General features: G+C 39.4%; 7 protein-coding genes across 16 annotated transcripts; 4 read left to right on the top strand and 3 right to left on the bottom strand.

The window, feature by feature from the left end:
* Nucleotides 1-110,846: 110,846 nt before the first annotated feature.
* Nucleotides 110,847-393,956, top strand: KCNQ5 (potassium voltage-gated channel subfamily Q member 5). 4 transcript variants are annotated; one of them, XM_059468559.1, is made up of 15 exons: nucleotides 110,850-111,205; nucleotides 306,773-306,863; nucleotides 323,399-323,525; nucleotides 343,644-343,819; nucleotides 344,244-344,369; nucleotides 351,214-351,324; nucleotides 353,195-353,290; nucleotides 356,528-356,622; nucleotides 358,155-358,181; nucleotides 361,147-361,203; nucleotides 366,665-366,885; nucleotides 379,074-379,182; nucleotides 387,083-387,214; nucleotides 388,021-388,147; nucleotides 388,495-393,956. In XM_059468559.1, exons 1-15 carry the CDS (start codon nucleotides 110,850-110,852, stop codon nucleotides 389,431-389,433), a joined length of 2,790 nt encoding a protein of 929 aa, XP_059324542.1. In that variant the 3' UTR covers nucleotides 389,434-393,956. The 4 variants fall into 4 exon arrangements, with proteins under 4 accessions (XP_059324546.1, XP_059324542.1, XP_059324544.1 ...); XM_059468563.1 differs by lacking the exon at nucleotides 361,147-361,203 and having other exon boundaries at nucleotides 110,847-111,205; XM_059468561.1 differs by lacking the exon at nucleotides 358,155-358,181.
* A 2,281-nt stretch (nucleotides 393,957-396,237) lies between these two features.
* On the top strand, nucleotides 396,238-417,683 carry DDX43 (DEAD-box helicase 43). Its single transcript, XM_059469592.1, has 16 exons — nucleotides 396,238-396,559; nucleotides 397,124-397,179; nucleotides 397,557-397,689; nucleotides 399,006-399,113; nucleotides 399,656-399,737; nucleotides 401,939-402,095; nucleotides 402,181-402,299; nucleotides 402,599-402,709; nucleotides 405,288-405,429; nucleotides 408,899-408,999; nucleotides 409,740-409,827; nucleotides 411,341-411,468; nucleotides 412,071-412,180; nucleotides 412,907-413,045; nucleotides 413,780-413,867; nucleotides 417,564-417,683. Exons 1-16 carry the CDS (start codon nucleotides 396,238-396,240, stop codon nucleotides 417,669-417,671), a joined length of 1,992 nt encoding a protein of 663 aa, XP_059325575.1. The 3' UTR covers nucleotides 417,672-417,683.
* A 1,621-nt stretch (nucleotides 417,684-419,304) lies between these two features.
* Nucleotides 419,305-424,918, bottom strand: CGAS (cyclic GMP-AMP synthase). Its single transcript, XM_059469593.1, has 5 exons — nucleotides 424,367-424,918; nucleotides 423,170-423,413; nucleotides 422,054-422,320; nucleotides 420,740-420,842; nucleotides 419,305-420,084 (listed from the first exon to the last, which is right to left on the bottom strand). Exons 1-5 carry the CDS (start codon nucleotides 424,916-424,918, stop codon nucleotides 419,742-419,744), a joined length of 1,509 nt encoding a protein of 502 aa, XP_059325576.1. The 3' UTR covers nucleotides 419,305-419,741.
* A 416-nt stretch (nucleotides 424,919-425,334) lies between these two features.
* On the top strand, nucleotides 425,335-432,978 carry MTO1 (mitochondrial tRNA translation optimization 1). Its single transcript, XM_059469245.1, has 12 exons — nucleotides 425,335-425,562; nucleotides 425,703-425,902; nucleotides 426,306-426,423; nucleotides 427,115-427,404; nucleotides 429,322-429,434; nucleotides 429,574-429,764; nucleotides 429,998-430,128; nucleotides 430,596-430,800; nucleotides 430,881-431,052; nucleotides 431,265-431,383; nucleotides 431,858-432,015; nucleotides 432,189-432,978. Exons 1-12 carry the CDS (start codon nucleotides 425,352-425,354, stop codon nucleotides 432,354-432,356), a joined length of 2,076 nt encoding a protein of 691 aa, XP_059325228.1. The 5' UTR covers nucleotides 425,335-425,351; the 3' UTR covers nucleotides 432,357-432,978.
* Nucleotides 432,979-441,753: 8,775 nt separating this feature from the next.
* EEF1A1 (eukaryotic translation elongation factor 1 alpha 1) lies at nucleotides 441,754-446,268 on the bottom strand. 2 transcript variants are annotated; one of them, XM_059468583.1, is made up of 8 exons: nucleotides 446,052-446,268; nucleotides 445,135-445,322; nucleotides 444,156-444,335; nucleotides 443,734-444,030; nucleotides 443,330-443,480; nucleotides 442,889-443,145; nucleotides 442,449-442,683; nucleotides 441,754-442,157 (listed from the first exon to the last, which is right to left on the bottom strand). In XM_059468583.1, the coding sequence occupies exons 2-8, from the start codon at nucleotides 445,276-445,278 to the stop codon at nucleotides 442,033-442,035; spliced, it is 1,389 nt and encodes a 462-aa protein (XP_059324566.1). In that variant the 5' UTR covers nucleotides 445,279-445,322; nucleotides 446,052-446,268; the 3' UTR covers nucleotides 441,754-442,032. The 2 variants fall into 2 exon arrangements, with proteins under 2 accessions (XP_059324566.1, XP_059324567.1); XM_059468584.1 differs by having other exon boundaries at nucleotides 445,135-445,298; nucleotides 446,052-446,086.
* A 19,523-nt stretch (nucleotides 446,269-465,791) lies between these two features.
* SLC17A5 (solute carrier family 17 member 5) lies at nucleotides 465,792-489,061 on the bottom strand. Of its 4 annotated transcripts, none has more exons than XM_059469140.1 (11): nucleotides 488,806-489,061; nucleotides 485,233-485,429; nucleotides 483,591-483,824; nucleotides 483,022-483,109; nucleotides 480,294-480,380; nucleotides 478,908-479,026; nucleotides 477,832-477,990; nucleotides 475,467-475,599; nucleotides 473,668-473,815; nucleotides 469,035-469,125; nucleotides 465,792-467,480 (listed from the first exon to the last, which is right to left on the bottom strand). In XM_059469140.1, exons 1-11 carry the CDS (start codon nucleotides 488,864-488,866, stop codon nucleotides 467,343-467,345), a joined length of 1,455 nt encoding a protein of 484 aa, XP_059325123.1. In that variant the 5' UTR covers nucleotides 488,867-489,061; the 3' UTR covers nucleotides 465,792-467,342. The 4 variants fall into 4 exon arrangements, with proteins under 4 accessions (XP_059325123.1, XP_059325125.1, XP_059325124.1 ...); XM_059469142.1 differs by lacking the exon at nucleotides 488,806-489,061 and adding an exon at nucleotides 488,614-488,652; XM_059469141.1 differs by lacking the exon at nucleotides 488,806-489,061 and adding an exon at nucleotides 488,156-488,299.
* A 16,130-nt stretch (nucleotides 489,062-505,191) lies between these two features.
* CD109 (CD109 molecule) lies at nucleotides 505,192-576,203 on the top strand. Of its 3 annotated transcripts, none has more exons than XR_009418048.1 (34): nucleotides 505,192-505,330; nucleotides 505,600-505,760; nucleotides 519,932-519,960; nucleotides 523,546-523,776; nucleotides 523,920-524,045; nucleotides 530,457-530,496; nucleotides 530,973-531,057; nucleotides 533,389-533,485; nucleotides 534,509-534,644; nucleotides 535,504-535,613; nucleotides 537,366-537,605; nucleotides 537,935-538,036; nucleotides 538,127-538,189; nucleotides 539,581-539,757; nucleotides 540,638-540,790; nucleotides 541,521-541,595; nucleotides 542,058-542,118; nucleotides 542,621-542,756; nucleotides 543,524-543,641; nucleotides 546,413-546,526; nucleotides 546,733-546,951; nucleotides 547,646-547,790; nucleotides 548,467-548,643; nucleotides 552,661-552,742; nucleotides 554,031-554,259; nucleotides 554,765-554,930; nucleotides 556,014-556,204; nucleotides 558,576-558,731; nucleotides 558,817-558,882; nucleotides 563,145-563,281; nucleotides 567,337-567,493; nucleotides 567,911-568,013; nucleotides 570,323-571,938; nucleotides 574,701-576,203. XR_009418048.1 is itself a non-coding variant. In XM_059468057.1 (34 exons), the coding sequence occupies exons 1-34, from the start codon at nucleotides 505,257-505,259 to the stop codon at nucleotides 571,901-571,903; spliced, it is 4,326 nt and encodes a 1,441-aa protein (XP_059324040.1). In that variant the 5' UTR covers nucleotides 505,192-505,256; the 3' UTR covers nucleotides 571,904-576,203. The 3 variants fall into 3 exon arrangements, 2 of the variants coding, with proteins under 2 accessions (XP_059324040.1, XP_059324039.1); XM_059468057.1 differs by having other exon boundaries at nucleotides 570,323-570,465; nucleotides 571,877-576,203; XM_059468056.1 differs by having other exon boundaries at nucleotides 570,323-576,203.
* Nucleotides 576,204-576,716: the final 513 nt, after the last annotated feature.

Below are 576,716 nucleotides of genomic sequence, written 5' to 3'. Positions count from 1 at the left end.
GGTTTTTCACTAAGTCTGAAATCATTCATTTCATTCATATCAGTGAGATATACTGTGTGCCTTTAACAACCTAGTTATGGGTTTCTGAACTCATTTTATGATGAATTAAATAGGCGTAGGTGAAATTCCCCATTTCAAAGATATTGCATAAATACAGACAGAGCAGAATATAAATATTCAAAAAGCATTTGTGAGGCCCTTGGGGATATAAATGACATAAGAAGATTTCCTCTTCTCCTGGCTCCCAAAACATTTTTACACTGACAAGTATCAGGAAGAAATATCTTTTGTATTGAATCTTGTCGCCCTATTTCAGCTACAGACAAATAAAAGTTCCTGAGCCAAAGCAAAATGCTGATTTTTTTTTTTTTTTAGTTTGTGCCAACACCTATACAAAGAATTTCTAATAGAGAAGATGTCTCATGTTCCAGACTCTTCAGGAAATACAGCATCACTATCACCTCTGCATTTCCAGCACCTTGCCATCGTCTGGTCTGATTGGCCTAGGCTGCTTCATTGCAGCAGGTCTCCACAGAACCAAGGTGCCCACGTCCATGGTAGACCAGTGATTATAGAAGGCAGAATAAAAATTCCATTTAGAACAAGCTCATACAGAGGGCAGTAAGACAATCCTAGATATTTTAACAACTCTTGTCATGCAATTTAAACCAAAACTAAGATTTTCAAATTCAGCAAATATTGTAAAATAGCAATTCAATTAAATGTTACAGTATATACCAAAAAGATTTCTTTTAAAGTCTTTTAAAGATTTTAAAAATCTTTTAAAACTGTATTTGCATATTGCAGAAAGAGTGTCCACACAGAGGGGAAAAATGTAACAATATTACACTAACATGTAAGAATAAAAAAGATCTAATGCTATCTAATTCAGAGAGTGAGAGATAGCTTAGAGGGAAATGTTTTCTAAACATTAGTTACTGAGCAAAGTTAGAAGCCAAAGCCAGCAGCCGCATTACACTTGGGCTACTGTCTCTTAAAGTGGCTGCAAAAGAGAGAGCCCACAAACAGCATCCTCCAGTTTTAGAAACGGGTGCCTTTCTTCCAAAGTGACAGACAGGGTCTGAGATCATGTTAGCAACACTTCAACCCTTGAGTGCATAGGAATGGAAAAGCAACAACAACAAAAAACAAACAAACCAACAAAAATTTCAATAAAAAATAAAGGTTTAAAAAACATGCAGAATACTTTCTTAGGATTTTGAAGGCATGAGAATGGAGCCCTGAACCAGATAGAGAACATCTGGATTTGGAATGAGTCCCCAGGTATCCCTCATAGTACAGGTCAGCAGGACTGGATGTCTGTTAGCAGTCAGTGCTACAGAGGCAGCTTTTCCTAACGGAGCAGTTTTCATGTACAGCCTGCCCATGCTTTTTTCTTTGTAGATGGTCTGACACATGCAAAAAAAAGAGTTTTTTGCATCAGCTCTGATAAAGCTTCGTGTATGATGTTAAAGAAAGTCAGGTGATGGGTGAACCAGTAAGTCAGAAACAGCAGAGCAGAAGCCTGGGAAGCATAGGGGGGGAGGAAGGAAGGAACAGAAATGGTGCTTCTGTTCACCTGGGAGGACCAAAAAGGGAGACCCAGGGAAAAACTTATGGCATAATTGCTTGGTCCCTGTCTTTTTGATTGAAAGTCTCAAAAAGAAGTGGCTACTCTTTGAAGCCTTATAGATGCAGTGCACATCTTCCTGAAGGGTCAAGGGATTTGACCCAACTTCATTGCATTGGTATTGGAAACAGCAGGGCTTGTAAAAGTGATATCATACACGGTTAGTTGACAAGGTAGTGTAGGGTCATAGGTTGGACTTGATGATCTCAAAGGCCTTTTCCAACCTAGTTGATTCTGTGATTCTGTTTTACTTTCTAACAGGTGACTCTCTAGGAGTTAACCAGGATAGGAGAAGTAAGTTAATGGCACAAATCTTTTTAGTCTCAAAAGGCACATAAAGTCTGTAATTGCTGGGAATAGGAAGCACCAACAAGCTTCTCACAGGCACCTTGGGACTGGCTTCTTGACCTCTTTTGCTTCTTTTTATCTGGTAGGAAAAAGGCTCTGAGATTTGTGAGACAGCTGAAGTACAGTATCTGCTCTTCTAAAAAAATGTAAGAAATTTTCTCATTCCCTCCTCTTGCCCTTTTTCTGATCATTGCTCTTGCAAAACTGTGAGGCAAAATTTAGTGGAGTTTGGTGCCTGGACTCAGCTTTCAGGTGTTCTGCTCCAGTGCTGCCAGCAGCTCACTTGATCCCCAAGCCTATTGGTGGAACAGACCAGCAATCCTAAACTATTCATATTAAAACAAATAATGCAACCCTCAGGCCTTTTTTATTCATGATGTGCATGAAAAGACAGAGGGAAGAAACACAGCAAATTTTTTTTTAATTTCTAATTAAATTCCAGCTGCACCAGACGTCACTGCTGTGCTACCTGTATAAAGCTTCAGCTCCACTATACATGCGGGCTTCTTTGTTAGGTGTCTGTTATGCCATTCTTAAAACATGCTTCCATAAAAACAAACTCCAAAATGTAAAAGGGGAGAGGGAGATGTCACCATGGCAGGGCTTAGACTTCCTCTTTGTTCTTTACATGGGTATCTCCCCCCCAACCTCCCAACACCAGCACTCATCTTAGTCTTGTTCTCTCACAATTTTTTTGTGTGATACCAGCTCAGAGCTGAATCTTGTTAACTCCAAAGAATACGTGTTGGATTCGTCAACATTTACATTTCTTCAGAGAGTGAAAATGAATGAAGTCAGAGGAGGACTGTTGAATACCTCACCTCTCTGGGGCTGCTCTTCAGTTTGTACATGGCTGTTCTCGTGGCTGGTTTAATTCCACTATTTCCCCCCCTCACGTATCTCATGCAAACTGTGCATTTTTATGGACTCTCTATTTGCTTTGTCTGCACTGTAGAACATGGAACTTGGCCACTGATTTCAATGAGGCTGAACCCAAAGCGCTTTTGTGACAAAGGTGGCTGACACAGACAGTGCACACAGTGTGGCAAGGCTCTTCAGGTGACAACACCCAAAGCAGGAGGCCAGCCAGCCATGCCAGCCATGCAAAGCATAGGGCTTCATCTGCCTTTCAAGGAGGCAACGATCAGTATGGCAGCGGCAGAGGTGGCAGCCTCTGTCTGTGACAGCAGGACATCGCCTGGCTGGCGGATGAGCCCCTTCATTTCTTATTTTCATCATGCCAACGCCCTGGCAAGTAAGAGCAAAAGCTGACATGTTCTGGAAATCCGCGGCTTCAGAAGCGTCGCCGCAGAGCAGGGCTCTGGGCTGTACCAGCCCAGGTGGCCCTGAGGCGGCTGAGGGGCAGCGGGATGGAAAACCCGCCGGCACGGGCTGCCCAGCCCAGGCCTTGCAAGTACTGTTAGCAACACAGAGATGCAAATCTGCTTGGCGAAACGCACTCGGGGGGCAGCGCTTGGCTGCGAGCAGCGGAAAAGGCCAAAGAGCGGTCAAAGCCGTACGCGGGTGGGCGGCAGCCCGGTGCCCCGCGGCCGGCAGCCCGGTGCCCCGCGGCCGGCAGCCCGGTGCCCCGCGGCCGGCAGCCCGGTGCCCCGCGGCCGGCAGCCCGGTGCCCCGCGGCCGGCAGCCCGGGGCCCCGCGGCCGGCAGCCCGGGGCCCCGCGGCCGGCAGCCCGGGGCCCCGCGGCCGGCAGCCCGGGGCCCCGCGGCCGGCAGCCCGGGGCCCCGCGGCCGGCAGCCCGGGGCCCCGCGGCCGGCAGCCCGGTGCCTCACGGCCGGCGCGGCCCCGCCCGCCGTTCCCCCCGCCCGCCGTTCCCCCCGCGGCCGCCGGGGGGCGCCGCAGCACCGCGGGCAGCGCCGCGCCGGGCCGGGCCCGGGCCGCCCCTCGCCCCTGCGCGGGCCCCGGCGGGAATGCGGGGAACGGGCGTGAGCCGTCGTCAGGCGCTCTTTATGGGAGAGAAAAAGAAGAAAAGCAGCGGTATGTTTTTTTCCCAAGTGTCGGATGTTCTCTGGGTGTGCAGTGAAACCGGGTGTGTGATCACTGGCTATGCCTGTCTGCTGGTTACGCGTAAGAGCTCTCAAAACAGTCGAAAGTTCTGCAGGAGGTATCATAAAGCATACAAAGAAATAATGGTTATATTTAACAGTCCGCCCTGTTCTCTGATTCAGTAGTGATTATGAACTCACTTAAATCAATGTAGTTCCTCTAAGGAGTGTTTAAAAAACACATTTTTCCCCATTCCTGCATTATTAGCAGTGGCTGCTCTGACAGATTAATGTCAGGCTACCGTGTCGTTCGGTGACAAGGCTCATTTTGCTTTCCAAGTGCTGCTTTTATTGTTAGACTGTGCTGTACCCTCACTACACCTTTGTAAGTTTCCGATTAAGCTGCAAGTCAGATACATCAGGAGAATTTCTTGTGACCAGTGAAACCTTGTGCTGGAGTATTATTAAACTTCAATGATAACCTCCTTAAGGAGAAGAAAGAAGATATTACTCCTGACAACAAAAATGGTTTGAAAAGTTAGGTACTGCTTATCTAGCTGCTATCTAAGAAAGCTAAGTCAACAAGAGCATAAAATAAAAGATTTTGCTCAGTCAGAGGGGATAAAAAAGGAGGCTGGATTTGGGGAAGCAAGGTCTAGTTTGACCTGAGCTGTAAAAAAGCACACAGCACCATGAAAGACCTAAAGCAGGGAACTGCACAGCACTGTTTTGCATAGCACCATGTAGCTTAGCATGCTCTTTAAGTTGTCAAATGAATGGATTAAAGTCTACATGCCTTCAGCTCACCAACATCCTCAAACAGTAAAAACTAAATTCTTCTGGGATTTGGGCTCAGGCTGACCTGGCAAGGAGAACCTTACAGTTTAGCTGAAGGCCATCAGACAGTGCAACAGTGAAGGGGCCAAGCCTTAAGGCCAGTGCTAGAGCTTCTCTACACAAATCTCAGTGGGCAACAACACAGCACCCTGGCTTAGGACTCTAATGCAGCTGTTGGGAATATAAAAAGGGAGCACAACTAAAAGAATGATGCTCAACTTGTTATAACACTGAGAGTGAAAAAGGAACAGCGTACTTTGCTACCCCTCTGCTTGTTTAGCTTCAGCAACAGTGTTAGATGGCAATGACAGAAGTGCTTACTTTTTATAAGTCCTTAATTTTTATGCTTTGGAAGATTCCAAGCATAAAAGTCTGCGATTGTAAAACCTATTTCTCAAATTAGCTGGTGTGACAGGGTAGCTGCACTCGGTGTCAGTGTCACACTAGGTCGCAGGTCAAAACTTCATACACTTACCCTACATTTCCATCTTCTTGGAGCTCCCCTCTCCTGTGTAAGATGAAGGAGGTCAACAGAAAGTGTCCTTGGAATTTTTCCCCCAAGCTCCAGGAAAAGAGGCCATGCCAGGAGACATGTCCAATGAATGTATCCTTATGTCCTGGCAATGTTTGGTTGCTAGAAAAGCTTCTCTAGTTAGCAACTGGCAGAGCTTACAGCAGCCTTCAACCTGCTATAACATGCTCTCAAGTGAGGACTGCTGCAGGCAACACTTACTTCTTTTGAACTATGCTCCAGTCTGATGTGCACATGTTGCCCTTCAGCAAGCTATCACAATTGCAGGCAGAGAAGGGAGGGCCATGCCTGCAAGCTACAGCCTCCAGTTGTGAAGCTCTCTTACTTCCTTGTGAATGGGGCTGGTGAAAGCCTGCCGAGTTGGCTTCACCCGGGTATGCGAGCAAGATTCAGCAGGACTTGTTCACAAAAGTTGACACCAGAGCAAGCCCTTCAGATGCACATTCCTAAGCCCACTCCTCCTCCTTAGGGTATTTTATGGGAGCCACTCCCAGGTTTCCCCCTCACCTTAATTACCTTTTTGTAGGATCAGCTCTGTGTGTGTGTGCATGCTAATGCTAGGAAGGGCTGTCAGTGTAGCTTTGCAGCCCAATCTCTTCTATGATCCTGTGGCTTCAGGCTGCAGCTTTTTTTTCCCAGTGCTTAAATGCAACACGTGGATATTAGGCAAGGGCAAGAATTTGCTTTCTCTTGCACACAAAACAAGGAAATGTATTCTGCCTCACCACAGCTGCCACAACCACAGCTGCACTGCCGAAGCAGATGCACTTGCTGGCCTCTGCCCTTCCCTTATTGCTGTTCCTCCTCTAGAGTGTCTAGACACCGGTCCCAGAGTGGGGACTGCAGAATGTCTCTTGAGGTGGACAGAGGAACCCTTGGTAAGTGAGCTGCAGCCACGTGCAGAGCACTAGAGATGAGAGCTGGCATGATCCCAGGCGAGTATTGAACCGAAGGATGTACAGGGCAATCTGAGGAAACGCCTCCTTGGAAGTTCACTTAATAGGCTGGAGTTAATGGTCCTTGCCTTGCAGCCCTTGTACAGTCCCACTGGAAACTGACTGTGGTGAGAGGGGCTAGGAGAGCAGAGACACAAATTGTTAGCTCCCAGCATGATTCAGAAGTATCTGTCCACATTACTGGTGTGAGTCAGAGCTTAGAAAGATCTTTGTGATCTGTGAAGATAACTCAAAGAATCCCAACCCTTGAGAAATAATTTCAGACATTAAATTGGTCTTGTCTCCAGATCTGAGTTAATTTTTGGTGGATGCAGAAGTCCCTGGATGAAAGTTAAACAGAGTGGCTGAACTTACCTTGTCATTGGCTTTCTTGTTGTTGGTTGGTTTGGTTTAGTTTTGGGGTTGGGCTTTTTAAATGCTTTTGTGGTGGGTTTTTTGTATCTTTTTGTGTTTCAAAAGGATTGAAAAGAAGTGGAAACGCTAACGGGTATTTTGGCTTGTTCTGCTGTGTAGAGGGTTTCTGTGCCAGTTACCTAGGAAACTGCTGTAGGATTGAATTTGGATGGATGTGTTGTCAACTGCAAGTGAGTACAGTGGCTTTTCAAGAGATGGGGAAAAGTGTAAAATGCAGAGAAAATATAAATCCCTGTAATGTGATTCCTGGGTAAGATGGTGGTCCTGTCTTTTTGACTGGCATTTTGTAGGCACCCTGACAGCCATACAAAGGGATTACAGATGGAGTGCATGGCCATGCCTTGGCACCTGAGCTTGAATGCCCTCATGTTTGTAAGCTGGGTTAGCATTCATCTAAATGTCAAATCACGACTGCAAAAAATCGTACTAAGGTTGTTATTAAGCGATTTGCCCATTTTATTACAACAGAGTTATGATGATCCAAATAAATTTTACAGCCATTCTAGAAATTTGGACTGCAGCACTGCAAAACCATTTGTAAAAAAAAAAAATAGAAATAAAAAGTACAATAAAAGACATTTAATGATTGATATACTTCTAAAGGCTTATGCAATGAACAAAAATGTGACTGCAGAGCTTTTCCTGGAAATCATCGATAATTGGCCTTTTTTAATACAGCAGCAAAACTATGGAAAAGCAAAGAAGTGCTTCAGTCTGGGGCAATTCTACTGATGTCTGTCATCTCTGCCATGATGGCTAAATCTGCAAGTGGTTACTTATCTCACAGGATCCACAACTTAGAATGGTCCATGGCTGAAAAAAAATTAGCAAAACAGTGGGGATTACTTAGAATAGAACTCCCACAATTTCTCCTATTCCGCCCCCCATTCCAAAACACTCACAGGATTAACATTTGGGCTTATACTGAACACCAATTTCCTTGTATTTCTCCTACAAAGTGCACTTCAAATGGCAAATGCAAACCCGTAGTAGTTTATTCATGTTATGACAGGTGTCATTAGTTGGCAGAGCTACATGTAATCTTCAATGGTTTGGTTTCTTCCCCCGCCCCCAAGCAGGTGAGCAAGTTTCCAGCCTGGAAAAGACAGGTTGTGCTGCTTGTTTTGGGTCAGGCAAGTGCACCGGGTAAGAAGAAGCATTGCCCTTGCTCTTCTAGCTAAAGCTCTGAGGCAGAGCCTGCTTCAGAGCCACTTTCTAAGGCCAGCTTGTCCCTATTCCCCACAGCTGTGCACCCACCAGTGTGTTACATCCCCTGCATTTCTCTCTGCAGATGCTTCTCTCCTCCCAGGGGTCTAAAATGATTATGAACTTACCAGTTCTAACTTCTGGTCTGACTCAGGTTGGAAGTGAGTGCTGCCCAGGCTGTACCTTCAGGGCAGGATCGGTCCCTTGGAGCTGAAGGTCAGATGATGGTCCCACCAGACATCTGGTCAGCTTCTATTGCAGTGTCACATGTACATGACTGAGCCAGAGCACCTTGTGGGCATACCTGGACCCTGCCCCTGCCTGCATTGCTTTCCAGTAGGCCAGGCCGTGCGGGCCCAGCTGTTGCTGTTGCTGTCAAAAAGAAGATGTGGTATTTCCCATGTCTTATCAGCTGCTTATAAGAATATAGACACCCCTGATCACTATTTCTTCAACAACATCTTTAACAATATTTACATTGGAAATTACTCAAAACCTATAAAACTGCATGCTGATGGGCCTGGAGGTGGCTCCAGTTCACTCTGTTGCATCCAAGCTTTCCCTCTGGCCTCTGTCTTTGAAGATGGGCTGAAGTGATATCCAGAACTGGACTCCCTTCCTCCCTGCTCAAACAGATGTGCACACAAACCTAAGCAGACTCCTCTATTTCAGGCCCATCTGTAACCTGTGTAATGAATAATGTACAATGAATTTGTGGTCTACATGTTTATTAAGTGACTCAGTATTTCCAGTGGAGATTTTGTGCTCATGTTTTACTCGCATCTCAAAACCCACTCTTTTATTATCCCCAACAGCGGTAGGTGATAATAAATTATACAACTGCTGATGATGGTAACTATATCAACAAACAAATTGTATCAATTTTCAGTGTGAGTTTAAAGCTTCGTTTACTGGTTGTGCAAACTCTGAAAAAGGAATTTGGGAACACTGCTGCTGCTATTAAATGTTCTAACCGGGCTGTAATCCAAACCTTCCATAAGGCGTCTCTAAAGAAGATTTTTGCCTACTGTGTACCACTGCTTTTACATACGAGATTAGGGATTTATGTACGTAAGGGCAGAGAGAGAAATGTAGCTAACAGAACAGTGACAGCTCTGTGGAATGGCTGAAAGACAAAAGGCAACAGTGGTGGATTTCAGAGCTAATCCCCCTCCACTGCATTTGTAGAAACACATTTGTTCTTTCCAAAAAACAAAGGCTTGTAGAAAAGCGTCAATCAATCAACAGTGCAGCTACATTCTGTGTTTTAAAGCAAGTTCACATGCTCTCTAAATTACCCTGGATCCTATTTTAAGCTTAATAAGCTACTCAGTAATTTGTATGGATGTGGAAAGATGTGAGCTTATGCCACAACAGCCGTTTCGAAACAGCCAAAAACTTGTGGCGAGGGATTGAAAAGAACTACTTTTTGGGAAAGTAGTTGTAGCTGTATTTGGAAAGTTACAGTACCCATTCCAAAAGGAACAGAGACTGTTGAGAAACCTGTATCTATGTGATAATGGTACACTTCAATCACAGCAAAGAATTCTTGGTCAAATGTAAGAGCGGCTCACCATGGCACATGGTGTATTCTTGTTTCAATTGAAAACTTTCAATTTTCAGCTTTTTATACTTGTAGGCTATGTAGGAAAATAGGCCTGGATCTCTGTCACTTGCCCAAGTGATGCTTACCACCTAGGTGCTGGATGGGCATACAGGTGAGACAATAAATATGACTGAGACTTTCAGTGAGAGGAGACCATCCTGCAGGCTCTGAATTTCTCCACATAATGATCCTGATCCCTCTGGGTCTGGGACAGGCTGAAGCAATTCAGAGCTGACTAAGCTGCCGTGTGACTAAGCCTCCTGGACCTCACCAAACTCAATAACTAATACTTTTAACTGAGCTGCTGATCACCGTCCTGACATGCCAGCTGGGTTTTGCATGTTTCCTTGCCCATAAATATGGTTAGGGTTGTCATGAACCTCTTCTGTCTGGTCCTTTTGCAGTTGTTCCCAGGGGTTGAGAAGAAGCCCTCTCACAGTGGAGCTGAGGAGGTTTCAGCTCAGAAAACTCTTGGAAAAGGGCCCTCAGAGAGACTAAACTTCATCCCCTCCCTTTAATTTCTATTGAGACCTGGTGAAAGTGCATATTTGCAATTAAGGTTGGCTGTTAAAGTCTTCTTGGAGCTTGGCACAATTAACTTTGACACTGAGAACTTGAGGCCAGACCTTAAAGCATTTCCTCCTACAACATGATCAGTGTTTGCATGAATAAAACCAATCACAGATATAAGTCAGTTCTTGTTAATCTGATGATTCTCATCCATGTCCTATACATTACTCTCCATGTTTTTAAAACAGCTGTCACTGCCCACTGCACTGGCAGGGTCCAGTAATTGCTCCTCCAGCCAGCCCTCCTTCCTTAGATGACTTCTGTGTTCCCCTTGCTTTCCAATGTCTTCCAGCTGAGGAACAGGGCTCTGGTTACTGCCTGTCCCCCTCTCCAGCAAGAACAGTCTCAGAGGAGATTGCTTTGGTATTAATTTATATGTCCTTGAATTGGGGGAGGGGTGTTGGGGTACTTACAGCCAAGGCTGGACTAATTTACTTTTTTTCTTTATATCTGATTCTCTTATGGTATGAAACTTCACAAGTTCACATTTAAGTGAACTACCCTACATGTAAGTAAATTACCTTACATTATATTACAAAACATAAAGATGTTTGTTTGGAACAGTTAACCTTAATTTCATAACAATATCTCGTCTAGGAGCCAAATACACAAACAAGGGGACCTGTTACAATGATGGATGTAATTCTAAATAAGCTTTTTTTTGCCACCTCTGGGTTTTTGGTCATATCTTGCCCTCAGTTTATATGTATGTCCTTTATATCAGACCTTTTTTTTTTCCTGACAGACTCCTCATTTGATCTGTCTCTCTAGATTTTGGATGCGAGAGAAGTGCTCAGAGGTATGGAAAGTTACTCTTCCCTATTACAATAATGATTTGTAAATATATGTAACATCCTCAGCCCCCTCTGTAAGTAGAGCTGGGCATGTTGCCCTTACCTTCCAAGGCTGCTGTAACTAAAACATCTCACACAAATGTACACTCAGTTTGAACAGAAATGGCCTTCCTCATTTGCTATTGGGCAGACTGGTGTTATGTACATAAAACCTGGTGAGACCACGCCACCAAAACAAGCTGACAAAACAATTGAGAGAGCATCTTTGGAAGTATGCCTTTACTAGTACAGGAAAAAGGGTATATTTTTAATCTAGGTTCACTAAGCTATTTTCAAAGAGTTGTGAATAGCAGGTTGTTTAGTTTAAACTTGGGTCAGCAGCTCTAGTTCAAAAGTTGTGTACCTGATACTTTAATCTGGGCGAGAATGTTCAGTGCTCTGAGGAAGGAGGGGAGGTTCTGCAGGAGGAAATTGTGGTGATAGGCTGCAGTATGCTCCCATGGGGTCCCAGGGAAGCAAAGCACAGCAAATTCTTCCAGCTGGATCTGTGGCCATGTTGCTCTACCCTCCTGGGGCAGGCTGGGAGCAGAGATCAAGCGTCCCTTGGACAGGTAACAGGCAGAGTGGCTGGCTCTGCAAGCCACGCTCCTGTCCTGAGGTCAGCTAGCAAAGAGCTGATGTGTTACACCCACAGCCAGGCTAGGTGGCTTAGCCACTACAGCCTTGCTTTACTACAACAGTGAAGGCAGCAAGCTTTGACATATCCATCCCTGTGGTGGCTACTGCTGTGAAACCACACAGGGCACAGCCCACCTGAGGTGAGGACAATCTCTGAGGGTTCAGAAATACTCAATGTCACTCTTCCTAGAGAAGTGGTAACACCCCCATTAGGTAATGGGGAAGTGCTTTTGGGAACTTCACCCTAAACTCTCTTGGAGTCCAGTTTTTATTGGAACAGTATTTCCCTCTTGCTTCTTTGTCAACTTTAAACTGCAAATATGGAATTTTAAGTGATTCGGATATGGAGCTGAGAAAATAATCTTTCTTTGGAATAAAATTTAGGGTATTCATTTAACTGCATTTATTTAAATAACAGTTGATTTTTAGTCAACTGATTCTATATATCAACCTCCATCTGAATTATTAAGAAATTAGAGATAAAATAACTTATGAATTAATTCTTACTTAATCCCTGTCTGATTGGTCAAGCTCTGAGCAGGCAGGTTGGTAAAATCTCTGGCAAGCTGGCCTGTGATAAATTCACCCCTGTCTGCTCTACAACAAAAGCACTCAGATCCCTCTTAAAATTAAAGGGGTTAAAAAGATAATAGACTTCAAAATCAAGAGAGTGAAGATGTACTGTCCTGCCGGCAAAGACTGAATGATGGCCATGCCACAGCAAAATGCTTTAATCTTAACATACAAGGTCAAAATCAGAACATTAGCCCTACCACTGTACATCTTTTACTAGGAAAGTTTCCATTTCCTTCTTGACAAGTACAAATGTCTGTAACTGGCACTGTGAGTATGTGCCTTTTTTCAAGCCTACACTGTTTGTAAAATTTCTTTAAAAAAACTAAACCAGGAGTTAACCCCTTATTAACTTGAATTGGTGGAATCTTGATTCAAATAACTTCTTTATCACATTGCTTTCCCCAAGTGATTTTTCTTTTCAGCAACTTACATTTAAGTGACATGTTTTCTGACCCATGTGGCATATTTTGCATATAGTTTTGCCTAATTGGTAGTTCAGTCTGTAAGCAAATAATATTTCTTTTCTTCCACATTTGTCTTCAGGAAAATCTGATTTTACAGCCAAGGTTTTTCAGACTTAAGTACTCTATTTCACTGTAATACGGTCACGTTAGTGCCAAGATGTGTCAATTGCCTGAAAATATTGTTGTCTAAAGGGTTTGATTTTCTTTCTTTCCTATAATAAAATACTGTGCAAATGGAGTTAAGGATTTATTTAGAATAACTGTTTTTTTCCCTTCATCTTTCTCACTGTTGTTTTTCCCCATTGTGAAGTTTTGTGCCTATTTTGCTTTGCTGTTTTTGTTAAACCTGAGGGCCACAGAAACATTATTCAGTTGTGGATCATCCACTCAGGTATGTTAGATAAAAATTTCTGTGGATACCACTATAAAGCTGATACTCATTTAAAATATTTTTTGAAGTATGTGGTAACAGATTTCAAATTAGTCTGGAATGAAGATAAAATAAATAAAAGTATTTTTGTGGATTTTCTTTTTATTAGGTTAACTTCTAAGAGGATAATTTCATCAAGTGTTTTGATGAAATAGTTCTTGTTTTCTGAGTAGCAGGACTATATACATCCCAGGATGTGCTAAGAGATGGACTGTCCTAGGAATGGGGCATGCTGGGTTTTTTGCTGCAAGGCCCAGTACCTTTGGTAATAGATGACAGTAATCTCAGGAAACTACCAAGGCAAAAGACTTATGGCTCTGACGTTGCCACTGAATGGAAGGCAATTGTTTAATTTCCAAACTGGCTTATCCTCAAATTTGCCATTTTGTCTTCATAAATTTTGGGAAGAATATGGAGAGCGTTTCCAGAGCAACCACTACATCCTGAGGAATTGGAAACAAAATACAAGAAGAAAGTAGAACAAATATTCCTTAAAGGAAATTACTGTGCTGCATTCAGTGCCTTGTTAATAAGCACATTACAACTACCCTGGTTATCCCTCAGCAGGTAAATGCCCTGGAGCATTAAATGTCAGCTACAGTTAAACCACATACTCAATGTCCCCTCCAACATCAGTCTCTGCTAACGCTCTTTGGGGGCAGGCAGTGTCAACAGAGCACTGCCCACTTTGCTCCTTCTCCTGTACTCCATCAGACAGTGGAGGGAATTTCCTGACATCTGCAAAGGATTCTTCTCTTCCCAAAGTGATAATATATTTCCTTTTGATCTCCTTCCCTCTGGGGCCATACAGCTGGCATTGGGTAGAGATGGGTGAGCGGGGAGGCTCCTGTAATCATGGCTCACTAACATATTCTACAGATGTCATGGTTTGGGTCAAATGTAGCCAGGAGTACCTGACACAAAAGGTGGGGATCTGTGATTTAATCTCCAGTCCTATGTAACTGGTGTAAATTTCACTAAGGACCTGAAAGAGTCATCAAACATGAAGGAAAACTCACGCACACTTTGACCTGGGACAGAAGAATGAACAGTCATCCAGAAAATAATTCAAAAATTCAAACTGCTGCTGTTCTCTGTCCCATCAGCTGACCCCTGTAGCTTTCTGAGTCAGTAACAGCAATGCAAAAGAGAGGCAAGTAGTACAGTGCTGTCAAGCATTTTAATGAATGGCCTTATTGGGGATGAAGGACTAAAAGATGGCTCCAACCCAGTATTATGACTGGACCCTCCTGATTGTCCTTCCAAATGACAAATTACTGTTTCTCTATTGAGAAATCAATTTATAACTCACTTTCAAACTCTGCTACATTTGGGATTATTTGGGTCTATGTTTTGCTCTTCAGGCTCATGCCTATTGAAAAAAAAAAATCCAGAATTATTTTCCCATACTTGGACAGCTATATGGGCTGATGCTTCCAGACTCTCTCCCCAGAGCAAGTTCTCTGAATTCTTACAGCTCAAGTGACCTTTCCAGTTCACAGAAGTGACTAAGATTCCCAGCAGTAGTGCAAGCTTTGCAATTGGAAGATTCATCTGTACATGAATACATATTTATATACAGATCTGTACATATACTATACACCCTCACATACACAGAATATGTATATGTGTATGTATAAAAATACTGCTTGGAATTTTAGCACTCATGTTCTTAAGCTCTATGTCTATATAAGTTATGGAAATTCTGGCAAAACTCAGAAAGTGACAAGCATATTTTACATTCACACAGCTCATCTGTTGAAGCATGATTTTAAGAGGCCCTAGCTATTTAAACACTTACTGTAAAATGAACGAGTAAATGGGTTTCTGGATTAGGATTTTATTCAGGTTGTAAATTTTTCGAGACTGGGACTGTTTGCCTGATTTTGTACACAGGCAATAGATTTTGGTCCCCTAGGAGGTGTCTCTGATGGAATAATTATAACCATTCCAAGAACTGAGAAAATGTACTGAAAATTACTATACTATTTATTTTCCAGTTTAATTTGCTGAAATTTTCCAGACAGCTCTGCAAATAATAAAGCAATAGCAAATACCTTTTAAAAAATAGTAATTCTCCTTTGATAGCCTTCTTTGACAAATTCTTGAAATAAACCCTCCAGTGTCTCAGGGCAGAGAAAACTATAGGTTCTGTTATCAGATTCAAGTTTTACTGCTTTTAATAGGCTAAGTGGCAAGAAATATTTCAATACAAAGCCCCATCCAATCTAGCCAACACAATCTTCCTCAAATTTTTGATAACATTTAATAAAACTCTTGTTTTCTTTTGGGTGAGTGAGTAGCTCTAAGGGATCTTTCAGCGTTTGCCTCTGGTTGAACACTTTGGGACACTGTTCAGTTCAAAATGGCAAACCTGAAGCTGAATGTCTTTATAGATCTTGAAACTCTGAGCATAACAGAGAAGGCAGGCCAATGTAGTTAGTGGAGCCTAAAGCTCACCAGCCATGGGAGATGAAATCCAGATGTCTCGGGAGTTGGAGTCACTAGAGGTACCACAGACACCCAGCAACTTCATAAGGCTGGCAGATCTGATGTGGGATGCATGAGAGACCACATGGCATATCCCATTGTGCTTAAATCAACATAACTGAAGCCTAGCTGTATGCCATGAAACCAAGACATGCTCCATTGCTCTGCTGGTAAAGAGCTTTATTCTGTTGCCTGTACCTGTCATTTCAAAGCATTTGAAGAGCCTTAGGGTAGCCCAGATGTTGGTAAGACGCTGGCAGATGTGATCCTTGCCTTTCTGGAAGAGCATCTGGAACGGGCAGCTCATATTAGGAGGGCATTTCAGTTTCTCATCAATGACTGTTGAACTGCTCCCTTGATCTCATGGCAGTAGAGGGAGTTGAGACTCCAGTACATCTACAGAAGCCTTCAATTATCCAAGTGGCCTCACAGCCCTTTCTGTACCAGTCTGAAGTTTTCCAGTAATGTTTATGCAGCTACTTCATTCTTCCACTATTTATCCACCCGCTGCCCTGCATTCTCTCTCCTGTGTATATGTACTTTGGCTTGCATATTTTGCCTGGACATTTTTAGACTTACCCAGCATCTTCTCTGCTGGCTCACACACTCAGTCCATAAACTTTCCTTGCTGTGAACCAGCTTCCCATCAGAAACTTTCCACATGGCTCCCAGGCAAGGCATGAGGAGCATTATTCCTCCCATTCCACTTCTCATCCTTGGGGGAGACCAGAAGCTGGAAAGCAGCAGGGGCAGGAGCGGGAGATACCACCACATTCCCAGCCATTCTTTGCTGGGCAAAGGACATCAGAACAACTTCAGCTGTCTTTCTGGCAATAATCTCAATGTATATAACGCAACAGGTTTGGGTGTGTTTCTGGGAAAACCATAGATACAGTTTCTTGTAAAATATAAGATATATATTGTACTTAAAGAGATCATTAAATAATTCTTGGCCTTTCTTTCTCAGGGAATTAAAAAATGATTAAGTTGGTATTACTGGCCAGGTCAAGCTGGGCTAAAAATTATTTAAGGGACTAAAATATACTTACAAAATTCTGTCACTTCATATCTACATATCTGTATATTTATTCAAATGTCTGTCACATTGCCATTGAGGCAGCAGTCAATAAGTTTGAGCTCTGCAGTTGAATTTTGAGCTCTGCAGTTGAATTCCCTGGAGAGATTAATTCTAGCAATAACCCAAAGAGGAAATAGAGACAGCAGTTAACTGTGGAAAGAAAAGGAAGGAAAGGAAAGGAAAGGAAAGGAAAGGAAAGGAAAAGGAAAGGAAAGGAAAGGAAAGGAAAGGAAAGGAAAGGAAAGGAAAGGAAAGGAAAGGAAAGGAAAGGAAAGGAAAGGAAAGGAAAGGAAAGGAAAGGAAAGGAAAGGAAGGAAAGGAAAGGAAAGGAAAGGAAAGGAAAGGAAAGGAAAGGAAAGGAAAGGAAAGGAAAGGAAAGGAAAGGAAAGGAAAGGAAAGGAAAGGAAAGGAAAGGAAAGGAAAAGGAAAGGAAAGGAAAGGAAAGGAAAGGAAAGGAAAGGAAAGGAAAGGAAAGGAAAGGAAAGGAAAGGAAGAAGAAAGGAAGGAAAGAAAAGAAAGGAAGGAAAGGAGGGAGGGGAGGGAGGGAGAGAGAGAGAGAGAGAGAGAGAAAGAAAAGAAAGAAAAAAAGAGAAAGAAGAAAGAAAGAAAGAAAGAAAGAAAGAAAGAAAGAAAGAAAGAAAGAAAGAAAGAAAGAAAGAAAGAAAGAAAGAAAGAAAGAAAGAAAGAAGAAAGAAAGAAAGAAAGAAAGAAAGAAAGAAAGAAAGAAAGAAAGAAAGAAAGAAAGAAAGAAAGAAAGAAAGAAAGAAAGAAAGAAAGAAAGAAAGAAAAAGAAAGAAAGAAAAGAAAGAAAGAAAATAGAAGCAGAGTACTGTTTATAGAGTTTCAGTGTCCTCTGTGCTTTCAGACTGAGATGAACACGTCACAGTGTTATAAACTTGCCTGTAGGCTAAACAGCACCTTCCAAGCAGCACAGCTAAAGAAGGATGGTACAGCTGAGAAGGACCCCAGCTCCCGCACAGCCTTCCCAGAGCACCCTGCCAAGCTCTCCTCCAGAATATTCACCTCTCATGAGAACAAAAACATTTTTAATGTTTCATCTGTCTCAGTTTGCTTTTTCATGAATGCCCAGCTGATTTCTTCACCCGTCCAGACCAACAAATCCAGATTCTGTCCTGTATGTTTTATTAGATTTCTGCTGCATATATGTTAATGAGCCCTGAATGTTATATTGTGTTTTCTTTTTCCAGAAATAATGTGGTATTGGTTCTACCCTGTTTGACTGTCAGCCAGGCCATAGTCTTCTCAGATTCCAATTTAAAATTATCATTCTGGTGTTAAAGGTTTCCCAGGGACTTGTCAGCTCCACAGCAGGTTCCAAACAATGGTATCTTTTCTATTTATTCTTACCAAGTGTGCAGATATCAGTATTGAAAAAAAAAATTAAAAAATACGATGAGAACAAACACGTTGGCCCAAGGAATGACATTTACAGCAATCATGATGAATTCACTAGGCTCATTGCATTAATTACCATATGAGACATCTTATTTCTTTTGATTGTCACAGTGCTGTGGCAACCTCTGAGCAGGAAATAAAACCAAGATTTTTTTTTTAAATGAGAGCCTAATGCATTCAACACAATTAAAGGTACTTAAGAAAAGGAGCATATGTCACCCTAAGTTTCTGAACTTGGGGTGTTTTTGCATAATAGCTGCTTCAGATTTTGGACAGGTAAATAAAGTCACATTTATTTTCTTGTTGCTGTGAAAGATTTATTGCTGGTCTCCATCTCAGCTCATGTGAAGGCACCTCATGTTAGAATAAATCAAAGACACACCTGCAGCAGCATGGAGATGTGCCCTTCCAGACAAACACAGAATCCAAGAGGTTCATGCTCTTCATATCAGAATTTTTATTCTACAGCTGCTTTGTAAGATGGTTAAAGCTTTGGCTAGGGAAAGTTTCCATTTGCAGTATTCTGGCCCTACAATTTCAGTGATTTTTCTTTTCCTGTTTGTTTTACTGAAGTATTCCTATTATCTGTTTTGTTTGTGACCCTCCATTTCATTGTGGCTGCTGCATGCAGATTGGTGACACAGGACCACAATACAGCTCACAAGTCAGGCCCAGATTAGCAGCAATCTGCAGTCAGACTTCAATTAGCTGGAAGGATGATGTTTCTTGACCGTCTGGTGTTTAAATGAACTGAAAATCAAAAGCCTGTTTTTCTTGGTTCTCTTCCAAATTGCACACTACAGTTTGCCTCATTAAAGATTAAAACAGATGTCAGTAAAAGGAGATAAATCTGAATCAAATTTGAAATCCAAATGGTCCTGAACTCATCATTTGGGCTTTTCCAAAACATAGGAGGAAGCACTGAACAACTCACATCCATGGGATGAGAGTAAGAGGGGATGTAGGGGCTTAGGGAGACCCTTCTTTTGCTTGAGTAGCTCTGTAAACTCTGTCTGTGGGTGGCGAGTTGCAGCTGAGGTGCCCACTGTAAATCGGCAAAGATGCCCCACAAGGTGTGGGTAGTGTGGGTAGATATGGTCCTGCAGAAATACCTTTCTCCCTTTGCCTTTGAAGAGCTGACACAGAGCCACCTGGATCTCGGGGCTCAGGTGGTTTTCTCTCCATGCAGTAGACTGTAAAACCAACAGAATACTGCAGCTGTCTTTGGCAGTTTAGTGTCTGAATTGAAAAGAAGAGAGAGAAAAGGCCAGGCAGAACACAGAGTTTCAATGAAATCATTGTAACTAATCTAATATATAGTTGTAACAACATCTAGGTGCCTACTTACTGTGTGGAATATAGATATAATAATGAGGAAAACTGTTGGGGTTTTGTTTCTTGGGAACATCATTCTGCTTCGCAGTGACCTTCTCAGGTAACTTAATAAGCCAAGTATCTTTATATGAAAACAGCTCCTTAGTTTCCACACTAGAGAATACACAGCCTTATCACTTACTATAATTTTGATTATGAAACAATTGTTTTCATAAGTCTCAGTTTTCTGTTGCTTGCAGCTATGAGTAATCTTTTTTTTTCAGGCTACCACTTCCTCATGCTTTCCAGTTCCTCAGTAATAATAGGTGAGCGTTATATTTAAAAGAAGATCTCTTTGATCATGTTCCAGTGAAAGTTTTTCAATTTTTTTCATTTATGTATACGCTGTTAATTGCAGAGGTTGGACATGTAGCTTGTAAATTCACAGGTCAATGCAGATGCCTTGTTTGACCTAACATTTCTTTTCCAGTGTAGCCTTTTCTTCTGGTCACACAGTCTTCTGGTACTGCTTCAAGGGAGCCAGATGCCTTGGGCATAATGGCTGCTGGTGAAGTCCAGAGATCCTGCAGGTTTGTGCCCCTTGATGGCTTTCCTTAGGGTGGAAAGGAATACCTTTGGCCATGGGGAGTAAACCTTCTTAAAAATAGTCTTGTACATTATCTCTGTGAGTATTTATTTCACTTGTATTCTCCAGCTCTCATTTTTCTTCCAAAGTTGCGGATCCAAAAGGTGCATTTCCCCTCAGGTCCCTCCAAATCTTGGTCTCCTGCCTCCCTACTGTGCCTACTCTCTGCAGGGGCTGACTGTTCCCACTACGGCACTGTAACTCCCCAGTGGCACCAGCACCCTTTGGAAAAGCCACCAAGATTGTAGGCCTGATTTCACTCTGGAGCTTAGCAGGTGATGCTAAGCTTGTGGGAGAGTAGGAGGCACATCAAGCTGAGAATGCAGCTGACCAGAAAATGTTTGACATTTTGTTTGAGTACAAATGTTCTCTTACTAAGAGCATGCTTTGACTAGTAGTTGAGATTTCTCCTCCTTAATTTTAATCACAAGGCAAAGAGTTTGCACAGTTCATTTTCTTAACCAAGTTTTTAAAAATGCAGTTAGAGCCATCTATGCTTTTATCCTGTACCACAGAGGGCTGTGAGGAAGAAATTTCAGGTGTTACTTAGAGGTGTGTGCTGCTGAGTGCTTTCATACAGTACTTAAAAAGGAGGTGTTTATGAAGTCCCAGCAAAAGACTGAATGTCCTTCCTTCAGATTCTGTGAAAAGATAATTAGATAATATTGGAGATCTCAGGCTATAGCCACCACTGTCTGCGCTACCTCCAGGCCATCTAACACGGCAATTTCCTCTGACAGTAGCTGATATATCTGATAAATCTGGGGTACATTGCCTTTCTGTGGGTGCTGTCACCCTCACCCCACACCAGCCAATGTCTGCACAGGGATGAAATGGGTTTTCCAGCCCCACGAATAAAGGTTGTGTAGTTGTCTTTTTCTCAAAAATCCAATTTGAACAATCCTAAATTCTCTCATTGTCTACACTGATGCCCACCCCATCCTGAACATTCAGGCCCTCTGAGAGAGGAGGACAAGAAATTTCATTTCTGAATCATACAATTTTGTTAAAATACATTAACATTAAAAGTTGCTATTCTCACATTTGTATTAAAATGCTATATAGTACTTGATCTCTCTATATATTTGGCTTTTGTTTCAATGCACAAACCATCCTTTCCCAAAGAATCAGAGGCAAACTTGAGGTGAGAGGAAGGTAAGGAAGGTAGGTGCAGTACTTTTGCAAACCGGCGAGCCACTTGAAGGAGCTTATTGGTTCTCTGATTAAAAGGACACAGTGCTTGTTCACAGTTAGAAAGTTAAACATAAGTTTAAAAAATAATTAAGGGGACTTTGCATAACAGCAAAGTTCATTGGGGCTCATGGATTTATGGATGTCAAGTGTTCTCTAACCCAATCCTCCTCAATGAAGGGAAGTCTTCCTTCCAACACTCCTTTACTCTGGTCTCCTGGGTCAGATATTCCCAAGGGCTGATCTTGTCAGTGCAGACCAGTGTAAAGAGGGCATTTAATAACTCTGCCTGTCTGCATCCTCTGTTGCCAGGGCACCCCCTCCACAAAGTAACAGGCCCAGTTTATTCTTAGTTTTCCTTTTGGTTTTGATGTATTCGAAAAAGCTCTTCTTGTTGTCCTTGACATCTTTGACCAGTTTTAATTCCAGATGGGCCTTGGCCTTCCTTGCCTCATTTCTCCTTACTCTGACAACCTCTCTCTATTCATTGCAAATGGCCTGACCCTGCTTCCATCTCCTGTGTATTTCCTGCTTACACTTCAGTAATGACAGGAGATCTTTGTTCATCCTTGCAGGTCTCTTGCTCCCTTTGCTCAATTACTTGCTTATCTGGATGCATCTTTCTTGAGTCTGGAGGAAGTGATGTGTGAATATCAACCATCTCTCTTGGACCACTCTTTCCTGCATGGGATTCTTCCAAGGAGATCCCTGAAGAGGCTGAAGTGATCTCTCTGAAGTCCATGGTTGTCATCTTGTTGCTTCTCCCTCCTGGCCTGATACTGAGCTCCACAATCTCACTGCCACTGCAGCCAAGGCTGTGCTTGACGTTCACATCTCCAACGGGGCCTTCCCTGTTAGTGCAGTAACAGCGCACAATTCCTTGGAGTATCCTACACTACCCGTGCAGGACATTGTCACCAATGCTTTCCAGAAACCTCCTGGGCTGTTTGTACTTCACTCAGGACTGGTTGCAGCTGGATGGATTGACAAGCTATGCTATTAAAACAAGTAATTGAAATTAATTTTGAGGGGAATATTTAATAGTCTGTAAGACTTTTGAAACTCTCTACTGCTTGTGAAAGACCCTACATTTCCCTTTTCTGTATGCTTGGGTTGCACTTGTCCAGATTCTCCAATGTGAATCTGCCTCATGGCTCTGGACTGTAGCACCCAGAAAAACAACAACAGAGGCCTCAAATTCTCTTGTGAGGAAAAACTCCATCTGTTACCAGATCTGAAAATCTTAAGCATTTTCAAAATCATGAGTATTAAAACATGTGTAAGTAATCACCTTGGAACACAGATGGTATTTCCCTTTTTTAATTCAGCTATCATTTTCCTCAGCAAAATGAATTTAATTTTAACTCACACTATTTTATTTAATTTTAAGATTACAACATCCATTAGAAAGCACATTATAAAGGATGTTTTGCCAGAAACATCTCCAATATTACAGCAAATAATCCTGTTACTTTCTTCTATGATTTTTAGTGCCTTTCCCCCTCTTGTATTTAACTAACTTTAAACATTTTCCAGTAAAAGAAGATGAAGTAAGAAGCTCCACAAAATATGTGCAGCTGGATAAAGAAGACCCCTTTCATATTTTGTGGTTTGATTTTTTTATCTTTTTTTCTGAAATTGTTTTCAATTTGGCTCAAGTTCCTTGAAGAGCATGAAAGTATTACTGAAGAAGAAAAAGTATTCTGAATAGAAAATTCGAGAATGAAAAGATCCCCTTAACTGAGAGGGAAGAAAAACTGTAAGAACAGTGGATAATAGGTGTCAGTTCTGTGATCTTTTTTCTAATTCTAGTTTGTCTCACTGAATGGTTTTAATCAAGTTAAATAATCCTCTTTCATTCCATGATTCAGGATCTGTGAAGACACTACTCTTTTCCTGCTCTGCAGGGCTTTTGAAAGAGACATCTGAACAGACTGTCACAGGAGTACAAGGCCACATTAGTAAAAGTATAATAGGAGGCAGCCAGTGTTTTACTCTTAGGGAAAACACTGTTGCATATCATTTGAACTGGGACTGCATTGTGGGCATTTTCATTTTTACATCTGTCCCTGGAAACTGTAGAGGACAGCATATCATCATAGTATTAAAAATGTGATGGAGATCTTACCTCTTCATTCATTTTGAAGAAAGATGAAATAGCAGAAACAACAGTGAAGTTTTCTAATTAAAATATTTCATGTATTCAGCATTTCTTGTTGTAAATACATAAGGACAGAGATTTATTAAGTAAAAATTCATTGCAACTGTATGAATTTAGCATTCTCTGCTTTAGGACCAGAACTGTAAAGGAGGATACAAGCTGCAACTCTGACAATTAATTTTAATTCTTTATCTTTGCCAAACACAATCTTTAAATCACTGGTAGTCTAAAAAATATGTACTTTAATAATATAAGTCAGCTAAAAGCCTTTATTGGGTTTAAGTTAGAGTTCACCCACTTTCTCACTGAGATGCAGCTTAATAAAAATCAGTCTGGGACATAGCTCCTTGGCTTTGCAGCCACGTACACAGACTGCTTCTCCCAGTCCCCAGCACAGGCCTCCCACTCGCTGGTCAAGCAAATAGAGAAATAATGGTATTCTATTTTTAGCTTCCTTTAATGAGATTTATTGGATAGACAGAAGTTCAAAATCCCACAGCACTGAAGCTGCAGCTCTGCTGGTGCTGTGCTGGGCCCCCTCAAGGCCTATAGATGTCACATTGGAAGCTGCTGAATTGCCCCAGGCAGGAGCTGGTTGGTGTCAGAGTGGTAGCTCCAGCGAGATACTCAAATATTTCTATGACAGATCTGCATTTAGGTGACAGCTAAAAGACTTAGTGAGCTCCTGTATTTTGTTAAGTTCACCACTTGCAGCTGTCTCCTGTACTCAAAAGCTTGTTCCACACCTCCCTTGGTGCTGAGGTTTTGTCATTATATAGTGCTAAATGCAATGAGTCTCTGGAAAAATCTGTGTTAAGGGTCCTGCAGAGCCTGCTGGCTTTTGCCAGCTGAGAGCTCTCAGCTGGGGAGTGACCACATACTCCCCAGGAGAGCTGGAGGCCTGGGGTGGCAGTGCCAGCAGCAAGCTCTCCTAATTAATTGTAGCTATACTGCAATCTGTTAAGGAGCTGTGTGATGGCAACTGAACAATGATAACTGGCGCTTGCTGATGCCAGATCAGAAAAAGCTAAATTACATGTTTGGTCGATCTAGTATTGGGGGAAGAAAGGAAAAATACCATATGTTGTTTTTAATCTTTTTAGAGTTGTTTCATGTTCCTCTTAGGAGTACTTTCTTTTGCAGAATTCCTTTGTAATAAATTATTTCCCTTTCATCCTGAATGAACACTATGCAGTACCATATTAGATACTGTTTTCTTTTTTGAAATATTGTTATTTAGCAAGTTTCAGAATTCATAGAAAAAGAAAAGTCAAGGAAATTACATAGTACATGATACCTAGGAGATTTACAGAAGGAACTCAGTCTTTCTTAAAAAAAAAGTTGAAGAAAGAGAGCTGAACTAAAGCCTTGAGAAGAGGTATTCTAAATCTGCCTGGGAAAGGACCATGAAGAAAAGTGTTTGCCTGACAAAAATTTCCTCCAGAAGAGATTCATAGCGGAGATTTTGAAGTGTAGGTGCACAAGAGGAACTGGAATAATTACATAGGCAAAGATGCAGATATTGGGGTTCGTTGTGAGTTACCTCTAGATACTATTAAAAGGAAAAATGGCCATTGTGAGCAAATATGGTGGTGAGCGGATAACAATATTTTTATTTTTATTATATTAGGGGAGCATGGTGGGGATATCACCCCAGGAAGCTGCACAGATGGTAATTATTATGTATCCTTTTTATCTGGATTTAAGAAACAGCCCCTGCTTATTTCTCAAATTAATGCACATGAAAGAGAAAAGACAAGACCAAAAGCTTGCAGATATTAAAGTGGAAAAAAAATTGCTGAGCAGCCACCTTTTTTGCAAATAGTGCTCTCTATAAAAGCAATGAAACAAACAATGTGGGCATACATCACTGCTGTAGAGGTTTCATTCTTAGCAAGGGAAAGTTTATCCATAAATTTTAGTGAGAAGAATATTGCTGCTTAATCAGAACCACAAAAAGAAAGAAAACACATAAGAAAGAAGATGATAAGTGGTTTGAATATCAATATTTGATTGTTCAGGAAGAAACTCCTGACATGCAGGGCCCCCCTTATTTCCCCAGATTTCAGGCACAAGAGGGATCCTTTAGTTTCTTTGCTGAGGTTCTTTGGTGAGCAGGGCACTGAGAGTGCTGCATGGCCTCCAGAGCAAAAGGGCTCAGGCCCTCCTGAGTGATGCTGTGGAGTTGTGGAGATTTCCAGCAACCTCCACTGCACCCTCTCATTTAGCTGCCAGGGCAAGAGGGGACACTGCCTGTGCAACCATCACCTCTGCACCCTCCGTTCTACCAGACCCCCGGTTGGAAAATCTATGTCAAAACTCTCTTGAAGATCTATTTAGAGTTTTCACAAGACAACACTCGCTTTGGATGGAAAATTTGTGTTTTTTTCTCTTCCCTGTAAAGACTAAATGGCAAAACATATTGGCCAGATGTGTGGAAAAAATTCATTTGGCACTGTTGCCAATGGTTTGTGGGAGTCAGTCCTTGGCTGCCTCTTGCCTCTGCTGTCCTCACCAAGCTGCCGATGACGGTGTCTCCTGAAATGCACCGAGGCAACGGGGCTGCTTTGGCATCTCTGCAAAGAGGAGAGAGAGCATGAGGGAAGAACCTGGCTCCAGGAGCAGGCACTGGAGAGCTCCTCTGCAGCAACATGTTTGGGCCATATGAGCAAATGTCAAAGTTTCAAGTCTCCAGATTTTATTTAAAAAGATAAAAACAGTACTTAGGAGGAAAAAAAAAATCCACCTTTCCCAGCAGGTGTGGTTAAACTGGTTTTTTTACCTTTTTTGGGAGAAGGACAGTGAAAGAATCATCTCCATCAGCTCATAGCAATGCTCTTGCTCAGGTGTGCTAAAACTCTTTCTCTCCTATCTCCTATGTTTGTCTTTGCTATAGACTTCCAAATGCAGCAGCAAGGTAGCAGATTTGATTTTTCACATGCTGAGATGAAGACTATTCATTTCCTATTCCCTAGCAACTGCCTATATAAACAACTACCAGGTGAGCACTAAAACTGGGCTTGAGAACTAAAAGCAAATTGACATTGTAAATAAATAGGTTTTGGACCTGAAGTGGTTTAAGAGAAGCAAGAGTTAAATCCAAATGGAAATAATTGGCTTTTTCTTTCATGAAATGCACATAGGTAGCAGAGGAAAGCACTAAGTCCAGCCATCATTTCCCAGAAGCATTCAATAATTTTCACAATTTTATCTGCAAAATTAATCAAGTTTAGTTATTTCACCAATACAAAAATACTACATATTTTAACTCATATAATTTTGCTTATAGTTTTTCCATATGTGTTTGTGCTCTCAGTTTCCACATTTGCTTCCCAGCTCACCCATCTTGGCCGTGGTGCTGCCGCATCACCCATGCCAACCTCTCAAGCACATCCATACATCTGGCTCTGAGCTCTTTGAGGAAATTGACTTTTCTCCTCCTCATGTCATGCCTGAAAGCCTTTTCTGCCTGCTGATGTGTGGAGATCACAACCATGGGTTTTTAAGATTCTGTAGTACATAAAGACACATGGAAAATTTATCCTCTAAATTTCCCTGCTTCATTACAGATCATAAAATCACAGAATAATTAAGGCTGGAAAAAACATCCAAGATCATGAAGTCCAACCTTTAACCAAATACCACAGTGTCAACTAAACTATATCTCAAAGTACCATGTCTACTTGTTTTTTTGAATACTTTTGAGTACTTCCAGGGACAGTGATTTCACCATTTCCCTGGGCAGCCTGTTCCAAATTTACCACTTATTATCACAAAATCAGCATTAGCAAATAGGCCTATGCTTAATAAAGTGAATATGTATCTCCCAAGTTTTAAAATTTCTTTCAGCAATTACTAGTATGTCAGTAATCAATAAGATCAGCAATCAATAGTATAGCATCTATCAATAGTGTAGCAGCAATCAGCTAGAGTAACCATCAGTATTTTAGCAGTAGCCAAATAGGTTACTAAAAATTCTTCATTAGTAAAGCAACTTATCAATATAATAGCAGATATACTTATTGTAGATTACTTATATGAACATATAATGTCAGTATTAAGCAAATTAGAAGGGGGAAAAAGTAATCAAAAATGAGAGGGAAAATCATATGAACCCCAGAAGGGGGCCCAAACAGAACCAACAATGTAAAAGAGATGGAAGTCTTACTTCAGAAATGGGAATTTGGGTCAGTGAGACACCCCAATGACAGTCCAAGATTTCATAGGAAGTTCATGTGGAGAATTCAGCCTGTCTAGGGAATGAAAAGTATGTGCAGGAAAAGAAGATGTCAGAGAAAAAACAGCTCAATTTTTGATAAAAAATACAAGTAATTTTTGTATCACAGAGACATGAGTACTTAGGGCACCACCACTCTGAGCAGCCAATAGATGTTAGCTGGTGGTTTTCATCTGGGGCAGATGATAGATGATAATGTTGTCCGTTCTTTTAGACAATTTTGTTTTTTCAAACTGTTATCATCTTCTTACTGATAAAATAGCCAATGGGACATATTAATTCATACCTTCTCAGGAGGTCTTACCATTTTTCCAGATTATTTTTCACCTTTTCAGATAACAAATTACTGTTACAGTTCCTTTTTTTTGCAGTTATTGATGGTATCTCTGGAGATTTCCAGTTTCTAGGTACTCAGGTGTACTTCAAAGATGCAAAATGAGCACTTCTTGATGATGCTTCTGGTTCACAGGTTCAAAGCTAGCAGGCATTTCCTCTGAGACTGTTTTTCCAGTAGATATTTTCTTCTGTTAAGTAATTTTCCCCTTTAAGCAGGTGGCCTTTATTGCTGTTCCCATCACCTCACCAGCCTGTGTCATTGTTTGGTGACCACCATGTTAAGGCTGCAAGTTGCTAGGCTTGATTATGAAAGGAAAAATGATTATTCTGGATATTGGCTTGTCTACAAGTGTGAATGGATGTTATTTCAATTTTGGTTTGATGTAAGCAAAAAAAATTAAGTAGGAGCTAGCTTGGAGTAGAGAAAAATGCTGTGAAGATTTCTGAGAAGGTCTAAATGCTGAATGCTGTGTCTGCACAAGTACAAAAACAGGTGAGCTGAGATTTTTTCTTTGGTTGGGGCTTTTTCCTCCATCAGAATATAAGCTGTGACTTCTTTTGCTTTATATTCTAGCCAAAGAACTGTATAGGAAGAATATTACAGAAAATGTTTCTTGCCTACATTTTCCCATAATCCCTTCTCAAAAAGAAGCTGTTGTTTTTTTCTTTAATCTTTTTTTTTCCTTTAATCTGAATTTTTGTGGGTAAAAAAAAAGAACATAAAAGTAGAAGCCCCAGGCTAAGCTCTTTTACATGCTATGAAAAGTAAGGTTCCCAGCTCAGACCTGTTTCAGTTCTCCAAAGGGAAGGAGCTGTATTGCTCTTCATTTTCCTATTGCAGATCTAGGCACAAGCAGATATGGTGCAAATTTTGGAGGTGTATTGATCTCATTTCTACCCAAAAGTGACCAAAAGCTGGGATCTGGAAAGTTAATTTTAAAATAAGTAATTGTCTTTAAAAGTGCCACATTTCATTTTCACTAACCAGATTGTTAGATGAAAAATGAGCAACCTTTGATGATAAAACAATGTGAAGGTAGGAAGACCAAGGCTGTGCAATGGTCTGCTGAATCTCTCTCATGCTGGTGAAACATCTGAGAAAAAATACTGCAGCATAAAAAATACTAAATCTACTTCTGTTTCTCATTCAAAAATATTCACAGTGCATCAGTCCTGATGGTTGTCAGCTGGATGATGCTGCTGAATAATTGAATTTACAAATTTTGGAAAAAAACAAATTTATTTAGTAGTATTCCTTTTCAGAAAGCAAACAAACCAACACTTATAAGAAGCAGCAGGATGTGATACCAGTCAGGGTCATGGTGACTTGCATCAGACTGTTATTAAAAACATGCAGGTAGCATGCAGGCAGCTTACCTTCCTGCAGTTCCATCAGCACAGGAGAGGTTTACTCCTTGTTCATGTTTGAACTATTCAATAATTATCTTAAATGTGAATTAGAGAATTGGGTTATTCTCTTTTTTGCTGTGACTGGGACTCAAATCAAGGGTTCCCTGAATAAATTCCTCCATACCTTTAGGGGTAGGTGTTTCAGATCTTGATTTGGACTGCTAAAGCTTGCTGATTTGCACTAAGGGTCCAACAGTGTCTTTAGGAAGGTATCTATGTAAATAATGCCAGTATGATGGATATTAAATAATAGGAACAGCATCTGAGTTTTAGACAAAGGATAGGCAGTGATTGAAAGCAGAGTCCAGCCTGACTCTCTGAAGCAATTGGCTAAGTATACCAAATGTCATATTTCTCTTATGCATCAAGCATTGTACCCCTTTGGAGGTACAGAAATGTCAACTTCCAATCTGTAAAAATATAAGGTGCATGAGCCACATCCCATTTCAGTGTTAAAATCATACTAATGAAAGTGTATCTGATTTGCAGGCATGTGAGGTTCAGAAACAATTTCATGAAATAGGTCTGTCAAAGTACCTATGGCATAAAGAACCAGATTAGGAAACAGGTTATATAAACCATCAAAATTTTATCAGAGCATTTGCCTTTTTCTGTGATGATATATCAAGCTGGGAACATGGGCCACCAAGGAAATAAAATTCTAAATATATTTACAGAGTGATGATGATGAAAAAGACAGTGCTGTGCTGATAAAATCTCAGAGGTAAGCAGGAAAAGATGCTTTCTGGTCACACTGTAGAGGAATTCACACAACTGAGACCCAAGACAAGCTTAAATGAAATATTTATCGCAGCACATAGATAAGTTTTAAAGTGCATTGTGTACAAAGCATTTATGTACAAAGCATTTCCGAAAAGTCAAGGATGAGTACAAAGCAATTGAACTGAGCATGAATCTCTAAGCAATGCTGGCATTAGTAAGATCCTTCTGTAGCTCTGAAATACAGACTTATATAGGGAAATGAGTTTTGAAATAGCTCCATTATTTTCTGTTTCATTTAATATTGTGTATTTTTCATTAAGTGAATGTGAAGCATGAGGGGCAGAAGCCAATGGCCAGGTTAGCTGTAGAAGGGAGAACCCTGGGACCTTCTGTCCCTCTGATTGCCACCATCCCATTTGGTGCCTGACAGGTCCTGTGGTGGTGGCTGAAGGGCTGCTACAGCCTAGAGCACTCCTGAGACAGAGCTCAGCCAGTGTAGCCTCCCCTTGGGGGCTACATGGCCGTGTCTGCTGGCTCCACACCAGGCAGAATGCCAGAAGGCGTACAGAGGTGGCTTGGCTCTCCTCAGGAACATGCAGGCAAGGGGACTGTCCTCTTTTCCATGCCTGCATTCAGTGTCACCGTGAGTCCACACTGCCACATCAGTAAGTCTAACAGGCTGGGTCTCTACAGCATCCCCACTACCTTTGCACTTGATGCCAGTGGGCAAAAGGACTGCCAGAGGAAGAATAAATATTTAGGATCCATAGATGCTCCATAGGGAACAGATATAGGGTGCAGTAGGACAGAGAATGAAGCAGAATGTGAAAAAAATTGGGGAAAGTTACAGTTTATTTTTGATTTATACTTTGTCAGTGAAGCTACTTTGAGGGTTATGCTGTGCATACCCTTAAAAAACCATACAGAATATAGCAGTCTTTCTGGACAGTAGCTTGCTCTTTTTCATAGAAAGTAGAGTGGCAGATAAGACAAAAAAAAAAGTGAGATTTTTTTCCCCAAGGTTGTTCTGCCCAGAAGATAAAAGCTGTGGATTCTAAGGAGGGAGAAAAAACACTGAAAAAAGAAGTCAGCATTAACCCAAAACCTGAAAGCTGTACTTTCACATTGTACTACAGCAGATGGTTTCTAATCATCAGAGAAACAGTATATATGAGCCCCCAGGCAGCAAAATCAGCTTGTGAGGCTGCTGCTTTCTAAGACAGAAGATTTGGAAAAAAAACCCAAAAAAAAAAAAAAAAACCAGCAAAAACAAACAAACAAAACCTCACAAAAATAAAACCAAACAAACAAAGAAAAACCAACTAACAAAAAACCAAACATATTCCACCCCAAAACCTGAAGCAACTGACAATTTGGGAAGAACAGAAATTTAGCAAGTAGTCTTAAAGGATCTTCAGAAGGTGCTGTCATGGGTGATATGCATCAGGCCAGAGATATGCTAATAACATTTGATATAAGTTCACCCTTATTCTTCCTGATGAGGGACAGAAATCGAAAGTGGATCTTTGTTATCCCAGTAGCTGCTGTGCTGTGGAGCCTTTCTTCTGCCAAAAAGTCCCATTTTACACAAAATGGAAACATTCGTACCTCTGGCTGGCCAGGGAGCAAGCAGCAAGTCATGACCTGGGGATGCCCAGACATCAGTCCCTGCTCTGGTCAGCAGTAAATTTTTTAACAAATTGGAAGCAGGTTGACCTGTTGATACTGAAATGAACTTCCTTTAGATTATTCTACATGCACTCTATTCCAGAGAAGGCAATAAGAGGGATTTGAGATGTGCTTCTAAAGTCCAAACAGAAGTCTTAAGAGATGGTAAGAGTATTTTTTTTTCTATTCTTTGCACAACCTCAATCATTTTGACCAAACACACGCAACTCAGATTTGGAAATTGGACTAATTCTAATTAACATAAATTTTCATTGAACAAGGTATTTAATAAATATTATGAAGAGATTACATGTAAAGAGGAGAGAATGCTTGATAAAATCATTAAAAGCAGACCTGAAATCCAGAGTATTTGAGTTGTATCTTCATCCAGGTTTGTTCTCTCGCCTTCTTGCAGCAGATCCTTCTTTCTGTGGTTCACAGAAGAATGACCAGCTACCTGAACTACATCTGGGGTTCAGATAATCCACTCAGGGTCTCCACAGGCTGTTGGACACTGTACACCAGAATTGTGCTGCTCTGCTCCATTTCTAGGTCTCTGCCTGCCTTGGAAGTCAGGATTTCCCAGCTGAGGTCATTTGATTGCACTCCCATGAGCATTGTTTTCTGAATCTGAAGGAAATAATGGTAAATCCTTGTACAATTGCTGCAGAATTAAAATGTTTTATTTTGAGACAGGTATCACCTCTACTGTGTTGCTCCTCTAACAAGCCTACAGAGAAGCACTCAATACTGACATTTTCTCTTCTTTACTAAATTTCTCCTGTATTTCCTATATCCAAGAACTAATAAAAGGACATACAGAAATGTCTAATAAAGTACTAATAAATTAGTTTTTTCTGGTATTTTTAAGGTCTTGTGTGGTAAACATGAACCACAGCTCTCACTTGAGTAATTTACCAGATATTGGGTACAACAAGAATTCCCAGAACACTGGAATTGGACTGCCCACCATGAGAGTCCACTGAGAAGCACAGCATGGTCCCCCTAAACCACCATGGTCATTGCACAATACATTGTGTTTTCCATATGTCCCTGAGAAAGGAGAGTGGGATGAAAACCTTTGCACTGTAATATTCATTGGATTTTGGTGGTTCATGTAAAGAAAAATAAGATTCTGTGCTATGCTGACCCTTTTGGCAAAACAACACATGACCTGGTTATCTTTTCCAGCTGGCAGCTCAAGGTCTGACTGTAGTGGGGAGAAATGGTGATCTGCAATGGAACTGGACATTTAGGGTCTGGGGTAGCACTGTGGCTGTTTCTGCCTGAATTTTGTTTCAGTTTTGCAGGTGTAGGAGAACCAGTGCCTATACTGGTCCTTGCAGAGGACCATTCAGGGTTGCATGGCAAGGCTGAAATGTACCTTTCATCCCTCTGTAAGTGTAATCTAGTGACAGAAGCCACATTCCATCTCCAGCTCCTGGTGTACCCCAAACAAGGTTGAAATTATGTTGGGGAGCTTGGATACAATGATTTTTATTAAAGTACCTGCAATATAAGGAACTTCCACAACTGTTTTAAGAATTCTGAAAGTTTTTTTGTAAAACTGCAGGGTCACATAAAACTTCAGAAGGGAAATGCACCTGTTCTCCTGCTGCCATAGCCCTGTGGCTGTGGATCTGTTCTGGACCCCGAGCTGTTTCAGCTGATGGTGGCCATGGGCTCATGAGCCAGTAGCAGCCCTGCTGCTGTCATCTGTCCTCCATTTTACCACTTGATTGCAACTTAAAACAATGCCTTAGAATTACCATAAAAATAAACCTTAAAATATTCTTACAGAAAACCCTTAAAATTACAACCTTTAAATAATAACACTAAAATGCATTTTACCCTTAAAATATGCCTTCCTTTTTATCATACATTTATTTTACAACATTTTTAAAGAAATTATGATGCTTTTCCTTTTGCCATTAGGGAAACCTGAAGTTTTTCTTCCTTTCCATAACTAAAATTGTTTTGAAACCTCTCTCACTCTTCTTCCAACTTTCTCTTACTGTTAACACAATGTATGTCTTTCCATCTTCACTGCCATTTCAGTCTGAAAAGTTACTGGGAAATTGCTTTTATCTGTAATGTGCTTCCTGTAAGAGTTGAGTTGAACTTAATTTTAGTGACAAAAACAAGCTCCTCCTGCTAGAGCTGCCAAGTTAACATGGCTAAGGAAAAAAAAGTAGTCTATTTCTTCATTGGTATTTTGAAAAAAAAACCTATTGTATGTAAATTCTTTCCATTTTGTTCAGACTTATGCAATTACAGAGCCTATTCATGTAAATAAGAAACAACACAGGTCTGGGTTTTCAGTTCTCTACTGGTCTGAATGGTAAAAATTTTGTCATCTTGGTGCTTATGGGCTTACAGAAGAGAATATTTTTCAGATCACAGGTTGAATCTGGAATCAATTTAATGAAAGGAGGAAAGAAAGAGCAAGCTGCTTATAGATAAGAAGCTGGGCAGGTTCAGTTCCAAATATTGAAATTTCCAGTGTCATTTTTATAATACTTTTCCATTAAGATGCCAACATTTTTTAAATCTTGGAAGTTAAATTCCATAGTTTTACATTAACTTAGGTCAGGCCTTCACTTTTCCAATAGGATGCAGGAAAAGAGCCCTGAAGCCTCCTGTGACATTACTGAAGGCAGGTGTGCTGCAGTGCAGCGTGGTGGAGTCATGGAGCTCCTGTGTGCACCAGGTGTCTCCCCTGCTGCCTTGTCAGGTAATGACAAACCTCATTGAAATGAAGGTGCAAAGGGATGGAAGTGAGCATTGTCTTCCTCTTATACAAATGGCTCTCTAAGTGGTTTTTACAAGTTTTCCTTGTATTGTTATCTTGACCTTTTTTGGCTTTTTTTTAATGTAAGGTACATGTCACATTATCATGCAGTGAATACCATAAACTATTCCATTTAAATTTGCTAAATATAATGTAAAATGTGTTTTTATGTTTTAGTTTTGAAATCCTTTTAACAACTAATAGAAAATATTTTTAGTATTTAATTAATTAATATAATGTTTTCATTTCATAGAGCCGTTCACTCCCTATTCAAGTCATTAAGACATGGTTGATGTGTCTGTTGATGCTACTATTTTCTTGCTTTCATGTCTCTTTGTAGCAAGGGTCCAGTTTTTACACTAAATTTCCCTTCTCAGTTTTTGTCACAAAGAATGATGTTCCACATTGTATTTTAAGTGATGTGATGAAGAATGAATCACAGGAAAAGGCACTCAGAAAGACCTCAGAAGATCACTCACCCCTACTCTGAGGAAGGATCAGGTGCATTTCTGACATGATTCACAGATATTTGCCAAAATATCTGTTTTCAAAGTGTCTAGTAGTGGAGCTCCCAGGGCTCGTCTGGTAATGAAACCAGTGCTTCACTATATTTCAGAGTTTCTTATTGGAGTTTTATTCTTATATCCAGTATGAATTCCCTTTCTACAATCAAGCCCACTTATTCTTGCCTTGTCTGCTCTATTGCACAGAGAAAATTGTTCTTCCTCTTTCTGTGAAACATCTTTTTTTCAACATGCTTTTATAGCATCTTGTTCCTTCAGACTCTTTCACTGAGCATTTTAAGACTTTCTCAGAAATCACATTTTCTTGTTTTCTGATCATTCTTACCACTTTCCTCTGTAGTCTCTGTCCTTGCTTACTGGCTTTCCTGAAGTGGAGTGCTCTGAGCTATATTTGTAACAGAGCTGAGCTAGCATGGTATAGTTTTACATTGTTTTAGAGAGACAGCAACACAAGAAAGAAACCTAGTTATATATTCTCAAAAAAAAAAAAGGAGTAAGAGAATATATTTGTGGTACAAGCCAAGCTAACAAGGAACGAAACAAATGGTTATGTTTTCCAGTTAATTCAGTATTTAGTGACCCACCCCCCAAAAAAATCCCATCTACAATGCAAATGCAGCAAATAAAATATAAATAATATTTCTAGATTATGAGACAAGTAATATAAATTTGGCTGGAAAAAAAATCTGCACTAAGTAGTTTTAATGATATGAGGGAAATGAAGTAAGCAATTTCAGAAAAAAATAAATCCTCTAAGAGGTGAATGAAGCCTGTGCTGCCTTGGAGGGGCAGGAGGCTCTTCTTCAGTGAGAGAGAGAAATTGCATTTCTGTTGTTAAGTATTAATGAAACTGAACTATTTATGGCAAGAGAATTGCCAAAACAGTTAAGCTGCCAAAATGGCAAAAATTTTCAAGAAAGACCTAGATCATTCCAAGTGGCAACACAATTAGCAGGGGGAAAGTTCAAAGAATGTACTAATTCATAGGCACAAATATATATTTACACACATATGCCTACTTACATACATACATATACAGCCATGAAGATAAACAGGGGGCTAGAGCACCTCTCCTATGAAGACAGGCTGAGAGAATTGGTGTTTAGAATGGAGAAGAGAAGGCTCTGGGGAGACCTTATAGCAGCCCTTCAGTTCCTGGAGGGGGCACACAAGAGAGCTGGAGAGGGGCTTTTACAAGGGCATTTATTGATAGGATAAGGAGAAATGGCTTCAAACTTAAAAAGGGTAGGTGTGGATTAGAAATTAGGAGGAGATTCTTTGCTGTGGGGGTGGTGAGGTACTGGCACAGTTTGTATGGAGATGTGGTGGGTGCTCCATCCCTGGGGGTGTTCAGGGCTGAGCTATAAAGAATTTTGGGCAACCTGATCTAGTGGGAGGTGCCCCTGCCCATGGCAGGGAGGTTGGTATTTCATGATCTTTAAGGACACTTCCAAACCAAAGCATTCAATGACTCCTTGATTCCATGTCATGCCAACTGTCATTTGTACAGAAGGAAAACAGGAATATATTTACATAGGTGAGGATTTTTTTAGATACATTTAGATTAAAAGTGCTTGATTTCATCAAGATGAAATGTGTATCATCAGGGCAAGGGTGGCTCATTTAGCCTGGACAGCACAGGAAATTGCCACTGCTGGGATTTCTTAGTGAGAATTTGTGTGCCAGAAGTCAGTGGGAAGCCAGATTGGGATGCCAGACTTCTTGCTGCTCTTCTTCGCTCCACCCTGGAGACCCTCATGAAATATGTCTTGCCTGTTTTTTCTTATATAAAATAAGAATGTACTTTGAGTCTGTGTTATGCCTTGGATTGTGTGGATTTCTCCATTAGGGTATTTCTTGTTCTAAAATGATTTCTTAGAGGAGCTACCAGGCACACCATTGGGGTTTTATGCTCTTCCAACATGAAGATTACATATTCTTTTGCTCTGAAGCTACAGTAAAATTGTACCTTAAGTAATTCATCCCACACCCTGCCCCCCAAACACTAAAATGTCCTATGGAGGGACAGTAAAGCCCTCAAAAGTTGCAGTTCAATCTGTGGCTCTGAAGGGATTCGTCTCTTTCCTCACCATTCAGGTTGCTGAGGCTCAGGAGGGTGGCTTGTATTTGTTCCCTGTCCTCATTGACTTACCCTTCCCTTTGAATTATCCTACTGGACTCCTAAAAGCCTCCTTTGGCCTTTGGTATCTCAGGAGAAATTTAGGCAATTAGCTGCTGTCTCACTATGCTAAGTGCTGATGTAAACCAGGTGTCATCCATGAAGAAAGCAAAAGCAGTGCTAAAAAGAAAAATGCTGAAGCCTGAAACTGATATAAAATGAATGAGAAAAGGCAGGACTGGACAAGGCTGTCCTTACTACCCCATTTGTGTTTTACTCCTCCACACGTTGCTTATGCAACATCTGACATTCCTTGCTGCCAGCAACCAACTAACCCGTCATGCATAACTCACTGTCCAGCATCACATCTGTAACTTGTGCCACATGACATTATGGAAAAATGAGGTGAAGCAGAAGGGAGTGTTACTGCAGCCTCATATCAAAACAATGTATCTTTGGAATCCAGTGCAGCAGAGTAGATGTGTTTCAAAAAGCCACAAAAGATAAGGGAAATTGGTTTTAGGTGTTAATCAAATACATGAAACTCTGACTTTGCCATTCTGAATCTCAGGGTAAAATAGAGTCAGATTTGAATATTTCCTTCAAAAATCTGTTGCCAGGAAAATGGGATCAAATTCAGTCCAGGACTTTGCTGAGGATGTGGATGCCAGAATTTCTGCTGGCTTAGATAGTTCTAGGGTCTGGCTTCTGGTTAGGATGCAGTAAGGGGAGCTGGTTTGAAGCCCTGGGAAATATAGTTGCCTTCTTTTGTCCCACTCTGTCATGGTTTGACCCGGAAACAGAATTTCTGGGATGCTGTAGATAGGGCCAATGAGTGCTCAGATTTGAATATTGCCATCTGGCCCAACCACTGGGCATCGGATCCACCTCTGAGAACACAGGGTAGAAGCAGGGCTCTCCCCCTGGCAGTTTCTCTTTGGGTTTCCGGCGGGAAGGAGTTGGGTCTCTCCCCCGGCCCAGTTGCTGGCTGGGCGGGGGGAGGGGAAAAGCCATGCGGCCCGGCCCGGGAGAGGTAGGCCTGGCCCCCCCAAGGGTGGAAGGAAGAAGTAAAGAAATGCCGGGAAACAATGGGCAGCCTGTTCCCCCCCTTGGAGACAGACAGAGAGAGAGAGTGCAGCCTGTGTTTGTGTGCCATTACCTTGAGATGGCAGTAAACGTGCTGGCAGCAGGCAGCCCGGCTGAGGAGATGGGGGGGGGGGGGGTGCAGCCAGGAGTCCAGCCGCCTGGAGGAGTTTTTAACCCTTCTGGGACAATGAAAACTTCACAGAACATTAACCCTTCCTAGACGAGTGATGAAGGTCTGGACCAGAGAGAGAGAGAGTGAGAGATGTTGGAAGAATGGAGAAGATGGAGTGGCATTTTATGCTGGACTCTTTCGTGTAGCCATGGACAGAGCCATGTTTCCGTGTGATACAGAGACTGAGTCCAGGGGGAGAAATGTCCCAGAGCCAAAGAAGATTCAGTGTGGGTACCCCTCAGCCCCAGGGGGTATATAAAATATGGGGGGGCGGGGACAGATGTTCCAAAGGTGAGATACTGTGCTTTTCTGGAACTGGACAAAGCATCCTTAAAAAGACAACCCTGGAAGCAGCCCTGATCCCTGTTGGGTGGTGAGAGCACCGGAACAAGGACGGAAAAGGCCACCACGACACACGGAAGGACTCCCTCTCCTCTTGAGGAACTGAAAGTTTGAGCATTCTAAAGGGTGGTGCTGGACCCAGAATTGGTGATTTTGGAAGACGTATTGTATTGGGAATTTAGGGGGGAGGAGGAGGAGAGTGTTTTTGTGAGGTTTTCATTTTCCTTGTGTTTTCTTTTCTTATGTGTGTAGTTTAGTAATTGTTTTTGTAGTTTAGTTAATAAATTTTTCTTTTTTTCAAGTGGGAGCCTGCTTTGTTTATTCCTGGTCAAAATTTCACAGCAGACACCAGAGAAAGTGTATTTTCATGGGGGCATTTGGCCTTGTGCCAGTGTCAAAACTTTGACACACTCAGAAGTACATTGAATCTTATATGGGGTGAAGAAATACTTCTTAGTTATTTTGAAGACATTTGGGCTGCATTTGTTCATGCTTCATTGGGCAGCTAGATTAGTTTTGGGGTTTTGCCTGTGATAGCTGGTCTTTCACCATTAGTGTTTCAGACCAATATATTGGATTTTCATCATTCTGGCCCTCAGCCCTTTATGTGTAAAATGAGTTTTCAGATAATGTGTCTCCTCACGTAAATCTGCAAGATACAATGAATGAAGATAGAGGAAAAGGCAAGCTGGAGCAGGGGACAGGCTGTGAGAGGTTAGTGACACAGGGATCCTTGGAGAGAAAGAAGATAACAAAGAGGAGGGAAAGTGTGGGGCTCGCTGGCTGCAGGATGCTTGAAGTAAGTTTCTTGAGACTCAGTTTCCTGCAAATCTCAGGTTCTGATTTTTTTTATTTAGGCATAACCTCTGAAGAAGTGTTATTTTCAGATAGCAAAATTCAGTCCACTTTGAAGACTAGGCACACTGCTGTGATAATGCAAGAGTTAATCAACAGTTGCATAAATCCTCAGCAACTGAAAGGAACAAACAGTCCAATAAATAGGAACTCTCTGTCTCTGCTGAGTCCTGAAATCATTATTTTGGCATAAAAAATGAGAGGGGACAGAAAATTGAATTGCCCATTTTCCAGGGTAAAATCATGCAAATCCTCACACATTACTTCATACAAAAATCTCTCTGATTAAATTCTTTGGCTTGTTCCAAGTGCTGTTCATTCAGATAAAAGATGCTCTTCTAAATTTCATGTCTTTCACATGGACCAGAAATGCCATTGGTACAATCAACATGATTTAACAGCCCTTATGGGCAGTATTGTGATTTTACCTTCTTCTTTTAGTGAAGATGGAGAATAATCACAAAATACTGGTCCATTTATATTTTCTAGGTCACACTGGAGGAGCCCAGTGGAGACCAATGCAAGTTCTGTCTCTCATGGTAACTTTCTTTTTTTTCTTTTTTTTTTTTAAGAGGCTAGATGAGCATTTCTCCTCTTTTCTACTGTGAGAGAAAGGGTTTCTGCTTTTTCCAGAAAGGTCTCATGCAGATAAGGTACTCTGAAAAGATGCTCTTCATTAAGCAGGTAGCATTCTGTAATACCCCACATCTCAAACCTAAGCAAATTCAGAGGATTTTGTTTATTGACACGGTGTTGGCAGATTATGGGTGGAGGTAGGAAGTAACTTCTCCAGGGGCTGAAAGTTTTCCTTCAGAGGGAGCAGCACAGCCAGGCCTTTGGAAAGCCTTCAGCTCACACCCTACTTTTGTTGACTCCTGTATATGGGAAATTCTGACTTTAACGATGAGCAGAGTGTTGTCTGAAACATGACAAAAGTTCATGACTGTAGCAGAGAAGACAAATTGCTTTGAAAATGTGGGTCAATCAATGCATGGCAGAGTTTTCCTTTGTGGTATTCTGAGCTGTGGGGCAGGCAGTCCTTCTGTCTCTGTTTTCATAACAATGAGCACATTGCCCTCACTCAGTCACTCAACTAGAGAGGAAAAGTTTTTGAAGAGTGCCCCTCTACTCTCTGCAGGAAAGCTGGGGTGTGCCTCTGTCAGTTCAGTCCCAGAGCCAGCCTTTGGGATTAGGCTATTCTCTCTTTAAAAAGGTGTATACCCCAATTCCCTCACAACTAAAGTTCCCTGATTAAAAAAAATTAAATTATAAATTTCATACTGCAGTTGTTCTATGTGGATAAATTGAACTCTTTTTTGCTCATAGATTCTCAAAGTATTCCTAATTCATAAGGCAAAGATTCAGTGGTATTTCTTAGGGGGGCTATGCCTGTATTGCATTGCTATTTCAGGTGTGCTGGCATGATGTACTCAAATTTCTCTTATCCTCTTATGACTAATCTATGATGAAGACACTGTTGTATTTGCAAGGAGAGAAGCAGCTCCATAGTGAAGAAAGCCTTGCCAAGTGAGGCAGGAGGGAAAACAATACCTCAACACTTCTTGTCTGTCATTCACCTGCCCTCCCACAATGCAAGCAATTCAATGAATTTGTATCATTCCTGTTAAAACTTTCCATCTTGAAGAGCTAAGTTCTTTCCCCTACTGAGATTTCTGTTTTATGGAAAGTTTGATGTCAAGGTCTAATTCTGTTTCTGCGTCAGGCTCAATCTTGTATCAAAAGCCACTTAAAGCTGCCAGATAACTTCAGATTCAACCACTGAAGATCTCCCTTGGACTCTAATGATGTTTTTCCCCAAAGAATACCTCTATCAGCTCTAAAAATTTTGCTGAACAAATAGAGAAATAAAAAATACATCAATAAAAGATACATAAAGTCTAGGCTCTATAATGAAGGACATAATAAAAGTCAAGCTAAGAGGTGAGAAAAACAGATGGTTAAAAGCAAGGAAGCAGTGGATCTTCGACTCAGAAGCTAAGCTGATGTGGAAATATAAGCAGGATTAGCATTAGGCTTAATCATTATTAATGCAATACTTAGTCTTCATTTTCCATCACTGTCCGGACTTGTATTTAGTTAAATACTCTTGAGTAATAAAGTAACTCTTGAGTGCTGTTATCCTTGCTTTGTAGGGAGATTAAGCTTTTAAGCCTTTTTGTATAAAAGCTGCTGCAATGGCTGAGGTTGGAAACCTTCAGCTGACACATCAACTTCTTCACCATGGAATTATTCCCATTTTGCAGACATTCTTGGATATCTGCAATCCTTCCTATCAGCAGCTTCTTTCATAGCAGGTGGACAGCTGTTGAGGTAGGTGAAGACACCAGAATGGTAACACAGACTTGAGCATGTACTTTGAGCCTGTGAAAGCCTTGTCCTCTGCTCTCCAGCTGATCGCCAGCCTTGCTTGCAGAGCCCAGCTCCATCTGCCAGCCAGCCTTGCCTCGCTCCACCTCGTGCATCACAAGGGGACTGAGTCAAACAGGTAAGGAATACAGGCATTGCTTACAGCAACAAGGAATACAGGCATTGCTTACAGCAATGAGATGAGCTGAGCACTACTCTATATGTCATCCACAAGTGGCACACTGTGAAAGAGTCACTATCAAGGCCTCAAAATATATATCCCTTGGCAGTTCTCCTCGACCAGACAGGGCTGCTTAATGGCTTCTCTCAGTGCTTACACTAACACTTTTGGGTGGCAGGAGCAATGTGCCAGCTCAGCAGCTCCTTCTGGTCCCAATTTTTAGGACACCTCTAACCATTATGGAGATGTAGCTGGATATCCCAAACCTATCTTATATTTCTATTTTCGCAGCCCACAGCCAAGCAACATTAAAAACCCTTCACCTTCTAATAGGGCATGAAAATACAAAGTGGGATCCTCCTTATATATATATGTATATAGTGGTTCTTTTGAATACTGCTTGGCAGTCAGAAATGAAATTACTACCTTAGCTTCCACATCAAGGCCGTAGTTCTTCTCTCACAGTCAGATGCTTGTGTAGCAGCAGTTACTGACCATGCTGCACATTGCGTGTTCCCCTGGGCTACCTAAGTATATTTTGTGGCCTTGAAACACATTTTATGTCATTTTAGTGCTGCATATGAATGTCAGTCCTTGAATTTGAAGTAGGACATTCAAAGTTGGATTTTAAAGGGAATCGGGTTTTCTTTTGGCACCTGGAAACTATTTTGGGAAAATAATTATTGCCACTCCAAAAGGACTCTGAAGTTTTCCAGACTGGAAGCAGGGTAGTGGTGGAACCTTGGGCTATGTGTTGCTATGGGAATTGCTACTGATTTGATGAATTTTCCTTACATAGAAATATTCATATTAGAAAAATCATAAAAGGAGTTTTTATATACATACAATAAGGACATTTATGTTATGCTTTACCATCTTGGGTTTTAAAAATGTTATTTTAGATTAAATTATTTCACCTTTCCTACTATCTAGTTCTTTTATCAACATCTTTACTCTTGCACCCCACAATCTCTCTTTCTGCTGCATCTGATCTTTTGGACTTGCCCTCAGATTCATATGCATCTTATCCTATCATCTGTGTCTTCCCTGTCTTTTAAAATTGAAAGTCAGTAGCAGCTAATTGGTTTGTTCAAGTACTCCCTGCTAAAATTTTCAAATACCAGCTTGTATGACCTTCTACCTCTTGGTCCTCATATTCAGAGGAGCTCTCTCGTGCACTGAAGCAATGATGAGTCAGGCTCCTGAGGCAACCCATCTTTATAGGAGGGACTACAAAACCTCTGTGAACTCTAAATCATGATCATGGCTCCTCTGCCAGGAGTATTTACTCATAAAGTGCTGGTTTTCCCTGTATCTGGCTGCTTTCCATCTCTTTCACTTCCAACTATATGTAGAGTCCTTAACACAGTGGGATTTTAGTTCATGGCTAGAGGACATATGTGTCTGTGTGCTGCACTGCTATGAGCAGCAAATGACACTTGTTATCCAGACATCTTGTCAAGCAAACTGAAAATTTCTTAGGCTAAGGTCTGTCTTCTGTGCAGCACTTAAAAGTTCTATCACTTGCTTTCGAAAGATGATCAGAAACCTCAGATAATTTGTCTTTCAGTAATATCGATGCAGTAGTTTAAATCATCAATATGTCTATTAATTTACTTGAAAAAGTCAGGTTTCTGCTCTGATTACTTTTTTCCTTCACTTTTGGGTCTTTTCTTTCTGCCTCCTGCATCCCATTCGTGCTTTCTGGGCACCTCCTCTGTAATGTTACAGTGGGAGGGAGAGCCCAGAATAGCAGTTACTTGGTTTCCCAGTGTTCCTGCAGTTGTCATTCTGCATTAGAACTTTACTTTGATGAATGCACTGGCTTTTTTTTCTTTGTGGGGGGATGTTTTTGTGGTTTTTTTAAATCCAAACTGAAGTTATCTGTTGTGTGTATGGGACAGTGTGTATTGGACAGGAACAAAACAGGTAGGAAACAAGGGATGTACATCTGGTTCTTTGCTTCTGACCTCAAGAGGAGTGGGGAAGCTGTACTGGGGTGTCTCTCCTTCCTAAATGCCCACTAGCCCTCAGCAACCTCACAGTTCAGCAGTGATAATTCATTCTGGCAGCTTCTCTCACTGGCAGACGCAGATCACTGCTCTTGAGGTGGCTGCCAACATCTGCAGCTGCCAATGGCAGTGGTTCCACAGGCAGCTTGTTAGATTTGGCACACACCTGCAGCATCAACAAAATCACAATTGGTCCCATTGCATTCTCATAGGTATCCTGAACTCAGATTTCTGTTTTTCTTCTGGGATGTGGCAAGCTTTTCTACTTCAAGCACGGTGTTTCTATCATTGTACCTAATTTTTCTTTATATAACATCACATCCAAAGATCAGCCCAGTCCTTCAAGGTGCTGGTAAGCACACCCAACACTGCTATGTACACTCTCTGAGGAAGTGCAAAAGTTCAATTGTTTCCTGAGCAGGGCTCAAGCTCAACACTGGCTGATGTACCAGACTCTCAAAGTCTGTGGTGCTAAGACTTGAAGCGCATAAGGCCTATTTTTGTCTTTGTCTTGCAAATTTGTTCAAGAGCAATGATTTGTGGCAGGTCAGCTGGAATGTGAACCCAATTGGCAGTGAAATTGAGGTACAGGTAGCTTTATTGAAGAAAATCAGTTTGCCTTCCTGTCAGTATAGCTAGATTGGCTTAGGTTGTGGGCAATAGCCCTAGGTGTTTTTGGCCCAGGAAATGGCTTTGTTTTGGCATTTGCTTCTGAGCTTTCTGTTGGAACAATAAAAAATGGGCTCCTAAGCATTGGGATGATGACACAATTTTTGAGCAAGGGAGGTTGAAAAAGATTTTATAAATAATCAGACTTACTTTCTCTCTTCCCCTGCTGTCACAATTCCTGATCAGCTTTGGCTGGGTGGTAGCAGACCAGCCAGAGGTGAAACAGGGTCACTTTGAGGTTCAGCTTCTCATGGCAGGATGCCACATTTCACATGCTTGGAATTCACTGCGTGGAGGGAAGTCCACACCTTTTTCGGGACATTTGGAGCACAGGGCCATTGCTATGCTAATTTAGACAAGAAATTTTGCTGCAGCAAAGAGGGTTTTCAGCACTCGGTCCTAGAACAGGCACACGTTCTGTTCCCAGACTGTTGGATGGTGTCTGTACCTGTGCAGTGTTACCAACGTGCTTGGCATCCTTCAATATGGACACAGTGTTGAAGAGAATGGTACTTTCTGGGTTTTGCGCTTCCTAGGTTGAAAAAAGTGTGAGCTCCTCTCCATGGCTGGGAAAGACCCATGCAGCCAGTCCACCTGGAGTTTGTGTTTGGAGAGTTTTGGAGTGTGCTTTATTCATTTTTGCGTAAATGGCAGAATGCCTGTGTTCCACTGAAAAGCTTTGGAAATCACTTATAGTGTGGTCCCTCCAGACACCGGTCAAGGTAGATCCAGTTCAGGGAAATATTGCGTCAACTTCCCATAGCAGATAAGAAACTGCTTTCTGTTATTTGCTTTCTTCAGACATTAAGTTCCCAAGGCAATCTGGGTGAGGAGAGCTTGGTCCTGGTTAGCTCTCCTGGAGCTGCTAAAGCTCCTCTGTGTGTGGCAGTGCAGCAGTGTGCGTGTGGGAGGAATGAGAACAGGGGATAGCAGATCAAGCCTTCTGTCCTTGCTTTGATTCAAAGTTAGGAGCTACTTCCCCAAACTAATAATGCAAAGCCACCACACAGCACAGATCTCACAGTCCAGACATTTCTCACAGCATTTCCACTGCAGTTTAAGGTGTGCAGGTCAGGGAGGCCTGCAGCATTTGCACAGTCTACTCCTCCAGCACCAAGTGTGTCTTTCTCTGTGAGCTGGACCTTCCCATCTCTACATCAGGACAATGCTCTAAGGGGCTGTGGCCATGCTACAGCACGGGACCTGTGGGCTGCACCTTTCCTTTATTCCTCTGAGGAAGAATTCTGCCTTTCCCAGAGCTCTTTCCTGGCTGTCCAAACACAGAACAGGTAGGATGTCCATTGCCTCACAAAGGGCAACTGAGCCCTGCACACACACCTTCTTTTCATGGCTGTTACTGTTGTTATTTTATCCTGTGTTTGTTGATTCCATCCAGATTCATCTTGTTCCTGACACAAAAATGGCTCTGTGGGAAAAAAAAAGGTAAGGACATAACTAGCAAGACTTAACATCAGGTTTTTAGAGGCAGTTTTGGACTAAAGTTGCAAATAAGATAATTGTAGAATGTAATTTCTATTTGCATTTAATGATTTTTCTTTTTTTCTGTTTTCTATACCTGCCACCTGTATTCTTTTGACATGTCCTAGCTGCAAAACTGGGGCTCCAGATATTTCCTAGGGCTTCCAGATGGCTCCCTAAGTTTTATATGACTCTACCTACCCCCTTCTGACATTTCTTTCTTGTTAAAAATTGAGTACAAATGGAAATATTCCAGATGGCTTTAGCTGAAGCCAAGTGCCTTCAGTACTTCAGAGCTCCATAGACAGCCCATTAACTAATTGTCCCTTCTCAGTCTGCTCATGTTAAATTCCTTGGATTTCTTTTAGGGCTACAAAAACATTCTTCTGTGATACACAATATGAGTAAGTTATACTTTGTTCAGTGACACCCATATCTCCAGTTTCTTTTAAAAACTACATATAGCACATTTAATAATAGCATGGATAGCAGACCCAGCAAGACATCTGCTTTGCACAAACATGCCCGGCACTTTCTTCCTCTTTGCCTCTGAAATATCATGGTTCTTGTGTAGCATAGTATACCTGTGCTTTTGTAAGAATTTTAGATAATGCTCATGTAAACCAAGGTATATTTCCAAGATTTCCATTCTGGCTCGTCATAATGGTTAATGATGAGAAAAACAAATATGGAGATTTGAATTTAGAATTATTTACATTGAGGACTGCTTAAGATTTTTAGAGCTTAATTATCTTTACTTCTGCTATTAGTTGTAGTAATGTTTCCTGTCTCTTTTCATGTGCTTTTCCATAGAATTCTTAAGTATGAACATAAGGGAATGTCACTCAACAGTCTTCAAAAGTCTAAAATTAACATCTTCCTAGCAAAAAAGAAGCTAATTCCTAACTAAGGGAAGCACCTGAATGCTTCACAAATCCTTTTTTCCAGACTGCTACCTAAGGAGTGCAAGTGGCTTGGCTCATTAGACTTCAAAGCATGACACAGGATATAGGAGATAAAAACATCAGCAAGACAAGTTTTTCTAATGGCATGTTTTTCGTGTTTAAAAAGTTACTTTCTACTCTACAGAAGATTTAATCAGGAGAAAGTACCAAGGTTCATGCAATAGAAAATAGCATTCAACTTGTTTGTTATAGGAATAATACCTCTTTCTAATCTGTTCTGGGCTATCCAACAAAACAACACAGAATGAAGAGCAAACTCTTATAGTTTTAGACCTGAAAGGGCAGCAATCATGGCTGAAATGTCAGAGAAGAGAGAAATCAAAATCTCCTATCATATTTCAGGTGAAGTTGACATGCGACTTGTTTAGCCTACACAGAAAGAAAACTGCTTTGCATTATTTGAATGCATGCTATTAGGGGTAAAACATTCACCAGCTGCTTTGTTTAAAGATGCTATTAGCATTTTGATAATTAGATGTATTATTCCACAAACCTGATCATGCCACTTTACATTCCTAGAGAAAAATACTGGGATGGATGTGAAAAGTTATACACTGGCTGGCAAAAGAGAATCAGCATGGGATGAAGCCAAAGGTGAGAAAAAAATGAAGCTGATGAAAGAGTCTGGAAAATCATGTCCACTACTTCATGCTGACTTCCAGATTACTCTAATCTGTGATTCCTGAGTCTTCCTATCCCCAGTGAACAGATTTCTATATCAGTGTACCCCCATCCTTACTAGAACTAGTTTTGTAAGTAAGAAGTTAATGCTGCTGGCTGTTACTTTGTTCCCTCTCTGTGAATCTCAAGTGGCAGATCACTGTGTGGTGGGTTTCCAGTCCAGGTGGTGACCTTCCTCAGCATCTATACAATTTCACTTGGAAGAGTTTCTGTTTTGAATTTGCTGTTTCATGTCATTATACTGATACAGTAATATACAACAACTACCAAAAACCAGTGTTAAAAATTGTATTAAGCTGGCAAAGTACACTACTTAAGGGTTAAGAAATGTTAAGAAATTTGGAAGCACAGTTAAGCTGTGTTACAAGCTTGCACCACATTACAAACATATGGCAGTAGTGCAACTTCACTAGTGAGTTCCAATATAAGATCTAATTTGCCCAAAAGAATTTTGGTAAAGGCTTGCAAAGCTGTCAGGCACCCAAATTCTCCGACTGACCTCTGGTTTTGGACTGGTAAACCTTTCCTCAAACTTGTTGCCACAGCACCTTTTATACCAGGACTTCTAAATAAAAGTGGGAGAAAGTTTGTTTAATGAATAAAGGGAATCTACAGTATTAATAAAGTGAGAGCATCTACCAGCACAACTCTGTAAAGCTCTGTGTAAAAGCCTTGCAAGTGAGCTAGAAGTCAGACTGAACTGTGCCTCTGGTAATGGGAGCAGAGAGAAAAACAACTCTTGACCTGGTTTTCTCTCCCTCTTGAGTTACCTTAGAGCTGTGCAGCAGCCAGGTAGACTGTGAATGTCTGCAGACCAGATGGGAAAGGAGTACCTATTTTGAACCAAATGTTCTCAAAGCTTGACAACACTCTTTGCCAGAAATTTTGCTTTTCTTATACAGGAACCAGGTGTGGCTTATGATACAGTGATAAAATCTTTGATTAGACAAAATGTGACGAAAGTTCTGCACATGCTAGAATAGAGCTAAATATCTCTGCCTGTGACACAGCCTAGTTTGCTGCCTAGGAGATAGGGAAAAGAGGAAAGACTGTTACAGAAGGCAACAGATGTTTTTCTTATCTATAAATCCTTTAGATGGCCTCATTACAGTAGTGTCTTAGTATATTGTTCTTCTTCCTGAGGACTCTCAGGATGTAAGGAAGTGATATTTTACCCATTTTTAAGGAAAATTTAGGTGCAGGGTATAAACAACATCTGTGGCATTGTAGAGGGCTGACCCCAGCTGCTCAGTTTCTGTTAATCTAGCTATGGACCTTTCCTCAGTTCTGTTTTTGCTTCTTGCATTTGCAGCTCCATGCATAATTTTAAGCATCTACAGGGAAGTTGTCTTCTTTCATATGTGCAACTGAATGTGCCTAAAATACAAGATTCTTCTGTAAAAACAATCAAAGAGCAAAAAATAGAAGAATCAAGTATATTTCTCTGTTCCCATTGAGGAAATCTAGTTACGTAAATGCAAAGTCTTTTTCTCCAGACCTAGTATTATTCAAGCAACAATGATAGATTGTGATTGCTGAACTGAAATGCGCTGTGTTTCTATTCACACCTAACCAAATTTTATAACTCATCTTCCAATTTCTCCACTAAGCACAAACTATTAAATTCTTTGTGGACTTTTCTGTGCTTTCATTGCTACAGTGCTCCACCATCAATTAAGAAGATCAATCGAAATTCCCAGGTTTGAGAGCCTGATCATGAGTAACCTGTGGTTGATATAGGCTTCAACTCCTTCCTCCTACTTCCATGTGATACTTTTGTGGTCTGAAGCCAGCAAGCAAGCAGTATATGAGGAATATGATCCCTGATTGTGAGTGAAATTTTTAGTCTACCTTGTATAGAGGACATTTGACTTACTCAGAAAGATGCAGTCTTGGAACAAGGAATTTAGGAAGAGTGTTGTTGTTTGAATTCCATAATACAACTCTGAAACCTCTTGGGTTGGTTTCCCTCCAACTTTTCAGTGCCCAAATGTCTTAGGGAGGTTATAACACTAGAGGATGAGGGTCGCTGAGGGTTTTACTCCTGTACATGCCTCAGCTATGATGAAGAGCAGATTGTTACCTGGCTTATTCCTGAGCTGGCTTTGAACTGAGAAATCAGTTTGTGGCAGTTTACTAAATTCTCTCAGTAATTTTTAATTGGTAGACTCTTCTTGTCAACAGCATGTGTGAGGTGTTACCTCAAAGCCATGTACCTGTCTGGAAAATTGAAGCCCGGAATTCCTTGTCAGTCCAAGTGGTAAGAACCTAAATGTTACCATTTTTCAGATCTATTGTATACAGAACAGTGGACTTGGTGTCCCTGGGACACTGGATGTGTTAGGAATGTCTCTGAGGTTACGGATTACCTTTAACCATTTCCAAACTCTTGTCATCGGTCACCTCCACTGTGAGCTGCTGTGTCTTGCTCCCTTGAGCGTATCAGCAAATAAGGTCAGATGACAGCAGGTCTCCAAATACTTATGTATTCCCCCACTCCCAAAAAACTGTGGGCATGCAACTGACAAAAAGCAGAAGCAGAAAGATAATCAGCCTGAAACCCTGACTGTGTTTTGAGAAAAATGTTTGGGTTCTGTCTTGGCCAGCTCTCATTTAATTAGAGGGAGGATGCTGCTCCTGTTGTCTTTGGATGCCTTTTATAGCTAAGGTTGGGGTGAAGGAAGGTTAAAGCTGCTGTAGTGTAAATAATGTAACAGGATTTCATCTTGACTTGGAATCTTAAAAAAAATATTATTAAATGACCATCCTTATATGATAAGAATCTGTTCAAACAGCACTATTTGTTGAAACAATTTTTGTCTATTTTTCACTGGGTGTGCTTTATGAAGTTAAAATTTCAGAAATTTTTAATATGAAACACATAAACAGCAAGGGATTGAGCTATTGTCTCTGGTATAGTCCCAGATTTTATTTGTTTATACATTATCATTAGAAAGAATGCAAAAGCAAGTTCCATCCTTAGGAAAACATCCAATTATAATTCTAGCCATAAATATTCAAAATATCACTTTATATTAAATATTTAAAGTGTCTGCAGTGTAGCCACTGGAAGGGTTTCAATACAGTTTTTATAAGTCTCACTTCATGATAAGTTTAAGTATGTAACTGGTGGTAACTTGGACTGAGACCAAGCTACAACACCCAGAGACACTGAATTTCACATCTAGTACTTTTGGGGCTGGCCATGAGATGCTCCAGTGCACAACCTTCCTCAACAGGATCAAAGACAGGGCAGCAAATCCTGGATTTCCTCGTTCTGGTCCAATTCTGGTTTTGTCATTTAACTACAAGTCAAAGTTAAGAGAGAGAGTGTGTGTCAAGATGGCAAATGCTTGATGGCATGTTTCTCTCTTAGCTAAATTAATATTGAACAGCATAAAACTCATTGAATGAGTCAGCCAATGAGTCAGCAGATCAGTTAGTAGTGAAAGTGGAAGCCTACAACTGATGAACATAATTTGAAATTGAAATTCCACAATCTGTTTTCCTTATGAAACTTCAGAGATCTCAGGAAAACAACTTCACATGATTGCCCATGCTAGAAAGAAACCTTCTCTTTTATCACATAAATGCTTGTCTTAGTGAACTGAACAAGGAAATTATATCCACAGAGAGCTCATCTACTACTAGTTTACACATTCTTCATTTCATTGTTTTGTTTTGGGGTTTTTTTATGGGATGAAAATATCTATGACTGAATGAAATGATTACACTGACACCAGCTAACACAATTCATAATGCTTGGCTTCTATTCAATATGAAATCCCAGTAGGAACAGAGAAGAACTATCACCATTTGTCTTTAAAATTTGCCATTAGCAATGTTCAGTTAAGTAGTGTCAAATGCATAGTATAATTTTATACATTGACAAAACCAGGGTGGAGCTGCTAAATATTGAAAACAATAACAATTTAAGATCAGCATTTTAGAAGCTATTTTTAAACAGGGGAGCTCCTGTTCTAGGCTGTGTCTTATGCTGTTTGGACTTCTGCAGTTTAAAACTGCAGCATAACACACAATGAAAATTTTTTCAGGGAAAAACAGAGTTCAGAAGTCCTTGCCTATGTTAGGACAAAATATTCCATAATTAATCATTGTCTAAATTAAAAACCTCATAAATAAAAATAGTTTAGCTAGGGAATGTATCTTTTCAGGTGAGTATCAAGTAGAGAAAATATCTCTCTTTCTGTTTTTCTTGTCATGAGAAAAGATCTTTTTTTTTAACCAAAATTTTTACAAGTGTTTTGTGGTATTTTTCAAAGAAATATACTTCTAAATGAGGATAAATATCACCAGAGACTTAAAGAAAACCAACTCTCTTGAATATCCAGGGAAGCTTGCATTACTGTCCAGCTCTTTTATGAAGAGATTTTCTTGGATTGTGAGTGTTTTGATTCTTTTGCTGGAGCCTCAGGTGTGTGGCATCAGCAATGCCCTGCTTTGTCATCTGTGGTGAGGCTCTCTTTCAGATTCTTCATAAGCAGCAGATTCTCCCACACATCACTGGTGCAGCTGGAGCTTTCGAGGGGGGAATTGATGCACATATGGGACTGTTGGAGAAGTTGTACTGGACCAGTTGAATAGCATTGAAAAAGTTTTAAGTTTCACCCTCTTTAAAGAAAGTGGGAGAAGTCTTCCCAGTAGAACTGGTTATGAGATAAAAATGCATCTGGGTTCAGGAGCTGAGTGGTACATTTGCCTAGATCTCTATGACAACTAATTTGGGAGCTGTTCTTATGGTGAGGGTGACTGAACACTGGAGCAGATTGCACAGGGCAGTTGCAGATTCTTCATTCTTGGAAATAACTCAAAAACTGACTGGACAAGACCCTGAGCAGCTTGCTGTAGCTGACCCTGCTCTGACCATGGTGGGTAGCCTGGACACTCCAAAGAGGTCCTGACCAGTCTCAGCTGCTCTGTGTTCCTGAGCAGTACTAACAGCCCTGGGGAGCAGCTGTTCCTGCACTAGCTCCAAGAACATCCAGTGCTTCCTCCACTCAGCAGGACAGTAGTCTCATCTAAGACCTTGCTGTCCTCTATGCACTGTATAAAAAAGAATGTCCCAAGAGACATATTGAAATTAAATAGCAGGCTTCAATCCCTGCTAAAGTTTCATGATTGAAATTTTAAAAGAAATGTAATTCACAGGGTTTTTTTTGTGGTGTTCTCAGGGTACCATTGTCAGGACCTAGTCATGACAGGCAGTGTTCAAACACAAAACCAAAAGGACTGTGTGTCCCTCAAAAAATGCTTCTCAGGCATAAAACAGAGAAATGAAGGCAAAATAACACAAGTAGATATAGTTAGCAGCATTAGGAATATAACCATTATCAAATTTTTGTAGGCATTATGGAAATTTGGAGAACGTTTCCCGAGCATGTGGGAAAGAGAACAATGTGAAGACAGCACAGTAGTTCCTGGTTGATAATGTAAAAAATGAGTGTTAGTGGCCAGGAGATAATCCAGTAATTTAATTTCACAGAAGTGAATAATTGGACGAATATGAGAAGAAGGTCAGTGCAAGAATAAGGCAAATACCAAGGCAATGAAGCAAACAATGTTGGATATTAATAGAAAATTAATATGAAATATAGGTTCATGTCAAAGGAAGGAAATCCATAATTGTAGAGGGAAATGGCTGAGAAGGCGTGACAATGTCCAGAAGTGAGAGATTGAGACAGCTGTGAAAAGAAAGAGAGAAGAGATGCAGAAAATAATTTTCTTTCTAAGTTTAAAAACTGATGTGATAGTCATACTTCCATGAGTATCCTTGCAGCATCTGGAGATCACTGTCCCAGATGGCAGATCTGAGGGCAGAGTCACATCTCTGTGATCCTTGCAGAGCTCCTGTGTCAGGAAACGAAGAGATGGCTGAGTCAGGAGCTGGTCCCTGCAGGCCTGTGTCATCTGGCTTTGGATATTTGTCTTTTCAGGCCAAAATAAAGCAAAAAAATTTACTAGCTAAGTGCCATAGACTTAACTTATGTCCTCATTCATATTGCTAAACATTGGCTACAAAATATACCACACCCATGCCACTCAGCCAGTAGATGGACAAGATATCATGCATGTAGGAAGGATACTTGAGATTAATTTTCTTTAAGAAAAACACTAGTTTATTCATTTTTAATAGGTGGGCTATTAGGAAAGTACCAAGGAAGTAAACTATACATGTATGTAAAATATGTTCCATGACAAAGGTCATTGTTGGCTACATTTGTATTAATATTATGTATTAATACTGTGGTGCTACCTAAAATAAAAGAGCTCCTGAGATATTAATGCTGATGGTAGGATAAATAAGGTCACTGCCTGAGCTAAACTGTTTGGCTGCCCTTTCCTGTACTTATCACAGAATTTGCTGCCTGTGTCATGCTCCCATTGTACAGCTGAACTCTCTGCATTTGCCTGAGGGCACACAAGGAATGGGGCAACTGGGAGAGGCACGACTCCTCTCTGCTTCCCTCATCCAGAGCTTTGATGCAGACTCCATACATTGCTTCAGTCACAACAGTGGGTCCCAGAATCCAGCTTTAGAGGCATCTAAAATGCTATCCCATTAATCACAGACCCATCTCCTCACTGTATTGATTTTTTCCAGTAAGAGATGTGGTACTTGCTGGCTCCTTCACAGGGTGAGCTTTATTCAGTTTTGTAGCAATTAGATCTCAGCACAGTCCTTGTTTTGCAGGACATTGTGTCATCCAGTGCTCCCCAGGCAGCACGTGTGGTGGCAATGCTGCATCTGTGATGAATTTCCATAAAAGTGTGGACATTGAGTGAAGCTGTTTTGGTCACTTTTGGGGGCTGAGGGTCAGCACAGGCACTGGGGACTGCCTGCAGAAGTCTCTGGTCACTGTGGCAACATGAAGTCCCCCACCTCAGGAGAGCTAGTTTATGGTGTCCTTACTCGTCCAGCTCCAAGCAGTGGAAGGGGCAGAGGTGTGCCTCAGGTGTGCGAGGTGCCTGTCCTGACACCCATGTGCAGGTGCTCACTGCCCGGGGACCTGGCATGTGGCACCCTGTCCCCAAGGGCCCTTCCTGAGGAGCCCTGGTGCAGGGGTGTCAGGGCCACAGTGCCACTTCAGTGTCCTGGGTGGGCACATGGGGACACCTCCACTGCCCTCCTCTACAAGGGCACCTGATTGCAGCCCCAGTTTTGGTGGGCAGGGCTGCATGGAGCCATGGTTTCCACCCACCCTTGGGCTGCAGAGCCCAGGCTTAGCAGAGCCTGCAGCACTGCCCCTTTGCACCCTGGAAACATCACTGCTCTGTTCTTCTGCTGGAGTGTTAGCCATTGGTCTCTAGAGGAAACTCACTGCTTTGATTAAAAAAGGAAAAAAAAAAAAAAAGCGTTTAAGACTTTTCTATGCAACTTTATAAAAATTCCCCAAAACTAAACAAAAGCAAAACTAGCAAGAACTAATTAAAATTGTTGGAAATTGCTAGCCCGAGAATAACCCTGGGGAAGATGGATAGGTTTACTGAAACCAGAGTCAGCACCATGCTCTCCAGGCCTGTGAAATCTAATGAGACTTTTCTTTCATCTCTAACACTTAGAGATAAAGATGAACAAACAGTGGAATATGCAGACTTCTCTTCATTTAAGCTTAATTAGAACATCTCCCATTCTTGTTTTTATCTGTTTCCTGCTTTGTTATGTTTTCAAGGTCCTCCAAGAATACCTTCATCTCTGTGCAGGCATTAGTGTTCTTTTATGAACAGTCCTGCACATCTTTATAAAATCCTTTAAAGATGTCAATTTAAGAACTCTTTATCTTAAATGACTAAGGTGTTGTAACTGACAAAGTCTTAGTGGGGCAATGAGAACTGAATATTTTAGATTCTTACTAGGGTCTGGAATGCAATAGATTTCTACTCAACACCATTAATTCTCCATGATAATGCTTTTGATTTTTCTAACAACCTATATGCTAGTAAACTCATGCCCATGCTTTTACAAAGAGGTACTTGCACAGAAATTAGTTTGAAATTCCAGATAATTTTCTATGGTGTCCTTTGCCTTATCAGTTATGAAACACTTTAAGGGCCATGTCAAGAATGACATCTGAAATCAACTGTAGACTACTTCAGGTGCTAGATTCCTATCTCCACACTCACTTTTACTCCCACTGCCCCTCATCCAATTAATTCAATATTTTTAGTTGCATGTGGTTTATACTCCTTTGCCTTTACTACATCCCATTTTCTCTTATGGCACAGGGAAAAGAAAAGAGAGAGGTAGGATTTATGAGTTAACCCACAAAGTGAACTCAGAAACAATCCCATCACTGCTCAAGAGTACAGCAGAGAAGAGTACAGAGCAGGACAGCAAAGCAGAGAAGCAAAGAATGGAACAGAATAACAAACCTCAGGAGACCCAGAAGGATGTTTTCTCTCCAGTATATGGTGAACTGCATCCCACAGTGAGGAGAAATTTATGCCAGAGGATTAGAGATGACCAGCTTAATTCAGTCTCCAGTAAACTCTCATAGAAAGCTAGGTGTCCAGAAGATATTAAACTCCTGCAGTTTTTATAGAAACCTGATCAGTGGATTGTGAAGAATGGTCCCCATTGTTGTCTGATTTAAGGTAAGGCTGCTGAGTGAGCTCAATACTCACCCTCCGCCTTTGCCCTCCTGGCTGGCAGTCAAGGCATGTACTTTCAAGCCAGTCCCTTTTCATTCTGCCCCTTGCCCCTTTAGAAATTATGTGACTTGCAAAGAAAACAGAAAATGCACTAGGGGATATGAGAATAAATATAAGAAGGTAGCATATGGGGGAGAAACTGGAGGTAAAAGGGGATGTAGGTGGGATAAAGGACAGAAACCAGGACAGAGACTAAGAGTTCAATGGGGTTCTACAGAGAAACCAGAACTCTGAGTCAGCTTCTAAACTTCTGCTAATTATTTGTTGAGTATGTTTTTCCAAGTATTTAAAATCAAGGTTCTTTTGTTGGTTGGTTTTGTACAGCTCTGTTCAACAAAATTTATCTTACCCTTTTTGATACCCCAGTCAGGTCTGGAAGAACTGTATAACAGTAACAGGATGGCACAAAAAGTAGCCATGTACTGCCAAGATGGAAATTTCAAAAGAAAATAATGCCTGTACTGAATTCTGCTCTCTTACAGTTATTTTCTTGTATTTAGTTACTTATGGCAAAAAATAAACTGCAATTTTATGGGATCTGTGAATTTGGTTGCTGAGCATATCTGAAAGTCCGAGCATATATTTACTACTTTTAGATATTTAAAAGTATTCAGCCCAAGGACTCCATGTTTAAAAATATTGGCCAATATACATATCATCACATAGGGAGGGAAAGAATGTTTTCTATCAAATCTTTAATCTGTGAAAAAAAACCCAATAATGCCAAAAAAGATTTCTATATAATCCAAATTCAGTTTGTTCTTGAATAGCTGTCTTGAAGGAGAGGAGGAGACACGGTTCACACTCATAACTCAGGCTTAAATAACCACTCTGACTGAAAGGTCTTATGTTAATGTACTTACAAAGTCTTTCACTTATAGTACTTTTCAGCTGATGATGTGCTTATAACAAAGCAAACAGGTAAAGAGCATGGATAAGTTGGTTTGGGGGAGTTTGAAGTGTACATTTCCCATGGGTGTCTGTCTGTGACAAAGGCAATGAACCACATTTACAGCTCTCAAACTAACTCATTCTGTGAGGAGAAAAAGCAGGCAAATGAGAGCTCTATTAATTGGTGCTGACAGCAGCAAAAGTTTTGATGGTTTGCCCACTGCCAGAGGAATGGCCTAAACATTTTCTTCTAGAGTTTGGTGATAGAAAGCTTGCTGCTACAGTCAGCCCCCATCAGTAAGATATTTTTGGTTGCATGCATCTCTTTCAGGTTTTCTCTATGCATCAGAAAAGTAGTCAGAGAGAACAAATTCATTCAAGAGTAAATACAATAAAGAATTTATACTCCTCTTTCCCTCTCTCCATGGTAAATGGCCTTTATGACCTTATGTTTCAGACCATTAACATTGAAAGATTTTAAACAGTGTAATCACCCAGAAGGTTAACTAAGTCAGCTTCATCCTATGCTTTCTCTAGTCATAATGTTAATTTGTGGGGTTTTTCTTTCTTTCAGGCTTTAGCATGAGTAAGCTGAAATAATCAGATAAAGTTCAGATTTTCCATACCTTCCAATTTGTTTTAAGGAATTGATTTCCTTAATTGCAGTTATTAGTTTTTCTGCCAGATGCTGTGGCAAATCCGAATATGCAAAAAAATGACAGTGTAATAGATGTGAAGACCTGCAAGATAATTGTGTCATTGGTGCTGTGAGATGCTCTCTCCCTTTCCCTCTCAAAGGTGTTCAGCAAACCTTTTCCAATCAGTGTCTCAGCCCTCACAACAAAACTATTATTCTGGTACCTAGGCACAAGTTAAAGGGCTCAACTTTCTTTTTCTCTTTTTTATATTATGTGTTTCACTGATATTAGTTAAATACCTGTCCGTCTTGGAGTGACTCTTTGAAATACCCAGGCTGTGGTTGACAGGAAGGAGCAAACAGAACAAAGCCATACCATGTAGTCCCAAGGAGAGAAACCTGTTCTTTACTCATAAAATAAAGGTACAGAAAGGAAACCTCTAAGCCAATTCTACATAACTGAATGTATGAAGAAAATAAGAAGACAAGTAGTGCAGAGAAAGGGACACAGCTAACCAGTTCACACCAATTGTCCTTCCTTGGAGGTGTGAACTTGGAGAGAAAAAGTAGATCACTGTTGCAAAAATCTCTTTTGAACTATTGAATACAAATTACAGTAAAATAGTCATTGAAATATTTACAAATGACAGCTTGGAAGTTAGATTTAAGACCTCAAAAATATTAGTCCAAACAAGATATTTGTGGTTCATTGTCAGGTAATTTTGCCAGTGGGAATGGAAAAAATTTTATTTTTAAAAATGATGACTTAAAAATTCTGCAGCTACAAAACACTCACCTTAATGAATATTATAGACCCTTCTTGAAAGACAAATATTTTATTTCTACTTAACAAAAAAACAAAATTGGACTTACTCCTGCTTAAAATCACAATTTAACTTGTATTCTAATTGATGCCTACAGTTAAATCAGAATATGTCCATTCTGTAGCATCTTTATTTCTAAGGGAAAAGATACTTTATTAGTATTAGGCATTCAAATTAACAATTAAATTTATTTAGCAGTGTCCCTGGTTACTGTGTACTGTCTGCTAAAAAACCTAGGTAATAAGATCAGCAGAATTTGATAAAGTACTGGTTATTAAAGAAGCAATGACAAAATATAAGCCCAAGTGTGACAATATTTGAAAAATCCAGGGCAAAAGGATTTATGTGAGCAGTTTAATATAAATGTAACCTCAAGATAAATACTAAATGAAATGCACAGATCAAATTTCCTAGGCAGAAAATGTTTTCTTTCATTTTGAAATACCAGGATTCAGTGTAAAGCACCTCTACCTTCCCTTCCAACTAATCTATGGCTCTCATCTCATTGTTTGGTGAGATAAATAAGCACATGCTCTTTTTCAAACAGTTGAGCAGTTTCTGTTTCAGAGGGACTATTCTCCCAAGAGGGTTCAGCACAAACTGAGTTTCGTACTGATCCAGTTCTTCCGGGCTTGCTGCCTTGCCCATTGGAGTCACTGGAGATCTAAGCCTATGTCTTTTTTTTTTTCCCCTAAGAACTTATAAAAATATTTAGGTAGCCTTTTGGCCTACAGATTCAAACTCATAGTGTAATAAATGCAAGTGCAACAGCAGTTCCTTCTGGGGACTAGCTCATCTCCATGATTTTTCCCATTCCTGCCCTGAGATTTTCAGGTGTGGGTGGTTCCCACACAAAAACTAGCTGAGTGCAAAACCAGGCTAGTAGAAGTCTGTAACCAAGAGGATCTGGTGCTGAAGCAGTGCTCACAACCCCTGGAAAAAAGACAAAAAATATTCTTTTATTTTTCTAGTGTGGAAGTAGTAATCTCCTTTTATCTGCAAGCGTACAACAGAGAAAGAGTAGATTTCCTAGCAACCAGAGAGCAAACAAATCCACACGCATTGCCCTGACAGGAAGCTCAGTCTCTGGGCTCCACCAGAAGATGTATGTAGCTGCTGTGTACAAGAGGAGCAGGTTATGTTGAAGAATACTTCTAATCTGAATTTTTTATTGAATTTTGCTCAGCTGTTTTGTTAGAGACCCACCCACAGTGCCTGTGTTACCCCTGCAGATGGGCAGGAGCTCCTGCTTCCCACAGGGTCTTGCGGGGGTCTCACAGAGCTGTGCTCTCAAGCACTGGATTTCACACCCAGCTGCCAAGATCCTGGAAGTGCAAAGCAAAAAATGAAAACACAACCAGGCTTTCTATTCACAGGATATTTGTTTATTTAGCTAGTTTGTTATTCCTACAATTATCTGGAATAATTGAGGTGGGGTTTTCTTTGGAGAGGGTATGACAGAGGTATGCTTTATAGTAATAAATCCTTATAGCCAAAACTAACGCCTTCAAGGAAAGGATTATTTCTTCTTTCAAGCACTGCTCCTCCACCTTCCACACCTCTGCCAAAAATAATTTTGGAAGCAGTATCCTAAATGACCATACATGCAGTACAAGCAATTTCAGATCTCAGCTGGCATCAGACCAGAAGGCTGGGAGATGTACAAAGTAGATTTGTAGTCTTGGTGCTTTGTATAGGTTAATGCCTTCATGTGGGTTCTGGTGACACTTTGGGTTCGTTTTCTCTCCATCTGGCTGATGCAGAGGAGTGGGTGAAGGCTGCTGGTACCAGCAAGGGGAGCAGGGCCAGTTCCTGCCCACTGCCCCATGAGGAGCCAGCAGAGGAGCTGCAGAAGCACCACATTGAGCAGGACATCCTCTGCTCTGGGGCTGCTCAAAGGGCAGGCAGCAGGCACACAGCCAGCATCCATGGAGGTGAGAGGGAAGTCCTCCTGGAAAGCCAAAAGGAACAGGCACAGTATGATTCCAAGAAGAAAGCTTTAGAGTTGGATGAAAGCACTCCAGAAAATGATAGTACAATGAGTGCAAGAGAGTTTTGTTTATAAACCCTTTTACTTTGGTTCTATATTGCCCAGTCACTTCAAGTTCTTCTCTATTTATTAATTTAGTGATGGACGTGGCAGCATTACTTGAGTTTGATGGTCTTAAATGAGTTTTCCAACTTAAATGATTCCACGATTCTGATTATTTATATACTAATGAGACCCACCTTATTTAGTTTAGAAGCCTTTTGATCTTTCTGGGAAATTACTACTGGGAAAAGTAAATCCATTTGAAAATGTTGATTAGTTCCCATCACATCCCATTATTCCAAAGTTTTAAATAGTTTATCTGCATGTTAACATTAAAACTTTGGATTTTGAACACATTTCTATAAGAAATATTTCTATTCCATTGGTTATGGTTTTGATGTTTCTTTCTATAGGATTCAGAAAGCAAATTTATTCTGATTTATTCTTATTTATTTTTAAGAGACTGAAAATTCTATACAGGCTTGATTTGCCCTAGATTTCTGTTGTCTTTATTAATTTGAAAAGCTAAAATGTCTTAGGACTACAGAAGAGAAAAGATATTGAAGGTGGAAGGTGAAGATACTGAAGGGGGTTAGCTTGCAAATGGCAGATATCAATCAGGACATCCCAGTGATAGTGACTGAAACCAATTCTAGGGAGAGAAAGAAATGTTCCTGCTATGTCTTTCAGGTACAGGTAACTTTGTGCAACTAAGAAACCTGAAAGTTATGCCTGACTGTTAATTTAAGAAAGATTGACGTATTTCCTAATATTTCTTTCTAGGCAACTTGCTTTCTTGACAGTTTCCAAGAGAGAAATTAAACAACATCTCTGTGCACACAGTTACAGCAAATCCAGAGACTTGGTGGTATTCAATCTTAACTGCTGTTGTTGCTGCTACAACATCACTATAAAACTTGTAAGAGCTGGCCCTGGATGGGGGGCCCCTCAGCCAGATGCTGTACAGAAGGAGAAAAAAGAGATGGTCCCTGAGACCAAGCACATCAACACCTAGAGAAAACACTGTAAAGCTTTGAAAGATCTGGAGTGAATAGTTTGTGGCAGAGAGCATCATGCTCTGCCTGTAGCTAACACAGCTGCTGCTGTTTTGTTACTCAGCTGTGGGAGAGAGCATAGAAGGATGAGGATGCCATTTTCTGTATTCTGGGACTGAAAAAAGACCAGTGCTGATCAGTCACTGAGCATCAAACCAAGGTCAGTGTGTAATGAGAAACATAATACAGACCCTGAAATGAGTGTGTTATTCACTTACCATAAACAGAACAAGAAGCTATCAAAGATAAGGAAATAATTAATTATTTTAGGCTGAATAAATCTCTCTGCTTCAGCAGCAGCATTTCAGTTTTAAAACTCAGCAGTTAAGAGCGGAGAGAAACACCTTTGCTGGGACCAGCTTTTTGAAGTAATACCCAGCTGGATACTAGAGACTTCCCAAGGAGAGGCAGCCTGGTGGTGACTTTTTTTAATCTCTGTTTCCTACCACTGTCATATTATATTTCTAAATTGGTTTAGTGTTTCCTGTCCTACATTGGAAATCTTGGGAGAGGCTACTGCAGTTAATGAACCTGTCTCTAAATTAGCAGGCTCTTGCAATCCGTTGTTAGAAGCTGAAGCACATCAAGTCCTATCATCTCGAAGAACTGGGACTGCGAAAAGCTTGATTCTTTCTCCTAAGTTTCCACAGTAGAACATTTTTCCCAGCAAGATAAAGCAATATTTTCTCAGATCCTTTAATATTGATTCCTTTATGAACATAATAAGCATTTTTTTAAGATATGGGTAAAAGGCTCTGTTGACTCTGGAGAAACAAAACATGTGTTCTGCCAGAATTACCAAAAACCAAATTTTAAAATCTATTTAGCTGTTTAAGTGTAGTTATGATTCTTAGGTGGGATCTGCTTTTTCTGGTAAAAAGTCATCTCTTCCAAACTCCTAATCCTCTTCTTACATTTCTGCATTGCTTTTTACACAGCCAAGTACAATAACCTAATGAATTCCACAGAATTCTTTCTCATCCTAGCAGGAACACAATAAAAATATTTGCAGAGAAGAGGTCAAATACAGTGATGAGGATTATCCCAAGCAGATATGGCCAAACTTGCTTCTGGTTTCTGGACAATCAAACATAAAATTATAACAGGATAATTCAGGTGCACAGTTCTGCCAAGAATTTCCTTTAATGGAATGTTACTTAAGAAAAGCAAATTTAAACAGATGCCAGTTAGAGCTAAAGAGAAGGAGATTATGTAGTGAAGAAACCTTAAGCACATAAGTTGGTACCACATAACAACAGCATATTAAAACATTTTTTCAATTTTATTGTATTAAAGCCATCTGTAATCACAACAATTTGCTGCCCAGGGGACTTGTGATAAGATTCTGTCAGAGCTGCTGAGAAGTGTGAGAAGCCCAAAGCATTTTGACCCAGGGCCTGAAACAGTTCTTGGGCACCCCCTTCTCTTTAACTTTTATTTGCAGCGGCAGGCAATGTATTGACAAAAGTCCCAATTGTTCCACCAAGCATGGTTTTTGAACCTCAAAACCAAAACAAAGCCAGTACTGGCCTCATGCCCAGAGCACCGATACAAGGTACAAGAGAGGAACAGGTTTAGAAATCAGGATGCAGAGGCCTGCTGAAATAACCCAGCAGTTATGAAGAGTGAGGATCAGTGCAAAACTTTTGAATAAAATAGTACTATATCCTGGAGTAGAGGTTCAAACTGGCAGATCCAGCAGGATTTTTGTGATCCCTAGCCCTCATCTCAGTATTTGCATCCTCTTAGCAGAGCTAGGTTCATGCATGTACTGGTCCCAGTTCTTCTCACCTCTTTGTGCTGGGAACGAATGCAGGAGCTCTGGGTGGTGCCAAGCCCCTGTCCTTGCTGAGGACAGACCCACTGTGCAATGCAACAGGAATTTGCCACTCAGCTCACCAAAATTATCTCTAAACCCCTGGCCAAGGTATCTAGGTGATTTAATCCTTGATATAAGCACTCTGCAGATCCAAGTGTACACCACTGTGTGGTGATGGTTCTTGAGACTGGTGAGACTCAGCTTTATTGGGCAATAGGGGTGTAAAAACCCTGGTATCAGCACCCAGTGACTGCAACAAATGGGGCCAGACATTTACCTGAAGTTCCTTTGGGTTTTCATTGTCTGTCACCTGTTGTGACTCATTCTGTCACTGTGCTCTGTTGAGCTGCTCTATAATTCCATATATATGTGAAATCAGTTCTTACTAGAAATATGCTCTGACAGTTCTAGTAATAGATCTGCTACTGGCTATAGTATCTTAGTTTGTCATGTGGTCTTCTTTTGCTTACTAGCTTCCTTTTGCCAAGTATATTAAAACATGCTTAAGAGTGCATCACATTAGATTGTCATTGCAAATACCTTCTGTAATCATCTCATAATCACAAACTGAGAACATGAAGTAGTCCAGCCAGATTTTAGAGTCTCCTTCCTTGAAGATATTCAAAAGCCATCGGGACATTGTCCTGGGAAACCAGGTATTGGTGGCCCTGCTTGAGGAAGGGATTGGACCAGATGATATCCAAGGGTCTCTTCCAGCCTTGACCAATTTTGATTCTATCCGAAAATTTAGTTTTCATTCAGGCTTTAAAAATATACATGAAATAAAATATTAAATGAAATACACACACTCTCTCACACACACAGGTTATAGCAACAGTGATACAGAAAATTATTGATTTTCAGTATGGAGAGTGAGTTGCACTCTACAGCCACATTAATTTCAATTTTTTGTGTCTAGTTCTTGTTTTAGCTCATGAATAATAAAATGTTTTCAGCATGAATTTCAGTAAAGAACTGAATAAATTTATTTTAAAAAATCTTTTCCAATGCATTTATTTACATAAGGATCTATTATAGTCTATTACATTATATATAATATATCAGGCTCCTTTTTCTTTTTACCTAATGACCATTCTGAAGCATTCCATAGCATTTCTCAATAGACTTAAATGTGCCAGTCCTGCCTAGACATTGTACATCAGATATTTTTTCTGGTTTTGTTGTTTATGGTTGTTCTAGTTTTAAAATGTAAGTTACTGTTTTTGTCAATCTGTTCTTCCAGCGCTAGACATGGAATTTTAGAAGAATAATGTAAACTGGCATAAACTTTTCTTGTTCTAAATACTACCTCCAAACAGAAAGAGAAATGGCACATGTCCTTTTTTAACCACAGCTTACAATTTTTTAATGGTTTCATTTTCATACTTGTGTATGTACAAATATTGTGTTGTGTGTGTATCATATTGATTTATATCAATATGTGTATATATGATGTTTCTAGGTGCATATATGATATAATACAATCATCTGTCAAGAATTTAGAATTAATTTCACTGTGTGTACTAGGAAAGCTGATAATGGATAAGGTGAAAGTCTGTGAAATCTAGTGTATGTAGTTTTGTGTTAATAGCATGTATTTATTTTGATATCTTGTTCCTAAATAGACGGATATGGACTTAGGACACATCTTTGATTCTCTTCTTCTTCTCAATCTGCAATTTTCCGTGCAAATCTAAACAGCAAATGGGATGATATAAGGACATTTAAGGGTTTCAACAGAGAATAAAAAGCAGACTTTGGCCTCTTCAGAGATCTGCTTGAAAGACTCCTATGAGATGAAGAGGAAAAAGAAGTTTAAGAAAGCTGGTTGATATTCCAGGATCACCACCTCCAAGCTTGAGGGCAGTCTATACCAAAGCAGAAAGGCAAATGTGAGGAGACCTTCATGGACAAACAAGAACTTTCTGGCAAAGCTCAAACACAAAGGGAAGCCTACAGAAGTGGAAGCATGGAGAAGTAGCCCAGAAGGAATATAGAAACACTGTCTGAAGGTGCAGGGATAGGGGTTAAGAGTGCCAAAGCCCAACTGGAGTGAAATCTGGTTTGGGATATCCAAAGGCAAAAGAAGGGCTTCTCATAAGTACACAGGTGATGAAAGGAAGAGTAGGGAAAATGAATGGGAAATCTATTGAAAGGGGCAATTGTCCTGATGACACAGGACATGGAAAAGAGTAAGATATTGAAAACCTTCTTTGCTTTAGTCTTTCCTAGCAGGTCCAGCCTTCAGAAATGCCAGGCTCTGAAAGCCAGGATGAGAAGCTGGGACTCACAACAATGAAGGGTTGGCTCACAAGATCACAGAATCACAAAATGTTTTTTTCTTTAGTTGTGCAAGTAATTTTCCAGATTTCTCAGCCATGCCTGTAACTATCTACTACTGTACTGTCAAAGACATACATTTAAATCTGATAATTGTCATGTTGAAATCATATAAAAAAAGATCAGTTCTGCCAGTTCATTTAATTATTCTTCTCTGTGTGTTCTTTGTATTTTATTTTAAGCAGATACTTTGTTTGTGCTTTTTGGGTTTTGGGGTTTTTTTGTCTTGCACTGGTTTAGTTGTGCTTGTGGAAAGCTTTTATTTGGCCTCTCCTCACTTTATATTCATTATTCTAAACTTAGGTGTGCAGAAAACACCACAGGTTTTTGTGTTTGAGTAAATCTCTAAGACACTTGCAGTGGAAGTATACATCATCCTTTATCTTAAATATGAAAAAATAATTGGTTTTATACAAATGATAGAAGGTGGTGATATTTTGTATTACTGGAATGGTATTTTTCAGTAGTGCCTGTCATGTGCCTGCAATAATTTAGATCAAAGCCTTGAGGCTTTAAGTTTCACCTGTACTTTCAGTCTTAATTTATATTTTAGTTTTGGATTTGGGTCTGTACAGAGAGCAAATGTCTGCCTGGGCATGGAAACCGAGGCACAGGCTGCTGTAGGGGAACCAGCCCACACTCAGTGTCAGCCTTGAAGTAGAGAAGGGCTATCCCTCCTTCAGTCCACTTAGCCTTGAGCTGGAGTCCATAATCCAATGTAGATATTTTAAAAGGACAGTATGCATCCTGGTACTCATATATCCCCCCCTTTTAGTAAATAATTTTCTTTTTGCAATCCAGAAAATATGCCATTTATTCTTCCTTCTCTTTTGCTGTGTGCTTAATATTGAGACTTGGCTAAGGATAGTTCTCTTAATATAATGAGTATTTTTGTTTGTTTGCAGGCTGTTTTCCCCATTCCCTGCACACATTCTGCTGTCAAACAGGCAAACATCAATACTGTGTTTTGGTGTCTGAAGTGCAAGATCAGTAGGAGAACAGTATGAGACTTTCCTTTGTTGAATGCAGGCTAGGGAAAGGAGCTGTCTTCAGGCAGCCAACTGAATGTAAATTGAACAAGTGAGATTTTTTTAGAAAGAATCATTTATTAACTGGCCAGAGGGTGTCTCTGAAAAGGAGAAGTTTACTATTGTTTTCCTACTTTACTGATATTACTGAAAAGAACAAAATGAAAAGAAACTGTCTAGCATCTTGGAATTTTCAGAATCTGAGTTGCAGCATTTGGTGTCTTTCTGCAGTGCCTGCTCAGGGCACTAGGAATGACCAGGATCCATTTCTGCACTTGTTCCTCCAGACTTAATCCTACAACCAGTGAAGAGGAGAGCATATAAAAATCACATATCCATCCCTACTTTTTTTGAGAGAATGACAGACATTTAATAGGTACTTCCTGCACTGTGTTTATTACTTGGTTTGGGCTTCTGATGAAGAAGTGGTAAAAAATTAGGCAGTGATTTAATTTGGTGTCTCAAGTGCTGAATCCAGCCAGAACAAGTGTTCCTGAATGGCAGCTAGACAAGGACTTGCATATCATTACTACAAAGCCCAGTGGAAGGAAAATAACATCTTAGGTGAACATAGGAAATTCTTTTAACTGGGGAGATCAAAAGAGCTTAATCCTTTAAACAGCAAAATGTCAAGAAATGTTCTTCAGAAGTCTGGTTTACTCTCTCCTTCCTGCAAATGTAGCTTGTGTCCACAGATACCTCTATTTTGATTTTTTTTCTCAAAGAATTATGGAGGAAAGCTCAGAAAAAGGCGTCTACATCCCCCTGATCCAGAGGAACTACAAGCATAATTAATAGTGTCTAACTGATCATAGCCTTTAAAAAGAGGAAGAGTAGTGCTTCCTGTCTATGGTGTTGGAGTGTAAGTGTACATCATCGAAAACATAGAAATGTTAGTAGTAGGTGGCCTGAGTTCTAGATCTTGCTTAGCCTTTGTGGAGTCAAATCCATCCTTACCACCTTTCAAAATTCAAAGGCTGATTTTTGGATGCAACACTTCATCAGCAGCTTAGGCAAAAATAAGTCTATGTGAATCATACCCAAAAAGTCAAAAGTTTCTTTAGAAGATGGGATTTTTGATTTTAAGACATTTAGAAACTCCACAAAAGTTTATACCAAGCCTAGTGGCTTACAACTTTAATGTCACTGAGCTCTGTGTCAGAAATACTTTTGACCTCTCAGTTTTGTAACAAGAAATCTGCAGTCTTGCTGCTGAAAATGTTCTCTCATGTATGGTGAAATCAGTCAAAATGGATATGTCTTCCATGTCTTCTTACTATCTGAATTTTTGTTAGTATGTATTTTGATATTATTATGATTTCCACAGGGGAAATCATGGTAATTGTCAGCCTTGAATATTTTCGAATGAGACTAACAGCTTTTGAAGCATTTAACAAACAGTGGGCTTGTAGGATAGAAGTTCTTGATCATAAAAGTGATTATGTCCAGCAATTTAACTATAAAGATGAAAATATCTTGGACCCTTTAACTGACAAATAGTCTCAGTGCTAATACTGAAATCTTAAGATTTCTTTGAGGCTTCCTGCTTTGCCCCGGTCACTTGTGTTTCATTCATAATAAACATTTTCATTTTGGACACCTTTTCTGCCAGAGCCTAAATCTGCAAGTGAGAATAGTTTTGCTTTTTACAGGGTACTGTGTTTTAGTGGGGTTGTCTTGGCAGGCAGACTGGAAGGGAAGGCTGCAGGAACTGTGAGTTCTGGCTGTGCTCTAGACCCCAACTGACACTGAAGTCCTTACCAGAGCATGCAGTTTTTGCAGCAGGAATGTGGGGGACAGAAGTATCCAGTTCCTTGTTTCTTTAGAGCTGTGCTCCCAGACTGACAGGTGCAATTGGTGTAGGAATGGCCTAGAAACTTTCTTTGTTATTTTAAATTCAGAAGTCTTTGTGCAGAGGAATGTTAACCTCAGACTGAAGAAGATTGCATCACAAGGATGAGATCTCTGTGATTCTTAGAAAGCACAGATTACAACAGAGGAAGAAAATATCTGCCAAGGCTAATAGAACAAGGAAAGAATATACTTATATTTTTCATATCTATATATATATAAAATATACTGATCCTATTATGATTTATCACTTAAAAATACTAGTAGCAAAAATGCTAAAAAAGGTGTACTGAAACATGTCATTAGGGTCTTCTATCCTATGAATGCCCTCTCTAATGATGGTCTTAGTATCCTCAGAGCTAGGAGAGTGCAGAATACCTTCCTTTCTTCCCTCAAATCTATGCAATTGCTATTCTAGTTAGTGAGTATCTGGAAAAGGAGATAGGAAATTCTATGGAAGAAGGAAAATACACAGACACACTCTTTTGTCTTTCCTCCATCTTTTCATTCTTTGCTCCTTTACTTCTGTCCTTTCTTTAGAGACAAAGGAACAAAATCACTCAGTTGTAAATATACATGATTGGGGAATATTTCAATTTCTTTGGCATACAAGATGTGCAGATAAAGAAAACCCATGTTCAGGGTGCACTGAAGACACCATACAGTGACTATGAGACAGGGGCTACAGGGGCAGTCCCTTGGCCTCTGTCAGCTCCAGGGTCCCTGAAGCAAGAGAGGAGGGCCAGCAGCTCATGGCCAAGGTAAGAGGCTAATTCAGTTTCCACTGCAGAAGTAAGAAGTTAGAAGGATCCATTCCACTAACCTGCCAAAGAGGTAGGATTCTTATGGGCAGTAAAGCATAGAAAAGCAGAGGCAGGAAACCCACCAAAGAAACACTGTGGCTGCCTGTTCACGAGTGAAAATCCTGAGCAAGCAAAGCATTGTAAGTAAAGCAGAAGGTGTCTAGTTACAAGAATAGTTGGGAGACAGACAAATAACAGGATATGGCTGGCAGAATAAATAGATGAGGAGTCCACAGACATTTCCATGAGTCACCACTGGACCGCACAGGGTAACCAAAATGGCACAGAGAAATGATTCAAGGGGTTGCAAGGGAAGTGAATGCAGAAGAAATAAAAAAGAGGATGAAAGCATTGCAAGGCTGAGGAGACAGGGAAATTGATGAGATGGAATGATGTCATGGAGAGATACCTTTCTTGGCCAGACATGTGGAAAATTGAGGTACATAGATCGTAGTTCTGTTTATGATCGGCTGCCAGCAAATACTTGTTTACAGCACTGAGGTTTAATATGACAGCTGTACCTTAATTTGACAGGAAACTTTATTTCACAGTAAGTCTGATTGGTCTGGCAAGAGATCATGTCTGGTAGCTATGGAGGTCTGAAGAGACTTTTTAAATCTAGTACAAATTTGAAAACAACTGAAGTGGAAAAAGGATAATATATCTTTCTTTTTTAAATTTATGGTACTGAAAAAGAAAGATAATTTTTTCTGAGAATCATTGTTAGAAGCTGGTGGAAGCAAACAAAATCAAATGCTCAACTTGGAAATCAAAGTGTATTTTAAAATGAAGGATTTGTTTTATCCTTAAGAGGAGTAAAAAACTAGAATGAACCTGAGTCTACTGTTACCATGTAAGTGCCTGAAATGAAATAAACAGTTTTCTGACTTAATGGCTATGCCCATGGCAATAACAGAGGGTCTTGCACATTAAAGACTGAAAGGAATGAATAGATCAGAAAGAAGCACAGTAGATCCTTTCACAGCCTAAGGTACAGCATGTACCATCTCTGAACTGAGATGTGAAAGATACATGCAGAAGGAAAATTCCTTTTATTTCCAGGGTTTATCAGTAATATGAGATAGAAATACATTGGAAGTCAGACAAGGGCAAAAAGAACCCTTGATACCTCTAGAAACACTGGTTTTATTATGTCTGGATCATTAAAGGTGCATTATTTAATAGTTGTCTAAAACTTTTGTTAGCTCCTCTTTAGTCAGATTTATGATTTTATTATTCTGTGGTTTTTTATTCCATGGCCTCAATGCAGTCCTGGATAGTTACCAGGATAAACTTTAAAACCAACAGGAGCTGTGTCTGTTTATTACAGGATTGAAAAGCACTCTGTAGCTCTGACTCTAAGCTGAATAACTCTCGCAAACTTGCAACAGAGCTCTACATGAATTACTGTTTGGGGTTTTGTTTGTTTGTTTGTGTTTGTTTCTGTTGTGAAGTAAAACAAGGAGTGAGAAACAAAAATATAATTGAAACCAGCCAGGTTCTAAGTTCTTTGGCAAGTACAAAAATCTGATGTTCTGACACAGAATGTTCCAATTTGGCACAAACAAAAACCATTAAGGTATTTGAAAGAAAAGCCAAAGAAATAAAGCATTAACTTAATAAAATATGTAGTAAATTCATGCTTTAGCTCCATAGGTTCAGGGATCAGATTTCTCACCCACATTAGGGCTGGCTGAATTCTTTCCTCTCCTCCATGCTCAATATCCTTCTAGAGCACCCCAATCTCCAGCCTAGGAGGACAGTTCTAGTTTGAGCTTTCTCTCTAATCCCTGTTGATATTCTTCATTCCATTAGAAATAAAGATAATGTATATTCCTTATATCAGAGTGTGAATGAGGGCAAATTGTTTGGTTACTTTACACCAAGAAAATAAGAGAGCAGGTTTCAGTTCCCTCAGGCAGAAAAATGGAATTTAATTTACCAGTATCCTGAGTATTCCTGAAAAGTCCTGACAAGCTTTGAACCCTTCTGTGACTGGCAAACATTATTAAAACCTTTCAATACAACTGTACTTAATTTGTTATTTAAATTTAGGCAGATTGAAATCCTAGTTTCACCAATTAATATTCACCAGAAAAAATAAATCTACCCAGCAAGTGTTGAGAGGGAATAAATTCTACCCAGATGACCTTTAATAATCTCTCCAAGTTCAATTTCAATGGGAACACTCTGGTCTTGATATCTCCTTCATCTCCAAAGTCTCTTTCACTATAAAAATAGGAAAGGGGAGATGATGGTTTTCCTCTTCCCTAAGAAAAGTATCCTCTGGAGTTATTTATTTTTACTGATCCTTTTAGCCTTTTCACTGTAAGTGAAGCTAGAGAGTGCTACCTTGCCATGGGGCTGAGGGGAGGGTTGTGATATCACGTTTTAAGATCACTGGACTATCCTAGATCTATAAAGCTTTATGAAACAAAATGCTGAAGCTGTAATTGACCCAGTCCTAATTTCCTCCACAGTTAGCACAGTTTGTTGCACATTCAAATTTAGAGGCAGAGACTGCAAAGAAAGTAATCCATTTTGATAGTGCTATATGACATCTTTGAAAACTTCAGTGGAAAGGGCCATTCCCCAGCAATCCACAGTGGCAGGGATCACTATGAATATTTATTTTATATTGCCAGGCAGGATCTGCAAAGAGCACTTAGAAATCAGAGTGGTCAATTTCTTTCAGATGGCCTTTGGTGGGTGAAGATTTTTCACTGAAATAAGTTTAAGTAGAGGAGGAATCACAGCTAGCTACCTTTGCAATCCTCCTGTGCATAAAGGATAATAAGTTTACAAAGTCAAGCAGTCTAATGGAAGAAAAAATCAAGTTCACAGAGTTAGAGGATAATCCAGGTGGGAAGAAACTCTAGGAGATTGCTAATCCTACCTCTTTGAACCTCTTGTTCAAAGCAGGGTCAGCTAGGAGGTCACACCTGGTTGATCATGATTTTATCCAGTTAGGTCCTGAAAATGTGCAGTCCCCCAGAAATCTGCTCCATTGATGGGCCATTCACATATTGTTAAAGTTTCTATTTCCATGCTTTGAGGGTTCTATTTCCTGTTGCAATTGAGGTTCATTCTCAGCCTGCCTGTCTCTCTCTTCTTGATGACCTTGTCATAGGTTATAGAAGGCTGTTTGTAGGATCCTCTTAATATTTTTCTTATTTAACTTTAGGAAGCTTAATTAAAGTTTCCTTCTCAACTTTATTTTAGTTTCCTCTTGTATGTGCATATGGCATATGCTATCACAGAGTGTCTAATTACCCAAACAAATGCCTTCTTCAACAAATCAGTTCTTTCTTAGGATTTCATTCTCATTTACTCAAAAGGATGGATGGCATCTTACTTAAAGGGTAGGAACTTATTAAATTTTTATCCTGGGTTGTTCAGCATGGACCCTTATTCTTTGTTTACAGCATACTCTTAAAATTAGCCTCCTAAGAAGGTTTTTCTCATTATCATTAATTCTATGTAAGATTTGTGCAAGAATTGGAATTTGCATTACACAAAATTACATAGAGTAGTCCTGTATTTTTAATTTCTGATTAGGAAAACAAACAAACAAAAAATGTTTCTGCAAAATATTTTCAGATTACAAATTGACCCATTTACATGGAACAGCTCAAACTGAACACAGCTATACTACTTAGATTACGTGATTTGTTTTCATTTCATAACTTCAGATACCAAGTGGGCTGGAAGTTTATTATGCTTAGTTTATAAGTAGGAAATTGAAGGACAGAATAAAAAAAATTAGGACAACTGTGTATTTTGTATTTATACACTTAGACAACTAAGAACGTTGTTAAACAGAGAGTCCTAGGCCTTTGTGCTCTTCTGAATAAAGAGGTGAACATTTGTGAACCTTAAGGTGACTTAGGTCTCCTTATGGAGACTAGTGATACTGTAGAAAGGGTCTTGAGTTCTCTCTTTTAATCTTTGAGGATTTTCACAGCATCTTGACTTAATTACATTTCCAGCTGTTTTGGAGAACAGAGTGCAGCTCATACATCTGCTGGGAAGGAGAGCTGCCAAAAGTTGACACTCTGCTTACAAGTCCAGAACAAAACTAAAAATAAGTGATGGTTTGCTGATTTGATTAGTCTGCTCCCAGACAACACACAGGAGAACACACAGAGGGGGCCAGTATCTCTGCTCAGAACAGAGATCTGTACCCTCTGCAGTGGTGGGGACAAGTGGCAGGGCATGGACCACAGATCCCCAGGAAATGCATCCCTGACACATCAGATTTGGCTTTTAAGGGTGAATGTAATCCTGGGGGCTGCAGAGTCACCAGGGGCCTCTCACCAAGGGCTCAGTTTAGATATGCTCCTTGCTGGCAGCACGTGGGTGCTGTGAAGATGTTCAAAACCCAACTGAACACAATCCCAGGCAATGGGCTGCAGCTGACACTGCTGCAAACAGAATAGATGATCTCCAGAGGTGCCATCCAGCCTCAAATGGTCAGTGATTCTGGGATTTTGTGACTTTAATCTCTAAATTTGACATTTCAATAAACTGTCTACAGACAACAAAATGAGTGGTGCTTGATTTCACTACAGCTTTTTCCTTCTGTCCCCCTTTTAAAATATGCTCAGAAATACCTTATTTGTGGTCTTTAGACTCTTCATGGGCTTTTGGGGGGCTTCTCCGTATATTCTGAAGCATAGATCCTGAACACTACCATTACTGAGGACCTCTGTGGAGTTATGCTCAGGCTAAAGTAAGGTGTCTACACAGTCCATAGTCCCATCTATGTTCTCAGTAACAGATGGTGGAAAAAGGGAATCATAAGGTCTTGCTACCCTTGAGGCACCTTTGCTGCATCGGCTTCCTGCCATGTGGCAGCTGTCAGTGTTTTTGCCTGAGTTTTTAAGGGTCTTAATGGTCATTTTACCCATACACTTTTCAGTCACTTTGAACCAACTTACCTTTCTGGGTTCCATAACATCCTGTAGCAATCATTCCACAGCACGTTTTTGACTGCATGCATTTGCTTTAAAGTTGCTGCTTAAGTTCATTTATTTATTCCTGTGTTGTGGCTAGTGAATAATCACTCCCTTTTCATGTCCTCCATGATGCTTATGATTTCATGCACCTTTAAAATATTCACCTAAGGAGTCTCTCTTCTGTGCTAAAGCATGCTAATCTATATTCTTATAAAGCAGCTGTTTCATACTCCTATTCATCTTTGCCATCTCCTACTGTTTATTGTATTAGATATATCCATGGGCTGGGAAACAGGACTGTGTGTGATGCTTAAGATATGGACAGGCAGTAGCATAGCATGTTTTATCTTTTTTTAAAATTATTTTTCCTCTTCTAATAATGTGTAATGTTTCATCTACTGAGCAGACATCCTCCTGGAAAAATTAACGTTTCTTCCATGATCCATTTCCTGAGATGCAAGAACTGATCTAGGTAGAGCTTTTTAGTAGATAGTATCTAATTGGAGTTGTTTTTCTCAATGCTTTTACATTCATCTACATTAAAATTTATCTGCAATTTTCAATTTTGCTAGATCTGCAGCTTTCCCACCTGCAGCAATACCTCATTTTTCTAAGGCAGTGCTTCATCAACTCTTTCTGACTTTGCTGTGCTTGGGTTCTGCTACCTCATCATGATGTAACTGTGGCCTGCCTGCAGCTGCCTTCTTCAGAGTAAACACCATGCCTTTGGTGTTAAATTAAAATGCTTCATCTGTGTCTTTGTCTTATATACCTATCCTGAGTAACCATCTCATCGAAATTTTCGTCACTAACTTATTCCAACTACTTAAGCTAGAGGCAATTTGAGTGAGTTACTTATATTTTAAAAGTCAAATTTCACTGCAAACTCATGTCTATTGAAAAGCATGCTAGAGTCAGACCATGAATAATATATTCCACAAAAATAGACATATATGATCATCTGTTCAGGCATGGTTACTGTCTAGTATTGTAGTCTCAGAGAAGGCAGAATGACTACAAAAAAATGTTTGTCATAAACAATTATATTTACCTGTACCTCCTTAATGGCTATGTATTCTTCTATTGTAAGCACTGGGTCTTTCAGACACCTTCCTATATATGCATTCTTTGTAGTTTTTGTAAGTCAAATAGCCTTAATGAAAGCAACTGTTCTTTTTAGATCAACAATAAAGTTTTGTCCCACTCTCAGGTTTTTTATTCCGTAAATCATCCTTATACCCGTCCTTTGAAACATTTCTTTTTTCTATAATAGCTTGGCATTCATTATCTTGGTGCTTTCAAATAAAATCTCAACAGTACTGAAAGCCTTGCCTTACAATAAGGTCTGGGAATACACTGTTCTGATTCTCCAGGACTATTTTTTGTAGGATCTTGTTCCTAACAATTGTGCCAGGAATAATAGTCCTCATTTTCACCTGAAAGCAGACCACATTTTTAATCAGATTCACAGGACATAACATACCTCTTGACACAGCTTCAGTGCACTGTCAAAATGCTCTGAGTGTGTCTGCAACCGCTAATTCTTTCCCCACTTGGCATTCAATTTGCAAATCATACATTTGTAGCTGAAAAAAAACAAGCTCTATCCTTAGCTGCAGTAGAATGGTTTGCCAGGCCCCTTTTGGCACTGTCAACATGTGGTTTATGGTCAGTGTCAGCTAATGGTGGCCTCCCATAAATAAAAACATGAAACGTTTTTCACTCATGGACTGAGACCATAGCCACTTTCTTTATTTTCATTTATTGGAAGCTTGGTTTCACTTCGTTCCTATGATGATTATTCTATTGGGGTTTTTAAGTTTTAACCACACCATTGTGCAATGCTTTCCTTAGAGCCACCAGTGAATAAACTTGTTTTGCATTTATCATCATAGCAACTCAGGACTGAAATCTCATCAACCCTTTTAATATCTTCTTTTTTTTAAGGGCCAGAATGAGTGTTTTGTCTCTATCAAGATACCAATCTACTACAGCCTGGTTCACTAAGCACATTAAAAAGAAAACTTTTATTTACTATTTCTTTAAATATTCCTCTTGTTTCTGGATAAGAGGGTTTAAGTGTAAATATATAGCATCTTGGAGTTGATGCCTAATGAAGAGTCCTTTTTCTGCACTGAATTGCACCTGCCTGGAGGGGTTTTGATTCTTCTTTTTGCTGCATCGTTCTGAATCAAAGAGCCTACTTCCCTATCCTCTTGCCTCAGACTTAAGAAGTTTTGTGAGATTGTGGGGATTTTTCAAGTGGAGTACATAGAAGATAGATGTGTGTCGCAGACATTTCCTCACAGAAATCCTTTCTTTCGGATTTCTGTGTCTTCTGGAGGCCAGAGGCCTCGGAAGACAAGGTAAACAATTATTATCAGCTGCTGTGGAATGTAATGGGACGCACCTTGATTGGCTCATTTTCTTTGTTTATAATTAAGGGCCAATCACAAAGTGTAAGCCAGGGACTCAGTCCTTGAACACAGCTTTGTTATAGATTTCTTTCTATCGATTCTTAGCCTAGCCTAGCTGCTCTGCAAACCTCTCTCTATATTCTATTAGTATAGTAATAATGTATTATATATAATATCTTAATAAATAAGCCTTCTGATTCAAGAAACAAGATTCACCGTCTCTCTCTCACCAGCTGCGACCCACACAGGCACAGTAATAGATGTGAACCTCCTTCTCCTTTGAACAGAATCTTGGAACGTGTTTGACAAAGGAGGTTTCCTTGCCATCTCCAGTGAAGGCATCTGTTGGATGAAACCAAGGGGTTTGGCCGATTTCTCATGTGGCCTTTATTATTAAATGAACATGTTTTCTATACTCTGTAAACTGGAGTGTATACACATCACACTATAAGGAAACTGGGAAGAGATAATGAAAAGATATTTCTATCATAATCTTCCTTTTGCTTTTTCCCACACACAGGTATACAAAGTTGACACCACAGGAGCAAATAAAAAATCTGCTGCAAAGACATGGTAAAGTGAGCAGGAGAGTAGCCCATGGCAAGAGGAGATGGACAGCAAAGCCAAAAAGCCAAAAGCTGGCTGGTGAGTGAGCTCAGCAGGAAGTAGAATGGGCCATTCCTGGGCAAGGGCAGTGATGCCTCAAGGCACGTGGGGGACACTGACACAGAGCTCTCTGATGCTAACCTGAATATAAACCCTGAATTATGGCTCTCTGTTTTCTCCTGCCCATAAGGTTGTTGCTGGGTTTTTTCCTGAGAGCATATGTTAGCTTTTGGCACCACCTTGGCTTCTGCTCCTCTGCCTATATTAAAAATGCTGTGTCCCATTAGCTCTCAGGCTTACTGTCCATTTGTCATCACTGCCCTATGAAGATTTTTTGAGCTATCAGTATGGTGATGTTTGCTGTTCCTCCTCTGTGTCCAAGGTTTTGTATCTTCTTTTCCATATGCTTAACATTGGAAGTGCTGTTTGGCACAGAATACACAGCTTTTTGTGTTATTTCCTTGTGGAATTTAATTTTTAGCTCTTGTATACTTTTCTATCCCAGCTCACTTTCATGTATCTTGCTGGGCTTGTGTATCCTAAAGAATGTCATTCTGGTCAGGTAGGCTCCTTTCCTTGTAGAAATCTAATGGCTTTGTTCAGAGGTTAATTTTGGGACCTCCACAAGAGTCCTGAGATATTCTTTCTTTCATGTAAATTCATAATTTATTATGTGGTTTTGTTAGTGCCATATATCTTCCAAGCTGCAACCTTCAGCTGTCACCCTTTGTTCAACTATTTTTACTTCTTTTTACTTCTTAGTGTGTTGAAACCTGTTTCTGAGAAGTTTCATCATCATATGCAGATAAAGACAAGAAATGGCAGAGGAAAATGTCAAAGTGAAATTATGCAAAATCAATAGATACACTGTTGTTTCTAAAACACATATGAAATGAACATGCTACTACACTGCACTGACTGTACATAATTTTAGCTTTCCTGAATTTTTTCAATTACTATTGCTCAGACTTTCCTAAAAATACCACTTTCAGAAATTCGAAATATGACTAATATCAGCCTTCAGACTCTGACATCTATGAAGAAACATGTCTAAAAAAAGGGCTGATTTTTAGTAGAAATTGTTTTAGTCTATGAGCTGTTTAAGCATTGACTGGAACCTGCTGTATCTTTTTACTGTCCCTTAAAATTATATTTCAATAAACTTCTTTGTCTAGGACTGCAAGATGGAAGGAAAATTAAATTTTGATCTACTAAGTGATGCTCAAAGAATATGTTTCCTGTGTGAGAACATGAAAAGAAAATATTTGTTGCCTGCTTTCTCCTCCAACACAGACCTAAATGACCCACTCTCCCACCTTAGAATCTTAGCAGAGAATATGAATCAGTTTCTACTTCTGAAGGGCAGTCATGTATTTTCCATCACTCAGCACCACAATTTGCCTCTTCATAAAGCTATGCATGCTGACTTGAAATATGGAATTACAGAACATTTGGGTTAGAAGGAACCTTTAAAGGTTATCTAGTCCGACATCCCCTGCCATGGGCAGGGTCACCTTTCAATATATCAGGCTGATCAAGACCACATCCAGTGTGACCTTGAGAATGTCCAATGATCATAGAATCAAAGAATGGCTTGGGTTGGAATGGGACTTTTAAGATCATCTAGTCCCTTCCAAGGACCTTCCACTAGACCAAGATGCTCAGAAACCCATCCAGCCTGGCCTTGAGCACCTCCAGGGGTGAGGCATCCACAACTACAAAGTGTGGGCAACATATTCCAGTGCCTCAACACTCTCACAGTAAAAAACTTCTTCCTAATATCTTAATTTAAACCTACTCTCTTGCAATTTGAACTTATTCTCCCTTGTCCTGTCACTAAATGCTCTTGTAAATAATCTTGCCCCATCTTTCTTGTAGGTTCCCTCCAGGTACTGGAAGGAAATGATGGGGCATTCAAAGCTTCTTTGGGCAAGCTGTATGTTTCCATTCTTGCCCTAAAGACATTAATATTTAATTTTTATTGGTGCTTTTCCTTGACCTCAGTAAAGCAACTCTCCTTATTCAGGCTGGGAGCTTTTCTTCAGAGGAGCACTGACATGTCAGTCAGTTCTCCACCCACAAGGATCACTTCCATACAGCAAGACCACTTCCATACAGCAGACCTGCCCTGGGATCAAAACCCTCCTCTGGCCTTTGCAGAAAAACAGGCATGGAACAACACCAGGTGCAGAAGGTACTCTAACTCTCCACAGCACCTATTAGTAGAGAAAAACCTTCCTACCCTGAGTTTGACCACTAAGTAAGAACTTTGCAACCTGACACCCTTTGCCACTGGGAATTTCATGTTCTGCAAACACCCTCACAGCTTCCTTGGGAGTGATGTTCAGCAATTGCAGCACACTCCAAGGTCTCCCAGGCTGGAGCACTCCCTGGCACGTGCGGGTCTGGGGCTGTCACTGCCCAGTGGGGCTGCACTGCAGGTAATGCCAGCTGGGAGCTCTGAGCTCAGATGGCTCCCAGATACCATGTCCTACACACTGGTGTGGCTGCCTGCACTTGGTTTTCTCTGTTAGATAGTGTTTGACTTTTTTCTGCATTTCTCCCTTGGAAATTAACTCTTTCCATTTCATAGATCAGCCAGTCTTCTAAGCCACAGGTACAGAATCAGTGGCTGATAGTGAGCTGCCATGGCCTCCTCTCAATGTGTTATTGTTTGAACATCTGCCTGTTTAAAAAACCCCTGCTTGCTCTAATTGCAACTTTGGGCAGCATCTTGGCACAGTGCACTCTTGAGGTTTGATTGACTATTTTGTCTATTTTTGTCTTCTGTAGAATGATTTTGCTCCTTTCTAAGGAGCATGGCATGGTCTTTGGAAACATCTCAAATCCCTGCCACACAAATTAATGCTAAGACCAGAGGGTGAGACATTCTCCCCTTCCAAAATTTCTGAGTGCTCTTTTTGGTTGGATAAGCTCAAGCTCCTCGTATGCAGTGGAGCGGAGCCAACTGACACCAGTTGTGAATCTGGCACTTTGCATTTAGACAAAAATACTGTTTCATGCAGAATCTATTTTTTAGGTCTAAGAAAAAAGTCCTGGAACTGCAATCACAAAGGGATTTTGCAAATGAGTCTATAATTTAGAGCCTCAAAATCAGTGTTCTAAACTTTATCCTGGATTAGATATGGCATGTTTCTGGAAGCACTCTGACCCAATGTGCTGAACAGTTGATGCTGTCTTCTTAAACCCTCCCCACTAGACCTCTGCATGGGGCACACTAGGGCTGGGCAAGCCTACCTGAGCAATACTTCACCCATTTTGCTTCCCAAAATATGTATTAAGATAGCAGATGCAGACACCTTAGTTGTCATCTTCCTCACTTGTTCAGCGCTTCTGTGATTACCCCTGGTATTGGACATGTGTGAGAGAAATATGACTTTCACCTGAGACCATCACGCTCAACTGCACAGGGCAGGGTGGAAATATTTATATTTCCTATGGGTCTTGTTCCACTTACCTGGAAGAACTCAATTCTCAGCAATGCAGAGAAATAAAGAGGATGAAATTCTTGTCGCTGGTGAATCAGAGTATCCCAACAGATAAGGGGATACAAGGATGCCAAGTGTATTGAATTTTAAATATAAAATAAAATCACAGTAATATTTAGGCTCTCCCTCAGGTAGATAAGCATATTGATCACTAGCCTGTAAAATACTTATTGGATTCAGGCAAAAGTATGTATTCTCTCTTAGCAACCATAAAAGGTCTTTCATTTTTTAAAATTTAATTTCTGTTTATTTTATTTTATTTTGTTTTATTTTATTTTATTTATATTTTTGCCATTACTGGAGTTGTATACATTGATGAAGAATAATCTCAAATGATGGGGAGCTAGAAACTACCTATAACATGATTTTAAAGCAGTGAGATATCTTGCATGAATCTATATTTCAAAACAATGTTTGACATGTATAATTTTCAGTTGGGTAGCTCACCAAGAATTCTTTTCCCCAGAATTCAAATTAATTTTTCTTTGTTTCACTGAAAATATTCTGCATTCCCCAAGAATAGAAAGCTACTCTAACTATAAAGCCTTAAAGTTGCAGCTTTTTCTTTTCTGTCACTTCTAGCAGTAAGAGACTCTTATTTATGACTTTAATATAAATTTCTTCCCTAGAGTATTTGTCATTGAGGCCTTGTCAAAATTCTTGGTTTAAGTAATAAAATTTCTTTATTCCCAAAGTCATTATTCTCTATCAGAATTTTGTCTATTTTCACCCTTAAAAATGAAACTTGAGGTTTTCCTGATACTGTGTTGATTTTCTTCATCTTTAGAATTCTTTTCAGTGACCGTGATCCTACTTGGATTTTATGTATGTGCTTTATTTTGAACTTAGGATGAACCCAAAGAGACTCCAGTTTCTCTGAGAAACTGGTGGGATGGACAAGAAAGGATTTGTACCCCTTTTCATTGCTGAAAGTTTGAACTGGAGACAGAGAATGATACCTGAGTACAAGCTGCTAATTCAATTTGAGAGAGCAGATGGCTCAGATGACTCAAATGTCCTAGGGCATTTAAACTCTATGGCCCTTGCAATGACACTAAATGTTTATGTTCAGGTAACTGATTCCCACCTCAAGAAGGTGGGTTTAAGACACCTGAAGTAAGGTAGCTAAACATGGGTGTTTATGTGTGAGCTAGGTGCCAAGCTTACCTTATAGCCAGCAGGGCTCCATTCTAACTGGTGAGCCACACTACCTGAGTCTGCATGTCACTCAATGTTTATTTTTAATTTTCATAAAGAATATGTAATTGTTGTGGTTTGACCCTGGCCAGACACCAGACACTCACAAAAGCTGCTCGCTGACTCTTCTCTGCCACAGCTGGGCCAAGAAGAGAAAAAAAAATCAACAATGGTTCATGCGTAGAGATAAGGACTGGGAGAAAACACTTCAAGGGCAAAAGAGGCTCAGCTTAAAGGTACAAAGTGAATTTATTGCTAACAGAATCAGAGGACAATAATGAGAAGTAAAGTGAGCCCTTAAAACACCTTTTATTTCCCCAACCCCCTTCCTCCTTCCCACTGAGAGCGCAGGGGGACAGAGCATGGGTGTTTGGTCAGTTCATCACTGAAATTTTCTTCTGCTGCTCTGGGAGAGCAGTCCTTCCCCTGTGAGGCCGTGGTGTCTCTCCCATGAGAGGCAGTTCTCAGTGAACTCCTCCAGTGTGGGTCCAACCTCACGAGCAGCAGCCAGACCTCACCTGCTGTAAAAGTGAGTCCCTCCCATGGGCACACAGTCCTCCCAAACCTGCTGTGACCTGGGTCTCTCTTCCACAGGGTGCAGTCCTCCAAGGACAGGCTGCTCCAGCCTGGAACAAGGGCCCTCTCCCTCCACTGGGTCTGCCACTGGATCAGAGCCTCCTCCAGGCCTCCACCCGCTCCGGCATGGGCACCTTCCCTGTGGGCTGCAGGTGGGTCTCTGCATCCCCCATGGATCCCCACCGGCTGCAGGGGCACAGCTGCCTCAGCAAGGTCTCACCATGGCCTGCAGAGGAACCTTGGCTCTGGAGCCTGGAGCACCTCCTGCCCCTCCTTCTGCACTGACCTGGGTGTTGCCATGTTGTTTGCCTCACATGTTCTCACCTCCTCCTCTTCTCTGACTAGAAAAAAACTATGTGTACCCACTTTGTTTTGATTTTCTTCTTTAAAATGTTGTCACAGAGGCATTGCCAACCTCTCTAATTGGCCCAGCTTCCATCAGCAGCATGTCCATCTCCTGCCGGACATGTTGGAAGCTTCTAGCAGCTTCTCACAGCTTCTCTGTGGCTCCCCCGCTACCAAAAACCAGGCTGTGCATAACCAACACAGCAATTCACTTTGTATGTCACACTGGGGTCAGAAGAAATCACTCCTCAGCCAGACCTGTGCCAAAGACAGTGCACAATTGTCCTCTTTTCAAACAAAGTGGATTTTCATGTGCATTTATTTGTTGAGAGTCAGGTGGACTGTAGAATTAGCCAGAGCCGTACAAAAGCCTTGCACCAAGAGCCCACCATGCAAGGTCCCATAGCAGAGTCCCACTTGCAGACTCCATGTCCTTCTTGGTCCTGGCTGTCATGAGTTCCCACACTTCTCCTCAGCTCAGCAGCAGCACTGTCTCTGGAAAGCAGAGCTGGAGGTGCACTGGCACTTCAGGAAGGAAGAGGTCTGGCCACATGGCAGTGGAATGCCTGGGTGGCAATGCCTCACTGCCACATGTGCTGAGCGGAGCGTGGCAGTGCCCTTGGCCCCATTACAGGGTCCACACAGCACTGCTGAGAGCTGAGGGCAGGGCATGCACCAGACACAGGAAGTGGAAATGTTGGGGGGCAGGCACAGACTCACCACAAGCATGTTTTGCTCTTCAGGATACTAGGGATACCCAGCTAGGCCTGCCAAGATTTGTATGCTAACAGATCCAAACTCAACAATTATGAAAATTCAAATATCTCTTTTCACTGAAACTTGAATTTTGGCACAATTTGAAAAACTGATCGAGATGGGAGAGGATTGTATCTGGACATTTTCATTTTGCAGTCTATCTTGAAATGGGGAACAGTTAGGGTCAGAACTGTGTTAACTACTTGGAGCCTGTAAAATATATCCACATCTTAGGTGTTGTAAGCCAATGCCATATCTGACTAGATAGATATCAGATATGTGTTTTAAAGCTATAATTATTACTAAGATGCTGAAGATAATGTCCCAACAACCAACTTTTATTCCCAAAGAACTAACCGATTTATTTTTCCATCAGGAATGCTTTAGGAAAAGTGAACAGACTATATAATTTTTAACAGCTTAATTTTTCTCCCAGGGTAATGTTGAAAACCACTTTTAAACATCACTATCAATATGCAGTACATTACTGGGATGTCAACTTTGAATAATATCTTCCCATTGCTACTTTTGTAGCAATGGGAAGATATTATTCACTAAACATTTATGCAGCAGAACTAATTCTGAAAAGCATTTTTCCTGTGTTTTCTGCATTGTGGACTTTTTCTCTGGAAAGGTGTAAATGGTCTCCTAACATTGAATCACAGCTAACAAAATTACTTATAAGGAATTGGGCTAGGATGACTTTTTTCCTTAATGCACCAAGAGTGTGACTTACTTCATGGAGAGAAAGGGAAGGAGTTGTAGGAAAGGCGTTTCTTCACAACATGGCTAAGGTGAGAACTGCTGGTGCCTAGCACACAGATGTACATGGGCTGAACAGCAGAAACTACTGGCCTTGACAGAGCTGAAGCCTCTTCCCTGTGCCTGCCCATCACGTCTGGCAATCACCATTCACTGCTACCCCTGCAAATGGTGTTGAAGAACTCAGGAGATTCTGACAGTACAACTTTAAGCACAAAGACAATGACTTATCTTGCATCATTCCCAAAGATCACATTGATATGTGACTCTGTCGGAACCTTTATTGGATTTTTTTCTGTCAGATGGTAGTATTCAAAAGTAGATGAAAGAAGGACAGGATGATGTGGATTTGAAGAGCAAGGCAGGAGAAAGGAGAGTTACTGTCAAAGATGAAAGAGAAATATTAAAATTCTGTTGAAAAACATCTAAAGTAAGTTCCCTCCCAAATTTATAAGGAAAAAAAAGACTGGTATTAAACTCTTGTTTTAATAAGTAGTTTGGATGGCCCACTCTTACTTGTGGGACAAATCAAGTTCATAAGTTACTGATATTTGGGGATGGTTGAAATTCCTTTGTGCTGTGAGGCCAGATTAATGTCAGCTCATGTCTGTATTCTTATCGTAGGTACCAAATTGTCTTTCAGAGTAATTTTCGGAGTTACTGAAAACAGTGTATCTATATACAGGTATCTGTACACCAGTATCTGTATATGGGTATGAGGAGAAATAGCAAACCTCAATTATAAATAGCATTTATGATTATTTGTTGTACTTGATGATCTGGGTGCAATACAAGTATTATGTGTTTAGTAACAACCCAACACTTAGCTCCTAAAGAGGTTTCAGAAATAATCCTGTTCTTCATCTCAAGAGGGATGATTGCCTACTTCAGGTTTCTGTAGTGGCAGCAAAACTTTCAAACATAGATTTCTGTTTCTAAATGTCAGGGTGAAATGGTCAGACAAGTTCATCTGCAATTTCACTCTGTGAAAAGACCTATAGTATCACCTAGGTCAGGAAAAACACTCTAAATTTAATACATTAGTCCGCCACAGTCCTGGGAAAAGAAATGCACATCAGCTTCTACCAATTCAATCTGTGGAGAGCTTCTTAGGGGAAAACATGCAAGCAATTGTGGCAGCACAGCTTTAGATACCTGTTTTAACCAACAGCAGAATATTTTGGTGAAAACACTTAAATACACTTTGAAGACTGTGATCTCATCCTCATGACTTCTAAGAGAACTGTCATAACAATTTTTTTAACAGCACTTTTTTTATATTTTAAAAGGCCTCAACCTCTCTTCTTTGAGTTACACTCAATTAATTTTCACTCAAAAATTATTAAAAATACTTAAGTCTTCTTAATTTAGCTATCACTCTGAAGTCTGATAACCACATCAAACACAGAAGAAACATCTGACACCCTTACAGAAAATTAGTAGAGGCTGTATAGTAATAATATCCAGAAGACACTTTAAAGACTCCCAAACAAATTTCCTTAGGTAAATCTTTTTCCTTCAGAACAGATATTGCAGGGTTATTTTGAAACCACTTGGATGATGTTATTTCTTTCAATAGACAAGCTATAAAGACATATTTTGTATAAGCAAAAACATAAGAAATTCTCAGCATTAAGTTATTTCTAAATGCCTTGAAGGTGCAGTGGTGAAAGAAAAGGAAAATAAAGCTAAGAAGGGAAAAAAGTCATCTATATCATGCTGTACCCAGTAAATATTGCAAGGTTAGATTCCTCCATCTACTGTAGTCATCTTGCTACAGACCTCTGTGCGTTGTGGATCCTGCAATGTTTCCCACTTCTGCTGATGCAGGCACCTTTTGGGTAGCTGACATGTTTGCTGCCATGGGAGCTGGAGGGCAACTCTTGCAAACACTGGCTCTGATTCCTTTGCAGATGGAACACATCCCCCTCAAAAAATATATTAATCTAACCCTTATTGTAATTTCCTATTTTAAGTAAAATTTTAGTTCTTCTCATGCCTTGAGAGGCTGACCTGGAACAGGGACTAGACAGAGCTAAGAGAAGAAAGTAGATATTTTCTGAAAGGCCTTAAAAGGATAAACCTTGTGCAGCACAAGAGCCTGGCCAGGGCCACACCCAAAATTGACCTAAAACGGTCACAAAATGGATGACCAGTCACAAGGTTTCACACTTTTATAAGTCTGGGTCCATTTGCATATTGGGGTTAATTGTCCAGTTACAGCTTCAGGTTGTGAAGTCCCATCCTTCATGTTTTCTCTCTTCATTCTGCTGTTGTTTATGCTTTTTGGGCCTGAAGCTTGTAACGGTTCTCCTTGGTCTCAAGCTGGAAAAGGATTGTTTTGACTACCTACTCTGTGAAGAGAGCTTACTAACACTCAATATGAAGTTCAGAGCTACATACCTAGGCAGCACAGAATCTAAAAAATATGGAAGCTAAAACTTAAGGCATCAGTCCTCATCAGAAGCCACAGAATATGATTGAAGTAATCATAAACTTCAAATATTTTAGCATGAAATATATTCTTATATCTTAGGACCAGAACATTGTACTCTTTTGCCGCTCTGGATAAAATCTCACCTCTGGAAACAGATTGCTGTTTTGCTGTTCAGTTCAAAAGGAAGAAGAGTTCCTATACTGAGCACTTCTTTGTTCTAAAAGTATTGAAATAGTCCATGAAGTAAAGGGCTTAATCATCATTAACAAAGACAACCTCAGTCTTCAGCCATTAATAACTGAAGCTATACCTTCGTGATATAAAAAATGAAAATTGTTCTTGCACATATAAGCTCTAACAAATAGATGTTCAAAATCTAGAAGAAAGAGTAAAATGCATTGAGTGATCAAACAGACTGACATTGGAGTATCCATTAAAATGAAGGGTTTAAATAAAAATTGCAGATTGGAACAATGCATCTCAGATTCTTTCTTGGTCAAAAAGGGAAATACAAATCGAGTACACCATTTTTTTTCATAAGAAATGAAAATACAAGAGTCCTGTCCCTGCAGCAAGGGCAGGACAATGTCTGAGACAGTCACACAGGCTCTGGTAGAAGATACACACAGCTGGGGGGTGGCTTATCAATAGAAAAGAAATGAATTAATGAGTTGACTGGGAATGTGAGGATATGAGAGTGTTCTCTTCTGCTTGTTTTTCCAGTTGGAAGTTTCTGCATCCTGATTTGGAGCCCGCCTGGCATCTGGAACCAATTCAGGAGAAGATGAAAAGCTTAGAGGAAAACCTTGCTGCTATTTCTGGAGAAGGCAGTGCCTTTGTCTGCTACCAGTTCACTGGCTTGATGTCCACAGGGGCTGTCTGCGGCCCTCAGTACCTGTTCTAAACAAAAGGTTTGCTATGCAGAATAGGGAGCAAAAGGAATTGGAAAAACAAACCCAGAAATACGGTGTGTTGAAGACCCTGTGCTTTAAGTAAGCAATTCAAAATCCAAATTAAACTCCCCCAAGGAAGAAAACTCACAATTTGCAGTTTTATTCACTGTCATGAGGTTCCTCTGGTAGTCCCTCAAAGCCACCTGCCATAGAACAGGGATGGGGGTCCATTCCCTTGGCATGTGGGTTTTTCAGGGTCTGACATTTGATTATAGTGTCCATTCTTTATAAATAAAAAGTTTGTACATATTTTTAACAAGAAAGCTAATGCGTGTGTGAATGTGTTATGCATATAATAATGTGTACGTACACTAAATTATAATATCTAATGTATGTTTTGCAAATTTATCTTTTTATATATATGAGATGTGAAAAGCCTTGCATAATTCTAAACCAACCTTTGAATCATTGCTGTTTATTGTTCAATGATTTAAGAAGTTGAGTGATACATCACAAACTGGCATTTTTCTTTTATTTTCATGTTGCCTTTTGTAGATAGATGCTATCCCCAGGCAAGGCACCTGTTAGATGCCACTGTTATCAGTGGGGTGGCTTATTCCCTAGAGTTCACAGGGACAGACATCAAACTTCTAAGCAGAAGTTGCAGAGGAGTAGGCTTCCCAAGCTCATTACTTCATGGAGGCCCCAGAACATCTGCAGGGTGATGGCAGGTCATGCACAGGCAGGCACATTCTGCCTCTGATGCTCCTCACCCCTTATCCATTTGCACCTCTTCATTAAATCATTGCCATTCTCAGCATAAAGACCTGGGAGACGCAGGGTGCTTCACAGCACCCCCCTGACAGCATCAATTCCAGAAAGAGCGGGAACAGTCCATGTAGACAGAGGAATTCAGGCAACTTGGTTCTCAGAGATATTTCACTGAGGTCTGATTGAGGATGTGCTGCTAATAAATTACCTCTCTGGCAATCTTTATCTCTAGTGCTGGTTTGCAGCACACTGGCAGCAGCCAAAGGACACCATTCCCAGCTGGAGATGACAGAGATGCTCTCTCAGATGACACAACACCTTTTCCCCTTCTCTCTTTCCTTCTGCAGAAAGGGAAAACCCAGCTGTCAGCTTCAGCTTGTGATACAAAGCCAGGTCCCAAGCCAGGTCCTCCCCCACCTCCAGCATGATGTGGCTGGCAGTCAGGATCTCAGTGAATGAGTCCTCACCACTGCATTTCCCTGCCCCAATCAAAGCAGGGAGTATATCCATGTGTTCTGCCACTCCTGGGTCACCAAGCTCCTCAGAAATGAGATGCCCTCTTCCGAAATATGGAAATAGGAGAAAATGAGAAGAAGGGAGAAGAATTGAGGAGGAGGAGGAGGAGGATGGGCTTCTGTAAATGCTGTCCTTTCTTCTGGGTTTGAAAATAAGTGGTGTCTACAGTTTCCACAAAGTCAGAAGTGGGAGCTCTGCCCACGGCCTCCCATCCTTTGTGGATGGCAGCAGTGCTTTTCTGATGGAGGGTGGAAGGGCTGGTCACCAGCAAGTCACTTGGTCTGTTTGCAGAAAGACATGGATAATATTTAGGAAGTAGAAGGGGCATCACAGTTAATAAACACTTTTTTTCACTATTATTCAAATATTTTCAAAGTTTATTAGTTGTTAAGTGCAAAAAAGCTGAGAACTGATACCAGATTTGACATCAGCAGGGATTTGGATGGAAATTACTGACAGAAAGTTACACTGCTTTTTAAGATAAATTCAGTGCCAGACACAAGAAAGATTACCACCATTGCTGCAGAAAAGAAAGATCAATGAAGTATGAAAAAATACTGTAAATTAACATTTCTGTGCAGGAAGATTAACTGGGAAGCCTAAGAAACAAATTACTGTTTCCTTCATTTTAACTTGCTATTCAATATCTTGTATTTTCATGCAGAGAAATTAGATATAGGTTTCTTTGTATTTAAGCCTAACTTGGAGATGATCTCAGAACATTTTTAAGGGAGTGTTCTTCTATTTGTAAATGAGTCTTATTTGGATATTACACCTATGTGGCAGTGAACGACATTTTTTATTCAATAGTCATGAAAGATCATTTGTGATGTAGAAGAAATTATGCTGATATTTCTTCTATGCCCGTTAGTACTTATTAAAACCCCACTGGAACTGGTAAAAAAAAGTTTAAATGTCTTTCTGCTTTTTATTAACCTTTCAATAGATTAGTATATTTTCCTCACAAGTATTTTGTTCAGTGTAGAACCTCTTTTTCATTTGTTTATCTCTATAGGATAAACTAGGGTTCAATGTGAAGAACATTTTTACTGTGTGGAGAAATTACATTAATATGATATTAATATCTGTCTGTCCTTATAAACTATAGTTTCTAGAATTTGAATGTGGAGAGCTGGTGTATTTTATCATTTTGTTTTTCATTGAAAGAAACTTAATATATGTAAAAATGGATGCATAATAAGACTAATCATTAAGATATGTTTTGATGCAATGAAAACTCCCTAATTACGGTATCCTAATCTGCTGTTTACACATTATACTTCTGTAAGTTACATCAGTGAGGTGTCATATATTCAAGGTGTTTCATGGCATGGAAAAACAGACTTATTTTTCAGTTCTTTACTTTCACAATAAGCAAGTTTTCCAGAACTGGGCAAGTGGGTCCAATGATCTTCATATCCTTTATATCTCTAAATCAAATTTGCAAATTGGGTATGATAACAGGGCTAAAAAGATAAAGAAGGTTACATACTTAATAGAGTATCACAGCACATTTGCCAATTAGTTGTCTTTTTAATTCTCTGTATAAGGAGGTGGCTATTGCCAGAGACTTGTTCTTCTCTAACTAGAATCCAGTGTTCATGAAGCATAATTACCTGCTAGAGCAATTGCATTGATATCCTTCATTTAGTAAAATCCCTGCTCTTCAAATATGCAGGCAACTGTCATCAAATTCTGTGGAATAAGCTACACATGCTGCTATAAAAAATGCAAAATTCCAGTAAAACCAACTAAAAATTTAAAAAAGCACAGTGAAGTATCTAATCTCAGCAGCAGAAGAAAATTTTCCTTATTAAAAATGCTTCTTTCAAAATTCAAATATTTGTTTGCTATTTGCCAGAGCGGAAGAGTGTCACAAAAAATTATCTTTTGTATGTGGGAAATCAGTGACTGATGAATAACATAAATGACTGTTCAAGAAATAAATTCTGAAGTAGATGCCATTATAGACTCTCTGCCAGTTAACTGAGTGCTGCTGTATACTGTAATTACCTAAGAGTTTCATTTTTTAATTTTATTTTAACAAAAACATACCCTTCTATTCTGATTACAGTTGATAATCAAACCACTAGCAGAACATGTTTTTATTAAAATAGTCCAGTTCTCTTCAAGTGTTTTGTGAAGTCTTGTCTTTTTTACTCATATTTCATTTATGTGAGGAAAAAAATAGGTTGGAAGACTCTGGCAATGTCAGAATACTCATTTTTCTATGGCAATGGCTTTTTACTTTGGTTTTTGTGTTTCATATGGATATATGTGAGATATGTGAAAAATCTAAATTGGAAAGAATTGATCCATCTGAAACAATGTATTTTTCTTTTTGCTGAACACATTAATATTCACGTTTTCCAGAACAGAGATCAAAATGTGCCTAGAAAATTCTGCAGTTTAGAAAGATTTTCATTCTCCTTATAGTTCTAGCTTTGCCTTAAGTTATGGAGCAGATATGTAACCAGAGTTACAGATGAAATGGCCTCTAATAACTCTGTGATGTCTACCCGGGAAATGTGAACGGACACAAAAGCTTTAAGACAAGCAGCTTTTGAGTGTCAGCTTGAAATTCAGACATTTCTCTCTGGTGGCTCCATTTAGCAATTCTTGAAGAGTAGAACTAAAACAAAAGAACTGCACATTGTCTGAGTATTTTCTTCAGATAACCCTTGTCCACCCTGCCAAAGAGATGGAGATGCTCTTCTGGAGAAAATTAACCCTTAGAACCCTGAGAAAAGTTCTTGCTTTTACCTTTTAAAATTTCCTGCAAACCACGCAGTGGTCATTGGCTTGCACAAAATGAGTCTTAGCTGTCTCTGTGTGGCTGCCCATGGTTCTCTCCCAAGTTACCCTGGCATCAGCAGAGGAAAGGCAGCAGAAATAGATGAAATTTGAGGATGTTATTCTAAAAATGGAGGCAGAATAAACAAAGATCTTGGGCTTTGGGAAGGAGAGATTATGTTTTTCAGAGGTGGCACAGTGGATTTGTCAGGGACCAGACTTCCCAAAGAGATCCAGATGCCCTGACCCCTTGGCCACAGTAATAATAGGTTATGGTCCAGACTGTCACCAAGTCCGATCTTGTTTTTCAGTTGGCTTCAACTGATTGCATGCACCTAGTACTTCCTAGAAAAGGTCTGATGCCAGCCAGAAGGAAGGAAGATGAAAAGCTTCCTACTCAATTGCTGGCATGGCTTGCTACCTTGCCTCTCCTGTATGACAGCAATAAAACAGAGTTGATGGCAGAGCAGCTGTAAGCACAGTTTGAAGTTTGTTACCATCATGATTGCTACAGTTGAGAAGTTCACTTGATGTCTTCATCCTAAGCCTTATCAGGGATGCCTCTGTGGAAGCACTTCTGTCAGCAGAGGTCAACACAGACCATGGCCAGCAATACGACACAAAGAGGGTATCAATGTTCTGCTTGATGTTGCGGTTTCACCCTCCTAGACCTACATCTACTGCCAGCAATGGGTAGTCTTGTGTGCAACATTAACAATGAGAAGCAAACTTGCACATTCTCCAGCTGTTAAAACACTGACAGCCCATGGTGTCCCTCTTGCTGTGGCAGCTGTTCCCATTCCCTGAGCATTGGCCAGGGGAGGGGATGACATGCCCAGGCAGGATAACTGGCAGGGCTTCTGGAAGTAACAGATGACAGACAATGCTACCGGTAGGACATTTCTTACGGGAAAGGGAGTGGCTCAGGCAACTCTACATGCCCAAATGAAGCTCCTGATCAGAAAAAATGGAAGTTGCCAATGTGCTGAGCACGTCAGAAGCTACTGCAGGGTTTACAAAAGCAAACTGTGGCTGTGAAAACCTCTGTGCCCTTCTGTCTTCAGAGATTAATCAGATACACAGGACTTGTTGAAAATCTGTAAGAACTGGGAGGTGGGACAAATCAGGGGTTGTACTGTGTTAGTTTATGTCCCCAGAATAGGAGATCCTCAGGTTGAGTATCAGCCTGCCAGTAGGAAAACTAAAATGATTTAAAATATATTATATAAAGCCAATTATATAAAAAATTGAGATAATCTCTATGTTTTTTATTAGTTTCTGCTTCTTTTAAAGTACATGGCAAATTTATTTCCCTTTTCTATTTTACCCAATAAACTAGCTAAATAAACAAAGTTTTGACAGTATTTATATATACTAGTACATGCACATAAGCTCTTTTACCAATAATTTCAGCAACATCTATACAAAATTAAAAAAAAACCCCTACATAGTAAGTGAAATGCCTACCTTTTTCATTGTGTTTTTTTAGGTATGTTTGGCTTTTGGTGGGGAGGTTGTTAGGTTGGTTTGGGTTTTTTAAAATTTTTAATGGTGGAAATAAATTCTACTTTAAAAGAAGTTTGCAGTACTGTAGTGAAAACTATCAGGAGAGCCCATTAGAAACTTGTACAAAACTGGCTGTTTATAGCTGTCCTGCTATATTATAATAATAGCACTCAGGCATTGGAAAGATTTCTCACATGCTGTAACTGTAGTTGTGTAGTTGAATTCTGATACTTGGTAGTTTGACACCCAGTCCTTACTGGAGCAAATGTGGGGAGAGGCTACAAACTATGCCTATATACAACTCATTCCATGTCGATTTTTAATACTGTGCAGTTCTACCAGAGAAATACAAACAAACTACAGTACAGGCAATTACACAGACCACACTTAGAAGCAGATCTCCAGGGAGGAAAAGATGGACCCCTCCAATGGATTGGCAGGTCTGCACTCAGAAAACTCTAAATTCACCTGTCTCTCATAAATGTAACTACAGATTTAATAAAGAATACCAGGACACTGGAAAAATAAACATAGAAAAGAGATATTTTAAGGCATAGGCACTATATGCTTTATGTTAAACTATCCATACTGTGTGGTTTGTGGTTTGGAACAAAAGCAATTGCTCAGTAATTTCTCCACAACACTAATAATAATAGCCTTGTATGCCAGTAACCTGCCAATGAACTATGGCCCAAAACAAGTCCTCAGGTCCATATTCCCAGCTGGTAAAATGGTCAGAAGTGCTGCACACACAATATTTTCTACTGACAAGCTGAAAGTTAATATTCCCTTGTTGTTCCCAGGAAAAGATACTTAATATATAACTTGAAGTGGCCAAAGCAGAAGGAAGTGTTTGAGCATCTGTGGCACAGTAAACTAAGAGGGCCAGCTGACCAAAACCCATGAGCCTGGCACTGGGCCAGAGGCACAATCTACTGCATCTCTTGATAGTCCCTCAGAAATGTACTTGGGGATTCTGTCCTACCACCCCAAACAGCGCATCTGGCAAATCCCCGTGCCTCTTACAGCCCAAGCCAGGCAGCTTAAGCCATTGTGCCATGTGAGTGATAAGAAAAGGGAAAAAGAGTAAAGTGGTAGAAGAACCTTGGTTTGTTCAAATATCAACAAGGTGCTTGGAATCTTTCAGATATTATATTGAACTAGTCAATAAGTCAAACTCAAGGCTGGTTTTTGTTGAGGTTTTTTTTTTTTAAGTGGTGCTCAACAGGTACATAATTAAAAATTTTAAGGCATTTTATAATTATCTGCAGGGTGACTGAGTCAGATTTTGATTGGTTGTGTTTAATAACAGATGTTTGTTAGTACTGTAGAGCAATACACCAACATAATACAAAATGTTCTGCTAGAAATGCATATTTGTTATAAGAACATTTAATTGATTTACCTTGTGGTAATAATTTTTTTTACACTCAGTCACATATTAAAATAGATGTATTTCACACAATGACAAATATAAAAAACATCTCACTAACTAACAGCCTCTCGTGTCAGAATTATCCTGGCTGTGAGAACAGTCCTCTCCATCTGTGGTAGATCACTGAAGAGAGAAGCAAACTGTTGTTTCTGAATAGAGAGGAAGAGTATATATGTGCAATCATATGCTGTTAAATCACCTCAAGGATGATAGCAGCAAACTGCTAAAAATTGATGGGGATCTCATTTAACATCATCTTAAACAACAAATTGTTACTCCAGTTTTACAGTTGGGAAAATGAGGGATATAGACCTGCTATGTAATTTCTCCACATCTGCTCAGGGAGGCTGCTGGCAGTGCTGATAAGAAAACACTGAGCTCCTAGCAAACTAATGGATTGTTTTCCTCCTGTCCTTCATGCACAAGGCATCCAAGAAAAATCATCAGCAGTTAAATCAGAAAACAAGAAATCTTAAAAAAAAACCCAAAAAAACAAAAGAAAACAAAAATCTTAATTTTGATGCTTTCTCATAAGATCTCACCTTTTTCTAAACCCTCAATTAATTCTCACTCTTAACTCATTCCATACAAGTACTTTAAAGTTGAGACCCTAACACAATTCTGGCCAAGATCTGAGTTTCTTTTAGGTCCTGTTCCCCACCAGCTTAGAAAAGGGGAGGTGGGCATTTTTGGGTTCTCTCCTGCAAGGCACTACATTGCCTGCAAAACTTCCAACTGAGCAATTAACTAGTATACTTAAAATGCAGAAATAAAGAAAAAAAAAAAAAGCTGAAATAAAAAATCTCCAATACTCTACTCCTCAGCATGCTGAATTGCTAGCTCAGACAAATGCTCTTCTGATAAAAAAAATACAGAAAGCTCACAGCTCCTTTAGAAAAATTATTTAATATTAACATTAACTTTTCCCTTGTTTATTTTTTAAACCCTCCATCCTAAATTGTCCTTAAAATCCTGCAGAGAAAGTTTTCCTTCAGGCAAATCCCTCTAGTGATCCTGCCACAAATCTGATATCATAGAAAAATGCTTAAGTCAAGCCCCATTCTGCTTGCCTCTAAGAGGGAACAATATGTCTGAAGCTAGTATCAAATCTCAACTTTACTCAGACAAAGCTGTCTGGAACAAAGTGGACAGAAATGTGCTAAATGGCAGCATGGCAAATGTTGAACCCCTCTGGTAACACACCTGCTGGAGATGAGAGAACGTGGTGGGATGCTCATAGCTCCTTTCCAGATATCTCGTGTGGGTACCTCTGCATTTCTGTCTCCTTGGAAAGAGTTTGTGCCCTCTGAATAACTGAGCAAAGTTAGGGGTAAGAAAAGTAGGGTTTGGGGCTTCTTTTCTGCAGAAAAGAAGGACAATTTAGGGATCAATAAATGCTCTATTAATATTCTATTTAATAGAAATTCTCTATTAAAATTAGAAACAAAACAAAACAACCCCTGACAATTGCTATTCAATACCATTATCCCACTTGTAAATAGAGTCATAGAACTTTTCAGAATTTAAATCACAAATAAAACAAATTTACAGGTGTAGTAGTGCAGTAGACTACAACTTGTAGCAATCACAGGAGTGATATGGGAATACTTATGTATTAAAAAAATAGATTTGTTATTAAGCATTTTGTCAGAGCTTCGTGACAAGACCCTGAAATAATCACATTAGGAACCACAAAACCCATGATCCTTAGGGAGACAAAGTCTTCTAGACCTTCTCTATTTTTTTAAATATTATTCCCAAAGCAGAAGCAGATTCTGATGATTGGAGGAAGTAATATAGGTACCCACAGTTAGACAGACAATTGAAATACAAAATCTTGGAGGAATGTATTTCATATGTGCTAGTGGGAAACGTTTGTAGGGTAAGGCTGCATTTAAAGCAACAATAAATACAAATGCTTAGTCTTCCTTGTATTATTCTGGCAGAAGGAGTGCATGCAAATATTAAATTCATAATTTAGGTTTGTTTACCTGCAGTTTCATGATTTTCAAGAAATCTTTAAGCTGCAGACTTCATTTTAAGTAATTGCAAACATCTGATCTAGTGCAATGGTTTGACAGCTGGAAAGTGTAACACAGAAAATGTGTGGGAATTTGCATTTCCACAGCCTAACACCAGTCAGACTTCTGCTGCTCTGCTGCCTTTGTACCAGCCTCTTTCATCAGATCATGCATTTTAATGAAAAAGCATTGCAGTAATCAGTTTGAGAAGACTTAAAACCAGGGATAGAACCTGACCTTAAAAAATGCAAAAACCTGGAAATATTCTCCAGTGGGAAGCAATTAGAATACACAAAAGTTGGGTGTTACTGAATGCTGCAGGAGGCAAACACAGCAGTGCAGCCATGGAAACCATCAGCAGGTCCTCTCTGGTGGAATGCACAGAACCTCGGAGGGATCCACACAACTCCCAAAACTGCGCCTCCCTCCTTCCTCTGCTTCCTGCTTACTTCCTCCTCTGCCTTGAAGTGAATCATCATCAGTGAACAGGTGAAGAGGAACTGCCAATCAATATGCCTCTGTGGATTCCAGAGATAGGCTCCTGAAGTGCTTGTCAATAAAGAAAATTTGTTCTTTCCCCCATAAAATATGTATGATTTCTCAGTTACCTGAGGCCCCAAATCACAATACTACCATTTTTTTTAAAAGATGAGGTCCCACGTGAAATAATTTACCAGCCAGCAGATGAGTGCCCAAAAATGCCACAGTTTTCAGAAGAGGATACACAGCCTCTGAAAAGAAGCAGAAATCATATGCAAATGAGCTAAATAGACAAAAATAGGCATTTTCATAATTAATTTTCATAATTCATAAACAGGTTCTAGCAAATAAATATAACCTACAAAAATCAACACTCCATTACTCTTGCCTCATTCTTTCTTAACTAGAGAACCATTTGTGTTATAAAAACCCCTAAAAGAACAAAAAATAATGAGTGGTATTCATTACTGATGTCATTCCACTCAATCTAGCACAGACACAGAATCTGGATAAGCATCTCAACTACCCTTGTTTAGATGAGTACTACTTAAATAAAGTTCATTCAGCAATTGCTCCTGCAAACCCTAATCCTTTTAATAGGCAGTCATTAGTGGTAGTTAAAAAAAAAAAAAAAAAAAAAAAAAAAGGAAAGAGGAAAAAAGAAAAAGGAAAAAACAAAAAAAGAAAAAGGCAAGGAAAGGCAAGGAAAAAGGTGAGGCAAGGCAAAGAAGACAAGGCAAGGAAAAAAGGAAATAAAAGAGGTTAAACTTAAGACTACTTTAAAACACATAAGATACCATATAAAATGGTATTGCAGAACCATTTGAAATATGTCAAAAAGAAATAGAAAAAACCCCACAGACAGCTTTCATTGTGCTTTTATAAACTCAACACATTCATATGATTAATATTTTGGAACTTTAAATAAGGAAGGAACTCCCTGTCTGAAATGTAATTGAATGTAATTGTTTCAGCATACTTTTACATGGACACTTCTTTACATTCCTCTCCCTTCAGGTAGTAGCTAAAGACTAGCAATGTTGGTGAATCATTGTGTAAGCAGCCACAGAAGTGTTTAACCATAGCAGCATTAAATTCATGTTGACCAAATTTAACAAAAACCCCTGCCTTTCCAATGATGTTTTTACCATCATTTACACATAAATCCAGTTACAGACATAATGATGAAAGGACCGAATGGAGAGGGAGCCATACTTTTGATTTGTTTTGTGGGAGTTTTGGAGTTTTTCGTGGTAAGTTATTTTGTGGGGGGTTGGGTTCTTTTAGTGTGGGTTGGGTTGGGTTTGTTTGTTTTTTGTTTTTTTGTTTTTTTTTTTTTTTGTTTTTTTTTTTTTTTTTGTTTTTTTTTCTGATTGCATCAATTTTTCTTTGAAATTCCTTTGAGGAATTACTTCACAGGTATTGCGATGCCCAGGCTGCCTGCGGGGCTGAGCGGGGAGCAGGACGGACGTGCCCCGCTCTCCGCCCGGCGGCCGCTCCGCGCACCCGCGGCAGCCGCTCCGCGCAGCCCCGCGGGCGGGAGCGAGGGGTCCGCGCAGCCCGCCCGCCGCGGGACGCCACTGCCACCTGCTGAGGGCACCGAGACACTGACGGGCCCGGCCCCCGGCAGCCCCCCGGGGCCCCGAGGCCGCCCTCGGAACAGAGTCCGACGGATCGGGGCACCACCGGGGCCGGGCGGTGCCGAGGATGCTGAGGATGCTGAGGATGCTGAGGATGCGGAGGATGCGGAGGATGCGGAGGATGCGGAGGATGCTTTTGACTCCGCACTCGGTTACAAGTGTTCACCCAGCAGCGCTAAAGACGGTGTCAAATACAGATAGATTTAGGGCCACTGGTTTTCTTTCCTTTCCCTCCCCACAGCTTCTCAGTTTACCAGCTCCAGCTTTCTAAAGCAGAAGGTTGGGATGTCTTAAGTGAAATTAAAGGTTTAGCGGTTTCTCCATGGTTATGGGGCATCTCCGCAATGTGTGTTTTACTGTAATATTTTTGCCTTTTAAAAAGCACATTGTTTGCTTTCAAAGATGCACTTTAGGAAGAGAATGTGATGCTTCAGTGGGCAGCAAATAATTATGCAAGAGAAGGTAAGGTTACACAGTGGAAATTATTACTACTAACTAATGTGGTGCATGAACCCAAAAGCTTCTCAACCAAAAGCAATGGGCAAAAAATATTGTCACATACCATATTAATGGAAGAAAACCTGTTTGTTTTGTAACAGGGAATAAGATCCTAATCAAGATTACTTGGGGTCTAAAGCAACACTGGTCTTCCAAAATTGTCCTCAGTGTTGCAAATGCTCCCCTCTTTTGAAAATAAAGTTGGTAATATCTTGTCAGTTGAGCAGAAATAAGCAATAAAATGTTTATTACTTTCCGAAGCTCATTTGTTTCAGCAGGAAACTGCCTCCACTGTTACGCTACTCAAGTGTACAGATTCACTCTGGAAATGGAGAGGTATCCTTATCTGTATGGATTTAAATATGGAAAGAGACAGTGAATGGAAAGAACAACTTCAATAAGATATTTTAGGTTACAACTGAATCGTGTGTTTATGGCCCCAGACAGTGTGCTCTGCAAAATGTTCCAAAACACTCATCTCTAAGCTTTCAGCTATTTCTCCATTCTGCTCCAAATGCTCTGTGAAACATTTTAAAGAAGAACAAGGAAAAAAAAAGAAAACAAGGTTTTCTATCAGCATCTTACATAAGGAAGATAGAATAATCACGATAACCCTTTATGACCGAGTTATAAAGACAGCTTGTTGGTTTTACTTACCACCCATGTTTATCACTTAGGCCATCGTTTCTTTCTGAAATATATAAGAGTTTTGCTTCCAGTACATGATCTTTACACTATAAAAGCAATTTTAGAACCATAGTTTTATAGTGAACCTTTTAGAAGATAATGGTTTAAATTTCTAGTTTCCCTCTTTGTGGCAGTGATAGGATAGCTGTTTCTATAAACCAATCTAGATAATATGTCATATCTCTCTTCAGCAGCTACTGCACACACGATATAGGAAACTCTCCTGCTACTGGTTACTCATTAAAGTTAAGTGGTAGGGATCCACATGACAAGGTTAAGTTTCAACACTTTAAACCCTGCTGAAAGTTGCTAATAATAATGTTTAATTTTCATTCCAAGCATTTATGGTATCATCAACTTGAACTGGTAGTTTTCTTCTTCTCATTAGTTGGAACCAATGAACCTCCCTGCAGAATAAAAATCTTCAGGCAGAATAACAAAATAGAGGCAGGATTTGACCCCTATTTAAATTAAACAACATAAATGGGTTTAATGGGAATGTCCTATTAACCAGAGGTAAAGTTTGATCAGGATTTTCAAAAAGGGCTAGAGATTTCAACACCCTAGCAGGGAAATGTTAATAAAAACATGATATTCAAATTGGTAGCACTCAACGCTTTCTTTAAATGGTCCACTATATAGGGCAATTAAAATAACTATTCCCTTATAAAAAAAATAAAATTAAATGCTTCCTTTTTATTTATAATAAAGTGGATAATAAGGTTTCAAATAAATCATCACCCACAATATCTTGATAGTGAAAAGTCATGCTGCAAAAATTTCAGCCAAGTTCAAACCATCTCACAAGGAAAAGAAGGAGATGAGAAAAGGAATGATGTTTGCTATGGCAGGGAGGGCTGGAGAAAGGAATGGGAAGTCAATGGGCTGCAGGGAGCTGGGACCCAGGGTAGAGACAGGGCAGGCACCTGGTCTTGTGCTGTTCTTCAGGGTTGTGCTCACATGGGACTGTGCCATGATGCCTCTCCCTGCTCATTCTCCTGTCATTCTCTCTGCTCCTCTCTCCTTTTTAGCGAGGCAATTGGAGGAGCTGTTACATGGAAGGCAGATACCACTGCTATCCTTTCAACCCTCTGCCCCCTGCACGTCAGGTTTGTGATTTTGCAGCAGGGGCAGGGTATCAGCAGTGATAGATGCTTACGTGTCCTTAGAGTATTGACCAGGTCAAACTTATCAATGGGTTTTTATTTCACAGGGTAGGTCATAAAGTATTCATTGCCCAAGGTCATCTAGACTCATGGAATATTTTAGATTGGAAAGAACTTCTAGAGGTCATCTACTTCAACCTGCCCAACACAAGTTTATGTCAGGTTCCTTGAGGCCTGCTAAGCTTTGAAAAACTCCAAGGACAGAGATTTCACAACATATATGGGCATCTGTGCCAGTGTCTGATCACCCTTATGGTAAAATATTTGGGTTTTTCCTTGTACCTATATTTGTACATCTTGCTTTTCATGCAAATACTTGCCTAGTAAGTCTGGTCTATAGCATTTAATCATCCTCTCCCAGCCCTACAAGGATATTAAAACCCACTTTTGGCTCCTATGTTTCCTTGCAGACAATGATATATGTGGATACATAAAACAAGATAGCTTTAGATATATCACAACTTTAATTTTGTTCCACTTTGAAGTGAAATAATTACTTCCAACCTTTCTCTAGTGATAATGTTAGATCATCCCTTTGAGCATTGTGGGGAAAAACCCTGTTCTGAACTATCATCTCATTCCCCATGTTTATGATTCCTGCTTATCTGTTGTAAATTCTCTCACTGTTGTTCCTGTCTTATAGCCTCACTAGATCACCTAGATTCCTCTTAACATTTCCTTTCTTGTTTTTCACCTTTCTCCTGATTAAGATTTCTGAAGTGCATGCTTGAGGATTCGATTTAAGAAGTGCTGAACCATGCCTGTAGAAGCAAAAGAAGGTATTCTTTTCTGAAGTGCTATGGTTCCAACAGCTCCAACTGAGTGTCTTTACTCATCCATCAGGAGCTCTTGAGGGCCCTATCAACCTTAGACACTCTTGACTCCATCTCTTTTTGGTTTGCCTCATGACAGGAATGAATGTCAGTGAATTCAACAGGAACACAGTGGTAGAAAGGAGGAGTCCCACACATACTGTTCCTACTGAAGGTTCCCAACCTGTCCTCTGATACACTGATGGAAGCACACACTGCCAGAGTTCTCATCCATTGCTGCTTTCTGTGGAGCCTCTAGCTTATGAGTAAGTTCTTGTTATGTCACCTGAGTGACTCAGAGGTATCTTATTCAAATTCTTTGAGGATCATAGGTGCTGTCAAATTATTTGAACCAGCACATCAAAAAGGCCAAATATCTTTACAATTTTATGAAAAGGGGAGTGAATTTTTTTTCTATTTCAAAATGCACCTTCAGAATATATTAGGTTAGTGATTAAATGTCATTTAGAAAGAATGTTACTTCAGTTACAATGAATGAGTCCTACAATTATGCTACAAACAAAACTTCAGATGCAAGAGCATTTGTATGCAAACCAAAAAATTATGATCTTTAGACAATATAAAATCCCTCTTAAAACTTAAGAAAGACTTTAGATGACAGTAGACTCTGTGCCTTAGCCCCTAAAAAGTCCTATTTCAAGAGCAGAAACCAGACTCCTTTGATAGGACTAGGCCATCTCAATAATACATGAAGTGTATCAGCATCTTCACAGGAGGGTCAGAGAAGCCAGGGCACCAAACACAGAACCTTTTAAACTCTCCAGAAGCACACAGCATCTCCTCTTGTGTCCCATACATGAAATTAGTTATGCTGCCAACCTGTCCCAGTGGTCAGAGCACTCCCTCCAGCCTCAGCATGGCTCTGCTGCCCAGGAGCAGCACCTGGAGATGTTCAGAAGTTCTCAAGTATATGAACTCTTAGGCAAGAGCACCTGAAGCAGTTGGCTCTCTCCATGCTACTCTGCACAGGTTTTTATTAAAATTATTTGGACCATGGAGAGTAAAGGTGACCACATCTCCACTATCTACTAGCGAGTATATAGAAACAAACAACATAAATGCCAATTAGATTCCAGTTGAATCCAGTGAAGACTGAGGTGCTCCTCTATATTTTCAGAAGAGATAAAAATAAGGTGATTCAAAAATATTAATGTCCAAAAATTTCAATGCTTCAAAGATTAGGCCACAGTTGGATAGGAATTTTCATAATCAGAGCTGCCATAGCGCAATTGAAAGAGATGTGCAGAGATGGAGAGAGAGGAGATATCACTACAGACCATCCAAAGGTCACTGTAGTTTAAAGGAAAAGCTCATAATGAGATACACCTCATATATTTTGATATTTTATCTGACACCAGCTTTTTTCAGGTACGTCTCTGGATGCCTAAGATGAGATATCACTGTTTTTTAAGGGAATTTTGCTAACTCTAGGGATCAAATGAAGCTTTCACAAAATATTTTCTCCATACCAAAATAAACCAGAAATAAGTCCAAACAACAAGATCTTTACTTTCCTGCACTAGAAATCTGGAAAAAAAATCCTCCTGATGAATTTCTCAGTATCTGTATTCTGACCTTGCAGGATTTTTTCAAGCCTGCTGTGGGTTGTTATCATGCCTGCTGGAAGGAACTGCTGACATGCAAGCTTACCAAATTATACTCTTCTGCTTGAAAACAAGCAATTTTGAAGACAATATCCCAAGGATCTATTTTCATATGTAGGAACTGTGTTAGGCTATAAAATCTGCAATAAACATTGACATTTTTGATTGGCATGTTTTGTTCAGAACTTCTAGGTACTTCAGGAAGTATTATTTTGAAAATCCATGTATTCCGAGAAAACAAACCATTCTATCTGGAAAAAAAAAAAAACCATTCATATTCTATTCTGTTGGTATTATATTCCCAGTCTGGGAATGTAAACTGTTCTGCAGTTCTCAGTATACACTCTGGTTTTGTCACCAGTCTGCTTGTTTGGGAGTCCAGAGAGCTGCATCACAGAGGGGGGAGGGAGGGAGGAAGGAAGGCAGGAAGGAAGGAAGGAAGGCAGGAAGGAAGGAAGGAAGGAAGGAAGGAAGGAAGGAAGGAAGGAAGGAAGGAAGGAAGGAAGGAAGGAAGGAAGGAAGGAAGGAAGGAAGGAAGGAAGGAAGGAAGGAAGGAAGGAAGGAAGGAAGGAAGGAAGGAAGGAAGGAAGGAAGGAAGGAAGGAAGGAAGGAAGGAAGGAAGGAAGGAAGGAAGGAAGGAAGTGTCGGAAGGAAGTGTCGGAAGGAAGGAAGGAAGGAAGGAAGGAAGGAAGGAAGGAAGGAAGGAAGGAAGGAAGGAAGGAAGGAAGGAAGGAAGGAAGGAAGGAAGGAAGGAAGGAAGGAAGGAAGGAAGGAAGGAAGGAAGGAAGGAAGGAAGGAAGGAAGGAAGGAAGGAAGGAAGGAAGGAAGGAAGGAAGGAAGGAAGGAAGGAAGGAAGGAAGGAAGGAAGGAAGGAAGGAAGGAAGGAAGGAAGGAAGGAAGTGTCGGAAGGAAGGAAGGAAGGAAGGAAGGAAGGAAGGAAGGAAGGAAGGAAGGAAGGAAGGAAGGAAGGAAGGAAGGAAGGAAGGAAGGAAGGAAGGAAGGAAGGAAGGAAGGAAGGAAGGAAGGAAGGAAGGAAGGAAGGAAGGAAGGAAGGAAGGAAGGAAGGAAGGAAGGAAGGAAGGAAGGAAGGAAGGAAGGAAGGAAGGAAGGAAGGAAGGAAGGAAGGAAGGAAGGAAGGAAGGAAGGAAGGAAGGAAGGAAGGAAGGAAGGAAGGAAGGAAGGAAGGAAGGAAGGAAGGAAGGAAGGACCACAAAATAGTAAACAAACAAACCATCAAAAAACCCCAGAAGGCAAAAGAGGAAATAAAGTAGATGAACAGTAGAGCTATTTAGGAGAGCAGGTCTTGGGGTCAGATAATGACTTTACAGGGATGTATGCCTTACTAATGGAGAGTAAAGTTTAGCTATTTATTTAAGTAGGAATCAATTGAATAAATTAATTCCCTTATCAGGGATTAATATCTGATGAGTAACAGGAAATACTAGAAGTCAGGGAGCAAAATGAACATTTTTCCAGACAGGCTAGTCAGCACAGAAGTAAGGCCCAGAATTTCTGCCATTGATCAAGACCAGGGGAGGAGAGGAGGCCAAATTGTTCCTCTAGCTGGGAAGGAGCAATGAGCAGAAGAAAGGTCCATTACTAGCAGTTTGGGAACTCGGCTTGGTTTTTATAGGTGCAGTTACCAGGCAGAAGTGTTTCTAGCATACTGCAGGCATGGGTACTGTGAGTGAGCCACCCATGTCTTGTCTTCTGATTAATTTAGCCTGTGCTGGTAGTAACACAGAGAGGGACTGCTTGGAATGAAAGTCTGGTCACAGGACAGGTCTTAGTGGAGGCAGGTCTTCCTCAAAGTTAGCACCTCATAGCAGTTTAACATGAAAATCAACACATAAATGAGACACAAAACTAAATTTCTTTTGAAGGTACTCCCTTGAGTTCAGAGTTAAGGACCTCATGAAGAAGGGAAAGCTGAGAAAGCAAGCAAGCAAGCCATCCTTTCTGCAAGTTCAGTGTATGAATGCCTCATGCTATTGACAGTCTTGCTTCCTTAATTTATGTGAAAAAGCTTGCAGGAGAATATCCCAACATCTTGGAATATTAGTGCAATGTATTCCAACACTTCTAATATTAATATCAGAGCCCCGCTACAGCTGCAGGCATGTTCCATGTGCTGAATGGACAGCATAAAATGTGCATCCTAACATGCTGTTCACCTCATCTGACATTTTGCTCATGGTTTATTATTCAATAGTAATACTTGATTTGGGTTTTCCTGGAGGTGCATACCATGTATTATAGGCTACACAACAAACAGGTCAACATAATAAATGAATTATTCCTAACACCTATGTACTTTGAAAACTTATTCCTGACTCTTGTAGGCTTGTCACCAAGAATAGCTATGAGTATCCCCTCCTCCATACAATTAGGCAAAAAGCTAAAAATCTTACAAAGAGGTGCAAAACTAGAGCATACATGATACCTTGCACTATTATATAACGTGAAAAAGGTTATTAACAAGGAACTCAAATGAACTCAAAACATGATACCACAGTAAACCGACCTTTGCAAGGTGTTGCTACCGAGGCCCCCAGCTTGCACTCTGGCTGCTTTTCAGCTTCAAGCAGCCACAGTGTGGACGTGATTTCTACTGTTCCCTCTTTTGCTGCTTTTGAGCATCTCACACTGCTTCGTAAATTTATGTTAACAATCCCTCTCTCTGTGAAAAAATTGCTACCACCCCTTGTGACAGATATGTAATTCAGGCACAAAGACAGAGAGATTCTTCAAATCCATATAAATATTAAAAGCTGCATCTAGGTGCTCAGCTGGTTTTCATCAGCTTGGAAAGCATCTGTAGTTGAGGCAACTACACACTCAGGTGCTTTGGATTTGATGTGGATAGGCTACAGATCCTATCTGTCCTGGCAACATGGAGCAAAGCAGTGAACTGAACTCTGGTCAGTGTCCTCCAATATGGCTGGTCTTCCTTTCCCTCTTTGTTTTTCCCTGGAACAAAGTTCTTCTTCTATAAGTATCTACCCTGTGTCATAATTAAACCAAGTGTATTTCAGTATTCCTGCTACCTATTTGCAAACTTAGTCATTGTGAAGGCTTGCTTAAAATTCTAGTGTAGATGGCCCCAAAACTGCCCTAGTAGATGTCTTAGAAAAGAAGTGTACGTGCTCCAGCAAAAAAAAAAAAAAATAATATAAATAAGGGAATAAGACACTGCCACTGCTGTTTAAATTGCTTCCTCTCTTTAATTAAAATAAAACCAGAAACACTGATATAAGACAATACATCAAAAGTTATTCACTGGAAAGAAAACCCCGAAAATACCAAACATATGTGACATTTCGTTCCTGATCAAAAATGATTATATGTATCAGCTGATCCTTCCAAAAGTCGGGATATGTAACATTTGATGTACACATTTGGAAAATGCAATGCAATCTTGAAACCTGTATTTTAAAATCCAGAATAATATGCTGTTGATATTTGCCATAAAGCTCAGTAATAATGACTCTAAAGCTGCACTTTAGCATGCCATTTTCCTCGTCCCTCTGCAGGTGTGACATACTGTACCTGCAGCCTTGAGAAGCCAAGATTCCTTGGGATGTTCTTGCCTTGGAGATTTCGTCAAGTAGATCCTCTTACTGACATCTGAACCCAGGATGACCTTGGACCATGCGGACATGCTAGAATTTCACACGACTCATCTCTGTAGGTATTATATAGTCTGAAGCCAAAATATCAGGGGAATTTGTTGTCCTATAAATACAGACCTGTATTTTGCAATAAATACTTAGATGAGGACTAGCTTTGTTACATAGCACAGCCCCTGTGCCTGCCAGAGGGCTGGCAGCTGCCTGGTCTCCATATTCAACCAGCAGATGATGCCCTGGTTATCTGACGTAGGGATTAGATTAATTACCATAAATGTCTTCTCATAATACATACTTTTAAAAGGATTTATTTAATAACAGATGGGAAAACACACTTGTTCCCACACTGTAAAAAATAAAATAATTCATCAATAAGTGTATTACTTTTGTTAGCTTCTAGTTCTTCTGGAATCTATGGCTACATTTCAATACTGGCTCAAGTTATGCTCACAGACTGTTTTCCTTATGATTATTTAAATTAATTGATGATTTTAAGCACCACTAGAGGGCACAGAATTATAACAATATTTCTTAATGGATCACAAAAAGTACATCAGGAACTGGAGTTCAGTGATGTTCAGTTTATTGGCCTAATCATCAGTTCAAAGCCTCATTCCTATCAACAGTGATGCACGTGTGCTGCTGTGAGCTGTGCCATTGCCCACACCAGCAATTGAACAAAGCTCAAGGGTTAGTGCCCCTGGCACAGAGGCCTGGCGCAGTGGGTTGGAATGACTATGTGCTCTCACTTGAAGTTTGGCTTTCCAGAATTTCAGTATCAGCTCTCAAATCAAAGTGACTAAGGCCACTAGAGTTTAAATCTAAGCGTGATTCTGGAGGAGTGGCTGATGGTAAAGGCATGCTGTACATCTTCAGCTGTAAATGAGTACATAGGGATGAGAAAAAAGAAGAGTATAAACACTTGCGTATATCAAACCAGGGAAATGCAAACAAGTAGTAAATGAAGGATTAACTAACACAATTTACAATTCAAAGAAAGAAGAGTAGATATGTGCCACTGGAAAGCTTAAATATTAATGAGATTTCTGTGGATAGTTGTATCAACTATTTAACATCTGTTTTGACATGTGTGCTGTTTCTGCCATCCCTTATCACGAGTCTGAGTGGCCACTGTGGTTCACATGTTAAAAAGTTCCTGTCTGAACTGGCCTGCAGTGGAGGAGAAAATGTAGGGAAGACAGGAGGAAGTTTAAACTCATCATTCAAAGACATCTGATTGAATGGCATTGCACACACTGTAGCAACGATGTGATGTGTCCATGTTGCATTAGTAGGGGCACAAGTTAATATTCACTGCCAGAATGTGAAATGAGTCTTACAGTTTCTTCTTTTCTGAGAGTTGAAGACCATGCGTTAATCAAAGCTCGAGAGCCTGGTCTCTAACTAGCCAGCACAAAGGAAAAAAACCCCGAAAATTAATTTCTGAGTGTTTCTATTGAATTTCGCTTAATATTAGCATACACCTTACTGTTTTTCATTAACACTTCAGGAATTAGCGTCGCATTTTCACATCGTGGCGCTCAGGCTGCAAAACCAGTGACATGCAGCCTCATGAAGTGGGTGCCGAAGTGCCGGGGGGCGGCTCGTCCTGTACCCGGGGCAGCGCGGGGCTCCCAGGCATCGCCGGGGCACGGCGGGCGCTGCCGAGCTGCGGCCCCAGGGGCGGCACGGGCGGCGACTGCCCGCAGCAGGCGGCCGCGGGGTGCGGGGGGAGTGCAGGGGATGGCCGGGGGTCGCCCGCCGAGCACGGGCGATAACCCACGGGAAAAGCGGGCGCGGTGCGGCGGCCGGGCGGGCAGCGCGGTGCGGCCGCGCCTGCGGGTGCCGGGGTGGGTGGTGTTTTTTTCCGCAAGCTCACCTTGATGCGGCGGGGCGTAAAAGGGCCGCGGTCGGCAGGGGGAGCATCGCTGTCTCGGCGCAGCGCGGGCACCGAGCGGCGGCACCGCTGCGCTCCGGCCGCATCGCGCCGGGGCCGGAGCTGACGGGGGCCGTGAGGGAGCCCGCGGGAAGGGCAGGCCCGCCGCTGCCCCAGGGATCGGCTGTCTCGCCGCCGCACGAGGCCGGGACACGGCGGAAGCGCCGGAGCGGCGTGCCGGGCCGCGCCGCCCCCTCGGGGGGACACTCGGCGGCTCGTCTGCGCTGCCCCGCCCGGGCCGGCCGTGCTCCCTGCCCGCAGAGGGGTCCCGCCGCCGGCCGATCCTCCCCCGCGCCGCCGCCGGGACTTACGGCACTTTCGTGACTTTCTCGGACTTACATGGACATTTCCCGGGAGCGCGCGTAGAACGCGGGCGCCGCGTCCCGCCAGCCGCTCTCCGTCCGCCTCACCGCGGGCACCGCCGCTGCCGCTGCCGCTCGCGCCCCGGGACGCGAAGGCTCCGGGCGGCGCGGCCCCCGCCTGCCCCCACCGGCCCGCCCGCCTCGCCGACTTTCTCCGCCGCTCGGAGCGAGAGCAACAGCTTGCCCGGCCCGGCCGAGCCGAACGACGCGGGAGGCAGCGAGGGAGCGGGCGGCGGCGGGCACCGCCGAGCCGCGGCCTCTCCGCCGGAGCCGCGAGGAGCTGCCCTCCCTCCCTCCTCCCCGTCCCGGGCCGCGGAGCCACGCCGGGCGGCGCTGCGGGGACCGGCGGCGGGGCTCCGCCGCCCGGGAGGAGAGCGCGCCCGGGGGGGCGCCCGCTCCCTCGCCGGGGCCCCCGCGAAGCTGCCGCAGGCCGGCCCGCCGCGCCGGGCGCCCAAAGTGGCCCGCGCCCCCGCGCCCCGCGGGCGCCGCCCGGAGACCCTCGGCCCCCGCTGCCTCTTGCGGGCTGCTGCCGCGGGGTGCCTGGCCGCCGCCGCCCGCGCCCTGCTCCGCCGCGGCCCCGGCGCCCGCTCCGGCGCCCGGGGTGATGCCATGCCCCGCAACCACGGCGGCGGGGAGGAGGGCGGCTCCGCGGGGCTCTGGGTGAAGAGCGGCGCGGCAGCTGGCATGAAGGATGTGGAGTCGGGCCGGGGCAGGGCGCTGACGAGCTCAGCGGCCCGCGGCGACGGCCTGCTGCTCCTGGGCACCGGCGGCGCGGCCGCCCCCGCCGGGCTGCGGGAGGGCCGCCGCGGGAAGCACGGCGCCCGCATGAGCCTGCTGGGGAAGCCGCTGTCGTACAGCAGCGGACCGAGCTGCCGCAGGAACGCCAAGTACCGCCGCCTGCAGAACTACCTGTACAACGTGCTGGAGCGGCCCCGCGGATGGGCCTTCGTCTACCACGCCTTCGTGTGAGTACCGACCCGCTCCCCTCTCCTCCCGTCCCGTCGCGTCCTGTCCTGTCCCGAGCCCTCCCGTTCGTCCCACGGTCTGCCTCCCACACCTGTCCTGAGCAGCGCCCCGCCGCACGGCGCGGCTGGTACCTCCACCCCTGCCCCTCGGTCCCCGGGCATCACTCCTGCCGGGACACGGGGAGTACGAGTACCCCACGAGTCGCGCCGAAAGTGCCCGGGAGGAGTCACCGGAGGCGCGGGAGCCGCTGCCACCTGCGGCGCGGCTCTCCGCGGGCGGCGGGAAATCCCGCGCAGCCCTGGGTGGGAGGTGATGGGGGGAAAGCTCGGTTCAGCCGGCAGAGAACCGGCGGGGAGCACGGCAGGGAGCACGGCAGGGAGCACATGCTCGCTGGTCTCCCGGGCGCCCGAGGCAGCCGGTGTGCGCGGGGGGAGACTGCACGGCGCTCCCGCTGATGCCGCACGCCGGCCTCGAGATTAGACGGAGCGAGGGATGCCGGCGGCTGCCGGGTGCTCCCCGGGGACAGTGGGCACGCCAGCGGTACCCGCGGCGCCTGTCCTGCCGAGCGGACACCGAGCGCTGCGCGGTTTGAAAAGTTACCGCGGCGGAGCCGCAGCGCTCGGTTCTGCCTCCGGAGTGTTCTCCGGGCGCCCCTGGTCCCCGCCTCGCAGGGAGTGCGGCTGACGGCGCCTTCCCACGCGGGGGCTCGCCGCGGGATGCTGCGCCTCAGGTGCGGCCACCTGCCGCTGGCAGCGTGCGGCGAGCGGCGCCGGTGCCTGCGGCTGCTGAGCTTTGGTCTCAGCAAGTGACGGTTCCTGCCGCACTCATCCTGAAAAAGCCCGCGACGGAAATCTGTGTTCCGTCCCATCGCTCAGCGGAGAGCGGTGCTGTCACCGCGCTGCGAAACTTGTGCTGCTTTAACTTCAAGAGGCTTGCCCTGGACACCTGTGCGAGGGGACCCGTGGCTGTCGCTGCTTGCTTGCAGTGTCCTTGGGGTCAGCCGTGCTCCTCAGTTCATTAGCAATCCTCTGGTTTTATGGGTTTTGGTAGTATTCGGGGGAAAGGCCCTACTCAAAATCCTTTTTGATGGCTGCGCAAAACAAGCGGCAAAGTCTGTCAAGGAGTTGTAACAGTGGATCATATTTATGGGTGAAAACGTGACCAATTACAGAGGAAGGAAGTTAAGCATTTCTGTATTGGGGATATAATACAATTTATTGTTATGTTTGACTATAGGAAATACATCATAAACGAATCAGAATATTTAACTGATAAGCTGTAAGTAACTGTAACTGTAACTGTATTTCAGGATAGTCACGGAAATCAAGCTAGCGGCTGCAGCATCTTGGCTAAAAAAAGCAACTGTTCCCTAAAAGCTGTTTGAAAGCATAAATAGTGCTCCTCTCCCAGCAGTAGGGGAACCCTCAAATCTTACTTTAATAGCAGCTGTTGTAAGTAAAATGTGCCAAAAACATGGCAGTCTGATTAATAAGATAATTTGTGGAAAGATTCATTTAGTAGATGACAATTACTATAGACAGCAAGTAGTAGAAATGTGCTCAATGTCATATATTATTCAGTAAAAGGATTTTTGTCCACTTAAAAGATCTTCCCATTATTTCTGTTTTACTCTGAAAATCAACTCTTACACCCAAAATGTTCTTCTTGGAGGGCATTTATTTGGTACATTTTGCTGTCTGGGTCCTTACAGGTGTTTTTCTGTGGCCTAGATGGATGTAAATTAGTATTGCAACAACCACCAAAATATGTACTAGGAATCATTTTATGTCAGTGCCTGAAGTTGCCAGCCAAAATATGCAAATGATAGTTTTGGACCTTTTTGTTTGAGTTCGTCATAGAAATATTTAAAACCAGAAAAGTTCGAGTTAGAAATACAGCTGAGAAGTTTAAACCTTTAAAAAAAAATTAAAAAAAAAAAAAGGTGGTAAATTTCCAACCGGAGTGTAGTCATGACACAGCAGCGCTGTAAACAAGGAAGATTGCCAGCTGCGTTTAGATAATTGCCTGCATAGAAAGAGTGCCAGTTTTAATTTTTAATTGCAAATGGCAATTTTGGCAAATGTAATGCCAGCATTACATCTTTTATCTGAACAGATCTGTGTGAAAGATCTTGAAACATTACTGTAGTATAAGACACCTAGTAATATTATTACCTTAAAGTATCTGTCACTGATACAGTGTTTAAGGTGCGTTTGAAGTTCCATTGGATTTCAGTTTGACAGCCATCCTTATTGCCAGTGATGCCACAGTCTACAAATTATTTTAATGTGTTTGTATAATTCTGATTTAATCACAGTCAGATAATAGGATAATATTTATGGTGTTTCCAGGCTCATTTTTTCCCAGCCACTTGATCGAATATAGTTGCATCTTGGAAAACAGATTTTTTTACAGAATTAAAAACCAAACCAAAACAAAAAAGCCACAGCTATTTGAAAAAAGCAGTCTTGAGACGAGTAGCTTAGGGTTGCAAAGACATTACAAAGTACATGGAGGAGATGTCTGTTTCTACCAGTGCTAAGCTATTCTTGACTGCAGTGCAGCCCATTATAGCTCTGTACTATTTCTGTTACAGGAATGGGCTATCTGGGGTGAGACCTTTTCAGTAGATCACTGGTCTCCTGAAACCTCAATCTGATATGCAGGTTGAAGTCATGCAAGGGTGGTTACAGAGTTTTGGTTCTAAAGACTTGGATCTAGCAGTTTAGATTTGCGTGTTTATTTTTTAAATAAGAATTGAAGATTTGTTACAAATAAGAAATCATTCATGCAGTGGTATTGATGATATTTTAATGTATCACTCCCATAGGGGAAAACACTTCAGAGCTGAGAACTATGCCCAGTTAGCTCTTTTTTTTGTTCTTGCCCTTTCAAATAAGATAAAAATAGGCCAGCCACCTAAGGAATGAGTGTTGTGACCTACATTCAGAAGTCAATTGGTTAGTTTATTTGTAAATACAAACCTGCCAGATTCTAAAAAAGACAGCTATTTTGCAAACTTCTGCAGCCAGGGGAAGAAGTTACTCTCGAGCAAAGGCCTTTGATTTCAGTAAAGTTGTGCTGGAGAGCAGAGCCATAAATTATATGTTTCTTGAATCCTTTTTTGTGCGCCTCAGTAGTTCTTTACATTGAAACGCCTATTAAAATTTAAGATCTTTCCTGCAAGTTTTTGAAAACCTTCATTTGAGATACTGCTTTATGCCACACCACATCACCTACACATGGAGCCATGTGCATATTTAACACGTGTGCTTACATTAAAAGGCTGTGACTTTTCAAAAGCATTGTCTTGGAGTGTCACAGCATTTCTTTCTGTTATTGCTGTTGCACTTTATTATGGCTTGTTTGGTGTCATAAAAATGTGCAGCCATTGCCTTAGAATGATCAAAGGGGAATTCCAGATTTGTTGCAAATTTCACTCTGGATTTCATCTTCAGTTATCATAAGGGCTTTGTATTATTTTTGTTCTTAATTGACGTTCTGAAAATGAGATGGCATGAGATGTTCAGAAACAAAATACTGCTCTTTGATACTGTTTATACTGGTAGGATATAATTAGTTGCATAAGTTTCCTAATTTAACATGTTGGATTTATTTCAGGAATAATAAAGTTTCTGTTTCTTACTGACTTCTTTGTAATGTATTCCATGCAGAAGTCTTTGACGTTTGTTGTGGGGATGTCCTTCGCTTTCCAAAGCTACCAACTTTTGCTCTGGAAGCTTCTGAATTCCAAATCACACATCTGGATGTGTGCACAAGGGTGGGAACACGTTGCATGGCCTGTATTGATAGGTTTTCATGGACATCCCCCACTGGCCACTGCAGAAGAAAAGATGCAGCATGAGCTGAATTGCAAGAGCCTGTACAGTATTATTCTTGTCTTTTGTGTTATTGATGGAAAAATGACTGAAAAATTATTTATGAAAAAAATGTAATGATGCCATCAAAGATTTAACTAGCTATTTTAGCCTTCCAGATCTGCTGGAAAGGATATAGCTCAGTAATGATCAGGAATGGCTGTTGACCAGCAGGTCTTTGCATGTGAGCTAGCAGAGCTGCATCACACTGTGCCCTTGGTATAATAATGGACGCTCCTTATTCTGATTAGAAAACCAGTCATGTGCAACACCCAAAGGACTTGCTTGTTCTCATGCTATTGAAAGTAGGAGAAATTATTTTATCTCTTTCTTTTTTCCATCTTCTGGCAGCTAATGAACTAATTCCCGGTGCTTTATGGGTAACTGTACAGCTTTCATCTTTTCAGGCACCATTTCAGAGTCAGGATCTGTTGCTGTTAGGGCAACAATGTATTTCTATATGTTTGTTAAAACAAATAAAAACATGATATTTACAATTAACAAACAACAGCATTGACAACATAAATATGTAGCAAATCAAGTCTTATTGAGTACTGAGGAGATGCAAATTTAAAATTCTTTAACTGTAGCACACAAACCTTAGTAGCACTTTCTTTCAGGTACAGTGAATTAAAGTGGATATTTAAATGCCCTTCAGCAGTGATTTGCTGCATTTGAAGCAGTCTGTGATTCTATACATGTGCATATTTCTCATTGTTTTGAAGGAACCTTAGGAAGTTACCCAGTCCAGCTGGGAGATACACTCTTCCCAGTCGTGTGAGGTGGCTTTGTCTGGACAGGCCCTAAATTTCCCTGGTTGAAAATCCCACCACCTTGCTGAATAACCTGCAGGTCTGCAACCTGCCTGTTGAAAAAAGAGGGGGTTTGACATGGGGAGGGAAGAATGGAAGAGCTACCCTGAACCTCCCAAGTGGCAATTTATGGTCATTGTCCCTTTATATATGTTCTGTCACTGCTGAGAAGATTTTGGCTTCTTTATCATTTTGATTTACCTTCAAGTAGATGTAGGCTGCTACAGGGTCACCTGTTAGATCACCCTTCTGTCAGACCAAACATGCTCAGCTCCATCAACTGCTCCAAGACAAAAGCTCAAGGCTCCTGAGTATCATGGTTGCTCTCCAGCATCTCCTCTGTCTTCTTCACATCCCTGTTCAGCTGGGATCACTGACTGCCCTAGTGTGCAAGATCATGCTGAGTAGAGAAGAAAACTTTTTCAGTCTGCCAGTCCCAGTGGCAGACTGTGTAGTTGCTTGCTGCTTGCCTTATATCTGACAAAATCATGCTGTTGCCTTGCTCAACCTCCTGTGTCCACAGAAATGCCCTTTTTGCTGGGCCTGCCCCCCGAACAGTGGGTTCCCAGCCTGAATGGATACATGGGATTGTTCTGCACCAGGTGCAGATGTCTGCTTTTCCCTTAGCTGTGCTCAGAGATGTTTATGGTCGCATCCGGTATTTTCTTGTTCTGTCGCAGTCGTTGTGTACTGGCCAGAGCAGTGGAGATGGCACAGTCTTTAAAAACTTTGCCCTCTTTGTCCTTTTCTTTGTGATTAGTAGAGAAGACTGAATGTTCAGCCATGCTTCATTCCTCCTCTTTCCTGGTGCTGTTTATGGACAGCAGACCTCTCCTGGAACCCTGTCATGGGCACTAAATAACATCTAGCTTCTATTTTTTGCTTGTTTTTTTTTTTTTGTTGGTTTGTTGTTTGGTTTTTTGTTGTTGTTCTTTTTTGGGGGGGAGTGAGTTGTTTATTTTTGTTGTGGTGGTGGTGTTTTTTGTTGATGTTGTTTTGTTGTTGTTGTTGTTGGAGAGTTATTTTCCACCTCAGGATTTTCAGTAGATAAGTATCAGGAATGTTTATGCTACCTTAGTAAAATCACGTTTATTTTTTGAGGATTGATCTACTAAATTTTCTCATTTGTACTAGCTTTACTTTCTGACTCAAGAATGGTTATCCAAGGGAAGCGCCTAATTTTCTATAAAAATCAAAATAGATCCACAGCTTTCCACAAAGAAGACTGCAAAAGGCTTGCTTTGAGAAAAAGTCACCAAGAACTGGATGAGGGAAAGTTCATGCACGTGGACTTTCTTCTATTTGTCATAAGGTTTATTTCTTAAATAAGATTAGGAATTGTGTTTCGGAATGTGGATAGTAGGTTTGTATTGGAGTTTCAAATTAATCTACAACCTTTGCAAGCAGAATCTTCCTCCTCTTAAAGCAAGATATGAGTTAAGAGGTTTTTTAATAATTATCTTTTTGCTGTATTTTTTTCTCACATCACAAAACCCATGCAATGAGCATTAAATGTTGGGATGAGACTCCTATCTCAGATCTATTTTTCTTGGTGTGCCAGTCTTTGGAGAGGCATTTCTTGTCATTTTTATTGAGTGTCTTGTAGGATGTGGGGACTCTTGGGTAACTTTCCATGGTCTCATGTGATGAAAGAACCTGCCCAAAATTACAGATTTATTCTAAGGGATGGTATATGAATTTCTAGTATGGCATTAAATATGTGTTCTCAAAGGAGAAGTGGTTTTAGTGAATTAAAGGAAGAATTTATAAAGATTTTAATTACCTGTGAGAAAGTATTTATGTGACAGATTTTCAAAGTAGGCCCTGAAGAGTATCTTAATGATCTAGACACCTTTCTTCACTGGGCACTTTTTAAAGTTTCTCTGTTGTTCAACTTTTCCAAACTTATTCAAAAATAGGTCATGATATCTATTCAGACTTGATCTCTTTGCATGCTCCAAGTTTGACTATATTTTTAATAGCTATTCACCCTGTTTTACTGTTGATTGTAACTTAATTAAGTTTCCTGAATTAGATGAAAGTACAATTGAACTAATATTTCACAAAAATTTCAAATAATTGTAGCATCAAATGGAATACCAATGATTATTCAATTAATAATAGTGATTTCCCTATTCATGAGAATAAGCATAATTAACATATTTAAGAAAGCTCATAAAAATGCAGTTAAATTTTTCATAATTGTTTCAATGGAAAGGAAAAGCACGTGGTTTGTTACTTTATTAATCTTCTTTTTATGGAGACAATCTATAGAAGGAAAACCTTTTATTCCTAGACAATGTAAACTGCTGACAGTGCAAATAAATCTCACTATAGTAAGGTAATTATTTCTTACTAATTCAAAGGTAAAACTTAGTTGCCAAGTGTTTAGCATTCTTATACGGCTCATATTTTCATCAATATAAATGATGAATATTAATGAAATTTGCAACTGATTTTAACTGAAGCAAAATAGAGTCTTCTGCTCTCAGGTAGAAAAGATGGAGGAGAAAGCATGAATAATACTATCTATCAAAATATCTTTAACATGTATACATAGTAGACATAATTTACTATGTTGTTCCTACTGAGGCAGATGTTTTTATTTCACAGTAAATGTTGTTTTTTCTCATTAACATTAGCACCCATACCATTTCTCAACCATTAACACCATACAGCATGCATTCTTGGTTTTTAAGGTAATGCTGGTGCATTTAGACTCATTTGTAAACATGTGTTATATAAAATATACTGAGTTTGGGGGAACTTGCATTTCTTTTTTCTCCTTGTTTTCTCTGCAAGATTTTTTATTTCTTTTTGTAAATTGGTTTTACAGATTTCCTGTAAGAGAGCAGATGTAGATTACCCAAGAGATTGCCACCACAGGTCAGTTAAGGTAGAAAATTCTTGAATTGTTCAGTTTATCAATTGCAAAATAGTTTTAAGGAGTTGCCCTTTCATGTGCAAAATCCCCCTTCCCTTTAAAGATATTAATTAAAAGTTCAAAGGCTGTCTTATAGGTCAGCTGCACCTAATCAAGAAATATTTTCAATTTTCTGTTGAGCTTTAGATTTATCTTGTGATAGCTATCTGAGTTGCCGTGTAATTGCGTTACAGGAAGCTCAGCAAAACGTTCATCATTTGGGGCACTGAAGTGTAGTCTCAGACAGTGTCTTCTGCTTGAAAGACTCTGTGATTATTTCTTAATATGTATAGTCTGGTCCAGTGATGCAGAGGTGGACACAGTCCTCCAGCCAGGCATATCTGAAATTTTCTGTTTGGACTTCATCCAAGAAAATCTTTAAACATAAATGTGTGTGTTTTCCTTAACAGAGATGGACATAAATATGTCTCTAAGCATTTTCTTGAAGAGTGAATAGTTTTCAAAAGCATGAAGTACCTGCAGCTTCCTTTCATTATTCTATTGTGCATTCAATGGGTAATTCACTTTTTTCTCCCCACTTGTACAGAATGAAGTTTAACAAATGAATCATGCTCTTAAACTGATTAGAAATAATGAAGAAAGGAAGTTCAGTACCTGCCCACGACTTGATTTAAGCAATATATTCCTGTTTGTCTTGGCTTCTTTCTTGCTTTGAGACTCCATAGTTTGACCAAGCAAACATATTAATGCCTTTTGAGATTTCTGTAGAGTTTTAATTCTTTTATTGCAGTCACACCTGATACCATATGGAAGGAACTTTCTGCTGCCAGGAGTCAAATATGATCAAACCAAGAGAATAACTTTATGCTTTGAGAAAAAAAAAATGCTACTGAACACATTCAGATACTTCCTATTTTACTCGTGTCATAGATTAGAACACTTGCACACACTCTTGAGATCATTCAGTCAGAAACAGCATCTAACTTCTCCTAGGGCATTGAATTTAATTGCTTTATGTGGCCTAAGCTCATCCATAACCATGGTATCTAGAAGTAAACGCACAAATCTTTCCCTTTGAGCCTCTTCTGACAGGAGTGCACTTAAAAGTTACTGCTGGGCCTTTCTGAATATGGGTGAGAGTCCTGACCTACTTGAGAGTACCTTTTGTGGGAAAATTAAGATGAAATAGTGCTTTGGTTGCATTTCTATAGGTGGTGTAGATGGAAGGCCACTGATCCTTGACAATGAGTTTGAAAATGTAGGCCACTCTCTCTGTGAGAAAAGTCTCTGTAAGTGCATGTTTTTAACAGTGAAACTGCCCTGTCACAGGAGAGATGACAGGTGATGGCTCAGTTGAAGCTGGCTTGATGAGGCTGGTGTGAGAGCCACACTACTGCCAGGCTGGTAAGCAGGTGATGTCCTCTTCCCATCAGCTAGCCCAGCACTGGAGAAAATGAAATTTCCATGTTTCCAGAAAAATCACACAGTGAATTCATCAGCTTGAAAAACTCTTTAACATCCAAGAAAGTTAAGCTGACTGAAGCCAGAAGTATCTGAATTCATTAGGAGGAAAGAAGTCTCTTTTTCTGTTTGCATCTCTCTGCAGTTGATATCTATCTGTAAAGTCAGGTTGATTTGCATGTACCAGAAGAATCATTGCCACAGGAAGGAGCACAGTCTTGCTCTTTGCAGCTCTGTGCAGAAGGATCTGTGTAGACGGCAGGAAATGTAAACCCGTGTGTGAACAAGCTATGTGCAGGTATCTGTGCAACAGGGAGGGAAGAAGGAAGAGCCTATGCTGGCAGTGGGAGGGTTTTTCTTAGACCTGTCCTTTTGAATGTAGTTCTGAGAATTTAGAAGCATCAAATCACAGAATCATTCAGGTTGGGAAAGGTCTTTGAGATGATGGAGTCCAACCATGAATCTAACACTGCTAAATCCACCACTAAACCACATCTCTGAGTTCCCTATCTACCCCAGGTCTTTTAAATGCCTCTAGGGATGGGAAGTGAATAAACTTCCCTGAGCAGCCTGTTCCAATGCTTGACAATCCTTTCTGTGAAGAAACTTTTCCTAACATCCAATCTAAACCTCCCCTGGCACATCTTGAGGCCACTTCCTCTTGCCCTTTTGCTTGTTACTTGAAGAAGAAACCAACCCTCACCTCACTTCAATGGCCTTTCTTGTGCCTTGGGCCACACTTACTACAAATGTTAATATAACGTTTCTTCTTCAGGGAGGCTCCACTACACTTCAGGTGCAGCTATGGCTAGTTACAATAAGTGTGCATGCCCTCAAGTGACTTATTCAGCTTCTAGATGATGAATCTGTGCATGTTTCTCTCTTTGATATGTCCCAACCACATCTGCAGACCAAAGATGAAGCAGAATTCAGAATAAAAGACAAACAGCTTTGCTAATGTCTGGGGGCGTTGTAAATTTTTATATAATACAATTTGCTCAAGCAGATGTATTTCTTTCCCCTTAAACTTGGAAAATAGAGATTTCATTTAATGGTTGGAGATACAGTCTGAAAGGGAATTATCCTTCCTGAAAGGTCACACTGACTGCTGACTAAACTTGTGATTTGTCTTTGCAAATAATTTGTTTGCTGGGTGGGGTGTTGGAGTTGAGAGGTTATTGTTGGCTACGATGAGACAGATGATGGTCCTGAATTACAAATACTCTTGGAAGGAATTTTGACTTTCATCCTGAAAATTCTTGTAGATATACGTTTTAGTGGTGTTATTAATAGATTTAGGTATTTACTAGAGTAATTACTAGAAACCATCAAACTGAACAGTGATAAATGCTCTATCTTTCCTTCATTAATGATGGCAGAAAGTCATCTGAATTACAGAGATTTTATAAAGCTTCTTTAGTTTTACTTGAGAAATTCTTCCTTGGAGAGAGGTAGGACTAATCTGAAATCTTCAATGCTCCCATGTTATATGGGGGCACTCTGCATGAGAATTTGCTCTTTGGAGTTATTACACGGGGAGAGTTATGGTGAGAGCATTTGTGGCACTGCAGAGGCAGAAGAAGTTATCTTTCTGTGTGGGAGCACAATCATTGAGGCAAGGGAGAATTCATGAAGGTCTACTTGACTGTAACCCTACTTGGTTGATACTATGTATTACTTTCAGGTTAGAAATGTGCTTGTCTTCTATTAATAATATGTTTTTAATATTTCTCCCCCTCCCCTTTTACCTGTTTTTTGTAGAGAGAAAGCTGAAGCAATAGTATGAGTCAATTTACTGGATTTATATGTAAATAAAACATGGTATTGACCTACATTTTTCTTCCATCGAGGTCTTGACCCTGTATGCAGATCTGAGGAAATATCACAACATGAAAGTTTTGTTCACTACCTGATTGTGTTCCTGATTGCTTTTCCTTTGGTAAATATTCATGTAAATCTTGCTGAAGCTGAGCCTCCGCTGGTTTATTCCCGTTTGGGTCCACTCTTTGCTGGAGCTGAGGTCACTTTTTAGCTGCTCTTACAGGTCATTCCATGGGAAGGGCTGCAGCTGGACAGCAAGATGCAGTCCAGTGTCTGACCTCCAGCATGGCTACATCTACATTTGGAGAAAAACCTGGGAGATGCATCTGAAATACCTCTGGAATTCAGAAACTCGGTGAGAAATGCAGTCCTCAGGGACTTATTCTGCAGAAAGGGATTCAGTCAGTCTTACTCTTGTCCAGGGAATTTTTCCTTGAAACCATAACTGAGTTAATAATACATGTGAAATATAAAAGACATCTAAAAGTATATTAATATTAGATTAAATGTTTTTATTGCTGATGTTCATGAATGGGAAAGCTGGAGCTGAAGTAACTGTCTCAAACTGAACACAATACCATGCCAGTAAGTTTCAGCAGGAAAGTATTTACTTGGAAAAATCCTTTGTATGATTTTGCTCTCCAGGATTTTTCATATATCCATATTTGTAAATTATCTCACCACAGTGAAAGGTCATAGCATTTTCGTTTTTGCTTGCCTTTATAAAAAACATTAGGAGTTAAATAGTATAGTGGATAGTGACTGAAAACTCAGATATGTTAAGATAAAACAGTGACATTTCAGATATGAAATTTTATCTCTACCTGGAAGATAAAATTTACTAGCAGAGCACTCATCAATATAAGAAATATGATTTTACAAATTTTGATTGTGTTTTTCAAGCTTATTAATTCATGACAAAATTGTATTCTTCTCTATAAAGTAAGACTTAAATGAAAATGATCCTGGCTGAAAGTATGAACAGTTGTAAAGATCTGGAAACAATTGCAGACTGATCAAGAGATCTGAAGTGTATTTTGGTTTTGGAAATGGGATCAGTAATGAGAGAGGCCCATTCATCTCCCAGTCTATATTTAGCATCCTGCAGTGCACCAGTGACTGCCTTCATCCCAGTGCAGCGTGTATCACAGTCATGGCTTCTGACCCCACAGGCTATCTGCTGTAGGCAGTATTTTGAGAAGGCTCAGTGGTAAAGTTCTGTCTTTTGGCCTTGTCTTTAAACGTGAGGCATACTGTAATGGATATGTGACCTTGGCAGGTTGTGCTGTTCCAAGTATGGATCTGTGGATTAATTTCCAGCTGAGGGCTGCCTTCCCTACCTCTAGAGGGTGTGCAGGTGGTGGCAACAAATCACTACACATACAGTTCATACTGTTTTCTGGCAGGAGAATAGAATTGCTGCCTTGCAGTCTAGCCCTGGGAATTGCTGGTTAGATGTTCCAAAAAACAATTAGCACGTTAATTTGATTAAAAACAGTATTTAATGAAGAACAATGGAAAATTGTTAGGACACCTTGTGAAAATGATGGCACATAAGAGGTACAGTTCTGGAGAATGTCATTAACTGATCTGCAAATTTTTTTCATGTAACAAATGGAGAATGTACAAGTTCATTATTAAATAATCCGAGCATTTAAATAATCCCGCATTTACCTAAATCACTGCAGACAACAGTTGTCACTGTCTTTTATGCAGGATGATAACCCAGTCATCATTGTTGAGATGGACCTTTATAATTCCTAACATGATCTCTGTTGAACTAATATCTCAGAGGTATGACCTGTCTGTCACCACAGCTCAAATTGTTAAAACTCTTAATATTTCAGTTCTTCACTTCTTCTGTCTGGACTCAGCAGTGTGCTCTGTGTGCTCATCCCTGTGGCTGTACAACCCTTGCTCCTCAGCAGCTCCTCTTACTGCTCCCTCCTTGCCTGAGGAGAAAGTTACTTCTCTTCACTTTCAATAGCTGTAAAAAGTATCTGGCTAGTAAATTTCTAAATATACATTTATAAGTGAATGACAAAACCAGAAATTCAGCTCTGCATGTTTCATTGAGTGGAAGGAAACAACAAATGGAACTGTTCCTTTTTGCTGGGTCTGACACCCTCAGCAGCATGTGATACAGTGCGTTTCATGTGCCAATAAACTACTTGACAGTAGACTAGCATGAGTGCACTTCTGACTTACTGCAACTAAGCCCAACCTCAGTAAAACTGTAACTAAGTCTATGATGTGTTATTTTCCCTTCACTTTCTGAAAGTGACACTTATTTTGGCAGATGCTGAACTGCTGCATGAGCTAGGAATTTAATTGTTTAACAATTTTATGAAGATTAATTATCACATGGTTGATGAGAGTCTCATTCCTGTATTATTTGTCTTTGTCTGAAGGTACTGAGTTAGAGAAATGGATGACTGGTGGAAGAACAAGCAGAATGACAGCACAGCTTCTCAGCATGTAGCAGGGAAACTAGGATGCAGATGAATTAATAGTGCTAAAGATACACCTAGCTTTACACTTCTCTGTGAGGCTGGGAGCTAAAACAACTGCCAGATTAAGTTGCTGGTAGAGACCAGTAAGAATATGGGGAAAACAGTCAATGAGATAATATGGAAGAACATATTGAAATTAGTCTTGTGGCTTCTTTGAAACAAGTTGCTGTCAAAATCCTAAGGCTTGACTATCTTTGAGAAAGGTACACATGAACTGGAGTAGTTTGTTCATTTTCTGGTTTGTTTTTAGGAAGCTGCTTCTCCCAAAACACACTTCTACATCTGTATACTTTTGCAGTCTCTAGTGTGGAATGAGGATGAACTTAATGCTCTTGAGATAGTTTAATTAATTTCAAGTGATCATACTGCTGTGATATTATAACTGTGTCTTCTGGGACATTCTACCAAACCTCTAAAGCTGTGTATAAATTATGTGCAAATTCTTCAAAAACAGGAGTGAAAAAGAGTATTTTTGCTCATGACCTTGGATGAAACAGCAATCCAGATCTTTGCAATTAAGTGTCTTAAATAGTTTTTCTCTCTTACAAACTACCCTCTGGATGACACATATTTAAAATGGACATATATATGTCAAGGCAGGTAGGTGTCTAGATAGGTTGAGTCCTCTGGGCTTGCTGTTTCAGTTCTGCATTGAATCATTCAATACATGTTTATTAAAACAAACCTTGGTCATCCCCAAAGACATAGCAAGTAAGACTGCCAGCTCTTGTATCCTGAGGGGAAAAAAGAAAACTGAAATCATAAAAAAACCCCAAAAAAAACCTAACAAAACCCAGTGGATTTTTTTTCTTTTTCATATGGAGAGTCATATCAAGCTTTTGAGTCAGAAGTGTTTCTAAATTCTTTTTCCAATGGAGAGGTGGAAAAAAATAGTATTTTTTTTTTTTTTTGAGTATATAGGTGTTTTCTAATATACTACTCAAAATTAAGACATAAGACTTCAATTTGAGTGGCTGTTTAGCTACTCTGCCAGTCAATTTTTTTTCTTCTTTGCTTGTGCCCAGTTGATTTCCTAAGGGACTAATGATCTTTTCTTACCTCTATGCTCTCTGATTAACTCAGGTTGTCCCTCAGAGGACGAAGGAACTGGAACCTAAAGCCTTACTACTGGTCACATTTGTAACAGGACCCAGTGGATGTTGCTGAGGGTGAAAAGAGCACAGCTTTTAGCACCATGGTTTATTTCCTTTGAAATTTCAGCACCATCCTGGCACTTACCTCACACTCTTTTGGCTTTGAGAAAACTCTCTGATGCATTCAAGCATGTAGTTATTTATAAATATATATGTGTATATATAAAAGCGCTGACGTAGAGTGCTGTCTGCATTAATGAAAGCAGAGAGCATGATTTATATTTTGTTGAGTCAAACTCCTCTAGTACTTTTGGATAAAGAAGACTTTAGCAGGTACAAACGGCAGGCCAAATCCTAAAGCTGTTTACTAGCCGTTAATTCCAGGCTCAATCCAGAAGCTCTTACTCAAGCAAAATGCCTGTAAAGTAATAGGATGCTTTATCTTCTTATTCTTGAATTTTGTAAGAGTGCTGTGTAATTTTTTTTTAAATTGTGCAGGTTTCTATCAACCCGATGCCATCTCGTTTTGTGCAGCCTCAGGAGTGACTGCTTGTGCAGTGGTGTATTGCATGGTAAATCACTGCAGCTGCAGTGTATCACAGTATGCTGCAGACAGTGTTTTTACATTTTTACTTTAATCATTTGCAATGAGTAACAGAGACAGTAAGTGGCAAAATACTTTGTTTTGAAAAGTGAAAGCAGTATTGAAATACTGCTGCAAAAGTACCCATAGAGTTTGGGAAATGGTATGGTACAAAATAACCTATTTTGTTGCATACAGTTTTATTCATTCTAAAAATGATTGTGCTTTTGCAGGCATGGAGATCTGGATGTCTTTCTAATGTAAAATGAATAGGAAATACTTCAGTTGTTCTAATAGCTCTTAAATGTATTTTAGTTTGATAGCTGATTGTATATTATGTTTGCAGCCTTTGTGCAAAGCAGTGTTTAATAGCAGAGTTTGCTCCATAATGAACATAGATGAAGGCTGTTCTTTATAGTATCAATCTAAAAACCCACGTGTATTACTATAATGCTGTTGACGTTAAGTTATCCTGTTGCTTGGAATTTATTGCCACATAGCTTGGCACATAGCTGTCAACTACGAGAACTCCTTGCAACTCCAACCTAAGACTTATCACTTTCCATTTAGAAAATGACCTTACAAGTTAGTCAAATGACTGGACTGCTATGGAACAGCAGCTGTTGGTGGAAAGTTCTCAAAATTGGCATGGATCACTTACTGGTCTGTCCTTTAATTGCTGATATCGTTGCCTGTGAATTCAGTGGTTATCAATGACTGTAATTGCTTTACAGTTCTCAGACAATTCTCTAATGGTTAGCATTGAGTTTTAGCTTTTAAATTGAAAATATCTGAGGATTAATCCATTTGTTTGTTTTGTGCATTTTCAAGCAACTTTGTGTAAATTGCTAATTATAAATAACACCCTTGAGGCATGAAAATAAATACTGTAACATTCTCACAATGAAATATATTTTCTTTTGAAATCTCTGGGACCATATTTGGTCCAGTTGATTTACATAACTTGCTTGCATAGTATTGTGAAAGAGTAAAATGAAACAGCTCAGCTGCACCTGCTGTCTTTGAGATGTTTCTGAGTGCAGTCCCAGACAAGCACGGAGTTTTTGTGGTCATTTCTTTGGCCCATTGCCCACCTGCCCTGGACCACTGCAAAATGCAGTGCCTGATCTCATAATTTTACTGTAAGGTTAAATGACAAATTCTCAGCATGATCTGCTACTTGAGTCTGGTTTTATACCAGTTCTGTATTTCTCATTAAAGAAATTAAATCTGTCTGGAAGATTGTCTACAAAGAGCTATGATCATCAAATAGAAAACCCTTGCATTCATAAAGGTTTAAAAAAGTAATTAAAGGTATCACTGCTTTAGAGCACTTACCCTCATTTGATGTTTAGTGCTGTTCTGTAATATTCAGTGTGGAGTAGTTGGTCGTGTGACTCAAGTTGTGTAAAGTCACAGCTGTGAAGAGACTCTCAGCAGTATAAATATACTTTGAACCTGTTTCCTGTTGTGGAGTTCTTCCTTGCAGTGTGGTGTATGCTAATATGTTACAACTTGCAACTTGCAGTGTTTTATTGCTTAATTTAAGCATAGTTTGCATTTCTTATGGTTTGATTGGTTGGCAAGGCATGCAGAAATTCTGAGTCAGATGCACCTATTTCTGGATGCCCAATGTAATTAGGTGCAGCCCTGAAGCAACATGTTTTGTGCAACTTTCCAGGCACACAAAATGCAGAAATACAAGGGAGGGTTTAAAAATTGTTTGGAAAAAAAATTAATGCCATTTAACTTTGAATTATGATTGTATTTGCTCTGATGAGCTTCATAATTATAAAATTCTGCTGGTTTTTTTTTTCTTCCTCTTTTCTTTTTGAATTTTTTTATAGTAATTATGACTTTGATACATATGAAATATGCCAGATGGACATTCCTGGAAATGTCAGTGTCCTGTATAGCCTTGGAGCATTTATGTAGAACCAGCATGGTCATTAAATTCCACAAATTTCTGTTTTCTGTAACCTTGTCCTGGGACGTTGCTGTTGAAAGTGAGTTTTGTTTCTGTAGTTAATGTAGTCTGGTTTGCATGACCAGCTTGCTAAAAATTGTGTTAATTACTGGTACTGCAGTTGGGTGCACAGTGCTGATTGAAAACAGGACTGAAACCAGCAGCTTCTACCAGGCATTATTCACTGCTGCTAATTTTTGGCTCCTAAAGTTGGGTTTGAATTTGTCACTAGGAGAGGAAAGCGGTTTGACTGTTATTGTCTTACTAAAACAGAAAAGTATCCAGAAAAGGTTTCTGTACTTTTGAAGACGAAGGTTCTATTGAATAAATAATTTTGAACTGGATCAAATTAAGTGATTAATTGCTTGTGTGTAAATAACAGAGTAAAATCCATAGGGGTGGTAATTTAGGGAGAAATTAATTGCCACAGTGTATAGTATTGGTTTCTTTGAAATACAAGAAATCTGTCAATTCCCAGAGCACAAAATCACATTCATCCATTTTTTGACAATATTGCCTCCTAAGTGGAGGGCGTAGAATTTAAAGATCTAAGGGAAAAAAATCTATTTATTATGCACTTTTAAAAAGAAACCCAGAATCTAATTTTCCTCTTCTTTAGATTTGTTTTTTGAGGTCTTCCCCAGTTATATTGGCTTTGCTTGAGAGGTGATGTCCCACATCAGCTACCCTTGGCTGAGTGCAGGCATGGTTTTTTCTGGGTGGTGCCAGCAAATATCTGTCAAGGTGTGGCTGTGTGAAACAGGCAGTCGAGTCTGTACTGATGTCAATGCTAAGTTTGGGTCACTGTGTTTCACAGTTGCAGTTAGTTAGGCCTTTTTCCTGTTGCTCATCTTAATTTATTTATTTTTTTTTAATACGGGATCTTTTGAGTCTTGTTTGTTTCCCCTACTAAAAATCTTTTGCATGTGATTTCTTTTTTCTGTAAAAACTTAACCTTAAAATTAAAAAGACTCCATTTAATATATGCATATTACAAAATCGTGTTAAGTACTTGACTAGATGATTCACTTTATTTTGTTTAAAATACATTTTATAATCTAATTAGGTAGATAGTAAGAGTAAATGCATTCCCTAAAATTCAGGAAAATAACATAGACAACATCTTAAGTTTCTAATAGAAAAAAAAAAGAAGTGACATTAGAGACTCAGAGAGTAGAAAAATAAAGCCAAAACTGAAATTTGTGGAAATTGCTTGGGCATTTTTTTATTTATTTTTAAAAATTCAGGAGCTAATTTTTATAAAAATAGCATTGTAAAATCCCTGCATTCTAGTTTTGAAAGCTAACATTGATGTGAATGAACATTTATCCCTTGCTCTGTGGCTTTCAAAACTTTAATATTTCTCCCATGCTTTAAGTTTTCCCTACCTTTCTGTGACGTTTTCCTTTTGACCCAGCAGCCATAGACTGTTTAGGTGCACCAGCTAAATGTGAGCATGTTTAGCTGTTATTTCATGTGTATGCTGGATTATTCCTCATGCTGAATGCATACAGAAGCACCATCAAGTGACTGAGTTCCAAGAAATTGCAGACCCACCTTTAGGTGGACTCTTCTGTACATAAGCATTTGTGTATATGTGTATAAACAGGTTGTTAATATAGCAGCTCCTGATCTTGAGGTGAAATAATGTGGCTTTCCTGTTTCCACATCACTGAGGTCTATCTTGCACTAGAATTGACTGGCTGCATCTATCCTGTCTTGTACTTGGCATCTTGTACTCTTCTGGGCAACATTGATAGTCCTTACACATATTCCTTGGGGGCTTTGTCCAAACTATCCAAAAGAATGAGAAAACTGTGTTGCAGCCCATCAGCATGGTGTTTTTTATAGCACTAAACTTAAACCACATGTTTAACCTACTGTTAAGTATCACTTGAACCAGTTCTGTGGCCACTTCATCCATCTGGTGTCCTTTCTCCAAAAAATTAGGGGTTGTGGGAGCAAACCATTCCTGAAGACAAAGAGCAAACCAGAGCTGGAGGCTTGAGCAGCTGAAGTGTCCAGGAGTGTGGTGCCCAAGACCTCTCCCTGGCCACCTGGCAGTGTAGGCATACCCAAAACCCCACACACCATGGTGTAGAAAGGGTGATTGGCAGTCAGAGCTGGCAGAGAACATTCTTCGTCTTGTGAAAATGTGAGATTTAAAAAATTCCATCCCAAATTGCAGCAAAGACTTGGTGTTCCCTCTTTTCTAAATCAAATGTAAAAATATCTCTTAGATAAATGCTGAGCTTCAGTTTAGCCCCAACATTTTTTTTTTTTTTTAGTATACTGAGTTTAACTTCATTAAGAAGATTTTCTCACCTGAAATCAAAGGCTTTTCAGACTTCTCAATATTCCTGTGAAGCATAAATAAAATCAATCATTTCCTTTGATGAAAGTTTAGGTACTTGTGAATTGGTATGCTTTTTCAGGAGAAATATTTGCTAAAAATTCCCAAGCAGCCATTCTCTCTCTTCCACTCTCCCCCTTTTCTCTGCAGATGACCAAAATGTGGAAAAGAGGTGATTTGCTAGAGATTTCTTGTTGCATTTTTCATGAGGAATTCACAGAGGGGAGGCTGATACTCTTGAGAGGAGCTTCTTGCCTCTGCTTGGTGCTCTAAGCAGCACAATTCAGTATTACAAGTACACAGTAGATGTGCAAAGGAAGCTGAAGGGTGGAGAGACAGCATGTAAGTACTGGTTAAAAGTATTAGAAGCTGTTAATAGAGTTTGGCAAGCTGACCTCCAGTTTTAACTTTTAACCACTCACTTCTACCCCTCCAGAAAAGACAAATCTTTGCAAAATTTTGTGATTTTCTGGGCTGGCTTCTGAAACTTGGTGAGCAAGGGTGCTCTGTCTTAAACCGCTGAAGTTGTATGAAATTGTAAATATGTTTTTCACCCTCTTTTACTCAGACTCTGTGTCTTTGATAACACTTTCAGTTTGAATTTTGGTGTTTTCCAGGGCTTCTGCTGTAAGGGAGCTGAGGACCGTGCAGCAGTGCCCCGTTGCAGAGCTAATAACCACAGCCTGCTGGCTGCAGCAGTAGCTGGGCTTGCACAGCACACACACTGAAGAGATTCACTTCAGCCTTTGCAGCTGTAGAGGGCCCAGGTCTTATCCCTCAGGTCTGCAGACATGGCTCTGAGCTGGGGAATGGTTAATACCTGAAAACCTTTAATGAACCAGCTGCAGTGTCATTCTTTTAGCTGTTCCAGGCTTCTCCTTTTGCCCCACTAGAGATGCAGGCGCTTCAGAAGAATCCAACTTAAAGGAGATGCTTGTCCTTCAGAATGGGACAGCAGAGATAGAATCCATAGGTAGAATGCCCTTATAGAATCACAGCACCCTAGAATAGTTTGGATTGAAGGGGCCTTAAAGATCATTTAGTCCAATGCCCCTGCAATGAGCAGGGACATCTGCACGTAGATCAGGTTGCTCAGAGAAGCTGGCCTTGAATGTGTCCAGTGATGGGACATGTACCACCTCTTTCTGCAAACCTTATATTTTTTGCTTCCTTTTACCTCAAGTCTTGTATATATAAGTAATATTTTGAAGTGTATTTTATGACCCAAATAAAAGAAAGTTTTTAAAAAAGATTAAACAAATTAAAGAAAGGTGAGTCCCTTCATGTGTATTTCTTCATCTTTACTTATGATTTTTCTACCTTGATATGGTTTTTTTAAGACCTATAAGCAAAGTGAGCAGTTCAAGTATCAAGTGCAGCATTTGCGGACTTTATATGAATGTACAAAATGTTTAGACTGATAAATAATGTGTGTAATAGTGTTAATAGTTAACTTTTGTGTTTGGTAGTAAGATGTAATGTTTTAACCTTTTTCTTTATCTGTTCCTGAAATATTTTTAGATAAAGAAACCCTGTTATTATTATGCTACTAATCAGAGGATAATTCAAAGCAAAGTTTCTGCAAGTTCAAAATATTCTTCAGGTTGTTTAACATTTCACAACTCCTGTTTGAGAGAATGCAAGTGAAGCAAGCCAGTAACTGCAGACCAGTTGATGTTACACACTGGTGTTTCTTTTAAATTTGGCTTGAGGCATAGAATAACAGCTTGAGAAGCTAGTACAACAACCACTAGCTTTTATGATTTATTTAAAGTAGTCACAGTTTTAAGCATGAAGGAGCTTGTTAAAGCTATGCTCTTGATATTAAAAAAATATTCATAGTAAAAAATATGCCCTTAAATGTGATGATGTTTTCCTGTCTGGTGCTGCTTCAAGGACTGAGGATTTCTTAGATCAGGAAAATAATCTAAAAAACTGTAGCATTTTTTTAATGTTATGCTATGAAATACCAACCAAGTGCCATTCAGCATTGAGTTCTGGGAAAATAGTGTGTTTGGCTGTTTCTGTTTTTCCTAACCTTACTGGTCTCAGTTAATAGCTGTTTCTAGAGGGAAACCACGAGGAAGTGCAACAGGAGCCTGTTGATCATCCTGCAGTTCTAGTTGCAAGGAACACAGATGGGTGATGACTCTGTATCACTTTGTTTCACACCCCTGCTCACCAGTCCCTCCTGCTGTCTGTCTCCTCAGGTCCCTGTGCTTTCAGTTGGTATTTGCCATTTCTATTTCCTCAGTGGACCTCTGTGGAGGCAAGCTGAAGTGAAGCTCACTAAGCAAAAACATCCATGAATTTGGTAGCTGGAACCTTGGACATTCTACCACGTTCCCATGGACTTCTTCAAAATTACATCATTTAGAAAAGATTCTGCACTAACTATTTCTCTTAATTAAATTAAGAATTGAAAAATATATGGATTTTTTTAAATTTCTGTGGGAATTTTTATGTCTACTCCAGGTCTTGAATATCTTGTAGTTTAAATAATCATCTAAATGTTTTGTTTGAAATAAAAATATGCAGCATGCTGGAAACAATTGACCCAGACCATTTCCATAGTTTCTATGTTTGGTCTGTGAGGAGTGTTTGCTGTGGAGTTGCTGGGATCTCCTTGATAACCTACTACCGAAAATTTTGGAGTAAGAAAAATACAGATAACTCATACCCTGCAATATGACTCTTCCTTTTTTCCTCCTGGAACTTCATGATGATCCAAATTCTCTACATATGTTGAGGAATTGAGGAACAATGGCAGTGAACAGCTCAGGGATCACATTTTTTAAAGACGAGGTTAGTAGCTAGTCCTAGATATCAGCATTTATTGTTCTGGGCTTGCCTGTGGACTGCCCGGGTTAATTCATGTAACAATCAAAGCACAAATACTGTATTGAACTTCTGTGGAATAGACTTGTAAAGGCCAGTGAAGTTCCTGAAAGTGCCAGGCAAATGCAGACCATTTTGCAAGCCCTCTTGCTGAGCTTGGCTGGACATAGGTGTGGTGGGAAACCTGCTCTTTGGCAAACAGATATTTCTGCTGTGACCTCTATGTCAAGTGAAAAGGAGTTTTTTGCCTCATTTCTGCAAAGGTATTTGGCAGCCATAACTTTACTTCATGTTTATTGACCGATTCCAAGACAATATATCATGCTCTTTTCTCCAAGTCTGATTCTTGGTCAGTTAAAGTTGGCAGTTGAAAAATGGAAAAGATGCTGGATGAGTGGAGAATTGCAGAACCACAGATTATGCTGAGGTGGAAGGGACCCCAAGGATCATCAAAGTCAAATTCCTGGCCCTGTACAGGACACCTTCAAGAGTCACACCCTGTGCCTTAGAGCACTGTCCAAATGCTTCTGGAACTGTCAGGCTGGTGCTGTGGTCACTTCCCTGGGGAGCCTGTTCCAGTGCCCAAACACCCTCTGGATGAAGAAACTTTTCCTGATATCCAGCCTAAACCTTCCCTGACACAGCTTCAGGCCATTCCCTTGGGTCCTGTCACTGTCACACAGAGCAGAGATCAGTGCCTGCCCTTTCTTGTCCCCTCCCAAGGAAGCTGTCACTGCAGTGAGGTCTCCCCTCAGTCTCCTCCAGGCTGAACAGACCCAGTGCCCTCAGCTGCTCCTCACACAGCTTCCCCTCAGTGTGATTTTAATGAACAGGTAGCCCCTTAAGCAGCAAAATTAATAGAACATGGCATTATGTTTGTTTTCTGTTTTGGTGCTTTAAGATGATCAGAGCTCTGTGATGCTTTTTCTTCTGCTGTGGTATCATAATGCAGGTTCCTCTTCCATGGATTTCTGATGCACAGCAGGAGCTGTGTCGCATGTGGCGCCTTTCTTTGGCACAAAATTTGCACGTAATTTCTTTCCTCTGCCAGATCATTTATTTTCATTAAATATGTAAGAAGGCAAAATTTTTAGTCAATTCTCCTCTCAAGTCAGTACAGAATCAGCTACTGAGCTGAAAAGCCAAATTGCTTTGGAAAGAACCTGGAGTAGATGAGTGGGCACACAAACCACCTGGCTGCAGAAGTGTTGTTTCCAGAAGAATCTGACTCCATTCTGACTGATATCTCATCTGTTACTTGAAGAGGACTAAACTAACCATATTCCCAGAACAAACAGTGTCAGTTTGAGAATATATGATGTGATTTTTTTAAAATACACTAAGGGTTGATCGAGGGATAAGTGATTTCAATGAATGGCAGTAGTAACACGGATTTTCTTGTGCCATAAACATGCACTGTGCTCCTCCAAAAGAGGAGTCCTCAAAAGTTAACCTAAACAAAATGCATATCATAACATGGGAAAGTTGGTCTAACACTTAGGTTTCACCCAGTCTTTCAGCCATGAACAAGAATAGCATTTCCTTCGAATGAGAGTTCTCCCAGGAATGTGAGTATTTAGTACCCCCACACCTGTTATTTAATCCTTAGGGACTAAAAAGATGATTATATTAAGATCAAAATGAGAACCTCTTTCTTTTGCTAGCCCAGAGAGATGTTGATGTTAAGCAATTATAGTGCTTTCTAAGCAGTAGAACTTTGGAACTGTTATCTAAGGAAAGCTCTAAATGTGCTGTGTGGCCACTGGGCTGCAAGGGCTGAACAAGCAGAGAGGGGCTGCCAGGGAAGCAGAGTGCAGGACACCACCTGGGTAAGGCCAGGTGTATGGGGTGGGTGCAGGAGCCGTACAGGAAAGGAGCTTTGCACCTTGGGAAGCATCCAGAAATGTCCTAACTCCTTAGGGAGCTGATGCAACCATGCTCTGGGAAGTATATTAAATTAGACTTAAAAAATACTTGAGGCTGTGTGGAAAAAACCCTCACTAAATATATTCACTGTTTTATGTAATATAAGAATACTTGCAGGTTTTTCTTTTCTGCACATTTGTCTTTCCAGCAAAAGACAAAGTATCTTATTTTATTGTCTTGAAAAATTAGGCTTTTTTAGTCTTAGAGATTTTCTCTTGGATAACTGTTCTGTAGAAAACAGTTTAGTTGGTAGTGTTTGAACTCTGCTAAATAAATTTGTTTTGGTAGTAAATTATCTCAGCTTCAAAATGAAACACTAGCATTTTTTATGTCAAGTGTTTTAGGGTAACTTTGCTATCTGCACTACACAGGAAAGTCAATATACTGCTTCAGGAGAATAACATATCTTCAGGAGAATCATATCTCTCAGTAAAATTTTCTTCAGGGCTGTACATGTTAATTAATACAGTCTCATCAGAATGTTGGATGCAAGGAAAAATCACATATTGGTCACAAAAGAGGCTCCAGCCAAAGTGATTTTGTTTATAATTTTGCAGCTTTCACGAGAATGATGATTTTAAAGTCTCTTTATCTTTTACTGCTGATTTGTAGGTAACTACAGATAACTGAGAAACACTTTTCTCTACCAAATTTAGCTCCAGTAGATTTAAAACTAAATCTTTGTTAACTAATGAGAGCTTTACAGAAATACATATAAAAATAATGGATGGCATTAAAATTAATGGTGTGAAACAAGAGACACGCGTCAGTAACCCAGAGTGACCAAATGCCTCAGAAACAACATTCACAAGGTGAGGTTCACAGACTAGTTGATTAGCAGGAATGGACAGATTGAATGTATCTGAACACAAACGTTATATGTATAAATTAATCCTATTCTAAACTTGGGAAGTAATTTAAATGCAAGACTTGGTTGGCATAATTAATTTACCTGAAATTCAAAAAGCAGCAAGGGTTTTGCTGCATTCCACCCTGTGCCTTTGATGGCCATTACATCTACAGGTGTGAATGCTGGAAATTGGTGACTGAGTAAGGCACTTTCAGGTTCTTTGTTTGAATGTCACCAATGGCTAAAGTTTATTTGTGTCAAATGAATTAGATACTGATTCTGGGTGTGTATCCATCCCAAAAAACCACCCAAAACACCAAGATGAACATTTAGTTTGTCACTATTTGGCAGGATGGCTAAAGGTTCTAGGCAGATATGTTAAAAAATAAGTTATATGAAAGCTGAAATGCCCTTTTTTTTTCCAAGAAAAGGTCACTGAAAGGCTTGGATGGAAAATAGACTCTTGGAAAGAGGATGCTTGAACTGGTTTTGGTTGTTTTTTGTGTTTGGGGTTTTTTTTCCCCTGCTAAAGAAGGAGCATAATTGCATGTCTAAAATAAAGAAGAAAAACAACCAACCAAGAACAAATGCCTAGAATTCCTTTTTATTCTGCATATTCTTGTCAATTTCATAATGGAATATTGTCATTTTAAACAAGCTAGTTGATAGCATTTTAAATATAGTAAAGAAAATCAATTGACAGAGCATCCAATTTTAATCAAATTTTTTCTCTTAGATACTGATGGTCTTTGAAGGACAAGAACAGTTTCTGAAAGACTTAAGTAACTGCTGTATCTTTTATAAGAAGTAAATGTGCAAGAAGTTAAAGCCTGTATCCCTTTTAGGTTTCTAAGATTTGTAGAGTTGTAAACATTCTAGCAAAATTTCAGATGCCAACAGAATTCTATTAAAAATATTATTATAAAGTTCTTTATAAAAACTTTTTTCCTATTTATGTTTTTATTGGCTCTCTGTAGGATATGGGTTCATAACCCAGTCATAATCAGTTCCACTCTGAAATTAGAAATGGGAATGAAGCCACTTTTCCACAAGTTAGAGAGCAAGAGCTGTTTTGGTGCCAGCAAAAACGCAAGTAATAATTATTCTTCCTAAAGATATGAAGTACAAGAGGCAAAATATAAAAATGGTTATCTGGATGAAATTTGAGAAGTCATTAAAAGGTATATTGTGAATGAATGAAGCTAATTTCCATCTACATCTGTAAAGTAAAAAAACCTTGGAATTTTGCTGATTTGCTTTATAGTATTTTAAATCCTGGAAACATATGCCAATATAATTTATATTGCAGTTAATAATTTATGTGCTTCTATCTCTAGAAATTTTCAGGGTTTGTTTGTTTTTCATTATGTGGACTTCTAAAAGCAATTTAAGATGAAAACAAATATGAAGAATTGTGGAGCAACTGTCAGTTATTTCTTAGAATTCATGGGAATTTTTTTTCCTCCTGGAATAAAAAAATGAGATTGAAGGAAGCTGGAAAACCAGACAGAGATGAGAATTTGGCTGTCCTAACATGCCAAAATGGGATCTTATGGCTAATTTTGTTAGAATAAGTTTTATTTGTAAGTTCAGTTTCCCTGTCAAGGCAATGTGGACAGAAATGGTCCAGTCTGGTTGTGTTGTAGTGAGGGAAGTGGTGACAAATTTGAAACAAGGTATTCTATTTTAACTGCAATGTGTGCTGACAGTGAGAGGCAGGAGGGTAAGGAGTGTATGAATGTCTGTGCATTGCTGAGGCAGGCTGGGTGCCAGACCTTTCTTGTAGGTTTTGTGTTGGGTGAACGTGTCTCACCAACATGCAGATTACTGAGGAAGGGATTTGGTGGCTTTCTCTGTTCCCTTGGAACCGCTGTAGCAGTAAGACACCTTTGAAGTAATCAAGGGCCAAAGATGTTTGTTACCATAAAAGATGTGAGAAGTCATTCCCATTTGTCTACAGCTCAGGTTCATGGGTGTCTCAACAAGGTAGAGTGCTGAGGGACCTGAACCCAAGTTCTAGTGTGAGGACCAAAAATGAACTTCCTCAAGGTGAAACTCTTTCAATTATTACTCATTTGTAGAAGGATAATTGGTGTGGAACATTGGAGGAGTGATGTCCAGATTTTAATCTACAAGAATAAAATTTCATAGATGAAGACATTTGCCATCAAGCATCTCAAGCTAAATCAGTCGTTAGGACTGTGTATATTTGAATTCAATTTTTAACTGAATTCTGTATGCTGAAGTATTTGCAATCCTTATCTGAAAAGTGTATACCAGAACCAGAACCCCTGTTTAGATAATCTAGTTTATTACATGTTCATCATGGGGATTATGGGGATTTTTATTTTAAAATTGTAAATAGAAGAAAATGGACAGACTGTTGCATAGTGCTTGGGCATAAATTATGTATCTTTAGGGCATGGGTCTCAGATGCAAAAAGATCCACTCAAAAAAATCCAGATAGTAATTTATTTATATATATATATGTATATATCAACAAAATGTAATGTTAGGCAATGTTAGAGAAAAAATTATGCTTTCTGACTTGGTGTATTTTGCAATATTCAAGGTATGCTCATGTTGACTATATGACAGACTTTCAGTTTTATTTTTCTTAGCTATTCTGTTCCTTTGGCAAACTTGATCAAAGAATTTATTTCAGAATAATCAGCAGAACCCCAGGAGTTGAGGGGGGACTGTGAGTCTCTATTTGGTAATGGCTAAGCTGTTCAAAGGTTTGAACTGACACTGCAGAATTGGCTCAAAGCTCCAAGCATGCCTAATATGGAAAAGCAGTAAGGTAAAGAAGGTCAGTTTATTTAAAAACATGATGTTTGTTCCAATTACAGCAGTTGAAAATCAAGTATAAGAACAGTGGATATCTGAGAGAGCAGATGTGTACTGGCTTCAAAAAAATCTGTGAATTGACAGCTAGCAAATAGCTGTGCTGAGGCAGAGTGTTGTGTGGTGTGCATTGGCTTGGTTTTATTTCACTGCTTTGTCAACAGGAAGTCCTGATCTGTGCTGGCTGGTGCAGCACAGTGCACCTCACCTTTCTTGCTAGCTGATGGCATCTCTTCCTGCCACTTCTCTTAATTGGCTGCTTTTCCTGAAGAGACTAAAGTCAATTCACCTCCATAACATTTCAGACATTTTTTAGCATGGTCTACAATTTTTCATAATGTAAATCTTTATATTTTCTAAGCATGTTTTTGCTTTTGAAGCATATGGTTTAAGTCCTGTACCAAACCCACTGTAGCACTTTCATGTCCAGAAAGTACCATGTTGAATTTTAAGTTATTTCAACAGGGAACACAATGACTATATCCATTTTTTTCAACACTTATTTCCAACCTTATTTTTTTAATACTCAACACATTTTTTCTGTAGGCAATCATATCTCAATCCCTTCACTTCTCCCCCAGTTACTGCTGTTTCTGCCTCGCTGTTTTGGTTTTTTTTCATTCTTACATGGACAACCAAGGACATCTCTTTCTCCTCCTAATGACTGTCATTCTTTTCTATCTGCCCTATTTGCAGGGTACCTTAGCATCAGGAAGCAGTGCTTGGGTTTTTTGCATGCCATTTAATGCCATCTATGGCAGTGATGCTGACTTTTATAAGCTTTACATAGCTTATGATATGAGAAGATACCTGCTGTATGGCTTTTATGGGTATCAGTTGAATCCCAGACATCTGCTGGAGGAATATCTAAATACTACAGAAAAGATTGGAGGTGGTCATTTGACATAGGTAGACATGGAGGTAGTTATCCTCGCTTCAGAGAACTCCACACAAATACCATCATTTTGATGGCTGACAGCAAGTGTTTCCTTCATGCACCATGAAAGAGCTCTTGCTAAAGAAAAGCTGATTTGAGCCCCAGTCTGAGGTCTGGATCAGATGATCTTCATTGCACAAAGTGGGCTTCGAGCCTTGCATTAAAAGGGTATCTACTATGAGGTGCAATAGGATTTACAGTCCCTTCATGCTCCTTGGAGAGACTGCAGCGTAACTCCTGCCTTGATGATGAGCAGACAAAGTGTGCAGAATGCATTGCTGGAGAACGGCGTAAAGGTCAGGCAAACTGCGCCTGTGCGTCGCCAAGAAAACAAGGGACGGTTACTGTCAAAGGCTGTGCTGGCTGATTGTCCCCCCTCAGCTCCTTTGCTGTGTGTTGGGTGAGCCCTCTCTGCAGCTCCTGTAGCGCAGTGGTGTTTATCAACAACTGGAAGCAGTGATTGTTGATGTAAGTTGGATGTTAGTGGAACTGTGAGTGCGTCTGCCTGTCCTGTATCTCTGGAAGCACATTTGTTCAGCAGTGGTGAGCTCTGTCTCAAAAAATAAAACAAGAGCTTTGAAGTATCTCCTGCTAATTTGTTTAGTATCTGCTAAATTTCAGCTTGATACTGTATTCTGAGCCATAGAATGGCACAGATTGGCAATGGATTTAAAAACAGACTTTCTTGTGTTTTGTGTTCCTTTGATATTATTGAAACAATTACTTTTCAATATAAGAAAGCCGTAATTGATTAAATATGACATGCTAAAGTGTTGCAAAATATTTGGAGCCACAGGTGTCATCCAGGCAGAGAGTAGTCACTGGCCACGCTGTCCCAGCTGTGCCAGGTATGCCTGTCCTAAGCTTCATCTTCCTGCTCCTTGAAACTCTTACCTGTAGCCTTTGGTCTTGCATGGCCCACTCGTTATCCCTTGTCAGCAAGTTGTCAAGGTGACACCCAGTGGTTGGCTTTCAACTCCAGTTTAGTTCTCCTCTCTCAGACAAGGTATTTATTCCCCTTTTGTCCTAGCAGATCCCACCACACAAATCTCACCAGGAAAAAAGGAGTCAAGGCTGTGCTAAATAAAACCAGAAATTTCCAGTATTTGCATTGTAGTTAGGAGTGGCATCCAGCAAATTGACGTGTTTGCATCACCTATGTTAGATTCGAGTCATTGGCTTTCACCTTTTGGAAAAACATGTAGTTCCATACAAAGGCTGTACATAATAAAAGTATAAAAATGACAGACACACATTTCATGTTCTGGAAAGAAATAGCAAGGCTGAAGTATATAAATCTTCATCACATCATTTGCCCCATGCCAAAAGAGTTTCTGTACCTATAGATAATCTTCAAAATGTTGTCGGGATGAGTGATAGATGAATATTTGAAGTTTGTGTTGCTGTGTGAAGTTTTCCTTCTTCATTGTTAGTTACTTTTTAACATGTTTGTTGTTAATTTTAAAAATGAGGTGTTCAGCATAATCACTTTGTTTTTTCTTTTCTTTCCCCTTGGATGATTGGAGCTGTACCATTAAATTGTATACTTCTGTACCTTAACAAGCCATGTTGGAAAGATTTTTCCATTGAAGACTGAGCCAAGAGTCGTATCATGACAAGTTGTATCATAACAATGTGTGAGGGGTACAGAAATACCATTGCTGTCTGATAATTAGGAGTTTTAAACACCAGTATGTTACGGTTTTGAGTATGGATGAAGCTAGACATTTTCAAATTGAGAAGTTGGATACCTTACTAAGAGCTGTAGAGGTGATCTCTGCTCAAAAGCTGCATATACTTGGCAGAACTAATAAAATGAAAGGACTATTACCTACATGTTGTGGAGATAAGCTTTAAGTAACTGTAGCATGTCTCTGTATTCTGCTCCATCAATTTACCTTGCTGCTTAGAGGGGGTGGTTTCCTGTCTGGTATGTTGTACAGCATGGAAACAAAACTGGGATAAATCTCTCATCTAGGAATCCAGACAGTCTAATTTTCTTTTGTTTCTCATGTTTATGTCATCACTTAAGTCTTACTCTGTGTTTGTGGGTGGGGTGTGCAGGCACATGCGTCAGCTGCCCTTTCTGTGTTTTTGTGGTGGATTTGGAGCATTTGTCATAGTGCAGCCTTTGTGAAGGCTTTCTTTAATTGTATCTAAACCCACACAAAAGTGTTTGCTCTGGTTTACAAGCTATGATTTAGGAAATATTAACTCCTTTTAAATGGTGAGATCTTTTGAAAGGTTAGGAAAAAGAGGAAAGGATGTAAAGTCCTAGTTCATATTACCAGCTTGCCATGCTGAAGGAGTCCTCTTACGAGACTGGAGACTGGATGAGAAGAGAAACTAGAATGAATTCTCACCACAGATGGTCATAGAAGTATTCTAGTTTAGCAGAAAACTTCAGAATTTGAAGGAAAAATTCTGAAGAACATAAATGTCTCTGAACTTACAGAAATATACCAAAAAATTTTGCATGCTAAAGCAAATTTTAATTGAGGTTTCTTCTGTGTTTTGTGCAAGATTCATTTGTTAAGCTAATAGACTATGTTTTATCTAAAAAAATAGATTTTTAAATAGCATTTACACCTCTGTTATAGTTCTGATTCTCCTATGCTTTACCTTATATTTCTGCTAAAACAAAGTGTACAGTGACTTTTTTCCTGAAAAAGAAGGTATTTCATGTTATGAAATCTGAGAACATTTGATTAGTAAAATATTTTACAGCTTCTAAATGAGCAATGAAATATGACATTTGCAACTGTGCAAATAATATGTAGTGGATAATGTTTTACAAGATCTGTCTTGCAATTCCTCTAAACAGAATTTTCTTGTTTTGTGTCTGCTTGCTGACTTACGTCAAGTTTGGTTGAAACAGTCTTATAGACAGATCTCTTCTTTCTGACCAGGGGGATTTCATAGTCCATGTGATGTGTAGATACGCATTTTTGCATTGCTTGAATGCACTCTGAACACTGTGGCAGCCTCAGAATAGATGTGAATTTCCCCTGTAAGCAGCAGCCCCTGAGTCACCACAGCAGTAATTCAGTCTTGGTGTCGATAGCAAGCTCTCCCCTCAACTTCAGTAAGACATGAACTTGCAGTTCCTGTCCCAAGTACCAAGGGTGCTAGGTCCATCCTGTGGCCATTGGCTCCCTCTCTCCTCCCTTGCAGCTTCCAGTGCCATATTCCCTCTCCTGTGGTTAAACCCCTTTCTTGCTCCTGTGTCCAGTGGTCCCCGCTTTCACCTGGTGAGCCTGGGGATCTCGCCAAACTCACTGTTCTTCATGGGCACCCACAGGAGAGCTCCTGAAACAACTGAGGAAATGGCTGAAGTGTGTATTTGGGTTCTTTTGGTCTTTTGGGGAAGTCGTTCTTCTGCACTTGTTTTATGTACATTGATTTAGGACCTAATGAAACTCTGCATTCCTTTACTGCTCTTTTCTCTTTTTGTTCTTTAAAAGTAAACCAGAACTAAGTGCTGAGAAATGTAAGTTCTCAGTTAGCTCTACAGCTGCAGAGTCAGCACCACCTTTGTTTGCAAGGTAGTAAAGTAAAACTTCCAAGGGCTGCAGAAACAGGACTCACAGCAGGTTCACTGTACTAAATGCCCCTAAATGACAGACCCCGAGGGGTAGGTAGCCTGAAAATACGTAGAGACCTCTGGCACTTCGAGGGCGACATTTCAAAAAGAGAAAGAAATTAAAACATGACAAGGAGATGTGGCACTTTTCTTGCATTTTCATTTGGGATTGATGAGTTGAAGTCAGCACCTTACTGCCTGCAACTTGGAGAGTGATTTAACCACCTGTATTCTCATGTTTTAATTGATTGCATCTGCAGCGTGGGAGAACCAGTGAGAATTCAGGATGTTTTTAAATATTTTTATTTGCAAAGCAAATGTTGGGCATCATGTGGAGAAGGTTTTAGTTCAGTATGAATCCACACCTGGTTCCAAAAATTGCTCTTAATACTAATAACAGGCACTGAAATGCTATTTAAAGTATGGTGTAATTAGGAGAGTTGGAATATGTTTGATGATGTAGGAAAAAAAGCATGAATGAAGCTTCATGCTAAGTTGTTTCAGTTTAGTAAATGAGCTACTTCATGGTTTTTTCATTGTGCTTTCACCTGTATTAAATATGTCCTTAGAAAAGACTTTTTAATGTTAATGACTCACACCTTGTCGTTCCCAGTTCAAAATACAAGATTTTTTAAATTAGAGGAAAGTGTGAGAGTAAGGATGCCTCTGTGAGCAGACTCAACAGGACTGAGCTTTAATCATTTGGAGTCTGTAGCTTTGAGTTTTTCAGCTTACTCAAGTTTGCTTGAAGAACTGTGTTTTCTTTGTCTTTGTTTTCTTTATAGATAAATATATTTACTTTGCTTCAAATTTCTAAGACTTTATGGGAATTATTTTTAGGAAGAAGATTAATAATTGATAATTCAGTAAACAGTCTGGAGTAGTATAAGTAGTATAAGTGTAGTTATATTGAAAATGAAATAAATGCTATAGCTAAAGGAAGCATAAATCTTTGATATGCTCTCAGAGAACATCTACAACTGGAATACCACTTGGGAAACTGTGCTGAGAGCTGGGTAATGAAGCTTTGGAAGAGCGGATTGAAAGCTTGGGCTTTCTGTGTGGTGAACGGTGAAAACTTGGGCTAAGCTTAGTGGGCTGAGATTTTTATTTTTTGGAGGGAAATGCTTCTCATAAATATGATACGGCAAACCTACGAGAAAAATGCTCATATTATATTTTATGCACTTTCCTTTAGAGTCGTTTATTTTCATTCTCTCATTTTAGAAAAGATATTTTAGTAGGGGGAGACAAGTTTTTTCAGAACTGGAGATGCCTGTGAATTGTGATAATGTGTGAACAGTCCTGAGCATTTCACTGTTTCTATACTCAGAAATGATGAACAATGTGTGTTGTTTTACATATGGCTTGGTTATAAGACAACATAAACTTAAGGACAGTGAATGTTCTTTCTCTTTTCTAGTTATAGCTTGAGCCACTGCCATTCCCTGATCTCAGATTTGCCTGATGTTCCTCATCCATGTCTCAATAATGAGTTTTCAGTCATATTTTTTAGTTGCAGGCCATACTGGCTGAGATTTTTTTTTTAGCTATGTGTTTCCTTTCACCTGAATTATTTAGAAAAACATAACTTAAAACATTCTGTCATACTTAGAGAAAAACAACCAACCAAACAAAAAAAATGAAAGAGGAAACACAGATGATTTTGTTTACATTTAGCTACCAGAAATAAGTAAGGAACTGGGAAAGAAACTGTCAAGAGTTGCTTTAGACCAGAGGTTTGCAGTTATAGATGGGTCTGGCCTTTGGGAAGGGATCCAAAAATGGGCAAGCAAGGTGTCTCTTCCCTCACCCCTTCTGTGAAGATCGTCCTGCCTTCCCATAGCCTAGAGCTCCTACACACGTTGCCTTTAGGTGTTTGCTTCTCAGCAAGGACATAGCTGGGAGATGTTCACACCTGGAGTTCCCCCTCTACAATTAATTACTAATGATAATTTTATTTTGGTCCATCATGTGATAACCAGTGAAAAAGGAATCTGTGACCTGACCACAGATCTTCATGTCTGAGTATGGTAAAGGGGATGCCAATGACATTAGCACATGTCTGCTTTGGCTCGGTTTCTTAATTAATTAACAGTGCAGTGATGTTACGAGGTTGGCTTGATTTCTTTCCCTTTCCCTTCCATGCACTTCCTGTGCCATGACAGCTTTTTCCTTCACGTTTCTTAGGCTGATATGTTGCATTTCCTTCAGATCTCAAGTCTGCATCAGGGTCCAGGCTGATTTATTTAACTGGATTCTGAGTCCTTGCCTTTCCTCCCCCGGGCATGTGTGACGCATGATACTGTTCCTCTAGAAACCAATTAACAAAATAAATTCAATAACTGAGTGACTTAAATAATTTAAAAACAATGAGCATACATTGTGCCTACGTAGTCCCCACCTAAATTAGACTGTGCCCTCATTAAGATAAAGTTGCTTTGTTCTTCATTTACAGGAATTAGACTGAGTAAGGGTTTTCCCCCCTAGCAAAAGCTGGATGCTCCCAGGGCTCATGGCTGTTTCTGTCCAGTCTGACTGACCCTGCTTCAGCTGATTGACTTCTGATTGCCACCATGGCAGGGCAGTGGCAATCAGAAGCAAGCAGAAGGCTGCTTCTGGCCTGACATGACTTGACCAGAGGCTAAGAATTAAACATTTCAGTGCTGGCAGAAGGGGCCTTGCTGCCTTTTTTTGCTGGGAGAGGGAGCTGTGTTTCTGTGGGGAAATATGGGTTCGGTGACCGATCCAGAGGAAGGTGTCTGCACGTGCTAAAGAGAATCCACTAGTTCATGTCATGAAAGCTTATGGAGTTCTGGCCAAGGCACACGTTAAGTTTTATTACTAATACTATTGCATTTTACCTAAGGTGATTCTCTGCTTGATTACAGCAGGTATGAGGAAAGCCATTTGCTTCTGGACAAGGGAACGCAGATTTTGTCCCTGCAATCTTGCTTGCTTGCATGCATAAATTAAACATAGGTATGGGGAATTGCTTTTGTCCTCATCCTTACCTTGCTGAGAGAGCAGGAAGCCTGCTTATTTGCTTTAATATGTCCCTGCTTTTATCCTTTCCCTCATTTTGCCATTTATCCTGCCAAGACTGCAGAGTTGGGAGCAATTTGGTCACTGCAACTGTGTTTGCAGCATATCAGGTAGTTAATGGATAATAATTAATTTGAATTACCTCCTTTCCATCTATCTGCTGACTTGAATCTCGTTTTCCCTTACCTTTTACCTCAGTCCTTCTGTCTGTTTTCTCTTTTTCCTTCCTTTGATCTTCAGAAGGGTACTTTCTAAATGCACATTTAAACAGACCTGTTGTGCATCTATGAGTGAACTTGAACATTGTCAAGAGAAAGCAGCTGGGTTGAACTGGTACCCAGAGATACGCTCAGGGAGCTTTCCTCCTCCAAAGGCACCAGGTAAGGTTTCTCTCAGTTGTTCCTGCTGCTCCCACAGAAACATAACTCCTGTATAACAGGTGGTAACATCATTGCCTACCTTTCTGGCTAGTTTTATACAAGAATAGTTCCCTAAAACATTCAATTCCCTATGAAGACATGCACTCCATGAGTTTTAATCCTGCCATTTAAATGAAGATCCTGTGTTAAAATTAGCCAAGAACATGTTGAGCAAAGCCACCCAAAGCAATGCAATGCTTGAAGTCAGCTCACATTTTCAGTAGCATACTTGAACTGCCAGAGCATTAGCATGCTTGTAAAATTTGAGGTTAACTGTGTTTGAAAAAATTTGTATTGCTTTGCATCAGTTGCTGAGCTGGAGTACACAAACATTATTTTAAATAAACAGTTTGCCCGCTGCTGAGAATTTTATGAAAATCTTTTACCAACTCCTGTGTTTACACATGTAAATTCTAGTTCTTTCACAAGCACACATGAAATATGACCTGGGCATTCCATCCTTCGTTGCAGATCTTCAAACTCTTAAATATGTTTGTAGCGTAGACGTTTCCAGAAACAAAACATCTTTTTAAAACAATACAAATCAAGATTTCAGTGTGAAATATTGCTGTTTCTCAGTTTTTACCACCAAAGTGCATAGTCTAAAAATAAAATTGCTGGCAAGTGTTAACTGCAATAGTGTGAGGAAATGTCTCCAGAATAAATAAACAAACCAGCCTTTAGCTAAAGCATTGGAGTAAAATGAACATATAATTCATCTGTGAAGCCACATATTTGGAAGGTGGTATGCTATGGCTGGTTTGTGCAATTTATCAAGACAAAACACTTCGCTGTATCTTGCTTGGAATTGCTCTGGAAACCCTTATGATACCACATTTTCCACTGTGCAGAGGCCATTAAAACTAAATTACTTGGAAAAACAGTAGCCACTAAATTATGGATGTATTGGAACCTAAGCATCCAGTAGGAAAGAATTTTAACTTTGTAAACAAATGAATAATTTTTAAAACAAAAATGAAAATTACCTGTAAGATACTTTCTATACTAGGATGTCTCAGAGTAACCATGACAACAGCCTGGGCTTGAAGTTTATTTGCTGTATCTCAGCAAGCACATTTTTTTCTTAACTGAAAAAAGAGGCATCAGGGTCTACTGCACAAGAACTAGGAAAAATAGCTATGCACTTGTAAACTTACGAGTGAGAATGGAGATATGTCACTCTAGGTATATTCCTATGGTTAAGAAACAAATTTTGAGTATTTTATCTTTCCCCATCAGTGTCAGATCTGCTTCTTACTCATGGTGCTTTTTCCCACTGACAAAATAAAAAATGTGTGTCTTCCTGATCACATTAGATGGTATATTAGATTTTTTTAGAACTGGGATTTTTTTCCACTCCTGAAGTATTTTGACCAACAAATTAGATCTAAACTACATATGTAAAAAGGTTGGTGTTTAAGAAAAAAAATATTTTGTTTATAATTGCAAGGAGAAATTTGAAATCAAAACAAAAACAACTGTCTTCTCTATGACAAATGCATATATTTTGCTGCAAATATCTGAATTTTAAAAATAAATTTTGTATAAAAGTAAACATAGGTATATCACCTGTACTAGTGAAAGTAATCTACCTGTAAGGAGAAATATTGTTCTTTTTCCTCATAACAAAGTAACAAAACAGCAACAGCAAAAGTGTATGTTGACCCACTGGCCATCTGGCTTACACAAGCCAGTGTTGGGACATGTATTGAACTAAAAGGTGATTTGGTGGCCTGAAAGGACCAAATGAAATGAGCTGGTTTCTCAACCTGTTGAGATGCAAGGCAAGACCTGCAGCAGACTTAATGTGTTTTTTGTGTGGCAGTATAGGGCGATAAAGCATAAGAACCAGTAAATTCAGTCCCATAAAACAATTGTTTTGTGGCCCTACAGCATGAGAAGCCTTTTGCCATTTTGGCATACTCTGCGTAATAAATCTTCCACTCTGCTTGGCAAATTATCAAAAACAATGTCCTGCAAGTTGAGAAATTCACCAGATTATTCCTTCACCATGATGTGAAGTTTTTCCATTACTAATGAATTAAGTATTAAAATCAAAACAACTCTGAGTTCACTGTCCAATCTGGAGTACACATTTCTCTGCAAGCAAGCAGCAAGAATAGTTTTTTTTTTCTTTTTTCTTCCTCTCTTCCCCCTCCTTTGGATAAAGGAGGGGGGGGAAAAAGCCCCACACAATGGCTAGTGCAGTAATAAAGGCTGTTTCTGATATCAGGCTTTATTATTGATTGTGATAAAGACTTTATTATGATAATCTTTTATTTTAAGGACCTGGTACCACATAGACATAGAAAAATTCTAGTTAGAGGACATGCTCTGGCTACATACAACATAGTCACATACCAAAAGTAATGAGTTTTATACCTCTAACTTAATCTTTCAATTTTGGCTTTTCAAAGCAGTATCTCTGCTTAGATGGGTATAACTGTAGATTTTTTCCTGTATTTTCAGCAAGAACCTTGTTTTTAAAGATTATAAACCTTGTATATAAAGATTGTAATTATCACTGGTTAAATGTTGATTTTTATTTTATTTTTTTTTTAATTCTCTGAAGTAACCATTTGGATTTATTAGTTGGCTTTTACATTTTTTTCAGGTTTTACCTATAACATTGCCCTTGTGTATGTATATATAATAAACACACTGTCTGTGATGCTTCCAAAAGTTCAAAGTTTAGTAAGTCTTTTTTGGGCTCCCTAACCAGAGGAAATTATATATATATATATAAATATTGGCTTGTAATGACTATTCTTGGTAATTTTTAGTCATGTAGTGTGGTTAACTTTAGATTCAGAAAGTTATAAGGAGAAGTGGTTGTGTCTTTGCTTAGTCACACTTCTACTCTTTTATTTTCCTTGAGTGGACTTCAAGCTGCAAATTTACAAAGCATTTTGAGGGAGGATCTCAATCTGTTCTGTGTACCTTAACATTTCATAGATGTGATTATGTTTCATGGCAACTGTCATGTCCTTTTTCTCAAGGAGATCTGTTGATGTGTTTATCAGTAATTTTTTAAGCATTTTGTGGAATATGCAGCCACTCCAGATGATTTTTAGTAGGGACTTGTGTGATAGAGCAACAGATAATGATTTTAAACTAAGAGATTGTAGATTCACACTAGATAAAAGGAATAATTATTTTGTGCTGCAGGTGGTGAAACACTGGAGCAGGTTGCGCAGAGAAATGGCAGGTGCCCCATCCTTGGAGAGATTCAAGGTCAGGTTGGAGGGGCACTGAGTAACCAGATCTAATTGCAGGGACCCTTAAAGGTCCCTTCCAAGCAAACTGTTCTATGGTTCTGTGACATTATTGCCTCTGTTGGCAGCTGGGGAATTCACTCTGGCAAAGCTCAGGGTTAGCATCAGTATCCTCCCTGAGTGGTCTCAGTACAGAGCTATTACTCAGGTGAGACACTATTCCCATCTTTCCTCATTTTAAAAATCAAGCACTTTATTATCCCAGGTATTTTTACGTTCTAAGTGGCCACAAACAGAAAGTTTTGAAGTATTTATCTTGTTCATCTTGGAAATAACTCTCTTTGACTGAAGAGCCAGAAATACTTTTTCCATTTGACCCTACATGAGACAGTCACTGACTGAAGTCAGAGGGTGAAACTGTTGCTGTGTATGAAATATGCCTCACCAATTCCAGCTCATTTAAAATGGTGAAGTATTTGCTTTTGCACCCTTTATTCTAGGCCACTTTCACAGTGAGCATCCTGGTTTTGTGGCCTGATTGCTTGAGACATATAATTTCAATTAACTGCCACAGCCCAGAACAAAATGTATTATGTGTGCCTTTTTAATGTTTGCAATGACAAAAGCACTTTGCATTGCTTCTGGAAGGTATCCCGAAAACTGGGAATTAATGAATGGATCAAATCCTGTCAAGAGGTTCAATTTTGTCTGAACAAATTGCCATTAATAATCATTAATGTTGTACTAATATAATGCTAACACTAATTGGGTCCTGCTGTGCTATGTGATATGTGGCTGTAATAATAGAAAATATGATAGTATTTCAGTTCTCCCCATTTCCCAGCAAGACAGAGTGCTATGTTTATTTGAAATCAATCTTACTGAACATGAGGTCTCTGCTAACCCAGGCAGTTTCTTTGTGCGTACACAGCAGACTCACATAACCAGTATTTTATCACCAGTGTGAGATGTGAGGTAAGCCTGACTGTCACAGTTAAATACTCTGAAATGTTTACAAGAGCTTTTGCTCTGAAGTGTAGCCCAGAAGGGTGGGGATTTGTTGCCCTTTCTGCAGGTGCTGGCGGGGTTACCGCTGCCAGCATTTGGCTGCTGTGGGGTTATTTGCCATTTGATCCATCTGTTCTCTGTGGCTTCCTGCCTCTGAGAGGCATTAAATAATCAGCATAACCCCCAAATCCTTGCTTCTTAGCATAATGTGTTGTGGGAGGGTTTGTCCTGCATCCATATGGTATTCCTAGTTATGTCTAATTAGACAGATTAGCTAAATGTAATTGTTATAACTGTATTAGAACAGACTTCTTACAGATTTATAAAACCAGTTGAGAATTGAGCAAGCAGTTATGTTCCCCTTAGCTGGATTTTTCTCGCCCTGGTAAGGACTATATGTCCTTCTAGGTTACATATTTGGGGAGAGTGATTATTGCATCCATATCTGTCAGCAGTGGTGCAGTGCTTTGATAAAAGGCTATTCTGTTCACAATCAAATGACTAAGTAGTTATTTTTGGCTTTGTTTATGGAAAAAAAGACATTTTGCGAGATTACAGTTAGAGTCTGTGGAGCAAAAAAGATTAATATTTTCTTACCATTGTAGCTTAGAGAGAAGCAGGCTGAAGGAGGACTTCTGAGATCCTCAGTCAGTATGGGGAGCTGGTGCTCTGGTTTGAGGATGTGAGTGTCCATATCCAAATCCTCACCGTGCTTGTGCGTGGTTAAAAATTAACTCCTTTTACATTCTGGTCCATGTGAGGATGAAGCATCATGTTGGAAACTGAGTGCTTCAACCGTCTTTATTGTTTGACAGCAGTAAAGGACTGTCCCTCCATTATTAATTTCCAACTGAATTGAGATTGTGTCAGGAATGAAGACTCCTTGTTCCAGACTGAAAATTCACTGGGAGAACAGTTCTGATAATATAATTTAGGGGTTTTTTTTAAGTTAGTCTTTGGCTGCAGAAGTGAGTTGTTTTTGTGCAGAAATGCTCTTAGAAAAAAATTATGTGGGAGAAAATACAACATCAAACAGAAAGCTGGACTTGATGGTATACAAGAGGAATATACTTTGCCCAAATTCCATTTCAGGAATAGCTGATGGGGTCAGAATCATACACGAAAAAGGGGCTAATCCTCCTCCTAGTAGCCTCTTAACCTAATACCTGGAAATACCCACTACAATAATACCCAATACATTAATGGAAATATCTAATAACAAAAAGACAATTTGTGTCAAGGGAGTGTCTTCAGCTTTTCCCATTTTTTAGTAAACTTAAGTTTATTCTGAAGTTGGAATTTTTTAGCATTTAAAAAAAAGAAAAAAAAGGCTTGTATTTTCATGGCAAATCAAGTTCAATTTATAATCTGGTTAGTACATTTTTCTCTATACATAGTGAAGTTTCTTGTGCATAGACTTGGAAGAATGTTGTGCTTATTTTCATAACCTTTTTTGACATCACCCTGGTTCTATGAGGAATCATTCTTTTTTTTTTTCCTGTGGTTGATACTGAATGTGTATTTGGCTCTGACTCAATTAAAAAATTGTCAGAAACAAGGGAGGTCTTTTACCAGAGAACAACTCTGTTTCTGGGGACAAAAGGTGATGAAATGCTAAGTGAGACAAATTTAGAATGACCAGGTCTTGTGTGGCTCAGGACCAAGTTCAGAATCTGCTGTCTCACACAGAGCTTGGCTGTTGTGACCCCGTTTGTCTACTTTTGCTTTAGGGCTGTTTCACAAAGTAGGTGATTCCTGACACCAGTGACTACAGATAAACTATTGTATGCCTTCTTTTCATGTTGAAAAGAAAATGCTATTTTGATCAGGACAGTGCTGGAAAGCTAGGAAGGAGCAGTACTCATATCACACCCCCATCTTTTGCAGGAGGTGAATATGATATGCCTGTGTCTGTGTTCTGGTGTATAACAATTTGAGTCAGTTTGGTCTACTTTATTCAAGTAAGGTTGGTTTTGGTTTTTTTTCTTCAAAGCTGTATTTCCCATTTAAAATTGTGAGATATCAGTCAATATTTACTGTTATACCCTATTTATATTTTATTTAAAAAATTTCTAAGCGCTACGAGTTGTAGAGCCAGAATGTTTGACATACTACCAAACGTGAATTTCTGGCTTAACCTCTCTGCAGTAGTCTCTAGTATGTTCTGAGGGTAAAGAAATAGTGGTTTTGGCTTGCTCAGTTCAAGAGCTACAGAGATTCATGTGGAATTGAAACGCAGCTGCATTCTGTCCAGTTTAACATATATAAACAAGTCTCTCAATCTTAAATTCCTTAAATATGTGAGCATCAGGACTTTTAGCTCATTTAGCTGAAAATATGACTCCTTTTAAATGTGTAAATAGTTTTCCTAATCTAGGGATAATTATGGGGAGGGAGGAGACTCTTTGTGTATGAATGCAGAAGTCTGACAAATGTACTATTTTTAGAACATTATCTTCTACATTTGGTGATTCCAGTTTTCATCTGAATGAAGTTTGACACAATTTAGCTTCAGTGTTTTATAAATTAAAATTCAAAGTGCCAGCAAATGAATACATTTTCTGATATAAAACTCTGCAGATATATTGTCATTTATATATAGTATCTGTGTGTAAACATGTTTAATCTGTGTAGCCTTCTGGTCAGCAAGAAGTACTGCCAGAAAGTTGTAAACCAATATATTTTATTAGGTAACAATTAAGACAATAGATCTTTCATTAAGAAACAAAATGAAAGAGAAAATTTTGAAGAAAGTATTTTAATAAATTTAAATAAAATTTCTTAGTCATTCAAAATAATACTTTCAGTTATTAAATTCAGTTATTAAATTGATCCACAAGTATTTTATAACCTTTAAAACTTTCTTTATAACATGTAACGAGAACATTTGGATTAAAAATAAGAGCATTTAATGGGATACTGGAACTCTTCCATAACTGGCTTTCCTGAAAAGTAATTGTTTCAAAAGCATCACAAACAATATCCATTCTGCTTTTGGATAAGCTCAGATCTTTCTAGAATTTTTATCATTGACTGACATGAGACTCTTTTGATAAAAGGGGGTACAACAAGAAGACAGAAGTGTTTTCTTCACTTCCTCTGCAGCTTGGCTCAGACCCCTGGGGAGAGAGAAAGAACAAAATATTTCCTCTTTTTTACACAGGTTGATTTGTGCCCATGGGAATGAGTTCGTATCATGAGAAAGGGAGACTGCACTGAATCCGGTCTAGGCTATTTTCCAATGAACTGCTTTCTTAGCAGGGGTAACACTGACAGAGGGCTGAGTTTAAAGGAAGAAGTAAACTGTTCAGTAGTCTAAAACAAAATTTTTAAAGAAACAGGTCAAAACAGGAAATGTTTGTATAGAAAAGAAACATCTCCCCAGTGGAAACTCAATATGCCTTCAATCCATGAGTTCACACTGGCAAAAGTTTGCCTTAGGGTTCATATTAATAAGAATCCAGAACTTGTATGCATAAACATGTCTTCTGTGCATCTCTGGTGTGTTTCTAAGGTATTTTATAATCAGTTTCTTTCTCTTCCTAGGCACAAACATAGTAAGTCGATTTTCATCGACCCAGATTTTAATAATACTGCACCAGAATGCAGTGTTACTGCCAGAAATGTAGTGTAAAGAAATTGGCCCTTGCACCACTTCTTTTACAGTCTGAACCTCTAGAAGACATTCTGGCCTAGCTACAGTGGAATTTTCTGAAGTTTTATATGGTATGTAACATTGTAAGTGTTAGTTTGGGGTATTGTTGGGGGCTTGCAATCAAATTTACAGATATATGTTTATCTATTGTATATATTTGTCTGTCACATAGACAAATCAATTGTTCCAATCAAGAACAAGATAAATGGGTATTCACTAAAATCAGTTGGAAGGTCAATCAGAAGTAAGAATTTTCTTCTGATTAGGAAAAATACCTTAGGAGAATAGTATTTTAGGAGTATTCTCAGTAGAAAATAGAAATTTACAATATTAAGTAAAAAAACCACTGATCATTCCTTATGGAATCAGCCTAGGGTCTTAGCTACTCTAATTCATAATCTTCCAGGACAAGCCAGTCACGGATTCTTAGAGGAAGAATGTGGGAGCCAACATCCTCCTGGATTTCTGCCCTGGTAACCACCTTGACTTATGATAAGGAACGGGTCAGGGTTTTCTAAACTGGAAGCTGAATCCTTTCTGCTGTGCTTAGTAGAACCAAAGCATTTTTTACTGTATAGTTTCCCTCTACATCCCTAATTTCTGAGCCAGGAGAATTATTAAATGTTTTCTTTTCACTTCATGATTGTGCAGATATCCCTTCATTAGTATTTTTTCCCCACCTTAAAGATCCATAGCTGTTATCATACAGTATTGTATCATCATTTCTTGTTCTTTTTCTACGCAAGAAGAAATATCTATCTCCATATCTGAATTTTTAAAAGTGGGTGTTGATTAGATTTCACAAGGGAAAAGTGCACCAGGCTACAAGAGTGAGTATTTATTGCTAGTCACAAGTGGGTAGAAATATAGCTCACTAATTTTATCCTAATGCACTTCAGAGAGAAGAAATCCAAGCAGTTAAAATAAAAGCATCACATGTCTTCCATTATTTGCTTGTGGAACCAGTAATACACAGTAGATGGTATTGCAAACATGAGCTGGTCCTTTTTTTCCATTGAAATCAGTGTCACTTGATTAATTTCAGTAGAAGAAGGTTATGCCAAAATGGTAAATATTGTGTGTGCATTATTCCAAGACTTGTGAAACAAATAACTGCATGTCCTGATTCTATTTTTATAAATGTAAATTAAAATAAAAAATAGCAGTTAATATTTCTGCTGAGCGATGCTGACCTATGCATGCTTGATCAGTAATTGCAGTGCTGCGTGCTGACTAAAGCTATTTCCTCGAAAGAAAGCAATTTTTAAATTATGTTCTATTTTTCCAGGTACTATTGATAACTATTAATAAGTTCTTGTCTTTCAAACTAACTTCTCTCAATAAAAAACCCAAAGCCAAGTCAAAATTATCAGTCTGGCAGTTATATTCAACTGTTTGCCATGATTGTCTGAAGTATCCAGAATGAAAATGAATGTAAATGGCATTTCTGGACTTGTGGCTTGTTTTGAAATTCCCGTTCCCCATACATATACAGTCAGGAATGTATTTATATCATCCTTGTAAGCCAGTTAAAAGAATAATGTCCATTTGGGCTTGGAGTTTATATTTCAAGAGGATTTCAGAAGAGATACCAGGCTTGCTGTTTCCTGAGGTGAGCCCATGCTGGCTCTGGCTTTGGAGTGGGCATTATATTCCCTGGCATTAGAGACTGTGTTGTGCTATGGATATCTCATGGAAGACAGTCATCCTGTGCTCCCTTAAATAGCCAATGGGGAGAAACAGGTATTTGGTGCAGTTCACCTGGCCTGACTTAGATCTTTAATTTCTATTGACATGAACTGTCTGAAAGTATCAGGTTTTCTGCACGGTTTTTACAGGACAGGTGACAAGGTAGAGCATGGTGTCTCTCTTGTCAGATGAGTCCTGCGCTCTGTGCTGCTGACATGAGGAGCTCATTCTACCACTGCACTGCCTTGCTATCAGCTCATTCTGCCTTATACAAAACACAATTGTAGCAAATCCATTGTCATCGGAGGAGTGTGGGGGTTTATTTCTTCATTCTCAGGGATTCTGCTTCAGGTGATCCAAATGAGCAAAGGTCTCATTCCCAGCCTTGGCAGAAGAGACTCAAAATGTGTTACACTTTTGTGTATTTATGGAGACTCACATGTTGTTTCCGCAGAAAGCACCACTGCTTTGCAAGTCACCAGGCGGAGTCTCACATAACTCTTACATCAGTCTTTTTACCTTTTTCCTTTGCCATAGGACCCATTTTTAGTTCAGTGTTTGTATTGCTTGGCCACAGGATTACTTTGTCTAAACTCAGCAAATACAGCACACATATATTGCACTCCCAAATACAGGGCAAGGGTGAGACACACCATTTGTGCATGTATGTATGCAGATGTGTGTCAGACACAGTGGACTTTGAATTTATGTCATCGTTTCTAGTGTTTGCAATTAGACTGTGTGGTTTCTTCTTATTTAAATTTGGTCAGGATTGTATCATCTACATTCCTGCGGCTTCTCCCAAGCTTCTTGAAATGCAACACTGTTGCATCTATTTTGTAAGTGAGCAAGCCACTTTTTAGGGATTTTTCCCCCCCAGTCATGTGACATAGTAAATAAAAAGAAATTATTATCTCTCTCAGATGTTTGAACTCTGCAAATGAAAGGAGTCCATTTGTTGAACACTTTTCAGGCTTAAGAGCTGCCTTTTTGCATTTGCTTTCCAGTTGACCCTTTAGTCCTATTTTGAGTTACCAGATGAAAACAAGGTTTCTCTTCAAAGGTTTGTTGCCGAGGTAACTGGCACTGACACCAAAAGATGAATACTTTAACTACTTAGGATAATGCCTATTTTGAGAGCTAAATAAAGAGCTAAATTTCAGAGAAGGATGTTGGATAAATGTGAATTATCAGGGGAGAAAAGTGAAGATTGTTGGAGTAGCAGAATTCAGACAGGATTATTGCCTTTTGCACCAGTAATGGTGCAAATCATTATGCTGCTAATCACGTGCTGCCTCTTGGCTCTCTCAGTCCTGCTGATCCATTGAATTGTGCTGATATTTTGACCTCTGCCTTGATAATATATAGGGCTGTGCAAGTGAGAGGCAGGAAGCTGCAATTTTACAGAGGACTGATAGCTACTGTGTTTGCAAGAAGTTTAGTATTTTGAGTTTAAGGTTGGGAGGTTTATGTGCTGCTGGGGGAGTTACTGCTGGAATCCAAAATTTCTCAAGAAAACTGATGCACAGTTTGTGTAAATGAAGGAGACAAACCTCTCTGTGTCTAATACTGTATAATGGAAGGAATTTTTTATTTTGATATTTGGTTCAAATGCAGAAGCAATCTTAGTTCCCATCCTCCCAAAATGCTGATCATGCTTTTGAGAGGTATGGCAGAAGGAAGCTTTAAAAATTGTTCAGTGACAATACTGAACAATAACATTAGAATTTGATGTCTACTGATGCTGCTGTATATCAGAAAATTATGAAAATAAATAATTTAATATCAAAAGTTGTAAGTTTTTAGTTTCTTACAGCCAGTGCACTATTACTTTTACCAAAGAAAACAAATATAGATTTTGGTTAACCATAGCCCAAAAACACTAAGATGGCTCAGACTGCATTTGTGCTGGAGCTTACATTTACATTGGAGATCTCTTTGCTGCTCTCTGCAAAGGCTGTCAACACCTGTCACAGTTCTGTAAGGAAAAAGATTTCTGCATGTTGGCAGCAAGAGAGGCAGCAAACTGCTGCTTTCAGTTTCCATGAGCTTTTGTTGCTATAAACCCTTTCCACTCTGGAGCTAATAAAGAAGAGTCACACCACACACTGTAGAAGCATTACCCAGAGGTGACTTTGCCCATGGTAAATCAGTGAAATGCTGTGCCTGAGTCCCCCCATCAGAAGTCAAAAAAAGGAGCAGGAAGAAGTGTTTTCAAATATGCTGTTACTAGTTTTTGTAGGCCTTGTAGCATTCTGCTTTGTTTTGAGTACTTATTGAGATTGTGAAGTAAGGGTCCAGCCTTCAGCGTGTTCACTACTTCAGTGGTGCCACAAGACAGGATGTAGGGCACTTGAGCCCAGGTAGGTTCTGTTTTTAGCAACTGTGAGATTTTATGAAATTTATTTGTTGTATTTTAGATAAGAAAAAGAACTTTTAATAACTAAAAAAATATACTAAGAATTCACTTAAGGATATACTTGATGCTGTTAAATATCCAGTGCTCCAGCGGGTTTCTGTGGTTACTCTGAAGTTGCCAGCCATTCTTCTCATGGACACCAGAATACATCATTTTCATTTTCACTTGAAATTTATGCTCATCAGAACAGAGCTAAAATTCTCCACCTACAAAACCATCTGATAGATTGGAAATGTCTACCTTTAAGAAACTCAAAGCACACCATTCTATGCCATGTACCACACAGAATAGTAGAAGATGCTTCTGGCTTGTTTCCTGTGAAAACCATCTCAGAATCAGAGCCCCCACTGTGGAAGTTAATGCCAGAAGCGACCAGGCAAAGCCTGTGACTGTTTCTTGTTTCCAACTGCTACATGATTTTGCACAGCAGGCTTTCCAGGGAAGTTCCAGGATTTACAGCTAAATGGATATACTTACAGTTGAAAAATACACTAAACAGATGTAAGTAAGAATTTGTAATTCACACAGGACTTTACACCTTATTCTTCCAAGTAATGATACTATTTGGGATGATGAAATAAAATTTAGAAAATGAGTGATAACTGTAGAAAGTCAACTTTCTGGACTTTACAGGGACTGCTGTGAAATTGTAGCAATCATCCAGAATCCTCTACCAGTTTTTGCAGTACAGACAAAGCTTTAGGCATTGCTGTTTAAAATCTTTATACATGTGCACACTGAAAAGTTTACTTCATTTGTCTCTTAGTTAAAACCAACTGTCATTATAGAATGCTTTCAATATGAAAGGGTGTCTTCAAGTTTCACGTGTCAAAAAAGGTTAAACTTTTTTCTGAAATTTTCATTTTGATCTTCTCTTTGCAAATTAGGATCCACAGATAATTTCCTCCACTGTAAAGTTACGTGAAATGTCTGTGGATTTCATGGAGGGACGTTGATTTCTTTTTCTTACAGTTGTCAGCATGTTTATAATGAACTGAAATACTGAATAATTATTGTAGTTCAATGTACTGTCAATGTCTAGTGAAAACAATTCCAAACAGCTGGTTATTTTCTTGATATTATGAATGCAATTTGCCTCCATAGGCTTTCTTATCCACTGTATATTTTAAAAACCCCATAGTTATTTGTACTTCTAATTTTGAATTCTTCTCACTTATTTTTTTTTACTTCAATAAACACTATCTTTCATTTCAACCATACAGCTCCTTAAGCTTTGCTAACAGCATTTTGGGAAGGAAGATTCCTAAAATAGTAAACAAAAAAACCGATATGCATGAACCATGAGCTGTGAAACTATTTTATTTCTATGTTTTACACTATTTTACTACAGAGATTTTAAGGTCCTGAAGTAACAATCAAGATTGTCTATAACTGTACAGTTAGTGATGACCATTCATGATGAATACCTGAGTGAAGGCATCTTCTGGGTGAACTTGCTGAAGCTTGCACAAGGATCTTCTGTGGTTAGAAATAGACATCTAACTTGAAGCTTCAGTTTGTTCATGGCTGGTTTAGATGCATTTGCTTTTGTGCCACCCATGTCTCTCACCTCTCCTCCCTCACTGCCCCCATGTGTCCATACATTTGGATTAAACCCTCCTTGGCTTGCTTTTTGCTGTGCCAAAATAGCCATTTGCTCTTACCCTCCTTATAGATCAGGTTCTTGGGGTTTTTTTGAAAACAGTTGACTGCATTTTCTCTATTGTATACTAGATAAACCTCTCACCTATGCCTCTTGCAGTTTACTTCTCTGTCTCAGTGGGGGATGCTAATCCATCTCTAAGGACATACACAAGGCCATATTGGTCAGACCAAAGATGCATTACCTGAGATTGCCAGAGTGCACAGGGACAGAAAGGTGATGTCCTGCTATGCTCCATTGAATTGTGGCAGTGCTCAGCAGGGAGCTGCATTGACAAATGCTCTAATTTTACTTCAAAGCTTTTTGTATGTTCACATTCGATTCTCTTCCAGCATTCAGTTCTTCAGCTTGATGGTTTTTTTTGTCAGCACTTACCTCTTTGAAAGTGCTGGACATGGTTAGTTGCTTTCAATGAATGTTTCTTCTAGATTAGTCTGTAAGAGCTCGGGAGTTGAATAGTAGAAATTTCAATTTATTACAGTGTAAAAGTGTATGCTTCTGATTACTTAAATATTCATGCAAGAAAGTTGAACTCAGGGATTCAGTCCAGAGGATGTTAGTGGTAAATTTTGTAGCCAGATGCTGATTTGTATTTCTGTAAGTCCAAAAGAATTTCATATGCATTAAGTAAAGTTCAGTGTGGGTTTACACTGATATTAGTGACAAAAGTGGGTGTTAAAGGACATGTGTTAAGTCATCATCAGTGTGCTGGTAGAGCACGAGCAAAATAAATTATTTTAAGACTATCACTATTAATGCAGCCTTTGAAATGAGATTATTTTTTAATCTATTTTATGTGATCAATAAGGTGGACTCACTTCCTCAGTCAGCAGTAGGGTATCTGCATTTAAAACATTACCTTAGTGTCAGCAAGACTCAGCAACTAAAGGTTGTGTGGAAACCTATGGAAAGGAAAATAGGCAGCTTGAGAGGCAAGAATGTCATAACTCTCATCTTTGATATTCATTTTAAGACAGGATAAAATGCTCTTTTCAGGCACCCAAATGTTTCACTTAGGTATGAGACAAACCAATTTGACTGTCCTATTTCCTGATATATGCATCTGCATGTAGCAGGAGATGGGTAGTGGACTTGGACTGATGCAGGGTCAAAAAGAGACCTTTTTGGTAAAGACCTGGTGAAGCTTCCTTGAAGTGGAAAATCTGTTGTGATTTTTATAAAATACAGTTTCATGTAAGGTGATTATGGCAGCTTCCTTTAAGGAATTGTTGAGGAGCTTTTATACTGGAGTATAAGTGAGTGCAGTAAATTGATTCCAATTAACTGTCCTAGAGATGCTAAAATAATCAGTGATTCATATTTATTTATGCAGGCATCTTAGACAGTTGGAAACAGCACAGGGACAGCCACATCAACTTTTCCTTCCAGTTCAGTCATGCTTTCTATTGGATGTTACATGAAGATTTTTTTATATGTACTGAAGATTACTTTTTGAATCTAAATATCTAAGACAGGGCAGCTAATGTGTATGGGCTATACAAACCAGAAAAAGATGATTTCACAACAGTGAATATTGAAAATTTGTAATTGAAAATGCATAAAAGCGCTTTGTCATATTTTTTTCAGTTTTGATAATGTAATTTTTAAAAATTGTTTAGAATTAAAAGTTCGGCAATGGAATGCTTTTTTTCTGTTTATTAATTGAAATTTTTCCATGTTCACAGTCAGAAAACACTTCTAGAAGTTAGTGGAGGAGTTTTAGGGAGTTTTTCCATATTGCTTGGCCTTTATTACTTGGCATCCTTGTATACAAGCACTGGTATGGCATAATTTTCATAGAAATAAGAGTTCAGTAAAATTATTTGGTAGGTAAACAGCATTATCTTTCAGAAAGTCATGTAATAGTATACATTAATATATTTGCAAATTACACTACAAACAGTTTACTATGTATTAATATGGGAGACGATTCTCTGGAATTGTGTTATTGCCCATATTTCTGTTTCCTCATAATTTTGTGAGTTATTAGAATTTCACTTTCCCTTTCAGAAAATTGCATTTTGCAAAATTCTGAAATGCTTCTTAAACGGCATTAAGAAGCCTTATTTAGATGAAAAGTTGCTGGTACTTTCATAATAATTCTATGAATATGGTAATTCTCTGTGTGTGCTAATAGTCCTATTTGGGAATCAGTAATCTTTCCCAGTTTGTGCTGTACATACAGCAGAGCAAAAATATCATACAAAGTTATTATATGAAGGTGTTGACTCTAGGTGTTTGTAATTGTAATGGAGATAAGATTCTGAATCTGATCTCTTTTTTATTTGGTTTTGATATAATAGAATGGCAAGAGCATTTAGATGCTTAGAAAGAATACCAATCTAATTTTTTTTTCAATTATCCAACAATTCCTGAAAAACAATTGAGCACAAGAATCTGTTACACTTTATTTGTGGCAGTCGTGATTCAGCATGCCAAAAGTAGACCCATGAAAGTATTTCCTTGATTCTGTATTCTTTGGCAGGAGCATAATGAGTAATAAAATACAATCTCTTTAGAAAAACATATGCTATCTTTTTTTTGTATAATAATAATGAGACAACTACTTGGTGCTTTTCATTGTTACATCCAGTTGCTAACTGTTGAAATACCAGGCTGTTGCTGCATATTACTGCTACGATTTAGAGCATGTGTGTGTGCGGCCTCATGTCTAACATTGCAGCTTGCCACCTTTTGTCATTACCACTACAAATAATTAGCTGTATCATTTCCCTAATTTCTTTAATGTATGAATTAAAATTTATTCCATTGTTGATAAAAATGTACCTATTTTTCTTTACAATGAGCAAATTTGTTGGTCTCATTTCTATGAGTATTTATAAATAAATATTTCTTCATGGAGTGTAGTGTAATAGGTACTGACATATAAGCAGTAGGTAATTTCTTGTTGTCTGACATGGAAGTTGAAAATAATTCTCATTTTGTCATCTGTGAACCCAAAAAAAGATTCTAACAGGTCTACATAGTGTTGGGAGGGAGAAATGAGAAGAGGGGGTGGTAGTACCTGGAACACATCAGATCAACTGTAAAGCCATTATTATCTTCATGTGAAGTTGCTTTTTTTGTATATTTTTTTCTGTGGACCTTTTGAGTTATTGTAGTAATTAAAGGAACCTTTGATAGCTGTTTCTCCAGGTCCTCTATTACTGCATCATTGTGTTTGTTGTCAGAAGGCTTAGACATTTGACACAATAATTCAAAGATATGTCTCCATTTAATCATCCAAATAGTTTTAATTTATTGATTTTAGTCTTTAACGTTGGCAACGCCCTTTCTCAATTTGTAGTTCTCCAATATTGTTTCAAAGAAGTGCAAGTTCTGTAGAAAGTTCCAGTCTGAGTAATTTAAATGATGATGGCAACCAGCTTTATCTAGTGCCACAGTGCTGTGTAGGACAAGGGAGGTGGTAGCACCTTCCTGGCTCATTTCTGTTTATTAACAGCACAGAAAAAGAATTCACAATGCAGCTGTGGTTAGGAGCGTTTGGTGCATCGGTTCCCTAAACCTCCCATATTTTAAAGCAGGAAGATAATTTTATTTCTTATCTGACAGGGTTAATTTTTTTTATAATTAAAATATGCTTAGAGTATTCCACAGAGCATCCTAAGTAGCATACTTACTGTCCAAAGCTGTCAGAAGAGTTACTACTTCAGATCTTTTGGAGTCCTGCGTTTTAAATGCTTCTCGGCTCCTACTCTTCCAAAGCATGCCAATGGAACACTCTTAATTCTTCAAAGGACATGAGTCAGTGGGCACAAACTGAAGCACACATTTCGTTATTCATCCAAGCATCTATAATTACTTTTAGTGTTGATTTTAACAACTTATGTGATAGGGATCTTTCAGCATTTAAATTTTGGCAGGAAATGTGCCTTTTTTTCTGAGCCTTGTTGCAAGTGTTGTAATTCCTGTCTCCCTGTTCAGAGTTTTTCTTCTTACACTAATCTCTTAAAGGCATAGTCTCTAGTACAGAGGGTTGGCCCATTATGAAGATGGCCTCTGGAAAATACAAAACAGGAATTTTGTGCTCTGAAAACTAGGTATTGAAAGGATGTTTGGGAAATTGAGCTATTTGATAGAGGTAACCATGATGTCCAACTTGCTCTCAGTAGGGTGGGTGGAAAGCTGTACAGATAGTGTATATTTTGCCAGCTGTAAGCGTAAAATATAAAAACTACATGGGAAATGAAAAGAGGTTTAGAAAAGATTGCAAAAACCATTGCCATTGAAAATGCATGCATCAGAAACAGACCACAGCTGAAAGGGCTGGTCAATAAACCAGAAAAAATGTTCAGCTGAGTGCTGGGGCAACTTGCTGGGTCCAGGCCCCTGGGTCAGGGAATAGGGCTGGCAGGGTAGACCTGTAGAGTGACTCAAGAGCCACTCAAATGTCACTTGGTTTTACCAATTGCATAACCCTGTACTTCTGGTAACTTCTAGGCCTGTAGTGATAGCAGAAAATGCATATATCTTACCTTCTGATTTGATAAAATTAAACTGAAAATTACCATGGTAACTCTATCGTGTGAATCAGCCAATCTGTGAGAGCATCACTGCATTTTTCTGGACTCTTTGTGCTACAAGTATTTTGTAAGAAACCTGGGTTACTTGTTATTACTGTTCTAGGATTTGCTCTCTGCAGAAGTTCTAGTGCAGGGCTGGAAAAAAGGCTATGCAGCTGAAATATTTTGCTGCTCCACAGCAAATTAAATTGCCTCTGGCAAATAATCTCCTCTTCCCTAGTAGCTGTGTAAGTATTGCCATTAAGACGTTTTCCTAATCCTCATATTTTAGTGATTGAACTTCTACTAGAGTACTGTGCAATTCTCCATGTGTTATTTTTTGTTCCTGACTAAAACTTTGGTAGTGTAACAAGATTATCTGTGAGAAAGAGCAGTATTGCATAGCTTGCAGCTACTTTGTCCTGCCATTGAGTCCCCACAAATTAATTAGGTTTTACTCTCTTGAATGCTCTGGAAAACCAAGTCATCTACAAATGCTTCAGGAAGTTATAATGATGAACTCTTGGGTGGTTCAGTTAATTAGCAAAATCCCTTGAGTACAGAACATTAATAATGATTTTGGAGCTGCAGATCTGATATATGTATGTATGCTTGTATGCAGAGATACCCATGGCAATTGGCCATGTTAGCTCAAAAAGAGAAGTAGAATAAACATATTAGTCCAACCTTTATAGGGTTTGTAAAATATTGCACCTCTTACCACTCCATCACCCCACTCTAAAACAAAAAACTATCCCAAAAAGCAACAAATCAGTTGAATATGTAGGTATCTGTAGTAAAAAATATAAAGGGAGTGAGAAATACTAACTCCCCCATTATCTATTTCAAAAGTAAAATTAAAGTTGTTTGCAATTAGTGTTTTCCTCATATTTACATATTAATGATATAATATATTCTGGATATGTGATAAATAGCTCTTGTGGTGAAAATAATTTTCTTGACAGAGACCCACTATGAAATGATTGGTGCAGTTGTGCCTATTGAGAGTTTTACTGAAGTTCAAAAATTACTTCTAAACTAATAACTACAATATTTCCAAGCTATTACCTGCCACAGTAAATTGCAAAATTCCAGAGTTAGAGAAAATATGGTATCAAAGTATCTGTTTCACAATCATTTACCATCCCTTTCCTATTTGTTCTACCATGTTGGATTTAATATAGATTAAGAACATGTCTTGTTTGCAATGGTTTGCAATAGGAATGTCAGCTGTTATGGTCTGCAAGTTTCCTGCCTGCATGGTGGTGGGACACACTGAGCAGTCGGGGGTGGCACACACCCCTTGGGCACCATGACTCTTCTGCTCTACCAAAAACTTTATATTTAGGAAACCAGACCAGAATGTTTGGTGTTTCTCATACACATATCATGCTGCCCAGAGGGGTCAGCAGCTCCCATGGTGCGTGGCAGTGCTCCAGTGTTGGTGACATGGTGTCTGTGGGAGCAGTGGCTTTCCCATGGTGATGTCCCAAGGGGCTCTTGCAGGGCTGAAGTAACTTTGCAGAATCCAGTGTTGTTGCAGTTCTGTTTCTTTGATCTTTCCCACAGTTTCCTAAATATTCAGCAATGTAAATATATATATTATTATCACTGTTAGTAATAAAACTATTAGAGTTGACAAAGTTATGCTGCAACAGGGGATGCTAAGATGAGCATATGAAAGGCAATAATATTCTGCAGTGTGCACTAGCAAGCACTCAGATGCTGGCTAGTGCTGATTGTCTTAAACAGGATAGAAAACTGACACCAAACAGCATATGCAAGAATAACTACTCAAGAAAAAATAATTTCTGCCATTTACTATCCTTAGGCATCTTCTAATTCTTCAAATTATATGAGATCGAACAGTTGATGCATATCTCCTCTCCAAATTCCAACATTTTTTCAAGGCCTGTAGGTCCTTTGGACTCTTGAAAGCATTTCTGTTGTTTCCTAAAATGTAAGTTCAAAATCAGCTCTTAGTAGTGGTTATTGCTGGGACCTGATAATTACTAGTCAGGAACTTTGTAAAGTACAGAAGAAAAGGAAAACTAGTCTCTGCTGAGCTGTTTGTAGGAGCAGAGAAGAAGAAGCTTTAAAAATTCAAATTACTTGATAAAAATATTACTGGGAAAAAAAAATCTTAAAGACAGCTGCATTAAATTTCAGGCATTCTTTCAGATCCTTGCTGTAGATATGTTACTAAGTGTAGTCCTGCTAATTAATTAATACACAATGATTATTGCATGGCCTTCCAGCATCCCATGTATGCTTTATTCTAGGTAACAATACTTGAGGAAAGACACTGGTCCATTAACAATCAGACCTTTCCAGGAAAATACATGCAGTGAATGGTGTTCTGGAATTCCTTTATGTGAAGTAGCTGTACTTCCCATTGTTATAAATGCTGAGATGTATAAGAATTTCTCTTACCAGAACTGACCACTTTTGTTTTAATGCACAGTATGTTAAATAAAATTAAATTACATACTATGAGGTGAAACCGTTCCCTAGGGTAGCATTCTTCCAGCATGAACATAGTGCTAGAATATGTATTTTTAATGACAGAGAAATTGCAGGCTGTCACATAGTCTTTTAGCAAGGCTAGAGTATTCTGAGTTCCTGCTGCCATTCCCACTGCTTCAATAAAAATACATATAACTGAAAAGAAACTTTTTTTTAATATAGTTTGATAAAGAGAAGAAGGTGCTTCAAAATCTAAGCATATGAACTGTAGAAACTGAAAATAGGGTAATGTAAAATACAGTTTGGGATAGAAAAGCAATTTAAAATGATGTAAAAATGCTATCAATAAAATACATAAGGGGAGATTCTGAAGTCTATCCCTTCCCTGGGAAATAAAGCTGAAGCTAAATTTCATGTTATGGTAGCAGTTTAGTGGCAGGGCAAGGCAGATTTATATGAGAGTCTAATGCTGAACTTGGTAAGGCATTTGTACACACCAAGGAGAGTGAGGAGAGACCGTGGATGGCTCCAGTCTGCCCAAAATGCAACTGCAGCCTTCAGAGGGAGACGCAGCATGGTCTTCTTCACCTTGAGAAGATTGATTGCCATCACAGAGATCTTGTAGGGAAGGAGTTGTGAAAGAAGCCATGGAGTTTCTAGACATGATAAGTAATAGTTTTCATTTTTCAGTGTTATTCTGTAGAAACTGACAGCTGGCTGCACCTGCTCCATTCACTGCGTGTCATTATTAATGCACTGGGCTATCACAGCATTCAGTACTAATGTTGTAGTGCGTAAGACTGAAATTTGTGGAGGAAACATTGAGACTACATGACATTGAGTCTGTATCATGCATTTTTCTACAGAAACGAAATTCTTACACTTTCAAGCTACTTGTAGGCAGTTCTGTGAAGGTGTAGCCTGCGTGGGCAGCCCTGTGGTTGACCACGATGAGGTGAAGAGCAAGGAGAAGAGCAATGGCACATATCAGGGAAGAAAGCTGTGTAGGAAAGGGCTGGGGACTGTGTTACTCCTGGTATGCTGTGATGGAAAAAATTTGGTTTTTTTCCTTTTCAGGATATGTGATCTCCCATCACAGTGAAAAGTCTCTAGACTTGATCATTTTCATGACAGTGAAATTTAAATGTTCAAGAATATTAGGGATTGTTTCTGAAGTCATTCGAGTATTGGTAGAAGTTCTCTTGGTAAATGTTTAATGTATTTGAAATTAAATTAGTATTTCTCCTCACAGAACTTTCAACTTATGGACAAAATTTTAAAAAAGAGGGAGAAGTTATTACTGTGGGGGGCTGTGCATGAGTTTGTGTAGAGGAGCAGTCCACGAAGGGATGTTTAGACACCAGTGGGATCCTCAACAGGGTCATCATACCTTTTGGGGGGCTGTTAATGAGGTGACCATGGGGCATAGTAAAAATCTCAAATAATGTGAAGAGATGTGGAAAATGCCTGTCTTTTGGACAAAATTTCTGCAAATATTCCCAGGGGGCTGAACTTGTGTCCTCCTCTTAGTTCGATTTCGATCTCTACAAAATTATCTTAAATGATGTATCCTATGAAAGGAATTAGCAATGGAAAAATATATTTCTTAAGAAATTCATTAGAATGACTTTTTTAGATAATTTTAGATTCATTTCAGAATTGATAGATGGAGCTCTTGCTGTTTTTATACAGACTTTGTTCTTTTTCCTATTGAGTAATTGAAATTCAGAACTTACACATATTTGATTCTTTGATATATATTTTCATTAAAAGCTTGCCAGTAGTGTGAGCTATGTATGTTTTTGAGATATTCATTAAATGAGATTTGTAACAGTTTACATGGTATTCTGACAGTTTACCAAACCTATCAGTCAAAAGCAGATGGCCTGCGTTGGTAGGATTTTTTGGTTAAAATGAATATATTTTCAACATATGTATTTCATTTATAATATATTTGCTAGCAAGATTTTGTTCTTAAAAAAAGTTAATCAGTCTGCAATACACTCCTACACTTTAGCTTGATGCTTGAACCTAAGATATTATCTGTCTGCAGTTCATTTCAGTAATATATGTGATTATACAGCAAATTAAATTATGTCATATATCAGGCCTAGGACACTGAAAATGCAGCTGTATTCATCACTTCTTTATACCTTCTTATCTAGCTACCCTTTCATGAACATATTGTGCTCTTAGGCATCTGGGTCTCCCTGGTTTCAATTCCTTGCTGTTTTGTTTGTTATTTAATGTGGATGTGTTGGCCATCTCATCTGGAGGAGAGGACGTTAGCAGGTGTCAGTCTGGATCGTGGTGCTGTCCAGCCAAGACTGGAAGGAGGGGAGGAAGCGTGTGGAGGGATGAGGGGGCCGAATCAGCCGTGGCTTCAGCAGTGGTCACCTGGTGGTCACCGGAGTGTTTCCCGTGAGGGGCTGCATTTGGGAGCATTCTCGATGTGTTGCCTGCATCCCCGTTTTCACAGCTGCAAAAGCAGTAAAGCAAAGTGCAGGACCATGGCCAGGGCACAGGTCTGTGAGGATGCCAGCAGCTCTGATTTCAAATGGATCTCAGCCTTGAATGCAAGATGGGAAAGCAGGAGACCCCAGAGCTGTTGCACGGTCTGAGGCATGACCAAGGGAAGGATACCAGGGCAGAGGCACAGCCTCGGTGCAGACGAGGGTAGAGTCAACAAGACCGGTATCCTGGGGCATTCCAAAATAATGACAGCTGCTCCTATCCCTATCTGCAAGGGCAATGTTGGCACAGAGTTCCCAAATTTATTTATATATTACATGTATTTATTCTAACTGAGGCAGCATCAGTTATATAGCTACAGTCGCTAACAGTTCAAGGGTTTACTTATTTTCACTAAAACTTTATTGCAAGCTTTTGTATTAGCACTAGAAATAATATGTATAACTCAGCTTAGGTTTTAAACAATCTCTACTTAGTTTTTGACCAGGAATAGTTGTCTTGTTTTATGTTCCACATCACTGACAGACAATAATAGGAACAATAGGGATGACTTACTAGAACCAAAACTTAATATGTGCTAGTAACATAGAAATTTAGCAGATTAAATAGTAGAAACTATGCTGAGGGAATATTTTAAATAAAGGCTTATATGCATAAATATGTAGTGAAAAACTGCACTTTTTCTGGTGTGTGTTGTTGCTTTTATTGGCATATTTTCTTGCATATTTAAATATGCCCAATATACCAGTTGATTTAAACTGAAAACAGTTTAGAGAAGTTTATCCATGTATTTTTATAATCTGAACTATTAAAAGTATACATGTATTGTACATGCACTTTTTTTCCAGTAGCCAGATAATGCAATGTTTTTCCACTTAATGTTACTTAGAAAGAGAAGTGAGTAAGAAGGAAAGATTTATCTGGGTTTATAATGGCTTAGGTTTTCATGAAGGAAATGTCAGCCAGACAAATCTGCACCTTTGCACTGACATTTAAATTCAAATTTTGGGGAAAAAATCAAAACAAAAAGTTTTGAAAAGACAGAATTGAAGAATTCTTGGATTTTGAATTTGCTTTTTTTAATTAATGCAGGTACCTACGTTTGAAGATCAATGTAATAAATTGCCTAATGGAGCTTGGAGCTTAAATTGCCTAATGGAGTTCCTTTTAGTTTCTTTCAGTATAAATACAGAGGGAGAGTTGAGTGGAAACTCAAAATCTTTAATAAATATTTTAACTTCTGTAGGTTTTTTTCCATGAACCATCCTGAGCCATTAGATTTTTTTTGCAGCAGAAAGGCTTGTTCTAAAAATAATTCTATTCTCATTCATCTAAAAAGACATTCATTATTCTGCTTGTTTAAATTATTCTCTCAAATTTTCTGTCTCATGGTCTGTTTTCTTAAACTGGAATACTGATTTGTATGAATGTTTTTAGTGAGTGCGAAAAAATGTTTATGATTTTTTTCCTAAAAGCATCTCCCCAAGAAGAAAAATCAAGAGTATCTTGTAAAACCTACAAATTCTACACTGCTCTTACAAGCTTTGTCCTAAAATCCTTTGAGTTTTGGAGTAAAGCTAATCACACATAGACAACCACATTAAATCTAATTTAGCAACTCCAACATTAACAGTTTTGATGGTATATTTAGATAGCTTGATTTCAAACAATAAAATTAGTACTACTCAACAAAAAAATACATTATCCTAAATTTAAAAGCAATAATTTTTCATTGAAAAAATTATTATATAGTGTTACTACTGTGAACATTCAGAATTCAGACAGAAAATAGATAAATTGTTAATTAAGTTTCTTCAGAAAAAAATACATCAAGTTTGGGGAGATGTATTAAAAATGTAAATTGGAGTAGGATAGATGTGTAACAGATAGTCAGGTCTTTTTCCAATGGTAAGCAATTTAAAAGTTATTACTATTTTAATGGCAATTATATATAATAATAGGAATTTGTGCTCATTTCTGCTGCTCCCTGTTCTATGAAAAGTCATTACTTTTAAACCAATAAGACTATAGAAATCCACTATTAAGTACAGTTTTTCCTACCTTCCACCTTTCTTAATATTACAGCTGAAACCAATGTCTTGCAACCATCTGTGGGTTTCTCGTACCTGAATATGATCACCTTTTCAATTTTACAGCAGTTTCCACCCATCTTGGGTACCAACTTCTTTGAGGTTAATATCCCCCTCCCTTGCTGGCCTCTGCTAGGAGACTTGTGCTCCCCATTAGTTCTCGCTATAATAGTCTTTACCTGATGTTCTTCTCTTCTGTCTTCCCTTTCCTTCTTCTCCAGCTTAGCATCTTAACTGGGTGATTGAGTCAGGGTCAGAGTCTTTTCTTTGATTGCAGGGTGTGACAGCCAGAGGTGACTGTCCTGGCTGAGCAAAGATCACCCATGCCAGCACCTCCAGCTGGCCAGGGAGAGTGGCACCTTTGTCAGGACCCAAGGAGTTGCAGGGTCTGCAGCAGAAATACCCCAGCGAGCACAGCATCAGTGAAGTTACATCGCTGTAAATCCAGTAAAAGAAATAGGAGGGCCAGGCCTGAGCTGTTTAAAACCATCTTGGTTTTCCAGGAGGCTAACCAGGAGTGCTGCCCCAGAGACTGGAGACACCTCTTCGCTCTCACTCAGCTGCGTCGCAGTGATGCTACTGGCACGCGTGGTTTGGCTGGGCTCCCAACACTCATTTTTTCCCTTGGTGTCTCCTTGTTTCCTCCTTCCTTGCAAAACCCTGAGCGTGCTGCTTATAGTCACTGTGCTGATAAAAAGCAGGACCTTGGAAAGCAGCAGATCAGCAGCTGCTTTGAGGCATTCCAGCTAAACTTAACCCTCAGATGCACACTTCCACTTCTGCTCCTTCAAAATCTGCTTTGTCTTAGGACATTCTCTGGGTCGTGGTGAATGTGTGTTTCAGGCAAAAGTGCTTAAAAGAAAACAGTGCATGTCAGATAAGAATATCCATTTTCAAAAAATTCAATGATTTAAGCTCAGCATTGAAGTGGTTTTCCAGAGCCAAAAATAATTGGAATTAGAAAAGTAAATTGCATTTCAACTAGTGCAATTTAAAGAAATTTTAAAAAGAGATGTAAAAACCAAGCCATCAGACAACCTGTGTTTGAGAAAGAAACTGATGCAAACACTTCCCTAAGATCTTGCCACAGCTAATACTGCATTGTGTAAATTTAGACTTTCTTTCAGTACTGAAAATGTCTGCTTTGAAATGCTACTAGCTTTTGCAAATTCCCTGTGCTAATAATATAATTGCATATGATTAAAAATAAATGCTTTAACAGAACATATGAAGTTTTTAGAAATGCAATACATCTAATTTCAGAGTTCCATTAAAAGCCTGCAAACAGACTATAAGCAACTGCTTTTACTTTAGTTTGAATCTCCTGGGTGTTGTTCATTTTCTGGTCACTAATGTGGAGTTGTGCTTTCTGTGTCTTATTGCAAAACCCTTTTTTCTGTCAAACAGAACTCTTCTCAGTCATCTAAATTAGACAGCACAGAAGTCCTGGTTCATGTCCATTTGTCCAGCTGTAATAGTGCACAAGAGAGAGTAGCTGAATTTATCAGATTTATCCTGTGAATGGCACTGAGCTACAGCATTAGCACCCCACATCTCTTTACAGATCCTGTGCTGTGCTGGAAACATTTCAGCCGAGTACCTGTTACATTTCATGCTGCACATGTATGCATAACTCACAGCATAGGGAGAAAGCCTCACCATGACTCTGAAGGAGTCCCCAGGCTGCATGGGGACCTGAGGAGCTCCCTGCTCCGACCCTGGCAGTCCTGGGACTCTGCTGAAAGGTTCCCAGCTTTCTCCTGTGGACTGAGGTTGCTGCAACCCCTAGGTGTGACTCTGCTGTTCCCACCCTGCCTTTTCTATTGATGGCCTGTGGCCTTCTGAGGGCTCCTGTGGGGATCCTTGGGACACAACTTCATCTCCTTTTTTATATATATTACAATGTTCTGTTAGAGGTGTGATGCCCAGTGACCCCAGAGAGCAGCAGTAGTGCTTTGGGGAGCAGATGATAGGAGAAAAGAAGCCCTGGCAGGATCACAGGAGGGCTCTGTCTTTGCTTCTGGCTCTCCAGAGGCACGGGCAGAACAGGTACCTGAGGGAGGCTTTGGCCACCCAAAGAGATCCCTTTCTTTTTAAGATTAATAAAGAACAAAGGTAATTGTAAATAAATAGGCGTACTGGGCTTAATTCTTTAACCTCATACATGCCTCACATAAATGAATTTTGACTTGCAGTAATGTATTTTACAGGGAATACTTGCTGTTCTTACTGCTTCTACAATGTATAAATGGTCTTAGGAGGGTTGGTAATTACAATGGTCTGCCTTTTGAGAGGATATATTCAGCACACAAAATTGTATCTTCTTGAGACAACTGTTAATTTATGCTTTTGTAGTGTTTTATTGTCCACTGAATAATTAATCTTTGTGCTTAAAGGCTGGTATCATTAGTTTTGGTCTGCTCTCTTCCTAGCTTTAAATGAGTTTAAATCATCAGTTGCTGCATTAAAGCAATGAATATATTGCTTTGTGCTGCAAGATATTTTACAACGTTTTCCTAAATTTGAGTATTTTGAATGGCAGTTCTACAATTTCAAATACCTCCCAGTTAATAAGCAAAATAAATAAATATGCAATAAAGAAGTAAACAGACCATGAATCTGAATCATATCTTGTTTTTCAAGCTAAATTTTTCAAGGAAATTAGTTTACAAACTACATTTTGATGTCTGGAGTCCATCAGTCTCTAGGAGAGAGAGTTGTAATTACATTCTGTCTCAATTTATGCTGTGTGTCTGCACTCCTTTTTAGAATTTTTCTTTTTAATTCTATTATATTGAACTTAATTTTACATGACAAGTAGCAGAATCATGCAGATAAGTAACAGAAGAAATCCAATTGTTCTGTAAAGACTCCCTTTACTCCTCTGTAAAGATTTTTCTGTAAGGAAGTTCTTCCAAAATTTTGTCAGCACTATCTCAGATTTCTTTTCTATGCTTTTTTGAAATTTGAAATATTGAACTTTCTTTTCTTAATGATGAAAAATTTTACTTATAGCTCCATAATAATCTGAAGTTAATTTTTCCTGATTTGAAATCATGAGTGCCTTAATTGCATTGATAAAATTATATTTTGTAATTTTTAAAATCTGGATAATCTCAAAAGTGAAATGCTTTACAGTATCTGTGTTTTCTGTTTGACATTAAGAACAGGTAAAGAAAACATTCAGTGAATGAATTCCATCCTCAGTTGCTGTGAAACAATTAGCCAAGCTGTTTATTCCTGATAGAGATTGTTTATTCGTAAAATTCAGAGTTATTTAGAGAAAACTCGGGCTAGAGATCCAGGATTTTATACCCTAACAATGCTTTTCCTGACATTGAGTGCAGTGGAACTAGAATTCTTAATTTAGCATTACATTGATATTTTATTTTTCAGTCAAATTTTGCAAAATAAAAATTGTGGGAGTTCTTTTCTTGATTTTTTTTTCAGATGCAATTGATCTTATCTGAAAGTGACTCCATCTGCACTGTAGTAGCCAATTTTCTGGTATTCATGCTGAGCTTTTCATCTCATGATAACTTTCCAAGAACTCTGATATTTAGGTAGTGTTTTGAGAGATAAGATGCATTTAATATCCAGATTGTTTTGTTAGATTTTTAAAATCATTTTCTCATGATGAAAGGCAAGGAGGATAAGCTCTGCAATGGCATAGCTGCTTAACTAGATGAGTTATAATGTACAGTAATCTCCCCTTTAATGAATAGCATTTAGTACAATTAAATTGTGTTAAAGTATGCTTTTCTGCTGTTCTTTATTAATGCCCAGGGGACTCGTGATGCCATGCTTATCCATAGCCAGTATTTATTGGCAATCTGCTTTTCTTCCATTGTTACAGAGGGTAAAACAGGGGTAAGGCTTTTAAACTGAAAGTTGTTAAATTTAGATTAGATATGAGGAAGAAATTATTCACTGTGAGGGTGGTGAGGCACTGGAATGACCTGCCCAGAGAAGTTGTGGGCGCCCCATCTCCAGAGAAGTTCAAGGCCAGATTGGACGGCATTCTGAGCAACCTGGTCAAGTGGAAGGTGTTCCTGCCCACGGCAAAAGGGATTGGAACAAGACAGCCTTGACAGTTCCTTCCAGCCCAAACCATTCTGTGATTCTGTGACTGATATGTAAAAGGAAGCAGACACTCGGCACTGCAATTTCAGATTGCATTTGCATTAGTAAATGCTAGTGTAAACTATGGAGAGCTGGGCAGCCACTCAGCACTTGAATCCGTGTCCTTGGTTACTGAGCAGGGATTAACTGTGCTGGGCCAGTTGTTAGTGCTGTCCCAAGTGGATCAGGGACATCCCAAGGCATTCCCCTCCTTATTCTCTGCTGCTTGGCTCCACACGCAGAGAACAAACCCAGGTCTGTTCTGTTCTTTAGCCCAGACTGTATCCCACTGAGTACTCTTCAGACACTATCCACAAGCTCCAGCATTGTAGACACAGCCCACAAAGTTGAAGTATTTTTTACATTTTGATACCTCTTATCCCCTCCTAAAAGATTGCTCTTTTAAGTCATCTATAGGTCAGTGCTCCCAAGGGTGTTGGTAACACGCAGGAACACTGGTGGACACTTGGGAAAAGGGATTAATGCACAGCATCTCCTTCATCTCACAAAAAAATTAAGGCATACAAGAATAACTTGCAGCTGGTCTGTCTGCAGGGAAAGGGGGCTTCATTAATATCAGCTCATGCTATTTCTGACACCATCAAAGAAATGGCACAAAATGTGAGTTTAATTATAGTGAACCTGTCAGTACTGTAAGAGAACTGCAGTTCTTCGAGGAGATGCAGTGAGAAAGTAAATAGAAAGTGCAGATAGTATTCCAGTTTTAACAAGTGCCAATCACAGATATTGCCATCTTTTTGTTAGTAACCAATAATGTATGTAGCCAAAATAGCAATATGGTTTTTATTCATTGCTAATTACAAGATAAGAACTAAGATCTGAACTTTATATTTAGCATGAGAGAATTTGGAAAGAAAAGATCTGGTGTTCAGTAAAATTGAAAGAAATATTATCCTTTCCCTGCACAAAGGTTTTCTTAAAAACAAATTGCAAACTGAAGACTTTAAGTTGCTAATATGTCATCCAAGATATATCAGACTTGAAGTAGGATGAATAGTTTTAATTATGTGTAAATAGATTCATTAAGAGGAATGCAAAGGTCCAGCAATTATTCATTCTCTGAAATTAGATTAAGAGTATTGTGTTTAGAGTCTTGTATCTTAATGGGCCACTTTAATTTCTGTTTATAGCTATTATTCTATTTCAAATGCACATTAATCTCCTTCTTAGTGAAATGTATCCATTTATCTAACAAAAGGAAATGTTATATGTTCCTAGCTATTCATGCAATTATTTGAAGACAGCATGATTTAAATTTTAGGTTGGCAGTAAATAAAGTTTTTATTTTGTGCTTGTCATTGTTTCCTTGAGTATCTCTAGACAGTGTTGAGTGTGATAAATTCTCTTCTGTAGGAGGGAAAAGTTACTTTATAAAACAGGGGAATATTAAAGGCTTTTATTTACACCTTTTCAGTGTCATGTGTTCAAATATAATACCTTGATGTTTGCTTTCCTGTGTGAACTTACTTAGATGAGCTTCTGATGATGAGATGATTTGCACACATCTCCAAGACTCCTCTTCTGTGTGATGCTAATACCTATTCTTATATACAAGATCATTTTCATGCACATACAAGTAATACCTATAGATGCTAGTTTAGAAACAAGCCAGACTGCTCTCACTTTGGAGTACTGCGCTTGAGAATATACACATTGACGTGTGGTAGTAGAGGTGTGAAGACTTTCTCTTAAGTACCATCACTCTTGATTATGTAGGTGTAAATATGATGTAAAACCAAACCTGTTACATGCAGGTTTGTTAGTTTAGGATAACATTGCAGTCTCACTGGCAAGTTAGTTTCAATTATAGTTCTTAGCATGTTCCCATGCTGTTGCCTTGTATGTTGTGTTTCTCAGGAGTCCTTGAATATCATGGTTACTAAAAGACAGAAAACACAACATGGTAACAGAAACAGCCTCTGTAGAAGGGAAATTGTTTTAAGACCTCTCATGCTATTTTTTTGCATTAGTCAACAATGTGTGTCTGGTTTTCTTGAACACAGACTGTGTCATCATCTTTGTGCCAATGACTGACAGATCTGCTCTGGACCTACTTTCTCCTATCTAGGGCTTATTTGCTGTCATTTCTTCTCACTGAGTTGTCTCTAACTGAAATGTGAGTTATTTTTTTTTCCATTCAGATGTTTTCTGAATGTCTCCTGTCCTGCCATATATGGAGAGCATTGTCAGTATAAACCAGCATGTTGGCTAATGGCCCAAGTGGCATCTTTGATCCAGTCTTTGACATAGCAACACATTGTCAGACCATGACAAGACTTACAGGTCATCTCTGTATGTGCTCTCCAAGAGAGCTCTTTCTTCTTTCATCCTCAGACATAAATCACTTATTTGCACCATCACTGTATTGCATTGTGATTATTCAGGATCACTTTCTCCTGGTTTGACAGGTGCAGTTCTGCCCTTACAACATCCATGTGAAATAAGGATGATACAATGATCTGTCCAGCCAGTCTGTTTGGCCTTCTCGCACCATGTCCATGAATCATTACACTGGCTCCTGTGTTTCTGTTGCATTAAATTTAAATGCTTGTCTTCACTTTTAAAGTTTTTTTTTTTTTAAACAGTCTAAACATAATTCATCAAGCTTGTGGCTCAGATGCAGTAGATGAGTTCCTTGGATAACATATTCTAATACACATTGTATGAAAAATATATACTTGTCCCATCAGTTCAAAGCTTTGACTTAAAAGTCACAAGTTACCTCTTTGCATCAAAGCCTCACTGATAACAAAATAGATGAAAAACATTGAAGGAAACAAACTTTAATTTCAAGGACAAAAAACCAATTCAAACCCACCAAAAAAAAAAAGTTTGGTAAAATGGCTCTGAAAATGTAGTATCACACAAATGTTTCCTGAAAGAAACTCCTGAAACTCAAAGCAGAGGTATGTTCAGCACTGGAGTATGGCAGTGAGGAATTCATCTATCCAGAGCATGGAAATATTCAGGGAGAAGGTTCCACCACCTTTCTGTGCACCTTTCTCTAGAGCCTAGTTGTAGTGTTGAGATCTGTTTTGCTCACTAATATTTATATATGTGCTACTGCCGTTGACATAGCTCAGTACATGTGTAGCAAGGTAATGCCCAACAGTAATTTCTTTTAATCTCCTAACCAGCTGTGTGGCAATGGTTTGGGCCCTCCTGGGGTGAAAGGCAGTTCATGTGTTTTCACTGTGGTAAGCCTTGGTAGGCATATTGAAAACTTCAGAGTAGTCTTGTCCCCCCTGCTTTGCCTTACTAAAATTCAGTAATTTGAAGTTTATACCAGTAAGGGAACAGGAAAATAGTGATACACCTGAGCTCTGATCATATAAATGCAAAGACATTGATATTAATGTAGTGAAACCACATTTTTATAAATTCTTTCTATTTATTTGCTAGCTGTCAAATCAGTGCAGAGCTAAAACATAATTTTATGTATTTCTGTGGCAGAGGATGTGTCAAAAACAATTTACAAACTATTTACTCTGTTCAGCAGAGTAAATTAAAGGAAGGGCAAGAAGAGCAGATCATTGGGTGTCTGTGTTTCTCCTGCAGGTGGATCAGCAAGAAGTTTAAAAGAACCCCCAAAATTAATCTAAAGTACAAGGGGATTAGAAATAAAGCAGAACAAGTAGAACTTGCATTTCATGTGCTTAATTATATTAGCCTTTTTCATATCTGTGGATACAATTAATAACTTATTTTCTCACAATGATTTGAATTAGTTTGCATTTTTGCAACTAATTGTTAATTGCTTGGCTCTATTCAAAGCATTTTGGGAAAACATGTGTACTGATCTATGCTGTGTGATGACCAGATGGAAGAGGTGTGATGCTGAAAATTTAAATTAAATGTGGCAACAAACATGCCTTTCTGCCATTCATATTTCACTCACACACATAAAAGCTGATTTAGATGCTTCTCAGACAGTCATTGGCACAAAATATTTACATGTTGGTAGTGAACATCAAAACAAACTCAACTGAAGTTAATACTCCCAAAAATCTTACTGCTACTTTCTAGTATGTACCATTTTATTTTTGTTCTTTGAATGTAAGTCACCTCTAGGGATCATAGCTAGATCTAAATTACTGTTTTGGTTTTAAAATTACTTCCAATTATGTGGGCTGGAACACCTCCATAAAAGTCTCCAAACAGTGTTGTAATCACTACTTTATATTTTAATGTAATTTAAACTTGCTTGGATTTTAAAATGGGATTTCTTAAGGGCAATTTTAATCACCCTTAGTCACAACACATAAGATGTTTCTGTGCATATGAAGAGATCTGCTTGCTATGAACATCTTTCTGTTGGCATTTCCACATATTTGTGTTCTGAAGCACTAGAAAATTTATTTTTCTACTTTTGCTTTGCATATTCTGACAGTCAATTTGACAGGTCATCACATCATACTTTTTTAGGGGGGGAAGGTTGCTAGTTGCTTTTTTAATTGATAATTTTCCTGCTTTGTGATAGTCTTGAATTTTTTTTACCATTTCCTCCTGTTTTGTGGTAGTATGCCTTCTTTCTTGTACACCCCATTTTTTCATTTCATTCTGGAGTCATTCAAGCTTACTGAAGTTATTTCTACAAATTGTTGGCTAGTTTTAGGCATAAACAGGAATTTCCTCTGTTTTGATTTGTGCTTTACAAAGCAAAGTAATGAGATTAGTAATGTGGCAGGACTATCAAAAAATACTTCCTACTTATATATTAATTTGGAAACTTGCATGAAATTTGACATTTTTAATAAAACCATTCACAGTAGGTGTTGCCAAAGAGAAAAAATATCTTATATTGTTTCTCATAACACTTTTTTTGACTGATTCTTTTTTTCAAGTATATCTAATTCTTGTTCACTTGTACCATTTCCAGAAAAAAGGCCAATGAGTATTGGCTATTCTAAATCTAAAACATCACATTCTGCATAGTGCCAAAGCCTGCACTGTGTTGTTTGGAGATCTGCCTGTGTGGTGGATGTTAGTTTTTCAGGGTAGGAATGCTGTTGAAGAAACATGGAGAGTAATGTAGGCTCACGTGTGGAGGAGAGCTCATGTTATTTCTTGAATAGATGTTGCTGATGGCTCAGCAAAGGCTGGGGGAGAAGAGCAAGGCTTCAGCTTCACCAAAGGTGAACCCGCACTGCTTGTGGCTCCTAGAAAGCAGAGGGGGACGGAGACTTGTCCTCACATCTCCCCGAGGTGGCAGAGACCACTCCTGCTGGGCCTTGGGTGATGTGAGGAGCAGAGGAGTCCCTAGGCAGGGATGCTGGAGAGGACCCTGGGCCAGGTTGTGCCTCCCTGTGATGGCTGAGGGGTGGCTCTGCTCTTCATCTGTTGGCCATGCATATGCCATTAGTGGAACCAGCCTACAACAGATCCTTGTTAAAACTGAGAAGGGAAGGGGAATCCTGCAGAGATTTGTGTCTTTAAAAACAGGAAGAAGGGGGCAAAGACTTGAGCAGCGTCTGAAAAACATTTGTGTTGAAATCTCTGTTCAGTGTTTTACTTAATTTGTTTATTTGCAAAGTAGGAGTTGCATTGTACACATTTCTGCATCCAGGAAGAGTGATACTGGATTTTATCATGCCTCCTAAGTAATTCTTGGTCTGTAAGGTTCCACTGAGGTTTCCCACTTGTTATTTAGTTGATGGACCTACTGAGGCTGCCAGACGGTACTTGAGATGGTTATGTCTTGTAACATTTTACCTGCAGGCAAAAAACCCAGCCATTTCTCATCAGACATTTAAAGCTGGATTTGGATGTTGCTTCCTTGATGAACATCACCCAGAAAATATGGGGCTTGTACAGCTTTTTTAAAAAAAGAAAAAAAATCTTGATGCTTTTTTTTTCTTCTATGAGGAGTCTGTTGGTTCTTTCCTGTTTGTGGCTTTTGAGGTGTAACTACATCAGTTACAGTTGGTGAGAGGATGTAAATGCACTTAGCCATACACAGCCCGTACATTTCTCCAGCACTGCATAGGAAGCTAAGAATGGAAAATGGAAAATACTATAAAAAAGGCTCCAGTGTGACTTGTCTCTTTGGATAATAGTAGTATTCAATCATACATCTTCTCCTTTGGTGCAATTTCTTCTTTTTCTGACACAGAATGTTGTACTTATTTCAAACACATGTTAGCTCCCCAACTGCTGAATATTTGGGAGATCAATTCAGCTGTTCTTCTTGTGATATGTCAAAGAATGTCTGATTTTTCTGGATGTATGTTAACTCCCAGGTTATTGGGTTATACTCCCTGCCTGTCTCATTGTGTGCTACACCTTGTGTGGAATGAACTGTCCCTTTTTATTTGAATATCAGCAGGCAGGAGCCTCTTCTGAAGATTATGTTTTTTGTGGCTGGAAAGGAAGGCCAAAACCACATCCTAAGTTCTTGAAGGCATGATATCCTTCCAGGTCCATCTGGTTTCAGACAAATCCTAACGATGCCTGTGTTGTTTGTGAGAAATGTGTAACTAGGGGACTTAATTTCTCAGACCCAATAATGGCCACTCAGTTCATATTAATGTGATTTTTCTGGAGGTTTGTTTCCAAGCTTTTAGTTAGTTTATTTTCTCACAAAATAGATGGATTTTGTCAGCAGTCAACAAGGACAATTTTTGAGGTTTTCCAACATTTCTATTTATTTTTAAATCAGTATAAAATTACTATACATATACAGTCTTCCTACTATTTATTTCCTTTGCATTTTATTTTGTTCTCTCCAACTCTTACAACCTTTTACAAAGTGGACAGATATCTGAGGAAAGCAAATATGGAAGAAAAACCCTTCTGCTTTCTCTCACAGCTTTTAATTTAGAATGGTTAATTCAGTACTTTATGGATGATTCTGTTTTAGCTGCCAATGAAGAAATAGCAAGTAATTATGGCAAAGATTTGCCTTGTTTCAGAGGCTGAAAAAGACAATCATAGCTCTCAGAGAAGATTAAGGCAGTGCTGCAAAAACGTCTTCCTTCAGAGGTTGCCCAGTTTAACTGCTTTGCTGTTGGAGTAAAAAGGTGAATAAAAGGTACCTTGAAGGAAGCAAGAAGTAGAAGCAACTGTCATTGTAGTAAATTGGTATCATCCTTATATGTTTAGAGGCTCTAGGCTTGGGTCTGTGTGAAAGATAACCATTGTACGTATACAAAGATGCAGAACAAGAACTTAGATGCCAGACATTACTTTTGAATACTTGGTTTCTTGTGATCCAGACCCTCAGAAAATGCTTCCCTTTACGAGAAAATCAAGTGAGTTGTCAGGATTGTCTATGTATGTCACATATGTTTACTTCTAGTTGGGAATGTAAATCTGCTTCTTTAGAATGGTTTATAAACATTTTGGGAGAGAAGATCGTAAGGTCTCCTGAAAAAACAATTCTGTGTGCGAGAAAATCCAAAGCAAACACATTTACTGTACAATCAAGCTAATCAGCCATGAAATACTGCCTATTATGGGAACTTGCATATACCATAGAATAGAATTTAATGTCTGTGCAGTCACTCTTTGACTTCTCAAACTTGTTATGTCTGTGTACTGACATGAAAGATGAGGAAGAAATCAGCCCTGGCAAACCTGAGGCCAGTTCTAATTCTGTACATCTGCAATAACTCCTTTTCCTAGCTGCACATACAATTACTCAGTCTAATCCCTGGCACCTCGCTTCTTGTTAAAAGTCAGCTTTGCAACTAGAAAACTGTAAAAGTTCAGAAAAACAGAAATGATTAGTCTAAAGCATAGGTTACTAATCCTGTCCATCCCTGCTAGAATTATATCTGCAAGCAACATGAGGATTTTAACTGTAAATCTGCAGGTATTAAAGCTCAAGTGGTTTTGCTTCATTTAGATGTAGATCTAAAAAGTCGTCCTGCTAGCTTAAATAATTTTATATCTTCAAGGAATTTATTTAATTTTCTACAGAAAAGACTAATGCACTTGTTATTCTCAATTTCTTTGATGTAGACTAAGTTTTTTTTTTGTTTCTGATTTCCAAATTTTCCTATTTTTCATGCCATTTACCACTGCTACTTAGTTTCTGACTCCCTAGTTTCTCCAAAATAGTCAATATTGTTACTGCAATGTCATTAATGCTTTAACTTCCTTACTCCACCTTTGAAGAAGTTGAAGCAAAAAGCATTCTAGCAAGCTTGAACATTATTATTTCAGCTGCTCACCCATTATATTTTAGGTAGCTTAATAGTTCTAGTAGGCATTCTTCATGTTTTCTGTATTCTGTACATTTTTCATAAGGATTGCTTTTTCTTTGTAAGCAGCTCCTCCACATAGCATCATTAAAAATTACTGCCTAGACATAAAATGTTTTCCTGAAGTTATGTGAGATGTATCTGTGCTGTTAATATTTGGATACAGTAAAATAGCCAGGGGTGGACCTTCCATGTACTAGTACATCTTGTACCCAGACTTGCCCCACATAATCCCTGTAAGAAGGACTATGTTCCTCAAACAGAAAGAGACAGAATGTCCCAGGTCACTTCAACCTGTTATATTGTCTCCAATAAGCTGATTTCTAGTGTGCAGAGAAGCACTTGAGGGTGAGAGGTAAGAAGCTGTAACAGAAGAAGTCACCACACAAATATGGTCTCTATAAACTTGTCAGCTTGACTGCTAATCACTGGTGAGGTAAAGACCAACAATTGATTACCAGTACAAAGACTCTGACAAACACACAGTAGAACTGCCGTCAACTACAAAGGGCATCCAAATCCAGAAGGATAAATCTCTTCAGATAAAGCAACAAAAGGAATCCCAAACTCCTGGGGGTCAAACAAAATCATTACTTTTCCAATTACACCGTAATATATCACGGCCCTTTCAGTCCTCTCTTTTCAATTCACATTGTGTGTTCAGGATAATCCACGTGATTATGAGTTGCCAATGTGCTTTTAGCATTATTGATGTCAGCCATTGCTACTTATAGTATTATATATGTTAGTCACTTAGCCACTTACAGCATTGTACATGTTAGCCACTGCTACCTCTTCATGCTTTGGCTTCGGACTTTGGTCTCATGAAACCTTTATTAGATTAAATAATGTTTAGAGATTGTCAAAATTGTGTTTGAAGTTACCAGAATAATGCATATTCTACTACCTCTTTGCTTGTACAAAACTTGTACAAGTGCAAAGTTTTTTGAGGTGTTTTTTCTTTATTCTATCTACATAGCCCTCTTCTCTGCTTTTATGCAATGGAAGATTTTTATGAACTGTTCATTTACAGACATTCAGAAGTTTTATAATGTCTGTGTATGAGAATGTTTGCTATCTGACACTGAGTTCTTCTACTGTATATTAGAAATTCCTTCAGGGAGAAACCAAACTAAATGGTTGTTTGTGTTGCTTGCTTGGATTTGAGAGGCAAAGGAAACTGCAATAGAAATAAATGAGGATACACTAAAATAAATCTCACATCTGAGATTTGTCAAGTAATCCCTGCTTCTTAATAGAGGAAATAGGTTGATACATCTGAAGGTTTCCATGCAAAAGCCCTCAATAGCATTACAAAGAAACCAAATATATTTTAAATTTTACATCAGGGTTTTACACTTCTTTTTTTTTTAATTTGGTCACTATCACTAAGGATTCCTTCACCCCACAATGACTTTTAGGTATCACTGGAGAAGAAGAAAAGAACACTTGGGTACTTATTTTGTATTCCTGCTAATTCTATTCTTATCTACTAATATATTCCCAAATAGAACAGCAAAATCCACTGCAGTAGCATTTGTTATTCCATAGTGTTTACTTCTCTGTCTTTTTTATACAGTCTCAAGGCTGATGTATCCATTCCAGCAGATTATATTTTGCCCTACATTAGGAAACATCTGATATAAACTGGTGTTTAGGTACCATATTGCTCAGATGGAATATCTGAGAAATACTCCGAAGTGCATATTTTAAATTATTTTCCATTCTTTACATAATCAAATCTGACAGTCATATGCCTGGGAAATATTCTTTCAGATGAGTGACAAGGCAAGATTTGTGAATGAAATACTGGCCCATTCTGAATAAATAAATTTTATGGGAACATTTTGTTAGATAAGAACATGTGAGAGAACTCCTTATACATAAAGGAGTATACTATATACTCCTTTATGGAGCCTGAGGAAAATTTGCTTCTTTGTTTAGTCATAGTAATTGACTTGTTGAATAATAATTTATTATTCTATGTTTTAAAATGAACATGGTTGTCACTGTTATTTGATGGGTCATATAAAAGTATTATTGATGTCATATTTGTTGTACTTTGTTTCCTATATTCCGATTTTCTCTGATTAAAAAGGAGGTGAATTTCATAGCACTTCCAGGTTTTTCTTTCCCTACATGTGTTGATGGGAATCTTGTAGTTAGTCTGTTACTGCTGAGATAGGCCACTGTATTAGCTTTGAACATTTGGGCTTGGTGAAGCATTTTTTTTTTATATATATGGAAAGAAAAACTAGCAAACCAGTTAAAATCTCAAAGGAGTACTCACAGTTTGACAAGGAAAGATTGAAAAGAGCAGGAAATACAACATCTAATTAAATAGTGGTCATGCTATTTTGGGGCTTCAGCAAATTGAATATGAGATGTATGGCTTAAAGGTTGGAGCTTATCCTTGAGGTGTTCTGTCAGAAATCACTCTTTGAGCTATTGATGAAACCAGACCTCATTGGAAATAAGATTAATTTTGATTGACGCTGTGTATAATCCACTTTCTATCCTGAATTCATAGATTTATGCATTTGGTAATGTGCTTTAGTGTTATCAGCTTTTAAGTAGTTTTGCTATACCTAAACCTATATGTTTTACTAGTTGTTACAACACCAAGAATTACTTGATGTTAAAGCCTTACTTAGTCTATTTATTTAATTACAAAAACATTAAAAAAATTAAATCCTGAAAATACCAGAAACAAATTTGAAAAAACATCCTTTACAAACCTCCTGTACCAAATAGTTACAGTTTTTTAAACATTTGAACTTATTTGAGAAAAAATAGCAAAATGCTAAAAAGGGAGAGGAAAAGCGGGACCAGTGTCCTTTGCAGGGTCTGTGAAAAGCCTAGATCCAGTTTGAATTATGTGGAATATAGAATGCCAATGGCAACTGCTGTTTGAATGCTACATGGCAACGTGCTGAACTGCTCAGAATTGCCTTAGTAAAACACAGAATATTTTCAAGTCAATACATATCTGCAAAAAATGTGAGAAAGATCATTGTGCTTGGAGCGTAAAATGAATAATGCCATGTTAGATCCAAGAATGTGTGAGAAAGAAAGTCTTGAGAGGCAGAATGATTTCTTTTCATCTTGCTGGAAGTAATTCCATTAGGATTATAAAACAGTAAGTAAAGTGTTCAGATTCTATTGTATTGCAGGGTTTTGTACATATTCATTATTCTTTATACAAGCATGTACAAAGAGGTGGAACTAAAGCAGACTTTCTTGCATTCTAGTTGCTGTGTTTCACCAGCTGCACACTCATTTAGGAGTATTACCCTGGTAATGATTATTTTAATGAAATCACAGTCTAAATTGGTGGTATCAGGGAGCACTCCAGTAGCAGCCAAGTGATTTAGTACCAAATTAGCAGAGAGGGAAGAAATGAGAAGTATACTTGCATGGTTCTTCAGATTTGTATGTTCTGCACAAATAATCAGACTGAAGTGCAAACAATACATAATCTTTCTCATCTGTTTTCTCTAGTACTTTCTTCAACAGGAGAATACTGAGTCCTAAAACTCAGTATTGTGTTGAGAGTGGGGGAAAATGGAACTTCAGGCTGCCAGCATCAAATTGGCTTGAAAACTAGCTAGACAGAGCAGGCAACCTTTTCAAACCATTGCAAATGAGCAAGAAGGAGAATATGTAGTACCACTTTCAGCTGAAACATTTTCACTAGTTCAGTTGCTTTAGAATGTCTCTTCTAAAATTAGGCTGAGACTTTGAATGAGTTCAGTCAACATTCACATTTTCCAACATAAAAGTTACTTTGGGTGTTTTCGGCATAAAGTAAGAAGTAAAGAAATAAAATTGTTCACATACATCATTGTCCATAGGCAATTGTCCGTGTGTTTTAATAAATAATCAGCCAGACTGTTTCTGATACATGTTACATGGCAATGAAATTCAGCTAGATCTCAACTAATTTTGCATAGCTCAGACAGCTAATTTAGGATTATGGACCATCTGCCAATACTCAGTACATAATTTACCAAGACAATTTGGAAGCTCCAGCAGATAATTAAGATCTTAGCAGACCTGAATTTCTTTGGGAGGTTTTGCTTTGATGCTAACAATTGTACAGGAACGTGCGGGGCAACCATGCCCCCTAACTTGGGCACCCTGGTACCTGAAATTAGTTTAGGTTAATTTATATTGATATGGACTGGAATTTGTTCTCATATTGACAAAGTCAAACTAGACTTATTTAATGTGCCACTGAACACTTGCCACAGAGTTCATAATTTGTGATAACACTATTTTCCTGGTATGTCTTTATCTGACAGATTGATTAAATCTTTGCCTTTTGCAAAAAAATACTTCAAAGAAGGTGGACTATAATAGACTAGTTTTGATCCAGTTTGAATCTTAGTTTTCCAGTATTGCATGTGTTGGACAACAGACTTAGATGACCAGTCTTTCTTTTTGAACTTGAAGTCAAGAGTGATAGAAGTGATAGAAAGCTGTTTATCTAGAAGGGTGTTTAATCATATTTCTACTGCTTGTTCAACAAGAGATAGCCTTGAGTAGAATTATACTGCAACATTTACTTGAAGTTACATCTATATTAATCTAACACCAGGAGAGCTGCCCAACTTTCATTCCTTGACAGGAATGGCAGAAAACTCTCCTAGTGTGTTATGGCATCAATGGGCCAATCAGCACCGTGCCAAAGCAGAATTGAGAGCTACTCAGAATTACTGCTCTGTTGAATATGTATTGATTTTTGCCTTATATGTCCTGCTGCTGGAGTGAACTTAGAAAAGCAATAGGAAACTTTAGTAAGAGGTGTTCAATCAATGTATTGTTCTGATAGTTGATCAACGATAACAGAAGGCAGATTCTTCACTTATTTCGCCTCTCAACTTGATAATGATTTCAGCAGGGTGGGTACACTGCTTTTTGGTTCTGAGTAGTTTAATGCTTGTTTAGCATGGCTGTTTATGTGTAACTGGGGCAGAGGAGTGTGTATTTATTCCGGAGAACACATATTGGAATAGGTGTTCTATTTTACTGTCTATACAAATGGTGGAAGAAGTATGAATAGCATTTGAATCCATTTTTGCCGTCTGCTTGCACTGCTTTATGTGCCTTTTGCATTTCTTTCCCCAAGAGTTTATCTGTAAAGAATAAAGGAACTGATTTGTTATCCTGATGTTAATTCTGTGACCTCTAGAGTTCCATACATCTTCTGTATTTAGGATTTTGAGGTGCTCAGTGCCTGAAGTATGTGTGCCTATCAGTATGCGACTGCTAGAACACTTGAGTCAAAAAAAAAACCACCAACATTTAAGGATAGATAGGGCTGGGTATGATAAGGATAATCTTGAACAATTTACAGATGTTACCTTGGAGCCTGGCTGAACTTAGGATGGATTTTTTTTCTCGTTTCATGATCAGGATATTCTGATAAATGCCAACAAAGACCAGGGAGAAAGCAAAATTTTCTGGTGTTTCTTTACTTGAGCTTCATTTATAATTATTATTTTAAAAGTTCTGAGATGAAAAATTGGAAACCTGGACTACAGACTCATCTATGTGGAGTCTTTAAATATAAATACAGATAATTATATGGCTCTTAAGAGTTATTAAGTAATTACAGTATTTTTGGCAAATGGAGGTTCTGCCATTCGGTCAATGTATTATAGAACTGTTTGAATTTAATCAATGCAATACAAACATTGAATGTGCCAGATATTTTACTTCTGCCTAACTGATTAGCATTTGGGTGCTTGGCTGTTTGTAGGAAACAAAGAATTCCTCCAACCATAAATTCTTGTGGTTATGAATAATGCCTTTCTTATATTTGGTGATTGGTGAGTTCATTGAAAATTTGAAATAATCAACTTCAGAATATTGAGTAATGAGTTTCTGATAAGGTGCAGGAGCAGTCTGGGGCTAGGTAAAAGCCTTGCTGTGAAAAAGAAACCACCACCTTCTCCCTTACTACAGAATTCTAAGTGTGATATTCCAGTTGTTAAACTAATTTTAAGTATAACTCATTGCTGAATATTTTAGGGTAGTCCTAAATGTACAAAAGGCTTGAGAGGTGATCTGATAATCAGAAGTGGTTTTAAATGGTGTTTGGATAGGATGGCAGTTTGGATGGTAAAAGCAACACCTGTTGAAAGAGCCTTTATCTTTCAGATTGCTCTCTCTTACTAAGGGGTAAGGGGTAAGGGCCCTTGCTTAGTAAGTGTTGCAATTTTTTCCCCCCAGGACTGGAAGTGGCTGAATTTCCATTCATTTCACAGTTTCAAAGATGCTAAAGCTGGACAGTGGGTCATGAAAATCTTTTGTTATTCAGGCAATAGACACATGACTTCATATCATTACTAAGTTATTACAGCGGCCTGAGTGGGTCGCTGCTGGTGAGAGAGAGACGGTGAATCTTGTATCTTGATCAGAAGGCTGAATTTATTAATATATGATATATAATACATTATTACTATACTAATAGAATATAGAGAGAGGTTTGCAGAGCTGCTAGCTAAGCTAAGAATAGATAGAAAAGAAGAATCCACAACAAAGTTGTGTCCAGGGACTCAGTCCCCTGGCTTGCACTGATGATTGGCCCTTAATTATAAACATAGAAAATGAGCCAATCAAGGTGAATCCTATTGCATTCCACAGCAGCTGATAATAATTGTTTACCTTCTCTTTGGGGGCCTCTGGCTCCCGAAGACACAGAAATATGAAAGAAAAGGATTTCTGTGGAGAAATGTCTGCGACATCTCACCTTTCTAAATTGTATAAAAATAAAAGAAAAATGCTGATATGGAATGAACAGGAAATTCCTTCACCTATAAAATATAGAATACTAATAATTCACTAAAACAATCCTACAGTATAAGAAAATTGCAAGAAACAATGCAAAGAGAATTCAAGTCCATGCAGCTGAGTTTCAGGAACAGTCCATCAGCTGAAGTTGTTTCTTCTGGACATCTGAGAGTCCTTTTTGGTCCTGAAACAGCATAACACAATTTTAAACAATTTGAAACAATTTGAACAATTTTTAGAATGTCCTTTTCTGGCCCTTCAGTGCTTCAGCACTTCAGAGCTGCTGCCCGCCTATTTTCAATCTTTTTTATTTAATTTTTAAAATTTTTTTTTTTTTTTTTTTTTTTTTTTTTTGATCGAAAAGCAAAAGAGCAGCAGCCAAGCAAAGCAATGCCAGAGAAAGAAAAGGCCCTGGGGGCCCTGGCCCATACTGGACCAGGAACCCCAAAACTGGCTCACACAGGGGGACCCGGACCGGTAGGACAAACCAGAACCCCTAGAAACATCAAGAGGCCTCGCAGCGGGCCCGGCCCAGGAATTTCCTGAGCCCAGCATCCCAGGCCAAACCCATAAGGAAGGCTCTGCATTCCTACGGGCCTGAGCCTTGCTGCCAGCACAATGGCAGCACGGGTAGTGAGACGCTTCCTTTCCCCTAAACCACTGAGGCATGCCAGCAGCAGGGAAATAGAAGCTGCCCCGAGAATCTTCATCTCGGGTCTGGGAATGTTTGTTTCCCACAGCAAACCAGCTATGGTCTCCTCCAACTGTGCCCTCTCCCTCTGCAATACATCGGGTTTGTCTCTCATCCGCCCCCTGGCTTCATCCCCATCCCCTCCGGGCTGGGGATCAGAGGCAGAACTCTCTGGATGCACCTGCCCCCCCATGCCACTAGGACACAAGAGAGGCGGCGGCCTCCATGGGACAATCCCCGAAAAACCACCCCCCAAACCGCCGAGAATGCTGATCTTAAAAACAGGCAGCTGGACTGCCACAACAGTGAGCTGGCGGGCAGCCCCTGCTCCACGGAAGGAGAGACCCCCTGCCGGAGCGACTGCTGGGACGTCCGGTGGAAGCATCGGGGAGGGAGACGGAACCGGGGGGGGAACCGCGCTGAGCGTGGGATCCGCCGCGGGCTGCTCCGAGGGTCCCGCGGGCTCAACTCCGTTTTCTGCTGCTGACTCTGGGGTCTGCTGTGGAGGCGGCGGGGACACGCGGGAACACGCTGGTGCTGCGTCCTTGGGCTCTGAAAACGGCGGCGGGCACGGCACGGGCACCAGCGGAGCTGGGAGGAGCGGCGAAGCGTCGCCGTTGCTTAGCAACAGGTCAATCGATGGAAGTGCTGTCTCTTCGGCCTTCTCCGACACAGGCTCTGGCGGGGGCAGGGAGACCGGTGCCACCGCGGGCGGGACCTCCTGGAGAGGCGGAGACGGGATCTCCTGGAGTGACGGCTCTAGCAGGGCCGTGGAGGAAACCTCGGAGACCGGTGCCGCCCCCGTTTCTGAAGGCGGACTCTGAGAGGCCGGCGCTGGCTTGAGCGGCCGCTCCCATCCCCCCGGAGAGAGAGAAGGGGGGGAAGGAGACGACTCCATCTGAGCATGCTCCGGAGCAAGAGTAAAAAAAACTTCTTCGCGCCGCGCAGTTTCGCCCCCCCCCGCCGTGAAGCAGGGGGGGCTGGGAAGAAAAATGTCCTCCCCCACCGCGTCTTCTGCCAAAGGTGGTGGAAACAGAGCTTGGCCATAACAATTAGAGATCCACTGAAAACAAGCTGCTCTGCGCTTCAGGACTGGGAAAAGCTTTATAAATGCTGGGTAGATGGAAGGCAACACGCGTCCCTCCAGGTAGACGCACTGGATAATCGAGTCCATGCACTCCCAGACAAAAGCATCTAAAGCATATAAGACATCAGCAAAGAACCCAAAAAGCTTTGCCCATCGAAAGAATTCATAGATATCTGTTTTTGACAAAAAGAAACCGTCTTCCCTGCACCAATGTTTCCAGAGGGCTATTTTTTTCTCCTCTGAAGGGGAGAATTGAATCTCTTCTGGCAAGGCATGTGTTTGCCATACAAACAGCCACAAGCTACGAAGGGCTGGTTCATCAGGGATAGAAAAGTGAACAGTACCTTTTGAAAGAGTCCAGCTTGCTCTGGCCAGCTCCACAGGTCTGCTGCTCTTTTCCATCATCTTTCCTGATGGTTTTCCAGAAGAAAGATTCTCTTTGTGGTCAGCCTTGGCTGTGAACTCTGTCCAAATCAGGATCTTCGGTTCTTCAGCTCCTGGCTTGAATCCACTTTCTGAGGTCGCTTCAGAGCAACCATCAAATGCTACACATACAGGATTTTTACCCAGTGCAGCAATTTTGCTCCTCTGGTCTTATCAGATTAATTTTTGCTCTGACACGAGGGGTCACCAGATATTACAGCGGCCTGAGTGGGTCGCTGCTGGTGAGAGAGAGAGACGGTGAATCTTGTATCTTGATCAGAAGGCTGAATTATTAATATATGATATATAATACATTATTACTATACTAATAGAATATAGAGAGAGGTTTGCAGAGCTGCTAGCTAAGCTAAGAATAGATAGAAAAGAAGAATCCACAACAAAGTTGTGTCCAGGGACTCAGTCCCCTGGCTTGCACTGATGATTGGCCCTTAATTATAAACATAGAAAATGAGCCAATCAAGGTGAATCCTATTGCATTCCACAGCAGCTGATAATAATTGTTTACCTTCTCTTTGGGGGCCTCTGGCTCCCGAAGACACAGAAATATGAAAGAAAAGGATTTCTGTGGAGAAATGTCTGCGACACTAAGTCTCATAATTCTTGATAGAAACAGAACCTTCCGAAGTGCTATCTTGCTTCAGTTTTCTGGAGAACTTTCACATAATTTCAAGCTTTCATCCTCTCTTTAGCTTTCAGTCTTATGATCTTACTATGCCTTTGCCTCTGACTGGTGTCAGAGGTTACAGTTTAATTCTGTAAGAGATGTCTAAACCTGCTTTTGATAGGCTCTGTAGTGTGAACTTACAAGAAGACGGATGATGTAACCTGTGTTTCCCAGTCTTTGTGTTACTACTGAGATGTTAACTTTCTCTGAGGCCATCTATCTTAAATGAACAAAAAAGTAAAAAGTTGTGTTCAGCGTTTCAGCAGAAAACATAAAGATGGAATCAGAAGAACTGCCATCGGTGGCCTCGATGGATTACTGAACACCCCACCTCAGAAATAAGGTGCATATCCATTTATGATGGTGTAATTGTGTACATCATTTGATGAGCAACACAGGGCAAAAGCCAGTTCCTACAGGATCAGACTGATTGCACTGTAATTTGTTACTAAGTCTGACAGTTAATTCATTAATATGATTGTGGTGGTAGTATGACAACATGACAACTTTTTTAGCAGTTGCACTGTTGTGAGTTACTTGAGCAGCATATGGGCTAATACATCTAATCCTAATTATATATTTCTATCAATATGGCAACTGCCAACTGACCACATAAATTTATTAGGGTACTGTGGAGTGTAGTTTTCCAGGTGTAATTTCAGTGAAATTATTCTAAGTAATATTTCCTTATATCCATACTAGATTTACTGAAGCACGTATCAGTCATCCACTCAGTTTTGGGGGGAGAGGTTTGTGACCTTAAGAGCCCTTCAAGCCTCCAATTACTTTTGTCAGCTTTTCTCTCCTCTCTGGTTCACCCCCAATTTCCTAGAACTAGCCCAGTTTTTCAGGGTTTGTTAAAAAGAATTATGAACAGCCCAGAGATACTTTTTTCAGGTCACAAATTTACTTGAATCTTTCAGTTGCTTAAGTCAAGCATCTGAGAGGATGGGCCCTCTGCTAAGAGTATGGAAAATGTGTATTTGAGAGTGGTGTGGTTACCCATTTAAACTCTTTGCCCTGGATATATAAAGACAAAGGCAAGAGAGTGCAAGCACACTCTGTTATTGCATGTCCAGAGGCCAGAGTGTCTGGGAGGCACCTGCATCACACCCTTTCTTGTAATGCTGTACCATGGACCAACTTAGAGTAATATCAACAACTATTGTAAGAAATAATAATATAAGTAATATTAAAGCATTAATATAGCTGAATGTGCTGCTGAAATAGCAAGAAAATACAGGGTTTAGAAAGTCTAAGAATAGTCAGGAGAAGGGGCTAAAACGGAAGCAAAAAATTTTTGTTAATGAATGGCAGACAGTCTTTCTCAGGTCTTAAAAGAACATCTAACTGTAAAAAACAAACAAAAAAGAAACACCATTTATCCCAAGTCAAAATGAACTTGTAGTCCCATCCTCTGCACTTCAGCTGGCCCTTCAGAGCTGCAGTAGGGCACACGGAGATTTCTACACAGCTCTAAGTAGCAAAGCCACCTTCAGAGCAGCTTTGTTTTCTTTAAGGACTTTGAAAACTCAAGTACTACACAACAAAGCATTTTATGCTGATTAATGCAGAACCAGAAACAACTAAACTGTCCTTGTCTGCTGAGGCTGGTTTTATGCTGACCCTGAGGAAGAGGAATCAGTCATAGCAGAGCAACAACAGAGTGGAGAAGAGTGGCTCACAAGCCATTTGGATCAAGGAGGTAATGAAACTATATATGGTTTAGGGATAGCAAGGTAATGTTTAGAATGTCTGAGACCAAGACCCTTAAAAAGTTATCTGGAAAATGTCTATATTTACACAAAGTCTAAATTATGTTGTCGAAACCAAACTGAGAACATAAAAGCTTCAATGGACTCAATTTGCTATCTTCAAAGAATCAGAGGGAAGCTTCATGGTGTATTGGGTTTGCACAGCCTGGGTTTTGGTAGCAGGGGGCCACAGAGGTGGCTTCTGTGAGAAGCTGCTGGAAGCTTCCACCATGTCAGGCAGAGCCAATCCCTGGCAGTTCGAAAGATGGACATGCTGCTGGCCAAGGCTGGGCCAATTAGAAATGGTTGTAATGCCTCTGTGATAACAGATTTAAGAAGAAAATAAAATCAAACGTTGTGGCACAGTTTTAGCTCCAGCCAGAGAAAAGCAGGGTGAGAACGTGTGAGGGAAACAGCATGGAGACACCAAGGTCAGTGGAGAAGGGGGAGAAGGTACTGCAGGCACCAGAGCCAAGATTCCTCTGCAGCCCATGGTGAGACTGTGGTGAAGCAGCTGTGCCCCTGCAGCCTGTAGGGATCCATGGGAATGCAGAGACCCACCTGCAGCCCATGGAGGAGACCCACACCAGAGCAGCTGATGCCTGAGAGGAGGCTGTGATCTGTGGGAGACCCAGGGACAGACTGGATCAGCCTGTCCTTGGAGGACTGCACCCCATGGAAGAGTGACCCATGCCTCAGCAGTTGGAGGGAGACTGTTGCCCATGGGATGGACCCACATTGCTGCAGTTCATGAGCTGTTGCTCGTGAGATGGACTCACACTGGAGAAGTTTATGGAGAGCTGTCTCCCATGGGAGGGACCCCTGGTTCAGCAAGGAAAGGACTCCTCTCCCTGAGCAGTGGGACAAACCTGTGGGTGACCATAACCCCCATTCCCTGTCTCCTTGTGCTGCTGCAGTAGGAGGTAGAGCTGGGAAGGAGACGTAGAAAGGATTTCTAAAGGCTTATTTTACTTCTCATTATCCTGCCCTGATTTTGTTAGCAATAAATTCACTTCATAATTCTAAGCTGAGCCTGTTTTGCCCATAATGCTATTTGATGTTCAATCTCTCCCATGAATCCTTCATTCAATTTTCTCTCCTCTGTCCGGCTGCAGAGGAGTGAGTGAGTGGCTTTTGTGGGTGCTTGGCATCCAGCCAGAGTCAATCCCTGAAATACAGTCATTAACTAAAGTAACTGTGCTAGCAGGTGGAAGTGACTGAAAATTTCCAGCTTGTTTCACTAACCCTCCACACCTTTCAGGAAAACTGCATTTCCCTAATGCATCAAAATTGCTTCTAAAGTCCTGCATCAAATGGCATCAAATTCTATCCACTGTGTCCATAATGTTGCCAATGATGAACTTACATTAGAGAAACATTTGGTAAAGCTTGAAGTCATCAAGAATTGGAGAGTGCGTTTTACCTTGTATTTTCTTGCTGTGATTCCTCATCCTTTCTAATGAGAAAAATTCTTTCTAGTTTGTGTGGATGCAGTTTCTAGGTGTTCCTACCGTGCTTTTATCCACAATATGGATCTCCACAAGAGTCTCTGTTTCACTGCACCCAATCTGTAAATCTCAGAATGAGAACACTGTGCTTGACCTCTGCTCCTCTACCAATGATGGGACTCAAAGCCCCATCCTACCTGGCCTAGAGCACTTCCAGGGATGGGGCATCCACAGCTTTTCTGAGCAACCTGTTCCAGTGCCTCACCACCCTCATACTAAAGAAGTTCTTCTCATTGTTTGGTCTAAACCTGGTCTCTTGCAGTTTGCTTCTCCTGCTTTACTTATCCTCCACTTCTTTATCAGATGAAATATTTTAAGTCAAAATTTTCAGCCATTTTTGTAGCATTGCCGGCAAGGCACTTGTTTTTTTTTGATGTTATGGGGGTTTTATTGTTTGTTTGCAGGGAGCTGGGGGTTTTTTTGGTTTGTTGGGGTTTTTGTTTGTTTTTTTGGGGGGTTGTTTTTTGGTTTTGTGGTTTGGGTTTGTTTTATTTTTTTTTCTTTTTGGGGGGAGGCGTTTGAGTTTTTTTGTTTGGGGTCTTTTAGTGAAAAGCACTGTTTCAGTCTTCTAGAATTGCCATTTTATTACAGATATCATTAAAGCAGAAGATCTGCATGTTACAGTAACTGTATTTTTTGAGTTCTTGTCCAGACTAGAAGATGCATATGCGGTGTGAATATTTTCTAACATTTATCCTAAAATATAAATCTGAATGGAGTTGAATGTAAAGCTCTGTTTTATGAGTGTACTCTAAAGTAACCATTACAGAAACTAATCATATCTTTCCTGTTTTGGACAAGCATTATGTACTTATGAACAACTCAGCAGAAACTGGCATTTGTATTACTCTGAGAAAGGAATGTAAACAAATAAATAAATATAAAATCAGGTGATTATATTTGTTAGGAATACAGAGATGTCTTTCTTTGGAAAACAGACTATTTTTTAATTTATCAACTTTACTTTGGCTATCAAAAGGAATAATCCACAATAATAGTGATTGAAAAGCCTATTTACTTTTTTAGTTTTAGGCCCTTCACTCTTCAGAGATGTAGAATTTTGTGTATTAATGACTGTTCTTAGTTCAGTGAAACTGAAGGGAAAATAACTTCAATTTCTAGAACAGTCTTTGCATTTTTCATTTAGCTCAAATTTTAGTTCTAGAATAAATTTACAGAAGGTACATTTTGAAATATAATCAACTGGGGAGAAGAAAAAAAAAATCCAAGACAAAACCCCATTTGTTTTAAATACACTTTGGATTGAAGAGGTCATTCAGCTGTAGCTATTAAATGAAATCTGTGTCTGTGTTTAATTTAGTTTCACTGGCATTTGTCAAGCACTTGATATAGTTGTACAGCATCTAACTTTGTACTTAGGAAACACCAAGTCTACTTGAAATAATTAAAGTCTATTTAAAAATGGGATCTTGTGATACAATTTGATTTGGAGGAATGTATTACAGTATATTCAGACCCTGTTACCAAATACACTGAAATGCTTTTATCAAGTGCTGTTCTTCACTGAGTTCTCATTGTAATCACTGTGTTCAAAAGGAGGAAGATAGTAAATGTCTCTAAATATAGTCCTGTTTTCTCTGTGTGGTACTTTCAAGAGCTTTATTGAATTCTGTACTCTACTGAAGTCTTGAGAGTCCACAGCTCATCACACACAGGTTCTCATAATCCTTCAGCTACTTCTGTGGGCATAGAAGAAGGGTTATTAGTGTTTGATTGTGTACAGCTTCAGTTTCAGAAGATGAGTTATGTTTTATCAGTAAATGAACCAGAAAAAGCACTTTTGCACATGCTATGAGGGGATGTTGCATATGAATGAATAAAGTAGATGGTTGTTCTGCAGCCAGATGAATCAAATGTATCCTTCAACAGCTGGTGATGAGATGTCAAGATCCATTATGAACTAATTCTTTTGTCTATCACAAACAGTTTTTGTTTAATATTAAAATCCCCTGTTTAATGTTGATTAAGTTACTCTTCAATCCACCATCCTTGTCAAGATAAAAATAAAAATTCAATGCAAGAATTAAAATGAGGCACCTTTTGGGGTATTTAAATCCTCGAAAAATAGTCCAGGCTTCTGACCACAACTATATTCTTACTTATTGTCCTTGAAGACTGGATTTGTGTAAATTATTTTTAACTTCTTTGTTGTGGTGATTATGCCCCCATGGAAACAATTTATGAATTTGTGTTGACTCCTCAAATAGATTTGGCTGAAATACTCTTTGAAATGAGTAGACACCTTAGAAAAGATGAATCATGCTATTTCAGTGCTTCAATAAATGTTTCAGATTTTCATTTTGAAAGAATGTTTTGAAACCAAACAAAGTTTTAAAGGCTTTTAGAAATTATTAAGTAAGTGATGAATAAAGTGAATAATCTTATTGACTGAAAGTAGGATAAAAAATTGTTACTGTTTTCCCATTTCATTTCAGTGACTATTGGAATTTCCATTTGGAGTCAACTAGAGCTGCTTTTTCGTCATCTTGCTTTGGTTTGGCTGTCTGTATAAGCCCATTATTTACATACTGCTGAGTTGTTGAGTCTTATCACCAGCTTCTGACATATGGCCATTGGAAGCTTTCTTGTTTATAAACTCTGTCTTGAAAATGGCTTAGGGTTTTTTTTTCCCACTTCTTACACTGAGTGTTTTCAACTTTGATTAGAAATCTCATTTTCAGCCTTAATTTTCATAGGTAGATTTTGATCACACAGTTTGTTAACATGGATTGAATACTGGTTAAATACCTCTTCTGCATGATTACCTCACTCATGTTTAAAGAAAAAAACAAACCTAAAAAGCTTCCAGCTGTTGCTTTGATGAGCCAAGCAAGCCAACCTCTTTCAGTTTCATCTTACATTGAATCCACTTCCTCAACTTGTTCATTCAGTTGGGGTTTTTTGCTTCAGATTAATTTCTCTTTCTTGAACAGTGGCCAAAGCAGTATATGGTATATAGGACGTGGTTTCCAGACAGTGCTGCTAATAATGCCTTGTCTATATTGAAAATATTTCATCTAATAAAACTCAAGGTCATATTTGACATTTTTTCCACAGCAACCTGACACTGATGGTTTTTAGCCATTGTTGATCCACCCATATGCCTCTTTTTTCTCCTCTTCTATTTCAGTTGAATAGCCTGAGCTTAAAGCTAAAATTATTAATAGGAAGTAGTCTTCTGGAATTTGTAGCTAGCTCCTGCTCAGTGGCTGGATATTTCTGAATTGGTACTGCCATATGTCTTCTCTTTGGGAAATTGCTACTTTCAGAACTCTAAAAGAAACCTCTGGATTTACAGCTTTCATCTGTCTAATTCCAGACAGCTTTCATGTATTTCCCATATCCACTATTTTCTTAATGTATGTTCCTCCCAGATCTGTTCTGGATACTTGCAAAATACTGAAATCCTTTGCTCCAACTCACACTTGCCCTCCTCCCTTTCCAAAGACATAAAACTTCAGCATCCTCTCAACATGACTGGTCTTATTAAATATCTATATGCAACCATATATTCAATTCAAGTGCCACTTCTCTCAGATTTTTAATAAAGGTTGCCAAAAGGTGCTGTTTCTACCACAACAAGGGTGTCAAGCTTTTCAATGCCTTCCAGTTCAGATGTCATAGTTTATGGATGTATTTGTAATTTACTACTAGTCATGAAATCTTTTACCCTCTGCTCTTAAAAAAAAAAAAAAAAAAAAAAAAAAAAAAAAGGAAAGCATGGAAAGCATGTGAAATAAGCTTTTTGCTCATTTTAAATTGTTCAATATTGAGCTTCTTATGTCACCTCTTTTAAATACTCCTTGTCATCCTAGTTTTGTTCAAGTCCAATCAGGTATTTTTTGTAGTGGTGTCACAAGATCCCTCTCATCATGTAAGACAGAAATTCCAGAAGTTTTAAATCTTTAGCCTAAACAAATTCTACATCCCTACTCTGTGTTCTCACCCCTTTCAAGTCTCTTCTCAGTTCAGAACAGATTTTCTCACTCATCTCTTTCTTATATTTTCAACTTCTGTCAAAAACACTTTAAAGACTTCCAAATTTCACATTTCAGTTGCAGTGTCTTAATGTACTCCTTCACAAGCTATGTGACATGGAACAAAAATCTTGAGCCCAGTGCCTTAGTGAATATACAGCTCCTTTTCCTGGTTATTTTTGATGTCTATGCACAACATAAGTGTATTTGTTCTTTATGATGAACTGTTGAGGATGAGGCTGGATACATTTTAGGGTTAATTTGCCCAGGAGTGGATGTCACAAGTGAGTGGCATTCCAGGAGTGTGCAGCTTAAAGGCAGTGGTGCTGCTGCTCCAGCAGGAAGGAGGAAGAGCAGGAAAGCAGTTTTTCAGCTCCATATCTTACTATCAACATCTGCTGTGAAAGCTCATCCATTCTTCACCAAAGATTTCGGTCCAGAGCCCAGAATTAGATTTCTTTCTCTTTAAGATCATGTAGGTAGTTGAGTAAAGCCAACTTGCATTTAAACTCTTAATGTAAATACCTTCATTTAAAATTTAAAGCAGTAAAGTAAGTGAGTAAAATGAGTAAAATTAAAGACAGTAGACAGATGCAATATTCATCAGGAGCTCAATTTCTGAATTCTCTGCCACGCTTCCAAAAATAGTGCCTCTCAGAAGTATCCCTAATAAGTGCAGTACCCCCAAAAGTGTTTAACTCTGGGCAGACAACCTCTGCCATGAAAGAGGGTAAACAATCCCTATACCTGTATGTTTACAGCTGTTGCATACTAATATTTCAGTGTATTCTGTGGACACTGCAAAATCACTCTAGGTTCAGTAATTGGTTTTTGCAGAAGTTTGATTAGTGTAAAACAGAAATGGATAAAAATAGAACTTTTAAATTACAGAGGTAATACACCAGCTGTGTTCTCTTTCTGTTTAAAATCTGTTTAGTTTTGGTTACATCTTACAGACCAATGTAGTAAGGATAGGGAATACCAGTGCAGCGTGTGTTATATTCACACTCCACCAAGGAGAATGTATTCCCTCAGGCTTCCTGAGGGAAGCTTTGATTTGGAAAGTGTGAATCATTGCTGACCTCTTCTGAGCTGCAGAGAGATGGTCAAAAGGTTTTATGAAATGCTAGTGTGAGTACGGGCAGATGAAAATCAGATTTCTTCTTTCTCATTAATGGTTTTCCTGTCTGTAGAGGTAAAGCTTGAGGGTTTAATTTTGTTTAACATGGTTCTTTTAGGAGGGCTGTTCCCCTTAGCATGGAGGATGCTTCTGCTAGGGATCAGGAAAGAAACTGTGAGCTGTGTAGACCTGTAGAAATACTTTCTGATATCTGCCTGCCCATTCTCCCATGCCAAACTATTCTGGTGTATGCCCCTGATCTGGACCTCCCTCTTGATCTATCTATGCTGAATAGCCTGCTCTCCTTTGGGACAACCCATCTCATCTGCTTTTTCTGTAACCCTTCTGTTGGACCTGAAGCATAGTTTCACTGAGCATGTCTATGTTAACATTTTAGTTCAGTTGTTTTGAAGAGAATGTCCACATTTTCCCCACTGACTATTTGGTTTCTACAATGAACAGTACTGCAGCACCTTAAATGGTTTTCTCTGGAGTGGAACTGAAAAGATATGCCCCAGGTGTTTCATCTAATGTATTCCAGCCACTAAGACCTGGCATTCAGTCTCCAGAACCAAGCTTGGCTTGGGCTTAAACTGTCAAATTCCTGTGTTGTCCTCAATGCCAGCGGATTTGTTATTGCAGCAGGGCTTGCCTGTTGTGCATGGCAACACAGATGTGGCTTAGCAGGTGTATCAGGTAAAGAAGGTGAGGAAAGGTGCATCAGTGTGTGTCAGAGAGAAACAGTGCCTTTCTTTGTGCATGAGTAATGGCACAGAAAAGAAGTCCTCATTGCACATATATGGGAGTTATAAAATAATAGTTCTGTGAATGGCATGTTCTGTGGCTGAGCAGTGGAGGGACAAGATAAATTAATGAAATTGTGACTTAAACCATACTCTGTCCTTCACTCATCCTATTTTAATTCACATCTTTGACAGGATTTATTTCATTTTTTAAATATCACATCAGATTTATTTTTTCCAGAAAGGAGTTGATTTGTTTTCCTAAAGGGATAATAAAAGATCTCTGTATTAAGTTAGTTATTAAAGATATGAGTTTAGCCCAAAGCAACTCTGAAGGGTAGTTTAAAATTAAAGTGAAGGAATGTATGTAGCATGCAATAATATGGGGCTCTCTCAAGTCAGATACTGTATTGACACTAATTTTCATTTCTTAGGACAAAGAAAATAGTTTAAGATACGAGTACTACATTAGTAAAAAATATCTGCTACAGATGGGTAATTGCCTCTATTTTGTCAAGTATTGTACTATTTTTGGAGATTGTATTGAGTTAATATCTTTAACTACCATTCTTGCATTGCTAGTTTTTTAATTGGTAGTTGCTTTGCACATAATGACACGATAGTAATTATCTTGGTTTGTTGCTGAAAGATTGTTGAGTGGTTATGTACATTCTGTCTGGATTTTTAATTTGGTGGATCCAAAAATTGGAGTATGGGTCTCATCCTGCATTGTAGGGAACTTGAATAGGAATGGGAGTCAGTGGGAGATGAGCTTCCACTGCCTGATACTGTTGATTCATCACCTGGATGAAAGCTAGAAGAAAAAACCTGCTTCAGCTAAGCATTAATAAATAAGTACAAATTTCTATTGTGTTCTATTAGTGAGTAATGTGACTTGTGCCATTTTGCAGACATGTTTGGTTTTGTTTTTTCTATGAGTTCACTGACAATTAGGCTGTCAATACTAGCATGACTGCAAATGGGCACACACTTTATTGTAGAACTGTAGGGAACTGCATTAACATAAATGAACACTATATTGATTTTGCCACCACACTGCCCCCTGAATAGGCTGCTGGCTTTCTGAATCCACAAGCACAGCCAGATCCTTTAAAGTGTGTACTCTTCTGTGGCAATAAAAATAAGTTTAATGCTTAACCACACTGAAGAGGTGTCGGCCTTGAAGGAATGAGGTATTATGAATGCTATCACCACAGACAGTTGCAACAAACAGTGTGGGAGTCACAATTATGGGTTCAAGAACCCATTTTTCTCCCACACACACTCATCTCTTGTCATACTCTCTTTCAACAGTTTGAAAATTTCAAATGTTTCTCAGAATATCCTTCTGCTGAGGAGATTAATACAAATATTAGCAGCAACCCCTATCTGTTATCCACATTTGTTCACAGCCCAATTTAAGGTCTGAATTTATATGCTGACCAACATATGGGAGTTAAGGCCATGAAGGAGACATTACTTCAAATAATGCAATAGACTGCCTCTGAACCCAGGACATCCTTTTGAATCAAAGTACCTTAATTTATACACTTTTCATTTAGATTGGTTTCATTCAGGCCATTTGGAGAAGGGCTGGAGAGATTGTCTATTTTAACTGAACATGAAATTTGCCCCTTTATGGATTCCCTGTTTCGTTCATGTGCTACTGCCTTCTTCAGGAAGTGGTGCAATTTATGTTATGTACTGTAATTTTTGGTTAGGATTTAAGAGCTTTTGGTATTTCTCCTCTTCTCTTAAAGTGTATGTGTTTTCAGTAGTTCAAATAAGGGATCTTCAGAATTTTTTACATGAATAATGTTATTTTTCCAAGGCTATGTGGTTTCAGTTTACGTGGCTAAAGTCTTGTGTAATTGTAATTAAAATAGAAATACCTTCTTGCGGCCCAATCAAATTTAAACAAGACACCTTCCTATGGAAAATTTTGATATCCTTAGTCGCAATCAGTAATTGTTGCTGAAATTAGTAATTAAAAGAAAATTGTCCTGCATTCCAGTGCCTCGGGCACCTAACCTCTTTCGAGCAATAACTTTTAGAGGCAATGCAGGCTTGAATTTTCTCATGCCTTAGCTGCAAATGAGCCATTAGCATTCAGCAGCTGATAATTTGGCCCTGTGAGTTGCGGTTTCCTTAAAGAACATGTGCCAATTAAGCAAGATGAACCTCAGAGCTGTCAACAGTGCAGTGATGATGTACCAAATGGTTATAGTCATCAGCTCTTCTACGATATAATAGGTGTTTTGAAGAACATAGTCTGACAAATCTGTACTTTGTGGGATCAAGTGCAAAGGAATAAGTCAGAAATTGAAAGCAGGTGAACCAGAAGTAAATCTTGTTAGCTTTATGAGTCTCATCATAAGCTTCAGTCAGCCTAATGCAGTGAACACAAGCTTTTAATGTGTGCTTAAGATAATGAGAGCCAGTACTTGCTCAGACTTGTGGTCTCATCACTAATCTGTGTCAGTAATGCTCAAGAATCAGAGTACACAAGGCATCACAGTCAAGAGTAGTTGACATCCCTTAGAAACCATACAAAACCAGTGACCATGTCTGTACAGCCAGTTAAATGTTTTATCCTTTTTAGGTTCTCAGACTGTATCTGTAAGAGGAGATCCCTTCTTTTTTTGTTTGTCTTTCTCACCCCTTTTCTCTCTCTCTCTGTTTTTACTGACATAAGGATCTGGAAGCAAGACAATTTAACAGCTCTTGTAGAGGTAGGAGAATGAAGAGGAGCAGCTGCTAATTTAATTGAAATGGGAATGTGGCCAAAAATCTGAGATAATAATTGCAGCAGTTCTTCGGAGAGCCCTCATGCACATCTTTACACCACAGAAAAAAAATTCATGGGGCCGTTGAAACCATGCTGAGCTTGAGTTAATGTAACCAGTTGAGGAGGTATGTCTGAAATGTTCCACTTAAAACACCAGCATTATTTTTTTAAAAAAGAGGAAATGCAAGGATATATCTAGCTTAGTGATTTTTTTAAAAAACTTTTTGGGGCTATGACATGATGTTGGAATACATAGCAATGAGAAATTAATGGAGAATTATCAGGTGATTGTATTATTGAAAGATATAAAAGATCTGTGTTCAGCTTCAGAAGAAAACAGAAGATACAGAAAGATGGAAATTTACTTACAGTTCTGAATCTTGTAGCATTTCAGATAAAGTGAATTTTGCATTACTTCAGGTCTGACTTGAACTCCCTTACTGTGTCTGTAACAAAATTGCCGGTTCATCCAGTAACTCACAGATTTTTTTGATGTTGCAGAAATGTGCTGCCCTCTTTGGCTACAAACAGTAGGAGAATTGATAAATTGATAAATCTTCATTGTTAGAAACCCTGAAATACTTTTCATCCAGACTGTTCATTTCCTCAGTGATTGTCACAGCCTGGTAGCAGAAACCACTGCAATACCTGGTGATGCGTGGAGGGAGGACAAAGGGTGGTGAAAGGGAGAGCTTTTACACATCTAATCCAGCCACAACTCACTTCTTCATGACAGGAGCATTTCAACATATGTGTTTGGAGGAATCAACACAAAGAGATCTCTATATGCTGGTATTTCCATAATTAGACTATGTGACTAATCTTAGGATAGATGAAAACAAATAAAAGCGAATGCTACCCTTTCTGCTAAATCTTCTAATTTTGACAGAAAATGATATTTGTGATTAAAGGTTTTGGAGTTGGTAGCTTGGTTTTGGTTTTGGTTCCAAAGAATGCTAACCTTCTGTGAAAAGCATTGAGTTTCCATTAAAACCTCCAAAAAGCTTCTGAAACCTTTTTACTTGGGTGCTCTACCATATAATTTCCTGGAATTTGAGGAGCAGTTTATTTGTGGTCTCATTCTCTAATCAATGCATGTTCCTTTTATCTCCCGTTCTAAGTTTTCAAGAACACAGTCCATGAGAATGTATTGTGTCCTTGGGAAATCTGGCTTAAAAAGGAGAATGGAAATGGAAGGTATAGGAGTGACACTAAATGAGCCCTGGGGGGAAAGTGGTGACCAGCTTCTGATTAATTACAGTTGTGCCACACAGGGTTTAGTTGTGCCCTGGACAGTGAGTTTGCAAAAAATGATTAAAGGACACAGATCTCCTCCATCATAAAGCATGGATGAGTAGTGAATGCTTTAGATCCATGTCCCCAGTGCAATGACTAGAGAAATAGAGTAAGATAGCACCAAACTACTATTCCTGGGAAAAAGAACATGGACAGGACCCCCTTCCTTTGCTAGAATAGTCCCTGTTTGATTAGAGCCCTATTTGAATACTTTCAAGATACTGTCATTGCAATTGAAATAGAAATAAATTTACAACTTTTCATCTGGACTTGTTTGTTTGGCTTGTTTGACCAGTGTGAGAGGCTCCATTATAATCTTTAAATTCTTTCCCTTTTAAGGAAAATCAAGCCCATCTCTCTGTGTCCCAATGGACTGGCTCAAGGAAATGTCCCACATCATTTTTAAGTACTAATAGCAGTATAATTAGAAAATATTTAATCTTTCCACCATGAATGCCTTCATTTACAAAGAGAAATATGGCATCAGTGTGGAAAGACTGGAAAAATAAAAATAACTGTGTGTTCTTTTTAAGAAAAGAAGCTTAATTTAAATAGAATTAAACCTGATATAAAAAGCCTTAAGGCCTTTAAAAATATTTTCTTTTTAATCCTGAGTATGTTGAATTTTTATAGCAGTTTCAGAAGAAACTGTGTTTCTTGTTGCCACCCTTTGATATCCATTTCATTATCCTTTCTGAATGGAAAGAAAATAGAATATATTACTGTGATCTCTATGGCTATTGCAGCCTTGCAAAATCAGGATTTCAATACAGCACCAAACTATTCTAATCAAAAGTTAGTATATACTTTCCCATATATAAGGTCCCATTTAAGATTGGTGTCTAGTCTCATTCTTTGGTTACAGAGAACCCCAAGAGTAAATCAAGTGTGGAAATACAGCTAAACAGAGGCAAAGGTCTATAAACTTTTCTATGGTATCTTTTTAGGGTTCATTTTTAATGCCTAGCCACAGGCATCTGGTGCTGTTTGAGATTGTCCAGGTCTTGTCCAAACCAGCGGCTGTGGCTTCTGGAGAATGCAGGTCACCTCCTGACTGTCTGTCTTCTGCCAGCCCTGTGCAGATGTCTCAGTGCATCTCCAGTGGCAACTGGTGTCAGTGTTTGGGCAAGTGAGCTGAGTTCCCATGCATTTGTTCTGATTTTGCTACTGTTCATGTTTTCTTTGCTTTTTATATGCCTAGCAATAAATATGCTTCAGTAATTAAGTTAATGTCACATCTGGTAGGAAAATAGTGTACACACAGATTTAGAGTGCTTCAGGTCTGTCAGTAGCTCTACATGTCATCTTGTAAAAGTGAAACTGCACGACCAGAGTCACATTGTTGTTTGTTCCTACTGTGTCTGGCCAGCATGATGACCACAAAGATTTGTTGGCAATCTCCTGGGCCTCAGTTATAGGTTATTGCTGATATGATCAGGTGCAAGTTATTTTTATCTGCATTCATTTACCCCTATTTCAAGAGTGGCACACAAATAAACACAGACAGTGTTCATTATGTGACTGAATATGACTTAAGTATATAGTTTTTTAGAAAGTGCAGAAGGAAAAGTGGAGGACAAAGATATCAGGCTGTTCTGGAGGTGTATGATTGTTGGGGAGAAAGAATTTTCAGACAAAAGTATCTAAAATGGAGACTAATAATCCCTCTGAATCCAAGCTCTTAGTTGCAGGAGCTGTCAGTGTAAAGTGGTAGAGTTGGTCCTGACTGCCCAAGCTGGGTTTCTGAAGGTCTTTAGGTGTGTCTGGGTCCCTCGCAGTGGTGAGGGTGATCCCTGGGAAACAAGACACTGCCTGTTGCTGGCAGGCACCTTTGTGGTGAGCCCTTGCCTGTTTCTCACTGACACCTAGAGGTTTCCAAAAATACAATTTACTCTTATCACAGGGAGAGTATTGTAAGTGTATTGAGGGTCTTTGATAAAAGAGAAAGCAAGTAGAGTTACACTTGTTTCCTGTCTCTAAAACCACTTTCTGATTATGCAGGTTGCTCTACTGCAACCCAGCAAGCCAGGAAAACTAAAGCAAAGTTTCTTGCAACATGTAGAGGGAAAAAAAGTCATCATTATGGATTTATCTTTGTTTTGTTCCTTTCTGGAATTTTTTTGAGGGAAAAACATCACCAGGACTTCTATGCCCATACCTTGAGAGAGCCCTGTCTTGCAGGGTTTTATTTCCTTCCCGTGCATGTGTGGTTGCCATCTGCAGTAATCAAACTCAATCAGCAGAAGGAGTCAACTGCTTTGCATTAACTATTGTTCTCCTGACTGCAGTATTTTGTAATAGATTTTTAAGATCTGCACTGACTCATACAATGCATATCTAATCAAAAGTAAATTAAACTGCATACACTGACTTGATATGACAGAAAAGCCTTTACAACAGCAGAATAGTGACACTGGTTTTTAAAAAAGATTTTTTAAAAAGTTAAGTGTTTTGTTGGCATATATTATTGTATGTCCTTAGATTAGAATTTTAATTTTTAATTTGTGTTTTTATTCAAGGTGATTTGAGTCCTTAAAATTTTCATGTACTTAAAAATTTCAGCAGAACTGGAGTTCATACATATTCATAGTTTGAAGAATTATGCTAACAACTGTTCTTTGTAATTTTAGGCAGTCTTTATCAATTTTCACCAGCATTTTAAACCAATTATGTAGCACCTATGTTTCGAAAATTCCTGTAAATCTGGTCATCGCTACTACAGCTATCTTTGCTCTTTTGACACTTTCATTTGAATTGTGTGTCAGCAATATAAAGAATAATAATAAAACAATATATCATATTAAATAACAATAATCTTTTATAATATTAAAATTGTTTTTAAGAATTATAGTTTAGCTATAAATTTGACCAGTGAATTAGTATGTACAGAAATTACACCAGTGTAGTAAATAAAGAGTTGTAACTGGCTCATTACTGTAGATATCTGCATAAGCTGCAAAACCTGCCCAAGAAGCCAATTAATTCCCCTTAACATGGCACGGCAACTTCATCTGCTGAGTTACTGATCTTTGAGGTGGCTTCAGTGGCTGTGGTTTCAGACCAAGGTGCTGGGAAAACAGGGCTGTATTATGCATTGAGCATGTGCTTTCTGTATGTGACAGACCCAGAATGTCCCCATCCCACAGAAATAGGTCCTACAACATTCCAGGAAGCTTCAGCTCTTGACTCGTACAGATTCTTTTCCGTTCCAAAGGGGTTGAAGCACATTTTGTTTTTTGAACAAGAAGTGGCTCTTGAGTCCCTAGTTATGGTCACTGTGAGGATTTGCACAAGTATTCAAATACTGCCCCCCCCAGGTACACTGTTCCCTAATCCCAGAACTTTTGGGGAGACCCACCTTACAGTGTGATAATTTTTCTTCTAGATGGCTCTTGCCAAATATAAACAAAAAATATCGAATCCACAGGCAGCCCTGAGGGTGTAACTCTAAGCCTCTCAATCTTTCAGAGTATTCTCCTTGTCTGTTAATAAGCAATGCTTACACAGAATTTTTTTGAGTGTTCCCTGAGCATTAGTCCCACAGCAGCCTCAGAAATTCTGGAACATTATCCCCATTGTTTATATTTGAGAAGGTCTGCCTCTGAACTTGTCACAGCATCATACTAGATTCCCAATCCCCCCTGCTCTCTTACAGAAGCCCTGCAGTCTGCTGTGTCTTTCCAAAGCTTTCTGCTCAGGATGTGCACATTTGATGCAATCAAAACAGTGAAAGATCGGAGGGTTGCAGATACTGTTTCCTGTATTTCCTGTGGTTTTCTCGTGGGCTTTTTTTCATGGTTGTAAGATAAGACTGTAATCCCTTTCATCATAATAAGAAATTAATCATAATTACATAGTCTGGAGATCATGGAGATTTCCCATCAGTCAATGTTTATGCTAAGTAAGCTGGCTTGTTTCTGGATTTTTGCCTCTTTCTGATTCTTATTTTCCTTTGAAACTACTCAGGAAAAGAAACCTGTCATAATGTCAGGACAATTAAGTGGTACTAAATTAATCTAGATTGCAATAAAAAAAAAAAAGTGCTCTTGTTATTAAGTTATATAGGAGTTTTAATGAGAAAGAAAACAACTAATATATGCAACAGCCACCAAAGAAAGCAAATCATTAGCAGATTTTAGTAGCCTCTTTATATTAATAAATCTAAAGCAAATCATTATCTGAAAGAAATAGAAATATATTATTTTAACTAAATTTCCACAGGAATTTTACTTATTTTCCTTCTGTGGGTTGTAATCTGTATTAATTATCTTCAGTTCAGCTACTCTAATGGAAGCAGTGGAATTTTTCCATGAAATACCATCTGAAGACTAACAGAAATGACAGTACTCTGTTATTGAATTGCTTATATTGTGGCAGTACTCTGTTACCAAATTGCTTATATTGTGGCTTAGTGACTTTAGGAGCAATATAAAGCATGATGCAGTTTTAAAATCCCTGATGTGTTGGAGCATGATTTTCCTAAAGCAAGAAGTAATTCTTGAGATGGAATTGTGTGAGTGTGCATCATGACATAGCAGGATTTATCTAGCAAACTATTTCTCAAGATCATAAAAAAACAACCCCCAAAATATTAATAGAAACATTTTACTAACTGACTGGCTTATTCTGTACATGTGGGAAATCCCACTGGATTTTCTGCCAAGTCATCTCTACACCCATTGTACCAGTGTACACCCATTGTGCCACTGCTTGGTCATCCTGTTGGATCCAAACACGAATTCCTTGGGAACTCCTAGATGTTCAAAACTGATAAAGCATTTGCATGCATTTCAGCATGATTGGGCCAAAATGGGTATTTGACCATGTAGATATGGCTTTGTTTTCCTGTGATTTGGTTCCCAGATGCCACTGCAATGAATTCACAATTCTACACTGGTCAGTAATAGCAATACAAAAATATTTACAGTATACTTTAATGTTGTCGTGCATACACCATTGAGCAGGAACTACTTAGACCAATTTAATGGAAAAGATTTAATTTATATTGCTATTTTTAAATATTATCTGAATGTTACTATTTTGGAACAGCAGGAACATTATATCACTATTAGTTGAGAGACTTTAATGTAAATTCAGCTAAAATGTGTCTCATCTTTAAAGAATGAGCAATGCCTTCTTTACTTTTACAAAAATCCAGTTTAAAGAAAAATTTTCATATTATGCTTCTTTGATTTTGATGCCCTATGTTGTAACAGACTTCAGAATAAACAACAGCACTTTCTCCTTGCTTGCTAAAAGCTGATTTAAGGAGATTATTCTGAATTCCCTACACGTGGAAATGAAAAGATTCTTCTTTCCACCTTGAGAGACATTTAATTGCTGAAGTGTTTCTCCTGTGTTTTTGTAAGTGGTGCTTAATGATTATTTATTATTACACTTGCCCACATAACCATGCATATTTATTGCACTTTTTTAGACCTTATTAGCTCTGTTTAAGCAATTAAAAAAACAGAGAGCAATTTAAAAAACAACAGCAACAAAAAAAGTCAAACAAACAAAAAAAACAGACAAAAAAGACAAACCAGCCCAGCCCAAAACTAAAAAAGAGACCATTCATGCAGATATAACTGAGATTTAATAATGAAGATGCTTTTGCACCTCCACCAAGAAATTTAAATTTATAGTTTTACATGTCTATCAGATATTTTAAACTAATACTCAGAACAGGTAAAATGAAGGTATTTCTTTGAGAAAAGTATCTAGTCTGTGCTATCACTTTTTAAAATGCACAGTTTCCAGAAAAACAGAATTTTAGAAAAATAATAATCCCTAACTGTGAAGTAAACATGAATGAGGTTCAGATATGCAACATAAAGAAGTCTGAGAGTTATCATTCCAGAGCACAGAAGTCCGTACTGTATAAAGGTACCTTTTTTGCAATATTACTACTTATTAAATTCTACCCTTAAGTCACAAATTCATCTTCTGCCAGTAAGCTAGAAATAGCAGCACAGTTGCCTGGGAGTGAATAAATTTTATTTGGATGCAGTTTTATTTCTCTAGTACATTTTTAAGCTAACTTTTTATTTTTATAGACGAAGGGAGTGAGGAGAAGACCAAGACTAGAATTCCTCAAAACAAGTGTTTCGTTCAGAAGTGCACTGGCTGTGAGGGCCTTGCATAAAGAAATCATTCACATAGCCCTGGTAAGCTGGAGTTCATTGAAGTGACACTGGGCTGCCCATAGCAGTTCTGGCCCACAGGCAAAACATTCTTCTGGCAAAATGCTGTCAAATTCCCAATGACTCTGTTCACTTAAAGAGCAATTCATAAGTGCCTTGCTTTTTTTAAAAAAGGAGAGTAGCTCTATGTTCTTGATACTCTGTGATGCCCAGCCCTGGATAGCAAAATGTATTTCCTCTCACAATAGGAAATCAATGACAAAGAATTTTGTAAAATTCTTTTTTTGTAATGAAATATGTTAATGAAAGTACTCTGCACGAAGAGATCTCACTGCATTAAAAATAAGTTGTCCTCCATGGATATGGCATCTAAGGGGTAGAAAAGAGCACTGCCACAAAATGTATTCTCTTGTTCTACATATTTTATTGTTATTCAGCTGGCTGAGGGCTCTTAAGTGGGAGATGAAGAATTAAATGTTCCCTCTGTTTATCTCTTTTTTTATTTACAGTTTACAGTTGTAATGTATGGAGCCCAGACCCTCATTTTTGTATGAGAGCGTCTCCAGAACATGAGATAAAACATTTGAGTTTGAATTTGAATTACAAAATTGGCAAAAATGGGATTTATTTAAAAACCTATGATATGTAAAGAGCAACAATTCTGTCTCTCATGTTCACATGTGTAAGCAAAGGTTAATCTTATTTCTCTTTAAGTAATCTTTTTAGACAACAAATTCCAGTGATTTACGCACAACAGTCCTCGTTGAATAAGTAATTATGACATTCCTTACTTTAATATACCAAAGTATAGGGATCTTTATTGTTTTAAATAGGAGAGAAAGTTGGTACAGGTTTGGGTTTGGTCGGGGTTGTTTTGTTAGTTTGCAGTAATTTATAGTGGTAATTTATTCTTGGTTTGTTCCTGACCAATGACTAACCTGTGTCATCTGTAACAAGTTCTGCACACTAAATTACTTTTTCAGGTGGTACCAATATTAGGTTACAGCTTAACTCTGGAAACAGTGGAGGGTATTTGAAGTCACTCAAGTTTTGTACCTTGCAATTCAGTAGAAAGTTTCATGAGGGATTGTGCTTGGGCCACAAGATAAATAGGATATGAATTAAAAGCTGGTATTTACACTGGTCATTTTCCCACCCTGTCAGTGCAGCATTACATTGAGTGTGAATTTCCCATCACATTCTCCTAGTCTGTACACTGTCATCTTCTCCACACCTGTTTCACAGATGACTAAATTCTCACCTGTTGTCCTCCAGCTTTTTCCTTATCTTTTCATTGCTGTTGTCCTGGGCCATTTTGTTATCATTGTTCTTCCTCTGTGCTTCCTTAATTCTTCTTCTCCTCCTTAGAGCACCCTCTTCCAAATTCCCAGCATGGCCTCAGCTCCACTGCTACTTCCTCTGTTCCTTGTCTGCTACCTGTTGATTTAGAAATCTCATGTCAGATATTTTTAGAATTTTGTTTTATAAAAATTAAGTTAATTGTTTAAAAAAGTAAAGAAATGTAAAGCATTCACTCTTAATGATATGCTTGATACCAGTTGGGAGCCCCGTTCCAACTTACCAGGGCTATGTGAATGATTTCTTTATGCAAGGCCCTCACAGCCAGTGCACTTCTGAACGAAACACTTGTTTTGAGGAATTCTAGTCTTAGTCTTCTCCTCACTCCCTTTGTCTATAAAAATAAAAAGTTAGCTTATTTGTAAATCTTACTGCTCTGTGCAGCCTGGCACTGATGTGACATGCTGCCCTCCTGGTGCTCATGGGTCCCACTGACACTCTCTGTAGAACTCCGGCCATTTCCACAGTCAGGTCTACTTCCCACCCATGCTCCTTGGCTTGGAGGATGACTTCATGTAGAGAGCTGGGCTGGTGTCTGAAAGTCCTGCGGGGGTCAGGTCCCAGGCATGCTCAGCACCTTTATCCCAGGCCACAAGCTCTCACTGCTGGCCGCAGGAGCGGGCAGTGCCAGGATCCGGTGTTGCCCAGCTGTCCAGCAGCGGATATCCGGAGTGCCACTGCCCTGAGTGCAGCATGAGCCCTCTCTGAGCAGCAGGATTCCCTCCTGGCAGGGGCAGTGGGAAAGGCTTCAGGTTGCAGGACTGGCAAGCTGTGAACGCTTTTGACTTGGCAGCCTTGCCACCAAGGGCACAGTTGGTCCTGGGGAAGCAGGCACAAATGCCATGCTGCACTCCTCAGAGTTCACTGGCAGAAAATGCTCTTCATAGCTCTTGGGGCCTGAGGTGGGCTGATGATAAAAGCCGTGGTGCCAAATTCTCTTTTCCTACTCCATTTGCTTGCTGTGTCTGTTTGCTCTGTAATTCCTCATTTGATTGACTTTGTTGGATTCAAATTTCATTTGATGCCATCTAATATTGCAAATTTCAAAAGAGGAGAACCAGATACTTTTTTCTGTGGTGTAACTCCTTTGTGGAATGGTCCATGAAGAAGTCAGGCTGGTTGAGTTCTGAGCATTGTGTAATTGCCATTGAAAGTTCCTATACTTACCAGAGCTATAAGCTCTTAATAAGTTTTCCACCATCCAAGTTCCTGGGAGTCACTGATGGACTTTTATAAATCACAGAAATAGATGATTTTGTTGATACAGTGCAAACTTCAGCTTTTTGAGTAAGTTTTTCTTCATTACTCTAAGAGGCTTACAAATCACTACTACTTTGCAGTGCCCATTTTCTTGTGAGGTACTGATTTTAGTGTGCTTAGCCACACACTGAAATTTTCCATGTAGATATATGGGAAATATAGCAGGTTATATTTATAACAGTTTATTTGCTTACTCATTTCTCCTTGAAACAGAAAAACCCTTATGAGCAATACAAGCAATCTCAAAGAGACATCTGATACTCATCTAAATAGCTGTCTGTTGCTCTTTTACCAACCCATATCTCTGATAACAGGATTTCATAAGGGGATTCCATGGGAGATATAGCTGGAAATTATTCATAAAAGAATATTGAGTGCCACCAGGCTAGGACCAACATCACAGGCTGCCCTTTTCCATTGTCTAAGTGGTAATTCCTCATTATTCATTTCATGAGAAATAGTGTCCTGTCTTACAATGTAGAAAAAATAAGATCGGTAGGTAATGCCAAAATATTCCATAAAAGTGATGTGATTAATGCTCTTCTCACTGGAACTGCTGATGGAAGTAAAGCCTTACTCAATTTCCCTGTGGAGACACAGTGAACCAATGTCCTCAGCAATAATTTTTAAGCAGGGAGCTTTCTGCTTATCTCAGCTGTCTCTAATAGTCATTCAGAATGCACATTAATAGTTGGAAAGAGGTTATAATGTGGGTGGATTTTCCCTAAGTCACTGAGGCTTCTTTCACTGAAAACAGTTTGTGGTGAAGCTCTTTCCCTTTCTCCCATCTGAGATTATTTAAGCTTCTCCAACTTTATTTTTGTTTTATATAACTAATGCCAGATAATGTGACACCTCCTTAATTGAGTGCAAGTAGTTCTGTGTTCCTCATGCCTTTTATTGGTTTTGGCCAACCACCAGCCACAGACAGTTGCTGTATCTGTGGCAAATATCAGCTCAGATAGTTGACAAGACTCACAGCATTTCATTAAGTTGTTATTGCAAGTTAACTTCTTGGTTCCTTTAACTTGAGCATTTTTTTTCTGTGAGAAATCATAAAGGAACATTGAACAGCTCTTCTTTTTTACTTGTCATTATTTTAAACACCTACCACATGAGAAGGCAGTAAGGCTGAAAACATTTTTTTAATGTAAAATATTTAGCTACAGAAGGCAATATAAGCTCCTGTTCACTAATAAGCCTTGCAGTTTGTGTTGCCTCCTACTGGGGCAGTTAATATGCTGAAGATGGTTGGTGACAAAATTGAGCACTGGCACAGGGCAGCCTTTCACCCCAGTACTGCATGCTGGGCTCTTACACAGTCCTGGCTCAACCTCCTGCTCGATGGCTTCTGCCTCTTTGTCTTGCTAGTGGTGATTTCTCCAAACTATTGACTAAACCCATAAGCCTAAATGGCTAGTTCCCCTTGCTCAGCTTTTTATTTGCTTTATTGGGAGTCAAAAATGTAGCTGAAGCTTTTGCATATGGAATTCTGAAAACCAAAGCTGAAGTTTTCTTACAATCAAAAATAAGTAATTTCCAATCTGCTATATGCTGAGAAGAAAACAAGCCGACACACGTAGGGTGAAAACACAGTATATGTCTGGCACACTTTTGGAAATAATAGAAACCAGAGGCTTTCGCCATTTTGTAAAAACATGGTTATTTGCAAGCAGGCTTCTGTGTGCTGTAAAGCAGTGTAGAGTGTATGAGCAAGTAGTGATGCCCTTTTTATTTGTACCCCTTCTAGACCTTCCCTTCTCTATAACACAAGGTCTGTCACTGAGTCTTTTAAGGCTCAGTCCTATATATTATAAGCAGCTGGAAAATTTCACACACCCACTGAAGGTTCCAATGAACACAAAATACCTCAGAACAGATGCCAATAAGAGGATATTTTTAGCAGCTCATGTCACAGTTGCTGTTTTCCTCCTCCATGACAGCTAATGAGCTTTGAAAGACTTTGGGAAATTGTGCATCCTGCAGAAAAAGCCTAAGAATGCCTCTCCCTTCTTTAACATGGGCAGGAAACATTTGCTTGGGGTCCATCTGAAGCTTTATAACAAACCATTACAGACTCTAAGCTGCTTATATGGATTGCATTGCAGACCTCTATTTCATACATTAATTTCCGTGCATGACAGTTCATTGTTTGTTTGCTCTGTAATATTAGCTGCTAGAGGTAATATTATTATAAACAGACCTTGACTGAGTGAGCAGTTTTTACTAGTAGTTAGTGTAATTTTCTTACATTTTCTTGGCTTTGGACAATGTAAGAAAATCCATTCCATACATTTTCAACTTAAGTTGAAGTTGTTTATAATTACAATAGAAAAAAAAATCTAAAAATGTTGCTGACTGAGTAGAAGAAAGTCATCCTTATGTTGGGGTTTTTTTATTCTTTCTCCCTTACCTTGCACTATTATATTGCACAGAATGTAGCATGTTCCATTCACAGGAGAAAGCCAGACTGATATCTAATGTGTAACCAGCTGGGTGTTTACCCTACATTATTCATTCTGACAAGACATGAAAGGAAGAAATAGAAAAAGAAGAAAATCTAAGGTTGTTGGAGTAGTTGTTCCTTTTTGTCTTAAAAAATGCCAGTTCACAAATTCAAGTGACTTAAGAAAAAAGCTGTTGCATACTCTCTCAACTTATTTGCTGTTTTTTATAGTATATGTTCACAGAAATTAATGACTGACACATTGATATGTGTGGAAACTAGCCCACTTTTCTGTAGAAATAGGTTTAGTTTTGTTGTGATTCCTGAAGAACAGTCACTGAGTGTACAATGACAGAAAGCACTGCATGGACCTTGTTTCACTAGTCCAGACTAAAAGTTGTTTTACTGTTTAGTTGAGTATAGCAACCTGTGTAAACTCAGAGAACAGTATCTCACAAGATCTCAGAAGATGAGTGGAACTGTGTCAGAGAAGAGCTAAATCTCAAATGGCTGGGCGATGACAGCCTTTTTGTAAGGCTGAGAGAACTGGCACTGTTCAGCCTGGAGAAGAGAAGGCTTCAGGGTGATCTAATTGCAGACTTCCAGTACCTGAAAGGAGCCTTCAAGATGGAGTCTATTTGTGTACAAGGGTGTGTAGTGACAGGGCTGAAAACTGAAAGACAGTGGGCTTAGGTTGGGCATTAGAAAGAAACTCTTTATTATGAGGGTGGTGAGACACTGGAAAAGGTTGCCCAGAGAAGTTGTGGATGCCCCATCTCTGGAAGTGTTCAAGGTCAGGTTGTACGGGGCTCTGAGCAACCTGGTCTAGTGAAGGTGTCCCTGCCTGCCCATGGGGAGGAGGGGGTTGGAACTAAATGATCTCTAAAGGCCCTTATAACCCAGGCCATTCTATGATTCCATGATTTTATAGCTTTTTATTAGACCTTTGCAGGGGGATCCTGTGGGATCAGAAGGCTGCATCCTGGAGGAGGACTGCCTGCCATCTGGCAAGGGATTTTGAACACACTTTATTCTTTCTTAAATGGATTAGATACAATATGTATTTCCTGACAAGCATTCTTTAGTAAAAGAAATAGTTAAATCTATATCAAACATTTTTTTCCCTCTTCAAGTCTAGTATTCAAATTGTTGCTGAGAAACATGTCAATAGGATCTTTGGCTCTGAGTTTATGGTCAGGAAACAAGCTGAGCAGCCTGGGGATTCCCTGCTTCAATTACATTTCTGCATACTGTTCATTCTCAGACATTACTTTATCATGACTGCAAAACCTTATTTATTCATATCTAGAAACTTTATTTCCATGTTGTTATGGTTTTTCTGGTTGTTTTTTTTTTTTTTTTTTTTGCACTCTTTGCCTTGTCTTCTCTTTTCAGTCTTCAGAAATCTGTTTTCTGTTGATTTTAGGGGTCATTAGCTCATCTGCACTGCATTTTGAACTGATTTGGCTGTGAACAGTTTTCTTAAAGTTATCTTTCCTGGGTGCTAGCAAACCAAGAGCCTTGGGTGGCCCTGAATACCTGTATCAAGCTTCATCTACAGAAGTATTCTCAGCAGGCCAGGGTGGAGGGCATCCATATGATTCAGTGTTTGAATGCTGTTAGGGCTGTTTCTGCCAAGACTGACTGGATCTCTCACACATAAATAAATATAAATCCTGTATAATGCTGGCTTTGGCTAAAGATGTGGGGTGGTCAGAGGAGTTGGGGAACAGGTTGTGGGTCCTTCTAGTTGTGTGGTAAGAGAGTGTGGGACATCAGGGACACAGAGTTGAGCTCCAGTTTCTGGCCCAGGCATTTTCAGGTCCATTTGTAGGGTACATTTCTGCACTCGCCAGGATGGACTCTCATAGGTGGGGACCTGGTTTCAGGTGTGGCACTTCATTGCTGTCTGACCCTGCTCATCATACCTAGGCACATGAACCCTGCTTGAGACACACTTGTGGGAGAATTGGAAGCTTCTTGTACTGGAAGGAACTTGTAGAAGGACACTTTAGTTCCTTAGCTGTCCATGGTAAATGTATCACTAGAAGTGCCAGGCTCATCTGCCTACTCAGGTTTTGAATATGTAGCCAAAACAGAGATTTTGCTTTCTTTAGCACTTGAAAGGAATTTAATTTGTTGTCGATTGTTACACCACATTTTCATTTGGCCATTGCTGTGGAACAGCAACATGTGTTGTCTTCAGTTATTTCTCTTTGTCCAGGATCATGCCATCAGTGCCAATCTGCTCTTTTTTGCTCTTTTTTTCTGTCTCTTGCCTAGTATCTTTATTGTTTCTTCATTTTTTAAATCTTCTTTGTTGTTCTGTTGCTTTTTAAAATGTTTTCTGCTCTTTACCACCTGTGATATTCAGTAGTTAGGCTCTTTATTCCATATCATTGATAATTATAAGAGGAGACCTGAATTCTTACAGCAGATTACCAGTGAAATATACCAAACCATAGACAGTCTTGCTAGAGTTTATGAGAAAATTTTAGAAAACTTTTCTTTTAAATATATCCATATGTTCATTTTCAATGCAACTATCTTCTTGTTCAGTGTCAGGAATATTAGCTACTATGGTTAACTATTATGAATGGCTAACCACTGCATTACCTGCCATACCTCGAGATTTTTAGTAAACCCTGGAAATTACTTTTATGTCTACATCAGCCTATTCCATTGACCTTCTGTCAAGATCTTGACTTTTTGCAGTCCTCTAGCTGCCAAATGTTGGCTATGAAGTGATCAGTTTTCTGATAAATCCACTGTTGGCCTTGCTAATGAAGATAAATTCACTGGATTTCCATCTCTAAAGAGTAGGCTTTGAAGAGTGATACAGATTCTGTTGAACTTTGCTTAGATGCAAACTAATTTAATCATTCTGTAGCATTACTATTTATTTAAAAAAAAAAAAAGGTAAACTTTATAAAGAGAGACATTGATCATAATGAAAAAAGGGAAAAAATACTAATTACTGTTCCCTTCTTCAAAAGTGCTTCCCTTTGAATAAATGCAGTTATGTCAAATTGTGGATACAGAATGCATTGACTGTTTCTTATCATGTGTAGGTAATTCTTCTTTTTAAAGGGTAAGATTGTTAATTTTCTGAAACTACTGGCAAATGTGAATGTTTAATGAAAATAATTTTGGCACTGTTGATTTCCTCAATGCACATCCATATGTCAGCAAGTGTGATACAAGATGCCTGCATCTCTCCAGCATCACATTTTTACCACCATTTTACAAAAGCTGAACCAAACTAGCAGGACTAGCCTAGGCTTGTTTCCATGACCAAGAGGAGAGAATATGACACCTTTTTATTTATGTAAGTTTATTTAAGATTTCCCATCTAAATAAGTTTTTGAAATGCAGAGTATGCATTTAAATATAGCAGGGCTTCAGAATTTTAGCTTTTTTCTCTCTTCAGCAGCAGCTGGGTATCTCCCCTTTATATTCCTGGGCAAATGTGGGGTGAAACTGTTGTATGTAAAGATTTTTAGGTTTTATAAGGTGTTTTTAAAGCCTGCACCAAGGCTACTTCTGCTTCTATGAATTAAGCCTGATATTTACCTTCCAGACTAGCAAAAGACTTAAATATTCTCAGGAAGAACATTAAAAATTTTGTATTGTTGTAAATGTAGATGCCTTAGAGCTGTTGTCCTTTAAAAATAAGAAACAGTGGTGGCTGTGTTTACTTTAAGCATGGAGAAAAATTACTTCTCTGAGTTAGCTTTCAAAGTAATTTTATGAAGTGTAAGGAGATGCAAAAAATGTCAGGATATTAGAATTCTACAGGAAAATAAAAGTACGCCCATAAATATTTCAATAGGAACCATGGATTAAAAAATATATAAGAAGATAAAAATCTTTTTTATATTCAGTGGAAATGCAGCAGCATATGTTTGCAAAGAAGACTCCAGTACCTTCTATCTGTTTCCTAGTGTGGTTGTATTTTATGTTCTTTCATTAGGAGCTGAAAACTGTTCTCTGTCATTAGCAACTTGTAAAATAAGTAACAGATGCTTTCACTGTGTGTGGCTGAAAGAGCTTGGGCTGTTCCATTTAGTATCCCCCTAGCCAAAATAGCTGTTTCACCAAGGACTGACTGATCTGGACAGAATCAAGGTCGATTCTGCAGTAAAAATATCTGAAAGGTGTTTTTAAGATAGAGAGAAAATATGCATTCCTTTATAGTTGTTGCAATTTGAAGAAACTGTTTGGAGAAGGCATGGGATTTGAAATAGCAAATAATGAGGTGAGGTTGGTCACTTGGCAGTGGGGTTTGGAATAATCTTTTTTTTCCTTAAAGAAAACAAGAACATTCAAAATGAAAATATGAAATAAAATATTCACTATCCATGCATACTGTATAAATAAGTAATTCAATCCAGAAAGAAGGATTTTTAATGCAATAATGTCTTCCAAAATTCTTCCCACAAATTTTCTTTTTGGGATGAAAACTAGTTGGAGAGTTATCTTTTATGTGATTTAATATAAGCAATTTTTTTTTTATTATAACCCATTGAACTTAAAATACATAATACCTGTGGCAAGAATTATATGCCTTTTCTCCAAATTTATTATCAGAATTTTATTTCTGATTTCATTTCATCATTTGGAAACTAAACTTTAGTCAAATGAAAAACATCTTAGTATTTAAAAGCCAGATTATTCATGAAATATTTATTGCTTTTTTTCTTTTTTCTTTTTATCTGACAATATTGATTAGTTGGACCACAGCACAGTGTTTACAGTGAATGTAGCAGAAAAAAAAATATATATATCTAAAAAGGCAGTGTGAGCAAACTTCTTTCCAGAGCCTTAACAATATCAATGAATTAACTGTGACAAGATCCATGCTAAATAAGCATGGTTCCTTTTTTTGGAATTGGTAAATGAATGCAGAAAGGCAAAATGTCCACTCTTTTAAAAGCAGTCACTGACAGCCCCTGCTTGATTTACAGCAGGTTAGACTTGATTCTGAGAAATGGGGGCAGCCACAATTCCCACTGAAGTGCTGCCAAGCCCAGGACTGATTATTACATCAATAAATCAAGGTAGGCTGTTTGCAACTGTTGGAACACATCTCAGTGGGATTGTAGCATCCTGTGTCAGTAATAACGGGAGAGGTACTGACACAACAGAAAGGAGTGTTTGAGGTAAGTTACTGAGCCCCTGGGTGGTGACCTGCCCTGTTTTATGTTTGAATCCATGTGCTAAGGTGTCAGTGTTACCTGGGTCAGAGGATAAAGTTTTCACAGATGCTTTAGTGCTGTTCTTGCAGCGCTGCTGTATCTTTTCAGCCACTCTGTTACGCTTTGGTTGTGCAGAGCAGATAAGCACATTTTCTTTAAAGAATTATTAAGAGGAACACTATCTGCCAGCTTCTTCTGAGCCCTCCCTCTTCTTTATGCTGTGCCTGCCTGTCACAAGCATGGCTGTGATCCAAGAGCTGCTCTCATGTGGCTGATACAGCTTTGAAGTTCATTTGCTGTAAAAAGGCAGAGAAGTGGAATGGTTAGGTGAGCTTCCCTTCCTGTTGTTTTCTGACTCCCAGAGCGGGCAGTGAGCAGCAATGCCAGTCAGAACAGCTGGGAGGCAGATTCCTTCTGCTCCTCATAGGGTGGGATGCTTTGGAAGGTGACTCCTGCTGCCCCTGAACAGGCACATCTGGGAGGATTTGGCCAGACACTGGGAGGGACAGTCTTTTACAACAGGCTGATGGAATTGTTTAAATTAAGTATTGTTCAGCACTGCAATGAGAGTTAAGGTTTAGAAAGAAAGGGTGAAGGCCTACATGTAAAGTGCCCAAAACCTTATGTTTTTTGTGGATTGGACTTAATGAGGTAAGTCCAAACCAGCAACAGAGTTGAAGAGCTGACCACATGACTCGTGCTGGCAGGATTTGTCCTATAGTCACTGGGAGGAGAAGTGGTTGGGGAAAAGAAATGGCCAAAAATAGAAATAGACTTCCCCCACTAAGAATGTCTGTGTTATCTAGGTAGTGAAGGGCTGAAGGAAGAACCCAGGAAGAAAAGATTAATCTGAGAAACACTCAGAATAAAATAAGGAGACACTTTCCTATATGTGACATTTCCTCCCTGCTATTGAAATGCTGTGATACATGTGCACATGCTTCAACACTTCAGGTCCTATACAGTCAGTGGCTAAAGTCCAGTCCAATTAAACAATTGAAAACTCTCTAAAAGCAGATGAGATGGAAGTATATAATCTTTCAAATTTTGCAAATGGTCTCTGTTTCTTATCAGTCACATTCCTTCTAATGGGAAGCTAACTAAAATAAATTGAGAAGACAGAGGGGAAAAAAAAAGCTAAATTTCACTGTAGTTACAGATTTTATTAGTCAAGTTTCCATACTATAAAAATATTGCCATCTTTAAATATTTTAGTATTAACAGTGCTCAAAATCCAATAGATTGTAAACTGATTGAGAATAAACCATGCTATTTTAAATTATCAGGGCCAGAATTGAAAATAAAACTAATAACCTAAACAACATGTAAGTTTCTTAGAATTTTATAGCTATTCCTAATGAAACATTAACAGAAGCATATTTCATCTTAAGATATATTTCTTAAAATTGTGCTAATCACATTAGGTGTATCCATGATAGATTGACTAGGTAATGCTATAATATTTTATAGCATGTATGTAACCCAAGCATAATGCAAGACATCTTACTTTTAAAAACAACAAGTAAGCCAGGTCTACGTCCTTCATGTTTTTTCAATAAACAAGTCAGAAGTCATTCAAATCAGCAATTTCATGTCTGCTCTGGCCTTTCACATGTAGCACTTGTAGCTTCTGAGTCAAAGTCTGAGCCAAAAAAAGACATTTCCATCTGCAGAACAGTAATTGTTCATTAAAATTCTTTTTCTCATTTGCAGGAGTTGAACGAATAAGCATTATAATTTGGCTGGTATTTCAGGAATTAATAGCAGCATTATTATATTAGATGTGTAAGATTTTTGGCTTGAGTGAGTCATTAGCTTGTTAGAGAGATTGTAAGTGAATTGGTTACATGAATAAATTCTTAAACAGTCAATAGCCATACATGGCATGAATTAAAAACTGGTAAATAATAAGCCTCAAGTTTTAAGTAATTTTCACTGGGCAGTGATTATCAAGGTGATGTAGGATAGTCCATTAGTATTCCCCATTCTTCCCTCTGCACTGTTTAATGAAACAGATATTGCAGGTGGGAATAAAAATGGAAATTAAAAAAAATTATTTGAATGAAGGTTATATGATTTTATCTTTATAGAGATTATTAAAATAATCTCTATAAAGATTATTTTAATATCTCAAAATTGGGTCATTTGGTAAATCTGTGGAATCTGTAATTTGCTAGCTCCCACTGCAGTTACATATGTCTCTTTCAGCCAGTGTTATTTCCTATCCTGAAAGGATATCTAGACTCATCCATGGGTAGCAGCACCAGTAAACAGAAGACACATCATAAATACTTGCCATAAATTTTGACAACAAATTTGAATCAGCAGGAGTAAAAAACTCTTCTCAGATTCTGCACTGACTACACTGTCTCCCAAAATTAATCCCTTTTCTAATTCTTAAAGTGGGAGAAAAAAGGATAGGATGCGCCCCTTTTCCCTTCAGACTGGGTTTGTACACTTCCTACACTGAATCCCATTACTTCCTGATGGTGAATGGATGAGCCATTTTAGCCAAAGGCATGTACCCTTCCAGTGATTTGCTGATTTATGGAATTGTCACTTGGTGGTTGTTTTCAAAGATATAGTGTTTTCCTGAATGTCTGTTCAGAGTGCTCTATCAGGTAGTTTGGCACATATGTGTGTGCTATCGTGGCCAACAGGAGAGGAGATTAATAATGGCAAATCCTGAGGCTCATGGAAGTGTGGAAAAAGGCTAGGGCGTGCATGTGCATGCTCATGTAAGAGATGAGGAGGAGACCCTCGCTGGCAATTGCCAAGTAGGCCACAAAATCTGTGGCTACCTTAATTTCTTCTTCCACTGACTTTTCTCAATAAATCAACTAACTGATCCTTAATGTTTTGAAAAACCCGTTTTGCTTTGCTTTTTATCTGGCAAAAGAACGTTTTGTTTAAAAATCTGCATTCAGTTCCCAGTGTCCACATACTGGATTCTGGCACAGATGTTCTATCTTTCCCACCTTACTATACTTTTTACTTATCCCTCTGGGTGCTGATGGTTAATCCATGTTTTTTAAGTTGTCTTCTTAGCTACCTTTCTCTTCCTCTCTTAAAGAACGGAGATACGCATCTGAAATGAAGTCTGACCAAGCAATTTTCTGGAAACCCTGTCACAGTGTAATCTTATCTATATTTGATAGACAGGCAGGAAAATCAAGGGAACTTGTTTTCTGCATTTGCTTCTTACTTTGAAAGCTGTAATTAAATATGCTATCATTATCCATATTTTCCATTTCACTGTATTAGAATGTACTATGTATGTCATGTTAAACATCCTAATATAAGTACTTCATTTAACTGGTCTTGCTTCTTCCGGAAATGTTTTACTAACAGCTAAACATAATGGTAAGCATTTTCCCTTTGCATCTGTCCTCTGTTTAGGACAGGTCTACTATTTCAAAGGTTTTCAGTGAGTAATGAAATGGGAAACAGAAGGCTGTTGCTCACAGCAATTTTCAAGGAAAATTTTTTTTATGATTTCTTCGTAATTCGGTCTTCTTGAAGTTTATGACTCATAGTATTTCTCTGCTTTTGGGGTGATTTTGTAAGAGAATATCAGCTTTCTATTCAACAGTTAGTGGCAGACAGCTTCACTTAGGAGACTTTCTTAGACATCAGGGGTGGAGAGAGGGAGAAATTTTTCATGAGTATGTAAGAAATCTTAAAGCACATTATCAAATTATTCTTGGCTTTCAAAACCATTTATTTTATTTATTTATTTGTCCCCAGCTTTTACTATATTCCTTCAAAGTGGGAAACTCATCTGAATGATTCACACTGTGCAACCCTGTGAAGGATCCTGTCTGTCTCCAGTGATGACAGAAACAGAGATAGGGAGGTTAGCATTTCTGGGCTGAAGTTTGGTTTTGGAAATCCCATACTTTGACTCTCTGCTAACATCTACATATTTAAATCAGATAACTGTGCACTGAAACAGATGCTTTACCATCTGATGCATCACCCTGCATCTGATTATACATATACCAATGAGAAGAGTTCATATTCTGTCATTTGCCTGATTTGTTGATTAAACATTTTTAGATGTCCTCTTGTTTTAAAATTTATACTGGACCACCATTTACAGCAGAATAAAACTGTCTAGGTAAGGAAGGAAGTAAGTATGTCCTAAATACAAGAGAAAATTTTGAGCAAAACACAACCAAAGACTTAGAAAGGAAATGAAGATAATAGAAATAGGACAGAAAAAAAAAGGGAAATCATTTCTGTTGAAACAGAAACTATGAACTGGAATGATGAAAGAAGACATTCAGAAACCACATAAAAAGCTGTTGTTACCTAGTGTGAGAAGCTATGTATAAAAAATTAGTTTGTGTTTGTCTTGCAGGAAATCCACATTAAGCCCTAGGAAAAACATGTGACTTCCATTGCTGGTTACTTTTCCCAGTGCTGTTTCAGACTGGAGCTTTGTGTCAGAGGCTCCAACATGGAGTGAATCTTGCAGATGAGGATCTGAAGATTTTCTTGCAGGAAAACTTTTACTATGACTGTATGGTTCTCTGATAGCTTTTTTCCTTTGATAAAATAATTGTTCAGTTGTTCTATAGCTGGGTGATGCTTTCATGTTCCAAAGGGTAGGAGGATTCTGAATTCTGACTCACAAACTGTGGTGTCTGGCCACTTGCTTAAAAAACATTTCAGTACCAGAGGATGGAAAAGGGACTTACCGGACACATTCTTCAAAGGACTTCAGAAAAGATCCTTGATATCACAGCTGAACCCTTGATATCACAGCTGCAGTTACCTGCAGTTAGTACAAAATAATTAAAAGAAATTGTAATAAAAAGTAAAATGAGTACATTAATTATGTGATGCTGTGGCCAATGTCAGGGTGACTTTGCAGAGGAGAATTGAGCTCTATAACCCACTGGCACACTCTAAGAGTTTCCATGATCACTTGGTGGGGAAATACTTGATGTGATCTCCTTGGATTGTACCAAAGGCTGTGACAGGATCCTTCACCAAAGCCTCCTAAACAAAGTTACCCTGGGATTAAAGGGGGATTCCCCACAGAAGAAAACTAACTAAAGGATAGTAAACAAAGTTTGGGAACATATTTTTAGTTTTTATGCAGTATGTGTATTGCCAGTCTAATCCCATATTATGCATGTGATCAGAACCCTTAGAAGTGGTTTGAAAGGGATGAGTAAAGAAATGTTAAATGTCATGTTATTTAGAAGAACTTTGTCAAGGACTGCAGAGAGATCATATGGTCTGTGTGACCTCACAGAGAAATGAAATTCAGATGTGGAGTGATGCACAGGGGAAAAAGAAGCAATCCCCCCTTTGGACCCTGAGCAATGGGCTATTAGCTAAAAAACACCACAGGGGATGAGATACAGGAGTTACAGCAGACTGCTCTGTGATGAGGTGAGCCAAAAGTTCAGCATCAATCAAAACCAGCAAATGCAATGCTTGGAATTTTTAGAAAGAAGAAGAGAACAAAGTATAAAGAAAGCTTTATGTAGCTGGACGGTTGTGTGTCAGTTTTGTGAATGCTGTGTACAGTTCTGGTGTCTTGTGGCTCCAAAAGGGTGTTCTGAAACTGGAGAGGAATCAGATGGTCAAGTTGTATGATAAAAGCCTTGTGGACAACTTTTATACTAAGGATTGTTAACATGTACTAGATAGGACTCTTTTAACTGAACAAGGCATGAACTTGGGGTGTGGCATAGCAAAGATGACACAGGACGCTCAGGACCTTCCACTAAAGCTCGTAGGGGACATGAAATAAAACCAGAGACTACCTGGCTAACCAGAGTAGAGGTGGTGATTCTTCACTCAGAGTGGAGTTGAGCCAGGGAACTTTGTTGTATTTACACAGTTAAGATGGATTGAAAAACTAACTGGACCAATTCATGGAATTAAAAACATTGTCTGTCAACTGCAAGGATGCTGTGTCTGGCTAAGCCCAAGACAGCACTCTCAGGAAATAACATTATGCATTTTGTTATTATACAATTGCCTAGGCTCCTTCCTCTGAGCAGTGACAGGTGCTGTGCTTCAACCTCTGGTATTGTCATCATCTTGGTCTTCCATCTCTTTGGTACTATTTGATGTCTGCTATGCATCTGTATTTAGCCTTTGAAGTCAGAAAGCTTAATGAATTTGGCTGGTGTGCATCAACTGGAAGAACAAATATAGTCCTTTTCAGAGTCTACAAAAAGAATGTATAACACACAAAATACTGTAAAGTGAGTTAGAAACCCAAATAAGGTACAGACCTTTTCTTCTCTTGATATCTGAGACACCTTGATCTATTATGCACATATTATTGGCAATGATTCGTTCATATGGTATTCTATTAAAAAATTGGTAGACCTTTTATCCCATTACATCACCACATATTAAAATCTAACTTTTATAATACACACATGCAGGACCAGCATGTACTATAAGAAGTATGGCTGACATAGTATGTGGAAATATGTGTACATTAAATACATGTAGATAATTTAATTTCCAAACCTAAATTTTTCTGTAGTTTTATGTAGTATAGAATTCTAAGCAGTACTGCTAAGAGATTTAAATTAAGTAAATTTGATAAGTTCATCTTAGAAAATCAATAAGTAAATATGAAAGTTTATCATGATGATGTTGAATCTGTTGCTTGCAGATTGCAATTGAATGTCAGGGGAAGAATTTATTAACCCACTGATATTTTCATCTTCGGAAATTATAAGAAAGTAAAAATAAAATTACATAATTAAACTGTTGATAGACAGAATAAGGCCCTAGGAGAATATAATTCACTTTTTCCTCTGAGACTGGATCTCCTGATATGATTAGCCTTTTCAGTGTCACACAGAGCAGAAGATTATCATATACCAAATTTAGGCAGTGGACATTGTTAATTGATTAGAAACAGTGAAAGTGAATAATCTGTCTGAGTTTTTAAAAGGTTGTTAGCTAATAAGTCACGAGAAACCCCATGTAGAAAATATCTCAAAACATGAATCATACAAAATTAAAGTCCTATTAAAAATCTGTGCATGGAAGGAGTGACTAAATTCACCTTGAAGTAGTATGGACAAGCTTAATGCATAGATACTGCATTGCTGTCAGTGGTGTTGGCCATGGGATGATCTGAGATTTGTGTACAAGGGTGTGCGTGATATTTTCATCCAGCTGAGATTTTGAGAAGACTAGATGAGTGCTGTGTTAACACAATCCTGTCATCCTTGCTGTAAAGAGGATAGAAGTAAACTGCAGGAACACTGTACTTTGAAAACTTGCACGTCTCTGTTATGTTAAACAGCAGACTCATCCAGAAGATGCATGGTCTCTACAGCTGTCTCTGTGCTCTCTGGGCAAAGCTTTAACTCCTTATGCACCCATGGTGAGTACCCACGGGCATCCAGCCTGGCAGGTTGCTCCTCGGGCATATAATGAAATAATACAAGATGAATATGAATTTAGGAGGGTTTAGATTTGGGGTTGTGAGGGTTTTCTTGGTCCTACTAATCCAGCACATTCTATATATCTAGCCATTCTGACACAAAGTATTTCTCCACTTTTGTTTTAAATTATTCCTTAATAGTGGCCTTGTGAACATTGCTGTATTAAGACCATAAGGTAGCCTGAATTAAGTATTACTTCTGTCTTCAGAGCTACAAAAGATACTTGCTTTTACAAGGTGTTTATATGCCTTTAGCTACTTGGAGAATACCAAAGGTCTTCATTTAAGTGAAAGACAAGATGAAACTTTATATATAAATTAATAAGTAAAAAATAATGGAGAACATGTACATGTGCATATATTACACATATAACATACTTTGTATCACTACCAGCTGGGCAAAAGCAAAGGTTTTGCTGCAGTAGCTTTTAACATTTGGGAACAGCTGTGCCTTCCCTGTGCTGTTTAAGTCCGATCCTCTGCCAATCAACAGCTGTGCCAGGATAAGAGAAAATTTGCACATAGTCATAGTTGGCAACTCAAATCTTCTTGCCACAGAAGCTCACAGCAGCCCCTGTGCATTTTCTTGTGGTTTAAATAAAATGTCACTCTCGGGCTGGCACTGTCTATTATTCTCAACTGCTGCCTGTCTGTATCCCTGCCAGAGCAGATGAAATGTGAGTGCCATTCCTGGCGCTGCTGGATGGCAGCAGTGGCAGAGCGTGCAGGACAGACAGTGGCCATGCAGACAGACTGTGCATGGCTGTCCATGTGCTGGGGGCTGGCGTGACACGGTGATGAGGACACAGAGCAGAGGGGTGGTGGGACACAGCGATGGCACTGAGCAGGTGGGCAGCGTGACGGGAAGCAGGGCGCTCTCCCAGCACTGCGGCTCCTGTCTGCCTTTGCTCTGTGAAACCAGGTGGCTACAGTGCAGCAATCCACTTTTAAACAAGTGCAGATCCCAGTACAAGCCAAGGTACAATTCTGTCTGCCTGTTTTTAGGGTTTTTGCTGTTTTTCTTTCACCTCGTGTCCATGGTGTAAGTCATTGCAGATCCTTCCAACAGCATTTTCTGCACCGCATACTCTTTGCTCTTCTGTGCTTTACAGGACTTCTGTGCTTCCCTTCATGTGTAACATCTGTTGAAGATGATAAAAATTGTCACCAATTCTTAATTGGGTTTCTCTGAAACCCAATTCTCTAGTTACATATGTACACACATTTTCACTACCATCTTTGACTTACATGTTTTTCCTCTTTTAGATGAGCTTCACTCTTATAGTTATTCTTTTTTGTAGGCAATGATGGCAGGTCACTGAGCTGCTGCAAAACTGTCCTGTGTCCATGAGTACAACTTTATGTTAGTGTAGATTATCCACCACATATGAGAACATCTTAGCATTAAAAATGAAAAGGATTAAACTCTGGAGAGCTCTGCTCTAGCATGCAGAAATCGCAGAGGATTATGTGCTAACTATTGGCAAAATTTAATGATGAGGCAATGGTTTGTTGCAATTACTGTGAATAGACACTGATATCTTTTCTGAGAGAGATGTTTTCAGCACATCATCTAGAAATCCACACAACTCAGTTATGTTCCGTGAGCTTTTTCTGGTGTTGATTTCAAAGTAGATACTTCACAGATTTTTCAGGAGAAATTTTGCTTCTGAACCCAAGGGAAAAAACAAGAAAAGAGATCTGAAATGAAAAGCATTTCTTTTTCTTTTACTACTGATCTCTCTTACAGAAAATAACAGTGTGTGAGAGGATAAAGAGCAGCATTTCCAAAATTATCTAAGCATCATTGCGGCCTTAGTTCCATTTTCAAAGTGATGTAAGCACTTTGGAGCTTAAGGGCTCCAACAGGTTCAGATAATATCCTTATTGTAGTCAAAATTTGATAAAGTACTCTGGGTGCCTAATTCACACTGAAGTCTATGTTCTTTGATGCTCCTAAGCCCTGCTAGCTACCTCTCTGAATCAATATGAAGTCTCCTGAAAATTGGACACTCAATTTCACAAAAATGCAGTGGGATTCAAGTGCTAATGTCACTTCTTAAAATAGGCTTTAAAATCCTAAGCTGCATAAAACCTGACTTTTAAAAGCATGAAGACACTGACAGATGCAGAAATGTGTCCAAAGGAATTTTCCTAAACCCCTGAAGATGTCAAGAGGACATAACAAAAAGGGAAAAGGATAACAGTCAATTTGTGTATCAAATATCTCTCAGCTAATAGATAAAGCAGGTAACATGCATTCAGGCAAACACCACTTTATCAAAGCACTAATATTTTTAGTTGCTTTGAAGATTTGACTCCTAAAACTGCATGCATGGCTGGACATGCAGCAGATGTTAGTTGCAGAAGTGTGTATGGAGTAATCGGTTCCATTCAAGTCTCACAAATAAACCTCCTAATCTCACACCAAAAGTTCTCTATTATGATCTCCATAAGAGAGACACGGGATCTAAACTTAGGCTCACCCAGTGGTAGTGAGTGGGTCCTCATCAGCACATCCCATTAGCAGTCAAGGACACACAGCAAACTTGTGGGAGAGCAGGAGAACTGGGGTTATTGCACTTGGGAAGTACAGAGGCTACATCTACCCTAAAAAAGAGTCAGGCTGTGATTCTGGGTGCTGGTGTGAGTTTGTCTCTGCCCTGTGACTGCAGGAATTCCTGCCCCCTGAAATAGCTGAGGGCTGTAGTATGGAACCATCTCCCAGACAATCCCTGTGCCCCATTGGGGCAGGGAGGTGCAAGCCAGAGACCTCTGCCAATGCAGCTTGGATCTTGCCACCTTGCTTGGCCAGGGCTGCGCTACTGCCATCATCCTAGCCATGCCACCTGGTTTGAAAGCTGCAGAATTTCTCCTTGCCATACCTGGCAAGAGTACAGCAAAGGTATTGTGTTAGTAGATGTGAGAGGAAGCTTCAGCTATGGGGTGCAGCTGTGAGGAAATTACTAGTTTTGCTGCTTACTTCTTCTGTTAAGGATTTAACCTTTAAACATTTTGACAGGCTATTTTTTTCCAGGATCAAGAAGGTGCCAGTCCACTACAATATGAAGTCAGCAAACACTGTCAAAAGTGTTTCTGCTTTGCTTGTCCCTATTTTTAGTCCATTCCTCTTGCTAGCCATGTGATGCTTCACTACTGCATTACTCTGACTGCTCTTGGAGGCATAAACAAGCAATGTCACCAAGCCTGTTTTCATAGCCAAAGATTTAGCACCTAGCATGTATTTCAGAATTGCCCTGGAAGAAAGGTGAAGTAGTGAGTATGGAGAAACATGGACTCAGAACAACTCATCCTGCTGTGATAACCTTAGAAAATTCTCTGTTTTAGTAAGTTAAGTTCAGAAAGGCACCAGGTCTGGCAATGTTTGTTTTGCCTTCTCTTTAAAAATTCAGTAAAAACCACATAAATGTTTGTTAACAGATATGGATCTCCTCTAATAGTTTTTGCATTTAATGTTTTTCTGCTCTTCACAAGCAAACTAATTTGCTACTTAGATGTAGAAGGAGTCAGTATCATATATGTGGAAAACAGGGAGTGCAAGAAGGCCTCAGGTTTACAACCAGTGAAAACCTGGTTCAGTGTAAGTATCACCATGTGAAAACCAATAGAGTCATGTTAATGCCAGTCTTTTTCATGGAAGTGCCCAGTGGGTGTGCTCTGCACAGATCCCTTTTTCCCACTCTGCCTTAGAGAAAATGCAGGCTGGTTTAGGCGGACTCTGTGTACAGTTTGGCACACCTGAATCCCACTCAGCACTGCACTAATTTCCAGTCACTGTTTGGTGCTCTGATCTGAAAGCAGAGGAATTATCTTTCCAGGGAAGAGGAGGGTGAGCAAGTGGAGCTTTGGATGAGGTGTGCAGCACCACCACACCTTGCCCTCCTCACCTTTGTTTGAACAGCTGAGAAATGGTTCCTAGGGGTGGATAAGATGTCTTCATAAACTCAAAGACTTTTGGCACGATCAGCTTTGGTTTAGAGGTGAAGTTAGATTAATAGAAGGAACAAAGTTTCTCTAGTTCCTATAGTGGTAAAAGAAAAATCTTCTGAATTATTTAATTGGGGCAAAAGTTCACTGGCCTGGGAGTATTTTTGTTATTCAAAACTGATTTGAGTTTATAGCATTTGTGGTTGGACACAATTTAGCAGAGTGTATGCTTCTACTTACTCTGTACAGACTACAGAAAACTGACAAATAAAAACCTCATGTTGGGTATAGTCCAAACTATAATTTAAAGTTTTTTCCAGTGTGAGATTAAACCTGTTTTTTCCTACTGATTAATTTGGTGCCAGAATAATTTATGTCAGATTCACATGATGATAAAACTAAAGGGAGCTCCACTGGTAATATGTTACCATCACAGTGTCATTGCTTGATTCAATGGACTCATACATCGTTGGCATCCTTTTCTTCACTGGCCTTTATCTGTAATGCTCAGGCTGCATGGAGGGATTCCTTTCTGTCCAGAAATGCGCTGCAAAGAATTAGGGAGCTGCCAAATCCTCTTCTGTATAGTAACAACAGATTTGAGAAGTAATACCCCTGGGTAGTATTACTAGGTATACAAATGGAGAGGTTGGGCAGTGAGCAACCAGCATGAAACTGGATGGGTTGTCCCAGTAATCTGACCTGTGGAAAAGAAAAGCAGTTATTGATCCCAAATTTTCCAAGTAACTTGGCCATGAACAAGTAAGCTGAACACACCAACCACATGTCTGAGAGCTGAAGAAGGCAGAAGATCAAGGGTTTGTCTTTAATGGCTGATTTCCAGCTTCCAAGTGAACATACCCCTTCTGGTCTTCTCTCTCTCTAATTTTTCCAAGACAAAAAAATGTTTTTGTAAATTCCATAAGAAGCTATGGTTGGCTCTCTTGATGAGATTCAGACAATGAACATTATAATGAAGGATGTTATGGTCCAATCTCCTGTTAATTTGATGACAAAAATTAGATACACAAGACTTCCATTACCCCTTTTTTGTTTCCTAGGAGAGTCTCTCATGTTTTGTTGGTTTTTTTTAATAGAGACTCTTTCATAACCTTTTGAGACTCATACTAAGCCAATTTAGGTTTCCTGCCCTATACAACCATTTCAGAACTCTAATCCTCATATGTTCAAATATCTTCCTGTAACTTTAAGTAAAATTTTTTTCATGCCCCTTTACAACCAATTTGCTCTCTTGTATTACAAACTGTTTACATTAACTCAGATGTTATACATATATATTTATTATATTTATTACAGATTTACACTTCAGCAGGTTACTGATGGGAATAACTTGTGAGTCCCCATAGCTCCTTTGATTGATGTGCACTTGCTGCCATTCAGGATAGCAATATCTCCACCTGCCTCTGACATGCCTGTGACTTCCATCAATTGTTTATAAGCATTTATATATTAAATATCATCAGCATACAGCTTACTTGTGAAATAATTTATGTCATTTCACTGTAGCATCCTGTCATATTACAACTTCTCTAAGTAATGCTAAGTCAACAGGGAAGTCTTTTATCTTTTAATCAGAATAAATGATTCGTTTGTAATGCAGTAAATTCCCTACTGTATTAATAAAACTTCTGTTTGATATTTGAATTCTTGAATATTTGGAGGCTGATGTTAAAATAAAACAAAGATGCTTTTCAGAGCAGAGTACTTTTAGCTCCAATATGGAGGGTTTCAAATACTGGAAAAAAACCCTGCCCAAAATTTTTCCTCTTATGCACAGATTTAGGAAATTAATTAGTACCTTGAAAATAGTTTAAAATTAACTTCTGTTAAATAAATCCTAATATTCTGAATTTTGGGCATTTTAATTTTGATATTTATGGGTCTTTTTACTCTGCATGAATTTATATTTTAAGTTTTTAGATATTTTTTCAGTTACTTTCATCTAAGTGTTAAAACAATAAGACATCTAGGCCCAAATCTCCGTTCCCAAAATAATGAGATATGTAATAGAAGCATTTTTTATTTTTCACAGCAAAAGGAAATGCATCATCTTATAAAACCACCAGCTTCAGTAGAGTAATAGAAAACTTTGGACAAATGAGTCATTTGGCACTACAAATGAGATAACATAAGATAGCAAACTTAGTAATTTGAGGATTCTAGTAGAAGAAATATCAAATAAAGGACACAACTGTGAAAAGTAAAAAGGGAAATAAATAAATATTGATACTAAAATCGAACAGAAATATTGAATGGCATTTGAGATACCTGATTAACATAATATATGTCTTTCTTTTCTCACAAGAGCACAGATACTTAGGAGCAATAGTAAGAAGTGGTAATTGTATTTTAAAGTACTATACTTGTTTCAAAGTTATTTGCAGTTTTCATACCCTTTGGCCACACATTTGCATGTGTATGAAAAATGTTATTTTCCAGAAGACTGAACTCTATTCTATGTAGCATTAAAAGATTCCTTCCCTTTGGCCCATCAGTTTGATGATGTGATAAATTCAACTGTAACACAAATGGCAAACATTGTGATCCTTTTTATTTTTTTTAAGGGAGATAGAAATTAATAAATCTGTATTTTGTGCCTCAGGCTTTTCTTCTGTTCAGTGTAGTGATCCATTTTGCATTTTTACATTAGTAATTGTTATTATCCGGAATGTAAAATGTGTTAGAATGACAAGCTGTACAAACACAGATGATGCCTACTATTATTACCATGAAATGCTGTACAATGGATATTTCAGTTCCATAGTGTTTCATTGTAATAGATTTGGAAAACACTAGTATAAAGTATAGGCACATTTATCTGGTTACTATATAGCAAGCTACCTTCTGCAGTGCTTTTGGGAAGAGGAAGAAAAATACAATAAGGTGATTTTGGCATTGAAGAGGAAAATGCAGCATGCCAGCATGGTTTGCCATTAAAGTGGTCCAGAGACCATTTCCATAAGGCAAATTGCACACAGCCAAGCCTGTGCTGGAGGTGAGAGGCCTCTGCTGGTGGGGGTGCAAGCTTTCAGTGCCAGCTGCCCTTAGTGCCAGAGATTTTCCAGGACTTGCTTCATTTACTAGTATCGATGTAAGAGCCAGAGGTGCCTGTCTTGCTGTGGTAGCACCAAGACCTTTAACGAGGATGTGGAGTCATTTTATGCCCATTGTTCAGAAACAATGACTGACAGGCCAGTGAAAGGAGGCTCAGTTAATACAAATCTGCTGCTTTACTCCCAGGGATTCAGTTATATCATAAAATGGGAATTAATGTACCTTATCACCATGCTATAAAATAGATTTATTAATACTTTGGCATCATCATGATAAGCAGCCCAGGCAAGAGAGAGTTGATAATACTGCTGAAGTACAATGAGAGCTATATTTTCTTGTGGCACAGACATGAGCCACATCATGAGAACAGCAGAAAATCCTGAATGGATATTCATTCTCTAACCATTGTCTCTACTGTGGGCTGAAAAGCTGTTGATCTTGTCAGAAATCAAGGATTATGTGATTACATGACTATGCAATTGATGCCAGTAACCTGATGCATAAACACAAGGGGTCCAAATGAAGGTTGGCCAAGGAGTTTTACTGCCAATCTGTCCTAATAGGGGATGTTTGAAACGTCAATTTGATGTGTGCATGTGCATGTGTGCTTGAAAAGAAAGAAGGTTTCCAATTTTAACAAACACAATTCTTTCCAGAGAGGATGAGAGTTTCAGTAATAATCACATGCCAGTTGATGGTAATTAAGAAAAGTCAATGCTGTGGTAGAGCTCGTTACTCGCCTAGTGCCTTCGTTAGAATTGCACAGGGAGTGGGAGTACCAATCTCCCTGTAGGCTCCCAGCTCTGTGAGCATTGGTCTTAATAAGCTGTGCAAATATGTTCCTTGATCATTTATTGTTAACAAATGGCATGAGTGTTGTTCACCAGGTTAAGCACTTTGTTGCTGCATGACGTGTTCTGTTCTGAAGAGATCCAAGGGGAATGAGCAGCCTTGTCCCCAAACAGGTTTGACAAGGATGCTGTGTTTGTAACAGCTGCAAATATGTTGTCTTTCTATCAGATGGATTTTTTGAAAGTGCTCTTAGGTGGAAGGAAAAATCATGAGGTAAAATATGGATTTATGAAAGGAATGCATTTTGCAACACAGTGGTTCTTTTACAGTCCTATCAGTGGACAAAGAAAGCAGAAAAACTGTAGCTATTACCATACAGTAATGAGATAATTAGATGGAACTATTCTTCCTGGAGTTCTAAATATAGCTTCACCCTAGCTATCATAACAAAAACCAAGCTTCAGCTTAGACGATATCACATTGACATCTTTTTGTGTGTTAATGCTATTGCTGCAAATATTTTGCTCTGCTATGTCTCATGTCATTACAAAAATTATTTTTTGCATGGGAAACTTCACCATTTCTCTTGTATTGATTTGGTTCTACTGAATCCCACATCACTAGATCATTAAACTGACATATCAGTATCTTCTTTAATGTATAATTCAGCAAATACTACAAACATATATGCCTTTTATCAGAATGTAGACATTCAGAGTCATGCTTTCATAGTTCTGTCCTTTCACCTGCCTTCACACCTCACAAAATGAGAAAAAAAAAGACACTCGAGGTATATAAAATAAATTCCAAGAATATTAACTTTTAGTTCTCATTTTAGAAAAGCATATATCCTTTGTGAAGCAGCAACACTGTAAGGTGACTTCACCTCTCTACAACTTGGAAAAAAAATTATCCTATGTGTGATGTTTTTCAGTTGCATATATACAATTATTATCTTCTTTGTGCCTCAAATACCAGAAAACACAGGGAAAAGGTGTCATACAGGGCAGTCTGTATGTACCAATGCCTGTGTTCAGTCTCTATGTGTCAATGCCTGCGTCCAGTTCTGGGCTCCTCACTGCAGGAAGGACTTTGAGGTGCTGGAGTGAGTCCACAGAAGGGCAATGGAGCTGGTGAAGGGTCTGGAGCACGAGTCTTATGAGGAGCAGCTGAGGGAGCTGGGGGTGTTTATCCTGGACAAAAGGAGGCTCAGGAGAGACCTTACCCCTTTCTACGTGAAAGGATGTTGTAGCCTGTTGGTGGTTAGCTTCTTCCATGTGACAAATCACAGGTGGTAATGGCCTCAAGTTGTGCCAGGGAAGGTTTAGGTTGGATATTGGGAATATTTTATTGACCAGAAGAGTTTCCAAGCATTGGAACAGGCTGATCAGGGAAGTGGTTGCATCACCATCCCTGTAAGTATTAAAAAGAAATGTAGATGTAGCACTTGGGGACATAGTTTAGTGCTGGAGTAGGTAGTGCTGGGTAGATGACTGGACTTAATGATACTAAGGGTCTTTTCCAGCCTTAATGGTTATCTGATTCTGTAATAATTCCTTGGGTGCTGGCTCAGCACTTGCCAGGCACAAGAGTGCTTACTACAGGCTGTGTGTTCTCCTGTGCTCAGATACCCTGGCAGTCAGCAGTGAGAAATCTGTGATTTGAGAAGTCAATGCTGAGTGGAGTGCTAGGAGCAAATGACAGAGGCTCAGGATGGAATAATATTATTGGAGCAGACTGTCTTCAGGGGCATATACTCTCCTCATTAAGGACTGATCTGAAACACACAGAAAGCATAGAAAAACTTATGTGTAAATCCCCAAATATCTAGTGTGAATGGTAAAATATATTAGTCTCTAGGCAACCATGCTGAGATGTTCCTAGGAAGGATCTCTCTCACTCCATGGCTTATCCCTTGCACTAACTTGGTTGACAAAAGTAGTGCTTGCAGACCCATAAGACATGATGGGTCTTATAATAGTTCTCAGTGCAGTCAGGCTGTGCTTCATCATCTATAAGCAAATACTAAATTATAGCAGCACAGCCTAAACTTTTGGTATTTTTGTGCTGTATTGTCAGCAGGTCTGCCAGCTTCAAAATTTGTATCAAGGCAAAATGAAAGCAGCCAGGAATGTGGCATCTTCACTGGATTCCAGCTTCACTGTGTATCATTTTCCAGCTGCAGTAAACCCAGGAAATTGTACCCTAAGAAACACTGCTCAATGAGGAATGCTTATGCAGTTTAAAATAATTTATTCTTTTACACTTCCTCAGCCATAATGCTTAATGTGAAATAATATGTTTTCTAGTAAAGTTCAGAGAGTAAAACAGACTAGATCACACATTGAAAACTCTGAAAGAAAATACAAAGCTTTGATTTACCTTCGTTTAATGCCACCTGCCTGTGAGATAAAGAACTGATTTTGAATTGAGAGCAAATATTCAAGACAACTTGTTTTAGAATCCAGACTTTTTTAGTGGTCCATAGCCATTGATAACATCCTTCACTTTTTTTCACTGAGTCTTAATTTCTATTCTTCAAAAATCTAGATAGACAGCCTTTAACAAGCTGTCCTTTTGTATATACTCATGTATAAGCCTATGTTGTCCTGGAGGTGAATTTTGTCTTGCCTTTTGAATCTCAGCTTAGAACAAAAACCAGCAGTGTTTCCAGCAGGAGTTCGTTAAGTAACTTGTACTGTTGCATTAATTGACAGCTTAAAAGAGGAAATTTTATAGAGCATTTAATTTAATATTGTCAGAATAGTCTGAGTACAGCTGATGCTCTGTAAAGAAGATTGTCGGAATTATTATTTGTTACAATTTTTGTTAGAATTTTCATTGTGGTAGTAAGCAAGACTAAAGCTGATTATTACTACAGTAAAAACAGCTTTGCAGTTCATATATACACATACTTCATAGTGTCTAGAGCTTTTATGAACAAACTGAACAGGCAAAAGTAGTTTTGCTAATTTATTTCCTAATATGAAATGGAAAAAAATCCCAAAAGCCAAAACCAAAAATTCAACCTAAAACAAAACAAAGAAGGTCCAGACACTTGAGAATAATTGGAATATTGAGTTTATTTCTGGGCATCCCATCATAGACATTAGTTATCTTTTTAATACTTACACATATTTCTTATGAGAAAACAGCTTAGACAGTGATTTAGAGCAGAACTTTATTTTCATTAAACGGTCACATCTGTGCTTTGGCTGCAAGTGAATATGCAATCACTGAAAAATTATGCAAACAAACATTACTCTTGTGTTTAAATTCCAGTGAGAGTGTTTAGCTGACCTCTGTTCCAATTTGACTCTCTCCCATTTTTATTCCGTAGTCATGTTTTACACCAAAAAAAAAAATCCACTTGATTGTAAACTAATGCTTTCCAGTTGTAGTTTTCACATAACTAATGATATTTTTCTTCAAAAAATTCAAATTTATCAGCTTGTCATTAATTTCCAGAAAACAGACAGCAATGCTCATAGTGTAATCCCTCTTGCATGAGTTTCATTTTGATGCTTGAAAATCCAACCAATGTACAGTGTCACTTTCCAAAAATATTAACAAGATAACCTTGCCACTTAAGGTAGGTCCAAGTGAACTTAATGATTACCATAGCAAGTAAATATTAAGTAAATATATGTATAGGAGCGCTGTTGTCACCGTAAAATACTACTACTGTAATATTTGCTATTATACGTAACTAATAATTGGGAGAATCATATAAATGTAATTTTATTGTGCTGTCTGTGGCTGATGTTTTCTACTCTACTTTTAGCAGTAGCAGTGTGAAAATACTGAATTTGGGGAAAAAGATCTCATTCTTACTTGAGGAAGACGTAAGATTTGCACAGTTGATTGTCTCTGTAAGCAATATAATGCTCGTTGCATATTCAACTATTACAACAATAAGCACGGATCCTGTTGGGATAAGACCACTGATGTCATCACATATGTCACATGTCACATATGTCATATACAGCCCTTTTCCCACTGCAGTTTACTCTGTAGTCCAGCTACAATTAGCTATGTACTAATTAAAAGAAAATGAAATTAACTCTTTTGCTGATGACTTGTTTTCTGAAGATTGGTGGCAATACCGCGGTGCTTTCTCAAGCACATCAACCTTAACCCGTGTTTCTGACATGAAGCATGGTTGATGACAGTTTTAATCTCAGGGATGTTGAGGAGGGATGTAAATTAAATAACTATTCTCCCTTCAACTCCGCATCTCCTTCCTCATAGCCCAACTGCAGCAAATTTAGTCTAGGCAAATGGCAGAATAGTCACCATAAGCTGAAGCAAAAGTAGTGAAATATATTATTCTGTCCCTCATGAGTTTTAGCGAAGTGTTCAACATTTCATTTTTACACCATGAGATAACCTGAGAAATAAATTCATTTTCTTTTAATCAGATTGGAACACAATCATATTTTACTTTCTCATATAGCATGATATGTTCATTATTTCTACATTTTCACTGCATTTGCCATTAAGCTAGAGGAGAAAATGACTTGCAGTACTGTTCCACCATACCTTGGAGGTTGTTGGGATGGAAAGCTGAGCTTATGAGTGTAAGAGTTCAATTTGAAAGCTGGGTAGTTCAATCTCAGAAACCTTTTTTAGTGAAACAGGGGTGGCTAGAGACACAAATCAGGTGGGGCATGCTATCAGGAATGGAAATATCTGAAGATATCCTGGGTTCATACAGTGGAAGTACCAGACTTACCCTGATTATATGCTTTCCCCCATCCTTCCAAAAATAACTGTGTGTTCAGCCATAGAAACAAAACCAAAGAGATGGCAGAAGGATGAACATGTAAAACTTCCTGCAGTTTTGATATTACCCGCTCATGTAAGCACACAGTTTAATAAATACTGATATAATCATTAAAACATTAAAATTAAATAATCAGCTACAAATCTGTGCTTAATGATGCCCAAAAATGCATTTAAGCCTACATTTTTCAGTGTTCAAGTATCATGTAGGTATTATTGAGTGATAAAAATTCTTTTGGGGCAAATGTTCAAACCTAAAGATAGCTCAGAGGCTGGGGTGATGGTCTGCTGATGGATTTTTTATGTTCACACAATGATTCAAGAAGCCTCTCCTTTGCAACATTACAAATCTGTTCAGAATAAAGGGAAAAGACAAGCTTTAGAAATGTTTTAGCTCCATGAAGCCTCTAAGGACTTGTTGAACTCTTAAATGCAGCTTGTAAAGCTCCTGCTCCAACGCCTGCTAAAGTTAGTGACAAGTTTTCTACTGACTTCTGTGGCAGCCCATACTGCAACTGCAGCTGTCAAAACAACTAGAAATCAGTCATAAGATCAGCCAGCACACAAGTATACATTAATTTTAGCAGAAATTATACTACGGGCAGCTCAGAAAAGAAACAAAATTGCCCTCATTGTTTGTGAAGAAATGCATCTCCCACCATGCTGTGCTGCAGAGGAAGTGAGACCTGTCAGGACTCTGTTTTGAGCATTCAGGCATGTGAATTGTCACTAAAAATGTGAAACTGTGAAACTAAAAATAATAATAACCTTACAGAGCCAGTAGTTTAAACTCTATTTTAGTCTTCAAAACCAAATAAGTGCCCATTACATTTTCAAATGGTCTCATAAGCGGTAACAATTACTGTTAGAATTGGTCGAGAACACTGAATTACTAAAAATTGCCCACATAATTAGGGTAGATTAAATAGCAAGTATGGTTACTTAGGTGTAGCTGTTGCTCATTCCATGTATTGTTGTAAGAGTGATTAACCTCTTTATTCTGTAATTGGGCTTTTTCTCAACATCTTCTTTGTGAGGCAAGTGCAAAGAACATATTGCCCCAACTTAACAGATATTTCACTGATTTCAGCTAGACTCTCATGCACTTTGTGAAGTGAACCAGAAAAGCAAGTGAATTTTGCTTTTCACAGTTAAATCTCTGTACCCATACAATTCATTTTTTTTTGTTAATGAGGTAAGTTGTAACACTCTATAAACTTGAGAGCAGCATAGCTTTTAAAGTAATTTTCCTGGAAGGGCTGCATGGTAATAAAAGAAAATGTGCAAGCATTAAAAATAGGGGAAAAAAGCTCCCTACTCTTGTTTCCTTTCACTCCCAGTGGCTTCCTGAAACCAAATTCCTACTGCCACTGCTTAGGGAGCTGCTTAAAGCTGTGTGTTACTTAAGACACATCTGTAGTGTCAGAGGGTTTTCAAAGCAGATGAAGCAGAGGGCACATGCTTTTGCCAAAAAAAATAATCCTTCTAGGATAGTCCTGCCCCCATCTTTATACTCCCAACCCCTCCCTTTCCCAAGTGCAAAACATTCTATGCTGCATCTTTTATTCCACTGCCATGTGTGGGACAAAGGGATGCAAAGAGTGAGAAGAAACTTTTAAAGCCAGCTTTGTGGCCAAAACCAGTGTATCAGGGCACTACAGTCTTGCAGATGTTTTATATACATATATATATATTTAGTGATCATACCAAGATGCTCACTATCAATCTAGAGAATTCAAAAGCAAGTCCTAAAAAGGGCCAAAAAATAAAAGCTGCAATTTAGGAAATCAGGACCAGTGCACAGTCACTGCTATGCCAAAGCAGAAGTCACAGTTTGAGTAAAGTAATATTTCCAATGAAGTTTCTCAGGTGTTCTAAGGGTTACAAGTTTTTAAACAAATGTGAGCATGACATTCAGCAGCTGAAGTTTGGCAGCTACCACAGAAAACATAACTGGCTTTTAACAGAATATTTTTCTTTATGGGTTTGGGCTTTTAAATTTTGCTGTAGCTCTGTGAAGAAACAGAGAATCATAAAATTGTAAAACAGCAATTGGAAGGGCCTTTAAAATACTCTAGTTCCACCCCTGCTGCCATGGAGAAGGAGGCCACCCAGTAGATCAGGTTGCTCAGTGAGGTATCATGTTGCAAAGGTCCCATTCCTCAAAAGGTTGGGAAAGTGGGTGGTTGAACATTCCTAAAATGTAAGAGCAGTTTTCCTTGCTATGCTGTTCATAGCGGTAGGATAGGGAGCTCTGCTTCTGTGACCATCTGTGGGAGCAGAGCTGAGTCTTGCTGCCTGTGGCCTAGTGACTTGTGTCCCCTTGAGTGGCTTAAGCAAAGGGACAGATCACTTGAGGATCTCCATGAAGTTAGGGGCAGCAACAGTTGTGGAACTAAAGAAAGCGTTTTAAGTAGGGAAATGTGTGGATAACAAACTAATTAGATGCTTTTTGTGTTTTCCTTCTGATCTAAAATCTCATATTCCACTGTATTTTTTTTATCCATAGCCTTTGATACAATCTTCCATGGCATTCTCCTGGAGAAGCTGTCAGCCCATGGCTTGGAGAGGTGCACTCTTTGCTGGGTACAAACTGGCAGGATGGCCAGGCCCAGAGAGCACTGGTGAATGGAGTCACATCCAGTGGGGTTCCCCAGGGCTCAGAATTGGGCCAGTCCTGTTTAATGTCTTTACTGATGATCTGGATTTACCTTCAGTAAATTTATGGATGAAACCAAGTTGAGTAGGAGTGTTGATCTGCAGGAGAGCAGGAAGGCTCTGCAGAGAGATGAGGTCAGGCCGGATCCATGAGCTGAGGTCATGGATCCTTTGTATGAGGTTCCACAAGGCCAAGAGCAAGGTCCTTGGATCACGAAAATGCCCTGCAGTGCTACAAACTGGGGGCAGAGTGGTTGGAAAGCTGCCCAGTGGAAAAGGACCTGGAGGTGTTGGTTGGCAGCAGCTGAACATGAGCCAGAGTGAGCCCAGGTGGCCAAGCAGGCCAATGGCATCCTGGCCTGTATCAGCAATGGTGTGGCCAGCAGGGCCAGGGCAGGGATTGTCCCCACTGCTGAGGTCACACCTCTAATTCTGTGTCCAGTTTTGGCCTCTCACTAGAGAAAGGACATTCATTTGTTGGACTCAGTCCAGAAAAGGGCAATGGAGGTAGTGAACGGTCTGGAGCATGAGTCTTGTGAGGAGCAGCTGAGGGAATTGGGAATGTTTATCCTGGACAAAAGGAGGCTCAGAGGGCACTTTATCATTCTTCACCATTCCTGGAGGCCATCAAGGTATGCCTGGAAGTGGCACTTAGTGCTGTGGTCTGGATGACAAGGGGGTGATCAGTCAAAGGTTGAACTTGGTGATCTCAGGGGTCTTTTCCTCTGACCTTCTGTGATTCAGTGATTCTGTTTCACTCAGCTGCTCAGCTGTCTAAATCCTACAGCAAAGCTGCCTGGAGTTCTTAATAATAAGGTAACATAGGAATGTTAATCCTTAGCTGAATTTGAAACATTGAAAGCAAATAGTTATTTCTTACTTTTTGCTTTTTTTTTTTTTCTTTTCATTGCTGAAAAGCACTGAACTATTAGTATTATTAGCATGAGTACTTAAATCATGAGCATAAAATAGAAAACTGAATGGAATGTAAAATTCCCATGAGTGCCATTATGGAGAATAAAGTACACTGTAGATTATCTGCTAAAATGCGTCTTTTAAACCATCATTCCAGGGAGTGTAGTGCACAAATTAGCCATATATCATAAGATAATGGATCTTAATGTGTTTACATTTTAAATAAACCACATTTCTGTATCAAGATTGTTATGAATTTAACCTTGGTGTTACTGGTTAGCCATCAAGAGTTTGAAACAGAGCATATCTGAAAGGGTTTTTTTGGACAGAGCAAGAATCAGGAAACTGGCATTTGTTGTCAAGAAGCAAATGGTCCTGTGGAGTGAATGGCTGAGCAAGTGAGTGATAGACTGTGCACACTAGGTAGGATCTACAGCAGGAGAAATTTACATTAGGCTGTTTTTTCACTAATTCTCAAGAACTCATTACCACAACTCGTAATATTCAATATTTCACAAATCTACCTATTGTGAATGAAGACAAAGTGAATTTTCTCTGCAAGGACCATAGGAGCACTCTAGTAGCACTTAAGCTATTTTAGCCAGCTGCTCTGGAAGAGAAGAAAAAGCCTTTAAATTGAGTCACAGTGTGTCACTTCCTTCAGATGTGCCCATTGTGGAATTTGGTGGGAACTTGGTACTTCTTCCTGCTTCAGAATATCTGCTTCCATGTGTTGTCCTGAAATGGGTAGTTTGCAATCCCTGACCATGGCTATTTGATGACCAAGCCATGGAAGGAGCAAGAAATTCTGAACAGTGAATCTACATGTCATTTGAAACAGGCAATTTAGCTCTAGTCAGATAGTGAATTAATTTGGAGTATTATTTTTTTCCAATGTCCATACTGGCAGCGGTTTTCCTGGAACTCTTAGAGATCCTGTGACAACTACTGTAATCCGCAAGCTGCTCTGGATTTTCTCACTGGACAGAAATTGGTACCTGAGAGTAAATGTTATATTGACTTCTGCTTATTTTTTTTCTTGTATTTATTTTGGTAGCGTCTGTCTCTTAGCAGCCACAGTTACAACCTGAAATCATGCCTTATTTCAAGAGTGCTGGCCTTGCTTTCTCCAGTTGCCTGGTGCAGCACGAGCAGACATATACTTATGGCTGTATTAATTGCATACAGTCACAACATTTTCCTTCAGTTGCAAGCTATGAACTTTTCTCCCATGAGAGAAAAGGATTCTATAATGAGAATGTATTTTCAATTTTACCTAAATCAATTTTTTTTCTTGTTCTTTTGTTTTACTTTGAGGTAATGTAAGGCTCTAATAAGACTGACTTGGTCAAAATAGTACATTAGCTGATGCTGAAAACACCCTTTATGACTCTGCTGTATAAGACAAAATAATTATTTGACAATTGACACTGTGTGTGTGTGCGTGTGTGTTCTTAATGTCTATTGAAAACAAAGTTTTAATTTTGGAACAAAGCAAAAAAGTTGTCATGGGGAGAAAATACTTGAAATCATGGGAACACCAATAATTTCTGATAATTCTAAATGAAGGCATATTATTTGTCAATTTACTTTTTAAACTGGTCTGTGTAATGTCCTGTTGTATCTCTTTAATATATATTACCAGTTAACAGCATGATATAGTGTTCTCTGTTAATATCCAGTCTTTTTTACCCAATTATAGTGTAATTTATCGAAACCCTGGCATGTACCACTTGGCAAACCACTTGCATTGCAGCTGTTGCTGTTTTCTCCATGTTACAGTCTGTACAAATACTTTTTTTTCCCCTGTTGTCATGCATTGGCTTTCACAACTTTGAAACAGTAGTGCTGTGAAGTGCATGAGAAATTCAGAGTATAGCTTTGATTTTCATGTAAATTTGTAGCTCTGCATTTAGGGACTAGAATTGAAAAAAGCAGCCAAACCAGCTGAAGAGTCTGTTTGGCCTGTAAAATGTGTATTGAACAGGATTCTCCAGGTTGGCTTCTATTTTATATAAAACTGCGTCCACCTGGGAATTTAGCAAGGAGACATAAGCAATACACTGCTGGTAGAAACTTTAAATTTATTCATCAGTGTTGTGTAACTCTGTTCTGCATTTAAAGTGGAGCACTGTTTTAATGAAAGATATTTTGAGAATAGTCCATTTTTCCTTCATTATACTTTTATAAAAATGGCTCAAAGCTATAGTTTTTAAAATAAGCAGGAAATTTTTATGTTGCCTAGAAAATGAATGCCTCTTATAAATAAATACCTTTTGAAAAATTATATACACTTCTTTTTTTTTTTTTCACATGGGCATGGATATCTAATTGTAAATTTTAAGATAGTATCTGGAAGCCAGTTGGAAGGAGCTCTTTCCAGTTGTCATGTGAATAAGAAACCAAAAGACAGGATATGAATTTTTGTGTTCAGACCTTTGAGCAGAAGTTCATCCATGAAGAAACTTCCATGCAAGAAAAGGCAGATTCTAAAGCTGTTGCCAAGAGGTAGATCCTAATTCAGGCTGTTCATTTAGAAAAAGAATTTTTCTAAATTTTCTGAATTGATGAAGGCAAAACTGGTGTTAGTTGTCTGGTAAGATGGTGAAATACGGTATCAGCTGTGTGTGATAGTAACAGCAAAGTAGATGACATCATTCCCCACTGAATTGCAGAGCCCAAATCAATTTGTTTAAGGGCATGAAGCATCTTAGGCTGGAGAAACAAGCAATGCCAAGGAAAAGGGTAACAAATCAGCCACTCTCTTTGTCTGGCTACATCACTCTTTATGAAGGAGAGGTTACAGAGAAATTTTCTCTTTTTCAAGATAGAATTCTTTAAAAAAATTTAAAAACATTTCTAGATTGGTGGACACTTATTTTGTTACTTAACCCTTCAAAAAGTGCTTCTGAAATCTGTTTTATATTTTTTCAGAGAGCTGCTGTCATATTTTATGGGTATAGCTCATTTACAGATCCATTTCTGTCACCCAGACACATTAGACTTCCGGACTGAACTACTGCTCAGCTCTATCCCTTCAGAAGGGGAAAGATGAATATCAATTTTTTCTTACATTGTAGCTACTGGTTATACTTAAAAAACAATCAAACCAACTAAAAATAAATTTAAATGAAAATACCAAAAATTAAATAAGTATCTAGGCTTTAGGTAAACTAACTGAACTTGCATTAGGCCATTATCCAATTTTTTTATTAAAGAGAAAATATTCTAATAGATGTGGTTTTTACCAATGAATATATACTTTCATAAATACTTTTTAAGCAGTATGACACACACAACATAGTACTGTTCCATAAGTACTTCTACAAAGTTTAAATTAATAGGAAACCTTGATGGAACCCCAGGTGCCAAATCCCCTGTCAGGGTCAGGGACACCTCCACTAGATCAGGTTGCTCAGTGCCCCATCCAACCTGATATTGAACACTTCAGGGCTGGGGCATTCACACCTTCCCTGGGCAACCTGTTCCAGCACCTTGCCATCCTCACAGTCAGCAGTTTCTTCCTAATATCTCTTCTAAATCTACCCTCCACCTTACAGGCCCCTGTTAGATGCTGGAAGGTTTCTATAAGGTCTCACTGGACCCTTCTATTACCCAGGCTGAACAACCCCAACCCTCTCAGCCTGTTCCCACTCTCTGATCATCTTTGTGGCTCTCCTCCGGACCCACTCTCACAGGTGCACATCCTTCTTATATGGAGGTTCAATAATCTGGTAGTGCTGCAGGCATGGACTCTTCCTTTTTATTCCCCATGGTGCAAGTGTTTCCACAGAAGTGTTTAGGCTGGAGCCCTGATTGGAGAGGCTGGGATTCCTTTGTGCTGCTCCTCAGGTGCTCCTGCTGAGCTGCTATCATCCCTCCCCAGGCTCTGGGCATCTGTGTCTGGCATGGACTGAAGTTACCTTCCTTTACCTTCCTTTGGCACATTTAGTTAAAACCCCTCTTCACCACCTGGCAAGAAGAAATAAAAGTTTAAGTTAGCAGTAACAGGTCTGGTTCAGCAGATGTGCTGCAATACAGAGAGAAATACAAACCTTGGTCCTGACAGGATGAGAATTTCATGGTCAGCGAATCAGAAAAGTGTACGCTGTACCCAAAACAAATTTTCTCTCAGGATTTATTCTGTTAGAAAGTTAAGTGATGGAAAGCTAGGTTGGAAGTTTCTTACATTCTTGTTATTTCTGTAAACTGTAAATAAAACTGCATGATAAGATAGCTGGAAAGATGAAAGAGCTTGGTTGGGGGATAAAGAAATATACAATCCATGCTACTGAGATGGCAGGTTGGAGGGAAAAACAGAAGTTCTTTCTATAAACTGATAAAAGTCCTGTAAACTTTTACAAGTATTTTCAAACTATGATGGTATCTAACCAGCTATTTGTCACTAGACCAAATATTCATAAAAAAATTCATATTTTTCTGACTCTGGCTTATTATCTTTTGTTTGTTTGTAAACGTGACATTACCTACCTCTGCTGAAGTGACTCTATTTTTTTTTCATCGCGAGACCAGTTTTAGCTTTGGTGTCTTTGTTTGTTAAAATCTGTAGGTGTTTAACATCATCATCTAGGGAATGCAAATTCAGGTAAAACTGAATACCATGTCAGAAACATTTATTTGTGGAAGTCCTTGCTCTAAAGTGTTGCAGAACACTATTTTTCAGCATCAGGAGAAGCTCTTCACAGAGATAATTTTAATATCATGTAAAGGCCTAAAGTTTTATTCTACTTTTATGGATTGAAGTTGTACTACTGTCAATAGTCCTGGCTGATAAGCCAAATTTAAAAGCCTTTATTTAACCTTTGTTACTTAGCTACTTAGCTGGCTTGTTTTGCTAGCCAGTGAAAAACCCCCAAAACCTAAAAATTATTTTGACTGAATTTGTACTTAATTTCACTTCCTCTCACCCCAAAAGAAGAACTATACATTAACTCGAAGAATCCATCTTTCTCCCACAAGCATTAAATATAAGTACCTTTCATAAGGATATCTGCTCTTTCTTGAGCAGTGGTTTCTGCCTGTCTGGGGAGCAGGAATTCTCCTAACAATGATGTATGTCCTCCTGAGATTTCCCTAGTGCTTCTGACCTCAGGCATTTTAGCAGCCCAGTCACCATGTAATGAGAATCAGGAAAACACTGCTAATTGATTTAATGAAGGATGTTGGTTTACTTCAGATGAGAATCTGCTTCAATAAATCTAGAGCCACTTGAAAAAGCAAAGATATCAGGTCACTTATTAGTTTTTTGATCTGAGATATGTATCTTAAGTACTTTACTCCTTTCCTTTGACATCCTGACTGCATGGGATTACTTTTGTGTTCTATGAATCGCTTTCTCTTTGGAAGGTAGATGGGAATGGCTACTCATCTCTGTGATTTATGTAGTTGGATATGAGTATGTTAATTTTGTCCTACATACAGTATCTCAGTGCAAATCCCTTATTTTTCTAAGTCCAGGCTGTTCCAGTCAGATCTCCAAAATATTCTCAGTGACTAGGGATATGTGGTGGTTATATAGCTGTTGCAGCTATGTTGTCATAGCCTTCTCATGCCTAGGCATCCTAGGAATGCAGAAGCTCATGACCTAGGGAGGCCAAGTTGTGGTCTTAGATGAGATCTTAAGAAGCATTTATATATTCTTTCCATGCATCTGTTGGATTATAGCTTTCAGTATTCTCCAAGACTATTTGCAACTATCATGTATTATCATGAACAACTTTCTATATGTTTTTTGTGAAAGTTTCCTGGAGCTGGGTCATCACTTGTCACTGCTGAGGGCTGTAGTTGTTGAAGTGGGCAGCAGCATTAACCTTGTCTGTGCCTTGTCACTTGCCATAGGAGATGAGCATTAATGTCACTTTCCCTGTACTCTGAGCTGAATCCCACAGCACTGGCTGACTGGTACTGACAAATCACCCCACATTCCAAGCTGGCTGCCCAGAAGGCAGCTCTGATCCCAAAGCCTCGTGGCTGCCTTGGTGAGGTGTTTTGCCTGGGCACGTGGATCTCACCAAGAGGCAGCACATCTTTCTGAAGGCAAACACTACCTGGCTGACCTGGGGTGTGTGAACTGGAGCTACTGAAAGGCTTTTTTAAAAGGTCTTTTCTCCTGCCTGATGGTTCTTGCTTTAAGTAAAATGCTGCTCTGCATTACATTTCTGCATTACTGTACTCACAGTCCATTTGGGCTTTAATAATGGAAAACCCCTACATAAGATGTTTACCTTTTTTATCTTTTAAGGAGGCAAATGTGCTGCCAGATTTATTCATTTAGCTTTCCGTGACAAAGATAATCAAATTCATAGCTTGCATCCTGAATAAATCCTTTATTTCTAGCTTGTATTTTGATTGATGCAGTAAAATTTGTGTCAGTTCAACAAGTTCCATATTTATTTTGACTTTAAATAAATGTAAGCGTAAAGTTAGGCTGCAAAGAGGAGCTGTGTGCTTCGGGATTATGTGATTTGCCATTTGAACAGGCACCTGCCTGCCCATTCCCCTCTCACCAGTGGCTCTAAGAGTACTGGGTGGTTCCCACATTTTTTGATCTCTTGCTCCTTCCAGCTATGAATTCATGGTCCAGCAGGTACATGTTGGTTGAGATAACAAGAGAATGACTATTCCTTTCCCTTCCTGCTAGCACCTCTTATAGCAACATGTTTTCTTAACTTTTGTGATAAGATTCTCACATCGTGCATCCTTTCCACTTTGATCTTCTCAGACATGTAATTTAAGCTATCACAAAAGAGGATGGAGTATGTATAATTGGTGAGAAGTATGTGTAAGCCAATGGCTAAGTTAGGACTTTTATAATGTACTTGAACACACTGCTGTGTTGGTATCAGCTGTAAATTATGACTATTTATGATAAACAATTACTATAATAGAAAAGTATATAATGGGAAATAATAACTGTAATATTTCTGTTTACCATAAGGACTTTTGGTTTGCAAATGCCCTTTTAACACAGTTTGGCTTTCAAATCTTTAAAATTAAATTAGGTGTATTCTGGTAATATTTTAGGTTTTCCTTAGAACAAGATGATCTGTCCCCTTTCTGAATATTATTTTATATTTTCATTGCATAATCATTTGCTGAAATACTAATACCACATGGATGAAAGATTTTCAAACTAATGATGGATAGTAATAGGGAACTGTTAGTTTGCTGAGGATAAAGATGTGTAGGAGTGCAATTCACTGCATGCCTATAATTTGGGTTCCAAATTTGTGTTGGTCCTTAAAATTGGATTTACTTGTTGATTGGAAATTTTGCTTTTAAAATAATGAAGGAATATGGGTTTTTCCCAATGAGAACTATTCCTTTATAGTCTTCATCACATGAACTGTTACAATTTTCTTGGGTTGTTTTGTTTTTTTTTAATCTACACAAAATCTCTATGCTATTTCTTTATTTCATCCTCATAGAATCAACATATGTTTTTATAGTCAACACAGCAGTTTTTATGACAAAATAAATCTGTTGGGATTCAGGATTTCAGTTCATTGAACAATTTGCTATCAAAAGATAGTATTCACCCTGAAGGTCAGTACAATGTTCTGTTCCTTTTTAGCTATTTTCTCAAAACTGCCCTTCATGTAAATCTAATTGATAGCCAATTTTGAAATATTGATGTTACCCAAAAAGGCTCTGTGCATAAAAAGGTCACATTCAACCTCAGATATGTTTGTGATACTCCCCCTGACAACAGTGGGAGTTCTGCACATAGCACACGGGACAGAGGCTGGCCCTTGATCTTTAAACCATTAATTCTTTAAAATGAAATAAATTAATAAATAAAGGCAATGTTCCAAAGTCTGAGTTTTTTACTGCAAGTTTCACTTAGGCTGAACCTTCACTGTGGGTCAGCATCATTTTATTTGAGGGAGAACTTCCCAAAATACTCACCAGCTGATGCAGTGTTGCTGCTGGGTGCTTGACACTCAGCCTGTCTTCTTCTGGGATAACTTGCAGTAGGAATAAACTTAGAAAATTTACTTAAGTAACTTGAAACAAATTCTATATTCTGTTTTCAAAATTAGACACTGAATCTAAGATTCACTGAAAGACTTTGTGCTGCTAAGTGTCAAAGTCATCCTTTAGTACAACTTAGAATGCCAAGCAATGTCATTTTAAGTGCTAACCCAACTTCTTATTTTAAACATTTGGGGGAATCTTGTTTACAAACACTATTCAAAGCAGCACTTACTGCTACTGCCACAGTACTTCCATTATATATACTTATGGTTTTAGGTGATATTTGGAGTGACTTCGTAGAGGAAAGTTAAGATTTTTAGGATGCTTAACACTTTAGAGGATTGTTCATAATATTTTGGTTGGAATATGACTAGCTTTAATTGAGTGTTATTGATCTTTGTGGATTCTGAGGAACTGTGCCTCTTCCAAACTTGCAGCTTAACATACAGTGAAACATAAGAGGTTAGAAAATCACTAGAAATTAATCAAAACTAGGTAATTGATTTTTCACTTTCCAAGCTTAAGCCAGAATGCTGTATTATAATGCTTTCTGGCATAAGCCTTTTAAAAATTTTTGGGAGGGGAATTAATAGACTTTAATATGAAGAACAAAGCTGTAGTTTACAGCCACAAACAGATAAGAGTGTGGAGTTTTGACTTTAGGGCATTAAAGTAGGGATTGAGCTAGATGACTTTTCAATGTGCTTTCCAACCCAAAATATTCTATGATTCTAGGAGATGTGTGGGACTGAGGAGCTGAAAGGGAGGCTTACAGTCTAGTCTGAAGAAACTGACTGTATTTATTCTTCTGATAAGATATAGAGGAATTAACTCCTGTTGTTAATGTTCTGCATCTCTGTTTCTAAAAGGATGAATTCCACACTCAACTTGGAGATTTGCCATTGACTTGGGTAGAACCAGAAATTTACCAACTGCTTGAAAGCCCATAGCTATTAATCCTAGGCTTTCTGTCTGAACAGAAAAGCAGCTGCTGTCATTAACTTCAGTGGAACATGTCTTTTGTGAGTAAAGTGCCTTTGAGCAAAACATGGCAGTATTTAATTTTTGTGTACATAAATTAATTTCATAAAACTGTAAATGGCAACTTTATCTTCAAACTTGATTGCTGAAATGCAGGGGAGGAGTTACAACTGAGCAGAGATTTATAAAAAATATTGTTGCAATGCCCTCTGCCCCCTCGAACAGGTTTGGTCTAGACAGTCTATATAAAACTGTGAAAGATGGGATTGTACAGGATCAGGGATAAACATAAATTTTTAAAGGAGAGTCAGAGAGCTGACGTTGCAGCAAAGATACAAAGGCAGGATCTAATAGCTCAGGGACTTGTATCGAGCTTAGAGGCACAGATCTTCTTGACTGTTCCATCTTTCTTTGCCATCTTCTGTTTTGGTGAATGCTACCAGAGTCCATGAGACTCTGTTGTCAGTGTTCATAAAAGAATTTGAAGAATCTTGAACAAAAAAAATGTCACTGCATGTATTCCAGTAACACAAACACCTAAACTGTACATGCAGATGTATTTGAAAAAGAGGAATAAAAGTCAGGAGCTGGAAACTTTTCAATCTCTTGAGGCACACAAAAGCATATTTGCATTATAAAATTGATTAAACTCTCTCTGGAGACAAAGTAATAATGAAAAAAAACCACATTATCTAGAAAAATATTATCATTTATCCTTATGTTCCATTAGTTACATTTCTATTTATAAGAGTTTCCTGTGATTGTTTTCTGTGATATAAATGATGTCATAGAACATACACACTTACTCCCTGTTATTTTTCATATGAGGGGACATTAAATACCAGGAAATAAATTATTCCATCTCTCAGTCTCCCTATTAGATAGCAACAATAATGCCAGGAGTCTTCATTGACATATTCATGCTGAATTCCACCCTTGGGCTACTTTCTAATTTTAGAAATGCAAAGCTTCCCCAGAAGTCCAAGCTTATTTCTGTAGTTAGCAGATTTTTAGAAATCTGAATGAATGGGCAGAAGCAAGTGCAATAAGCTCTGAGTCTGATGGCTATATTTGCCACTTGACAAAAATCTGTTTTGTAATGATTAAACAACAGTGAAGTACAAGAGCATAGTGCCTTTTTATGGCTCCTGGCCTTCTGATTTTGAATTCTAACATGGTAGGAAAATTGTATGTTTATAGTGGAGGTAAACTTTAGAATTTAATTACTCCTAAAATCAATGCTTGAGTAAGTTCAGGCAAGTAACTGGAAGTGCATCTCTAGGTACAGAATGAGCTGAAATTTCACAGCTTTTTTAGTATTCTTCTCAGTACAATTGTGCGTCTAATGGACATTCTTGTTATAGTTCTTTCTCATAAGTTTCTATTCACTGGTGCTTCTGACTCACAAAATTAAATTTCTCTCTCCTTACCAAATACATAGTCCATTTGTGTATAGTAGTATATCAAAGGAAAGAAAACCTTATTCTCAGGTTTAGGCTTTGTAATTGCTGATAAGAGAAGGAAATGGCTTAATGTAGATTCCCAGACTGAAAAATGACTGTGAATAGCCTTTAGAAATGCTGTGTATTATCAATCAGTGATTTCCACATAATTTTCTTTTTCCTTTTACAGTAAGAAATGTTTACTGCTAACTGCCAACATATGTGCATGACGCACAAACCTGAAGTCAAGCTGGATTCTATCACCAAAAGCCATCACTTCTCATCTTTGAGCCCTTACTTAGTACTATAAGGGATGACAGAATTTATAACCTTAGAACTTAGATAAAATAAATATTTTCTCATTAGTGTGTGTGCATCCTGGTAGAGTCCAGTTCACTTTTCCATGTGCAGCTACTGAAAAAATTGGCAAGGCCAACAGATGCATATGAATACACAGAAGGAATCATCCTGTTATTAAAGAACGTTAAAGATGTCTCACAAGGACTGTTGTAGTGAAGGTGCAATTTTTCCTTTCCTTCTCTGAACACACCTGCTGTTTTAAAATGGGGCTTATTATCTTCTTTTGTAGGCAGATATTGCAAATCATAGTAACGGTTAGCATCAATTTGTGGAACAGGAACTCATGGAAACAACAGATTGTGTGACAGGGCTGCACATCTCCAGGCTGCCAAGAAAACATATCAGAGCAGGATGTGTATGGAGTCACCCACTGCTTCCTTCTGCTCTTGGACGACCTGGAGAGACTGTGGCACCACAGACCTTCCAGGAGGGCACAAATTACAGGTTGGAGAATGGGGAAGAAATCACAAGTGCTGTTCAACTATTACACAGGGCAAATAGCAGTAGGAGCTGCAGTCAGCCGAGGAAACATCACTGGATCTCAGGGCACATAGATGTTGTCCTTCTCATCTTATTCCTACTTCTCTGCATCAAGTCTATTTCCCTATGTCATAGCAAAACTGTAGAACTCTGGAGAGGCAAAACATGGCATTGGAGGAGAGGTGTGGGAACCAGATAAGTGGTAGGGATTTAGTTAGTTACAGAAAGAAAAATGATGGTGAATGCCTCACCAAAGATATTTGAAAGAAAAGACAGATGGAAGTGAAATATTTTGGGAGTATCATGCAACAGTTTATTAGAATTAACTTTCTGACTAAATCTTCCACATTAATCTAAGAAACTGTCAGCATTTTATGTCCAACATAGAGATAAGCAAAAAAAACCAGACAATGAAGTATTTCTGAAAAGGTGTTCACAGGGAGAAACCCTGTGGTCCAGAAAAGAAACATCTGGAGATGTCCTTTGTTATTCCACAGTGACAAGGAAAGTGATGAAGTGTCCTCTGTAGTGAGACAGAGATAGCACACCATCTGCTAAGCCATAGGACACACCCCTTTCAGGACCCAAAGTCTGCCCAGGTAAACTGCAAGGGTGTGAATAATATCCCAGCATGTGAATTATACTTCACCAGCATTATGCATTGCAGGTAAATACTGAGCTGAACACTTTTTCTCCATAGAAATTTCTTACCATTACAAATTAAATGGTTTCACATTCATGGTAACAAATGTGTTTGTGATTAATTTTTTTTGTGCTCAAGACCTTTTTCCAGATTGAAATAATAGGAAAGATGAAGTGGAAGCAACCTTGACACCAATCAGAGAGAAATGGTCAGGCTGTGTTCAGAGCTAAGCTGATTTTAACTGAGACATTATTGTTCAGATTCCCCAGGAGAAAATTTTGTACCTCTTGACTGTAAAATTTCCTACATTTGGGGTATAAATTTTAATTTAAGATCACTGAGAAAAAGGCTATGCTAGAAAATAGGAGAAAGGGAAGTAGTGTCTAAATCTAAAGGAGATCGTTCATGTTCCTGGGCAGGTGCCGAGAGAAATGATGTTAATCTATATAGCTTTAATATATGTATATAGCTTTAAATGTATATAGCTTTAAAGCTACCCATGGTAGCTTTAATTCATTTATTTTAAATCCTGGTGGGCTGAAGAGTTTTCAGAATAGACTTCACAAGACCTCACAGGTCATTTGGTACTTGGGCTTATGATTCTGGCCTGGGATTTGGCAGGAGACATTTACTGTAGTGACTGAGACAAGCTGCATTTGCAGACTGTGGATATGGTATCTTAGAGAGGAGAGGAAAAAGCAGCCTGTCTGGAGCTGATGAAGTAAAATTAAGATTTATGGACTGAATAATTTGGGAAGGTCTCATTTTGTATATATATTATGACTAGCAATGCTGAACTCCTACCCAAGGGCTCCAGAGTGTGTATAACTTAGTTCTCTCTGTGTCTGCTGTTATTCTGTCTTGATAGATGAAGGCATGGAAACAGAAGAATTGGATATGCCCTAGAGTATTAGGAAACTTGGTAGCAAAACACTGCAGAAAATCTGCAGGTGCTTTCTTTTAATGACAACTACAAGCTTCACACAGGGGTGTTCATTATATACCTTACTCACTAGGTCCATCTGATTTATGTAGTTTATACCTGGGTCTTAACAGATGCATCAGATCAGAGTCATGCCAACATTTCTGTCAGGCTTCCACTTATTTGCTTCATGATTTTTCTCTTCACTCTCATCTCCTGTATCTTTCAACAGTTTTTCAATGAGCACAAAAGGTGGCTGGGATTAACTCAAGACAAAGGAAAGCTTAGGTGGCCAAGGCCATCCAGACTGGTGTGGTGTGAGGTGTTATATGATAAAAGGAAGAGTGAGAAACACTAGAGATGTGCAAGGCCTGGTTTTTGGAAAGGATAGGAAATCAATTCCATAATATCAGCTTCGTGCCAGAGATGCTAATCAATGATTTTACAGTTTTCTATGACGAAAAGAAATTGCAGTGTAACACAAGTGACTTGTCTTGAAGTGGAATAATACAGAGTACTGTGTTTCAGCAGAAACAGAAGACAATTTTTGAATTTGATTTTAAAGTACAAAAAGAAAAGCAAGAAAATTCTTGTGGGATTTTTATCTTGGTGTAAATATTTCTTAGGCATAAATGAAATATGTTTGGTTTTGAGGAAAGACACAAACCCATCAGCAGAAACAATAGGCAGAGGAGGATGTTTTGTCCTTGAATCACTTGTGCTTTTCTATGACAAGCTATATTTAAAAGCATTTAATGAGAAAAAAAAATCTGTTTATGGATTCATTTGATACCAAGTGTCAGTGATGAATGGTCAGCTGCTGTCCAAGGCCCTGGCTTTCATTACTGAGTTATTTAAACATGTGTATGTGAGTACTAGAGAGAATTGAGATTTTCATGTTTATTGAGAGGAAAAAATGTCTCAGATTTGTAACATATACTTTTTAGTTCCCACTTCCACTACAAAATCAAGGCTATATTGTGTTTACAAAGGATGTCTGATTGGAAACTGCAACAGAGGTCCTACCTTGGAGATAAAATACATCTTTAGTTCCAAGGGGGATTGAACAAATAGATCCATCCTTGCTTTAATAAAGTGGTCGATGAAAAGCAGTCTGAAGAAGAAATGTAACTGTACCCAGCTGAGAGGCAAGAGAGGGGAGCTTCAGATTTTACTTGTGGCTGTGAACAAATCTCTCAGGGCTTGCTTGTTAGCATGTCTCAACAACGCAGTGGCTCTGGCATTTTTGTGTGCTCTGAATCTCACAAGAGAAATGTAGAAATTTGTGTGAAAGGTATTTGGCTTTTGTGTGCAGGAAGGCAGCCCACAGACCCTATAGTCAGACAAACTCCCCCAAACTGGAGGTGCTGAATGCTGGTTTGCAGCAATACTCCTATCGAGTGGATCAAAAGCTTGAGCATTACCCTGCTTGCTGATCATTTCATTGATATGAAAAAAATCTATATTTTAGTGCTCAACTCCATACTTTACTCACTACTTCCCAATACCATTTTTCCACCATTTTTTCAACTGTTGTTTCTTATCAAATTATACAGTTTTGCTTGCATGTATTGAGATTTATCACTGAAATAAATATATCAATGAAATAAATCTTTGATTTATTATTTTTCAGTTTTAAATATATCATTAGACCATGTATATTATTCTAAATTTGCAATACTTTATTCATTAGTGTTCAGTGTAGAAGTGGACAATTGCACTTTCAGAAGTAATTGTTTGCCTAGATAGTACTGCTCATAGGATATTTATGTCACCATCATCAGAAATATTTTTTGTGTGATTGTGTCAAGCTGGAGTTCCTAAGTGAGTTGTACAATTCCCTGTGTTAAACTGTCACAGCTGGAAATTGCCAGCTATTTCTTTGGGAGCTATAACATTCAGTAACAGAAGATTTACCCTCTGGAAACCTAATTGAGCAGTACAGACAGGTAGAACTGCCATTCCCCTCTGGCTCAGCTAAGGGCTGTTTAGCAAAATTTTCTTTTAAACCCATGTCTGTTTTTCTTTCATTGCTAGTAGATCTGTAATACAGGCATGTTTTCTAGATTTTCTAATAGGTGACTTTTCAAAAATTTAGTTTAGTCATGAAGGATGCCAGTGCAGACAGTCTTTTACTTTTGTTATTAATCAAGACACGTCCCCCATGTGAGCCAGAAGGAGAGTATAGTTTCAGGTGTATTAATTATTTCTTCAAGATATCCTCTCCTCAGCCTGCTATGGTCTGTCAAGATTACAGTGAGAGGAGTGTATGTCAATACATCCACTCAGCATAATGAATGGCAAGTGAAGACAGAACAAGGATTTATCTGTGGGAGAAAATAAATATTCTAGAGCAAAACTGTAATGTAAATCAGGTTACCTTTGCAAGTTTAATATGACATAGGAACACAAAACCAATTATGGAAAAATAATTGAGTAATTTGCATAATTAAAAGTCCATCACAGCTAATTTAGCCTGAGTCTAAGAAATAGTCTGAACCCCCTATGTCTCTTACCTCTACTTTTGAAACACCTGCAGTTACCAGCCTTACTGAATGGCTGTTATTTAATAAGTTGATATTCTATTTTCCTTGAAGTACTAGAAGATTTTTTAAAAATTCTATTATATATCAATCTCTATTGATATCTATGTCAAAGTTAGCATTTTAATTCAATGTAGTACAGAGGTATAAGATACCTTATGTTTCTCTGACAAGATCCAACCTGCATAGGAATTTTGAGTTCCTTCAGTCAAATTCAGACTACACAGCACAAAGGTGAAAACCCAGGAGAATGGTGAAGACTTGAATTTTATTGAAAGAAAAGGTGAGAATACAAAGGCTAAATATATTCCTTAAAACAAGCATCTAGCCAAAAATCTATATTCCATTAGTATAGGCAGTGTGATGCAAGAATTTTAGGGCAAGAAAGCTTGTGCATGTCATGGAAGGCCAAGAGTCACACGATATCCCTGGCTGTAAACATTACATTTCAGTTTCTGGCCTTGAGCAGCCATTTAGTGCTGTTTCATTCATGGAAGCCCCTGCATGCTTGTATCTGCCACGTGACTTGCAGACTGTAGTGGGATGACTCCAGGTAGCTTTTGTGGGCAGACCAGGATCATTCCAGGCAAGTGCAGAGAAGTGAGCATTATTAAATCTCGGGGCTTGTATTATCATGATATATATTTAGAAAGTGAGGAAGGAGATGTCTTCAATATTCTGCCCTGAAAGTGGAGATAAGCACTGCAAAAGCTCAAACACATCTAAGGAATGATTAGGTCTTACAGCATAGTCAAAACTGCTGAATCTCTCTCTTCAAAACTGCTGGAAGAAAATCCGATTTATATGGATTGCTACATCTGTTTGTTCGTTTAGTAGAGTTGTAAAGCATGGACTGTTGATAAGAGAAGTTAAAGATACACAAGAAAACTATTCTGATGAAGTGAAACTATTCTAGGAATTTTGGTGGAGTTTTTTGTGTTTAAAACATCACTTCTTACTAGTCTCTTCAAAAGTTGTTTTGGCCTATTATGGGATGGAAATTTATTGGCCATGTTGCCAAAAAAGAACAGATGTGTTTAATAAATATTTGTTAGGTATTTGTAAGGGGAAAATGTATCTATAACAGAAAATCTGACAAAAGATCAAAAATTTGAAACAGTATCTATGGGGGATAAGTACTTTTCCCTTCACAGACCTTTCTGACTTGCTCCATGTCCACAAAGGGGAGACAGATTTCTATCATTTTGATGGCAATTCCTCATAATTTTGTAGAATTTGGCCTAAGTGCAAAGGAATCTGATGTGCCTCTGTTTGAAAAGTTCAAGCGGAAAGACCCAGCTGTGACTGGAAACTGGTTATCTTGATTCCAGTCCTGGACAAAATATCGACTGCTCATGAGGATTTTAGTGGAAAGAATAGGGTGCAAGAATAATTTGTCTGATAAACCTCTCATTGAAGTTTTCCATGGAGACTCATAGTCGAGTCAAGATGTTTCTAGTTGTGATAGAAGAGACTCCAGAGGTAATGTTTATGCTTTTCCAATATCTGGAAGAAAACAAACAGGGAAAAAGCCCCAGTCTGCTGGTAGAATTTTTAGATAACACATACTGATGTGGTAAATAGTGATTAGGACATGCAGCACTTCATGTTCAAAAATGTGCTTGTCCTTATAAAAGCATTTACAAATCTAGATAAAAATTTGCGCTGTAGTTGTAGAAAATTGTATCCTGAGGAACAGAACTCTGAAAAGGCTGTAGAGATCATTGTGGAAAAGTGATGCAATATGAGACAAAATCACTAAATATTTATACACATATAGTCATATAATACATGTTTTGTGTATCAATTCATGTAACATTAATATCTGTGTAAACATATATATGTATGGTATAGATAGCATATGTAGGCACATGTATAAATGCATGCAGTACACAGTATCACAGATCAGATACATGTATGGGGATACTTACCCTACCATATAATTATGTATTTCCATATTAGGAAATGTGTAAACAGAGCAACAGTGAACAGAAGTGAAGGGATTTCTTTTGTGTGAGGTTAGTGGGGAAGGTAGCTTGGAAGGCAAGCTGATGGCCCAGTATGGACCATTGTGGGAGAAAAAAACCCAAGTTATTAAAGCAAGTTTAATTAATAAGTGCTGAAATAGTGAAATATGTTTTAAATTATACATAAGTATATTCCACAAAGTCTCTTTGCTTCTGTGCATATGAGACCAAACTCAGGGAATAAACACATATGTTGTTCAATTAGATTGAAGGCATTTTAAAGACAGCTCCCTCTACTGCATTCTCTTTAGAGAAATAAAGACCTGATATGAACAAAACAAACAAAACTATGACACAGGTATAACTGACATGCTTTATAAAAATGGAAGAGCATCCCAGCACTAACCTTCTACTGGACAGGATAATGGTAAAACTGCTTGCCTGTTGATATGCTCTAAAAAAAATTCACTGTGATTTATTACTGAGCAGGACAGAATATGAAAAGTCTTTAATAAGCTTGGTGAATAACCTACCCTGCTCTTTGTTTAATCATGTTAGTGGTCATTTGAGCATTTAATTACATTTTCAAAGGTCTTAATGGGAATAGCAATATTAGCTTACTACACTGAAATGAACCTGAAAAATAGAAACCGTTACCTTCCTTGTGCAGCCTCATCTTTCCAACAGGACATTGACTTTAACAATTATATGTCTTCTAATTAATACTACTTTCAATAGGATTGAGTATATATATATATAAATATATATGTATATGAGAATCTTAATGAACATAACCCCTATTAAGAGATTTTTCATAGGTCCTAAATGTATAAATTAGAAAGAAAAGCAACCAAACCCTAAAGAAAGTGAATATAATGCAATGTCATGCAATAATATTCATTCATCTAGTTGCAAGTTACCAGGGGACAGATTTATCCCTCTCATAACTCCATGAAATTTAGGAATCTGCTGTTTTGACAGTGATAAACCTGGGACTAGATTTTCTAACATTTTACAAACCCTCAAAGATCCTTGATCTCCAAAAAGCATTTAATTTATTTAACCAGCTTCTTGCCTGAGAGATACCCAACAATTTTAAAAGATTTTGGGTTTTAGTTTTAGCCTTCAAGTCCAAAATAGGAAGTCTCTCAGGCTTTAGAGATATCTTATGACTGCCAAGGAAACAGATAGGTGTTTGCATGCAGTATGCAAGACTAATGGGAACTTGTTCTTGAAATAAAATCCATTCCCCTTAACAATCAAATAAAGCTTTCGTTTCAACTTGAATAGCTAATGGTTAGGCATCTCTGTTGAAATTTCAATAGAATAGGAACTAAAAATAATTTAATCCAAAATTTCATTCAGACTTGAAACTGACATTTAGGATGTGCAATTCTTTTAGGTTTAGAAACATGACAGAAATAATCTCTTTTCATTTGATTTATGTGAATTTATTTGATTACTGGAATTCTTTGCTTCTACTTAGGGGTCAAAAGTAATATCAAAATAAGACAAATCATCTCACCCTCTAAAAAGGTAGACTTTGGCTAACATGGATACCTTGGGATATTTATCCAGTAATATTTTTTTGTGAGTGATGGCATTGCCATCGCCATGCTGTGCAACTCATACTCATCTACATGCTAGATTGGGTTTTGACTGTATTCTCTTTCAATTTACAGACCTTAAAATTTGTGTTATCAAGAAATCATTGGGAAAGTTTCAGGTCATATACATGGCATTTTTAATTCATCTGCTGTGCATTTTGGTCCAACATGCCTAAGAAGCAAACAACTCACACTCTCTAACTATGAAAAATGGTTTTTTTGTTAAACTCCATATACTGGTAGCCAGTAAGTGGAGAAATGTGGGTAGTACACCATGGGAAAGTTAGCTTCTGGCCACAAGTAATAAGAGAGCTGAACATCTCTATATATTGTAATATATATTTTAAGAAAGCAATTGATTATTTTTTAATGTAAAATAGAATTTGAAATCAGAAAGCTGTAGTTGCACAGGAACCACAATTGAAATACTGTAATTTTCACACAGAGACTGATTTCAGGCAGATTAACCCTTTTCACAACCATGCTTCATTCTCTTTGTGTATGTGTATTTGATTACAATTCAGGCATCTTTCAAAATATCTGGGAGAAAATCTTGTGCCATATTTTGTACCATACTCCCTTAACTGAGTTAACAGTGTCTTATTTTTGTGATGGCTGAACATGACCTTGCTTGGGAGCCTTTGGGTCAGCTGTTGAGGTGCGAACTGGTGTTAAAGGAATGCAGAGAGTGGAGGAAAGAGGGAAAGAGTTGAAGCTGTAGCAGATGCTTTTGAAAAGCAAACTGTAGTTATAATGGGGGCAAACTTTTCATGAGAGAGAGCACACAATACATGTCATGGGGTGGCTTCACTTTTCATCTTCAGACACATTCATTACTTACATTGCAAGCACAGGGTCACCCACAACACGTTATGTAATGTGTCTGTATAACATTATTGAGAAAATGGGACAGTGCAACATTTCAGGTAGAGGAGAAAGCACAGCATTTCAGTATTTTCCACTTTTTCTCAGTTGATATTGGAGCTTGACCCCAAAAGAAATGGAAAAAGAAGGAAAGCAAAAGTGAGCATTGTCCACAAAAATAACTTTTCATTAAAGTAAATTAATTGATTATGTAAAGGGTCATGAAAATTAAGTTTTGAATGATTAAGAATGTCAAAGGAAAAGGAAGGACTTTGTGCTGTGCTGCTTATTTTCAGCTGCGTTTTTTTGAAAAAATACCCCTTCCTGTTCTCAGTGCTGTGAAAACATAAGGATTTTATAGCTAATGGAAAATAAAACAATTTAAAGGGAATAGCAAACTGGAAAAATGTCAGTCCCTCCAGACCAGTAAACATTCCAATATCTCTTTAAGGAACTTGTTAATACACTTGTGCCAAGTAATACTTTAGCTTTATATATAAATAGTAGTAGAAAAGCAGCTATAATACTTTTAACTCTTCCATAATTTTGCACAATGCAGTCTTTTTTTTTTGAAGAAACACTACTACTTCGCAGAAGGCTGATCCTCCCACTTTGATGATATCTGATTCATTCATACAATATGCTTGAACACAAATATAACATGATGTTCTGTCCTAGTAATGTTCATGTACTTTAATTTTATAGCCTCTGCTTCTACTGCAATCCAGTTGAAGTTTTCAAAGGTCAGTGCCATCCACATCAAGCAAGCAATGTACAGGAGTTCTGTTCTTTGAATCAAGCACAACATCAACAGGGGATTGTAGGTGGCTCAAGGGCTCATTTTCATACTTGCCACAGGACAGAGGCAAGCAATAGGTGTCAGAAGACACTCCTTGCAAGCTTTTGCAAGAAAGCCACAGATTAACTTACTTTTCAAATAGGCTAAGGTTTCAAGTTCTTTCAAAATAGAATGCGCAGCCAAAAGTAACAGTGTCCAGGAAATGGAACCAGTCACTGGTGCTATACATTTGAAAGCAACAGAGCCATATATTAAAATAATTATAAGCTTCTGGCTTATTGCATGGTTTACTATATTATTTTATTTGTATGTAATTTTTGTTATATAATTTCTATCTCATTTTTCTACAGTCTTAGTTCTTCTGGGTTTTGTTTTCTTGTTCTGTAGGGATATTTCATCCATTACTGACCCCATTGTGGTGGCTCAAACATATCCGTGTGTAAAACAGGTGGGATAACAGTAAGAGTACCTGAGCCATTTCAAAGTCAAGGCATGATTTCCCCAGTTGTGTTCCCCTGTGTAAAGAATCCCATCTTATGCTGAATACAGACATATCCCCTGGCCAGCTGGCTGCTGGGCTCAGTTTTAGGAGCTCTCCCAAGCGGCTTCTATGTACCCCATGCTGCAAGCTGCACACTCCATAGTTTCTGTTGGTGTTAAAAGGGACCTGTTTCTATCTTTTGAATCAAACTAAAACCAATGCAAATGTTTGGACAGGAGCCATTCCCTGCAGGAGTTAAGGTTGATGTCCCAAATTGTAGTGTCAGCTTACTTCTGACCAAGAAGCACCACCCAGGCAGACTTTCCAAGTTACATCAATGAGCATGGATAGCTGACTTAAAATTTTTGAAATTTTGTGTGTAGCCCTTCAGGTTTGAGGTTAGGGCCTGTCAAGGGCCCAGCAAAAACGTGCTGCCACTGTGGCCCAAGCTAAGCAGTCTGCCCAGAAGCACGACCAGGGCCTGTGAAGATTATCACATCTTCAGATACTTCCCTCTGGGCAGCTGCTTAGGTTGTCTTTAGGAGAGGTCAGTCCTGCCTGAAAGGGCTCTTCACCCATTAGAGGGTTGTAGAGGAAAACAGCTCTAACCATTAAGTCTGCAATGCAAACCCTACTCTATCTTTGCTGGAGGACCCTTCTTTACTTTCTTTTCTTTTCCAGCTATTTTTGTGATTTCATATCTGTTATCTCTGAGCACCAAACCCTTTGCCTTTCTTGGGGAAATAGGAGCTCAGAATGGGAAAGATCAGAGCAGAGAAGACGTGTGTACAGATCTTTCAGAGATAATTTTCTTACAAAGATAGCCAGGCTAGAAAGAAACCTTAAAGAGGACAAGAAAACAGAGAAAACCAGACATTTTGTCTTCACAAGTAGAAAGCTATGTTTCAGTAAGAAATTACTGTAGTAAATTTTACTGTAAGTAATTTTACTGTAAGTAAAATTAACTGCATTCTGTCAGGGATCAGCTGCACTGATTTGGACTGACTGCACAAGGACATGCCCTCCCTGCAGGGTGCATTCCCCTGGGGCTTCACACCTGGCTGGTTCTGATGGGGACATTGACAACAGATGAGCTCTGGTACCAGGGTGATCAAGGGAAGCTAAAGAGGATGGGGCCAGAAGCAGGGCTGGAGAGGAGCTGTGCCATGTGTGGAGCAGGGATCCATTCACAGGACCAACTGCCTACAGGGATGGGGATGGAGCTGGAGGCTGTCCCTGCTGCAACACCCCTGGGCCATGGACTGGTGCCCTCAAGGGGCTCACATGGGATTCTGGACTGTGGGCAGGGTGGAAGGAGCCCCAGAAATTTTGGGCAGGGGTATGCCAGGGCTATGAGTATTCTCAGGGCCATCATATCTCTTCTAAGCAAACTTTGTTTTAATTTCAATTGCTTGTAGTTGCACATTAAATGAGCAGCGAGTTTTAGACAGAAAAAGACCAGTGTGAATGTATTTTCATTTGTAAATGAGAAGAGGGGTAAAAAGGTGTCAAGCTTCCAAGAGATGCTTGCCAGGGAGTAATAAAGGAAAAGAGTGTGGAGCAAAAGTGGCAATCATGGCTCAGGGACTCTTGCACAGTCTGTGACTCTGGCTGTAGGAAAGCAATGAGCATGTGGGGAAGAATGGGGCAGCTGGATGTGGCACAGCAAGAGGCAGGAAGGCAGATGACACTGTGGGATGCAAAATAAACAGCAAAACAGAAGTGCTGAGAAAAGCAGCTACTGCCAGAACAAGGAAACCAAACTTTCCAGAAGAGGCGAAGAGGCCTTGGCAGCACTTGTCCTGTGGCTAAGCACAAGCTGGACAGAGAATCGTTCCACCTCCTTCATCCCACTTGCCTCCAGCTCTTCTATTCCATCCCTGCTCCTTTCCTCCTTTGCTGTGAGGCTGTTGCCATCACAGTTATTAGTTTTACTTTCTCTTCTCTTTCCAGTTCTGCTTCTGGCATTCTGTATCCTGCATAATTCAATGAAAATGTTTGCAATAAAATCAGCAAAATGACTGAGTTTCTACTAGTGTTTCATAGTGATGGCTACAGCAAATGCTCTGGAAACACTGTGGAAAGAAATATAAATGCACTAGCAAAAGGCAGTAATTTTACCTGAGTGCTATAACCAGCACAGCTTAGCATTACTGAAAAGCTGAACAATAGACTAGGCTAATGCAGGAAGCTGTGCCTACTTATGAGGCTGAAAAATGTCTGAATTGTTACACAAAAGTGTTGAGAAGCATTGTCTAATATTGTGATGAGCACTAGAAGGCAATAGCATTTAATAACTAGCAAATTGTCTGAAAGTATTTATAAAAGCAAAATGAATTGCAAAACCAGAAATGCTTGCTGTTCAAAGATTATATCTAGAAATACTTTTTCATATGTTGTTGAGTGAAGCAGGAAAATAATACACCTACATTTTTCAGAAGTTCTCATGAATAGTCTTAAATATCTTAAATATGTTTGTCTGCTATTAGAAAGGTAGTTGTTTGTTTTTTAATAGCATTTACCACCAACCTGTCTGAACGGAGATGAGACTTCCTCTGGCAAAAGAAGAGCTCTGCTCTGAGAATAGCCTGCTCCCAAAGTGAAATAAACTCTAATGGCAATAACGATGTTTTTGTTCCTGAAAGTGTTTATGCTAAAGATTTTGCTGGCATTGCTATGTCACAGGAGAATGTTAAGTAAAGGTGTTAAGTGAATGTGAATTAGTTTAAGTGCACAAAAGCCTTGTTTAGATGCTCCTTTTGAGACTTAAAGTAGTGAAGAATTAAGACAGCTTTGTTTGAATGAGGACTGTGCCTTAGGGATTAATACATTTTTACTGCTGCATTTTTATTTTGCATGTTTAGTTAATTCAGCTTAACTTTCCTAACCATACTGGTGCAGGCAGACCTCAAGGGACAGAGAAACAAGGCACTGTAGAAACCTATTCAGCTACATTGTCTAAGTGATGACAAAATGAAAGATGGGTTAATTGATTGCAGATTTTTATTTTTGGTAAATTGGAAGAAGCCTTGGTTTTGTGTACATAAGCATGTTGAGGAAAGTTAAATCAATTTAAATGAAAGAATGAATTCAGAACATATTAAATCACTTTGCCTGAAAAGTCCCCACTATGACCCTTTCATTGTTAATAGTAGGGCATAGGGTGATCTGCCCTTGTAGCTACATATATCTAGACTTTCTTGGTTGTGCCTTTCTACATAAGTTCTAAATATGTGACACAAATATGTCATCCCAACATCAACAGAAATTTTCCTTCTGGTCCCTTGATAAGAGTAGCAAACACTGAAGTCCATAAATGCCCAAACATGTTTTTTTCTGTTTAATTTTTAAAACTTTGTTCTCCTGAGAGGTTTGGAGTATATTCATGGTCAGAATTTTTTTTTCCTTTTTAAACATTATTTCTTGTTCAAGAAATCCTGATAACTACTTTTTCACCTTGACATTTTGCCGTGGCTATGCTGACAGAATGGGCTAAGGGCCATCAAAATTGCCTCCAATGATCGTGGTTAATGGGCAGAACATTTGCACTGTTTTGTGGCTTAAGGTTTTGTGTATGCCTATTTGTTTGGTATCATCACACTTACTTACCCTAGGCATCCAACCTGGGTGTCTGAACTTCTCTTGGCTCCATTCCTAGACAGAAAAGAGAAAAATGAGCTTTCTCACAGAGCAGTTCGAGACTCTCTCTTTTCAGAGAATCTCTCTGCACTACACAATACCCAAGGTGATTACCTGTGTGAATAGCCTCCTCCCATTATAAAGATTAGCATTCTTCCAAAGAGTAAAGCAGAAAATCAGTCTTTAAAGCTCATAATCATTTTAACCACTAGGTCTGCTAATGACCATGTGCCTCATTCTTCACTGACAACAAACAGTGTGGTCTCCAGTTGAGGTTATCATATCATATTTGTTTAGGTAATGTGTCTGGGATCAGCTCTCATCTTACAGGGAGGCTTATGCAAATAACTTAAAAATAACAATCTTTTAATTATACAACAGCTATCAGTTGTTCACTTAAATACTTGGTCTTCAAGCTGGAGAAACGTCTGAGACTCCAGCTAATGGGCTGCAGCTGAGCACAAACTGCAGTTTCCTCAGGCTTTCGACAGGAAGCAAGCGACACAGCGTGAGATGAGTGGCTTGATTAGCTGTTTGATGTATTATGTATAAGTGTGCCTCTGAGGATGTGGTCTTGTGGAGCATGGGGACTGCTTTTTGAAAAGAAGCACAATATATTTGTATTGAACCTGCTTTAGCAGCTTCAAAACCTCCCTGCTAAAGATAGAGCCTGCTGCAAAAGCGTTAGTTCTTTTACACAATCTACAATTCATTGATAAGAGATTCTTACCCATTATATGCTGAAGGCACTGCTTATATGGTAGAGCACTTGAAGAATTTGCAAGAGTTTTACATTTTTTTCAGTAAAGAAATTCAAACATGCCCATGGTTTACACTGATTTCAAATATCAGAAGGCTATTTCATACCTCAGTGGTTTCCAAGGCAAGTTTCAGTGCTCATGTGTGGCAGATCTCCAGGTACTGCCTGACAGCACCTGGGCAGATTTTGCATTCTGATGTACCTCCTTTAAAATGGACAGTTTGAATTAAGAATATACATTGGCAGATGAAACATGGTTGGTTTCTCTTCAGGTCTATCAACTTAGATTGAAGAACTACCAGTGCTGCAAAAGTTATTACAACAGTATTATCCAGAAGATAATAGCTACAAGATGAGGAATTGACCTGTTTTCTACCTCTTCATATTGCAATTCTTCATTTAAGATCTGTAAAAATGATCCTGTGGTCCATTTTTGAAACCCGTTAATAGAGGGAACACTAGGTTTACCTGCTTTTTTAAGTGGCAAAGAGATAAGTGTCAATAATACATTTTTAGATCCTCTAATGGGAAGAAAGCCTTAGAGCAGTGCCTGAGATTACTCTTTAAGAGCTTGCTGAAGACTCCCCTAAAGGATGCTGATCCTTTCCCCAGATACTGCCTGAGGTTCTGCTTGTTGTTTCCACTGCATGCGACAGATGGTGCTTAATGATGTATATGTTCCTTATATGCAGCATACCCAGAAATTAACCTTGTCTAAATTGCTTATGACAGAAAATGTTAAATTATCACTCAGTTATGCCAGAAAATGTTAAAGTATTACTCAGTTATGCATATTTGCTTTCCAGTGCTGCTTTCATTCCTTCTCCTTTAGTTATATTTTGGGCCTCTAAAAATACTGTTTGCGCTTTTGGTGGCTGGTAGCTTAGATTTTCCCATTTCCTTTTTGAGAGTTAGAGGATAATTATAACACATGTTCTTCTGTAGTTAGGAGTGAACAGAAAGTCTGTTAAAACTCTATACAAGATTTACTACGATGCTATTTTTAGATATCTATTCTTAAAAGTTCTTAAGCTATTTAAAGAATTGTAACACTTCTCAGCATTCTACTTCAACTTTTACCATGATTATAAAGCTGATGGAAGACTGGCCCTTGTTCTTCTTTTTCACACCATTATTCCACCATAGCATTACCATCCACAGATTCTCATCACCATTTTGGACACTGATATGAGCTTTTTGCTCAGTAACAAAAATAAAGTAACTAATGAATAACTGAAAGCCAAATTATGAATACTAAGCAGAAAGCCAGTGTAGTTACTTTGATGTTACGCTGAGATCAGAATTTAGGTTCTTTTTGTCTTTCAATCAGAAAATTGACATCATAGCAAGTATGGAGATAAATTAAGTCAGTTTTTCATAGCACTGACGTTTATCTTACAAGTTGAAATAAATTATCCACCCCTTCAAAATTAAAAGTGTGATGCTGTGTTTTTAGAAGCACATGTCCAGCTCTTACTCTGGTTTTTCTATCTTTAGCCTTGGGTCTTAGAGTTGTGCTAGAAACATAGATTATCTATGGCTCAAGAAGACAGAAGCAAACTCACTTTTTTCTCAATTTTAGTGCAAGTTAAAGGCTGGGCATGCAGCAAAGTTTTCCTAAAGCTGTTAGAGAAAACAAACAGAAAGGGTACTAAAACCTTCTGCATAAAATGTTGTGGGAACTTGCTGCAACTAGAAGAAAGAGTATGTAAATATTTACAGGTGATGAGTACATGTAAAGGGCACAGAAAATTATTATTGTAGGGAAGCTAATAGGGGCATTTAGGGCACAGAAGAGGTAAGACTGAAGAAAGAGATGATCCAGAGCAAGATTGACCAAAGCAGTATGAAAATACAATTTAAAGTAGTATAGCTACAAGAATAAGACTAGAGTACCAAAATTAAATCAGAGCAGGGAAGAAGAGTTCACAAAACTTTTTTCTTGGCCAGAACCATGGAAAATGGAAGCACAAAGAATTTATTTTGCTTAAGTGCAGTTTGTGATCTTATGCCAGGATTGCATTGCTGTCAATGACAGAGCTGAGCAAAGTTGACGGTTGTGGCTTATGTGGTGAGATCGACCAGGCAGCGCATTTTTCAAGCTGAAAAATGGCACAAACCCTGGACTGGTATCACAGGAAACACAGTGAGAGTAAAACAGCACTGGTAAATTCATTAACCACTATCAGTACTGCACCCATTTCCCCTCTCGCAGACAGAAAATCAGAATGATAAACTTCAAGAAAAGCAGTGTCAGTGGAAACAAAGCTCAGTTATGTTACAATTGAGCAATAGTAGTAATAAATAGTATTGATAATAATAATAAACAACACTAGCAGTAATCATAAAGGCAATATCTTCTTGATGCATGCATGCACATTCATTGTGTTTTCCTTTGATAAATTGATGACAAAAAAGACAAACATATTTACTGAGCTACCATCTTCCTACTTTATCATTAAATATATACTCTTAAAAAGAAGCCCACAAAAACCAGCAGACCTTTTGTGAGGAAACACTGCACAGACCTTGTCAAGAGTTTTATGAGGGAAGGCTAATTGTCCTTTCCTTTCTTTATTTTGTTTATTTTGCAAATCTAGAATCTGGTGATACCTGCCTTTCCTTCCAAAAGGCTAATGAACGTGTGCTGACACTCATTTGAGTGGTAGTGACGACAGCAATGCAGCACCTTCCCCTGTGACCTTTGTTGTGGGGACTGCTGCCCGTTTGGAGGGATGAGATCCAGGCTGTGCTGACACAGCACACCCAGTGGGACAGTGTATGCACTTACTGTCAGTGCTCACATTCTGTGTTCTCACTTTGTTTGCAAGGGCTTTGCATCAATTAAATCCAGGTATTTCCTATGGGGCAGTTTCCCAGCACCTTTTCTGTGTTAGATTGTTCACATCTTTTGCTTTCTAAGCCAAACTTCTCAGGTTTATTTATTTTTCCCTAGAGTTATATGGTTACATTTGCATTGCCCACGTCACTGATGAACCCATAGTCCAGTTTTGTGTATTCCTTTCAGTCCAGCTCCTTTACATTTCCCATGTCAATGGCCTAGCACTGAATCCCTTTCTGAAGGGAAGTAGTGGAAGAAGTGAAGCAGTCTGTCAATGCAAAATCAAAGGATGGATATTTGAAGTCAGTTGTTGGCATAGTCTCTGTATGATATTTAACCTTTTTCTTTTTCATTTTTGTTTCCTCTCTTTTAAAATTTTGTGTCTAATATCATCCAGTAATTAATACTCAATAAGATCATGTATATTTGGAAACTGAAAACTCTCATAAATGGTTTGTATTTGTTGAGTAGTGATTGAAGCCAATAAAAACCCAACAGATATACTGCATTTCCAGCACAGCCATTCCCTGTTGTATCTATTTCTATTAATGCAGATTTTGGCATGGAGTTTTCCTTGTAGCTGCAATGCATGAGGGAACCATAACCTGTTGTGTGCTTGAGTCTTTGGTCAAACCAAACATAATGGAAAGAAAGACTGCCATTTTTTACAAGAAATATTGAGCTCCATATATTTTCTTTAAAGATTTTTTAACTATTCAAACATGGAGATTGGATTGCATCTCTGGAATTTTGTTGATGGCTCCTATGTTTAAAATTATAGTTTAAGCATGCATTAGCTTAAGAATCTTCCTTTGATTTTTGCAGTATACAGCCTGTATTTCCTATTCTTGACCACAGCAAGCTATAAAGTTATAGATAAAATACAGAAAAAAGCACACTACACTAAGCTCAAGTTTACATAGCATTTTGAATAATTTTAGTAAGATTAGTAGAAGGTTAATGCAACTACCAGCACTGTAATTACAGATTTCTATAGGAGGTCAGGAAAAACAATACCTTAAAAATGGTCGCTTGGGGCTTTAGAGTTCATATGAACTACTTAGTCCTGCTAATGTTGGTTCAAAGAATAATATCCTAAAAGACTCCTCTTTTGCTAAGAACTTCTCTCTACAGAAGCATATTTCTTTTCTCCTTAACCTTCTCCATGCGCTGGAAGCTCTCAGAGGACCTCTCACTTATTACAACACCCATTTACTAGGCTTCAGGAGCCCTGTGGGACAGACTTTTGTTTTCATTTGTCTTCTAGATGGATTCATGCTAGCAGCTGTTCCTGCTTTCAGGCTTAAAATGGTGCTGAAAGTAGATTCAGCAGCCACAGCCCAGTCTGTGCAAATCTCTGAGCAAAGCATCCAGCCTTCTGCCCCTCACGTGGATGGGTGGGAGCACACTGCCCCTCCCTCCATCATGCCTTGACACAGGTGTGGATAGTCCAGGGTCAGGCTTAGCCAGGTTTTTCTCTAAGATATTTTTATTTTGAATTCAGTGTTCCATGTATCATTAGCTCCAGCACCTAAGGCCAGCACTGGCAGGGTACCTGAAGTGTCACAAGCACCAGACTGACTGGGGCTCACCCCATGCCATCCCCCCGCTGGCTGTGGCACCATGGCCAGGACTGAGTGCTGCCAGAGAGCCCAACCCTGAGAGGTCCAGAGGCCCCAGATCCAGGTCCTCCACTTCAGCCTCAGCTGAGCCCCTGGAGTCCTTCACTTCTTTCATTCTCATCCTTCAGTGACCTCCCTCCAGCCCCTTGGCGCAGAGCAGAACCGACGCCATCTATCCATGGGCTGAGTTTCTCTTGAACGATCAGGGAGAATCTGTAAGGCCACATGGGAAATAGCAATGCCAGAATCATGAGAGAAGCTTATTGCAGAGTTTAACGGGTTTTAGACCTTCTGATAACATTGCACCTGCCTGCAGCTATAAATCTATGCATCTGGATGGAATCCTAAAGCTCCTATAAATGCCTGGAACCAATGAAGCCTTTTACAAACTTCCACAGCATAAACAGTGCTGGAGAGTAGTGAAACCAGTTTCTGAGGTAAAAGAGATCTCTTATTGGATTAAAACTTCTGCAAAGTGTTTTCAGTATACTCAGCTCCTGGACTGCCATTGTCACATAGCATTCACTGATACCACAGCACACCTGCAACAAGTTTCAGCCCATCTCTGCATTACAGTTATAGTGCACCCATCATGCATGGTAGGGTAAGATAGATGCCAAAGCACAGCCATGAAACAGGTCATTTATCAATCTATTCAATGGCCAGCGATTCCAGACAGTGAGAGCAGGGGAACTGAATCTCCCTCTTTGACACACATGTGCTGTTTGTGATAGTGAAAGACCTGCTTCATTCTCCTGCATCAGCCTTTGAATGGGTGTGAGTGTCAGAGACACTCTGGCTACTTCTTGGGTTTGACATTTGTTTCTTTTGCTGTTGCTTGTGTTCTGCCATCATGGCTCCATGCCTATTCCAAATACAGAGTGATAAAATGAGGAAGCATGAACATACACACTGGTGAAGCTTTATAGAATGTTTTTAAGCTGTAAATTTTTGGAACCTATTAACTAGGGAATTATTACCAAGTATTACCAAGTGTTTATTATTAATGTATTATTATTACATACATTGATATGAATGATCCAACTACTGTGTTTCTAATAGTGATGGTAATGATGGTGTCACTGAGAGAGTGCAAAAAGCAAGTGACTGTGGGTCTTGGCAGGAGATCAGAAAGGTGACCTTGGTAGCAAAAACATTGCTGAGTCCATGCCAGAGCAAAAGGCACAGAACTGAACTCTTCCATGCACCAATAACTGCCCTGATGCATGGGCTCACACTGGCCATCAGGCACATGTAGAGAGGAATGCCTCTGGACAATATGCACTGGCCACATTCCTGGAAATATTATGAGACCTCCTGCGGAAATCTTAATGATATCAAGTAAGAGATAAAGTGCTGATCATTGATTTAATTTTAGCTTTCATTTAGGAGGGCCCTTTAGCCCATCCTTGCATCCTCCTGTCAAGTAATGTGAAGCTAAAATACTGTGGTAGAATTCATGCCTTGTGGAAAACTTCCTCAGAACATTCCTCTTGGAATCAGCATGCACTCTACAGTCCAGCTTGTCTGTTTTCATCCCCTGACATCTTTTTGTCTTTTGATTGGTTTTTTCCATTCTGTCAGCAATTTTTGAAGGAAGCAAAGCTTCATCCTCAGCGCATGTAGTCATAATTTACCATTCTCAGAATCTTAGATTCTGCCAATTAAGGGATTTAAGCAAAAGGTACTTAATTTAAAAGGTGAAAGTAATAAACAGCTGAACCAGTTTTTGTAGACAGGGACCCCATATCAGCAGTTTTGAAGAATGAGGTGAAAAAAGGGGAGATAGATAGGCAACCAAATCTAAAACACTTGACTTGTGCCTGTCTACATTTGCACCAGTTCTTTAATCTCCAAAAAGCAATTTTTTGTTACCTTAGAATTCTTTTACAGAAGAAGACTAAATCCTAGTTTATTTTTGAATAATATTTAAGCATAAGGTTCTCCTTTGCTTGAAAATAACTCTGGCTTGTAAATATTGGCTTATTTTATTATATTGAGAAAATTGTCAACTTACAAAGGTCCAAACCATGGTAAGGAATGACATTGGCTGACTAATTTAAAAATTGTCATGTTAAAATCAGCTTAATCATCACCTAATACAGATAACACATTTACACTATGCAATACTGTGATGAGTTTGTTGGAACACTTTCTGAGTGGATCTCAGCTCTGCTACTGATCTTACCTGTGCAGGTAAGATCAATACATACAGGGTCAGGAAGATGGATGTGAGGACTCTTGTCAGATAAATTTTCTTCCTTACTTAAACTGGTTTTCAGGATCCTCTTTATGATTTTTGAGAAAATATTTCAGCTAATAAATAAATGCTTTTCTTTCAGGGTGTTTAGACAGTTGCTTTAAAAGTTGCTCCACACCAACTAAAGGAATATAAACCAAACAAGAAATCTAAAAACATTCTGAGCCCTGGGACTCATTCCACATTAGTGAGAACTTTATAGCTGCTTCAAAATGCTTTGAACTTCTACTAGTTTTACTGAGGAAATGCTAAATATCTGAAAAAGCAAGCCTTCTTGTAATGTCAGAAATCTCTGGCTGGAATCCTGCTGAGATTGTCATGTACTTTTTCTGTGACAAATGAGTTTATGAACATTTCTAGGAAATCTGTTCTTATTCACCTCTTGCATTTACAAAATAATTTGGATTATATTTGTCCTTAGAGATGCTTGAGTTTTTCTCTTTCTAATTTGCTTGACTTCTTCTAAACCTTTTTTATACAGTGCAGGATTTTAAGAACTCAAACTATCTAATTTTACATGGTTTTGAATGCTGGTTTGTTTGGGGGTTGTTTTTTGGATTTTTATTTTTTTTTAAGAACTGCAATTGAGCTCAGCATTTGAATTTTGTTTGGAAAGGACCATGCAAAGGAGAGCAGCAAAGGAAAAAAAGAAAAAGCGCACAATTTTATTGAAGAAACTAATGAAGGAACACAGCGCAGAACTGAATGGACATCAAGCTCATGTCCTATCCTTCCCCAACTTCAGAAGCCTTCAGAAGCAGGCTCTTTCCTCTGGCTTTTCACTGTGAGACTATCAAGACAAATCTAGTCATGATCACGAATCTACAGCACATGAGGCAAGAGTACTGCAATATAGAGACCTACATTTCTTCCTCTCTGACTCGCCCCTGCCCTTCCTCTTCCAACCTAGTGTTTGCCCTCCTGACCTCAAAAATAGTGCTGCACTCACAATTTTTTTTAAATCTGTTTATTTTTTGGCCTTCATGTTTCAGAGGAAGTACTTATTAAATTGTCTGTGAAATGGAGTGGTTGAGAACATTTGATCTCATAATATTTACATGAAGTAGCATTGCAATAATAACACTAGCTGGTGTTAGGAGAAATGGAACCTTTTTAGTCAGGTACAGAAGGAAAAGTTTTATGACAGATGAAGGAAAAATTCTGTAATAACAATCAAGCAGTCTGGAAACTTCTGTTGCTAACCAAGTGTGATATATTGAGGACAGTAGTTTTTTCAGTTCTGCATCTTAACAAGGGTTCATTATCTATATTTACATATTTGTGAAAATAAACAAAGGATTAAAATATATGAAGAAGAAACAAAACAGTAATGTTTCAGAGATGTTTTGTTGTCAATGATATAATGTTAACTAACCACTGTAATGAAAACCCCTAGGCAACATAAAAGCCAGTGGTGCCAAACTGCTGTTAAAATTAGACCTGGTAGATCTTGCTTCACACACAACTGACTTGACCTTATGTGTGCTTTTGTGTAACAATGTATATTACATTTTGGAATTGCTTTGGGGGTAATTAACATTAGAGAAGATCTCAAATCTTAGATCAAAACCTTAGGTTTAGAGAAAAAACAAATCAGAAAATTGCTTTGTTTTATATCTAAAATTATCAGCTGCATCAGTATACCAATGCTGCAATGGAACAAATTATTATTAACTTCTTCTTAAAAAGTTAGTTTTTAAATGGTATTATATTTCCTTGTCAAAATCCAGGATTTATATTGATAGGAATGGTGACATTTATATCACAGAAAAGCATTTTTTGTAACTGTTGCATTATCATTTTCAGCTGGGCTATGGAGTGAGCAATTCCACATTCTTTCATGCGTGTGCATTGAGTAATCTTGGCTTGGTTTATTTCAGACATGGGCATGTTCATTTTTCCATGGCCGTATTTTTCCAAAGGCAGAAACAAAGAATGCATTTTTGTGATATGGAGATGATGAGAGGGTGAGCAGTGCTTTCCAGAAGGTGTTTGCTCCTCCCTGGAGCTGTGCTGCACCTGGCCCTGTAGCGCCGCCGCGCTGAACCTCACGCAGCCCAAGAAACTTCTCTGGATATTTATGTCACCATCAGTGCACAAACATCATCCAACAGCACAAATTCACACTAAACCAGTGGGACAGCAAAGAATGTTTCACATTGTACTGAGTTTCACAGAGGGTTTCATCCAGGAAGATGTGAAGAGCTCGTTTCAAGCAGATTCTGAGTGTAGCTCAGTCAGTTCCTAATCAAATTACTTGAAAGATGAAATCATTCTTTTTCTTCTGTTTTAGGTTATAAACCAAACTATACTGCTTGCAATGGCATAATAGCTCAAATAAAAGCTATGTTAATGTTGCTGCAAGCAATGTAAAGTCAGTCCTCACAGCTTCTCAACAAGCCTCCAACATTTGCTGCTGTAGCCACTGTAGTGAAATAGCTTTGCCATGCACTAATTTTTGCATTACACTTGAGGTCTCAGCCTTTGGATGGACATTCTCCTTTCCTGAAATCTGTGCAAAATCTAATATATAAGGATTTTATATATATATATTTGTATGTCTTGTTTCCCTGGCATTGGCAGGTTTTATCTGCAAGGATGAGGAGAGAAATATTTCTGCAATAATTCTAATAATATTTTTTAGAATTATTTATTTTATTTAAAAAGTTGGAAGGCAATCACAGTGCCTTTGATTAGTTTACTGTGGGAAGGAAACAGAGTCCTCTAGGGTTTTTTCCTTAATTCTCTGACCCTAAATCTGTTTTTTCAGCCTCAGTAGATCTAATTCTATTGCTATATTCACAAAAGTGATACTGGTATTGGGCCTAGGGGTAAGTTTATCACAAGGAATTAGGGTTTGTGGTTTCTCAGTTGTCTGAACATTCTGATTAAACTTTTAATGGTGCACTTCCCTGTATCACCTTAGTGAGAAAAAAATTAGCACAGTACAAGTTGCTTTCACAGTAAAAATATCTATGATCCATCAGAAGCAACTTAGGGAATGCATTTTTTCCTTTCAATGTCATACGTACTTTAGACAGTAAAAATGTCAGAGAGACCTTTCAAATGGTGACACTGTCAGAAGGGTGGGATTCAGCTCAAGTCTAAGATATTTTATTAGCATGCGTGCAATTGCCTGAAGGCACACGAAGCACTCTGTTCTGTTGCCTAAAATGAGAGCATCTCCTGACATTTGGAATGTCCTAAAGATTCTTAAATATCTGTGTGGCATTGATAGCTCTGACTCATGATCTCTAGGAGTCTTTCAGTCCTCCAGTGCAGTAGCTGGAGGCTGAAATTACATAAGATATGACACTAGCAACAGAATTACATCTCCGTGGGTAAGCTCACCATGCAGACTTGATCATACACATTCAGTTAGCTAGAAGATCAGTTTGGTTCCCCTGAAAGTCCCCTTCAAGGGTGGAAGCTGTCTAAAATAAGCAATCTAGCACCATCTGAGAAATCCTGGGATACCCTGTCCTTAAGCTTGGCACTAGCATGTGGGTTGTCCACCCCAATAATGAGCTCTGATCTTGTCTATGTCTAACAATTTGGAATACATTTATAGTATCTAAGGCACCATTGATTTATTTAACATGCATTTATTGCCATTTAAACATGATATCTGGAGCATGCCTCTATCTTCTGATCTCAGCTGTATAATTCAAGATCTTGATGGTATATTTATAAATTATCTGTCTGACATGAGTCTTGCTGACATTACACAGAAGATCCCTAAATTGAAATCTAAATAGATAAGAAAAAATTTTGCCCCAAGGTATATCTTTCATTGAATTGTGTTTGATCCACCTGCCAAAAAATCCTTTGATTTAAGAAAATGGCCAGGAGGAATATTTTAATTTTCTGTAATTTTCTATATCTAATTTGAGACAACATGCTTAGTAATAATAGCAATAGTCAGACATATATTTGCAGTAAAGATGCCTGCTTATGAATGGTTCAAAGTTTTTATAGTGAATACAGAGACCCTTTAATGCTTTTACATTGGCACAATATTTAAGATAGCAGGTGGAAGAAACTAAGCAGATTTATCAAAAATAAACGTGTCAGCAGATATTAAATACAAAGATACTGTGCCTGGCACTGGAAGGCTCTGTCCTGCACTAGAGTCTGAGGGAGTATTCCATATGTTCCCTGATTTTCATACCCTCATCTCTATTGCTGTGGCTGAAAGCTTTGAGACAGAAAGGGAAGGTGGACTTTGGCTAGGACATGCCACTGCTCTTATGCAAAACAGTTAATTTCCTAATTCCTAACCTAAAATCTAAACATACTTCGTCCTAAAAATACCTGCTCAGGGCACCATAACCAGCTAACCAAGCTAAAGATGCCTTTGTTGGAGCTGCCTAAAGGTAGCACCCATATTTCAAACATGTAAGAGTAAAACACAGTTAATATATGACTTAAAAATAATTGAATTGCACTATAGTTTAATTGTTGGCAGTAAAGAGCAAAATGAAGAGTGAAAGTTACCTGAATAATTGGTGATTCCTATGTTTTTGTACACATAAAACATGATACCTATTGATTCGAGTATTTTCTTTCTGTAGCAAAAATATATTCCTTGGCAAAAGTATTACACTTTCTGGTAAGGAGCATATCTATAAATCCTCAAATTATTATTTTCATCAGTAATGTAATAATGATGTATGCGATACCAGAAATTTCTGATATGTGAAATTACTAAGTTAGCCAGTCAAGAGGATTCCCTCAGTCTTCTGTGAAGGAAATAACTCTGAAACTCACCAAGGAGTCTCCTCCTGTAGGATACATCTTTCCTTTTTTTTCCTGGAAAAACTTTATACTTGGCTGTGTTGAATAAATATGTAAAGAATTCTCATTTGCTCTAGATTTGGAATTATGGAGAATATGGAAATAGTTTTTAATTATCATTTAGTTATTTGCATCTTAATATAGAGGAAAATACTAATTTGTCTAGGGCTGGAATAGATTTCTTCCCTAGAGGACTAAAGCTTTTTGAATGAGTTGAGGGAGCAACAGTTTCTGCTAGAACAGGAGCAGGTAAATGAATAATGTTGAGTTGAACCCAGCCAGATCATGGATTATGTCAGTGACCTTTGCATAGCCAAGAGCTGCTCAGCCTGGGCCACTTCCAGCCTTGGAGACAAGCAAAGCAGCTGCTGTCTTTTAAATAAGAGAGCAGGATAATTACTGACATTAAGCAGCCTGTGATTTAAAGGTTTGCAAATCAGATTTTATACATAGGCACCAGAATACCATCTACCTACCCAATTTTAGGTAGGGTCCTTTACAGGCAAGGGGAAGAAAATGAAGTGACTCTCTTTTGAATGCCAAACAAGGAATAAGTTTGTTGTCTTCAAAATTGCTACATATGTTATATGTACACTAAATGTTAGGCAGTAAATGGGGTTGGATGCTGATTACATCATACCATTCAATGTGTTTTTAAAAATATGAAAATTGGGCATTAATCCACGTGGAAGATAAAATGAAGAACCCTTCTTGAAGAAAAGTTCATTGTTCCTGTAGTTAATCCCAACATGCTTTTTTCTCCCACTTTAGTAGATAGATTAGTAGATTAATAGATTAGTCCCAAATATATATCTGAAATCTTTATTTTGCTCCGTAAAAGCTAGCTTAGAGGGAAGGAGGTGATTTGCATATACATTTGCAGATTTTGTGTGGGACTGAGATTTTCCTGGGAAGTTGGGTGAGTAACTGGAAGATGCTGTGTCAGCAGCAAGCACTTGTTTGTGGACGCTGGAAGGAGACTTTTCAATGGAAATGGTATTTGTTAGAGTGTCTATCTGCAGTGGTGCTTAGATATTTGCTACACTGCCTGGAATAGAGGGCAATTACCTGAGAATAATTTTTCAAGGTTAGTAAATGCCAGATACTACACTTTTTCCTCATCTTTTTAAGGTTTGGGGTTTTGGTGGTTTTTTTAGAGACAAGCATAGGTGGTGTGTTATAGTAGTTGATCTTCCATCTCCTCACATTCATTGGGTTTTCTAGGTATGTTTTTCCAGACATTTTCTCACACATCACCCCCAGACCTTTGTTTTAAATCTCATGCTGTCACCTGGATGGGTGGGAGGGAGGATTTTTGACTGGCAGCTATTCTGTTGACCTGCCTCTGAGATAACAAGTGTGGACCACAAAGTGGGTTCTGATGAAACATACCATCTTTTCAAAGAGGCTTAGCTCAAAGGATGGCTTGGATGCTTGGCTCCTCCTGTGCAGTAAAATTGTGTCTGACATCTGTTTAATACAACTACGTGGAACTTAGAAGTGAAGGGCAAGCCTGAGGATTCAAGCTGATGGAAACCTGCTGCCAGTGCAGTGTGTATGCTCATGTAGTTTATTAATCTTGTCTGTTGTTATTACCTTTTTATCTGGATCCTGTTAAGATTTGTATGTAACTCATGAAAAAGATAGGTTTTTGTTTTCTTTGTTCGCATGAGAAGTCTGTTGGCGTAAGTCTTCAAAGGCATTAAGTCAGTAGCATCATGGAAATTTGGCTGTGTTTTGAGCACTTGAGCAGCTATAAAAATTAGACTAGATTATTTTAACAGGCTATTGTTCCATAATCTATCTCATCTTCCTTTCTATGTTTTTTTCCTTTTTCTTTTTATAACTTTCAAGTCATTTAAAGCTACTTAGCTTTTATTCCAAAGTTCAGTAAACACTGTTGCTTAGTCTGTAAGATTTTGTAATTTCAACATTATATATCCACTAGATAAGTCAGCAGAACATAGAAACACAATCCAAACAGTGGAGACCTTTGTATATGAAAGAGTACCACTCTTTAACAGAAAGACTCTCAAAAGATTTTTTTGTTAGAGCAAAATGAAAGACTTAAATATGCTTATGCAACAGAGAACAAAAACAGTAGAAAGTTTTATTTGACTTTTGTTGCTTTGATTCAGTTACCCTTGATTGTTTATTTCCTGTTGCATGATCTTTTGCTGTGGACCCTTGGCAAGTGTTCTACTGTCACTTATTCTTTACATTTCCTTCTGACAGGATAGGCAGTTACAGCAAAGCTATGACCAGCACTCATTCACACTCCCAGAATGTTCCTCACTGCAGAATCTCACTACATTCATGCTCAGTATCTTTACAATATTTCCCTGCAAGATTTCCATTCTCACCTTGCTATCATTTTGGGGACAAAGTCTTGCCTTTATCTCTTTTTTATCAAAAATATTCTTCGCCTGTGCAGTGTGGAAAATCATTTTATTACCATTTGCAATACTTGAAGACAATTTCTACTGTTTTGGGGTTTACGCCATGCTATGTAAGAAACACCTTAGTACTCATTTACTGAATTCCATTTTATATGTTCTTAACTAAGCCTCTGTTATATTTTGTGTCAATAATCCGTATTTTGTGTCATTATTCCCAGTATTATACAACATAAAATACTACCTTTAGTTTCTTTTAGTTTTGTCTTCAAGGCTGTCTTAACAAGAGCATGGCCTAAAGATTTCTTGATTTGTCAAAGTTTTCAAAGTGCAAAGTGAAAGTTAGGTTGGGGTTTTTTTTTCCCCAGCCCATGGAGGGGCTCTGTGTATATAATGCTATTCCCTGCACTCCATGTCCAGCTCAGTAGCACCAAGTGTCTCTTCACTGGGAACTCCTCTCAGGGAGACACTCAGGTGTGAGTGGGAAATTAAGCCAATGGTCTCTCACCCACACTGTTAATTACTTGGAGAGAAGCCTGCAAGATAGAAAATGAACTGGAGAAAACGGATTTGATGTCCTGAAATAATTTGGAGTTGTAATTGGCTCTTAATCTTACATCTAAGCCTGTGAGACTCCATCCAAGACTGTGCTTCCTATAGGCTGCACGCTTTCCAGACACGCTTAAGGAACTACAACTTGCCACCTAAATATTATGGTCTAAAGTCTCTTTTCTCTGATTTAATAATGGAAAATGCATTATTTTAGCAATGGGAAGATATTTTAAGCTTAGCAGTTAATTTCAACCACTCTTCTTAGGGATGACTCTTCTTACCAGTCAGTTGGTTTTAACCATTATCAGCAATGTATCACCAATTTTATTTCACAATACTGTGTGATACAAGTGAATATTCTTATTAAACTGTAGCCAGACCATATTGTAATTCATAGAACCACATTTGAAATCATCTAAATGTCTTTTAGGGCAAAAAGAATAAAACTATTCTTGGGTCCATTTTTTGGGCTAAATTTTGAAGGAAGACGGTAGAAGGTGCAAAATTTGAGGACCTTCTAAAACATCTCACTGAATACAAATATCCACATTTGCAGCTAAACACCCTTTGAAAGTGTTCCTTCAGGTCTAAGCATTTTTGCAGCCATCGCAACAGAAAGCTGAATCTTGGTTTCAGACTTGATTTTGCGCTGTTTCCATGCACACATTTCTTTGACTTCAAGGTTTGTCTTTCATTGTTGACCCTTGTGTGAAATAATACTTACTTTTTCAAATTTTAGAAGTTTCTAAAAAGAGCTGGGAGCTTTACTAAGAAATTAGTTTCCCTTCATAAACAAATCTGATTAGTGCTGTTCTGTATTTATTACTGCTTGTGATGTTACTCTCAGCACTGTAGCAGGGAGGGAGATGTGTGGAAAGTGCTGGCTGTAACAGTGTCCTCAGCATCTTTCCTGAGACATTTACTCATTGAATATCAAGGTGTGTGATGTATAATTTCTTTCTTTTGGATTCACTTCTATTAATAGATTTCCAAGGACCAACAGTAGTGAGAAATATATTTTCATTAGTCTACTGGTGTCATGTAACCTAATTGACACTTTAAGTATAAGCCCTGCAATTTGCTGATTGTGATGCACAGCTTTCCCTGAATTTCCCATTTCATTGGAATTTTCAAGGTTTTTCATAGCATTCGTTAAAGATATTCAGTTATTTTTTAAAAACTTTCTTTTCCTAAGGTCCACAAAAATGTCTGTTTTTGTAATGACAAAGATAAAAATAATACTCTTCTGTAAGAGATCCTTAGAGAAATTTATTTTAAATATTGTCTGGTACGTTGCACTCTTACACCTTCAAAATTTCAGGTGAAGTCAACAGAAGATTTTGTGGACACTCACGAGCTAGTTTTTATGCATTCAACCTGGGAATGAAAGTAGTGTAATTGTGCCAGGCTGGAGCACAAGCATGAGTTACACAGCCTGTCTGCAAAGCTGGGTGAATAATGGGCCAGCTAGCCTGAGCTAACCTCTGTGCTGCTTTGGCTGCACTTTGTCAGAACTCAAGTTAGCTCATTTAAAGCTGACCCTGGCAGGCTGACACAGGCTGTGGTCTCACTGTGTCCTCACACCTTTAACTGCAGTGAAGACCCATCTTTGCTATAGCTTACTGCAGCTGATACACATTTGTTATGGAAAAAGCAGCTGATTCAGGAAATCTTAACCTCATTAATGTTGACAGCAAAACTCTTGACAGCAAAACTCATTCTGTTAGGGATGGGATGTCACCCCACAAACATGAAAATTGCTGATTTCTGCATCTCTTAAAAAGTACCCTTTTTGTGTATCAAGGAAAACTTCTCTATATTGCAATGGCAGTCAGGAAGGGATCTGCTTATGTTAAGCCTTTTCCTTACTCAGCCAATGGGACTGGAAAATATACATTTCTATGGCCTTGTTGTTGCTAAGGAAAATATCTCAGAATAGTGGGTTTCTGTCTGAGAAACTAAAATCATATTAATTGGGGTATTTTCACAGTTAAATGTTCAAGAACTTGGTACGAGCTCTGCTATGTGTCTCTGTTACTCAGAACAGGCCAATTGCTTTAGTCAAAAGTGAACACATCCAGTTGTTGATTAGTTACAGCACGAGGATTGATGGCTTGTTTATCCAAATGTTACAAATTCTCTGGTTTTCAGTTTTCCTTTTGCGGTAGCTGTTGCCTCTGCTATAGAAATGTGGTTACCAAAATGTGGTAACTATATAAATGAGGGAGAGAGACTGTGGTGATACGGATGCAAAATATGCAAACAACTTCGGCTAAACATAGCTTTACCATAGTTTTGTTATATAAATGTCAACTTAAAATTAAATGTTATGGAAACATTTCTTTTATCTTTATGGACTCTACCAGCTGCACAGTTTTCTCAAGTACAGTTTACATTTATGATGTTGTTTAAATCTAACACATACATTCAACATGCACAGAAGAATTTTTTAAAAGCAAGCTGTTTGCATTTGTGCAGTAATTACCCAAGGTCCAGCTTTAGTCTTCCATATGCAAGACAAGTTTCTGCTGACTCTAGGGGGACCAGGAGTCACTGAAGCTGCGAGCAGCAGTTTGATTTTTCCAGAGATTAACGAGCTGAAGACTTTTTATATTTGTTTGTTGCGGAACTATGGTATCCTGGGGTATGTTAGGAAGAGCATTGCCAGCAGGTCGAGTGAGGCAAACCTGCCCATCTACTCAGCTCTAGTGAGCCAAATCTGGAGTTCTGTGTCCAGTTTGGTGTTACCCAGGACACAGAAGATAGGGAGCTCCTGAAGCAGCTCAAGCAGAGGATTATGAAGGGACTGGAGCCTCTCTCTTGTGAGGAAAGGCTGAGAGAGTTGAGCCTGTTCAGCCTTGAGAAGAGTTGCCTGAGAGGGACCTCATCAATGTCTGTCAGTATCTGAAGGGAGGGTGCCAAGAGGAGGTTTCCAGGCTCTTCTTGGTCATGCCAAGCAACAGGACAAGAGGCAATGGGTAACAACTTGTATCCAGGTAGTACCACCTGAATATGAAGAAGAATTTCTTTAATGTGTGGGTGACTGACACCAGAAAAATTTCCCAGGGAAGATATGGAGTCTCCCTCACTGGAGATATTTAAGAACCTTCTGGACACAATCCTGTGCCAGGTGCTCTGGGATGACTCTGAGCAGGGAGGTGGGACCAGATGACCCCCTGTGGTCCCTTCCAACTTGACCCATTCTGTGATTCTGTGACCGACACTGTGTGATTATTTTCATGGGCAGATTTCACAATATATTTGCCAATTTGAGACTTTTTTCCCCTTGGATGTTTTGTAATGCCATTCCAAATACTGGTTTTAGCCCATTTTTCCTCCGTATTTCTGATACGAGACTTACCTAGGAACTGCAATAATTAAATAAAAGCAGTTTTAAAATTAAGTTGTGTGGCCCCAACCAGCTCCTCTGTATTAGGCAGGTTATAAACATATTTTGAAATAGCAGTGTCTCTTTATGTAACAACAATATCCTGTGGTGCACAGCAGAAATGTTAGGTACTATACATGAAGTTAAAGCATTTGAGTGGCTCAGCCCTGTAGTGTAGCTGTCTCCACAGAGACACCTGGTCATGGAGCTACAGAAGCTGGCAGATGGAGATTATTCCAGCCATATCACCTCACTGTGAGTCATGGAAAATAGACACCAGCATTCATTAATGCTGCAAACCTGCTTGGCCTGACATGGGCTGGGTTCAGTGGTCATTGGATTAGAATTTGGAAATCAGAGCTCACTCCTGTTTGTAACTTCCCTAGTTCCTGAAAAATTATTTATTTGGAATCAACAGATAATAAGGATTTAAAAAGTCAAGATGCAAACAGATTAAATTAACAGGAGTGGTGATTGACAGCCGCTCAGAATGCCACACAGGTGGCAACAGGGCAGGTTGTCAGGAGTAGGTTCAGGTGAACAAATGAAAATATAAATCTTCATAGTGCTGTTTCTTAAATTTTGTAAATCATTCACAGTTTGTATGCATGCAAAAAGTTTCCAGAACTGAGATTAACAATGTGATAGCAGCAGAGTTGTTCAGATCCTCAGTCTGAGGTTCAGGAAGCCCCTCAGCCACAGCCTGCTGGTAAAGAGCCAGCCTGGCTCCTCCACAGTCTTCCTTTCATATTTGCTCCAGCCACCGCTGCAAGGGCTGGACAGGCTTTGGTCTGTGGCTGTCCAGGCAGTGAAATGGCAAAGAACTTCACAGCAAACTTTATTCCATGAGAAAGCAGACTCATATGGACTTGAATTACCAAGCTGACTTTTCTTTTTTAAACTCTGGAAAAATCTAATTATTTAGAGAAACTTTCAAGTACTTCATTTAGCTGTTACCTGATCCACATTGGGTCAGCCACAGACTTCCTGAGGCAGCTGGCAAAAGCAACTGAGTGGGATGGTTTGGAGTTTTTTCTTTTGGGCTGTGAAGAAAAATCAATCAAAGACTTTTAGTTCCCCTCTCCCCTTTCCTCTGAAGCAAAAAGCTGCATTTTTCTTCTTGTTAACTGCTAGAGATCAAATCTAGAGTTAAGAAAAGGTCTTCCTGCAGATCAAATTGGCAGGGATTCAGTAGGTATTTTTGCTTTTCTCTGCTAGGCCAGGCCAAGGCCTGCCGGCATAGCCCTTTTCATATGATGCCTGCAGCTGCAGGGCCTTGTGGCTGGGCTGTGCTCTTCCCATGTCCCAAAAACATGGAAAAGTTCAGTCTCAAGAAGCGCTGCAGTCACTTGTACTCTTCAGAAGCCTGGCTAAGTGAACTCCTGGTCACACCCAGTCATAAGCTCCAAGGAACATGTGAATACTCATTTTTTAAAAGAAAATTCTCTCTGATGGTCTACATTTGTGCTAAAGCCTTCCAGCCACCCTGGTTGCACTACAGCACACTGGCTGAAGGCTGGAGTAGCCTTTTCATCTTCAAACAGATCCTGTAGGCCTCTCATTACAAACCCTCATTCTTCCCCTAAACTCAAAAAAGCTGATATGGTGGGCAGGTGTAGCCTGTGACCTACTGCACACAGTAGAGGAAACACATTGTGGAAAGACATCACATATCTGCTCAAAAGATGATAGATAAATAAATTTCCAAATGAAAGTGCTGCACTGCTGGACATCCAAACCTCTGCCTGGGCATTTAATCCCTGCATTGAGCCTCAAAAGAGCTCCACAGGCAAATGAGTACTCCTAAGCAGGGCAGCTCAAAACAGCTACTCAGGGTTTCTGTGTCTGTAGATACCAGCTAATTGCTAGAAAGTCCTTCAGTGCTGGTAAAGAAATAATAATTTATATAATAAATATACCATTAACATGCACATTTTTTACTTCATTGGCACAGGTTTGGTGATATTTCTTGTCTTTTCAGTAAGTTAAAATAAAACTCTCTGACAAGATAAAAGGAATATGAACAATTAAGTCAAGTTACAGCAAAGTAAAGCCTTGTCTTTCATAGTAAAAAAACAATGTCTTGTTCTTGCCTGGGCTGCAGGAAAAAATTACCAGCAAAATAATGGGAAAAAAGTGCTAAGAATAGAAATGCAAGTAATGGAAACTGTGAAGTTATTTTGAGTTCAGGGGTCTTGATATTGAGACTAGATGGTCTTTAAGGTGCCTTTCAACCCCAACCATTCTATGATTCTGTGATTCTTCAATTCTGTGATTCTGTGATTAATGTTAGCTTTACAACTGGAAAAAACCAAACTCAGTGAGGTTATTGGCATAAGGAGGAATAGCCATGAGAGAATAGCACCAGAAGGATGAGAATGCAGACTCTCCCATCATCCCAGCTCATGAAGACAACTTGTTCTTAACATTGAGTGATGCAGTCTGGTGAGCTGGTAAAAAAAAAATAACAAAATCACTTGATGATTAGACTTTGAGGAGTAATGTGTTAGACTTTGAGGAGTAATGTGATGCTCAGTGTTTCTTATGTAAGAAATGGAACTACATGTTAAGAAAAAAGAATGTAACTGTGCAGGCAGTCAGGTGTTGTACCAGGCTGTCCAGAGAGGTCACAGCCTCCTTCCCTGCAGACACTCACCATTTGACTGGACACGACCTTGAGCAAGCTGATGTAATTGAAATTGCTTTCTGCAATTTAGACAAGATAACTGCTGGGGGTCCCTTCCAGCCAACATAGGACTGTGATTTTTATAAACTTCCTTTGTAAAAGAAGCCACTGTAACTATAGTTTCATTAGAGATTAATATGCTGATTCTAACAGACAGGTTATTGGTAATTTATTTGCCTGTGATTGTCTGAGTTCAGTGATGCTCCGGGCATACTAAAAAGCAATTTATTTCATACAGTTTTATAGGAAGGTTTGACTGAATGATCTTCTGTTGCTTTGGTTGATTGGGTTACTTTTTTATCTGTGAGCTCTCATATGAATGGATGGATACTGTTACATGATTTTTCAGTTAAATCAAGATACCCAGTCCTGTTCAACATTCATTCTGTAAAGCTATGTAAATAAATGTTCATAATAGATCACGAAATATATGAAAAGAGAATAATTTGTTTTTAATATATAAAATGGTTTTGGCTTGCCCTGAATCCACTCTTCCATTTTCAGTCTTTCTGAGGAATTAGGAGACAGGCAGACATGCATCTCTGTTGGAAAGAGAAAAACAATGTTCTCACTACAAGGAGGTGCAGTCAGCTGGTGAATCTCAATTAAGAACAATTCCTGGCTATGCTTGAAGTGCTCTGTCTGGGTGCCATACATAGCTTAAATCACTCCTAGCCTAGGAAGGAGAAATTGTCAATTTTACCAAACTTCTCCTGTGCACTTCAGTTAATATTTTAAAGACAATTATAAATTTAGACTCTCAGAGGCTCATAATTTGCAAAAGCTCTTCATTGCCTACCCTGTACTGATTTTTAATGTGAACCTCTATGAGTTGTAGGAGGCAAAATTACCATGTATCTCAGCTTCACATTGTTAATATAAGAGAACAACACTGCTGTGTCTTATGATGGAGTTGTCTGGACTGAGTACACTGAAGAGAGTGTTATTATGCTGTGTTGGGAGTCGCAGAGAGGTGTTCCTTTGGCTCCCCAAGAGCCTGGAGTCATTCTTAGCTGAAATATACCAACCAACTGGACCTCCTTGTACTGACAGAGGTGTTTTTCTCCTTCTGGCAAAGATGCATGTCTGCCAGTTCCCCAGTTCTGGGAAGTTACAACCCTGTTTACCAGTATGGTCCATACAACTACTGAAGGCTAATACTTTGTGCATTGAAGCTCCAAGAAACTGACTTCATCTGTGTGGTTAACAAAGGGATCTCCAGGACTTCCTCTCCAGCCTTGGAAGTATGCAGTGTTCAGCAGTATGTACTCACAGTCATCTCTGATCAAAATGTGCACATGGAATCACAGGATCATAGAATGGTTTGGGTTGGAACTGACCTTTAAAGATCATTGAGTCCAGTGCACCTGCTGCAGGCTGGGACACCTGCAACTAGATCAGATTACTCAGAGCCCCATCCAGCCTGGCCTTAAACACTTAGATAAGTGCTTACAGGATCATCCTGTGTGAAAGGAAACTGATCTGCTAAAATGAAATTCATATAAGACAATCTCTGTGCCTGCAATATATCTGATAAATGCAAACTTGTTTCACACAAATTTCTGAGCAGAACAATTTTGGCAAAAAGTGAAAGCCACTGCAAGGTAAAATGTTGGAAAGCAAAAGCACCCTCATGCATTGTTTCAAACAGGCAAGCAGCAGCTTTAATGTGTTTAAGATCAAAGGGCAGGTTTTTCCCCATATGGAAAATAAGTGATCACTGTGTATTTAACATTCTGCATAAGCTCAACAGTTGTTCCAGGACCTTTGCAACTCAGCATTTAATGAAACAACTCATAATTGAAACAGAAGCATTATTGTTGCCAGAGCAGTGCACGGGCACAGCTTTGGCCGTGGAAGGCAGAGGTGTGAGCAGCAGCCTGAGGGATGCCCCAGCAGAGGTGGGCACAGAGGGGCTGCCCTTCCACACTGCAGTGACTGCAGAGCTGCTGCCCCACCTCGCAGGGACTTCAGAATATCTGCTTTGGTGCAGGGAAGAAATTATGTAATACTCTTTCCAGCTGGAGTGATTATGAGATAAAAGACCCTGAAAAATAGAGTAAATGAGTCACATCACTGGGCTTTGACTATAGAGACTCAGATAGAATAAAGGCTTATTGTGAAAAGTGTTACATCTTGCTTTAGGTCTCAAGACCTAAACAGCGCTGCAAGTTTTCTGTTCTCAAAGTAGTGTGTGATACAAAGCAACAAGATGTATGTTGTACCCTCTGCAGCAAGACCTAATTCTTGACAAAGTGTGTTTCTGCTCTTTGCTTTTAAACACAAAGAAACTTAGACATATGAGAAAATAGGTGGATGCCCCACTGCCCCCTCAGTTTTGAAACTTTGTGCTTCTTTCCTGTCAATATTATATGGATTAGCTTAGAGAGAGATAAGTGTTGCTGTGAGTAAGTTAAACTCATGAAATTTTCATTGTCATTTGAACCTTGTAAGATGGGATTCTTCTTTTGCAATCTCACATGCTTCTGCCATCAGGTTCTGGTCTGTTAGTACTGCTCCCTAACAACAAGAAAGAGCACTTCAGATTCCAGAAAGTGCAGGACTTATTTAGATTAAGGAAGACAAGACTAATGGTGTGGTATAAAACTGAACACCCTTGAGCTAAAGTGCTGTGATTGATTCTTAGAAGTAAGTTTAATACTAACAGTGCATTATGTTAGAAAAATATTCTGTGTTCCATTTATATCCTTGTTTACTACTGAGAGAAAATGATAGGAAATTAACAGGATTTTCTCTGCTCTGGTGATATTTATGAGTCAGCTCATAATTCCCAACACAAGCCATGCTTCCACTGAAGTCAACTGTAAGGTTTCAACAAAAACCAAAACCCAGCTATTAGTTGCTAGGAGTAAATAAAGTTAGAGAAAGAAGACCTAGATCTTGTTACATTGAAGAAATTTTTTTAAATGGCAATTCTTGATAACATTATGGCATATTTCTGCCAAATTTAATAAGCCCTGGCATTTGTGGCTGCTTTGATGTCTGTTGTAGCTGTGAGGGACACTGGGGCTATAAGGTAGCACAGGCTTGTAAACACTGTTATGCTTACCACTTTTTTTTTTAATTCCATCATGAATATATGTTTTTTTTTCAGGATAGACTTGCTCTTGCCTCCTCATTCTCCTTTTTAACCCTCCACAATGGGGTGCTCAAAAATATTCTTCTGTATTTCAGTATATTAAATATAACAAATCAGTCCCATCTTAATCAACTTCCTGAACTGAAGCATCATAAAGTGATCAGATTAATCAGTATCTCTGATTTTTTTATCACTTTGCACCATTCCTCCCACAGCCACCACAGGCTGATATAATGATGTGGTATAATACACCTCAAAGTTCTGATGTTTCTACTTAAAATAATTTTTTTATTTAAAAAGAAATATTTTTAAAGTGTGATTTATTTACTTATCTGCTATTCTGGTTAACATGTGAGATAACCACATTTAATGACAGCAAATAATTTGGAATCCCCATACAAAGACAAGTATCCCATAGATTCTTCACCTATATCATGAACTTGAGCATTGCTGCCAGAACAGCCGTGTTATTTTGCAGCCTGGAAAGCTATTATTGGAGAATTTGTGGGTACTTCTTTGTTCACATGTCTGGAAGGATAAAAAATTGTAGAAGTAGCCAAGGGTTGCTAAGATGCCTTCTTGAGAGACATGGTGAAAAGAAATCCCATTTGCTCATGTACCACAGTACAGTATTTTTGTATGACTGCCTTTGAGTGCCCTTTCCCCTGAAAAACTCCCTAATTGTCAATGTTGTTGACTATATATCAATGAAAAGCAAATGTAAAAACAAAGCAAAATCCAGCATATAATATACTACAGGAGAAAAATAAGAGAAATTAGGAAATTGATTTTTGTTCCAGAGCTCTTCAATAAGATTAAATATTTTAAGTGAAAATGCACAGCTGACTCGAGTGCTTCCCACAGCATCAACCTCTCATAATCAATTTGGGCTAATTGTCTTAATCCCAAGTTTTTATTAAAATATGTCAATCAGGAACCTGAATTTGAATTATTAAATTTTCAATATATTTTGTCCCTATCTTGACCTTTGATTAAGATGTAAAACAGTACTGAAATCACAGAATCAAAGAATATTCTGAGTTGGGAGGTACCCACAGGGATCATCAAAATCCAACTCCTGGCCCTGCACAGAACAGCCCCAAGAATCACACCACGTACCTAAGAGCAGTGCTCAAATGCTTCTAGAACTCTGGCTGGCTGGTGCTGTGGTATATCCTCAGGATGTGAAATACTCTCACTGTAAATCACAGTTTTTGCTAAATAGGTTTGTTTGATAGTGTTTTTTCAACACAATATCTTGACATCCAGAAGGACCTATCTGTAGTAAAATAGATATCTGTAGTAAAAATGTAGTAAATATCCGTAGTAAAACAGGCAAGTCCAGAGAAAAATTTCATCCAGATACGTGGTAACTCCCAGGCCAGACCCAGAAACTGCCTAGAAAAGTGGTGTCTTACCCAGGCCAAAATCACTCTAATGGCATTTAATGGTGTAGACCATCAGCAGCCATTGGGAGCGTGGCTCCCTTTCACATTACTCAGGGGTCCAGCTGAATCACAGTGAGTGGGGTTACCTCCAGAGGACGGGGTAGGCAGGCTGTTTTTCGTCCAGCACAGAGTGTTTCCTTCTTCACTTTATCTGCCAAAGCCAGCGCTGGCACTGTTGGCCACTGATGGTCGATTAGGCAGTGAAGGTAACCGATGAGCACCAAGCAGACAGGCAGCTCTTGTGGCATAAAAAACAACCAGCAGTCCTACAATCTTTCTGTGCTTTTAAGTTTGCTCTGTTACTTAAAGAAACCCAACCAAAGGTAGTGGCAATATTTTTATCTTAAATCCCGAAGACCCAAAAAGCTGATTTTATAGAGGATTACGGTGATGATTACAGAATACATTTCTTTCTAGCACATCTATATGTTTCTTATATTAAGAATTATTTTTCTCATTAGCAATACATCCAAATGCAATATGTTAGCAAACACTTTTACAGAAAAATGTTATTTGAGTACTTCCCTTTGCCCTAAGTTGTGAAAAAGGTTAAAAAAATAAACTGAAAAAGAAAAATTATTTTAAAGAAAAGGTCATATAGTGGTTTTCACTTCCCCAGCTTCATACTGTAATTCTTTAAATTTTCTCTATTTCATTATAATAAAGTTTTTCCCTTAATTTTTTATATGTTCTAAAACAATTATAGAAATTCTGCAACCTGTGTGTTAAAGACAACATAATTTCTATTCCTATTTTTAATTAATTATCTTGTGAAGTTTGTGTGGTCAAGCAATGTTGCTATGTAAGCTACCAGACTTGTCACTGGGTGTTGGAGCTATGTGATGCAAAATTAAAAACCTACAGAGTTGTCTAAATACAGATTTGATTTACTAAATTAAGTATTCACATTTGAAAATGTTGGTCTACAAAAAGACCTATGCTTTGAAAGTGATAATAGGAGGATTTTGTGATATTCTACAGATTTGAGGCAAATCAGTATAATGCTTCCCAGTCATTAAAATAGTTAAAATCTGGAGGAGCACGTGCTTTACTCTTAATTTTCTTTTATCTCCTGTTAAAGCAAATAAAACCAGAAAATATCTAGGTCACAAGTGTCTCTGAGCACTAAGAAAAAGCATCTTTTCTTTTCTTTTCTTTTCTTTTCTTTTCTTTTCTTTTCTTTTCTTTTCTTTTCTTTTCTTTTCTTTTCTTTTCTTTTCTTTTCTGTGAATGTGCTTGCTCAAGGAAGTATGATGCCTCCTATTTTAGAACCCTGGAGAAACTTACCTTGATGTTTTATTTTTTGTCTATGATGGAATGGATTATCAAATGTTCTTTTAATGACACTTTTATTTGTGCCCTGTAGGTACCTGAGCTATTTGATTTGCTTTGTTTTGATATCATCTCCTGTTCCAGCCTCTTCATTGCTTTGTCAATAGAAGCAAATACAATCACTTAGCAGACTCTGCTAAAAATACGATTCCTTAAAAATATGCCAGAAAAGAGCAGTTTAGGTTGACGACACCTTTTTTCACACTGCAAATGTAAACTGTTTCATTCTTGATAAACTTTCCTAATTTTTAGAGAAAATAAATCATCCCACATTGGAATGAAAAGTATTTTTAAAACAAAATTTATCCATCGCAGCCTGACAAAACTCACCTTTCTAAATAAGTTGCTTCAGGCGTATAATCAGTTATTTTAAAAGTCAGACATGAAATTCCAATCAAATTTCTATATTTCTGAAAAAGGTAGCAATTAACCCAAAGAAAGAATATATAAAAAGACAGGTTTACTGAAATACTTTTTTCTTCTGGAAAATTATTTATCAGGATTCCTATCCAGTTTATTTTTCCATTCTAAGACTGTGAGGTCTTCATACTCTACCTCTCCGTGGCCAGGGTTGTACTTTTTCTATGTAGAAGGGAGTGCAGTATCAAGCCCTCAACATGCTACACTCTGCCACTTGAAGAAAAGGTTGAAGTGCAAGTCATTTTAAAGGAAGTCTACAGAAGAAATTTATGAGCTTTTTCTATGGAAGAACGCTTATTCTCCATGCAGCTTTTGTCAAACATTCTTAACAAATTGTAATAACTTTTGTCATATCTCATTTTCTTGCATAAACAAGTCACACTGAAACTATAAATGATGGAAAATTTAATCCACATGGCTTGCACTATCAAAACTGTTAAGCTGTATTCTTTTCCACCATGCCAGCAGTGCATTATCTGTTTTATAGGAATGTTGAAAAGATTACTTTTTAAGGGAGATACTGCAGGACCTGTGTAAATGTCCGTCTCATGCCTGCATTAGATGACGTTCTCATTTTCAATTCTTCCTGAAGCTAGGAAAATGCTTCAGTGTTTCTCTTTCCATGTGCTTTCAGAGAGGGCCTTCCCACCCAGCTCTGATACCTGCTCAGAGGCATCAGGAAGGGCCAGAGGTTGCTCTCAGCTTTGTGCTGCCTTCCTGCCTTGAGCATTTACATCTCCTCTGGGATGGAAAGTGGCGCACCAGCCCTCAGCTGAACAACATGCATTAATTCTTCCTCTGTGGGAACTTGGTGCCTTGAAAATTGTGTTAATGTATAAAAGTAACTCCTGGCCCAGGAGATGATGTTTTTTCTTCTGTCTTCCTCTGCAAGTGCCTGGGATACTGAATCTTTAAATTCTCCCTTTCACACATCAAGAGGCTTGAGAGTGCTGATAACATCTAGCCAAGACACATCTGTCTTTTTGCTTTTTGTGAGAATTGTTCACCAAAATTAATAGTCCCCATGAAAGTGGAACAGTGCTGAGAAAGACTGTCTTTCCTTCCTTTTTTAATAAGGTTTTCTCTGGGTATTTTACCCATTTATCTAAACCCATAATGTATCTATTGGTGCTATCCATCCAGTATAATCTTCAGCAGATTTATTTATCTAATGCTTCACACAGATTTTTATGCATTCCAGGATTAAATATCATGTAAAGGCAGCACTTGGGTACTCAACTCAGCAAGATCCTGATCACTGTCAAGAAAGCATGGCCACTGCCACTGGCTGTGGAAAGAGTTTCTTATGGAGGGGCTCAAATAACTTCTATGAAGACTCAGACCTTGTGAATGCAAACAACTTCCTCTAAATTGGCAAGTAACTGCATTAGTATACCAGGAGGAAAAGTAAGAACTACTTTTTTGATTAGAGTTACAGTTAGCAAAAGCTTTCAAACATTTTCTAATTCCATACAAAATCCAGGACACTGGCACTGCCAATGGTGTGCAAGCAGTTTGGGTCATAATCTAGAATGCCCTTACCTGTATGGAGATTAAATCAGACCTCAATTAATACTGAAAAATAACTCTGGTGGTCTAATAGTTTAATTATGCCACTTTAACAGTGATATATTTTTATTATTTACAGAAGAGGCCACAAAAATTTGCAGATGTTTAACTTTTAATTATTTTATTTCTAGCACTAAGTCATGTAGCAAAATAGCTCTGAAAGATCTTCCCAGGGTGTATTTTTTCTCCTCATGATACTCCTTGAGTAATGTTTTAACAATTGCTTTAAACTGAACATCCTCTTGCATATGAACAGACCTTAAATCAAACAGTAGTAAAATTCTACTGAAAATTATACAAATGGAGACTTGGTAGGTCCTAATTAACCAATTAGAAAAGTTTATAAGAGGCAGATTGATTAAAAATCAAAGCTTCTGACTTATATTATCTTTCATAAACTGGCTTTTCTCCAATTAGTATATGCTTTCAGGAGCAGGGGAATAAGATGAAAGGATCTGCAACAAAACTGATTACTGCTGAAACAAAATGGAAGTTGCTGCTTTTCATGAAATACAAGGCTATGGCAGTACTTGAATAATTTTATGGAAAGTTGCTGCCTAAGGCGTATGTTTTACTGTCTGATACTGAATGCATGAGGAAAAACCATCTGTTTTTTTCAGCCTGAACAATTATATGATCCAGACTGAATCACTAGAGGCCAAATATAATTGCTCTGTGTTTTGCTTTTTACTACTCTCTACCTACAGCAGCATGGTCTTGTACAGAATGTATTGTAGCACACAGTTCAAATGATGGCATGGGAAAATACTTTTTCTTCTATTGAGGGTTATCAAATTACTATCCAGGGCTTAATGCAATCATCTACACTTCATCAGACACTGGAGAAATAATTCACAAGAGGAAAGAACAATTCCTGATAAACTTTGACCACTGTGATGTTTGAACCTCAGGGATTTCTATTTGCTGGGCAGATCCTCATTTAACATTCAGCCAGGTGAAAGTTGTTGCTGCAGCCTTCATGCCTTCAGTTCCAGCTGGGAAAAAGGAGAGGTGCTTTCCTTTGCATGGCCTGAGTAAACAGATTGCACTAAAAACATAGCAAGTGAATCTTCACTATTAGTTTATTTTGAAGGAAAACACTTCTGTAAAATATAAACAACGGAAAATACTCCACTTTTGTTTCTAGTGTTGTGTTTTACAGCACCTAAAAGTATGCTTTTCATTTTGCCAGCCTAGTAGGACTGGGTTTCTCCTCTTCATAAAAGTGCTTACAGTTTAATTTTAGACATAATGTGCTGAGGGGCACTAAAAGAAGTGTTCAGTGTTGGAGGGAGGAATGAGGGACTGAGGGGCAATATTTGATTATGTGGGTGGATAAATACAAACATTTTTATTTTATTCTTTAATAGTAATAACAACAATAATAGTAGTAGTAATGATGATGCTCCATGCCTTTTGAGTTTCTGGAAAAACTGAGAGCAAGAGTTGTAGAATTTTGGAAAATTCTCTTTCCAAGACCGTTTTTATGTACTGCTGTGAGGATTGTTTCTGCTTTTCATGGATAAACTGCAGAACTATGTCAACCAGGTGCTAATCCACACTGCACCTGGCTTTCCTGAATATTTGCTTTTATTTTGATTAATACACTGCTTAACTGTACTCATTCCCTCTCCTGACTCACTTTTCCCATCTCTTGTGAATAAACACCTTGCCCACAGTGATATTCTAAATCATAGTCCTGACAGACTGTGGAAAGCAAGTGGTGGGTAAATGGACGATGGTTTTGTGTAGAATTGGGCTGTGACTTAAAAGGATCAGGTTTATTCCACATGTAAAGACTTTCTGTGTAGCCTTAGGCAAGTCCCTTACCTTTACTGTGCCATGGTCTCCAACTGTGATATGGGAACAAGAAACTTTATTTTTTCCTGCTGTGTCTGTTTTCCATAATTGTGCCATAAGAAATCTCTTCCAAGTGAAAACTGGTATTGTGTGTTTGGATAAGACCCAGTACAACTGGGCTTCCAATTTAGTTGGTATTACAGGAATAAAATCAAACAAGAAATTTTTAATACCTAAACACAAAGGAAGTAAGCAAATGTCATTTTAATTGATTCAGGTCTAAAGAAATTCAGCAAAAGGAAATTACATTCTTTTACTGTAAATTCTTAGTCACTTAATTTTATTTTGCCCTCTATGCAAGCCTTAATGAGAAGAAACCGCATTTATGCCTGTGTCAGTAGGATGTAATTATAGGGGGATTGCATCTGAAGGCTGTAGCAGCTGAAACTACCAGTAATGTTCTATGAGATTTTGCCATTTTTGTAAAGTGACATGATGGGGAGAAAAATTGCTCACAAGATGGATTTTTGTCACTTATCATAGAATCATATAATCATAGAAAAATAGAATCATAGAAAAATAAAATCACAGAATGGTTTGGAGTTGGCAGAAATGTTAAGTTCATACAGTTCCCCCCCTGCCATGGCCAGAGAACCTGCCACTAGACCATGTTGCTTAGAGCACCATCCAGCCTGACCTTGAACACGCTCAGGAATGGAGCATCCACAAGTTCTCTGGGTAACCTGTTCCAATGCACCCTCACAGTAAAGAATTTTTTCCTAATATCTAACCTAAATCTTACATCCTTCAGCTTGAGGACTTGCCCCTTGTCCTATCACTACATGCCCTTGTGAGAAGTCCCTCCCCAGCTTTCCTGCTGGCCCCATTTAGGTAATGGAAGGCTGATCTAAGCTAGACTTCCTGGAGCCTTCATTTCTGAGGAGATTGGAGGGAACCTTGATTCTCTCTGCCTGTCTTCACAGGTGAACGGGTCCAACACTTTAGATCAGTTTAGTGGCTCTCCTCTGGCAGATGTCCCAACAGGCCAATGTCTTTCTTGTGCTCAGGGCCCCAGCGTGGGATGCAGCCTCACTCCAGGTGCAGTCTCACAGGAGCAGAGAGGGGGAATCACCTTCCTCATCTTCTGGCCACTCTTCTTTTGATGCAGCCCAGGATGTAGTTGACTTTCTGGGCTGTAGGCGTGCATTGCCAAGTCATGCTGAACTTTTTGTCCAGAAACACCCCCAAGTCTTTCTCCCCAGGGCTGCTTTTGATCCATTGTCTTCCCAGCCTATACTTGTGCCTGGGATTGCATGAGTCTTGTAATTTTTTTATTAAATCTTGAAGCATGTGTTGATATTCACCTTTCCCTAGTCTAGAAGATAAGACTTGCCAATGCTGTATGCCAAATGTGCACTTTACCCTCCTGGATACTGTTTTATTTACAGTCCTTAATAGAATTTTTATGCAAGCACCTATCATATTTGATTTTCAGAGTAGAACTTCTCCCCAGCAGTTAAGTGGTATGCTACAAAACATGCCTCCAAAGCCTTATTGCATTGCAGATAGAGATTTTCTACTAGAAATTCTGAAGACTAGAATTATATTTTTATGTAATGTATTGGATATATTGTAGCATTCCTCTATTACATCACTATGGGAAGTCTGTATGTTCTGTGGGAAAAAGTAATCATAACTCCTGAAGCTCGTGTGTATCAACTGCAATAATATATTAATGTTATATCCAGTAGTTAGAAACACAGAAGTAAGTAAATTGAAAAAAGCCTCAGTGAGTCTTCCAGTCCAACCTCCTGCTCAAAGCAGAGCTCACTTCAAAGTCAGACCATGGCCTTATCCAGCCAAGTTCTGCCATCTTTGGGGGCAGAGGTTTCACAGTGTGGTGCATTGACCCTGGCAGGACACTGGGTGCCCACCAAAGCCTCCCTGGGGTTCCCCTTCCTCACCTGGATGGAGGAGAGAAAGTTTAAGGAAAGGCTCATGGGTCAAGATAAGGGCAGAGAGGGATGTGTATCTGCATTAATTACATTATCTATTCATGTGGGTTAGAACACCAGCTAATGAGTCCCAGACAAAAGTCAAAGGCCTGCTCTTTGTTGGTTGCCTCAATGTGCAGCATGACTGACTGTGACCGTGGTCACAGGGGTTTTCAGCATGAGAGAGAGGTGAGAATGTTGACTCCATGATCAGAAAGCTTGATTTATTATTTTATGATATATATATATAACATTATGACTATACTAAAAAAGAAATAGAAAAGAAAAGGCTTCTTCAGAAGCTGGCTAAGCTAAGAATAGAATAGAAAAGAGTGATAACAAAAGAGCTCTCTCAGACTCTGTCCAAGACAGCTCAGTCCTTGATTGGCCATTAATTGTAAACATCCAAGAGGGGCCAATCACAGGTGGACCTGTTGCTTTCCACAGCAGCAGATAACCATTGTTTACATGTGTTGCTGAAACTCCTCAGCTCCAGCACGAAACATCCTAAGAAAGGATTTTAATGGAAAGATGTCTGTGACAACTGATAAGTGTTTTAAGAGGGAATTTAGCAAAACATTGGTAGAATCAATTATTACTGGGTGCTATTACTTATTAGTCAGTTCATAATACTGTGGGTAAAGTGAACTTCATTTCATGGATAGTGAAACCATCCAGTTCACAGATGATTTCCCTAGCACAATGGTACTGTGGGTGAAGCAGTACAAGGGGAAAGGATAATCCTTACCACCAACAGTATATGTGTCAGGCCAACACCAGTTCTGCCAGATCATGTCTGCAAACACATGTGCTGTGACTGCTGAGGGTTGGACATGGGATATGCAGGAATTTCTGCAATTATGCCATTTGTTTGGATCTTCCTCACAAAAAGATTTAAGTTTTTTTGCCTGTGTGTTTCATCAGTATCATGAAACATACAGACTCATGCAAACTCAAAATTGTGTTCGTGTTTTCCTGATTGTAACTTCTTGCCCTGTGGCTTGTGTAATTGTTTTAAGTTCTTCAGTGGATTGTATGGTACTAAGTTTGTTCCCAGAATGGAGCCTGTTCGCTGAGGACAGTGATGCCATAGCTCTGCCTCTCACTTCAGGTAGTTTGAGCACTAAGTCTGTTGCTCAGAAGGAGGTTGTTTCTGATGGACAGACAGGTGCAATATGTAACTTAGCTCTTTAGTAAGCTTATGCAGCAGGGATTTGCGGTCAGCGGTGGGAGAAATGATTTTTCAGACCTGGGAAACAACCCTCCCACTGGAAATCTCTCTTTAAAGACACTTAAATTATCTGGATTGCATAAAGGTAGAGGACTGTGTTACAAAAAGTAGCATCTTTGGATATTGGGTCATTTTACCAAGAAAATCTTTTTCCTCTGAATTCTAGCAGTGCTGCTTAGAAACATATAGATTTAATAGATTTAACAGGATATCATTCTAATGTCTTTAATGAACTGAGTTAAGTGGTAGCTATGTTCCCCTCTACTAATGAAGACTGTGCAGAGACAGTCTTCTAGTAATGTTGGTGAAGTACAAACAATATAGATACTGGGTCAGGGTACTGGAACATATTAACAATTATTAATATTCTTTCTTTTTCAGTTTTCTCCTTGTGTTTGGTTGCTTGATTTTGTCCGTGTTTTCTACTATTCCCGAACATACAAAACTTGCCTCTGGTTGTCTCTTCATTTTGGTAAGTGAAAATTCTAAATGCAAGATAGTTTTACAGATACTTTAGTATACATTCAAATCCTCTCCCTCACCATGGAGGAAGTAATATAATACAATAATTGAGCATTTAGAAAAAAAATCAGACGTTTCTTCAGAATGAAAAAAAAATGATAAATTAGAGGATTCCACCATCTTTTTATTTAAAAACAGGTCAGATGGTAACACAGTGCTAATAAAGTATGGTAGTGCATCCCATTCTTTGCTTGAGAACTGCTGTGGTTTATAACAGATAGATTTTCTACTGCGGTTTGGCAGTGACTGAGCATGAAAGACCTTTGATATTGCTGCTGTCATTTATAAAGTCAGTATGTAGTAAGAGGCACTTAAAATAGGAATTAATTTTGGTATCTTAGATACAGATTTGGGCTAGCTATTGGTAGATACTGACATTTTACTAGCAGTTGCTGCAGTAGGATGTGGTAGTTTCATTATTTCTTCATAATACATGCTTTTGTATTATATTTATCTCTCCCTTTTCCCTCCTGAGATAAATGAAAAGGGCTTTAATCCCTAAAAGTGCTTAACATTTTTCATGCATTGTACCGAGGACGCGTTATTCATCTGCTTCTTAATGGGCCATTTAGTTCTGCAAGTGGTGACCTGAGGATAGGCAGTAGCAGATATTAAAACGTCACCATGTACCCAGAGTTACCATGGTTATTTCAGTTCCATGCATTCAGCAGGCTGTGCCTTGTTAGGTAGCACCTGAGGTGAAGTAACTGTTGACAAATGCCAACATTTTAATTGTCATCACTGTGTATATCCAAAAACTCTGGTCTTCAGAGCAGCTCCCTAATTAACCATGGCATGAGCAGGCTGATAATTATGTTGCGTGCTACGTCTTTACAGCACAATGGGCCACTGCATCAAAATACCTGAACTAAATGTCCAGAGCAGGCTAGGTGCAGGTATGTGGTGTTTTGATCCATTGGATGATTTCTTAGCAGGGCTAATTAGGGAGAGCCATGCTAAATGTTGCATTTTTCTTCCTAGCCATATTAGTGCTTTTTCTTCCTCTGGAGAAAAGATCAGGTGGCATTAAACCAGCTAAAAATGGTCAGATTTAAACTTACACTCCTACCTAAACCCATTATTTACAAATCTGAGCAACACTTGGTAAATGGAAGTCTGAATGTTCTGCAGCTAGTTATATTATTGTAACTGGTACACTAATTGCTAAGATTTTTTGGTATAGAAAACAGGAAAATCTGATTAGTCTGAAAATACCCTATTTGTAATAGAAGAGGCTTTTGTGGCAAGTAATCCGTTTTCCTGTATACTTATGCAAATTGGTCACAGAAATACCATTTGTTCTGACATAAAATATGCATTTCCCGCGAGCCACATATTTGTTGATTGTGTTGGCACACTTAGCAGTGCTGATTCCTCAGCTGGCTGGCTCCCTGTACCGTGCCACAGGTCTCCCAGGAGCCACAGTGTGCAGGAGCTCTGTGGATGCCTGGCCTGCTCCCAGCGCTGGGCAGAGGTGTGGTGAGCTCTGATGCTGGCACACCAGTCCTTGCAGAGGTGTCCATCAGCTGAGCAGTGTCTGCTGGGGGAATCTTCTGTGCTTTTTGCTGCTATGGCTTCAAAGATGAGCTTTGTCCATCCTAACCGTTCTGTCTGTACACCCCATGGCATCCTCTGAACATGGAATAGGCCTTAAGGAGGAAGAGGGTGGATGGTTGATCCTTGAAGCATCAATACTAGCCTCATCCAGCATTTCTACAATAAAGCCTACTGTGTTCAGCAAACCTTTGGCAGGAATAAACCTAGTGACAATGAATTTTGCATCTCCTGCTGTGGGTCTCTAATGGAGAAATATATAAGCACAGCAAAGTATGATGTTCCAGAAGCAGGCTAAAGCTGACTGCTTAAGTGCAGATTGCTGATGCATGGTTTGTTCCCCCTCTACATACTGATGAGCAGCTGATATTAACAATGTTACCAAAACAAACTTTTGCAACCACAAAGCAAGAGGACAATACATTTCTACATTAACTCAGGAGCAGTTGCTTTGGCTGTGCCAATACCTAACTGCAGTCACTAGAGTTTTCACAACCTTTTCCTTGCAGTGATTCACACAGCTCTTCCAAATGTGTCATTTAGTAAGACAGCTGTGTTCCCTATCAGGTCTAGTTTAATACTGTTTGTGCATTGTGCTTGAAATAGAAGATACATGTTTATTTTTTAATGAAGTACCGTACAGATATAACAATCCATAAAGCTGCCTGCTGGGTTTCTGTGAACTGTTTGTTTTGCAGATTTATTCCAGATGGTCTTCCCTACAGCCATGTTAATTGGCTAAAAAGCTAATGTAATGTTCCTCCAACTTAATACCTGAGCTGCTGCGTGCACTGGCTTTTGACATATTGCAGCTATTCACAATTGCACAGGGAGATTAAAGAGGGAAGTGTAGATGAGCTGAGCAAACCTTTTCCTCCTTCTCAGAAAGGCCAGAGGAGCTGAGAAGATTATTCTTCTCCAATCAGTCAATTCCATTTATCTGCCCGAGCCATGCCTTGCAAGGGAGCAGAGAACACATCTCCTGATCACTGCATCCCAAATACTCTCTCAGAAACATGCAATTTGTGATAGCTCAAAGCAAATCATTGTTTAGGAAAGCAATAATAGCTGAGGGCTTCTGAGCTTCAGCAGAGGTTAACGGACTCATCTGGGCTGCAGAAATGCCTGAGCTCTGCTACCAGAGCTGAGGCAAACCTGTCCTGATGTGCTGTGTCAGACCCAGCTTCAATTCTGGCATCCACACAAGAACTGCTGTGTGCCAAGGCTGCTTCTCCTTATCAGGAAACTTGTCAAGGGAAACACCTTTAATATTTGAATTTTATGCTTAACATGAAAGTCATGCAGATAAGTTAAGTGCATGTTACATACAGTAAACATTGGATTGTTGAATCAGTAATTAATTTGGTTAGATTTGTGTCCAGAAATAATAAGAGTAACCAGGAGGAGATCATCAGATAAAACTCCACAATGAAAATTATGCTTTAGCCTCATCTTTACACACAACTTCTGGCACTTGAGTTGTAGCAGTGACATGTCCCAGACAGGCAGTAGGATAAAAATCTACTTCAGCATCAAAATAAACCACAAGCAGCTTAAGAATCCAACTAACACAGCAAGAAAATAATCTTTGGGGTGTTGCTGATCTACAAGTACATTTGCTAGCACTTTATCAAATAATAAACACAAGGGGAGTAAAACTGAGACTGTGAAGGCAAAATCAAACTTTTTGGGAAGATAGCCAAGAAGGAATATTATCTGGAACTGGAGGTCATTCACTCTCTTGACCAAACTCCCTATATTTTAAGTTCATTTTCAACTAAAGCTGTAAGTTATGTGAATTTCTGGTTCACTTCTGTTTGTTTGCTGTCAATGCAAGAAAATTAATAAAATAATTTCAGTTGACCCAGGAAGATTTGACTAATTGAGAAGTAAAAAAAAAAAGGTCATGGATCAGTTTAATGCTTCATTTGATCTGGCATAATATATTATTTCTGTATTTTATTATCTTAGAACTTTTGGCTTAAAACTCAGATTGAGGTTATAGGGAAAAAATCATTTTTATTTGAAGTGAGAAAGCATCCTCTTTTTTTTTTTTTTTTGCAATTTTAATTTTTAATCAGAATGGGTAGATTGAAAAATGTAAGTGAATTTCTGCAGGACTGGTTTTATCAAATCTGTTTTGTGGTTTTCTCTGAAAATGGCTGCAGTAGAAAGCTGTACCCAGATTTGTAGAATAAAGGCCTCTGAAAATGTACTCTAAGAACACATTCTTCAGTCAGAAATAGTTCCCAAAGATACAAAAGCAGACAGCGTGCACAGGATGAAGCTGGTTTCTCCATGTACTATGGTCACATACATGAACCCAAAATGGGAGTCTACCAAGTGCTTCTAGCAATTAATATCTTTCCAGGATTTTTTTCTCTTAATATTTTTGCATAAAAGAAAGAGGATACCCATTGATTCGAGTACATAGTATACAGCTGCCCAATTTGTCTCTGCTCTAGGAAGTCCAACCACAGGAATGTAATCATACAAATCCACTGCAGCATTGTAAAGCTGGACAGAGTGGATTTTAAACAGGGAGATGGATAGTGCTCAATTGAAAAAAGAAATAAAAGAAAAAGCATTTTTAGTTTAGTTATTGTGCCTCTTGCCATGCTTGGATAAAAGACCACCAGACCTGGAAAAGGACTTAATGATAGCTCTATAGGACCAGCTATCAAGGCATAAAAAGAAAAAAATATTTTGAAAGATTTCAATTGTAGATACATTTCTAACAACAGTAAGGTATAGATCATATTACTGGATTTTTCTTGAGTCTTCTTCTGAAAAAAACAGATTAATTTTACCCCCAGTTAAAAAATCATTGAGTTTGTTGAAACTCAAAATCAGTATTTCTCAAGAAATACTGATTTCTAGTGTTTTATTTTTCAAATCAAAACTTAGCTTTGAAATTTCAAAATTCCTCATAGAAATCTTTAAAAAATTGTATTAGATATACAACGATGATGTTATCAAAGACAGAATAAGAGAGGGAACTATAATGTTGATAAGGTCAAAACCTTCATGTTTTCAGTTTTGTTTGGATTCATGTACACTAATATTATAATAACATGAGAAAAAAATCAATAATGTAATAAAAAACTCCCTGTTAGCTTTAAAAATATTCTTACCACACAAAAATGAATATTTTCACATCTTTGCTGTTTAAATGGATGCTCTCCTATTATGTATACAGATTTGACCAGGTCCGAGCTGACTGTTGTTACAAAAACTTGGACAGGAGTTCATCACAACTGCTTGTGAATCTTTGTGTAGAAACAGAGCAGACTTTCCACTATAAATTTAAGTGCTGGACCCACTTTGCTGAAATTAAAAGTTATTGTGAGGAAGTCTGACAGAAAGCAAAAAGTTAAAATAAGAGATGGAGTTATTATAAACAGTGGCTGTCCTCAAAGGTTAATTCTTCTCTCAGAAGGCAGTGTTGGCACTTCCAACTAACCAGCAAATCTCTCTAACAAACAAGTACACACTGTAGCTATGGAGAGAGAGATGAAAGTAACCATAAAAATTATTTCCTAACAACAGAACACAGCACTGCACATAAAACTCTCAAGATATCTATATATTGTCAGCAGGAGGTATCTATATATTGTCAACAATGCTCAGGATGCTGAGTACACTTCAACAGGTCAGAGAATAAAGATGTCTCAATCCTGGCATAAGCCTGTTATTGATATGGTTCTGGGATTGATTATATTGTTAGCAATGTTTTGTTCTTTCTTTTCTTTTATTCTTCTGTATTAAGCAGAGATTACCTTTGTAAAGAAAAGATTGAAAATCACACATTGAACAGAATCATTTTTCCATTGTAATTAAAACTGCAATATATTAGGTGCTACTGGGAAAGCTTAAATGGGTTTGATGACTAAAGATGATTAAAACTGCATATGGGATCTACAATCAGGGAAAAAATAATCTTATAACTGAATCACTTAAAAAAGATAGGATAACTATGAAGAGTTACCTCAAGTGATACAGCATTCAGCAGCAAATGCAGTAGAAGGCAAGAGAGTTTTTGTCACTGCCAGAGCAGAACAACCAATCAGACACATTTAACAAGAAATCTGCATTTGATGTGCAATGTTAGGATCACTGGAGTTGCCACAGGTCAGTGGCTGGTGGATGAAATGCCATCCCCAAAATTATTTTTCATTCCTTTGAATGGGCAGGGCATATATAGAGAAATGAGTGGTAATGTGCAACGAAGAAAGATGAATGGAAATAGCAAAAGTGCAAGTAGTGATAAATGTAAGAAGTTCATGAACTAGTACAATTTTAATATTAAAATGGCTAACATGCAGTAGGAAAGTCAGTGTTGAATTTCTAAATAGGTACATTACAGTAATTTATGTGATTGCTATCAGTTCCTGTATAAATGGGGAAAATGGGGAGGACTAGATGTCAGTGATGGGCTGGCAGGCTTCAGATTAATAAGGATATAATTCTTTGAGGAGGGGAAAGCATATCTGCTTTTAGGTTGATCAACACATTGTGCTAAAAAACCAAACCAGCTGTCTTGGACTTCCTTTAAGGACAAGTGGGCAGCATTCCTTACACAAATGCTTTTCCCATGACATGTCTTTCTTGTTTTATCACTTTAAGTGATAACAAGGTAGCATGGGAAATCACGTCCAAGGAATAAGTTTAATATTTTCTGCAGATGTAGATTTGTGATAGATTATGATAGATCCTGCAATATTGAATTTTATTGGCTTCATGCCAGAGTTTGAGATGGAGATCAAGAGCTACCTCCTTAAAAGAAGCAAGAAACAGTTTAGATTGCAACAGTAAAAATGGATAGATATCAAACTCTCTATCAGAAATTCAGACCTGACCTTTGTCAGGGAAATATTGATTTGCCAAATGGAAATGCAGAATATGTCCCCAGAGGAAAGCCAAAGTACTTGGTTAAAAATAAGATGTAAGGAAAAAATTCTGCAAACCATTAAATGTTAAAAGGAATAGAGTGCTGAAGAAGGCAGGACATCAGTGATATGAAAGCTATTTGGAAATCTAGGGAAAATCTGGCATCAGAGTAACACAGAAGAGCTGCAAACCATTCCATCTCTTTGCAGAGATGCGACAAAGCATGTGAAGACACAGCTTGCTGCAGTTGAAATGTGAACTTTCCTCAAGTCACAGGAGAAATCTGTTCAGTTTATGATTTGGTTTAAAAACTGTGAATTTGAGCAAATGTCCAGCACACAGCTGGATAAACACACCATTTAATGAGTGAGCAACTGGCTCATGGGTTGGGCACTAAGAGCTGTAGTGAATGGGGTGACATCAGACTGGTGGCCTGTCACTGTCACTGGTGGAGTCTCACAGGGCTCCATTACCAGCCCTGTGCTCTTCAACATCTTCCTAAATTACTTGGAGACAGGACATGAAAGGGATACTGAGCAATTTTGCAGATGATGCAAAACAGGGAGGAGTTAGGGCTCCCATAAAGGCAGGGAGGCCCTGCAGAGACTCTGTGGAATCAGAGGGCTGGACAACCACCAACCAAAGGAAGTTCAATGGGAGAAATTGCTGGGTTCTGCACCTGGATGGGCAACCCTGGATGTACAGACAGACTGGGGAATGGGATACTGGAAAGCAGTGCCTGGGAAAGGGATTTGGTCAATGGCAAGTTGAACATGAGTCAGCAGTGCCCTGGCAGCCAGGAGGGCCAACCCTGTCCTGGGGGCATCAGGCCCAGCATCACCAGCTGGGCAAGGGAGGGGATTGTCCTGCTCTGCTGATGTCTGGAGAGGCTACCTGGAACAGAGGCTGGACAGAGTTAAAGGAATAAAGTATTTATTGAAAGGCCTTCAAAGGACACACCTTGGGCAGCACAAGAGCCCAGCTGGGGCTCTGTCCAAGATGTACCCAGGATGGACAACCAGTCACAAGTTTTCACGCTTTTATAAGTTTTGGTCCATTTACATATTTGGGTCAATTGTCCAATTACAGCTTCAGGTTATGAAGTCTCATCCTCCCAGATTGCTCTCTTCAATTTGCAGTTGTTTACACTTTTTGGCCCTGAAGCAAATGTGTTCTTGTTTCTCAGGCTGGAAAAGGATTGTTTTGTGTAACTAAACTTTGAAGAGAACTTGGTAACACTCTATATGAAGTTCAGAATCACACACTGAGGCAGGACAGATACTGAAAAATATGAAAAACTCAAGGCATCACTGCTCTGCACTGGAGCAGCCTCACCTCCAGTGCTGGGGGCAGTTTTGGGCACTGTAATATAAAAAAGATTTAAACCTGTTAGGGAGTGTCTAAGGAGGGCAACAAAGATGGGGAAGGGCCTTGAGGGGAAGCTGTGTGAGGAGTGGCTGAGGGCACTGGGTCTGTTCAGCCTGGAGGAGACTGAGGGGAGACCTCACTGCAGTGACAGCTTCCTTGGGAGGGCACAAGAAAGGGCAGGCACTGATCTCTGCTCTGTGTGACAGTGACAGGACCCAAGGGAATGGCCTGAAGCTGTGTCAGGGGAGGTTTAGGTTGGATATCAGGAAAAGTTTCTTCTTCCAGAGGGTGGTTGGGCACTGGAACAGGCTCCCCAGGGAAGTGGTCCCAGCCCCGAGCCTGAGAGAATTCAAGTGTTTGAACGAGGCTCTCAGGCACAGGGTGTGGCTCTTGGGGGTGGAGCTGTGCAGGGCCAAGAGCTGGGCTCAGTGGTCCTTGTGGGTCCCTTCTGACCCAGCTGGTTCTGTGATTTTGTGATTCTGTGCAATAAGTAATGAAATACAAGCAAAAACAAACAATCAAAAAAAGTCTGTAAGAATCCAGAGTAGACATACCTATAATGAAAATATCCACATAAAGTGAAGGTGATGGTAAATACACAGACACACAGTGGAACTAAGTTCAGTCCTGAGTTATGGATGAATTAGAAACATGAAGTAGCAGATAAATACTGGCCATTTTAGACTTTTAGGCTTTCGTGAAGTACCTAAGGAAAGGGTGTATGTTATGGACAGGACAATAATACCTTTGGTATCACATCTGAACCAGACAGGAATTGGCTAATTGTGCCACATGAAGATATGATCACAGGAAATGTATGCCGCACAAAGATATATATATATATGTTTTATTTTTCCAAGAGACCAAAATTCCATAAGCCTGGAAAAATGTAATAGGAAAAACTGCAAAACAGTCAGCGAATGGCATGATGTGTGAAACACAAGGCTTGGTATACTGGCTCCCAAAATTCAGTTATTTGACTAAAAATGGGGCACCAAGTCAGTTTTTCACAGAACTTAAGGAACTGAATAAAGATATTGTGACCACATACATGTCCAAGTAACAGAAATGTTTAATGAGGTGATATTTTGGAGAAAATAAATGTGTGAACAGGATTTTGGCTGATTCGGTTGACTGCCTACCAAGACCAGTTTGCAAAAAGTTGGAAACTGTCAGAAAACACACTCTTAAAGTTGTCTTCTGAAAATTTTGGTACCAGTAAAATTTCAGCATGTATCAACCAAGATGCACTTAGGTCTCCCAGTGGTTAAAACATGCACAGATGAACACCTAAGGAAGCTCTCCTAATGAGCTTTGACAATTGGGAAATTGCAAGAAGTAATTTCTAAAAGAAGAGTGCAGATATCATTTGCAGAATCTCCAGCATTTAACAGCTCCAAACATGCTAAGGCCAAAGAATAAATTAAATAAATGAAAGAATGTCCTACTCTGCAGTACAGCATGTCAGATGTTATCAGTTAATTGACATGCACATGATCAACCGTAACAATTAGCCTAAACCCCTTGCACCCATACAAACTCAATAGGGATGTCAGGGCATAGAAGGATTCAGAGTTCTGATGCCTGTTCTACACTTGTTTGGGACAGAGAAAAGATACAAAATTCTTCACAAACATTTCAAAAGGAAAATTTTGGATCTGTGTTGCTACAAAGACATGTGCTTGCACGTTTGCCTCTAATGTGACATCAGAAATGTGACTACAGCAGAAAAAAATGTGTGAAGAAATCACAAAGGAAGTGCAAAGGCCTGGGTACAGCTGTACAAAGCTTCTTTGTTTTCAATATGAGGATAAATTTAAAATCAAAATTAGACCATTTACCACATATCTTACTAAAGAGAAAGAAAATCTGAACAAGCGCAGAGACGGGTAAAAAATTTTTGGAAAGTAGAAAATTCTTCTATTACATGACTTTTATGCTATCATCTCTTTTAAGGAATTCTCTTATATATGCAGATGCACCTGACACATAAACAAAAGGTATGGCACAAGGCAGTGAGCACAAATGGCTGGAAAACACTGTCAAAGGTGGTGCAGCATCTGGAAAAGAGCAGGATAGACGTGGAGAAGTCAGTGCTTCCCATTGCCCCTTTTCCAGTTTGAAAGAGGGTATTCAGTGGTCATCAGAGCATCCCTAGGAGAACCATGTCCGCCAGAAGGAGCTTTGGGAGCTTTGTATCCACAGGTACAAACTGCAGATTGCCCAGATGGTGTTGGCAGTGACCATGGTGGCCAGTGCAGCCCTGCACACTCGCTCCTCTGGCACCAGCAGGTCCTCAGCAGCTGGCCCATGATGGTGATGTGAAGTGAGTCTGCTGCTCTGGGGAGGCTGAGGGTGCTGAGGAAGGCTAGCACAGTTTCGGTGGTAGGAATCATACATTGTGTCTGACATGGTAAATACTTGTCTTTATAAGATGTTATGAAAAGCATAAATAAATGGCATCTATGCAGTTCTGCTGCTGGGTTGTACTAGCTGATTCAAAACTGGGTTTTTTTGAAATAAAAATTCACAGCTTTTTTCCCTTGCAAAGGAATAAAGAAGATGCATGACTGATGGGTGCCATGTCAAATATAAACATTAAAAGCTAGAAAGGAGTTGGATAGCAGAAGTCATGTGGATTAAGCTTATAACTGGGATTTTAATATTATATCATTAGATTTGTAGCTGTGTATTTCAGTAAAAGGCACAAAAATGATTTCTCAATAATCCTCTTTTTAATGTCAAATCTACATGGAAATTCTTAATCATAATATGGAAAATCAAGTGCTCTAAAAGCATCACATCCATTATAAAACTGATAAATGGTAAAAAGGTGCATAAATTTCACTTCATACTTATTGTATTGCACTGGGAGCTGAAGTGAAGTCTCTGGTTGTGATTTGTATGCCACTAATAGATTCTATTCTGGGTTATGTTTTCAGATTTATGGCTGTCTCTCCCTCTGTTCAACTGCAGTTGGAAAGAATTAAAACATTTTTTTCCTAAGTGTATGTATGCACACCAAGATATGCTTGTTAGCTGTTTAGACCAAAGATCTCCTCTTTTTAGTGCTGAACCAGGAATAACACAAATGTGTTCAAATTTACCCTGATTTAAAACATGCATGTATTCTTACCTACTTGTTTTAATCTGGAAAATGGCCAGTATAACACAACTTCCTGTAGTCCCACACCAGCTTCTGCATCATAGCTATTTAAAGCCCAGACCTTTGTCAGGTTTCATTGAGACAGACCAGTGTTGTGCTTCCCCTCACACCCAATGGCATATCTTTAAAGTGTACAACCCAGCTTTAGAGCTTAGCACCTGGAATCTGTAGAGGGGGATTTTTTGGCTTTAGAGACATGTGTTGTTGATAAGCTGAGGTTCTGTTCTTGCTTTCATGGAATGATAAAACAATCTTTGACTATGAGTAATAAAGCATTGCTATTTGGATAGTATCAAGTATTCATGTGTCACCATGAAGATATTTCAGCAGCTGGTGACATACTTAAATCATACTACAAATTAAAGTATGAAAACATTTTTATTCTCCCTCCTTTCAAAATGATTTGGAAACACTGGACTTGCCTGTTTATGAGATTTTAGGGAAGAGGGGATGTGTCCCAAGCAGTATCAGATTACATTGTTCCTCGTGCTCTGCTGTTGTGTTAGTGCACTGAGGCTCACTGATTTACTGGATCTGCAGGGCAGCAACACTGCAGAGATGTCCTCAGAAGGGAAACACTTGTGGCCCTACTGAAGCTTATTTCAGAGGGTTCATTTGGTCTGTTCCTGTCCACCTCTCCAACTTCTGACAATGTCACTTGTAAACACAGCTCTCCTATGAGCACAAGGCAGGCAGCTCCTCACATCAGTCTGCAGCTCTGTTGTGCTACTTCATTAGCCTTTAGAATAATTAAAATCACCATTTCCATACAAGAAATACAATTAAAATAAGAGCAGAGACATTGTCTTGTGGGTGGATTTCTTATATCCAAGCCTCAGCTCATTTGCACATTGCAAAATAACCTGAAGCATCCTAGATCAGGGGACGGTGCTTAACTTTGGTCATTTTCCTATTGCAAAAATGGCTCCAATTCCCCAATGTTACAGTCTGCAATGAAGGCACCTGATTCATCATCAGCAAATTATTTTCAGTTTTAATACTCAGTTGTGCTAAGGAGTGAGAAAGCTATTATATAAACTTTTTGTTTGCTGTTAAAATATTATGCTTAGGGAAAACATTAACATTAAAAACTGCCTGAGAAGCATATTAATGTAAACAACTTCAACAAATCATGTATCCTAATTGGATAGGAGGGGGAAAAAAGGGGGTGGGGAGGGGGGAAGTGCTGGATTTTGCAAAGTATGCTTGATTTTCTTAATCATCAACCCTGTTGATTAGAGTCCTCCAGGACCTTTTATTAACAGAAGCCTTGCTCTGGATGACCTCTTATTTTCTTTTTCTGCCATTTGTGTGAGCCTCATTGTTCCAGTGGTGTAACAACCCAGGCACACACAGATGTAAAAATCTTCAGGAGTACCCTGTTAGCCAAAAGCAACTGAACCTTGTCAGCCCAAGCGTGTCAGCCTTGCTCCTCTTGCATGTGCATGGTTCCCCAGGACAACTGGAGCTGCATGTGCAGAAACATTTCAGAAGGAAAAGCTCATCAGTTTGGATGAACTGTGCTTTGAGAAGGAAGAGAAACTTTCCACTGCCCGAACCAGCAATGCATCTGCCACAGTGGTTACTGGGAGGTGCTAACTGTGAGCTTGGGCAGCCAAAAATGTGACAGATTGTGGTGACTCTGGTGGAAGGCCAAATGCAGCTGTGATTGGAAAAGGATAACAAGACAGGGAAAAAGCAAGAAATGGCAAAGGCCAATGCACCTCTGCTCTAACTAGGAAGGGAAGGGTTAGATTCCCAGTAAATCTTAACTTGCTCATCAGTTCAAATGCAGCCTTGCTTAATTTTGAAGAGGGCCAGATTTATAAACAGTGCAAGATTTTCCCATTCTGATGTAAATGTTGTTTCTCATTCTCATAAGTAATTCAAAATTAATGATGTTCCATTATATTATATATAGGACAGAGATACATGGAATGCATCATTTCTTCAGTCTACAAAGCACGAAGTCTAATGATTTATTCCATCACATGCCTTTCCAATTATGTTCTGATCGTCTGTTTCAATTGCTAAGGAACAAAACCCAAGTTATTTCAAAGCCTAGATTTATCCTTAAGTTGGCAATAAGCCTTCCAAATGAAATATGAAAAAATAAAAATCCTGATCTTATTTGGGATGCATCCTTCCAATTTTTGTCCATGGAAGACCAAAAACCTTGTAACTTTGCAGCTGCCATAAGAAAAAAAAATGTAATTCCCCAGCCTGTATTAACCCTGACAGAGATTTGCCTTAACATTTTGACTGAGTGCCCCAACTACTAAAACATTACTTTTTCAACAGTTGTGTGCAATTCTTTGTCTCTCTCTGGTTTTGAACTGAACCAATCCAAAATAAAACAAAGCTGTTATGTGTACTACTACTATGAAGAGCTCTGTTTCAATACATTATGTTTTTTGGGAAAATCCTTTCCCTTTAACTTCATTATATTTTATATTTATTCCCTTCAAAATCATCTTTTTCTTTGAGGAAGTAGGAGTCATTAGGATATAAAGATCAGTTTGAAACATCACTATTTCAGTAAGTGCAAAAATAAGTGTGAAACCCCATATACATTTTATTCAATGTCTTTCCTTTTTTTAAAGCTTATAGTGTACTTAAAAATCTACAGAATCTTGTTATGGGTGGAAGAAAATCATATATAGCATTTTTAAAAGCAGCAGTTCTTTTAGTATCTCAATGCACAGAGATGTAATTATTGTATTTGAGCTCAATATAACTACAGTTGTTATATTGCTTAAATAGCAGAAAAAATTGTTTAAGTAGTAGAAACCTTAGTTAATTTTGAGACAATATAACCATGCATAAATTTCTAATGGCTCTAGAAATGGTAACTTTTCCTCAAGGAATAAACAGAGAAATTTCACTTTGTTTCCTCAAGAAAAATCTTTTACTCCACCCACTAAAAAAATTTTTGAGAAAATATATTTTTTTCTCTTTTTCTCTACCAAAATAGATGTATCTCCATGAAGTTTCTCTTTTTAGTATAGGTGTTTCTGTCAGAGAAAAATCTGATTTCTGACTCTAACACACAAAGGCACCATGCAGTGCACAGACTCTCAGAAACGTGCTTTCAGCACACAATAAATTTTCTCATCTTTGCCTCACTGAGCAAGCATAGCTCCTAGTAATGGCTAACAATAGGACAGGTGATAAATACAAAACTGCATAGCACTGGAAGGAACCAGAAAAGGAAACTTTCCAAAAAATTGCCTCTTTCCAATTCCTACCAGCAGTTCTGCGATACTGTTTGAACTGACTTGAAGCTGTGGACTAGTCCTTCCAGGATCATTGAGTACTTTTTGTCCTTGCCAGTTCCCCATCAGAGGCCCTGCCAGGGCTGGAGTACAGGGGAGGACACACTCCTGTGTGTGTGGATCAGCTTCTGGAAGGTGCCTGGGACAATTTCTCTGTACTCACAGAGCGTATCGCCCATCTGCACACACCGTATGTTTCCCAGGGAAACAACAAACTTTATTCAAATGAAATGTGATTAAGTTTTAACAAGAAAAGGATTTTACTGGAAGCAAAGAAATTTTCATGCTTTTCAGACCTCCTTTCCTTCAGTATCTCTTACCCTATCCCAAAGAAGAAACTTCTTTAGGGGAATCAGATGCAGGAATGGCCTGGATGCCTGCCATCAACCCTCATAAATTCAGAGGCACCATCTAACAATGTGTAAACCAGATTTGACAATTCATGATTTAACTACCACTATAAAAGTGGTAGTTAAATAACTAAAATGCGTATTCTTCCTTTTTTCCAGTTGGCTTCCTGTCCATTTGTTTCTTGGCCTACACAGAATTTCCTACAAGGAAATGTACCACAGCATAGCCAACTATTAGGAATTATTGTTACTATATGGGGAACTTTTTCAGTTTTGTACATAATCCTTTCTGAAGTTTTGCAATAACGCTGTCCATAAAATTAAGTTGAAGTTTCTTGTAGTGGAATAAAAAGAAAATCTTAAACAATCACACACATTTTTCCATGTTATTTTCTAATAAAAAATGTGGCATTTTCTTCAGCCGTGTTTTAGCAGAGGGATCTTATTCTACTTTTGTGACTTAGGCATTCAATATGGGATTTCAAAAAACAAAAATGAAGACAGTGAGGAAGGCTCTAAAAGTGCCTTTCAATGTAAAGTAGCTACACAAGCTGACATGTTTTGGGAAGGAATGCTATGTTTTCAAATTGTTCCATGACAGCAAAAACAATTAAGTCCACAATGTTTCAGTGGACTTAATCTAGTAAAGAACCATTACATGGCACAACATTAATAATGCCATTTGTTCGGGTGAATTAAAGCCTGAGCTGACACGTTGGCTTGTAGAGTTGTAGGATCTCACTGTCTAAAAACATGCAAATGTTTACTGGGGAAAAGTCAATATTGGATCAACCCTACCCTTACAAATATTTCTCTATTTAATTCATTTGCAGTGCTTCCTTACTGGTACCACACTAATCCTCATCCTGCAGGAATAACAAATTAATTGGCTGACAAGGAACAACTTACTTCTGGACATCAAAATGCATTGAGCTGCCAAATAAAACACAACTTCCATCCTTTTCTTCTTGATGGGCTGTTTAAGAAACTCCATCAAGTACTTGTCTCCTTCTGTGAATAGAAAGATTTTTATTTTGTCATTTCAAAATACATGACTTTGTGATGGTATTCCAGAAGACTATCTAAGTTTGTAATTCCATACAGTGTGTATGTACTATCACTGCATATTATTGACCTGCAGATCTCCTTAGGATATGGAGCTGAATTGTACTCCAAGCTCTATTACTGCACTATTACCTCACTGTTGTGATGAAAATTTTTTAGAATAAAAATTGCATAAATACATGGTCATGCTTTTAAAATAGACAGTCTTAAAGAAGACTCCAATGAGAAAGACAAGCAGGCCAAAGAAGCAAGGCAAAATTTCTAAATGCTTTCATTCACACGTTGTCCAGGGAAGGTTATGCCTAGGGTGGGCATTAGTTTATTGCCTTACAAACAATTGCATACCCATTGTATGTAATTACACCTGCATGTACCTTAACCTACTGCTAGGAACAGATTGATTTCCCAACCTCAAAATCTCAGTTACTTCACCTGCATATTGTAGCAATGAGAGTGTGTCTCCCAAAACTTTCAGCCTTTAAACTAAGAACTAATTTTATGAATGTGGATATGGAATAGCTGTGTAAATTACCTCTGCTCTGATGCTCAACATCTAAAGTCTTTGAGTACTTTGCTCTGATATTTTTGTCTATTATTCAGTGTTTGAAAATATTTAGTAGCCACTTTCAGTGTGAAGTTCTGGGGACTGTGTGCTGCTTGTAGATGTGTAACCATCCTGGGGAGCAGGATCCCAAGTTTGGCTTGGGATATTCAGATGCTCAAGGTGGATTGTCAGACACAAACAGTAGTGATAAGTTTCCTAAAGCTTAAGTGTTGGTTATCTGTAACAGGCATTTTTCTTATTTGCCATTTCTAGGAATTTGTCATGATTGTTGTCTTTGGTTTGGAATTTATTATTCGTATCTGGTCTGCGGGGTGCTGCTGTCGGTACCGAGGATGGCAAGGAAGACTGCGCTTTGCGAGGAAACCGTTCTGTGTGATAGGTGAGTGTCCCTGCTCCAGCTCATTTTGAGATAAACATCTCCCCTCTCCTGTTCTGTTTCTGAATGAAAACTGTTGGAATCAGACTCTGTTTACAGCAACCAGCTGTAAGTCCAGAATAGCTGTGTGTCAACTCTCATCTGCCCAGGGTTTCTTTAGATATAAATCATAACATCCCTAAAAACCAGCCAGTCCATGTTTCTTATGTTCTCCAGAAGACATTTTCCTATGAATCTCATACAGCTAGCCTATATATTGGATAAATGAGGAGTTGAGAGCTGATCTAATTGAAAATCAGAGATGTATGCTTTGAATGGACACACTACATATTCTACATACATGCATAGATACCACACACATATGTGTGCATAACATGTTTTTCTTATTTAACCTCTGTGATCAGACACTGCAAGAAGTTTGAAAACCTCCCTAGAGACATCTTATGACAACATGAAGATGTTTTCTTCTGTCTTGCTTTTCTCTGCATGACAATCCGCATATCAGCTCTGCAGTGACACTAGCATAGGATACAGTATCTTCTTCATTATTTCTTCTACATCTATTTCAAGACACTATTCCTTTCCTTCTTTGCTCTAGAATTTGTCTGTGACAGAATAGACTCAAAATCCTATTTTGAAAAGGGATCTGTAGGAAAACAGTTTCCCAATAAAGGCAGAAATCAAAGATCAAACTCATCTGATAATTTCTTATTTTTCAAATGGTTTAGAGAAAATGCTTTTTCTAGATTATCTGTGAAACTTCAGGATACCAATATGTCAACTTCTCTCTCAACTTCCTTCCTCTCTCCAGCCTTTAATTTCATCTGCCTATATCTCAATGTAACTTATGGATCAACTGGGGCAGGAAATGTGTCCTTCCATACATCTCTACAGCAGCTAGTACATGGAGTCATATGCCTACAGCCATGAAACACACGGGTTTCAGTGTAAGAAGTAGATGAATGCCATCCTGGTCTAAACAGGAGTTACAGTGTTCCTTGGCATGGCAGACCAGTACACTGGTTAGGCCTAACGTGTCAAGCTAGTTTTTTTTCTTCCACCTCGTTTCCTGGTAAATCCACACTTTGTCCCACTAAGCCACTCCTGCAATGGAGAAAGTTGCATGAGCAGCTAGGAAGACACCCCAGATTGTCACTCCCTCAGAAAGAAACACTCCATCTATTCTGTTTTATGAAACCATGGAAGAGGGACAAGTATCATGATTGGAATTTGGGTTTTTTGGGCAGCAGGGGAGATGGGTAGATACCTTGCCAGGTCACACACTTGCCCCAAGGTTTCCATGCCTAGCAGAAAGTGGAAATCACAAAACATGGCTACCTTCCTTAACCAGACTTACCATTATTCCAAGATTTTATCGTGCACTAGAAATTTTGCAGTAGTCACGTTTTGTCAGGGCACAATCATAAGAAAGCACCACTGTTAATTTAGTAAAATTAACTTACTACAGCAATTTAGAGCTTACTAAAAACACCTTTGAAGATTTTGAAGTTACTAGAATCATTTGACTTCTCAGAATGTTTGTCTTGCTACTCTTCCAAATGCCATTGTATAGAAACACCAGCAGTTTGTTTGATTCTGCTTTTGTGTCTCCTCCCTTTCCTGTCTCCACTCAACTGGCAAGTTTTATTCCAGTGATTAGCTTCACTCTGAGGTGTTAATTCTCAGCAAAACTGAATGCAGGAGTTCTTTGTTGTACAAAATTCTGCATATTTATAAAACATAGATGTGGTGCTTAGGGGCATAGTTCAGGGGTGGATTTGCCAGTGCTGGGTTTACAGTTTGACTCCATGATCTTAAAGGTCCTTCCCAACCTAAATAATTCTGTGATTCACAGGGAGACTGTATAGATTTCCATGTCTTCCTTAAAACTACTCATACCTACCCTCCTACTGTTGGTGAAATAGTTCAAGCATGTCTTCTGGCACAGATCACCCTGGAGGTGTGGGTTTGCTTCACTTGAGTATGGTATTTCCTCCTTTCTATGAAATTCACCTGCTCTTCTTGTTTACTCTGTTTTTATGTAAGCAGTCCCTGGCCTTAAAAGCAACATTCTTGGAACTCTATTACTTGGAACTCTATCACTTGCTAGCAGAATTAATTAGTAGACAACAGTCTATTGTTTGTGGATGTTTTCCTCTGCTGGTGCACTGGATGGAAAGGCAACTTTGTTCTTCAACTCCTGGAAACTAAACCAATAGCTTGAATTTCTTGCCATTGACTGTTCTGCATGTTTCTTCTATTCATCAGCTTCAGTCCATTTCTGGACTTTAGCATCCCCAGAAGGGAGTTTCTGATATTCTGATGTTCAGCATCTTTCCAGATTTGATCTTTTGAGGAAAAACCAAGTCATCTTGCACCTCTTGCTACATAAAGTAGTTATTTGCCTGACCCCTTGGCTTTGCAAGTGTGAGGCAGCAGCAAAGGTCAGGAGGCTGTGTTGGCCAGAGCACAATCAATAGATGATTATCTCCCTTTAGTCATCACTCACTAGACCATATCCAAGATACTGCACTCCATTTTCCCCCTCCAACACCATACCTGAAAGACCTTAAAAAACTGGAGTGAGTTCAGTGCAGCCATGAGGATGATCAGTGCTGGAGCAGTTGCCCTGTGAGGAGAGGCTGAGGGACCTGCACATGTTCATGCTGGAGGAAAGATGGCTTCAGGGGAAACTCAATGAAATCAGTGCTAAGGCCTCCCTAAGAGAGATTCCATTCCAATAGGCCTAGTTTGGGCCTATTACTTTTGATTATTTACTTAGTCATCCATTCAATTATTCTTTCCGTTTATTGTTATAGTGGAACAATAATATTTTAGAAGACAGTCTGTTTACTATTAATTAAACTTGCTGTAGATCTCCAGCAGATCTTTTCCCTGATTATTTTTTGGTGATTAAACACTAATCACATAGGGCAGTGGCCTAAGGGCTTAGAAATAACAAATTTGAGGATTGCCCCAAAGATAACATTTAGACAGCCTTTATTTTTTCCATTAATAACCTAATAACCTGAGAAATTTTATTCAGGGCCGAAGCTCTGTGTTTATATTAGTGTGCCTACAATGTCACTACTCTGACAAATTAGTTCGTTAAGCATCACTGTGTGCTACCAGGTTAGTAATTACATCTAACAAATTATTTGACAGTTTTGTACCCTTATTTATTTCTGTAAAAATCGAAATAACAGTGTAGTATTAAAACATGCTTTGTATTTTGTTCCATGTTACCTGACCTCTCTCATTTTCTCTGATTGTATATGAGCTTGTATACATAACATGAAGGCCACAGCAACGCATCCTTACAGGCACATAAGGTACTTAAATATGTATATACCCCTGCAAATCTTAAATGTCACAGGTATATCACTCTGAAGCTTGGCTCTTAGCACTGCAGAACAGTGTTGCTGTGTTGTACTGCTCAGAAGAGGAGCGATCCAAGCAATTCAATCTGGGGATCAGGGGTGCTCACAAACCAGGAAGAACTTGATGTCTGTGCCTGAGCTCTTTGAAGATCCTGAAAGTAAAAGAGGACAAGTCTAACTGGGTAGACATATGGCATCCACTCCCTGTAAAGCCATGTGGGGACACTGAAATAAATGAAGAGTCCATTGTCCTTCCTCTGGCAATGGGCTCCCAGATGGTGGTATGTTACCTGACAAAATTAAACTTCTGGCACTCTCCTATGTGTGTCACAGGATTTACCATAATCCTCTGATACACGTCACAGACTGAGTGAGATCTCAGCCTGTGAGGGCAGCTTCCACTTGGGGCACTGTAAAAATATTTAGGAATAATAAACAACAAACTCTTGTTTGTTGAAGAGTAAGATCCTGCTGGCCTCACCTGCATGTGTGAAGTCCACTGAGCTCTCAGAGGAACTTCTTTCACTGCACTGACTCTGTAAGAGACTTTGGGGTTCCTATGTGAGAAAGCCCAACAGGAGCAAGTGGATTTTTAACATAGAATCATAGAATATCCTGAGTTGGCCCACAGGGATCATCAAAGTCCAGCTCTTGACCCTGCACAGCACCACCACCAAGAGTCACACCCTGTGCCAGAGAGCATTGTCCAAACACTTCTTGAACTGTGTCATCATTGGTGCTGTGATCACTTCCCTGGGGAGCCTGTTCCAGTGCCCAAACACCCTCTGGAGGAAGAAACTTTTCCTGATATCAACCTAAACTTTCCCTGACACAGCTTCAGGCCATTCCCTTGGGTCCTGTCACTGTCACACAGAGCAGAGATCAGTGCCTGCCCTTTCTTGTCCCCTCCCAAGGAAGCTGTCACTGCAGTGAGGTCTCCCCTCAGTCTCCTCCAGGCTGAACAGACCCAGTGCCCTCAGCTGCTGCTCACACAGCTTCCCCTCAAGGCCCTTCCCCATCTTTGTTGCCTTCCTTGGACACTCTCTGATAGTTTAATGTCTTTCTTACATTGTGGTGCCCAGAGCTGCCCCCAGCACTGGAGGTGAGGCTGCCCCAGTGCAGAGCAGAGCAGGACAATCCCCTCCCTTGCCCAGCTGGTGATGCTGGGCCTGATGCCCCCAGGACAGGGTTGGCTCTCCTGGCTCCAGGGCACACTGCTAACTATAATGCCTAGACTTTATTCAGTTTAAAGTTGGGGGTGGAAACTCCTATGACAGAATTTTTTCACTTTAAATTTGAGCTTACTTCTAGTAATATTACATTTCTCCAGGGCAGCCACACTTCCTGGTGGTCCAGCCGAGTGAAAGATTTCATGTATTTCAGTTAGTCCATTAGCAGCCTCACCACAGCTGCTTCTATTTTACCTCTAGTCAAGCTACAGCATGATGGAACTGTCAAAAGTTCACATTTTGTTGAGGCTGCAGAATGAGCAAATTCCCAACAGGAAGCCTAAGTCCATTATCTGTAATCAGGCCCTTGAACTTCATGGCTGGCAAACCTTGTTTCAGAGCATTAAGTGATAGCAGTGACTGTTGCTTATTACTGGATCTATTTTTCATTAATTAGAGTGGTAATGAACCATCATGGGGCACTTTTGTCAAACCTTTATAAACAAATCCATATCTAGTGTGTTACAAAATCTTCTGGACATTTAATTTGAATTATTTCAATATATTTGTGTAATAACACATTATATGTCTGTCACCTTGGTATTTAGACACATCATATAGTCTAAATACAGACAGATGGTAACTCTGCTGCTCATGATAAACAACATAAACAGCCCCTTTCCAGTGTAATTTGAACTCTAAATAACCCAGAGATTGTCTGTAATTAAGTAAATCTTGACCAAGAAGACATATCTCACATCACATCTCATTAGAAATCCCAGAAAAAAAGGTTACAGCAAATTTCATGTCTGGGGACCTTCTGCCAGCCAAACTTGAACTCATCTCAGACACACCCTGCCCACTCCACTCCAGAAAATACTCTGATAATAACAGCAGTAGTAGTAGTAGTAGTAGTAGTAATAGTAGTAGTAGTATTTAGATTTCAAATCAAAATTTCCTCAGATAATTTCAGCAGCCATAATTCAGTGCTGAACAGAGATGAACTTTAGGCTACAATGGTCCCAAATTATGTAGGTTTTTAAAATTAATATTTAGTGGCATATCTTCATGTTTGACAGTTCTGGCAATGCAGTTTTTAGAAACATGCAGAAAAAGTAATGTCTGTTTAATATCATCTATGGGCCTTATCCTTTCACACTGAATTTTGCTGACTACTACCCTTGCTGCTGAGTAAGGTAACATTTGCTAGGATTAAAGACATCAGGCTCTGATCTCCTCTTTCCAGAAGTTGTATGGTAGCTATTCAAAGGAAACCTAGTTTGGTGCAGTGCAGTTCACACTGAAGTTTCTTTCTGGTATGAGCTAGAGAATTCAGCAGCCTGGGTTTGTTCATGCTGTGGTTTTGTGATCTTACACTAGTGTCACTATTGGGTTTGTGACATAGAGTAGATGAGCCCCTACCATGAACTGGGCAGCCTGGGACGAGAAGACTAAAGAGACAGGGTTGTGATAGAAAAGCTGTTAAAAGGCAAGGACTTTATTAAAAATCATTTATTTCTAATAATAAAAATTATTTATTTTTAATATTAAAAATAATTTCTTTTTAATAATAAAATTCCTGCATTAGAAGGCTATAAAAGATATTTTCTTAAGCATTATATCATTATCCATTTTGAACAAGACTAATATAACTCAGTACCTGCCCTGAAATGTTTAGAAATTGCTAATTCAGTTCCTTTTGTTAGGAAAGTGTCCTAAAGGGAAATACCACAGTCAAATTATTTAGAAATAATGAGACTCCTTCCCATACTCACCCAGATTGTGTATATGATTTAAGCAGTCTTTCAAATTATTATTTGTCTCTCATATTTGAATCTCACAAAATACATTGTAGTATAATCATAAGGATAATTATAAGGATAATGATAAGGACAAGGGTGATGATGAGTATAAGGATGATGATGATGGTAATAATATTATGATATTAAATGCTATCTATTATAAAATAATATGTAATATTAAAGTGTATCATAGCAATTCCAGTGGTGTTTATGAGCTGTGACTTGGAAATTTATGATAAGGAGGGAAGCAACTGAGAGACCAAGCAGCAATTAACATTTTCTGGTTTAAGTCTTTGTATGTTCAGTTTTGCTCACATTTTTTAGGTACTGGCTTTGAACTTGTTGCTACTAGAGATACCCAGAATATGAAGTTGCTTAGACAAATACCTTTATGTTCATAATCTGCTTTTATTTGATTTGATGTTCATTTCCTGACTTACTGTGCTGAATTCCCATCATATCCATGGACAAGATAGTTTCTCAGATACCATAAGTATGTGTAAGTTTGCCATTTCAAAATTAAGTAGTTATGAGTATAAACACTGATGTGGAAGTTAGAGGTAGATAGGATTGTGCCAAATCCACTTATCCACCTGCTTGAGTGTATGGAGTCTCAAAAGTAGCAAAATCGTTTATTTTTAAAATTTTATCACTCTTAGCATCTAAAAAAATTACATTTTTAATGACATGAATAACATGTCAGAACATAACTGATATGCAATAAAATTCTCAGCTTTCTTGGCTTCTTTCCAGATGCTGTGCTGAAGATCACCTGCTCTGGTGTGTGCCATTCTTTGTAACTCCCATTTCAGATCATCATCAACTCTTGCCTGTTGCTTCTCTCTGAGAAGAACTGATTCTTTGTACAAGTTCTATCTTTGCAACAGTGAATTATGCTTTCCAGGCAGAAATCTTAATACTTGAGGAATATTTTTATATTGGTCCAAAACAATCCTATTAGACTAGGTGTTCACAATTTGTGCTTTTGCAGCTGCCCATTGCTTAAATTCATTACAGAATGCCCTTGGCACTCATGTAGCCTCTCACAGGACTGTGATACCCCTGACCTGCAGCACTGCTTTGCTTCAAAAGACACTTTCAGTGTGTCTCCTCTGTTACTAATATGCCCATAATTACTCAGGGGTGCTTTGTCAGCATGTTACCATAAATTTGAATGCTCATATTTTGGTGTGAGATATTAGAAAACTGCCAATCTGACTGTTTGAGCCAGGATTAACTCTCTCACAAGTGTTAGTCAATCAAATCCTGCTTTCTCTCATGGTGTCCCAGCCTCACCCCTGTCAGCCCAAATGAAAACAGTAGAAGAGGTCTAAGTGGAGTAATTGCATTGGCATTTACTGCAGGAATCTTTCCAGAGTTATTTGAATGCAACTATGGGAAACATTGAGAAATTATAAAGAGAAAAGGAAAAGGAAAAGGAAAAGGAAAAGGAAAAGGAAAAGGAAAAGGAAAAGGAAAAGGAAAAGGAAAAGGAAAAGGAAAAGGAAAAGGAAAAGGAAAAGGAAAAGGAAAAGGATATTTCATTTGGAAGAGAGCTACAGTGATCATCAAGTGCAATTACCTGACCATTGCAAGGCTGACCAAAAGTCTTAAGCATGTTATTAAGGACATTGTCCAAAAGCTTCTAAAATGATGACATTCAAGGGTCATTGACCACTTCTGACCTCTTGCCATGTTTGACAATCCACTCTGTAAATAAATAGCTCCTAATGTTCAGTCTCTAGTCACCTCTAGGTATTGTGTTGTGGGAAACTACCTCATTCTTGAGTACCTGTATTAAGTCCAGTTTCACCAATACTTTTGCACAGATAACAGCTCTTTTTTCATTCACCCTGCAGCATATGAGCAGGCAACGTGCTGCTATTTCGTATTTCCATTTCTTTTCTTCTTTTAGTTCACAATTATCTCTCTTATAGCTGCTGAATGTTGTGATTTTATTGCTGTCTTTGCTGAAGACTAGTTTATTTTTCTTCAGGTCACCCCTGTGTGAGTGAGGTCTCCAGGAAAAGGATTGTTGGTGCAGTTGGCTACTAACAGTAGTTTCATTTTGCTTGACTGTATTGTTGTTTAGAAACACAGACTTTTCAGTTGCTTTAGAAGTTGTGTTTGTTTCTTCACATGCAGTCCCCTGGCATCTACTCAGCTTTAATTTGTTAACTGTCAATGCTGACAGTTTAAAGCATAAGCTTTGCCCACTGTTACACTCAATATAATCAAATTGATTGCCAGATGTCTTCATCCAGCCTTGCCACTGACTTATGAGAGATCACAAAGCTTGAAGAAATGCAGCTTCCGCAGATGTTTCCATTCTTTGACATCCCTTCAGGGAACTGAGTGTTGCCACCAGCACTGCTGGAATGACTGATGGGCACAGTAGTCCAGTGGGAGTTGCAGGAAATCTCTGGTTTTATGATCGTGCCTCAAATAGTTACATTTCAAGTGCTACATTAGGAAGAGACTTGTGTGTAAGAGAGAAAATACAGATTTTGATTTCTCCTTTCTACCCCTGCTATGGTAAATACGGCAGTTAGGAAGGATTTGACAATGTAGCAATATTGTTACACTGTGTAACAGAGTTGCAGTATTTATATCTCGTTTAATAGGGCTGGGTAGAACTACTTGCACATTTCTAGATGGCGATTTGGGCATGTTCTGCACATTTTAATTTCCTCCCATCCCTAGCACTTAAGCACCAGGTGACCATAACCTGTTGTTTCCCATTAAAGAAAAATCACAATTTTTATCTTCAAGCCTGTGTTGATAGCTCTCAATATTGAGCTCTGTCCTTTGGTGATATTTGATATTGCGGTCAATAACAGATCCAAGGAAGGTGACCATCAGATGAGACCCAGATCAGCCTATGGAAGCTCCTAAATGGTGTAAAGGAAGCCACTCACTTTGGCCCTTGTGTTGTGCAGTGCTGGTGCCCCAGTGCACGTATGTGACCCCTGGGCAGCAGCCACAGCAAAGGCAGAGCTCCTTCAGTGCTGGGGCTCCCCTTTGCCAGCCCACTCTATTCATGGCACCTTCACAGTGGAAAGTGTTTCATTTCAGATGAAAATGTCACAAGGCAGAGTGGAGAGGTTGTCACACAGTATGACATAATCTATGTATTTAAGATCTCATTATGTGGTTGTCCCTGTCGGGTTTGGGAGAGTGATACCAGATTATGGGGTTTTCCTTTCTGACAACCACTGAACAGAGACTCTATTTCTTTCTTCATATCCCCTGCACCAGGAAATCTCAAGTGTGGCTGTGTAAGATGCCCCACACTAGTGTTCTCCAAATTACATAAACCTTCTTGCTGGCACAGTACTCCCTCTCAGGCTGCCCACACACAAAGTGCAGGTGGGGGGAAAGAGTGGCTGGAGATGTCTGGCTCTGTATGTAAACTGAATAAACTCTATTTACAGAAACAAAGGAGTCCCAAGAGGCAGTGTCCAATTGTGCAGACATGCAAAATAGCTGTATAGGTTAGAAATGCAAGTTCTGCTTTTAGGCAGCAGGGAGAGGGGTTTGCCTCTGAAGGGAGGCTCAGAAAATTGAATGTAGGAATTCTTTCAGCCAACACTGAGGAACCCATGTTGCTGCCTTCAACATCTGTGTTAGATAAGTCAGCTGGAGACTGGATACCTTCTCTTTCCCCACCACCCTGTGAATTTGAGAGCAGATTTTCAATACTCTCTTCCCTCTCCACCAACAAACAGGCTTTTCCTCTCGACAGACATGTTTTTCTCTCCCTGCTCATTTCAGCATCTTCACTTGTCAGTTTCCACCCATCCACTTTCACCTACACACCACGGATTTTTCTGTTCCCACCTTTTTTTAGCCTTTCCACTCCCATGCCACTGTATCACCTTCACTTTATCCGCAATCTGGGAATGTGTTAGATGAATATTTCCAGACCCTCTGCCTACCTGTCCCTGCCTAAGGTTTTACAGTAAGAAGAAGAGGCCATGGAAGTGCACGTTCCTGTCTGTACATTCCTCCCCTTGTGGCTGCAAGGATCCAGCACGGACACAGCAGTGCTTCCCTGCAGGCCTGGGGCACTCACGAGTCCTGGCTGGTGTCTTTCCACTTGCTGACCAGTGCCAGAGACCCCTAGTGATGGTGTTAATACCTATGGCCCAAAATAGCCAATCACACATGGAGTAATCAGTGCCGGAGTCACACAAGAATTTGGATCCCCTGAAAAATCTAATTCCAGCAATTCAGGGGAAAACATCCAAACTTTTTTTAATTTTCCCTAATTATTCCTTTTTATCTCATAGCAATGAACTTTACAAGTCAATTACAATTCAATCTTGTAATTTTTTTATCAAATTTAAATTGTCTTTTGATCTCACTTTTATAAGAAAGGGTAAATAGGAGGCATCCAACAGACCTTCTTATCTTCCACTAGTTTGCATGCCTCTATCTCATATTTACCTTCTGACTAACCATTCCTAAATTATTCAGCCCTTTCTCCATGCAGAAGTCTTGCCATGCTGTAGCTACTTTGTTTTTTTTCTTGACGATTACTTTGTGGTTTGCTTACAGCCTGATGTAATGAGCATCTTTACTCCCCAGGGGCATGTGTCTGGCATCCTGTTGCCTTTCCCTCCAGAGACCTTCAGATGTTTTTCTCTCCACTGCAATAGCCTTTTTCACTAAGGTCTACTGTCATCCAGCAACATACAGACACAGTAAAGTGGCTAACAGACCTTGTTTTTCAGTGCTTTCAAGGCACAAACTGTTTCTGCACAGAATAAGTGAAGATTTATGGGAAGAATCTGCACGTGTTACTTGCAGTTTGTTTCTTTAGCTGAACAAAAACCAGGTTGGCGAACACTAGGTCAAAGACACAGCTTTAAATGTTTCTGTCAGCCTGTCTTAAAGCCAAATAAAACTTGCATTTATTAAATGCTACTGTATTCCTTCTGGCAGGTACATATTAATTATGTTAAAGATCAATTATTGGAAAAGGTTAATTACGTATAAATCCATGAAAGGCTTGCAATTGAACTTAATCTTAGCTTGCAGGAGGCCCTTACATTTTTAAGATTTATTGAGCCAGCTGTTAATAGCATGAAAATGTCTGCTGAGGACTTATTCAGTCCATAGAAAGATTGTGTACTCAACAGGGCCATGAACAATAATTGCAGACAGTACAAAGGCCGGTGAAATGTTCCCATGAATGTTGTTATTCTTATCCTGACTAAATAAAATATGGCACCCACAGCTACAATTTAAAATTCAGTACTTGCTGAGCTACTGTGGTTCTCAGGCCATAGACAAGTATTTTGGCCGTCTACAGCAGAAAGTAAGATGAAATTATTTAGATGTATTTGCCATCATGGTCTAACAATATGCTACTTTTACAAAGGAACAGGGTACATATACTTCTAATACACTGACACAGTAGTGAGCAGCACTGGTTGATCCATTATTGGGCATTGAATCAGGATTTCATTATAAAGTTTTTTTAAATGACAAAAAAAAAATCTTACTCATCTTCATTAGTCCACAATTTAAAAAGATAATATTTAGTTTTCACATCTAAAAAATATCCAGTATTGCCTTATTAAAAATATTCCTTTTCTTTCTGGTTCAGAAATTATTTGGAGTACCAAGTTAACTTTTGTTGTATTTGATTAGCTTTCCTAAGAATTGTCTTTGACTTGTTTCCAGTTCTCTCTTTGCCAGAAAAGATATCTTTACATATTGATGAGCTGTTTTTCTAAGTAGACCCACTTCAGTTATATAAAAATATCATTTATTATTCCAGAAAGAGGTTGTCTGTACTTCCAGGAGGTTACTTTCATTTCACATTAAAATAGTTTGCTTGCTCAGATTATTCCAATATATTACAAATAAAAGCAATAAAGGCAAAGAAGGGTCCAAGGTGATTCATCTATTCGATTTCTTCACTGGGGTATTGCTTAGCTAATGATAAGAAAAATCCAAGTTTCTATGCACAGATCAGTTTTAGTGGACTCCTTAAAATGAAAGGCAGTGACGAATGTAGCCATTTTCCACTGTTAGAAAAAAAGTCAGTAGAGAAGATGTATTAACCTCCGGATTTTTTTTAATTCCACTTCAGTGCGTAGGCAGTATTACATATTTTTGAAAAACTTCTTTCTCTTGTATGTGCCACTACAGTACATTACTATCTTCCTGTTTTTCAACAGCAATAAAAGTCAATTTTCACACTCATCTGTGTTTATCTCTGAATTATCTTGATATGCAATACCAGCTCACTTTCCTACTTCTAAAAATACCATGTTGTTTGCATCTTGCAACAAGATTAAAGAAGGAAGCGAAATCACCAACTTGTTTTGCCTGCAATGACAATTAAGATGATTTCCATCCAGATGGTGTTACGTATTTGAAAACACAAAGACCTTTTGGCTGGAGTGGCAACAACATCTGCAAAAATCAAACAGCATCATCCATCCCAAGAATTTCCTGAAGATATCCTGCCAATTACTTTTACTAGTAGGTGACGATTAATCGTAACCTGTCTGGCATCTGAGCAGAGATCTGATCCCTGACCAGAAAGAAAAGCTATATTCAGACAGAGCTGAAAGCAAACTTTGCCAGGACCCAAGATCCTGAGCATCATTATTTTTAGAATATGCACAACTCAGATAATCTCATATTGCTTTGGAGGGGATTTGTTGTTGCTGGTGGTGTTCAGGCTTTTTTTTTTCTGTAAAATTGAGGCCTTGTAGGTGTAAGTCTGCTCACCTTCTTGTGGGAGGTACAGAACTCAACTTCCTGCCTCTCCCAAATTACGTTAGAGATCTTCAGGTAATGTAATTCAATGAGTGCTATTAAATTGCTTTTTGGAGGGGGAGCTATAGGCAGAAAATAATTCTTGAGAATATCATTTGAGGGTAAATTCAGGTGATCACAAAAGTCTGCATGTCTCCAGAATAGTCTCTAAAAAGCCAGTTTTCATATTCTGGCAATCATGCAAATACTGACTTTTACTTTGCTGATAAATAGTTCTGCTTCTTCCTATGAGATAATTTGCTAAACATGATAACACACATCATCTTTCTAAATATCGTTCATCTCTCTGTTCAGAGATATTATTACAGGTAAAAATATTGAAAATTCTTGGTTTCTGGGATAAATACTTATGCAAGGTCACTATAAGTTCAGCCCATATCTGACCAAATTTTTCTGTCACAATTATGTGAAATATCCCACTGATTTTATAGTAAGGGAACGTTTACAGAGCAAAGGAACTACCACCTGGTAAAAACAATACATTTGCCTCTTTTCAATATAACTGTTGCAGCATATTCTATTCATGTTTTGTATTCCTTGCCCTCCTGAACTGGTAGAGGGAAGTAGTTAATCCCTTCTTTCAAGATAACAGCAGTTTTCCAGCCAGTTTCTGGCTCTCTGACCTTTTCTGCCCTCTGACCATTCTGAGCAAGTGCTCAAGAAATAGTGATCCAATTCTGTCCCTCACTGCATTCTGCTCTATTAGGGTATTCAGAGCCTTAAACTCTATGAATGTCTTTTTCTTTTCTTCTTCTTGTTTTTGGTTTTTGTTTTGCTAGCCCATAGAAGCATGAAGTACACCCATGCCCAATATGTTACTAGGCTGTGCAAAAAGGCAGCTGCTCCAATAGTCGTTTGTGCAAACAGACCTGTTCTTTTAGGAATCTGAAAGTTATTTTCAGGTGCTGATATGTGGCCAAAGTCCACTGTCAGTCATCAGGCTTTATATTAAACTGCTTTAAATTGCCAGGTTTTATCAGTTTAGGATAAACCCCATTGATTATATATTTTTATCATATTTCTATAGTGTGATGTGCTCAAATACAGTGGTCTGGAATATGTGTTTTGTTAGCTTTGTGCTGTAGTGTCTGGTTAAGCTTCAAAGTACTTTTCCACATTGATTTGATGATATCCCTGGGTTGTGGCCAGCCAGCTCCAGGGATTATTGAAGGCAAATTGAAGATAGTTCTGAGAATAACAATAAGGACTAGAAGAACTGATATCCAAAGAGATATTAGAAAAACCAAAATGCTGGTCATTCCTCCTTACCATCACTACCACCTCTTAGAAATAGAATAGACTCAGAATAGAAAGCTGTTAAGTGTTACTATGTATTGATTGCTGCAAATCTCAATTAAATCCTATTTAAACTCCTCAGCAAGTGAGAATAATTTCTCACTGTGCTGCCATAGGCGTGCATGACCTGTGCCATGGCAAGCAGAGGGAGCTGATGTCAAAGCTGTCTCTTGCCCTTAGTGGAGCCCAGTGTCTCTGTAGCACCACAGAATCATAGGGCTGGGGTTTTTTCAAAAGTGACTTTGAAGATGAGGATAATGAACTGTCCTGAGAACTATTCAGAAATGACCACTACAAGCTGTGCCTTTTCTCTGGGTCATGGATAATAACTCTAGCTCAAAATTGACCTTAGAAGGACAGCCTAAGGGTAGCTCAGAGTTGGTGATACAACTGCCCAGTTAATTTCCTTTGTGAGTTAATATAGCTGCAGGCTAGATAAAACAACCTCTTGAGATTTTCAGCTTAATTCTGCAGTTTTGGGGGCAGATATGCCCTACTCCTGTCCTAGTTTGTTGCTTCTCTATTGATCTGTAGCTGGTACAGACACAGTAATTGACAGCCATTGATGTTTCCTGCCTATTCTTAATAAGAATGTGTGAACTCTCAGCATTTTCTGTGAATTTATAGCAAATACTATTTTGATGACCTAGTAATGATCCAAAAATTATTAATATTATTCATTTTTCTATTTAGATAATATAAAAGACAAAAAATTCACAAGATTAATTTAACCTGTACTGTCTCAAACTATCATTTCTATTTAGAGGAAAGGATGTTTCACCATGTTAGCATTAAATGCAGGCAGCAGGCAAAGCTCCTCTAAACTTATTCTTTCTTTGAAGAATATGAAAAAGAGAAAGATGATGCAGGTTTGTGTGTTAGTATGAGCATGTGCTTTCAGCAGATGAGAGATTGTCATTGATTATTTTTCCCAATAATCATAGACTCACAGAATAGTTTGGGTTGAGAGAAGCAAAACCTAGTTCCAGCCCCCAGCCATGGGCAGGGACACCTTCCACTGCACCAGGCTGCTCAAAGCTCCATCCAGCCTGGCCTTGAACACATCTGGGAAAGAATTCATTCCCAACCCTCTCTCAGTAAGGCCATTCCCCCTTGTTCCATCATTACATGCCCTTGTAAAACCCATCCTGACATTCTTTCTGTAACTTTAGAGATTGTCCTGATGGTATATCAAGGTGTTGGGACATGGCACAATATCCAAGTATAGCTTTTGTGTTTCCCCCTTTAGCTGGGTTCATTCCCATGATACCTATGGATGCTGTGAAATCTCACAACATCCAAAAAGCTCATGTTAGGAAAGTTGCATTGGAGAAGTCATTAAAAGTAAAACAATCCCTTGTGATGATTTATGATGCCTCCTTTTCTACCATTATTATTCTAGCAGTCACATTATTAATCTCCCAGCTGGCATTAGAAATGCTGATAGTTTAGGAATGCCAACCACAGCTCCATCAGTAAGACAAGCAATCCAGAGTTTCTGACCAAACTTGAGCAGCCTAAGGCAGCCCAACACCGACCTTCCTCCGTGAGGTGGGGAACTTGGACTGGCAGATCTTGCATGAGTTATCTAAGTTTGGGGTAGTCGCATTACTGGACTTCAGTTACTTGTGTTCTTTGTTACTGTTTTAGTGACACTGGACAATACATAAGTGTAATCTGTTACACTCATGAGTTTTCATCAGTTCATTTGCACAAAATTTTGTGTTATCACAGGGGTTTAGTGAGTGGTACTAGGTGAAATGTCTGAAGTGAAAGAACTAGTTGTTTGAAATTTCATTTGAAATTAATCGTTCAAAACGACCAATGCAAAAGCTGCTGAGATGATTTGAAATCTCAGATTAGAGTTAATGAGGGAGATTGTTATCTGCAAGGATAAAAATCTGAGACAGATTTCTAAAGGGTGAATAAAATCATCATCATGGCTGAAGAGAGGCTTAACATTTTGGGAGATCATACATAAGATATTAGCTTAGGGAAAAAATAAACAAAGGGGTAAATGTACATTAGAAACCTCTGTCTTTTAATAAGTCATTATAGAAAAGTTGGAATTATACTGCCCATTACTCAATCTCACATCTGAATCTTTTCTGGTGCTTTACAGAAAGATTCAGAGTGAAAACTGAAAGCCCATTAAATTAAATGAAATATCTCTAATTCTACCTGTTTTCCTATTTTTGCCTCTAAAAGATAAAGAGGAAAATAGTAATAGAAATCTGGGAAAGCCTTGTACAGAAATACAGAAATATCACAGAGACTTTAGCTACATTCAATTCCAATATAAAAGGAAGTTCAGAATAATATTTTTCTCTCTTGGTTTAAAAAGGGCAAATGCCATCTGAAGCATATTGTATAAAATTATGGCACGGAGAAAAATCATAATATATTTAACTTTTCCTTTTTTCCAGGGTATGTTTAGGTAAGAAAATCAAGCAGTTTTAACATACTCAAAAGTGACTTTCAACAATTGCAAACTTTTCTTAGGACTCTGATTTCATTCCAAGAAAGGTTTATTTTGATTTATCTTACACATGTTCCTAACAAGTTAAACTACACTGAAATAATGTGCCTGCCTGCCTTCCCTACCCCTTAGGGAAACACAGCCAGGAAGAGCAATGGACACATTCTTACCTTCCCTATTTCCAGCTGAGAACTTAGGGATAGAGTCTTGATGGGAGTTGAGGATGTGAAGAGTGAAGAAGATGAGAGAGCGAAGTGTGAAATAAAACCACCACCGGCCTAGGAGGATTCTCTTCCCTTCAGCTGTTTTTCAAACAGGTTCCAGTGCATTTCCTGCTCCTCTTTTTCCTCCACCTTTCTTTCCTTTAGGGAGAACCTCATCCTTGCCCTCCAGATAGAAGAGCATACACAAGTAGATAACTCCTTTGGATGAATGCTTTTAAAAAAGGATAAAACAACTATGTTACTGTTGTCTTCTTCGTCTCTCATGTTCAGAGGGGACCAGAGACCCTCACTGGGGCAGAGAGCTCCCAGCAGGGCAGGGCAGAGGCTGTGCTCTGCTGGCAAGACTGAATTAATTTGAATCTTTTGCAGTGGGAGGCCTTCACAAAACTCTGTGTTATATTAAAAAAAACCTGTCAGAGCTCTGGAATAAGTAAGAATAAGGGCAGAAGCAAGTCACTGAATTTTTTAAAACATTGTCCTATTAGAAGTGGTGGAGGGTGACCAAAACCCCCAGTAAGCATTTTAATAATTTCTGGACCAAATGCATAATTCCCAATATTTTGGGTGACCTTATTCTTTTTAAAGTTCTAATAATGATTTTTAGGGGCATACACTGCTCTTCTAATGATCTCTAACTTGCTGCTAGCCACTCACCACTAAATAAAAATGGCTGTTCCATTGCTGCTCCTCTCAGAGTCACTGGGACAAGCCAAGATCACCCTGCCACCGTGTCAGTCACCAGGGACACTGTTTTTTCAGCACTGTCCATATTGCTCAAGACATTCCAGCACCTTCTATGTTAGTCTTGGATCCCAATAAACACAACTAAATATAGAAAGAAGTTTGCTTTAGGTGGGTACATGTGTGCTACGTGTCTGTGCTGGCAGTATAGTCAATCAGGATCTAGGGTTCAGTTCAGGAGGGTACACAGTGGTGCCTGTCCCCTGCTACACGATATTCCCTGCTCCCCAGGCACTTCTCCTGAAGAGTAGCTTTTCCAGGTCCAAGAACATAGCTGCCAGATCTAGGGGATATCTCAGATACCTTAAGGCATCTCAAATGGCACTGGACAAATAAATTTGGGCAGCTGAATTCAGCCTTCCTTGTGCCAAGCCTGAAGTGTGAGGCAGCTGAGCAGCCAGCAGAAGCCTTCCTGAGGATTAGCTGCACCTCTCTCTTACGTGGTTACCTTGTGCTGCCTGGGGAGTTTAGACACCTGCTTCACATGTAGACACCTAAATTTAAATATCTTCATGTGGAGCTCAAGTCCAAGTCAATCCAAGTCCATCTATTTTTCTGATCGCCGTTAGAATTTGTGATGTCCTTAACCTTTCCTAGTCAGTTTTCCTATTTCTCAATTCTCACCCAGACCTCCTGCATCTAGTTGTTTTGAGCTTGAGATTTGTACTGTGCAAAGATGCCATGTCCACTTCTGACTCTTCTTCAACTCTGAACTTGCTGGATTCAGAATCAAAACCAGCATTTTTGGTACCCAATTATGTAGTAGCCACCTACAATCCACCGATGTAGTAGCCAAAGACATTTTAAAATGTCAGAGCATAAAACAGGCAGAAGGTCAGCCTAGGCCAACATGGGACGTCAAACAGTGACACCAGCCAACAGTGAACAGCCAGGGAGGATTGCACAAGCAGGCCAAACACTCAGTGATATTTCTCTACAAGAGTTTCTCAGCCCCCAACATCTGCTACTTGAAGACATCCTGAGCCAGAAGTGGGCTTTTGGTATTAATTAGCCCGGGATTAAATCTTCTCCCCTAAGACCATCCAGCTGGTTTTAAACCTTCTATCCCCTTGTGTCAAAAGTTCCACAATTTATCAGGACAATCCACAGAAACAGATTATCTGTACCCTTGGCTTTGTATTTAATCACTTTCTGGATCATTCTTGTAGGAGCTATGCTGGGGACAAGATGTGTGTTTCTACCCAACACAAAAGAAGTAAAACTTGTATCAACAAGAACCTGCTTTCAATTATTCACCAACAAACATGGATTTAGATTATCCTTGCATAGAAACATACAAACACCACAAAACCCTAAGATTAAAATCAGGTATTTCTTAGAAGGGCTCTTTAGGCTTTTAAAGTTTGCCAGGGAATTAATCATGAGGTGAGGAAGAACAGAGCTTGTTCTGTGCTTTTCTAATCCATGCATAGCAGCATGTCTACCCCAATCCTTGTAAAAGGACATTATGCCTTCTCACAGCATCTGTGTGCCATCACTCGGCTGCTTCTCCTCCTCTCCCCTTAAATGCTGTTCTGGCTCTAAGGACAGCTGACTGATTAGTTTGTGCACACCAAAGTCACTCTCACTGTTTGAATCTGTGACCTGAAAAAATAAATCCTAACACTTGCTGAGCTTCAACTAACTTTCCAGGCTTCCAGCTAAAGGAATGCTTCTGAATACCCAGTGCTGTATTTCCTCCCTTCCAGGAAATGGTACATCAGGGCAGTTGTGTCCAGAAACTACATTCTCAAACACACAGTGTCTGTTTTCATAGGAAATTAGTACTGTGCTCATAAGCCCAATTCTACCAGACTCTCACCTCTGGGCCTGCCCTAGATTTTTCTTACCTTAGTTTTCTTTTTTTCTTTGGACAGAGAAGTTGTTATGGAAAGATAGATAAAGGGGGAAAGTTCTAATCCATCTACTGATTTGTACAGTTTGCTACATCAGGTTTCAAAGCTCCTATATGAGGTTTCTTCAAGACTGCTCCTTTTGTCTGTATGCTTTGGAAATTGTAACCCTCACTTTTCACCCTGGAGAGTCCTGAGGTAGCTTTTGACACCAGCTCTGATCTCACATCCCTGTCTCAAACAGGAATCCCTGTGTTTTGGATTCCCACCCACTATAGGAGTGGGAATCTCTTTTGTCCTTCTTATTCAGCTCATGTAGATGTGTGTACTTTTTACTGACATTTGGACATTAATGCTTTCTGTAATGTATTTCTTTCAGACATCATTGTTCTCATCGCTTCAATAGCAGTTGTTTCTGCAAAAACTCAAGGTAACATTTTTGCAACATCAGCACTGAGAAGTCTTCGTTTCCTACAGATCCTTCGTATGGTGCGCATGGACCGAAGAGGAGGCACTTGGAAATTGTTAGGTTCTGTAGTTTATGCACATAGCAAGGTATGTAATCCTAGATACTAATTGTGTCTGGTTGATAGCTTCACTTGATGTGATTCAACAAGAGACCAAGGAAATAAGCACTCATTAGATTTGAGCAGAATATCCCAAATTTTCTGAAGTAGCATCAATTGTAATATGAACTAACACCAATACACCAGGCCATGTTTAATGCTAACAGTTTTTAGAGATCTTGAAAATGCTTTTCCTTGATGGGCAGCTGTAATTTGTTATATGCTGGGGATGTTGCTGGAGGAAACCATTAGAGTAGATCTTGTCCACTTTCAGAGAAAATTTGTATCCAAGGGAAGCACTTGACTCATAACTGCACAGATGCCAAAAAAGCATTTACATAGATATTTTCATGATGTCTTCTTGAAATGTCAATCCATAAAATGGGAATTGATCGCTGTTCTTTTTTATCTAGGAATTAATCACAGCCTGGTACATAGGATTTTTAGTACTCATCTTTTCGTCTTTCCTGGTTTATTTGGTGGAAAAAGATGCAAATACCGAATTCTCCACATATGCAGATGCTCTCTGGTGGGGCACGGTAAGTACAGAAAAATAACATGGACTCTAACCACTGTGCTAAAGTCCTTTGAATTTCACCTACTGAGGATTTTAACTTAGTGTGCTGTTCAGTGAATTGTTTTCACTGACAAAAAATGGTCTGAGAAGCTTCCTCCTTCAGCTATTCATTTGCACATTGACAGATTATTTCAGTCCATCCAGCAGAACAGCTGTTTATGTGTTTCTGCTGCAAACCAGACCACTAAACCTTCAAGACAAGAAAGCATTGTACTTTTTAACCCTTAGCCTTTCAGTAATATAGTTTGTAACATGGCCCCACAAAGAGCTGTTTTGATACAAACCAGAGGACTCTAAATGGCAGTGCAGGAAGAGGAAAAAGTGTCAGGAAAAAAGAGGGGAAAAATCTTACATCAGCTTTGGCAAGAGACTATCATCAGTGCCCTTTAAAACATGTTGTTTCTTCTTCCTCTGTACCTTGAGGACAAAGACCAAGAATAAGTATGTCAATTCTGGTTCCACAGTGTTATTTTTTACAGGTATACTTGAGATCATGGTTAGCTATCAAATCAATTGTTTTTACTTTGTTGAAATCTGTGGGATCTAAGTACATGCCTGACTGCTTTTCTGAAGGAGGATTATATGAATATTGTTAAAGAAACCAGGCTTTCAATGAACAAAAAAAGGCCTAAGTTTGAAGTTTTGATTTCTTTTTTTTAATGGCAGAATGTGTAGGGATTTTTTGCTTAAAAATGTCCTGTAGTGATCCAGACTTCTCCACTGTGTGAGAGTTACTTAAGCAGCTTAAGAAATCTGCCCCAACAAAGCCTAAGGCAGTTATTGTCAGGCAGTATTAAACTGCTTTTCTTTTCCTTCTTATGCAGTAGAACACACAGAGTGTGCTCTGGCAATGTCTGGGTAGTGAAATGATACCTGGGAGATCATTAATGCTGACAATAACATAGAGCACTCATTAGTTTCCTTGGAATAAGTGTGAAACCTGAGCCAGCCTCTGCCACCTTTTCTTATCAGAGGGATACCAAAATGAAGCTTTCTCACCTCAGCCTTTTTGCTGACAGGATTCCACCTAGATTTAGTAGTATCTTCAGGCTCAGAGCATGCACACAGGCACTGCACAAAAGCCCTTTCCAGAATGTCTTAAATTATTGAAAATATTTGTAAGAAGTTTTGTCTGCATTTTGAGCTAAGGTCAAGGTCACTCACTATTATTAGGGGTAGTTAGTGTATTTGAAATTTGTTCATCTAAGGGCTAGTCATTTGTTGCATGTCTTCCCTAGAGACTGTATTTCTATGTTATCACTGCACAAAATTGGGAGCTTGGAAAAGCCAGACCTACTAAATATTATGTGTGCATTTACAAACATTCAGAAATATATTTTGCTGGAACTTGTTGCTTTAGAGCAAGCAAGGCCGATCACTGATAAAATACACATTTTATCCTGTAGTACAAACACACACAGAATTCATCCTGGCTGAAGTGATGACACAAGGTTTTGCATTCAGTTGCATCTCTGTAGTTTATTTTGTTTCCCATTTCTTCAAAAGCTGAGTTCTGAGTTTGCCTTAAGGCTTTCTAACCTTCCTGTATTGATCAGGTTGTGAAGCATCTGGCATTGGATGCTGATGTCCTCACTGATGGGTACCCCAGCTCTGGAAGTCTGAAAACACCCTTGCCCCTTTAGGGTGGCAGTGGGGATGTGCTCGTGCAAGAGACCCTCCTGTGGCTGTGCATGTTCTTGGGAATGCATCTTTCCAGACATTTGATTCCCCAGGAAAAAGCCTCTCCCTCTCTGCAAGGAAGGCCCTGTGTGCCTTAGCCCTGCACAGGCAGGGAGAGGGCTGGGCAGAGGATTGTACCCACCTGCCAGCTGGAATGGGGAAATGTGTGCACAAGCAATGAGAAAGTCCCAGCAAACTCAGAGCTCCACTGGCATCTGACTGAGGCTCGTGTTAGATCCAAATCCTTCTCCGTGAGCAGCTCTAGCAGCAGGAACAAGGCCTTTATTTTAGAATTTGCTTCTCCACTACCTGCTGACTGCAATTTTTTAAGGAAAAACCCTGCTAGGAAATAATCATTGTATAAAGTGGTGCTTAAAATATTTTGTACACTATTAAGTGAAAGTGCATGACTCAGAGGTTGCATAAGTAGTGCAACTGAGAAAATCAGGAATCTTGCCTAGATTTCAGCAGGAAAAACAACAAAGTTTATTTTAAAACCTGAAAACAGTATAACTTGTATTTTTCTATATGTTTTCTTCTTTCCACAGTTTCCAATTAATACATTTAAGTTTTTAATGCACTGAAGCAAGTGCCCAAACTTACTAGAAATCACTGTTCCCCCTTACCTGATGTCTTTGCCATTTTAATAATAGTAATTTTTTTCATAATATGTAAAACAGTATGTGGGAAATGCATAATGTGCTTCTTAGTCATGGTTGTTTTTACTGCCAGAGTAACCCACATGCAGAGATTTGAAAAGGACAGACTGTATGGCATTTTAGGGGAAATCAAGGCTTAGTCTCATTGATTTGTTTATTTGCAAAAGTTGTTCTGACTTAAACCACAGATTATGTACCAAACTCTGGACTGAATTTTGTCATGGCAGAGGTACGAGAAAGAAAAGGCTGCATCAAAGTCGGTACAAAAAGTTACCCTAAATTTCAATCTTTTAGAGGCACTTATTCTTCTCCTTACAGGAGCAGCACTAGCATGCTGCAATTAACTCATTCATTAATTCACGTTACTTGAGGACCATACACTGCTATGGTTATTTCACTGGTTCAATTTCTGAAGCCCATATTTATATACAGAAATGAAAGGCAGGATATGGCATCCAAATTTACGTATGAATACTCCACTGTATTTGCAATTTGATGCTGTACTGTGCAACCTGCTACTGAATCATCATGTTAATGTTACTACTGTGAATATTCTTGTGGTTGGGGTCTCCACAGTGCTGCCTAACACAGCAGTACACAATGGTGTGTGTTATATGAAGAGCTCAAGTTCAGAATTTGCTTTGGTAGAGAAGATAAATTCATTTAACAGAAGAAAATAATAAAGCCATATGGGAACAAAAGGTCAATTAAAAAACCTATCTACTTCAAAACCAAACCATACATGGTTTTCTGAGATATACTGATGTTAACTAGAACTGTTAACAAACTAAATGTCACTTACAGTGACATTTAGTTTGTACATTAATTAGCTTTAGCTGCAAATGTAATGCAGCTGAAGTTTCTGTCCTTCTTACACATTTGACAGAATTTCTCTTAAAAAGTCTTTATTTTCTAGTAATACCCAATAGTTACAGTTGAATGCAGAATGGCTCTGGCATTCCACAGTGTCCCGTTAGTGAACAAAACATATTACACTGAATTACATTGGCACAATGACTAGCTCAAGTGAGTTAACATTGATGAAATTTTTCCCATTTAGTGTAATGATACCATGAGCAAACTATATTTTTTTCATTTAAGTGATGTCAGGTAACAATTCAAAAGGTGAGTACTGCTAGGAGAACATAAAATGATATCAGAAAGAAATATTAGGGTAGAGAATGGCCTCCTGAGTCCTATCTCATCTAATTGAAGTGATCTAAGCTATATCATCACACTCGTTATTATATTACCTCATTTTTATTAGCATATTTATTAACTCCAGCAATGAGATAACAGATGTTCTATCATCTTTGTAAGTTATGAGCCTGGCCAGATGACACTGCCTACTTTGACTAGTCTGTCCAGACCTCTCATTTACAGAAGTAACCAAAATGGAATGGTTTGCATCTGGTGTAAAAGACAGGACTCAGCTAGCCCATTTAGCCATGCAGGAGTAGGATTCAGCTGCTTAGACAAAGGCATACAGTACCATCAGAGATCTGTTGGACAGTCTGCTGCCTCTCTTGTGGGTGGTCCCTGTTCAGATGCCCTAGTACAACTCTGGTGGCACTAGTTGGTTTTTTTTCAGACAAGCCCAAGTCATTCATTTTAGGATACAATAAGTTACCTTTGCACTTTGGCCACTTCTCTTACCCACACAATGCCAGCTGTAACTTCTGCCTGCTTCTTGCATAATTATCAGTGATTCTGGAAATTTCTTATGTTGTCATGTTTTCACATCCAGTAGTTCTCCACACCCTGCTCAGTTAATTTAGTCTCAGGATTATGCCAGTCAAGGCCTGGCCAATGGTTCACCAGCAGCACTTACAAAGAGGCAGTGGATTATTCCCAAGCTCAACTTTGAAGTTGTCCAGAAAACATTTTCTTAGTTTTGTGGTGAGAGTAATATAAAATGAAGATCAAACCCCTTTACTCAGTGTTGAGTAAGATAAGACAGTACAGCATGGTGCTGACACCTATACACCCCTGTAAAGACCATCCTGAGATAAAATAGCTCAAATAAAGCAAGAAGCCACTGATATTCTTAATCACATGCTGATACTGTTAAGTCCTTAGTACCTAGAAGAATTGAGGGAAAGGCTTAATAGGGTCTCGTTATTTTCTTTGGAGAAATTTCAGAGATAGACTCTGTGTGACTGCTCCTGGTTTTGGATTGCTCTCAGATGTCAGGTCCCAAAGGTTCAAGTTTATCTCTGACTTCTTTGGAATACAGTTCGGTGGCAATATCATTAATATGCAGGTGACGCTTGGTTCTGTTTCCCTCTCATCAGCCCAGACAGGAGATATCTCTGTACTTTCCAGCGACTGGCAGAGATAGGGAGCTGGATGGAAGCCAAGAAAGCGGGCTCATTCCAGAGCTCCAAACTGCTTTTCAATAACTGGCCTGGAAACAAATTTTGAGGAACTTTTTATTCAGGGATTCATTTGTTCAAGTGTTTCATTCCTCTTGGGCCTCAGACTGTTCTGCAGTTGCCCTCTGATGTGAAGAGCTGTGATTATCTTCTTCCACAAACAGATCAATCCCCTCTGCCAGGCCAAGACCATGGCTGCACCGGCTCATCTCTGAGATGACAGAATTGCATTCTCATGTTCCTTCCTCCTTCTTACTCCATCTCAGTCTCTCGCTGCCTTGAGCAGGCTCTGGAGCCTGTTAGGCACATCTGTGAGCTGACACAACGGACCAAAGCAGCAGAAACAAACCACGCAGAAATGTGGATAATTTTCTGTCCCTTCCTGGGTGGCATTGGCTTGCTTGAGTCCTGAAAAGGCTCAGAAGAGAAGATGGGGCAGGGAAGTGAAGAGGAACAAGGAAGAGTGAGACCTGATAGCCTTTCAAGGTGGTATGTCTGTGACCAGGCTAGTGTTACAAAACTTGAGACTTGATAACCACTTGAAATTTCAGCTGCAGCCAGAATTCATCTCTCTCTCTTAGTCCCTGTGGCTTTCTCAGGGTAAATTACACCCGCAGCTTGTTCCCAACAATGGGAGCAATTAAAAGCACTGTTTACTATCTACAGAGTCCTAAATAGTTGAAATCTAATTACTTCCAAAAGACTTTCCTTCTTTTGTCCCGTGGTGACCCTGACATTAAATAGAATTGTTTTGGCCGTCTTGCCTAGGAACGGACTTTGAGGAAGCTGGAAGCAAAATAATGTCTCTAGAAGGCAATTTCCTGAAGAATCTGTTGCTGCCAGAATATTTGCTGAGCCTGAACTTGCCCACATTTGGTACACGATGTAAAATAATTCTCCATGCACATGTTCTCCCTAATAGCAGGCCCCGGAGTCGCTGGCACTCGGCCTGCTGTTGTCTATCTTTGGCCTTTAACATCGTGTGCCGCTGCCGGAGCACGTGCCCCGCAGCCTGCCGGCCGGCCCTCGGGAATCCTGGCTCTGCCCAGCCCTCTCCAGCTGCCCACGCCAGGCAGCTGCATGGGCCTGACCTCTGTGAAAGCACACAGACACAGCTCTTCTGCCAGTCCAGCCCCCAGACATGGGACTGGTGGGCTTCCTGGGCAACAAGCAGCCTGGAGGGCAATTCCTTGGCTCAGGGAAAGCCCTCAGACTCATCTTTTGCCTTCAAGATGTATTCAGTGAGCCCCAACCATGCACCATTATCTCAGTGGCCACGTTGATCATGGCCAGTGGTCAATGAGCCCTCCCAGCTGCACCAAAGCTTGCCTCCCCCTTCTCTTTGGCCTGTCCACAGGCAGCTCTGAGCTAACGTGGTCCAACAGCCCGAGGCACCTCTGCCTCTGCTGCTGCATAGGAACCCTTGGACCTTCATGTCAGGAGTGACGTAGGTGTATCTGAGCCTGTCAGGGGGAAGGGGAAAGGACCAGAAACTTTACTTAGAGTCCCTCCCAGCTTTTCTTTGGTGTTTTTTGTGTTTCAGAAGATAATTCACTTCAAATCTTACTGATGGGTTTACAGAAAATGCAGCTGCTTCTTGCAATTCCTTTGACTTTATATCATCTGCAAGCATCAACTTCTTCCCTCCTATATTTTTCCAGTATTATCTCAATGTAATTTATATTTCTTTAGCTAGACAAATACATATAGTTATATTCTCCTGCAGAAAACAGGTGAAACACCTTCACATCTATGGAAAAAACACTTTTTTTCTTCCTAACTTATATAATTTCCTACCATTTGCCTCAAATTTGAGATCAATGTAATTTTTCATTCTTTTTAAACTTATTGCTTATTTAGATGTTTTTCTCACATTTCTTATTTATCTCAGTTTTATTTAGTCAAACAGTATAACATTTTCACAGAAAAGAGTCAATGTTAGTATATTTATGTTCATTTTTTTAGAAACAGCTATATGTTTCAGATGTCTTGGATTAATTAGTGGAAATGCTGCTTCATGCAATGTAAATAATCTGTAACTAATCTGTCAGTGAGTTCTGGTAAACCATTTTGTTCATTCATTTCTTTTTAGATCACATTGACAACCATTGGCTATGGAGACAAAACTCCTCTGACTTGGCTTGGAAGGTTGCTTTCTGCAGGATTTGCTCTACTTGGCATTTCCTTCTTTGCACTACCTGCTGTGAGTATGCCTATAAAATTAATAAAAAATAATAGAAATTCCTGTAGGTCCTGCCACTGTTATGATACAAAAAGCTCAAGGAAGCTGTCCACATGAAGAACAACTCTTTAAGGCTTTTTGCTCTGCGACAACACTAATGAAGTGCGATCCAAAATCTAAAGAAAAGGTTTGCTGTCCTTGGTTTAGTTTTGGAAAGTTTCTCTGGCATGGACAAAACTGGAAAATAACCCTAAATTAGGTTACATACTATTTTGTAAAGTTGAAAATCCTTCCTTTTGTTATGAATTGTGACATATATTACTGCTTTTCTTTCAAATTTTTCAAAACAAAACAAAAATAAAAGCACATTGTATGTTTTTCTAACTTAGATTATAGTGAAAAAATAGATATTTCTAATAGCATGTTTTGTACAGCCATACAATCTACCAACAGAGAGTAGTAGAAGGCCTTAAATCAACTAATGGTTAATGTTGTTGAATGCAAAAGATGCAACTATCATTTTCTGTGAATAACTAAATAAACATTGCAGTTTTTTTATGTTTTTTCTATCAATGTTCAAGAGACTAATGGAATTGGAAATTATCTAATGACTAAAATATAGTGTAGCTTCAGAACTAAATTCTCAGGTTCTTGAGTGAATCTCCTTTTTTTTAATTAGTTTTGAATAAGCATTAAATGAGAAGTGGTATTTGTAATTTTTGTACTGTTTCCAGTGCAATGTCTTTTGGTATTTTAATACTCATGTGCTTTATCTGTAAATCATTATAAAACATGGATATTATAATACTTCATTTGTTTTCAACCATATAGATAAACCAAGATTAAAAATGTTAATTTGTCAACAGCATTAAATCATCTGGTGCACTGCATTTATTTCTTACTCTAGCTACAATGAGCATTTCAGAATCTTTGACATACTATAATGCATTATAATTATAACCCATTACCTGTTTGTGAATCCTTGACATATATTGACATCTACTGTAATTAATTCCTTTTGTCACCTAGTCACCACTAACAAGAAAGCTAGTCTTAGCAGCACTACAATGAAAAGATGAATACCCTTACATATTAGAGATGCCACAACTTTTGTTCCTTGTGTCATATCTATGTACAGATACTAGTTTTCCTCATAAATATTTCAGTGCTGAATCTGTCTGTAAAAGAAGAGGTATGTGGGAAATTTTGCACTTCTTATAGTATTTTATCTGGACTAAGAATCAAGTGGAAATATTCTTCCTTATAATGCAGACATGTCCAGCAAAATTATTACATTCCTTGCAAGTCAAGAATGAAAACATCCTCAGTTTTTGGATCTATCCAGTTAGAATCAGATTTATCTTACTCAAAGGTAAAAGGCTAAAAGAGGGGAAGTTTCATAATTAGCTTTTTCATAGCCTCTAGAATGAACAATGGGTATTATTTAATGGGAAAGATCAAGAAGAAATGCATTTTCTAAGTTTTCTAAAATCAAAAGTTCTAAGTTCTGCAGATGTGGACTTTGATGTCCATGTATATCTGGCATACCTGTCAGCTGGTCATTTCCTCATTCCTGACTCAAGTTCCTCTGAATATTCCTGCTTGATTTTATAAATATATATCTATCTCTATGGCCTTGGTAGTTGCAGGAACATAGTGTAGCACAAAACCAGGCAATGGGTGGTCATTGGTAGCACCACAGATGTTATGTAAGAAATCTCCTGCTTCACCAGAAAAAGGGGAACTGCTTCTGTGCCTTCTACTATCATACACTGGTCATAAATGTGTTATCTGAAGCAACTATATGGTGTAACATCTTCACGAAGTCTTCGTAATTGATGATGTATGTTTGTTCAAAGACTACCTACACATTGATAAAATGATATTGCAGGGCATCCTTGGCTCAGGATTTGCATTGAAAGTGCAGGAACAGCATCGTCAGAAACACTTTGAGAAAAGAAGGAATCCAGCTGCAAGTCTAATTCAGGTAAATATGAAATCACCAAAAAGATAATCACAGGTGATTTAAAGTGCATATTAGAACAAGTCTTATTTCCATTTGAAAAGTTTTGTGGAAATAATATTTAACAGATTGGTTAGTTTCATGAAATAACTGTGTTCAGTGACTGCTATGTGTTTTTGTAATTCTGTACAGAATCACAGATTCATTTAGGTTGGAAAAGACCTTTAAGATCATCAAGAAAAACTATAACAAGACACAAACTATAACAGCATTTCTGTGTGTAGTTTTTGTTCCTCTATCCATGTTAATGAGACAGAGGCAAGGATGCCAAATGCAGGCCTGCAGTCAGAAAGCTGTTTGGAAAAAGAGAATTGATCCCTAGATAATCCAACTGACAGCACAGTGCTCTTGCCTATATTAAGCTACTTTTCATCTCCTTTAGAGTATTTAGAGGGTTTAGAGTATTTCAGTGAGTGATGTACTTGGTGAAGATGAAACATGTCCTGCCCAGAGAATTCCTTTCACTATGAGTCAATTCAAAAGCTAGAAATGTAGGCAATTAGAAACAGTTTTTAAATGTCTGAAATTGTCTGAAATTGTTCTGATGTGATGGTGCAAATCAACAAAAAGTTGAGGAAAAAGCCAATGCAATGTTTTGCATTGGCTTTTTCCTTAACTTTCAGTCCTAGTTATAACTGAGAAAATACTCCAAAGAATCATTTTGCACCAAACTTTACTCTACTTGATGCACTGAAAAAAAAGGGGGGAAATAATCTCCTAGAGCCCTAGTTTATTTTCCTGGGATGCCAAGTATTCTATGTGTGCCATGTAGGCTGGGTTTTATTTTTGAAATAGTAAATCCAAATAAAGAAGCTGAGTATGAATATGCTAGAGTTCCGTGCTAAGTACTGATATATGTCAGACTGTCTTTGAAGCATTCTTAAAGTTAATAAATGTTTTCCATTATTACTGTTCAATTATTATTAAATTCTAAATATTTAAAAGTTAATATTTTTTAGAATAATTGACAGAAATAATTCCTCTTCTTTTGTGTCTAGTTTAGAATGACTGTCTGGCATATTTTCTAACACATATATTCTGATCTACTTCTTCCAAATTTAGTTGCCAGAGGAAACACATAATAGATTTAGGTTTTGGATATAGCTCTTATTATTATTTTATGACAGTTCAACCAAAATATTAGTAATACAGCATGCTAAATAGATTAAGAGTAGCTAGCTGCCTGATTTTGGAGATTGACTCTTAGCAAGTAAAATCATTGTGAAAGGAAGACATTTGTTGTGGGATCCCATGATGAAGGCTGTTCAGCATTTACAGGTTCAACACTTTCAGTGATCCAGAAGTTAATATAAAATTGCTGGTAAAGATATTTTCTGAAGGCACAAGGGCTGGCAGCATAGGAAATATGAGAACATGCACACAGGAATAAAACCAAGGATGACCTGAGTGACTTTTAGTGTGAAAGGATCACTGCCAAATGTTTTAATACAAAAATACAAAACTTGATCTGGAAACTGAATCCAGATAATTATAAGATGTCTCTATCCCAGCATTAATGAATCAGGAAAGGATGTGATCAAGCATGAGAAATACAGAGGAGAAAGACAGGGAAAGAAGGGTCAAGAGCTTGATACAAGTTCCCAGTATGTTACTACACCTGCTTTTATTAAAGACCTTAGATACAGAACCAGTAACATAATGAGAAGACTGATCCTACCACTGTGTATGATGATGCTCATACTAATATGCTACATATCAACTCAGCATCTACAGTCTGTAAGTGAGACTGAAATATTGGAGAAAGCAAATAAAACATTGGAAAAATGGGTCAAGGACTGGAGAAAATTTCATGTTCATAAATGCAGGATGCGTCTGAACTGCATATCATTGGGTCCTGTAACAGTGCCCAGGTGTTTTTTTAATTGTCTTTAGCTTATCAGGGCAATGTCTATTTTCTAACCAGTTACACTGTGCTAACTCATCTGTTGCCACAGATAGACACTTTGATAGAGCCTTTACCTATAGATAGCTGTAGAAAAGTGAAATATTTGGTCTGGATATACCTTTCCCAATTTCTTTAGCTCATAAGAAATATTTAGTGTGAGAATTATTTGAACACAGAAGCTCAGAAAGGAAGTCTTAAAACCTACTGGACCATTTAATGTAGTAGACAGAAACATAACAAGTAACTCTGGCTACAAGCCAAAACCAAAGAGTTTCAAATTAAAAATAATGCAGAAATTTTTGACAATGAGAATGCTCAACCAATGAAGCAATTTTCAAAATGAGTAACAGGTTCTCCATCTGTTAATGAAGACTGGATGTGTTTCTGGGAGATACAGAGTAGGAAAACACAGGGTATTAGATTCCATACAAGAATACCTAGATGACATTTAATGGTTGACAATATACAGGAAGCACAGATGCTCAGCTAGTACAAATTAATATAGTTATGCTGACATCAGGGAACATGTCCCAGCTTGTAGAACCAAGGCTCATCTTACTATCTACATGCATTATAAATCTAAACAATGGACAGATTTTCAATGCTATGCTTTGGTTACTCACTTTTGCTAAATGTTTAAAAACACAAAATGAATAATTTCAGTGTTTCAAACCATAGAGAATGCTTCTCTTTACTTTTCAGTTCTTTTTGTCTGGTTTTCATTATGATTTGCCAAATGTATTATGACATTTTCTTCACGTCAGAGTGCAAGTTTGTGTGGGTGTCCCCTATGGACTTGTCATAAATAAATCACTGCAATGCTTTTCTGAGCACCTTTATGTGCTGAATATCTTCTGGTGCTTTCATAGAGCCAGTAAGTCTTATCTTACTGCATGAGGTGTACTGGGATTCACAAAAGTTTTGGTAGGTTTGTACTGGTATTTCCTGAATCAGCCTAAGCAAGCACATTCTGGTCTGAGCAAAATCCCCTCACTCTGTGGTCAGTGTGGTGGCATTGTCACTTCATGTTCTTGGTTCCTTTGTGCTTTTCTATTGTTTCCCCATACCAGGCTTCCTGGCGGTTTTATTCTACTGACGCCAGCCGAACAAACATGGCAGCCACCTGGCGATATTATGAAAGTATTCTTCCTCCCCTCAGGCATGTATCAGTGCTATGAATGATAAGAGAAAGATACATCTTGTATCGGTTACTAATCTGCTTTTCAATTTTTTGTTTCATCCCCTATTCCCTCTTGCCTTGTTTTTTCTTTTTTTACCGTATATCCTGCACGTAGTGTGTATGGCGCAGTTATGCTGCTGATGAGAAATCAGTTTCCATTGCTACCTGGAAGCCTCATTTGAAGGCCTTGCATACCTGCAGCCCTACAAAGTAGGTACAAATATGGCAGCTGGTGCTGGTTTTGATGTGTGTTCAAGCTTATAGAGAAGTAGTATTTGTCTGTTTCGTCTTGGTTTGTTGTCTTTAGTCCTCTCAAGTCCTGTCATTAAAAACTTCAACTAACAAATCAGATTAATATAATGTAGGAGCCTAGGAACAAATACAAATCATTGCTATTTATCTTAGAAATGCACAGGCATTAGAAACATTTTCCCAACAACCCACTCATGCATCACAGTTAATGATTCACCTCATTCCAAATTATCCTCAAGGAGAAAAATATTAAGTTTAATGCAGAGCTTGTCCCTTGGTTCAGTGGTATGTTTATGCCTGTGCCTCTGTATAAGGCTGTAGCTGCTGATCTACCTTTCCAAAGAAAGAGTGCCTTGTGCTATTTTGCAGGTGAATGCACTGAGGAATTTGCTCCTTTTTGTCATAACTTCTGATATATTCAGTATTTCCTTAGGACAAACTATATATGCAGTCATACATACAGACAGTAGAAGACGACTCAAAAGACCTGTTGCCACAGTTTGGCAGACAGGAAATATTTGATATCCTAGTTTGGGTGAGAATTCACACAGCACTGGCAGCCCAAGACTTTTCAATAATTCAATAAAAGGTTTAGCAGAAGGCAGCAAGTTGATGATTCAATACGTGGCACAGATCAGGAAGTAAAGAACACTTGATAAAGATCAAAAAGGAGAGCGCTAAGAGCCTTATGGGAAAGCTCTGATAAGCATCTTAACTGTTGTTAATTGCAGACAGTGCAAGAGAATTAGTGGTTTCTCTCAAAGCTGGGTGATGAACATCCACATGACAGTAAAAAGGTAATTGTGTGCCAAAAAGCTCAGCCAAAAAGAAGTTTGGCTGGGTATCCAAAGCTGATCTTTGAATTTCAAAGAGTTGACAAGAACAGAGCCGTAAGTAATCCATTACCATAACTCTAATTCCAAACTGCTCCACACTAAAAGAACCTTTTAGATTAAAAGTTACATGAAGTATTGATATTTTACATATACAAACAGACTGAAAGCAACATTAATATAAATGGATGGATAGAAAATTACATAAATAATGAAGCTGTATCCCACATAAAATATTCTAAAGTATGACTGTCCCTCAAAAGTGCATCTACTTCTTGTTTTAAATAAGTATATTGCTGTGCTAAAATGGAACCTTTTTATTTACCAGAAATAACATATCTAATAAGAAACTACAGCTTTCTGTTATATATGTGTCAGCAATGCATTTTGCCTAAGTGCTTTGCCAACTCAGTCTGCAGTGGTATGTACTAAGCATGTTATGCATGTGTTAAAAAACCTGAAAAGTTTCTTTTCCAGAACCATTGTAGTTATGAGTCTTGCTTGAATGTTTTTGTGGTTGCAATGTAATGTGTGTGTTGTGCACCAATTAACATATCCATTTATGTCTATCATACATATAACATCATCTCTAACTAAGTAATGTGATTACTGTCTGCATAACAAGTATGTTTTTCCCTCCCACTCCCTGACCTGAAGAAAAGAACAAGGGGAATCTTCTAGCAGGTTTGTAGTTTCTTTTATTTCTTTTATCTGTGAAATTGCTGTTTCCTAATGGCTTTTAGATGTCTTGGGTTCTGTACAGTAGGTTCAATGAACTGCAACCATTGATGGATAATAATCACAAATTGGATCTTTTTAAACTCATATGCTGCTGAAATTTGCTTCTTTGTCCCAGTTTTTCTATGGAAAAAATAGGCAATTTTTTACACATCTAACATGCTGTAGCTTTGAGAAAAGCTCAGTTTGAACAATGACAGAGCAGCCAGTGGACCAGCCTTCCCAGACCCAGCTCCTGAGCAAGGACATGTCCCCAGCTTCTGCTGTAAAATCAATGCAGGATTTGCAGTGGAAATTACAGACATATAGTTTAATTTGGCAATGTCAAGAAGCCCACCAACCCTCCATTGCAGGGAGAACCCTTTGATGGGTCTGGTTGGATGTCACCTTTGCTCTGCAGGAGCATTCTCAAGACTTCCTCAGTGCCATGTCTCCACATTTTCTAACTTTTCTGTCATCCCCTCCTAAGGAGCATTTTGGGACATAGGAGTTTGGGGGAAAGCAGCACTGCAATGTCTCACCTCCTCCTGGCTGCATGGCTTGCACTCCCCCATGGCTCAGTTCAAGCAGAGGAGCCAGGCTGGTACCTGTGCTGAAGAAAGCCCCACTGCTGTCAGCCAGGAGCCCAGATGGGCTCCCACCCAGCCTAGATCCCAGCTGAGCTCTGACTGCCTACAGCTGGCACCAGCAAGCCTTGGCAGGGCCATCCTCACTGGGTAAATAAAGCTCTGGAGAGGCATGTCCTAAGGCACTGGGAGAAAATGCTGGTCTTTGCTGCACTAATAGCCCAAATCCTTAGGAACAGGAAAGGCTTCAGTGGCTAGAAATGGCTCTATCTCAGAAATTCATTAGGGATGGGAATCAGCCAGCATTTGGCAGCTGGCACTGTGGTATCAGCATGCTCAGATAATAGCAGAATTTACCTCCCAGCAGAAAACACTGAAAAGCCAAGGAAAAAAGTGTTGATGACATATCAGCCCCTGAAATACATCCAGCCCCGAGTAGTACTGTGGTTCACAAGTTCTTCTGGGTTATTCAGTCTTCACATCAATTACCCATGTCCCATTCCACTTCCCAGACTGCTCCTCTGGCACCTGACTCCGACCTTTTCCTCCAAGCATGTGTAACTGCTGTTAGTGTCACTGTGACTCAAGGGGACAGGATTTGCTCTGTCAGTTCTGGGACTTTTTGTATACATTACCTCCACAGGCTTGCTAGCAACACATTGATCTCATTAAATTATTACAGTCTGATCCAAACTTCTTGCACTCACCAGCTGTATTTCCTAGTCTTTTTGACAGCAGCATTTAAAATTGACTTTTTTAAAGGTGAGACAGAAGTTGCCAGTAAATGAGCATATCCCTCTAAAACTGGGATTTGTGCAGAGGGGAGAGGTTATTCCCAGTTGTACCAGCAAGCACTAAAAGAGACAAATTTACTTACAATAACTGGAAACTAGATGAAAAAAAAAACCGAAACACCCAGCTGTCAAAACCATGCTGTGCTCTCCCTATTGATGATAACAATTGTGGCTTCAAATTGAGTCAACAATTTAGCCAAATTTATTCACTTTATTTTCACTGAATGGAAGATGTTTACTCCTTCAGAAACACTTAATTAATATATGCACTGCTGCAAATTAGGGTATATGTAAAAATGAACTCGTTACTTCTAAGATCATGTTCTACTGTAAGAACCCTACAGACCCCTCAGTGCCTTTTAAAAAAGGTGTGTTTTTTTCAGTGGCTGTTTATTGCTCTTATGCTGATATATCACTGTATGTTTGTATCACTGAAAATAGAAGTGGTGTATGTGGTCTTTTGTGGCAAAGATGTAAATGCAAACTGCTGCAATGTACTTTGAGATACCTGTCCTTGACTATTTAACTTGTTTCTTACTGCAATGCTAAGTGACTTGCATGGGATGCTATGCGAACAAAGTACGATTCTTCTTGTTTCACTCTTAAATGAAGAAGTGTTTGCACAAGCAGTACATTGGATTGAATTCTGAACATGCTCTTTGCTCTATATTCCCTTCTAAGAACAGCGAAGAAAATCTTCAGGAAAAGTTCATTATCTTCTTTCCTACCTAATTGACTCATATTTACAGAAATTAATTCTTGTGTTTTGTCATGTATAAACCTGCAGTCTTTCATTAGGTGATGAAATGTTGCTATGCATTTGAGTTGAGAGAGTTGTGTTTATGAGGCTGCAGCTTCAGATTGATTTTATATGTTGTATTTCCCAAAATTTTACTCACAAATATTCTAATTAATCATTTATCAAAGTATTGGTAGACAACCTCTCTGGTGTATCCAGGCTATAAATGAGATATTTCTATAAATCAGCTCCAGAGTTGTGCACATTATTTTAAAAGACTATATCTTAAATTCTTAATATCTGCAAATGCACACACTGAAAGCAATCAAACATTTATCTCTGTTCAGTTATACAACATGGCTGAAATAGTTCCTGTGCAGGAAACTAGATCAAGACTGATGAATCTTGTCACCTACAGAGAGCATAATCAGTCTTAAACTGTGTGTAGGACATGCACTGGGTGTCTGCAAAGGATGAATGTCGCCCATCTAGTCTTGTAACTCATGAGGCTGAATATGCATTCCGTATTCAGACAATTCTCTCTGGTGCAATAAGAAGCAGTTTTGCCAGTATAAGATCTTCAGGGGAAAACTCAGCCCTGTTCTGAAGGAAACTAGTAAATTATGTTATGGAATTCTTTCACCTCCTATACCATATCTATTTCTAAAAGATTTAATGTAAACAACTCTGCATGCACCATATAAAAAAGAAATTGCCAATGATGCATAATCTAGCTTGAGGTGGAAAACCTAACCCCTCACCCAGCACTGGAATGCCTAGTAACAGAGTCCTCTATCTCCCCTCACTCCTAGTAAGCTTTGTAGTAATAAACAGAAGCTCTTCAGGATGTACACCCCTCGGAAACATAGGTATTCAGCATCCTGCCTATTCACATGATGTTTGAGAATGCCAACTAACATCAGGTGCATGATCCATTCACTTCCCCTCCTCGGTGCTTTAAAGTTCCTTACTTCTCCAAATGTTTCCTATTTATTTTAAGTGCCTGTAAGTCCCTTTTTGCTTGTTGCCTGCAATGCCATTAACACAGTGGCAGCAACACCAGTTGTTTCAAACTCATCCAGCCAGACAATTGCAGTGGCAGCGCATCGTGGTTTTACAAAGCCCCATTCCCCTTCTCTGCTTGACACTTCAACTTTTGGAATGCATTACCCTGTGGAGATCTAAAACTGGGTTTGAATATTTGGGTAAAGCCATTTCCCCAAGTCCAAGAGGATTTTTTATGACCATGGCAGTTGATTTCTCCATCTAATTATTAGTGGAGAATATTAAGCTATAGCATGCTAGGCAATTACAACAGCCAAAATGTGCAATTGTTCTTGAGAAGAATCCCCTTGGACACAGCTTGTGGATGATGTGCCTGCATCCTGTACTGGAAGGTAGAGGAGTGCAAGTGAAATCAAGCATCTGCTTCAGCTGAATTCTCTAGAAATTGAGTCTCTTACCAAAAATGGTAATTCCTAGATAGATTAATCTTACGGGAAGAAGCCTATGATTCATATCTCAAGCTGATTGCATTTTTTCTTACTTATTAAAAATAATGTAAAAGACAGTGGAAGTGCAAACTGATTACAGAAAATTAGGATCAAAATAGTTTCTCTTCATTTAGAAATTGTTTTGAAAAGGAAAAAATTCACAAACACCCTGAATATTTACTTTTCCTGATTGACAATTGAAATATAATATATTGTGGGCTGAAATTCTTGCTTTACTTATTGAAGGTATGAGATACAACGATAAATTTCTTGAGTTTGTGGTCCTAGCATGAGACTGGTGGTGAAGTCTTTGAACTTTAGATCTCACAGTATTATCCATTGCATTTGCATTTGTTCAATTTAGCTTAATTTCAGTAAAAGTATTTGTACGCTCAGTAAGAGCCAACAGCTGTATTTATAGGTAGCTAACTACTGAAAATTGGCACGGGCACCTGTTTGCTGTTGTTTGCCATAGGTGATAATTTCTGGCAGTTTTATCTTCTGTCTCAAGACTCAAGTCCTTCTTCCTCACCCTCAGGCCCTCCAGTTATTTCTGATTCATTTCAATTTCTTCCTATTCTTGCTTCCACCAACTGGCTCAGTATGAAAAGCTGAAAAACGAGGTGAAATTATGGCTAGTAGCAAGCAGTAGTGCTGCAGCTCTGAGACTGAGGCAGAGCAGAAGTTTTAACTTGACCAGAAATCTAGGAAAGTGGCAGGCAAATGGGGGAGTGGGACTGGGAAGGAAAGAGATGCTCAGTTAATAAAGTATAGGGAGATGGTCCGTGGAAGACAGAGCAAGCAAAGGTTTGCGTGCACTTCTCCAGAGCAGTCATTTGGACCGGGAGAAAGTGATCGTTCCCTCTGAGTGAAGCTACAGTGACCTCTAGTGTCCCTACACACCCATTCCTTCGTAGATCAAAGGTGGCAAAGGCAGGATTTGAAAACGAAGAAATAAAAATTAGAAAGTCATTTGCTATCCTAGGGAAGTGAGCTCCTTGGGCATGAAATGGGAGCAATAAGCCATAAGATCCTACAACTGACCTTTCAGAAGGCTGAAAAATACAGAAAAGTCATTTGCTTCCTTTTCTATAGCTGCCAGTTTTAATTGATCTCCACTAAAAGATGCTTCAAAGCTCGAGTGTTATCAATAAGGATACATTCCACAACTTTCAGCCTGCAAGAATAGAGGAGTGATAGGTCCAAAGGAATTACCATTGCCAGGGAAGTCTGTCAGGGAAGAAAAATGTATGTCAACCAATTAGGCTAAATTATAAGTCATATAAAGTACAAGAAATGATGGACAGACACACATCTAAAGGAATGCAGAGATAACAGGAGACAGCTGTGGATTTCTCAGATCATTGTAATTTAGTTTTGATTTAGGAACTTGTGCTATTTTATTTTCCTGTTTCTTTCTCATGGTTTTTGCCTTTTGGACAAACACACGAAGTTTGTGAATACTTATGGGGATGGGTGAATATCCAATGGTAATTAACAGGTTTACATTGATTCAAGGGATTTCCTTTGGATACCAGGTAAAAAGAGAGGAGAAAAGGTGAAAGATAAAAATATAATAGGCCAGGACCTGAAAGATTTGAAGGATTTTTAGCACACACAAGCCAGTACTGATACAACCAGCATTAAATCAGAATAAAGGGCTCTAAAGGAGTCACTGGCTATTGATTCAAATGCAGAATGTCCAAAGATGCTTGAATGGTGTGTTATCTTCACTCTGCAATTTTAACACCATCTCTACTGCTGTTGCAACAAAGAATCCAGAGCCAGGAGCTAGGCATTATCATAAGGAAAGGGACTTTTGCTTTGGAGAAAAGCATGGTCAGGGAATGCTCAAAGTGCTCTGATTCAATTACTCCTTAATGATCTGTTATTTCTCATACATAGAAGAGCCCCAAGACAGTGTGTTCCCAAGCACAAGCTTTCTTCTCTCAACCTTTCTTCTCCACTGTCAGTCACACAATTTATGCCTGTGCTGAGAGGGACCCAGTGACTTCAGGAACATTTCCCACCAGTCTCAAAATAGGAACAGGGATCCAAGAAGCAAAGAACTGCTCTAGCTGGTCTCTTTGGGTATGCATCTCAAGATGCAGAAGAGAGTTTTCAAAGCCTCCCTCCTTCAGGGGCTGTGTTTCCCTTCACAATGCAGTGCTCTCTGCATGGACCCTTGGCGTGCCAGTACATGGTCATTGCTACAAAGCAGACTTGATTTGAGTTTTTAACTAAAAGCTCTGCAGTTTACATTAATATTTTAATTCTCAGCATTGCACTTTTGAAAAATGTCTGTAGTAGAGATAAAATGCCTACTGTTCCTTTCACCATTGCCTTGCTGCTTTGATTTGGAGAACTAAAGATATTCAGGTTAAGTAGTCATTCTGTACCATTCAGCTTTTATAAATGAAATAATCATGTCTACCAATCATTTAAAGGCAACCACTGCTTTCATTAGTGCAAATTAATTGACAGAACAATACATGTTCTGTTTTGGTGTTGGTTTTAAATTTTCATTTTTATTTTGGAGTTGATGTGATTATTAAAAAATATTACCTATATGGATAGGTTTTATGGCTATTTTACCCATTTTCCTTTCATTTTTATTTGTGCAGCAGGATGAGAGCTGTCCAGAAACTTTTTAATTCTGATGTTTGGGGGGGAAAAAGCATCAGTTGACTTCATTTTTCAATAGCAAGTACAATTTGAGCCATAAGGGGAGTTAAAAAAAGGGGGACACTTGTAGGAATAATATCTATAAGAAGAAGTCAGTTTTGATTCTCTTCCTCATTCTGTATAACATGACAATGCAATAATGTGGTTAATAAATATTGTACATATTTTCATTGCTGTGAAATGCAAAAGATTCCTGAGCTGAAATATAATTCAGTCTTGAAATGTAATTTGTATTCAAAGCTAAATTCTGAAACACTTTTCTTTCAAACATTGGGTTCTGTGGATCTTTTGTATTCCTTATGCCACAGCATTGGGTAGCAATTTACAATGGAAATAGATAACATTTTCATCCCTGTGATGTATTTATTTCAACAATTGCTTATTTGGTCAAGAAAAGAAGGGGATTACATTGAGAAAATATAGTAAAGGTATTATTCTTCCAAGTAATCAGACATGCCATATAGAAATACATTTATAATACATTTATCTAATAATCTTTCTATTGATGTGTTCATTTTTTAGTATTCTTGAAAATTATCACATTACAAGCATCCCAGCATGTGTTTTGCCTGCAACAAACTGCATCCTTTCTGCTCTCAGGAATGTTTGTACTCAGACTGAAATGCTATGCTTTGCTATGCATGGACAAAGATATGTTTATCTCAACATTTCACAGCCACAGAGGTTTATAACTTCTTTCCATTTCATATAATTACATGTTAACACTGTATTTTCAGAATGCAGTAGGTTAAATATCTAAGAACCACATAGTCCATATTAGCATTAGTTAATTATCCCAGGATCTGTTCATACATCTGTTCAAAACATCTTATGGGCATGCCGAAATTAAGTGCAAAGACCTTGAGAGTACTAGAAAGTGTCTTAGCTTCAAGAACCCCCATAATTTTCAGGTAGACAGTCATTGGTAAAGGTGTTTTAAAAGTCCCCCTGCAAAGCCTACGCCAGGGCAGTAGGACTGCAAGTCCCAGTAACACCCTTCCATGAACAGACACTGCATTGCCCTCATCATCTCTCCCCTTGAAAGAACAGGAACACTTGATCAAGCTGACCATTCCCTTGCTCAACCAATTGAATTTAACCTTGCATATAAAACAAGGTTTCCAGACCTTGGTATCAGACTCCTTCTCTGTTTGCTCTTTGTGTCTTCTGCTACAGGAAGGGACAAAGAAAGGCAAAAATGTTAAATAATTAAAAAGCATAGGTAGATAGTCACAGTGACCACAGGATGTTCATCAGATATGTTTGGGCAAAGGTAATTTAAGCTCCAGGAAATAGAAAATGTACAAAACCCACAGTTAGCTGGCTGGGGGAGAGGTCTACAAGCACAGCCGGAGGGAAAAAAAACCCTTAAAATTGGTCAACCGTAAGACCACAGGGTGACCATTGATGCAGCAGACACAATCATGAGCTTGGCTGGGCTCTGTTACCTGTCCAGTACCACCTGCACACGGTCAGCTCCCAGCTAAATCTTCAGCAATGACTTTAGGGACCACACAGCATATCATTACATTTCCATTAATCAGCCATCATGCTGTTTCTTGGATATTTTATTAACTTTGGTTTTGTCTTGTCCAAGTAAGTGCTCTAACAAGGAATTCTGGATATGAGTGATCACTAATCATGCATATGAAATGTTTGAAGTGCCACGTCCTGCAAAAGCATGAGTATATGCTAACAGTATTCTTTGCCTGCTTAAAAAAACCTCAAACCAGACAATACTACATGGCATGCAGTAACAATAAAATACAGTTTGGTTTTGTTTATCTGAGGATATGGCCAGAAATGCACTGAACTTGGCTGACTAAGATGGAAACAAACCTTCAAGTTCAAGGAATAGAAAAAACATCATGGAGATTAGTATATAATAATTGGGTGAAATTGTTTCTATTTTCTAATTTCCTTTAGAAGTTTATTCTGTACTGTATGATAGACTGGAAATGCTAATGCTTCTATCAAAAAACATCAAATCAGTTCCATTCACAAATTAAATATATTCAATGAAAATAAAAGTGTTTAAGAAACCGATTCATACCATTGAGATTTTTTACACAATTTTTTCAATAATCATACAATAGAAAAAAGAAAAGGATTGAAGTAACTATGAAATAAAATATATTTCTCTCTCTCACAGTCAAAAGCTAAGTTTCAAGGAGCGGGTCCGGATGGCCAGCCCACGAGGTCAAAGCATAAAAAACAGGCAATCTTCAGTGGGAGATCGCCGCTCACCAAGTGCTGACATTGCCACCGAGGGCAGCCCAACCAAAGTGCAGAAGAGCTGGAGCTTCAATGACCGAACCCGCTTCAGGCCCTCGCTGCGGCTCAAGAGCTCCCAGCCCAAACCCATGGTTGATGGTAGGAGTTGTTCACCCCTTGTTTGCCACTGCACGCTGCTCCCAGCTGCTCACACTCCTGCACACTTGCACAGTGATTGTACACATTTCAGGAAGGCAGAAAGAATTGCTGTTTGGGGCCAGAGACACAAGCCAGCTATAGTCTGCTTCAAAGACCCTGATAATGTGATTATTTTTTTAATAAGAAATCATGTCAGTGGTGCGTAGGGAGCAACTGGTGGAAAAGGGGTCTCTGCGAAAAGTCACAGTGGACTAAAGGCATCCCAGGGAATTGGCTACAGCAGCTCTTCTGTCATGGCCACTCTCCCACTGCTGAGCTCAGCTGCTGCCCAAACCTGCTGCCTCTTGCTGGTGTCCACACAGCACAGCCAGCATTGTCTGTGCCTTGGCCAGCCAGGAGCACAGCTTGTGCAGAAGTGGCTCCCTCAGGCAGAGGAGTCCCAGTGCCTGCACTGGTGATGGAATCACCTGCCACCAAGGGATACACTACTGGGTGATTTCAGTTTTACAGGGTTATATCTGCCTTCATAAGGCAGTAGATTTTGCAAACAAAACAAGTGTTATTGGTTTTATGTATTGCTTTCTATAGGGTATTTTGGATGTAGGAAGCACTCCTAAAAATGTCTTGTTGAACCTGCAGCAGGCAGCCCAGCCTTTCCCTCAAGCTGCCTCCTATGCTGCTCTATTCTCTAGCTTAAGTCCACTTTGGCATTAAACTAACCAGTATTCGGGCAAGGATCTTCATCTGATGAAGCCTGCTAAAACAAAGGCAATGACTTCTCTAACCAAGGAGCACCAAACTGGATGACAGCAGCCCCCTGACAGGAGGAGCTGAGAGAACCAAGTGAAACTGACCCCTGTGTGGGATGGGTCCAGCACTGAAAGGTGCACTCACATAGCTCTGGGGGTACTGCTGCCACAGCTGATTTTGTTTTGGCTTTCACCATTCCCATATTTCCCAATCTATGAATGTTTTGCTCTTTCTTGTGGTACTCTCCATGTAAAAACAAGGGAAACAAACTGGTTGACTGCCACAGAATGCAGTGACCCTGCCTGAATGGGAAAGGTACAACCTCTTTCTACAGTGGCATCATGCATGCTACATACAACAAATGTGGTAAGACTAATTAGACAGAAGTGCAATGTTGATGTTGCTTCCTTTTTAAGAGCACATATTACCACAAACGTGTAAGTTGCAAAAACTCATTAAACTGCAATGCCCCATCCCTCAGTGAGGATGTTCTCCATAACAGATCTCTCCAGGAAAAGCCTGGGTAAATAAACATTTCCTGGAGGGCAACCGAGACAAACCATTGGTATTTGCTAAGATCATCATTCCAGGCTAGACCTCCCGTACGGATATGTCTCAGATTTTCCGAAATTCTGAATTTGCCTGAGGTACAGTGAGCTGCTGGGGTGTATCAGGATATTATCCAGGTTGCTCCACTCCACTATCCACTGCTATCCACTCTTGTCTCCATCCTGGGTTACAGGCCCTGGCTTATGTCCCATGGCAGCTGTATCACAGGGCTATGTGACTTAGCCTGGGTCTCACACTGATGTGAAGCTCAGCCAAGGCCATAATGGGAACTGAGAAGTGCTCTAGGTGGCATAGTGGTTGAAGCTACCCTGTCTAAATTTAGGCATCCAACATAATCACTTATAAAGCACAAGTATCATCCCTAAACCGCATCAGAAGTAATTTCATAGGTTAAACTCCTGTAATTCACACTGTGCCTGCAAATGACCTAAGGAGAAAGTAATTTTCTGAGCACTCTCTCAGAGTATCAGTGGCTCACTTTTGCCCCAGTCTGCACCTCACTGAAGCACCTGTTTCATTTTTCATCAGCCCATTTATCATAGAAGCATTTCCTCAGCATGTCCCCTATTTTGTCCTGTACATATTGCCATCAATAGCAACTATGTGCACAAGCAGATCATGCTACCTCTGACTGTTTCCCTCTCACGGAAAAGGTGGCATAAACAGCACCTTGGGTATGTGTATCTCTTATCTGTAGATAAAAGACAGAAACAACAACAGAGCACTCATTGCTGTGCGTAAGCCCTTGAAGATCTTCCCGCTCCTCAGGGTGAGCACAGCCTGTTTCCTGGTCAGTGATTTCCTGCTACTAGTCCACCCTTATGAACTGGGGCCAACAGATACAACCCATTTCTCATCTCTGGCAGAAGGAACAGCTTCCATTGTCTCCAGCTTTTAGGCAAATGCCAAGTTTCCATTCTGGGACCTTGTCCAACTACTTCTAGAACCAGTATGATTAGAGAGATGTCCAGTGTGCTCACTTGCTGAGAGACAGCTCCCTTCTGCCTTACCCAAACTTTTGCAGGAAAAGTCAGGCACTACTAACCTTTATTTCCTTTTCTTTCTTTTCTTTCATAGCTTGATACTTTCAGCATTTGACACCTCAGTGAAAAAGATCTCAAGATGATGTATTTAATTTAGAACATCTTGCATTTTTCACTGGATGAAAAAAACATTATTTGCAGCATATTATTCTTATCTCTTGCTTGCCAGGTCCTACAGTTTCCTCCTTGAGGTATTCCCCAGCCAAATAATTAATAACTTTGGCAGGCCAATCATCAAGCCAAAACTAGAAGCCAAATTTTTCTGGGTGAAATCTTGGGCACAAAACAATACACTTGAACAGCTGGTCCTTCTGGTGAGTCCTCCATCTCTGTAGAGTGTTTGGTGGGAGAAGAAATTGCACTACAATATACTTTTAGGGCAGTGACAACATAGTGCTGGATACCCAGTTCAGTGTCAGAACTTCATATCAGTGAAAAAAATAGAGTCTTACTATGAACTTCCTCTTCCAAAAGAGAAAAGAAAGAAGACATTTCACTGTATGGGATGTAGAGTTGTAAATGCTCTGCCTAGACAGAGGACTGAATTCTGTGTGAAAATAAAAGAAAAATGCAAATCTATAAGGAGAGGCTTCCCAAAGGAAGGGCAGTTGTTACCATATGAGGATGATTTAAGGCAGATCAATGGTCGACACAGAAAATTTGCAGTGCTGAATGAGTTCTGGTAAGGACATGGCTGAAATCTGGGCCAAAACCATCAGAAAGAGACTGCTAGAGAAACTCAACATTAGCAATTAGAAACTGGCTTGCAAAGGGAGGTTTTGAGTCCAGATAGGAGCTCATGGGGGTAGCTAAAAGGCTAACCTGATTGAAAATGTAATAGCTTGCCTCTTAGGCTACCCAGCAACAAACACTCTAGCACTCCCCCACTGCATATTAAATTCATAGAAGGAGAATTTCTTGGCAGCAAGTAAAACACTTAAGCCAGCCACTGGTATATCCCAAAAGGATTCTGGCATAGCAGCCTTAGAACAGTATGACCAAAACCATTGCCCAAATGGCCTTATTTACAGTTAGTAACAATCTTCTGAAACTGCCATAAACCATTTATTGCCATTGACAAAGTGGGTCTGACAACAGCAGTAACTATTTCAATTACATGTGTGCATCTGCAAATGGAATCCAAACCTGAGGGAGGTTTGATGGTTAGATAAGTTTTTGGTGGCCTGACTTTTCTAGGTCATTCAACAACAGTACAGGGGAAAGTGAATATCAAGACTTACATAATCGGATTTTAAATACATGTGCAGTCTCTGGTGACATGTGGTACATAACTTCCAGAAATCTTGTTGAAGAGGGGACTGTGCACAAATTAACAAAGATGCCAGAATGCTGGCATCTTTGTTTTCAGCCTAAAAGGGAATTATCAGGCTGAGGTATATGAAAGGGTAATTTTCACCAATCAAGAATGGTAAATAGTAAAGCTTTACAAAGCACACACTTAAAAAGGATTGTATAGCGTCATGGAAGAGTCTTTTCCAAAGGGATGCTATGTCCCAGAGGCAAAGGTGCTGCCTGACCTTGGAGCCCCTCACAGCCTCCTGTGCACCTGTACACAAAGTGAGCCTGGAGATACCTCTGGCCCCAAGGCCTCCTCATGCAGTATGGCTTTGGTTCTTCCCTGTTTTGCTACCAACAACAGGGAAGCTGCAGCCAAACTCTCTGTGGGGAGTGGTGCCCAGAAGATGAGAATACCCACCAGCAGGGTCAGCCCCATGACAGAGTCTGTGCTTTATTAAATAGCACTGGTGATCACATGCCTTGCTTAAGGCACTGTGCCCATGCCTTCTTGTATGTTGAGTATCCATCCACAGACACTCAACCACACAAAATCTCTTCTTTACAATGGTGTTCCTGTCCTGTTTTGTTTCCTGCTTGCCTTACTTTCTGAGGAACAGAACATTTTCTGCTTAAATCATGCGCCAGTCTTGTACCACCACAGCTGAATTAATGAACCAATATTATGTTGTGGATGCAGTTTTCTGTGAGGGACAAAAATACCCTATTATACTTGTTTTCTACCATCCCATGCTTCTAAGCCCCTGAATGAGTTATTGTGCCTTTACTGTAACCTAGAGACATTGTGTGGCTTTTTGAATAAAACATCAAAAGCATCCAGCACTGGAGATATTACAAACATATTTCATTTGATTAATTAAAAAGAATTCTCTGAGGAAATATTTGATTTCTTGCACCATCCCCAAACATTATACACTCACATGACCTCTAGCCTTTCATTCCCCAGAGAGTACTTGCACAAAATCCTGAGGGTAGAGTATATTACAAGAGCCATGGAAAGAATGCAATTGTGCATTTCAGCCCCCACGTCCTCAGCTACTACCATATAATTTATGTATTGCAAAAATGACAAGTTTTCCTTTCAGTAGCATAAACAGCTTGACCTTGGATAAGGTTCACTTGATGTGGCAGAAGTCCTTAGTTGGGTTGCTTCCACATCTAGGCTTAAATTTGCTGGTTCAAAGTGAAGCTGCATGTTGTCAAAGTTTGAATGAAATTTATTAGCAATATATCAATCTGTGCTAGACAAAAGATTTATTTTCTTGTTATTGCCTTCCATAGAGCAGATACAGCTCTCATTTATTACCACTGTCACTGTAACTAGGAAGATCTGGCATTCTGATCTAAGCTCTGAGTCATTTTTGTGAAAATAAGTACAGGTCATTGGTTTTGAGGCATTATTTTAGTTTATTCCAGGCCAAATGAGTCCACAGTTTAGTCTCTTTCTTTACAATACCTCTTGAAGAACTTGCTGTGCACCATTTCTCACTGGACTCAGTGGTCACAGGTATAGTGATAATGATTATTAAGCTTAGCTCTGTGAGGAGCAGCAGCAGACCATCACACAGAAGTATGATTTGCATGGGTTTCAGAAACCCTTATCTGCAGTGAAGACTGTACTAATGAGATAAGAACTAATTTTGAGAGGATGGTCATAAAACTTCCCAGCCACATGTAACCCACTTGCACCAAATCTGAAACATTTGAGGAATAGTTTTATTTTTATGAAACATTACCAAGGAAATCCTTCATGGCTTTTTAAAATACAGGGCTATGCTGTAGATACCTGAATATAAAACAGCTATAGCTCTCTAACCCTTTGCCCCTGTCTATGACCTCCCTCAACAACAATACTTGGAAATCTCCCAGGGCAGAGGACTCTGAGGACCTTATGGAATATCAGACATATATCTGTGATATGTTCTACAAGGTCTTGAAGGGACACAGTCAATTAAGTGTGACATTTAGCTCATTAGTCTACAGTTCCAGATACTATAATATGTTTCTGCAATTTATTTTACAGTTTTTACTTCTTGGATATGGTATATATAAAATAACAGAAACATGTAGCTAAAAATACACTAAAGCCATAGATTTAGAGTCACCTTCTTTTGTTTTTCTCACATGGCCATCGAAAGTTGCAGGCTAATTTGCTACTATTTATAATAAGATCAGCCTTTCAAGCAGCATAATTATTTTGCATTTAATGAATTGTTTTTAGAAAGTCTCCTGGTCCTCCATATCATCATTCAAAATTAAAAGGATTCCTTTTTAATTAAGAAGTGGGAGCTGTTCCATGAAATATTGCCAGTGCAGAAATTTCTGAGAAGTCAAATAATAACTAAGGGAAGGGAATGCTTGAATTTTAGATATTTGGAACTTACTTGCATTACATGATAATTGATATAAATTAGGTTTCTGACCTTAAAAAAAGAAAACTATATCATTATATCCAGAATATGTAAAAAAACTTTCCACCAATTCTATCTTCCATTTTAGCCAAACCAGACGATTTTAAGAAATGCTTTAACATAGATAATGTTGTTAGGGATATCCTTTAAGATACTGTGCGTCATACTGCACTGCAGTTCCCAATAACATCCTCTTCTCCTCCCCATCTGGAATGCTTTGTCTGTTTCAGGAGAAATATAAGGAATGGGCTATTGATACAGCACTACTGAACTCCCAATCAGTACTGCCACCAGTTTCCTTCCTTTTCTGAAAAATTTCTTTCTAGCATGGAAATGGCAACCATTTCATAAAAGCTCCCTGTAAACAATATTTTTAAATGTTGTAAGTCTTATTCCCGCTTTCTTATTTTTTCCACTTGTACACTGTTGTCTACTACGAGGGATTTTGGAGTAATTTCCTACTTGTTCTGCCTTCTTCCTTCTTTCTTGATTAGAAGAAAGTCTTTCCTTTTGTTGGTTTCTTTTTCCAGAGATCAAGGAAATAAATACATAATTCACTCCCTTGGGCCTCCTTTTTCTGGCCTCTGCTCTGGAAAGCATGTAAACATGGGCTGCTGCCTTTCCCAGTCAGGGGAAGCTTTGGGCATTCTTATTAATTATGTGATTAAGTTCCATCACAATTAGCATTGCTTTCTTTAGTTTATTTTTCCTATGGAACTTGGTGAGCAATCAAAGTAAAAACAAAGTAAGTGAACTATGTACTGTGAGAGAACCAGCTTGTTGATGTTTTAAAGCGAAGGCAAAATGGAAAGAAAATCAGTTATAGGGGTAGTGAAGGGATTTTGTATTCATGGTTCAACAAACAGGAGGATGAGAGCTTGTGAAGAGGTGAGAAGTTTCATGAAACATATTTAAACAAAGGCACTAGGCTAATACACATTTTGTTTATAGAAAGGGAAATTGCATGAATCACATGAACATAAACCATCAAGATGTTTGTACACAGAGTAATTTTTGAGGGGAAAAAAAGAAACTGAGATTTTGTGAAACATTCTATGCATTACAGCATCTGTGGAAATACTACAAAATATGTAAAGGATTTTTTTTTTTTGAGAATATAGGCTAAATCCCTAACACAGTAAATGCTCATAGTGAAGAAAGGTACTTCAAAGGCAGGGGAAAGTTGAATGACATACACCTACCTTGCAGATACCCTAGGCATTACATAGAGCAGCACAGCAGAGGCTCTATTTGCTCACCAAGGAGGCTGAAAGAATGAATAATGAGTATTAAGCTGCTGGCATTACTTCTCAAGCAAGAGGGTTCATCTGAGCTCCGTAGTCATGTAAACTAAGGCAGTTTGGAGTCTCATAACAAAGCAGCTGCCTGGACCCCCCTGCTGCAGCGGACCTATGCACTGGCACCTCCCACAGGGACAATCTGTCCCCCAAAAGCTTTGAATTCATGTCCAGCTGTACTTGCCTAGAAGTTAGATGCACTGAATTACCCACTCATTTTCTTTCTGACCGCTCACACAGAAAATGAGTGTCGAGATGAGTGTGTCACCCTGCACTGCTGCCCTGGACAGCCAGAGAAGCTCTACACTCCCATGAGGCTGCTGAGCAAGGTGGAGAACAGGCTGTGGAGCTGCATTATGAATTGCTTGCACTTCAATTCTTAACTCAAACTCTAAATTTTGATAATGACAGTTAAAAACTATGGCTTAAAGCAACTCTGCACCTGTGAAAATTAGGCCGCCATCCAATTTTCACCTTGAGTCATACATTTAAATGAAAATCAATCCGACATTTTTTCCAAACCAGTGTGTTTTTAACCAAGTCAACACAATACTGTGCTGTAACATGAGTCAGTGCAAGTCATATGCAGGCTATCAACTTCAGGCGCCTATTGAGATTTTCCCACATTGTATTGGTTTTGCATGGCCTGGTTCTTGGTAGTGGGGGGGCACAGAGGTGGTTTCTGTGAGAAGGTGGGCTGTCAGCATCAGCAAAATTATTTATATCACCCACATGAAGAACCCTAACTACCTCTTGTGCAGTCAGAGTAAGATCCAAGTGCTTCTGAAGGCTTCCAAAAATGAGTCAAGAGGTCTATGTTGGGATCACCATACCAGTCACTATGTCAGATGCACTTCCATAGGATTATTCATTGTGCTGGCACACACATTTATTAATGCTGGATTGTTGTTGCTAGCATATTGCTGTTTCCAGAAAACAGAAATTAAAAAATCTTTTTTATTCTGTTTAACAGGCAGATAATTACTTGAATGTTACTGATACTGAAAGCAAGGAGCTATGAGAGTGATCAGAGCAATGACAGTTTTCTCAATGCCAAAGCATGTTATTAAACAACAGAAAACACTTCTAAGAAAGGACACATACTATTTACAGAAATAATAAATCAAGCCTTATTAATAACTTTTGCACAGAGTCATATGAAATGCAGCTACAAACTTGTAAATTTTTTTGTTGGTGACATATAATGCTGTAGAACTGCCTAATGTTTTTGCCCATTCATTTGTGGTGATCATAAATGACTAGAGTTTGCATGAAAAATGCATAAATACTGTGAAAAAGGGGGAAATATCAAGACAATTTTACTGGCTTGTGCATGCCTCTTCTATTTCTTGGTAATTGCTGCTTTGCTGTGTGATTAAATCAAAGACTGTTTGGGAAGAAAGAGGAAGAAATTAAAAAGCAGCAAAGACCAGACAGTAGCCCAAAGTAAATAATGTCTAAGATTATAAGACAATGGCAGATGCTTCATCAGTTGTCAAATAAACATGTTCTTTGTTTAAGATCAAAACGCATACTGAATTCTAAATATGCTGGTACTAGAAAAAGGTCTGGATTGTCAGGTGGACTGAGAGCCCTGCTAAAAGAGACCTGCAGGTAATACACATTTTGTCTAAATGTGTATTGAAAGACATTTGGGGCATTGTTTAGGCCGTATTCCTGAGCTGCCCATGGAACAGACTTGAAAGCTGGTTAGCTTGTGGTAGAGGTAGCTGGAGAGAAAGAGAGATGGGGGCTAAGCCTAGGAAAGACTGGCAGCAAAGCCAGGCTCATGCAGAGCAGCTGCTGCCCACAGTTCCTTGTGGAACCCACTTGGAACATTCACAGCCTCCCCCAAGGAGAGCAGAGGACACAGACAAAGGGTACAGGGAAGGATGTGGATGTGAGCAGGGCTAGGCATGAGCTGGCACTGGGGGGTCTAGCTGCCCCAGTAATGCCTAGGAAGGAAGGGCTCTCTCTGGGAACAGACAGCAGCTTGGAGAGCATGGCTTAGCCCCATCTGGGAGCTGGCAGAGGTTTGAACAGCTGGAGCTGCTAAAGCAGCCAAACTGACCCCAACTCAGCCCTGACCTCAACGATGAACTCGAGAGGGACAGAAAGCATACAAGTACATCTCACCTCGTAACTATGTGGTACACAACATGAGCTTCCACTGGAAAAATTGGTAAGAATGTGAACTTTGATTTCAGTGGTGTTTTAAGCTGGAATTTTTTTCTCTGAATTGCTACTATGCATTTCCCAAACTTTTTCCCAGGTCTGCTTAGTTTCCTAAGAAACATTAATGTTTCCCATAGGAATCAAACAAGGCTATAGCTTTTCACAAGCTTTATTGACCTGTGATATTGAGTATCTGCCATAATGAAGGAAATTCATATCAGTGAAATATTAGAAAAAAGAAAGGTGATTTATTAGGAGCAGCATCTCTTATTAAAGCTGGCTTAAATTTATAAGAATTTTCCATCATGTGTCTAAAAATTTTGCAGAACTTTTTATCCACAAGGGAACAACATGAAACACTGTAATTGCACCACACAGTTCTCAAAACAGTTTTGCAAAGATATACTTTGATAAGGAAGCCCTTTTATTAATGACACTATACTTGGCAAAGGACCCAGGAACCGTATCTGTGAGACAGCCATACAGAAACATGTTTATTTTAAACTTTCAGGTTGGAGTCTCCTGTTTCACTGAGTTTAGACAGCTATAGCACTTGTGATCTGAGCAGTATTTTTCCTAATTTATACTGGCATAACTGGATAGATTCAAACATTAGAGAGTCACTGGAAATACCAATAGCATAAAAAGCTCTGGTTTTAATATGGCACTTAAAAATGAGCAGGGAGATTTCCACACTGGAAGAGGTAACTGGAGAGGCTGATCAGATGTGACACCTGGAAAGTTAGTGTTGTGGAATACTTAGCATGTCCTGAGATGGTGGTTTAGGTAGTGTATATACCTATCAAATTAATTATAAAGTTTATTTTAGCTAGTCACATTTCTGGGCAGGGATCCAAATGTTATTGAGGCAGAATGGGTAGAGAGATGTATATTTTATCAATAAGATAAGCCAAGTCAGGAGTGAAGATCACAAAAGAGTACAAGAAAAAAACACTCCTGGCATCATTACAGTCATGACTTACAGTAATAGCACCTCAAAGTTTTGTATGGAAATTTCACTTTTACTGTTTAAAACTTAATTTTTAATGGTTGCATTTGATTGTTTCATGTGGGCTTAAACATTGGCTGTAAGCCATCTTTCTTTATTAAGTTGATCTGTCAAAAATTAATTCACCTGTTATTAAAAGCTACAGATATTTGTCATAAATGTACCAGTTCAGCAAGAGTGATGAAAAAAATATATATGATGCCAAGGGTAATGAACTAGCCAGATTCATTTAAAAAAAAAACCCAACCAAAAAATGTGCATGGCTGAACATTAAATCTGTGAAGAAAACAATGCAGTAATACCAGTTCTGAAGATGCTGTACAAAACTGTTTATGCCAAGATGGCATCCCTATTAGATTTAGAAGGTACGATGACATTTTCAGGCACTTTTGACTGACAAATAATATTTTCCATCTTTAATCTGCAGTCTTCCTGAAGAAGGAATTTGAAAGAATGTCCTGTAATCATTTGTGTCTGACTGTGCTTCAAATCTGCTTATAATTTAAACCCCTAAAATTATTTACTTGAATTGTTTCTGAATGACTAAACCTGTTGTTTTAAATAACAGCATGAATGTAGGCAGCAACCTAGGACTGGGAAGAAATCTCCTCTGTTATTGAGGGTTACTGAATCCCATCATTTTTCTCTGTTTCATGTCACTCATTTTCCACTCTGTTCCTCATGAAGCAGACACTTACATGATGAAATACACTGACCTTGAGTGAAATTCTTCTGAGCACTTGGATTTTATGCAGTTGAAGAAAGATGATTTGTTAGGAAAAGCACCTACCCCAAAGAATTTTCCTGTAGTTCACGTGCCTTTGAAATATAGATGATGTATGGGCATCCCTGACCCTGCCCTTCTTGCTCCATTTGCATTCCAGCACATTTTAAGCTTGTAAACCACTTAGTCATGCATCAGTACCTGTTTTATGTATTGAGTACAATGGACACTTCTGAGATTTCTGGCTAATTCCCAGATGGCAACTCTGCAAGGTGGTGTTTAGGAAATGTAAAGGATCCACTTTTTTTTACAGTAACTTGGCTTAAGTCCCTATGAAAAAGGAAGCCTGGAATACCTGCATGGCTCTGAGGTTTAAGGTGACAATTATTCATTCTTGGTAAAAAAGTATTTTCTTTATTTTCACATGTAATAACGTGTTGGGTCATTCCACAGCCTGCTTATTAAATGAAATTGATCTTCTCCTTTGCCTTCATTGCCAGGTTGATCCATAGTGGTAAAACTGTAATAATATAACTTCAGCATCTTCTGATTCTGCCATTACATCTGTTAGTTCACTACTTTCCCATAAAATGGAGAATGTGATGAAAAACCATGGGATATCAGGAATAACATGCTGGTTCTCAGCTATTAATTAGTTTGAAAAATATTAGGGCATTCTTCCTTTTTAATTTTTGCTAATTACTCTGGGACTACTAAGGCATTTTATGACACAAGCATAGACATACACAAGTGCATCATATAGTTCATAAACTGACGGAGGTCTGTCATACATAGTCCCTTTTTTTCCAGAAGCACTGTGCAGGCTGTTAGAAAACACTAAGGAAGAGATTTTTAAATTTCTCTTATTTAATCTGCTCTTGTTTTTTGCAGCTGACACCAGTCTTGGAACAGATGATGTTTATGATGACAAAGGGTGCCAGTGTGATGTGTCCGTAGAAGATCTCACCCCTGCTCTTAAAACTGTCATCAGAGCTATCAGGTGAGTAGAAAATACTGAATGAATAAACACTTGAATTTCCTTTATTTAGGATACTAATAAACTGCATGTCAATTTATAAAATAATTAGTTGAACTAATTACATGGCTATAATTATTACATAATTAATGCTAATATATTATGCTTCCTTTCTATTTTAGTTAAATTAAAACATTTTATCAGTTCTGTTATCAGCTTTTCAATATCTAAAAATGTTACATGATTTGACACAGAAAAGAAAGTAATGGATGCTGTTTTCCATTATATTTTATGCTATCCAAACTACAATTTGATGTACTTTTACTGAGTATGTGTCACCTTGCCTGGAAAAGTTATTTCCTTTAAAAGTGTAGGATATTATTGCATTTCTATATTCCTGAGACTGTCATATGACATTTATTGCAAATTTCTTCTGCTAAGAAGAGAATAATTACATTAATTCAATTGTGAAAATCTTGCCTACTACTATCCACTAAACTAAATATAACCCAAATAATTTAAAACAAATAATCTCCTTTACCAAGAAAATAGTAACTTATTTCAACTGCCTTGAAACTTATAAAGTTACCTGCATTGAAAGTTTAAACTCACCCTCTTGAGACTGCCAAGCCTATTTATCTTCCAGAGTATTTTGAAGTATAAGTCCTGACAGTCAAAATCCCCACTATGAGGCGTACAGCAGCAAGCAAGGAGAGCTCAAGCATTCCCAGTCTGCTGGCAGCAAACCTCAGGTTATCACTGGGGGTCACCCCACTGCCTCTGCATCACATCAGGGTCCAGCACCTTCTTGGGGGCAGGAAGGCAGCCAGACAGACAGGCAGCAGCCAAAAGGAATTTCTGCAAAAATCAAGTGAAAGACAATGTTTTCCTGCACAGAAACCCTTGCCTGAGTTTTCTCAGCACCACAGGGAGAAAAAACTTGAGCTTTTTATCACATAATTTCATGCAGTGATAACCTATGGGCTACTTGTATTTCCTTCCCCTTTTCCATTGAGTAAAGTGAAGAGAGATAGTGAGTAAGGCTGTTTCTGAAACTTTTCTACTGGCACAGACAGCTTGATAGATCATTCGCAGACATCTTTTCCGACCATTTTTCCAACCTGCCTGGAAATGCCCTCACAGGACGATTCAGATACCAGGCCTGTGTCCACAGCCACTGCAACTGGCAAGCCAAATGTCACTGCTGAAAAACATCTCTTGCTCCCAATGTTTCAGCAGGTGACAGAAGTCCTTTTTTCACAGTGGACAGCCACCCACAAGGCAAGCCTATTCCCTCAAATGGAAAATGCTCACATCAGGAACAGTCAGCATAATCCATTGACTTTGGTGTCAAAGATGTTTCTCTGTGATGCTGCATTTTGAACAGACTGGATAACTGTTGGCTCCAGGTGCACCTTGCCACTTGTCCTGGCAAAGGATAATCATTCTTCATACTCTCCAAATTCCTTAAGATTGACTTCACATTTTAATACTTATTTCATGGAGCTCATTTTCTAGGGGACCACTGGATTGTTCAATGCACCATCTGCATTTTTGCTTGGTGCTCTTGGTTATTATCAGCTCAAATGGAAAGTAACCAAATGTGAAGGATATAGTTGGGAAAATTTCTCCACAGTGCCATCCACAGAAATGTTCTAATAAGAGGAGCAAAGGTGCAAAATTTGATTATTTCAGACAGGTACTATTTAACTGATGAGAATCGAATTTTTATATTATCTCCAACTTTTACTCTGCATCCCTGGCCTTCTAGAAAAACAACTCATGTCACCACTGAGGCTGAAAGTAAGAATCTCCACTTGCCATCAATTACCCATTAATCTCTCCCATCTCCCTGCAAATTTTAGTGTTTTGCAAGATGACAAGTGACACATGCATCTTGCTTCAGAAACTGACCTTTGTTTGACATCTGTAAGGCAGTAATATGCCATGATCTTGAGACTTGTGTATATGCTATACTTTAATCTCTCAAAATCAAGAGACTGATAATTCAGTTCATCAGGTAGCTGATACACCTCTTTCTGATTATTCAGAGTATCTGTTACCAGACTACACTGGGATCTATGCAAACATCTGATGAAGGATCTGAGACTCTATATAGTAACTGTAGAATTTCAAGATGATAACATCTGCCTATATGGAAACTTTGTGCCTCATTTTGAAGTTTGTTTTTAGAAACAGCTTTGAATTGCAAAGGCAGTGGGGGAGGGTGAAGGCTGGTTTTCCTTTCATGCTGTTATACAGAGGCAGGCAAAGACAGAAGGCACTTGCATAATTTTATGATGCACTAGGAAAAGACCCCAAATATAAACACAGACAGTTGAATCCATTCTTGATGCATCAACATGAAAAATTGCTATAAGGGAGTCTGATTATTTTTTTCCTGCTTAGACCTGGGTATAAATTGTTTTGCAAAGACACAAATGGCACTTTTATTTTCAGAGGAAATGAAATTAACAAAATTAATTCATGCCTATGGGTTTACAGAGGTAGGTCCTCTCTCAGTTTTGGAATCAAAACATTTGGGGTGGGATTTTTTTTCCTGTGCAAGGTGCCTAAAATATGCTTCTTACTCTCAGGTTGCACAGCCTTGAAATAGCAAAAGACAAAAACTGGTTTATTTAAAATTTTTCATTTTGGTAATTTCAAAGTCTACTGTGTCAGTTTTGACCTTGTTTACTTATATATTTTCCAGGGCTACTTTATTTTTTAAAGCAGCTTTTTAAGTAAACAAACCCCCAAACTTTCATTTTGTTGTAGCCAAAACAAAGGATGGAGAAAACAGTCCTTTCCTGAAAAAGTTCTCAACATTTTGGTTCTTTCCAAAAAAGACAGGACTCTCAACTAGTCCTACTGAAGACCCACCAGGCAAACCTGTCTGGTAGCATGTCAAGCTCCCAGTCTGCTCTCAAAGCCTCCTAAACTGAGTCTTTTATCTCATGTGCTGCCCTCTCCATCTCCTCTTGCTCCACAAGCTTTCTGTCAGGAAAGCTCAGTTGAGGGATAGGGAAAGTAAGGGAAAGCTGCTTGATGGAGAGTGTTGGGTGAGCAGGGAACAGATGGGCAGTGTGGTGGAACATGGTGTGCACTGCAGCACGCCTTGGGCCCAGTCAGGACCTGTCCTGCTCATCCATGGCCTCCAGCTGGGATCAGAGCAGTGCACAGAGCAGTCCCTGCTAACAATGCACTGAGCCTGTGTGCCAGCAGGGTCTTCAGCACTACTCAACCATCCCCAGACTTGTTGTGAACAAAAAGCCATTAATATTCTGCAGAGTTCCTGGAGACTAACAAAAAACATTGCCTTTTCCAGCTCTGCTAATTCACAATGATGAATGTGTATAAAAGAGACTAAAAGGAAGATTAGGATACCTTGTTTCCCTACATTGTGATATCTCTGATCATTTTCCACAGCAAGAAGCACTCATTTCAATAATACTTTCCACATGGAAATGATGGAATTACTGTACTATTTATGGAATATAAAATGAGATTTGAGAAGCATGAATAAACATGCAATAGAAAATAACTGCAATGGCAGGAAGATGAAAGTACTGACCTAATAGGTCTTTTCTCTCTTTAACCCTAGTGATTGCAAAGATATGTTTTCATTTGTTGCTAAGAAAAAAAAAATAACTCTGGCTAAATGTAATGAAACTTGAGAATTCTAGAGCTGATAAGCTGTATAGTTGAACAGTCATACATATTTAACAGACAAAGATGGAAAATATAATTTACCATTTATGTTCAGTCTTTACAATGTTCCTGCAATACCTATAAAATGTATTTTTAGTAGCCATTTTGAATTTGTTCAAAGTAGTGTTTCAGAATCCCCTTTTTCTTTTAAATCCAAACACATTGTTTATTGTCTGCCAGATGGTATTCAGAGCCATGCAAGGCTCTTATACATGTGTTTGGCTAGGACAGCGCTGTACTTGGGGGGAAATCATGCTAGGGGATGAGTCAGGTCGAGACACGAAAGAGAAGACAATTTTGACTCACTTGCCTCACATGTAGTAGAACTCAAATACCTTCGTCTGCTGGCCTCTCTGTGTTGGATCCTGATCTCTTCTGCACATTGCATTTTACCAGGAAGAAGGGATATTTGGCAAGGTAAGGGTAATGAGACAGAGGCACCAGCACAGCTAAATCTCTATGCACCTGCTTTCCTGATGTTGTAGGTGAGCAAACAACCTGTGGTCACCTCACCTGGCTATGGATGAAACAACCTACCTCTCTTTTAATAGTCAAGGCAGTAACCATGTATGATTCCACCTGAATCCCAGTAGAATGAAGCTCCATTTCTTCCTGAGATTATGACAGGACTGACAAGACACAGCTTTGAAAACGATGGCATGAGTTTGACAGGGCTGCACCAAGGATTAGAGATGCTCTAACTTGGTGCCAGCCTCAGGAAAATGCACTAAATGACAAGCAAAACAGTTTTTAATACTGGAACAGGCATCATGAATGCAAATTAAAATGCAGTGAATGCCAAGGAAGATATGCAGCATGCACACACTGTCATTTTAGAGCAAGGCTGGTCCTGCATCCGAGAACAGATAAATGAAATGGGTGCTGCTTTTGGCCACTATGGGTCAATATGAGAAAAGTTGGTACTGAACCTGTAACTTTCCACAAATTATCAGGGTACAGAAAGATTAGCACGACCTGTGGTTTAGCTATTAATTCTACACAAAGCACTTTTATGTGTTGGTCTGCTTTAACAGACTATTTTTTTTCTGCTCCTCTCTGCATGTATGACAGAAAGAAGCTACTTTTTATTACTAACTCTTACCAGAACACTGTCATGCTTGTGGCTTGGGTGTGTTTACAGCCGCGTATCGCCTGTCACATTAGATTTCAGTTATAAAATACCACCTTGCTGCGTGGCATAGAGGGATTTAAACAGGCAGAGGAAGTTTTCCAAAGCCGCGGGGCCTGCACGGCCTCGCCCTCAGCAGCGGCGGCGGCGCCTGTGACGGGCCTTGCTCGCTCCCTGCTGGCAACGCTGGGAAGGGCAGCCCGGGCCCGCCCTGCCCCGCCCGGCCCGGCCCGGCTCGGCTCGGGGCTGCTGCTCCGAGACACTGAGGGTGCGGCACTCGGTGCTCATTTCCCCTTTTGTACGGACAGATTACGTGCTACTACCTGTGTTTTTATCCCACAGGAACTCACAGTCTACGTAGTTGTACATCATCTATCAGGGTGGGTGTCCAAACAGAAGGAATCGTGCAGTGGTTTGGGTAGAAGTGGCCGTAACAACCATTCAGTTCCGACCACCCTGCTATGACGCCTCCCACTCGGCCGCTCCAAGGATGCTTGGGTCTTGAGATCAGCTTGCCCCAAACCCCATCCAACGTGGCCTTGAGCACTGTAGGGATGGGGCATCCACAACTTTCCTGCGTGATCTGTTCCAGAGCCTTACCACCCTCACAGTAAATTAATTACATAGTGGTTTCAAGATACAGGATGCCAACTGATTTTATAAAACTGACACTAAATAACTGGAGATTCAACCCAATTTAATAATTGCAAGGCTCCATCACTGCAAAGGATTCAGCTTTTCTTTTCCTTAGTTAACTTGCAGGCTTTTAAAATGAGGTTTTTTTAACAGTGCAATAGTTTTTGTACAGCTTATGTAAAATTTTGTGCGCTTGAACAAAAAGAAGTAAGCAATATGGGTCTGTTCCGAACCCTGCTGAAGTTAATTAAGATGGAATCACACGAGCTAATACCTAAACCAGAAATAGTACAGTTACACCTCACTGTAGTGTAGTACAGACACAGCTGTGATGCTTTCAATTCTGTTTGACTTCTGAACATTATGAACAAACTACCTTGATAAGCAAAAAAAGTATTATAAAGCTGCAAAGTAGTAATGAAGACTTTTGTGCCAACTGATTAAGAAGCTTCCATGGTTCTTAATAATAATTAGTCTTCTGCCTTTTCCCTTGTAAAATCACCCACTTGTGGTAAACTCAGTTGTCTTCAATTATGCCAATAATCGTCTGGCTCTTCTTTTCTAATAGAGTTTCATATTTTTACTTTATTAAATGCATTAAGTAAAACATTGTGATCACCGACACATAATAATAGTAACAACAAAACTGTCTTATATGTCAGCTGCATGATTCATTCTTCATAACCTCAATAAAAAACTAGATTCAGAAGATTAGGTTGTCACGGTCCTATAAACCAACATCTTGACATAATTTGACAACTAAACAAAAAAAAAAAAAAAAAAAAAATCTGCATCCCAGATTCATAACAGCTTCACAGGCTTCCAGATTACAAAAGATACCAAAAGCCGTTGGTTTGTAGAACCAGCTGGTAATGCAAAAGAGAAATCCCATGATCCAAAATATTTGAAAGTGCATGGAGATCAGTCCTGAAGTGTCAAGTTGATGGACTGCTCCTAACAGGCCTTTTCCACTTTTAATTTCCATAATCAGAATCATAGTTCAAGTTCTAGTCCAGTGACAAACAATCTCATTTTTAACTGAAAGTTACCAGAATGGGAAATACCAACAAGCTAAGTACTGTGAGAAAAGGCTGACATTACCTGTAAGAATATTTATGTACAATACAAAAATCACTAGAAGATCACTGTATACTATCAATACAACTCTACATACCTATTATCATAATATCTATCCTAACTATATGAAGAATGATTTTTCTAAATTCCACTAAAACATTAATAATCTATTTTTATCAGAGAGTTTGAACCATGTTTTGGGTTTTATTATAATTTGTTGTCTTACAGCTGCTAAATACATATCATAATAAAACCAGAGGGAATATATTATCATGAATATTGGCATTTGGGATAAAATACCAATTTACAGTCTCTGCTTTTTCAATTGCAATAGATAGCAAATATCAACAGTCTGGCCCTAATGGGAATTTATAAGCTCTGCAGCACAGACCATCACGGCTAATACTTCTGATCCCTTGTCTCCTCTTCTAATCCTTATGTAAACCAAGGAAAATTTCATGTTCTACCAGCTGACTGGGAAAATCATCTAACTGTCATTTACTTTCCAAATTTGCCATTTTTACTGTTTAAAATTTGCGATTTTATATCAAGCTTTCTATTCTAAGAGCTACTCAGGGGACATCACATGTTCATGTCACATATCACAGAAACTTGTGCAAGACTCACATAAAAACATGTATGCCATTAATCAATTCTGGACATTTACTGTTACCTGAAAGCTTACTATTCTGCAGTAAAGTTCAAGGAAAAAATCGTCAATGCTAATTAAGCAATAATTCCTATATATTCTAGGGAATAAACATGAAAACGTCTCTTCAGCCTGCAAAATCTGATCCTAAGTTAGCCAAATAAGTTGAAAACAAGTATTTTGGCCTGAATGTTAACTAAAAAATAAAAACTGATGAAAACTTAATGGGGTGCCTTTTTTTTATTTCCCACAAAGAGGAGAGCAAGGAACTTAAAATGAACACCAAAACAAGAATACTGTTATTTAAGTTTTGTAATCAATTCATTAAAGAAATCTTTCCTGTAACAAGAACAGAAGTATCTTTTGCACAAATGTAGCTGACATGATATCTCACTCAAGTCAGAGAAACTAATCCCAGGTTTAAGTCAGGCATATCTTTCATATCAAACACCTATAGCATAAAAAAATTCAAACTGGTATATACTGATACACTAAACCTGCTCTTCAGTCTTTAAAACAGTTTTACCTGATCTCTCAAACAATTCAAAGACATAGCTACAGTTCATTTGTACTTAAAAAAACAACCATGTGAAAGTTCACCTGCACGAGCTGTATTGAAAATACCTTCCATTTAAAAATGAGCTATCAAATTTTGTGAGTGAAATATACCTATGGTTCCACAACTGTTGAAAATTAACCTATAAAATGCTTTTCCCCCACAGAATTATGAAGTTTCATGTTGCAAAGAGAAAGTTTAAGGAAACGCTTCGCCCATATGATGTCAAAGATGTCATTGAACAGTATTCAGCAGGTCATCTAGACATGTTATGCAGGATTAAGAGTCTTCAGTCACGGTAAGGAAAGAATTAGTTACACTCTGCCTAAGCATCTCATGTCATTCACTGCATAAAGTATATTGGCAACGTTTAACATTTCTGTGTTACGCAGCTGAGCCAGAAATTGTATTGTGGGCAAAACCAAAAAAACGCATATGTATCCAAATTTATCTCAGAAAATGGAAGTCTGAAGAATAGAAAAGGTAATCCTTTATCTGTAAAGTCCATTTGTAAACAAGGACTTTAGTCAAAAGGCTGAGGAAGACATTGAGAACTGCCTCTTTTCCATCCCAAACTTCCTCTTTTCACATAAAAGAATTTGAGAACTACTGGTAATGTAGTATTTATGTTAGAGATTCCCAGCAACGCTAATTAAAAAACCAAACCAAACATTACATCATATTTATCATTATCAGAGAAGGTTAGGGGATTCCTGCGTCAAACTGACAAGTCTCCCAGGAGTGGATGTTGTTGTTAGGATGGGAGAGCTGGGAGTGGCACTGGTATGTTTGTTTCTCCAAGCCATTAAGAGAGGCCACCTCTTCTTTCCCCCCTTCAGCAAGTCTAGTCTTGGCTTTCCCAGATGATGGCTAAGTTCTGGCTCCTGGTTAGTGCCAACAAAAAAGAAAAGCAGTCTAATATGTTGAAAAATCATTCCTTTTTTTTTTTTTTTTCATTTCCCTTAATTATTAAAATTGTTTATCTTCTTCTTTGAATGCTTTCCTGAAGCACTGTGATTTTTATTTTTAACATATAAATATAGCAAACACTTCCACATTTATGCCAGTTCCAGGAATGGCAACAGCTTTTGATTTCTCTTACAGCGTTGACCAAATTCTTGGGAAAGGACAAATCACAGCAGATAAAAGAAGCAGAGAGAAGAATCCTGCAGAGCATGAGACAACTGATGATGTCAGTATGTTAGGGCGAGTAGTCAAAGTGGAGAAACAGGTAGAGTGACTGTCTGTGTTACTTCATCTTGCTTTATTGCTCATGCCTTTTCTGTGTTTTATTGCCAGTTTCAAAAGCTGAACAGATTAATTTATTTTTCTAGTGTCTGCTTTGTTTGTACATTGAAATAAAAATTATAGGCATCTTATTACCTTAACCTCTTCTCCCCTTTTCTCAGCTTGCTTATGAAAAATATACAGGGCCTCTGACATTCTCTTTCAAGGGTCAATAGCGTACATCAAGCTACTTCCATTTTTCTCTTCAGCAGTTACATTTTCCCTTTGCTTGGGTTCCAGATATTTTTAATTAATATTTGGCACTAATGTTGACCTTTTCCTCTTATATAGGTACAATCCATTGAATCAAAACTGGACTGTCTATTAGATATTTATCAACAAGTTTTGCGAAAAGGATCTGCATCTGCACTCACCTTGGCTTCATTTCAAATGCCAGCTTTCGAGTGTGAGCAGACTTCTGATTATCAGAGTCCATCAGACAGCAAAGATTTGTCTAATTCTGCACAACTTAGTGGATGTGTATCCAGATCAGCTAGTGCCAATCTGCCTCGTGGCCTACAGCTTATACTGACACCAAATGAATTTAGCACTCAGGCTTACTATGCTTTTAGTCCAGCTATGCATAGTCAAGCAACACAAGTGCCAAATGATGGACCTGCAACAGTAAATAATACATCGAACCAAATAAACCAGACAACTAAGCCAGCAACTCCGACAACATTACAAATACCACCCTTCTCATCGATGAAGCATATCAATAGGCCTGAGCCCATTCATATTATTCCTGTAACCACACAGGAAAATATTTCTAATGTCACCGCTTGCCTTGTTGCATCAAAGGATAATGGACAAGTTGCACAGCCTAGTGCGACAAAGGATCTCACATGGAGAAAAAGTCTTACAGAAGGGGAACCTTTGCTCTCAGTTAAACCTGTAGCGCAAATGGATTTAGGAAAATCTTTATCTGTACAAAACCTTATACAGTCAACAGAGGAACTGAATATACAGATTGCTGGCAGTGACTCCAGTGGTTCCAGAGGTAGCCAAGATGTATACTCTAAATGGAGGGAGTCAAAATTATTTATAACAGATGAAGAGTTGGAGACAGAGGCAGGGACAGAGACTACTGAAGCCATCTCGCGCCCGTTAGTGGAAACAACTCTCTCTGCTGACTCTCTAAGGACTGGAATATCAAGATCATCTCAAAACATCTGCAAGCCAGGGGATGGTACAGAAGCGCTCAATCTGCTCCATGTCAAACTTAAATAACTTCTGGCTTTCTTCATTGGCTGGGTCATTCCTCTAGTCATACATATCATAGCATGAACTGTTTTGAAAGCCTTTTTAATAAGATAAAATCACAAAAATCAGGATGAATCTGCAAAGCAGTTGAATGAGCCCATATTTCCTAGTTGCATGAAAAAGCATGTCTAAGCAATGGCTAACATCCAAATTTACACCTACAGTACAGCAGCCTTTCATGTAGTACAGTAGGTTTAAACAATGAGTTGCCTACAAAGCTAATGCTGCAGGATGTATCAAAAAACAAAAAACTGAGCATTTAGACCTTGTGCTGTTTCTATGGGGCAGAAGTAAAAAAATCTTAAGGTTTAAAGCACTTTGCTTCTGAACTGATTAAATATATATATATATAATGTCCTGATTTAGATGATAGTTTATGTTTACAACAAAAAGATTATCTACAGCTGCTAGCAAGGTACCAAGGAAATGAGTAACATGGGGTTAGAAATGGCTGACAGTCGCAAGATAGACACATTAACTCATCAGTTATCAGTTATTTTTAGCTCTGAAGAACAGTATGTTAATACCTGTCCAGTGCTGTGGCAGAAGTACCTGACACACCACTGTCACATTGTTCTTTATAAGAAGAACTATTTTGTTACAAAAAGTTTATATTTTAAGGATTAGGTCTGGCCTCAGAAGTGGATAACGTGAGTGACTGCACTGAAAATTCAAGGGAATCTCTCCTTCTTCTAGTCTCATTGAGAAGCTGACTTGTGAATCTGAACCATTTTGGCAGCAGTAGGTGAGGGAAAGAAGCAGATGCTGCCTTTATTGTAGGAGCAATATTTCCTTCTTGTGAAAATTTTGGCAATTTTCCTTGCAATCCCAACCTGATACTACAACAGCACTTTCATAAGGCTGGACAAGAAGGGAAAATGGGGAACTGAAATACAGAGTAAAACTAAAGAGGACAGAAGGGAAAAAGACAACACAATCAATGGGAAAATAAATAAATAATAATGTTGATTTAGATGGGTAGGAAGGGAAATCATCCCAGAAAATAAAACAAGAAAGGTAAAGAAGGAAAAAGTTACATGTTTGGGTTTTTTCCCACAGATACTGAGTGTTATTAAAAAAAAAAATAAATGCCACATAGGCAAGGTCTTGTTGTTTTTGTAAGAAAAGGGGAAGAGGAGAGAGGGAAAATGGTCCCACTCTTAGCTCAACACTATGTCCCAACTACAGTAATTTCTTGTGAACTTTCCAACACAGGACTCACAGACTCCTTCCTGCTAAAACCCAAGTTTTCAAATTCAAAGCCTAATCAGACTGAGCATTCCTGCCTGATACATCCTCTTTTCTTTTCTCACTCTAGCCTACACTTCACTTCTGCTGAGGTGCAGGAGCAGTGTTAGTGCCTGCCTACACATCCCCAGCAAGGCTTTGCCACTGGGAGAACCCTTTGCAGACCCTAAACCCTTTCACTCTTCCCAGCTGAATGAGGTTTCTGTGTGTTGCCTCCCGCCAGATTGTCACCCCACCTGCACCACAGGCTTGTAGACAACCCAGCTTGGGCTCAGCTTCCCTCTAGCAGCAGGAATATCGAATGTACGGGTGTGCCAGTGCCAGCTCACTCAGGGCAGTGTTTTCTCAAGGCCCAGACCCGCTGGGAACTCGCTGTGTAATCAAAAACATCACTCCAGTCTTAACTGTGGCTAAATGCTGTAGGTTGTATTGTGAAGGAGCTGATCTGTTTACTATGAAACCATTGTAACTTATGCTTCCATTTGCTTTACAGAAGTATTCCTGGATGTTACATGACAACTTTATTATTATGTGAAAGTACGTGCAAACTGTAGAGTGTATATATTGTGTCATTATACGGGGTCCATGGATGGTACACTGTGTTCCATGGCTTATGCCGGAGCAAACTTCAGTTGTTAAATCCTGAAAGACACCTTGAAGCACAATTTCCTCACTGCTGATTTGCCATATAGCTCACCACATTCAGCTTTTCCTGTTTTCCTTTATGTGCAATCTGACCATACCGAAGCCTGATTACAACAGCAGTTTTGTGAGGATAAATACATTTTTTCCCACATCTCAGTTCACTTAACTGTTAACTTATTTGAATGTCTGCAGTTTATCCAGACAGATATGTATGTTTAAAGTATTGAAAATTTCAAAATTATAATAGTTTTTTAGGCTACTTTTTCCTTTTTCCTGTTTATGGTGCCTTTCTTGCCTTTCATGTGAAGCCTCCTGCTGACCTAAGAAGCATCAATGTGCTGTCAGGTTCAGTTAAGGAGCAAGCAAGCGATTGGGCACATGGCAGCTGTGTGTCCACAGTGAAACTCCCTTCCCCTCCTTGACGAGACCGAAAATCCAAGGCATCATGAATTGGACACAACTCTTCCACCTCCATCTGCAGGAGCAGATGTTGCACCCCATTGCGGCCGGAAGGCGCCGATGGGAGAACTGAGCAGTGGCCCTGCCTGTCCCGATTCTGCACAGAAACAGGGCTTGGAGTTTGCTGATAATTTATCTCACAGAAACTTGGTATTTTTGCCTTAAATGAGATGCTTGAGTCCTTCTAATTTTAAGTTAATTTATTTAATACAATTTTGTGCACAAAAGAATGAGTTCTATAAATTATGTATGAAAATAGTAATGTCTTTACAAAGTACTGATAAACCCAGAAGATCGTATCTTTTCAAATTAAGGTTTAAAATTCTAATTTTTTTTCTTTTATGCTCACCATTATTATTTTTGTAGATGCAAGTCTTATCATATAGGGTTTTTTAACATTATATTGATAGAAAATAGAAAGAGTAGTGAATATATGAGATTTTAAAGAGGAAGAATTGTTTGTTTGGACTTTTATAAGCTTTAATCATATTTCCTCATGAGAAGTTTCTATGCTCTCTCTTTAGAAGACCGTGTCATGACTGACAATCATTCAGTGGTTTCACAAAAGAAGGGCCTGTCTGGCTTCTCTTGTCCTGAGCTCCTTATTTAAGTCCAGCTCATGAGAACTAATAAGAATTGTTCATGAGTAAGGACAAAGAATTTTATTTTTAATTTTTTTTCTGATTAACAATCCACTTGAGAATTGTTTGAAGAGAGAAGTTGAAATTAAATAAGAGCTTCAGGACTTAAGCCTTATCTAAATAACTGTTTTCTGGTCAGCATGTTCTTCTACCTGAATGAAGAGAGAGCTGAAAAGAATGGTTTCAATGACTATTATTTGTTCAAAAATTTGTATTTGCTCCTGGCTTATATGATCTATACTTTTTATTTAAAAATTAATATGATGTTTTAGCCTAGGGTTCAAGATTGCAAAGATCATACACTTTTATTTACAGTGCCCACAGTTGTTCCATATGTTTTTGAGACACTCCTACTTAGAGTGACTGCTCTCATTGTAGTATGGTGATGAGTAATTCACCTGCTTTTCTGTGATAAGTCAAATCATGCTGAATTGCTGATGTATAGTAGAACATCTGATGTACAGTAGTATTTCTGGATTGGGACCTGCAATCCTTACTCAAGTAAAAATTCTATGGAATTCATTCATTCTATGAAATTCAAGAATTTTTCTTGAATTGGGAACTCAGATTCAAATCCTGATTTTGTTGGGCATCTGTTTGAAGTGAAAATGGTAATATTCCAGTTATTTCCTGAGGAAACTAATACTTAGCTGACTTTACCCTTGTCACATTGACTATATAAAAAATAACGCACAAAGTACCGATATAAAAAGGGAAGGAGAGAAGCGACATTTTTTAAAAGCACAGAGAAAATCAGAATATTCAGAAAGTAGGAATAAGCAGGAAAAGAAAATATAACAGCAAAGGAATGGAGGGGAAAAGGGTTTAACCACCCGAGGCTAAATTCATCCTTGGATGGCTTCACTGACTTCAATGAATTCACTGCCCAACCGGGTGAAGCTCAGCCTCCATTGGGATAATCACACTCAGTTCCATTGACCTTACAGGAACTGAACAACCTGTACCAGAAAGGAACTTGCCTCTCTGGGCCAACTTTTATCCTGACTTATTTGTCATGAAATCCTTTTGGATTCACTGGGTTTGAATGAAATATGGAAAAGAATTTGTCCCAGGTATTTCTGCTTCACATTTTTTTTCAAGTGTGTTAATTGACTTTATTCAAATGGATTACAACATCACACAATGTGCTGTCACTGTCTAAAAAGATTAATTTGTTTTTGAAATAAGATTTGTCCCCTGCAACGTCAGTGGAAGCATGTAATATTTAATATTTTCCTATCCATTCATCTGGATGCAAATGTGGCCATTCACTCAGCTGTGGCCACACAGAACAATTCGACATATCCAATGTCATCTGCTATTGGAAGCATTTTTGACTTCTTTGAAAGACAAAAAAAAAGTTTCGTAGCAGGCTTAGAAAGCACGATGGCTGCTTCCACTGACACTGCAACATTAGCCAGTACATTACAATGTTAATTGTAAATTCTTGGCAAAGTTGAATCCATATTGTTGTTAATAAAAATGACTTGAAAAGTACCGTGACTACTGAGTTTTTTCCTTATATAAAAGATTGTATGGTGTGACCACGTATCAGGTAAGAAAAAACAATTAACCTTGTTCATTGGTTTCCTTTTGAAGTTTTGTAATTTTTTAATTAGTGAACGAAAACACTACAAAGGAAGTTTATTAGAATAAAATGTGCAGAAACCAGTCTGACATGTTCAGTTTCTGGTAACTGTTTACAGCAGTTTACTTTCACTTAATGTTGCAGCTCCTCTGTGAAAATGAGCTTGGAAGTTATTGCTGCCTTCCCTGTTTGATAAAGGGCAATGGATTCAGTGTTGGCAATCAGGGACCTGTGTGGGGAGCAGGATTTCTCATGGAAGGCTGTCATCTGTCATCTCAGTTTAACTTGAGGCCTAGGTGAAGCCGTTTCTTCTGAATTTGACTGTGAAAGTTGCTGTAGTAGAATGTTACTGCACCAAACCTAAACCACTCATTTGCAACACGCCTCCTTTCGCCACTGTGCTCTTCCTACAGGCTGGCTGAAGACAAGCTTCACTATTTGAGTGTAAAATACTAAATACATAGAGCCTCTTCTTGTGCTGAAGTCACTGCCTTTGCGGAGTTACCCAGATATCTCAACGTGCAGGTGATCCCCAGCCTCTCTGATGAACATCGCCTTAAGATACTGAAATTTAAAGCCACGATTGCCAGAAAGGGAGAAGCAAATGTACACATTCTCTTCTTGTGTTAAAGCAGGCAGCCTTGCTTCCTGTGTGCACAGAGCTGTTAGGGAAGGCTCAGAAGACAGCAGAAAGTAGTTTTTCCTGTTGGGTTACCCAGCAGATTGCCACAACTAGGCACAGGTGGTGATATTTATCCATAAAGACACATGCATAAATGTTCCGTGTTCAGCTCTGTGCAATAAGAATTCAGGACTCTACCTAACAAGGAAATTTAAACACCCATTTAGCATTTTTTTGTGTAATTGAAGGGGTATGTTAGCTCTTTTTTGTTTTCATTTGGTTTTCTCTATTTTTTTTCACAGTGATGGTAACAAAGCACTGACACAGTTTACCCAGGGAGGTTGTGGAATCTCTGTCCTTGGAGAAAGTCACAGGCCACCTTGGCAACTGGCTCCTGGTGTCCCTGCTTGAGCAGAGGGGCTGGACCAGATGGCCCCCAGAGGCCTTCAAGCTCAGCCATTCTGTGATTCTGTTTCCAATATTGTATCAGCTTTAGTACACTGAGTCATAATGAACATAAAAGCTTCATTAAAGCATCATTAAGGCTTCATTTGAGATTAAGTATTACGACTTTGCTTAAAAAATCAGACTGCAATGTATCAGCATGAGACCAGCCTGGGCGCCTGGCAAAATTACACAGTGCCACTCTCACTCCCTTGCCTCCCCTGAGGCTGCCTGCCTTTCCCTTCCACCCTATAGACTTTGTTGCTTCCCACATGTTCTCAACCCTGTTCTTGCCTCTGCTGCCTCCTCCTCTTCCTCAGCTAAGCCCAACCCAGGGTTCCCCTGTGCTGGCAGAGGAGCAGGGAGGAAATCAGAAAGTATCAGCAATAGTGTGGCCAGCAGGACCAGGGCAATGATTGACCCTCCAGTACTGAGCACTGGTGAGGCCACACCTCAAGTCCTCTCTCCAGTGCTGCGCCCCTCGCTGCAGAAAAGACATGAGGTGCTGGAGCGAGTCCAGAGAAGGGCAAGGCTGTGGAGGGTGTGGAGCACCAGTCCTGTGAGGAGCAGCTGAGGGAAATGGGGTCGCTTATCCTGAAGCAAAGGAAGCCCAGGGAGGCCCTTATGGCTCTCTACAGCTGCCTGACACGAGGCTGTTGCTAGGTGGGGGTCGGCCTCTTCTCCCAGGCAACCGGTGACAGGACAAGAGGACACAGTCCCAAAGTGCGCCGGGGCCGGTTTAGGTTGCGCATTAGGAAGAAGTTCTTTGCAGAAAGAGTGAGCAGGCATTGGAACAGGCTGTCCAGGGAGCGGGGGAGTCAGCATGCTCGAAGTGCTTAAGGAACCACTGCACGTGGCATGGTGTCAAACACTCAGTGCCACGGCGTGTTTGACAAGGCGCTGCTGGGTCACGGGTAGGACGCCATGGTCCCCGAGGCCTTTTCCAGCCGAACCGACTCCGTGATCCCCCGAAAACACAGCAGGGGCAGCCATAGAGCCCCGCCCCCCCTGCGGAGCCAGCCAATCACAGCTCAGAGAGCGGCCCGCCCCGGCCAATCAGCGCGCCCCGGGCTTGAGACGCGCCAAGTTCCTCCGCATGGGCGGCCGAGGCGGGAGCGGCCGCCATGTCGGACTGGGACGCGAGCAGCGATGAGGAGCTGGGCGCGCCGGACTGGCCGCGGGCCGCCGCTGCTGCTGCCGGGGCGCTGTGCTGGTCGCCCAGCACCCCTTCGTGGGGCCGCGGCTCCGGGGAGAGCGGCGGGCGATGGGGGAAGGGCACGGGAAATGCCGGAGGGGAAGGGTGGGAGCCGCGAGGCGCTGAAGGCTCCGGCGGCCCGAGGCGGGCAGCGCGGCAGCGGCCGCCCCGAGCTGCGGCCGGCCAGGCTCGGGACTCTGCGGCGCCGCTCTGCTTCCACCTGGATAGCGCCCTGGTCGGGGCTCTCATAGGTAATGCCGGTGCACCCCCGGGCCGGGTGCTTGGCCCCTGGGGTAAGCGGGTGGGGAGGAGCCGGTCCCCCCCGTGCCCTGAGGGAGTGGGTCCCTGCCCTCCGTCAGCCTGGCCGCGGAGGGGCCCTCGCAGTTCCGTGCGGCTCTCTCCATCCACCTGGGCACGGCAGGCTGCTCTTGCAGTGTCCGCCACTCGCCAGGGAAACTTGTCCACCCTAAAGTGATTGAGTTGATGTCTGTTTCTCAAGGCCAGCAGTGTGCAAGTGTTCTGAAGCCCCTCTAGTCACATGAAGGAAGGGTGACAATCTCTTGATCTAGCTTTACTCCTCCATCTCTTCTACTGAAGGGCATTCCCCTACATACAAACCTTGCGTTTGTTTAATTGACAGAAGAGGTACCTACAGTCTCCAACGGTTTGATGTCAAAAGTGCTTTTATTTGTAGGTACACGCACTCATATGAAAGTCTCAGGGTTTGGTCACAAACAAAATACATACAATTAATGTCTAGGTTTGGGCAGTTTGTCCTAAATCTCTGTAATACCTGCTGTGTATCTTTATAACAGGTAGGGGTGGAAGTAAAATTAAAGAACTTGAGGATTCTTCAGGTTCCAGGATAAAGGTACCATGTGCTGTATGTTGTCAAGGAATGGGCTTTTTTGGGGACATACTTGGTTTTGTTTCTGTGTAAACCATTTGAAGGAAGTTTAAGGGTGTTACAATAGCTGTAATAATGCCACTGTTTTAGAGTTGGTGTAAAGAAAGTGGAATTGAGGGTGCAATTTGGATGTTATGTGAAAATACGAAAAAGTTATTGATTTTTTTTTCCTTAAGTTTGCATTTATTACCTTCAATTTTAGAAGGAAATAAATCTATCTTTTCATAGAACAAGTTAAACTTCAGAGAAAAAAAGATCAAAAATTATTTTCAGTATGTGTTCTTGTATAATGTTTGTCTTTGCAGTATGGAAAAAAAATTCAGTGATGTTTTTGACCATAGGTTACAAGAGGAACCTATGAATCTGAAGTAAAGATTTTTGGCAGCATTGATGTGCAAAACAAAGCCAAGATGTTGATTGACAATCTTATTACAAGTTCTGGACAAAACTATGTTAGAGGTGGGACAGAGAAAGGTAAGAAATGTGAGGTTGGGGGCAAAAATATTATTGTGTTCCATATATTTGGTAGTTTGCTGGAGTCTTTTTATATTGTTAGTATTTTGCCAAGTAAGTTAACTTAAACCTCTTAAACCTTGTTCTTGGGCAATGGCATCTTCTTAAAACAGAAATACCAAGACATCCTCCTTTTTTTCAACTATGGACAGTTCCCCCTCCCACCAAACTGCCAGGATTCCATGAAAACCAGTTCTTGTGTGTCTTCAACAATTTTATGGATGCAGAATGTTATACCACCTTGGTTCTTGCACTATCAGTTTGATTCCTCCAAAATAACAGTATTGGCTCTAGTGCAAGTTTTAATCTGGTATCTGTGGAGAATTACAATTCAGTAAACCTTTGTAAAGACAGTCTGTAAAGTGCTGATCATAGCACGGCCATGCTGACTTCCTACTGCTTTCAAGGGTTGTTAATGTCTTGAGATTTGGTGCTGCACTTTGTACCTGGCTTTACTAGGCTTTCCTGTGGTAGCTGTGTTACATGGATATAGAAATCATTTTTGTATGTTTGGATGCTGCCTATATTATTGGTATGTCTTGTATGTGCTCCCAGCAGTTTTTTGCACAGGCGAACACCATCCACAGTTGTTGATCTGATGCTCTGATGAGGAAGAAGGGATCCAGGAATTATGTTCCAGCATTAGAATAAGGACTGGAGTAGTTGTGTGTTTCCTTTTTAGAAGTGTCCCAGAAGGTGGATGAGTATGTTTCAAGAGACTAGAAGTATTTAAAGCTACCTTTGGGTTTGTGACAGTGTTATCCCTATGTTTCCTGCCTTTCCACTAATTTTCCACACAACTGTGTTGCTATTTATATCTTCAGGTTAAACTGCACTTACTTAGGATGTGTTAATCTCATCAAAAAAGAAGTATGGAATATAACTAGACTTAGACTTTATTGTGGTGTTGTTGGATGCTTTAGGCTTTGCTCTTGTAGCTGTTAAAGCTTTTTCTCTGCATATCATCTACTGGTTTCCAAACCTTGCAGCACAACAAACCTAGTTTATAGCTGGAGAAGCATGTCATACCCTGTCATTACTTCCTTTAAGTAGCTAAGGATGTTGAAATGTTTCCCTTTTTTTATCAAAACTGAATTTGTACACATTTTAGCAATGTTTCAGGGTAGAGATCTGGGAAATAATTTTCCACTTATATATATGTTTCATGTATATTTAAAATATATGAGGCCTGCAATAGAAAACACATTTGTTTTGAGGGGAGATTTCTCCCCATGTTTGTTCCATCAAACAGCAGCATTTTGTTACTAACTCTGCAGGAAAAACCTTGGACATTATCAAGCCTGAAAATAACCCAAAGAAACCAGTAATTAACTGGGCCTCTCTTCGAGAAAACAGGGCCAAATATGAATCTATGAAGTGGGCAGGTTAGTTTTACAATTTTGATTGTATTATACTTGTCTTTATGTGGTAAATCTGTTGGAATGCTTAAACTTTCTAATACTTGCTTTGAGATGACTGAATGTTTCTTCAGTGACGTATTTGCAGTGAGCTGGCCATGGCAGCATTTCTCAACATGGTCATGGAGGATACTGATTACTGTGCCAAGACTTAAACCTCTTACTCTTGTGGTATTTTGAATGTCACCCTTTGAAAACGGTGTTGTTTTGTATGTTGCCACCAAAAAATAAAAAAACAAACTAGGAGTTGTTAAATATACTACTGTATGTGTTAGTACAGTAGTATATTCAGAACTTTAAAAGTGAGGGAGTGGGTTTTTTGCAGATATTGAAGTGTTTGTCTCAGCCCTCATCTTTTTACGTGAGCAATGGTTTTCCATACTTCCAGCTAGTCTTCTGGCTCAAGGCACTTTCTGGGTCCTGGGCTTTCCATCTTAAGCTTTAGCAGACTTACATTGACTCTGCATTATTTCTTGCTGATTTGAGTGGGATTTTTCTGATTGTTTAAGGCTTGCCTCCAATTGAGAAAAACTTCTACAAAGAATCAGCCAGGACTGCATCTATGTCGCAAGAAGAAGTGGAACTGTGGCGGTAAGATCATTTCTTTAGGGAATCACCTGCTTGGCAAAAATCACTATTAAACTAGAGAGACTAGAAGGTGGGAGATGAAATACTGAGACAGAGACTCTAATTCTGGGGTCTTGTAGCACCTTGATCTTTTTAAGAACTCTTTCTTGGGAATGAAACAACTGGCAGATGAGATTATTAGTTGTCTGGAAAAATAACCTCATGGATTTTCTACTTCTCTAAAAATGTTTGATTTAGTTGAATTTCAGAAAGAAAAATTTCATAATGGTTCACTGACTCTTTTGGCTGTTTCTTCGCCTTTCATGAGACAGTATGTTCACATTTTCTAGGTCCTTCCAAATAAAATTGTTCACAGGTTGAATACCTTTTGGCTGCAATTTTTCCCCTGCATTTTTTTAGTCAAAACTATCTTCAAACCAAATTCCAACTTTTGTTACTGTTGTCTTCCTTTTTTATCTGTCTTGTTTTTACAAGCACATCCTGGTGAGTACATGCTTCAGTTAACTGCATCTGTTTATTTTGATCCAGCAACCTCTATCACTACCTTGCAAGGAAAACACATCATCTGTTTCAAGTGGTTTGGTTCAGGCCTTGGTAATAGTTACAACCCTCTTTAGTAGTTCTAATGAAGTTAGTGAACATTATTGAAGCATTAGCTTTTTATTACTTTTCTTTTTGCAAGATGTCTTTTTTTTTTTTTTGCATGCCAGAGAAACTTTGCCACAGTGAGCAAAGCATGGAATTGTTTCCAGATGCTTTCACCTTTTCCCTTAAAGTATATGGATGTGTTGTTGTTAGAGCTAGTGAAAATTACAGAACATTGTTCTTGTAGGTTAAAAAATTGTATTGAGGAATACAACTTGTCTGATAAAGGAATTTTTTTCCTACTTCATCTAATCCATTTGCTTTAAAGAAAAAAAAGACACAACCAAAAGAAATAATTCTATAAACATGAGGGAAAATTGAATTGCTCATTCTTTTCCTAGTTTACACCCTATTTGAAGAAAAGGTTTTTACTGAATGGAATCTTCGGAGGAGTACAGGACTGAAATCAATATGCTTATGCAGATGTCATGGTTTAAAACCAGATGGAAATTAGGGTCTAAGCAACCACTCCCTTCCCTCCCCTCCCTTTGGTAAGAGAGGGACAAAAGGGCAGAGATTATAGATTGAAATAAGAATTTACTGGAAAACATCAATGAGATAAGAAAAACAGCAAGAACACTAATAAAAACGTTGTATAAAAGGTGATTGCATGCAAAAATGCTCATGGGAGTCTGTGCCCATGTTTTTCTCCCCAAGACTGAGATAACAAAAAACGATGATGCCAAGCCTGCTGGTCAGACCTTCACACCACCTCACCTCTCCAATCACCATTTGCTCTCCTGGGAGAAGGCAATGACCCTCCATGGTCATTTTGTTCCTTTTTCTTCCACAGGAAACCACACCCCTTTCTCCTGGAAAGTGAAAATCCCCTTCACTCCCATGATGATTTGGGTGATACAGAGTAACAATGTAGCCATGCCCGCATGGCTTCAAGCACCCCTCTTTGCCGGTGGGAGAAAATTGTCTCTGCCCTTGGCTGAAACTAGGACAACGTATTAATAGCTCTAAATTGGAGGAAGCCTTGGAAAAGCAGTTTTTAATATAGTCTTTTATATGAATTGTGATTTGGGTTTTGCCTGCTTTTAGGGGCTTGTTCCAGCATTTTTTTTTTTTGAGCCTTACTTTTTCCTTATCATGTTCTTTTTCCAAAATTGTTGAGTTGGTATTCTCTAGAGTATCCAGACAGCTGCTCTGACAACAGTTGGGGGAGATTTTTGTCAGAATATAGAATTTTGACTGTTAAATTGAAGCAATTCATCTGAATTCTGGGTTGTCTTTGGGTTTAAAAATTTGTCATACCTACTTAATTTGTAATCAGGTATAATTGTAGCCTGATAGGAGTGCAGTTCATGTTAATAACCATATATAACTTCAAATCAGTTGTTCTTAAGAAAAAATGGTTATTGATACATTTGGGAGAAGTTTTCCTATAGAAGATCTTTTAAGAAAGGTACAAGACTAATTCAGTCCCATTCAAGAGCCTAAACTTGTTTTTTCTTGTTCAAGCAGTTTAAAAAAAATTAAGATACACAGTCTTTTATGTTAGCTCCAGTTTTTCAGATAATGAGACTTTAAAACAATTGCGCTACTTGATATAGGAAAGAAAATAATAATATAACTTGTGATGACTTGAAAGAAGATGAAAAGCGCTGCATTCCCAATCCTGTTTGTAAATTTGAAGATGTATTTGAGCATTATCCTGATATTATGGCCAATATAAGAAAAGTTGGTTTTCAGAAGCCTACACCAATTCAGGTATGTCTTCAATTTTGATGACTCTTTAACTGAACCTTAAGAGAAAAATGAAGACTACATTTAAGTGTTTGTTGTTTTATGTTAGTCCCAGGCTTGGCCAATTATACTGCAAGGAATTGATCTTATTGGGATCGCGCAGACCGGTACTGGGAAGACATTAGCATACTTAATGCCTGGATTCATTCACTTGACTTCACAGCCAATGTAAGGACTGCTCACAGGTCGGATTTGTTTAGCTGTGAATACTTCCCCCTGCACTTACTTCCTCCTGCACCCAACTCCTGAGATGATTTTTCTAGTAATGAAGATAAAAATCATGTATTGAAAAAAATTTTATATAAATCTCATGGAATAAGCACCAAATTTTTCACCATAGACAAATTAGCATTCCATTAGCAGCAGTGTACAGGAGAAGTTTACAACAGTATAAAAATGTTCAGTGTCAAGCATGATGGACTTTGCCCATCCTTATATACCAACATTCTAAATATGCTTTGTTGCAGATCCAAAGATCAGCGTGGGGGGCCTGGAATGTTGGTTCTTGCTCCCACTAGAGAACTGGCACTTCAAGTAGAGGCAGAGTGTTCAAAGTATGCATACAAAGGAATTAAAAGGTAGTCTTGCTTTTCACTGGCTTGTTAAGTAGTATGTTTTTTTCTCCTACCAATACCTACTCCAATAATTGCATTTAAGAGGGGAGGAGAGAGTAGTAAATGCAGGGTTTATATTTTCCCAGTTTTCAGAATTTATGTTTTGACTAATCTCATGGTCAAAGTTTATGAAGCTTTTCTGCTGCTTTTCCTTCTGAGTTGACAGCTAAGAAGAATCACACAGAATATGCTGAGTTGAAAGGGACAAGGATCATCAAATCTGACTCTTAGCCCTACACAGGACATCCCCAAGAGTCACACCATGTGACTGAGAGCATTGTCCAAACACTTGAACTCTTGGTCAGGCTTGGTGCTGTGATCACTTCCTTTGGGAGCCTGTTCCAGTGCCCAACCACCCTCTGGGTGAAGAAACTTTTCCTGATATCCAGCCTAAACCTCCCCTGACACAGCTTCAGGCCATTCCCTTGGGTCCTGTCACTGTCACACAGAGCAGAGATCAGTGATCAGTGCCTGCCCTTTCTTGTCCCCTCACAAGGAAGCTGTAACTGCAGTGAGGTCTCCCCTCAGTCTCCTCCAGGCTGAACAGACCCAGTGCCCTCAGCTGCTCCTCACACAGCTTCCCCTCGAGGCCCTTCCCCATCTTTGTTGCCCTCCCTGGACACTCTCTGATAGTTTAATGTCTTTCTTACATTGTGGTGCCCAGAGCTGCCCCCAGCACTGGAGGTGAGGCTGCCCCAGTGCAGAGCAGAGCAGGACAATCCCCTCCCTTGCCCAGCTGGTGATGCTGGGCCTGATGCCCCCAGGACAGGGTTGGCTCTCCTGGCTCCAGGGCACTGCTGACTCATGTTCAACTTGCCATTGACCAAGTCCCTTTCCCTGGCACTGCTTTCCAGTATCCCATTCCCCAGTCTGTCTGTACATCCAAGGTTGTCCATCCCAGGTACAGAATCCAGCATTTTCCCTTGTTGAACTTCACGTGGTTGGTGGTTGCCCAGCCCTCTGATTTGTCAAGGTCTCTCTGCAGGGCCTCCCTGCCCTGGAGGGAGCCAGCAGCTCCTCCCAGTTTTGTATTGTCTGTGAACTTGCTTACTACCTCTTCCATTCCTGCCTCCAGGTAATTTATGAAGATGTTATGAGGGCCAAGGATGGAGCTCTGTGGGGCCCTTCTAGTGACAGGTCACCAGTTTAATGTCACCCCATTCATTGTAACCCTTTATGCCTGACCTGTGAGCCAGTTGCTGACCCATCCCATGGTGTCTTCATCCAGCTGTGTGCTTGACATTTTGTTCAGAAGGAAACTGTGAGAAAAAGTATTGAAAGCTTTACTGAAATCTAAACAGCTTACATCAACTGGCTTCACTGATCATCTTGGTGGGCTACATTGTCATAAAAGGAAGTCAGGCTTGACAAGCAGGACTTTGCCCTCTTAGAGCTGTGCTGGCTGTGGGCAGTGACTACATTGTCTTACAGGTGTTTGTCTACACCTCCCAGAATAATCTTCATAACTTCACCAGGGACCTTTCTGGATTCCAAAGACCACTCAAAAATCATTGAGAGACACTGCAATGACATCAGCCAGCTCTTTGAGAATTTTTGTACAAATCCCATCACGCCCCATAGATCTGTAGAAATCCAGCTGGAGCAGCAGATCCTGCATAATTTGCAGCTCAGCTGGGAGTGGATCGTTCTCACATTGTGGTTCTCCAGCTCAGGGCACTGGAATCCCCTTGGTGCATCATCTGTGTTGAAGACAGTGGCAAAGAACATGTTAAACAGCTCTGTCTTGTCTTTGTCCCTGCTTGTGAGGTGACCATCCTCATCCTCTAATGGACCAATATTGGTTTTATGCTTCCTATTGCTACCTTCTCCATAGAACACACGTGGCTTTCTTTTCTAAGAGATTACTTTGCTGAATAATGTTCAGGTTCTAGCCCACACAAATCTTTTTGTAATGTTTTGTTTGGCCCTGAGTCATGGGGTATATTCCATCTTTGTCTTTCATTTTTTTTTGTTAAACTTTATGGTATTTTCATCAGCCCATTTCTCTAGCCTTTGTTGTTCTTCTGGTAAAAGCCTAATTCTCCTGAGTGTATCAGCTCCTTCTGCAGTTGGGTGTCATCCACAAACCTGCTAAGCGTAGATCTTCATTTAAGCAATTAAATAGACATTACTGTACTCTGAAACTTGCTTTTAGGGGTCTCTGTTTACTTTGTGTAGTGCTCTGAATAAGTCTTACAGTCACCCCAACTGCAAAACATATCACTTTTGATGGTACTTTTAGGAAAATCATGCATCCTTTCATATGTTCATCTATTTTTTGTGTAAATATTTTCAGAACAACCCAAAACATATGAGCTATCTCCCTTTCATTAATTTTTTCACTGCAGTTTCAGCAGAAAACTATTGCTGAGCTGTTGACAGAATGTCATTCAATGTTAATTTTATTAATTACTGCAGTACTGTCAATCACACTTGTTAATCCCAGGTGACACTTTTAAAGCAACATGGTGACATTTATTTGAAAAGGATTGACTTTAGCTGAAATTTAATACACTATGTCTGTAAAACTTTTATTTTACAGTATTTGCGTCTATGGTGGTGGGGACCGAAAAGGACAGATAGACATGGTTACCAAAGGTGTGGATATTGTTATTGCTACTCCTGGCAGACTGAATGATCTTCAGATGAACAACTTCATAAATTTGAAGAGCATAACATATTTGGCAAGTAACTGATAGGCAATGAGTAATGCAGCAGCTGGGAAATGGTTGACTCAGTTTCAATTTAAGATTTAATGGAGTTTTCTTTAAACTTCCAAAGTATTAATTACAATACAGCTTAACACTGAAATTGTGTTGCAGGGATGATTCATACTTATTATAATTGCATTGCAGATGTGAAATATTCCCTAGGAAAAATAGGCTTCTAGCACAGCAAGCATTTTTAAGATACTGAATTGTTTTTTCAGTAATGGCATTCTAAAATTCATTTTGTCAGGATTAGTTACTAATGGATGAAATGCCTTTCTGAAGTTGTCTTTTCCCTTTATTTTTAAATAAATACCAGTGTCTCAATTTTTTTTTAGAACTTGTGTGGTAGCAGAGTCAGACACAGATATTTAAATGTTGGGGGACTGACTTTGTTTTGATCTCAGTGGGAAAACAGCCTCATAAATGTTATTATAATCCTTATGTCTTCTTTTCATTTTTGCCTTTTCCTGTGCTGAACAGGTAAGACCATTGCTGTTTGGAAAATGCTTCTATATATTCAATTGTCTAACTTGTCTGCGAATTGTTGCCTAGTTTGACAATTTGGCCATTCTCTCTGTCCACCCCACTATTCTGTGAGAGTTAAATTCTCTCCATGTTGTAACAAGTTAGCTCCAATTTTAAGTGATAGTTGTGAGCTTACTGGCAAAGCCAGTGGTGGTATAACATCATTATAAATTTGGCCATTTGGGAAAAAAGTTTGTTACAGGAGAGTAGCATTCTGTAGAAGATTCACATGTAATTGCTGAGCAGGAAGAGAACAGTATTCTGAGAACTATAGGAGCATAGATCATCTTTCTGCCAAGGTGGAGTATGGTCATACCACAGGCACACACTGGTTCCATGGGTATTGAACCAAAAGCATGTTTCAGTATGTGCAGCACATACTGAAGTGTGACGTTGCTAAAAAGAATTAACTATGAAATTGAAAAATATGATGATGTGAAGCAGGAGGAGAGATAATTTTGTTGCTACACTAGCAGTTAAATGTTTTCAGAAGGACCAATGCAAGAACCATATATTGTGATATGGTTGAGTCTCATGCCTCAGACTTTAAGGGAATTCTGTGCTACCATAGCCTCATGGACATTGAAATTGGACATTGAAAATTATCTCTTTTTGTAATCTTGCTCTATATTTATCCCTGTTTCTTGTGCTTTTCAATATGTATGATGCTTTCTATTTCCAGAGCTTCATTGTCAGTTTTCAGCCAACAAATAATTTAATCTTGCGGCCTTGCTTTAGGAAAAAAGAGTGGTAATAGATTTCACATTTCCATCTTGGATGAAGAACACTCTTCATTAAAGAGCTTCATTTACAGTTTTCATTTAAAGATGTTACTGAGTCTTAGGAAGGTTCCCAAAGTAAACTGAGTGTTACTTGCTAATATGATACAATTATTTCCCAAAGGACTTCCAAGGTCAGATTCTGGGAGACAATTGTTAAAACCCAACTAAATGTACCAGCCCCCAGTAAAGCAAAACAACAACAAAAGAACAAGCTCTGATAATTATGTCTAATTAGGTACTGAACCCAAGGTGAATTTGATGTTAGAATTTCTCTTCTTGCCTGACAGAACTATCAAGTTGATAAAGTCTTGATTCAGATTTTTAGGAAGCCATTTATTCAAGATAGACTGCTGTTTTTCAGAAGTAAGGTTGTAGATTCTGTCATAAACAGCCTTTTGATTGTTCAAAATACATGTCACATGAAAATATGCTTTTTTTGCCTGTGTTCAGTGTAAATCAGTATTCATTCATCAGCAGTTTGATGAAGTAATCTTAATTCTTTGGACTTCATGCTGATAAAGCAGAAGGAAGGAAATTGGAATTGTGCATGAATAATTTGGAAACATTTAGAACAAAGTGTAATTAAAAGTATATATATAAATCATGAAGGAGGATGTAAAAGGTAGATTGCAATAGTGCTTTTATTCTTCAATACAAAAAATAGGTGTTAAACTAACCAATAACTGATTTAGAAGAAAGGAAAGAAGAAATGAAATAATTTTCAAAGGAAGAACTGACTTGTAGAATTTTTTGCCAAGAAATAGGACTGAAATGAGCAATATTGACAAACAAATAAATATGTGCATATTTAAAGATAAGAAGAAACCTAAGATTATGTGCATTGAAGGGCATTTAGATTATAAACCAGGATGGGGCTGTGACACATTTGAGAAAATTGGTACTAATAGCTACCTGATATATATTACAGCCTTCTTAATGAAACAGCTGTCAGAAAAAAGAAAAGTAAATTTCAGCTACCTGATCCATCAGTTAGGCACAGATGCTTCCTTTTCCCTCTGCAGCAAGTGACCTTAATAGCAAAGAAAACTTCTACTGCTGAAAAAGGCATAGCAGCCAACTCTTTACATAAAATTAGTCATGTTTCAGCCTTGCTATTCTAGAATTCATGTAGTCAATGACACCTCCATGAGCCCTCTAAAAATAAAGAGAATTAAACCAAGAAATAGAATCCTTGTCTTGTCTCTCAGTTGATAATTTTTGGTTATTTCAGAGATTTACATAAATAATGTACTAAACCCCTTTAATATAACAAAATATCAGAGAATAATGGAACAGCAAAATTAGGACAGTAGAAAGAGATTATCATCAATGCCTTATATTCCCACCTAAGTGTCTAGAAATTGTTAATACTTACAAGCACAATCCATGTAACTTTACTTTTCAAATAGAGTTTCTATAAATCAAAGAAAATAAATGAGTCTCAGATGTCAGTCTTCTTTCTTTGTATGAAACTGAAAACATTCACAAGTGTGCTTGTATATTATAAAGCATTTTAGTTCCAAAGAGATGTTCTCAGACCTCCAGCTCTCTTGTTCAATTCTGGCCTTTTTTACCAGACAAAACAAGCTTGTGCTCTGGTAGTTGTGCAGTGTCCTAGTGTGAGCCAGAATGTATGCTCTGGCTTTTTCCTACTTGTAATGAGGAACTAAATTGACAAGTGATATTTTGGTCCTGTATGAGGTATCTTATGTGGTAGAAATGAGATTTCCCCTTAAAATTGCAAACCATTTATGTGTGTTGCTCCCCAGGTTGCTCCCCTCTGGGTTTGATTGGTTATGGGTTTTTTGGTTTTGTTTTTTTTAAGTTTGTGCTTAGTTTTAGCCATCAACCTAATCATTGGTAAAACAAACAGTTGTTTTTTTGTTTTATTGACTTCAAATGCTCTTAAAGGAACTGTGAATTTTCTTGTTTTGCCTGCAAATACAATACCAAATGAAAAAGTGTCAAGGAAATTGAAGAGGTGAAATACAAGTTGAACAGGTTTTGCAGTAAGTTGTGGAGAAGATTCTGCAATTAAAACAGTTACCATTAAAATCTTTTTCTGTGTATTGTCCTGTTGATACAAACCCTTATCTGAGGAACTAGGCAGAGTAAATAACTTTGTTTCTGAACAGGTTTTAGATGAGGCTGACAGAATGCTGGATATGGGATTTGAACCTCAGATAATGAAGATCCTAATAGATGTGCGTCCTGACAGACAAACTGTTATGACGAGGTATCTAAACATGATTGTGCTCAGGACTCAAACATAAGGTTATTGAACAAGTCAATTTCAAAACAAATGTGTCAGTTATTAAAATTGTTACTTGTTTTCTTTCTAATTCGGTCTAGTCAATCAATCCTGATGAGTCATTTGACAGATTTTTTTTTCAGTTTGTACTGTCTTTTCTACTTTTTTTACATCAAATATAAAGACAGTTGAGTTATCCCAAAAAAAGGAAGGTTTCCTCAGAGTGCTGGAATTTGCCACATCAACTTAAAATGCCAATTTACAGTTCTCCTTCTGGGACCAAATGTATTTCCTGACTTTCTGATCAGTATCTGTGCTAGTCTGTACCTGGATTAATTTTGAAATTATGCAGCTTTTGGAAACTTAACAATCAAATATCCCAACAATAATTTTGGTTCCTGTATTTTGCATTTAAGCTGTTGTTTTAGAAAGCAGACTAAAAGCTTGCTTATTGGGTATTGTCCAACAACTAACCTCAGCTGAGGCTTCACTAGGAAGGTTCCATAATTGTTGCCTGTACTTTTAACCAATAAAATGCCCTTTTAAGCTCATGTGCTCTTTACTATTAATTTAAGATTAGTTAAAGTCAATACTGTTACTGCATATGTGTTTCACTGGTGTATAAGAAAGGAAAGAAAAGAAGAATATGATGAAATGAATGAACTGGAGAAGATTTGGCATGCTATTCTCATGTGTGTGTGTTTTCCTCTTCACTTCCTGTTCAGTGCTACTTGGCCTGATGGTGTCCGTCGCCTAGCAAAATCCTACTTGAAAAATCCCATGATTGTGTATGTTGGCACTCTTGACTTAACAGTAAGTTGTCCTGTTCTTCTTTGGTTTTTCCCCTTCCTTTTGTAGAAGAACTTATGTTTAAGCCAGGAGGTTTTTTGCTTGTAACTAACTGTATGTAAGTAAATGCATGTGTCTCTTGTAATCATCTGAGCTTTCAAGAAACAGCTCCGTGCTATTTATTTTAAAGTTTCCTTAAAAGTTCAGAAAAATTTAAAAAGTATAAACCAATATTTTTGATGTAACAATATCTGGAAGTCATAGCCCTTCAGTAGAAGACATAACAGGTGAACGAGTATCAATCATATTGAATGTTCTATTTCACAATGCCAAATGTTTTTGTGTGATCCCTTGGTTTTGCAACCTTAATTCTGGTTCAGCAAGTTCTTGTTCTTTATTTGGTTTTCCTTCTGAAGATGTTCTTTCTAATGCATACAAATCCTTATCTAAATTCGTGTTTCCTACCTGTATCTTTCTCAAATGGAGTGGGAGCTTTGTACTAAACTCTTGGAGGACACTTGTCTATAGCAGCAAGTATGTGTTAAAGTAAGAACTGTCTTTAAAGTCCAAAACTTCTAACGTGTGGATGTAGTTGTTTATTTGTCATTGTTGTGCAGCTATGTGTATTTGGCTTCAATACCAGCAGAATTTACAGGAACAGTAGTTTGCCCAAGATCTTAGGAAAGTTTCCTTTTCAGTTCCATTTTTTTTTTTAGCGATAGGGAATGAGGAAACCTAGTATCCAGTACACTTTTCAGCAGAAATAGAGACAAAGTGTGCTTTTTGTCTTTTAGTTCTGTTCAGAACTAAACTTTTATCAAAGGGCAGTTCTTGTCAAGATTAGAATTTGAAAGACATCAACTGCTCTTGTAGTTCTATTCTCTAGGGCATTAATCTCTTTCTACAGGAGCTTCACCCAGTTGACAAATCTGGTTGGGGGGAAGGGTTCCTGTGAAGAGACAATCTTTATTTACTTGATTGAATCTTCAACTCTTGCCACAAGATCATGATACCATGCCACGAGAATGTCTAGGCTTTTTATCTTACGTATTAGTTACACCTTAGATATTCTGTGGTAACCTTCAGAGGTAATGGAGTAAATTTTTTAGTGAACTGTTATTGGAATATTTAGAACTGATCATTTCAAAGAGATTTACAGCATCTTTAAAAGCCTGTAATTTCGAGTAAAACTGCCATTGTTCCAACTTTTTCTGGAGTAACATGAAATATTTGCAAATTAAAGAACTTAAATGTGTTTTTCATTAATAATATATTCCTTTCACCTCACTAATCGCTACCCGTTAAATCTCTGCAAATAAATGGTTTGGCAAACTGCTTAAAGGTAAATTTTATTATTCTCCTAAAGCAACGAGGAAGTAAGAAATATGCATTGTTTGAACTCCAAACTGATACATATTAAAATAGGGGGGTTTATGGTATCATATATTGCTACTTATATAACATGGCAATATGAGAATTAACAGAAAAAAATATTGTAATCTGTTTCTACCTAACATCCCTTTTTGCTGTTTGACAGGCAGTAAGCACAGTGCAACAAAAAGTTATTGTTATCCCCGAGGAAGAAAAGAGAGCTTTCATGCATAGCTTCATTAAGTCTATGAAGCCAAATGATAAGGTCATCATTTTTGTGGGCAAAAAGCTTACGTATGTAATCACTTCCCAGTATCATCTCTGTTTGGGGTTTTTTTCCTAACAGAAATACTGAATAGTTTCTTAGTTCACATAAGAACTATCAAGTGTAACAGCTCTTCTCAACAATATGCTGCTATTAGTATTATTTTTTTTTTTTTATTTATTTCTTCCTTTAGACTGACTAGCAGTTTGTATTTTTTTTATATCATTAATGGTGGTGGTAAGTCTCAGTTTCACATAGCTCAAGTGGATGTTTGGATTCTTGGGGACACATCAATGTGATGTACTGTTTACTTTCATACACCTCTGGTGTGTGCAAGACCTGATTAATGTGGGGGTGGTCATTGTATATACTTGAACTTTTTGAGTCAACAACACAAAAATAATCTAGTATTCCTCTAAAGTATAAAATAAAGTTAAACATTTCTATGTGGATTAGACTTGCTTTCCTGTTTTATAATAAGTATCAGCTGACCTAGGTAACACTTTGTCCGTAGGCACACATTTAGCTTTTGCTGTCACATTACTGTCCTTTTGATTTAAATCTAGATGCTGCACTATTTTATTTCTTTTTTTTATTCTCTTTTAAGAGCCATTGCTTTATTTCACCCTAGGGCTGATGACTTGGCAAGTGACTTTGGTATCCAAGGAATTCCAGTACAGTCACTTCATGGCAACAGGGAGCAATGTGATCGAGAACAGGCTTTGGATGACTTCAAGAAAGGTGAGTTTGTACTGAACTACTGGTTTGTTTAGGCCAGATTTCTAATGTTTTTTCTGTTCAAAACTTGTCTAAGTGTCATGTCTCTCTAGTACTATAGAAGTTAAAATATTAAAGAGCTCTGAATTTTATGGAAAATTTTAAAGAAAGCTTTAGTTGTTTGGCAAAAAAAGACCCAGCAAACAAAGAGATTGCTCTTCAACAAAATTTTGAATGGCTGGGAGTTTAATAATTTAAAGTAAGGCTTATTTTACTTTTGAGATTTCTGGAAAAATTGGCATTGTATGTCTACAGAAAGGTAAATTTAAATGTCAGATGATGGTGCTTTCAGTGAACCAGTCCTGCTCCAGATTATGCTAGTAGGGTTGTGTGAACACAATTCAGAGTTACTTGAACACATGCTAATAAAAGACTCGTGCTGTGACAAGAGTGTCAGCTGAGAATATAGTTGTTGAAGGTTTTGTTCATTGGACAGACTCTTTATATCAACCAGGCATATTTCTTACTTTTCCTGCACTCTGCTGTTCTACTAGTGACATGCAAATAGTAGCAAAATGACATTTTGGGTGCTTACTTAGCAGTTTGTTTTTGGCGCTAACTCAGTGTGACATTCAACAAGCATATTTTTACTTTGTGTTAAGAATATGAAGTGCATTATAAACTAGAAAACCAATATGTTTTCTGTTTGTTCCATAAACTCCTGTTCACTTCCTGTCATACTAACTGTAGGCAAAGTTCGGATATTGGTGGCTACTGACTTGGCATCGCGTGGCCTCGATGTGCACGACATTACTCACGTTTTCAACTTCGATTTCCCCCGCAACATTGAAGAGTATGTTCACAGAGTAGGTCGTACTGGAAGAGCAGGGTAAGTGTTTAGCAGAAAACAGTCATGTGTTACCAGTGTTTTGTTATGTTTTATGCACAACATGGGTGTTTTTCTGTGACAAATTCTAGAGGCTACAGGTGATGTGGGGTGGGGGAGTCCAGACTTCAGTCTATCAAAGTATGTTCTAGAAACATACTGCTTTATGTCTTTAAATGAATTCACTGTTAAATTGAAGGCAAGCAAGTTTTATGCTTTTCTGTTATTGAATCAAGGGTGTTTGAAAGCTGGTATAAATATGAGGAAGAATTAGAGAAACAATTTGCATTGATATTTTGGAATGTTACTTCCTTGTTTATCCCTTCATGAGCTGCTGATTTATTTAGTTTCTAGACCACGCATTGCGAAGAAGCATCTGTAGTTTCAAAATCCGCAGCCAATCGTGGTGGTGTAGTTTAGTGGTAGTTCTTTTGGATGCTGCTTTCCCAGGCTAGTACAAGTGTGATTTTTCTCATTTAATCATGATAGGAATGTGTGTCTCTTCATACTTAAATATGTTGCCATTATGCTATGTTTATTATCTAAAATCTAAATTAGTTGTGCATTTGCTCCATTTTAGGTGAATTGCTGTTTAGATTTTTATGAAAAGCATGTGCAGGGTTAATGCTCAAGCCACTTTTATTGTATCAGCTCAGTAATATTGCCTGTGGTGCAGTTCATTACTGCCTAGGTCAGAGTTGTTTGGAGGATCAGCAGTTGTTTCCTTCCTCGTTTAGGCGCTCTGGGGAGGCAGTAACACTTGTCACGAGCAATGATTGGAGGTTTGCGTCCGAGCTGGCTGACATTCTGGAAAGAGCAAACCAAGTAAGCATACATTACTGGGTAAGACTTATATTGGTTCTAGGTTAGCACCTGAAGCATGTTGTGGAGGTCTAAGACTATTTAGACCCTTCTTGGTGAGTGTTTGTGGTGTCTCAGGGAAAGAAAATGGATGTTTGAGTCTGTCTTTTCCTAGATAGCCTTAGCTGTATTTTGCTTTACAGACGAGTCCCAGGAAGGAACTGTGAACTTTAACCAAAGCCTTCTATGTCTGAAGAAAAAGTAACTAACGTACACATTGAGGTCTGCAGAGAAATTATAGGGTTTATTTTATTTCATCAAATTTTATTCCATTTGTATTTCACTTTTGGATGCATGTCCCAATTTCTTGTTTAACGGTCTAAATATTAACAATACTTGTATCAGAAGAAGCTCAACTATCTTATCTGTTTATTGTATCTGACAGTTGTGACGCCTGCACTTACTTTTCCAAGCTTTATTACTGATGCTTGTAAATAGTATGTGAAGTGGAACTGGAATATGATCTCTTTCTTTAAAGAAGCATATTTTTTCTTGATACCATATCTGAGAAAACAGATAATTGTGTTACTGTTTTTTGCTGTAACAAAGAACAACATTTTGCCTGATTTATAGTAAACCCCCAGTTCAAGTCCTCACTTGAGCTGAAGTTTTGTTTGTTTGGGTTACAGTGTTTGTTTGGATTTTTGGATGGGAGTTTGAGAACATACTAAATGGATTTTATCTAGAATCTGTGGTTTTTACTATAGACAATTACTCAGACTTTAAACCCTGGGTTAGAACTTCGCCTCAAGCTCAATCTTCTTTTTGAAGGATACTATGTTGCTTTATTGCAAGCCTAGTAAGATGCTTTTGAGGGGGGAAAGGAGAAAAAAAAGATGTAGAAGAGTAGTCACCTAATAATTCCTTAAAATTGCAGATTTGAGGTTTTTGGTTGGGGTGGGGGTTTTTTGCTTTGTTTTTATTCAGAAAACAAGAGGTGAAACCAGTAATGATACTGTGAAGCTACTTTAGAGGTGCCTTGAGTTTTTTATTCTGAGTTAACAATTACCTTTCAAGGTTTGTCTCCAGCTGCAGGCTGCAAAGTTCCCAAACTGGTTGTGGTTTTTGTAATGTGTGACGGTTCAACTGGGAGCAAGTCTACATTCAGAGGAGAAAAGAGGAACTCTGAATCCTTGCTTTCAGAAGTTACTGTTAGTCATAACATTATTCTCAAACTTAGTTATGTCTGATAGAAAGGAAGTATCCCTACAGACAAAGTGTTGGGGTTTTTTCTCATGACAAATGGAAATACCATTGTTTCAGTCTTAAAGCATTATGTAAAAGTAGGGGAGAACTGAAGGCTCAGAATACTTTGATTTCAAAACAAGGTAGTTGCTTTTGTTAGCAAAATGTTCTCTGTGATTTTGAATCTACAGATATATGAAGAAAAACAAGTACAACAAAAAGGTGTCTATTTCATGCTGAAGGAATCTTTTACATATAAATGCTTATTAACAAGCATGGACAGATTTAATGGAAAAACAGTAATCTCTGTGATACCAAGAAAAGCATTCCATGTGAATTATGGCATCTTTATCCTTTTCTCACTTGAATGAGCCTCACCTAGCTTATATGTTTAGCAGATACACAGATTTTTCATAAAAATTTCAACAAGCCACTAGATGCTGGATATTACCTCACTGAGATTTTTATGTTTCTATATCCTCACTTGTTCCTGCTCTTGACTTGTGCTTGCTCAAAAACCACTCTTGCAAGAAATTGTTGTGATTTTAGTTTGGAATAAATTATGCTTCAAGCTCTAGGGGATACTGAGGAAGAAAATCATCCCATGTTTCAACCGAAAAATAACTTTGTCTCATTACTTCTATCTCCATTGATAAGCCTGTTGTGCCTTTCAGCTAGAGATACATTAACTTTATTTTTAAGTAATGTTTGAAACTTAGGCAGAATGGACTCTTCCAGAGTTGTCATATTTTGCCAGGATAGTTGCTTACCAGTAAGAGCAATTCAGCATATAAAACATATTCTAGTGAGCTGGCCCTCATGCTAGCACAAGAAAAAGTTGCTGATAGCAAATAGCAAGCATTGGTCAATTATAAAGTCTGACAAAAGAAATGGAAAGTAGAGGAATGTGACTTCCTGCTCCACCAGACCTTTTGTCCTGGCTGCGTTCTCCACCTGTTCAAGCATTGCCAAGCCCAGGCATGTTTAGGGAGACTTTAAGATATTTACATTTGTTTGTACTCTGCTGTTTGCAGTGTATTTATGCCACTGGCAGACACAAATGACACAGACAGAGCAATCATATTAATAGCACATTCACCCAGTGCCCTTTGCTCTGATCAGGAAACTGATTCTGGAAGGGTGACTTCCCCTGACAGCCACGTGCCATTGCAGATTGCCGAAGTGGGCTGGTTTTGACAGATCAGTGATCCAACACCTCTTGACAGTACAGTTGCACACTGTGCTTCTTGCAGTAAACATTGCATTAATGTCAGCATGTTTCCCAACCTGGTTTAAGAAATCTTGTTGGATACTGCCTTTGTTCTGTGAGCAAAAGAATGGTATCTTGGTTTATTTTTTTCCCATCACTGTCACTCAACTAATAAATCTGTCTGTAATTCTTCACATCTGGCCTCAGTTGTTAAGAACTCTGAGGTGAGAGTGTATTACAGCGTCCTGAGTGGGTCGCTGGAGGTGAGAGAGAGACAAGAATCTTGTTTCTTGATCAGAAGGCTGGATTTATTGATATATCATATATAATACATTATGACTATACTAAATAGAATAAAGAGAGAAGTTGCAGGTGCTGCTAGCTAAGCTAAGAATAGCAAGAAAGAATCCATAACAAAGTTGTGTCCAGGGACTCTGTCCCTAGCTTGCACCCGTGATTGGCCTCCAATTATAAACATGGGAACATGAGCCAATCAAGGTGCCCCTGTTGCATTTCACAGCAGCTGATAATAATTGTTTACATTCTCTTCTGAGGCCTTCCAGAAGACGCAGAAATCTGAAAGAAAGGATTTCTGTGAAAAAATGTCTGCGACAAGAGTGTTTTGATTATACTATTCACCTTTTCCACATAATTACAAACATGCCAAAAATTCCTGTGGATCTTGGTAAGGTGCTCTTACAACCTCCTAGTGGTGGGAGATCTGACCATCTTCTCCTGCCCCTCTTTCCTTGTCTTTTTGCTTTGTTCTAAGCATGTGAGAACCATTCCTATGACAACACTTTCTTTAAGTCACAAAGTTTCTCTTCAGAGGCTCTTAAAACTTCCATAAGGAATTTAATACAAATCAACATTCAGTAAATGTATATAGTATGATATGACCTTTAAGTGGCACTGGATGTTTTTACCAGCTGCTCCTTATAACTAAAAGATACATTTCTGTTTGAACTATAATGTTGTAATTAGCTGGTTATATGTTGCCATCAGATATGGTGATACAAGCATAGATATATTATTGAAAATCCAGAGACACTATGATGATTATTTTTTAGTGTATTTCAGTGCAATCTTATGTAAAAAGATTTCTCTCTGCATTTTTACAGAAAATAATCTGCAAAGTGACAGGAGCCAGATAAATAATGAAATCAAGTTTGGGAGCACACAAATCAATAACATTTTCATATAGCAGTTTGAAAGTTTGGATTTATTTAAAATTCACCTTGGTTTTTTGCCTGCTTTCTTAATAGGTAGTTCCTGATGAGCTTATGGCAATGGCAGAAAGATACAAACAATCACAAATGAGAAAAGAAAATGAAAAGGATATACAAAGACCTTGGAGAAAGCCCTCAAAATAAGTGTAGTCCCTTGAAGCTACTGAAACAGAGAAAGTGATTTTAATTAGTGTTAGCTTCCATGAGCTTGAATTTATTAGTTTCATTTTGTGTTTGATTGTTTTCTGTACCTGTCCTATTTAAACAAACTTCTCAAAAGTGTCTTAGAAAACTGGAGTAACTTTATATAGGAATAAATCTGGTTTTGCAAATTATTTTCACATAATTTTTTCTTGTGTGATGTACGAAACTTCTAAAGCCATTGTCTACTGGTTAAAAACAAATATTGTGGCTTTGTTGGTTGGTTTGGGTTTTTTTTAGTTATATGCAGTATTGCTATATAAGAATGTAAAAGATAACTTTTCCTTTTATATTCAGAGAACCAGATTATTCATTGTAAACAATGTTTGTCAATGTAGTTTCAAAATGCTGTACCTTTGCCTTGATATGTTGCTGGCATGCAGGATTTCTCAGGATAATGAAAACTGCTCTGTTTGCTGTTCCTTATGTTTGCTAAAGCAAGTTTTCTTTATTCTTATTTTAAAACTTAACATTGGTAGTAATTTTTGTTAAGACTTGTATTTCAAGATTTTTTGAGAGAGGCATTTTCCTATAATGGAGGAGAACATGACAGGAAGTACTTGTTTGTGGCTAACTGGGGAAGAAAAGCCACTTTTGGTTTTTGTGGATGTAATATTCTCGCTTAAGGAATGAAACCAGAATTTACTAGAGCAATGTTAACAAAGTCATGGAAAAAAAAATACATTTGAGGGTCAGCTTTTATTGCTTCCAGATAAAATTGATTCACAATTTACATTTGGATGTCAGGTTCTGTCACACAGACTCCCAGTGATAATGGGGCATGTTGGTTTTTTTTACTCTTTGAAATTTATATGGGAAGGAGTCATTCCTGCATTTGATGCTTGGTCTGAACTTGTGTTAATTTATGTGTCATATGAATAAATAAAAACTAATAAACAAAATTCAGTAAAATGAGAATATTTTAGTAAAATTACTCTGTCAATATTCTTTCCTCTTAATTTGCTCATAATTGAGGTAAATCTGGGCATTATTCAATCCAATAGGTTATTTTGCCTTCAAAAAGTAGGCGAAAAATAAGGACTTCCCATGGCTTCTATAAGTAGAAGCAAAAGATGTATTTATTTGCAGCACAGCAGTTCTCAAATGCTGTGTACTTCTCACCTGCACAATTTTAGTAATAGGAATTATTAAAAGTTTTTTTCCTAACACACATTTCTTCAATATGAGAAAAATTGATATGAACTTCAGTTTCAGGAGTGTCCAGTTCATGCTGCATTTTGGTTTTGGAAACCTTTTATATCAAGAGTCTTCTTCTTTGATACAGGTTGAAAGATGCATTTCTTTCTACATGATTATCATACAAATAAATGCTCATTGGCAGAAAACCATTACTCTGTTGCAGCATATTAGGTAATGATTGTTTCCTATCCAAAGCCCAATGAAAAGACTGATTTCTAAAGTAATTCTAAGACTCAGAAAGGATAAGTTACTTCAGCAACTTCATATTATTCAGGTAAAATATTCTCTCTCTGGTAACTATTGCTGGTGATTGTCTTCTGCAAAAGATCTTCATATCCACCCGGGTAATCTGGAGAAGTTTTTCTGGTTAATGTCAAAGTAACTCCATGGACTTTTTTTTCTTTTGAAAGTAGGAGTGTATTTTGGATATTCTGCAGTGGATCCTAATTTTAAATAAAATTGTCGGTTTTTCCTTTATGCAGTCTTTGATGCCTTTGTATTCACAGAAACACAGAAATTGCATGTGGGAAATTACCTATTGCAAATTCTTCTCTATGTTCTTAGTATACCTTGACGATGTTTTGCAGGCGACATCTACATTTGGATAGGCAAGGTAAATATTACTTAAAACATTTCTTTTAAGGTTATGGCTAAGCAGTGTGACTGAAGTATAGATTTTTCTCTTAGTGGTCTTCGTTTTATTTTGTTTTGGGTTTTGTAGTACAGACTACTGAAGAGTCATGTATATTGCAGAGTTTTTTGTTTCACATATGTAAAGTCAACGTGATTAGATATCTGTTGTGAACAGTGTTCTTAATAATTCTCATGAAATACTGGGAAACCATTGTTCAATTCATAACTTATTTTTCTTGAAAGGAAATGATGTCTTGCCTTATCTTCTTGGCTGAGTAAGTTGTATTGGGGAATAAAAAAGTGAGTCAGCTGAGACTTTTGCAGGCAATCCACAAAAAATCCCAAACATTGCTGAAAGGAATGATCCAAGTTTCCCAAGTACCAGTCTGTGTCATTTGGCCACATGACACAGGAGTGGAGAAAAGCAGTTTTGACATGATAGGAACAGAATTTTTCCAATTCTTTTGGATATTTCCTTTTAAGTTGCTCTAGAAGAAACTTCAGCAGCTTAAGACAACCTTTCCTGTTAAAAAAAAAAATATATATTAGGTATCTTCTCCATAGTTCTAAATATGTAGATCAGATATTTAAACACAGTTATGCATTAATTCTCTTGTTGCTTTCTTGATTCAGTACAAGACGTAATTGGCAAACCAACTTCTTGGTTTACTTGTTAAGGAGGTTTTGTATCTCATGTGGGTTTTGTTCTTCCTTGTTGAAAAAATCTGGAAAACAGTTCTCATGGAAGTGAAAAATCATTTATTCATCTTGCTCTCACATTCAGCAGTGTTCTCACCATCATTTTAGAAATTGCCTTGATATGAAGGGAAATTTTGCTCAGAAAGTGGAGTCAATCACTTTTTAAAGCTTTTTTTTAAAACAGGACTGAACTTGGGAAAGATAATTGAACAAGGCACATCTTTTTGCATTCTAAAACAAGTCTGGAGTCTAAACCAGCAATGTGATTGTTTCCACCTTTCATTAGGTAAACGCAAGCCAGACATTCAGCAAGAACATGCAGTGTTGTATTGCTGTAGAACAATTATGCCTTAAAGACTCTTGCTTCCTATTATGAGTAATTACTGTTAGATCACATTCTTAAGTGCTAAACTGAAACAGTGTTAGTGCTAGCTCAGCTCACACAGGCTTAAAGTAAAATATTCCTGTGAAATACCAACCTACAGCACTTTGGTCCATTGGATTCACAGCATGTCTTTGAGTTGCCATGGTTCTTTATCATATCCTTTTCAATATGTGAGAAGGAGAGTCGCCAGGTGTTCCCTGAAGTCAAGCACAAGACTGTTAAATAGTTACACAGCACTAAGCATCACCTTTGTAGCTAGAAAAAAACCCCAGTTTTGTAATTGACTTAAATACCCACAATTTTTTTGCACCTACTAAAAAAAAACATAATTCAGTGAGTGCAGTTAGTTCCTCCTTAACTCTCCAGCTGCTTCACAAACACAATTGGAATGTAATTAATATAGGACATAATAGTTTGGATGCTTTAAATTCCTAAGAATGTTTGGATTTACTTTAAAATTAGGCTTAGTTCTGAATGTCCCTGGATTTGCTGAACATGATTTAGAGAACTGCATTATTCACAGAAATCTACAGCCTTTTAATTTCTGCTGTTGTGTTTTCTTTTGCACGTAATAGGTTAGTGAGCTCATGTAAGATGACTGTTCTAAAGCATTTTTGTTCTTCTGCTCATGCTTCTGAAAATAATTGCTAATATAGCTCAATGCCCTGTTTCTAATACCGACAATCACTTTTGTCTTCTTTTCATGAATTACAGTTTGCCTTGCTTGTTTGGCTCAGTTACTCTTTGCATTTAATTTGCACAGGAAGAAATTGCCAAATAAATCAGTACTTCTGTACTGGGCTTTGATAACATGGCCATGCTAATTAAAGTGGTACCAGAATGCTTGAAATCTTATGCTGAAAGGATCAGTTACCATAATGCACAAGTCAGAATGTTTCTGCAAACTAAAGGAGGCTCAATGTGACAGTGGTCTGGAGGAAAAAATGTTGTAGCCATACCAGCGTTCAGTGAGAAACAATGTATCTTGATAGAAAACAGTTTGCTTCCTGCAGAAGTATCTGATTTGTGGACGCAATCTTATGTATGGGGAAGTTCCCTGCATTTTTAGCAACTTTCTTCTAATTTCCTTACAAGAGAGCACAAGCTGCTGTTAAGCACAGTACTAGCACAAGGGAAGGCTCATATCCATGTGTCTGGCTGGAGTGGATTTAATATAATGCTCTTAGTAATGGTTAGTGCGCAGCCTGGCAGAATGGGCTTGTATTTACATTTCAGTACAGGACAAGCAGTACCACAAATCTGCTGCTTTAAAGAGGGATTTCAGTTGTCTGAGCTGGAAATATCCAGGATGAGGTGTCTCGAAGATGGAATACTGAACATGATCTGGATACCCTTTCTATAGCACTTGTAAGTGATCAAGTTGTAGAGAAGACATTTTATAACTTACTATTGTCCATATTTGAGGTACCTCTTAAAACTTTTTCTCTTTTGTTTTGCTTGGCTACTAAATAAATTGGTGTTAATCTGAAATCCCTCCTCTTTTTTGTTCCCAGCCACTGTTCAATTTTGAGGCCAGCCTGTGTGCTGGGGGGCCAGCTCTGCTGAGCCTTCAAAGTCAAGATGATGTCCACTGATATTTCTAATGGAGGTTTTTTGATCTGAAGAGTTATTGCAGGGCTTCCAGCCTTCTTCCTTGCCACAGTGACTTCCATACCTAGTAAAAAAGAAAGTGATATTTCATGTTAGATGGACAAATAGCTAGCTAGATAGATTAGTAAGATGAAAACTGTTTTTTAAGAATGTTACAGTTTTTACTAAAGAGCTCATAGGCAATCAAAAGAAATACCTGGGTTCAGTCAATGGTTCTTTATCCTATAGGATGTTGAAACATTGAGAAGGTCTACTGAAGAGTTCTATGAAACAGGGAACACTACTGTGTTTACTTGATTTACTGTCTAAGAATTAAAAATATAATAATGTTTTTCATTTAATTGCTTCCCTGTTGAAGACACACAGTGAGGAGATCTGGCCACAATATTTCTGAAGGTTTTGGGAAAAAATAACCCTAACTGGGGTTATTTTAATATAATTATATAAATATATATATAGAATATATTTAAAATAATTATAAAAACAACTGGGATGCAGTTTCTGTGCTGATCCATAAAAAAGACTAGGTACTGTATAAAAGAAAATGCAGGTGCTGTATAAAAGAAAGCTCCTTGTTTTGCTACTACTTCAGCAAATGGCTCTTTGTATACTCCAGATAGGTACAAGATGTATAGGTTATGTAGGAAATAGTAAGCATGCATCCCTTAACGTTTATTATTTTCATACAGAAAATATGCATAGTGGAGTTAATAATGTAACAAGTTACCTATGTGTTTTTGTGATTATTAACACAAGAGCCAGCTTGAGATACTGGGGACAGGAGGGGTTACAGCTCCATTGGCACAATGAGACTGGCAGGAAAATGTGTGTTCTTAATGCTGGGGCAACACATATGCACAATGTAACTGCGTTTGTACCACTTCCTGATGAAGTTTGTTCTCTCAGTACTCACCTCTAATGTTTCTTACTTCCTGTTTAATAATGTCTCTTAGTGCTTGAATCATTTTAGAGGCTGATAATTTTCCATCTTCCTCTAAGAACTTCAACCAACCCCTTTCTATTGGACCCCTTTTGAATGATACATAATAATAGGCTCCAGTATCATCAGACTCATCCAGCTGAAGCCTTGTAGAATCATTTGCATTCTGTTTTATAGGGATTACAAGCATGATGTCAAACTCATTTGGTTCAGATATCTGCAAATGTAAGAATAGAACAGAAAATGTGCAACTTAGGTTTTATTCTCCTGAGATTTTTATACCAGTTGTGGTTTCATCTACCTTGGTGTCTGATGTGAAATATGAGCTTATTTCTGTGGTATTGCAAGATTACTGTGCAATGGGGTGGAAAATAGCAATTTGCAGCTCACTTCCCAGCTCTCCAACTTATTAATTTTTAAGATAGTTTTAAGATTCTTAAGCTGTTCTAAATAATTAATGTATAAGTATGCTCAGACATCCTTTTGCACTTTGGATGTGAGGAAAAAAATGCACTGCTAGGTCTGAAGCTAGTTTTAGACAGAAAAAAGGTAGTGGTTAATCACAGAAGGTGAAGGAGTTGGAATGGACCTTAGAGATAAAGCTAGTCCTGACTCATCCTACCCTGGGCAGGGATACCTTCCACTAGACCAGGTTGCTTAAGACCTTACTCAACCTGGCCTTCAACACTGCCAGGTTTGGAGCATCCACAATCTCCTCAGACACTCTGTACCACTGTCCCACCACCTTCACAGTAAAAAAATTCTTTCTAATATCTAATCTAAATTTTTCTTCTTTCAATTTGTATCCATAACTCCTGATTTTTGAAAAAAGTATGAACTAAAACCTGGCCCAGGGCTTCTCGTGCAGTGCTATACCTGACGGATTGTGTTGTATGCCGAGCTCACCTGCGTGCTGTGCGAGCACAAGGCTTGCTGCAGCCTGAACCGTTCAGGTAGCGTCTCTGACTCGGTGCACGTAGCACCATTCAGCAGGTTACTGATCATTTTGTAATGCAGTGTGATTACTTCACAGAGCTATCCTTAGCGATGCAGTTACATCCACAGAGCCTTGCTCGGCGGGAGATGCCAGCTAGGAGCGGCCCTCCGCGGCCGGCCCGCGTTCCCGCCCGCCGCCCGGCGGGAGAGCGCTGCCTCCGCCCCGGCACCCACCTTGACGCGCTCGTAGTAGCTGCCGGCGCTCTGCTGCTCCATGGAGCTGAAGCAGCTCTCCCTGTCGCGGATGGCCTGGACCAGGTGCCGGACCACCGTGTTCACCAGTGTCGAAGCCTCGGACACGTCTTCGCGGAGCAGGCTGAGCCGCGACAGCACCTCCCGGAGCCGCAAGGCGTCTGCCGCCGGCGGGGGGCGACGGCCGGCGGCAGCGACCGCCCCGTCGGGCACAGCCGCGTCGCTCCCCGGGGCCGCGGGGACTCTGGCGGCCGGTGCCCTGCTCCGCGGGACGGGGGGCGCCTCTGCGCCTCCCGCCGCCCCGCGCGCTGGCGGCTCCCGGGCAGCGGGGGCTCGCCGCGCCGAGCGCCCGCCCCGGGCCGGGGCTCCGTCCGTGCGCGGTGTCCGGAGGGTCGCGATGGCGCTCGAGCCTTCACCCGCGACGCGGCCCCGCGAGGGGCTTCGGGCTGCGCCCTTCTCCCTGCCCCGGCTCCGCGGAGCTGTGGAACGCGTCCCCCGCCTGGCCCTCGCCCCTCTGCCACCCGGGGCGTCCATGGCCGCTGCTCCCTCTCCGCACCGGCAACACGGCGAGCGCGGCCCCGCGAGCAACGAGGTTCCCGCCTCTGGCTTCGGGCGAGTTCCTCTTCCAAGAAGCGCGCCTCCCCTAGGAAACGAAACCCGCCGAGCGGGGCGGAGGCAAGACGTAGCCCGGCGTGCCAACTTCAGCCCGGGCACAGGATAGCTCCGGCAGCAACAGTGAAGCTGCGGTCTGCCTCCAATCCGACGGGAGCGTTTTCCCGCTCCTGGGCGGCTCCGCCCGCCCGGCCGCGGGGCGAGGACACGTGAGCACCGGCGCCGCCCGGCTTTTCCAGCCGCACGGGGAGCCGGGACGGGTGGCCGCGGGGAGGCGCCCGGGCCGCCGCTCCCGCAGGCCCCGCCTCTCGCTCCGGGCCGGAGGAGCCGCGGCGGCGCTCCCGGCCCAGCCGCCATGTTCCTGCGGAGCCGCTGCCGCTGCCTGCCGCTGCCCCCGGCGCCTCGCCCCGGGCACCGCCGGGCGGGTAGCGAGGTCGGGGCGGCGGCAGCGCCGCGCTACGAGGTGGTGGTGATCGGCGGGGGCCATGCGGGCACTGAGGCGGCGGCGGCGGCCGCTCGCGGCGGGGCCTGCACGCTGCTGCTCACACACAGGATCGGCACCATCGGTACCGCCGCGGGTGCCCGGGGAGGGCGGGGGAAGCTACCGCGGGCGCCTCGGGTCTCCCGGCGTGGGGAGCGGCGCTGAGCCGGGGAGGTCGCGGGGGCCTTTGCGCGGTGCTGAGGGTGTCCCTGTGTCATTACCCAGGGGAAATGTCCTGCAACCCGTCCTTCGGCGGCATCGGGAAGGGGCACCTCATGCGGGAAGTGGACGCCCTGGACGGGCTGTGCGGCCGCGTGTGCGACCGCTCCGGCGTTCACTATAAGGTGCTGAACCGCTGCAAGGGCCCGGCCGTGTGGGGCCTCCGCGCGCAGATCGACCGCGGCCTCTACAAGGAGAACATGCAGGTGAGGAGCCCGCTCCCGGGTGTTCTGAGGCGGGATGCACCACCGAGGATTACGAGGAAAGGGGCTATGTTTTGTTTTTCATTATTTACCGATCAAACCTAGATACTTTTCTGTTTGGTACTTGGATGCAGTGTAAGTTGTTGGAGCTCAGCACAGTTTGAAAAATTCTCTAGTGTTTTAGATACAGGTCAGGCTTCATGACCAATTAGTTTATTTGAGCTTAAACTTTACATGAGTGAAAACTTCTACCTGAAAAATCAGGATAGTACCGTAACTGAGTGTCTGCCAAATGACCTGCTAAGAACGGAAGTGGGTAATAGATGTTTCAGAAATCAGCAGGGTTTGGGATTGCCCATATGTCTCATAACTTCCTAGATTTTTGCAGTAACTCCTTTCATGACAGAAAGAAATCCTTAACACACCACTGTTGACAGTTCGTGAGGCATCTGTGGAGGATCTTCTCTTGACTGAGCCAGAACCAGGCCATCCCGGGAAGTGCCAAGTCACAGGAGTTGTTCTGGGTATGTGCTGGTAACTCACTAAGTGCCTTCAGTTACTCCACACTGAGAACTAGCCTTTGGGGTAAATATTTCTGATTCACTGATGAGAAAGATGAATTTATCCTATTCTGATTCATTAGAGAGAAAGATTAATTAGCCAACAGAGCTGGTTTAGGTAAAGTGAAATAAACCAGGTTAATACGTGTAATACAAAGTAATACAATGTCAAAAATACCTGGATTAGTAGTGTACTGGGACATGAACTAAGTTAATTTTCTTCAGGCTAGTGATACTGAATTCCATGCTGTGTTTTGAGGTTTTATTTGGTAAATGGTGTATGCTGCCCTCAGTGTTACAGGACCGTGGGGTCCTCTTAATAACAGGCTTGTACTTCATTACCCCTTGCTGTTATAATAAACAAGCTTTCCAAAGTAAAGGCCTGGATATGAGGTTTTCTCAGGAGTGGTTTTGTTTTTTAAGAATAACTTGCTTACTTAATAAATAAATATACAGAAATAATTACATGCTGTTTATTGTAGTTATTACTATTGATGTTTTTATTATGGAGAAGCTGGTATTATTTTATAATAAAAACAAATAAACCCCCAGTGAGCACTGGTAGTCTCTAGTTCTCCCTTCAGGCAGAAGCACCAGAATTCCAGGGCTTTGTTGCTACTAAACTGTGCACGTCTCTGAAAACGTGCTGTTCCAGGGGATGGGAGCACAGTCCGTGCCGGGAGCGTTATCCTGACCACCGGTACGTTTCTGAGGGGTGAGATCCACATCGGCCTGGAGACGCACCCGGCGGGGCGGCTGGGGGACCAGCCAGCCATCGGGCTGGCCCACACTCTGGAGAGGCTGGGCTTTGCTGTGGGCAGGCTGAAGACTGGGACACCGCCCCGGCTGGCCAAGGATACGATTGACTTCGCTGGTCTGGAGGAACGTGCGGCTGACAACCCTCCAGTGCCCTTCAGCTTCCTCAGCGAGGCCGTGTGGATCAAGGTGGGGTAGCACATCCCACCCATCAGGTGCACATGGAGCCGGGTGGGAAGTGGTTCTGGGAATATCGTGCTCATCATCAGCCAGGGAGTCAGGGCTGGGAAAGGCAGCTGGGATGTATTTGCACTGGAGGTGTTACGTTTTTGAGCACTCTCAATGCGAGACAGAAGTTACTTGTGTTCTTTTGAAAGCAAATACCTTTTCACTCTCATTTCTCCACTTGAGAACTGAACTTTCTTTACCTGTGGAGTCAAGAGTTTTGTGGAATGTGATACTGCTGCTAGTATTCTTCATGTGCTGGTTTTACAAAATCTTCCAGTATTATGCCTGTATTGTAGAGATTTACTGTGTCTGGCTTCTTATCTTAGCTCTGGAATAAGGTTAAACTGTTGAAATTAGAGATAATTTGTAGTATTGACTAAGAAAGGATGGATTTATCCACAGAGCTGAGAGGTGGCAGGTTAACAGTAACTTAAAAGCAGAAGAGGTTCAATTTTCTGAAGAAAATCTTGGAACATTGGCTGCTTTTGTATAATGTAATTAAACAGCACAGAGTTAAGTATCAGGAGTTAATTTGCTCTGGAAGTTAGAGGAATTGCAATAACCTTTTACAATCAGGATGTGGCAAAAGTAGTATCAGTTGAAGGCCTTGGTATATGTAGGAGAGGTTTTCATACAAAGTGTTTTAAATCTAACAGCAAAAAGTTGTTAGACAAACATTCCTAATAACAATTTTGAGTCAAAATTGAGAACATATGAGGAATTTATTCTCCGTAAACATGTTGAAAGAAACAACAATTTTCAGACATTTATATATGCTATAACATGCAGGATTTTTTATAGATGCTCTCAGAAGTCTGGCCAATTTATTGCATCATGGTATAGGTGTTCTGTTTCTTTTATTACTACCAGAGCATCTCATCTGTCTTTGTTTAATGGATAACCCAGGTTTTATCCAGCTAAACAGTACTTTATTAAATTTGCTGTCCTGGTTAGACAATTACTATTGATTAAGTTTCTGGAGTGTACAGGCCTTTGAAGTGGTTCCCTTACCACACCTGCAATGTATTAACTTTTTCAAGACAGCTTTCTTGTCTTTGGTATCTAATTCATCTCCAAGTTATATGACAACCATTGACCAATTCTTTATTGAAGTTTGGTCTTCAACTGTTGATTAAGTTCTCTGAGGGTTATGGGTCCATGGAGTTCCTTTCCCCAAGTGCAGCGAGATGATTTCTCAGGGTTTTGTACTGACACTCAGCCAACACAGATCTAAATCAAAACCACATAAAATCACAAGACTTTTGTTCTAACTAATATATAATTCAGTGGCAGTTTTGAAGAGTTTGGTGCTACATTGTCACAGTTTTGAATGTGAGTCTGTTGACTCTTTTTCAGAAATATCAGTGAAATACTTTACTTCACATGGTGAGGTTTTTTCCAAACTTCGAATTTTTCATGTTAATTGCAGAGTTTTGTGGTTTTTTCCTCTTCAAGAGTATTTTTTTTCTTCACCCATTAATTGGCTGTTAGCTGTAGGGTCAGCACTTATTCTTCTAACTCCAGAGGGTTTTTTTTCCCTTTGATCAGTTTGAATGCAGTAATGTTGATTTAATGGGAATATCCATCCTGTAGTTAGGAATATGGCATATAGGATAGAACTTAAATTCCAGACTCCCAGATTCCATCCCGTTCTTGGTCTGGTCTTGGGCATGTTGCTCAGGCTCTGAGATCGCTCGTGTTCAGTCTGTCCAGTGGCCATGACAGCCCTGCTGACCCCTCCCAGAAGAGAGAGCCAGCCATCATGGGAAAGGTCTTGGAGATACCGGAGTTATTGAGTGAGGATACAGAGTTAGTGAGTAAGGATTGAGTAAGGTATCATGACCAGATTAACTTAGGCCGAGCTTTGGCGTGTTCCAGCCGGAAGATCAGCTGTCCTGTTACCTGACTCACACGAACCTGAAGGCCCAGCAAATTATCCGCGATAACCTCCACCTGAACAACCACGTCAGGGAGACAACCAGGGGCCCACGGTGAGTGTGTGGCATCATGCAAGGCTGTCAAGGGGACAGGCTGGAAGTCTCTTTGGAGCTGTGGGTCTCTCCTGCTTCACTTCTGGAAAGTAACTTTTTCTCCATGTCAGGTGCTGCTCATGGCTGTTTACTGTTACAGGTACTGTCCCTCTCTTGAATCAAAGGTTCTGCGCTTCCCAGAGCGAGAACATCAGGTGTGGCTGGAGCCAGAAGGCTTGGATTCCAATGTCATTTACCCCCAGGGCATGTCCATGACGCTGCCACCTGAGCTACAGGAGCAGGTGATCAAATCCGTCCCAGGCTTGGAAAAAGCCAAGATATTACAGCCAGGTGAGGGCTGAATAGTTTTGAATCTATTAGTCATATTTATTTACTGGTTAATGAAAAGCAGGTTTTGTTTAGAGCATAGCAAAACAAAGGAAACATGAAGCAAAACTAATTCCTGAATGCAGTGATTTTTAGTCTGCTTGTTCAGAAGTCATAAATAGAATTGATAAGCAGTTCTGCTCCACTGGTTGCCTTGACAGTCCCTCCTGTAACATCTGTCTTGTTGTGTGTCACAGGCTATGGGGTGCAGTATGACTTTTTAGACCCCCGACAACTGACCACTTCTCTCGAGTCACGTCTTGTTCAGCGCCTCTTCTTTGCAGGCCAGATAAATGGCACAACAGGCTATGAAGAAGCTGCAGCTCAGGTGGGCAAATCTGACTGTTGTATATTCAGCACTCAGAAAGGGATATTACCTTGGCCTTTGTGATAGTCTTGCTAGGCCCGTTTTGTGCTCATGAGATGCTCTTTCTTTTGTTCCTCACCCTGATTTCAGATTGCCTAAGATATTTTTGCTTGTGTCTGTACAAGTATCTGCAGTTGCTATCCCTAAAGTTGCAATAACAATAGTAATTGAAAGTCCTGTCAAGTGTTTCAGCATGGAGACTGTGCAGTGGGTATAGTTGAAAATGTGGGAATTGTCTCCAGACACACCAGCAGGGGCCAAGAAGCCCTTCAGACACTCAGAATGTCACAAGCAGGAAACAGCCTGGATTACTGGCACAGACTGTTGCATTTTCCTGGGCGCGGTTTGACGCGTGAGCCTTTGGGGCAGGTATGCCCAGTTTTTGCTAGGAAGAGAGCGATGGAGTTTGGTTTGTTTTGCCTGTGCAGGGTGTGATTGCCGGGATCAACGCGTGCCTGCGTGTCCAGGGCAGGCCCCCGTTCACCGTCAGCCGCACCGAGGGCTACGTGGGGGTGCTGATCGATGACCTCACGGCGCTGGGCACCAGCGAGCCCTACCGCATGTTCACCAGCCGCGTGGAGTTCCGCATGGCCCTGCGGCCCGACAACGCCGACGCCAGGCTCACTCACAGAGGTGTGCTGCCGTGCCAGCCCCTGCACTGACCGGCCCTGCCTGGCTGCGGACCTGTGTCTCACGGATACCTGTCTCTGCAGGGTTTGAAGAAGCTGGGTGTGTGTCACAGCAGCGATATGAGCAAGCGGTTAAGATGAGAGCTGCATTAGAGGATGGGATCGCAACACTAAAATCGCTTCAGTTGAGCATATCCAAATGGTCCCAGTTACTACCAGGAGTTCCCATAAGTAGCAATCGCAGGTCACCTGTCAGGTAAGTGTTACACATGGAGCTTTCTGGTTATGCTTGCTTTAGCACATCTGGCTAGTGGTATCACAGCATTTGTCCATCCTTCCTGAAGCTGTCAGTACTCCAAGATTGCTGTTCTGGCTTAAGCTAAGAACTTTGTACGTTTGAATAGCCATAAATCTGCCTTATAGGTGTGACTCCTTTTTACCATAAATGTTTACTCTTGTTCTTCACAGTGCCTTTGATGTCCTTCAGTATCAAGATGTCAACATGGAGATTCTGGCAAAGGCTATCCCAGAACCCCTGGGCAAACTTGCTCAATGGAGGGAGCTGGCAGAGAGATTGAAAATAGAAGGTAGGGTACAAGGATTAGGCTCTCTCATGGTGATCTGTATATGTTTGTTCAGTAAGGGGACAGTAGTTGTCCTAGTTTGTGTGTTGCTGCTTAGAGAAATAAAACACTGATCAGAGTGTGAACTTTTTACCATAAGCCACAGCCCTTTTTTGCACTGATGCACTGATGTTTCACTCTATGAGTAGGATCACTCTTTGGGTTTTTTTCCTCCTTACTGCCCCATCAAATACGCCATTCTTCGTTGTGATGAGAAGATAAAAACAACCCATGTATCTAAATTCCTGTAACAAATTGAAGAGTAGTACTTCTTCCAAAGCAGTGATGTGAATTAGGCTCTACAGTCTATGAGGCTGGAAATTTCCTTAGGAGCTTTTGACCACCGTAGTGAAATTTCTCATTGTGTTTTGTACAAGTGACTTGTTTCACATGAATATCTATCTGTATCTGCCTTTCTTGTTCCCCTGACCACCACAGCTGCTTACGAGTGGTGTGTGGTCAGTCAGCAGCAGGAAATGGAGGAGGTGCGTCGTGACGAGGCGCTCCAGCTGCCAGAGGACCTGGATTACTTTGCCATTGATGCCTCACTCTCGGCAGAGGTGCGGGAGAAGCTGGATGCAAACCGCCCCCAGACGGTGAGAAACTCAGCCACAGCGGGGCTGAGCAGCACTGAAATCCCTTTTGTCTTCTCAAAGGGCAGGGAGGTGAATCAGGGAAAGGAGCACCCACAGGTTTGATCTCATTCTCACCAGCTCCATGCAGTGTGTAGGTTTGGTGGTAGTTAACTCGTTCCTGTCTCCATGTGCAGATTGGCGCAGTCAGCCGTATCCCTGGAATCACACCAGCTGCTATTGTTAACCTGCTGAGGTTTGTGAAAACCAATCACCGCAAGACAGAGAAGCTAAAAGCTGTGCCTCAATCTGGAGAGTACTTCCCAGGGAAAGTGTACTCAGGCAAGGCAACTTCACAGAGATAGATTTCAGCAGAGTTTTCTGAAGAGGAGACAAAGTTTGTTAAAACACCTTTGTAGAAAATGGCACTGATCCTGCCAGACTTTGTGGCAAGATCCCCTCCTGAGCCTCTTCCCAGATAACGCCCATGCTGGCTGGATCCAAAGCAGTTGTGGTTGGGTTCTGTGGCAGTGTCATTGCATAGAACAAAGATGATGAATGCACAAAGTAAATGCTCAGAAACCTAAATACAGCCTGTGATTTTGCTGATACAAACGGAGAGACAGGAGAACTGCTTTTGAAATTCCACTCATCTGGAAGACTTTGGATAGTCAAAATCTGTATCTTGTAAAGGACAGTGTTTAGTTCTTCTGAAATGAATAAGAAATGTTACCATGCAAAGCTCATGGCAGCACAAGAGGATTGGAGCTGAAAAGTGTGTTCCATTGAGTTCAGGGCTTGTGTTCATAGCTGTGCAGTGACTGTGCACAGGCTGGTGTCTCAGTGTGGTGTCAGCCAGAAGGAGACATTTGGCTATGCCACATGAATTATTTAAATTTATGCAGGAGAATGAATGCAAACACCACATCCTGTAGATGTTTTTATCTTTTAAAATAAATAAAGCTTATCTTGAAACTTGCTGAAGAACTCAATTATCATTTAGCTTTCAGCAGGGCCTCACCAGTTCATGGATCACAGTTCCCACATGTAAGGTGGGCTGAGATTCACTACAGAGCTGGGGGAGGCAGCTGGACAAGGCTGGGTGCTGAGGAGGGTGGGGGACATGTGGGAACCTGCCCCATGGACCTCAGCCTGGGCACTGTGAGGCTCTGTCATATGCTGTGGGCTGGGGGAGTGGGATTCTCATCAGCCCTGGTCCTGCAACTGACAGGAGCAGAACGTGGATTGGAGCGAGATCGAGTCAATTGGATCGTCTGGGCAGTTGATTACTCACCAGCAAGACACATGGAATCCAAGCTGTTTCTGTGCATCTACCAAATCCTTGCTTGACTCAAGCAGCAGTTTCTGGTGCTGGTTTCATTTCTGAATGTCCTCTGGCTTCAGAATACATTTTGATACAGTAAAATCAGAGAATCTTATAGGTTGGAAAAGATCCTTAAGGTCATTGAGTCCAACCATGACCCAAATACATATGTCTGTCATGTTGAAAATATGATTCTGGAAATTTCTTTGGCATATTTGCTCTGGGTGAGGGTTGTTTTCCTGCCCAGAGGAGTCAGAGTAAATCCCTTCTGTTGACAGAGACTGTCATGCAGCAGGAGGATGAGCAGAGTTTGCCGTTTGTTTGGGGCATTATCCAACCTGCCTAAAAGCACTTCCCTGTCACCGTCCGCTGGCTTGTGTGGAAGAGCTTTAGACACGTGATCTGTAGGTCAGTTGATGTCAGAATGGCTTAGAAAGGTGAACATCTACCTGCTCCTTTATATCTGTGGCCTGTTTTCCTTCCATCACTGTTGGCTCTAAGATTTGCTTCAACCTTGCAAGCCTTAAGTTCAGCATAAGAAAGGCAGCTATGCTTTCTGTGGCGTAACTTGGGCTCCAGGGATGGTGCTCATGGAATTCCAGCTATGTGAATCCAAAGAAACCCTAAATCTTCACTTTTAATCTGATAATGCAGTTTCAAAACTATTTCCTAGTTCTTGTCAGCAGTCATTTGACAGGACTCTAGCTTTCAGTAATGTGTGTATTTAAAGGCAAGTACCTTGTGCCTTGCTACAAAAGGAAACACTTTGCTAAATTTTTCTGTGCTTCTGGTCTCACACATGCAGCATAAATGAAAGGGTGATTCCACTGGGCTGGGCTGCACCAGTGTTAAAGAAGAGCAGGAGGGGAGTTTTCTTCTTTTTACAATTTCATAATGCACAGCTGTGATCTAAGGAGGAGGGGAGGAGTTAAGTTCAGGGGAAATTGAAGTCATAAGTGAGTTTCCTCCCAGCAGATCCTCTGTAACAACTGCTCTTTCTGTTCCAGTGTGAAGCGGGTCCTTGGCCTCTGGTGAGTTCCCTTGTTAAGACAGGGTCTCCTCTGTTCACGTATGTAGGTTAATGATGTCCATATTTGCTGAAATGGAAAACCTGGCTTGTGCACAAGTTTGAGGACTGGCTGTCCCTCGGGTATTGGTTTCATGTGTACAGAGCTTGCCACAATATTTTGCGCTTGTTCAACAGTTCTTGTGTGAGAAGACTTTTAACATGAAAAGAAATTGCTGAAGGTAGTTATATCCATTTTGGTAAGAAAACCAAGCACAGAAAAGCTAAATAATCTGCTCAAGTAGCATGGACAGATAGGAAGGACGCCTTGTGCCATCTGGTTTCTAACCTCTGGGGATTTGTTACAAGGCCCAAGGTTTGGTTTTTAGGTGTCACAAAGTGAGCTTAGACCTTCCCATGTCCTGTGGTCTCGCTAAGACCAACAGGATGGGAAGGGCAGAACTGGAGGAGTCTGCGCTTTTCCTTGGCTGAGCAGTAATGAATGGCACTTTGTTGTCCTGTAATCCTTGCTGTCACCAGGCTAGCAGGGACGGAGGATGTGAGGTGAGGTTGACCTAACTTGTTGCACATACCAACTGTCCTTGTGTTCCCTGCTTCAATGTGTGTGTGTCTCTCCTTCCCTCCTGCAGAACCCAGGCCTGGTGATCAGCACTACCACTCTATCTTACCCCAGACTTTTAAGACAACTTATTTTCCTTCCCTACTCTAGTTTTCATTTCATATGGTTCTTGAACTGAGCAGTTTCTTCGTCTTGTCTTTATTTCTGCCTGGAACATGAAAGCAAGAGAAAAATAGAAAGATATTTTATGCTATGAGGCACTAAAAACTGCAACCTTTAACTAACTAGTCTTTGCATGCAGTGGTTTTAGATGCCCAGGGGTACCAACTTTGATGACCATACCTGCCAGGTTGTGTTCCTCATGCAGTGACAGGTATCTCAGGATGGCATTTAGTGGATGCAGGGAGGAATCTACTGTCCCCTTGGAGATGCAGTTTCCACCGAGTAGGTGCTCTCAGTTCTTCCCATCAAACCATGGCCAATGCTGCTCAGAGTCCTTCCAGGGTGTTCTTTCCATCCTTTGCCTTGATTTCATGGCACTGCTGAGAAATAAAAGGTGTCTTTCCCCTCCTTTGATTAAAATTAGTTGTGGAGATGGGAGACTTGCTGGGCAATTGCTATTGGGACATAAAGGGCAGAGAAAAAGGATTGATTCTTGACCTGTTATTTTACTGTCAGTGATGCTTTGAGGAAACAAACTGTGCTTTTGTTTTCTTTCTAAATTGCTGTGCAGGTTTTACCCTTCTTCAAGTGTAGCTCTGAGGGAGGAGAGTGATGTGGATGCCCACCAGAGGATCTCTGACTCCATACTCACCATTGTGTGGTGGCCATGCCTCTGTGCCAAGGAAGGCAGTATTGGCAAACCTTCTGTCCTGAAAGCTGGAGGCTGCACCCTGTACCTCTTTGCAGACATAAGACTGGATGTTTTGATGGTCTCTGATGTCTCTTTGGCATGCTCAGCTCTGAGCAGGCACATCCACAGCCTCAGCTTCCCTGTCTGTGTCCCTGCAGAGTGGGTGCCTCCCTGCAGGAGTGGCTGGCAGAGCCACCCGGGTGGGCTGCAAGGGAGCACGGCTCAGCAAGAGCCCGGGATGCAGTGGAGACAGGAGGAGTGAGTGAGGGGTGAAGGTGTTCCTGCCTGGCATCAGCTGCAGCTCCCAGCACGAGCCCCAGGAGGGACATTCTCAGGCACAGCTGGAGACTGATAAGCACAGGCTGCTCTTGTTCCAAGTGTCTTAGTGCTGGATGTGGTTAACTGAAGAGCAGGCACGGAGCCAGGTGGGAAATGAGCTCACTCTGCCTTACAGGGCAGCAAGAAGAGAGGGGAGGTGACAACAGCCTCGTGACCACTTGCTTCCCTCCCAGTGTACCGTGGTTTAGCTTGAAAATTGCCGTGCATGACCAGATGGTGGCCTGTGTCACACATGCACAGGATTTTGGAGTCACAAGTGGAACAGCTGCTGTGCCTGGTAATGCTGAGCTGGCACTTCAGAGAGCCAGCTGCATTGTCCTTGTCCCGCTGCATCTCGGGAGACTTTGGCCAGGTGGGCAGGTGACAGTGGTGGCCTGGTGACACTGGCCCAGAGCTGGCTGGGGGACAGTGGTGGGTGTCAGGCAGGAGCTGGAAGTGGCTGCTCTGAGCAGAGTGGTCACGTCACCAGCAGTGACCTGAGCTCTCCTTGGCTGTGCCACGTGTGTAGCTGCCCGGGGAATGCGTGCCCAGGAATGAGCTGCAGGAATTTCCCTCACAAGGAAGTGACTGCAGTAGAGCAGAGCCCCTGTTCAGGGTGGTTTTTCTTCTCCCACTCCCAGGCCACATATATACACCCCCTCCTTCTCCAAAGAATTAGGGTATTGTAATCTATAAAAGCGCTTTAGCAGGAGGCTCTGTGACATTAGTTACTGTTACTAGTAATGTCAGTCATAAAAACTTATAATTACATTTAAATTCATCTGTTCCTTCCTTTATTCCCTCTGGAAAAGGCTATTAGAGGACTTGTTAAACATGGAGACAAGTCAACACCAACAATCCTATGTCTCCTTATCCAAAATACTCATGTCCTATCAGCAGAACCACAGCCTAGCTTATAAACTAAATATTTATTAAATATTAATGAAATATTTAATTATAAGAACTATATATAACAAATAATATAAAAATCATAATATGTATAAAAATAATAACTTATCAATAACTAAATATTAATTCATTTGGGGGCATTTAAATTTTTTTACTGAGGAATTAGCTTAGAATCCAGCTTCAAAATAGGAATTGCAGATTTTAAGGAGTCTGGTGGTGGCAATTATAAAAAAAAAATTAGATACCTTATTAAATTATGTAGATGTATGCAATGTTATATATATAACATATATATATATATATAACATATATATAGGTGTGCATGTGTGTGTGTATATATATATATTTTTATATATATATATATATATGGAACAAAAAAAAGGGCATTTTGCTTAAGAAGTGCCCAGGTGGCTGCAGATAAGAGGAACCTGAAGCTTCCTTTTAATTTCAGCTTTACCTGCTATCAAGCCCCTCCAGGAGGGGACATTTGTGGTGCCTTTCCATCTCTGTGCAGGTTTGGAGTGAGCAGCTTTGCCAGCTGTGCTGATCTCTGCAGAACAGGCACCTGGGCTGGGGAAACGCTGTGGCTCTTCCCTTTGTATTAAATAATCCAGATTTTACTGGGCTGAAAGGGAAAATGCGACTGTGACTGCTGCTGGCAGGGCAGGCAGGGCCCTGAGTTAGGGGTGAGCTGGCTCTGCTCATTTCCAGTGACTATGTAAGGCAAAAAAATTAGCATGTTAACCCAAGGACTAGTGTTTGTGCTGAGCCTGAGGTAGCAGGTGCCCTTGCAGGAGGATGCCCAGGGCTCTGGATTGCTTTGCTAAGAAGAGCCAGAAGAAAGACTTAGCAAGTACCTCAGCAAACCTACACAGGGCAAACCTATTGCTACTGCATCCTTAAAATCACATGCTTGGCCCATGGGGATGATTCACCAATGGAAGCTTGGCTACCTTCCTACTTGTTTTGCTTTTTTAAAGGAAGAAATAAGCAAAACCCGCACAGATTGTAGCTCCTTGGCTGACAGCCTGTGTGCACCCCACCACTGCCCCACCATGTCCCCACCCAGAGGCCAGAGATCCCTCATCAGAGCATCCCACTCTGATTTCCACCTTCCCTCAATACCTCACTCAGCATCTTCCAAGGAAAATATGGGTTCAGCTGCGACCTTACCAGTACAGAGAAGCTGGCAGATTTGAATTATGTTGTGTAAATATTTGAAACATTAAAGGATTAAAGAACTACTGATAGGTAGCCAGGGAAAGTAACCTGATTTTTAAAAAAGCAGGCAACAATGTAATTGACTTATAATGCAGAAATAATCTGAAGTGACTAAAGAGGACCCAGAAAGGGCTAAAAATCCACAGCTTCTGTACCTTGGAAGCCAATACAGTTTTAATATCAAGATTTTTCTTCAGCTCTTTTGTACCCCAGGTGCCCTTTTCTTTCTCCTGAGGTGGTTTCTGGCCTCTCCTTGGTAAGCAGGAGCAGCATTGCAAGAGAAAGGTAATTTTGCCCAGTATTATCTTCCATGGTCAGAGTTTATTCCTCTGTTTAGCTTATGGTTTGGATATTATTTAAGATTTGCAGTTTCAGAAGACGAAATTCCCAGACAGGAAGTACTGCTTGGTGCAATCAGATGACATGAAAACTTTGAGTTATTGAAACTAATAAATTCAAAGGTGTTAATACTGTCAGGAATTTACAACTTGCAGTGAAATGTGTGAGTGAATTTTTGTAGGAAAGGAGCCCTGGGTGAAACAAATGCTTTGAGCAGCACTCAGAGGTGCTCAGGGTCCCCCAGGGTGCTGTTGGTGAGGCAGCTTATCAGCTCTGCCACAGCGTCCTCCAGCCCCAGCCTCCCTCTGGGCACTACATAAACATAGAACTAATAGAAATTAAAACCAGGTGGGTTGTGTTTATCAGACTGAATTTACATGGTTCTTAAACAGATAATCATTTAGCACCAGTGAGGAATGGAATATCCCTGTACAGTAAAGTTTGTTTTTACATGGTTTATCTTGACCGTATCTAAAATTTAAAGTATGCATTTACAGAAAATATTTTCCAAAATTTGTCAATACCTTTCAAAACATACTGAGACAGCTAAATTTAGAATGTGAATGAGTCTTTCATTTGCAATTTCAGTAAAGTAAGTTTTTCCAGTTATTAGCCTTGTACAAACTGATCTGAGATATAATTAAAATGTCTCTGGGCAGTAGTCTGAGCACAGCCATTTTATTCCAGCCTGAACTATCCACCTAGGCAGCCAACACTGAGCAAGAAGTACTTAGTGGTATCAGCTGTGACTGCACTGCTCCATTTTCCTACAAAGACCAATCAGCCTTTGTCCTCTCTGTCCCCCACTTCCTCGCCACACACATTTCTGGAATATTTCTGTGTATCTAAAGTCCTCTGGACAAAACATTCATCAACAACTAGAAAGGAAACATTCACAAATGCAAGACTCCAGCCAGTTTTCTGCCTTCAGAGCTGGCTCCATCACCACACCAGCATGCTGTCACACCTCTGCATGAACACCACCAGCATTGCAGGACAGTGAGGAAAGAGTTAAGGACAGCTGTAAAAGTTGCTTAAAGAAATAAGCAGTCAGAAGACAAATACAGTTCTCAACTAAGAACATTTATTAAAAGTTTGATCGAAGTAGTTTTATTCCCAAATTTTGTTTACAAAAGTCTAACAATTTCCCCAGGTAGTCAGATTAAGAAAAGAACTGAGATGGCATTAACATTAGTGCATAGAAAGCAAATCTAGTTTATAAAAGTTAAAGTAAAAAAGAAAGAAAACCAAATTAGTAAAATGTAGGTTTAAAGTACATGAAAGCAATTGCTAGTATTGCAGGCAGAGCATTCCCAATGTTTTGCTGCTCACATGAAGTTGTTAGATGCAATAGTGTTATTTAGGGGTGTTTTCCTAACCAGTCCCTCTGCCATAACCTATGCAACTGACTCTTGTCCTGCTCTCAAGCCGGGCCATTTTACCCTGACCCAGCCTCCCAGCAGCTCTGGCAGCTGATCTGATCTATGCACAGCTGACCCAAGGGCCTCTTGCAATAGAGCACTGAGCACTGCACTGCTGGGTCACACCTTATTTTCCCTAAGGATTTGAATGAGTTGCTCACTACAAGCCCATTTCCAAACTAGCATGGAGCAGGCACACACAGCTGCAGACAGCCCTGTGCAACGTGCAGAGGCACTCCAGACTGGGTGTTGCATATCCAGCCCCAGGCCGGCCAAACCAAACATCCTGCGCCTAACAAAGGAATGTGAAGGAAATCTGAGGAACGCAGAGCCATGCTGAAGGCAGCCTGTGCCAAAGCTGCTTTGCTTTTCATCCAGATCAGAACTCAGCTGAACCAGTCTGACCAAAGCCTCTTGGAAAATATTTATCGGTTTAACTGAAAAGCATGCTAAGATTTGGCAAGACACTTCAAGCTTTATTATGGCAACAGTAGGTCTGCCTCCATTTTGAAGTTATGCACTTCCTGTTGCCCTGGTGACCCCAACAAACCTCCAGAAGCAAATTTAGGCAGCAGAGATTTCTTTACTGAATTACAGAGCCTGCAATGCCTCTCTAGCCTTTGCTTCCACTGTACCTTCAAAATCAGTATGTAATGCTCCAAGATTCCACTGCAGTTAAGACACAGAAGGTGAGCAGAAAAGGAGAAAAGATCCAGACAAAGAGCATGAAAACAAGTACCAGCAGTTCAGACCTATCCAAGCAGTACAGATATGAGTTCCTGCAGAGCAAGCACACAGCTGGAGAAGGAAAGGAAAACAGAACACAGATAATACAGCCATTTCAGGCAGAACAAACATACTGGTGTAATGGAACGACTCCCTTACAGATACCAATTCCTTTTGACCTATCCTGGGGATGCTGTGGGGAAATCATGTGAAAGGTTAGTAAAACAGCTGCACCATTATGCAAGTCAGCTCTGATTATCCATTAACTGCTTGCCCCCATTTACCAATTTGAAGCAAGGCTTCTATGCCAGAATTCCTAATAATTACAGCTGGTGTTCTTATAACCCAGAACATTTAACTTGGGGTTGTCTACTGATTATTAGTAAGTTTGGACTAGATACCAAAGTCCCTTTTAACTGTTTCATCCAAATTTTCACCCTGTTGTTAAAAGGATAGCAGGCACACCTTGTCCCACTGTGCCATTTGGTGCAGGCTACAATGGCGAGTCACTCAGATTGAATCAAAGTGTAATTCTAGACAGAAGTTTCATATTTAGCTATTAAACATCTTACTATATATTAGAAAACATCTATGTAAAAGTGTTTTATTTTTGAAGATCTACACAACATGTTTCTCAGGAAAAAAAATCTGGTTCTGCTTTTGACTAGAAAAATCACTGTACGAAATGTTGGAAACCCAACATAGGATTCTTTATGGTTTTTTTTAAGGTTAAACGTGTTCATTTTTTTCTTCTCCATGTAGACTTTTCTTGGTTTACTCAGTGCTTCACAGAATGCACGAAAACACTGTTAATTGTTACCTGGTATTCGTGCAATCTAATCTAAAACCAGTTTTTGAAAAAAGCACCAGGAAAGTTAAGGCTTAGATCAGTTTAAAAGTAAACCTGTAGATTAACTTCGTTCTACTTTTCAGAAACAGATAATTTTGAGTATTTGCTTTGCAACTTCTGAACGTATTTAATTAATAACTATCCTTTCTTATCCCACCATGACTAGATATAAGTTTTACCATAAACTTAACATTAACCCAAAGAACACAGAGACATAGCATTGAACTTCTGTTTTAATGGTCTCAAAATTCTGTGACAGATTTTTGGTCAAGTTTCCATTTTAAAAAATTTATCGATTTTAAAGACTAATAACTTAAACTGCCACGAAACAAATGGTCCACAAACATTCCTTTCCTTCTGAAGCTTTTACGATGCATTGTAATCATTAACCAGTCTTTCGCTATTAAACTTAAATGGCCAATTGAGACAAACAGTTCTGAGACCGTTCTTCCACCACTGGTTAAGACTGAGGTGGCAGCTGGTGTACAGAATTTTCATTTAGCCTTCTGGGCCTTCTGGGCAGACTTTGTGACCTTGCCAGCTCCTCCAGCCTTCTTGTCAACTGCCTTGATGACACCAACAGCGACCGTCTGCCTCATGTCACGCACGGCAAAACGACCTGAAAGCAAAAACACGAATTCATGACTTTTGTCTGTGCTGCTGACTCCCAGCCCAATCTGCTGCACAGTGGCAACACACACACTGGTACAAATGGGCCAGCGCTGCTCTGGAACCAGACCGGGAATGACTTTTCTCTGGAGTTTCTCTCCCTGTACCAGTAAGATCCTGGTTCCACTTCACAGTTTTAAGTCCCAGCCTTAATCAGTGTCTCACAGAACACACTGCATCCCAACACTAGAAATCAAGGAGTGTCTTTTCCAGAGACCAGCATTAATGTGAGATGCCTTACCGAGAGGAGGATAATCAGAGAAGCTCTCAACACACATGGGTTTGCCAGGGATCATATCAACGATGGCAGCATCTCCAGATTTCAGGAATTTGGGGCCATCCTCCAGCTTCTTGCCAGAACGACGATCAATCTTCTCCTTAAGCTCAGCAAATTTGCATGCAATGTGAGCAGTATGGCAATCCAGCACAGGGGCATAGCCAGCACTGATTTGGCCAGGGTGGTTCAGGATAATGACCTAAGAAACAAAGAAAGCCAAGTTAGAAGGAGTAATTTGAACACTGTAATGTTCTTACAAAGCCAAGGAATTAATGAGATTTTCTTCAATCAAACAGAACTCAAAATACAACCCTCTATGTTGCTTTACAGCTTAGCCTAACAAGACTTCTACTTTGGAATACAGAGCTACATTCCCAACATCCCTGAAGAGCTGCATAACATACCTGTGCAGTGAAGCCAGCAGCTTCCATGGGAGGGTCATTCTTGCTGTCACCAGCAACATTCCCACGGCGAACATCCTTCACAGACACGTTCTTAACATTGAAGCCAACGTTGTCACCAGGCAGAGCTTCACTCAGGGCTTCGTGGTGCATCTCCACAGATTTCACTTCAGTTGTTACATTGACTGGGGCAAATGTAACCACCATGCCTGGCTTCAGAACACCTGTTTCCACACGGCCAACTGGTACAGTACCAATGCCTGCAAAAAGCAACAACAGTATTATTCAGCTTAGTGAATATATGCCCTTATTGGGGAAAAAACCCACTTGAGACAAGAATTTAAATTTCTGACTTGGAAAAGCAGCTCTTGGGCAAACGCCTGCGTTTCTGGCCCATAGATCATCTGCTGCTGGCACACGAGCAGCATTCCAGAGAACACATACCGCCGATTTTGTAGACATCCTGAAGAGGCAGACGCAGGGGTTTGTCAGTTGGACGAGTTGGTGGCAGGATGCAGTCCAGGGCTTCAAGCAGGGTGGTTCCGCTGGCACTGCCGTCCTTACGGGTGATCTTCCATCCCTTGAACCAGGGCATCTGTAATGAAAACAAACTCAGGTTAGTCTCACTGCCAAATTTAATGGTGCTGAAAAACCACAAGCAGTATCTCTTAGCATTATCTCAATTTACTGTTACAGAGTAAAAATTTTCTTAAGTGCTAAGATTTATCTTGGACCTTGCACTTCCCAAACGTAACTATTAAAAAACACGTGCATTTTATCATTGCAGAGAATTGGTCTTAGCAGTCTCCACAGTTCCATGCCATAACAGAAATAAATGCCAAACCTACATTAGAGCTAGGCTCCAGCATGTTGTCACCATTCCAACCAGAAATTGGCACGAAAGCCACAGTCTCTGGGTTGTAGCCAATCTTCTTGATGTAAGTGCTGACTTCCTTGACAATCTCTTCGTATCTCTTCTGGCTGTAGGGTGGCTCAGTGGAATCCATCTTGTTGACACCAACAATCAGCTGTTTCACACCCAGGGTGTAGGCCAGAAGGGCATGCTCACGGGTCTGCCCGTTCTTGGAAATACCAGCCTCAAACTCACCAACACCAGCAGCAACGATCAGGACAGCACAATCAGCCTTTGAAAAGAAAAAAACAAACCCTCACTATAATTCTTGTGTGTATGTCAAAGTACTACAGGAACCCCTCATAGCAACCAAGGAACAACCTTCCTGAACCCCCAAATCCTACTTTCTTTACATACCTGAGAAGTTCCAGTAATCATGTTTTTAATGAAGTCTCTGTGTCCAGGAGCATCAATGATGGTGACGTAGTATTTGCTTGTTTCAAATTTCCACAGGGAAATATCAATGGTGATACCACGCTCACGTTCAGCCTTCAGCTTGTCCAAGACCCAGGCATACTTGAAGGAACCTTTGCCCATCTACGGTTACAAAAAGAACAGTGCTTGATTCCCATTAAAAGAAAAAAGAGTTCTATATCTGCAATTAATTCAGAAAGATCACGCAATCTAATAATAGTAACTGGCTAAACACTGAAAAACATGGCTGCTCATAAACCAAGCAACTAGATATGCTTGGCACTACTGGTGAGAGATGCCAACTGTTGAACCTTATTGAACCTGCTGACAGCTCAGACTCCCTGACAGCTTGTTAATTTCACTAATGCATCTTTATGATAGAGCTCTTGAGCCTGAGTCCAACTATTAAGTATCCTCTGCAATTTGAGGTCCTCTTAGTACTTCAATCCTTGCAATAATCAACACTTTAACCGCCACTCTGCTCAACATTTGCCAAGTTTTATTTTATAATGTTCTTATTACCTGTGCTGTTATTACACAGAAAAAGACAGTATCAGTAATACTCCGTTTTTCAAAGTAGACCTCAATAGACCAACTTTTTTCTATGCAGTTTGAATCCAGTCATTTAACTTGATTCCAGATGTTACTATTAGTATGTAACTTTTCCTTCACTTATTCTACATTTCACAATCTGAGTTTCTGTAGCTAACACAAGGGCAGACTGAACACTTGTTCTACCTCAGGGACAAGTGCACCGCAGCTGCCGCCCTGTGGCCACGCAACACTGAGCCACTTGTTCAGCTCCTGGGGCCACCAAGCCGCCTCCCCGTGGCCACTGAACGCTCTGCAGGCTCGCTTTTCAATTAAGGGTCTATTCATTCCCGCAGCCCGGAATTTTGCTGGCTGCTACGGGCCCACGCACCTCAGCTGCTTCCTTCTCGAACTTCTCGATGGTTCTCTTGTCGATGCCTCCACATTTGTAGATGAGATGGCCGGTGGTGGTGGACTTGCCAGAATCGACGTGGCCGATGACAACGATGTTGATATGGGTCTTCTCCTTTCCCATTTTGGTTGTTGAGTTTTTTTCTTTCGGCAAAAGAGAATGGACACCTGTAAGTTCCCCAGAAAAAAGCTGGTTACGCCTCGGGCCGGGCCTAGGGGCAGCGATGGCGGCGCCACATGCGGGGCGTCCCGGCCGGGATGGCGGCCCCGCCCCGCCGGGGGAGGGGAGGAGCGAGGCGGGCGGGCCGGGGGCCCCTCGGAGCGCCCCTCGCGTCGCCCCCTCCCCGGGCTCGAGTTACCCCGGCGGCGGTGGCCGGGGCGCGGGGCGGCGAGGAGCGGGCCCGGCGGGCAGCGCGGAGGGCGGGGCCGCCCCGCTCCTTTGTGTGACTCACCCCGCCCGGGCCGCCGCGTCCTCCATTTTGTGGCGCTGGCGGCGGGCAGGCAAGGCGAGCGGCCATCTTTTCACTCGTGCCCCGGCCGCCCTCCCCCCGACGGCATCCGCCGCCGGCCCCCGACGGTCCCCGCACGGCCCCGCGCCGCTGCCCCCGGGGCGTAAGGGGAGGCTGTCAGGCGCCTCCTGCCCCACGTCCGTCCGAACACGCTGCTCCCCCCACCTCAGCCCTGACATCGTGGGTGTGCACATGGTAACGGAGGAGGACGATGCGCCGCCATCCCGCCGCCCCCTGCTTCCCTGCCCGTCCGTTCGTCCGCCCCGGTTCCCGCCGGCAGCCCCTGCCGCCCCCTCCCTCCTCCTCCCCTCGACCCTCACTACAGCCCAGCTGGGCGCTGGCCGGGCCTCTGGGGCGAGCGCGGCCTGGCCCTGCGGACGCGCCTCACCTGCTCGGCGACGGCGGCAAACCCGGAGCGGAAAAGACCGACAGCGTGAGCGGCGCCCCTTATATACCCTAACAGGGGGCGGGGCCTCGGGGACACGTCACCGCTCCCGGCGGCCCCGCGGCCCCGCCCGGGCACGGAGCGCCCCCGCCCCCGCCGGGGAGTGCGGGACCCCCCCGGCCCGAGCGGGACCGGCCCGGTCCGGCCGCGGGGAGCGATGCCCGTGGCCCATCCCGGCCCCGCGATGTGCCGAGGGGCTCCGCCGGGAAGGGAGCGGTGCCCCTCCCGCGCTGGGATGGAGAGCGGGCGGGCGGGAGGGGCCGCCTTGTCCGGGAGGAAGCGGGGCGGCAGCGAGCAGCCCCGGCCCCCTGCAGGGCCCAGCCGCTGGGGCCCGGGCACCGGCAGCGTCAGGCCTGGCGTCATGGCCGGGCCCGACGGAGGCGGCAGCTGACGGAAGTCCCCGGGGAACAGCCCCCGGCGGGTTAATTGTATTTCGCACTAGGGACACAAAGGAACGCAATCAGCGAGATTCGAAACGATCAGTGAGTTACCCCGACCGGCGAGTTACAAATGTCGGCTGAACATCACGGAATACGGAACTGCCCCTAGCCCAGTACGCTGCAAGTCTCGCAGAATCAAATGTGGAGGAGGGGAAGAGCAAGAATTTCTGGAAGCTTGTACCGGAATAAGAAGCCGTCGTTTGGCTTTTAAAAAAAAACCAAAAAACACCAACCTTTTTCTGCTTTTGTTGTAGCATTAGAGGAAAAAGTTGACTCGTCTTAGAAAACTTCGGCACAGAAATACAAATCAAGGCGGACGCACCTCCAGCAAACATGTGTCTGAAGTGCAAATGTATCAGTCACGGAGGCGTTCGGGACATGGGGTCTCTGCAAGAAACCTGACTGCCAGAAGTGCCCCCCATACTGTGTTTGCACATGGCAAAACCCGCAGCCCTGGCAAATTGTTTTTAGAATCATGGCAATGAGGAGTCACAAAACAGCTCACATCATCAGAAATAAAGGTTCTCGTGATTAGTAGATTTTTTCTGGTTTAGTCGCCTGTAACCGATATTAAAAAATCCATTAAATATTCAACATCTCCTATACCCATTCAAGAGAAATTAAGCTGAGAAGCTGAACTATCTGTTATTTTTAAATTACCTGCAAAGCTATGTAGTCTATGTTCTTACTCAGCTACATTATATGCCTGTCAGAAATAGTTACTTTTCCATAGACAGCTATAATCCACTTCTTGGTATGCTCTTCAGGTTGCAGTTGTATAGCATGGAAACAGCCTCTTGTTCAAAAACAAACAAAAAACAACAACACCAGCAAACTCATAATAAAAAAACTACCTCATGCATCTACAAATGTACCCTTCCACTTGACTTCAGGTTTCTCTGAGATAAACCCAGCATCAAATTCATTAGAGAGCAGTAAACTTAGTATTTCATGGTTTGATACGGAAGTGTTTCCACGAGATATGGTATTTTTCCCACATGAAAGATTAAAATGATGCATTTTGTTAAAAAAAAACAACAAAAAAACCAACAAAATACATTAGAGAACATGCTGAGTTTAGAATACACCTTTTACAAAAATAACCAGATGCAGAGTAAAAACCTGAAAAGGGTTTAAATATTAAACAAACACTTTTTTTTTAAGAAAGGAGAAAAATCAAATTCTCTCTCATTCCTTCCTATGTTTTTTAGCAGAGATTTGTGGTAGGGGCGAAGGGAAGATAGGTATGGTTCAGCTTTCCTCAAAATAACCTTCAGGGCCAGTTACTAGTGAAGACACTGCATATGAAGTGTCCCAACAATGAAGACATCGGAGAAGGGCAGGAAAAGGAAGGTGGTCTGCTTTCTGGAAATGGAAATGCATTATTGTGAAGGGGCTTGGGTTGAAGACCAAAGTGTAATATTTAGCAAGAAAGCTAGGAAGCACTTCTTTAGGGTCTTCTATAAAGCAAAGACTGTAAACACAGTTAAAAAGCTTTATTCTTCAAGATGGTTTGAAGTTACCTACTAAAATGTGTATTTCAGTGTGTGGGGGATGTATTTTAATGGATTGATCTGTCAAAGAATCCATTTTCATAAAAAGGTAGTTTTAACACTTCCCAACTGCAGTCAAATATTTGTGCCTGAACAGGAAGAGGAGGAAGGAAATATGTTACTAATTTCTTATATAGTCCATACTAAACTGCATATTTCTAATTTTTTAAAGATACTTTTCTTAGAAGACTATTTCATAAATAAAGGCTCTTAGAATCAGGTATTTCTTAAGGAAGTAATTTCTTTCAGGCATTTCTTTTTTAATGAAGTACGATGTAGCTGAAAGCTATGAAAGCTGAATTTGTGGTACAGATTTTTAAACATGGTCCTAGTTTAAGTCCACAGCAGTTGTTTTCCCTCTCCACTTCTTTAAATGTTTTCAAAATAATTCTATTATTTCCTCTTTAGTTTGACCAATACATGTTTTTATTCTCTCAACAAATAGTGTATCTTTTCTTGCCCACTCTATTAGAAGAACATTCCTACTATCAATCTCAAAAATATTTATAGAGCTGGGGAGCTTGTGATATATGAGTAGCCTCAGATAACACAGTGGAAATGCATGCTGAAGAGTCCTCTCAGCTAACACAAACAGGCCTACACTGGACTAAATCCTGTTTGCAACCAGCCTGTAAAATTGTAGATCTTATTAATTTGGTAAAACTAATCACTTTAATATGTAATGTTTAGGAAGGAACAGAGATAGATTTTCAAAAGTCAAAGACATTTAGGCATTGAAATGGGGCTTATTCAATCCAGACTGACTTCAGAAATAGGAGGACTTGTGGGCAAAAATTACTCATTCTCCTTTGATCACTGGTGAGCATATGCTAAAGTGAAATATCCTATGTCCACATATGTCTCCAGTGTGAGAGCACACAGAATGCTCTAAAGCATTTGTATTCTAGGAACCCATACAGAAACCACAATTTTAAAAGGGTTTTGAATCTCAGATCAAATGACATTAAAATAAAAGTGAGCACCTGTAAAGAATTTTAACTCTCTACCATATGGAGATGGGTATTTTTTTTGGTCAGACTCCTGTGCAAAGATGCAGGCAAGTACTGCTTATACAACCGTTTTAACTGCAATGACCAAGGTCATTCAAGAGTGTGAGCAAACAGACTTTATAAGTACAAGACTTGAAACACAGATCTGATAAATGGAGTATATCAAGCTCACTATATATTAAAGAGGCACTAAGATTTCTTGAGGGCACTTTCAGAAAGGGGAAAAGCAGTCCAAACTTACCAATAGTAATTGGTGATTAGCAAAACTGGATTCTGGTCATACAATTAGCCTCATACTCACTGTGAAAGGCTTTTTAATCACTCTATTACAATTATCATGGTACATACATTTGTTCAAAGTTCAACATAAACTATAGCATGAGCATGCAGCCTTACTTCCATCTGTAAGTGTTCTTTAAGGCATTTGTTCTTAATAGCAATAAAAAGCACCCACATCTGTTACAAAACCCTTTTTCATACATGATCTTAATACTTACTAGCAGTTTTTACAATCATCTGTTTATGAAATAAAAGAACAATAGAATAATTGTGTTATTCATATATGAAGAGAATAGACAGAAAAGCTGCCTAAAAAAAAGGTTTAACTGAGCAAGGTGAGGTGATCTAAACTAATTGAAAAACTCTACTTTTGAAAGTTACTTGCTAAGTAAAATTGCTTGGTAAAAGAAAGAGACAACAGTAAATACACTTTAAGTTAGTATCTTAGTAGACAGTACAAATAAAACTCCTCCACTCTTGGAAGTTTAAGACTTGGACTAAATAAAGTCTCCTTGTCTGATCTGGAAGCTGACCTTGCTTATGGGTTCACAAAAGGTCTTGCAGTAGGAGATATAAGACAGTGGACTTCAAAACTGTTGAGAGTATCACTGGGATGAACAAGCAGTAACAATTTCAGAGTTTTCTGAATAGCTTAACAAGAGCCTCTTGAAAAGTCATTGTTGCCCTTGAAAGAAGTTTCCTCTGGGAAGCACAGCCGTTGTACTTACAGCATTTATAATAGGTGATGGAGTACTGGCTTAGAGGATAGCCTCCTTTAAAAAAATAATAAAAAAATCCTTTGGACAGTCTTTTCAAACCACATTTATCCACAGCATGAGAAAGCTCATTTATATTGAAGGTTTAATACTGGCTGAACTGTGATACTGAAGGTTTAGGATCAGGCATAGTGGTCAGATCATACTGGGATGTGACCGGAACTAAGAGTTGTATTTAAATCCCATGTGCTGTTCTGTGGAGGTCTGCATTTGTGAGCTAGAAAATGAAAGTATTTGATGTAGAGCAGAAGTGTCCTAAGCAGGAAAAAAACAACTGCACAGGTAAGAGTGTTCTGGAACTAAACAACAAATGGGCAGATACATGCAGGCAGTAGCTTAGACAAAAAGTGACCCTTCACTTGCAGACATCTGACAAAACTTCATATACCTCATTAATGCTAAGCTAATTTACACCAGGTGATGACCTGGCTCCAGGCAAAACCCAGAATTACTAGACACTAATGCAGAATAAAGGTGAAGGGCTGATGAAGTAAGTACCATTATGGAGGAGCAACATAATTTGTTAAAGTGTTCTGTGGTTTTGCATTAGTATTTTCCAACAGCAGCAAATAGGCAATTTTTTACTATATCTCACCACCTTTTGGACACCCTAAATGAATGGTAAGCCCTTGTAGGAGTTCAATTCAAAAAATGCCCTAAATGGGAGCATATATATATATATATATATATATGTAAATAGTGCATTCTGTCTAAAGAAAATGTCAGTTACTGAACCAAAATCCACTGGGTGAGGATGTTGTGACTTTTGTTCTGAATTTATCATGAACCTCCAAAATTCCATTTTAAAACTCTGGTCTCTTCTGCTAAAAATCATTTTGCCAAAAGCAACATATTCATCTTCTTGTGCTGCTAAGTCTGTGACAAAACCTTTGAGTGGGACCTCAAATCCTCACCCACGCATCTTAGCCCTCTGAGCCCTCACAGCAACTCAGCTATGTTTGAATAACTTTGCTTAGTGTCCACTCGTCAGGTTAATTTTGTTGTCCCTCTCACTACAGTAGGTTTGGAGCTGGATTGTGTGCTTTACAAAAAAAACCTGTGAATTCCCATTGTCCTCTTGCAGATCCTGTGCATTCTCTCCTTTCTGTCTCTCTTCCTGAGCCAAGTAAAGGTAGGTTGTCAAGGAAGGAGACATTCTATTTGTTCATATAACCTCCCCTAGAAGAGGTTTATTTGAATAAAAAACCCCTGAGGTGCCACTTAGAGCTGCAAGGGAGAGAACAAAATAAAGGTGACTTTGGTGCAGACCAGATTGGAGCCAGTGGATGGATGGGTCAAAGGAGGAAGAAGGCTGTACCTGAGACTGGGCTGGGCTGGTAAGGATGGCACAGATATATCCAGCTGCTCACTGTTCACTCTCCCATCTTGACACTGCTCTGGTTTTGACTCTTGGCATCACTCTGGCCATAGGCTCACCTTCCACTGCAATCACATGTACATCATTCTTATTCTGTGGTAACCACAGTAACCAGACGTGGTGCAAGTCAAGGCACTCAGAAGCCTTGCTCAGATTTAGGGAATATAGCATATGCCTGACATTTATTCTGTGAACTTAGATTTGAGACTATTGAACTTTGGAAAGGTTTCAGACAAGAACTATGGGAATAAATCTAGATCTGGAAAAGTACTTACAGTTGAGCTGCTGTGTCTATACTGAGTTTATCAAAAGACAGTTTGGCTTAGTTTCCAGAATTCTGCAAGACAAAATTCTGTAAAGGAAGGATCACAAGTCTGGGTGCAGACACAAGAAGGTTCAAGGCTGTTGACTGTCAAATTAAGATAGAAATAGAAACCACTTATTTGTAATTGCCAGTGAGCAGTGGCAGCAGCTTGGCTAAAGCAGGAAGCCAACATATGAAGAAATGCTCAATATTTAATTATATTAGTTAAAAAACCCCAAACACAATATAGGATCAAGAACCTCATTTGGGGGGAAGGAGACAACAGGAGGGGCCATTTACTTAAAACAATATCTATATTTTTAGTTAGCTTTCTCTTTAATACAGTTTGTCTGAAGTACTTGTCTAGCTATCTCAGAACCACTACTGATTATTGTGGAAAGCTATGAAATGTGAAGGTTCCAGAACAGTAAATAAATAGGAAAAAAAATCAGGAAATTAATAAATAAAGAATAAAAAAGAGACAAAAACCACAGACATGAGCTGGGCAGTTATGGAACAGTTGGTGTAATTTCAATTCCTGGAAAAATATATTGGAACAAATGAACTATTTTTAGAAGATACTAGGTTGATAAGTAACAACCCCAGACTTGTTAGGAGCTGACTGCATCAAACTGATCTTGTTTACTGTGGCAGGTTTAACAGGCTCATGGATGGGAAAATATGGATATAATTTAACTTAAGGGAAGATTTGATGTTTTTATGGGCAACTTGCATAAGTAAGCTCAGCAAACTTTGGACAAAATAACGCATGTGCAGGAGACCAGCTGAAGATGACATGCCCAAAGTGATTGCTATTATGACTATGAAACTGACTGGTGTCAAATCAGTTTATGTGGGCACAGACATTAATCCACCATGCAAATATACAGTTATAAATACATAAAAGTATAATTTTAAACTGCACACTTGGGGGGAAAAAGGACAGGGAACACCTCTGACCACTTCAGAACTCAAGAACCGAAGTCAGGCACATTACTCAGAGTAATGTGGGCAAGTAAAGAATAAAGGGCTAAAATAATTAGGAAACAAATTAAGGTTAATATTTGTCCTGTGTAAGGAACAGTTCACTGCAAAAACACAGGAGAAGCAGCAGCTACCCAGCAGTCCTGTATAAAAGGACCTGGGGTTAGAGTGGATCACTAATTGAACATGAGTCAACACTGCCATACTCTTGTGAAAAAAGCAAACATACTGAGGTGTATAAACAGAAGTGCTGTAAGATATGTAAAATAAACCTTTCACTTTACTTAGTACTCATCAAAGCCTCTGCTAGGATACTTTGTTCATCTTGGAAATGATGCTTCAAGATCATATCTAGAGGTAAAAACATTGCAACAGATTCTGTGGGGAGCTGGTGGAACCTCCATCATTTCCCAATTCCTCAAAAGCACCTAAATACCTAGCAAGAATGGTTCAAGTATCACTAATACTTCCTGATCTACACATAACCAAAAGCCTCCCCAAGCCCTAATTTCCATAGGTTGATATTACTTAGAAGATCTGTGTAATCAAAAATGAATTTCTTATACCATAATTCTTGGTATAATAGCTTGGTAAGGAAGTCTCTCCCTGACTTCAATGTACTTGTATCAGCTAAAGGTCAGTGTCCTTAGTTACAAGAGTCAATCTGAATGGAAATTCACAAATATTTCAACCAGTAATCATGCATCTTGCTATAAAAATTATATCTTTCACACTAGAAGATGAAGTACATTTTACTGAAAACCAAAAAGCTGGCATAATATAACTAAGAGAGGTGTGGAAGGAAACTGAATAATCGGTCCTAAACTCTAACCAATAAAGAGTGAGGCTAAAAATGAAAGATGGGAGGACTAATTTTATATCACACACTCATCCTGCCATTGCATATGGCAGGTTATATTAGAGCTGTTGGGAACTGAGTACATTCCTGGCCCTGGATGTTATAAAGCATTCATTCTGTACTAATTTCTTATCAAAATGAAATGCTGAAAAACATGTTTAGTTTCTGCAGCAGTTTCCAAACAACAGGCAGAAGAATGCTGGAACCCAGTGCACATGCCTTTCCCACGGGCAGCGATACCCTGGCAGGATCTATCAGCCCCGCAGCCGTACGGGGGAGGTCACTCCCCACAGTCCCTGCAACAAACAGCAGCTGCGGCGCTGCAAGGCACTCGTCAGGGCAATGGCATCTCAGAGGTTAAACGCCGGTACCACACGTTGAATAAAAGTAGACTTCGGCCCCTTTAAGCCCGGAGCAGGTGTTGAGTCAGCTCTTTGCACCGAGGCCAAATCTCACAAGGCCAGGGAGCCAGCGCTGACAGGACATCCCGTCCGTCCGGCTCCCATGCCAGAGGACAGCGAGGGCAGACAAAGGGAATACGAACTGTAAAAGCCCGTGGCTATCCCACAGCCCAGAATAAAAGTAAGTAACTTAAAAATACAGTACGGGCTAGAAGAATATTGCAAACTGGTTCATGCCAGCGAGTCATGTGTTACTGTCCTCTGCTGCCTGAAGCAGCAACCCTCCCACTCAGCAGGAGCCAGCCTGTGCTGCCGAAGCTGTGAATAGCACTCAGGGATCCCCTTTGTGCAGAGCAGGAAGAGCCAGGAGGTCTATCTCAGTTACCGGGCAGTCTCCATGGCACACTCTGTGCAATTCCTAAGGCGACCTGAAGTGAAAAGCACACTCTGTTTTAAATTTGGTATGCTGTTTCTGATTTAGCACAGAGGATATTAAATCACTGCCCAGCTGTTTTATGTACATATATTCTCATTCACCATAGAAAACCTAATTTTGTGTACACGCTATCTACAGGTAGGACTACAGTAATAAAACATACAGAGGCACACACAAGTAGTGGCTCCCCCAACTCCCCCGATCTGAATGGGGCCCCTGACCATCTGAGGTAGGGTGCATGTGACTGAAGTGGCAGTTGTAAAGAAATGCTGCTTTTTAGAAAGTAAATCTTAGCTCCTTGTCTAAATTTAGCTCTGTGGAGTCATCAGAGAGAAAGTGAGGTATCACTATTTATGGGAAATAGTTTATACTTGCTCTGCAAGCTAATGCAGTCCAATTCACCTCCCAAAGCTGTGCAGTGAGTCATGAGCCCAGCAACATTCACACACCCATATGCACCATGGAGGCAGAAACTCTGGCTCACTTGCTTTTCCCTTTCCTTCTGGGATATTCTTGAGAAACAGCTCAGAAACAGTTCAGAATAATGACATTCCTATGAATCAGATAGTGACTGGTGTGGGTAAAACAAACTACACCATAGAGGATATGGAAAAAAAAAAGTCTACTCCAAACTAAGCATTTCATTTCTTCTCTTTAGCATATATCCAAGTTCAGGAATTTGAAAGGTACTCCATGTCAAAGCTAAATCTATGCAGCTGGGAATAGCTGCCAGAAAAATTATTTTTCTCCTCTATCAATCCAAAGATTTATTGCATTGGATCTAGCACATTGTATAGCTGAAAGGAGAGCGGGAGCAGTGAAGTTATTCACAGGAAAACTTTTGGGGTTTTTTTGTTCCCTATTCAATCATCCAATTGACCAAATTAATTTTATGGCCACGTGATTCACTGATTCAACCCACAGGAAGTAGGACATACCATTTAGGTGTCAAGGCTCAGTTACATCAGCTTAGCTACAAAGTGAAATTGCACTCTCATTTATTCTCTCGACTAAGCCATTATAACCACTGAGGCAGATCTAGGCTGTGTCACATACTACATGCATTTCTCAGAAGCCCAGACCTGCAGTTCGTGCTTAAACCTTGTGAAAATACCTCTTAGATATCTCTTTCAAAGAGATTTGAGTATTTTTCCATGGCAATTTTGGTTTTTCCACTACTAATTCTGAAGTATTCATTATTCAGCACAGAAGTCAGTGGTAATACGCACAAACCAATTGTAATTTACAACTTCAAACGTTTCCAACAACACTGAATTATTTCTCACTGTGTGCATGACTAGGTAACATCAGAACATCTTAGTCATCTTAATGTGACCTTAATCTTGTTGGCTCTATAGTCTCTGAATTCTGAGTTCTGAACCATGAAATGTGTGAGCTTTTATTTTTGGATTTTGCTTGGATTTTTCTCCTTTTCTTCTTATAACATGCTTGTACCCTCTCAAAGCATACAAGCAACAACAGACAACACCCAGTTACATTCATTGATCTGTTAACGGCAATATGCAACAATTACATTGCTTCATGTATTATTTACCTTCCATTCAATTATTTCAATATGTTAAAAAATAGACAAAAGTTAGCGACCACCATTGTGTATTTATGCTGCATTTTGATATTAAGGAATCATCCATGTCCAGCCCTGCAGGAGCCACCGTGGCAGTCACACTCACCCACCTGAGCTGGCACTAAGACCCTTTGCAGCTACACCCCACACTCACACAGTCACACCAGGCTTCCTCACCTGATTACCCCAGGTCTCCCATAGCAGAGTCTCAGATATCCAGCTCCTTAAAATAATTAAATCGTGGTGCAATAACTAAATATCAAAATAACAGCTCAAGCTGGTGCCTCCGAGGAAGGACCCTGAGCAAAGCAATCCCTGGACTTTTATACCCTCACAGTCCAAGCAGGAGAAAGCCTGGGGGTTGTCAGCTCCTGCCCTATCTGTCAGTGTCCGTCCCCTGGCCGGGCCACAGGTCCCCAGCCCTTTGTTGTGCAAAGGGTCGGCAGCTCCCGGGCTCTTGCCTCGGGCTCTCCCCACCCAGAGCTCAACCTGCGGCTTCCTCTGCAGCTGCTCAGGGAGAGACCCGCACTGAATGGGCTCCTCAGCACTGGCTAAGCTAATGTACACGTCCTTTAAGCAGCAGTTGTCAATATGCGGTCATCTATATTTCTTAGCCAGCTTTTAAAAAAATGTATCAACCAAGTATACTTGACATTTCAATTTTACAAATTCCCTTCTTCCATATTTTCTCTCTTCCTGACAATTATCAAAATTATATTAGTCCAGTGACTGCCTAAACCACAGCCTAAGGTGGGGGTGGAGGTAGGGGTGGTGAGAAATTACTGCAAAAGAGTTAGAACAGAGATTTTCTTGGGTTATAACACCAGCTGCCTCAGGGCTTCCTTAACAGTATGAAAACAAACTATGACAATAATCTGTGCCATGGCTTTGACATTGTGATTTCAGCCAAACCAGCAGTTTCCAAACTGTTGCCAATGCATCTTCAGTGTGTCCCAGAACGGCAGCAGTGAAGTGTCTCATGTACGTTCTCTCTGATGAGGCTTAAAGAAGAGGAACGCAGACCATGCCTGGAACACAGGTAACACCTATATATATCACATGTACCAAAGAGTACACTCTCCTATGATATAGGGACATATCAAGTTACCCATTTGGGAACATGACCAGAGTACTCATTTTAAATACAGAAAGTGCAGACTAATTCAAAGTGGAAGAGAAATCACAACCTGTGCAAAAAACCCCAATTCTGGTTTTTGCTGTGCAGATTACCAGAGATACCCGGCACAACACTCAGTATAGTACCCTTGTCTTACATTGGTGTAAGTATAGGATGGTTTGAGGTGACTCTAGACAGCTACTCTTCACAGAACAAAAATTGCTCCTGCTGCCATGCAGGCAGCAGTGAAACAGGTTTTCAATGGTTATTAAGGTAAGCCATGGTGATTAAGCATGATTTATAATCCTGTCGTTCTTACGACATGTTAGGAAAGTCTCAGTACAGAAATATCCACAAAGTTTAAAAAAATGATCTGTCATCACCATACTTCAGAGTGCTGGTATACAGTTCTCAGTTACCTTCTAATAGGCACGTCAAAGGTTTCAAAATAGACACAAATTTCCCAGTGGATGAATTATAAAGCAGGTCTCATATTACTGCAGCTGGTGCTACAAGTAATACATGTATCAGTATAATCACATTTTTTCTGGTTAATTTGAGACATATATAGTTTCTACTGTAATGATACATTTGTTGCAAATATAAGCAGCAGAGTTAAAAAAAAAAAAAAAGTACACAACAAAGTCACTATCCTGAGCCCTCATCAATCAGACAAGAGAAAGCAAGAAAAGCAAGAGCAGGGAGCATAGCCCTGCCTAGAAGGAAGTAATTGTTTGCAGTGAAAGTGAGGTGAAATGCAGATGTAAATGTAAAACCACAAGTGCAGTGATTATAAGGTTTTCACCTCCATAGCTCAGTGGAATAAAATGACAGAAGGCTTGGTCATCAGAAATAAAGACAAAAAAATTCAAAATAAATTCATTATTTGTCTCTAGAAGTGATAAACTCAACAAAACTCCAGTGCAGGCAACTCACCTGCACTGGAAATTGCTATGAGTAACACCACTTGCAGTACACAATACATAAACTTCTGTCTTTCAATTTCTTCCTCCTTATTAAGCAAGACAGTTTAATCCAGTATACTTATACGTGCCTTCTCTCCTATTTTATACATTGCTGAATGTTGTTTTAAACCTGCATAGCTGCAATGTGTGGGTGTTAACTATGTACACAGTTATAAGGGAGAATGAAACGATTGATTCACATTCTATACAAAAAAGTTTGGATACTATTTTCCTTTTCTGAAATACAAAGCAGAATTACACTGATTTGAATAGAATTCTAGTTGCTAGTTTGTCATTATTGAATAAAACATGAGGCTGGTCTTATCCAGGCAATGCAGACTGCACTGACCAGAGGCTTTTGCTGTAGGAAGTGTTACCTGTGGATGGAATACCTTTCCAGTGATGCTGCTTATTACTGTGCCAGAGCCTCCTATTTTTCAGACCCCCAGTCTGTGCCTGCATAACAATTAGTGAGGTTTAGCTTTTGGTTCCTCCCCTGTGTTACCTATTTCTAGATGTGCGAACATTCCATGGTGGAACCAACTGTAAATTTAGAGACATTTGAGAAATCTGTTCACCTTTGCATCTCAGCTGTCCAGGGCTCAAAGCACAAAAATGTCCTAAGCAGTCACAAGGCAATAGCTGACTTTTCAGTGGCTTAGGGGCTTCATTCACAAGGTACAGAGGTTTTGAAGAGCAGCAAGGTGCTCACAGTACTGGCTCCCCCTCCACAACTGCCTCCCCCCTCATCTCTTCCAAGTAGTTCTCTGTTACACAATCCCATCTCATGAACAAAGGCACTATAACCAAGAAGTGTTTGAAGTCACTAATGGAAAACACTGGGTGTAAAGACTAGTTATTTATATTCCATTATTATATCCATTAATATATTAGTAGCCAATGTATTTTTGACTATTATCTATTTAAGGTAATTTTTCTCTCTGAAGGAGTCAGGTAGGTCTACTCAAACTCATACAGCTACCACTGGGCCTCTTCCCTTTTGAAGATGGTAATAAGGGTTAGGGTTCAATGTGAAGCCATTTTCATTTAAAGCAAAAGCTCCAGGACACAATTACAGCTGGAGACAGCGACTTCAAACAAACTGTGTGTGAGAATGGAGGGGCCTCAGAGGATTCTTTGGGGCATGACTGAAGCCCATTTGAGAAGTCTTGGTACTTTCTTTACAAATAGTTAGTTCTCAGATGAAAATCACATGCAGCAAAAGGCACTGTGCAAAGAGTCAAAATATTTTATTGACTGTGCTAACTGGCTTGCTGATCTTGAGATTTTTCAGGGGTATTTTTTTTAGGAGAAATTATTTTGATCCCATTACTTCAAGTTATTTTAGTGGTTTATCTGTATCATCCTCTGTGCCTTCTTATCCACGTGAGCTGGCCCTGGGCTGGCTGGTAGGAGAAGCCGTGCAGGGGCAGGGGCCTGCCATGGCTCCCCATTGTTGCAGAAGCATGCACCAGCTCAGCACTGCCCCGCTCTGCACTCTAAATCCCTGCTTTTGTGTTCCCTCCTGGCCAGAGATAGCTGCTCTCAGCGGCCTCCTTGCCTGGAGCACTGAGACAAAGAAATGTACAACTGCATGGTTATGCCTCATGACTCAGCTGAAAAGACGCAAGTCAAACAGCAACCTCCTCAGAACAACCAGAGCTGCATATTAACCATCCATCTGTGCATGCTGCTGTGACTTTGCGTCATATTTTGTGATTCAGAAGAATTAAAACACACACAGAGGAAGAGGAAACCCGTAGAGAGGTTTATTTTTACCTCCTGTAGGAAGACATCTGCCTTTGTAAATGTGTTTGTACAGGCTGCACATGCTCTGAACAGCAAAACTTTCATCTGGGCTTCAAAGTGGCACACTTACTATTTAACTTTCATTGAGCAGAAGCAGACGGATTTAGTTTGGAATTTTGTTTTGGTCTGTAGCTTTTTTTTTTTTAACTATTAGATCCTCAGTTAGAAGTAAAGCCAGCTGCTTATAATTGAATTCCAGCAATTCAAACTGGTTGCTTGTATTTGGACCACTTGTTTAATACAGTTGGTATTTCAATGGTCAAGAGCAACCTTTGAAGTTAGCATCCTGTTAAGAGGAGAGCTGGGGAAGGAATCAGTTTCTGTGGCTTGTGATTGTGTATGTTCTTAGAACTGATGAAGAAGATGGCTCTGGATTGATTTTCACAGGCTGCTTCAAGCAAGAAGGGATAATTTGAATCCCAAGAATGTTGCAATGCATGCAAAGTTACAGATATCTATGACATCTAAGCTTGAGTGAACACACTTCACACACACTTGGGGGTAGTGAAAACCTCAGTTGCTGCCTAGGTCTAGAAACAGTTCTGCCCACAGATGCCCATTTGTAACATTAAAGGTGCCAGCTGCAGCTACACAGGCCTTTGATAAACAGCTCCCTCGTACTCCTGTTTTCTTTCTAAATCTTTCACAGTTCCACAAACATTGTGCAGTCCTTATTCTCAGGGCTTGAGGATCAGAGGACTGACAAGGTCGGCTGTTCACAAATGTCAGCCACCCCTGTTCTTTCAAAACAGGGAGGAAGTGTTGATTATTTGATTCCACATCCTCCCCCATTTGCGATAGAAAACGGAACAAGGCTGATTTCCACCTTCTACCTGGAGGAATTTAAGCCTGTGTCTCCCATGAGAGGGAGAGGTTATGCCTGAGACAGAGAACTGTGGGTTCTGTTGCTGGCAACATGCACTTTACCAGTTTATGTATGATAGCATAGCTTTGCCACTTGCAAATCTGGTTTTAGGTCATACTACAGCAAAATAACTTAGCAGATGCTTCGCTCTCAATAGCTGCTTTAAGTACACTGGCATCAAGATGACTCTGCAGAGAGATGTTAAATTATCACCACCATCCCCGTGTGAATATCCTTGCACAATGTGATCCTTCTCTACTGCTATGTGTATCTTGTATTCAACAGTTTACTTTCAAAATCATGCAGAGGTGCTTAGCAATTCTACCAACTAGGTATTAACAAGTCAAATATCTTGATTTCCATTCTCTCCACAAAAGAGCTTTTTTAAGCTTAGGCAGAAGCTATTTTCACAGCAGAAAATATCAATGTAAGTAACTACATTGGAAGCAAATTCCAAAATAAGATCACCTCTAAATACAAAAGAAAAAGACAGACTGCACTAACTAAACAACATTCCAGACAAGATATTAAGCCTTTCCATAGCCATTTCAACTTAATTTATAGTTCAACTTAACAGCTGAACCAGTTATCTAATTATGGATCTTTTAAAAAGTCCTTCAAGCAGGACTCTTGCTTAATCTCCCTCAAACGAATATACGAAAAAATTATTTTCTTTCTCCCCATCAGCAGAGATTGTTTAAACTTGTAAATACAGAAGGCATTCTTGTTCTCCATGAAGCCCAGATGGTCAGGGAAAAAGGAGTGGGAGAAAAATAGTTGGGGTTTTTTCCTTCACATTTCCCCCTATCCCCCAATCAAAACTAAACAAACCTGCTCTCTGCTTATCTATTGACTCTTCTCATCTAGTAAGATGATTTGGAAATGGAAGATTAGTCATTTACTGCTAGACTACTTCATAAGAAGAGGTAGAAATATCAACAGAACCATGTTTTCCATCAGAAAACACGACAATACGTCTGACTGAGCTAACTTATTTAGTAAAGTACAATGGAATTTAATTTAGGAAAAGACCAGAAGAAATTATATATTCATCTCCTACTCTGAAGCAGCCATATGGAAACTTCTGTATACCACAAAAAAAAATTTAAGGAATTTCTTTAATGAAATTTCCTTCAAAGGAAATTTCACATTATCAAAGGCTATTACCACTTTTCCCTCTACTCTATAGCAAATACATCCTTTGAAGAAAGGGGAAGGCAAACAATTTTGGCATAATAAGCCACACTTTCCATTGTTATGCCTTGGGTAACTCCAAGGCACCTTCACTTGCAGTATGTTGCACCCTGGTACAGGATATATTGCAATAAGAGCAAAGTTTCCCTTGTTCTGAAGTTAATCTGTGTTCATTTGAAAATGTACATCAATTAATAAACCTTCTTTAATTACTCAGCTAGCTGAGCTCTCATGTTTTGTGTCTGATCCAGGCCTGAACTCTACCAACATGCAATCTTAGTAAGTGTACTGTGGAGAAATGAAAGTCAATTCCAAAGTTTGGAGCTTACACAGGATATAGAAAAGTAACACATACAACTCTTTTAGAACATCACTTATTAACTGATAAGGCCAACAGTTAAAATTTCACATGGAAGTAACTTTCCTCAAAGAAATGCAATTTTCACTAGATTGAGTTATGACTCCTTTGAGAACTACATTGGCCAGATGTGTACTGGAGCTTCTTAGCAATTACCAAGTGCTATGTTAAGTCAGATCAATGGTGTTACACACAATAAAACCCTGGTTTCTGTGTCAGGGATGTGAATCACACAGATGCAGCTTTAGTTTAAAATGTATGACCAACCACCATTATGGCAGCTTCATGAAGGAGGAGAAGTAGAAAGGTTGCAGTGGGATTTAATTGGGTCTCCAGTGTTTCCTCAAGAGAGTGTTATTTTATCCTCTGGCATGCCTTTGTATGCCCCACCTCTGCCATTTGCTACACTTCTTAAAGTTATTTTTCTAGCTATTTGAAACACACAAAATATTAATAACTAACACCTTAAAATAAAACAGGTCCTGGGGGCTACAGGCAACTCTTCTGGGTGAAGGGCAAGAAACTCAAATAAAAAGAACTCATTGTTTTACTCTAGCATTTAACATGGCAAGAATTACTTCTGCAACAGGCTATATACATTAGATAAATTGTAAATAAAGAAACCCTTTCTTAAGCTATATTTGAGCACTATAAACATATAGTCAATTAGATACAGAATTGTAGAAATATGAATAGCTGTATTATGAGTGAAGCATGAAGAAAGCAAATCAGCAAAGCTTTAAGTTGGCTCTATCATTTTCTGATTAGTTAAATAAATGCATTTTAGAAAAACAGGCTTATTATATTTATTTATATAAAAGAGACCAAATAGGAGACCACATGAGGTCCTCTTCATACCTTTAGGATTTTCTACTTTGCTGTTGGTGAATATCCTAGTGCTAGTGTGGTGATTTCCTCCCCATGGGCACAGAAACAGCAAAATGTGTTAATACCAAATCATTCATGTCACATTATATCCTTTCCTTAGCTTAAAGGCAGACAGAACTTCCTCCGGATAACAATTCAGGCCAGTATAATGGAGATATAAATAATTTGGGCTTGTATTAATGGAGACAGCATTTTTACTGACAGGTCTCAGAAAAGGATTTGGCCAACCTACAACTGTTTGAGTGATAATTGCTTTGATCAATTTGATGTGATTTAATTGATCTTAAATAATATAAATTAAGAGTAGACATTCAGCTTTTTGAGATTCAGGTGCACAGGAGAAATGGGAGACCCTCTTAAAATGCTACTTACTGCAAGAGTTAACAAAACACAGTAGCAGTGTTTTAGTTGTGATGATTGAGCTCAAAATATGAAGGAGGAGGCCTAAAATTTAAAAACATGTCTTTTTTCTCTGAAGCTCTAGGTGATCTAAGAGAAGATATCACCTTTCCTTACAAATTGTGTCTCACATATCTGTGGGATGTACAGGCTTCCTCATCCATGGTTTTCCTTCCTGAAAAATGCTAAAAAATATTGGAAAACCCATTAAACTCAAAGTTAGTTCATTTGTCATGGAACCAAACATTCCCACACAGCAAAAGAGGAGAAACTGGCAAATAAGTGAATAAATGATTGAGAGGAGAAGCCAGACAAAAGATACATCACAGGAACAACTCAATTTCTGGGAAATCAACCAAGATGACCCTTTCATAGAGCAAATGCAGTTGTTACGAGTTACAGAGGAACATGTAGATGGGGAAGCACCAAGCACTATGTATTATGGTGACTTATATGAACCTTCACTAGGTTAGCATTTAAAAGACCTACCTAAGTTAACTTGTATTTTTGGATATCAAATACTTTGGACTTCTGTAAGGTACCTGACTGATGCTTTGTACCCTCAGAACAAAGAAATAGTGAACTGAAAACCACACCCATTACTTTGTGGCATTTCATCTTTTGCAAAGCAGGAGGAAGGCACTTTGTCAGGCTGCAAGAGACCATGATTCAGATCTCAGGCAATACCCACGTCACATGCTGTAGGATATTCTAAGAAGGTAGTCCATCTCTGTTTCTAATGTTGACAGAAATTTGCACTAAATGTTAAAAAAAAAGAAATTTAAGCAGAACTGTGTCAGAAGCAGAGATTGAAGAGAAAGTACTTAATACCTGACAACACTAAGACATGTTCCCAAAGCAGTGGTTCAACTCCTGCTCTGAAATGGGTGAAATCTGTTTTTGAACTGACTTCCCTCATTCCAGGTGGACATCCTAGAGGGTTCTTCATGGAACAGAGAGCACAACTTACTCTGGTACTTCTTACCTGTTAAGGAAATGCAGCAAGAAATAACAGTTATGGGATTGTTTTAGGAAAACAGTCACCCCAAAAATTGGGTCAATTTCTGTGAAGATCCTGTGTCACACAGGTGAACTGAGACAAGAGGTGCTCAAACCCCTTGTTATCCCTGAAAAAACAGAATATGAGAAATGTCTTTGAACAGATGAAACTGGCTGAGAGAAACATGCAAACAGTAGTGTGGCAATGCAATAAAAGTGATATCATGATTAGCAGAAAATATTTTGACAGCTTTTTCTATAGATTTTCCTTTTTTGCAAGCATGATACAGAAAAGTAACACTTAAGGGTTTTTTTTGGGATATTCCTGCTTGTTATGTGTTAAAAGCCTCACTGAATCAGGAATCCCACCATATATTTTGATACTTTCAAAAATGAAATCAGAAATAGCTGTATATTAACTTCAGTGCAGCCTGCTGTCCACAAATAACAAAGATTTATAGCATTTTTTCAGTCCTACTTTCCAAGCTGCCTTAGAAGTTACAGAATATGCAAAATTAATAATAATGGTGCATTAGATGAAGGGAAAAGAAAATCTAGTGTGCTGGTCCAAAATTTTCTGCACTGCTCAGGTGCTCGTACGCCTAAAATTCAGTTTTAACTAAATCCAGTTCAGACTCATGTAACTGATACAGGGGATGTCTACATACACTTCTACTGCATCTACACCATTAAGTATGTTTTTTTTTAAATTTTAATATTCAGCTGAACAGTTTTCAAGGAAAAAGACTAAAAGCACAGGAAGCTGAAGTTTCCAACTTCAGAAGAGGTGGAATTGCAACCCTGTCCAATCTTTTATTGTTTAAACTCCCCTCCCCCCTCCTTTTTAACCAAAGATACGGAAAGAGTACAAATTTCTTTTTACATAAAGTGCAATTATTACCTTTAATACAGTGTCAGGTGGAAGATAATACTTACCTAAAAAGCCAGACAAAAATCTTCTGAGGAAGGTAATTTTCCAAGAAAACATTAACTATTCCTTAATCCAGTCAAAAACCTTGTTGCTCAGCATACTTTCAAAATGCTGTTCTAACTTCATGGAGACAGTAATTTTCAACAACAGATGCACATGTAAATATTCAATCCATTTATTGTAGAAACACTGAAGACTAAAACAATATAGTTTTAACATACTCCTACTGAATAAGTACTAATTTAATCTGAACAAAACATTGTTTGTTGTGGAAATGCTGCAGACACAAACAGAGATTTAAACACAGTTTAAATCCACCATCAGAGAACATGACACTTCAAGGAAGGCCAAAACAAAATGGCTCTTAAAGCTAAAAAGTAGAGGCAGATGCCATTTCCTAGAAATGAAGGAAGGTAGGCTCCACTGGAGCAGCTTTAGTACTGGGCTTTTCTTTTGGATTGGTGGTAAATGAAAAACCCAGAGCCCAGTGATTTTTCCTTTTTATCTAATTGCTCCAATCCAGGAATCTTTGGCACAGGAATTTTCCTTTGCTTGGTGGCCCTATCATTATTCAGCCATTTGTTCTCAGCAAGGCCACTGTTTTTATAACTTTTAATCCTACTCTGTGGCATTTAAGTGTGTGTTGTGCAAAGAATGTTCTTGAGTGTCAAATTCTATATTGATAGAAGAGTAACAGCACCAAGTTGTTGCACTAGTTCTTTTATACTCTAGTTTTTTAGCTGGCTAACAAACAAGGCTGTTAGAGAACTGATTTTCCTCATTATATGCTACACTGGCCTTATTTTATTTCATTTACACTGACAAGCTGACAAACATATCTACATGTAAGAGGAAAGAATTCCACTGCATTGATTTAAAGGGACAAAAAATTAATTGCCAAACTGAAAGTTATTTTAAGGTAATAATGCAGATATTCTATTTCTAGTTCACTCTTGTACACTGCCTAGATTTAAACCACTGAGCTGCATTGCTTCTTTTTTGCAGAGAGAAATAAAAATAAGGTCCGTTTGAAAAACTTGCACCACAGAGGACATGTGGTTTATTCTCAGTTCCAATGCTACATTTACTTCTTTGTTGCTGTGCATTAGTTGTGAAACTGTATTCATGAAACAGGGAATGTTTATATATTCAAAACTTGTGCATAAAATAGAAGTTAGCCATTGTTAAAACAATGACAAAATAAAAGCACTATAAAAGATTGTATGAAATTAGAGCTCTTCTACAATTTTTTAAACAGCAAAAAACTATCAGTTTCATAATGGAAATCAAAACACATTTTTGGGTACAATTCTTTGCATGTCATTCCTCCTTACAGTGCTACAAAATCACTTTACTTTTTCCTCTCATTTTAGTATCAGCAAACATCTGCCTACCCACTAATTCAGAAAATATTAATTAAAAACTGGAAAGTATTAGAGCCTAGCACACGGATTTAAAAGTCTCTGATCATATATTTGATATCAAGTCCTAGCATGAAATTTCTATAGTTAATCCAAGTAGTTTCTTGTTAGAAAATAGCAGATACAGTCTGCCAGATTATTTTCAGTACAAAAGATACACAGATAAAGTAATTTAACTGAATAGCTCTGAAGACTCCTAGGCATCAGCAGGGAAGGCACTTTCTGGTCACACAGTTCTAAGCACAACGGGACTCAGCACAGCTTTGGTATTTCAACATCTCCTTCAGCTTCTATGCAAGTGATATCCACTGACTGCCCAGTCCTGAACTTCTCCACTTGCAAATAATGCAAAGAAAATTGCTCCAAATAGATTAATAGAAGCAGCAATATAGAAAACCATCTGCCATTCTTCCACAGTATTCTGTCAAACAGGGGAAAGAAAGAAGAAAGATGCAGTTAATTTGCAGCTTCACACTCAAGAAAAAGTAATTTTAAAATCAATGCTACATGCCTTGACTATTTAAATGTAAATGCCATTCAGCATGATTTCACAGCAACATAAAAGCATTATAAACATAAAGGATGAAATCATTAGTAAAGTCAACTTCAGTTTTATAATATAGCTCACACAGACAGTCTTATCAGAACTGCATTACCCTACCTGGATCAGTTTATCACCCGAGAAGCAGAACCATGGATACAAAGGCAGACAATGTTACTGTAAGGGAAACACTACTTTGGCTTCCAGATCAGGTGATCCGAGGGCTGAAGTACCCTGCACTGCGCAGTATTCCTAATGACCACTATACCAACAGTCCAGATTCATGTGCCTTTTGGTCCAAACAAGGTAGCTACCCCTACTCAGATTTCAAGAGTAACCCTCTAAACTCTGGTAAGGCCTTAATAAATGTGTAGTAAAGAACTGTGGTTTATTTGCCTTTTGGGGTTTTTTTTCTTTTCAAATAAAGAAAAAAAATCTATAGACGCCTTAAAGGTTCAGGTTTGTTTTAAGTTCCAGATGATGCTGTAACAAACCTGCAAATGATCTTACTACAAAAACAGAATACCTGATGAGTGCATTAGTATGGAGGGGAAAGAACTAAACTGAACAAAAATACCCTAAAACATCCACTTGTTAAGGTATCTGGAAGAACTGATTTTATTGGAATGTATTAATGAATATTTTCTGATTGTTTTTGGTTAGAGCATGGTTATAATAACACCAAGGTCAAAAGTTTGATCCTCATATGGGCTATTCACTTAAGAGCTGGACTCAAAGGTCCTTGTGGGTCCCTTCCAATTCAGAATATCTTGTGATCTGTGATTTTTAAGAAAATCTTTAGAATGACCTCCAACGCTAAAAACTTCAAGTGTATCACTAAGCCCATCTCCCTTTCTTGAAAATGACAATGTTCACTGATTGTTCATCTTCACATTTTCATTGAAAAATTAGTAATAAAAATCTCCTCAAAAGCCCCAGTGCTTCCCTTTTTCTATCCAAATCACCACACCACCTTGTTAGTCAAATCTAACACTAGAATCTAGTTTCTCACTTGTCTGAGAAGTGCTGAGAAGTGCTGACATTAGAACTCAACACCTCACGTGAGAACCTAATTAAAAAAAAACAAGGAAGAACTTGTTCTAGTTTAATAAAGCAATACCACAAATGTCTCATCTAGTTGGCATTTTATCAGAGTTCTACTGTGATAAAAATATATTCATTCAATTCCTAGAGAATATAAGGAGTGAGTCAGTAAAATTTTCAAGTCTTACAAATGTCTTTGATTTTACCCTTATTTTCCTGATCAAAATCAGGAAAATAAGAGCTAGGAATTAAGTAATTCACAACTATGGAACAATGTGACTTACAGGTGTAACCCATGTTTCATTTAAGGACTGCAGACTTGAGAAGAGGGAATTTCTATTCAACTGAGATAAAAATATAACAACTGAAAAAAATAATAAACAGACTCACATTATGAGTGAGGCTTTTGGCAATAACTGGCCCCACCATTCCTGGAATAGTAGCAAAGGAATTTGTGATCCCAAGGAGAATTCCAGCATACCTGCAAGAGAAGTTGTTAACACTGCTTATTAACTTGTAAGGCTTATCAATCATGGAAAAAATTTTGTCTAACTTGCATGTAGGCCTTGTCTTGATCACACAAGAGAGATTAAAACACAAATATTCCACTGTGAATGACTTGCTTTTCTTCTAATAACAAATGACAGCTTGGCACATACATTTTAAGGGACATAGTTTAGTGGTGGAATTGGCAGTTAGGTTAATGGTTGGGTGTGATGATCCTAAAGATCCTTTTCTACTTCAATGATTCTGCATGTCTTTATTTGCCAGAGGCTAGGTATGGAATTTAACTTAAATTGCCTATGGCTTTGCTCAAGATCCATAATCCAAACTCACATTCCCTTTGCTAAGCCACAACCAAACTGTCTGGAATGGATCCATTGGAGCAGTTAAAGACACATTGCATGTCTTGAGGCAGAAAGACAACAAGAAGTATGACAAAGTGCTGTTTGCCAACAGTAAGAGTTGGTTCAGGTTTCACTGCTAAAAATTTGTTTACCAAGAAGGCAGTATCAGCAGTGTGCCTGGATATCCCCATTACATTACAAAGTGTTTATTCCAAAGATAGGAGTTCAGAGTGCTGTGGCAGTCCTTCCCATCAGCTTTCTGTGGGTCAAGGCCAATGGGAAATGGGCCTGACCAAACCAGTTCTGCTGGTTGCCCTTCCTGCAGCTCCATTCTGAGGGCTCCTGCTCATGAACGTGCTGCTCTCTCACACACAAATGTATGTGTATGCACCAGCAGCCATAAAAACTTGCTGGGAAAAGCTGGTAACTTGCTTAATATCTGAGTCTCAGCACCTCACCTCCAAGCAATTCAAGATCTCTCTCACAGGCATGTTGCAATACTGAAAGTTTGAAACTGTACCACAAGTGCAGACTTGTGAGAGAGACTGAAGAGAAGTAAGAGCCAGATGTTCCACAGAAGTTTGACCTTCTAACCACCAGAGCACAGATCCCTATGTTTTGGATTTTCAAGGTGAATTTGTTGGGTGAAGAATCTTACAAAATACTAATAGTTGCAGTTTACTGTAAGAGAAAGGAATCATATCCCAGTGATCCTTTTCGGTTGTTCAGAGTAAAATTATGTCTTCACCAATATTAATATAACAGAAACATATTTCATCTCTAAAGAGAAATTCATAGCTTTGGAATTTTCTTTACCAAAACAGGAGAATTCAATCATGCAGCATTGTTACAAAAAGATTGCAATATTCATTCCAGTGATATTAGAAAAACATGTGCATTTTTTCCTGAGAAAGGGAAACAATAATCTAGCCTACTAGTTGATTTTTTTCTTGAAACTCTGCACTACATATCAGTTTAAAGCATGGCAATGCTTTAGTTAAAACTTCTTTATTTCTTATAAACCTAGCATGCAGTCTTCCTATCTTGGAAAGTGGTTTAGAATTATTAGGCCTTTATGAAGCTGAATGTCAAAGTGTAAAAGTTTCCCTTAGGAAAATAAGCATATAAAGCAAAACCCTGTTTAAAGCCTTTAAGTACAACCAAATGTACTTTAAATGTCTTCAACATGCTTAAGCACTACAACACTGCTAACAGACACTTTAAAAACTAAACATAGTTTAATAGTTTCTCTGGTCAACAAAGATCTTTGCCAACCAATAGCTGGCTAAATGCCTCTGTTTATGCCCAGTGTTTCTGACATAGGTTGCATTCCTGATAGTGCTTGCTGTTTGATGCAGATAACTGGGATGGCACTCCCTTAGCACAGTGGAAACTCCCACATGAAAAGGAAAGCACAAAGTGACACCTCTGTAGATCAGAACCAATAGAAGGCTGTTAGTCAGGTTCTTATGGCATACTGGGGATAACCAAATACAAATTAACTTGCAGAGCAGTCAAGTAGTAAAATCAAGAGTAAAATAAATAGCTATGTGAAGTATTTAGTGTACAACAGAGCCACATGAATATTACAAGGGACCATGGTAACACCAATATTAAAATTTTTAAAAATAAAAAGGTATTAATGTAGATTTAAAGCTAAAATATATACTCCCCAAAAGAACAATCTTGTGTCCCTCCTGTCCCCAACATCATAATAAATATATCATAGCAACCAAAACCACATAGCAAATATTGTTGTTAATTAAGCATCAGTATTTTCATTCACTGTTTTTCCTGTGAATATAATAATTATTTCTTTGATATAATGGAAGTTTTAGTAGCAAAAAAGGATCATTTGCTATTCTTGGCAGCATACTTTTAACCAGTCTAAATGGGCATTTGTGCATTTTGAAACTGCTTTGAATAATTTCTGGTTTTTCTAACGTCTTCCAGTAAATTATGAAAAATAAATATTGAGCTCTGAGTAAACTCTTTACCCAGGTTTCCTTCACAATTTCATGCAGACCCTGTTTTTAGATTTCTACAATTATGTCAAGCATTTCTTTGAAATTGTGCATATCTGCCTTGATAATTTTATCCAACAAAGTTCAGACAAGTTGCAAAAAATTAAGTGTGAGGGAAGAGGAAAGATAGTCTTCTTTTTCTTCTTATCTCAGATATTTTTTGCATTTCTGTACCTGAGGAAATTTTTTAATATGACCTTTGTTATGAGGACATGCTTTTTTCCTTCTCTGTCCCCATTTGAACAGATTTACCCTGAAGTAAAGCATGCACGTGCTGAATAGAAAATCACTGATTTCAATCAAACAGCACTCACCCTGACCACATCATCACCAAGGAAAGTCTTCCCACATATGCAGCCACTTGCCTCTAGAGGCAATGCTGGGCCAAAGTCTCTGAACCATCAGCAAGACATTACCCTCTTGCAATCAGTGTGCTCCTTTCTGCCTGTCTGAGAGGGAAGAGGAGCTAGAGGAACTTGTCTGGTGCAAATGCAAAGGGAAAAAGCAGGATTTGTCGAGGGCAGGAAGAATAGAGTGGGATCTGGATCAGCAGCAGTTCATGTGAGATAACTAACTATGCCTGCTGACAGGCATCAGCATGGTGTAACATCATTTTCTTCTTGTGGCTTTTTTCCAACACCTAAAATACTCTGAATACTGTTATAAACAAATTGACTCTTGAAATAAACATATTTGAAATGCAAAATGAACTATCTAAAATTAGAAGACACATACAACATCCTAGTTTGGGAAACCTCAACCACTGCCTACATACAGAAGTTCCTTGTATGTGTAAATCACACTGCAGTTGCATGATTCCCTTTTCCCTGTCACAGCTCTGTTGTATTCCATGGACAGGTTAAATTGTACTCACATAACAAGCACCATTTAATACATATTTTGGAAATTAACTCTTGTAGTTCTACAAAACTAAGCTTGAAACAGAAGTTGTGTAATGGTCCCATAACACCCCAGAAGAACTGCTTTAAGTATATTTTCTAAGTTTGTAGTTATTTAAAATATGATTTAAAACAAAGTGCACCACAGAAACTGTTTTTCTTACTTTCATATTCAATTCAGCACTACAAGCTGTTTATAGCTGGCCACTGATGCCTCCCCTCTTGCTTACTACCTAACCTCACTTGCCAAGATTAACTGGATTCCCATTATTTCATATCCATTTGTTAAGTCAAAAATTGTCCATGATTATGGATATGACCACCATAATTTCAATTGCCAAAGCCTGAATACCATCTTCAACGGGGATGCAAGGTCTCCTGTAAGTTGTCTAGATGATCAGAATTTTTGTATAGATGCTACTTCTACAAAATATTTTTTCCTCTTACACTTACACTTAAAGTCTTTTCATTTTTCACATTAATACTGAAACACACTCTTCCTTGGACATAAAGTCATTTGACCCTGTTCACGTCTAACTGCTACCACAAATTGGTAAATGAAAGACAAAGCAAAATACTTGACCTCTAACAGTGCACTTTTAAAAGAATATACATACATACACACTCCTTGGGAAACTGACAGATCTGCCCAATTATGAATTTGTAACACATTGGAGAAACTACAGCCTGAAGTCTCAACTTTCCATTCTTGAAAATTATGCTTTTAAGAGCAATTGTACATACCTGATTTGTTACCTACTGACAAATCAGGTCAACTACTTGTAACAAGATTTAGATTCCAGTGTACAGAATGTTTTGCAAATGCACAGTGCTTAAATATGGTAATGTTCATACCAGAGGCTGATAGCTCTGATGGAAAAGTTAAAAACAGTGAAACACTTAGCTGTATTGTACAGTTCAAAAAGCACTGTCCTATTATAAATATGAATCAAAAGTCTATCAAAGCTATAATTAAAATCTGTAACTACAGAAATTGTATAATTTATTACTGCAGGATCAAAACTGAAATTATTTCAAACTATTGTTTGTGTCATATCCTCTGCCAAACTAGCACTTTTTGGAAATACAGTGCTTAATATTGTAAATCCAAGTAACTGTCAGTGTTTACACTCCAGGCCTGTACACCACATGCTCCATAGCTACATTCCCAAGGCACCCCAGCAACACAAAAAGAAAAAAAGGGGGTCATAAACTTTTCACATGCACTAACAACAGTTTCAGCAATACTTACGAAGGTGCTATGTCCAGATGGTTGATGCTGTAGCCTGATGTACAAAATCCTCCCAGTGTTGTCGATATGGTCACGAATGCCACAGCCAGGGCGTAGTTGCAGCCTATGAATCCGGCTGCTACTAGGAACAGCGCCGGTCCAATCATTCCTTCAAGACAGAGGCCCGAGACTCAATGGACGCCTGGAGGCTCCCAGCGCTTTCCATCCACCCTCGGCCGCCCCCTGGCGCACGGAGCCGGCACCGCAGGGCGCGCCTGACGGCCGGAACATTCCCCCAACGGCGGCGGGACAGAGCCGGGCTGGGCTGGACGGGACCGAAAGATCAGCCAGCTCCAACCCCTGCCACTGGCAGGGCCACCTTCCACCAGATCAGGTTGGTCAAAGCCCCGTCCAACCTGGCCTCAAGCACTTCCAGGGATGGGGCAGCCACAACTCTGACCAACCTGTTCCAGTGCCTCACCACCCTCTCAGTAAAGAATTTCTTCCCGTTATCTAATTCAAATATACTCTCTTTCAGCCTGAAGCCATTCCCCCATGTGCTATCACTACATGTCCTTGTTAAAAGGAAGAGCAGACGGGTTGCAAAACTTGTCTCAGGAAACAGCAACTCGATCAGAAATATCCCACTCTAGTGGCAAGGAACAAACTAGATTAAAAAACTAACTAAAATCAACAGGTTCTGAAAATTACCTCACAAGCTAATTTTACTTATTGCTATAAATAAATTGAAGCTGCACTGACACTGTGAACCCTGGGTGACTCCAAGATAGCTGTAGAGATGCTGCATGAAGCACTGGAAACAGTTTATCAGCCATCATGAGCTCATGCACACTGCTTCTTATGTTGGTAGCTGTCTCTCAGTACCAGAGCCCATTTCCATGACCCCATCATGACCTCTGTGAACAGCTGCAAGTACACACTTTTGCTGATGAAGCCAATCTAAGTCTTGCTTCTCCTAAAACAACAACATTTTTTCTCATGAGTTATGCATACATGAGTGTGAGGTGTGCAGTCCTGCAGTAAATAGAATCACCAAAATAGCACGGGCTTAAAGACAAACAAAATGCCTGAGAATTTATTACAACAGCTGCTTTAAAGAAAGCAATTGAATCAGCTGAATTCAGCAGGCAGCAAGGATCACCATACAACAACTGGGCTACAATTTTTGTGGATCCTGTGTCCAATCTTTTTTTTTCTTCAATTTCTTTCTCCTGTCCCCTCTTTATTCAGCAATCAACTTCCCTTTCTTAAATACAGCCTTTTACCAGCCTGATCTGTTGGTGATTTCAGATCATCTTTCCTTCCAGTTAGTCAAGACCATTTAGGATTCTGTTTGGTCTTTCTACTGTGGTAGCAGCTGTAAATTTTGCAAGTGTATTCCAATTCAGTTACTTTAGTCTTAGATAAACAAAACACTGAACAACAGAATAGGCTCATGCAGAACAATAATCCTGTCAGTTTGATAAACCTTTTCTGATAACAATGTTTCATTCACCCTTTTATGGTGACTTTACACGACTATTTATTTGATTGGTTTGCTTGTAGTCCAATTATCTTGACCTAAAAAAAGCTTTTGACAATCTCTTATTGTTCTCTTATCCAGCAGGCCTACTTCTCATGGAAAAAGACAGGATTTACTCCTGACACATTAATGTAAAAATAAAGTTGTTCCTCTCAAGCCATGCACAATGCTGACTCATCTCACAGCAGAATGTCAGACTACTCCCCCAAGCCCTTAAATTTTGACATTATTATATTTTCTAAGATTATATCTTCCAAGAGATAATACTTGTACCTACCTATTAGGGTAAAACATTTGCGAACACAAACAGTGGAGAAGTTCTGTTTTTCCCGTAAATAATCAGCAATTTGACCAGACAGAATTATACATAACCAGCATCCAAAATAAGGCAGGGCAGACAAAAATCCATTCTGTTAAGGAGGTAAAAGAAGACAGTTAAAACACTAAAATGACAAACCAATCCTAACTTAATCCATAACTACCAATGCAGTCAGACCAAAAACTCAAAGGTTTCGATCAGCAACTAGCTTCAGGAAGAAGAAAATCATAACTGAACGTATCCTGTGGACATTAACCTGATTGTGGAAGTTGCCAGGATACCAATATCAAGCGAGTTACTAAAATAACTGGAAGCTGTAAATATTATTCAGAATTTTGAAAACCATACAGAATCTCTGGGTTTTGTACTACTGTTATATTATATTATTCCTAATCCATCTGCTGAAACATCTGGTGCTGCCTGTAAACAGAAACAAAATCTAGAACTAGAACTTTTCATCACATCTAGACTGGACATCCCACAATCTCAAAGCTGAATTATTCAGGATCTGACATCACTTACACTGAAGCCACCAGTTAGTTTCCATTACTTTAAACACATGCTGCTTAGACCTCTGCCTGATTCTACATGATTTTCTGATGAAGGGGAGCAAAAGGTACTACTAAACCGCCCACATTTACAGCCTTTCCAAAAATTATGGATAGTTATTGGTAACAGAGCTATAATTTGACCTCATCTGTGATTCAAAAGGGGTATTTGAGTAGAAATAGTATGACCTTCATACACTAGTATGAAATGTATATTTGCCAAGAAGTGAAAGATTCCCTAGAAGTTTTAATTTTAAATGAAACAAGAAATTCATCCCCACCTGGAGTCCATTCTACCAGTACTTAAGCATGCTGCCTGTTGCATTTCTGTACTCAGTTTTCAAAAACAGTAAGTAAAATTTTGAAAAACGGAGACAGTCTCAGTAATCAAGAAACTTTTTCGAAGCACTGTTCAATGACACAGCATTATTTTAAACTAATTTCTGTATTTTAGAAAGGAAACTGAGTATAATATATAATAAAAGCAATAAGTGTATAATATTTTAAACCATAACGCAATTTCCATCTAAATGTGTGGCAACACTTAGTTCAACACTATTACTCAAATTATTTTTTTGATGTTCACAACAGTCAATACTTTAAGCTACTCCAAAAAGAAAAAACATGATTCAAAGTCAAAGGAAATCACTTCACAGCAGAATCTGTTACTATTTAATGTAATGGCATTTTACAAAACACATGCAACTGAGAGCTGTGGTAGCAAATGACTTTCACAGATACTGATGCCTCTTCAGAGATACCTGAAGAGGCATAATGAGGAGCCCAACCAGCAACATCAGTTAGTTTTTTCCAGCTATTTTGCAGCTTGCCCTAATGCAACCTTCTGTTCTAATGCTAAAGTTCCCCATCTTCTCCTCCCAAGATTGCTGGTATCGTTCATCTTCAGATTGCTCTAAACTAGTTTGGTTTGCTAAACCAGGAAAAGACTATGTTAAACTTCTTGCAATTTCTGAGCACCTTTTTATCTTAGCTATACCAGTTTCTCCAGGTAAGCTATGCCATCACCAAAACTGTTTCATTAAAGGCAGACCAGTACAGTCAAGTAAATGCTGTAAAAAAGAATATTCCACCTTCCCAACCCCCTTATTTTTCCCTGGTAAATAATCTAATTTTATAAAATCTCCTTACAAAGCACTATATCTGGATCTTAAGACTATGGTTTTGTTTCATCCAGTTACCTTAGTAAGAAAAGGGATTTTACCTCTACTGCTCATTGAGGAAAGAAATGGACAATCTGGAAAGTGATCCTATCAGAATGAAGCTTCTCTCTGGTCCCTTTCTCCCCCAAACCCCATCCTGAAAATAGTTTCAAAAATGCCACTTGTCCATTAGTTTACTTAGTTTTATTTTTAACTGGAAATGCTCTCCTTTATGAATTAGTAAAGAAGTAGATACTATTTCAGAAGCCATAAAACGGTGTAAAATCTGAAATAGTCATAGAAGCCATATAACAAGGAAACTATTTTTATAGTTACTGTTTTAAAGCAGGGCAGGTAAAGATGGGTACCATGCATCTTCAAACATAAAATTTAACATGAAAGCTAGCACTAAGGTAAATAAGTCAAATAAGTCCATAAAGTAGAAATTATAAGGCAGGCAACATTTTTGATGCATCTGCTTAACTGCGTGGGGTTATCGTTTCCCAGCTATACATTTACATTCCAAGGTTCTTAAACAGCTTCCTCTATTCTAAACAGCAGTTGATTTAGTTTCTTTAATTAAGAAGGAAATTACTACATTTGTATACATCTCACCTCCTGTGCATCAAATCGCAGGATTTCCTTCATGTACGTGGGCAAGAGTGTAAGAAGTGTATAGAAAGTCCAGTTGTAAGAGAAGTGTGCCACAACAATAGCCCAGAGTGGAAGGGACCCCAGCATAGGTCTCCAGGGAACTGACTTCTGTGTAGAAAGCTGGCAAGCAGGAGACAAAGAGAAAAGAAGGAAATCAGAATGGTGATATGAACATTTTCTAAATACAGTGGTTTTGATGCTAACCAAATCTATGCTCATGATCTATTCTGAAAGGCACAAAACAGTCTCAGTTGAGAGATGCAAGTCATCAGCAATGAATGAAGTACTTGTCTTCAGTTCTCAATGAAGGTTTACTAAAGTATGTTACTGCTCTGATGTTTACTATTCCAAAGTAAACCAATTACTACATTTTGTAATTCAAAAAGTGTGCCTTCCCTTGTTGAAATGTGATGCCTTCTGCTTTTATTATAAACAATTAAATATTTAGTCACCCCTCGGGTGTTGATTTAGCTGAACCCTTCCTGCTCAATCCTAGATATTAATTTTGGTCTCTCAGCCAGCTTCACTGTTTGTAGATACATATCCCCCCAGGCATAGGAATGAATCTTATGCAGACTTCAGGAACTGGCTCATAAACATTTTCTCTGTCAATAGTAATCTATTTCTTAGTCAAGATGACACACTGAGAAAGAGAAATGCTGTAAAATATGGTATTGCAAATGTTAAAGACATTATACAGGTCTGGATCTAGTATAAAATTACAGATTTGAGCATTTTTTTAATACAAAGTTTTTAAAATAAAGCACCTCAACAACATCTGTAACAAAAAGCATTATTATAAATGCTTTGTTTGATTACTGATTGTTTTTCAGTTTACAACTGAACTATTAAAAAAAAAAATTGTTTGAAAAGTCCTGTCTCCATCTCAGGTTAAGAATGGTATTCTAAACATAAACATGTTTACATAAACATATAACAAAACAGGTAACAAACAATAAACAAAGCTTGACATTAATGACCATGTTTGTGGCTTATGTTCAGACTGAAATAGGTTGGTTGTTACTAAAGTGCTGTACCTGATCTTTTAGAGAAGACAGTATATATTCTCTTTCAGCATGTGAAATGCTCCTGTGAGTTTCTGGTGTATCACTAACCAACAACATCCAGAAGAACCACCACAATATGCCAAGTGCACCTATTGTGAAAAGATGGGTGAAGAGATAGAAATTTTAAAAAAGCAATTTTATTAAGTAATACTCTCAGATGATACAGTCAGAAGTGTTTTCTCAATACTCTAATACAATTTTAATGAACATTATTTTTCTTCTTACAAACGCCAGTTCCCCAAAGTGGCTTAACAATGCCCATTTAGATACAGTAAAGAATGAAGATGACTAAGCAGAATTTTTTCTTTTTATTTTTTCCTCTTTCGTTTCCTCTGCTTGAAGTTCTTCATACAGCAAGAAAGCTGTGTGCCCATACATAATTGTATTTTTATCAGTCACATGGAAAAGCCACAAAGGGTATGGCTCACCCTCAGGAAATAAAAAGTTCATGTTAAGTTTAATCACAAAAAATACTCCATGCACATATACAAAATATCATTACATAATATACCAGCTTATTACAAAAAAAATTTATTAAGCTTTTATTACATAAAATATTGGCTTAATTCTGCAAACCAAGCCCAGAATTTTCATTTGAAAAAAGTTAACTTTTCAATAATTGGTCCAAAATAACTGCACTTTTATGTAATTGTAACATTTTAACTTATTTCATTTTGTTCAGTTCTTTGGTTTGAATCTTTGTGACTTGTAAAAAGTTGGAGATTTTTTGTAAGGGAAATGTAACTCTTGTCTTATATTCTGATTCTGCCTTTCCCATGCAGAATATGAAATGTCTCACACACGTAAACAGACCTATAAAAGGCATTAGGTGAGACATGCTGTTAAAAAAAAAAATCTCTTTCAGCTTCTTCCAGAATATATGACACAGTAAATATGCTATGCATTCCTTCAGGGTCCCTGTGACTGCTAGGGATTTTCCAGTTTACGTTTTAAGCAGCAGTAACTTTTCACACGTTTGTTCATTCAAAGTTGAGATTTATTCCTGGGATTAAAGTTATTAACTCAATTTCACACTTCAGATAAGAAATTTCAGCCTGTTGTTTTCAAGTGGTGGGAGAGTTAAGAGCATTTGACTTGCACCAGCTTTTGTCCAACTCAGAGACAGCTTTGTTCACTGGAAAAAGGCTTATTTAGCCATTCATTGGAATCTACTTAGCCTTAAATATCTCTAATTGCTCAGAAGAAATAAAACAGCAACCCAACATGTCAAACACTCTTTTAAAACTTAAAATAAGTTTTATATTGTATGCTTTTCAAAAAGAATATGGATTGTACTTTTAATAATTAAGAAAAATCAAAACAAGACCAAAAAATCAAAGAAAAATCAAAACTCACCAAATATGTAGAACACATAAACCCAGTTCATATAGTAACAAATTAAACCAGATAGTGGCAGAGACACAACAGTTCCCAGCTGTGCACCTACCAGAAGAAAGCAAAACAAAGTGGAAAAATAATCAGATCTCCTACGGACTCCTTAAGTATAAGTGCCGTTTCAGCATTATTTTATTTTTCTGTAATAAATCATGAATAAAAATTGTCACTACCACTAGAGGGTTGTGCATTGCTTTAAAGAAACGCAGGCACAATGAGCTGCCTTGGCAGCTCCGAGCAACTAGAGCCATAAAGCCCTAAGAAGCCAAAATTAGAAGCAATGAGCAATAAAAGATAAGGATTCTTAGCACATTTGTCCCAAAAAAGTGATGGCTCTAACACATCTAAACCAATGCAAATTAGTCAAAACAAGAGAGAGCTGAGCACAGTATAATTAAGGCCTTGGGAGTATAATGTGCCAATAATATAGTCTGTTTGCTTTTTTTGTATCTCCTTCTAGCGCCACAAAACCAGAATTCAGAAACATGAAGCAGAAGTCAGGCATATATAACCAGTAAGTTCAAATTCCATGTTTCCTGCATGTGACAGGGTCTAGGATCAAGGGAGAAGGGAAAGATATGCAGTTCAGAATAAAGCCAAAAGGCAGAAAGAACTATTCCTGTGCTTATAATTCAACATACATTTTGCAAAGAATAAGGATGGCAGGTGTTTCCCTTTCAAAATCTAAACCAGAAACCTGTATTATTTACATACTTGACAGCCTACTGGTGATAAACAGCAGGTTTTGTCTCTTAATGTTAGCTGCAAAATTACTTCTCTGGACTTAATCTCAACTCAGAAAATATTATGTTGATATTCTGGCTACCTAGACTCCATCTTTATGGAAACAATTTTTATTTGAGGCAGAAATCTCCAACAATGAATAAAACCACATACATCATGCAAAATATAAATCACAATAACAACTACACAGAAACTCAACCACATGTTCTCAGAAAATCAACAGGATCGTGATTAAATTAACTACAGACCACATGACTGCCAACGTGGAAGGAAAGGAAGGAAAACAGCCTGCCAAGATTACACAAGATATCTTATCCACCCATGACTGCTAACAATGGGCTGCTGAAGGCCACAGACTCTTCTCACTAGTACATTAGCATATATTTTCACACAATACAAAAGGACAGTTTAAAAGCTCCCAGTTGTAAATGCAGTAGAAGGCAATTCCAACTCTGTTTGCTCTGCTTAACTTGTGTATTAGGTCTCACATGAAGACTTCTTTTGAAGTATATTTAATTAAATACGAAGGCAGAAAACAGATTTTTAAAAAACAGAAAGAAAAAAGTTTTTTGATGCATTTGATGAGTTGAAGTAGGTCTTTGAAGGGTCACTTCAATGAGTGATGAGACACTTGGTTCAGAGCAAAGTGAGGAATTGTGAGGAAAAAGGATTAAGGCTGCATCCCTCTGGGAAAAATGAGTCACTCTTAGCTCCTTAAGAAACTGTAGCTGAAATTTGCATTGTATAGACCTGTCTTCTTGATAAAAAACCTAATTATTACTAATAAGAGTGAGCAAAGCAAACCATTACTTCAGTAACCAAATACACAATTTGTCATCCTCAAAGAAATACTATCAATTTTGATTAGCAAATTTAGAAACCTGTATTTTTCACCTGCCCCTCAAATACTGCACTGAGCAACGTGACTGACCAATAAATCCCCAAAAAGAAGGCTCAGTGGAGGCAGGCAAGAACAACATGTCCATCACTTGGGGAATGACACTGGGTGTGACCAACCACGACTTTATCTCAATACAAAGGGCGCCAGAGGGCGGCTTTGGCTTAGATAAACAGTTATGTCAGTCGAGTGGATCAGCTGGTGGTGTAAATGTTTCTCCTCATTCAGTTCATTAAAAGTGAGACTGTCTCACTGACTTAGCCAGACCGACAAGAGGGGAGTGAATACATGGGTCAGTCTAACACAAAGTGCAAAAGTTAAACAACAACAGAATTTCTGAGAGAACAGACTTGACCTGCAGTGAATCCAAACTGAAGTGTATTGCAATTGCTATATTTTGCTAAGTGTCAACTTACATTTGCTAAGTGCTAACTTATACTTGTGCTGTGCTTTCAGTACATTCTGTATCATTCTGCTAAATCAAAAATCCTATGTAACATCAAGTATCTTCAAAGAAGTTAATCTGATATCAAACATAACCCCTTCCAGACACAGAATATCTAGGACAATCTGGTCAGAGAGTAGTCGACTCTGACAAGGAGCTCTTGCAGCAATACATGGAACGTTGGATGTTTTCCTCCCAAAGTTCTTCCAAGAACACTTAAAAAACCCTCCAAAAACCAACCAAACAGCTCTATTCTGTGACTGCCCAGCTTTTTTGTTCCTAATGCTAAATATTTTTTATTTTCAGTATCTTCTCTTAATTATCTTCACAGTAATTATTTTCACCACTTTATACCAAAGTTAGACCCAAGTTTATACTTATTTGTAGATCAATACCTTTTGTCAGGTATTGATCACGACAAAATCATGACAACCATGAATAAATTAAGAAAACTAATGGAAAGCAAGATTTACTTTAATGTTACATTTTCTGGATTAAATACTGATTAAAATTTACAGTATAAATCCCTTTGATTTAAGTCAATCCTCCCTGTTTCTGCAGTAAAAATGTATAATCCCATTATCAGCGTGGGAATTTCTCACCTGCATATGAAATACTAAGGAGCTTGCTGCGTTCCAGCGGAGGAGCCCAAGAAGACCACATTGAATGCATAGCTGGGAAGGTAACACCCTAGAAAACATCATTTCATTCTGCTGAAATGCAAGGATTTTAGAACTCACTTCAACTTTACATGTTTCAAAGCACACCTCATTAAAAAGCAGTAGTACAATCTATGAGTTTGTTGTCTACCAAGAAAACACTTAAAAATTGTGCAAGGCATGAGAATAGGGAGGCAGAATTATTTTCTCCTGCTTTTGAGTCTGTATGTACTGGAAAAGCAGCAACAATACAAGCATCACTGTTTTGAGGCCCCGGTTTCCAAAAAATGAGAATAGTTTTGTCTCAGGTAACCTTACATTTCTTATATGAAAAGCTTAAGCTAAAATATAGTACAAATGCTTTAATTATCTAAAAACCATAAAACTAAGCCACTCAAATGAAACAATCCATATACTATTCCAGCATAACAAACCCCACTGAGTCTAATCACTACAATTTTAAACAAATTATTCAGATACATTTTGAAATTACATAGAGGAAACAGGATTACCTCTCCAAGTCCTTCCAAGGCTCTGACAGCTATGAGGTAGCCAACTCCCAAATTTGCAGCTAAGGGAGTAAGCAAGGTGAATACAGAGGTACCAAAGATGCCAAACCCCAGCAACAGTTTGCCTCCAATTCTACTTGCAAGATATCCTCCTGGAATCTGAGTAATGATATAGCCATAGAAAAAAGAACCAAGGATCCATCCCTGAGTCTCAGCATCCCAAGAATACTTTTCTCCCTAAGAAGAGAAAAAACCCCAACAAAATGCAGTAAGTTAAAGATGGTAGTTTCTCTGACCGCATTTTTTATTACATTGATCCACTGTTTATTCCATTATAGAAAAATTTCAAATTTTTTGTGACATGCTCCCTAGGATCTCCTTCCTCTACACCCACCTGTACTGCAATTAAAGTTGTGTTAAAAGCTAGTTCAGGTAGTTCACAATCTGTTTGGACATATCTAATCCAAGTATGAAAATCATTACTACATGAAATACAAGTGCTCTGTCAGTTATCCCTTTCTGAACCCTAAGCAGCTTGGGTTAGGTGACAGGTACTGACTATGTAAGTCTGCCTGAGTATGAATCCCACTTCTGAATCACAGAGTGGACATTCTGTCATGCTCTATGAAAAGGCTCTACCTGCAGAAAATTTATGGACCAAAAAAAAAACTAATAAGAAAATGCAGGTGCTTAAATTTAATGTAAAGAAAGAGAGCAGTGACGGAGAGGGCTCAAAAGGGTAGGTAGAATAATGGGAGAAGCACAACAGAGGGAAGATGAGTTTAGTGGTCAATGCAATAAAAGTGAAGATGATTGAGACAGGAATCTGCAGCTATAAAGGAAGCCAGCAAGAAGACAGGAACTGTTGCCCAATAAAGTGATTCTGAAATTTGGGATCACTTCCAAAAGATCAATTTTTCCGCATCTAAACAAGCAGCATACATTTCACAGAAATGATGAGACAGAATCTTCCCATAAAGTTCACCATTATAATTTGTGATAAATAATAAATGAAAGCAAACAAAATGAAAGCAGGAAGATGGCAAGAGTGCTCACGACTACTTCAACTACAAGATAAGATCTGTGCAAGTCCAAATTCACAAAGCTGAGGGGTTTTTTAGAAATCCTTTTTTTCCATATCTGTTAGCTCAGTTAAGAAGTGTTATTTTTAGGATTACTGGAATTCAGAGGTAAAGGATATAAAGACAAAATGCATGATCTGGGAAAGAGATTGAAGAAGTGAAGAGAGAAATGGTACATGTTAATTTGTAATGAAATTTCATGCCATTGTGACTGTACAAAGAGCAGGCAAATTGGACAGTGATGGGAGCTCTGACGCAGATATAACAGTAATCAATTGGTAAGTGGCATACAAAACAGTGAGTCATGGCAGATCTACGTGGTCAGATTAGCCAATTTCTAAGGAATAGCACAGAAAAGAGGTATGTAAAAAGCTGACCCTGAGCACAGCAGTTCTCAATTAGCTAGTCATTTAAGGCTAATATTTCCCAGAGCAGCTTTAAAAGAACCACTGGAAAGGCTATCCAATAAAAACCAGCCTGTTCTTTCTATGGTTCTATCTATCCCAGAGTTCTAAAGGCACTTTGACATGCCATGTTACAGGACAATATGTGTGAGACCTCACCGTGGTGTTGCGAGGAACATTTATGGTGGAGGAATGCTCAGGGCACACATTGGAAGTCACATTCTTGGCTGAGCTTGTGTTAGGTTCTACCATATCCACCAGAGCGACGCTGAGGTTCACACGCAGCGCGTACACCAGGAAGAACCCAAAGCAGGCCAGGAGGGCGAGATTGTAGCGAGCTGAGCAGCACGCAGGGACTGAAACGAGAGCAAGTGAAAAATGTTTAACAGATCTAACAGAATAAGAACAACTCATCAGCAGTTTCTACTAAGGTTCTCAGAAATCTTTGGGTAAGATAAAGAATCAGCAAGCAGACAAGATAATTTTTTTTTCTTAAAGGGGTAGAGTCTGAGGCTGGTTGAAAAAAATTTAAAACCCCACTTTCATACTGATGTGCAAAGTAAATGTAATCCTCATTTAGACAATGGGCAGCTACCCACAATAGAGTGAGGACTGCAGAGGATGCGTAGTGTGTGGTCTGTGGAAATGGATTTAGAAACATAGTATCAGAAGTCCTCTCCAAAATAGTGAAATATTTTTTCAAGACAGAATTTCACACTTAAAAAAACCCCAAAACAATTAGTGGGAAGCCTGTAACACACACAAACATGGCTCAAGAAACACAAATACTCCTAAAATTGTGCTGAAGAACAGTCATTGCCAATTCAGGCTGTTTTCTAGAACAGATCTTCCTTCTATAAGTTTGTTTACAAGGGAATATGCATTTGCTGACAGCTGCCAAAACTACAGAAAGGGGGATGGCAAACAGTGTGGTGGGACTGTGAAACAGTAACAGGTTCCCAGTTGCCCAGTACACCCTCTTGGCCGTCACAAGACAACAAAGGAAATGAGTCCTAAGATTCAGCATAAAATCTGTGTCGTGACATTAAAGTCAGCTCTGGCAGTTGTTTATACACAGATAGCAGACATGCCCTGTAACACAATTATTGATTTCCTACAGCAGTACACAGCAGCATTTGGCAGAGAGCATTCATCGGTGCCAGAAGATCCAGACCAGAGCTGAGCTTAAGAGTTTGAATATTTGGAGCTACTCTTTACGAACTGGGAATGCCTGAAACTACTGAGCAGAAATGTCAAATTGAGGAAGAACTAGTTGAACAATCTGCTGAATTTGCAAACTGAGCTTAGAGTTTCCCCTCCTGTGAGGGAGCTACATTACTAATGGTACGATTTATAACCTGGATGTCTGAAACTGGGAAGATTAGCAGATATTACATCAGTTCACATCAGTCTACAGTGAACTCATCTTTCAATAGTCAGAGTTCAAATGATGAATAGAACAAGTACATCTATCAACAGGACTGACCAGAGCCTTATCTGCTACTGCAGAATGTCGCTAGAGTGGATTTTCTGATCTGCAGTAAGAAACCAAGGGCATGCCCTGTGGACAAAGATATCTTTCCCTTCCCAGTAACTTGCCTGAAACAAGGAATGAGCCTATGTGATTTTACATTTCGGGGGCAACACCAACAGAACCTTCCTGCAAGATTGTTTTTCATAATATTAAGAGAACTTTCCCATTTTTGAAGTCTCTAATCCTGACAAAGTTTATGTGAAGTTCATTATGCACAAGTTGTTAAAATGACACAGAGATGCTGTACTTGCTGTGTTCATTTAATAAATAAATAATAAACAAAGCTATTGGACAAATATGCAAAACCCCTTCCAGACCTGTGGTAATTGCAAGTTTGGCCTCAGAAGCATTTGAAAAGGCCATCCTGGATTTCTAAATGACATGAGGGAGAGCAGCCAAGATTTTATTGCTTACATTAAAAACAACAGGCACCAAGAACAGGAAGTACTACACAAAAACTAGTCAAGCAGCTTTGTCGTTCTTTGTTGTTGTTTAAAAAGCAATTTGCCTTAAGTAGAAAATGTAAAGTCATATAATTTATAAAAATGAATATAATTACAGGTAAAGCTACTTAACTGTTCTACTTCTTGTAGTTGCTGGGGTTAGATAATAATAACAGAAAGCTGAATAAGACACTGATGATGTAACTCTTCCTTGGAAATGTAGATTAACTGGAACATCCATTACTCTTCCTCTATAAGGCTCTTACTGCTATACAACTTGCATGGAGAGCAAGCTCCACAAAACAGATGTGCAAGAACTTAAGGTCACTAGTGTCAGATTTTTTTTTCCCAACTGTAAACATTTTATTAAAAACATTTACCTAATAAACATGTAGAATTGAAGTCTGAAGCAAATAGCTACTAAATTATTGGTTCCCTGTCATTCCATCATGTGCATTTGAAATACGTTAAGAATATTAGATCAAGTTAACAAAACAGAAGATTCAAGAAGATTACAGGTGTGTTTCAGGAGAGTGCTATAATCAGAGACACAGACATTCACTCCCCTGAAGTTTAAAGCAGCTAACCAAAGCTTAAAGCATTGGGTTCAAGGTCTTACCTCGACTAGCAGTCTTTGGTCCTACGTCTATAGCAAACTCTGATTTCAGGGGCATGTTTTAAAGCAATGTAGCTGTAATTGAATAAGATTCTTAAATTGCAGTTAAAAAAGGTCTGTGCTGCAAGTTGCACAGCAGTTTAAAGGAAGTTGCTCATCTGCAGTAGTTTTCCTTGTGGGTGAGGTGAGCCACCTCTAACTGGAGCCTGATACATTGTGCAAACTTATGAACATATTGCTTGAGGAAGACTTGAGCTCAAATTCTCTCCTTCTGGCACTTTTAAAGTCATTTTGTTAGCAGCACCCCTTGATGCAGTTGCACATCTGCTAAGTAGGTTAGATCATTTTTGCATGGCATACTAAAAAAACTAAAGATCTTATTCTACTCTTTATAGGTTGTACATTCAGGGAAGCAAAACAGCACAGACAAATATAAACATGCGGGCTCTGTTGTTAAGCTCTGACCATATATCGAGCCTCCTCTCCTACCTTCGTGCATCCTTTCACCTTCCTTCCTCTCCATACTTGCAACAAGCAATTAGTCTTAATTCAAATTCTGCCTTCATATGAAATTTTGACACGATCTCGGTGGACCCCGGTAGCTTTTAATATTTGCACCGGTATTTGGGCTGGGATGTCTTTACTGTAACGACACCGAGCAGAGGACTGGTGTCTGACAGGGCTGCGCGCCTGGCCCCGCCACCGACAGAGCCGCGACCGCAGTCGGGACTCGGGGCCGTGCCTGATCAGCACCCCCGGGCACCGCGGCGGCCCCGGCACCGAGCGCCGCTAACGGCGCGGGCGGGCGGCGCAGCCCCCGGGCCCGTCACCGCTGTCCCCCCCGTCACCGCTGGCCCCCGTCACCGCTGTCTCCCCGTCACCGCTGCCCGCAGCCACCACTGTCTCCCCGTCACCGCTGTCCCCCCATCACCGCTGCCCGCAGCCACCTCTGTCCCCCGTCACCGCTGTCCGCAGCCACCACTGTCTCCCCGTCACCGCTGTCCCCCGTCACTGCTGGTCCCCCGTCACCCCGGCAGTGTCACGGCGGCACCGACCCCGGCCCCACAGCGGCGCTCGCGGCCCGCGCCTCCATGGCAACGCGACGCCGCCACCCGGGGGCAGCTGCCGCCCCGTCTCACCCTTGTCGGGCTGGGGCTCCTTCAGCAGTGGGGTGCGATCCTCTCCCTCCTCGGGCTCCATCGCGCTGCTGTCACCCGGACCGCGCAGCGCGCTCAGGGCCAGACCGCCCGGCGCCACTGCTACGGCCAGGAGCGTGGCCCGGCCTGGCTCGACTTAGCTCAGCTCAGCTCAGCTCTGCCCAGCTCTGCTCGGCTTCAGTTTCCCCCGCCGCCGCTCCCCGCGCTCTCGGCTCTGCCCCGCCGGGGCCGGGCAGCGGCGGCCGCAGCCCCGGCGATCATGTGACGGGCAGGGGCGGGCGGAAACGCCTTCAGCGCCACGCTGCTGGCGGGCCGCCCTCGGCCGCCATCTTAAGTGAGGGCGGCTGCTCCCTCGCTCCTCCCCGCTCCCCTCCGGCTGACGGAGCCGCAGGAACGCGCCCACATGCGGGCGGCGGGTGTCGCTGTGCGCGGTGTCCCGAATGCTGAGGGAAAAATTCCTCGTAGGACAAATCTGATGACGCTGATTTCAGCACAGCCGGCTGCTCCTCAGTGAAGGCGAGCGGCCTCTTAATGCGGGTCTCCTGCGGCAGCCACGGACGGAGAAGGAAAGGCTCGAGCTGCGGGCGCTGGGTCTCTCTGTAACCACCGAAATACCATTTAACAAGAAATTGCAGTATCTGCAGTGCATGGTCCTTTTGCTCTGTGTGTGCGTGCAGTGCACAACTGCTGGAGTGAGGTTTTAAAATCAGAATGTGAAAGGGTTGGAATGGACCTTAGAGATTGTGAAAAATGCATATTATATGGCTCTACGCAGATATTTACTATATGTATTATGTTGTATTGATTAGTAGTGCTTTATTAACATTTTAATAGTAGTTTTGTAGTTAAAAGGTAACTTTGGTAGTTAAAATAGGAACCATGTATGTGGGATATTTTTTAAAGAAAGGAATGAGGTAATCACACCAGATAGCAGCCACAGGTCATCTAAATCTTTCAGAGAAAGAGAATTTATTGCTCTCTTATCAGAAGAAACCTTCTTCCCACCTTGCTCAGCCATATAGACGCCGTTAGGATTAAGAGGAAGAAGCTGACACTGACCAGACCAAATCCTTTGTTTGAATGGAATTTATGCATCATGTATGAGATGTATGAATATGCTACCGGTTATTGCTTTCAAGGGTTAATCCTTTGTTAACAGGTGTCCTTTTTTGGGCTTATTTTGCCCAGACCGTCCGTAACTCTTTATTCTTACTGTCTCGTATTGTTCTAATCTCAACTGTTCAAATTTTTATTACTCTAATTATATTGCTTTTTTTTAATAACCATTTTATTACTATTAAACTTTTAAAATTTCAAAAACAAGTGACTGGCATTTTTCACACAGATCATCTTGTCCCAGCCTCCCCTGCCATGTGCAGGGACACCTCCTGCTAGACCAGGTTTCGCCAGCCTGGCTTTGAGCACTGCCAAGGTTGGGACATCCACAACCCTACCATGGCAACCTGTTCTACTGTCTCACTACCCTCACAGTAAAGAATTTCTTCCTACAATATAAACTAAATTTCTCTTCTCAATTTATACTCATTGCTCCTTGTTCTGTTAGTACAGCTCCTGACAGAATCCCTTTCTGGCTTCCCTGCAGGCCTCCTTCAGATACTGGAAGGTTGCTGTGAGGCCTCCACACAACCTTCTCTTCTCCAGGTGAACAGTCCCAACCTTCTCAGCCTGTTTTCACAGGGAAGGTGCTCCAGTCCCATGATGGAATACGTGTGAAAATATAGACTTATAATCAATATAGATTAATAAGCATTGTGGGGTATGTAGTAGAGCTTCTCCTCTTGGAATCATTGTTTTTCAATCTCAGCCAAAGCCAACAGCAGAGTGGAGATCTTTAAATGTTACAGGCTCTTTCCTACATGAGAGCCACCTCCACCCACCTTGTCCACTCATCAGCCTCAGCTGAGTGCTGAGTCATTTTGGTGATGCTGCTGGTCATCCACTGGAAGCTTTGCCTTTGCTTAGGTGCCCATGCCATCCTACTGGTGTGTAACTGCCTGGAAAATTCTGCATACTGGAAAATAGAGGAATATAAAAGATTCCTGGCAGCATATTCAGCTATATTGTTTCACACAAGGTAGCTAGATGAGTTTGCAAGTGTCAATAGCTGTGGCTGTGTGCCTATCATACAGTATTGCACCTATGTGAAAACATGAAGCAAGTCAGTGCTTCTGTTCTGGTTCTGAAATTTAGCCTGAGGGTCTTCTGTGAGTCAGACTTACCTGGAAGCCATTTTTACAGCCAAAATTAAGGGAAGAAAACAGAAAAACAAAACAAGTATCAAACATATTTTGCATCATTTTATGAGAAGTGGTGATTTGGTTTGTAATACTCAGACTTTAGCTTTGCATTTCACACATGCTGTACTCTTCTTGGCATTTCTGCACCTACCACCAGAGAGTAGCACCCAGCCTGTGAGGAAGGAAGTGTAGGGGTGTATGGCCAGAACTGTGTGCAGCATACACAGGTTATGAGTGTGATCACTTTCATCCACAGGCTGAACCCCAAGCTCTCCACAGACTCCTCTCATCATAGCACAAGGAGGATGAGGGGCTGCAGGGCCTGGAATGATAGACAAGGCTTTTTCTAGAAATCCCCTTTTTTCTTTACCTCTTATTTCTTCTCCCTAATGCAAGTTGTATTTTGAATCTACCTACACTCCCAGTACATGATAGTGCCAAAAGCCCTTGCATTAACAAGGAACATAGATTCATCTGCCTTGCTGCTTCCTTCTGGGATCTTGCAGACCCTCACCATGGAATGAATCTTAGTGACACACCGCACCAAGAGCAGCTTGATTGTGAGGCTTCAGCCCCATAGGCAAAAGGTGACACCCATGAATACAGATTCAGGAGTGTGTGAGGAGCACTTACCTTTGTCACAGCAGGTAAGAATGTCATTCCTGACACCCTGGAGGTTGACTTTGTGTGGACTTTGTGTGTAGTTGTGTGGAAACAGGCATGGTTTGCCTCTGTCCAGCCTATCAGGTGTTGCTGGTTGTTGGTCTGCTGTGCCAGTGTATCATACTTTTGATACATCCTCCTGATGTGGAAGAATTGAAGTATTTTCAGACTTTATTTATTTTTATTTCTAAAAAGGATAATTGTTTGTATTCAAACACTTTTGCCCTGGTTCCTTCCATTGCTGGACAGAGCTGTGCTCTGTGCTAGGCTGGGGAGGTGGTGAACAGCACTGCTCAGCACACTGCTTCCCTTGTCACCCAACTCCACAGCATAAAAGAGGAAAACAGCACAGCTTTCCACTTCCTTCCCTAAATCCCACCTTGACATTTCAAATCGCCAGTCTAAAAAGACATGCTCCAGCATGTCTCGTGTAGAGCAGTAGATGGCTCTCTTTCATCTGAAGTCCTGTTGGGAAAAGAAACACTGGGTCTTAAGAGAAAATCCAGCCTTGTTCCCTCAATGCCATGGCTTCTTTTGGGCAAGCTCTCATATCCATTCAACAGTGCAGACAGGATACAGCTCTGATGATGGAGGAATGCATTTTAAACTGATTACCTCTGCTCAATGGCTTAGAAGATGAAGAAGGTGGCCAGGGAAACTAGATCAGTGATGCCAACTTAAATTGTGGTATTTCCTCATGGAGCAAGATAATACCTTTTCTGTCAACCTATCAAGTTTTCTAGGATAGAATAAAAAAGTTGTTTCTGGGTTCCTACATATTTTTCAGTCTTTTCAAAACTACTATTACAAGATACCTTTATTTATTTTTCCCTTTTTAAGGAATCTGACTTTTGAAATGTTGTCTTTTCAAGATAAACAGAAGAAAGGAGCAGAGAAATACAGATCATATTCACAATATAATAATCATCTGCTTAATCTCAAATAACTGAAAGTAACATAAACAGAGTTCAGTGAGTGAAAATTTGTCTCAGTCTCCTTAGACACAGTACAGTATATAGAGCATTTTAATGTTGTAAAGGTCTAACAAGGATATTAGATTTTAGAATGATAATTTACAAAATAGAAGAATATAAAGTTAAGGTATAAGGTTGTTTGGACAAGAAAAAATACGCACATGCATCCAAGCAAAACATTTCTCAGGTTTCCCATAAGAGAGCAAGTTGCAGTCAATCAAAAAAGAAAATAATTAGGATGCCTTAAGCTGGGCAGTTCTGTGACTGTAAAGCTGCATACAAAGTCATTACTTAATCATGCATAAGATGATGCTGACCAAATCAGAAATGGCTTATGTGGCTCTGGCAGTACAATGTGTTTTCATCTGTCTGGAAATATTCCGTCTGCTGCAAATGCCTCAGGGCTCTCTGTCACCATGGATATTCTTGCCTGGGGGTTTATGTTGGGAGAGGAGAACCATTCTGCCTGCTTTTCCTATTGTTTGTTAGCAGAAGCATTCCATGCTGTTCAATTTTTGGCATTGGCCATGGCAGCAGAAAGCCTGGGACTTTCCTCAATTAGCAGCATTGCTTTCAAATGGAAGAAAGGAAGGCGTGTATCGTGTCCTCTACAAAGTACTCCTCTGGAGCACTATGGCAGTGCTCAGCTAGAGTTAGAAAAGTAGCTTAGGCCTTGTATTGCCTACATTTTAGTGTTATGTTAGCCAGTGGAAGTATAGATTGGAAGTACAGGCAACCATAATGTCTAGACTCCCTCATTTATAGGTATTCTTTCTAAAGGATATGGGAGTGGCAATGATGCTGGACATTTCCTATTAAACAAGTGGCCTCTGTTCAGAACACTCATCCGTGCATGGAAACATGGTCTCATATTTCTCCTCTGTCAGTGGCATTTAGTAACTGCAGTGAATGCTGAACCTCAGACAAGACATGGCACTGGGGCTTTGTGGAATCATCTTTGTTTTTAACTATAGTTGTTTCCTTATGTATAGAAGCCATGAATAACCTTAGGGAAAACAGTAGATTCCCCTCAAGCTTTGTAGATTAGTTCTGTATTTTCTGGGTTAATGGCTTTAAAAACTTCACTGTGGACTACAAAGGGATGCTGGAGTGTTCACTATGAAGAGCAGTTATTTTGTCTGTGGACTCATAAAACCAGAGGAATAGGTATGGTCTGTCAGACCAGTGTTCCCTTCCCCACAGTACCCTGTCTCACACAGCAGTCAATAGCAAATGCTGAGAGAAGGGCTTGTAGGGACCAAACATAGGGGATACCTCCTCTGAATAGTCTCTGAATGTTTGAATACACTGACTGGTGACTCAGGCTATTCCTGAGCAGGATACTGTACCTCTGTTCTGAATAGTCCCTGACATCTGTCAGACAAGAATTTATACCATCTGAATCCATGTAAAATTCAGTATTCAGGTTCCCTGTGGCAATGAGTTCCACATCTGAATTATATACTATGGATGTGTTGTACATTTATGTTCTTTCTGAGATTAAATGTTTTTTTTTTTTTTTTCTGAAACCCCAGTGCACTTAACCTCTCCCTGTGCACACACCTACCCATAGAAACATCAGCTTTTAAGGCATTTTACTAGTGGAGAGTCATGTTGGACTTGTTCTTTCATCTGGGTGTCTCAGTCTTGCAACACCATGTCTTTGTACCTGCCTGGTGCCAGGCTAGAATGATTCTTTAAAGAGTTTCCACCCCATGAGCACTGCATTATAATACTGCAATGTTGAAGGTGTTCAGATATGTGGCAAAACAAAATTAATCTGAATTATCCTGTCATAAAAGATGGAATTATGAAGATAAACTATGCTGGTATCTCACAGGTTGTCTCAATAGTGTTGTCCTGTTCCTGATGGGAAGTTGATTAGTATCTGGATTTGTCAAAGCCTGGAACTGCCAAAGAACATGCTGCAGCTCTCACTAAAGTGGTTTCTTTTTTGAATGCAAGCTCTGTAGTGAAAATTAATGGTAAAACTTAAAAAGAAAATTCTATTGGCAAAGCCTAAGTTAATCTTAGAAGTGATGATATGTGAAATTATGCACAATAAGTGAGAGATTCTGCAAATTATATTTCTCTTGTCAGTAACTAAGCAAATAATTTTTTCAGAGGTCTCAGAAATCTGGATGGAACTCATCATGCAGGACAGGATGATGTGCTTTTTATGCTCAAGGAGCCTGATATGCCAATGAAGGTAAGAACATGTGAATTAAATACTTAATCATTGTCAGTCTCTTGCATTCACTAGGCATTCTCCTAGTCAATCTGGGAGGCTTCAAAATATGTGTGACAGTGTGATATGCCTTAGACTGGTTTGGGAAATAGAGGATGACTCTACTCATTTTTACCAGCAGGTGTCTAAGGAAGATGATGGTCTGAATATTCTCAGATGTTTGGTATCTAGGTGTGCCTAGCAAAAAGAAACAAAGCTGCCTGCAACAATAAAGACACTTCTCCTTTGACAAGGTTTTGAAAAAGTGTTGAATTTCTAAAGAGTAAATGTGGTATCTTTTTATTAAAGCATTTTTTTACAACTTTGACCAAAATTTGCCACTCCATGCTTAAAAAATAAGACTGAATTAATGGTAATTATAACATTTTCACAACAGAATTGACCTGCTTTTTATTCTGCAAATGTTGGCAGCTATCCCTAGCTATTACATCTGGAGGATGTACCTAAAAACTTTATATAAAAATGAAATAGGAGTATTACAAAACTCCTATTTTGTAATAGGAGGAAAAGGAAGAGAAAGAAACAAAGAGAGGGAGAGGGAAGGAGAAAAGAAGGTTATTTAGATAACTTTTAAAATGCTGAACCTATTTGTACAGCAGTGCTCATGCTGTCTCAGCTGGGTTATTTGCAGCTGAGAAGCCTTTTGTAGCTGTGATGTGCTGCATGGTGGCAGGGCACAGAAGCTGCTGCAATTCTCTTTGGCTGTGGAAGCCAGCCATCCCTCAGAGATACCAACATCAGGGAGCCTCTGGTACCTCACTGCAAGCCCTGCCTTATCCTGTGGAGTGGTGGGGCCTTTGAAAAGCCCTTGTCTTTTCCCTCCTGCAAACTGGATCCATGTCCATGCCTGCCTCAGGATATCTCTCTGGGACGTTTCTCCAGGTTACTTTTAAGTTGTTAATCCCAGGAAGATTTTGGTGTATGACTTAACAACTGTCACTTTCTACACTTCAGGATTTGGAAAATGGTACATATTTTTAAATTCAGCCTATAAAATTCTCAGCTAATAGGCCAATGCACCTGTTACAAACTCTCAGTTTTTTTCATGAGGCTTGCTTTTTATCTTATCCTACACTTCAGATAGCTGTAGGAAAAATGTTCTTTCTGACTAGCATGGAAAAATCTTCTGGAGTCTGACATAATTTTTTAATGTTCCTTAAATACCCTTACACGCATTCTTCATTCTGTTTCCTATGGAGCATATCTCCAGGGCTAGAACTTAAGATATATAAAATATATCTATACTTTCTTTGTGGTCCATGTCAGGGAATAAACCCTGACTGGACTCAACTGGTGTCAACACATCCATGTTTCTCAGAATCGCTTTTCACAGAATCACAGAATCACTGGGTTGGAAGTGACCTTCAAGATCATTGAGTCCAACCCATGCCCAAACACCTCAACTAAACCATGGCACCGAGTGACACATCCAGTCTTTTCTTAAACACATCCAGGGCTGGTGACTCCACCACCTCCCCAGGCAGACCATTTCAGTACTTTATCACTCCTTCTGTAAAAAACTTCTTCCTACTACCCAACCTATATTTCCCTTAATGCAGCGTGAGACTGTGGACTCTCCTTCTGTCAGTTGCTGCCTGGAGAAAGAGACTGACCCCCACCTGACTACAGCCACCTTTCAGGGAGTTGTAGAGAGAGCCATGAGGTCACCGGTTTGGAAAACCTGGCCATGTGCAAGATCAGCTGGATCAAATCCTGGCCTGGTGCCTATCACGTAATATTTTGTACCTGTGTGGGCATATTATTGTACTGCCATACCTCACTGAGAGAGGACTCTGCTTCCTTTGCACCAAGTCACATTCTGTGTTTTGTACTATGCAGAAAAACTGCGTGTCCTGTTTCTTGAAAGTTCTGTTTACTGGAGAAGGGGAAACAAGACAACAGCAATTCCTGCAGTCAATAAAACAGAAACCTGGTTGTGGTTTACATAATGTCAATTAAGATGAAAATGCATAAGCATTGCAACTAAGCATAAGTAAAATTGGAAAAATTTAACAGCCATTTCAGACATAACAAAAAATGTAATTGCCAACTCCTGAGCTCTGTGTCATCCAACCATCAGCTTATGCGTCTCAATATTTGGAGATTTTCAACACCTTTTTGGATCAAGCCCCAGGAAACCTTTTCTAACCTCATTACTCATCTTGCTTTGAACAGTAGACTGTATCAGACAACCTCCTGAGTCCTCTGCTCTGAATTTTCCCATGGTCCTGTGATTCTGTGACTCCTCTAGGACTAAAAACATCATGTGTACTAGGTGTTTTAAATATAGTTCATGTGTTTTTTAATATCCAAAGTAGCCAGCTGCTAAGAAAGAAGGGGAGAGAAAAAAGGGAAGGGAAGGGAAGGGAAGGGAAGGGAAGGGAAGGGAAGGGAAGGGAAGGGAAGGGAAGGGAAGGGAAGGGAAGGGAAGGGAAGGGAAGGGAAGGGAAGGGAAGGGAAGGGAAGGGAAGGGAAGGGAAGGGAAGGGAAGGGAAGGGAAGGGAAGGGAAGGGAAGGGAAGGGAAGGGAAGGGAAGGGAAGGGAAGGAAAGGAAAGGAAAGGAAAGGAAAGGAAAGGAAAGGAAAGGAAAGGAAAGGAAAGGAAAGGAAAGGAAAGGAAAGGAAAGGAAAGGAAAGGAAAGGAAAGGAAAGGAAAAGCTCCTAGACCTCCTGTTAGTGGTACCAAAATCACAGGGTAAGTCTTTAGCCTAAGAGCATGGCCAGGAGACCTTAGAAAGATGTCCAATATAGGGCACATTTCAGACATATGAGAGCAATGGCCAAACATTTGGTTGTTACAGCAAGGTTTGGAAAGATGTAGCTCTTGGGTCCACACCCTCTTCATTTAAATAAACATGACTGCTGCTGTGGGTGGTTGGCAGTGGAACAAACAGTTGCTTTTTGGACAGTGTGAATGAATACCCTATAGTGGCATTACTCAAGGGCTAAGTTTATTTAGACTGTGGCGTATTTGGTGACTTGAAACATGAAACCTTTACTCAGTTCCTTCTTAATTGCTGAGATCGCACTCCTCACCCTCCCTTCTTTCTTGTTGGCAGTATGTGGTAAGAGTTATTCCTCAGGGAGAGATAACTGGTGTTTACCTGTGTCAAAACTCAACACAGAGTTTTGTGCAAGTTTTATAAATAGTTAAAGTGTATTTTAAAAATAATTCTTCATCACTCTGTCTGTAGAAGCCATTTTAGCTACCACAGGGACTGATCCTGTAAGGGGCAATTTGTGTAATATGAGGTTGACAAGGCTGACTCTCATGTTATGTGATTGTCAAATAGATGTCATCTAAAACAGAATGGAGTTTCTAAGAAATTTTACCTATATAATTAAAGTCTACATACCTCTAACTATTTTTTCTTTATACCACAGTGGAGTGAGTTAGAAAGGGAAAGATTTCTTGCTTTTCTTTTTTAAATTATTTTTATATATATAGAAAAAAAGACAAACTAAACTTAAAAGTCACAGTTTTAACTTTTTAACTTTTGATCAATTTCCAAGCATAAAGTTTGGCTTTTATTTTTGGAATGAAAAAAATTTGTCCTGCAAGAGATCACATCCTACAATTTCTCATTTTAACAGCTGCTTCTAATCCTGTCTTCTTTTCTTTTTTCAGTGTTGACCTTTTCTGGATGTGACAAGATGGAGGAAACCAGGACTGAAATAGTATACACCGTTAAGAAGTGTTTTTCTTTCCCTCTTGACAATTCTATTTAATTCCTTTGGGAGCAGATCCCTTCTCTGTCTTCCTAGGACATATTCATCTCTAAAGGATTTTTGGTCCCTTGACTCAAGAGCAACCTTACAGATTTTTGCCAAGCTGCCTGGAGTTTGCCTAGTCTGATCTCTATGTTATGGAATACAGAATTTCAGCAAGCTGACCCTCCATTTACCATCATTGTTTGGTTTAGCCTTTTGAAAAGGCATTCAGGTTTTATGGGAAGATATAAAAAGAAGCAGAAACCACAGCTTTTCCTTAGTAGTGTGTTCAGGACAATAACCTCTGTTAACAGTATGTGCTTCATCTCCAACTTGCATTTGACTGACTTTAATTGCCTGACCAGTTGTTCTTGTTAGACTTTCTACCATAGATCAGCACTGGTATGTTTTTTCTATGAAAGAAATTTGTGTTATGAAGGCTCCTCTCAGCCTTCTCTGACTGATAAATTAAAATAGGCATCTTTTAGTCTGTTGTTTTAGGGCATTGTCTCCACACCTTGATTTACTTTTGTGTAAAATGTGGGAAATGAGTTTTGTCTACACTATGAATTGCTCTCAGGTGAGTCTGCTTTTAAAAGGAAGCTGCCTCTGCCTACAGGGATACACTGGTCTATAAAACAGACTGCTGTACTAACATTCCCTTTTTTATGGGTACATGAATGAAATAAAAGCTATTACAGAAACACACATTCATTAAAAAATCTGCCAGTTTTTATGTCTTTAATTTAAAGTGAAGTTACAGTGTATGAATGCACATACTCCAGGGTGCTGTGATATACTAGTTTATGACATTATGGAAACACCGGGTTTAGAAGTTCCTTTTTAAAAACCTGTAATTGAAATTTACAGTTTAATTATAGGCTATAGTTTAAGATAATTAAATCTTCAGGGAATTCTTACATTCTTTAAAATCAAATAGTGTTAATTCACACTAACTTATTTCATAAGAATAAGGTTTTTCTTGGCTGTACTGACCTTTTGAAAACCCTCAGAGCAAAGGCAATAAGGACACTAAGGTAAAATGATTAATGAAGCTTGGTAAATGGAATTTCATCCCATACAATTATAAAAAATATTGCCCTAGGAAAACAGGTTTTTGAGGACAACCTGTCATCATTTATGTATGTTTTTAACTTTTCTCACTTTCACAGAAAGGGCATGTTTGCACATGTTTTAACATGCCCCTACTGTATGGTTGAACATTTTACAATCAGAGAATAATTCTAAAATAAAATAATGGCATTACATGAGGTTGCTTCCTAAAGTTCTGCATGTATGTATTGGATAGGATGCAGCATATCACTCTAAGTTAAGGGGCTCAACATAGCAAATAACAAAGAAGAAGCTTTTCTCCTTTTTGGACATAGCTTGTTTGTTCTTATGCCAGTCTGAACAAAATCTGATATCTTCAAACAGTGCCTGATCCAAAGCTTGTAAAAATTAATGTCTTTCTTTAGGTTTCATTCTACTGAATACGCAGTGAGGACTCTTAAGATATAGTCATCTTACATGCTCTGTAGACAACAAGATATTTCAACTACTTGCCTTGATTTACTGCTTAGAAATGTAATAAAAATTGGTGCTTTAAGAATGAGGATTAGCCTGATTCATTTAGAAGGCTACTTTTGAATGTCTGTTCATTCAAATGCTGGTATTTCAATGAGTCATAAAAATCTGTTCTGAGAAGTGCCTGCTTCATTCCACTGTCCATCCAGTGAATGTAAATAACCAGTTATAGACAATTGTACAGTCCACCTTTGATCACATGAATCCTACCCACTCTGGGTGCAGAAACAGTTCAAGCTGGAAGAGAATTTATAAATAACTTTTTTCATCAAGGGAAATGTCTTCAGCTAATAAGAAAAAATAGTCTAAATTGTAGTTCAGACCAGATTTTCATAAAGCTCCACCCTGATAGCTCAGGGCAAATTTCAGTGCATGGCACACCCATTGACAGTGCAGTGTAAAACGTTATGACACATTCCATCATCAGAAACAGCATCAGAAGTGTTCTGGAAGAGCTTTATAGCCTCTGCTCCTTGTCAGTAATTTCCAGCAAACACAAATTCTTCAGGCTGACATTCAAGCAAGGAATGTCAGCCTTTCTACTACCACAAATGATCTTCCACCCACTTATTTTTAGTATTCACTTTACTTCTTGTCCCCTCAGTATGAATGATAAAACAGACTGTTGCTTCCTTCCTAGTTCCATGAACTGCTGAATCACAGTTTCTGCTGGGACCTCATCCAAAGCCTATTGAGATTGATTAAAAGATTTATCCATCCCCTAAATGAGCTCTGCTGCAGGCCTTGAGTTCAGTGATGCATAAGGCAACTGGCTAAACTTTTGAAGAGAGAATATTATGCTGGAAGAGGCTGAAGTGGTCTTCTGATTCAAATATCCACATAACTTTCCACATAATCTGAAATTCTTCAGATTTCCCCGAATTTGTCTCATTTCATGGAAACATATTGTTTGTACCATAGTCTGGAATGCCTGATGAATCCAGTTGAATATCAGATCATCCAAGTTCACTAATGCTAAAAGCAGATACAGGGCATTGACCATTCTACTACTCACTGCTGTAATTTTTTAGGAGATTTCCTCCAATATTTTAAGTATTGTAGTGCTTAGGTGTTTACATTTACCACAACAGCAGTTTTTACATGTGACATTAGAGACAAGCAGACTTGCTGTGCATGTGTTTCCAGCCAATCTTCATACAATTACTAGAGCTTGCTAGGAGCTGAGGTCTTTCTAATTGATCAAGGCAGAAGTTGCTTGCTGGACTCATTAAGAAACCATTCTGGTTTTTTTTGTATTTACTTAAACACATTTTTATTTTGAATATAGTTAGGCTGCGACTCAGAGGTGTGATTTCTGCTGGTACTGGTACTTATATTTGGGCTAGACTTAAACTAAGTTGTATAGAAACAGGTAACAGAATATTTGTTAGCACAGCCAGTGTGGTAGATGACTTTTGCAGGCTTTACTTGCTCTGCCTGTCAGACACCATGAAGGATTAGCAAAATAAGGTTCCTGGGTAGCAGCAAAGGTGTAAAAGTGGCATTTTCATAATGATGAAATTTCACAGATGAGTGTACAACTTGGGTCTGGTAAAGCTTATTTAACTCCAATGTGTGAATTTTGAACAGAGAGGGAACTGGCTTCTCTGGCTGGGATGCTGAACACAAGAGCCACCTTTTTTACCTCCCAAATTGTGTCTCCACTGTATCCACTTCACCAGCTTGGAGCAGTTGATTATTGTTACATCCTTTCATAGGTTATACTCCTCCAGATTTATTCCTAATATGCAGAAGTGAAGTCCAAAACCAAATTTCCCTTGCATGGTGATCTTTGTGCACAAATTAGTCTTTCAGGTGTTTGTCAGAAACAGGCACTTAAAACATACTTAGGCCTGAGACGCTGATAAATGGTTGTTTCTATAGCCTTAAGTGTGTAGACCAAGTAGTCTTTTGTTGAGTTAAAACACAGATGTCTTAGCAGTTAATTAGTACTAATGTGATCTGTTCCTTCTGCTTGTTCCGAATGCACAGGAATTTTTTAGCTGAGAATGTTGTGCATTCTATAACAGAAGCAGTTTTTTATAACTAAGTGCCCCTAAGTTTAAATTTGACAAGTTTACCATAAACTGAAGCACTGCTTGTTTTTGTTGGAGTTGCCAGTCTGACCTAAATCAAACAGAGACATGTAACTGCATAACAAAACCCTACTATAGACAACTGTCAGTGCAAATGAGCAGATCAACAGAGTGCTGGGGAATGTAACAGTAATACAACTGGTAGGGTTGTGTGATCACTTATGCTTACCCAAAATCCAAGTCAAGCCCAAAAGAACAAATTGCTTAGCACTTAGTGAGCATGAATGGGATACCAGTTTAGCTCAATTCTCTCTAACTGGGCTAATTTTCCTATTACTCATAAACCATTTTTATTCTTTGTGTTCAGAGAAATGTGCAGAGCAGGCTTGAGATACCTTGAGTCACAGGCAGTCACTGGCTATAGGGCTGAAAGTTGTGTCCATTTCTTATCTGCTCATGCTCCATAGTTTCTTATCTTACTATACTGATACCCACTTCTGGGACTGTGGGGCTGTGCTGCAAACAGGGCCACTGAAATGAGCTGCAACAGTTGTAAAACTCTCTCCAGAAAGCACTGTATAACACGGGCTGCAGAATAGGGTTTGGAGGGCTGTGGATTGCAGAGTTGGGAGGTGCTGAATGGAGGATGGGAGAGGGAGACATCACACAGTTAAACTGCTCCCTGTTCAGGTACAGTAGTTAGTGTTTGGGCACCAAAGAAGGACCATTTGATAAAAAAATGTAGGATTTGAAGCGGTGTTATGGGGAAACCAGAGGTATATTGCAATGAAAATTAGCAGCTGCAGAGCACTTTTGAAAATCAAGACCTTGTTTAGATGCTGGTAAGACATGACTCTTGAAATTATGTCTGAATGAGCATATTTTAATTCCTAAACATAAATATGTTTAAGTTTTCTGCTAACTGGGAATTTACTGAATCCTTACATACCACACTTGATTTCTAAATGTTCAACCATGAAGATCTCCTACATGTTACCTACAGTGTAGTATACCCTGTTTGGAAATGAAATGATGAAAACATCTCTGAGTGCATGGATACATCTGTAAGAAATGGAGCTTGTATGTTGTTATAGAATGGAATGTAACCATTTCTGTTCCTCCATTTCTTATCTGTTCTAAATCTATTCAGGACAATCCCTAATATGACAATCCATTTATTCTCTTACTTTCTGCCGTAGAATTCCTTTATTGGCATTTTTGAACAAGAAGAGATGAAATACATATACCATAGTATCTTAAACTAGCAAGCCCCTAGGAGCAAAAGGAGAAGATGGGAGTCTACAATATTGTTGCACAACTGGGCAGAACCTGTGACATTTGCAAGCATTTTCACTAATGAACTTTTGGGCTACATTCACGCTAATGAATTAAACAGTGCCAAAAATGTTCTTGGGACTGCAAATTGTTTGTCTCTACCCTCAAGCTGACCTTGGCATGGTTTTGCCCTGGCTGTGGTGTTTTCTTGAGCAATTTCTGGTGCAGTTTGGGGGTTAGCATGGACCATACCTGATAGGGAGTTGGGATGTGACTCCCTTGTTTTGGAGACTGAGAGAGCTGGTTAGTATTGATAGGTATGGTGGAGTGCCAGTCTGGCTCAGTGCCATGGAATGCAGACATGTGTCCCACATGTAGCTTTGCCACCTGAGGCTGGGGTTCTTAGGATGCAGTGCTACTTGTAAGCACTTTTTCCCAATCTCCAAGAAAAGGAGTGGCAGTGACTGTTCATCTTCCCTGGCTGTTTCTCACCTGTAATAAGGAGTTACTAAAACCAACAGCAAGCATCTCCCGAGCTTTGCCTCATTATGCACCTTTTGCAGGTGAGGAGCTGCCAAGACTGACTTTGCAAGCATGAGTTCACCACAAAGACTGGTGTCACCACAAAGACTGGTGCTCCAAAAGGAATCAGCTGAATATGAAAACCTAGAAAAGCAAATGTAAAAGATGTGAAAAGACTGCATGACTGCCTGGCATATAATTAAAGCACAGTGTTTATGCACATTACTGTTCATATCTGATTTTCATAAGAACATAGTGTGATGCTTCTCTTTAGGACTATAGCTGACTGCATTTGTCTGTGTACTACAATGCAGAGGATGCCACTCCAGCACTTCTGAAGAGGCACACATCAAGAATTTGGTATAATTTCTAAATCTATTACACTTGTCCTGCAATGAAAGAATTTGCACAAATCAAACATTAGATGTTAGTCTACACAGTTAAAATTAACCTGCTAAAGGAACAGAAAAGATTCTGTTACCCAAGCTGCTTCAGTGCACTTTTTGAACTCTGAATGTTGGTTAAGATTTATAAGTAGGTATGACCTTATTTTGCAAATACGGGGCACAGAGGACAGTCCAGCCAGGGCTGCATTACCAATCGGTTCACATTTAAGCAGCTGCGAGGCTCCTTGAATTTTTGCCAGCATCCTTCTCCCTGTTCAGACCCAGAACCGCTCCCGACCCGTCTCCGATCCCGATCCCCAGGCCAGGGCGCCTCTGCGGGTTCTCCGGGTCTCTCCGAGCCGCTAACCGAGCAGCTCTCCACAACGGGCTGCTGCTCTTCTCGGAGCTGCAGATAGAAAACATTGCTCTCGATGCTGCTTTTGTACGGCGCTGGGTTCTGAGAACCCCACCCGTTTCCCAGCCGCATCAGCCGCAGGGTGCGGGAGCGATGGCAGAGGGGGTGACACATCCCTGTATCCCTGTGCAGACCGATGTGTGCCGCCGCCGGGCCGCCCCCCCGGGCCGGCCCCGGGAACGCCCCGCGGCTCCTGCCGCCTGCGGAGCGAGCCTGGCGCTGGGGCAGCGGCCGCCTCTCCCTTCCCTTCCCCTCCCCGCCCGCCCCGGCGCCTCCCGCCCGGCCACAGCCACAGCCACAGCCCCGGGCCCGGCCCTGCGCGCAGCGGCGGACGCACCGGGCAGCGCGCACACAGAGCCATGGCGCGGTCCCGCGGCGATGTCCTCTTCTTCCTCCTCCTCCTCCTCTTCCTCTGCAGCTCCGCGGCGGCCGGGTACGTGGGGCTGGGGCACGGGGCACCTCTTCTTCCTCCCCTGCCGCCCGGCGCGGTGGCTGCGCGGGCAGCGCTGCCCGGGGCTCCCGCCTGGCAGCCGGTCCTGGGAGCTGCCGCCGGGGGTGAGCATCACCTCCAGCCTCCGCAGCGCAGAGCGACAGAACAGCTTGGCTACGTGTGTCCTATGGCTTTGTGTGTACGCGGTTACTTTTTATGAGAGTGTGTTTCACTCCCTGCCCTTTCTCCCTCTGCCCGTTTGGGCTTTCCAGACCTACGTTCCTTGTGGCAGCTCCCTGGAACATCCGGCCTGGAGCAAACTTGACTGTTGGGGTAGCTCTGCTGCCGGACAGCCCGGCACAGGTCACCGTAAAGGGAAAAGTGATCAGAGATAACGAGACCATCCTGAGCAGGGAAGTGGTCTTTGAGAAAGGTAAGAAAAGTAATGGACTTGGTTTGGAAGTATTTCTGTCTGCCTTCTCACAGGAATATTTTGTTCCTCCCAAAATATCATAGCTTCTAAGTGGTACTAAAATAGGAAATTTGTTTTACCAAGTAGGAGCCACTATGGGAAAGTAGTCTTGTACCCTGCTGGCTCTGTTTGGAGTTGGGCAACTGAGCTGGATATGAGTGATTGCATGGGTGTGCTAACTGTCTGTAAACTCTGAAAATAATCAAAAAGCAAAGTGTGATGGATGTGGGATTTGTGAGGAACCAGGAAGTACTCTGGTCCATGTAGTGGGGCCACTGTGGAAGTAGTGGAAAAGTTGCTTACTGGGAGCTTGCTGAGGTGAAAAGTGGAAGCGGTGGAACAAACAAGGTAATGCAACAACTGAAGCTGCTTCTTCATGTCCTAAGAAAGTAATGACCTGAGGACCATAGAAAAGTGAAGATGACTGTGTCACTTTTGGAAGCTCTGTGCATTTGAAGAAACAAGACTTTTTAAGGATCAGGAACTGAATTGTGGAGATTCTGGGGATGGAAGATAAGTAAATGTGAGAAGAGACTTGATTTAATTTATGCCATCAGGCAGGGGTAGTGGATGGTAGGAGTTCTGAAAAGCTGAGATATCCTGGCCGATGTTCCTTTTTAGAAAGGTCACTTGGCAACAGAAGCATAGAAATATTCTACCTGAGATTTGTCCTCATGAGAAAGAAAATATTTTTATGGATAGTCCAGCTTTCACACTGTTTTTACTATGAGGTGATATAAACAACAACTAAACGCTAGCTTTTAATTTGTTAAAAGTGGAGAGTATGGGGGCAGTGTGAGGTACTGAAAAATCTACCCTGTTATAATGCTCTTTCTCTACTGTTTGTGTAATTGTTCTCTTACTGTCTTACAGTTAATGTAGATGCCTTAATTGGAAGCATCACACCTTCATTTCAAAGCCTTCATGGCCTGTAGAGAAGATTGAGGCTTTGAGTGTGATGGAGTCCATTCGAACAGATCAGAAAATTTTGAAATAGAACCAAAACAAACCTAAACCAGCCAGCTTTTCCTGTTTTCTTTTGAAATCCAAAATTTAAAAAAAAGAAAATAAATTGTCTTCTTTTCTTCCTCTAACTATACTGGCTTTTCTTTCCTGCTTCTGTTCTGCTTTAACATAGAGTTCAGTGAGCCTTGCATGAGTTTCAACCTGTCTGTTTTTGTCCTTCTCAATATTAAAAGCCAAACAAGCAACTGGTAATTCCAAGCTGGTAAAAATATGTGGCTGTCTCTATCTTCTGAGCACACAGAATAATGCTTGACACCAGGAGCTGCTGAAGTCAGAGTGAATGGTGGGTTATTAGGAACAGGTATGGCACTGCATCAGACTGGATACAGCGAGGAAAAAGGACAAGTGCTGTAGTGAATTACTAACTTCTAATATTTTCCAGTCTTTTAAATGTATCTTTAAATTTTCTATGCTTTTTACTTGATAAGTGAAACAAAGAACCAAAAAAAAGATGCCGAGCATGCTGTGTATTTCCTCTTGCAAAATTCTTATTTTGTTAGTATGTGGCCATCAATTTTTTTCTAGTCAGGTTATACAATCTGCTAGTAATTTGTTTTCTGTGAACAAATATGTAAGCAAATCTGTTAAGGGCCAGGAGTAAGGGAACTGCCCTGTAAAAGACGGTGTAGTCTTGAAGACTTGTATCCAAAGGTGATACAGGTGTGGATCAGTTCTGACTCAGAGAGAAAGCAAGTTGTCAGGGAGAAGCAAATGCAGCTTGTCAGAATAAGAACATAAATCTTTAAAATTTTCATTGAAGAACACAACAATCTTAAGATAAAATATGAAGTGGTATTGTTGTAGCTGATCTTAGTCTGTGACTGAAGGAGGACTGGAGGTTTTATCAAACCAGCTGTTGCAGCTGAAGGAAAAAAACCAAGCATATCTCCAGGCACACAAAAACCTTCTTTAAGTTACATAATTGCTGCATATATTTGTGCTCAGACAATGTTGGTTTATCTGTCACTAAATACCTACCTTGGTTAGACTGCACACTCAGTGGCACTGTTGCCTAAGCTGGCTCAATTATGCTCTGTAGTTTTCCTTGCATGGTGACAGCAAAAGCAGGGGATTAACTACTCTGAGAAACTGATCTGACTGGAAAATAAAGTTTTTATTTTGTTTGAATGTTTTTTTAGGCAGACAGGTCCCCTGGTTCAATGTGCAAATGTTTGTGCTGATGGAACCGAGTTGGAAATTGGATGCTGGAGACATAGCACAGGCTGAGGGCACAGTTTTTATTAGAGGTGTTTAATCTGACAGGCCAGGTTCATTCAAGTACCTCAGTAAAAATGGTATTACATACCTGTCTGTCAAATGCTTCTGCAATTACCTTAAATTGAGGATTTAGCGTGGTTGTCTAGGAGGCACTCAATATGATACATATAATGGTCCAAGTTTCTGAGTTAGCTCCATGAGAGGACCTTTTTGTATTAGAGGCACGGGATTTTTTAATTTCTATAATATAATTCTTGCTTTGAATAAGAAATAGAGTGTTTGCCCTCTTGATGGTTGATAAAGCATTTGCTATTCTAATATTACTGGTAGTGGAATTTTGATAGCTCAGTGATTCTTGGGCAATTGTCTGTTAGAGAAACACTTTAGCAGTGGAGGTTGTTCCCATCATTATTGTGCTTTTTATATGAGTAAGGGAAAATAAATATTTATAAGTGGCTAGTGGGTATTTGGAGTGAAGCAGAAAGTGTGCATACACATGGATTTAAAGATATTTTGAGCTTGGCACAATATTCCAGAATCTAAATGTACTGTATAGGAAGGGAGATTATTTATGACCAATATTTTGGTGCAGAAATTAAGTTAATTGCATTTAATATGTTGGAAAAAAAAAAACCCTGAATGTTTGCAAGCGGGAGGTTGCTGCTACACGTAAATTTTGTGTGAGCAAGCACAACCCAAAAAAAAATAGAATGCGTCACCAGGAGAGAACAGGTTTCCATTGCCTAGAGCAGATGCCAGGAAAGCACAAAGCACTAGCTAAATCTGTTTTTGTGAGCTGTACCAAGCCTTGACACACTTTCTGTGGAGATGCAGTATTACAAAGATCCTCATTGGAAATGACTGCAGAAGGTAACAATGGCTTGTGTGCAATCGGAGATGTTGGGTTTTCTCTGTCAACAATAGCAAAAAAACTAAATATGGGAATAACAGAAGCTAAATTCCCTGCATGAATAACTTCATCTTTAGTGATTGCAGTGAGGGATGACTCCTGCCATGCATAGTCATCCAGTCATTGATAATAAAGATGTAGTATGAATTGGCAGGAGTAGTTTTCTTACAGCGTTTGCTACCCAGACGTTGCTGTGTGTATGAGAATCCTGATACCTTGATTGCAGGAGGTTCTGAAAAGTATTTTCTGTGTTGGTGCTAGAATGATTTGTAAAGAATAAGAAGCATATAAGTTGGAAAAAACAATTGGTTTTCAGAAAATCTTCTATGTGTAATGAGGTGTCATAATTTGCCCAGCAGCATGAATGTTTTTAATTCTAAAGAGTACAACATCATGTATTTAAGGTGTGGTGAGTGAGAATTATGTGAACTTACTGGAGAATTATGTGAAGTTACTGGAGAATTTGGTTTACAGTAATGTTCATAGTTTGTAAATGACTTGTATGTGTTAATTAATTTATTCCACTTTTCTGTATTTCCAGAGAGGAGTACACTGACTTGTTAACAGAGGTTACTGAGCTAGAGCATGGTAAATACTCAGCTAGGATTTGTGAAGCATGATGGATTGTGAGAATGCTTGTCAAGCTCAGACATGTAGTGATCTTCCATAGAGACAATGGAAAATCTCCTTTTACCAGAAGGCATGTTTTACATACTTAATAATATGATTCTGACCACGTCAGTGTAAGAATCAGTGAGAGACACTAGGATTAGTAATTGTAAAGTAACACCTAAGTGGGAATGAATGGCCTAAACCCCTCAGTCCCTGTTATTAACCTTGAGTTGCCTCTGTACCTTATGTCAGAATAAAATGACGGAGTTATTGGTGACTATGGTGTCTGTGATGCATATCTGTGGGGTGAAAGGTTTTACTGGAAGTTTAGTGGAACATCTCCTTTCTGCCTAATTTTTCATCGATGCCTAAAAAGCCAAACAGTGAGAGAGCAGGAATGCCACAGTGATTTTGCATCCATAATCTCCACATCCAAAAGTACATGTAGCTGTGCCTTATGAAAAAGAAGTTGTTAAATAGTCAGCACATGCACATAACCTATGCAAAATCAGAATGAAGGAAAAGTTTTTGGGAAGGAGGTGTTGGGGCTGGACCCAGAGATGACTGATGTAGTAAAGAAGAAGGTGCTCTTTTATGGGCTTTCATATAGCTGGAGTAGATTAAAAAAACAAACCAACCCAAAAACATAGAAGGAGAGAACAAAACCCAGCAGGTTTCTGTGCCTGTTCCTGCTAAAGTTCTTTGCAGAAAAATGGGAGTAGTGATCCTACGCAGTACTTGAGCTTTATGTTACTGTTTGCATGCTGTTTGAGATTTGAGGGAAGGAGTCCTTCTGTGACTCAAGGCTTATGTGGTTGTACATGAGGATTTTCTGGTCACCATGTTCTTTGTCAAGGGAGGGTGAGGCAGATTGAGCACCCCAGGCTGTTTCACAATATCTTCAAAAGAGGGGGATAAAACAGAAATGCAGACAGTGAGGCAACTCATACAGATGAGGGAACATTACATGTCCCTGTGTGCAGTTTCCTGTTGCCACTGTGAACTGGAGGGGCTTTGGAGCTTTAAGGAAAGGGAGGGGAGAAGAACAAACTAAAGGTTGTGAATTAGGGAAAAAAAGAAGTGATGAAAACAAACAGAAATTGGTAGGTAACATGCTATCAGAAACAACAAGGGAAGCAAAGGGTGAAAATTCCGGAGGGAGTCATACTGAAAGGATAAAAGTGCACATTAACAGAGCAGAGAGGTAAGAAATGAAGTAACTAAACACGTTCTAAAGTGGCCAAAAAAACAGAAAGAAGGAAAACTGTATGTTGAAACTATAAATGAGATCAGATTACAAAGGAACTTAAAGAAGTAGCATGGTTAATGAAGAACAAAACTGGTAAGGCCAAACCATTAGTAGGAAAGAATGTGAAGGATAGTAAGGCAGGGTTTTTAAATAATGGATTAGTAGCAAGAAATCTAGCAAAGGATGTGGCTTGCTACCCTGATGAGAAGGGTTGCTGCTTTGTTGGCTTGCTACTCTGATGATTAATGATGTTGAGAGGCAATAAGTGTTTAGTCTTCACTAAGAACATCAACTAACTGTCATGGAAAAGGCTTAAGAATTAAGATTACAAAAGGGAAGGAACAGTTTAAAGAGTACTTTTGTCAAGTGTTTAGGCTTGATAAAATTGCCTGTTGAATATTTAGGAAATTGACTGAAATAGTTTAAAATCTGCTGGTGAAGTTCTGAGAGCATAAGTGAACAGAGAGGTTCTGGAAGATTGAAAACCTGCAAAGAAAATGTGTTGCACTGTGGGTTGGCAAGGGTTGTAAGGGGAGAAGAAGCAGGATTTTGTCATATTTTGATTTTACTAAGGCTTTTGATAGTCTGGCACAGAACTTTGGCAAGCCAGCTGAGGAAGCAGGGACAGCATGAAATTCTTATTTAATATGTTTGTAGCTGGATAAAAAATAGTGTTCATCAAACTTACTTGATGAACTTGATGAACTAAGTGGTTCACTCTCAAACTGGAAATGAGTTGCCCTGAAACTGCAGTGTTCAGTATGATTGACATAAATGAAAAGGGGAGAATGTTTATTAGATTAGTGAAGGAGTGGTAAGGATGCTGGGAGAAAGGATTAGATTTTGAATGCATTTTGGCAATATTAGAAATGATTAGGGGAAAAACTGGAGTGTGATTCACTAGCACTAGTGCGTAGTTCTGCTTTTGTTGATGAATAAAAGAGCATGTGTTTATTGGATGGGGAAGAAGGTGATGCAGCCCTGCAGGAAAAGGGGCGTGTGTATGGGGTGGGGGCAATGGTTTAAAAGGCAACAGAGGGTCCAGGCTTGTAAGTACTACTGTGGTGCTCAAAAAAGAAGGTAAACATTGTACTCAGAGGTATACACAGAAGTATTTTCTGTAAGCTATGAGAAAGTATTCTAGTAATCTTCACAGCTTAATTGGGCATCCTGGGGAATGCTGTGCTTGAGTTTTGGCACTCATCATGGAGCCTGTGAACCAGCTGGAGAAATGCCTGGGAGAGCAGACAGAAGGATCTGAGATCTCTCAGGAGACGAGTTCAAACCTGATAGAAGATGATGGGCCTTCACATGAGGTGAAAATAAATTGTGGAACTCCATGTCCCAGTTGTTGTGAATGGAAAACATGATTGCATGAATTTACAAGACAGAAGTCCATGGAGGATTGGCCCAGTATACAGACACAAAGATTGCTTAGGCTGGGAAGAGTACCCAAGGAAGGGTCACTATGTACCTGTTTGCTTTTGACACTTTTCTGATGTCTGTCCTTGACTGTTGCTGCAGATGGGATCTTGGGCCAGACAGCAGAAAGACTTGGGTTTGACCCTGGGAGTCTGTTCTGCATTCTGGAAAATGTCTGAGGAGAGATGGGAGGAGCTGGTGTGGAGTATCAGGAGAAGTGTGCTATACAACTCCTACGTACTATTAGGTACATGTAAAAGCAGCTTTAAAGAGAGAAGAGTGGCAGCTAACAGTGGATGGGTCTAAGGTGATGTCCTTAGGGGTGTCTAGTTAGGAGATCCAAGCTGAAGTGCTGAGTTAGAGAAATACTTGCAGATGCAGCAGGCAGCTGGGAAATTGATGAGTTTCCAGTCATACAGAGGTGGCTTCTCTTTTCATGAGACCCTTATGACTCAGCACTGGCAGTGTTGCTGGTTTCCATGCTGTGCTATCCATGACTACCTGCTTGTGAAGGTGGAGTTGAGATCCTGTCAGCAGAGACTGAATAGCAAGTGTCAAGAGATGATGCTGGTTCACCTACATTCACTGCAGTCCAAATAGATATGTGCATAGAAAACATGGTTATAGTGACAGACCACTTCTTCAGCTTCCTGGAGGTATAGCTGTGAGGTTCAGGTGCTTATTTTGTGTGGTATGGGGTTTATATTGTCTTTATGTACTGATGAAGGAGGTCTCTAGTACTATTTTTATATATTCAAATAATTTTATTGCCTCAGAAAAGTTATGTGGCTTTGTCATCATAAACTTTAAACGTGTTCCAGAAAATGGAACAAAACCAATATGAGAACAGAAATTAAGCAGAAATTTCAAGAGATCCTGAATGTGTTATTTGCAGTGAATGAGTTTGAGAAGTGACTTGACTTTGAAATTTTGCTCCAGTTACAGCAATTGATGTGATGAGAGTGGTGTTAATACTGCCAAATGTCTGGCATGTACAGGCTTAGCCATATTTTGTCCTAATGTGATTTTCTTGTGTTTTAATTTGGAATAAAAACTGCAGCTACTTTTAATTGCTTTGATAGTGGTTTTGTCTGTGTTTATTTCATGGACATAGGAATGGTGGCCAATAGTGCCTTGAAAGCAGCGTGTGGAGATGTGTATGTTTGTGTGTTTGTGCACAGTCACCAAGGGGATGAAGTGTATTTCACATTTAGTTGTGTAAAAGGCTTAAGTCTGAGATTATTCTGAATTGTCTGTATAGTTTCACAGTCTGGATCTGATGTCAAGAAGGTTTCCTGTGTAGTATTCAAAAATTGCCTTCCTAACAGCTGTAAATTTATAGTTCATGGCAGTAGAGTTGTTATGGTATGGTAGGCAGTGGTAATATCATATGCATGACAAGAAGTCCACAGATGGCTCTTAGGTTTGTCTCAGGAAAAAGTTGAAAAGAGGCTGTACTTGAGTTTATGCAGTGATAGTGCCTGGATAGCTCTCAGAAGGTCTCTGATTAAAAAAATTATTTAGTTTTGGAAATATGAAGCTGTTCTGTTTTCCTACCCAGCATGCAGTGTCTTAGAAAACACTCTCTGGTTTATCTAAGTGTTGTGTTCTTGGAACTGGCCGGTCTCTGACTACTCAGCTGAAAGTGGTAATAATAGTATAATCCATGGAGCTGGTTGTTTGGCTTTAGAAGATTGAGTGAAGAATTAAATGTCTAAATTATGCTTTAGGTCTAAAAAGGGCCAGCCAGCAGGAAAACATGCTACTTGCTTGAGGAAAGGATCATGGATGTGGCAGGGCAAGGGAAGAGGTGTCCGGCCATCAGCAGCATCCGTTGGTCTGAGAGGATGGGAGATGGTGGTGTCCCTCAAGGGCAGATCTGACAGTGCTGACGAGGGAAGAGTGGCTGGATCAGTAGAAGGGCCAAGCAGGGGGGTACCACGACTCCTTTGCCATGCAAGGTAGAAAGACACAGAGAATGCTGTGGTCAGGGGCAGAGGAGAGGAAGGACAGTGCCTGTTCATACCTTCTGTTCGTACCTTCTGGTAAATCTGCATCTGTTGTGTCCTGGCCAAGTGTGTTTCTGGATGTGCTATGGTTGGGTTTCTTCCACTCTTCTGATCATGGAGGTTAAGGAAAAACTTTTATATTTAGATGAAGAAGGGTTTTTATCTAGTTGTCAGGAAAATATTCCTACACTTCCCATTGCAGACTGAAGCTACAACTTGCTAGTAACTGCAGAGTTTGGTAAAACATAGCTTTAATCACAAAAACATCTGTGCATTCTGCCTTTCTTCTGTCCTCCAGGGCTGTGGTGCCCTTTCTCTTGACTAGACCCTTAGGTGATAAAGTTTGGTCCAGTTTAGATTATTCCTCCTGTCCCCTTACATCTTTCTCCATAGGCAGCACTGCTACCTTGCTTCTCTCTCCCCCTTTATAATTTCTGAGTGCTTTTATCCTCCAGGTTTGCAAAAACAACTGAAAAAGATAAGGGAGGAGGGTAGGAAGCGGCTGTGGAGGGAAGAGTATGTAGTGCTGGCAGACAGGGTTTAGGAGGCATTTTGGAGCAAGTCATACCCCTTTGCTACAGGCCTGGTGGCCTCATTTGGCTTTGGATGTCAGCCCGAATGCTGACGTCCCCTGGCAGTCCCTGTTGTGTGCTTGAGTGCTGTGCTGCCCCTCCTTCTGTCATCTGTGCCAAACTGAGCCATAACTTAACAGCCATGGCTTAAGCTCTGTATTTTGGGCTATTTTTGTAAATAATCAGTACTAATTTGGGTGGTAGCATTAGCATGATAGATGAGGAGTATGACATATTTAAAGCAAACTGTGAACTCAACAGATTTGCAGGTCTTCTTTGAAGAATAAGTTGTTTTCACTTCCTGGACAGCTTAGGCCTTGGTATTACAGCCTTTTTTTTTTTTTTTTTTTGTTAATACAAAATTAGTATATATTTTGGACAGGAAAAATAATCTGGAAGGACATTTACTAACAGTAATTTTTATTTATATGATGGGAGTTTTTGAAATTGTTTCAGCAGTAGAAAATAACTCCATTTGCCTCTGCAAAGAAAATGTTTTTCTGTAAACATTTCCTATGTATGGGTATATGAACACAGCTGTGAGAGCAAAGATGTGGCATAATTTCAGTAAATCAATCTGAAGTGATTCCAGTTTTAATTTTCTGTTCTTACACATTACTAAGAAGGATTGGAGACATAGGTAGAAAAGTTTGAGTTTGTAGCAATAGCTGTCACATGAGCTAGAATATACAGTCAGTGCTGAATTTTTGTAAATCAGAGAGTGGAGTGCTACTTTGCTGATATATTGGCATAAGCTCTCGTTCACTGTGCCAAGCCATGCAGTCATTTTTCTAGAACCTCTGTCCTTTTTTGGGGTAGGAAGCTGAAACATTTATGACTAGTCCTAGTGGTGTCAACTCAAGAAGGGGTAGCACAAGTTTCTGGGTCTGGGTCAGGCCTGTGCAGTGGAAAAGAGTTTAAGATGCCATTGTTTGTGCTGTTCTCCATAAGTCTAAAAAAACCTTGCATGTGTTCACATAGAATTTGTTGTATTTGCTTTATTGATAACAATACTATTACACTGACAAAAAATGGCAGGGTAGAAAAATACTTTCAAATACTGCTGATATGTCACTCCCACACTTCCTTTGATTCCTTTTCTGCTGGACAATCCTAAATGCCAGGGATTCTGAGGAAAAGGGGCAGGACAGTGTGGCATTTGTTTCCACTGTATTTCCATGTATTTTCTCAGTTCAGTAGTTATTGAATGAATACAGTGCAAGCCTCAGGAATTTTGTGAAAGAAACGGTTTTGCAAATGACAAGGAGAGAGATTTTTTTCTTGAAGGCTCATGTGACTTCTGTTGGGATTTTTGGTAGTTTGTATTTTAACTTCAAGATTAATCTTTAACAGTCCACTGAATTTTTCATGTCTCCCCCTCAAACAAAGTCATGATTCCCAGCTGGAAGTATTCCCTAACTAATCTGTTGTGGTAGCAGGGCTGTGTGCTCTTGCCTGGTTGCTCCCTGCTGTGCCCCACTCCAGTTGTGCTGGTGACTGCTGCTGCGGAGAGCAGATGGAGTGAGTCAGGAGGAAGTGTTGTAAGCGATGTGGTTTGCAGGGCTTGGTGTTGGTGCCTTGGCTGCTCTGGGCTCCTTTCTAAACCTACTTCTTCTGCCTGGTGTTAGCAACCTGCCTTTCATAAGTGAAGGGTTTCTTTGCAGAGGTGTGTTGAAGGAGACAGAAAACTGCTGCCATTTCTGGGGACAGTAGGTGCCAGACTTGACTGATCTCGTGGGAGTGTTACATGCTGCACGTGGGTAAAAGCTACACAATAGGAGGGCTTGCAGCAGAGCAGGGATATGTGATAGCTGTTGGACCATGGTTAATTCCTTATAAACCTGAAATTGCTGTAAGAACAAATATAACTTTAATTTATCAAGTGAAGAGAAAAATTTGTGAATTTCCGCTATTCAGCATTGACGTAAAGGAAATGTTTTGCTATAGCTCTTGCTTGAGCATGTCCAAAGTCATCCCTAGGCATAGTTGAGCAGAGCTCCAGGGATTTGACTGCAGTTTGATAGTCTCTGAGAATATGGGAAAATCTTGCATGACAGGAGAATCCACTGCAATGCTAAAGAATTTCCGATCTGCCCAGGCTGCTCAATTCCTAGCAAAATAATTACGTAGTGACATAAATTGGAAGATTACCTCATGCCCTGGAGCCTCTTTTATGATTCTCACTGGCTGGGAATTAGACAACGCTCTGAGCTTTATTACAGGGAGGCTGTGGCTCCCTAGCACTGCCTCAGAAGGTAAATCCTTTCTGAGTTGCACAAATGCAACTGTGATATAAATCTCCCTCCTCCCCAAGTCTTTCCCCATCTACATTACATTTTTACCTAGCTCAGACCTGATGTTAGATCTCTCAGGCTTGGGAGCAGGAAAAAACCCTGCCGTAAGATTTCTGTTTTTTTGCATACCACTTGTTCTCAAAACAGGTGGAGGCAAGCAGGCACTGCCCTGGTGAGAAAGCTTTGAAGTGCCTGCCCTGTTGAGGTTGCTTTGCAAGCTGGTGGATGTTGCACAGGACTACCACAGCGGTTCCCTTCATCCCTCTGCCCTTGTGGGGTGTGGGAGCCAGTGTGTTTGCACTGGAAGGGTAAAGATGGAAATAGAAAACTCCATGTTATGGGCTGTGGCACAAATACCAGATTTGTGTCTCCCAGTGTAATGAAGTCACTCCTGTAGCCATTGCTGTAGTTAGCTGTGTGGATTAGATTAAAGCTAGCATAGCACAACAACCATGTGCGTATCCACTCAGACATGCGGTAAATGGTTTCTATTCCTTGTTAATAACCAATTTTTAGCAGTGACAAAGGTTAATTTTTTTTCCTCTGGTGTTATGGGTTGTGGTTGCACAGACCCCAGCTTTATTTCAGAGAGGGAAAGAAATGAGAGAAGGGTTAGGGTTTTAGTGTGTAACTGAGAGAAATTTCAGGAGGTAACTGTACCATCTCTGCTGCTATTTACCATGCATCTTGCTCCCTTTACAGTGAAATAGAATGGCCTAAGAAAAATGCTTCCTACTTAGCAGTAACTCACTCTGTCCTGAGTTAGGAAGACATAACTTTCGTTTAGCTAAAATTATGTCTCTTAGTGCAACTGTTTGAGCATGGGGTTGTTTGGGTAGATGTTGGGAATAAATGTATCTGTGCATCTAGAAGTGTTTGCATTGCCTATGGATCAGGTACTCTGCAGGACTTCGTAATGCCTCTCCTGTGTGCCAAGCAAGCTTGGCTAAGTGTGAGGGCTCCCTGCCACTGGAATTGGGGCAGTTTGTCCTCTCCACTGGCTGCTGAGAAAAGTATTTTGCCAGACACTGCTGTGTGGAAAACCTCAAAGGCCGGTGGGGTTGCTCAGAGTTAATGACTGCATGAGATGCTTCTCAAGTGGACAGACAGGTGATATGAAAAAAAAAAAGTAGGTTTAACAGCAATGTAAACATGTTGTGGAAAGAACTGTGTTCTTTAGGCCCAGTACTGCCCATGCCTGTTAAGGTTTTGAGTACCAGAATGAAGTATTGGAGTGTGCTACCCACAGACTTAATTTGTGGGATGTGAGTCATTTGGTTTAACCTAGTTAATAATTTGGATAGATAGTACATACTGAATAGCATTTTTCTTCTGGTGCTCTGGAAGCAGTCAGGACAACCTGTATTCAGTTCATCGAGATTCCTTCTGTTTGCCATTGTCAAAGGCAAGAATTCATTGACTTCTAAAACTAACATTTATTGACGTTCAGGGGTTGAGTGATTGCTTTACTTGGAAGCAATGTCTTTAGGTCCAGGATCAAGAAGGACATTAATAAATAAATAAATAGATTTTTTTTCCTTACTCTATGAAACAGTTGAGTAAAAGATAGGTATAAACCTGTGGCTTTTTAGGAGATACAAAAAGATCTAACTGAATAGAATCAGCAGAAGCAAATACAAGTCAGCAGTTTGCCTTGGCAGCCAAAAGGGAGAACCACATACTTAAGGGTGCATCAAGCCCAGCATCATCAGTGGGTGATTATCCCACTGGATTCAGCCTTGGTGCTGCCTCACCTTGAGTACTCTGTGCACTTCTGGGCCCCCCAGTTTTAGAAGGTCCTTCAGTGCATCTGGAGGAGGGCAACAAAACTGGCGACAGGGCTCAAAGGCATGTCCTGTGAGGAGCAGCTAAAGGCTTTGGTTCCTCTAGTCTGGCTGAGGGGCACTCCCATTGCTGTCTACAACTTTCTGAGGAGGCCAGGTGGAGACAGAGGTGGGATCTCTTCTGCCTGGTATCCAGGGGTACGAGGTGTGGGAATGCTTGAGAGCTTCAGCAGGGATGCTTCTGACTGGACAGTAGGGAGCATTTCCTTACTGGGAGGGTGGTCCACCATTGGAACAGGTTTCCTAGAATGTGATTGATGTCTGAAACTTGTCAGTGTTTAAGAGGATTTTGGACAATGCTGTTAATAACATGCTTTAACTTTTGGTGAGCCTTGAAGTGATAAGGTCCCTTCCAACTGGAATGTTCTGTTCTATTCTGTTCTGTCCTGTTCTATAATTCATGGTGTAATTAAGATAAGAGCTGTGACACTAATGGCTTCATGATGTAGTGATATCCAGGAGTTTAACAGGACATTTATTTGGATTTTTAAAATATTTGAAGCCACATTAGTTGAAATAGTTAAACAAAAAGTTATGTTAACCCAAATATATTGATATGTTAGTTACTTTTTACCATAGTGACATAGTTCCGTGAGGTTAATTCTGGGTGCTCCTTTGATTAAGAGCGATAAATCCTGTGTGTGGTTTCAAAAATTTTAGTCTTTATCTGGGCTGTAATGGAAAATAACAACTTGGGTGGCATAGAGGGTTGAATGGGTCGTGTAAGTGTTTCAGTCTCTGTGGATGTAAAGAAAAATGTTCAAACAGAGAACATGGACAACAGCTCCCACCAAACAGAGAAGTAATGTTGCTGTAGGTTGGTGTTCATACTTTTGCAGCACTGCAAAAGGTGTCTCACATCTTCAGTCAGCTGTGGAAGGGGAGCAGCACTGCTGTAATGTTGATGCTTTGGGAAGTGTGTGGTAGTTAATCTCACAGATTTCTGACGCTGTGGTATTTCTTCTTTTTTGTTCAGGTACCTTTGGGACTCTTGTTCTTCCAGCAGTAAGTATTGTTTTCATTCCCTCCTTCCTCAGAAAATGTTGACTGCTTGTAGCTTACCACCTGTTGGTGTTGATGATATATTTTGCATATGATCCCAGCTGTTTTCACAGTATCAGATGAGTACATTTCCTGACCAATAAATCAAGGGTTTTTCAGATCAAATGCTCTGCAACTTGTTAGAAGTAATTGCAGGACTCAGGAGCTGATTTCCAGCATCAACACAAACTATCATAGAACTTGAACACAAAAATTTAATCGATGTCTTTTTTGACTGATTGATACCTGTATTTTAGATACACCATGAAGGCTAATTACAGCTGAAAAAATAATGTAAAGCAACAATTGAGAAATACCAAAATAAAATATATTATATATAATCTTTCTAAGGGCTTAGAAATGCATATTCAGTGAAAGTACATTAAAAACCCAAAAATGTATCTTGAATTGTGTGTTGTGTGTGAATCCTGAATTTATGATCCTGGATATTCATCTTGAAAGCCCAATCCAAAGAGTTATGTATTTATATCAGGAGAAAAGTTTTACCAAAGTCAACCAAGTTTTACCAAAGTCTGGGTATCCCATAATCTGGGATAAACTGTCTCTGATTAAATAATCTGGAAGTATTTGATAGATGGATAGTCAATGACAATGAGCAGCTCAACTTTATGAAGATTACTAGGTTGAAATGCATCTGTATGAACTATACATTAGCAAATGTAGAAAATTATTATAATAAAAAAAATCAATAAGTTTCTTTATATAATCTGGCCCGGTCTTAAAATGTTCAATCACCTTACACTAGGCAGGGTATTTTCCTCCCTCTCTTGCTGCTATCTGAAGAGATGAAAACTGACTCATTTTAACTGCAATATTTTCTATTTGTTTGTGTAGCCACAGTAGACTTAGATTTTGTCCAGAGTGTAATTTGCTAGCTGAAGGTGGGTAATGAGTTTCTGGATTCAGCCTCATCTTTTCCAGAGGAAACAGTAGCTGCTTTGTCTGAGGTGCTCGTGATGGTGGTTGGTGCAGTCAGAAGTACGTGAGATGGCCTTTTTCTCTCTTGTGTTAGGACTGCCAAAATGGGGATAGTAATACCATTCATTTGGGATGTTTTGACTAAGATAAAATATTTTTACAGCAAGTTCCTACTACTTAGTGTTAAAAGCTGCCTTGCTCATGTTTGGGTTGAGAAATAACCCTTTAGAGAAGGAGTTGGTGGGGCTGAGGTAGTCACTATTACTGTAGTAATTGTGGAAATGTTGTATTAGTGCAGTTTCAGGTAGCATAAATGTGTGAAACAGAAGGTGGGTTACATTGGACCTCAGCCGTCCTAATACACTGCCATGGCAATGCAAACCTCATTGTCTCTGACCTTTACATCAAGAAAGGCAGTTGTGTCACCGGGTTTTGGAAGGAAAGATCTTTTGAAATATGACAGGTATAATATAAAAATTTAGGGAGAAACCCATGCTGTCTGTCGTTATTTGTGGTAGGAAAGGGATACAGGTAAACAGATAAAGTCTCTAAATGACATTTATAGAAGATTTACATTTTTAAAGAAGAAATTGAAGACAATGCTTGCAGCAAAATAATACTGTAAGAGTACAATTCATTGCAACGATGAAACAAAACAAGGTTATTTCCCCCCATTTTGATTTTTAATTATTATAATGTTTCCTGGAGTTCTTGTAGCAAATCCTATCTGATTTTTAAGGATTACAGCTTCTTTAAGAAATAGTAATATTCATAAATGAATGTTTGAGGTAACAATAAGGTAGTATTTGATAGATGCAGTAGCTAAAGCTGTTCCTCTTATTTAAGATATTGCAGAATACTTGGCATGGAATTTGGAGGGTGTTGAAATATGTGAATCATATGTTCTTGGCAATGTGTGTACAAAAACCTGCAGCTTGAGAAAATGAAAAATCCTTTTCAGTGTGGGACTTTGCATCTAAAATTTAATTCTATAAATCCAGACTTTAAAGGGGGGGATGTCTTCTTCCCATGTCATCAGAGGCCTGCTTATAGGTGAAAAAGAGCTTCTTTTTATTTTTCCCCCTTGATTTTTTTTCCTGGCTTGTTTTAAAAACTGAAAGTTAATAGAGAAGGATGGAATTGTAGTTGATTCTGCTTTATAGGTAAACACACAGAGAAGGAAATGTATTCTCTACAGACGTTTGCATCTACCTCATTTGTCACCCAGTGACATTTTCCTATGTTTGTGAATCCCTGTTGCCTCAGTGTGTGCTGTTAAAATGAGCTTTGACAGCAGTACAGCCTTTCTTTATAGCACTTGGTAGGATACTTTTGAAGTGCTGTGCCTGCTGAGTTAACAGCTGTAATTTTCATTACACTGCAAGAGGAGTGCTTCAGTTCCATATGTCATGCTGCAAAATGCAAGCCTGTCTTTAGCTGTCTTAACTTCAGAGGTTTTGCTCCAGATTTACAGTTTCAACTCCAAACAGAAGCATGTGACTCTTAAGCTTTTCAGCAGGGCTGCTTGTTGGAATGAGCTGTGTGCTGTGTTAAAGCCCTTCCCCTTCCTCAAAGAGCCATTCTGGCGGGACAGAAGCAGCATCTGGGCTGGGATGTCCCTGGGGTCGCTGGCTGTCTGTGAAGGCTCTGCTCAAGTAAAATTCTGGTGTGCTGCAGCATCTCTGCTTTAGGCCTTTCAACCCCTGTGACTGGGATTCCTCCCAGCTAACTTTAGGAAATGCAGTGATGCATCTGAATTATGAGCTCTGGATTTCCTCTGTGCACTGGAAAGACACAGAGAGAGAGAGGGAGAAGAAATCTGTGCGTGATTACTCTGACCTTATGTGGTCTAAATTTCCTTGCCAGTGATATCTGTCTTCTGCCAGCACTGAAGGAGCTTTCAATGTCTATCCAAAAAAAGTTAACCATATAAATTTTATATTCCTTTATTTCCTAATATTTTTGGAAGGATAATTATTTTACTTTCTAAATGAGTCACGGTACGTGCTGTAATTATTAATTACGAAAGTGAAATGAGACAAAATCAGTGAGGTTGCTATTGAAAAGCAGTACCTCACTTTATGAAAAACAAATTCTGTATTTGATTTTTCTACCCCATAGGACATAAAGCTAAAGACTGTAAAAAAACAAGTGCAAAGTTCTCTTACTGTCCTGCTCATCTTGCTTACATGTACTTTCTTTAAATATTTTATTTTTGGAAAATTTCATAGCAAAAAATTATGAAGGAAAATATTAGCCCATTATATCAAACCAAAGAAATTTCTAAATAACTTAAAAAGAGAGCACAATCTATGCATGTATAAGACTGTGAATTGCATATAAATGCATTGATACTCATATTCTTGAAAACCTGATTACTACTTAAAATTAGATGGAAATGTGTTGTTGTGCTTCTGGTAAGACATTTTCTGGTAATTGTTGAATAATACATTAAAGTAGTGCATAAAATCCCCTTTCTCTTTTTGAAAATTTACATAGGTTGACAAGTTCAGTTATATATATTATATATTTATGTAAAATGTTTTTTAAATAATAGTGTTTTCAGGAATATTTTGGATACCTAACAGAGTGTCACTATTTCTTTTTAAGCTGCCTCTGAACAGTGCTTCTGGGAATTATGAGTTACTGGTGGAGGGCCGTGCTGATGGCCGGCACATCTTCTCTAACCGTACCAGCCTGATGTACATGTCAAAGAGCACCTCTGTGTTCATCCAGACTGATAAATCCATGTATAAGCCAGGACAGGATGTGCTCTTCAGGATTGTCACTGTCTATCCTGATCTCAAACCTTACCAGGTGTCTCTGAATATATATATCCGAGTAAGTATCCACAGGAACACGGTTAGATGTTAGATTGTGTCACATGTTCTGAATTTGTGACAAATATAGGTGGTATGAATTGCTGCCTAAATCTTGCCAGCAAGGCCACTCACATTTAACATGCAGCTTGGCTTTTCTCCTAGGACCCTCGGAAGAAATTGATTCAGCAGTGGTTGATGGAGGAGGGTGATTTGGGTGTGGTTTCCAAAAAATTTCAGTTGTCAATGAACCCTCCACTAGGAGACTGGTCCATAGAGGTGGAAGTGAACGTGAGTATTAACACTGCCAAATAACAGAGAGATTTATTTCTTCTGCTAGATGTGTATAAAATTGTGTTTACGCTGCTGAAACCAGTTATAAACATGGATCATGAGATGAGCAAATCCTTCCCTCATGTCAAAAATTGGGCAAACCTCACAAGATTTTCAATAGTACATGGTTTTGTGGGGAAGGATACAAAACCCTACATACATACTTTATTCTAAGGTCTGTGTTTTGATTCCAGGATAAAAAAAGTATTAAAAAAGTGAGGAGTTTTAATATTAATATAAAAGAAAGATATCATGGAGTAGAGTTTTTTTCCTTTTTAAGTGAAATACTCCTACATTTATTTTGCAAGCAAATACACAGAAATTTGTTGTATCACACTTGTGCAGCCAGTCAGTGTCTAAAGGGTTGAGGAATCAAGACTATTTACAGATCTTTGCCTAGTTTTAGGCGTGTTTCAGCAGCTCACAGTGACTGATGAGTTACTGAGGAAAAAATAACTTTGTAAAATAGAAAGGATGACTAGTAATACAGGACGATTGCAAAACAAAACTGGAAGAGTCTGTGTTGCATGTTGCTATTGGTAGTAGCTCTCTCAGGCCAGTTCTTCAAACTGTTGCACTCCTCATACACCATGGAACATGTTTCAAAAATAGCTGGAGGTTTAGCTGTTCAAAACTCTGTGTGTCAGGGTTATTCAGCCTGCTTTTTAATACCTATAATTTGGGAACTGCATTTCCTATTTGGCTTGCAGTGGCTCTTCAGAGACATTTAGCAAGTATAAACAGAACTGCTTAATGTTACATAATGAGGGAGATGATGGGTAGAAAGGAGAAACACTCACATGATCATGTGTTACTCAGGAGTAACATTTACCAGTACCAGTTATGTGTTTGATAGATCTCTATAGGCTTAGCCATGTGAGGGTGGTGCTCAAGTGAGGGTCAGGACTGGATTTTTCAAACACTTTGTCATGTGGGTGTGGAGTTGTTGCTGTTGTCTGTGATGGGAAAAATGTATGAAGTTGTTCCTGTGCTCCTCCCTGTGCTCTGCCACTCCTTCCCTTCCCCTGCCTGCTGTTCAGTGGCCTCTCAGTCATGCTAAAGCAGATGTAGAGCTGTAGTCAGGCTGAGATCTAAAGTGCAGTGGGGAAGTGACCCAAACTGAAAAGCATTTGTGTGTTTTTCTTGGCCTAGAGCAGACCAGATCACTGATCCAGCTGAGAAGCCATCCCCACTCACAGCTATTGTAGGTGCTTCTCAGCACTTGGGCAAGTGTGGCTCAGACATCGAGACAAAGCTCGGTGGCAGTGGTGGGCTCCTTCAGCAGCTCATATGCCAAGCAAAAAAGTGTTTGTGAAATGTGGCTTGGGCTTTCTGCAAAGGCTTGAGAAATGCTGAAATTAGGAGATAATTGATGAAGGGGTTGTGGCAGCTATTTCCAGGATCTGAATGAGTGCCACTCCCTCCTGAAATAAAACCAAAGAGAAAAAAAAAAAATCGTGAAGTTGAAAGAAACATGCCTTGTAAATTCATCTGGGCTAATGAAACAGCTGTGAGACAAGTGAAGTGAAACCTTAGTAGAGTGTAGTTGATGGTATTCTAAATTTTAGCCATGCTACAGAAGGTTAATGATCTTGGAAAATATATGTCAGAGTGAGAGTGTCTCTCAAGTCATGAGTAACAAGGAGAAAGTAAATAGAGAATGTTTTGTTCCTGTCTGTTTCAACATATAGCTAAAGGGCATCAGGTAGAGGAGGTGAAGTGTGATTTCAAAATGACTGAAACATCGTAACTGAACTGCAGAGCACAGCACTGGCAGTTATTGTGAATACTCAACACTTGGGATTAAGAGGGTCTGGACAAATTCTCAGCACACTCCATTGAGAACTGATAGTAAAACGGCCTTAGGTTGTCAGCTCAAGACACAGTGTCACTCCTGGCTACCCTGGTTGACGCAGTTCCCTAGGTGCTCTCTATTATTTCATGGTTGTCTTTTTGGAAAATGCATTCTAACAACACAGATTGCTGGAGCAGCTGAATACAAAGGTACCAAACTTGTGTTAAAAGGAGATCAGGCTAAATGGTTCCTTTCGACATTTAAACTCTTTGAATTGAAAATTAAGATAGGGGAGAAAAAGAAGTGTATGTTATACTTCAGGAAAAAAAAAAGGTTTTAGACCTTGCTGTCCAGAAAAAAATGGCTATTCTTACAGTGCTTATCCTTTGGGAATAGAACAGCAACCCCAAGTCCCACACAGAAATACTTATGTTTGCTTTCAGGCCCTTTTTTGTTTACACCTGCTCCGTTTTAATTTTCAAATTCCACATTGAATATAATGACAAAGCAATATGCATTATTTCTACAGCAGTGCCAACATATCTTCATTGGCTAAGGGCATCATATGCATGATACATTAAGTGACTACTGCAGTATTCACACTATTGGATTAGGTCTGCCTAGTGTGTTGTCTCACAGGTTTATTTTCCTGAAAGTATGCCAACCATCAGATTATTGAAACCTGCAAGACACCTTGCAGAATAAAGGAAAAGAACTTTCCTAGTGGGAAACTCTACTTTATTTTCTTGGTTGCAAGGGAGTTTATGCTGTGAAATACAAGATCATATGGGATGGGATTGCGTTTGAACATGGAGTTGTGTTCAGTGAAAGCTGCTGAGCGACTGGATCCCTCCTCGTGGATATTCCTAGCTATTAACTGGGTATTCCATTCTCTTCTGCAGCAGTTCTGCTGTTCAAGGGAGATGTAGGTTTTATTATGTCATATATAAAGTCGCATAGATCCACCAGTCTCTTCCTGATAAGAGAGGCCACTGAGAGCTTGGATTTACTGCTAAGGAAAGCTTAGTATAAAACAGATATGTCTTCCTCTCCTTAACTAGTAGTGCCAGCTCTGGCCCTGCATGGCATCCAGCCAGCTAATGGATCTGTTGAGCCTTTAGGAACATCTTCGTATGGCAAACCCAGGCTGATGTATGCATGACTTAGCTATCCTGATGCCATGACTTGGGTTATAGTTAAATAGCCAGCCTTTCTTTCTCAGTTTCCCTCTTGTCTTTAAAGAATTGTTAAGTGGTTAAATAACGTTTCCCTTCTCTTGATTACAGATCAGTTTCCAAGTGTACCGAGTCTTGATTTTTGGAAGTGCTTCCTCTGAATTCTGTTTTAAATCAGGTTTTGGCTGCTTGCTGCTGTTAAACATCCTGTAGCATTTTTAATAAAAGTTCAGGTGTTAGTACAGCTGTTCCAGGAAAACTCAAGACAGAGTAATTATGGTCTGGTTTCCAAGCCTCTACCTTGTATTTTAGTTGGATATCTTATATTTCCTGTTGCTGAAAGACTTCTAGTTGCTGAGTTTTTGTAGCATGCACCTCTAACCAGAAGTTGTTTCTAGTTAAATGGCATTTTGTAATCTAATTTATGGAAGTTGTTATGTATAAATTTATGATCAAATATCAATGAGTATTAATGTTTCAGGTGCAACAAGGGCTTTCCAAAATATTTTTAAGAGTATTACATTTTTTTAAAGCTTCAGCTATAAAACAAACTTTCAGAATCAACTGGGAATGATTATATACTATACAGGTTGAATTTTGTAGCTTTTGAGGTTTAATACATGTTGCAGATCCACAGCAAATTCTGTCATGTTTTATGCTAGATTAGTTATGGATTTCACATTTGATGCGTTAAGTTTAATGTTGTATATATAATTGCTTAAAAAATGTGTCACACTTCTTCAAAATCAGACTGTACATAAAGCCTTTGGCATTGCCTGACTATTCAGTAGTTTGAAAATGTGCTCAGATATTCCATCAGGATCTGCTTGTGTAAATAGTGGTGACACTGGTGGGATGCTGACTGGTTTTTGGAGACTGTGCTATTGAATTTGAACAGAATTTCATTTTGGGGTTTGTTTCTTGCATGTGCAAACAAAGCATGGAAGTGATCATGAAGTGCTTCTGTTAGTTCTGTCTAGACAAAAATCTGTTTTATTGAGCTTCAGAGCCAAGGCGGAAGAGTGCTCCTGACAGGGCCTGTGAGACAGTGAGGTAGCCCAGGAATGCAGCTGGTGCCAGCGCTGTGCTTTTCCAGGGCAAAGCCCTGGACCACACCCAGAGTCTTTCCCCATGCTCTAACAGCAATGCGTGTCAATGTCAGAAACAAATAAGAAAATGGACACAGATGAGATTGATTTCGGGGACTTTCGGTTGCCAAAGAAGAAAAAAAATCTGTGGGGAATGGCTCTTGTGACCTCAGTTTCATTGGATCAGACCCAATGAATTAAAACAGGAGAGTTCAGCACAGCAGAGCAGAATCTAGACTGTAGTTAGGGATTCTTGGATGTCAGGATACACAGCATCTGAGGCTTCCCTGCAGAAAGGCTCATCCTCATCATCCCAGAACACTTCTATGGATCTCTTTTTGGCACAATTTTCTTACTCTGGGCGATTGGCACAGAATGCAGTAGGTGTTCTGCAGTTTAAGAAATGCTGATTTAGAGCAAAATGTTGTTAGTCTGGAAGGGTGAGTGTAGCTAAGAAGAAGGAGAAGGCATGGAAAACAAAACCTGTACTAGAATGAAGCTGCTCTGGGAAAAATGGAATAGGTGTGGTGTTGTTTTCCTGTCCTAAAGAAAACCTCTAAAAATCTCTCTTGGGTTGTACATATATAATTAACTGACTAACTGCTTGTCTCAAAAGCTACTGTTCCTGGAAACTGGTTTAACAACTTCCACATCAGTATATTTGAACAATATTTGCCAGAGAGACAGCCTTGCCCTAATGAACTAAAATGATTGAGTGGTTGAAGTGTTGTTACTTGTTTTACTTCAGACCAGCTTGCTAAAAAAATGTGTTAGTGGAAAATCTGGCTTGGTATTCACATCATCAAGGTGACCAAGTAGGGTCTTTGCCTTTCCCTGAACTATCAAGCACGACTTGATTTCTGTCACAAAGCTTGTCATTTTAGAGAAGATGCAGCCAGGAGTATTAGCCTCACTGTAATCTGTTTTCTACTACTTACAGCTATCTCAGTTTTTAATTGTAGTTTTAAAAATTTTATTTTTACTTCTAAGATGATGGGAAACAATATTTCATATTCAAGGGAGATGCTTTTTAACTGTGCTGTCTAGGGTAACATTTTGTTCAGGGTTTGCTTTATGGCAAGGGTCACGTACATAGTATTGGAAGTAAAAGCTGTACAGAGAGCAAGAAGTGAGGTGAATTCACTGCAGGACATTTACCTAAGACCTGTTCCTAAGACAACCTGATAGTAATCTGATTGTGGACTGATTTATGCATGTCAGTGCTGTAGCATTTTGTCTTGCAAATATTATGATTTGCACAAATGTTGTGAAAGTCGATAATTCTGCATGCATATTTTCAGACATAGGCATATAAAGATGATCAGTGACTTGACCATCAAATTGGCAGCAATCTGATTTTTACTTTGATGGGAGTATTTTGCTAGGAGATGTGTAAATACAGATACGTAAAGGGCTTGGTCTGAGGTGCTTAACTTGCAAGGTTGTTGATCAGGTAACAAAAGTTTGTAATTGTTTCCATTTTAGGTCCTGGTCCTAGGGTTTTTACCATAGGAGTTCTCAGCTTATCCTCTCTTGCTACAAAGAGTCATTCCTGTCTTACACATCTTGATGCCACCTGACAAATGGTTATCTGTATTCATTTTTCTTTTCCCTCCTGGAGGAAATGAGTAAAAAATTTAGAAAAATAGGAAAATAGAAGAGAACACAAGTAACAGCAAACTATGCAGTTCCTTGATTTCTTTCCTTTGATTTTAAGTAACAAATAGCTGAAACAAGAAGATACAACGCAAGGGTATCTCTTCTGAAGTAAGTATGGCTGTGGACTGTAACAAAACTGCAGCCACCTTCTGAGTAAGTGTACAATCATAAGATTATACAAGGTTTAGAAATAGTCTCATCCACTAGATAGACTCTGTAGGAGCCTCGTGTTTGTAGAAGTTAATTAAAGATGTGCTAGCAAAGATGGTGCTGGTATGTCGGTCATGTTTTATCATGATGACTGTGACTACTTACACTAGGTAGTTTTATGCTAGCTAGCTCAAGTATTCAGTTTTTTAGTACAGAAACCAGGCATATATAGACAGATGTCTGCAGACTGGAAGCTGCACAAGCTGTTCATGATAAATACTTAGAATCTGCTTCACATGAACTTCTGTGTCCTTCTGCTCTGTAAATATGTACTACTGGTCTCTAGAGGAGCTGATAGTGATTGAGCCATGATTTAAAATCACACCATGTCAGAAATTGTAGTTTAACTTAAATATGGGTGGGATTTGGCCAAGAAGGTATGTTAAATTTACTAATCTAATCACAATTGTATGTATTTTCTCATATGAATTTTTTTCAATAGGGTCAAGTTCATTATCAAAGATTTAAAGTGATGGAATATGGTAAGTGCTATTTAGTAGTGACCAAAATCAGTAGTGATTCTCCATTAATTTATACTGGCTTCCCTTGTCTGGCATGAACATTTTAAATTTAACAGAAAGTTAAATTTCCAAATCTTTGGCTTCTCTGAGACTGACAAAAAATCAAATCTATCAGCTGCCCTGTTTATCTTTGGTAGTTTTAATGATCCCAAATTACCTGGTTGGGAAGCTTGCTGATGAATTCTGTAAAGGCTGAACAAGATAAATGTTTTATATTTCTGAATTAGAGGCTTCTATGCAGGCTGTTTTTATGATGCTTTTTTCTCCTTTCAGCAAAAAGTCGTAGTCTGGCAATTGGCTTAAAAATACATCTTACCTTTTATTAGGAAACTTAGGAAACTAGTAGTCTTTATTAAATTACATGTTCTACCCTTGTTACTTAAAAAAAGAAATATTCCTTCTGTGAATTTAATACTTCTTGTAATTTTTGTTTTTAGTTTTACCAAAATTTGATGTCCTGATAACAACACCCTTATACTACTCTTTGAGAGATGAAGATGTAACTGGTGTTGTCTCTGCAAAGTAAGTAAATCAGTGATACTGTTGTCACTTTCACTCTTCAAGAAACTTATTGTGGTTCTTTAAGTGTCAAAGTAAAAATTAGAATGCTAATAAAGCCCCATCTATTCAAAATTAGTTGGCTAGTATCTGTTTCTACTTGCTGGATTTTGTTGTAACAAGATTTAGTAGATTTTCAGACTTCTAGTAAGTTCTTTTGGTCTGGTAAATATAGTTCTAGACTACAGCTATACATTTTCAGCTACCTTACTTGAAAATTTCTTAAGTTTCTTCCTTGTAATATGTGTTTTGATGGTTTTTTTGTTCTTATGGTATTTATGTTCTTTTACAGCACTCTCCAATTTACCATGTGCAGGTCTGTAGGTACAGTAGTTGTATTTTATTAGACCACTTGGAAAATTAGGCAGACTTCTATGAACATCCTCCTTGTTCCAGTAAATCAGCATTGCAGATTTCAAGCATAGGTTTCTTGTATCAAAATACCTATAGCCGTAAATAGGTAAAGAATGAAAAGTTCTTGAAAAATTCAGAATAGGCTTCAGTGTAGACTCCTGTGTAGATAATATTTTATTTTTCAGCTGAGCAAATATCTAGACAAAAAATTACTATGCATTAATCTCAGAAATTAATTTTATTTTTGAAGATGAGAGCCAGATAGAGCTACCTGATAGATCCATCCAAGAAGACCGAAATAAAGGGTCTTTTGTGGGTTATTTAATGCCTTAAAATACATACCTTCTGAAGAAGCACTCAGTTTACAAGTGAAATGCAGAAATCATTGTTTAGCAGGCTATTTAAATTGAATGTTTGGACTTTGAGAAAGCACTTCTTTCTGTAGAGTGCATGCAACCTGATGTTATAAACTATCAATGCCAGCTTGGATGGGGCCCTGAGCAACATGGTTTAGTGGGTGGCATCCCTGTACATGGCAAGGAGGTTGGAACTATATGACCCTTAAGATCCCTTCCATCTCAACCCATTCTATGATTCTGTGAATCTCCTAAGGGGCAATTAAAAAAAAGTTTTCCTTACTTTTTTTCCCCCTATTCTACTTTGCTTTTGGAATTCATTATATGCCAGCTAATATTTGATTTCTTAGGCTGTTTTGGACCCTTTCATTTGGTATACTCATAAGGTGCTTGAAAGTGTACCTGTTTGCTGCAATAAATTCATACTTAGACACCAGTGAAGCATCTGAGGTTGAATCCCAGCAGTGACAAAGTTTTACTGATGCATTGTAATTATTTATAGAGAATGACTTGATTCCTGATGACTGTTTTTTAGAGACATAATGCTTCTTTATACAACCTGTAGATGTCATAAAGCCCATTTTCTTCTCTGGAGTATTATTAGATCTAGTTAAGTACAGGGATGCTGCTCAATGGCAGTATAATTTCAAGGTTAATGGCAGCTTATTACTGTAATTAGTAATAAGGTCTGCTTAGGCTGAGTTTATATGCCAGACAGTTATCAGAGTTGTTCCTGTAACTATGCTGTTTGATTTTTCTTTCTTTCTGCTTTTCAGCTTTGATATTACTTAAGTGGCTGCATAATGATTTAAAGTACCTTAAAGTTACCACAGCTACATGTATTACTGCTGAGGACTAGAATGATTTTAGGTGTCCTGTCTGTCCTCATGTTGTTCCTCCCCTCCTTCACTTCTCTGTCTCAATCTGATAATGTTGTGGTTTCTCTTGAATATAACTTGGAAACATTTATACAAAATTTTGTTTTATTGCTGCTTAGTGGCTGCAGGTTGCTATTGTCATCCTAAGAAGGGAGTATGTTACAGTTTTCAGATTTGCCACAGCTGGACATTGCTTGCAATGATTTATTGAGACTGTGTTTACTAAATAAGTAGTAATAATTATGACCAAATGTCTAGAGATATTTCATTTTGGGTTGGCAATATTTGGTAAGCAAAATACTTACACTTCCCACATCCCATTTTAACTCTACCGCATATTAGTTATGATGCTACATCAGTGTTCTGTTCAATAAGAACAGAATTGTTCTTCTAATTGTTTTCAGCTTTTAGCTTAGTATAGTTAACTTTTGTGCATTATACAGCCCATAGTAATTTTAATAGCCTTGTAGAGCTTGTGTAGTGGAAAGAACAGCACTGTGTATCTTCTCCAGGTTTTAGGTTTCCAGCTTTGATGTTGCTAAACTGGTGTCAGTATGGCAAACTCCATGTTTTGGAGTAGAAATGTATTCTGCCCATATCTGAGGCCAGAGAATAAGATTTTAGTAGGATCTTGTGCCTTGAGAGCTCTTCGGGAGCCCAGGTCCTGGAGGGTGGTGTGTTGTTTGACTTTGCCTGATGTGTTTCAGGTACACATATGGAAAGCCAGTAAAGGGAACTGTAACAATCACTTGCCTTTCTGTTTCTTACTGGACAAACAAGAGAAATATAACAACAACAATGGAGGTGAGTAATCTCTTAGTAGTTTCTTTAAGTCTGTGTCCTGTTGTTTTTTAAGTGATGCTTGGAATCATTCCTGAGTGCCAAGCTGGAGAGTATTAAACTCTCTTTAATTTCCAGCCTAAAGCTTCTAGATTCAGACTGCTTGGTGGGAATGACACTTGGCACCTGTGCTCCATTTACTTGTGCCTGGAGGTTATTTTGGAGTGTACCAACTGACCCAGGTAGAAAGATTTTCCAGGAACTTCATAGGTGCTGGAGGACCCATGCTCAGGAATGCTCCCTGGCCCTGTGTCTGCCCCTGCACACTGAGCTCTGTGTCACAAGGCTGGAGGAGAACACTCCACTTGTCTGGGTGGAGCTCTAGCATGGTAGAAACCAAAGCATTTTGCCTACTAATTGCCAGCAATTACATTTGAGCTACTGCACTAATTGTAACCTGAAGCATGAAATTTAAAAGACACACAATCTGAAGGCTTAAAAGAGGTGATAGATTGGTTGCATTCTCCTTGCAAAATCAGACATTTTACTTTTAAGATGTGGACTGTTAAAAAAGGTTAAATTTTTGCTACATTAAGTGACTGTAATTTTATGTTTGCTCACTTCAGCCACTGTCTGACTTCAGTGCCTTCAGCAGCACTTAGTCTACAGAAACTCTAAGTTCAGATACTGAATAGCGTATACCCCTCTCCTCAGGGAGAAACTCGTTCATTGTATTTTCCTGTAAAGCTTAGGTACAACTGCACTAGCCATGTAGAAATGGATAATTCTAGAAATTAGGGGAAAAAAAGGTAACTTTTTCCCTAAAGCATTGTTGCCTCTAAGAAAGTAGTCAACTTCTACTGGATTTAATAAAAATGGTTGCTGATGGCAAAAAAATAAGGGGCCAGTGTTCATAATTTTCTGGTGTTCACACTCCAAAACTTGGTTGTGGAGAGAGCTACAGGACTTAACTAGAAATAAGCTACAGTAGACAGAAAGGTGTCCTTGACTTTTCTGGCTCAACAGTTATTTTTTCCTGCATTGCAGATAAATGGATCTGTGAATGTAACCTGCAACAAGCTGATGTTGCAAAACTTGAATGCGGAGCAGTCGTGGCACCACGGTGGCAGCGATTACACGGAGCCGATCGAAATGATCGCGGTGGTGACCGAGTCGCTCACAGGTGTGTGAGTGGGAGCTCTCTGACAGAAATCCACAGTGCCTTGCTGCTCTGAGCAACAGCTTGGAGCTCTGGAAAAGTATCATGCACTGATCTCAGCTCAAACCATCCACATTCAAATATATTGTCTGAATGTTGCTTGCCTAGAAATTTAATAGTTTAACCAGCTGTTAACTCAGTAGAATAGAGTTCTGTGCTAAATGATTTATTAAATAACCAAGAAACACGTTCTGATAGGAGCTTGAAGTCAGTGACTGATCATTTTTGATGAGAAGAGCAGGCATAAAGAATCGCTAGCATTAGCCTGAATTTTACAAACTTAACTTTAATCATAAACTTAGCTGACATTGTGTGTTTGTAAGCCACATTAGTAGAAAGAGTTTCCTGGTCCTAGCTTGTCCACAGTCTAGCCAAATCAGGTGGACTGATTTGCAAACTGAGGGTTTTTTGTGAGTTCATGTTCCACTGCACCTTGCACATTAGAAAAAATAAAATAAATCACGTGTACAAAATGTATGCCTGTCCCAGAAACTAGGTTTCATTACAGACTTTCTGTAGAAACCCCAGCAAGGTGAAGCTGACTGATTTGGGATTTAATAAGTTTCTTCCTTGTATCATTCTGGCATAGTCTGTGTGAGTGGAGCCCTGTGTGATATATCTTATATTGCATTGTGGCAGGCAGTACCAGTGTATATGCCAGCTTTGTACTGATGCTGAGCTAGAAGGATGAAGAATGATAGGAGTTCAAATGGTGAAAAATATGATAGAATTATTTCAGAGTCATGGGCAGTAAATTGTATTGCTTCTAAAGTAAAATATGTGTTAAATGCATGTTGTCTAAACACATACAATTATTCAACAGGAATCTCCCAAAATTCAAGTACCATCATATTTCCAAAGCAAAGTGACTATTTTATTGAATTTCTGGACTACACTAGAGTTATAAAGCCTTCTCTGAACTTCATAGCTACTGTAAGTTCTTTTGTTTGATTATCATCTGTGGATAAACAAATGTGACTTCTCCTCTATGCTTAGATAGCAAAGATTGCCTTGGATTTTTAAGTGTAATTTACAGATTTATTTTCAAATTCTCTCTTTTTTTACAATACATATCAACAAATACTAAAATTGGAGGCATTTGCTCTAGAAAAGGGTAAGTGGCAGGGAATGCTGTAATCTTGGCAGAATATATTTGTGTATAGTTTATCAGCATTCTTGTGGAAGAGAAATCTTCCCTAGCTGATTTTTTGACTGTGCTTTGAAACAACAGATTAATTATTAAGTTTCAAACCTCTTTATAGTATAGATTTGTATATCTAAGTAACTATATATATATATATATCTATACATACACACAAATATATACTTTATATAGTGAATTTGTATATTTAAACAGCTTTTATTTAATTCAGTTAAAACTCATCAAATCACATTGCTTTCAAGTGAAAGTGTTGCTTCTGCCTTCTGTCCTGTCCTTTTCATGCCAGCTGCAGTCCACTCCTAGAAATATTTTACATTCTTCATTCTGTCCCTCATCTGCACTCAGTATTTCCGCATTTTGCAGAGGTTGCATATTGTATCACTGCATTTTGCTTGAAAAGGGGGGCGAATTTTACAATTCTTGAGCCTTTACTATATAGAAATGTGACTAAATAGCAGTGATTTAGGCTGAATATTCTCTTCCAGAGTGGATTGGCTCAAGACGTAGCTTTATGCTAGCCTGATCATTTGGGCTTTTTGTTTTTGTGCTTTTCATTTTCTTTGCCAGCATCTCAGTTTGAATCCACCTGTTTTTTAGTCCTCTTCCAAAGATGAACTAAGTGAGAGAGAGCTGAAGCATCTGGCAATTCTTGCAGCTGGCAGACAGGAAGGTTTCAGTTGTGCTGCCAAAGGAGTGTGAATGAACAGCTGCTGCTGTTACTAAAAAGTGAATATCTTACATAAAGAGCATATATTCTTCAGAGAGAGAACAGGGAAATAGGGGCTGAGGAGGAGTGGTAATGCAGTGACATCTATGGGCTGAAAAAGAAAAAGTTCAGTGAAAAAGAACTTAGTTCAGTGCTTTTAAATATAAAAGTTGATTTTTATGTCATGTATAATGCAGAATGAGAATGATTTTACTGGATGAAAATCTGCTTGAATGTGGGAATGAAGGTTTTAAGTTGTAGTGCTGATTGATGTATGATGGAGCGAAGATGTTGCACACTGTCAATTTTGGGCCTCGTTTCAGTCTTCAGCTCATTTGATGAATTTATAAAAACATCCAACTCAGCACCATCCAACTCATTTCTGTTCATGTGACTCATTTTCCCACATTATGTAAATGTTAGGTTGCCCTTCCTTGTGGTGGTGAAGTGCAAGTGATAAAATTAAGTATTCAGACTGTAGGTAGGATATGTATCATTTACTTGAGACACAAACATTTTCAACTAGAAGAGTAATTGGGAGAGCAGAAATGCAAAATGTCTCCTTTTAGTTCCATCTACTTTGCTTTTACTCTTTTTTTATTCCCTGGAGTTATGAATAATTTTGTTATTGCCTGACTTACCTACTTGCAGTGCTTACTAGGGAACAGAAATAAAGCTATTGATGTGTGAGAAACCTGAGGATGCATTTTTTTTAATGTGATGTGAGTGCAAATATATTGTTATATACTATGTGTTGTGCACTTTAGCTTTACCCTGTTTGAAATGTTTGATAAGTGTGTTGTTTCTTTTTGTTTAGCTAAAGGTGTCACGTTCTGATAGCAACCAGCTGACAGCTGAAGAGAGGCAGAATCTTGTAACAATCACTGCACAAGAGTCAGACCTGCTTTTCCATCACTCTTCACTTTCTCACCTGGAAAATGAGGCAACAGATGAGAGAAATCTGACAGTCCATGTCCTGAACTACACAGTTCCAGAAAATGGAGTAATTGATGTTGAGTTTCCAATCCTGTCTGCTACAAAAACTCTGAGAGTTCAGGTACTGCTTTGTAGCATGTTGCTTTGGAGTGTTGACACACTAAATTGCCTGGGCTGGGATCAGTGATGTGCTGTCCTGCTATCTGCGACAGCTGACATGTCACCTATTGTTATTTTTATTACTTCATGTTACAGCTGGAAAGAAAGTGAAAGATCCTCTCAGATGGGATTTAATAATTGCACTATGATATCAAAGGAAAAAACCTCAGATACCCAAAGCATAAAGTGGACTTTTGCTAAGGCTGCCATGCTCTTGTAAACTGTACCACAAAAATGAACACCACAGATTTTGCTGTTTTGTTAAGAGGGTTTTTTTGCACTGTCTTGCAGGCAGAGTTCCTCAGCAGTAAGACTGACATAGGTGTTTATGATGTGTTCAGCTCCCCCAGTCAGACTTATCTGCAGGTTAAAACAAAGAGCCAGGATATAAAGGTACAGTCTGAGAGAAAACTTGCCACAATTAAAGCCTAGTTACTTATGGTTTTTCCATACTCATCCATATGAACTGTGTGCTTTTCCTAGGCTGGGAAGCCTTTTGAGCTGAGCGTTGCCAGCAACAAGCCAGTGACAGAGTATCACTATCTGGTAAGTTACAGGCTTTACATATGGGGACAGTCCAAGGTGACCTTTACCAGCTTGAGAAATACTCCAGTGAGTGGAATGTGATTAAACATTTGAGATTTGGCATTTTTCAATTGTGCTTTGTGGAAGAGAAGGCCCAAAACCTTCCTTTCCACCAGAGGGTCCTTTCTGAAAGGGAACTCTATTATTCTACCTGGGAGAAATGCCCCTGGCACTGTAAGGAAGCCTTCTCTCACCTGGCTGTTGGGTTATCTCTGACAGCAGATGTGAGACAAGGCACTACTGTGAGAGCAATAGTTTCTGACTGTGCAGAGCATCTGCAATGGGAGAAGGGACAAGGACATCCCAGGGCAGCCCAGGCTGTGGCTTTGTCAGCAGGTCCTGCAGGTGCAGGTGGAAGCAGGGGCCTGGTGGATCCTGTGTGCAGATTCAGGAGTGTCAGGCAGAGCCTGTGGGTGCAGGGGGAAAAGAGCTGCCTGCTGAGGAAACAGGTGGACAGAGGGGCATTTTAAGGAAGCACTTTAATATAAATGAGTCTTGAGTAGTGGGCTTAATTGCTCAGCTGTTGTACTGTATCTTGAAGGATCAGGAAGATTTATTATATATGCTATTGTAAATTTCCCATCCTGTCTTTAACACATGGCTGTCATTTTCACAGTCTGCATCTTAGTGCCCATGGTAGCTAGGATTCTTTTTCTTTCATAGACTTTAACAGTAAACTGAATTAGGAAAACCATAAAAAATTTGGGCATTCATATTTATTTTCTAAACTAGAAACACTCTCTAGAATCTTTGAAATAAATCAGGTCCATACAACCAAAGGCAGGGAACTGCCCTTCATCTCTCTGTCTTCATTAGTAAGTGTATGATCCAGTAGGAACAAATTTAGAGTGAAAAAATTGAAAACTAGGTATTAGGGGTAGCTTCAGACTAGCTCTAATCTGATCTGTTAAAATGAATGTCTACTTTTAACTGGAGCACATGACTAGACCCCAGTTCACACTCTCCATGAGGCAAACCAGGTGTTCTAAGTAGTTCTGGAGGTTTGGTTTTAAAACTTTGTGCCTGATCCAAACTAAAATGCTCTTACAGATATCCCACATGAGTCAACCCTATTACTGTTGTATATTTATGCTCTCATGCCATATATGTGCGCTTGGTGTAGTTCTTTACTTGTCCATAGTGATACAGGAATTAAAACATGAGGAAAAAATCTATTATTTAAATATTACAACAGATACCATGCCTATTTTCACAGAACTGGTCTACAAGTTAGTGGAAAAAATAATGAATCACAGCTATGTGTCTCTTCTTTAGCAGCTACTTGTAGAACCAATTGCTGATGACACTGAGGATACCAATAGTTTTGAGTGTTTGATTTTTTTCTCTTTCAGGTATTATCTAAGGAACAAATTATGGCTTTTGGCACAAAATCCACAAAAACTTTCACTTTAACAGCAGAAAATTCCTGGGCTCCTTTGATATCTATACTTGTATTCTACATAGATGAGCTTGGAGTGGTAGTAAATGATGCTCTCACTGTCCCCATCCAGCCTGCTTTGGATGACAAGGTAATTGTGTTGAACTTGAGTCTGAGACCATGGTTTTGTCTGGGTGTTGTGTGGTAGCTTAAAAAAAATTATTTTAGATCATAGGATTGTAAATGCAGAAAATTTTCATTGAGGACCTAACCTGAAGTTTGTGCAAATCTTTAGAAAGACTTTTGATTATACCAGTGCAATTAGGGTCCAGTTTTTGCATATTTGAGAGTCCTTTCTACTGGTGGTGTGTTTTCCACATAAACAAATGCCCAGCATCTCCTTGTGTCTTTGGTGGTTTGGTCAATTGCTGAGCCAAGGGTTACTTTGGTCAATACAATGACAAGGTATCATATGTGCTATAAGGGTGGAATTCTAAAAGTTTATAAAGACCTTGTTCTAGCCAGGCAGTTGTCACATTGTGACCAATGTTTGTTTCTGTTTAATGTGACTATCCACACTTTAATTCCAAAAAGTTTGAAGAAGTGTGGGGCATTTCAATTTCGTCACTGAATTGATTTTTCCAGCTTGCTTACCAGGACGAGATTTGGTCCTTTGTGCAAATTAAAGCTTCCCTATAACGTTTTATAGGTGAGACCATCCAAAGGCTGGATGGATTCAAATTCTTTCTCTGCTCTGGAGACTTTAACACTTATAACCAGAAATTGGTAGGGAGCCTGTTCGTCCTGCCGCATGAAAAATGTCTCAGTGTGCCTCATAAGTTATCCAAGTTACCAAAAGTCCTAGAAAAAGGACTCTCAGAGGTCCCAGTGTCCCAAAGGTTCTAGGAAAAACAAATCCAGAGTCTTAAGTATAGCCAAATAATCTAAAAAAACTACTTCCTTGGAGTTGTTAACAGCTGTAAATATCACTGTAGAATTTAAATCAGTGCTGTGTTTCACTTTTTTTCTAGATTAAAATCTCTTGGAGCAGAGATAAGGCCAAGCCATCTGAGAAAGTCTCCCTTAAAATCAGTACAACAGAGCCAGGATCAGTAATTGGAATCTCAGTTGTTGATAAAAGTGCAAAGCTTCTGGGAGAAAGCAGTGACATAACAGAAGAATCTGTAAGTATATGGGAAAAAGAGGTTGTCATTATTGTGTGTATGAAAGATGTATGTTTGTGGAAATGTTACAGATTATATGTTGAACTAGTAATGTTCTTTGAGCATGGTTTTTAGCCAGTAATTATGCAATTTTTTTTTACTTTTGCAAGTCACATGAGTGGCGGAGACTGTAAAGCTTAAGAGGTAATAGGCACAGCATTTCCAGTTCCAGTCAATACCTCATTGTTCTTCAGTTGATAAATTGTTAAATAGTTTCTTCTTTCAGAATAGACAACGTCAGAAAAAAACCCCTAACGATTTGTTCTTTGTGCTGTTTAAAATTAATAATATAAAATAAAGATTTTTTTTTCTTGGGAGGGCAGAATACATTATTCATGTATAAATTACCTTTGCTTGCAGAAGATCAACTGCATTTACAGTTTGAAAGAGCTTACAATATATATCATTCCTAAGGTGCTCAAATGACATGGCCTAAATGCCATAAAATATCAATGGGCTGTAGGCTTTATTCCAGGCTTATATACAGTCTTGGTCACTCTTCCATTAATCATAAACCCGCTACAACTAACCCCCTTCATCCTGTCACAGATTATTTTCTCTTTGGCATGAGAGTTAAGCAACACACAACTTGTGGTGCAGCTGTATGAATTAGCAACAGTGAAAGTTCTTAAAATGTGAGCTGGCATTCAGTCTGTGGATGATTTTTGTTGTTTTTTTTTTTTTTTCTTAGATCCTCCATGAGCTCAATTTATACAGCACAGTGCAATATTTCCCCCTGGTCAGAGGTTCTTTTGGTGTATTTCAGGTACTGTTTGTTTTTCATAATGCTAGGCTGTTGGTTTTTTTACTGCTTAGTGATTTGAACGTCACTTGCTAGAAAAAAGTGAAATTTCTAACTTTTGCAGCTATAGACAATGTAATGTTTTCATGGCTTATATGAGTTTCAAGTTGTGAATCTTGTCAATATGTGATACTCTGAATGTCAAGGAATGTATCTATTCCTCCTTCTTTATTTTTTATTTATACCTCCATAAATACAGGTTGCTTTATGCTTGATCTAGTCTTCACTTTGAAAGGTTTTCAGTCATTATGACAATATTCAGATTCGTATAATCTCAGTTTTTTCGGTTTCTGTGTATTATTTGCTTTAGTTTTATGCTTTATGACTTTATTTACTTAAAAAGAAAGAATAGAAAAAGAAAATAGATAAGCACTGTTGATGTCCTGAATGTCCTGTACTGAGATATATTGTATAAATTTTATCCAGAAATGCAGCCTTTGGGTATCAACTGATGCAGTTCTTGAGGAGGATAAGGAACATTTTCTTTGTAAGTAATACAACAAATGAAGCCAAATCTGATTTACTGAGTGGGGAAGACATAATGGGATAGGGCCCCCATTATGTCTTCTTAGTGTGCTGCATACAGGTTGCATCCAGCCTCGAAAATCATTAGCATTTCAAAGGTTCAAGTCATACAAAATTCATGTAATCAGCATTTCAGAAATTTTCCTTTTTTACTGCAGTGACATTACCCCTAAAAGCCTGAAGATGGGTGGAGTTTTCATTTGCAGCTCCAGTTGATATATATTGCAATGGTTTGTCATGTGTAGCCAGATTACACCAGTTTCATTCAACTCCACAGAGGCCATATAGAAATTTGTGTGAAACTTTTTTTATTCTTAAAATAAAAAATTCCCAAAGTAGTCTTATATGTAACAAAGCTATAGATTAGACTCCAAACAACATATTAATTTAACTTTTCTTATCTGTATTTATTTGAACTTTCTAATGTGGATATTTGGAGTAGGACAGCATTTTTTATTTTGCAGATGGTGGAATGATACCTATAGAAGATGGTTTTGGTGATGATATGCCCATATCTAAAAATGGACCTCCTGATTTCAGCAATCTCTATGTGAGGACACATTTTCCAGAGACTTGGCTTTGGATTGACACTAAAACGAGGTAAAAGTTAGAAGTAAAAGGAAAACAATTTGCACTTGCCTTTTTTTTTTTTTTTGTAGATTTCAGTAGAATTCTGCACCAGTGCTGAAGAACACTGCTTAAAATGTAGATTTATATTCTGCTACCACCTAGAGGCCACAAGTGAGATTCGAGATAGAAAAAATGAGGAATTGTACAACTGCACAAGAGAGGATTATGAGGCCTGACTGCAGGCCTAGGAGTTCCAATAGAAGTTAGATAAAAATCCTGAAGACAAAAGGAATAAACTCTTACATTTACAGATGGGGAGATAATGGATAGGGAGACCTAGCCTTTTTCTCTACAGTATATAAAAAGATGGTGATTAGCCCAGAAAGGGAAATCTCTTGCTGTCTGCACCTAATTCAGTGAATAGATCAAACTGTCAAGTGATGGTGAAATCTGACCTGCATTGTGAAGAGCAAATCTTGTATTCTTTTACAGCTGAGAAGTTCAGGAAGCAACCATCACCTGGATTGTTTTAAAGGACCTGTAAAAGTGGATTACATGTAATGTGATCCAGTGTAATTACCTTCAATTAATGTAATTTAAAATAATTTAAATTTTTAAAATAATTTTTATCCCATCACATTATTTTTAAATGGTTAGAAAAGGAAAAATGGATAATGAGCAGCTTTTCTTTCCAGGAATTTGGACTTAATTTTTCATGCATTTTAAACATATATGTCCACTTAATGATGTCTATAAATGGATGGTTTTGAAAGTCTGCTCTCCCCTTCTGCCATCAGATCTGGCCCAGAAACCACAGTGGATGCTCTTGTACCTGACACCATCACGTCCTGGGTAGCCAGTGCTTTTGTGGTCTCTGAGAGCGGCGGGCTCGGAGTGACGACTGCTCCACTGGAGGTATCATCTCTCTAGAGAGCTCTCCTCTAGGGCTGCTTACACTGCAGGCTCCTGCTGGACTCTCTCATTTAGTTCTAACAGCAGCGTCTCCCTGTACCAATGAGGAGATCGAGAGTCCGTGAGTGTTCAATCTGTAGAGAAAACATCACTGAAAAGATATGTGAAATTGTATCTGCCTTCCCTTCCTGCTCTTCTAAGACTCCACACAGATATTTGGATGCCTGTTTCTGTTGGAGAGGTTTTTTTGTCAGAGTACTTCCAGGATTGTGCCCATTTCAGAATTTTTGTATGTAGGAGAGTGGAATGACTCTTTGGGAGCACTGTTCCATGTTTTCTTGGCTCTGCCCAGAGGGCAGTCTGTGAGTTGGTAATGGAAGCAGTGAGGTGTGCACAGACTGCCTGGGATGTGAGAGGCATTTCTCTGCTGCTCTGCTAACCCTTATGGCTAATGCTTGTCCCAGGAGGGAGAGCAGGAGGGGTGATTTAAAGCTAAATTTATCTGTCAAAAGCAGTCCTAGAGTAAACACCGGTACAACCTGCTCTGGGTAAACTTGCAGGGGACTTGGACGAGTTGTCATCCAGAGGTCCCTCCCAACACAACCATTCCGTGATAGGCGCCAAGTTTTGGGTGACTTAGCTTGAGGAGCAGAGTGGACACTGAGAGCTGGCATGGGATACCTAGCTCTCAGTGTCCACAAAGGAATTTGTTGCTCCCAAATTCCTGTGTCCTGAGGCTCTTTTCTTGCTTCCAAGTGTTTGAGGAGTTTAGCAATTTAAGCTAAATTCAGCAGCTCTCAGGTTAGATCTCTAACCTGAGGTTCCCAGTGAACAACTGCAGTTGTCCTAGGATCACTCTGTATTCAAGGAAACCACTACTTTGAGAGTTGTTTGGCCTGTTTAAAATAGGAATTAATTCTTGAAGTCTCATTTAGCTTGTATTTTACATACACAGAATAATCTGTCCATTCATCATGTGAAGATCCTAGAGAAACTATGTTCCTATCAGAGACAACTCCACTTCCATACCTGAGTTTAGAAAGGTTGAGAATGTGGTAGTGGGCTGTAGATTTCCATCCTGGTTCCTGGACTAGTGTAAGCGTAGCCTGAAGGCAGCCAACTTATCCATTCAAGTTCTAATGCCCTCAAATTCTTGGGGAGGGGCAATTTTTGAGATCCAAGTGGAGATCTAGGTCCAGATTTCACAGTTGGCTGCTATACCAGACACAGAGCTTGTGCTTTGAACATCCTGATCTGAACTCCACTACAGAATGTGGAGCCCAATCTGGATTTTGTGGCTAAGGCTCCTTTGAGACTGGAATATTGATTCTTGTTTCTTTCACTTGGCTTGGCAGAGATGGGACAGAAAGAGGAATAGTTTTCTGATTAAAACTGTAAGGAAATACACACTTGGCCTCTCATCCTCAAATGTGAGAAGCTCCAAGTAGAACAGATGTTGAGATAATAATTTAGCTATAATCACCCCCATGCACTGTTCAGTACATCACTATTGTTGGGACATTTAGGTTGTTCTTAGAGCTCCATATGGCTGAAACATGTTAATCAGTACCATACAGAGAAGCAAGTAAAAACAAGCCATGAAAAATGTAATGGGGGAAATAAATGGCATCTGCGTGCTTTATGTCATGTACTGCTTTGCATCATGGTTTTATTTTGACTTCTCCTACACAGAGTGTCAGTAATGTTATTCAGTTGTATTTTTGTAATATACTGGCATATTCCTGAGTGTAAAACTTCAGTTTTAAGGAAAAGTAAAACAAAAAAGACAAAGAAAATAGGTATGTAGGGAAAACCTTTACTGTGAACTAACCAAAAAGTCTCCATCAGAACTTCTCTAATGTTTAATATCTAAAGAAGCTCATGATGCTGAGAGCTTTAGCAAATAACTTTTTTTTTTTTTTTTTTTTTTTTTTTTTTTTTTTTTTTGAGAAAGCATTGGAATATTTGCTAGCTAGAAAAAAAAAACTGAGGAATTTTTGTTTCTGAAACTCAAAACACTTGGAAGATGTTTTTAAATGCAAACTGAATTAAAGTACTTTTTAGTTGACATTTTGATAATAAAGGATAGCATGTCTCAGCCATTCTTATTGTGTCAATGTTCAGTGAAATTTTGATCCCATTCAGCTTGATGAGACCTTACCATTGACTTCTTAGAGGCAAGACTTCTTCCAAAATTCTCTGTTCATAGAAAAAATAAACTATTTGCTGGTATACTTCTGCAGTTTATATTTTAATTACTATAGTATGTATTTTTAGAAGTATAATTACATAACTTTTGCTAAGATTAATCTTACTAAATAACAAAACCAACATTGTAAACATTGTGTTGTTTAGTTACAAAATTTGGGTGAGGCTGTTATTTAGTTACTAGTGCATTGACACGAAGGTAAGTCAACTGACATTGATCCATTACTTTTGTACTCAAAGCAATTCAGTTACTTTAATGAGAGCTCAGGAGAGATCGCAGCTTCCAAATTTGCCAGATGATACTCTCATAGTCCTAATTCAGTTGCCTCTGTTGGGACTGCCCTGTCAAAGCTGTTGGCAGCTCTTATCTGAGTGGTGCCTCTAAAGGTGCTAATGTCCAGAAGCATCTTCTCCTTCTGTTTCAGCCCTGCAGTGATATGTTTTGTCAGCTGTAGAGTACAACTAAACTCTGTCATTGAATTTAAAAGTGATTGGAAGACACGTTGTATAGTAATTTTCTGTCTAGTCTCTGGTTGTAAGGGTTCATGACTGATTTTGTTTTGCAGCTAGAAGTTTTTCAGCCTTTTTTCATTTTCCTGAACCTTCCATATTCTGTCATCAGAGGAGAGCAGTTCATTTTGGAAGTTAACATCTTTAATTATTTGAAAGAAGAAGCTGAGGTAACATAACAATCTCTTTATCTTTGGATGTTACTAGATATTGCAGGGTTTTCCATCACTGGTGGAGACCATGTCTTTCTTTGTGAGGACTAGTGTATTTTCTTCAGTGGGCAGACCTATTTCTCTGTACACAAAAAGGGTGGCAGCTTGTGAAAGCACCTTTTCAAAATTAACCCTTTGTGTTGCAAATTTTACTGTATTTTCAGGTTACTGTGATCCTGGATATGAATGATGCTTTTGAAATTATTCTAACATCCAATGAAATAAATGCTACAACAAATCAACAATCTGTATCTGTACCAAGTGAAGATGGGAAAACTGTTCAATTCCCAATAAAGCCAAAACAACTGGGAGAGATTCCCATCAAAGTGACAGCAATATCATCTGCTGCTTCTGATGCTGTTATCCAGAAAGTTATAGTCAAGGTAAACAGTCTGCTGCATGCCTTGTTCCTGAAGTAAATTGTTCCCCAAAACAGGCTACATAGTAGGGCAAAAAGGCAAACCAATGTACTTGTCTGCCTCGTTCTGTTTGGGGTTTGGGGTCAGGTGACTTTAAGTAGAAAACACTTCTTATAAAATAGTTTTTTAAAAGTGCTTTAAAATTCTTTAGAACCCCTTCCAGGAATGAGCTCATAGATCTGGTCTGCTACAGATAGTTTATCCAATGCTTCTTGAAAGCAAGGTGAAAGCTGTTTGTGTATCACTGAACTCCTGGTGCTGCAGCTAATTTAACAACCTGTGCAGAGTGGACCTGGTGACTGTTTTGGATAAGTGCAATTGGTTTTGCCATACATGTGGCTTTCATTCAGATTATTTATTAATTATTATTAATCTATTTTGGATTAAAATTTCTGTATTTTGCTACAGATAGAATTTTAGCCTCCAGACTTTCTGATAAACCAGACACTGATAAGACTTGCCTAGCTTTGGATATCTAAGTCTGATTCATGTTAGGCTCCATTTCAGTGGTGGACATTTGTGTATCTCCTCCTGCAATAAAAGCTTAAGATATAGAACCAAAGAATGGCTGAGGTTGGAAGGGAGTAGCATGACCTTCCTCTCCAGGGCAGGATCAACTACAGAAGGACACTCAGAATCCCTGTCTTTATCTTTATAGGCTGAAGGATTGGAACAGACATATTCTCAGACAGTCCTTTTGGATTTGACTGGGAATAAACGACAAGCAGTGTCAAAAACTTTGGAATTCACTTTTCCTTCTGATGTTGTAAGTGACAGTGAGAGAGTGCAGGTCACTGCTGTTGGTAAGAATTAACTTTGTTTCTATCATTAGGGAAGGCATTAATTTTTATTTAACTGCAATATAAGTAGTTTGAATCATTAAGTCACAGTAATTTACCATCATGCATTAGGCTAAACATAGTAAGACCTTATGGATTGATTGTTTTATTCCTTTAATTTGTTTAATTTATGACAATATGACATTTGTAAGTTATTTTCAGAGTTAGAGAGTTGGATTTTGGTCAGAAACGTCCTGCAAAGTTTTCTAGTATCCTGTTATAATTACTCTGTCTGCAGAATGGTAACTATAACCTGACTAACTGTTGTTTACTGTGACACCTAGGCTTTGATAACTATAGGTGAGAGAAGAAATAAATGAAGTTTACATTTTGCCGGATTAAATAGATTTTGGTTATGTAGGGTTTTGTTTGTTTGGTTTGGGTTTTTTTCTTTTTCATTTTTAAATGGCAACTCTTTGAAATTACTCTTTAATTGGAAAGGTCTGTAAAGAGCTGCATCAGTGGGCATAAAGTGGATTAGTGGATGAAGTATCTTTTCTGCCTGCTTAGAAGTGTTTAGTAGAAACATTCCTAATATATCATATTTTCTCCCAGTTTAGATTATACCACCCTTTATATATGAGGTATGCTTTTATTTGCAATAAGCTTTAATTTATTTTGGTTGAATTTTATCTTTCAGGTGATCTACTGGGGCCTTCTATCAATGGTTTGTCATCATTGATTAAGATGCCTTATGGCTGTGGTGAACAGAATATGATCAATTTTGCTCCCAATGTTTATATTTTGCAATACTTGACTAAAACCAGGCAGCTGAGAGACGATATTAAATCAAAAGCGATAACATTTATGAGAAAAGGTTTGTATGCATAAACTAAAGATGTTAGATTTTTAAGAGCTCTTCCTAGTAAAAAGATTTCAGTGACTCTGCCTCTGGTGTTTGAAATATTGCTCAGTTTTTGTCATGATAACGGGAAGAGAAACCCATTTTTTCTTTTTCTTCCTCTTTATTCTGGGTTGATAGAACTAGACAGCAAGTTATTTTGTTTACAAGGGCAAGTTTTCTCAGAAAAAAATTGTTGGTTTTGTACAATTGCTTTTTTTCATCTGAGAAATGCATTTTAGAGGGTAATTCACAGGGATATCCTAGATAGTTATTACTTCTCGTTTGATAAAACCACATGTGAGCCAACATTTCTGATCTCTGCCTGAGGCACAGCAATTTCAAATGAGTCAGTGAGCAGAGTGAACCGTGTTCATCCCACATCTTCAGTGACATATCCTGACCTGACATGTCCTTGTAGAGCTCAAGGAGTCGCATTTGATCTCATGGCTGGCTTTTTTGCCCACACAAATTTTAGGCTTGGTCAGAAGTGAACTCTGTGCTAGAAATCAAAAGCTGGAAAATTTTAGTTGGAAATTGTTATGTATTTGAATCGGGAGATACTCCAGAACATCACAAAGTTTGGAGCCCACAGTTGCACTCTGGCTTTTGGATCAGACAGTGTCTGACTGTGGTGTCCCACACTTGCCATGAGTCAGTGTCATGCTGAGCCTGCTCCTCAGAGAGCAGTGACACCAGCCCCATGTGAGTCTCACCCCTACTAAGGCATCGCGATGACATTTTCAATTCTTGTTTACTCTCTCTAAGTCTTTTTTGTTTGATTTTTTTAAGTTGTTGACATTTCCTTGGAAAAGGCACAGCCCAAAATAAATTTTCCTTTCATCAGGATTCCAATTTTCTGTCAAAGTAGTTAAATTTTTTTTTTTTTTTTTTTAAACCCATCCTACTGCATGGTTTAGTTGAAAAGTACAGTGGAGAGGAAGAGATGTGTTATGTAAACAGTGACTCTGAAGTTTGTAAGCAATCTGTCACTCTTTTAAGACTGACCTTTGGTACCATAGTTTTCTGCAGTTTTCCAATAGTGGATTTATTTAAGTTATTTCAAAGCAAATGAAAATTACAGGTTTAATGTCACTTACATACAGATTGTTTTGTGTTCTTAACTTTGTTCTGATGCTCTGAAATGAGGTATGTGTTTTTAACACTGTAGGTGCCAGAATATTGTGTGCTGAAATATTTGTAACCTTAACATAGAAAAGAACCACGACCTAAAAATATTCTGCATTTTTTTGCTTAATTTTAATAATTGTTTTCTGTTGTTGCACTGATTATTTTCTCAAGTGTTATCTTTAAGTTGAAATTAACTAGCCTAAGATGCAATTTTTATAGGCTCAGTTTTTGAAAGGATTGTTATGAAGTTTAATTGAAAAAAGACTATTTCACATGTCATAATTCACCAAGTATTTTAAAAAGTAACCTCAGAATCTGAAGTAAATATAATTAATTTATGGCTAAATACTTGTGAGGAGAACGGATCATATACCTGGCAGAAACTGCTATATGACCTTTATTTTAGCAGTTTCGTTTACTTAGAACAAAGGCAAAGCCAAAAAATAGTTGCCTTTTAGGCACATTTCTTAATTGTGCTAATGACAAATCCCATCTTCAAATCACTTTTTCTGAAATGAAAAAAAAAACCTGATTGGTCTAAAAGCTTCGTTGTTAGACCCAAAGAGGTAAGGATTTTGAGCAGAATTTCCAAGCTGTGTAGAAGGCGAGATCCTTTGGATCTTTCACATCTTTCTGAAGTCCTTTCCATCCTGATGCATTCCTCTTGGAGCCTTGTGAGCTCTTTTCAGCGAGCCTCTTACATCTCTTGGGTTCCAGCCAGCCCTCTGAGACTAGCAATGGGCGTCTTCATAACAGGATCCCTCTTTTCCTTCCACGTGTTGACGTTGGAGTGTCGTTTCTCGCGCGTGGCCGAGTGTGCGCGGGGCCGAGCGCGGCGGCTCGCGGGAGCCTCGGGCTCTCCCGTTCCAGCGTTCCCGTGTTAGACACGCTCCTGCTGGAGACTCGTGCGTGACTGCAGCGGGGCTGGCACGGAGACGAAAGCAAGCAGAATGTGGGAAATAGCTGAGTGATCTCTCTCCCTCTGGTTCTGCTCATCTTTCTGATCCCTCCCCAGCTCACGCTCTGAGATGAATTTGTGCCTGTGTGCCCAGCAGCCTCTGTTGAGCCCGCTGAAAGCTGTAGTCTCGTGCTTCTACACTGCCAGCAGGATGGTGATTATTGCTTATTGCTGTATAGTGCCAGTTCTGCAGAGAAGCACAAGACCTTATTTTCAGGCCTTGCAGTCAGATACTTCTGAAGAGGGAGCAGTCTGTATATTTACATGTGTTTGTGCTCCTCTTAGAACATTATTTGGAGCCTTAAACTTTGACATTGACTTTTGCTTGGGGACAAATGCCACTCATTCCTCCTTCCTTTTCCTTCCATTTAGTATCATTAACTGAGTTGACAGGTATGTCATTATCTGAAAGATCCACCAGTTTTAGTGATGTAATAAGCCACTGTCATGCTAAATACATAATAAACCCCCTATATTAAAGAAAAAATTTTGATTGCAGATTCTTCTAAAGAAGACCTAAAAGCTAGATTTCTTGCTACTAGGGTTACATGGCAAGGTACCCATATATACTAATTCACAGCTTTATTTCTCATTCTCTTCTATTACAGACAGACCATGGCTAGAAATTTGTCTTATACTGGCACTTAGATTGAGGGACCAGGCCCTTTGTTCCTCAGTAATTAGGGGTATGGTTCACTCACTGTGTATCTACAGTCAGGATGGTATGGAAGTGGGTGATTAATTCTTTATCAGTGAAAGCAAGGAATATTTTTCAGGGTTGTAGAGTTACAGTTGTAGCTGGGTGGATCTCCTGGGACATATTTGTATGAATTCATTCATTTGTGTAGGACTTACTGATGCTTGCCCTGAGAGTTTTCTTTCTGCCTGTCTGATTCTGTATTGTGTCTGTATCTATCAGGTCTTCAATTAATGAGTATACTTTCTTAATTATAATAGCTAAAATAGTCAAACCAAGGGAAAAGACAAAGTGGAGGAAAAGAAAAGATGTGTTATGAAATGGTATAAATAGATGCTGTTACTATTCTGGATTCACAAATGGCAGGCAAAATGCAAGGGAACAAAGGCTTTAGATACCAGAAACTACAGTGAGTAGCATATCATAGGAAGCTCTTCATTTCTGCCATGAATGAACACTGGTTCTGTACAGAAATCATCTATGAGTGACAATGCTGCTGGTGGTTGTGAGCAGCCAGGGAGCCTTTGAGGCCCTTTTATTACGGATGTCCTGCAGTCAGGAGATAGCTGCACTTGTTCAGGATATTGAAAAAATCTTAGGGTAACATTTTAAATGGTTCTTCTCAGGATGTCAGGATCTTTTGAAATTTTTTACTCATTGCAGAACAACCAATTTTCAACTTGCTTTTTCTGATAGCAAGGCTATTGATTTGTCAAAAGCCAGCTGAAAAGGAGGCCTGGTTTTCCAGCAGCATTTGTAGCCTTGCACTTTCAGTTGGAAAACACCTAATTTTTGCTTGTGCTGTAAAGATGGAGCACTTCTGTAGGTACAGAAGATCCCCAAAATGATGAAGCAATGAGCTATAGCTGCATCTCTGCTCTGCTCTCACTGCTGTGCTCCTGGAACCCCTGGGTGTGTGGGAGCACATCTCTGCACTGGCAGGGTGGCTGATGAGCAGCCACAGGAGTTTCTGGTTCTCCTTTTGCAGATGGATCCTTCCTGTTGCTGCCCACTTCCTCACCATTCTCTGCACGGTTTTGTGTGTCCCTGCATATTTGGGAGGTTTTTTATGAAACACAAGCTTAAGTATTGCCCTTCTCAGCGTTAGAAAGTGCTTTTGTTCATACCAGCAGTTTCTGTTCCAGTTTGTGCAGGAACCCACATGAGAGGAAAGTGTTCAATACCTGTCTCTACTTTTCCACTTCAGGCTACCAAAGAGAGCTGCTTTTCCAGAGGGATGATGGCTCTTTTAGTGCCTTTGGAAATGAAGATCCCTCTGGGAGCACATGGTGAGTAGTTCTGCCAGAATCATTGTGGAATTTTAGTTTTTTAGATATTTTCCCTGCATCTGAAAAGTTTTTGTGAAGCTGGTAAAAGTTTCCAGCTGTATTAGCCTTCTGCCTGGTTTTCATTAGGTGTTTAGGCCAACTCTAAGTCTTTCTTGCTGGATAACATATTGTCAAAGACATTATTAGGGCAAGGCTTTTTAATTTTGGGGAAAAACAAGGAATGATGAATTATTTTAACCAGGGAAATAGTTTAGTCTGAAAGTTTTTTTCTGTTGCTTTCCTCAAAGGAATGAAGAATAACAATTAAATTAATTATTCTTGCACTTGACTGAAAACATTTAGGGCTGTGATATCATCACTGCTTCAATCAGATTATCAGTTATCTCCATACTGGAAGCTGAAGCATGACAGATATTTTGTAGGGGGTGAACAGAGTTACTAGTGACAAAAATTTGTTCTACTTGCATCTGTCACACTTCCTTTTATTGAGACTGTAAACACAGCTGAAAAAGCCTTTTCAGTGCTGAGTTTCACTCCAGGAAGCGTACAGAGCGTAGTTGTGGAAGCCAGATAGATAACAGAGAGAGGTTCCAGCACTTTGTTCTGCTAACTCTTGCTCAGTTTAGATGTACTGACATATTTCAGTACATGCTTCTGTCCCTGTTAACTGTGCCACTGAATGAGACTTTCTTCTGGACTCAGTGGGCATCTTTCATTGACATCAGCAGGATTTGCCTTTGACTCAACATTGATGGATTGGAAGATGAAGATTGCTTACCTGTACTGGCAACTCCAGTACTTAAATAGTGCAGTGACAAGTTACATGAATGCACATTTGGAAAGAAGGGAGTCGAGGGATAATGTGGGATCAATAATAAAACAACAAAGGTTGTTTCCAGGATATCATTACAGGGATAGTGCTGATAATTAACATCAAACCTGTTGCTGCATTACTTTGCAAATTATAACTTCTGTCTAGTGGCAGAAAGCTGGAGAGCAATGTTTGAATAAAGATACACTTGTGCTGGGAGACTCAGAGTCTATACTCTGTATTTATTTTTGAAACATAGCTGCAGAAGGGGTGATCTTCAGGAGAAAGCACATATCTTAAGTTTTTGGTGGATTAAATTTAGCCTACTTGCATATCTGGGTGAGGCATGCATTTTGCTCTGCTTGGTAGGGGTATGTAGAACACCTTATGCTTTATAGTTATTTTTATATAATCTGAAACAGAGGACGCTGTAATGCATGGCTAATTTTGACTTATTTGATGAACCTTTTCCCCAAGGTTATCAGCTTTTGTATTGAGATGTTTCCTTCAAGCTCGTCCATTCATAGATATTGATGAAGATGTGCTCATGGATACAGCTAAATGGATTGTCCGTCATCAGAAAATAGATGGAGAGTTCCAGGAGCCTGGGAAGGTGTTACACAGTGATCTTCAAGGAGGCACCAACAATCCAATTACTCTCACAGCTTACATCATGTCATCTCTCCTAGGGTTCCCAGATAAACAGGTATTGGAATTCATAAATATGATTCATAGTTAGGAGACCTGGCAAACGCTTGGTAGTTAATAGAAATAGAGAAATATTTGAGCATTAGACAAAATCTAACTTCATTGTGTTAAAAATCCCTTACCTATTCAAAGCAATGCAAAGTTGTGTTAAGCCCTTCAGTTTTATCTTTGCAAAATCTAAAGGCAGTTTCTGTTGGCAAGAATACTGTCATGACTTGAGTCCAAGAACTTGGAAAGAAATTTCTTGGGGGGAACTAGTCTTAAAGATATTAAGCCATTCCAATTGATTTAATTGAAATTATTCATTTTCATAAAGACAGTGCCAGATCAAAAGGCTTGCCTTTGAGATTCATATATGACTTTGAAAGAGATTTTCATTGTTTCTTGGCTGTGGTTTGGGGCCAATAATTTCTCTGGTTCAGTACAAATTTGTCTTCAACATTTTTCTATTCCAAGATATTTTCTATTCACTGTACATTCTTCAATATTATCTTAATTTCCAGCATGCTTATGCCATCAAGACTGCTACAAACTTTCTAGAAGATAAATTAGAAGAAGGCATTTCAGATAATTACACATTGGCACTTGTGACATACGCATTGTCCTGGGCAAAAAGTCCAAGAGCAAAGGAAGCACTGAATATGCTGAACCAGAGAGCAGAACGCCAAGGTACTCCACAAATATCTCACACAGTTGTACAGATAGATTTTTGTCAAATTTAAAGATGTCTATCACATATCTACAGCTCTGTGCTCAGAATTCAAATCTGTTCAGAGTACGATATGGAGAATAAGCTAAGAAGTCCCAAGAGAGCCTTAATAAGAAGTGCCCATAAATGAATGAAAATTCACTCAGTCTAAGTTAGTGTGTTCAGTCTCAGTGTGTTCCTGATATAGGAGTACTGTGATGCTCTTGAAGGACATGGCTTGTCAGGTTTCCTGTTTTAATCACCTTGTATTATCAGCCTGATTAAAGAGAGATGGATGAAGTTCACTCTTCCAGTGTAGTTTGGAGAGATCAGGAGGGTATTGGGGAGCAATGAGTATTAGAAAGAAGAGGTGAAGTATTGGAATTTCTATAAGGCAATGCAAAGGTCAGTTGCACTTTCTCTGGAGACCTGTCATCTCAGTATATTTAACTTCTTTCAAGTTCAGCTGAATTATTTTTCCTAATTCGGGGGAAGAACAGACCATATGGAATATAGGAAATTGAAGTTTTTGGCTCAAAATAGTAACTGTCATCATGAAGAATCCAAAGGAATTTGTGTTGTAGCCTAGCAAGGGAGCCTTTTGACTGTCCGTCTGTCTTTACTGAGTTAGGCCTTTTGGACAGCCACTTCTTGGAAGAGAAGAAGTAATTTTTTTTGGGAAGGCTTTACTCAAGAATGAGTCTGTTGAGCAGCTGTGCTGCTTGAGGTGCCTTCTCTGGTCCTGAGAGAAAGGAGCACTAGAACAACAAGGTCGCCTTTTCAGAAGGGCTTCTTTTTGTGAGCACTTCAGGCTGACAAGGAAAGGATCAATGTAAAGTTCACTGAAATCAATTGAGTGACTATTTAGACCTCAGCTTTTATTGTAGGTAGATTCAGACATTGCTGAGGAAGTACCTTATGGAACACACACCTAAACATTAACACAATATCATACATCCCATAGAGCCCATGTGTAAGCATTAATGAAGAGTTTTCCCCTAAGACTTTTCCAGAAATCCAAAGACTTCAGTCTGTGGATGAGGTTATGTTGGTTTATTTTGCAGGAGAATTTCGTTTTTGGGTAACGCCTGCTTCTGAAATTTCTGACTCATGGCAGCCACGGTCCATTGATATTGAACTTGCAGCATACGCTCTGCTCTCGCACTTTCATCAAGACAGATTAGCTGAAGGGATCCCTATTATGAAATGGTTAAGTCATCAAAGAAATCACCTTGGGGGATTTTCATCTACTCAGGTAGCATCTTGTCTTAAGAGGTTTTGCTATAATTTTTAAACAAGCAGTGTATATTTCAGAATTAAAAAGTACCATTCTTACACAGTAATTACTGAGTTTTGTTTTGCTGTAACAGGTTTGGTTATGTACAAGCTTGCATTATTGGCATCTTACTCTTGGACTGCCAATTTTAGTATTTTTGGCAAGTCTAATAAGAAAGAGAATTAGAGGGAGACCTTCTTTATATAATGTACTAATAACAAATAAAGAAGAAATAGTAGTGCCTGTGGAAAAGTAATTAAACATATTTTCGAAATAAGTATGATGAATACATATGCTTACTTCCTTTCCAAGGAGAGAAGCCTCTTTTTATTTTTACCATGTGCCAGTCCTCAAGCTTCTGAAAGGCTATTAACTTAGCCTTTTACTAAAGGGAGTAGGTTTTAGAAAAACAGCCTAACCTAATCTCTCTTCTGGCAGCTGGTCTTAACTTACTGATGTACTTTGTCCTTATTATTGCATAGATTTTTGATGGGCCATGAAATTTGGAATATCTTCACTATCTCCAGGAGACTTCCATGTTATTGAAGCCACATCTTGTAAGCTATGCTGGCATCCAAAAAATTAGATAGTACTATGGATTGCATTGGTTTAAACTAGCTTTTAAATTAACTACAAATACTGGTCACAGTAAAATTTCACATTTCATCATGCTGCTGGTACCAAGGTGTACAGGCTATCCTTCATTATTTTCAGATGTTGGTTGGTATTAATCTGAGAGAAATGTGTTCTGAGTAAAATGCAATTTAAGAACCAGCCTGGTTCCCCTGAGGTATTAGTGCTTTCCTAATGTGTTAATTCTTGCTTATTATTTGGAGAGGTTGATTGAAGCATTAAATGAGTTTTAAAAGCTTTTCTCTATTCTCCAGAAACTTATTTTACTTGGAAGTTTAAAAATCTATCTTTTACCCTTGAGAGTGAAATTAAGAAATTAATTGAATCCTTTTGTTCTTCCATAGTCTAAACTATTTGGATTTCAAAATTGCTCCAATGTCTTGCTAGATGCCTTTTTTAATTTGTATAAATTACTCCATAATTTTTTATTTATCTTCTAAGTTTGCTTTATAAAATAACATTTGGAGTGTTTCCTTCCATGAGTTTATTACATAAGAAACTTAATATATTGTTGAACAATAAGGAGGAAAGCATTATGTTGTATGTGTGATGCTTTATAAGTTAGGGTGTAGTAATTCACCATGATCTGTATACATGATACAGCTTACTGTGAATTTGCAGTTGCTAATCAGCTGATCTTTCTGCATTTCTGAGATCAGTGAAGCAGGGCATCTCAGACAAGGATGTGGCATGGGAAGGAGAACGGTTTTTTATCAGTTAGAGTGAATAGTAAGCCCCTACTAGCCCCTTAAGGTGTGGCACAGTCACCATGTTGTAGTGAATGAATTCCTGTTATGTTAGAATTTTTTTACTAGAAGGGGCCTAATAATAAATAAAGTATCTGTATGCCAAGCCTGAAAGGCCAATTTCTTCACTCTGACTGGTTAAAAATAGGTGCAAAATAAACTGCATGAACAGTAAAAGTCCCTGAGATTAGACACATATATTTGATTACTGTATTTCTTCCCAGAAAATAGTAGATGTTAAAATTCTCATTCCTTAAACTGGGCTGGACCAAACGTTCAAACACTGCCTCTTGTGCTCAAAACCTGGAGAGCTAAGCCTACAATCACACCCAAAGATAAAAAAAAAAAGAATCTTAGATACATATATGACTGTGCATAAGTATATTCTGCAGTGGTTAAACAATTGCACAAAACCCTTGGATCAAATACAGAGGGTAAACTGGGCTGAAACCCTTTGAAGTTGTTGCTGAGTGTCTGATAAAAATTCCTTTCAACCTTTTGTTAAAATTAGTGTTAATGATTTTTCAGACCTGTAGCTTTTGCATCAACGATCAATGAAAAACTCCTGTGCAGTACTGAGCACTTAATGCACAGTCACTAAATAAATCTAGAAAGTAGCAATGTTGTTACTTTCCTCTGTGTCTTTCTCCATGATTGGTGTGTGATTCTGACTGTTGTGTCTTTCAGCTTGTCAGGTGTTGCACGTACCTTGCACAAGAGAAAAACTTCCTTGGCTGCCTCCCACCTCATTTTCCATTTCCACAGGAGCTAACTTCTTGTCTTGTGTTGGTCTCTCTTCTGGGCTGGCATCTTCCTGCCAGGGGAATCCAGAGATAGGGAGGTGGCTGCAGGAAGGTTCCAGCATGATCAACAAATGGGCCAGTGCAGGGACTACGAGCTCCCCAAGGCATGGTCTGTGTGCTGTGCTGGCTGCTTCAGTTCAATACAAAAGGGTTTGTTTCTCTCAACAGGACACAGTGGTGGCTCTACAAGCCTTGAGTCTGTTTGCAGCTCTCACTGTGGCAAGCAAAACAGAAATGGATATAACAGTGACAGCCCCTCCTTTGGAAATGCCAGAGACATTCTCAATTGATACTCAAAACCGTTTCCTGCTTCAGACTAAGGAGGTACTGTAAAAAGTGAGGAATACTTTTGTACAGTCTGCTGACTGAAAGTACTTTGAAAATACTGGTTTGCTCATCTTTCTTTCAGATTCCCCCTGCACAACAAATGACAATGACAGTGTCAGCGGAGGGAATGGGATTTGCTGTCTTTCAGGTAGGCAATGCAGGCAATCAGGTAGGTATTCTTGCTGAAGATATGCTTTCTGTAAGGAAGGTGTGTTTTGGAAGTTTTATAAAATCTGTTAATAGGAGCAGTCTTCCAAAATGTCTTAAATCAGTAGCAAAGCACTTCTGAGTGCTAAAAAGCACTAACTGAGGAGTGCTGTGAATAAAATATGGATATATTCCTGTCGTTTCTGACCAATGGTGTGGCCTTTTAAGTACTGCTGGATGACTGGCAGTTTTGGGGCACTTCCATGAGCCAGAGGTGTATCAAAGCAGCCCTGTCCTGTAGAAATGCAATGTCCATTTGCAAGACAAAGGACTGCAGTGGTACACTGGCAGACACAGAGTTCAGAGTAAAACAGGTATGTGGACTAGGCAGAAATGCCTCATTTGAGAACCTGTGGTAAACCATAATAAGGCACAGATCAATACAGAATAAGATTGCATTGCTGGTTATAAGAATTGTTTTCCTTTCATATCCATATTCATATTATTTTCCTTGAAGTAGAAAGCAACAAAAACTAAAAATAAGAGGTTATTACAGCTAGGTTCTCCAGCAATTTTTACAGTGTTCTGAAATAGCATGAAAAACAGTCAGACAATTCTGCAAACTACAAAAAGTAATAGACACTTAGCATCAACCAAAAGTCTGGGCATGGCAGAAAGTGGAAGGAGAAATACCATTTCAGAAAACAGTATTGGATCTAATGTGATATGGCCAGCAGTGGATCTCACTTTCCTGGTGCCCTCTCCATGGCAATTGGTTGTGACCACACAGGTGAAAGAGCCAGACCTTGGAAAAGTTAGCAGAAACACTAGTCTCTGAGCATGAGAGACTGATTTTATTGAAGTATAAACTTATACTTGATGATTATGTCACAAAACAAGAGTTCCTGCTGGGCTACTAGTCATACTTGAGAAAACTGATCCAAAGTCACCTTTAAATGTCTCCAAGTTTTTATACCAGGTCAGATTCTATCTCAAGTTCCATCCAATCTGTCCTTCACTTTAGTGTTCTAACGCATCTGGGGAGCAAAAAAAGCCTGGTGATAGTTGTAAATGTACTTTGGGATAAAACAACTTTCCAAAGAATTCTTCACACCTGCCTATCAGCAGTGAACAGCATCTGGAGATACACCTCATTCATTCACCACCAGTCTGCAAAACCCACAGTGCCATAAATCACAACCCATGATTATTAATTCCCAGAAGTACAAATGAAGTTACAGCAAAGTTCAAAAGTTTCAGAGGATAATTTAGATTCAGACTTGCAGGCCAAGATAGGAATGAAGATCTCAGCAGGACTGTGTTCACACATCTGTGGTTTCAGTGTGCCTGTGTGTGTGATTGTGTGGAATGTAACAAGGGGGGGCTCCAGAACAGTTAAGACTATTTAACCCTAATCATTGTTGAGAAATACTTCCTGATACTTATTCAGTTAATTTGTCAGGCGAGCTGATGAAAAACTTTTCAGCAAATTGTTTCTTGCTGGAAAACACTGATTTGTTGAAATTAATACCTTTTGTGAAAACACATTGGTTCCTATTACATTATTTCCAGCAGGAAAATTTCACGTTCAAGCTAGCATGTCTGGTGAAGACTGGGCAGAAGTCTTCCACTGAGAATAGCCAGTTGACTGTGGTGGAGCATTCCCTGGGGGTGTATAACACCAGGGTTTAAGTTCCTGGTTTGCTGCATTAACGTAGAAATGTGCTCACAAAGAACTGCTGTTCACGAACCAAGGCTAGATTACCTTGTTCATTTAGGTCACTGTGCTGTTGCCTCTTTTCCTGAAGCTTTGAGTCAGAGATGCTGTGACTTGATTCAGAATATTACACTTAACACCCTGGAGTAGTTCCTCCAAAACCTTGTGTTTGCTGAGATCAGTTCCTTCCTTCTGCTTCCTTTGGCAAGTCTGGTATTCTAAAAGAAAGAGCACTGAGGACATTGAATGAGATTTCTCTTTTTCCCAGACATAGGCTAGGTCTGGATCAGATTTAATAAATCAGATAGCATATGACATTGCAATCACATTTCTTCAGCTGGGTTTCATTGTCTTGGGCCCGTCAGAGTCTAGTGGTAAGAATCACAGTTCTGGGATTTGGCTTTCTCGCCAAATGTAGCGTGTCAAAACAGTAAGTCATTTAAGTATCACACAACACAAGATTAAATCCATTAATGGAAACTTCATGCTTTTCCAACAGAATGGATTCTTAGGAAAAAAAATTTTTTTGGTGAAATCTCACTGTCTGTGTGCAAGTTGGCAGTGCATTCTCTCCTGACCCTTCAGGATCTCATAAAATGTATTTATTTTGGATATTATGATTGTAAAGGCAGACATTTACTTACAGCTTTTTGGTCCTGGTGTCAATAAAGTTTTCTAGCTTGTCTCTCCATTGTAGGTATATCCCATTGTTGGTATATCCCATGCATGACCTAAGACACTTACTCTGCAAGAGGGAAGTGAAGATGGGTTAGGGTATTATGAAAGATGCTCTAGAGAAGGGAGTCAAAGAAGCAATCTTCCTTAGGAGGCCTGCTGAAAGTCTTGAAAGAAACATGTTTCTTCTGTGAGCTGGACTTGACACATGACTAAAGTAATTGGCATGGCCTGTGCCTTCTTGGAAGGAAGGAGAATGCCACTGAAATCTAGAACCAGCAACAAGGAGAGGGTAGACAGGCTCAAACAAGGGTGGGTATGGGCAAAGTGGATAGGTGAACAAGATCTCCTCAATCTCCTCATAAGGTATAGAGAGGGAATGAGGAAAAAACCTCAGAATTCCCTGTTACTCATTACTGGAAACAGTGACTGTTTTTTCCACTCAGTATATTTTTGCTGGACTTAGGCAGAGGACTGAATGTTATTTAGTGTGATGGTACTGAAATAGGTACATGATGAAATGCACACATATTTCTCCATTACCATTTGAATGGATGTTGAGTACTCAAAATGGACAGAAAATATTGGAGATGTTTTCATTGAATTCACGTGCTCAGTCAAGCTCATTTATGCTGCTAGTTGAAGAAGAAAAGGGATAGGCATTGATTAGAGGATTATAAATGTGCCATATTTTTAAAAGTATAGCACAATTGATAGTGTCAGCTACTATTTGAAGCATCACTCTCTTGCAGAACACTAGCTTTTAATTTTCTCTCCTTGGGCCTCTCACCAGAACTGGTTGCATTACACACAAGACTGGACCAGTTCTGCCTTTAGCTTTGGCAGTTGCCTTTTAAAACTGAAGAAATGCATTTGCTCATTTTGTTAATTTAATGTGAATTTCTGTATAAAAACCTCTGTCCCCAACGTGAGTGTGTATACAGAAGAAGGCTTTAATTAAACTCTGTGTTATGAAAATGTTTTCCTTCATTGTCATGAGGAATAGGAAAAGACAGTCAGACCATAACAGCAATAGCTGATTCCATGCAAATACTAGCTGATTGACCTGTTCAGTATGTGGTTTCAGAACTTCCTGCCTTGGCAGTAAATTCCCATTCATTAAGCTTTTTCTGGCAAAAGTTAAAACAGTTTTGTTTCTATGGTGACAGATTGTTGAGGCACTGCTTTTTGTGTGCCTTCAACTGGCAGGCTTTCTCGATTGGTTTCATCCTTGGTACTGCCTTCTCCTGGGGAGCAGTTGTGCATGATGAATCTTCACGGCTGCCCCATGGCTGTCCTGAGTGCTGCTGCAGAATTGGCTCTGCACTCTTACAGCATGCTAAATTCAGCAGTGTTGGGCAGGGCGATGGGAATTATGTGTAGAGATTGAAAGAAGGAGCATAATTTTTGTATTATGTAAAAAAGTGAGAGACATAGCAACAAAAGCAAAAATCAGAAATTAAAGATGATTCCCTCACTCATCCAGATAAAACACATAGTATGGTGAGGGGGTTCTTCTTTGCTTTTGGTAGAAAAATAAGCAGAAAGTGGCTAAAATAACTCCCCTTGCAAGACCCCAATATGCATTTTGCTTGGCTAGAGAAAAGGGAATGAAAAGTGGTTCTGGAAAATCACAGTCCTTCTACAATGGTTTCATGTAGCAAATGGAAAATTGTCAGTCCAAATTTGAAGGTATGACAGGGTCTTGTCCAAGTTATAGGTTAGCAAGTCAATTACAGGCTAGCAGGTCTGTGCAAACATGTGTTTTCTCATGTGAACACTCCTCTGGTGTTGTGGTGCTAGCAACTTGGTGTTTAAACCACACTGATTTGCTTTACATGTCACCTGATGTCTGTACTTGCAATCCACAGCTGAATGTTATGTACAACACAAAGCACACTGACCAGAGGCTCAGATCTGTCCAAAATCAAGAAGCCTTTGACTTGAATGTTGATGTAAAAGATGATAAAGATGATACAAACCACTTGACTTTGAATGTGTGCACAAGGTAGGTAAATCAGTTGGAGCTTCTCATACACGTTTGTATATACCAACTTTAGATTGCTTTAAATAAACTGAGTTATCCATTTGTTTGTATGAATTTACTCATGTCTGGGATATAAATGTATACCTGAAGAAGATAAAAATTACTTTGCACAAATGAAGTACCCTAAACGTTAGAGGAATGTGGAAGAGTTTGTGTGAAATACAAGAAAAAACTCAACAGTTTCTTTGGTGCAAGTGCTTTTGAGCTATAGGGATGTGTGTGGACAGACTTGAAAATTGGAGCAGTATCTCTGTATTCTAACTTGAGTAGCAAGCTGTGACAAGGGCCTATTACTCTTACCTTTCATGAAAACAATCCTTTGCTCTTGATAAAGAAGTAGATACTTTTTTTGTAAAGAGAGAAGTAAGTTCTAAAGTGCTGAAAACACCATGAAGTAATCATTCTTTTTTTCATCTCCATAATTAACTCACTCAGAATGATTTTGGCAGGAGTCAAAATCCATATTTACATAATAATAAATTCACATTGCCTTATTGTGCAACTATCTTTGCGGTCTTTAATTCACCAGTAGCAAGGAACTTGGTAATAGACTACAATACATTATTCTAGATTTTAAACAGGTGGAAAGTTTTCCACCCAGACTAATTCTGTTCTTTTTGCTGAATAAGGGAGAGGGGGCAGGAGGATATGTGCATCTGGGGTAATGTTTCTTATTCAGTAGTCAGCTACTAAAAACTGAGCTGAGCCTGCTCAAGTATCATCTCATGGACCACAGGACAGCCACCTGGTGTTACCTGGATAGAATTTACATCACATGTGAATAGGTGACTTTGAACTGAGTATTCCTAGATCAGCCAGTCAATCAAGTTATTTCTTTGGCTGCTTTGGGCCTCCATTTTGCTTGCTGTGGAAGTGTTCATACACATATTTAAAAGGTATATTTGAAGGTGTTTGTTTTCTGGCAGTTTCTCCAGTATGCATTTGTAATTAGAGACCTCTGCATATTTCATATGAAACCCTATAGGACATTTTATTTCTCTCTATGTATATGTATTTATGGTTTTTGTCTTCTATCTTTTATAATCCACAATAATGTTGTTGAGATGACTGCATTTGTTGTATTTAAGGATTTCATCCGTTTGTGAATACTTCCTCTAGAAACAGTTTTTTTCTTGTGGCATTATGCATATTAGATATGTAACATCTTGTTACATTCCTTGTAAATGCAAGATTTGCAAAGTACCACCTGATCCACCATGATTCCTCTTACATGCCTTTCATACACACCCTCTTTTTGCTATTTCTTTAAACTTTGTACTCCGTATGCCTTGAACTATTCTTGTGCTCTGCCTTCCACAAGGGAGCTGTGACTGGAGATGAGCCTCTAGGTGACACCAGCATACAAATAATCAGCTATAGAGAATATTATTTCAGTTCAGAGCATTGATTTAATTTGGGAAATCGCCAGCAGGCATAAAGCCAGAGCTCTGTTTTTATATGTTTCTAGTATCCAGTTCAGTGACACAGATGGTGGGCAGAGACGCTAGAATACATGAGAGCTCTTGAAACAGAACGGGCTTGTTATCTTTTAAAGTTTTCTCTGAAGTGTCAACAGCATTCTAAAGTCTAGCACAACCTCCTGACATGTAAAGGGTTTACATGCTGGGTTTGGGGTAAGTAGTTTTTGGGCAACTCTCTAGCTAAGACCTTTCACTTAAAATACAGAGAAGAAGTGCTCCATCTCTCTGGGGATGTTCTAGGGTGGTGATGCTTTAATTGCCAAGTGTTCAAAGAAGAGGGGGAAATCTAGTGACATTGAAAAGCAGCCTCAAGAGATTACTTGGAGCATTTTGATAGTTCCAACATCAGTTCCATCAACTCTTATTGTGAGAAGTGGACTGGTACTTTGAGGAAGTCTGTTTAAATTGCTTAGGCTACGGCTTCATCTCTGATTGCTGAGCTTCATAGACTAGTCATCTTCCTCTTCTTTTCCCTATAAATTGTATATTATACATGCCTTATCGATATTCCTAAATTAGTTTAAAGTTGCCTACTTAGGATCTTTATAACATGATCTGGCTTTCTAGTTGAGAAACCAATACAAAAAGGCAGTTGAAATCTCAACGCATGGGTGTATATAGTCTAGCTGTGGGTATGCATCTATGGGCATACATAGTTAGGTACTGAAGGCTTCAACTTCACAATTTTTTTTCTTTAATCTGGAGAATATCCACCTTCTCTCAGCAAGCTTGATAGGGGTTGGTCTTCTTAACTGGTATTATTTATGACACTCGAGCAGATGATGTCTCATTCAAATTGAAGTGGTTCTTGGTTAGAGGAGCTAAAACACCCTCTCTGGGAGGCAAATACCCAGGACTACTAGTTTTTTTAAAGTCTCATTGCCTGCATACCTTTTCCAGGCATGAGAAACTGATCACTGATGGTTCAATTTACACTCTCATTTCTGCTTTCTGCCTACATTAGCTTGGTTTTGTTTTCTCTTTGTATCTTCTGTGAGGGGGTCTCACCCTGATCTCATATTGCTGAAGAGCTGAAACATAAAGTTCAACTGAAAATATTACCCGTTTTCCTCAGGTCCAAGTTTCAAGTCTGTCCTTCTCTTACTGATCATTCTTGCATGATGATTCTTTTCCCTTTTTTTAAGAGACCATGGAGTTGAAGAGATGGTACCACAATCCACCTCCAAGGCTGCCTCTCTTCCTTTTTTTGAGAGGCAGATCCTCATAAATTCTAGGGATATATCTAATTCACTCCTTGACAGTACCAAGACAGTTTGGTTACCTGTTGGTGTTTTAGTAGCGCCCCAGGCTGGCTAGACAGCTTGGATATTTTATTCTCCTCTTATTGGTAATTATGCAGAAATAATTACATCCAGTTCCAATTCAATTATTTATTTTCAATAGCAGCTACTTTGGCACAGCACATCATCAAACAGATGGTTTCAGTTGTTTCTAATCTTGTGAGCCAACTGAAGTCAGCAGTTGCGCTGTAGTTCTTTCAAAGTTGTATCTGCCTTGAATCAGCTAGGCTTAACAGCATTGCTTTGAAAGCAACTCTTCCCTTTTATTTTTTTTTTTTAACTACCCAGCTCTACAAAGAAATAGTTTAATTACTTTCAATACTGCCAGGCTTTCAAAATGAGGATTGGAGACACTTTTATTTTAGTGGGACAATAATCATTTATCTTCTGTTCTAAGGCCCGCGAAACTCTTCTGCTACCCACTTTATTTAAAGCAGTAGAATCTTTTGCAGGTCATTTAGGTGACACTTGTAGCACAGAGCACCATAAATACATTTTGATACATCTGTTATGCACCATAGTGTGCAAGACTTGCTCAATAGAGCAAACTCCAGCATCTGGTTTTTACACTGGAAGAAGATATAATAGTAAGCATTATTTAGGAAAAAAAAAGGGACTCAACTTATTAAATCTTCTTCCAAATGTGGATTAATAACATGGCTATGCATTCTAAAACTGAAACTTTGTGAAATAATTTGGTGATGACTTTGTTAATGGTACCATCAGTCTCTGTAAAGGAAATATGAAAAGGTCTGGGAGACTTCTTTGGTGTACACACATGTATCTTGGCCTCCAAAATGAATAAAAGCAAACCAATGCATCCATAAGAGGAAATACATATATTTCAGTACAGGAATTCCTACAGCAGTTTCTTAATTGCTTCTTTTGAAACGTGTTTAATTGCAATGGTTTCTGCATATTTGTAAGATAAAGCTGTACTAATAGGAATTGAAAGTTCCTCATGGTGTCAGTGTAGTCTCTCACATGATTTATGTATTGCAGTTTCTCAGTTCTAAACCAGCTTTTGCATATGTGTCTAAAATTAGCTGGAAAAATAATTGGGAAATTACTTTTTAGCTCTTTATTGTTAGACATTTCTTGTCAGTATTTTGTTCCATTTCTTTCCCAAGTATTAAGCATTATTACTTCATTAGTTGGTACTTAAAGATCGAATGTTTTCTTTGCAGAGTGGGCTACTGTATTTCTACTAAAAGTTTCTCTGTGTTTTGAAAAGGTACTTTGGCTCTGGCTCCGCTCCCAGTAGTGGTATGGTCCTCATGGAGGTTGGCTTACTCAGTGGTTTCTCTGTGTCACCAGATTTTGTTCCATTAGACAGTACAGTTAAGAAGACTGAAAAGGATAATGGAAAAGTCAACCTATACTTCGACTCTGTAAGTTGGAAATAACAAAGAAATGTGTTTGTGGTGATTTTCATCTTGACTCTGGCATTGTTAGGCTTAAATATGGAATGACATTATGATTGTGTTCTTCGGGGAAAATCAACATCTGCTATTTACATGGAATTAATAGTTCTTCTCGTTTTGAGTGAGACTGATTGGATAGGTGCAACTCAATTGTATTTGTAAGGACTTTCTAAATCAGACCTCTTAAAAATCACACATAAGAAGGCAGACATTTAATGAAGTCTTTAATTTGACCAAAATGACTGCAATTGAGATAATCATCTTTATATATATCCTGACTCTTAAGCCTTTAGAAATGGACTACCACTGAGCTAAAAGTCCTTAGCTCCTTCATGAAGCCACCATCCCTAGGGTTCTCAGGATGTTTCTCTTCTGTTTTCCTAGCTAAATGAAACACAGGTTTGTGTGGATATTCCAGCTGTGAGAGACTTCAAGGTGGCAAATATCCAAGATGCTTCAGTGACTGTACTGGATTACTATGAACCTAGTAAGTGACAGTCATTTCAAATTTAATAATTCAGAAGTTTAAAAGGAAGTTTCTTCTTGTAGGAATAGGAGTAATTTTAGTGAAGAAAAAGCTACTTTGAACTGTGGTCTTTTTGGACATTTACATGCCCAATTTTCTAACAAGTAATAGTGTTTTCACATATCTACTGTCCTAATGGGTTGATTCCTCAACTGTTGCAAATTGTTTGGCCCAGTATGTTCCCAAAACTATCAAAATGAAGCAGGAGCTTCACTGTGATTCACTTACCAAGTTAATAATACCTCTCCAGTAGCTTTGCCATCTGTTTCTTACTTAAACTAAGAGTCCTTCTTGGGAGAAAATGCCAGTGTTTTGACTTCTGTTGTTGCCTAAAAAAGGTGTACATTGAAAAAGGAGTTTTAAAGGGCTTTGGGTTGGTTTGCATGTTTGTTTGTATTTTTGGGGGTTTTTTTGTTTGTTTTTTGTTTGTTGTTGTTGTGTATGAGTGTATTATATGTATTATATAGTATGTGTTGTGTAGAGTGTGTTTTAGAGATGGGCAACAATTTACAAAGGCTTTTTTTCAGAATTAAAAGCAAGAAAAAAGTTACAGGCTACTGGAGAAGATACTAGGTTTTCACTACATGAACCCCTTGGTACATTATTAAAGATTTGGGCTTGGTTTGAGATAAGGCATAAAGAAGTTGTATAGGCAATTTTTTCATGCTTTTTTTAGCTCAATGCAAAAGACAACCAGATACGATGTGTGCTACTTCAGCTAGATGAAGATCACATTTATTCTATATAGGCTGAAATTATTGTTCACTCACAGAATTTTAAGGTAAAATAGGAAATTAATGGTTATAAGTACACTGCCCATTAATTAGAGCATGTTTAAGGGCTAGAAGCTTAAAAAAATTACAGCAAGTTTTATTTGAGAGAAACACTTAAGCCCTAGAATTAGAAGCTGAAATGAATTTTGAGTTCCTAGGAGAAGAGCTCAGGATCTAATCTTTCATAAGAATGCTATTAGATAGAATAATAAATATGTTTGTTGCAAAGTTACAGGTAAATGCACATGTAAATATTTTTATATTAATAAATTTAGTTCATAAATTCTCAGTTAGCAAACTAATATTAAGAACCAAAATTTATATTATGAAATCAGAGCTGTAATTTCTTTAATTTCAAGATAATGATTTGTGGAAATATTATTTTACAGGACACCATTCCTATCAATATATAGCAAAGATATATCATTGATCAATAGATATATATATATATGCCATGATTGAGTTCTTTTGGGAGAATTCTTTCCAGTCTAATAGAGGAATGTGATTTTATTTTAAATTATTATTTTCCATCACTGTTTTAGTTGGTGACCCAAGCAGCAGGGATATATTTTATGTGATGATGACAGATTCATGTCATATTCAGATCTAGGAAATGCTCTGGAATTTATTAATAAATGTGATTTTGTTGTGGCAGATAGTACAATTGACATATGTGCAAGAGCTGGCTTGGATGTCAGTACAGCAGTATTCTCTTACCTGACATTTTATAACTAGCTGGGTGTCACTGTTTGGTAAAGATTTTGGCCCATAAAATTACATGTTTTTTAAATATCCTGAGGCTTGTAATAAAAATTAATATAATTTCAGGTAAAAAATGCTGCTACTAAAAAAAAAAAAAGAGGTTGCAAAGTCTCTAGTTGGAAGGACAAAAAAAGGAAAAAAACCCCACTATGAGGAAGAAACTTTGCAAAAGCTTGTTCTGTGAGCCATTACCATGTATTGATGTTTCTGAAATGAAATGATTGAATGAATGATTTCTAGTCTGGCTCTGTAGCAATCCTTAAGGGAACGGGAGAGTAAAATACAAGAGCAGGACCTAGGTTAGGTAAGCAGTCCCAGATTCAGGAGGTTGGAGCTCCCATACATGATAGTGAGAGAAAGCATCAGTTAGAAAAGACCAGGCTCTTAAATATGATAGCCAGCAGCTTGCCAGGTAAAGCATCTGAGTTCCTTTGTCATGTAGGTAGGGACAAAATTCCTTTCAAAATGTTTGTCCAAGGTTTGTGAACAGATTGTGTCTAACAGTTGAGATTGAGTCTATGAAAGTGTGCCTTTCACCAGGTGTTGGCCTGAATATATTGAGATGTTCTGGGTGAAGAAAAATGGGGCTTAAGTATCTGGGAAGTGTTTTGCAGTGTATGATGAGCTCTATGTCAGAGTTGAGTGCATCCTTTAAAAATTATTTCTTTTTGAAGCTGGGTTCTTGGTGAATTTCCAGAAGTTCATTAACTGATGTTAATTAACCTTTCTGAACAGGAAGAAGAGCAGTGAGAAGCTATAATTCAGAAGTAATGCAAAGTATAACCTCTTGTGACTTCTGTGAAAGTGATTGCCACCTTTGCCACAGAGATGGTTCTGCAGCCTTGCTTCAGCACTCTTCATTGGCCTCCTTGTTCTGTGTACTCTTTGTCCTTCATGTAAACTGGCTGTGCAGTTGGGTGCTGTAAAAGGAAACAGATTATGTTTCACATCTAAGGTTTCCATAAATTATCCAAAGAAAATTTTAGGTTCAGATACCAGCCTGTCTTTAGTGATTACCATGACCAAACTCCTGCTGTGTTCAGGGAGAGCTGGGCTGGCCCATATGGTAAATTTCTGGCTGTGCCAGAAAACTTCTAAAAGTGTCTGCTGGAAAAGCTTTCCAAATGTTAGTTTCATATTGAATTTATTTTCTGAAGAAGCACAGAGTTACTGAGAAAGCAGTGTGATAAAAAGTAAGCTTAGCTCCATATTCCCACTTTGTTTTTACCCCAGCTTCCAACTGTGCTTATTTTTTAGGGATGTTAGTTTACCATGCTTTTCCAAAGCACTGTCTGCTTCTCCATTAGGGTGTTGATAAGCAATGATAGGAGCTTGATATCAGAACACAATTTGTTCTGTTCTGAAGATGTGACACTCAACTTTAATACTGAATTTCTCTGTGTGCTCTCATGGGGAATAATATGGAAAAAAAAAAGGAGCTGGCTTCAGAGCAGATCCAAGAGCCAAAAGTACTGCATTTACAAACTGCTGAATGCTCCAGAAAGCTGTCAGTCTTTTTCTTTTTTTTTTTTGAATCATTACAGAGCAGGTAGGTGGATTTTTTTTGTCAATTCATAAGCTAATAATGCTTGAAAATAACACCTCAGGATGTTCTAATGCATTTTACTCTGAAAAGCTTTTTACTGTAAACATGTCAAAGATAAAGTCTGTTTATCAGACTTCATTTTTACAGGGTTATTCAGAAATAAATGCAATTTCTTTCCATGTGAGAATGCTGGTGTCAGCTGGCATATATCTATGGCCAGATGAAGGAAGTTTGCTTTGAACCTGTTCTGGTTTTTTTGATGTCTCCTAGAAGTGTCTCCGGGGCATCATTTGCGCTTTCAGCGTCACCTTGTCAACAGCTCAGGTGGCATAGCCCAAACAGTTGTTTACTGCTCTCAGTGCCATGTGAGTTGGTGGCCCTGGTGCCATCTGTGCCCCTGTTGCTGGTGGTGGGAGAGGCTTTTAGGAGGCATGGGCTGCATATGCACTCACTCCAGCCAAACAATTCACATGCTTCCTTTACTTTAACCACATCCATGTGTGCTCAAGTGCTCTGCTGAAGTGGAATGAAGGAAAGTGATGGTGAAAAGTAGCAGGCACTTCTGCACCCAAACCTGCCCTTTGCACATGGGGAGAATTACAGATCTCTGTGAGTGTGGAAATGTGTGAGCTTGGGAGCTTGTTGCTCCTGAGTGTATGAATGCCTTTGCTGTCTGGCAGCCAGTCTGTCCTTCTTGTACACTACCTGTAACATCTAATGCTTATTTCTTTTTGATAAGGCAGCCAAGCTGTTACACTCCTAGTTACTGAAATGAAGTTAATAGCTGTCATGCTGACTAAGAGAGGTAGAAATTTTAATTTTTATTGATTCCCTTTCTTTCATACCTTTTTTAGACGGAGTGTGTTTTTGTGCACATGTAATAATATGGCAGTCACTTTCCTTGAGCAATTTCTAATTTTTATTCCATTTTTTCTACTGCTTAAAATGTATATTTTTGTATTTATGCTCATCTATAATGTTGTTCACAAAGGAAATTTTGCATTTTAGCATGGGAAGAGGCCTGAGCTTCCTTGACTGGGGGTGCCTTCTATTACCAATGTATATGTTTTCACTGCAGAACTAGTTTAGATGGGGTTATTTGTTTTACTTCACCTGTTTTTGGAATTTACAATGTTTTTCACAAATTTGGGGTTCTGTCCTATTTCTTAGGTAGAGCTTAGTCCTGCTACTTCATGGTCTTTCATGCTTTTCACTTGTCCTTGGTGTGTTTTGGATTTAGCCTTTTGAGTAGTTAATTAGTGCCTGAGCAGAGTGTGTGTGCTGCTCTGACCCACATGAAGTAATATATTTATTGAAGGCAAACACACTGCTTAGTCAGCTGGATGCAGGATCTTACCCCTGTAAGCCATTCACTTGGTTACATGGGTCCAAGGCTAAGAGAAATGAAGATACAGAATTAAACACAACTCTACATCTCAAATCCTTTATTCATTTATGGGAGCCTAAATCTGACTGTGCCAAGTTTGTAAGATCTGGAAAAAATTCTCATCTAAACTGGGATGTGTTTTTTTGTGGGTTTGATTTGTGACCTATGATTGTTGGTCTTCTCTTGTCTTTGAGAACAGCAGACTTGTCATTTGTCTCCTTTTAATATAATTTCAAAAACCTAAAGCTCACATACTTCCAGGTTTTACTACGTGCAGAGCTTCTAATAGGGACATTGGTACCTGATTAATGATAGGATAAAGGGGCTTATTTTCTAGACAAGATGTACTGGAGATAAATTGCTCTTTTGCAGTAGATAGTAGGAATAAATTAGTTCTGTTTTGCATGCAGTCCAATCTTCCTGAAAATCCTCCAAGAAAAACAGATTTAAACTGCTTAGCTGAGTTTTGGACAGTGCAGCTTTTACTAGTATTCCCTTACATTTGTTTTTCAGACAAACAACACATGTTTTTAAATGACTTTTGGCTGCCTTGCACACTATATTAAGAATCATCAGTCATGATGTATCATGTCAGGGAAATTGTTGGAGTCAGTGAATAAACATCCTCTTTTATTTTACTTTATTCTATACGGAAGGCATTTTATTGCAGGCATCCAAATCTGCATCTGTATCAAGCTATTTTAAAGAAACCATGTACATTGTGTGACTGTAAACAAATGTTTACACTAGGTGGCCTTTTACATTCCTGCATCAGTGCCTTCAGTCACTTTGCAGTAGTGACTTTGAATGAGTTGCAGAGAATAAAATTTGTACTGTGGTGGCAGTGAATGGAATATTATTTGGCACAGTGACTTTTTTCTTTGTTTTCCTCATTGTTGTATGGGAACCTTTACACAAATGTTCAGCATATATATTATCCCCATTGCTCTATGACACCCATTTTGGATGTTAGGGGGGCCGTGCTCCCACTGAAGTTAACAGGAAATCTTGTAGTAAAAAGGCTTTTGGAGCTCTTTAGCAATAAGGTCTACAGGGTTTTAAGGAGTGATGCTAAAAACAGTAATGAACAGGTATTTTGTGATGGCATCTTCATGTTGTGTTGTCTGAGCATTTCTGGTGTTCATTGAAATCTGAGTGTATGCTGGTATTTCCCATGCCCTTTTCAGCCACAGGGTGTCAATGGACATGGTCTGTCTAGGGCTCTTAATATGCTATTCAATCAGTAGGAGATACTTATTTAGGATTGAGTCTGTGATGTATTTTAAAGGTGTTCCCCCTGAATTCTGCCTCTGCTGTCATCCATGATCTTAGCTGAGGGTTTCTCTGCAGGTTTTGATATGGGTGTCATTTAGAGATCTTCTGTACTAAATGCTGTAGTACAGAACAGGGAATGACTGCTGCTTAACAGGTTTAGAGCACCTCAGAATCTGCAGGCTGGGCCAGTTTGGTTCCCAGCATGGCACCACCATAGAATTGTTTATGTTGGGAAAGACCTTTAAAATTATTGGGTCCAACCATTAAGCCAGCTTTGCCAAGTCTGCCACTAAGTCATGTTTCCAAGTGCTACATCTACACTCGTTCTAAATACCCCCAGGGATAGTGACACCACTTCTTCCATTGGCAGCCTGTTCTGATGCTTAACAGTGAAGAAATTTTTCCCAATATCCAATCTAGACCTCCCCTGGCACAGCTTGTATCAAACAGAAGCAGTGTGGGTATTCCCAATTAGCTTCCATACCACATGCTCCTGTTCACTTCACAAGCAGGAGTTTGTGGCTTGTGCACATCAGCAGCACAGGATGAAAGGGGGAGGTGGCCAGACAGGTGCAGGAGAAACAGGAGAGGCAGATCCATAGAATCATAGAATGTGAAGCGGTTGGACTGGACCATAAGATCATCTTGTTCCAGCTCCTCTGCTGTAGGTAGGGACACCTCCCACTGGAGCAGGTTTCTCAAGGCCTTACCCAGCCTGGCTTTGAGCACTGCCAAGGTTGGGGCATCCACCACCTCCCTGGGCAACCTGTTTCAATGTCTCACTGCCCTCAAATTAAAAAACTCCCTAATATCTAGTCTAAGTTTCCCTTCTTTCAGTTGGAGCTCACTAGTCCTTGTCCTGTTAGTACAGCTCCTGACAGAGTCCCTTTCTGGCTTCCCTGCAGGCCCCCTCCAGACACTGGAAGGTTGCTGTGAGGTCTCCACACAACCTTCTCTTCTCCAGGTGAACAATCCTGACTTTCCCAGCCTGTCTTCACAGGGGAATCTACCCTGGAGAAGTGCTTCAGTCCTCTTGTCAGCCTCATGGCCTTCCTCTGAACTTGCTCCTACACTTCCATGTCCTTCTTAAATTACAGGCCTCTCTTTTGCCTTGAAAGTCACTGTTGAAAGTCAAACCTAAAATACAAAATTTGGTTTTATTCAGTTATCAAAATATTATCCTAGCAATATTTCTCTGAGTGTGTATTGTTCAAGTTGGTATGAATATTGACAACATTTGGTTTTAGCTGAATCCTGCAGAAAGCAGATGCATATACGTAGCTGTTGTAGGCTGCAGTGTTCTGCAGTGTGTAACGTATGTGCATAAACACAAGATCTGCACAGTGCCCAAACCAACAATGCTGTGTAATGTTCTATTTTTAGGAAAGAATATATATTAGAAAGCAGCTAGTGCCTAATGGCATAATTTTTCTGTCTGAAACACTAAGAAAGAGGATTCAATTTTAATTCTAATGACTAACATTATTTTGTTATAACATTTCTTCTTCTACCATTAGTTCTTATGCAGTGAACCAAGTCTATATGATCTGAAGATTTTGAAATTAGGTGCTTAATTTATCTATAAAATGTAACAGCAGTTGTTTCCTTTTCCCCATATCAAAATATTTCATTTTGTTTCTTGTTAATGTATTTCTTTGTGCCAAATGGAAATGCCATTGCTCTATTGCTATTCTATGCAATGAAATAAAGACTGATAGTATGCTGTATGAGATTAATCTAATGATTATTTTCCTATAGATAGCTTGTTTTCAGATAGGTGTGAGCATTAATGCCTTATGTACTGCATTTGAGTCACCAGTACTCCAGTTTAAGGTTTATCTTTGAATTCAAATAATTTGCTGTATTTCTTAGTAGCTACCCAAAAACTTCATCAGCATTGCTAATATCTTATAATATTATAATATGACCTGGGTTTTTTTGTTGCGGTTTTTAGTTTTCTTAGGTTGTATGTGATATTAAATACAAAGAAGAAAATCAAAATATGCTGGCTCAGTGGAAGTATATAAGTAGGTATAATATTCTACTGACTGACACATCTTTTCTTTTTCCGTATCAGGCCTTAAATAATTTGAACTAAAATTCTTCACTGCCTTGAGACATAGGCAGATACCCAATTTGATCTAAGTTAGGATCATCATTCAGATTTCCACTTTTGATCAAATCAGGAATCATAGAAAAAGAATGTTTTTATGAGCTGTTTTGAGCAAACAGAGGTGAACTAACATGCCAAATATGCAAATAGCTTTTCTCTTTTCAAGTAATAAAGCAAATGTTAAGGAACTAGACTGTTTCAAGGGACTTTGGAAGATTGTCATTAGTTTATTTTTCTTCAAATAAAGTTTGCAATGGCTATTTTTAAATGCTATTAAAGATGACTTTTAATAATATATGTCTAATGCTTGCTTGTTTAACAATACAGCTACTTGTAGTAGATCAGTTTCTTTACATTGCTGACCACTACCCATCCTCAGCACTTTTTAGAGGTTTCTTCATTTGTGTTTTAAAGCTCAGAATTTAATAATATAAATAAAATTAAAAAAAATTATTACAACAGTGGCTTCCCTGGTTAGGCTGTAAACAGTCACCTCAATTTAAAAGTCTACTATTTTGTTCAACATGAAGTTATTGCAAAGTTTGCTGGTGTCTGTAAAAGAGGTAGCATAAATAGTCTTATGTGATGAGCTCAGTTCAGGTAAGCCCCTTGTGGTCATGGAGAACATGAGGAACTGTACTGTTGTGTGAAAAGGAGAAAATCATTGGGATACAGAGCTAATTGCTGAAGTGGAAGTAAAAGAGCACCAAGAAATTTTTTTGCCAAATTATTTTATACAAACATAATTGAATTGATGTGCAGATTTCTTTTTTCAGGTGACCTGCTATTTTAACTGCCATTTTTCATG

Source organism: Ammospiza nelsoni, chromosome 3, assembly GCF_027579445.1.
Source record: "Ammospiza nelsoni isolate bAmmNel1 chromosome 3, bAmmNel1.pri, whole genome shotgun sequence".
NCBI classification, from domain to species: Eukaryota; Metazoa; Chordata; class Aves; order Passeriformes; family Passerellidae; genus Ammospiza; species Ammospiza nelsoni.
This window is presented reverse-complemented; position numbering and strand designations above follow the sequence as displayed.

Bases quoted from the DNA above. Each gene is read 5' to 3' on its own strand.
- EEF1A1 (XM_059468583.1), bottom strand. From the start codon at position 445,278: ATGGGAAAGGAGAAGACCCATATCAACATCGTTGTCATCGGCCACGTC. The intron at 444,031-444,155 runs GTATGTAAAGAA...TTCTTTTCAAAG, and splicing joins TGATTACTGGAACTTCTCAG to GCTGATTGTGCTGTCCTGAT. The intron at 442,158-442,448 runs GTAAGGCATCTC...TTTTGCTTTCAG, and splicing joins CTCTGATTATCCTCCTCTCG to GTCGTTTTGCCGTGCGTGAC.
- MTO1 (XM_059469245.1), top strand. From the start codon at position 425,352: ATGTTCCTGCGGAGCCGCTGCCGCTGCCTGCCGCTGCCCCCGGCGCCT. The intron at 430,129-430,595 runs GTGGGCAAATCT...TTGCCTGTGCAG, and splicing joins ATGAAGAAGCTGCAGCTCAG to GGTGTGATTGCCGGGATCAA. The intron at 431,053-431,264 runs GTAAGTGTTACA...TGTTCTTCACAG, and splicing joins AATCGCAGGTCACCTGTCAG to TGCCTTTGATGTCCTTCAGT.
- CGAS (XM_059469593.1), bottom strand. From the start codon at position 424,918: ATGGACGCCCCGGGTGGCAGAGGGGCGAGGGCCAGGCGGGGGACGCGT. The intron at 423,414-424,366 runs GTGGGTGCCGGG...TTACATTTGCAG, and splicing joins GCTACTACGAGCGCGTCAAG to ATATCTGAACCAAATGAGTT. The intron at 422,321-423,169 runs GTGAGTACTGAG...CTTTTTTACTAG, and splicing joins GGAAGTAAGAAACATTAGAG to GTATGGAAGTCACTGTGGCA.
- SLC17A5 (XM_059469140.1), bottom strand. From the start codon at position 488,866: ATGGAGCCCGAGGAGGGAGAGGATCGCACCCCACTGCTGAAGGAGCCC. The intron at 483,825-485,232 runs GTGAGGTCTCAC...TTCTCTTCTTAG, and splicing joins ATGTTCCTCGCAACACCACG to GGAGAAAAGTATTCTTGGGA. The intron at 473,816-475,466 runs GTAGGTACAAGT...TCTGTCTTGAAG, and splicing joins CAAATGTTTTACCCTAATAG to GAATGATTGGACCGGCGCTG.
- CD109 (XM_059468056.1), top strand. From the start codon at position 505,257: ATGGCGCGGTCCCGCGGCGATGTCCTCTTCTTCCTCCTCCTCCTCCTC. The intron at 537,606-537,934 runs GTACTGCTTTGT...ACTGTCTTGCAG, and splicing joins CAAAAACTCTGAGAGTTCAG to GCAGAGTTCCTCAGCAGTAA. The intron at 568,014-570,322 runs GTAAGTGACAGT...CTTTCTGAACAG, and splicing joins ACTGGATTACTATGAACCTA to GAAGAAGAGCAGTGAGAAGC.
- DDX43 (XM_059469592.1), top strand. From the start codon at position 396,238: ATGTCGGACTGGGACGCGAGCAGCGATGAGGAGCTGGGCGCGCCGGAC. The intron at 396,560-397,123 runs GTAATGCCGGTG...TCTTTATAACAG, and splicing joins CCTGGTCGGGGCTCTCATAG to GTAGGGGTGGAAGTAAAATT. The intron at 399,738-401,938 runs GTAAGATCATTT...TACTTGATATAG, and splicing joins GAAGAAGTGGAACTGTGGCG to GAAAGAAAATAATAATATAA.
- KCNQ5 (XM_059468559.1), top strand. From the start codon at position 110,850: ATGCCCCGCAACCACGGCGGCGGGGAGGAGGGCGGCTCCGCGGGGCTC. The intron at 306,864-323,398 runs GTAAGTGAAAAT...TGCCATTTCTAG, and splicing joins CTGGTTGTCTCTTCATTTTG to GAATTTGTCATGATTGTTGT. The intron at 323,526-343,643 runs GTGAGTGTCCCT...TATTTCTTTCAG, and splicing joins GAAACCGTTCTGTGTGATAG to ACATCATTGTTCTCATCGCT.